General features: G+C 35.3%; 15 protein-coding genes, 2 long non-coding RNA genes and 1 other non-coding gene across 35 annotated transcripts; 9 read left to right on the forward strand and 9 right to left on the reverse strand.

Annotated features, from left to right (window-relative positions):
- Positions 1 to 7,895: 7,895 nt before the first annotated feature.
- Sarnp (SAP domain containing ribonucleoprotein) lies at positions 7,896 to 9,884 on the reverse strand. Its single transcript, XM_023161271.2, has 5 exons — positions 9,728 to 9,884; positions 9,460 to 9,609; positions 8,734 to 9,000; positions 8,550 to 8,675; positions 7,896 to 8,361 (listed from the first exon to the last, which is right to left on the reverse strand). The coding sequence occupies exons 1-5, from the start codon at positions 9,776 to 9,778 to the stop codon at positions 8,167 to 8,169; spliced, it is 789 nt and encodes a 262-aa protein (XP_023017039.2). The 5' UTR covers positions 9,779 to 9,884; the 3' UTR covers positions 7,896 to 8,166.
- A 1,666-nt stretch (positions 9,885 to 11,550) lies between these two features.
- LOC111506254 (small integral membrane protein 8) lies at positions 11,551 to 12,190 on the forward strand. The gene is made up of 2 exons (XM_023161270.2): positions 11,551 to 11,740; positions 11,924 to 12,190. The coding sequence occupies exons 1-2, from the start codon at positions 11,573 to 11,575 to the stop codon at positions 12,077 to 12,079; spliced, it is 324 nt and encodes a 107-aa protein (XP_023017038.1). The 5' UTR covers positions 11,551 to 11,572; the 3' UTR covers positions 12,080 to 12,190.
- A 2,775-nt stretch (positions 12,191 to 14,965) lies between these two features.
- On the reverse strand, positions 14,966 to 36,935 carry LOC111506253 (uncharacterized). Of its 2 annotated transcripts, none has more exons than XM_023161268.2 (9): positions 36,700 to 36,935; positions 35,735 to 36,646; positions 33,536 to 33,655; positions 33,303 to 33,477; positions 29,589 to 30,030; positions 29,110 to 29,305; positions 25,073 to 25,240; positions 23,007 to 23,296; positions 14,966 to 19,511 (listed from the first exon to the last, which is right to left on the reverse strand). In XM_023161268.2, exons 1-9 carry the CDS (start codon positions 36,859 to 36,861, stop codon positions 19,061 to 19,063), a joined length of 2,916 nt encoding a protein of 971 aa, XP_023017036.1. In that variant the 5' UTR covers positions 36,862 to 36,935; the 3' UTR covers positions 14,966 to 19,060. The 2 variants fall into 2 exon arrangements, with proteins under 2 accessions (XP_023017036.1, XP_023017035.1); XM_023161267.2 differs by having other exon boundaries at positions 29,589 to 30,033.
- A 2,444-nt stretch (positions 36,936 to 39,379) lies between these two features.
- On the reverse strand, positions 39,380 to 78,505 carry byn (T-domain transcriptional activator brachyenteron). Of its 5 annotated transcripts, none has more exons than XM_023161264.2 (6): positions 78,388 to 78,505; positions 61,409 to 61,576; positions 48,641 to 48,869; positions 47,617 to 47,920; positions 45,559 to 45,711; positions 39,380 to 40,199 (listed from the first exon to the last, which is right to left on the reverse strand). In XM_023161264.2, exons 2-6 carry the CDS (start codon positions 61,570 to 61,572, stop codon positions 39,691 to 39,693), a joined length of 1,359 nt encoding a protein of 452 aa, XP_023017032.2. In that variant the 5' UTR covers positions 61,573 to 61,576; positions 78,388 to 78,505; the 3' UTR covers positions 39,380 to 39,690. The 5 variants fall into 5 exon arrangements, with proteins under 5 accessions (XP_023017032.2, XP_074027083.1, XP_023017031.2 ...); XM_074170982.1 differs by lacking the exon at positions 78,388 to 78,505 and adding an exon at positions 70,093 to 70,473; XM_023161263.2 differs by lacking the exon at positions 78,388 to 78,505 and adding an exon at positions 70,165 to 70,469.
- Positions 46,852 to 47,958, forward strand: LOC141480693 (uncharacterized). The gene is made up of 2 exons (XR_012464499.1): positions 46,852 to 47,319; positions 47,538 to 47,958. It is a non-coding gene; the product is annotated as an uncharacterized lncRNA (long non-coding RNA).
- A 7,403-nt stretch (positions 78,506 to 85,908) lies between the features above and the next one.
- Positions 85,909 to 301,864, reverse strand: LOC111504846 (adenylyl cyclase 78C). Of its 3 annotated transcripts, XM_074170986.1 has the most exons (25): positions 301,536 to 301,824; positions 256,168 to 256,362; positions 192,252 to 192,435; positions 190,235 to 190,394; positions 190,011 to 190,180; positions 184,435 to 184,633; positions 179,434 to 179,618; positions 174,909 to 175,110; positions 169,673 to 169,822; positions 166,555 to 166,634; positions 162,834 to 162,983; positions 140,424 to 140,563; positions 137,083 to 137,253; positions 131,889 to 132,078; positions 129,872 to 130,105; positions 123,784 to 123,881; positions 122,853 to 123,728; positions 115,033 to 115,270; positions 114,751 to 114,877; positions 113,510 to 113,622; positions 106,950 to 107,216; positions 103,545 to 103,746; positions 99,154 to 99,310; positions 92,962 to 93,286; positions 85,909 to 89,668 (listed from the first exon to the last, which is right to left on the reverse strand). In XM_074170986.1, the coding sequence occupies exons 2-25, from the start codon at positions 256,290 to 256,292 to the stop codon at positions 89,495 to 89,497; spliced, it is 4,917 nt and encodes a 1,638-aa protein (XP_074027087.1). In that variant the 5' UTR covers positions 256,293 to 256,362; positions 301,536 to 301,824; the 3' UTR covers positions 85,909 to 89,494. The 3 variants fall into 3 exon arrangements, 2 of the variants coding, with proteins under 2 accessions (XP_074027087.1, XP_023015323.2); XM_023159555.2 differs by lacking the exons at positions 256,168 to 256,362; positions 301,536 to 301,824 and adding an exon at positions 202,217 to 202,458; XR_012464500.1 differs by lacking the exons at positions 85,909 to 89,668; positions 92,962 to 93,286 and having other exon boundaries at positions 99,170 to 99,310; positions 106,946 to 107,216; positions 301,536 to 301,864.
- On the forward strand, positions 142,725 to 149,035 carry LOC111504848 (uncharacterized). Of its 4 annotated transcripts, none has more exons than XM_074170988.1 (3): positions 142,787 to 142,830; positions 145,419 to 145,558; positions 147,473 to 149,035. In XM_074170988.1, the coding sequence occupies exon 3, from the start codon at positions 147,485 to 147,487 to the stop codon at positions 148,751 to 148,753; it is 1,269 nt and encodes a 422-aa protein (XP_074027089.1). In that variant the 5' UTR covers positions 142,787 to 142,830; positions 145,419 to 145,558; positions 147,473 to 147,484; the 3' UTR covers positions 148,754 to 149,035. The 4 variants fall into 4 exon arrangements, with proteins under 4 accessions (XP_023015327.2, XP_074027089.1, XP_074027088.1 ...); XM_074170987.1 differs by lacking the exon at positions 142,787 to 142,830 and adding an exon at positions 142,837 to 143,022; XM_023159559.2 differs by lacking the exon at positions 145,419 to 145,558 and having other exon boundaries at positions 142,725 to 142,830.
- LOC111504847 (uncharacterized) lies at positions 153,519 to 157,036 on the reverse strand. The gene has a single exon (XM_023159556.2). The coding sequence runs from the start codon at positions 156,884 to 156,886 to the stop codon at positions 155,081 to 155,083; it is 1,806 nt and encodes a 601-aa protein (XP_023015324.2). The 5' UTR covers positions 156,887 to 157,036; the 3' UTR covers positions 153,519 to 155,080.
- Positions 301,865 to 310,267: 8,403 nt separating the features above from the next.
- LOC111512525 (Chondrocyte-derived ezrin-like domain containing protein) lies at positions 310,268 to 327,338 on the reverse strand. Its single transcript, XM_074171174.1, has 8 exons — positions 327,332 to 327,338; positions 323,767 to 324,209; positions 322,471 to 322,674; positions 317,146 to 317,583; positions 315,287 to 315,560; positions 313,394 to 313,542; positions 313,081 to 313,340; positions 310,268 to 310,364 (listed from the first exon to the last, which is right to left on the reverse strand). The coding sequence occupies exons 1-8, from the start codon at positions 327,336 to 327,338 to the stop codon at positions 310,268 to 310,270; spliced, it is 1,872 nt and encodes a 623-aa protein (XP_074027275.1).
- A 564-nt stretch (positions 327,339 to 327,902) lies between these two features.
- On the reverse strand, positions 327,903 to 423,631 carry LOC111513429 (uncharacterized). The gene is given in 11 exon segments (XM_074170991.1): positions 327,903 to 335,480; positions 335,483 to 335,913; positions 336,040 to 339,748; positions 345,222 to 345,340; positions 345,958 to 346,032; positions 347,275 to 347,435; positions 347,488 to 347,731; positions 347,797 to 348,143; positions 363,265 to 363,369; positions 401,908 to 402,168; positions 423,442 to 423,631. Coding segments are annotated over 10 exon segments (10,188 nt in total). The 5' UTR covers positions 402,121 to 402,168; positions 423,442 to 423,631; the 3' UTR covers positions 327,903 to 330,696.
- LOC141480695 (uncharacterized) lies at positions 341,130 to 341,634 on the forward strand. Its single transcript, XR_012464501.1, has 2 exons — positions 341,130 to 341,460; positions 341,544 to 341,634. It is a non-coding gene; the product is annotated as an uncharacterized lncRNA (long non-coding RNA).
- LOC111515810 (calaxin) lies at positions 382,957 to 383,918 on the forward strand. Its single transcript, XM_023172012.2, has one exon. It carries the CDS (start codon positions 383,185 to 383,187, stop codon positions 383,839 to 383,841), a length of 657 nt encoding a protein of 218 aa, XP_023027780.1. The 5' UTR covers positions 382,957 to 383,184; the 3' UTR covers positions 383,842 to 383,918.
- Positions 387,598 to 398,000, forward strand: LOC141480694 (calaxin-like). Its single transcript, XM_074170989.1, has 3 exons — positions 387,598 to 387,815; positions 390,032 to 390,782; positions 397,721 to 398,000. The coding sequence occupies exons 2-3, from the start codon at positions 390,325 to 390,327 to the stop codon at positions 397,983 to 397,985; spliced, it is 723 nt and encodes a 240-aa protein (XP_074027090.1). The 5' UTR covers positions 387,598 to 387,815; positions 390,032 to 390,324; the 3' UTR covers positions 397,986 to 398,000.
- LOC141480759 (porphobilinogen deaminase-like) lies at positions 394,833 to 395,422 on the forward strand (the record flags this gene model as incomplete). Its single annotated transcript, XM_074171163.1, is given in 3 exon segments — positions 394,833 to 395,106; positions 395,109 to 395,287; positions 395,290 to 395,422. Coding segments are annotated over 3 exon segments (564 nt in total), but the record flags the coding sequence as incomplete, so codon positions are not given.
- A 1,402-nt stretch (positions 423,632 to 425,033) lies between the features above and the next one.
- hyd (E3 ubiquitin-protein ligase hyd) lies at positions 425,034 to 473,445 on the forward strand. 8 transcript variants are annotated; one of them, XM_074170992.1, is made up of 36 exons: positions 425,034 to 425,230; positions 427,023 to 427,217; positions 431,126 to 431,316; positions 432,149 to 432,306; positions 432,366 to 432,574; positions 432,803 to 432,984; positions 436,865 to 437,315; positions 437,953 to 438,260; positions 440,214 to 440,333; positions 440,389 to 440,639; positions 440,693 to 440,962; positions 443,599 to 443,878; positions 443,938 to 444,054; positions 444,957 to 445,221; positions 445,279 to 445,737; positions 448,023 to 448,150; positions 448,207 to 448,769; positions 449,219 to 449,393; positions 449,872 to 450,153; positions 450,904 to 451,036; positions 453,593 to 453,837; positions 453,892 to 454,010; positions 456,951 to 457,149; positions 457,569 to 457,706; positions 459,230 to 459,459; positions 459,510 to 459,674; positions 459,752 to 460,250; positions 462,512 to 462,678; positions 462,735 to 462,899; positions 463,175 to 463,516; positions 463,615 to 464,344; positions 468,524 to 468,731; positions 468,789 to 468,995; positions 469,083 to 469,230; positions 470,201 to 470,431; positions 473,072 to 473,445. In XM_074170992.1, the coding sequence occupies exons 1-36, from the start codon at positions 425,169 to 425,171 to the stop codon at positions 473,282 to 473,284; spliced, it is 8,805 nt and encodes a 2,934-aa protein (XP_074027093.1). In that variant the 5' UTR covers positions 425,034 to 425,168; the 3' UTR covers positions 473,285 to 473,445. The 8 variants fall into 8 exon arrangements, with proteins under 8 accessions (XP_074027093.1, XP_074027099.1, XP_074027095.1 ...); XM_074170998.1 differs by having other exon boundaries at positions 468,605 to 468,731; XM_074170994.1 differs by having other exon boundaries at positions 453,596 to 453,837.
- On the forward strand, positions 462,939 to 463,068 carry LOC141480773 (small Cajal body-specific RNA 8). The gene has a single exon (XR_012464545.1).
- On the reverse strand, positions 473,366 to 480,859 carry Hao (Hydroxyacid oxidase). Its single transcript, XM_023169636.2, has 7 exons — positions 480,614 to 480,859; positions 479,724 to 479,875; positions 478,364 to 478,484; positions 477,741 to 477,875; positions 476,343 to 476,607; positions 475,920 to 476,148; positions 473,366 to 473,696 (listed from the first exon to the last, which is right to left on the reverse strand). The coding sequence occupies exons 1-7, from the start codon at positions 480,745 to 480,747 to the stop codon at positions 473,629 to 473,631; spliced, it is 1,104 nt and encodes a 367-aa protein (XP_023025404.2). The 5' UTR covers positions 480,748 to 480,859; the 3' UTR covers positions 473,366 to 473,628.
- A 16,006-nt stretch (positions 480,860 to 496,865) lies between these two features.
- LOC111505676 (isocitrate dehydrogenase [NADP] cytoplasmic) lies at positions 496,866 to 529,285 on the reverse strand. Its single transcript, XM_074171001.1, has 7 exons — positions 529,034 to 529,285; positions 512,098 to 512,248; positions 508,650 to 508,756; positions 508,005 to 508,204; positions 504,131 to 504,369; positions 497,416 to 497,667; positions 496,866 to 497,335 (listed from the first exon to the last, which is right to left on the reverse strand). Exons 1-7 carry the CDS (start codon positions 529,125 to 529,127, stop codon positions 497,056 to 497,058), a joined length of 1,323 nt encoding a protein of 440 aa, XP_074027102.1. The 5' UTR covers positions 529,128 to 529,285; the 3' UTR covers positions 496,866 to 497,055.
- Positions 529,286 to 533,760: the final 4,475 nt, after the last annotated feature.

Raw genomic sequence — 533,760 nt, forward strand, 5'->3', positions numbered from 1 at the left:
TCTGTAGCGGATTTTTCATTTCTGTTTGCTCTTGAGGCTCTTGAGTTTCGTTAGTTAAACGTGTTTGCATTATAAAAATTCGTTATGAACATTTTACCTATCATTTCCATTTTCCTTAAAAACTAATATTTTCGAATAATGGTAGACATCTCAGGATAAATGTTGTTGAATTAACGTTATCATTATTATTTCTGCTTTGATAATTATTCATTTCAAATAATGGTGGACGAGCGGGGTTGATGTCGTCGAGTGAAACTACATTTTTATCAAGACTCGTTGCTCCGATCGACTTTCCACACGAGTACTTTTATTCATAAAATTGTCCAAGTAACCTCAATTTGTTGAAAAATATTGAAAAATATCTGTCATTTCAAAGTTTTGGGGTGTGGACCATCGGGGGTAGTCCGTTCCTGACTTTGTAGCAAAACAACTGACTCCTGCATGAAAGCTCATCGAAGGAATTCATTTGTTTAGTCAATTACCAAAATTTGGATGATTTTGAATATTCACTTGAAAAGTTATCAAAGAAAAACATTTTTCATTTTGTAACTTCGAGGGCCCGTTACTTGGTAACGAAGGATTTTAGGAAAAAAAGTTATATGAAGTACTGGTGATATTTTGACCCCATCTATACATTCCCGAGAGGAAAAGAGGAAGTCCAGGGACACCCTGTATATTGCTTTCCAAAACTTAGATAAGTCTGTCATTATAATTTTAACTCTATTAATTTGATTACATATCACCATAGCTCAGAAAGTTATTGTAACGAAATATCAAATTGGTTTGAACTATTTCATCATAACGATCTTGAAGTTCTGAAATATTGATTTCACCTAAAATTGTTGTATTGCTAAGATCATGAATGTTCTCTAGGCACTCGAAAAATTCATCATATTCATCAACAGATGTGTTTGGAGGAATTTATAACAAGTATTATGATATTTGAAACATAATTACTGCCCCAGATCTTTACTGACAAAACATCTATTTTATTACCATGACAAATCAATTCAACGCGTTCGTTCGGAATGATATTCGCTGCTATCGACTGCCAATAAAACACCACCTCCACGAGCTCCTGTGCTTCTATCTTTAAGATAAACTGTATAATTATGCGGAAATAGTTCGTTATTGAAAAGACTTACATGTAACCAATTCTCTGAAATAGAAATAACACTATGCCAACTTGTTAGTACCTGCATTTATATAAAATAAGTAAGTTTTGGTATTTAGACCCCTACAATTTTGAAAGCAAATAGTTTGTGTTTTAATTGTATCATTCTTTAATAATCTATACGATGGAGCTACAAGTTTTTTACTGCTACAGTCGGATGCCCATTTTTATAGTTTATTACTAACTAGTTTTCATCATTGTTTTTCGCATTGTTAACTCATTACGTATGTTATATAATATTCACGCTATTTCACTGTTTGATCAGTTCTCAGGTATACGTTCTTGAACTCGTCAGTACAGTAGATTTTTTTAAATAGAAGCATCGCCCGCTTGTCCAGCAACAACCAGTATACTGTTGTTCGATTTCAAGGAACGAACGGTGACAGAAACATGTCTATCACTAGCAGTTTAGACGAAGAAGTCGTCATTATAGTGGCACATTATTGAATGTAGATGAAAATAGTCACAAAAAAGAATGTTGTGGGTCCATCCCATTAATCAAATGATGGCAACATCTTTTCAACGATCTGAAAAAAGAAGAGGAGAAATTTTTCCAGTATTTCCGAATGACTCCAGGTAAATTTTCAGAACTTCTAGATATTCTAGAGGAGGGGTCGGCAAGTAGTTTTAAGTAGGGTCCGGATACTGTGGAAAAATTTTAACGAGGTAAAAAAAATATATTAATAATAAAGTGTTACATATTATTTCGGTTTCAAATCACATTCTGAATTATAAAAGAAATACAAGATCTTTTATTAATGTGAGAAACTACACCGACGGCCTTGAGCCAGTTTTTTATACTTTGGTTCTCGAGAGGAACAGCAAATTTGAAGTGTGTCTTTTAGGTGGGCGTCCGTTACTCTCGAACGATATTTGTTTTTCAAAAAATTCATCTTTGAGAAAGATGTTTCACATATGTATGAGCAAAACATAGTGGCTAAATTGATAGCTAGTCGTTTACAATTTTCATATTTATCTGGGACATGTTTGCCCCAAACTCTTCAGTAGATACCGTTCTATACATTTGCAAAGACACATCTTCTTGCAAATCAATTATCTCCATTTGAAGTGATGGCTTTGGCAGATTAAACAACTTGGCAGCCACATCTGTCCATTTTGCCGCTCCATCAATTTCAAATGGAGATTTAAGAAACGGAGATAGTTTCACTAGTTCGAACTTCCATTGTCTACTATATAAAATGATTTGAAATCCCTGAAACAACTAAAAAAGAAGAATTGAAAATGAATAGCTGAAAATAACAAGTATATTAAGCAAAATAAACCTGAAATGAAATAATAGTGAAATAAAATACGAGTAAAAATAGAACAATTTAATAAATAAAAATAAAGAAATGAAAAAAGAAAATAAAAATAAAAAGTGGAGAGATTACAAGTCACGTTAGTTCACGACGTTTCGATTGTTAGTATCTACAATCGTCTTCGGGTGATGACTGGACTGATTCCTCCGAGAGATGACTATTTATAGGTCTTTCGAGTACTTCCACTTTTCCCCGCTTCCCATTTTCCGCTTCACTGGTTCCGTGGGAGATGACCGTTTGGCGGGAGTTGGCCATTTTTCGCGTCGTCGCGTCATGAACTAACGTGGCTTGGAATCTCTCCACTTTTTTTATTTTCTTTTTTCATTTCTTTATTTTTATTTATTCAATTGTTCTATTTTTACTCGTATTTTATTTCACTATTATTGCATTTCAGGTTTATTTTGCTTAATATACTTGTTATTTTTAGCTATTCATTTTTAATTCTCCTCTTTTAGTTGTTTCAGGGATTTCAAATCATTTTATATAGTAGACAATGGAAGTCCGAACTAGTGAAATTCATCATGAAACATTGTCAATCACCTTCAAACAAACGGAGATAGCTTGCCTATCTCTGCAGTGTTGGAATCTTGTAGCAAAATTGTTCTTAAGATCGGCCAGAAATTTTACAAACTCTGCAATGTTAAATATAGAAAAGTTTCAGATTTTAGCAAATAAATTTAATTTTTGACCAATGTGCGCTCGCCAATCGTGTCATAAGATTTTATTCGATTTTTTTTTATATTTTTCCGTAATCTGGAAGGTTGAATATGAACAAGTTTCGGAATTTTGTCCACCTAAATCGGTCATATTTTTTGTACAAAAAAAATACTATCCACTAAGAAAGTGTTCGTTGTCTACCTCGGGGGTACATATATCTGTTAAAGAACCATATATCAATTAAAAAACTGTAGTTCGATGTGTGTATTCATGCCAACAGCACGGTACATGGTAGCACAGTACAAATCAAAAACTAAAAAGAAAGCATAAAAGTGTTCGGTCACAAGGACAAATACAATAATATAATGAGAGAACGCATGAAGCAGGCTCTGATATGAACCGAGAATTTAAGCCCACCGAAATTCACCGTAGTAGCATTCACCAAGAGAACACAGAGGGGCAAACGACCTCTGAAACTTCCGAGGTGAAGATACAGCTGTCGGAATCATTAACCTGGGAGCTATATCAGATTCCAGATTGACTTGAAGCCAACATTTAGAAAGAGTGGAAAGAAAGACGAAGTTACCGCTGATGCTGGCCAGGCGGACCTATAGAAAGACATAAGGGTTCAAACCAGACATGATGTATTGGCTATATACAGTGATGGTTTAACCCATGATAACGTATGCACTTATATGGTCTGGTCTGAAACAAACTATCGCTATTAACAAAATAAGCAGGGTGCAAAAACTTGCATGTCTGGAAATAATAGGAGGAATGAAAACCACCCCGACAGCTGCATTGGAGGCATTCTTGATTCTTCATCCTTCATCATTTTGTTGGGGAAGCAAAAGTGGGCCAATGCAGACTGGGAAACTCACCGACCTACATGGAATGTAGTAACCATATTACATATAACCATATTACAAAACTATGCAATCGATTAGCTTCAGGTTGCTTTGCGGTTCGTGTCGTTGCTAATGAGTTGAATTTGGGTATAGCGAAGAACGTATACTACGCACTAATAGAATCTCATCTTCGTTATGGAATCTGCTTCTGGGGCGCTTGTGCTCAGTATTTATTTCAAAGAGTATTCTCTCTCCAAAAAAGGGCAATTAGATACCTATGTAGTTCTGATTACCGTGAATCCTGTCGTCCCTTGTTTATGCAACATGGAGTCCTGACATTGGTTTGTATCTATATTTTGGAAATGGCTTGCCTCATGCACAAGAAATACCAAGCTATAATTACTTCTGAGTCAACCTATAACACTCGCTCCTCTCACTTGATATCGCTTCCAATTCCCTCCTCAACCTTAATTCGCAACTCTCTAATTTTTTGAGGGCAAGAAAATTTTCAATCGCCTTCCCCTAACCTTGCGTGTCATCAAAAGCGAAGTCAAGTTCAGAAAATCTGTAAAAACGCTCATAGTTGGGAGGGCCTACTATACCCTGGAAGAATACTTTCAGGATTCTTTTTGCTGAGATCTCTATCTTTGGCGGCGGTCATATAACGTATGCCTAATTCTTTATATATTAGAGGTAGTCCTTGTAATTTCATGTACAAAATGTAAAAATTTTTTCTTTTTGTTTTCCGGCATGTTACTTTATTCATTTAATTGGCACTTCGTAGTTTTGTTGTTCAATGTTATTTGGCTTAGTGGTGTAAATCTTATTGCTTTTGTATATGTAATTAATCAATCAATCAATCAATCAAACATTTATTGAATCAGTGTTCATTTACAATCACATTAGGCAAACATCATCATAAAATACTGGCTGATACAACAGGTCAAACTATTATAGAAAAACAAATACAAAGCATAACTTAAATAAAAATAAAATCACTAAGCTACAATCAAATTATGATTATGACTCAAGGAGAAACTCATTCACAGAGTAGTATGCTTTTTGCAATAGAAAAACCTTAAGCTTCCTTTTAAAGACATTGATGTTTGAGGACTTAATGTCATTACTAAGCTTATTATATAGTTTAATCCCACAGCACATGGGGTGATTCTTCGATACTGTCAATCTACTATAAGGCTGATAAAGTTGAAGGTTATTTCTGGTGAAATGTTCATGGATTTGCTCATTTCTAGGAATAATTGAAATATTTTTTCTTATATATATCAGAGTTTGGTAGATATACAAACTAGGCATTGTTAATACACCATAACGAATGAATAATGGCCTGCAGTTTGCACTTGAAGATGCCCCAGCCAGAATTCTGATTACCTTTTTCTGAATAACAAACACTTCATCAGCTTTAGCTGATAAGCCCCACTGTTCAAGACCATAGGAAATCACTGACTGAATTAAACTATGGTATAAAAGCATGAGAACATCAAAAGAGATTGTTTGTTTCAACCTACGAAGTAAATATATATTCCGTAAATATATATGTCCGCTTATTGTAAATTTATGTGTATTTATGATTCTTGCTAACTGTATATTTGTGATGTTATCATGGTGACTGTATGCTTTGTCATGAGAATTGTTATTCTTGGACAATAAAGTATATTTTGATTTGATTTTGAAAAAACAGAAATTTCGGAATATTTACAGGAACGGGCACCAACATTTTCTCTGGCCTCACTGAAATATATGTTCAACACAAACGACGCGCTCAAAGTGAAGAATGAACGGTCATCCTGAAAACATGCTCGGCAGAAACACCTGGTATACAGACGGGTCGGAAACCGAACATGAGCCGGGAGCTGGAATATACTATCCGGGGAGAAATCTTTATCTCAGTTACCCGCTCGATCAGTATAAGTATATCCGTCTTCCGGGCTAAAGTGTATGCAATCATGCAATACGCAAGGAGTATTAATTCAAGGCCTCTACCAAATGAGCGGATTAATATCTTCACACACTAAGGCTACACTAGGGGCATTGACGAACCCAGAAGTTACATCTAAACTGGTCTGGGAAAGCAGTGAGGAAACCAGCGAACAGGAATAGATTGTCTATATACTGTATGCCAGGACACTCAGGTATCATGGCAACGAAAAAGTTGACGAGTGTACCAGACATAGATCCACAACTCCATGTATATCCCCTGAACCAGCTGTGGAGAGTATATGAGCTATACCATGATGATGGCCGAGCACCTTTCTCGTCGACCAGTTTGAATGACCTTGAAATGTATTTCATCAGTTCGGACTTCCATTGTCTAATATAATATAAATTGATTTGAAATCCCTGAAAAAATCTGTAGTTATCACCCGATGACAATCGAAACGTCGTGACGTAACTTGGTTTGAAATCTTTTAATTTTTATTTTTCATTTTTTGTTAATATTTTTTAATTTTTTTAATTTTCAGCTTGTATTAATATTTCAATTTTTTATATTTTTTGGTGTTGCTTGTATGTTATTTCTATGTAATTTCAGTTTTTTGTTTAATAAAATTGTTAGTTTTTACTTCATTTTTTCAATTTTTTACAGATTCTTTCAGGGATTTCAAATCAATTTATATTATATTAGACAATGGAAGTCCGAACTGATGAAATATAACACGAAACATTGTCAACCACCTTCAAAGAAACGACCTTGAAATGGTTGAAAATGACTAGAATGAAGCGCCATAAGAAAAATCATGGGATTTTGAACCAGAATCTCCAATTTCACTAAATTCCCTTTTCAACCAGATCACTTACTTTCAGGTGAGCACTGATGATGACATAAGTCGAAAGCGCTTTGCAAGAATTTTAATATATTATACACTTTAATACAAAACCTCTTCGATTCATTAATTCAAATAAGTGTATTCAGCTTTTCCAAATCCTTTTAGAATCTGTATAGCTCAAATACTGTGGAGGCACCAAAACCTTTGGTATGGAACGAGATTGGGAAAGTGGTCTAAAAGAAACCTTTATAAAGGATCCGTCCGAGAAGAGAACCGAAGAACTGCTTCAACGGAACAGGAATCGGCACTGTCCATTGAAAAGACACCTGAACAAAATAGGGCTGTACAACAGATACCTTAGCTGCAGGCAATGCAACAAAGAGATAGAGACAGCTCGTCATATTTTATGTGAGTGTGAGACTTTGAATTCATGTACGAGCCAAATTGTGTCCAGAAGAATATGAAAAAACTTCCAGCAAGATACCTGTATAGACTACTACAGGAAACAAGATTGTTAGAATCTGTGTCCTAAAAAGATGGGAGGGAAAACGCAATAAGCCCTTGGAGATGCAGTGCAGTGAAGTCAGACAGAAAAGAGAAAAAAAAACAGTGATGTTCAGTTACCCACGTTTGGGAAGGTTGCTGTGGGCATCTAGCACAGTATGCCATATGATCCACAGATACAATTCCAGAGCTACACATTCCCTCCTGGATGGCTACAGGAAACCTAAGAGGATCAGGAGAAACTAGGTATATTTCGTAGAGTTTAATAAGTGTGAGCCACAATAAACCTTTGCGAGTTGCAGTGGAAGCTCGTATAGACCCACTTGCCACCTTCGAAACCAATGAGTCATAAGAAAATTAATCTGTTTTCATACGATACATATTTCATATTATAACACTAGCTCACTGTGTAATACCATCATGAAGAGACAACTTTCATATTTCTGTAAAATAATCTTACAACAGATTCAACATATATTTTAATGTTTGTGATTGTGGTTACAATCATTAATCTACAATAGAATAATTATCAGTGAAACACTGATAACGAAATATGAACGACAGGGTGTCACGTAAGACCAACTGAAGAGAAACAGAAAGAAAATAAGTATTCCAATATTGAATCAATGTATTGAAATTCCTTGTAACAAAACTCTCAGATGTGCATAACCTAAACGTCAAATCAACATTGAATACTTCTGCTTAATAACTAATATTACATAATAGTTTTGGTGAATATTTTTATAAAAATGAAAATTATTGAATCTTATGAGAAGAAATTATAACAGACCACCATACAAAAAATACAACTGCCCTGTACTTAAGTCTAACGTTCAATTTGTACATCGATACAAAATTAATCCAAGAGACTAGAACATAAATCATTTGACTGGTTGTTTGAACCTCTCTAGGCGTTGCTTTCCCTTCTCGCTTGCTGTCGTTGTTCCATTAGAAGAATTACTGAATCTGGCTTTCCTCTTCAACATCTTTTCTTCGTTTTCTAATCCAGACATCACAGTTGACACAGAGCTGCCAAACCTTTGAGCTCTTTGTTTCAGAACATCAACACTAGTATTCTGCAAGAAAAATTATATGAAGTGAATCTCTAATTTACATCCAACAACACAAACACAGTTTTCACAAGGCAGAAATGCAAAACTTATCTGGACCAGCGTTTGCAAATGAACTGTACATTATACTTCATCTCCTGATAACGCTATCTTAGTTGTTCAAAAAATTTAGGCTATCCAAATGCTATACTTACCACGGCAGTTGAAGTAATACTGGTAGCAGAATTATCACTTTTTCCAAATCGTTCAGCTCTGACAAGTTTCTTTGCATCGGCACTCAAAGTGGAGACTCCAAATTTCTTTGCCCTCATTTCCAATCTCTATAAAAAATATATATATTATGTTTCACAGTGACATACTATTAATTATTCAGCTTACATCTTTTGCAGTAAGATTTGATAATTTAATTATCTTCTTTTCCTCCTTGGGAGGGGATTTTTCAGGCTCCGGTTGCTTTTCTGTCGCTTTTATAGGATCAATAACACTATTATGTCTTGTTAGAACGATTTTCTTGGCAGGAACAGGGGTGGATCCCTCTATTTCCGAAGATTCACTTAGTATTCGTTTCACAGATTTCGGACTTACATCAAAGTCATTTTCCAAAATGGATGATTCGTTTTCTTCTGAATGATCATCATCATCATCCTGAAGTCAAGTAAGTTAATTATAACAAAAAAATGCTGAACCAGGTATAATATTGTTTTTAGAAAAAAATGTATTTTGTATTTTATTTTGTTTGTAACCTTGATATACCACTCGACAAACGTTTTAATATCTGTAACGTGAATAATGGTTATGGTTCATTTTTCGAGGAACTCTTTCCCAGAGACAAACCCATCACAATTGACAGTTATGAAATTTGTGTCACTTTTCAACTTCACTCTTGGTTAACTTTTTTATCACTGCTTTTTTAATTTTTGACTGCTATATTTCAACAATTTATTCATTATAATCAACCCTTCTGAAATTGAAAATTGCAGTCGAGATTTGGTTTACTCTGTGATCTATGAAATGAACATTCGTCCTTAGGGTTTCCACAAAATTAATGTTGCCTTACTATCCATAAATCAGACATATACTTTGATACAAATATAGTTTCCTTACATTCAATAATTCCTCCTCCAGGTCGTCCACGGATTCTGAACCAATAGTATCATTGGTTTTCACATTTTTTTGTAACCTTTCAATGAGTTCATTCTTGTTTCCAGTCGTACTCAATCCTCGCAACTTCAATTCCTTCTTTAAATCTGGAACCTAAAAACCAACACATAACCTCTAAAATTTACAGTCATTTATGATTTATGCACTGGAACACTGCTCAAAACAATTAACTTGCAATAATTTTTATTTGAAGACTGGTCCATTGTTTTACCTTCAGTTTAGTGAAGTCGGTAGAATTTTGTGACAAAGTTGCATCCGCCATTTCCAAAATAACAACAAAATTCCTAACTATTCCGTAATGTCTGTAGTATATATTATGATTATAAATAAAACTTACAACTTACAACATACAGGAAACTACGAAACACGAAACAAACCACTCATGGTGTTTCCATTGGTAAAACTAGTGCTAAGCGACTGCATGATTTATGTTCCGTTGGTAAAGCGAGTGTTAGTTCACACGTTTCATTGGAAAACCAGGTCGATGGTAATTGCACTGAGTGCAACTTTTAGGCACGAGCTCTTCGAGTATTCAGTGAAGAAACAGAAGATTTAATTCTCGGAGTTAGACCTTGACATTTAGTGGCATCTCACTTAAATGATTTTCATTAACTTCAATTTGTCTTAGATACTTGAGAATGTGGTAAAATATCATTATTATTTGAGTAAATTTAGTCGCACATATTTTTCTTTCCAAGTTTTTTGTGCATTCTAAGTTAATATTAAAATCATCTCCAGCAAAGGTAAATTGTCATCGATTGGCATCGATCTAACATCTATCAATTCCATATTAGACGTAAAATTTACATGATGAATAAAAGAAAGCGTAGGTCTACTGTGCCGAAGGGAAGCAAAGACAAAAGAAAACAGATAAATAAAAGAAAACGAAAAATCTGAATTGCAAAGATTTCTAAGATAGTATACTTTCAGAAGCGATTCAGTTTTATCCATTTTTATTCTGTACTGGCAATAATAGCCAGTCTCGATTGGCTTTTGTTTCATCAACGCTTGACATAATATTATCAAAATCACACAATATGATCATCAAGAATCAGGAAAAGTTGTAGTCCCTTGGATTATCTAGCTAATCTAGCAGATTACATCAAAAGGTAGTAGATGAAATTGAGAGAGGAAAAAACACGGTTTACATAAAAGTGACAGCTAGTCTGGATTTAGTGGTTGTGTTATGTAAATACTATGATCAAATGTAGACCAATTGAGAATATTCGAAGCTGCATATTCGAAATGACTTTTATATTCAAACAATCTTCTTTTAACTATCATTGTGAACCAATTATGTGAATGCAATGACTAAACGTAAACTTGATAGTGGTTCCAACTAGATATTAGATTTAACTTGCCGTTGGGACAATTAAAAGCAACCACGGGTGTATCTAGTCAAATAAGAAATCGAGGTCCGCTGAGAGGTCCGGGCATAAATTTCTGAAAGAAAAATAAACTATAACACATCCCTAATCGTTGCTAGTTGAATGGTTCAAGAAAAGGTGCTTTTCATTCACATCGACCGTGGTCAAAAATTGTGATTTCATTTAGTTCAGCTTGTTGTGCAATGTATTGACCATAATCGAACATAGGTCTTCCTTTAGCATGGTGACAATGAGGCACTTGATCTGAAGCTAGAAAAAAATACAGTATAGACTTGAAAATTTCAGTTCTACTAGCTAATTAAATAACTTTAAAAAATACGTTTCAAAATTATCCACGAGCCTGTAGTTTATCAGTTATCTGAAATAATTGTCATAACCGAATCAAATCCTTCGTGGAAATCTATTACAGAAAACTGATATTGTATACACAAATGAAATTTGAAGAGAATTTAAATCTGTTCCGTATTTATCAGTCTTTATCGAGCCATGAATTTTTTTATTTTTCAGTAGACGTTTGGCCAAACTGGATTAAAAAAAAGAGCAATTTCAGTGTTTCGAGGGTATTAGTGCTTGGCTTCTATTCACCCAAGTGGAAAACGGCTACTATCGTGAATGAAAAACTTGTCAAAATCTCTGGCAACACTGGTTCAAAATCAATTTGCGATCGAATGAGCTTTTTCAGGTTATGTGTCAAACTGTGGAATATTTGCAAATATTATACCTATTTAAATCAAATAATGTCAAATAAGAATAATCCTTCACCAGGCGACGGACTGAGATCTGTTAGAACTACCACTTTATTCAGAGCTGTTAATTTTGAATTATATGCAAAACCAGTTGAGTTTCTTTTAAAGAATATCCCAAAATACACCTAAATGATTTGATCTCCACAAAAAGTTTGTGGAGATCAAATCGTTTAGGTGTAGTTTGGGAAATTACTATGGATCTTCATCAAGTAACCGCCGAATCAATCAGAAAATTTTAAAGAATATGTCTCGTCACAAATATATTTTTTTCAGAATGCTGTTATTATGGGGATTGGATTGATAGCTATAGCTGGCTGTACCGGATATATAGCTTATATGCGAAGTAAATATGAGGGACAAGGATATTATGGTGCCATTCAGGAAGACGGAACAGAACATTTTATTAAAAAAAGGTCAAAGTGGGATTAATATTGCTTATATAATTGTATATAGTAGTTTAGAGATGAATTTTCATTTTGTGGCAATGAAGATTGGCTGTAAATTAATTAGGTCAACAATAAAAAAAATTTAATACACTGACCCCTTACTTGGTGAACAATAAAGTTAAATAGCTAGTCAAACCTGTGTTGATTGTAAGTATGCCAGTGAAAAATTGTAGACATATTTTATGATCACTCAAAACTAAGTAAAATCTATTTTAGTTACGAATTTTCTAATGATATCCAACTGTGAAATTATTTGTTGATAATAATAATAATAATAATAATATTTATTCGTTCATAACGATCATAACATGATGACATAGAACAAGTCAATAATAAAAATAAAAAATAAATATGAAACATAAAATAAAATAAAATCTAAATACATAGACAGAAAACCCCGTTGATTGAAACAGTCGATTATATGATTGAAACCGTAGGTACATCAAAATTAAATATAATTATGAACTGAGCCACATTTGGTAATTGTGTTGGCATTCTAATCAACCCATGAAGGCATTAACCAATTATACATTACATAGGATCTTTCAAATACTCATCAACAGAGTAATAGGCTTTGTCAATTAAAAGTTGTTTCACATACTGTTTGAATTCTCTCAGCGACATTTCTCTAACATGAGTTGACAATTTTTTAAATAATTTGATACCCATATAAAAAGGACTTGATTTGGTCCTGGCCAGTCTGTGAATTGGTATTTCCAATAAAGTTGAATTTCTTGTACTGTATTTGTTTCTATTCAATGGAGCAAACAATTGTCTGTCTGATTTTACAAACATCAGTATCTGGTAAATATAAATGCAAGGTAAGGTTAAAATTTTTAGGATTTTGAATAGTTCTTTACAGCTCGTGCGTCTACTTACTCTTTGAATATTTCTGACAGCTCTCTTTTGTAAAATAAACACCTTTTGCGTTTCACTAGATAAACCCCAAGCTGATATGCTATATGAGATTAAAGAGTGAACATGTGCATGATAAAACATAAGTAATACAGATTTGTTCACAATTTTATTAAGTTGATACAGGCAATAGCACATTGGTGATATTTTTTTGCACATTTCATGAATGTGATGATTCCACTTACAATCTTCTGAGAGGTTAAGTCCCAAGAAGTTAACTGATGTTACTTGTTTTAACGAACCATTTGATGCTTTTAAAAGTAAGCTGTGATCATACCCTTTTGGTGCATAACTAAATCTTACAAAAGAGGATTTTTTATCATTGCAAACTAATTTATTTTTGGAGAACCAATCCTGTGCTTTCAATATTTCTATATGAGCAGAGTCAACTGTAGCGGAGATGTTTGGTCCATTTACCAGTAAGGTTGTATCATCTGCATACATTACAACATCACCTGCAAAATCATTGACATATATTATATAAAGCAATGGCCCCAGAATAGAACCTTGTGGCACTCCCATGGTATAATTACGGTGAATAGACTTAAACTTGTCTATCTCAACATATTGTGTTCTATTGCCCAGGTAACTTTCAAACCATTTATATGGAATGCCCCTAAATCCATACTTTTCTAATTTATCTAGTAGGATTTTATGGTTAACCAAATCAAATGCCTTACTAAGATCCAAGAAAACACCCAGGGTTCTCTTTCCTTCATCTAGATTATTATATAGTTCATTAAGAAATGTTATTATGGCATGCGTTGTTGACCGCCCTCTTCTAAAGCCAAATTTGTTATCTTTGATACCAAATGATTGATTTCATAATGATAATTTGATTATTGGAGTCCTTGACGGAATGATGCCCTCTTTTCCCTCGAATCTCAAAATCATGCCTGCTTACCGCATAAGGCAGAAATCATAGCTGGTCAAATGCAGAAGTCTACCATTCTTGGCTCACTGCGCTTGCTCGGAACACATGATTCTCGGACTCAATGATCACTTACTCCAAGGAGTGGGGAGTGGTCGTTAGTTGTTAATACTGACATGCCCTCCTGAATGTTTTGGGGGATAAGGTCTGACCAGTGCAAACTTGGAAAAAATCGACTTCATTCATAACAAGAGATAAGAAGTGACAGCTAGAGCTGTTTTTTAACTCGACCCTGACAATCCCATTTATGGCGACTTTGTAAGGGAAGATGTCATCGACCTTACTTAGGCTTGTCCTTTGACAGTTGACTCCAGCAACATTCGTGGTTCAGCCCAGCACCACTGATGAGACCTATGACGGGCCAAAACAGCGTTCTCTGTTATTGAATCATAAATGTGCTGTGTTCGGGTTCTAGTTTCCAACTAATTGCCATAGGTGGCTATTTGTTTGGAGCAAGTGTTAGGTCACTTATTGAACAGTTGCAAACTCCTATGGGCAGTTGCTACATTTGAAGTTTTTAGTGTCAATTCTGAATATCTTTTCAACAATCTAGAATCTCGATTTCGGAAATATCTCTTCTGTGGATGTGTGTAATCAATACTCAATTGATGTTGTGTACGTGGTAGTTCAGAGATCCAAATCTTGATAAGTCATAATGCTGAGGTTAGATTAGGGCACTCTCAATAATATTTATAAGAGAATTGAGTAATGTTAACAATACAAATTTATTTTCTTTCATTACAAACCAATGAAAACCAAATTTTGAAAGCAAATCAAAATATCACCTCAAAAATAAAGGACAAATGAAACATTTGTTAATTTTTTAAGGAATCATGAAATGCTTCCACATAGTTTTATTATTTTTACTCAAATCTCTGATATAAGTTTGTTTCTCGTATTGAATAAAGCAAAAACTAGCCTCAAATTGTATCTGTCAACTATTCACTTAAAAATATCCACACATAAACAACGTCTGTCATTTTCTAGATATATCGTATTCATTTTAGAAGAACCATTCGAACACAATTTGTGAAATATTTTTATTAAAAACTGCATAATGTACACATTATGTTCACAATAAAATAGGCTTCAATATTTCATTAAGACTATACATACAAAAAAAAGAAAACTATATACAACCTCAACTGTTAGAATACAAATACAGCATAAAACTAAATTAAGTAATTGTTTCCTTGGAACAGTCTGAGCTATGTCTGACTTCATATATAATAATGGTACATCTAAGGAAAAAGTAATTTATGCATTAAGTGCTATACATATGTTGAATGGAACTGGTTGATATTTGATGAAAACCCATATCAAAACTAACTAATGAAATTTACTTTGGTTTTCACTGTAAAAAGTTTACAAAACCTTGACACGTGTTTCGCTATGATTAGCTTTCTCAAGCAGGATACAATTAAATGTTTTGAATGAAACATCTTATTCCAAAAACATTACTATGATCATGAAAAGAGAAATGAAAATTTCTATGTTTTTTACCACTTTTATTTGTAACTAACGTTACTGCAGTTTTGTCCTATATGGACTATAAGGATAAACAATCCTATACGGATAAACTCAGAGTTTATTGTATAAGTTTGAAAATGTCCGTATAGGACGAAACTGCAGTAACGTTATTTACAAATGAAAGTGGTAAAAAACATAGAAATTTTCATTTCTTTTTGTATTATGATTTACTACCACGTAGTAACGGCTACATCCATCAATTTATTACTATGATCTATGATCCGATCAGATGTTTCTAATCTAGTTTTAACGTTTAAAATCAGGTAAATAAGGTAAAAGAGGGGAAAAATACTTATTCAACAGTAAATGTTTCAATCCAAATCTGTTTGAGAAATCTATTGTATAATGAAACACATGTCGCAGATATGTAAAGCGTTTATACTGAAAATCAAAATGAATCTTGTAAGTTAGTGATTTACCATACATATGTAATCACTTTAACATGATACGTTGCATGATGTTTTGAACATTTCATCTATAGTAATGCAGCCACTAAAGATGACTTTGAAATCAAACGAATCTCAGTTTGATTTGGCAAATTACTCATAGAGTAGTCCCGGAAAAACTGAACACGTTTCTCTTTCAACTGTAGTTGGAAACCTATATTACAGTACAATTATGTATCCCATTACTAAACTCGAATAGTTCTGTAAATGAAAAACTTCATATGTGATGTAACAGACTAGAAGCTAAAAAACTAAACAAAGGCAACATTGAAGAAAGAATCGGTCATGACTCCAAGAGAAGAAAGCACATATTTTTCTGTAACGTCAATTTGTAGTAAAAAAACACCAAGGTTTACCGGCATTAGAAACACTTCGTTTGTGTAATTTTTGATCAAAATAATCTCCCAGTAAATAGTTATTAAGAAACAATGAATGTAAATGATTGATGTTGGTTTCAAGTGAAAAAGCCTGAGAAACCTACTATCATTCTGAAACCTTCCTCAAAATAGATATTCAGGTCCAGTTCAAGCCACCTCAATGCAATACTTTAAAAGTTCTCTACCTAGTGTGTTATCAAATAGAAAGCATCAAGTATTTTTTAAGAATATGTAGCACACACATTTCTTACATTAGGCTGAATTATAAGCATTTCAAAATGAAAACAGAATAAAAGATTATCTAGATGAAACATTTGGATAAGTTTTTTTTAAAATAATTTCAGGATATCAATTTAGCAAAATGCAATAATTGTAAGACTTTGCCTATAGGATGTATTTTTCTTCTGATAATAAAGTATATTTGATTTGGACTTTTCCACTTTATTTTGTCAAAAATTCATATAAATTACTGTGATCAATCAAAGTGGTTATTATTCATTATAAGTTACATATAAAATATACATTTCATGTAAAATAACTGATGTCTGAACTTGAAATCACCCCTTATGAATTGTGAGAAAGTTGTATTACTTTAATGAATTAATAACTTCCTCAATAGTTTGAGGGTGATCTCTGGAGATGAATTTTGAGAAATCCAACTTTGTTTTCGTAAATAGATATTAAAGGTTAGCAAATGATAAGCTAATGTAAGTTTTCATTACTACCTTACCAAAACAACAATTTCCAAATATGACTACTTCTCTGATGAAATTTCTGATATCAAACATGTACAGTTCCACTTAATATTGATTAAAAATTTGTAAGTTACCATAACTTATTGATAATGGTAACTGTTCATATTAGTTACTTGGCTCCATATTTTGGTGATGAACTAAAATGATGATTATTCATTATAAGCTACATACAAAGTATATATTTCATTAAAAAGACTGATATCTGAACTTCAAATCACCCTTTATGAATAGTGAGAAAGTTGTATTAGTTCAATGAATAAATAACTTCCTCAATAGTTTGAGGGTGATCTCTGGAGATGAATTTTGAGACATTCAACCTTGTTTTTGTAAATACATATTGCAGGTTAGCAAATGATAAGCAAATGTAAGTTTTCATTACTACCTTACCAAAACAACAATTTTCAAATACGACTACTTCTCTGATTGAATTTCTGATATCAAACATGTACAGTTCCACTTAATTTCGATTAAAAATTGTGAGTTTCCATAACTTACTGGTAATGGTAACTGTTCATATTAGTTACTTTGCTCCATATTTTGGTGATAAATCAAAGTGGTGATTAGTTATTATGAGTTACATATGAAATATATATTTCATAAAAAATTAATGATATCTGAACTTGAAATCACCCTGTATGAATAGTGAGAAAGTTGTATTACTTCAATAAATAAATAACTTCCTCAATAGTTTGAGGGTGATCTCTAGACATACAACTTCGTTTTCAACTGATAAGTTGATGTAAGTTTTCATTACTACCTTACCAAAAAAACAATTTCCAAATATGACTGCTTTTCTGGGTAAATTCTTGATATCAAACATGTACAGTTCCACCTAATTTCTATCAAAAACTGTATCGTAACCTACTGGTAATGGTAACTTTTCATATTAGTTACTTTACCCCATATTTAGGAAATTTCCAAATATGACTACCTTTCTGAGTTAATTTCTGATATGAAACATGTACATTTCCACTTAATTTTGATCAAGAATAATGTAAATTACCATTAATTTTGTCAATATTTTTGCGAGTGCTTTCGCGAAATGAATTTTTGCTATTTTATTTTTTTTCGAGAGTACATATTGCAGATAAGCAACTGATGAGTTTCTGTAATTCATCATTGCTACCTGACCAAAAATTTATTTGGTATTTAAACATCATAATATGAAAAGTATTGTCAAATAACAAAAAAATTGGATTAGAATGAATTTTTCACAAAACTAAAAAATAATGACTGTTTTATATGTTAGGTATCAGAAATTTCAATAAAATAACCTTGTTGAACGGATTTCCAAAATATTTCAAATATTTGATTGATTATTTTTGTAATATTAACAATTATTCACATTATTCTAGCTCGACCTATCATCGCATTAGAAATTTAGAGATAACTATATCTCACTAGTGGATAAAACGATGGAATATAAATAATTGTTCCACTGAGACACCAAAAATTAACTGATATCAAATATGAAAAATTATGTTGGTCCACTATGTATAACTTTCAAATATTGAATACGAACTCAAGTGATAATTAAATGCCGAGAGACACCAAGCTCAAGAATTATAGTTGTTATCTATTTTTTTTTAATTTGTTCGTAAGATTTTCAATCTTCAACTGAATGAAATAGAAATTGTTAATTATACACTAAAAAATATAAGAATTATATTTTCCGAACGTATTTCTTAGTGAATTTTCATGACTTTAATTTTTACCTAGCATGAAAGAAAAAAAATATCCAGTGGAAAAGCAAAAGCGCTTTCTAAACGCTCTAATAAAAACATCGACGCAAAAAATCTTCGCCACATTACAGTTGTCTTTGAAAACTTGGTCCTATCCACCCATGTTGCATACAATGAATATTGAAAAACCATACATTTAAAACTTAAATTAAATGGAGTAACACTCACTTGCTAACCCATGTCCACTAAAAATGCACAATTGTGAATCTCATTGACTTAACACAAATAATAATGCACTTGAAAACTACTTGTAGTTTCTCAACTGTCGTTAGTGGTAATTCTGGTAGTTGAAGTTTTCTGTACTGGTGTAAGTTGTCGAAGTATGACCGACACTCGAATAAATCACTACCCCATCCTGATAAGAATTTCCGGCACTCTCTCCCTGCTTCTCCAACTCACTTTCGCAATGGGAAATCGTGAAACTTCCCACTTCTGATTTCAGTTTGATTTCGTCCCCGTTGGTGGTTTGTATGACGGAAGGCAGGTTGACCAGGCCTGCTCCATGTAGTTCTGCCAGCTTGGAAGCGTCAATGATGAGAGGTTGAACGCCTTCGTCGCCAGGGATTTTGATGTTGCCCATTATGCCCATGAGGATTCGTTGTGGTTCCGTATGGATACTGTGATGTATTTCATCTATTGACACGTCTTCCGTAGTGGAGGTTTGAGTTTGGGGCTGGATGATGTTTTGAGGCTCAGGAATTTCCTCCTTTTTAAGTGCTCTGAAAGTAAAGGGTGTTCCTTACAGTACAAAATGAAAAATGGATTTTTTTTGTGGTTTTTATGGAATTTCTGAGTTTGTGGAGTGTATAATCGAACCTTCAACCCTCACCATTAATAAATCTCCTAGGGAAGGAGTATTTTCTATGAAATTGAAATCATGTTGGTTTATTTTGAAAAAGGATGATCCAGCTAATATTGCTAATTGCAGACCAATCACTGTTTTATCAGTAATCACAAAAGTACATATGTGATTTAAAATCAAATAATATCATTTTTAGATACAAATTATGGATAGTCAGCAAGGTTTTCATTGCCAAAATTTTCTTTAATGAACATATAGATTTATTTATTTTATTTATTTATATTATAATTTCATTATAAAATGTCAAGACTTGGCAGGAAAATATTTACGTTGATGTTAGAGAATATTGACTGGCAAATACGAATTTTTAAATTTGTCCCACCAACGATTTTTGCTGCATATCATTCACCATTTGTTTACTGTTATGAAGCACTTACTGTCAAAACAATTAGTGTTGGCCCAATTACTATTTATTTATAATTGAGAATTTGAAGAAAATGACAATTTCCCTCATATTTTATCAGTATTCTCATGTCAACACTTAGATAATCTGTAGACAAGCAAACAATATGTGAATCAGAATACAGTTCATATCTGGTGAGCCAATCGATATGTCAACATCATCAGCGACTTCTTTGATTGTGATTCGGCGATAGTTCATAACCATTTCTTGTTGTTTCATCAGTTGCTGGGGTGTCCAGGGCCTTCACCATCTTCAACGAAAGCACGACCACTTTTGAAACGCTAATACCATTCGTAAACTCTTGTTTTACTCATAGCAGTCTAACCATATGTCTTTGTGAACATTTTACATAGGTTATTTCATTTTTTACGCTAAATTTTATACAAATTCTTTGAATCATTTCAAATGACATACAAAAATGGCCAAGCTTTTGAAACATTTCAAACCTTAGAAGCTGGCATAAACAGAGAAAAGTAAACAATTTATATAGCTGAAAATTTCATCATACTTCAGGGGCATATATACAGTGTGACTTATTTTTAAAGGAAACACCCCCCTAAAATTTGAAGTTATAAACCGATTTTAATAATTTTTTTTTTAAATGTCAAGTACTAAAAGGTCTACCTTGGGACAAAATTTGAAATGTTTATTGAAGTTTTAGGGCATACTACGATATTTTTTCTTAGTCGAAAATCGGGATTTTTTATTAGCGATTTTTTCATTCAGAGTGCCTCTAAACAGGTGTAACCAAAATTTCATGAAAAAATATTCATTATTAACAAAGTTATGACAACTCAAAAATTCGAAAACTCACACAGCTAACAGTTACAAAAAACACCCTATATCAACAGATATAGCCATGAGAATATTTTTTTTATAATTTCAACAATAAAGTGCCGCCAGATGAAAAAAGAAAACAAATAGCGTAAATATTTTTAATGAAAATAACGGAATTACATTCAAGTTTTCACGAAAATTAATTAAAACTAAGACCTAATATTTCAATTTAAATCTTAGTTGCCATGGAAATGATATTACAGTTTGACACATGTGAAAGATTTAAGTGTACTATTGTCAACAATATTCACCTTACAGTTCTTCGAATTATTTTGTGTCATGGCTGCAAGATTGAGCGTGAGAGAAAAAATTGAAATTGTACGCCTTTCGGGAGATGACGTTAGAAGTGCTAGAGAGGTTTGTAGAGTATTTAATGAGAGACATCCAGATCGTCCTAGTATTAGCTGCGATACGGTAAATAAATTAAATAAAATATTCAATGAAACTGGTGCAGTATCAAAAATGATGTTAAAAAGTAATCCTGTACAAAGACGAAACAAGAATGACAGGAATGATCAAATCATTTTAGATTATTTCGGAAATAATCCTAATGCCAGTATAAGGAATGCCACTTTAGATTTGAATATTCCGCGAGAAACTATTCGGAGATGTCTCAAGGCGAAGAATATTAAACCTTCCAAGCCAAAATTTTTACACACACTTCAAGAAGGCGACAAAGCAAGACGCCTGGAATATTGTTTATGGGCCCAAGGGGAATATTTAAACAATAGAAATTTACTAAAAAATATTTTATATACCGACGAAGCCATTTTCACTACAAATGGAGTAGTGTCATCACAGAATTGTCGCTATCAGGCAGCGGATAATCCTAACTGGGTAATAAACTGTAAAAGCCAGTATTCCTAAAAAATCAACGTCTGGTGTGGGATATTGAACGAACGAATTATTGGTCCTTTCTTTTTTGAGGAAAACATTAATGCGCAGAGGTTTCTAGAATCTTTAAACACAGAGTTTTGGGATGCTATTCACGAGCTGCCAATCAATAAACGATCAAATTTAATTATCCAGTTAGATGGGTGTTCAGTTCATTATGCCAGAGCTGTGAGGCAATGGCTTAACGAACATTTTCCAAACCGATGGATAGGCCGTGGTAGTCCGTTTATAGAGTGGCCACCCAGATCTCCAGATCTCACAGTTTTGGACTTTTTTCTCTGGGGACTTCTCACACAAAAGGTTTACAAAAACCGCTCAAGAGATAGAAATGAACTTTGTGCAAGAATTCGACAGGTATGTGCAGATATTAGCCCTCAAGAACTAAGGAACGTAATCAGAAACATTCGTAAGCGCTACGACACATGTATCGAAATACGTAGTGGATTAGTAGAGGCTACTAGAACATGAGTTAGAATTAATTGTTGCACTGAATCGAAACATTTCAGTAATTAGTTATTAGTTACGTTTATTACAATTTTTTGCTTCATTGTTAGTTGAATTGTGTGGATGTAATTCCGTTATTTTCATTAAAAGTATTTACGCTATTTGTTTTTTTGTTTTTTTCATCTGGCGGCACTTTATTGTTGAAATCATAAAAAAAATGATATATTGTGACTGTTAACTGTGTGAGTTTTCGAATTTTTGAGTTGTCATAACTTTGTTAATAATGAATATTTTTTCATGAAATTTTGGTCACACCTATTTAGAGGCACTCTGAATCCAGTGGCGTAGTGATTTTTTCAATAAAAAAATCGCTAATAAAAAATCCCGATTTTCGACTAAGAAAAAATATCATAGTATGCCCTGAAACTTTAATAAACATTTCAAATTTTGTCCCAAGGTAGACCTTTTAGTACTTGACATTTAAAAAAATATATTGAAATCGATTTACAACTTCAAATTTTAGGGGGGTGTTTCCATTAAAAATGGGTCACACTGTATAATAATACAATAAAAAAAGTTTCAATTGGACTTTCCAAACCTACTAAATTCGAAAATTTCCGTTATTTTCTGAACATACTTCGTTTTTAAAAAAGATTTTTGATATCAGGGGCGTGAAAACGTATGAATGCTTGTGTGCCTTCCAAACTAAAATTCAGATGATATACACCTCTGTTCTTGTTTATAAATTTTTCATAATGTAAATATCTAACCAACCTGTGAACTTTGAACCTAATAGGCATAGGTTCATGGGCAGGCGTCACTGGTTCTACTCTGTGTCCTCCTTTGAGATCGGGCTGTGTCTCCATCCAGTGTCCTGTTGTCCTACGATGAGTTTTCAACTGTCCGGACTGTATGAAACGAGCAGGGCACACTCCGCACGCGTATGGTCGAGCCCCAGTATGCCTTCGCATGTGCAGCGCTAAATCGTTGGATTGGGTGAATGCGCGACTGCAAATATTGCAGACGTATGGGCGTTCACCTGTATGAACACGGCTGTGACGTAACTGAAAATACATTAGAACTTAAATATGATTGGAATATTTACCTATATATTACAAAAATATTTTTATGCTATATCAATATATTAGACATACAAATTGTTTGGAGTTATACCTTTCTAGTAATCACAACCTAAATGTCCTAATTTGTTTGTGTGAGGTTCAAATTCATGTACATTAATGTATCTATTTTAATTTGTAACCTGATATATGTATATATACAATGCCCCTCTAAAGTCTGTTCCCCCTCTATTATTTTTTGGGCCAACTGGTATATGGCAACGTAGTATGAAACGTTTAAATATGTGATGAAAAGCCACTTTTTTTCATGGAAAAAATGATAGTAGAAAGATTTAAAATGACCGCTTAGTGCCATCTTGCATTATTTTCTTGAATAGAAGCATATTTTTTCTGGTGAGATGAAAAAGAAACTTAAGAGAGATATTTTACTGGGTATTTTCACTATATCTTGAGACCTGTTTAGTAGGCATTTTAATATCTATATAATTTCTTATATACCATACAGTTATAAATTGTGTTATTTATATATTTTCACTCAATTATTTATAATATTCATTTGTATTTATGTATAATTATTATTTTTGAAATTAAATTGTAAATAGGAATAAGGTTGGATGGAAGATCAATTTTTGACCATGTGTGAACATTGGCGAAAAATGAATCCTGCCATTTGATAAGAGCTATGTATGTACTGATTACTTATGTATGAACTTATCAATAAAACCAATTATTATTATTATTATTAGATATCCAGTATATTATTCGATTTTTCTTTGAATTCCTCACTCTTGAACTGAACTGCTTTTGAAATATCGATGTTTGAAAATAAGTTGGTAGAAAAACAATTGATTTTTCAATAAAACACTTTTATTAAACCCCAAAAATTATTTGATTGAGTGTTTGAAGTGGATCCTTCCAAAAATCTTGGAGGGGTGCGTAATCCGAACGTCAATTTCATGAAGTGTTACTCCAAAAGCTTCTTCGGTAATCCGAACAATACAAGAGCGATATGCATTTAGACAGGAAAAAACTTGTCTGGAGCTGACTGTCGCAATGTACGATTTGAAAGGCTATAAAATGTTTCATTATTGATGGCAGTTTGTTCATTTTTTTTCATCACATGTTTCTATTCTTCGAAATTGTTCAATTGTTTGGCATTCAATGATAAAGATTTTGAACTTCAGATATTCCCAGAGGAAAAAATTCAGAGGCGTGAAATCTGGAGATCTTGGTGATCATTCCGTACTTCCCCTGCGACCTATCCATTGTCCATTAAAGTTTGTATCGAGAAACTCTTTAGCCATGCAATGGAAATGGGAAGGTGAGCCGTTCTACTGTAATATATTTTCACGATTTCCAAACTCTTCCTGAATGTCCAATTTGTCTTTTCTATAGAAAAAAACTAGCATTCATCAGAGAAAGAGGCGGGCTTCCTAATCTTGGAGCTCTTTCAACATGTAGCTTATTTGAAATCCAACATTGAACATACGGACTGGACTGTTAGATAAGAATTTTTTTCTAAACTATGGGCCATTATCACACTTTCAAAAGCAGTTGAATCAAGAGTAGTGTTTAAGAAAAGGTGTTGATCAGATTTTGGAAACTAATAATATACTGGGTGCTCTATTTCCATACATGTCTGTATATAATATTGATGAATCAAATCAAACCAAATCATATGAAAAATTTAACTTGAACTAATAATTTTTTACTTTACTCTAGATTCCAAATTTAAGCAAATGGTCAAGAAACAGTACTTACCAGCTTATTACTTTTATTGAACGACTTTCCACATAAAGTGCATAAATAAGGCTTTTCTCCAGAATGTGTACGTTCGTGGCACTTCAAATCGTGGGATCTTGGAAAACCCTTCCCGCACTCCGTGCATTTGTACGGCCTCTCTCCAGTATGACGCCTCATATGGACGATCTAAGAACAAGATGTTAGTTGAAAATTTTATTCAATTGAGAATAATAATTGAAAATGCTCAATTTTATATCAACACTAACAAAATAGAGAACTCGAAAATTATAATTAAAATATTGAAGTATTGTGTCGCTCTTTGAACAAGAATCTAATAATAATAATAATGGAAAAACTTTATTCATCATTTTGCCACGAAAAAGATTGACAATTCTTGGAGATGTGGGTTGTTGACTTTGAACAGAAAAATCACCTCTTTCACATTGAAAATACTGGATAGTTGGATGAGCCTCTCAAGAAGAGTGATGATGTGATACCAAATGAACTGAAAATTATAAAATCAATTCCTGTATATCAAGAGTGTTGCCTCCTCAGCTGTTTTAGCCTCGAAGATGAGCCCCAAAGTGGTCAATCTACAGTAATTCAGGACGAGGATTTGAGAACCCTAATCTATTGTGAGGAAATCGACGAAATATACCGATAGCTAGGTAACAGAAGAGGTCTGATCCTGTTCCACGACAATGTCCGTCTGCATGTTTCACAAATCACCGTTTGAAAATTAAATGAATTGAACGTCTAATTTCTGCCTCACCCATCATACACTCTAGACCCCCCCTGTCAACCGAGTACCACCTTTTCAAGCACTTCAATAACTTTTTCACCGGCCTTGTGTTACAATGGCAAAAGTGCACTGATTCAAATGGCGCTTATTTCTATTAAATTAAATAAGTATTCACTAAGATATTACAGTCTAAAGTAGGCTCAGAAGCACGAAAAAAACTGTTGAAACGACCTAAAATCTATCATACAGTGCGCATCATAAGTATTACCCCCTATTTAAATCGTTACTGGACTCTTGTTAGGAAAATCGCCGAGACACGTCGATTTTTTATTTCTACCTGTTGATGGTTAAACTAGAGAGATTTGGTGTTAGAGGGAATGCTCTGAAATGGGCTAAATCTTATCTCACTGAACGAACTCAAAGAGTGTGCATTAAGAATCAAGGAAAAATGTATAAATCTGAAATATCATCATCAAATATCGGAATACCACAGGGTAGTATTATCGGTCCAATATTTTTCATAATTATCATGGATGATCTATGTGTAACCAGTATTGAAGAAGATCAGTTTATTACAAATTATGCTTGTGACACAAACCTTTCATGCGGGGGTGATAATTTTCCTGATCTTATGCAAAATGCAAGTAATCTATTTGGCGGCACCAAACATTGGTTTGAAAGTAATAAATTGATTCTTAATGAATCAAAAACTAATACGATACTATTTCGTCCAAGACAGCTACAGATAGAACGTCCATCAAGCATAAATATGAAAAATAGAAAGAGAGAGATAGCTCCTTGTACTAAATTCATAGGTGTTTACATTAATGAATATTTGGGCTGGTCTGAACAAATAACATAATTATGCATGAAACTAAATTCAGTCGTGTTTGCCATGAGAACTCTCAATAGATTTCTAAATTTCAGTTCAATGAAAATTATGTATCATGCAATCTTTGAAGCAGCTGCTGAATATGGCATCATATTTTGGGAAAGCAGTTCTGATATGGAAAAAGTGTTTATCATTCAGAAGAGAATGTTAAGAATAATCTTAAATATGCCATAATAATATAGGGAATCATGCAGAAGTATTTTCCGAACAAACAATATATTGCAATTTATATTTATGAATGTTTAATGCTCTTTTTAAAAATAAATCTTTGTTTATTATAAATTACATCCCTCACAAATATGAAACTAGGACTAGAAATATCAACTACCCTGTTCACAGACTCACGGTAACTGAAAATAGCCCATAATACATTGTTCAATAAATTACCAGATGGAATAAAAGCATTGGTCAGCATCAATAAATTCAAAAGAGAAATAAAAAAGGTACTCATACATCTGGAACCTTATAATATTGCGGAGTATTTTAATCATAATTTTTAAAATTATCTTTATTTATGCATCTTATATTTCTATTTACGCAAGATTATTGTGTCTTGTAACTCTCAGTGACGTCATTTCATAATATGTTTATTGTATTGTTGACATATTCTGAAATAAAGATGATTATTATTATTATTACAATGTACATTTGAGTATTAACAGTTCACCCCTAATTTCATCCCTTACCGGAGGGAAGCAACCCTTTCGAAAAATTTAAATAGCATGGAGTGGTGAGTGATAGCTCATTCAATAGAGGGTTTTATTCTCCATTCAATGGTGCAAAGGAATTGAAATTTGCTACATTAATTCAAGAGTTATGATTGTTTGTAGGTGTTTTTGGAAAGATTTCTTTGAAACTCTGCTGTTATGAATCAATTGTGATCCAACCAAGCATTTGAGGAAGTAATTTTATTCAGCGGAGTATAGAGGTAAGCGTGTCCCACTCATTTCGCTGTCCTCAGAAAAGTATTACAGTGATGATTTGGAAAGTACAAATAATGGTGTAGTTAAAAGTATTGAAAAAACGAGTCTGCCGACTTATTCTTCTCCAACTAAGTTGGTATTATCAGGTAATGTTCACAACTATGTACCTACAATTATCTATGATGTAACAACATATAATTTTCTTGAACTTGTTTAGAATGAATTAATATACGTGGCAATTATCGTAGCATAGTGCATCAGGAGTTCTTGCCACATGGTCGTACTGTTAAAAAGGAGAATTAACTTGAAGTTATGCCCTGCTTGCAAGAAGCAATACAAAGAAAACGTCTAGTATTGTGGAAAAACAATTCATAGCTTTTGATCTCGTATAATAAAAAACTAATGATATTACCCAACCCAATTCTTTCTGGGAGATAATATGGCAGCCTAGAAAATGATTTTCAAAATTGGAGCATATTTCCTATCTGGTTGAAGCATGTGAACAAAACATATTGTTACTTACCTCAGTCCAACTTCATTCAAAAGTTTACTAATTTTACAGAAAAGGGCAATAAGGTTTATAGGAAACCTTAAACCAAGAGACTCCTGTAGAACCTTTTTCAAAAAACATAATATTTTAACGGTAACTGCATTATTCATAGTGGAATCTGTGTGTTTAATAAATAAGCATATATTGAATTTTGCTGCATCCTCTTCCCAGTATAACACCCGAAACTGCAGACACACTCTGAAACTCACTGTGCCAACTAAAAACATTACAAGAGACTCCATATTTTACAACGGTGGAAAAATGTACAATCATTTGCCTATGGACATAAGACCGGCCAATATAAATGACTTCCAATTCAAGAAGTTAGTCAAACAATTTCTATCTGATAGACCATATTATACTTTGGATGAATATTGTAACGATAGCTTTTACCTGACTTACGCATATTTTTTATCTTTACTTATTAAGAAGCTCTTAAGTTGTTACTTTTTATGTCTACTCTTTTTTAAACTTGACTTTTACTCTTTTATATATACATATCTTTTATATCCTCCATTTTAACATAGTTTCACCAATGCACCATTTACTTTTTTTTAAATTTCAGTTGGTATGTATTGCATTTTTTCAAGTATGTACTACCCAAGCTTTGTCTACAATATTATATGTTATGATAATACAGCATATTATTATTATTAATATTGAAGGTATCCCTAGATCAAAGTTAATTGTTTTTCTAATATTTTTTCACAATACCATCCCACCTTTATAATTCGGGAATAGATTGAATACATTTTGTATACTTGTCATGGAAAAATAAACAGACCTAAAAAAAATGTCAAGTCGTTAATATCTCTTGTATAAAACTGAGCTTGTCCCAATTATTTTCCTCATAGAGAAAATGTCTACTGTATTTTTGCAAGTTATACAATAATACGAGCAACAGGGTTAAGTAATTAATATAAATCGAGATTTATATCAACCACTTACCATGTTACTGGAATTATTGAATTCCTTTCCACAATAAATGCACAAATGTAATTTCGATGTGTCTTTCTCCCCCGTGTGTGTCCTTTGGTGGGTTTTCAAGTTGTCGAGGCGATTAAAAGCCTTGCCACATTCCCCGCAAACGTGCCGTTTGTCCTGCAACAAGTGAACTTTCGTGTGCCGAGCTAGATGGTCTGATCTGAAAATAGAAAAGTGTCGCAGAATTGTGTTCTTTGCATATTTCTGGTTCACAAGTATAATTCATAATAAAGTACGTTGAACCTCAAAAAAAATGAAAGAAAGAAGATGTTTTTGGGGAGTAGGTCAGAGATTTCTGTCACAGCTAGAGGCAAGTTAAATTGAATTTCCATAAATATAGCAGTGTTTTTCTAAATAATGTACAAGAAAAATGCTGTACTACGACAAATCATTCAATTCAAGATCCATTGGATATAAAGGTATATATAATAAAAGGTACTCACCTGGTAAATGTTGAATCACATATTGAACATTTCAGATTTTCATCTTTATCGGCATTGTTCTGGTGCACTTTCAAATGCCTTATCAAGTGCTCTCCCCTGCTGAAAGGTTTGTTGCATACGGTACAAACGTATGGTTTGTTGATGTGCTCTTCCTTCACGTGCATTTTAAGGTGTTCGTCGGTGGCAAATGCTTTTTCGCATCGGTCACACTGATTCACCAGCACCGACCTATGCAGGGTCATGTGACGCGTCAAGTGATTCACCCTGGCAAACGAAGCACCGCAAACGTGACACACTTGATTCTTGCTTCGAGTTTTTTTGCCGAATAAGTTTTCTGCATCGGGGATATCTATCTCTTCGTCTTCTCCCACAGGTTGAGCGAGTTCAAAGTTGTGATTGAGCTCTACAATCTGGGAAGAATCCGTTGGTTGATCAGATGCTCCTGCTGAAACAGTTTTTCTTGTTTATGATGCTTGTAACGCAGCATCCTGTTGTGTAATTTCAAATTACACAACTATAGTGTTAACCACGGTCAATTGTTTTGAAAAATGAGTTAATTTTCAAAGTTTTTGGTGCAAAGTTATTTTTATTTTTTGTAAACACCGAAAATTACTCAAAATTATACAGTATTATAACAAGAAGTTAATATTCAATAATATCAAATCACAAAACATCAAAATAAAATAGGCATTTTGGAACAAACTCACTGATTTTCTGGAGATTCAACTTAAAACACTTATTTTGGTCAAGAAAATCTCCAGGAAATCAATGAGTTTGTTCAGAAATACCTATTTTATTTTGATGTTTTGTGATTTGATATTATTGAATATTAAGTTTTTGTTACAATACTGTATAATTTTGAGTAATTTTCGGTGATAACAAAAAATAAAAATAACTTTGCACCAAAAACTTTGAAAATTAATTTACTTTTACTTAAAGACTAACCTAACTAATCCTAAAACCTAAATTTATATAACACAGTTTTTGGCATTTGTTGGGTCGCCTGAATATTCACCACCAACAAAATGAAAAAAAAAAGTATATGGAAGATAACGAAAAATGACTACTTGTCAAACACAGATTATAAAAAGAGAAATTCATCAGAATGTGTTAACGTGCAGAAAACTTTTAAGCTCTTTTTTGAATTTATAAAAATTACTATGGTGTTTTAGCGAATCGGGAATGGAATTAAAAAGATGAAAAATCGAATACGAAAAACTTCTCTGGAAAACTGAGGTCTTGTGTTGTGGACATGTGATTACATTTTTGTTTCTGAAATTTATGTTGTGTACGTGTGTCCTGAGTGTTACTTTATGATATAAAAAAGGCGGATTTCTTTATAATATAATTTTATGAAATAAACATATTGAATGAAATTTGAACCTATCTTTCGTGTTAAATCAGTTCAGTTCTGCAAGCTTGTGGGACACATGTTCATACTTCCTTATTCCATATATATAACGAATACAAGAGTTTTGAACACATTGTACTCTGGACCAAGTATCATAGTCAAGACAAGGTCCATAGACCGTTTTGTTTTAGCAAAAATTTGTTTTTCGTAGTCCCCATTTAAAAAAAAATGGGTAAAAAATAAAACTTCACTTAGATGGCCATGACTTCAAATCTACATATATTTTTCAAAATAAGAGTACTTTACTCTTGTCACAAAATCAAATATTTTACGGCTCCTCGTATATTATGTGTGTTGTACTGTATTTTGTTGTTACATGTTTAGTTTTAGGGGATGCACAAACTTTTATCAAGAATAACTTTTTGTCGAAAAACCCTCAATAAATAAGTTTCCCATATGGTGCATACTTTGGGGATGACACTGTATATATAACCAATTGATATAGAATAAATTAGGGAAAACTGTTTTTATATTTATTTTACTGTATTGTTGTGAACATTAGCATGACTGTATATATACATTTATAAGTTCATCCACTTTCAACATCCGAAAATCCATATTGGTTTGCATAATTTTAATTTCATTTAATTATCATGACCTCCTGCTCCTTTTAATAAGTAACGATTTATGTACTATTACATTTTGAAGCTTTGTCAATAAGAATTATATTCTTCAGATAATAAAGCATGCTTTGATTTATATATTTCATCAAATATTTTAATAAGGATAGTACCTCAAAAGGTATAGTCGAAGTAACCGATATAGTAATCTTAAAGGTGTCGGCGAAGTCAAAGGCCAAAAAAACCAATACAAAGGAATTATGCCGCAACGAATTAGTTCACGTGGACTGAAGAATTGGCGGTTCGTATTGGATAATTTTTACTAACCGAGTTTTGAGATTGGCTGAAGAGTCATAAAATTAAATTTGAAGTCATGTTACGGTGACCAACAGAATGTAGCGATGAGTACCGCGTTGTGTGTGTTATTAAAAGGGAACTGCTGGAAGATAGGGGGCACTATATCTTTTACTTGAACTATACATAGGATGCTATATTTTCATTCCTAGAAAACCTGTACTTTAGTCTGAATGAAAGGGAATTTGCCGCTGCCATGTTTTGTTACCTATCCAAGGCTTTTGACTGTGGAGATCATAGTCTGCTTCTCTGCAAGCTAGAAGTTTTAGAGGATCTGCACTACTCTGGTTTGAGAAATAGCTGTCTGATCGTCGGCAGGCTGTCCTGATAGACGGAATTTCATCGGATGAACTTTGATTGACTGTGGTGTCCTTCACGGGTTCCTTTTGCGACCTGTACTGTTTCTCATTTATGTCAATTACTCAGTCCATGTTGACATCAATGGTAACTTCACATTTTTCGTTGACGATACCACTATTCTCTGGCACAACAATACCACCTCAAAATCATCTAACCAAATCAGAACGGCGAAGGAATGATGCGATTCCAATCTTTTATCTTTCAACATTGACAAAACAAATGTGGTCTCATTCAGATGTGATATAGGGGAGGTTAACTTGGAAAATGAAAAAATCAATAAAGTTGAAGAATAACAATGTCTTGGGCTCTCTATACATTGACAAGCAACTGAAATTTGATAGCTGTGTTGACCATTTATGTAAACGACTAGCAGCAGAATGCCATGCAATGGGAGTTGTTGCAAGAGAGTTAGATTCTGCTCTTACAAGATCTGTTCACTTTGATCAATTTGAATCTCATTTTCATTATGGGATTTGTTCTGGGGAAATTGTACATAATTCATTTTCCTCTTTTAAAGATGGGCCATCAGATATTTACGCAAGGCTATTTATAGGGATTCATGCCATCCTATATGGGTGGAACAGAAGATTCGGACATTGGTAGACCTTTCAATTTTGAAAACGGAATGTTTCATCCTCAAAAATTATAAAAATCAAATTAATACTTCTTCAACATATAGTAAATGTCATTCACAACTCATTTGCCTTCTAAAATTACACTAGCACTTACACAAAATTCAATTATCTTCAAGTGTAAGACATTATTTAATTGTCTTCTCATTAACTTAAGGTAAATACAGAATGGGGAGATTCAAAAATAAGGTAAAAGAGTTTCTTGTTGTAAGAACCTCTATATTTTGAATTGAATTGATGAAGAATTTATATTAGCTGAATCTAAAAGGTGTTCAATGAAAGTTACTAAAGTTACAATGAAATTAAAAGTGTAAATAAAAGTTGCTGCTGCATAAATCCACCTTAATATCATTTTGTAAATTAGGTGATCATTTTAATGAGAAAATATTTTTCTGACCTTCATTTTCTTCAGAAACACGAACCGCTTCGCCCTTATCTTCTTTCACTTTGTCTGGGTTAGCGGATTTGTCACAGTCACTATCCACATCCGACATTCCATGTTCAACCTGCATGTGATGAACAAAACTCTTCCTATACTTGAATTTACGGTCGCAATAATCACATTCCATAACCTAATAAATGAAAAAAAAAAATAAATACAACACATAAATACACTTTTGGCCTACTCACTTTTTTATCTTTAGAATCTGTACTCTTTCTTAGAGCTTTTGCTTCATCAGAATCAACGACTCCATGAGTTCGCATGTGCCTCACCAAGTGGCTATGTTTCGTAAATGACTTATTACAGAGCTGAAAAAGCAAACATAGGTGGTTTATTAATTTACCTGTCGAAACTATTGAAGATTCTATTTACCGTAACAACAGTTAGAAAATATTCAGGCTTGTGATGCCTGAAGATTATATTGTATAGCGAAACATGTGTCACGATTTTGAAAGCTTTCAAGTGGAAATCTCATATTAAAGTGTTTTTTGAATATGTTCCATATGAATTTCTTACTACAACATTCAATATAGAAAGTCTCGAGTTACCCAGAAAATATATAACATTATGTATAACTTGTTTCCTCCTCTTATTTTTTTATTGGTCTTCATTTCTCACATTGCACCTTTGTAGTTATGAGCATCTGAAGTGGCTTTTTTGACATATTTAATAAACCCTGTAAATGGTTCTTGACTGTTGGGTCATAAATGCTATTATTATCATTATTATTATTAGATAGAACGAATATCTCTGTGAAATAGAACTTTTTTTTGTACAAAATTACTCTTCCACACAGTACAACTGTGACAATACTATTCTCCAACTAATAATTATCAGGAATTGTAGTAGAAATTGCACCTCAAACGGTCAAAAGCCTTGGAAAAAGTTAGGTTTTTTGTTATGCAGGTTCAGAGACAAGGATGAAACCCGGAAATATTTTTTCCAAAATAAACAAATATATTTGAAAATTTTAGGCTCATTTCAGGCTCCTATTACCCCCCTTCCAGGCCTTTGATGTGTTGTTTTTTTTTTAATGTGGGTTCTGATAGCTTTACCGTTAAGCTGGCAGAATCGAATCGAAATACTGCACTTTTAGGAAATTTTGAACTTGCTAAAATTTTAGCCTCTCTTTAGGATGTCAAACATTTTTTGCTCCTCGCTTGAATAGAATATTTGGGTAAATACCTCAGAAACACATTAAAAGTCGGCGATGGAGGGGAATACCGTCCTGAAATTCTCATTATATTTCTATCTATCTATCCCACATTTGAAGAAAATTCTTATTTTACAATAAACATATAAATAGAGATAAGGTATTTAGGTCTAGCTGTAACAGTTCTGCTTCACAAAGGTTATCTACTACCCTATAAAGAATGAGATCGTCTGCAAACATCGAGTCAAAGCTGTGGTGTATGACAACCGACACATCGTTTACAAAAAGAATGAAAAGTATTGGGCCTATATGCGATCCTTGAGGAACAGCCCTGTCGAAGGCTTTAGGGAAGTCAATATAAATAGAGTCAAGCTGGTGTTTTTCCTCTAGGCTATTCAAAAGAAAATGTTGATAAGGAATAAATTCATAGTGTTAGATCTACCAGATACAAAGCCATGCTGGTGTTCATTTATTATGTTTTTCATATCGAATGTGAGTTTTTTAGTTTCAAACAATTATTTCCCAATCTACCATGTGTCTGTTCAATGAAAACAAGGAGTAACATAACTTTTGAAGGAGTCTGAAGTGAACCTAAAATAGCGAAAGTTCGAAGGTTCAAAATTTTTGAAATAAAGAATCAATTCTATGGGACCCAATGATTAAAAAAAACAATGCATGGAAAGCCGGCGATAGGGTAAAATTTTTCAATATATTTCTGTCTCTCCCTAGCTGAGATAATCACTCAAATACTTATTTAATGGGACAAGCAAAAAAATTTTCAATACAGTAATGAAGGCACCTCAGTCAAGAAAATGTTTTTTATGATTGGATTCAGCTAGCTATAGTAGGCTAGCAGATCCCACGATATCACTATTTAATGGAGAGCAAAAATTCTGGGATACAATTATAAAAGAATATAAATATAAAAATTTAAAGTGGTTCTGCTAGCAACAATCCGAATATTTTATCAACCAAAATTTTTTTTCAGCTAATTTCTTTTACTGGATTTTCATTTCTTTTTTTAGGCTGAGCAGGTAAAGGTCTCATTTTTATCCCAAGTGTTGTCTTATTAGCCATTATTTTAAATGAAATTTCACTTTATTACACTTTGAGCAATTTTCAAGTCACTAAGTTACTTCCCCTCTTAAAGTAGATGTTTACATGACTGAATATTTACTACAATACTGATTCAAAAAATAAAGCTGAAAAAAGTTGAGAGTAAGAAATAGCTAACCTTGCATGTAGACAAATCTGCACCCGTATGTCTGCGCATATGAATTTTCAGACCAATGTATGTCGTCATAACTTTAGTGCATTCTTTGCATTCGTATATAGCTTTATCATCCACCTTAGGGCTATTCTTTTTCTTTTTAGAAGACTTCTTATCTTTATCCAAGTCTTCTTCAAAAATAAAATCACCATCGCTATCATCTCGATCATCACCATCACTCATTGGAAAATCTTCAAGAAACATTTGATCAGCTTCTTGAGAAGCATCTGCCGTAATTGTTTTTTCAGCAGTTTCAGTGGGTTCAGCCTCGTTGACGACTTCAGTTTTGATCTCGTCAGCTTCAATTTTGATAGATTGTTCTCTGGAAGAGTCTTTTTCGTCAGAAACAACATCTTCATGTTCCTTGGAATGCCTGTATAAATCAGCAGCAGCATCATATACCTTATCGCAGCTCTCGCAAGGATGTGTCAAACCTGGTTTATCATGGGTGGTGATATGGCGGATCAAATGATTTGTGCGGGTATATTTTGCATCACAAAATAGACAATATCTCAGTTTCTCTCCTGTGTGCGACCTCAAATGGACTCTCAGCCCCTTTTTGGTATGTAATACTTTTTTACAATATGTGCAAGCCAAACTATCCGTTACTTTTTTCTTTGGTCTACCACGTTTCCTCTTTGCGCCTCTTCTCACCAAAGGCAAATCATCCTCTTCATCGAAAACATCACCCAATACATCAGGTTGTATTACAATGTCCTCTTCCGTCCTTGAGACATTATTTTTGGTATCGATGTGCGTCAATTCTCTGAGGGCAGAGTCTGATTTCTGACACTGCCTCCTGAACTCATATAAATTTTTCAACTTTTCTTCGCAGCCCTCACACAGGTTATTTGGGAGCCCATCACCAGAAGTGACCTTAAATGTTGAATGAAATTACTTTACCTAAAATTTAGAAGTCGAAAACCCACCTCAATAGAAGCACAAGCCACCAACATATCAGAGAGCAGTATTGTTGGCTCAGTCGGATCTGGCCCACCTTTGATTTCAAATATATTATGCATGTTTTCATTTTCACGCATACAACATCTACACAGTTTATCTATCATAAGTTCAACTTCTTTATTAATCATTTTGAAAAATATAAAATTACTTGGAAAAAAACAATATATAAACACATAACCGTCATGTGTCAGCCATCAACTAATTTTTCTATTTCTTTATAAAAACGTCTAGAAACAGCAGCTATTTCATTCATCACCCCATGGAATATTTACATGTCACATTAAAAACGTCAATATTTTTCAATACATAGACTGATCCTATGCACTAGTATTGCTATTCTCCTTTTGATGAATGTTCCACTTATCAAATTAACATCAACAAGGGATAAACTATGCTATACTTAGATAGCATAGTACCCTCCACAACTCAGTGTTTTGAAACACGACTAAAATGATTTTTCTCCTGAAACATAAAGTAATCTGTATGTTTAGGTATGTAATAGCGGATATCTGATCTATTAGAGTTCATTCATCACTTATAAACATAACTAAGGAGTTGAAAAGAGTTATTCGATTTGAAAAAAATCCCAGATCATCCAGTTCCCCAAACTAAATTTTGAATGCTAATTTCAATGATAGCTTGTAGAAACCAAAAGCATCTGTTCCACAAGTACATATATAACGGCATTCATTCACATCATTCATTGAGGAAACCTGAGTCAACCTGACTTAGTGAGGACTGAAAACTGCTTCGTCTTTAACTATTTACAAAATGAAGCATTGTTTTTCTCAACAATACTTTCACAACGGTTATTTTGTGATATTCTTTATTACAATAACCAACTCTTGATCATATTAGATTTGGTTTAATTATTATTAGTATTTCTCAATAAATTTGCTATGAATGATTTATTATGTTCATTTGCTAAAGTGCCAATACGAAACGAATGCTGTCTTTAATCTCTAGTTTTTTTGCCTTTCACTTGTCTTTCACTTATGTTCGTTTGTAGTTTTCTTTCTCGCTTAGAATAAACACTATCCGTGCGTTCTACCACAGCGTGGCTGTACTAAGCGCTCACAACGATCAAAATGTTCTTTTAGTCGTTCCATCATATAACGACCGAGATCGTTGTAGTCGCGAAGAGAACGTCATTCATGACGTCATTACTTTCGCTCATGACAAGCTCAAAACGACCCATCTGATTAGGTGGGTCAAAGTGGACGTAGATGATATTTCAGCGCAATTTTTAAAATTGTTTTTAAAATATGAAAATTTGATTCAGAAAACATAATTCTAGTGGAAGCTAGGTTTACACATAACATTTTCAAAATCTACAGTGGAATATGTTTTAGAAAATCATGTACCTGGAATGACTTCTGAATTCTTCATTTTTTTATGATGGTGATACAATATAATAATAAATAAATATTTAATATGAAATTCATATATCAGTAAAAATTGATCAATAAGTATCTCTACTGAAAGAATAAAAACATTCATTAAACCCAAAAAAAAAATCAAATTCAATAAAAGCTAAAAAAAAAAAAATTCCGTATGATTCCAGACGCTGAACTCTACGTAACGATGAATTATATTCTCATAATGAATAATACGTGGGCTAAGTTTTCGGTTTTCACGATTATACTTTTTTAATGTCACTGAAATTGTATATAAAAAAAAGAATTATACCTCTTTTACAAATAAATAACGTTAGCTTGCAATCAGTGAAACTGATTGTTGAGGCTTACCTTTCCTCCTTAAAACGTCTACTTTATTTTTTCAACCTCGCCTTTTGTAATGCTTTCATGACGGCCAAAACGCTCCATAATTCATTCCACTTGACTGTACGGTTAGTATGTTCGCAAGCAAGTGGAACGTGGAATACTGCGGTCATGACCGGCTGCGCAGTCTAACACATTTGCAGAAATAATTTCTTTAGGAGAGCCCAAATGTTTAAACAATCCTGATTTTCAACATATTCAAAAAACACACTTCAACGTGAGATTTCCACTTGAAACTTTACCAAGCAGCTACTACTATAAGATAGCATAAGTCTGGTGACTTTTTCATATTTTCCTCAAGAATGAGATACATTTCCCATGGAAATAAAATAGTCAATCCCAAGTGATCCCAAATTTTGTTCAACCCTGAACAAAAAACGCGCTGTCCGGTAAACTTATGAAGACGAAATGAAAATACTATCCTTAAGGATATCAGGTTGAAACATTCCCTCATTCCATTTGATCCGGTAGGAGATATTTGGTATTGAATGAATTCTATTCTACTTGAAAAGCATAAAAACATAAGTTTGGTCTGTCACACATTTATTGTCACACATTATTTCCTACAACTTTTTCCACAACATTGTGTCTCTCATAGAGAAGTAGCTATCAACTTATAATGCATTTAGCAATGACACAATTAAGAAGTTCAAAAAGTTGTTATTCTTTACAATATTGCTCATATCATTGGAAAGGTCATCATTGCAAGGGTCATGCCTTTATGTATCTAAATCCCACACACCGTTTGTGATGGGTCATTCCTCATCAGGGTCCTCAAATCGTCAAATCGTTTTCCTTGATCAAATGTTATTTTCTTCCGTAGACTGAAAACAGCTAGTAAATGTATTGTATATAATGAAACGAACAGGTTTAATATAAATAGTAATTTATTTAAAACACAATTAAACGAAATTCTAATTCTAATTTGTATATACAACTGCAAATTCGTAAGCTGTTATAGGTTCTTTATGAAATGAACAGTCCGTGTAGGTACATTTTCCTCAAATTTTTTATTTGATCTTAGGGCAAGTACCGCTCGTTTTTACTTTTATATCTTATTGTAATTACTGGAATAGGGTATCAGCAAAATGTATTTTTTGTCCTTCGATACGAAAATTTCTCGTTTCAGAGAATCCTCAAAAGATTTATTCATTTCCCATAGAATTATTCCAAAAACTAATTTTGTAAATGACCAAGCGGAACCCATTCTTGTCGTGGAACTACGGGAGCAGAAGCAGGCCTATCTTCCACGCTACTACTTGTAATGGGGGTGCTACGTTCATACTCGTTCTTTTCTAAACTACTCGTTTCGGAGTGGTAAATCGGAGTAGTTCGGTCCACCCCAATCTGGGCATATGTTACTTCCGAATTCACTATCGAAACGTATTCCGGCCCTTGATAAGGTATGTCCGAATAAAATCCAGGATAAGACAGGTTGGTGATGCTGGCTATAGGTGATTGCTGGTAGACTTGATGGGTAGGTGATTGACTTGGGTTCGGTTGCGACGAGACTTGATGTGGAGGTGGCGGACTAGAAGTCAGTGACCAACAGTTGATGGGACTACTCACTATGGGAGAGGGGGTCTGAGTTTGCATGGAAGTCATTGCTGGCCAACTGGTGTACGTGGGTCCATTTGAGCTGTACAGAGGTTGTTGTTGTTGAATGTGGTCGGGAGGATTGTACACTGAAAATAATTATGAAGGTTAAACATATCCATATGGATTGACAAGAAACGGATACAATTCAAAATCATTGAAATGATAACGATTATATTATCCATCGGTTCGTAAGTTTGTATTGAAATTAATGGTTATGAATTTTTACTATTCCATATTTCACAGTTTGAAAGATTTCGTGTTTATGAACTAGTCTTGAAGCGCAGCAGTTAATGAAAATTTGGATTAAGCACTCAGAAACGTCTCCAAATATACTCTTTTCAACTAATAAGTTTTATCCGTTTTTATGAGCCCACTTTAAACTATAATATATTGAATCTATCAGTGAAAAAGTTATCGAAGTGCTTCAAAAGATGGCAGTTGGTTAATGAGAGGTTTGGCGAATATGGTAAGTGAGGCAGAACAGGAGTTGTTGTGGAGCAGGATCGGACCTCTTCTATTGACTGGTGCCGATTGCTGATGACAACATCTTTGGTACATTTCGTCGATTTCCCCACAATAGTGATGGTTTGATCAGGTTGCAGGAAGTTATAGTGAATCACACCAGCCGCTGACAACCAAACAATAACCTTGGTGGATTTTCACCTTTGGGAAGTGCATGCTTGGGTGGCTCATCGCTGTCCAATCACTGACCTGAACGTCTCCTGTTGTCATAGAGGATCCACTTCTCGTCACACGTGACGTTCCGAACCAAGAAAGAATCGTTTTGGTTGTGCAAAAGCAAAGCAGACCAGACTTCGAAACGTCACATTTTCTGTAGATCGTTCAAATCATGGGGCACCCACTTTTCAAGCTTTTTGACCTTTCCAATACGATATAAAACGTTAAAAAGCGCATGGAAGCTGACGCCCAGTTCTTCGGCTATTCCACGCATCATTTGTGATGGGTCGGTATCCATCAGGGTCCTCAATTCTCCTCCTGGATTACTGTTTTTTTTTTGATAATAAGTTCTTCATTGAAATCATCTTTTCAAGAAGTGAGATGAACTTTGGTTTATCCATTAACAATATGGATGAATGGTGTTGTGTATGCCGGTGTTAGGCACCGAAGTTTGGTATCTGCATATATAGTGCAATTTAATCATGTTATCATTAGTGAGGTGGTATCTGGTATCTAGAAATAATATTTCAGATAAATTTCACTATGAACAATTATAAAATGGCTGAGTGGTTTAACGATTCTGAGTATATCGATCCATTTCCTTACTATTTATTACGGACCTTGGGAAATGCTATACACAGACATATTTTCCAATACACATGTATCACGAACGAACCATCTATTTTGAATTCACAAGTTATTGGGGAGAGCTGTCTTTCATATATGTGTAAATGAATATTAAAACAGATAAATGCAAGAAGGAATGTTTCGATGTTTATGAGTAGAATTTCGATTCAACGTTTGAATTATTAAATCTAGATGTCGTCCCCACTTCGCGTGATTCCCTTCTCAGAACAACACCGTGAGATACTTCAGAATGAATATTTGAACTTGAACGTTGTTCAATTAGAATATGAAAAAGCCAAAAATAACAAATCATTCTGGGATGAAGTTCGTCGCTCCTGCATATACTTAATATGCCGTATTTGAATATACTCTTATCGATCACGGAGAAAAATAACACATTTTTATGTAAAATATATGCAAATATACCATATCTCTAAGCCGTTTCTGCACCCAAATATGAAAGGTCACCTCTCTCACAAGAGATATTCTGTTTGTTCACTTTCAACCGTTAGTCCATTTATTCCAGCCAATATTTGCATAAAAATTACCAATAAACAAGAAGCATAATCAGTTTACTTCAGGTTGAATCAGTAGTACAGAATATTTATGAGCTTTCAAATGTAAGAATTTTGTGAAAATTAATTTCATTTATTTCGACTCAAAACACATTTTCATTTATCAGGTGTTAACTATTTTTAATAATTAATTAAATAAAAGTTACATTAAGTTAAACTAAGGATTTATTGATCAGTACCCGTATTTCTAGCTGCATATTCATTAAGTTTTCTGTTACTCGAAAGCAATGGAAAATATCTGGCAAAGATGGTTGACAGTTGAAGGAGAACTAAATGGTTCTCCCTCAGAGTAACAAAAAGGAATAGAGATGCCTTTTCATCCTTACATTGAAGGCAGCATAACTTTGTTTGTTTACGAGAGTAAGTTGAACCATAAAACAGTGGCGGTTGGTTTAGCTGATAATCGGAGGGATATTATATATTTATAAAATAAATCATTTCAGGTGAAAATGTATTCTGTTCAAATAGTTCCTACAGGAAATCTGATTTATTATTATTGATTATGGAAATGATGCCAGTTTTTCTACCACCTACTAGATTTTTATTTATGTATGGCTTTATAATAAAGCGCTTGGTTTACTGGGTTAAATTAAATTATTTCAATTGAGCTAATTCATAACAATGATAAATGTTTATTTCAAAAGTAATGAACTTTGCTTCATAAAATCAGATGAAGAAACAAGCGGTACGGTATGTGAGGTCCGATATAAAGAATTTTCGATTAGAAATCATGAATATTTATAATTACGATTGAGATTTGATATTATTATGCGATTTCATTCAAAACTGGTATCTAGGGGTCTTTGTGGACCGACATTATGAAAGGGGATATTTTTGATGTTTTTAATGATCATTTTTTTGATCTTATTTTTATAAATAAAATTTTTGAAACTAGGTTTATATTTGACATATCCCAACGAAAAAAAGACCAAAAAAATTATAACCGCCATTTCTTATTGAATATTGTCTGTATGCAACTCGAGAGCCTCTTGCAAAGAAAGAAAAACCAAAACGAAAATCACATTCTTTGTGTGACGTAAGTTAGTTGTTAAGTGAGCAATAACAGATTTAACACCGGTTGCACAAGAATAACTATTTAGTATACAAACTGAACATTGAGCAGAACGTTTTTTAATCTGTTGATCACAGAATGGATATGACCTATGACACACATATGAAAAACATATTTTCCATTTTTGAATACAGTTTTTTTCATTTACAATAATAATTTTTCGTAATTATAGAATTCGTTAGCATGAATTATTGGAAAAAAAATGTCGGTCCACAAAGACCCCTGGATACCCATTTTGAATGAAATCACATAATAATATGAAACCTCAATCGTAATTACGAATATTCATGAAAATTCTTTATATCGGCCCTCACAAACCGTACCGCTTGTTCATCAAATCTGAGAATAAATCACAAATTTCTTCATCTGATTATATGAAGCACAGTTCATTACTTGTGAAATTAACATTTATCATTGTTATGAATCAGTTCATTTGAAATAATTTAATTTTAACCCAGTAAACCATTCGCTTCATTATATAAAGTCATATATAAATTAAATCTAGTAGATGGTAGGAAACCTGGCCTCATTTCCATAATCATTAATAATAAATCAGATTTCCTGTAGGAACTATTTGAACAGAATGCATTTTCACCTGAAATTATTTATTTTATAAATATATAATATCCCTCCGATTATCAACTAAACCAATCGCCACTGTTTCATGGTCCAACTTACTTCAAATGTAAACAAACTCTCCATAACCTCTCATTACCCGCCACCCCAATCGCCCATAAGTTGTACAGAAAAGGATAGTCCGATACCCGCTTCAAAATACATGAATTGTATTGGTATAGGCATGGCAACTCTATGTCTTAATAAAACTCTGAGGGTTCTGCAAAGACGGTTGATATGTTGATGTTGGCGACATTGTTGTTCTGGTTAACATGACCTATGACTACCGTATAACTTCTATACGGTGCTATGACGAAGAAATTAAACATTGGCCTAAAGGATGCATTGTTGCTGCAAATATTCAAACACGATCGTAGTCGTTGGAATCTTTCGTTGGAATCTTTCGCAGCTGCTCAACGGAAAAATACTTTTTGAATACACAAACACGCTTCCTAATTGAATATTTTCGACAAACTTGAATTATCCAGTGACAGATTCATATTCTTGAATAAGAAATGCAATTTGAAAATCGTTATGACTTTCCGGTTCTGTTGGTACTAGGAGATGCTAACAAGTTCTAATCAGTGACGAATTTTACGTATGTTTTTTAACATTGAATTGTTGTGGAACCTTTTGATATAGGAGGTTATAATTAATGACGATTTTTACGTTAGTGTTGTTTGAATTGAATTATCACGACTGATAATTGAAATGTGTACACAAATTATTGAAGGAATATTGAATGTTTTCTCGTATGTCAACAATCTTATTCGTTCAAATATTCTTGTTATTGAATAAACTATCATTTTTATATTCTTCATGTTTGGCTTTTTTCGACTTTCTGTTTCAGAAAACTATTTTGTTTTTCGTTAGTTAGTAGATGAGTGATAGACACTCAAAATCACAAATAAAACAATTTTCAACATATTTTCCAAATAAGACAAAGTGTAAAAATCCCATATTTTCTGAAACAGTCAGGCCTCTCGTCCACTGGGAGCGAAAAGCTGTGATAAGTTGGGAAATCAATTCGTCAGAATTTGCCCGACAACACACGAACGATCCAAACACATGGATTGGTGAACCGCGAAGCAACGAATTCGTGCGAACGCCGTTCGTACGAAGTCGTGCGATGCGCATCGTCCATTGCCTAAGTATTCGTCTTGATTCGTAATAGAGATAGGTCTTCAGAACGGGTTTTTTGATTATTTTGATGAAGAATTTCTGCTTTGGAATTATCACCTTTGATTCATCGTCGTATCAGGCACAGACGATATCGAAGAAGGCGGGAAATGTGGACGAATCCCATTTACGCAAAAAGAAAAGAGTTCGGTGAATTTTCTCATTTGTGGCATGATCTTCAAATCGACATTGATTACCACTTTTCTCATTTTCGAATGAAAAAGAAGACATTTCGATACATTCACCCTGCTTCGTCAACGGGTGAATTACTTCTTCACCAAACACCAGCCAGAAATTTCATACCGCCACAAAAGCCTCAGAGAGGCTTGATGGTAGGTAATACTTCGAAACCGGTCTGTGGACGATCTAGTTGATTGATTTCATAGTTGAATTGCTGCTGGATGAATAAGAAACATCTGTAATACTACCTTCTACGCATACATCTCTATCGGATATAATTCGATGTCCATCATGGTGCAGATACGTTGTGGGAGATGGAAGTTTCGAGATTTCATTTCGAAATATATATTTTCTTATATAAATACTTCCAAATTCGTAATTTCCAAGTAGAAGGCAACTTTCATTACACTGGGACTATTGTGGCTACTTTCTTAAACAGTTGGAAGTATCGGGCAATCCCAATCTTTAAACATTATAAAAATAAAAAGAAAACTATTATCTAACGTAGTCAATACTCACCGTGTGGTGGAGGAGAAACGGAAGCCGACTTTTGCCTTTGAACAGGGTACGGGGCTGACTTTTGTCGTTTCAGCGTCGGGCTAGATCGAAACTGACATGGCGACATTTGAGCCGTTCCGTACATTGGCTGGTGGGGGATGAACCAAGATCCATCTGAAATATAGAATTGAGAGAAAATTAATTAATACAAAGAGGATGACCATTGTTGCAAGGTGCGTTCCTCAAAGAAAACAAATATAGCGCCTCCTATCTTTTAATAAAACAAAGCGTTTGTGAGATATAATCGAAATTTTGTATTCGTTTGAAAGACCTATTAATGCTATTTTGTGGCATAAATCGTTCAAATGTCCCCCAGGGTTTCTGGGTGGAGCACCTCCGAAACGTCCAATTTTCCACGACAGTAGCGCATACATCAGGCTGAATTTGACCGATGGCATAGGTTATGTTGGTTTTGTTGCCGCTGTGATCATTGGCTTATTCGCATACACCTGCGACTTGAGAAAACCCCACAAGAAAGAGTTTAACGGAGTCAAATCGCACGATCTCGGTTGCCAGTTCACATCACCTCCACGTGAGATGACCATGCCGTAAAATCGCTCGTTCAGAATATCCAATGTGGCATGAGCTGTGTGACACGTAGCGCCGTCCTGTTGAAACCACATGTCGTTGGTGTCCAGGTCAATTTAGGTCAAAATGAGTTGTTGATCATCGACCTTTAGTGCTCGTCGTTAACAAAGATGGCCTGACCAACGTCGTCAACAAAGAAATATGAACCGATGACTTCGCCAGCCCAAAATCTACACCCAACAGTGATATTTTCGGGATGCATCGAACGCTCTTGGATTTCATTAGGATGGGTATTGTCCCAAATTCGATGATTTTGTTTTTTTTCGTACCCATTCATCCAGAAAGGACCTCATCGCTGAAGATGATTTTTGGATGAAAATCAGGATTAGTTACCAACTGCTCCAGAGCCCGTTCAGTGAACACACATCGATGTCTATAGTTGTTTACTTTCAGTTAAATTTTGTACGGATGCAGGCTCAAATCATGATGCAAAATTCGCCAAGTTGTGGTCTACGAAAGGCCGAGTTCTTGTGAGCGATGCGAAATCGACTGCCTCGGATTCTCCTGCACGGTACTTTGTTCGCCGAACAGATCACCCATTTTGATAAAACAATTTTATTATTTGCAAGCGTTGTTGAATGCTCTGTCCGTTAATGGGGATTTGGCAAAACAAATTGAATAAATGACATCTAATTTGACAGATGTAGCTTTAACAAGATGGCCGTTATCAATTGTTAAGGTTCGAAAGTCCCTGTTGGGACCCTATACATGTCAAAAGTACATTTTGTGTTGACATTTCCGCGAAATATCGAATTTGTTAACATACATTTTCTCAAAATTCCTGTAGTGCAAGTACTGCCAACGGATATAATCCGTTATTCACGAAGAACTTGATAAAAACTTTGGGAATACAGCGCATACATATATGAACAATATTTTATGTCGAAATGTAACCACATAAATTTGTTGATCAATTTACTGATTCAGTGTCTTTCCTAGTTTCGGATTTTAGAGGAAAAGCTCTGTGCATGTTCATATTTTCTGGTACATAATTATCACACTGGAAAGTACCTATCATGGTTTTCATGTGAATCTTCAACTTGTAAAATTGTTAATTAACAAAAGCATGAATGAGAGGAAAATAAGATGGAAATTATTTGCCAGCTCATTATTGTTCATCCAACTATCCACCAAGTAGGTACCTGATTGTTTTCGTTATCTAATTCGTATTCATCTTCGATTACTTAAAATATTGTAACAATTCAAATTAGGACTAGTGTATAGATTCTAATTTTCTTGCTAATGAGTTCAGAAAATGTTTTGGAACGAATGCTTTTCGATATGCCCTGTAGTGTAAGTTGATCGTAATGCATATTCCGTTTTTGTTTTCGAATTTACATGTCACCGTTTAGCTTTCTGGTTTTTGTTGTTGACGCAAAACAAGAAGCTCTCTTTCATGACGACATAAAAATTTTGAGGAATATCACTCACATTGCGAATACTGCGTCTGCTGTTGTCCGTAACTGCTGGACAACTCTCGCTGATTGAAGAGGTTATCCGGTCTTTCTTTGGCATCCAGAAACGCTTTGGCGAACGGGTTATATTTTATCTTCAGCGACGTCACCTCTTCGTTCTGATATGCTGTCACAGCGATGAATTGCGTCTCCGGAAACGGAAATGTCAACACTCGTCTAGGTTCGTTACCTACTCGAACCAGGTGAACCCTGGGCTCGTATTTGTGGAGGGAGTTCAGCATTATTTGGCCGTTGCCATTGGATTTGTTGGTTAGTTTGACCTGGAAGAAACTGATATTATATGATTTTCAACAGCTTTTGTATATATTTTTTTATTGATTTTATATAGTTTAATTATTTTTTTTAAGTTCTGATATAGAGAGCATACCACTATCATTTGGCAAATAGCACTTCATTGAGTCCGAGAATTGTATGTCCTGAGATGACTAGGCGAACCATGAATAATAACTTTCTGTATTTGTTCGGCGGTATGAAAGGCCTTCTATAATCAGAGTGCTCTGAGTATAGTCTGTAGAGTTTTCAATATAAATCTCGATACTTTGTGTTTCAGTTTCGTAAAATTGTTTTGTGTTTCGCAATTAATTATATTCCCAAATTTTATCAAGGATTTTGTTGGTATAATAGAAAAATTGTATCTGAAAAAGTATCTTCAATTATCAAAACTTGAACTTCAATGGTTATTTTATCATAACAGAATATTAGTTTTTTGGAAATTACCGACTATGGATTTTATAGATAATTTTATTGATTCCTCTCTTATCGTCTTCAATGAAAATGATAAATGAAGTAAGCCACAGCAGAAAGAAATTCCAATTTTACCCTTTATTGGATCACATTTAATTGGCAGCTTCAACAAGAAACTAATTTCAAATTTGAACTATACTCTTCTATTGTAACAATGAATTGTGAATTCTCTTTAATCTTCCTTACTTTTCTTAAAGTAATAACATGATCAGTTTCTATGAAAAAACATTCTTTACCTTGGCAAAAGATATCGACTCTTTCATCCAATGTGCTCCAAAATTCGGAGATTCTGGGTGGATGTAAATGGGGTTGGCAGGCGGTACTTCGGCTTTACCACCAGGAACCCATTCTCCGTTGACGTATTTCCATCTGTGAGGATCGATTTGAACGAATTCTAAAAGGACCGTGTACATTGCTTTGGGATCCAAACCAGCCGCTGTGACTTTAACAACAGGAAACATCCTCCTGAAATAGAAAAGAATATTCGTAATATCGTGATTCACAAATATATAAATTCAGTTTTTGATTTTTTGAGTATTGTACACTAAAATATCCAGAGAGGCTAACTATATTCACTGTTTGCAAAGCAATCTTTAAAATTGTATGTAGATACAGCTTACCAAATCTAGGAAGCGACTTCAAAGTCTCGGCTTAGGACCTCGCCTAAGATGCGCATTCGTTAGGAGACTGTGTGTGAGAAAGAGAGAGATAGAGGAAAGTGACCAAATATGGAATACCATTTGTTTTTTTTTATACATAATTTGCACAAATGTTATAAATGAAAGACTTTTTGTATTTTTGTACTTTTGTAACAATCATATATTTGACCTTAAGTTTGTAACAATTTTAGGTTATATTGAAAAGTTCGAGGTAACAAAAATTTTCAAAAACTGAATGACGATAAAGGAACCTTTATATGAAATAGGCACCCTAAATGTGGAATACTACAATTACTATCAAAAATTAACCTTGACTTATAAGGTATCCTTTGAAAACTTTGGTGTAACATAGATAGGAACACAAATTATCACTAGTTCACAGCCAATTCACGACTGTAATGCCAAAGGCAGTTCTTTGTTAATTTTTGGTTCCTAAATGCGTAAGATTTTTGAGTTATGATTTTTTTCACAAAAATTTAATGAACCCCGACATTCCAAATTTGCTTTTCCCCTAAATTGAGAAAATTGCTTAAAATCTGGCAACACAGCGGCTCTGCCCAGTATTTCAATCTGCTTCCGCTGTATGTGAGACTTATAACGCCGCTTCTCGAACTTTCGATACTCGAAGTTTCCAGAAAATACCAGAAATACGGAACCGCTATAAAAGTAGCAGGTTGACAATCGGATCATCAATATTGGTTTAACACGAGTAGTAGTGAGTTAGTATTAGAGAAGCAAGATGAGCAAACACGCGAATATTAGGAGTACCTATTATACGAGTATTAGTGTTATCTTTGTGAATAAAATAAGTTGACTCTTGTAAACGACATGCACAAAAATGTCCAAATTACAGAAACGTGGCTGCGTTAATCCCGCAGATAGTTTTAGCTATATATGTGGTCAGTTTACTCCTGAATTTCAGAAAAGGCCAAATCAAATGACCAAAGTAGCTTACCATAAGTATTTTGGATGTGTTGTTGGTCATCAAGATCGGGATTGGGCTCCTCACGTATGTTGCCAAACCTGTGCAGCAAATCTAAGTAACTGGTTAAATAGCAAACGCTCTTCTATGCCTTTTGCAGTTCGAATGATTTGGCGAGAAACAACAAATCATTACAACGACTGTTACTTTTGCATGATAAACGGGTCTGGTTTTTCAAGAAAGAGCAAACACACATTGTATATCCGGATATTCCTTCTGCAAGAAGGCTGCTTCTTCATGGAGAAATTTTACCAGTTCCAACACCCCCAGCAAATTGGGAGGAAGATTTGGAAATGTATGATGAACAGACAGGTTCCCATGATGTGCCAGAAAAAGACGGTCCTTATTTTCCCGAGAGAAAAGGAAGAACACCCCATTTAATCGAACAACTTGAATTAAATGACTTAGTTCGGGACCTCTACTTGTCCAAAGAGAATGCTGAACTATTAGGGTCAAGATTACAACAATGGAATTTACTAGCCCCTAAAACCAAAGTTATAATATTTAGGAACCGTAACCATGAGCTATCTTAGTTTTTCACTATGCAGGATAAAATGTGTGTTTGTGTAAACCTAAATGGAAATACACGAAATTATGTCACTTATTCTAAATGCACTAAGTTATAATACGTATAAGTGGCAAATATGTGGTGACCTTTGAGTCATATGACTATTACTAGGTCTTCAGGGCGGATTTACGAAGTTTTGCTATTTTATTTGCCTTCGGAACATAGCAGGGCAACACAGAGCCATTTTCAAGTAAAAGAATGGCCCCGAGAGATAAATATATTCCCGGTCAAGCTAACATGAAGAATATACCTCTTGTTCATCCCAAAAACGTTTTGTTACCTCCATTATACATTAAACTGGGGTTAATGAAAAATTTTGTAAAAGCATTATACAAAGAAGGTGATGCGTTTAAATATTTTAAACACGTTTTTCAAAAATTAAGTGATGCAAAGCTCAAGGAAGGTATATTTGTTGGACCACAAGATAAAAAACTACTAAGTGATTAACAGTTTGATTAAAAATTAAGTAATGTTGAATTAGCTTCGTGGAGTTCTTTCAAAAGAATTGTTTTGGAGTTTTTAGGGAACAAGCAAGTAGAAAATACGAAACACTTGTAAAAGAACTACTTGAAAACTACTGCAGAATGGAATGTCGCATGTCTCTCAAAATCCATTTCTTGCACTCCCATTTGAATTTTTCCCAGAAAATTTGGGTGCTGTCAGTGACGAACAAGTGGAAAGGTTTCAACAAGACATATTGACAATGGAGCAACGTTACCAAGGCAGATGGGACGCAGTATTGATGGGGAATCATTGTTGGTTCCTTGTGAGGAAAAACGATGAAACATTTAAACGAAAGTCAACATTTGCAAAAAGGTTATGCACAAAAGACTTCATTTGAATGTTTTTTCATGTGTATTGTAAATAAAGTCTGTTATCCTCAAAATATATATTTTTTTTCTTGTTTTGATCTTATTTCCGATAATATGTAACAGTTTTTGTATGAAATAAAAATAACAATAACTCAAAATGTTTACGTGAAGAAAATTTTTGATGTTGAAGTCTCAGTCAAGATGCTTCAAGCTCTCATGTATAGCCATTATAATATTAGTCACAATTTTTTTTCTTATTTGTTGGCTAATTATATACAAAAATCACAAATCCAGGTATCAAACTCTGGCCCGGTGCAATCAGTATGTGTCAGAGCCCACACATGAGGCATGTTTTCCCAATTTTTCAAAAACAACATACCTCAGAAAATACAGTTGTGCTGTGGGCAATTGAAAGAACATTGTTAAACTCGTACCCAGTCTACCCTACCGGCGTGATAAAGCAAATGAATTGATGAATCAGATGACTAGATGTAGACATGAAAATTTAATGACAATTATTTTTGCGTCTAGATTCTGATCTATGTCGTAGAATAGAAATGATAAAACTTATAATAATAGTGTGACACCCGGTTACTAAAGATTAAAATAACTTTTATCCACATAACATTATTAACTTGCTAACCATGAGGCAACAATCCAAACCAGGATTGATTGATGAAGTGTTGAGCTGTTGATTATTGGAATTGTCATATCATGTCAATAGGGGAGACAAGAGCAAGATGATGTAGCTATAGTCTATTTCAAAAGAGTGTAGAGTAATAAAATCTCATTAAGTATTCAAAAGCGCTACAGGGTGATCCGTCAATAAATTCTGTCACTTCCCTAGTCCGCATTGCAAAATTATGTCGTTTCATAAAGAGCAGGTAGGTATCACCCTGTTTTAAGGGATTTGTCCATTGTTATCGACGGATAAATACTGAGCCAGAGGCGCGCTAGTGGGATAATTGCCAAAAGAATATGCATTCATAAAAATTATATTAAAGGAAATAAAAATTTAATACAGCAGAACAGTGTTATTAAAAAAATATAAAATGTAACAATAAAATATATACGAACCGAAATCGGGAAATACTCACAAACACACACGAACGAACTTTACGTATTGAAACACTTGTGGGGACTTTAAATCAATTTATTCACAAAAACGACAAGAACTTTACTAGATACGTTATTACAATTTGACACTTGAACAATACTAAAACTGTGAACTTCCCTTAACGTTTAACAACACTCTATTTATACCCTAATTGAATGTTCTAGAGAGTACTAGGTACAATTTTCGAGAACCTTTCGAGAAAATAATTATTCAGACTACCCTTAATTCTAAACCCTAACCTAAGCAAAAGTGTCACTGTCACTGATACACTGGTCTCTGTCCAGATTGCTTATCCCGCTACAGTATATTTACAATTCAATTAAATTATTCTACATCAGTATAGTCTTCATCCGAAGAACTGTCATCATCCCCTGGTGTTATAATTATAGGGTCAACCACCTGATCGACCAAGTTGTCCAGTTCCTACATTTTATCTTCCTCTTTTAAAACATGCTGGATTGTTTTTTGCCAGTTTTCTGATGTGATTTCCATAATGGCTTGATCAAACAATACCTTGACATCTTTCATTTTAAATGTGGTATTGTGCCTTGCAACATATCCTTTAACTTGTGCCCATATAAGTTCTATAGGATTTAATTCGCAATGATATGGCGGTAGGCGCAGCACAGTTACTTTATACTTTTCTGCTACATCTTCTACGGCATATTTCATGAAGCGAGATTTATGTTGTTTTACTATGGCTAGTAGTTCCTTCTTTACTGAATTCGTCTCAAACTGAATACCTTTATTTGACAGCCAGTTAATAATTTCTTGCTTTCTCCAAGCTGAAGTTGGTACCTTCTCTAAGCGCCTTGAATGGTAGCTTGCATTATCCATAACCACGACCGAATCAGCTGAAAGAAATTTCAACATTTACCCGAAGTAGTCTTCGAAGACATCCGAATTCATGTCCTCATGATAATCTCCCGTCCGGCACGACTCAAAGCTTAACAAACCTTCTTTTAAAAATCCGTCTTCGCTTCCAATGTGAGCAATTATAAGCCTCTTCCCTTTTCCCGAAGGCACTTTAATACCCGTCGAAAGGCCTTCTATGAAAGCTTGGCGAGAACTTGTTATATTTTTATCTTGCCACATTTTTTTGACTATATAACCTTCGTTTATCCACGTCTCATCAAGATAAAAAATTTTCTTTTGCTCTCTGCGGTACTGCTTTATAGTTGTCAAATATTTTCGTCTCCAGCAAACAATTTCATCACTTTCCAGTAATAGTGCCTTTCGATTGTGCTTTTCCCAGGCAAAATTCATACTTTTTAAAGTTTTCCATAAAAGTTTTCTGGATATCAAAGGAATATCGTTATCTTGGCTTATCTCGATAAATATTTTTTCAAGAGTGGGTATTTCCTTTTTAAAATAAAACGAATGAACTTTTCTTCGAATGTCACATTTGGTGTCTTCATCTAAGATTTTTATTGGTCTTTCTGATTTTCTCTTGCATGGACTTACCTGGCCTGATATCTTTCTTTCTCGCAATAATTTAAAAATCGTGGACTGTCCAATTCCAGTCATTCGGGCACATCGCTCAACACTTTCTTGCACAGACAAACTAGGGTGATCGTGTTTTATGCAATCATATACATTTAAAATTATAACTTTTTCGCAAACAGATAGCGGAGAATTTTTTACACTTCTTTTCTTTGGAGTAAATGTCCCCATTTTATAACTTTTTCACTATTTCTATATCACAATATCACTGTACGTTTAATTGGTGTAGTAACAATTACTATTATAACTCGAATGTTTAAGACACCATTACAATATATTTAAACCCTTTTTCTTAATTACCTGGGTTTAATAGGTATTGCATGATTGGTGGGCAGGGTCAAAAAGGGATTATTATAATGACATGGCACCTCGGAACTAAGTGTTAACCCTTTTTTGAGAAATCATGCTCAAGTATATGAACCCAAATTGCATATTAAATAAGTTTACAAGAACCACTAAAATTAATCTTAATCTTTTTTTAAGAAATTTTACTTACCTAAATACATGTAGGTACTTAGTTTTAGACCAAATTACTTCCCAAAAATGGCCTTTTATTATTATCTATGTCTGTAATTTTTAATTTACTTTAATTATTAAGTTTAATAATCCTAAGATTTGCCTACGCCCATGGACGACAACGAAATTCAGGCAAATTTTATGACACTTCATGATTTATTACTCTACACTCTTTTGAAATAGACTATAATACAAAACTCGTTATATAAAAAAAATTAAACTCTTTCATGAAATTCTTGAACAGAAGAGATAACACATAAACTTTTGCCTCTCATAATCAAACGTTGTAGCATGCAAAATCATAGAACTTTTCTGACAAATAATGTACAATATATATTCGGCAAATTTTGCGTTTTGTCCCATAGCCGGGGTAGACGGGAAACGCAAGGGGCAAAACGAGAACACAATCGGGCAGACAGCGTTCACAAATATGTGTATCAAATCAAATCAATCAATCAAATCAAAAATGCACTTTATTGTAAAAGAAAAAAAAGCTTAAATAAATAAAAAAACAGTCAATTCACGGTAACAATGGAATAATATAGATTCTAACGCTACATGTAGACAGGACATAAGATTCTATAAAGCAGTTAAGAATTGATTTACATGTATAGATAAAATAAATAAATCACTCGGTTCGACCTCAAGGGTTCAGGTACTCAAAATCTGTCTTCAAGATATTCTTCCAAGCTATAATATGCTTTCGTGAGTAAAAGTTCCTTCGGAATGTTTTGACTCTATTATAGTTTTCATTTCATTTGGTAGATGATTGAATATCACCCGACTCTCAAATATAATGGAATTTCTTGTTAATGTTGAAGTTGGCTTTTGCAGAGGTTTATTGTAATTTTGCCGGGTGTTATATATTATTTCGGAAGGAAAAGTATTTTTTTCCATTTGAATTAGACATACTGTTTCTAGAATGAAAATGCAGTAGATTGTTAGTATACAGTGGTCCAAACGCTTGGCTCTACATATATATCTTATCGCCCTTTTTTATAGAACAAATACTGATTGCATCAACTGTATCTTCGTCTTCCCCATCTACTCTGGCACATGGATTATGTGCCTAACTATGGCACACGCTGCAGATAACCCAATCTTCGGTTGCCTCTGAGTATCCACAATAGATGCAAGCACAATCATCACCCTCTTCTTGGGATGAGCTATCTTTCAATTCAATTTCTTTCTTACGCCTTTCGGGTTGACGCTTCTTCCCGAGGTGTTTCTTGTCAGTTGTCTTCTCCTGCCATACCAGTTTCTATATTAAATGGGTTAGCTATGTGATTTCGCTGAGCTAACCGATGAGCAATTAAATGAAGCTCTTTTCCCGTTAAACCAAGAAGCCGTGCTTCTACAGATTTCACATATTGCGCCAGCTCATCTGCTTTTTCTGTTGTGACAACTGTTTTGGAAGGTCCTTGATGCTTTTTCCTGTAGTTATTATTGTAATCAATGTCGGCATCAACACTATCACAAGCTTCTCTTATTCGGCGTTCTAAGGTCGACTTCTGAACGTCGTATATAGCTGAGGCTCGAAGAAATCCCATCTTGTTAGTAAGAGCAGCATTTACTGCTCTCCTCATGTCTTATTCGTTCCATTTGCAACGATCTATTTTTCGTTTATAGTTGCGGACCATTCAACCTGTGAAAAAAATAGCATCTTCATACTTTCATAGATATTCAAATTATTTCACATGTGATTCTGATTAATTGGATAATTGTAATAACTTGAAATAAAAAACTAATGGGCATGTGTTAGCTACTGCTAGCAGTTACGAAAGTACAGAATGTACAAAAAATGCATGAACAAAGGTATTTTTGAATCTTTCCAAAGTAGAAGTCACCACAAAATATATTATCAATACACAAAAAATATCATTTTAACCACAAGGACGGGAAAAAACAGGACAATCCCGTTTTGCCCCGATCATTGTGCTCTGATCCAGATGTATTTCAATAAGTTGGAGCAATTCTACCTTCAAGCATTACCAGCAAAAAAATCTAGTGAATTCAAAGTTTTATACTACTACAATGAGGTTAGGATTGAAACATTATATTAACTCAGATACTTACATGTCTGCACATCAGTTTCTGAACCAAAAACTGCATGGAAACACTTGCAACATTAATTATTCTTTCAGCAACGCAAAAACGAGTTAGCTCTGCTCAGATGCACTGGCGGAGAGTGCAAATGGCGCCGTCGTCAGTCCAAACACGTTAACTAGTCACGCACATAAGCTCACTTCCCGTCCTGCCCCGAACTTCATCTTGCCCCGGTCTCCGCTATATTTTATTTTCTCGAGTAGTAAACATTTGAAGCGCCAAACAATTCGTGAACAAACTTGTTAATTGGTATCTGATTATTCGTTGTGTTTATCCCATATTTTTTTGACATAATAAATTTGGTCCTCAGATTATTACTATTATTAAGCATGCTCTCAAAGCTGTAGAAGACTTCCGATGATGCTCTTGGGCGGATGAACCGCTAATTGACAGAAATGTTTATAAACGGTATTTTTAAAGATTTTTAATCTTTTATATATTGGATGCAATTCTCCTATTGAAATGAAATGGACTGAAAAACAATTGGATGCTAAGGACAAGCGCACACTACAGACTTTTTATCGGCCGATAGTTTAGTCTGGTTGCGTTGGGTGGGGGCACACTACTCAAACAAAACTGTTCGGTTCGGTGCGGGTGCGCAGACCACCAACTGAAAAGTCTGAACAGTTGTTGATGTATATAATATTTTGACACGTTGTATTGAAAGTATTGAAGAATGTTATCGAGGAAAGCTATTATTGCAATTATTATCATTGCACGAAGAAGAAATATGAAGAAAACAAGCAAAAGAAACCGTGAATGGTGGGTGCACCCTGTTTTAAGTGATAGGTTAGTTCAAGGAATGTTCTACACGCTCTATCCTAAGCTGCTGGAATATCCAAAAATGTTACTCGCTTACTATAGAATGAGCATAACCATCTTTAATGAACTTGTTAGACTAGTCGGACCACTAATTATAAAGCAAGATACAAATTTAAGACGCACAATACCTGTGCGCAATTAAATTAAATTAAATTAAATTTCCTACTGAACATTCGGCAATATTCGACATAATTATGAAAAAAAAATGCAATGAAACCGCAAATATATTCAAAGATAAAGTAGGTACTAGATAATATTTGATATCAGATATCAACAATGGAATGTAGAGTGGAGTGTCTGCAAGCACCGACTGTTTAGTTGGTGAGTCTGCGCACTCTCATAAACACACAGTCTGAATAAAAACAGGCGATAGTTGTCCAACTTTGTAATTGAATCAGAATTGGAAAGCCTACCCAACTTGTTTCTGATTATTCAGTCGGCCGACTGGAATCGCTCAATTGTGCGGACTCACATTACGATTCTATACTATACTAAAACCAATAATGATTGAGAGTAGAAGTAAGCCCAGTTGACAGCAAATCGGGGGCGTGCTTATTAATTTTTGAGAGGGTTAAGAATGAAAGGAAAATTCTTAGTAGAATTAGTTAAAATATTCCTACACATTTTCTATTTATTTCATTAAAACTTTGCAATATCGTAATTTACCTAATCGTTGTAGTCATTAGGTGGGCTTTATGAAAACGGAGTAATAATCACTATTGGGTTGCAGCAATTGATAAGTGAACTCGTTATAACTATTCTCAAGCTTTCGAGTAACTTAAACTCATCGTCAGGGGTACTAGAAACTACAAATTACAAATTTTTGATAATAGAATATAATATAAATGTAAATGTACAAATTTTCGTCCAATCCTCGTCTCAACCTCAGATTCGTCACTGTTGCTACCGCTATCATCAAAGTGAATTATGATTGGTTCAATATTGTGTTCAATACGGTTGTCTACGTCCCACATTTTTTGCTCCTCTTTTAAAACATGCTGCATGCATTTCTTCCAGTCTTCTGCAGAAACAGTTCGAATAGCTTCTTGTAGGTGATGTTGCACGTCCACTAATTTAAATTTTCTGTTTTCTCATGCCACATATCCAGATTAATTCTATTGGGTTTAATTCGCAGTGGTATGTTGGTAACCTTAAAACTGTAATTCCACGACTTAACGCCATTTCATCCACTGCGAATTTTTTATATTTGTCTGTGTGTAATTTTGTTAGCTGAAGTAGTTCTGCCTTTAAACTGTCTTTGTTATATTGGATGTTCTTATTAATTAACCATTCTTGAATTGCTGCTTTTTTCCATGATTGTTTCGGTAATGGTTCTAAATGTCGACTATGGTATGGGGCATTGTCCATGACGATGACAGACCCAGGTTCCACAAGTTGAATGATTCCTTCAAACCATTTTTCAAACACCTCCGCATTCATCTCTTCATGATAGTCGCCTGTTTTCTTAGATTTAAATATTAATTCACCATTTGGTAAAAATCCACTGTCGCTTCCTATATGCGTAACTATCAGACGACTACCTTTTCCAAATGGCTGTTTTAACCCAACTGACAAACCTTCAATAAAGGTTTGTCGTGCACTTGTTATATTACCATCCTGCCATACTTTTTTGACCGTATGTCCTTGGTTAACCCATGTCTCGTCCATGAAGTACAATTTTTTTTTGAGCTTCCGAAATTTGTCAATTTTTCTTAGATAGTTTCTTCTCCATGATATTATTTCTTGGCGTTCAATGAGAATGCTTTTCCTGTCAACTTTTCCGTACGTAAATTTCATTTCGTGTACAAGTTTCCTAAAAGTTTCTTTACCCATTTTTGGGACCAATTCATGATCGCTAAGTGCCTCCAGAACTGTTTGTAGTGTGGGCAGCTCATTTCTGAAAAAGAAACTGTGAATAGTTCTGCGTATACTGGTTTTGGCTTCTTCATCAACTGTGATTTTTTTTCGTCCGCTACTAGTTTTTGGCGTTTGTACGTCCCCATGAATTTCTGCTTCTCTTAGTATTTTGTAAATCGATGATTTTGGTACACCGGTATCATCAGAGCACATATCAACTACTTTATCTTTTGTAATTGTGGAACTTAATGTCCGGTTGGTTATTCGGAGGTACACACGTAGAATTACAGCACATATGCACAAAGTCATCTTTTGGTGGCTGATGATCTCTTTCAAGACAGTGAAATACTCGCAGTACAATTTGTTTTTCTCTTACTGACCGAGACTCCGACCGTTTTACCTTTTTCGACGTGGAAGGCCCGACCATGTCTCCCATTTTTTGAGTAGTTTGAGAACGGTGTAGAAATATAATTATGTAACGTTTAAACACTTATTAGCACTATTATTTTCACCAATTGTTATCACAACACGTCGATTGCTGACCGAAACCGGTCAGCAACCGACGGTCAGAGAAAAATAAAGAAAACGTTATAACAATCAGTCAGTCTTAATTTTTTTATCTTAAAATCACAGTCTTCGACATATTTACTTATTGATAATCAACATAACAAACCCTTATTTAAGAAAAGATATTGATTGCACCTTGAAAATACTTGAAAATATTTTCAAAAATATTAAACATAAAATTACTTATTTGAGTTGTTACCTAATATCATAATAGGTACTTAATATTTATGTGATGAACAAAGTAAATCACAAAGTCACGAGTCATGACATTATTAGGCACGTGGACTCGGCAAAATGTCTTTGTTGCTTGTATGAAATTCAATGCGCCGAACATGACCGATCACAGCGCGGGAACTCCCGAATGCAGTTTCGGTTTCGGTCGTAGTTTCGGCAGGTTTGCCGCCGAAACCGAAACGAGTTTTTTTGCCGAAACTCGACCGAAACCGAAACCGAACTTTCGGTCGGACACTACTCTCCGCACATAATTCTGTGGCGCCCCCCGTGTGAGTAAAAGGGACGCGTTTACATATGAAAATTACCTCTCCATCACTGTTTCTCCGTACGGCTATATTATGGGAGGCTGAAATTTTGTATGCAGGTTCGGTTTATGTTGTAGGTGTGCAATAATTAGTATCAGAATGGCACCCGTGCTGAGCCAGGGCGGTCGCTAGTTTCACGTATACTCAGAAGAAAACCGCGCAAATCTATATGTTACTGTAGTCAAATTATGCAAGTTTTTTTTATGAGAAACAAATATACAAAAACATCAGTTATGAAATAACAATTGAGCAGCTTATCTTCGGTATCGTGTTTCGTTTTATATCTGGCTAAGAAATTCTATATCGAGTTTAGTATTTTTAATGTTGGAAATGGCAGGGGAGTAGATTACCATGGAAAGGTCTAACCTCTTTCCTTCTAGCATCTAGCTCAAAAATGAAGAATGTGTCATAAGAAGGTCACGCAAACCCTCCTTTTCGCTCTCTTGGGAGTAGAATTTGGAAAAACCCGAAAGTAGCTGTCCTTTAACCAAAAAGCCAAGTTTCATGTTCCAATGTTGGAAATGACAGAATTTGGTAGGTCACGGGTAGGAGGAATTGGCAAAATTTCTGCGAATTTTGAATACTTGGAATTTGAAAATTCAAGTCTCAAAGAGACGGTACATAATTTCTTTCCTTTGAAAACACAATCGCCCAAAAGTTAATATTTGATGTTGGGTATTGGATAAATGAAAGCTTTGCCTGAGCTAAATATTAAAAGTGTACGTGATCCAAGATGATTCGTTTCATCATTAAATCTAATCAAATTAGGTTATCATCTGATCAACTTCCTCAACAATCTAGCCAAACGGACAGATTGTTGAAGAAGTTTGACAAGTTGATGTGCGAACAGGTTAAGAGGAAACATAAAATTTTGTTCTCAGTAATCTGGACGGTTTCCATTTTGGTATTGAGCTGATTGCAATTCCAAAAGCAGTAACAATGCCAATTTACGTTACCTTCCGCTTTTGGTGACGATCATTTCATTTGTGAAACACTGGAATCTGACCCACAAATCTCGGTCATCCAGGGTTATGGAGAGGTCTCTTTCGGTTGGATCTCCTTTCTCCTTTCCAGAGGTTATTTCCGACTCAACTGCAGAGAGTATATGGTGCTGTGCCATTTGTCTGAAACAAAATATCAGAATAGAGTTGAAAGAAGTTCATTAAAACTATTTGAGATTTTTATTCGAAATATATATCAGTTGTTTGCTTTTTTTACGGACAAAACACAAGCACAACAGAAAAATTCTTGGGCCGCTGTAAGAGCGGTGCTTGTGCTAAAGCGGCGATTTACATTGGAGATTAAATTCATTTGGAAAAATCAGGAAGTTTATTCTACAAAAACGGAGTTCTGCGAATGAAAGAGTACTTAAACAGTACTCACTTGAACTTCAAAACGATGAGCAGCCAAAGTCCGTTGTGTATTTCTGATATGTACCGCTCTTGATGGAACCAAATGTGCCAAGTCACTTGAACACTTCCCGTGAAAGTATCTATAGAAAAGGAACAAATCTCCAACCATTCTTCGACATTCCAGACTATCATAGTTGCAAGTGATGTTCGCGTCTCCAATCGCGGATGGCTCTTTTCTGGATGAAACTCAGCAGCTTCAGGGTATGTTTGGGGGTTAGGCTCCATACATGTTCAAAATATGATTTTCGTTGAAAAGCTGTTGCACTCCTACGAATGACAACCCTCAGAAGTCGAAACTTGTGCGAGCTAAGGACTAACGTGTGATTACTAAAACGGGTTGGACGATAGCAAGTGAGAATCGATCTTTCAGTCTGCGGCTTGAACCACCGACACACACATCGGTCAAATGAGTGAGTGAACAAAGCACCCACGTCGAACCGCCCGGCTACCGACTTACCTACCGAACGATACCACAAAGAAGGTCTGATCTGAGCTTTATAAAGCATCAAAAGTTACTGAGGTGTGTACAGTTTTCTGGCTCGGAACAGTGTTCCAAACTTTTGAGAGGGAGCCTATGAAATTCCAGCTACATGATTGTGCCAATTTGTATTGGCACAATCATGTAGCCCAACACACATATCGAAGCAGAAACATTAATTTTTTTGGAGAAAACCGATGCCTAAATTTTTGTGGCATTGAATTGAACCTGGTTAGGTTCACCCCAACTCGAAATCACTTCTAGATCCTCGTTAAGATATGCAACCTCCTGCTGTCGGTGAAGATGTGCATCTGCAGCCGATGTCCTGGAGTTCAAATGAAATGACAAAACGATTGTGCTGTCGTCAGCAAAGCAATATATAAGATTATTGTTTTGTCTCCAACCCTCTAAAAACAGGTTTGGAGACAATATGGACCCTGGGGAACATCAGCGTTGATGGTAAAAGTATTCCACTTGCAGGGAACGTTCTTCCAGGAAGCTGCAGAGTCATACTCAAAAATGATCCGACAAGCATCAAAGTTTGACCAGCAAACCCTCATGCCACACACAGCTCTTGACTCTCCATGTATCCAAATATGGGTGACATACCCTTACATTCTGCTGTAAAATTCAACTTCACTCTAATAAGTTTACAACTTTAGTTTAAAACTACGACTGCAGTAAATATTTCTGTTCAATCCTCACTGAATAAAGGTGGCAAGTCACATTTTGTTAAAAATGTACTTTGACACTTCTTGAACACCCCTGGTGTAGCTCTAACAGTAAATGTAACGGCGTTAGTTCACATATACATTGATCATGTTGTAGTTTATAAAGGTACCATGTTACATTTGTGTGACAATACTGTTATAAAAGAACATAATCTTTCACGGCCAGAGATAACTGTGTGAACGCTATTTTCCGGTTTTTTTGGCCGTGGTCTGCAGGTTTTGATACCTGAAGTTTCGTCTACTACTGCGGTAGAAATTATCGAAGGCGATATGTACCGTTTTTCCGGACGCATTCACTACGACACTTGTATTTGACTCTGGTTTTATATTATTAGTGGGTGTGGCTTGGTTTCTTTCAATTGGATTACGTGACCTTGTTTATGTACCTCTAAGAACAAGTAGCCAGATTTTATTGATGTTCATTGCCTCTTCTTCTCTATTGAAATTATCCCTGTGTTTTTGAATTTCTATAACCTCTCTATATATATTCGTGGTTCCAATGTAGACCGACGCGCAGCTACAAGGAATCCGGTATACCCCGGGTGTTGCTGAAGGTTCTTTAGGGTCCTTAGCTGACCTTAGACTTCGTCTGATAGTTTTTTTGGCCTAAAGTGACTGTAGTAGGGTTGTCAAGTATTTGGCCACCTCATAAGTTGGTGCCCAAGTAGGTAGGCACTGTGACTGTTACCACATCGCCTTTGATAAGGTCTACCGCAGTAGTAAACGAAACCTCAGGCATAAAACCCTGTAAACCACATCCAAAAACCTAGATATAGTTTTATCCTCTATATGATCAATAAATCTTTCAATTGTTTTAGATGTCATGTTTTACATTTGAAGTTAAAACAAATTATTACAGTTTATGGTATGCTTTTCACTATAAAGTGTTTTACAGAGACCGCTACACGTGTTTCGCAATATAATAGCTTCCTCAAGCGCAAACTTATACGCTTGAGGAAGCTTCCTACTTCCTACTTATACGCTTCCTCAAGCGTGAACAACTTATACAATAGCTTCCTCAAGCGTTTACGCTGGAGGAAGCTATACAATAGCTTCCTCAAGCGTATAAGTATAAGTTTACGCTTGAGGAAGCTATTGTATAGCGAAACACGTGTCGCGGTTTCTGTAAAACCCTTTATAGTGAAAGCTGTTAATCGTAGAGAATGTTTTAAGCTTCTTCAGTAAGTAAATCAGGTTGTCGAGTTATCAAAACTTCATGTGTGTTGGTAAGAAGATGTAAAGTTCTAAGTTTCTCAACATTCAACTATCCTGATTCTTGCATTGCTGGGGATATATGGTCATATTTCCGAATACCAAACGAGAAACGTAGATAACTATTCTGAATACGCTGTAGTCGAAGATCATCCGACTGTTTTAAAAGCAGGTCCATAAATACTGTCACAATAGGACATTTTTGACATACTCAGAGACTCGCATAGTCTAAATTTTAAGTTTGTGTTGAGCAAATTACTATTAGGAAAAAGCTGTCTGAGAACGTTATAAGAAGATTGGTTCAGATAGCTGACATGTTTAGTAAAGCGAAGATCCAGATCAAACCACAATCCTAAATTTTTTATTTCGTCCACGGAGAGAAATATATTGTTTTCGATGCGAACTTGAAAGATAGAGTTGGTGAGCTCTCTGTTCTTCTTAGCTCTGAACATCATTATTGCGGATTTGTCAGAATTGAGCTTGAGCTTATGGGCAGTAAAAATGTCAAAGATGGCTTGGAGATCGTTATTAATATGCGACAGAGCAGATGTAGACTCGCCAGGCGAAAAAGAGAAATATAACTACGTGTCGTCTGCATAGTGATGTATATTGCATTTTTCACGAACAGATAAAAGTCACAAATATACAAGCTAAAAAGCAAGGGCCCAAGGATAGATCCTTGTGGCACTTCCTTTAATACCGGCAGAGCATCTGAAATAATTTCATCCACAACAACTCTTTGAGTACGATTCTTCAGATAGTTTTCTGAGAGAGACTTCTTTCCGAGAAAAAGCGAAGTAGACAAGTTTGTGACACAATATCTCATGATCTAGAGTGTCGAATGCCTTGCTGTAATCTAGAAGTATTAAACAGGTCAAATTTTGTTCATCTGCATCTTGAAAATTATCGTCAGTAATTGACAGAAGAGCCGTGGTGGTACTATGGTGAGGTCTGAATCCTGATTGTACAGGTATTATAATATGATTTTCATTGATGAACTCATTAACTTAATTTTTATAATCGATTCTACTTCTTTAGAGAGATACCGTAGAATTGTAATTGGTATTAGGTCAGAAAGGACAGTAGGTCAGTTACACTTAGCCAGAGGGATAACCAATCCATCCTTCCAACATTTTGGAAATTGGCAACTGGTAATGATAAAGTTTATGAGAAAGGTGAATTGGTTTATCAAAAAAGAGTCGGTGAGATTGATCATTTTGAGGGATATCCCGTCAGAACCCAAAGCGTTGCTCTTGATTTTTTGTTGTTCCTCAGGATATCAAGCGTTCTTAAGGTATTACAAGTTGCTTTTGAATTCTTATTTCTTAAAACAAAGTCCAGATATGCCAGATGAAATTTCTGAGAACGTTCTTACAAATGGAGTTAATCTCCAGCGATTCAAATCCTCGAGGAATTTTCTGTAGTGCATATGTTATGTCCATAAAAATAGCATCTTATGTGCTATAAATGGCAGTGGAATTATTCGACCTCAAATTATTCCTATGTGAAACGTATTCGACAAAATAGTAAACGAAATGGTTCTTTCGTTAATCAAAATAAAGACTCAGTACCAGGTACCACAATAACGACGATTTTTACGTACTCGGTTATTTTGATTTGCTCAAGCAATTTACTATCCGCTACTTTTGTTTCTATTTTGGCAATATGCTAATAACTAAGAATAATTCAGCGTTTCCAAAATAGAAATCATGAGTTTTTTCGGTTATTTTGGTGATTTATTCAATCTGAAATATTTGATTTTCACAGTTGTCGATTGCTCTAATTGATGACGATTTTTTCGTCTATATATTTTCATGTATCAAGTTGTGTAATGTAATCTCATTATCAAATAAGTACTAATGAGAGTGAATAGGGTCTAGCATTTTGGCGAAAATCCTAACTTAATACCCCATTCACAAAGTGATACAAAATCTTAATTATATTACTGATTGGAACAATACATATTCATACATCTTTAAGGTAGCAGTTTATTGAAGTATTGTTTTGACTCAACTTGCTTTCTTACATATTAGTATTTGAAATTTGTTACCTGTAGTAAACACTAGTGGCAGTTTGGTTTTATCCCGTTATAATTATATTTTATTCATCTACATTCAACTATTTCAACTCAAAAATCAAAATCTCTTAATTTCCTATATAATACTACTGAAATCTCTTCACATATGTACAGAATCATTCTCCACATGCGGGAGTCAGGGAAGTGAAGGGAGGAGGATAAGTAGAGAAAAGTGTAGGGGGAATGATAGAAGGATGACTGTACTGTTGACGACTGTACGTCATCACACAGTCCCACAATTGGACAGTGGGAGGCGCCCCCTCTGGTGTTATTTCAACTTATCAATTGCAGAACCAGTATCGATATAATTTAAATGTATTATAAAAATAGTAGGTGCGCTAATATTACAGCACAGTTGTTGAAACGATCGATCTCTGAGCATGTTGACTGAAAATACGTTACCAAACTAGTTATTTGGAGAAACGTGTTGAGTAGCAAATTAGAATGGACCCCCGAAGTGAAATTGTGGAACGCTATAGAGGTGAATACTTTTTGGAGAGAACCACTCAGTCACCTATAGTTTCAGACATAAGTCGTACGGGAATTTCGAGAATTTCAAAATTTCATGAATTCAAACCCGTATAAAAACATTCTTGTACATTAATTGGATAGAACAGGCCGATACTTGATGAAAATCCATATTAAAACTAATTAATACAGTGTATTGTATGATTTTCACTATTTGATTTGATTTGATTTATTCCATATTTTGTTTGGTACAATATCTACTATAAAAAAAATACATCGTAAACACAAAGGAAACATGGAACATACCTAAGCAATAAATGCTTGTATCGTAATGTTTCATTCTTCCATTTGGGTATCTCAATTCACTATTTTTATACTGTGCGAGTTTCGAAAAATAATAATGATAAAATTGATAATATTGAGTACATGAATTTGAAATTTATTATAAGAATTATTTTATATTAGTTAGGTTGATTAGAATAATGGGAAAGAGAAAATAAGAAAGATTAAGTAATAAGTTATAGAGTAATAGAGAAGTTTTACTAAAACCGCGACACTCTAAAATACCGTATCTGTACACATCACAGGCGTTAAGACGCAATTGACCACTCCGACACCGCTAGCCGATTGCAGTTGGATCTGGTTGGCCAGCGTGAGGAGGCTTGCTTATTTTACCGAATAGATGCAAATGGGAATGGTGATCATGCTTTGATCACACACCTATCTTTGTTTGGGTTGCTTTTTTTGTTGGATGGATATAGTTTAGTCACAATAATATTTCAGAATGTGATTCCATTGATTCAATTTGATTAGAACAGTGACAGTGATTGAAATTGTGAGAATTATGCATACCTAACAGGGCTCCAGGAGTAACGTATGATTCAAGAATACATAATTACACCTAGATGTTATTTTTATGTCTGTCAGTTTTATCTCTGTTGGTAAGAAGCGTTTTATAACTCTGTTTTGGTGGCCTAGCCTTCATTTTTTATCGGTTTGAAGGTTAGGTTTTATAGTCAAAGTATACGATATTGTGCACACTTAAAGTTGGGGGCACTCTCAAAGGCCGAAAAAACCAATACATAGAAATGAACCGGCTACGAACTAGTCCACATGGACTGTAGAATTGGCGGTTCGTATTGGATGATTTTTACTAATCGAGTTTTATGATTGGCTGAAGAGTCATAAAATGAAATTTGAAGTCATGTTACGGTGACCAATAGAATGCGAGCCGTCGTGTTGTCAATGTTCAGTTCAGTTGTCAATCACTAATAGTAATAACGAGTCTGATAACAACGCATACTTTTTCAATTGTAGTAATTCCAATAGCGATGGTGAACAATACGAAAAATAAATACCAGTGAATGAGATTCGGATGCATTTGAATATTGAAATACAGAGAGTATATATGTTAATGTATATAAGAATCTACATCTCAAGTTTGGTTTCGAAGGAAACAAACTATTACAAGTAACATCAGATTTGACCGAAATTTCTTTCTCAACTGTACGTAAAATAGTCAAAAACAAACCGTATGAACGCAAGACGCGATGTGATATAGAATTACCAAAACCTTTAGATGTTCATCTAATAAAATCATTGAAAAAACAATATACGACGAGATTCCTACAACTGATATCATAAGGGTGAAATTGAGTACTTCCGGCTATAAGGTGAGCTGCTGTGACAATGCTATTCAGAATTGGAAGAAGAAACTAGGATTTAGATTTGAAATAATAAACAAACGTAAAGCAGTTATGGAAAGTAGAAGAATAGTGGAATTGTGTAACATATACTTAGAACAAATAACTAAATATAGACAAGAACAACGGCAAATTGTTTATTGGTGTGACACAGTTACGAAAAGGTGGACTGATGGTTCGAGAATGTGTACGCCCAACATGCCTGCAAACAAAGGATCGTGACTTAACAGCATGCATTGTGAAGGAAGTGAAGGATGGGTTCCGAATTCTTTGAAATTATGTGAAAAAAAACTTGAGGACTGCAATGTTGACTATCATATGAACATGGAAGCTAATATTTTTAAGGAATGATTTGAAAACACATTGATCCCAAATTTGGATACGAATTGTGTAATAGATCTTGACAACGCTTGCTATATCATTCGCGACAATTCATCAAAGTAGGTACCAAATAAAAATTTGAGGGAAGATGAAATACAAATGAAAAAAGAAATGAAAATTTCTATGTTTTTTACCACTTTTGATTGTAACTAACATATACTTATACACATAAATTTTCATTTCTCTTTTCATTATGATCTCCTACCACGTAGTAACGGCTACATCTATCAGTTTATTGAAATACAAAGTTTTTGATGGATAACAATTTGTATTTTGAAGATTACTATACTAAAAACTAACTACTTGAGACACACCATACTGAGACTTTCCCCCTATTTTTGTGTTTTCAATCCCATCGGGTTGATTTGGGGAATTTTCCAAAATTTGATAAGAAGGTAATAGAGCTAATTAAAGAAGAAGTATCAAATATTACCTAAGAAGACTGGCAGAAACGGATTAAAAAAGTCATTTCCATATTGATGTTGGAAATTAATGCAATATTGATTTAAATGACTACAGTGATAGTGAAACAGAGAACATGGAAGAGGAGTTGTCAGAAGTTTAAGAAGAAAGTTATTTGACCCTACTTTCCCACTCACCTAAATAAACAAAATATTTATTTTATATATTATTATATATATTTTCATTACCTATATATATATATATATATATATATATATATATATATATATATATATATATATATATATATATATATATATATTATATAGTTATTGTGATTCTTATATAATCAGAAATGATTATTGGATAACGAAATTACTTAGCTCCCTAACTTTATTGTTAAAGGGGAGTTTTAGAGGTTGCACTATATCGTTTACTTGAACTATACCTACTAGGATTCATTCAAAATATATGCTACTTAGATAGAAGTTGATAGATTTAGAGAAATTGAAGATGGATCCAGTGGGAATGAATTCAATTCTACCAAGGAAGCTATGGTTTTAGCGAAAGGCGTCTAGAAATAAATATGTTTGTCAAACTTGTGTAATTATTATCGTGGATAGTGGGTTTTAATTATCATCAAGTAATGGGTATTTCCATTAATGAGATGGAAGAGCAGGAAAATAAAATCCATAAGTCTTGGACAAAAGAGAACTAGATGAATTTCATTCCGACGGAACTTTATGCGGTGAGATAAAAAAGCGTCAACGACTTACGTTTTAACGGCAAATAGGTGCCAGAATTCCTATCTCGCGATAGTTCCGATAAAAGTTACGAGTTGTCTTTACCTGTTTGCTATAATCACATCAGTTGCTAATTGAAACGAAACACCGCACGAGTATATGAGTTTTTTCACAAATTCACAAGAAACAAAGGCCACTAATTCACGTATTTGTAGAAATAAAATGTCAATCACGCACGGTATGCTTATTTCATAAACCAACAGCGTCGCACATTGTAAATTAAACGTTTATTATATATTATTTGTTATTATTTCACACCAAACTGATAAATACTCCTTATATTTCACTGATCTTCGCATATTAACGTACAAAGACTAAATTTTTGAGAGTACAACATGAAGATTTTGTGACCCCTCCTACTAGAAGGCCATTGGTCAGTCGAAACCTGTAGAACCGCAGGTGGTACTAGATTCTGTTGCCTCCATCGAACCTCTGAGTAGTACCGATATTTGTTGTGAAAGATCGAAGCATCTATCTCCTTCTCGTCTTTCGCCATTAAAGTAGGCAGGATTGGTATGCGGTCAAAGTCAAAATTTTCTATATATATCCGTGAAATTGATTCCCGAAAAAAGTTTTTTTAAACTTATGCGGTTCACTTCAGTTTTGCATGCTGAAATTTCACTTCTCGAAATGGCGTTCGAATATTTTTCTGCGTTCGTGCAAAGACAATACTTTGTTGAACTATATTCAGTGAAAAAACTTGTTTGTTATTGCCCTAGAGCCATCAAACTTTTATTGCCAATTTATCATTCATTACATTGTTTCATGATAACAAACATGAATGTTAAAACCGACGCCATATTTACTTCATTTTGTGCAAGATTGTATTACTTTTTGATTGATTGGGAATTATAAATTTTCAAACATGTTCATTAAATGCCAAATTACGAAATTACTAGACCTGAAGTTTTTCTCTTTTTTATTTGCATTATCACACTGTTGATGTGCAAATTAATTTGTGAAAATAAAGAAATTATTATTATTATTATATGACTATGAATTGTGAACGTGTCTCATGCACTTCTACTATGATTTGAAAAAGAAAGTCTGGTACGAGTCTATTATTTATTTCTGAAGATGAAACAGCTGAAACATTTGCAAAATTATTTTCCACAGTCTATAGCCGACAAACATTTTATTATTATTCCGCAAGAGATGATGCTGAATATGCCACAAATGATATTTTCCAAGTTCATGAATTTATATAAAGAATTTGATATTCAGATAAAGTATTTTCTCTGATTTGTGGAGATTATCTTTAATGACGCCACTTTACAAATCTGGTAGTAAAATCGATATTGACAATTACAGAGCGATTTCGATCATATATGCACCAGCAAAGTTATTGGTGCAAATTATACAAATTTTTCAGCAAATATATAGTCACACAACAATAAAGTGCAAAAATTCATATACATCAATTTATTTTTATATAGTCATCAGGTATTTCAAGCCCTAGAATACAAATCTCAGCTGGGTACAGTACCTATACACTGATTTCGAGAAAGCTTTTGACAAGGTAAACCATGATATTCTTCTGCAGAACAAGCAAAAACAAGCTTCATCTGTAAACAATATTCGACTTAGGAAACCTGGATTTCTTCTTATTTTACCGCGTAACCAATTAGAAAAAGCTAGTCTTACAGGCAAATATCTGGGCAATAGAGCTTGCACACGTTGCATGTGATAGGGATATAACTGCTGGGCTCTTAAAAACTGCCACACTGTGACATGGGTAATATTCAGTTCTTCAGCTATTTTTCGAGTACTGGTATGAGAATTTATTTCAATCTCATTTAAAACAGCTTCTTCAATTTGAACTGTTCATACCGTTGCAGGCCTCCCAATAACAACCGTCGATCTTTTAAAGCTGCCTGTTTCAGAAAGTCGTGCATGGAGACGTACAAAAGTTCTTCTATTAGGCACTACACGCTGAAGAAATCTTTGATGGTAAATGCGTCTTGCAGCATTTGAGTTTCCGTGAGCCATTCCATAACAGAAATGCATATCTGCCATTTCACTGTTAGTAAATTGAACCGTGTTTTACAAAAATGGTTCGAAAAATAACCACTAAACACACTTTTTATGAGAATTATAAATTAAAAACTTATAAAGTTGACAACAACTGTCGAATTGTTTATTAAATGCTGCAATCGTTTTCCAAGGCAACCCTTGATTATTATTTATGGTATTTTCAGAAGAGTGCGAAATTCAATGATGCGGCGGCTAGACGGTTGTATTGAAGCCGAAGGAGGCATTTCCAACACTTAATTTAGTGCAATTCGTTAGTCTAGATGTTAATGTTATTTAATATTTGTTGTTATTGTTACATAATTAGTAATGAAAAATTGTAGAAATAATAATTTCCAAAAGAAACATTTAATTCCCCATATTATTCCTTGTGAGGACCAGGGATATGCAATTAGGTCGACATTTTTTTCTTAAAAACTAAGAAAGATACTAAAAAAATTCAACAGACAAAAAAGTTGTATTTTTAATTGCCTAATCCAAAGAAATGATAAAAATTGCACAAAAGTCAGTGGCGTACATTTTCAAGTCAAAAATATTCGTTAAAATCCCGCTCGAGACGCCACTGGACTTGATGAATTGAATCACGTGCGGGCTAAATTAGCTTCTTGCCAAATTACAACAAAATTAGGTAAAGGATATTCAAGATATTTACGAATAACTTTTTTTTATTTATATTTTAACACCCTGTATCTTGAGAACGAAGGATTTGCGGACCTATGTTTATATGAACATTTCGTCTTGAAATTACCTAAAGAATCGTCTGTTGAATTTATGGTACATACTCAATTAACACCCTGTATAGAAATGTAAAAATAATTACCTAGTATACATTAATAAGCGAGTAGTTCATGAATATTTGTAAAACAAAGAAAAAAAACACAAAGGCTATAAATTTATGGTAAATATTGAAATTTTATTTAGCTTAAATAAGGTAAAATATATAGCAAAACATACACAAAAGTGAGACAAAGGGAACATCATATGAGCAAGGCATAACATGAATGTATTATATATCCAGAAGACTTCAGATATATGTTTTCAAGTTTTTCTTGAAATAATATATGGAGTAGTGTCTAAATTCACGGGGTAGAGCATTAAATTGTTTGATTGTAAATAAAACTAGGAGAAAAGCAGGCTGTCGAGCGTTTTGGAATAATAAAAGTGTGACGATTTACAATTACCAATAATAATTATTATAATTTGGCGTTTTGTGAATGAGGAATTTATGTGTATTGACAAGTAGGTGGAGCTGATGGGTTTTAGCAATCGGTAACCAACCTGACTCTTCAAACTTGGGGGATATATGGTCGAATTTTCTCACACCATAAGAAAAACGAATGCAATTGTTTTGTATTTTTTGTAAGCGATTTACATGGAATGATATAGAAACAAGTGTCAAAGTACCCAATTTTTTGAGTTAACCAAATTCATTTTCAATTCAAGTTACTTTTCATTTGAGATAAATTATTATAAACAGATCTTAGGTACACCAATGGGTGCAACAATTTCACCAATACTTGCAGAATACGTTATGGATGATCTCTTTGATGAAGTACTTCTCCAACTCAGTTTCAAAGTTCCGTTTCTTAAAAAATGTGTTGATGATGTCATTTGTGTTGTCCCATAAGGATAAATCATAAGAAATACCTAAAAAAGTAAACAGTTATAAACCCAAACTACAATTCACTATTACTGGAAGAAAATAATACCATTTCTTTCTTAGATACAAAAATAATTCGCAGTGATGACAATTCACCAATAACAGATTGGTATATTAAACCAACGAGTTCAGGGAGATATATTTATAATTCTTTTCAACAAAAATCGATGTCTCAAAAACAGAATCGAAAAACTAGTTCATCCCTCACTAAAACAAAAAAATTCACTGTGATTGAAGAATATTCTAATAGAGAATTCTTTTCCAGAAAAATTACTCAACAAAATTATTTTTACTACTTTCAGTAAGACAGAACGTAGTCAGATAGAAGACAGAATAATTTATTCCTAATATTGGAAAATTATCTTCCAAAATTATTGAAGTTTTTTCACAAATTTCCAAAAAAATATTAAAGTTATTGAAAACATTAAACACAGTTAAAAGATTCTTCACCTGGTTTAAAAAAATCAAACGTTGTTTATAATAAACCATGTAATAATTGTGATTTAAATTATATTGGCACAACTTCCAGAATATCATCAATCGATATTGACAATTACAGAGCGATTTCGATCATATATGCACCAGCAAAGTTATTGGTGCAAATTATACAAATTTTTCAGCAAATATATAGTCACACAACAATAAAGTGCAAAAATTGATATACATCAATTTATTTTTATATAGTCATCAGGTATTTCAAGCCCTAGAATACAAATCTCAGCTGGGTACAGTACCTATACACTGATTTCGAGAAAGCTTTTGACAAGGTAAACCATGATCTTCTTCTGCAGAAACTGAATAAATTTGGAATCTCACAATTTTTTTGGAAACTAATGATCAGCCATCTACGAAATAGATCTGTCATAGTAAAATTTAATGGTAACACATCTGAGACGTGTTATTCTAACTCTGGAGTACCTCAGGGTTCTAATCTGAGACTACTGCTTTTTGTACTATTCATAAATTTTCTTTTGTCTGTTTTAGAATATTCTGAATGGTTTTTGCGGATGACCTCAAAGTTTTCAAATGAATCAATACAATACGAGACTATGTTATGACACATAAAATTGTTGAATGTAGTTGTGAAAATAAGTTGTATTTCATTATAAAAAACGATGTAATTTGACTATATCTTGAGTGAAAGATTGTATTTCATTATAAAAAAACCTCACCAGCAGAATTTTCCAACTTTCGAAAAAATGATAGCCGAGGGCTTTATGCCCATTAGGGTATGCACAAAAAAAAATAAATTTTGGTAATCATAAAAATAATAACGAAAATTATTCTACTTTGGACCAAGGTCCTTGGTTTTCCACCATATTCACCGTGTATAGGAATATTCAATACAAATGAAAGGAAACAACACTTATTGTGCTTATTGTTTTCTACCATTATTTTTTTCTATCTTCACTGCTCAAAATTTTCCAACTTTTCAAAATCGAAAAAACAGCGAAAGTTGGGAATTTTGTAAAATTGTCACTTCAAAATTTGTGGACTGTTCAGGATTGTTGTCTTACTTGGGAGTAATTAAACTTTATTGAAGTTTTCAAACAACTCAGAATTTCAAAGTATGGGATCTCCAAGTTATGCATGTTGAGAAATCCCAACCTTCTCCTGGTTCTTTCCCTTTTTCATATTACCTCTCCCTTTCTTTTCTCTTAATTTTATTTTTTTTAGTTTTTATTAATTTTTTTGCTATTATTTTTTTCTATCTTCACGGCCCAAAATTTCCCAACTTTTTCCAAGTCGAAAAAGCAAGGGGGAGGCTTTTCCCATCCCCCCATGGCGACGGCCCTGACTCAGGCAGTGTATTTTTTCATTCATTTGTATCAAATCTATTGTATTCAATTTCCATATTCAGAAAGAATACGATTCTTTTTTTTAATTCTAACTCTGTATAAGTACTCAAAATTTCGATTACAAACTAGAACTTTGTCTTGGAAACTCTGTACTTCGATTAAAATGGAAACTTCGAATTTAAAGTTAACATTTCGACTCTCAAAAAGTCAGGATCATTCAGACACCAAAAAAAAAAATTCGACCTTTCCATGCTTTTGTTTATTGGTGGAAAAACACAAAATTTGTACGTCATTCACTAAATATTTTGGATGAATCTCCACGAAATAATTTGGGAGTGGGTTATCGGTTGGATTTATTATTTTAGCTCACCGCGATAACCTTTATTTACCAAGTTTCTAATGATATTCAAAACTCAAATAAACCTCAATAAAAATCGAGCAGGTAAAACACCAGAGGTAGAATAACTCGATGTGAGGTCCACCAACCCTTTAGGTTTATTGCTTTGAAAGGAAACGGAAAACAAAACTCGAGTTATTCGGATGCATAATAAGGAGATAATTGCACAAAAAATGTTTGTTGCAGGAAACAAATCGATGGGAATTAGTTTATGGTAGCCTAGTGGAGAATAAGATTGAAGTTTTATGAAGAAACGAGCTATACACTGTTTGCATTCTCAAGTTTGATAGTTTATTCATAGAAGTGACAGAAAAAATAAAAAAAAAGTGTATTTAGCAGTTCCAAAAATTGAAACGTCACTTTTCAGGTATAGATAAGGCTTGACTCATTCAATAAAAAGGTAAAATTGGAACCTCTGGCGAAGAATGATTCCAATAAAACACCTTTTCCAATTACTAGAAATGTAATACTCTCCATGACACGCGTTTCACCAACTTCCTGAAGACGCCAACTTGGTTGGTACGGTTGCTCAGGGGGCATGATTCTTGGACCCAATGATCACTTACCCCACGGTGTGGGGAGTGGTCGTTGGTTGATAATGCTGGCGTGCCCCCCTGAATGTATTGGGGCTTCGGGGGATAGGACCTGACCAGCGGAAACTTAGGTTAAAAAATATAATAATAATAAAACTTATTTTCCTTTTGACACAAAATGTATAGGAATAGTCAATCAGAAATGAAATAAAATAAAGAACATACAAAACAAAAATATAACAAAAACAAGTTGAACAATAAAAATACATGAAAATGCGTTTAATAAGAACAAGTTGATATTAAAACTTTCCTTTAAACTATTTATCTAGTGAGTAAAAACATTTTTCCAGTATAAAGTCATTTAAAGTTTTTTTAAAGCGAAATAATGCCTTTCTTGCTTTAATATTTCCGGGTAGTTGGTTATATATCCTAGTAGGATTCTATTCCAACACCAAACCGTTATTTTTAACATCTCGAGACGTGTTTCAATCACCAAGTGATCATCTTTAATAAGAGGAATATTAAACCACTTTATTCATTACAGGACGAAGCATTTAATTCATTCATAATGTTACCACATTGGTGCTGAAGAGGCAATAACGCAAATATTTTATTCCGAAACAACGGATGTCTGCCATTGAGGATGACAGTGGTGTATGTAAGTGAAATTTCATCTCTTTCATATATATTATGTAGCTTTCTTGTGAATGATTTCTGATTTGATTTCATAACGAATGTTGGGAGTACAATCTGAAGTGTTTCTGTATAATTCTATGTTTTGAAGAGATTTTTTCTTTCGTGTAGTTCAATGTTCATATAATAATAATAATTATTATTATTATTATTATGGTTATGATTTGGTTGGTAGTTTGCTTCTGTAATTGTTTCCTGTTGGGTTCAAGGTTTCCGCTATTTTTGGGGGTCCCAATGTTTGGTTTAATCTTTTCTTCCAGTACTTTGGCCGTTTCTTCCTCAAATACTTCACGGAGGAGGGTTTGGGTAGGTGTTGATGGGACACTATTCATTTTAGTGGCTTCTCGTTGATTTTCCTCGATTTTTTCAGCTTCAAGTAGTTGACTTACCGTGTATTCTGCACCATTAACTACTAATTTATTTCTTTTAATAAAAGATTTTTTGTTTGGGATTTGTCTTTGGATCTGTAGATTCCTTTTCAGGACTGCCTGTTCTTCTCTTTGTTGGGTAGTCAGGTCCTGTGATATTGATATTTTGGTTCCCTTTAGTTTTTTGCAGTTTGCGAATATGCTCTTTTTGGTGAGATTTGATACGAATTCGATTTTCACAGGACAGTTTCTTTTCGATCCCAAGCCATATATGTCTTTTATTTCATTTGGTGCAATATCTACTTGAAGTAGTGACTTTATCTGATCTTGAATAAAATCAAAAGTGATTTCGTGATGTTCTCTATCGAGTCCGAATATGACAATGTTATTTGATTTTTGCTGCCGCTCTAGTTTTTCAATTTTCTGCTTCAGGAAAGAATTTTCCGCTTCCAATTGTCTGATTCTCTCGTATGACTCTTCTATTCTTAATTGAATTCGTGCTTCACTTGCATCAATAGCACTCTTAAGTTCTGTTCTATTTTGCTGAATTTCATCGATTATACGTTCTGCATCAATGCTAGCGAAATTCATGCTCGAAATTGTAAAAGTGTTTGGGCTGTTTTAATGTTTTATCGAGCGAGAAAAGATAAGGCGATTGTTTTGGGCTTTTCTATATGTACAGCGCTAAATTAACAACCTCTCTTCGATCATGATTTTGGGTTGTATTTCATTTATTTCTTTCAAATTGTAGTTGGGTGTGATGAAAATACTCTACTAATGAGCCTACCTAGTTTGGGGTATTTTCTTCGTCACTATTTCTTGAGATTTTCAATTAACTTCACTGAGCAACAATTCGAGTAACTTAACTGTTAGGCTGACCACACACATTACATTATTATTTTTAAATATACAGGGTGTTTGGTGTAGGTGCTACAGACCAAAATTCCATTTTTTAAAATAGAACTCCCTGTATATCATTACATATTCAGATGCTACGTTAAATTCTGATATCATTTCATGTTTGATTTTTGAAATTCGGTTACGGCGTTGTTGAGTTATTGCTTAAAATGTAAAGTCTTGAGAACGACTATTATTATTTTTAAAAATATCTCATACAATTATTCTCTCTGCATCAGATCACATGAAAATTAGTCAAAATTTTGGGTGTTCGAAGTAATGGTTTCAATTTTGAGTTGTGGAATTCAGTCAGGAATCATTTTGAATATGAAACAATTGCGAAATTGGAAGAGGTGTATTTGAAAACAAATCTTAAATTAATAACAATGTAAATAATATAACTTGATAAATCATTTCATAAGAATGGTAGGTACCTAGAAATAAGTCATAAAAATTGTTCGAAGTGATGCCCATTAGATATTATACAGGCTTCGAAACGTCGAATCACTTCTCTCGTACAAGTCGCTCTTATAATATCAGGCGTAATATCACTGCACGCTAGTCGAATTTTCATTTTCAGATCATCCACATTCAAAGGGGGAGTAGTGAAAACAATATCTTTTAAATAACCCCATAGGAAAAAATCAAGCGGTAATAAATCTGGGGAACGAGCCGGCCACCGAATTGGACCCTTATTACCAATCCATCTATTTGGGTACGTTCTATCCAGATATTCAGTAACAACCTGTGAATTGTGAGGAGGAGCACCATCTTGTTACCACCAAATTCCTTGTCGTTCTGCTATCCATCAACTGAATCAAATCATTTTCTAGAAAATGTAAATATCGCAATCCATTGAGACTTTCATTGAAAAAGTAAGGTCCTATGATGCGGCTATTGAACAATCCACACCATACATTAATACCCCAAGTAGTTTGAAAATTACTTTCGCGGACCCAGTGGGGATTTTCTTGAGACCAATAGTGACTGTTATGTCGATTCACAACTCCGTTATTGTGGAATCGCGATTCATCGCTCCACAAAATTTGACTGAATATGTTAGGACTTTCATGTAATATTACTTGAATACAAGCAATGAATTCAAGTCGTCGTTCAAAGTCCGTGGGTTTCGAACCTTGTACCAACTGAATTTTGAATGGGTGGTATTTATTTTCTTTCAGAATTCTCTGTACATTAGATTTACTCACACCGACTTCTTCTGCAAGAGTACGGATAGAAACATGTGGATGAATAATAATATAAGCCAACACATTGATCTCTAAATCTTCAGTTCTAACAGATCTCGTATGATGACGATGCTTTATAGTAGAAGGAAATGACCCAGTTCGCAATTTTTCTACAACTCTCGAAAAAGTCATTCGTGACGGAATGGGTCTGTCTGGAAAACGTTCTTGGTATAGACGTTGTGCTTGACGGCAGTTTTTCTGACATTCGTCAAAAATTAATAATATATCAATGCAATCACTTGGACTAAACGCGAAAGGCATACTGGAGTTTTCGCACAAAGAACACAGTTACTGTTTTGCAAAGAATCACTGAATCGAACTGACAAGTAGATACAATTCAACATTTGTTACTATGTCATCAACAAGCATAAGCTACTTGATGAAATTGTGCAATATAAAGCAATTCACCCTCAAGTTAGTCACATTCTCAAGAATTTCAATATTATATTCAACTGATATCGATATCGTATCGTAGAGGTGAGAATAATGGTTTGTATTCAGTAGTAGTCTAGTTCAATTTAATAAAAGATATAGACTGGATTCGTGTACGAGTAAATAAGTTTTTTGAAACTTTATATTTAAGGAAAAGTGCAATAACTCAACAACGCCGTAACCGAATTTCAAAAACCAAACATGAAATGATATCAGAATTTAACGTAGCATCTGAATATGTAATGATATACAAGGCGTTCTATTTTAAAAAATGGAATTTTGGTCTGTAGCACCTACACCAAACACCCTGTATATTTAAAAATTATATCAAAATATAGCTCTCATGAACTCCTAAAACTTTTGTATGAAACATTTTTATGTATCTCCTTCAACAAACCAGATATTGCCTGTCACATACAATGTGGGACACCCGGTATATATAAAAGAAATATTGTTTCTAACGATTTTAATTCATCAGCAAAAACGTAGATTTCCGTTGATTGAAAAAATAACGTACTTTCATTAGATTATATATCAAACGTCATCACGATGACATCATATATACAAAATTTATATTATAATTTCTATGATCATCTCAGTGCACCTTTTTTTTCATGTCTCTTCTGATTGATACATTTTTTTTAATGGAAACATCCAAACATCCAAATTAATTTTTGGTACAGGGTTGCCTGTATCAGTTGTGGTTATACCTACTGTTGATTTTTGGACTTCAAGGAATTGACAATATAAATTCAATATGAGTCATGTTATTTTTCCATTATTGTCCGGCTCCGCTAGTCTGTACTATTAGAATATTTTAAATGAAGGCGAACCTGGCAAAGCAAGCATTCCAATAAAGTGGAAGGCAAAGCAGCAGCAGTTATGTGGTTGTTACGTGGAGATTATGTACTTTTGTAATTATCACTATAGTGCCGTCTAGCTGTCCAAGGAACGTTTTGTCCGCCTTTTCAATGCTGCATGTGTACTTTTCACATTACGTCGAAATTTGGTTAAGTTGGAGAACCGGTCGATTTGTTTGTACTGTGATTTTTAATATTTCGTACTCGTCGATGGATTAAATGGATGAGTTACGTGTGATCTTCTTTATATCACAGCTATTTGTTTTTATTATATTGTCGGGATTCGTCATTACATCATTTTAGACTTCGTTTTTGAGTTCTTTTGTGAGAAACATAATAATGATAAAGATAAAATACAGTTGAGAAAACCTGAAACAATTTTTCCATATTGAGTGACGTTGTTATTAATAACAGATACCAATCTTTGTATAACATGCAAAAGTTATAGACACAATTGAACGAATCACCAGAAAAAACAACAATAAATAACAAACTTTCAGACCACTAAAATATCTGTCACTATTTTCTGGGTTTGAAGGCCGTGGATTTTTTGAATTTCTTCCATAATGGAAACAACGGAAATAAGACCTTACTTATTGATATTGATATTGATAACCTTGACCGTGAAAGCCTTAACCATTTTGTCTCTAAAATATTGTTGAGGCACATGCACTTCATATTGAAAAGAAGTGTCTTCAAGTATTTCTTGAATTTCAATAGTTTTCAAGTATTTTTCTGATCTAGTTGCAGTTTATTACATATTTTCATTTCTTCAATGATAAATTACACTAGTTCGGACTTCCATTGTCTACTATATAAAATGATTTGAAATCCCTGAAACAACTGAAAAAGAATAACTGAAAATGATACTGAAAATAACAATTATATTAAGCAAAATAAACCTGAAATGAAATAATAATGAAATAAAATACAAGTAAAATAGAACAATTGAACAAAAATAAATAAAAATAAAGAAATGAAAAATGAAAATGAAAATAAAAAGTGGAGAGGTTCCAAGTCACGTTAGTTCACGACATTTCGATTGTTAGTATCTACAATCGTCTTCGGGTGATGACTGGACTGATTCCTCCGAGAGATGACTATTTATAGGTCGTTCGAGTACTTTCACTTATCCCCGCTTTCTATTTTCCGCTTCACTGGTTCCGTGGGAGATGACCGTTTTGGCGGGAGTTGGCCATTTTTCGCTTGATGATGGGTTTCCATATGTTGCGTATTTCTACGCCGGCTTGGCTGAATACGTTGTTGGACAACATGTATGCGGCTCCTTGCATTTTCTCCTAAACCAATGTTCCTCTCTGTGCAAGATCTCAGCTTGCGACCACTCGATGTTGTGTTGATGGGTCCAAACATGATCTGATATTCCTGATTTGCTGGTTTCCCCTCGCTGTGTGTGTTTCTTGTGCTCGGCAATGCGAACATTCAATGGCCTCTTAGTTTCACCAATATAGGATTTTCCGCACTCACAGGGTATTCGGTAAATTCAGATCCGGTAACACTATCACTACGGATAGTGTTACCGGATCTGAAGCAGGTTCTGATGTTGTTCTTGGAACCAATTCTTCTTATCCTCTCCGATAATCCTCTGATGTAGGGAAGTGCAAGCACTGGTTGTGACGGCTTCTCTTCCTTGCGAGGCTCCTGCTGTATTTTAGCCAAAGTCTTTTTCTACCATCGCTTTGGAGTAGCCATTTCGTTGAAGATCATTTTTGATGATGCCTAGTTCCTTCTCGAGACCTTCCTTCGTATTACAGAGCCCAAAAGCACGGTCTAATAGAGCCTTAATGATTTCTCTTTTAGTCGATTAATGTTGGTTGGATTCGTGGTTCATATACTGTCCCGTATGAGTGGGTTTTCGGTATACAGATGTTTCCCACTTAGTGTCGGTCCTCTTCATCAAAACGTCTAAGAATGGCAATTCGTTGTGGATTTCCTTCTCCATTGTGAAATTGATGGAAGGTTTCACGCTGTTGATGTGTTTCAGAAAGGTGTCTAGTTCAGTATTCCCATGGTTCCATATTATGAAGGTGTTGTCAACATATCTCAACCAGACTCGTGGGCTTCTTCAACGGCCAGAGTTTCAAACCACTCCATATATATGTTGGCTATGACTGGTGAAAGTGGCGATTCCATTGGCGACACATAGTCATCTCTCGGAGGAATCAGTCCAGTCATCACCCGAAGACGATTGTACATACTAACAATCGAAATGTCGTGAACTAACGTGACTTGGAATCTCTCCACTTTTTATTTTCTTTTTTCATTTCTTTATTTTTATCTCTTAAATGATTCCAAAGAAGATTTGAAAAGTTCTTAATCCACATTTTAAGTGTTTGTAAGTCTCAAAATTCTACCTATATACTCATTCTGACCATAGTTAATATGATGAATGGGTACTTGGAAGATTTCTGCATTTCTTGTTCTCTTCGGATTTACATTTGAAGTTATAAGTTCAACAAGTTCCAGGGAATTAATGTTACCATTTATTATTTTGTGAATTAGCAAAAGATCTGATTATATTAGTTAAGAATGTCCAATTTAGTTTTATAGTTATATTCACAGATATGATATCCCATAAACAATTTTTTTTTCTGGAGGACTCAATATTTCCTATGGTTTTTTGGGTGTATAACCTTCCATAATCTAAAAAAATAGAGCTAAATCAATAGAGAATCTGCTGAAGTATAGTAAAGGGCAAACTGAAAAGTAAACGCCGAAAAGTCATTGCGTAACTACTGCAAAATCCAATTAGTCAGTAACTTATCGTATTCATAAATTATGGAAGGATATAAACCCAAAAAACAGTTTGAAAAATGATATCCCAGTTTGTATGCAGAGTATATCAAAAAACTTTCAAGCATATCAGTATCCATATTATATGAAGGGTACCAAATTTTGAAGTTGTATTCGATTTTTGATCTAACAATTGAGTAATATATGTTTTTTAACGAAGAGTGCAAATCTAAGAGTGAAACCTAACATTTTTAGTGCTCTAGAAGTAATATCTTCAATATGGGCTTTGAATGACATTTTTGGACCAAGAGTGTTCCTGAATCTTTGATTGTATTTGTTGTTTCCAGTTCCGATTGCTGTATTTTATATGGATTATTTATGGGATTTTTGTTTCGGAAAAAGTAAATTTATGACATTTGTCTAGATTCAATTGCAATAAGTTTATATCACACCAGTGTACAAGGTTAGATAAATCGTGCTGTAATATTTCAGTATCAGATGAGATTCTTACTTGAATTCTGAAAGCTGAAATCCATAACTGATATGAACATTATCAAGAAAATAAAGCAAAATCATGAACCAATCCGACGTACTTTCTGGCTGTAAACAGTGTAATAAGTAGTGTACGTCTGAAATCGTCGATATCCATCTTTTAATGAAACATCCAATAAAACGCCAACGGAAAGATGAAAGGAGCCGCTTTCTTCTGTTATGACTCCCAATAAAGACATTAAAAACAAGTGCTTCTGATACATACCTGGACGCACTCTTTTACGACAATCAACAATCCATGAGGTGCAATAAAACCATCGGTCCGACCTTTTGTCGAGATAATTTTACTTTAATTTTGTGGTTTTTATTTTCATAACTTAGTTTGGGGTTTTATGGCGCACCGAAGATTGTCCGGCAAGTTTTCAAATATTGATAATGAGTATTTCTAGGATCTTATTTGTCAACGGCGACATTTGGAAAACGTATCACATTCTAGTATTTCAAATTCACATAAAATATATATTTTCTGAACGCCCAGAAGAAAACAAAATTTTAAATGGAAAATAAAATGAAAACCAGCAAATTAAGCGTAAAAAGACACTAACTACTTATAATATATGGGTCATCAAATGAGGTTAAATGAGGAATTCATTTCTACATTACCTGTAATAATGATGTTAACGTATAAAAAAACGTCTTTTAGATGAATTTCAATTTGTAATAAAATGTGGTCAAACGTATAAACAGACCTTTTTTAAATGAATTTTAATTTACAATAATTCATTTATGTAAGACATTAATACCTTATATATTTACAAATCAACACAATACTGGGAATTATTTTATTGAACGTCATTTGATGACCCCCATTACCTGTGGTAAAGATGTATAGCTATGAATAGACCAATTTTAGATGGATTTTAATCTGTAAAAATATGAGACAATGATATCTTATATTGAACGTCATTTGATGACTCACGTTACCTGTGGTAATGATGTAAACGTATAAATAAATATATGTTAGATGTTTATGAATTTGTAATAATACAAGATATTGATATCTTATATTATTGCAAACTAACATAATACTAGGTATTCATTCACTGAAACTCATTTGATAAGATTCAATAACACACCTGTGGTAATGATGTATACGTATAAATAGACCTTTCTCCGATATATATTAATTTCTGATAATATAAAATATTAATATCTTATATTATTTTAAATTAACACAGTGTATTTTATAGGTCATAATTATACCGGAATAAACTGTTATGATCACCTTATGGAACGGTGTATACTTATAAAAGGACCTATCTTAGATGTATGTTAATTTGTAATATCATTAGGTATTAATATCTTATAGAACCTCTTTATATAACCACCATTACCTGTGGTAATGATGTATACGTATAAACGGCCCTAGCTCAGATCAATACTGGAAATTCATCTATGGAACTTTAATTCATGAACCACATTACTTGAACTGATGATGTATACTCAGATATAGAGATTCAGAGACTCAGATGTATCATTATCTTATTCTGATGATGCTAACTAGGTTAGCGAAACGCAGTGTTTTCTTTAGTGTTCTTAATGTTCAGCAAGCGAATGAAAAACTCTCAGTTTACTGGAATATTTTTATTGAATCAAAAATAAAATATCTACTTAGTACAAATATAAAATACTTTTGGTGGAATGGTAAGTATTCAGACTTTGGGAATGTCTATTCAAAGTTATCACACATTTTGTCTGTCTGAAATATTCATGTTAAATGTGTTTAAATTACGACTACTAAACCAAACTAAATACAATTCTTTCGGTATTTTCGTCATATTTCAGAAGTTGGTAAAGAATATTACTATTGTTTGAAACTGTATTTTGGTGTGAGTTTTTCAACATTATACAGTTTATACGAGGGGTGTTCGATAAGGACTCTTAGTACGTAGCATACGAGTACATATTGTGCGGTCTCTCGATAGTCACTGCGGCATTAGTTCATTTATAAACGTACAACGAGAAGTGCATGTTGAATCTTGTTGAGTTTTTTTTTGATTAGAGATCTTGAAGAATTGAGAAAGCAACGCACGTATAGAAATATTCACAATATCGAAATATATTATGATCACCATGACACATCAATGTTGAAAGAGGGATATGTTGAACATAAAAAATGATGAAGAATATTTTGTCAATTGGTGGTTTTATAATGAAAATCTGAGTTTTTATTGAAAATCTCTCGTACTATTGCATAAGTACTGTGGAATTATAGAATTTTTTGCCAAACATCCATGAAAACGTCACATTTGAAGACCATGCTAGTGTATTATAATAGTTGACGAGTCATTCCACTGTAAGTACCAATTATACAATTTTATATGTGATGTGACACCAAAATGGAATTATTTTCAGTAAAATTCCCATGTTGTCAAGAATTACATCAAACATCTTTAAATCTTACACAATTAGTAGATTGCGGATGTATTCAAAATCTGTTCGAATTTCAAAAAAAAAATAGTTATGCGGATCGGTTATAAATTCAAAATAGATAATGTGCAAAACATTTAAAATTTATGTTTACGTTAAACAACCCTCAATAGTCGAGACTTGTACCAGGTAAGGATTAAGGACGTCTCTTCTTACAACAGGCGATTCCCAACATGGGTCGGACGATATATAGTGAACATCGATCGTCCCACTTTTGGGATGGAACCAACGTTCACATAGCTGTTGAGTAGAACCAACTACTCACGCTAACCAACCGCATATTGTCCGAATAAGCTATATAGAAAATAAATATCTCAGAAATGGTAAGCGTTAACGAAATATCTAGAAGTCTGATTGGCTAGTGGTGGTATGAATGTTAAGAAACGAGTTCACAAGAAGTTTTGTACTTGTTGACCCCCTTCACAGTGAATAGCCGTAAAGAGATGAATTGAAGAAACAGAATCCAACCACCAAAAAAGACACAATGAATGGAAACAGGGGAGACCCTTTGTGTTATTGGTTAACAGATTCTTTGTTTCTTCAGAACTATTAATTTTTTCTTCAATGCAAGAATAATGAATCTATGGAATCGGAAAACTATGGAACATAGAGTTGACAATCAAATTGCTCAAACTTTCAACAAATGGTATACAGTTGGGTCGATAAAAAATACACATTCGTTTTTAATAAAATAAACGATTTTTTTGAGGTTAGGCATCATTTTTCGTATCTTTCACCCTTTCTATGCTACTTTCAAGTGTGCACAGATTTCTTTCGCGTATTTTGCGTAACTTACTGCATCATTGCCAGAAGAAGCCCTGGAGCATCTCAATAAATAAATCAGTGTGTAATGAGTACGTAGTTCAAAGAAATATTTCGATATCATAACCTCAAATATCAAACAACAAGTACCTTTTGAAGGCTTTGGAATCATTATTTGTTTTCGAAAGATTATTGTACTTAACATGGAAGTGTCGAGTATTACTGTTGTATTATACAATATGTCAATCGTTTGTTTACTAAAACGTGACGTAATTCGCTCTGATTGACGTTCAAGATATCACGGTGGCTTGGCGTATTTTGTAGTTTCATTTTATCAAAATATTATCAATCTCGCGTGTTTTTTAGTCCATTGATAAGGTTTCATTGAATAAATGCACCATTTTAATAATTTTTATTTACTGTCTCATGCCTATGTCTTATATGTTGAGATCGATTGATACTATCGTTTGACGATTTACATTATTAACATGCTGCTTATTGAAAAGTTTCTACGGTTTCAGTTTTTTGTTCTACACAAATAGTTGTATTCACAAACAATGAACTGCGGGAAATGCATATTGATTACAGAGTAAATACATTTTATGTAATAATTTTAAATTTCAACCTCAAAGCACAAACCGAAATATATTCGAATTGCCATAAATGAAAGTCGATGAAAATGGAATATATCATATGTTTTTGCAGATTAATTAATAAAATGCTGACAGATTTTATGAAATCTGCCCAAATTCGTATCATGATATTTTCATCAGTGAATATCGAAAATAAAATGATTTCTTCAATGAAAGGTTAAGTTTTTCGGAGTAGTGGATACATTATTTCAAAATTGATAACTAATGTGTATTCTCTTGTTGACCCAACTGTAGGTTACAATCACCAAATAGCCTAGGTTGACTTTAAAACCTGTAAGAAAATATGTAAGCAAATAATTTATATTATGTTCGGTAGATTGACAGATGTAGGATCCAATGGAGAGAATAAACGAATAACAATTTTTCATCTGAAAAATAACGTTGCCAAAATTGAAAAAAAAAAAACAAAACAGAGTGCAAATAAGTTTGTCGAGTGTGGAAATAACTTGTTTCGGGAAAAATATAATTTGAATTTGGAAAAAGTTAAACAGTTCAAATGTAGAAGACTGAACAGATATGATATGATATGAAAGTTTATAGTTCAAAATATCACTTTAAACATCAGAAGTACGAATCAAAAGTTGAATTTCCCAGTTTAAAGCCATAGTGTATCAATTTTGATCTTGAAATGAATATTTCAAATGTGAATTTGAAATGGTCACCTCTTACAAAATTCCTAGGTTCTGGCAACTGTCACCTGGAAAAGTATTTTCCTGACTTTGAACGACTTTTTTAAACTGAAATTTCCGAGTCCATTCATATAATAGACTGATTCAAACCCTATCTGATATTTTAATAGTCAGAATCCCAAGAAATAGACAATTTCTGTAAGAATATCCAAAATTCAGAAAAATTCTGGCACATAATATGTGCCATATATTATATGAATAGAAGAACACTAATGGTTTAGATAAAAAATAAATTTCTATAACATTCTACAACTATACATATAAAAATATGAAGTTAATACATCTATATGGAATGTTACTTTCACACCAGTTCATTGTCTTGATGAAATATGAGAGCACAAAGGAAAACCATTACATTTTTGAAAAATCAGTCTGATTTCACAACTACAACTATACATATATTTTTTCTTGATAAGTAAGTCCTGTGGAATCAATTGATGCATGAAAAATGTTATTAAGAAAATAATATACGCATTCTTCCAGCTGCAGGAAAAATTATATTTTACAAAAATATTCCATTTGGTTCAAAATTAACAGAGTTAATGAATAGACCTGAATGAAACATTTTGGAATTGAAAAAGAGCACCTAAAATATTTTGAATGAATTTAAATTCACATGAATTATACATGGGTCCCATCCAAGGAATGCACCTTGTTCAATGTCTCCCTATTCATCGAATTCTCCAGTTGAATTTTAGTTTCTCTTCTTGTCATTGGAGACTTCAAGGAGAATTTTGATTCCTTCTTGTTCAGATGTTTGGGAGAATGCACTGGAACTACTCCAGTAGGTTTTGCCTGTAAGAATTTATATTGAATATGGTTACATACATGATCTGATTATTTTAGTTCAATACGAGATCTTTGTGGATCAATAAGGGAACATTTTTTCAGTTGATTTCAACTAATGTATACATTGAAAATTTATGAGCGTATTGTTGAATTCAATAACAGATAACTAATATTGAATAAATGAAGATTGTTTCAAAGAAACAGCTGAAAACAAACATATGTATATGGGATATTGTAAATAGTTTCAGAGGGAAAACCGAAATTGACAATAGAAGGGAGAATCATCTTGAAGCAAATGGTATCCGGATCAATGTTGGAATAGAAGTTGATAATAATTTTGCTTGCCACTTTGCCAGAGAAGCTCCAGCAGTTCTGTTAAGACATGTTGGTCAGAACATGTCACTACAACATATGGTCTCGGAATTTAATGAAAACTCAATATTTTTTGAAGAAGTGCTAGAACCTGAACTAGTTTCAACAATGACCGAACTAAAAAATAAAAAATCGAGTGGCCTAGACGATATAACAATAAAAGTTCTAAAATATGTCATTCTGTAATGGAAGGCATGTTTCCGAGTGTCTTCAAAACAGTCAAAGTTATTCCTAATAACTATCGCCAAATATCATTACTGAGTATTCCATCAAAACTTATTGGAAAAAATAGTAGCAAATAGAATTATTGCGTTTCTCGAAAAATACAAGATTCAAACCGATCATTAACATGGCATTGGCATTTGAGGGTTCCTTCTGGAATGGATAAAATCTTCTATGGAAGATAGGAAAATGGTGGTGACTGTGAATAATGCAGTGTCTGATATTCAAGATATTATCCTTGGGGTACCACAGGGGTCCATTTTAGGCCCACTGCTTTTCTCTATCTATATAAATGATCTTCCGAAGTATATAAAACAAGGTTTCATTATTCTATTCGCAGATGACACTACCATCACAGTTTCCGGAAATACTGCGGAGGAGCTAGAAAACAACATTAATTCAGTCATGGATGACATGATTTCTTGGTGTGATAGAAATCAACTAAAACTGAATGAAAGTAAAACAGTACATTTAAGCTTCGCGTTAAGGAAAATAGTGAAACTCATGCCTGCAAAAAACTGAATCAAACGTTATTTGCAATACGACAGATCAAAGACATGCTTAGTTTAGATGGTACCAGGATTATTCATTGGCGTACTTACATATGGCTCAAAATGTATTAATGTGGGGATCTTCTGTGGGGGCAAAGTGTGTATTGTTCAAAAAAGAATAATTAGAACTATCTTTAATATTGCACCCAGGGATAGCTGTAGACCTGCTTTCTGCAAGAACAAGATGCTAATGTTACCGTGTATCTATATATATAAATATAAAGCTCTGCTCCATGTGAAAAATAATGTATCCAATTTGAGAGATGAATCAATAGTTCATAACCATGCGACACGAAATAGACATTTATCAACTATCCCAAAACATAAAACATCAACATTCACAGAATCACTTGCATATAATGGCATAATATTTTGCAATACGTGGCCTCAAGATATTAAAGATTTGCATATTATAGCGTGGATGAATTCTTAGAATGGGGTACACTGTTATCATGATTATTGCTTTCACTGCATTTCTTTCATCCTAGTTAGAGATAAATTTCCTTTTATGTATATTTATGTATATATATATATATATATATATATATATATATATATATATATATATATATATAGTTGTATATGTATGTGTGTTTGTTTTATTTTTAGTTAAGTACCTGTCTTAAGTGTCCGATCTATGTTATACTGTGGACCGTTATTATTGTTTTATATAATTTTCATATTTTTATTTATGACATGTCTTATATCATGTAAATGATCGAAAAGACGAATAAAGTTATTATTATTAATATAAGAATTTATTTATTTCCTTGAAGTATACTTGCATTGGATACCATATAATTTGTACTTAGGATATTGAAAATACTCGAATATCAAAAATACCAAAGACAGTAATTATAACAGATATCACATATGAATCGTTCGATGAATAAGCTCCCAAATCTACTACTCCACTTAATATTGATAATAATCTTTATAAATCCAAAGAAAAAGGAATTTTTATAAAACGAGTAAAATTCACTTAGCAATTAAATACATTATTTGAATGCTAATTGATCAATGAAGTGTACAACACATATAGATAATTAAATTCTAATAACAATGAAAAAAATATATGGAGATCCGAATTTCAATTAGAGGAAGAAAACAGATATTTTTTTAATTGCGATTTGAATTTTATTGTTCTGTCATTCATTTTCGATTTGTCTGGAAGATTATTATATATTTCAACAAATTTTGAATGATATGATTTAACTAGAAGTTGTTTGAATATTACTGGAGTTTTTTTCCCAACACCAAATCGTTATATTAAGGAAGATTAAACTGGAAACTTTGCGAAGCTAACCCTATTTATTCTATACCTACAGGTACACCATGCAGGTATACCACACCTAAAGTAATTTTACAACAATGTTCAAATGCAATGTCCAGCTATATATAAAACAATTTTCAGCTATATAAAAAATTAATTTAACAATATTGCCTATCTAAATTTATTTTTACAATATATCCTTATGTAATAGTCAGTAAATCTAATAATATTAACAAGCTATATAGTATATATGCTATTTGGTATTGGTCCGTCATCGTTATTCATAATATTATTATGTTTTCTTATGTCTACACTCTCATAGGCATCTAGTTGCCTTTCATTGTTAACTTGTCTAACTAATCTTAATGAACTGAAGTCTATGGAATGGTTTTGTTGCAAAATACGATGGGCGACTGCTGATTTTTCAGGGCTTTCATATTTTAAGTGCTTTAGGTGTTCCTTATACTTCAATAGATCTTTTTGTCTGTTCATAATATTTTGCATCGCAGTCCTTACATTCAATTCCGTAAATTCCAGACTTTTCCGAATTCTCGACTTTGTCTTTTGGATTTCTCAGAAGGCTCTGTAGTATATGACTTGTTTTGAAAACCACCTTCATACCTAGTTCCTTGAAATAAACGAAGAACCTTGGAAAGATACGATTTATATCATCATAATCATTGAGTTTATGAATGTTTATGGTAGTATCTTCTAGCATTAACTTTTTTTATGAAAGGCATTCATACATATGTAGGATTTTTCCAACAACTATTTGGTTTAGAAAAATTTCATTTCGTTATTGAAAAAATCGATAATCGAATGTATGTAGCTTGTGAAATTTGAACATTTTTTAAACAAATCACGTATTGTAAGTTCCTCACCTTAGAAGTATCATTGGAATCGTTTGTACAAACTTCCATCTTCTTATCGTTCAAAATGGAAATATTCCGTTCGAGTCGACTAGTTTTCGTACAGGGCGAGCAACTTTTCGAACGATTGACTATTGGTTCGGAAAGTAGTCTGGGTACTGATTTGAAAACTGGCCCGTCGTGATTCGAAGTTGAAACGGGAGTGTGGGGCGCCGACTGAGAAACCGTCATTCGATTTAAGGTGTTGGAGGTAACGTCTCGATCTATTGACTTCATGGATTTCATGTTTTCTAGGTAGGTACCGGAACCAGAAAGCTGCCTCATGTTTGGTTGGGATCTGAAACCAGAAGAAATTATGTCAATTTCTCCCTCAAAAACAAGCACTGTTAACAATAATTACTAGAAATACAACATTCTCTTCGACGCGGGTTTCACCAACAAAGTTGGTGTCTTCAGCAGATGAAGAGTTGAAGAGAGTTTAGAGATGAAGAGTTGTCTTCAATGTAGGGACCGGAGTGTCCCTGAAAATTCTCTCCCCGGGGATCGGAAACATATTCCTTTTCCGTTTTCCCATTTTTCTATCGTTTTCAATTCTGCAGCCAACCATAACCTAATTAAATCCCACTCATTTTACTATTTTGATCCACTTTACTTTTAGAGTTCGAATCTATTGGAACAGCTGACTGGATACAATAAGTTAATATTCAAAACGTTATTATTGATTTACTGGGGAGCAAGATGAGATTACTTCTTTTCGAGTCAAATAAAATTTGGAACTGAAATTTAATCCACTATAACGAGTGTTACAATTGAATAGAGCCCGAATTCCGATCCCTGAGGTACTTCTCAATGTAAGTCAGCACCTCCAAAATACTAAGCTCAGTATAATTGAATTTTCAGTTCAGTTTTTATTTTCATTTTCAATTCACTTCAGTTTATTGTCCCAAGAAACACTGAATGCTCATAATTAGGGACCATAACTAGCTACAATGTATCATAAAATTACAGAAATAAAATATTTCACACTAAACACATAACAAAAAAAAAGAAATGCACTCAAATATGATATTAGTTACTCATTTATTTATTGATTTATTTATTTCATACACTATTCTACAGGATAAACCCTATTATAGAATAGGGGGTAACAGTGGCATTTAGAAATATGCACTTACATAATATAATTTGTGCATCTATATAAAAAAATAAAAATAAAAACAGAACTGTCAGTTAGCTAAGAAATGTCTTTTGATTTGTATAATCTGGCAGTTGAATATATCTTGGATATGACTAACAGAATTAGTTGTATCGCACATTGTATGAAGTGGAGATTTTTTTATTATATTTGCATGCAGAGTGTTGAGATAAAATGTGACACTATTTCTAGATGACCGTCTAGGAACCCAAAAATTCAACCTATGTAATAGTTGAGAGCAGGTGATGATATTGTTTATGACCTTGAATAAAAAAAGAAATGAATAATATTTACGCCTTACCCCGAGACTACAAAAATTGTGAGTTACAAGCAATTCATAATAGGGTATTTCTACAGTATGATACGTGCCTTCAAGTTTAAAATCCATATATTTTAGGAAGCGCTAGGGCTTCTAGTTGATTTATATGAACCTGATAGTAGAGATCCCACACGACAGATGCATATTCCAGCCTAGATCGAACAAAAGTGAAATAAAGTAATTTTAATGTTGAAGCTTTTTCGAAGCCTTTTGTATTTCTAACTAATAATCCATACATGCGATACGCTGCTGTTAGACTAGTGTTTATATGTTTATTGAAAGAGAGGGATGAAACAAAAGTAAAACCTAGATCAGTCAGTGTGTCAGGACGGTCCAGAACTTGATTGTTTATGACGTAGTTGTGTAAATTCAAGTTCGTTTTCAGTGAGTAAGACATTACATTACCTTTGGATATGTTGAGAGATAGATTATTCTTCCAACACCATGTAGCTTCAGCTTCGATATCATTAATGAACATGAATATTACTGGAGAGGAAGATAAAAAAGTTTTATCTTCCTCTTGAAGATGATCACTTGGTGATCGAAACACGTGTCGAGGTTTAAAAATAACGATTTGGTGTTGGGAAAAAAACTCCAGTAATATTCATTACTACACCAAAGGTTCCAAACAGTATATCACAAAAAAAATTAATGAACATATTGAATAGTAGGGGTCCTAGATTTGATCCTTGTGGTACACCAGATGTGGCTATATATTCGATAGACTTGAGGCCATTGAGTTGGAGGTACTGCTTACGGTTGTAAAAATACGACTTGAAGAGATTGACAACAGATTGTCTTCTGAGGCACAATCTGCTCAGCTGAGGCACAATCTTCAATGATGAATGCTGGGGTTACAGAAAGTACAGGTTGAAAACGGATTAGAGTGTGATAGAAAAAAATGCAAACTATGAAATTTCACTGATGAGATTTTTTTAAAATTGTTATTTAAATTTTTAATAAAATAGTGCTTCTTTATTTTCTCAGGATATGAATTATATATAATGATCTCATCATAATATATCGACTTTTTTCCAAAAGTTATTTATATTTTAAATTTTGACCGTAGTTTGATTTTTTTGTGGCAAGATTATGAATATGTCCAATTCGAATGAAAATCAAGTTTGATTTCTTTGCAATATTTTTACCAGAATGAATGTAACAGCTAATTTTAAGTTTGAAGAGTAAATTTAAGTCCAATAAATGATTAGATTTATATAAGTTCAAAAATTCTTGTAATCATTTTGTTCTGTGAGGTATTCAGAGATTGTTATTGATATTAACGTTTTATGATCACAAGAAACGTACAATGTTTTCAGAGAGACAATAATAAAAAATAAAAAAATAATTGTGCAAGAATATCAACAACATTTAAAAAATTCTATCTCATGATTGAATCAGAATTATTGAAACAAATATGAACATTAAAAACCTAACCTAACCTCAGAAACAACCAAATAGCGCTCTGTATAATGGTATCGTTGTATGAGAAAAAAATTATCTAGATTTCCACAAATTTCTGAGTCCATCTGTTGGCAGTGATTCAAAAAAAAGTTATTTATTAATTCAATAACTTAAAACGCGTTCAGCTTCGTAACGGATTTTTCACAGGTTATCCTCATTGAAGCTCATGCATATATAGGACCTTCCAAATGGAATTCCGAACTTTGACAATAATTGATGACGGTAGTCTTGTTGAAGCTACATCTGTCAAACTAGTTGTCATTTTGGTGGATATATTTGAGTCCACTGGTTCAATAAACGATAGACCAACACCCGTACGTCAACGAAAAGCAAGATCTACCTAAAATATCGCCGCTGTCTGTGAGAATGTGCAGGAGAATCTGAGGCAGTTGATTTCGCATGGCTCATAATAACTCGGCCGTTCGCAGACCACAACTTGGCAAATTTTGTATCGTGACTTGAGCTTGCCCCCTGATAAAATTCAAGTGACCCAGGAACTGAAGGTAAACGACCATAGACATTGACATGTGTTCGCTGGATGGCCACGTGAACAAAATAACATTGACGAAATTGGGACGATACCAATCCATATGAGATCCAAAAGCGTCCAATGCATCTTGAAATAGTCACTGTTTGATGTAGATTTTGGGCTGGCGACGTCATCGGTCCATATTTCTTTAAGAACGACGTTGGCCAGTCTATCACTGTCAACGGCGAGCACTATAGGTCGATGATCACTAATTTATTTTGGCCTGAATTTGATGATCTGGACACAAACAACATGTGGTAGTCAACATAACCTATGCCATCGGTCAAATTCAGCCTGATTTATGTGAGGACGTTTCGGATGTGCACCACCCGAAGAAGCCATGGCGGATATTTGAAAGATGTTATATTTCACACATAATGATATCAATAGGTCTATCAAACGAATGAAAATTTTTGACGATATCTCACACACACTTTTTGTTTTATTCTAATTTAAATAAATGCATTCTGAACTTTCTATATTTTTCGTGACGGGATTTGATCAAAACAAAAACCATAGACGATATCGCAGTGACTGCATATGGATAGAAGTAAAATATCGCATAAAAAGTGATTGGAAGCGTAGTTTGTAGTTAATATTAAGTCCCAATTACTTAATTTTATCGCTACATTCAATCTCGTGATTGTTGACCATAATTTTGTTACTATCTCTCATAGTGTCTTTAGAATTCCCAAATATAATACAAGATGATTTGTTGGAATTCATGTTCAATGGTTTCTAGAAAAATTCACCACATTTTTATATCGTTATTGGAAGAATGCTCATATTATATGCCACCAACTTTTCTAATTTACCTGAAAAGTAAGGAGTGCATTTCAAGTATTCAAAGTGTTTTGCCAAAATCAGAAGTATACATAATGAAGAGTAAATGGACCCTTGGGTTGCACCATCTGAGATTTGAATATATTCAGACGTTAAACCGTTTATTACACACATTGCTCTATGCTTCAACTAAGAAATGATTTGATAAATTTTTGTCAGTACACTGAAGTTTGGCACACTGAAGTTTGACAGTTTGGAGCCCAAGCGGGGATTTCGGGATTTACTAAAGCGCGGCAGATTAATGTACAGGGGGATACCTTGTACCCGGTTAGGTACCTCCACCAAATATGAGCCCCGTACATAAGGTCGTCTGTGAGAGATAAAGAACCAGATTAGTAAAAGAAAATTGATCATCAGAAATTCTCGAGCGCGTCAGATTCAGGTAGGGTGAGTTAATTATCTGCTAAAAAGTGTATATTCCAGTAATCTGACAATTTCAGAGTGACGTAAAGAAAGGGGAGGGCAGCAAAGTTGTAAAAAAATAACGTCATTTCGACTTTCTCGAGCGTGGCAAGTTTTTTTTATTTTGAAGGAAATAGTTCAAGGATGACGAAAAATATATAATCTGACGATTTCCGCAAGCCGAAATAACAAAAATTCGTCGATAAAGTTTAATGTGTGCAGCTGTGTGATACCTATATGTCCCTCTCCGAGTTTCTATTCCTCTATTTTCTATTCACTTTTTCTCTATCTATTACTCTCTCACTCCGTCCACACTCTGAATTCTGAAAAATGTAGATGATGATTAATTAATCAATTAAATGATGGATGTAGCCGTTACTACGTGGTAGGAAAACATAATGAAAAAAAAGAGAAAAGAAGCTTTCTATGTTTTTTAGTACTTTTATTTGTAACTAACATTACTGCAGTTTTGTTCTGTACAATATATAAGTTTGAAAATGTCCTTATAGGATGAAACTGCAGTAACGTTAGTTACAAATAAAAGTGGTTAAAACAAAGTTTCATTTCTCTTCTCTTCATTAATTAATTAATCAATTGATTATAAAAAATTAATTTTTTTGAGCATTTTTTAAAAATTATTTTCTTATAAATACAAGTATTTTACTTAAAAAACATACACTTATTTATTTGCATGCTATTTCCTGAGGTTTTCAATAAATTAAGTTCAATGAATTAAAAAAAAATATATTGTTTTTGTCAGATTAAGCGAATCCCTTTAGATAATCGTCAGATTATGAGACAGCACGTCTAGAACATAAAGATGAACCATATATATATCCCAATCTGATGCGCATGAGTATTTCAAAATGACGAAATTTTTTGCACATCATAATAATGGCCGCGAGTTTGCGTCAGATCGAAATCGTCAGATTATTGAATGAGAGCTTATCTTTGTTGCACTTTACACCCCCTTAGAAAATCTGACGCGATCGATTAATTTTTTTTCTTTTCACTTTCAACCCTTACGTACAACCACCCAATTCATGCAAACGATCAGATTAACATACCAACATCATCAAAAATACGTAGGACATTGATGCTATCAATATCTGACGCGCTCGAGTATGTCCATGCAACAGTATTTTTTTACATATTTAAAAATCTATAGCCGCTTCCCCCACCGATGAGAAGGTATGTATTATGTAACATTTTTTTCTTGTTATCATTTAAGCTTTGCAACCTAAGATGTCTCAATGACGCTCGAGTAAATCCCCATTTTGCATCGTGGGCTCCCCTGCTATTATGATTCATACTTGAGAAGTACATGATTCGTGATTGATTACTGGAGATTTTTTTTTCTAGCTCCCAAAATCGTTTTTGCTGCATCAAAAGTAAGGACTTTCTGAAGAGAATTTGGCAACTTCATACAAATTGTTCAATTTCTACTCTTACCTAGCATGCATCTGCTTTTGATTAGCTCGTGTGGTATTTCTTCTGACAGGATATCCAAAAGGCTTCTGAGTAACTCTCATAGAACTATAGTTGATAATTTTCTTGCCGCCTTCTGTTTTCTGTTGCGTCCTAGCCCTTCCGAATACCGAGCTGCCAGCTGTAATTTAAAAAGCGAAATCAACGACAGGTGAGTGCATATTTCATTCTGAAACCTTTAAGTGAGTACATCCACATACAACTGATCGGGTTTTTTTTCATAAACGTTCTTTTGAAAGGTAATGCTTTGTCAGAATTAAAAAACTACTTCGAGAGGGTTATATTTTTAGGAGTGACTGATTTTTGGTAAAGAAAGTTTTTGGCTATCTACTAGTCCATGGGAATCTTCCAAAGAAAGGAAGTAATCAATTTTAAAAGAAGTAACTGTATACATATATGTCTAGATCATACAAAGACACAAATCTCGAAGAAAAAGCCTTCCTGAAACAGCTACTTTCATATAAACATTGGATTATACGAAAGAAAAAATCTTTCGTGTAATTCTAGAAAGATGCTTCCTAAGAAAAAAGTATTGAAACAATTTTTGTAAACAATTTCCCGATCTAAAATCTTTTTCTGAAACATTTTTTCGGTAGCTCTTACTATTCAAGATAACAAATGCAAAAAACGCAAAAAACGAAAATTTGTGACATTTGACACTTAGAATAAAAAACAACGCACAGGTGGGATAAAAACGAATTTCATTCATTATGACGCATTATCGTTTCGCAGCAAGCTATGATGCGATCCCTCAACATTTCCTCGTTTTCAATGGGGCTAGCATAAACTAGTGATTTTAGGTGTCCCCAAAAGAAAAAATCGACGGAATTGAGGTCCGGTGACCTCGGGGGCCCATGCTCAGTGCCTCCTCTTCCTATCCATCGTTGATGATATGCTACGTCTGAAAATTTTTTGCTTTCACACTGAAATGAGCAGGAGTTCCATCGTGCATAAACCAAGAGTGATTTCTGAGACCAGTGGGAACATCTTCCATAAGTTGGGGAAGCTCGTGAAGCATGAAGCATTTTCGGACACAAGTTCATATAGACTTTTTTTCTTAAAATTATCTCAGGAATACGTCACTTGAATATTTCAATGTACTTATGTTACACCCTGTATGGGTACAACTTTCAGTTCAGAAGAGGAAAATTAATTGAATATATATGCTACTCTCGTCCTTCAAAACTCTCCATTTCTAAAAGAGTAGTTAAAAACTAAAGCTTCTTCAAAGTATGGTAATCAATAACTTCAAAAATTAACATTATCTTATGAATTATCAGATTTACTTAGATAATTCGTCTCTGCTTGATATTTTTTCACTAGTAAATCATCCCAGAATAAATAAGTATGTGATGTAATTGATTTTATTTACATGTTTCTACTGGAACTAAGCAATATATGGATAGATGAATCAATTATTTATAAAATTGAATCGCACCTATTATTGGAGAAAGTGGAATAGTGGTAAATTATAAGTTATTCAACATTGACAAAAGTGTATTGATAATCATAAAAAGAAAGAATGAAAGGAGATAGTCTGAGCAGAAGTTTAAATATACAGGGCGTTCCAACGAAAACTTGACCCCCTGTAAGTCAGAAACGGACGTGTAGGTAATCGAAAATTTCAAAGAGCACGTCAATTCTTCGTTCTAGGGGGACTAACTTCACCCCCTTCAGTTAGCAACTACCCCCATATTTTTTTCAATGACATGGTGGGTCGAGTGATACATCATTCAAAAGATCCTTTGTCCCTCTATTACTTCTGTATTTTTTTTCGAAATTATTTAAGAAAAAAGAGAAAATTCGCTGTCGTTCATTTTATTGAGGAAATCAACAAAAGTAATATCAATGACAACACAATCGATGGATAAAGTGTTCAAAATGATCTCCATCTAGTTCCTTACAATAATAGAGTCTACTTATTTCGAAAGCGTTCCCTATATTGTTGAAGATGTCTGTAGTCAGAAATCGGCATTGCCGAACAATTTTCTGTCGCAGGTCTTCTAGATTTGTAGAATTTATTTAATTAGTATCAAAAGTTTTGAAATGGACGACACTGTTAGTTTCTTCTGCACTGGTAGTTTTTGTTGAATTTAGTTGTCGCAGAACAAAAAGTAGATAGTTGGCCACTGTCACTTCTTCACGAATTATTATTCAGTCATCCTTGTTCACTGTGTTCCAACATGGTTTATTCTACTGAAGAAAGAATAGAACTTGTTGCAGCCTATTATCGAAATAATGAATGTGCTAAAGCTGCTGCATAAATGTATAATACGAATCATCCAGACCACAACGTGAGCCATCAATACCTACGTTACATAGAAGAAAATGAATTTTCTGCGACAGAAAATTGTTCGGGAATGCCGATTTCTGACTCCGGACATCTTCAACAATGTAAGAAACGCTTTCGAAAGTACACTGTATTATTGTATGGAACTAGAAGGAGGTTATTTTAAACACTTTTTCCGTTGATTGTGTTGCCACTGATATTACTTTTGTTGATTTCATCAATAAAATGATCGATAGCAAATTTTCAGTTTATTCTTAAATAAAACGTTCAACATTTAATTTCTCAATAAGAATGAACCAATTCCGAAAAAAATTATAGAAGTAATAGATGGACATAAGACCTTTTTAATGATGTATCACTAGACTGGGGGTCTAGTGCCATTGAAAAAATAGGGGGAGTAGTTGCTGACCGCAGGGGGGTGAAGTTAGTCTTCCTAGAAATGAAAATTGACGTGTTCTTTGAAGTTTTAGATTACACGTCCGTTTCTGACTTACAGGGGGGTCAAGTTTTCGGTGGGATGCCCTATATAGACATTGGTTGAAAATGTGAGCTTCTGTGGAGTTCTTTGCGAATTGTAGAACTCGTTGAGAATAACAAAAGTTGGAAAGTATCTGTACTTCGACGTAATTTTGGTTAAAATCACCAAAGACATGTCCAAAGTCAAGTTGAACAATAGAGGCGTTGAAAGTTTTATGGATCTGTCATTAAGACAGAAAAAGTCATTTCAAAGAAATGCAAAAAATTACTTATGATGCACTGTTTGGAACCTTTGGTGTAGCAATGAATATTACTGGAGTTTTTTCCCAACACCAAATCGTTATTTTTAACACCTCGACACGTGTTTCGATCACCAAGTGATCATCTTCAAGAGGAAGATTAAACCGGAAACTTCCCTTAGCTAATGCTATTTATGCTATACAGGTATACCACACCTAAATTAATTTTACAATTTGCCTTAACTAGTATTTTAGAATATGTCCTTATGTAATGTTTAAATGTTATAGCTATATATAATAGCACAATATTGCCTATCTAAATTTATTTTTACAATGTGTCCTTATGTAGTAATCAGTAAATCCAATATTATTTTAACAAGCTATATAGTATGCTATTTGGTATTGGACCGTCATCGTTATTCATAATATTATTATGTTTACTTATTTCTACACTCTCATAGGCATCTAGTTGCCTGTTGTTGTTAACTTGTCTAACTAATCTTAATGAACTGAAGTCTATGAAATGGTTTTGTTGCAAACTATGATGGGCGACTGCTGATTTTTAAGGTCTTCCATATTTTAAGTGTGCTATGTGTTCCTTATATCTCACTTCAATAGATTCTTTTGTATGTCCATAATATTTTGCATCGCAGTCTTTACATTTAATTTCGTAAATTCCAGACTTTACCGAATTCTCAACTTTGTCTTTTGGACTTCCCAAAAGGATCTGTAGTGCATGACTTGTTTTAAAAACCACCTTCATACCTAGTTCCTTGAAAATCTTTCCAAAGTTCTTCGTATATTTGTGGTATGGAACTGAGATGTATTTATCTTGGTTTTTGTCCTTTCTGAAAGTCGAGATTTCTTTCATTCTTAATCTAAACTTCTTTTTATATATAGCTATAACATTTAAACATTACATAAGGAGATATTGTAAAATAATACATGAGGCAAATTGTAAAATTAATTTAGGTGTGGTATACCTTTATGTGTGGTATACCTGTATGGTTTACCTGTATAGCATAAATAGCGTTAGCTTAGGGAAGTTTCCAGTTTAATCTTCCTCCTGAAGATGATCACTTGGTGATCGAAACACGTGTCGAGGTGTTAAAAATAACGATTTGGTGTTGGGAAAAAAACTCCAGTAATATGCAAAAAAGTAATAAGGAATATCTCACCCTGACCGAATAAAAGACACTGAAGTATTTCAATAGTTACTTTACGATTCGAATTTCATAACATAATTAAATGTGAGCATTACATTTAGGAAACCATTCCTGAGTTTATTGGGGTTTATTTTCAATTTAGTTTTATTATATAAGTTGTGTAGTAATAATAAGAAAGTTTACGAGTATTTCCTGTGTGTTTCCTCCTCGTTTGAGCAACAGCATAAACCACCGCCGCCAAACTGCTATAATGGCTCGGCTGCCTTTGGAAACTCGGAGGCCGTTTTATTTGTCTGCCGATGACGAAGTAAGTTTCCATCTGACCTTTTCCTTTGACGTCGATGATTCCACGCTTCTTGAGTTCGTATCCTCTCATGCCTAATATCTGAAATCAAATAGGTTGAAAGTAGTTCTGAGGGAGGTTAAAAGACTCTTGACGTTATAAATTATTCTATTACTCGACTCAAATCGAAAGCAGCTGAAGGTAAATGGAATTTGAAGAGATTGACAGTTCGATATTTATGGAAAAGGTTTTGGCTTTCTACTTCATCATATTTATACAGAAAAAACTCGAAATCAACCTCTTTCTCAAAATAATTTAGTAACTTTCAAATCAAATGAGAGTTTGAACAAAATCAATTGAACACGAGCCACTTCTTCAGCTTACTTTTCGTTCAGTTAGATTTGGTTCTCAAAATTGTTAAAATATTTACATTTTTGATACTTTGATAATTTGAAACGTCGAAAAGTTTGGTGACATTTATATGTTCATACTTTTCTAGACATTCAAAAAATATACTTTTCTAGAAAAATAATTCGTCCAAAGGATGATTTGGCAACATGGCAGTGATGAACTACCCATTTTTGATTTCTGCCGATAACAGGGAATAGGTAAGCATTTAAATTCATTCAAGAAATAAACCACCTTTTGATTCATTTTTTGTTTGATTCACTGATAAAAAAAGTACAGATTACTTTGAAACAACTTTATAGACGGTAGACAAGTACTGATTAGTATCTATTTTTTTTCGAATCATATACTTTATGATAGAGTATCATCAATGACCTATATAAAAAATAAACATTGTATTTGATGATGACTTTTGATGACAGAACCTAACGAAACAAAAACAACTGACAGAAACGGTTTGTGTCGGTTTCGGTTAAACATGGTTATCTCTCCTGAGAAAAGGAGTTAATAGAACTAGACAAATTTCACATAAAATAAAATTCTCAACATTCAGGGCTGTATATGTCAAACCTGTCCTTGAATTTTCCAAAGACAGTGAATTGAATTGAATTCTTGCGATGTTCCAGGCTACCAAGGTTGCACGTGATATTCGCGTCTCCAATCAGGCGGATGGCTCTTTTCTGGATGGAATCCAGCAACTTTGGGGTATCTTTGGGGACGGAACTCCATACATGAGAACAATACACCAAAGAAGGTCTGATCTGAGCTTTATGAAGCATCAAAAGTTGCTGTGGTGTGTACAGTTTTGAAAAGCAACCTTTGCAATTCCAGCGACATGTTTGCGCCAAGACATATTGGTATCCATTCAACCCCAACAAATTTATTGAAGCAGAAAGTGGAATTGTCTGTTCCGACATTATTTTATCATTTCAAAATGATTTGAAGTGATTGAAAAAATAGAACTTATAAAACCAAGTGAACCACACACCATAGGAAAGCATTGCACATAACATTTCGTAACCCCCCTATACAATAACCCTGGGCCGTATCAATCATTCTATCCAAAGGAGGTACAAAAAAACGACGCACACAATATCCTGATTCAAAACGATATCTGACATGATTCATCAACGATGGAGAATTTGACGACTTCTGAGCGTGATAATTGAATTCTGTAACATGTCAAATGAAAGGAAAGTTCCTGATCATTTCATTTTGCAGTATTGAATTCTTTATCTGGGTTACGATTCAAGTGCGACAGTTGGAAAAGTAGATCCCATTCGCGTTTGCTTTGGTTAGGTTAGGTTAGGTTAGGTTAGGATTCAATTTGTTAGTTTGTTTTATTTTCAATGAAAATAAAACTGTTTTCTTGTCTTTCATCAACTTCTTTTGTCTGATTAAAAAAAAGCTGATATTTTAGGAAAGAAAAGTTATTCGGCCTGGTATCTATCAGATCCAATTGGTTGACGATGGCAATTCTGGTAGTTTATCTCCAAATTTGTTCAAGATTTAATCTAATCAACTTCAATAAAAAAATGAACAGGATCTTTTCTGAAATCTGTATTTCTGTCTGTCTGTTTAAAATCTGTTTTCCGTTAACCTGCTGTCGCATCCCTACGAACGACAACCTTCATTAATCGAAATTTGTGCGAGCTAACTAACGACTAACGAGGTCTTACCTTTTAACATGTGATTCTTAACACGGGCTGAACGATAGCAAGTGAAAATTTATCGTTCAGCCTTGGCCTTGATCCAGCGACCAACACGGCGGTCGATTTGAGTGAGTGAACGAAGCACCCACGTCGAACCGACCGGCTACCGACCGACCAAATATATATGATTATATTCTTCAAACAACATACGTTTTTCGTTTACTAGGTGACCTCTATATTTTGACATTCTTTACATAGGTATCAATTTTTACCACTCAAAATTCAGAATAATATCTTCCCCATCTGAAGAAAAGGATGCCTAAACTACATGTTTATGAAATGCCATTCTTGCTAATCTGGTGCAGAGTATATATTTGCTGAACAGACCTTGGAGGCCTTGATCATAATGCATTTGCCTGCCTTTTCAACTACTTCTTCAAAGTATCTCTTCAGCTTCAGTTTCTATCTCTCCAATTTAGGACGCTCATTCTTTGCAAAACCTTTGTATGTTTCCAGCCATCTTGGCCATTCTGTAATTTCGCAATTCCTAAACATGTCCTATCCATCTGATGCTTTGTGCTTTTAATACTGCTTTATATGAATCCTTCAACCATTTAAAAGTTTTCCTGCTCCAAATCCTCTTCTGTATGTACCCCTACCTCATTCTCCCAACTTTTCTTCTTTACTCTCCTTCAGCACCTATGTATCTTATGTATATATAGCTGATATAATCTTTCCTAAGCATTTCTCGACTGAAATTTCGACTCAACGTTCATATTTCTGATTTTCTTTCATGATTCTTGCTTTTATTCATCGATCTTCGTGGCCATTGTCTTCCAATTCCCCCTGAATATGTAAACTCTTCAACTTTTTCGAAAATCAAGATTTGTTCTTCCCCAATTGGTATCTTCAAATCAGTATCATCGTCTTGTTTTATATCTCCCATTACCATGTACTTTTTCTGGACGATTTCCAATCCAAATGCCATTCATTTTTCAGCAATTTTCCTTACGATTCGTTCCAATTCTTTTTCAATTTTTGCTAATATTGTTACGTCATTAGCAAATGCTATGCGCTGGTGCCCAGAGGTCGAGGGTACTATTCCATGGCCGAGGGTCTATGGTCCCCGTCGTTACTTCCCCAAACAACATTCAACCGACGCTTATACAGTAATTTAAATACCATTGTCAAGATTTGAACACTGTAGATTTGTAAAAATATATGGAAATATAATTTTTTACCTACTTGGGCCGTTTCTTTGGGCACTTGTATGGCACCGATGACTCCTGTCGAGTCCATTCGGGAGGCGAGGTTCACAGTGTCTCCCCAAATATCGAAAACCGGTTTTCTTGCCCCTATTACTCCGCATACGAGTGGTCCGCAAGCGATACCTATCCTCAGTCTGAAGTTGTTGAAGGAATCCTTGTTGATGGCCTCCAATTTGTGACGCATCAACATGGCGAAATCCACCAGGGCGCAGAGATGTTCCGGGCTGTCTGAATTCCGACAATCCTATGCAAAAAATGTACGAGTTTGTGTTGAAAAATTATCAGGTAGAAGCAAACAAAATTTGAAAGTAAAAGTATTCTATTAGCCAAAATAATATTGTTGTAAATTAAGCCCCAAAGAAAATAACTACGGCCGCCACTGGTAGCCATAAACCATTGGTGACGTAGCTAAGAGCGCGCGAATGTATGATGTTCGCTGCCGCTCTAGATGTAGCGAGAATAATGCTATCGATTTTGACGAAATTTCGGAGAAATTTTCTAGCGCATTCGATTACGATATATGAACGCTAGCCGCGAGCATATCGACAGTCGAGTGGAAGTTACAGTGCGGTACGCGAGGTGATTTAGTAAGGCGATAGACATTCGAATAATAGTTGAAGTTTTAGTTGAATTGATTGTTGCATTTGCAGTGAAATAAAGTTAAGTTTGATTATTGTTCAGTGTAGTCAGTCAACCCACGGAGAAAAACGTATCAATATTTTATTTCTTACAATCAGAACAGCTGAACTGCGACGAATCCAACCAAATCTCGGTCTGCAAACAGGTCTTCACAACTATTATCACCTCCTTGTTGGAAAAAATCATTCAGGTTTTTTTTTCAGACGAAATATGATAGTCCGATGGAGCCAGATATGGTGAATAAGGGGGTGTTCGAGTAATTTGAAGAAACCTATAACAATATACAATTTGTGTGCAGGGTCGTTATCCTGCAACAGGAAAATACCTTTGGACAACTTTTTGCGTCTTCTCTCTATAGTTTTTGTTGTGGAGTGTACGTTTATATCTTGTTCTATCTACATTTCAGTTGGTACTAACCTTCAAAAGAAAACTATTGAAATTTCATGATATTCTACTCATAAGTTCGTGAGTTATTGTGCTGAGAGTAACACTACTTTTGTTATTTTCATTGATCAACAACAAACGATCGTCATCTGAGTGGAGAGCAACCGGTGAACCTCATCCAAATCGTCCAAAAGCACAAAAATCGAGTGGAAAGGTTATGTCTTCGGTATTATGAGACGTGCGTGGTGTAATATTCATCAATTATTTTGAAAAGAGAAATACCATCAACAGTGAATACTATATAGCGTTATTGAAGCGTTTGAAGACCAAAATTGCAAAGAAACGACCGCATATGGCAAAAACAAAAATGCGTTTCATCAAGACAACGCACCGTGTCACAAGTCAATCAAAACAATAGCAAAACCACATAAATTGAACTTCGAATTGCTCCCACATCCACCGTATTCACCAGATTTGACTCCCAGCAAATACCGGTTGTTTCCAAACCCCAAAAATATGCTCACCGGTGAGAAAATTTTGCTCGAATGGAGAGGTTATTACTGAAACTGAGGCCTATTTCGGGGCAATAAGATGAATCGTTCTATAAAAGTAGTGCTGAAATGGTTTGAGCGGCGCTAGAATGATTGAGTGGCTCTTGATGAAGATTACGTTGATAAATAAAGCCCAGAACTTTTCAGCACAGGTGTTACTTACTTCTTTTCCAGAAAATTAATCATAATTACAATACAAAACAAACTGGAGCAAGAACTTTTCTAATAGATTTCTCTGGAAATCTGACACGTTATTGAATGGGCTATCAAGTCGTTTCAGCCCTTCAAATCTCCTGGAGACGATGGTATATTTTCAGCTCTAATTCCAAACGAACTGAAAATAATTTTACTTATTCATATAAAATTGTATAGAGCTAGTCTGGCGTGGAACTATATACCACTCAGTTGATTGGTAGCAAGGGGGTCGGAAATATCCACACTTTAAATCGGTACGACCAATCAGCCTTACATCTTTCCTGTTGAAAGGACTTGAGAGGATACTGGACGGACACATCAGGAAGGTGGCATTATATGCATCCCCCTGAATAACCATCAGTATGCTTATCAAACCGGCAAATCGACAGATTTAGCATTAAACAACCTTCTAGAGAAAATCTCCCAATCCCCTGACAACAAGGGGATTAGTGGCGGTTGCTGTATTTCTCGATATTGAAGGAGCATTTAACAATGCACTACCTGAATCTATAGTATCATATCTGGCTAAGAAAAGTATAGAATCGACCCATCTGTGGTCACTCCTAATGGATTGATGCTTGATGCACTCGACAGAAAAAAAGTAAATCTGCAAGCTTATGGAGATGACCTTATCATCTTGGCAAGGTCCACGTCGGGAAATGTAACTTGTAATATCCTCCAAAACATGATGGACGTTGTTCGCAGTTGATGTCTGAGGGAGCAGATGTCTGTCAACCCCAGCAAAACTAATCCCCTTCACCATGAGGAGAAAATTGGACGATCTAACGCCACTTTTCCTCAATGGTGAGATCATTCTATTTGGAATGCTCACCTAGAAAAAGTTTTACACAAAGCCAGACTGTCCTTATGTACATGTCGAAGGATTTGTAGTAAAACTTGGGGTTTAGGTCCCAAAAAAATCCATTGGATTTATGTGATGGTCAATGGTCACTTATGGTGCAATTGTCTGGTGGCCGAAGGCTTTACAAAAAATGGCCCAGGAGAAGCTCTCTGGTATACAGAGACAGGCTTGTCTGGCAATCAGTAGTGTCATCAGTACTACACCGTCAGAGACCACGGAGATCCTTCTAGATCTGCCTCCTCTCCACATTTTTCTGGGGAGAGAGGCTAGATGGACTGCATATAGACTTGTGTACATTGACAATTGCACAAATTAACTTAATGCAGAGGGAAACAGACTGTTGGTTGACACTGGAAGTCAGAGCATTCTGGAAATGACCTCTGACTTTATGTCTCCAACTGTCAACTACGAACTGCCTTATAAAGTACTATTTCCGAGTAGAGAGGACTGGATCCTCCGGGAGGAGAAAATATTAAGAGCAGATAGTTGTTGGTTCACAAATGGATCAAAAACACCTTCCGGTTCTGGTGCAGGTGTTTTCAGTCGCAGACGCAAGACAGAGACATCCACCTGCCTAGGAATATATGCGACTGTATTTCAAGCCGAAAGTTACGCTATTGAAATGTGTGCGGAGAGATTGGAAAAATCCAACCTCATACACAAGTCAATAAAAATATTCTCGGACAGTCAAGCGGCGTTGGAAGCTCTTGACTCCTATCGAGCAACATCTAAATTGGTAGCAAATTGCCTAAACCGACTCTCCTCGATAGAAAGACTTAACAAATTGTCTTTGGTCTGGATTCCTGGCCACACTGGCCTGGAAGGCAATGAGGCTGCTGAATCCCTTGCAAAGCAACTTCATCGGACCAGAACCTGTCATTGGCATTGCTTTAGGCTTTGCCAAACAAAGATTGAACACCTGGATGGCAAGAAGATTTCTAGACTTTTGGCCGAATCTTCCAGGATTGGCTCAATCCAAGGCGTTTATTCACCCTTCGAAGCTTGATACCAAACAGTTGTTGGACTACAGTAGGGATAACCGACCTTCTTACAGGTTACTGTCATGTAAATCGTCATATGCAGAGACTCGGACTGTCGGAAGACAGTGTGTGTCGCCTCTGTTTGGAAAATGATGAAACAGCAAAGCACATACTTTGTGCCTGCCCCGCTTGGGACCGAATCAGGTTTTAGGAGTTCGGCAGAGCCGTACTTACCGTCTGATCTAAAAGACCACTCACCATACAAACTAATCGGCTTCGTTAAAGATCTGGGTTTATTTGGTAGAGTGTGAATAGGTGTGAGCCACAATGAACCCTTGCGGGTTGTGATGGAGGGTCGAATAGACGCACTCAGTTTGGATCTAACCTAACCTAACCTTGGAGAACCAGAGTACCTCCATATCTTCGATTGTCTTTTTGTTTCAGACCGAACATAATGCTTCTGGTCAACATTTGGGGATCAAATTTGCAGAAATTCAAAATCGACGTGAACTGTATGATGAACGTGATCATAAAAAGTATTCAGCGAGTACCTCAGATTTTTGCTTGAACCCAATTCAACGGTTTCATAAACTTAATACATGAACTGCATCGATAATTACAGGGCTGAACATGTAAACTATCTTTCTCGATGGGTATTTTTCTTCAGAGGAAAATTGATCCCTTTGATCTCCAAGAATATCAAGCAAATTCTCGCAAATCTGCTGACTTCCCAACTTCTTCAAATATAATTACTTTTCGATCGCCCGATCCTCTGATTTTTCAGTTTTCATAATTTTGGTTAACATCCTGTTTTCAAATTTCATTGCGTAACTCGGTTCGACACTGATATGTCTAATAAGTTATTTCTTAGTGTTATGGTATCGTAATATTTTGTTTATTCCCGGAAGCGGCTCAGGAAGTAATAATACTTACCCGTGTAGTCTCCATTTTTTTTCCAATGCAGGGGCAAACCCCAATTAGCCAGTCACACGGTGCAGAATACTTGAAACTGTATAATGAGCTTAAGGCAGATCCAATACTAGTAATAACACAGTTCCGTAGTACAACTTTTAAAAAGATTTCAGAATCATCATACCAAGTAGAGAAGACTGACAAAACGACCCATCGGTGAAAGAGGAAGTAACTTGGCTCAAAGACCCAAGAAGGAGTAGGAGCCTGTATTTACGGAGGCAGAGCGAAGACGAGAATCGCACTTAGCTTTGGACATAATGCAACTGGAACTGGGCAGAAGTAGCGGTCATCGAACACTGTAGAGGGAAAATAAACAGGCAGAAGGTCACAAATAAAACCATTGCCATTTTCTTCGACGGCCAGGCGGCAATTGAGGCGCTCAGCTCATTTCAAGTCTTCTTAAGACTTGACCCAAAATAGGGTCAATCTAGCTTGGGTACCTGGAGATGAAGGTCACAAAGGCGATGAGAAGGCCGATTTTCTAGCCCGTGAAGGAGCATCCAAAGCTATGATCGTCCCAGAACCCTTCTGCGGGGTAGCGAAAGACACATGGATGCAAGCCGAATCGATAGATTGGTGGAATAAGCTCCCAGGAATGATGCAGGCGAGAGAGTTCATAAAGGAACATCGCCCAGATTCACGGAAGACCTGCTAAACTACAACTGCAAGCTTGTAAGGGTAGTGGTGGGTCTACTGACGGGCATGGCTGACTCAGGAAACATAAGAGCAACATGGATCTGACAGAAGAAACCCAATGCAGGTTATGTCAAGAAGAGGAAGAAACTGCACTGCATTGCTCTATGAATGCGAAGCGATAGCAAGACTGAGACACGCAAGATGCGGGGAGAGAAACCAGAGTCTCATCAAAGAGATCCAGCTAGACAATGAGCTCTAACAACCAAGGAGCATCACAATAGATCAGAAAAGGTCGTAGTGAATCAGGCCATGGGCTAGCTCCCCGACAATCTTACCTAATCTCCAATTTCATATAATTCTGGATACTTCTGAATTACGGTCAGTTTTTTACTTATAAGTGGCAAGATAGATCTCTTTGATCATTGCCACATCGTCTTCGATAACGTCCTTATTATTTGGTCTTCGACTCATCTGGACCGCACAGAATGCTGCCTAATAATATCATAAGCCTGCTCGATCATATCAATAAAATGAAAATCCAGTTGAGTTTCACCTGTAGAAAAAAGTGTTCAAACTTCAGGTACGTAATTGAACATAGAATTCCAAAAAAGTTCTAGAAGTGATCAGTACTTCATTCCATCAAACAGTATCCCCAAAAGATAAAGATAACATATATTGATATAACAGATATTGGTTTTTGTTGATTGTCTTATAGACAATCCATTATTTTTTCCAAAAACTCATCAACATCAACTTAAGGTATTATCTGTTTTAAAAAAAATCTGTTTCTCTGTTAACTGTTAACCAGCTGTCGCACCCCTACGAACGACAACCCTCAGAAGTCGAAACTTGTGCGAGCTAAGGATTAACGAGGTCCTAAAAATAGTAACAGAAGCTGAAGCATAGCTAAAGTAGAGAAAGAAAAGCATAGCTGAAGTAGAGAAAGAATATCACTGTGAATCAAAATACAAATGAATAAGAAAAAATTCATAAAAGAAAGTTGTCTGAGGATCTGGAACAAGTACAAAGTTACCAGTAAGAGAAATTATCAAATTATTAGAATAATCTGTCCCCAATGCAGGAAAAAATTCTCTACGAAAGACGATGGACTACTGATAATATCGTCATTATTACCGGTCATAGCCAACACACAAACGTTAGAAACGGTTATTGAATAAGTTCACAAGAATCCCCTTTTGTTTTTAAGATACTTGACGACAAGTTCACAGAAGGGAACCACGGAGATACAGAACTTATAAGCTTTCTGCAATACCTCATTGTTGAAGCCTAATAATACATTGAATTTATAGGAGCTTACTTTGTGCGTTGGATTGAGACCAGATGCTGCCATATATGTAGCTGTGGCACTAACTGTTTTAATTTTTTCTATAGTGCTGAATCGTTCTTCATCTAGTAGTTCATCGAAATCAGCTGAAAAGTAAACGTAGTATTGGTTAGAAAATAATATCGTTGTTCTACCTTTGTATATTTGCGAGTAGAAGCGAAGAGAAGGAACAGAAACATGTAGGAATGTATTACTTGGGATTTACTTGAAGCATTAATCAATGGCATAACAGTAAATTTCAATTAGTAATATAAACATTGATGGATCGGAGAAAATTTTACTGTTAACACTTCTCTTGATAATAATGTGAAATGACATAATTCAGTGCTGATATTTTTTTAAGGACTACAGGAAAATCCGCCCTCAGAGCGGTGCCTATGCGAAAGTGGCGATTCACATTGGATTTGAATCGCTGGAGATTAAATTCATTTGGAAAAACGTATGTGGAAGTTTATTTCACATAAACGCAGCTCTCCAGGTGAAAGAGTTCTTAAACAGTGAAGTTCGGGGTGTATTGAGTTGAACCTCAAAACGATAAGCAGTCACATTCCGTCGCGTATTTCTGATATGTACCGATCTTGTTGGAATCTCCCGTGGAATAATCTATAGGAGAGACAAATCTCCAACCTTTATTCGATGTTCCAGGCTATCAAGGTTGCACGTGATGTTTTCATTGCTCTGGTTCCAACCAAGATGAATCAAAACCACATTAGCAAATAATTTCAATCAATAAAGCCTACAGTTAGATTAACCATCAAAAACAAAAATCACACCTAGATATTTTGAGTATGATTTTTGATCATCTCTTACATTAAGAATGGCAGATTTATCCCACACAATTTGTATATTTAACCCTGTATACCATAGTACAGCACATAGCCTGTGGCTTAATTTGAAATGGTTATATCTAAGATTCGAGAAATCAAATACATTTTAATCATTTCATCTGTTATATATAATCGTATCATTTTGAAAAATTGATAAATGAATCAATCTGTTGGATATTGGAAAGAGCTAAAACTAAGGCCAATATTATTTACGTTATTGTTCAAAATCTGAAAACCTATGAGAATTTTGTTGATTCCAATAAGTGTTTTCGGTAGTTACTATTACTTCTTAGAAAGAACTTTTTTCATAACAAATACATTCCAATATACATTCCATGAAATCGGGATTATAGTCTGAGAATTTGTTTCATAATTTCATTAGCATACCTATTATTTCATTCAAAAGCCTTATACACTCCACACCTTTGTTGATATCTTCTGAGTAGAAATCCGTGAAGTTTGGTATACTTCCAAATAACACTCCCACTTCGTGTCGATACTGAGCGTAAAGTTCCTGAAAAATATACTCTTCATGTACTTCATAAAAATCATTGACCTCATAAAAAAATTGAAACAATATGTTAATGTACTTTGTAATATCATCTCCCTACAATTTATTTTTGAAACTAGTGCAATATTGTTAGTTATAAGTAGTTGAACTAGTTTTACCTCACTATTTCTATCGCTAGATAAGAAATGCTGAGCCACATGGTCAGGTAGAATGTTTTTCAACAGCTGCGTGTTATTATGTCTAGTTTCTTCCATGTCATTAAGTTCTCTTTCAGCTTGCTGCTTCCATAGAAAGTCTAGCCTTGACGTAACTTCTACCAGCCTGGCATGATACGCCACCATGAGAAAAAATACCACTAGTAATATAAACATCTGGGCAGAAAGTGGAATGAAGAGCCTGAAGATGTTAAAATCATATTCAACAATAGCTTTAGAGATTAAACAGTGATGAAAAAATAAAGCACAGACAGTTTCTGATCCACACTTTAATAAAAAACAATGAATGTATATGGGCAACATAATTGATTAAAAAAAATATAATAGGTGGTGTATCGCAAGGACCAATTCTGGGACCTGTTTTGTGTCTTATATAATTAATTTTTTCGACTACAGTGAATTTATTGAAAAAATCACAAGATTTTCTGATCACGCCACGTTAATTTACAATGGAAATAGCGCACGATAAATTGAAATTAATATTTCAAAATATTAGGTTGTTCTAAAAGCTTCGTCCGTTTTAATGTTATGTGTTTTTGTAGCTCCTTATCTTAAAAAAATATTTATTCTACTGTGTCGTGGTATGTCCCCCCTTTTATTTTTTGAACGGGTCAACTTGAAAAATTGAAATTTGAGATAATGAAATTAATGCATGAATACTTCATTTTGAAGTAAAATTGACAGATTAAACTTTCAAGATGGCGACTGGGCGCCATCTGGGAAAACAAAATCAAATGGAAAGGGGGGTCTTGTACACATCATTTTGAAGCTCCTGACGGATACTTCACAAACCTAGAATATGAAATCAATATCTTCACCTACTAGAAAATGGCGGAGCATTTAATAATTTCCTGAAGACAAACACATTAATATCGATATTTCTAGAAATATGGAAATTCCAATAACCCGATAAGGTTTGTTAAGTTATTTTTTTTCAAACGACAAAAAATGTCAGTAAAATTGACAGATGAAACTTTCAAGATGGCGACTGCGCGCCATCTGGAAAAAAAATTAAATGGAAAGGGAGGTCTTGTGACACATCATTTTGAAGCTTCCGACAAATGCTTCACAACCCTAGAATATAATGTCAATATCTTCAACTACTACAAAACGGCGGAACTTTCAATAATTGCCTGAATACATTGACATTAAACTACATAATATGTGGTAATAAGCTTGATGTCAGTTCAGAAGATATTCAAGATGGTTGCCTTGAACTTCTTGACATATGAAAAGCCTATCCGATATTTCACGCCGAACATTTTCGAACACAGTAACGTCAATACCTCTACAAATATTTATTATTCTCTGCCGTATATCCAATATTGACGCAGGTTTAGTTTCGTACCCCTTTTGCTTCGAATAGCCCCATAAAAGTCCAAAGGTGTCAAATCTGGCGAGCGGGCTGGCCATTCTGTAGAACCTCGACGGCCAATCCAACGACCGGAAAAAAAAGTATCCAAATAGTTTCTTACTTGTCTGGAGTAATGTGGTGGTGCTCCATCTTGTTGGAATACAATATCCATATCGAATTCATTAGGATTCACTTCGACGATTTCAGTGATAGAGGGTCAACAGTAGTTCCCAGCATATTCAAATACAGTTTCCCTGTTGAATTTTGATCAACAAATAGAGGTCTTACAATATAGTTTTCCAATATTCCTGCCAAAACGTTAATTTTTTCTGGATATTGGGTATGTGTTCCCCGGAAAATGTGAGGGTTGGTGTCACTCCAATAACGGCAATTTTGTCTGTGAACATTGCCGTTTAAAAAAAATGTACATTCGTCACTAAAACAAATATTGTGGAGATAGGTAGGATGCCTTACAATGGTTTCCGTCATGATTTCGCAGAATTCTGTTCTTCGATCAGGGTCATCTTCAGTTAATTGGTATACCATTTTAATTTTGTATGGATGATAGCTTTTCCTCTTCAAAAGTATGCACATAGTAGAATGAGACACCTCACAAACATTCGCGACGGAGTAAGTATACTGTTCAGGATTTACTACTCTCTCACCAATTATTTGCACTTGCTGTTTTTCCGGAATGGACGGATGACCAGGGGGCTTTTTATTATGTACACTAGTGGTAGTTGTGAATTTGGATACAAGTTCCCTCAAATATTTTCTACAGTTAAGACGATTCGGAAAACGTTAATTGAACATCCTTTCGGTCTCGTGAAAGTTACGCGTCGCACTGTAAATAAAAATCGCTTTAATTTTTTCTTCCAATGGATGAGAATTGACCATTTTAGAGATTGTTGACGTGGTACCTTTCTAGTAAAACCGAAAACTAAATGAGAGTATTCTAACTGAACAATGATGTTCATTGTTGTACTGACATTTTTTGTCATTTTTATTAACAAAAAATAACTTAACAAACCTTATCGGGTTGTTTTAATTGCCATATGGCAAATAAAAAGGAATATTTCTAGAAATATCGATATTAATGTGTTTGTCTTCAGGAAGTTATTAAATGTTCCGCCATTTTGTAGTAAGTGAAGAGACTGACTTTATATTCTAGGGTTGTGAAGTATCCATTAGGAGCTTCGAAATGATGTGTCACAAGATCCCCCTTTTCATTAAATTTTTTTCCCAGATGGCAGCCATCTTGAAAGTTCCATCTGTCAATTTCACTTCAAAATAAAGTATTCATGCATTAATTTCATTATTCCAAATTTAAATTTTTTGAGTTGACCCGTTCAAAAAATAAAAGGGGGGGATATTGAAGAAATGTACTGTATACTGAAAATCAAAATCACTCAAAATCAAAGATATTTTTTTATCAAAATGAAATATTTACACATTTCTGTATACATCGAAACAGCTGGAACAGCCCAAAAAGTTTACCAGGCATTTAGCAATGATAGTGATAGTTCGACATTGGTTTGCCAAATTTCGTTCTGGGTATTTGAGCTCTGAAACCGAAGACCTACAGTAATCCAGGACGAGGATTTGAGGACTCTGGTGGATACTGACCCATCAAAAACGGTGCGTGGGATAGCGAAATAACTTTACGTCGGTTTTTGATGGTTTAAAACGTATTGCAAATGTCAAGAAGATCAAAAAGTGGATGCCCCACTATTTGAACAATCGACAGAAATTGTCACCTTCCGAGGTCTGTTCTTCTTTGCTTTTAAGCCACCAAAACGATCCTCGTGTTTCGACCTCCAAGTGATCATCGACAGTATTCATGAATGGAGCATCACAAACAAATTGAAATTCAATATTAACAAATGTAGCATCATCATAATAACTCGTTTGAAGGATCCTGTAATTTTTGATTATATGATGGATGGGGAAGTCCACCACAAATGTTCTGAGGTTAGAAATCTTGGGGTGCCTTATCGTTTGCCAAATATATTCAAAATATTGTCAAATCGTCAAATCGAGTGTTAGGATTCATTATTAGACAAACTCGGGACTTTACGAATAACAATACTATAAAATTATTATACTACTCACTTTTGAGACTCAAATTGGAATTTGCAAGTATAATATGGTCAGGTGAATATTGACCACAATCAATGCAGCCGAGAAAGTACAAAATAAATTGCTCAGGTATTTATATTACAAATAGTACCGTATTATGGCTGCCTATTTAGAAATGACTTTGAAGTTAACTCTTTAGAAACTATTTGATTCCTCACCATAATGTATTTTTTGTATAATGTAATAAACAACTGGATAAATGCACCAGGGATCCTATTATTACTGAGATTCAATGCCCCGTTCCGTAGAACTCGGATAACTTATCGGGTTGGTTGTCCTTGTTCATCTTTCACTGCCTGAACCACTGTGCATGCTGTTTTCGGCGAGTGCATTGGCTTGGGATGTGGGGGTTGAGCAAACCGGCTTCCACGTAGCCCCGCTGGATACGGGAATGACAGAAACACTTGTGGTTCTGTTATTCCCTAACTGAATGGCATCCCAGCGATGGCCTAATCTTGAGGTGTGTGTATCCGTGCCAAGAGGATGAATGACACTGAGCCTATCAGCTGTATTTACGGAACCTTCGAGATACCAGGCGTTCTCTCGTCGTAGCATCGCCTTGTCTCGGTAATGCGGGGCTCTGCCGTGATTGACCTTCTTTCCCTAGCTACTCGTGGGACTTTCATGGACAGAGTAAACTTAAAAATCTTTCTGACGCTGAATCTATAGAGGAGATGGATGCTGAGCCTACGACTCCATTTGACCTCCCTGTAAATTTAATTCAGGAGCGAGTCTACAAAGGAGATGGATGTCGAGTTCACGACTCCAACAGACCTCCGTGTAAATTTAGTTCAGGAGCGAGTCTACTGAGGACATGGATGTCGAGTTTACGACTCCATCTGACCTTCCTGTAAATTTTGTTCAGGAGCGAGTCTACAGAGGAGATGGATGTCTAGTTTACGACTCCAACGGACCTCCCTGTGAATTTAGTTCAGGAGCGAGAGCTTCTCAACTGCCCAACTCCTAATCCAACTGAACCTTAAAAAAAGGTTTGGTGGTGCAGCCAAGATATGACTGAGTCGTCTCCTCAAGAGCAAAACCGCCTTGCACCAAATTCTTGAGCGACGTACGCAGAATCTGTCTCAAGTGAAGCAGGTTAGCAAATGTTTGCGCTCAAAGTGATGATTAACCAAAACCAGATGCGAAGAAGCCCTGTACAGCTGAATCTAAGGCATCGTCAGGTGTAGCTGACGTGCAAATACCCTCATATGGGAAGGTTGTCGTGGGTATCAAGGCAGGAATCTTGCAACTTGACTATCCGACTACCTCATTGATAGGGCATAAACTTTGTACCTGCCCCGCTGGGGACCAAATCAGGTCTTTAGAGTTCGACAGAGCCGTACTTTTACCATCTGACCTGAAAGACCACTCGCCACTCACCATACAAACTAATCGGCTTCGTCAAGAAGCTAGGTTTATTTGGCCGAGTGTGAATGGGTGTGAGCCACAATAAACCCTTGCGGGTTGCGGTGGAGGGTCGAATAGACCAACTCACTCTGGACCTAACCTAATCTAACCTATCCCTTCGATATTCCGTTGGTGGTTACAACATAACCATGCTACCATCCGTTCATGAATATGATTTTCTATCCATAAGCTAATTTACATATATTATTATTATCGATAAGAGTACATATTCAACGTCAAAGTTTTTTGAGTAGGTACACAACGGACTATCATGATTATAATTATTGAAATGTGAAGATTATTTTATATTCATTATCCATGTAATTAGACCTTCGGTCTGTTTGGATACAAATAAATAAATAAATCTTCAAGAGGAAGATTGGTGGTGGGATGAATCTCCAGTAATATTCATTACCACACCAAAGGTTTCAAACAGTGCATCACGAAAACGACCCTTTTTTGGATCTGATGAAAAGTGGATCCTCTGCCATAACAGAAGACGTTCAGGTCAGTGGTTGGACACCGCGAACCACCCAGGCACTTTCCAAAAGAGACCACCACCAAAAAAACCATGGTGACTGTATGGTGGTCAGTGGCTGATGCGATTCATATTTTCTGCAACCGGGCAAAACCATCATAGCAGAGTCCTATTGTGAGAAAATCGACGGAATGTTTCGAAAATTGCGTCAGCAACAGCCAGCACTGAGCAACAGAAGAGGCCCAATCCTGTTCCACAATAGTGCTTGTCCGCACATTTCACAAATCACCGTCAGAAAATTAATGAGCCATTTTTTCATGCACTTCGATAACTTGACAAAATGGTTAAAGATTTCGCGGCCGAGATTTTCAGTGTCACTAGTGTTTCGGGTTCATAGGCCGTCAATTTTTGGAATTTCTTCCAGCATCAGGATTAAAATGGTGCTTACTTCGATGAAATCGAATAACTATTGACTGAGATATTACAGTTTCAAGTGGACTGACTCCATTTGGAACGGAGGTGAATAATCTTGGCATTGTCCTTGATAAAAGACTCATCTGGAACACTCACTTGGAAAAAGTTTTACACAAAGCCAGACTGTCTCTATGAACATGTCGAAGGGTTTGTGGCAAAACTTGGGGTTTAGGTCCCAAACAAATCCATCGGTTTCATAAGATGATTGTCAGGCCAATGATCACTTATGGTGCAATTGCCTGATAGCCGAAAGCTTTACAGAAAACGGCCCAAGCGAAGGTCTCTGGCTCATAGAGACAGGCTTGTCTAACTATCAGTGGTGCCATCAGTACCATACCATCAGCGGCATGGAGATCATTCTAGATCTACCTCCTCTCCAAATTTTTCTGGAGATAGAGGCTAGATGGGCTGCATACAGACTTGTGCACATTGCCAATTACACAAATCAATTTAATGCAGAGTGCAACAGACTGTTGGTTGACACTGGAAGTCACAGCATTCTGGAAATGACCTCTGACTTTATGCCTCCAACTGTCAACTACGAACTGCTTTATAAAGTACTTTTCCCGAGTAGAGAGGACTGGATCCTTCGGGAGTTATTGGATCACAGATGGATAAAAAAAACACCTTCCGGTTCTGGTGCAGGTGTTTTTAGTCGCAGACCCAGCACAGAGATATTTACCTGCCTAGGAACTTATGCGACTGTGTTTCAAGCGGAAATTTACCCTATTGAACTGTCTGTGGAGAGATTTTATAAATTCAACCTTACATACCAGTCAATAAAATATTCTCGGACAGTCAAGCGGCATTGGTAGCTCTTGGCTCCCACCGAGGAACGTCTAAATTGGTAGCAAATTGCCAAAAAACACTCTCCTTGATAGAAAGACTTAACAGATTGTCTCTGGTCTGGATTCCTGGCCATACTGGCCTGGAAGGCAATGAAGTTGCTGACTCCCTTGCAAAGAAGGTGCTGCAAACAGCTTCATCGGACCAGAACCTGTCATTGGCATCGCCTTAGGCTTTGCCAAACAAACATTGAATACCTGGATGGCAAGAGGATTTATGGACTTCTGGCAGAATCTTCCAGGATTGGCTCACTCCACCCTTCGAAGCTTGATACCAAACAGTTGTTAGACTACAGTAGGGATGAACTACGATGTCTAATAGGTCTTCTTACAGGTCATCATATGCAGATACTTGAACTGTCGGAAGACACTGTGTGTCGCCTCAGTTTGGAAAATGATGAAACAGCAGAGCATATACTTTGTGCCTGCCCCCTGGGCACTGAATCAGGTTCTGAGAGTTCGGCAGAGCCGTACTCTTACCATCTGACCTGAAAGACCACTCACCATTCAAACTAATCGGCTTCGTTAAGAAGCTGGGTTTATTTGGCCGAGTGTGAATAGGTGTGAGCCGTAATAAACCCTTGCGGGTTGCGATGGAGGGTCGAATAGACCCACTTACTCTAGACCTCACCTAACCTAACCTAGTCTCATAAAAACGGACAAAACTTTCGAAAAACCTAATACCTTAATCAAATATCACTATAGATTCAATGTTCATATACGTACATATCAAAGAGGTCTTTATTATTTGAATGAAATAATACAATTGAATTCCATAGTGAAAATATTGAATACTCTCTCAGTGCGAAATTTCTCAGTCTCGAATTGAGAGAACTAAATCCGGGCTACTAGACCGTGTCTGTGGCAGACGAAGTTTAAAATTTATCTTGAGCGCAAGTAAAGAAATAACCATTCAGATGTTCCATACATAAGTTGAGGAACCCTGTATATCCAAAACATTGATTAATTATCGCTATCGCTTTCTATTAAACTGTTATTTCTATCACAAAATAAGCCCACGTACGGAATTTATGGATATTTCGAATTGCTATAAATAACTTCTTACTCTGGCACGGTTATTGAAGATCCTCGTTCGTTGAAGACATTGGATGGCAAAATGATCAAGATGGCGTAAACTGTCACCATAACGAAAGCCAGTAAAAGTTTTATCAGGTAATATAACTTGAGAGCAGTAGCCAGTGCGATCAAACAAAGCACCCACGTGAATACGATGTATTCCGGGTGTTTGCAGTCAAATTCTATCTGCTCCGATGATTGAGTACTATTGGAATTCGGGACTGTTTCTGTTAATACATCTATAGTTGAATCTGTCGTAGAGTATGTTGAATTTGCTGTCGTGTTGTTCGTCGTAGATTCGATCTCTCTTTTTTTCCGACGAAGTCTGCTTTTCAACTCCTTGAGAGCATCTGTTTGGGTCATTAAACCCCTTGTGAGGTTAGTCAACTTCTGGTTCAGATTTTTGACAATTGTCGAGGTCTTGTTGGCCAACTTCGAGATATTCGCCGCGTCTTCGATGATACCGTTTATATCAATATTTTCGAGGACGCCTTTGATGCAACTTCCACTACAGTCGGTTCTGTTTGCGAACAGTATAGTGAAGTTGTTGTTGAAAGTTGCTTCCAGCTTCAAGTTGACAACCAACGAGAAGTTGCTGTCGTCACTCAAATATTGACTCTGAACTCGTTTATTGTGTACTGGTTCGTCGTTTTCTATATTTATTAAAGTCAAAGAACTCGTCAGAGACATCAGGATGATGACGCCACAAATAAACGCAGTTCTCCTTTTTCTCTTGTGGACTAAAGTTTCTGAGGTTCGTCTCAGGAATTCTGGGAATTGTTCGAATTCCTCCGCCATTACCAGAATTGATGTGGATATCAGGATGATCGTTGTGATTACTGTGCATGCGATGACGAAGCTTTTTCTGGAATTAGAATTGTGATAATGGGGTTTAGGATTTTGTCAAATGTTTGACTTACAGTGGAGTTATTATTGCTTGGCAGATTACGATGAATATCCATATGATGAAGCAACACATCATATTTGACTTGAACATGTCTTCTCTCAGTTGGCTGAACTGTAAAATATAATTATTATAATTATTCTTAGTGTTAAGTTTATTTGTGATGGACTTTACAAAAATTAATAGTATAGGGTCTTTCATTAAACGCTTCCTATCTTAAAATTTAAATAAAACAAAGTTTGTGTGAGATATCATCGAAATTATTTTTCATTCATTTGAAAGACCTATTGATGCAATTATATGTGGGATATAACATCGTTCAAATGTCCGCCACAGCTCCTCTGGGTGAAGCACATCGGAAACGTTCAACTTTCCATGACTTTGGTGTTTAAATCAGGCTGAATTCGACCGATGGCATGAGTTATGTTAACTTTGAGGACCGCTGTGGTTTATGATCTATTCGTATACACCTGTGACTCAAGAAAACCCCACAGGAAAAGTCTAACGGGGTCAAATCGTACAATCTTGGTGGCCAGTTCACATCTCCTCCACGTGAGCTAATCATGCCTTCGAATCGTTCGTGCAAATTATCCAATGTGGCATGAGCTGTGTGACACGCAGCACTGTCCTGTTGAAACCACACGTCTTTTAGGTCCAGATCATCCAATTCAAGCCAAAAAGAGTTGGTAATCATCGACCTTTAGTGCCCGCCGTTGACAGTGATGGCCTGGCCAACGTATGTATCGATGACGCCGCCAGCCCAAAATTCACACCAAATAGTGACTTTTTCGGGATGCATTGAACGCTCTTGAGTCTCATGTGGATTGGTATCGTCCCAAATTCGACAATTTTGTTTATTCACGTACCCATTCATCCATAAATGGGCCTTATCGCTGAGTATGATTTTTCGATGAAAATTAGGGTCAGTTACCAACTGCTCCACAGCCCATTCAGCGAACACACGTCGTTGTCTATGGTCGTGTACCTTCAGTTCCTGGGTCAGTTGAATTTTGTTCGGGTGCAGGCTCAAGTCACGACACAAAATTCGCCAAGATGTCATCGGAAATCATTTTTTGAATATTGAGTATACTTTCAATTTGATTTTGTGTTCGTAAGTATTGCAGCTAAAAAAAGTAATAGCTCTCGTGGCTTTTTCAAATAATTAAAGAAGGTTCATTAGACAATTTTTAGAGAACTTCCAATAAACGGTACTTTTTTTGTACCTTTCTTGGACAGTAATTATGCAGTTTTCATTCAAAACCGTTTCAAAAATATTATGAAGCGGAAACTTGATAAGAAAAATTATTTCTATGAGAACCTTTGAAAACACTATACAACTCAGTTCGTTACTTTCAACAGAGTATGCAGCAGTATAACTTATTGAAAAATCTTACCTGCAAGTTTAAAAAATATAATGCAGCTGGTTTCTGAAAATTATTCAATAATCGACTGAAATATATATATATATATATATATATATATATATATATATATATATATATATATATATATATATATATATATATATATATATATACAGGGTGTCCCATATAAAACTCCGCGGGCAGATAATATTGGTGTCAAAAGGTCCTTTTATTTACGTAGAGATCCAGCACTAGCCGTCTACCGTTAGGACGTCGAGACACCGACGCCAATTTTTTTAAATGGTAACTCAGTATTTTCAATTGGTTTTTGAATTCTGAATTCAGCCATATAGCACACTTGTAGTTTTTCTTGAAAACTGATGAAAAAAGACAATTTTATTGCATGTTATAAAGAGGGCCAGGAATAAGTCGAAATAAATGCAATAATGTATTTATCGATCTGTCAGAAGACCTGTCAGATTTGACGAAAGTGTATTCAGTTTTGTGATGGTTTTTCGTAAAATTGAAAAATGGTTCAATTTTCAAATGCAGAAAAGTTGGATATGATATGTATTTATGGCGAAGTAAGAAAGAATTTAAAAGAAGCAGTGAGAATATACGCTAATCGATATCCTTACAGAAAATAATCGTCAGATAATTTCTATCAGACGAGTAGCAATGCATTGTAACATTTTGAAATCGTCAGTACAACGTATTTTGTCAAAAAACAAATTCCATCCATACAAAATACATTTGGTTACAGGTTATAATCTGCATCTTTCATTTTCAATAACTAAAATATATTCCCATATTCAGGAGATGCTCATAGACGATTGAACTTCAATGCATGGTTGTTCACTCGTATTCATGATGATGATCAGTTTCTGAAAAAAATATTATACAGTGATGAAAGCCGTTTCCATAACAACGGTATAATAAACAAAAATAATTGTCACTATTGGTCTGACGTGAACCCTCTTTGGGTGCAAGAAACGAGATTTCAGTCTTTGTGGGGGGTTAATGTTTGGTGCGGAATCATTGACGGTTGATAGGACCTCATTTTTTCGAAGGAATTCTCAGTGAGGAGAGGTACTTGGTTTTTCTGCAACATGTCTTGGAGAATTTGCCGATACAAACTCGACTGAATATGTGGTTTCAAAAAGATGGGGCACCTCCACATAATAATGGAATAGTTACTCAATATTTGGATGATACGTTTAATGAGAAATGGATTGGGAATAAAGGTCCAATACCAGCCAGCTCGAAGTTCAGATATTACTCCACTGGATTTTTTGTGGGAATATATCAAAGACTTAGTTAATATGCGACGTCCACAAAATGTAGATGATGATGGAAAATAGTATTACAAATGTTTGTGCTTCCATAACGCGAGAAATGCTTTTAGCTGTCACGAATCGGGAATTACTAAAAATATGCAATATGTGTATTCTACGTGAAGGGAGGCAGTTCGCACACTTACTGAAATTATTCTTGTTATCTCTAATTGATTTCCTTATCATCATGTTAGTCGAGTTATGGTCAAAATAATATATTTTTTGGTAATTTGAAACATTTATTTCAATTTGTACAGAAATACGCAACTAGATAAAATTGAACAAACAATGAAATCATAACTGATAAATTCATTTTATTAAACTCGCATTATTGTATTCATTTTGACTTATTCATGACCTTCTTTATAATATGCAATAAAATTGCCTGTTTTCATCAGTATTCAAGGAGGAAAACTACAAGTGTGCTATATGGCTGAATTCAGAATTCAATGCAGAATCTAAAAACGAATCGGAAAATCTAGGTTACCATTTAAAAAAATTGGCATCGGTGTCGCGACGTCCTAATGGATGACACCTATTGCTGGATCTCTTAGGCAAATAAGAGGACCCTTTGACATCAAAATCATCTGCCTTCACGAAATATGGATATTCTCTCTCATTTTTCAGATATTTGCCCGAGGAGTTTTATATGGGACACCCTAGTTAGGAATGGAACTAGTAAATAGTGGGGCTTTGCAGCAAATGTGTACTCTTTAAAGTTTGTTCAAGCTTTCAGAAATTTAATGAAATTGTTTCCATCATCAGGGATGCGTGTGAGTAATAGTCCGGTCAAATTAGACTAAAAAATAAGAGTGAAGGTACATACATTTACAACAAGCTGCAAATGCGTGTAATTGTTCAAAACAAAGTTGAAAATAAGATATTAAAATTCCGAATGATTGCGATGTCTGGAAAAAAATGTATTCAAGGTCAAAAGTCAAAAATCTCGAAAAAAAAAATGTTTTTTAACGATTTTCAGGAAAACGGTAAGTTTTATCATAAAATAATTTCAGATAAAAGTTGTAGATCATAAAATTCTCTACAAAAAATGAACTGATACTTTTTTTCTTAGACCCACCGTTTCTGAGATACGACGAGTCAAAAAGTAGTAAAAGTTGTAATCGTCATTATATGCATGAGTATGCCACGTATATACATCTCTGAAGTTGTAATTTCGTTTCCTGTTTCCAACAGGTCAATATTGGAATTAAGAATACTAATAATACATACCTACATCATTGACGGTGGATATTTACTACATCGTGTTGTGTGGGATAGTGAAGAAACATTTAGCATTATTTCATATAAATATGTTCAGTATGTACGTAGAAATTTTGGTGCCAGAATTACGGTCGTATTTGGTGGCTATGATGATTGCACGAAAAATATTAAAGCTGCAGAACAACGTCGTCGAACTTTTAGCAACATCTTCATCTTCCGCTATTTTATTTGATGAACTTATGACAGTTTCTACCAGTCAACAGAAATTTCTTGCAAATACTCACAACAAATCTCGGTTCATTTCAATGTTGAAGGATAAGTTTATTGGCGAAAATATATTGGTTAAACAGGCTAATAACGATGCCGACGTACTGATTATTGAAACAGCTATAGAGCAATTTAATTTGACAAATACAACTATTGTTGTTGGTGAAGATGTAGACTTACTCGTACTTCTTACTGCTCGAACTCCACCTGAAAAAACTATTTTCTTTCTAAAGCCAGGAAAAGTTCAAAGTCAAACCGAAATATATTCGTCAAAAAGTTTATCTACTTTTGCAGAGAGTCAAAATCATGTACTATTTATACACGCAATAACTGGCTGTGATACGACGTCTGCATTTTACAGGAGGGGTAAAGCAACAGTCTTTAAAATATTTGAAAAACAAGATTTAGTTCAATGTGCTGAAGTTTTCAAAAAAAAGTAATTCGACTCAACAAGAAATTATCACCAACGGGATTCAGTTTCTTCTTTCTATGTACACAGCTCCAAAAAAAACCACCTGCTTAGATAAGTATCGATATGCATGTTTCGTAAAAAAAAATACTAAAAATAAGAAACAGATGCAAATAGCCTGTCTTCCTCCAACCTCAGTTGCTGCTCATCAACATCTTTTCCGGGTATATTACCAAGTTCAAGTGTAGCTTGGTTATCAGCTAAACCCAAAAGACTGGGGTTGGAAGTTGGTCGATAATGCATTAGAACCTATTCAGACTTTACTCCCACCTGCGCCGGAAAAACTGCTGAACACAATTTTTTGCAACTGTGAAAAGGGATGCAGCGCTAAATGTAGTTGTAGAAAAGTTGGACTGTTGTGTTCTCTGGCATGTACATATTGTCAAGGCTAGTCATGTTCTGATGCTGAGTCACCAATAGTGGAGGATTCATTTGATACCAACGAGGAAACATGCGATACATCACTCTTGACGCAGTTTACCTACACCCAGGATGAATATCAAGAAGAAGAAGATCAAGAAGAACAAGACCAAGAAGAAGAACGACAAGAAGGATTTGAAGATTATGACTCAGATGGATAAATTCTTACATTTTTTGAATTTCAATCGCTTTTATAATGTCCAACCCTTCCTAATATATTTTATTATGCAAGTTTTCAATTTGACAGAATCACAACAGACATGTGGAATAGGCCTACTGGGGAAACCACGTTAAAAAAACGCGCTAAGTACACTACCTCATAGGCGTCGTGGAAACGTGTGCATATAATGACGATTACAACTTTTTGACTCGTCGTTTCTCAGAAATGGTGGCTCTAAGAAAAAAAATATTGTTACATTTTTTTGTAGAGAATTTTATGATCTACAATTTTTATCTGAGGTTATTTTATGATAAAACTTACCGTTTTCATGAAAATCGCGAAAAACCAATTTTTTTTCGATATTTTTGACCTTTGACCTCGAACAAATTTTTTTCCAGGCATCGCAATCATTCGAATCTCAAAATCTTATTTCTAACAATTTACAATTACAAGTTGTTTGCAGCTTGTTGTAAATTTATGTATCTTCCAATGTCTAGATTGACCGGATTATAATATTGAGATATATATGGATGATTAGACTTACAACTTTGTTGAGGATGTTTCATACGATGGTTATCTAAAATATTGGGCACATAGTGTTGGATGAACATTGGTACAATACATTTACAAACATTGGGAAAAGATGTCTAATATTTGATAAAATACGTTACAGTTTAAAATTTTGAAAATTTTCAAAAAATTTCAAGTTCAATGTATTTTATCATATATTAGACATCCTTTCCCAATTTTTGTTAATGTAATTTATTTTTCCTTTCATTTTTATCATATTTCCCTCCTTCTCTAATGGGTTTCATCCCACTGTCATTTTTTATGGTTTCAAAAATTATCGACCCTGGTTCAATACTCACCTGATGTTCCATGTCTTTGTCGATAAACCTCAACGTCCAAGGATTCACGTTCGCGTTTCTCATCCTTTTGTTGCTTTCGATTTCGATGCTGTGGTCTATTATCTCATCTACTTGCTCAAGAGTCGAAACGTAAGTCGAACCTCTTTTCTTGTATCGAGGGTCAGTTGAATCATATTTTTGTTTATATGATATAGCATCGTCTTCGTCTAGTTCGTTCGAGAGGGTTCTGTGGAGCTTGAAAAGAATGTAGATGTGAGGAATCATACAATGGGGAAATTGTATGAATGAAAATGAATATATAGAAATACTGTTATCAGTCATTTTCTGACTCTTTGAAAAAGAAATAGGCGCGTCAATGAAACAAAATTATCTCCATGTCCTTACGGAGGGTAAATTTATATTTGGTATCAGCATTGCACCCGTGCAGTGATTGTTTTTAAAATATTCGGCAAAAACTTTATGATGAATGATATAAAAAAGGCAGTAAAACTTTCAATTTTGTTTCATATTAGTTATAATCTGATATAAACTAATTTGCAATGCGATGTTTCGTTCATTAGATTTCACCATTAACTTTATTTTTTAAATACGGACCATTGTTATAACAAATTCAGCTTTGTATTAAAATACAGGTCTGTATTTGAAAAAAATAGGTTGATGATGAACGAAAAGTGGAGTGGGGCAGGAGAGCCAAAAAAGCGAAGTTCGACAATTCTAGTTTTTGTCGAATGTTTCAAAACGACTACTCGATCTAGAAAGACATTTTTCTAGTTCCTTTGGAAATATTCAATCAATTCAACCGACCTTGTGGGTCTTACCGTTTCCGAAAGAACATTAGTGCGATCAGCAAAAAAACGGCCTGAATATGTTTTTATGTGTTTTGGACAATCATATGTTCATTATTTATACTAGTAAAATAATCCAGTACAGCGTATGTGCTATCTGAATATTCATTCCTAGATAAAAATAAAAAATATGTGATCAAAAGAAAAGAACACACCACATAACATGTATGTATGTATTTATGTATGTATGTATGTTAATATTGTAATATAATGTCCCAATCTGCAAAACATGTTCATTTCACGTGATATATAACTGGTAACTCTAGTCACAAGGAAAAGTTAGCTCCATCAATAGTGCTTGAAACCAGTTTTAGAAAAGGCCTTTCATTGAATAACATTAACTTTGAATTGAGAATACATTCAGCGTGACTTTATGTGTCCAGCAGACACTCGATAAGTTATTTAGGAAACAAAAATTTGAAGAGTAACGACTTTTCGTAATGATGAAGACTCAAAGATGATAGTTTTGAACCTAAATACACAACAATATTGGTCCGGATTTTGGAAAAATTGAACATAAGAGTTGCTTTTAACTGCTTGACACTTGTGTTGGGGAAAGTCAGGATGGCCGGAAAGAAAAAGTCTAGGGTTAACAAAATGAGCTATGAAGTTCGAGACAAAAAGTATGTTGGTCAAACTAAGCGAACTATAATAACGTGTTTCAAGGAACATGTTACACATATTCGGTTTCGTAGACCAGAGAAGTATAGTGTCGCTCAATATGCCTCAGAGAATGACGATAAATGAGATGAAATCGATGAAATTGATGAAACCAATAGGTACATACATGACACTTAGATGCCCATGAAAGTTTAAAAATCGAAAATGCGGAATGGGGTATATGAACAGCGATAAAATTTTCATTTCAAATGGCCCGATGTTCATCTGTTCAGTAATAATTTCAGATAGTAAGTATTAGGTATGTTACGGGTAGTCATTAACATCAAAATTAGGAATAAGAATATAATAACTAATATCAGTAATTGGTTTATTAACCCCATTGTGTATACAAGAGCACTAACTTAGCTATTACCTCTTAATGATGCTATCTTGGCTAGCGAAAGGCTTATTGAGATTCAGTACTTTTGTTCTGGTATGGAAAAAGTGATTTTCAATATATTTATGTCACGCCAGAAGCTCCAATTCTACCTGTCAATTAAAAATTAACTTACATTTTCAAACGGAATCTCTGGAATCCAGTCAGTGGTATTTTCATCATCTATGCCGCTGTTTTGTATGCCACTGTCACTTCTTTCGCTGGATGGAGGTACTGGAGGCGACGCCGGAGTTGATGGAGTTTTAGGAGTACTCATACCGCTTCTAATGAGATCTTCTTCTGGCCATAATTTGTTGGAGAATATGCTTAAAAAGAACAGTCAAACGTTAGCATTGATGAATTGTGTCGGTTCGTACACTTCTAGATCTAATCAATTCGACAGGTGTAAACGTGTTTGTTCTGTGGTTTAACCAATTAATTCTTTCATTTTTTAGCAAATAGTTATTGTCGACATTCGTATCTTTTATTGCTTGAGTCAGCCAAGAGTGCTGATAAAACGCCAGAAAATAATTCCATTATGAGACTGCTCTCAAAGAATAGATTAGGGTAATTTTTTGATACTGCAAAAGACCAAACAAAAAGTAAAAAGCGGCAGGCGGGTGAATTTTTTTTCCAACATTGTAAAGATTGTCAAATCTCAATTGAAAAATAGGAATTGAAATTTATTATGTTTTTTTATCACTGATATTTGTAACTAATGTTATATACAAATACAAGAACGTTTTCAAACGAATACAATAATCTCTTTTTTCATTAACTTCATTCTGATGATACAAACTTATTATATATCTGTAAAAACGTTGATGTTATACATGAATATGTTCAAAATTATCTATCTATATAGATGTGTCTTCAGTCACATACAATAACATTGGATTTTGATAAATCATCTTATACAGTGCATTTCTTTAATGTCCCCCCCTTTTATTTTTTGAACGGGTCAACTCAAAAAATTGAAATTTGGGATAAAGAAATAAATGCATGAATACTTTATTTTGAAGTGGAATTGACAGATGGCCCCCAGTCGCCATCTTGAAAGTTTCATCTGTTAATTTCACTTCAAAATAAAGTATTCATGCATTAATTTCATTATCCCAAATTTCAATTCTTTGAGTTGACTCGTTCAAAAAATGAAAAGGTGGACATTAAATAAATGCACTGTATATATATTTCTTCAAAGGCAATTGATAATATCAATATGCCACTATCTTTTGATGACAAACTCACTTCCTAAGTATAAATGAACTTCTCGATTATACTCGAAACAAATATTGATGAAATTTTCAATTAGAAAGTACATATGAAAATGAAAATCAAAAATCAAATTTGTTATCACAGTGGATACAAAAATCGGTGGAAAAACAAGAGGTCCGTATTTAAAAAAATTAATTTGTCGATGAAATCTAATGAAGGGAACGTCACATTGCAAATTGGTTTATATCAGATTATAACAAATATGAAACAGTTTTGAAAGTTCGTCTGCCTATTTTATACCATTCGAAATGCAGGCGGTAGAGCCAAAGAAAGTGAAATTCGACAATTTTAGTCTTTTCAAAAATAACCACCAAAATTCTCGATCTGGAAAGAGAATCGAAACATTATTTTGGATTGTAGCAATTTCGGTGAAATCGATAAGAATTGTTATTTTTGGACAATCCAGCAACCAGTGGATCCTGCGGATTCGTGGTTTTATCATATTGTTCACTCTCATGGTATTGTTAAATAACAAAGTTTTTATTGAAAAATGGAAATTCGTCGATAAAATTTTGGGATATTGTGGTATTACTTTGGATGAATATATCGAACTCCAGACATTTTTGCTAGCAGATGAATCTCTTTGAATACATAGTACCATGAAAAGACAAATATTGTGTAATTATGAATGTATTCATATTTTAGAAAAAAAATATTGGGATAATTTACCATTTTAGCAGTACAAACTTATGGACTTAACTTGGTTTGGAATCTTTTAAATTTTCATTTTTCACTTTTTTCATTTTTTTCATTTTTTTTGTGTTGTTAATAATATTTTTTAATTTTCAGCTTTCATTAACACTTCAATTTTTATTTTTTTATTGTTGCTTTTGTGTTATTTCTTTGTAATTTCAGTTTTTTGTTTAATAGAATTGTTATTATCGGTTGTTCTTTTTAACTTTTTTTTTTTCAGGGATTTCAAATCAATTTATGTTATATTGGACAATGATAGTCCGAACTGATGAAATAAACTTATTCCAAATATTACATTGAAAAAAGTATTCAAAAAATCTGCATCAAATTTTGTGTATGAAATGGAGTTAAGTAGCTAGTCACAAACACTTGAAATTTGGTTAGTGGCATATGGTGATTGTACTCTGAGTCAGAAAAATATCAACAAGTGGTACAAGCTTTTCTGTCTGTTTAAAATCTGTTTTTCCGTTAACCAGCTGTCGCACCCCTACGAACGACAACCCAAGATTAACGAGGTCTTACCTTTTAACGTGTGATTCCTAACACGGGTTGGACGATAGCAAGTGAACATTGATCGTTCAGACTAGGGCTTGAACCACCGACCAACACGGCAGTCAATTCGAGTGAGTGAACAAATCACCCACGCCAAACCACAGAATATCAACAGATGTGAATGACGATGCACATCAACAACCGATGAAAATGTGGAGAAAGTGAAGAGAATTGTAATGGAGAATCGGCGAATCATTATAAGGGAAGTTGCTGAGGATGTTGACATATCGGATGGCTCATGCCATGCTATTTTTTTTATATTTTAGCCATGAAGCGTGTGACAGCGAAGTTCATTTTCAAATTGCTGAATTTTTACCAAAAAAACCGTCGCATAAGCATCGCTTAGGAATTGTTGAATGATGTGAAGAGTGACCCAGGTTATAACTAGTTTCGACATCGACACCAAAGTCCAATCGTTCCAAAGGAAGAGCCTAGGAGAGCGAAGACCAAAAAAAGGACGCCAAATTCGATCAAATGTCAAAGTTTTGCTTAGTGTTTTCTTCGATAAGGAGTATTATCTTGAAGTTATGTACCGCGTGCGATAAGCGATACGAAAAAAACGTCCAGTATTGTGGAAAAACAATTCACGGCTTCTGCCGTAATCATGTTTCAGCCACCTCATTCAGCAGATTTGGCCCCTGCAACTTTTTCCTGTTCCCAAGATTAAAGAGACCCATGAAAGGACGGCGGTTTTGCGACGATTGGTGATATAAAAACCGAATCGCCGAGAGAGCTTAAGGATATACCAGAAATTAATAATAATAATGATACAATAAATAAGTGGGAACATTTACTGAAACGGGAAAGGTTGATTGCATCAAAAGATGCAACCTCTGTTTTTCATCTTAGGCCAAGTGCATATCAGAACTACGTCGAGGATCGGAAAAAAGCTGGAACAAGTGTATTATATCTGAAGGGGACTAATTTGAAGGGTTCAAAATAAAAAGTGATAGATATATATATATATATATATATATATATATATATATATATATATATATATATATATATATATATATATATATATATAGAAAAATGGAAATTAACCTTACTTTTTTATTAAACCCTTGTAGGCTTAACTGGATGTTTGTTTTATAGCAAGGGTGCTCAACCCCAAGCCCGAGGGCCACAATGTGGCCCACAAAAGGTAAAGATTGTTCACTTCCGACTATGTTTGATTTGATTAGCGGATTCAAAGCAAAATTAAATCTCATTTCAATTAATTTAGCTACAGAAAATTTTGACCTTTTTCCCATACTAAAACATTTTAAAGAGGAGCTCAATACTGCTTCCGTTAATTATTCTAAATACCAATCTAGAATTCGATGCTTATCACAGTCGTATGAGAAGAGATTTCAAGATTTGGAAAAAAAAAATATACAAATTTTCATAAATCGTGCCAATATTCAGTTGGAACTCGTTGAACTGCAAAATCACGATTCGTTAAAAAAACCTTTTTGCCAACAAATTGTCTTCGAAAGCACAAAATTCTTCAGAAGATTTTGCAGATTTCTGGAAAATGGTACCAAAAGCAGAATTTACAGCAATAACTGACCTGGCGCTACAGTTTTTAAGTAGTTTTGGATCAACATATGTGTGTGAAAAGGTATTTTCAGACCTCAATTATGTAAAAAATAAATACCGCAAATCCTTAACCGAGCAACATGTTAGTGACTTGTTACTAACAACATCGGATAAATAAATTATTAAAAGACAAGCAATGACAGAAATCACATTGATTGCAACAACGACTTACCCTAGATTTAGATTTGAGAAGATACAGACTTGAGTTCAATTTTCTTTATTTATTTAGCTGCTAAATTTTAGCTAAAGATTATCTCTGCTTGTTCACAATATTACCTAATAAACAAAAATTTAATTTTATTTCTTAATATTGCGCATGTCCTGAGAGTAACTGAAATAGGAATTGTCAGTGGCCCGTCGTAAAGTCTGAATCCACCTTTTTAGCCCGACTGTCAAAAAGGTAGAGCAGCCTTATTTTATAGTATACTATAATTCAGTTTCTCTGTGTTAATAAACCCTTTTGAAAATTGAATGGGGCCAAATACTTCAATATAATTCAGCAGAGGAGATCGTCGGTTTTCTCATATTCAGAGACAACTGATCTAAATGAAATAACGAACCCATTGAAAGGTGATCACAGCACAGTTTCAGATTCGTGAAACGAAATATCCTTGAGGGATCGTGATAAATCCCCGATTTGAATTCAAGAGCAATCCGTTTTGTGCCCGTAACGAAAGTTCTCTACGAGCACATCTGTGACTAAGGTCCAAAACCCTTTCGTATAGCTCTAGGCGTTTGGGAAATGAGTTGTGGAAGAAAGGTGTGAAATGAAATTATTGAGGTTGATAATCTGGAAATGAAATGGGTTTAGGAGGAGGTTAGAATTTCATCAATAACACCCGAAGTACTTTGATATCTTGATAGATGTAGCCGTTAGTACGTGGTAGGAAATCATAATGAAGAAAAGAGAATTGAAACTTTCTATGTTTTTTATCAATTTTATTTGTAACTAACGTTACTGCAGTTTCGTGTTATAACGACATTTTCAAACTTATACATTAAAGTATGTATAAGACGAAACTGCAGTAACATTAGTTACAAATGAAAGTGGTAAAAGTGGTAGAACTTTTCATTTTCCCTGTCTCCGGATCTCACCCCTGTAGATTTTTTTCTATGGGGTCATTTGAAGTCTAAAGTGTATGAGAGAGAGAATCAACAACATTACTAGATTTGATTGATTGTTGATATTCTGAAGTGAGTTACGCTTTTAGAGTATTATTTTTTACCTTGGTCTTGATGCTAGTCGCCTCCTGGTTCTCAGCGGCTCGACTTGTTTTATCAAGTAAGTAGTAACGTCATGTTCTCTCAGATAAGCGTCTCTTTCTTGGCCGTTTCCTGGTTCCACTTCATAGGCACCATTCAAACACTGGTAGGTCGCTTCGGATATGTGGACTTGCCTGGAACGAAAAAAGATTTATGCAACGTTGCCTCATGAGGCTGAACTTAGAATTGAGACAACAACAAGAAAGAAGCCTGCTGCTTTTTATGTTTCTAAAAGTTAAATTCCTTTGATTCAGCTATATATCAGACCAATGCTCACTACAATTGCCTGGTGGCCGAAGGCTTTACAGAAAATGGCCCGGGCGAAGCTCTCTGGCTAACAGAGACAGGCTTGTCAGCAATCAGTACCACACCGTCAGCTGCCATGGGGATCCTTCTAGATCTACCTCCTCTCTACATTTTTCTGGAGAAAGAGGCTAGATGGACCGCATATTGACTTGTGCACATTGCCAATTGCACAAATCAATTTAATGCAGAGTGCAACAAACTGTTCCCGAGTAGAGAGGACTGGATCCTAGTGCAGGTGTTTTCAGTCGCAGACCCAGGACAGAGAAATCAACCTGCCTAGGAACCTATGCGACTGTATTTCAAACGGCGTTGGAAGCTCTTGGCTCTTATCGAGCATTATCTAAATTGGTAGCAAATTGCCAAAAACGACTCTCCTCGAAAGGAAGATTAACAGATTGTCTCTGGTCTAAATTCTCAATTCCTGGTCATACTGGCCTGGAAGGCAATGAGGCTGCTGACTTCCTTGCAAAGGAGGGTTCTGCGAGCAGCTTCATAGGACCAGAACATGTCATTGGCATCGTTTAAGGCTTTACCCGTCCCTGGATGGGAAGAAGATTCATGGACTTCTGACAGAAGCTTCCAGGATTGGCTCACTACAAGACGTTTATGCACCTTTCGAAGCTTGATACCAAACAGTTGTTGGACTACAGTAGGGATGAACTACGATGTCTAACAGGCCTTCTCACAGGTTACTGTCATTTCAATCATCATATGCAGAGACTCGGACTGTCGGAAGACAGTGTATGTAGCCTCTATTTGAAAAATGATGAAACAGTAGAGCCTGCCCCGCTGAGGACCGAATCAGATTTTTATAGTTTCGGTAGAGCCGTACTCTTACCATGTGACCTGAAGGACCACTCACCATACAAACTAATCGGCTTCGTTAAGAAGCTGGGGTTATTTGGTCGAGTGTGAATAGGTGTGAGCCACAATAAACCCTTCTGGGTTGCGGTGGTGGGTCGAATAGACCCACCCACCTAACTAACCTAACTTAACCTAAGTCTATTAGGAGAATATTCGACGTTTCAGAACAAAAATACATTACGTTCGCAGAGTAGAAATATCAAAAAATTTTTGTAATGTGTTTATCGCAAAAAAATGTCAGATTCTGTTGATGTTGATGGATGTTTATGAAATACTTTCATTCTATTGTAGATAATACCGTCCTTTATGAGATTCGATGTTGGGATAGGCATTTTCAACTGATGTACCTCTTTTATGAAGCGACGTGTTTGAGTCAGATAATTATTTATGTTCTTGTTGATGAAACTGAAAGACTCGGATATAAAAAAAACAGTCGAAAGAAAACGAAATATCGACGCATGCAACGGGCAAAGGTACGCGATACCCTAAACTATTTCCGTGACTACGAGTAACAGTCCTTTGATCCGGCGGCTTGAAACCGTAGCAAACTGGCTGTTCAGCCAGTACGGTTATCCTTGCCAGAGTTGTATGGGTAAAAATTCAACAATATCTCCGCTACCCGTAGACTGCTCCTTGATGGAATACCGTTCTAGCGGAGCAATAGCTTGTAAACTGTTATAAGGACTCCGCTCCATCAGAAACAATAATTGAACGTTTGTTTTCTGACTTCAAACGTGATCGTAGAGACACCGATAATACAAAACGCAGTGGACGTCCAAATGAGGCAGTAACACCAGAAAACATGAAGAAATCCGCAAAATCGCTTTTAATGACCGAAAAATGAAGTTGCGTGAGTTCTGTATGTTTGTCTGTAGAGTAGGGAGGGTGAATGTAGATCCACAACACTTGTTGTGGATCTACATGTGGCTACATGTAACCCATTGTACATCCTCCCGAAGAGTTGCCCTCCTAAGTCATCGTCCATCATGTTCTTTTCAAAAAGGTGGACAGATCACTAGGAAACATCTCTTTTATATCGGCAGGTGTAGGCCAAGACTCGCCGAACACAAACTCTCTCATTAACGATAACTCCGGACATTCGCATAGGACATGCCTGACAGTTTCATCTTCCTGTTCACACATCCTGCTAAGGTGTGTCCACTGCCCAGAGGGATCCTGGCAAGACTGCATCCTTTGATTCCATCCCATCTCTTAAGGGGTCCTGAAATTCTTATTCCAGCTGCTTCCTTGGCTGAAGAGTCGGCAATGCGATTACCTCTACTCCTGTCGTGCCCTTTAACCCACCTCAGGATAATTATCTACCAAGTCTTCGGATAAATCTTGGTGGTACTCTAGTACTAGCCCTGGTGGTGATTGACATACCAGCCAGTTATGTTTGAACCACTCTGGTAGTTTTTCCCTTCCTCATGCGTCAGTTAGTTGACAGTGTAAATATATAAAGAAATCGTGTCGGCTTCATAGTGCACGAGCATTTGCATATGAGAAAGCTCTGTGCAAAGTAGGTGCCGTGTGAGCCCACTGTTGACCAAAAACAAGAACGTCTTGATTATTTTGAGCTATATTCGGCCATGTTTAAAGATAACAAACCGGCATTTTTACATCGATATGTGATAATGGATGAAACATGGATCGATCAAGGGGAACAACTGGTGCACCTGGTTTAAAGTGCCCGAAAGCACAACAATCGGCTGGAAAGGTTTTTGTGATGTGCGTGATGTAATATTCTATGACTATCTTGAGAAGGGACATATCATCAACAGTGAATATTATATAGCGTTATTAGAGCGTTTGAAGATCGAAATTGCAAGAAAACGACCGCATACGGCAAAGAAAACATTTTGTTCCATCAAAACAACACACCATATCACGAGTCAATCAAAACAATGGCAAAACAACATGAATTGAACTTCCAATTACTTCCACATCCACCGTATTCGCCAGATTTGGCTCCCAGCGACTACTGGCTGTTCGCAGACCTCCAAAAATGGTCATCGGTAAAATGTTTTGCTCGAATGAAGATGCCTATTTTGAGGCAAAAGATATATCGTTCTACAAAAGTTATTTCTTAGGGTCTGGGACTTTTTAGCCCATTGTTTACTGTAAATTATATTACCCTGGTTGTCCCCCAGACTCCATATGATTTGCTAGCCGGACATCAGATGACCATATGTCAAACTGCCATTTCCTCAAACCCAGTACTCCACACAAGACCGAACCTGAATGAACTCCGATTCGCATGTCCAAATCTTCTACCTGAAAAGAATAATTGTATTTGAACTTGCAGTGTCAATTAGAAATGAATCCTTTTTTTTGTGTAAGAAATCAACAATTTTTACTGGACTGGAAGATTGAAAAACATGTTGATATATTATTATTTTTATAATGCTTTAAAAAATCAGCTTCTTGATCCCTTCAAGATGAAAAATTATGTGGCAGCTACTGCAGTCTAGATGGTTTTCTCAAAAAGAGGAAAAATACAGTATCACACTAGTGAAAAGTAGTGAGACCCCATTATAATTGCAAAACGTTGTTCATGTCTTCATGCTATCACTAGAATGCTTTGACTCAAACATCAATAAACCGCCCTTAACAAAACCATTATACTTCCAATATAAGTAATGATCAATCGCTATCTTTCTCCATCTTCGATTGAGAACGATTTTCTGTTATGTTTTTCTCAGCTGAAATTTAAGTCTCTTGGTCTTTTTTCAGGACTCCCGAAGCTCGAGGGTCGGTATTTTTTCAGTAAAATAAAATAAATTCTCTGTTCTTCTGATAGAAATTCTGAAGTTTCCATCATCAAGTACTTACAGTTTTTCTTCCTAAAGATAGTTTTGGTGATTTTACAGCTTCTTTATTTCTCCAATTCTTAAATGTACATATCGATGATTTGGAAACTCCTGTCATTCACAAACACATTTTTACCAGGGCATCGATGGTATATAAAGAGTTTTGGTGTATGAGAGCATCATATACAATAAAAATGATAATTTTGTTTCTTATGGAAAACGCGCATTTACTCATCTGATTGAGATGCAAGGGTTTTATTATTCGTTCATATTCTCAGGTGATGAAGTACTATTGGATCGGATCGAATCATGATGTCATCCTCTTTTCCAGCGAAAATTGAAAATATTTCAGTTATTATTCGCCAATGCAGACTTTTAACGACTTTTTGGTTTCGATAAATGCAATTCTTGGATTCACAGTCCACATTTGATGGCTGAGATTTTGTGTAGCTGCTACGAATGGTTTTTCTGGATTGGAAGCAGATTCTATGTATTTTCACGCAGTTTTTCTTATTCTCTTAAAGGAATGGTTGTGACGGTTGTGACGGATTTTCTGTCTTTCAAGGTTTATGTTGCCTTCTAGCAAACTTTCGTCTCTAAAAATCTCGCCTACTGACTGTAGCAAAAAATCCCAGTTCTACAATTCGCATCAGGTTTGCTATCACTTGCAACAAATACATTTCATGAATTGATCAAGTTGAAATCTGTTCAACCATGGTTCAACATAAATTGAGAGCAAGTGTTGCTTCTAAAAATCTCGCCTATTGAAAGTAGGGTAAAAATTCCAGTACCACAAGTCGTATCAGGTTTGTTGTCACTCATGAATGAACTGAGTCAAAGTCTGTTCAACCATGGTTCAACAAAAATTGAGAGCAAGTGTCGCATCTAAAAATCTAGCCTATTGAAATTAGAGGAAAAATCCCAGTGGTACAAGTCGTATCAGTTTTGCTATCACTCGCAACAATTCACTTCATGAATTAACCAAGTCAATGTCTGTTCAACCATAGTTTGACATGAATTGAGAGCCATTGTCGCGTTCAAAAATATCCCCAAGTCGAATCTGTTCAACCATGGTTTAACATAAATTGAGAGCAAGTGTCGCGTCTAAAAATTCCGGCTATTGAAAGTAGAGAAAAATTCTCAGTGCTACAAGTCGTACCTATCAGGTCTGCTATCACTGGCAACAAATTCATTTCAAGGATAAACTGAAGTAAAGAACTCCAGAACTAAAAATGAACTTCTTGCTGATCACAATGGTTCTAGATATGGTCACGGTAAAGCCATTTGTCATAATTCTACCAAGTCCACAAGTCCAAGTGGAAGAAATGAGAGGTTTTTTTGCAGTATATGAATAAGTGGAATTAGAAATCTTGACAGTTACTGAAGGATATTAAAATACATGATTCCTTGGCAGTTTTTTCCAAAATATTCCTAGAGGAAACTGTTGGATTTTTCACTCTAAATGAGTAAAGGAGTTGAACATTGCATCATAAACATGTTTATGAACTTAGAATATAATGTAAACATTTTCAGCGGAAAGTCGTTGGTCGGTTTTTGGGACATTCATGATGCTGTCTACTGGTAATTACGTTATATACAAATATTTGCAAATGATAACGGAACGACAAAGATAACCTTTTAAATAACTCATTAGAATACACTATTATGTGTATTCACATATGACATCATTGTTTCGGAATTGTTATTTTGAAGTTTTTCCATTAAGCTGAGGTGAGTGTGTTGATAGTTAGTATCAGATTAATATTCTATATCTACTTCGACTACCTGTTCATCTCACGATGGAATGTAGTGTGAAAGTGGAAGTTTTGTATGTTCAACATTGTTGAAAGAGTAGGTGATTGAACTGATCAATATAGTTGAAAGGCGGTGAAGTTTTGTGAAGAACTGCCAAGGAATTGGAAGGTAATAGGAAAAAAGTAACACAGGAGAATACAAATAAAAACTTTTGAAGAGGAAAATAATATTTAGAAAATAAATTTCCACTGCTTGTTTTGAAATTCATATTTCCTTCTAGCGATAATGAGCAGGTCACCATTTGAGCAAAAAGGTGAATATCTGATACAAAAATACTGATATTCCTTCATTGAGTTTGACCAACATTAGTTGAGGAATCTGTCAAATATTTATTTAATCAGTTCTGGAGAGTGGTGCAAATTAAGTGAAAAACTTCATTAATAATTATAGATTGCTGAAGAGAAGAAATAGATCCTCGAAAAGTTATGTTTTTTGTGAAGTTGCCATCTTTCAAGCTGAGAGTGAAAAAATGAAGGATCCTAACTGAAGAGAATTGTTTAGAATTGTCCTAGACATGGATATTTACTGAAGAGTCTGAGTAAAATTCAATATCACTAATTGAAGCTGAACAGCATGCATAAGATCAAACAGTTTGATCTTCCTCTTGAAGATGATCACTTGGTGATCGAAACACGTGTCGAGTTGTTAAAATAACGATTTAGTGTTGGAAAAAAACTCCAATAATATCCATTACTACAATAAAGGTTGCAAACAGTTCACCACAAGTACCTACGTTGAGTGAAGTCTGTTGCAAACACTTCCTAACATAGAACGTCCTCAGGATATCATTATGACTAAATTTTAATATTATGTTAGTGTTTCTATATGCTGTACTATAACAATTTTCAATTTAGGGTAACTCATATACAAATTGAACTGAGGGCTAACGGCAACAATGTTAAATGTTAGAACTAAATTCTTACCGGGGTCGTTTTTATTGTCTATGCATCGCCATAGTGGCCTAAGTACTACCTGTTAGTAGTACCTAACTACTACCAGTTAGTATTACCTAAGTAGTACCTGTTATTGTTCGTATGCTAAACTATCTGTTTTTTTAATATCGCTAATTTGCATTTCCTCTATGTTAGTTAGCATCCCCTACTTTTTTTTCTAATTATTAGAGGGATTGATAATTATCTAGGGGATAGTCTCTAGCATAGAGGAAATGCATAACAAACTAGAGGTATTGAAAAAAAGGTAGTTGTGTAGCATAGGAACAATAACAGTAGTTACGTACTATTAATAGGTAGTAGTGAGGCCTATATTTTTTCTCCAATAATCAGAGAAAAATGTAGGATATATTCACTCACATAAAGGAAATACATAACAAATCAGAGGTATTGAAAAAACAAGTAGTTTAGAATAGGTGCTTGGCCCAAATTTGTATCTGTAGAGTAGGGAGGGTGAGTGTAGACTCACAGCACTTAGGCCACATGTGGCCCATTGTACATTCTCCCGAGGAGTTGTCGTCCTAGGTTATCGTCCATCCTGTCCTTTCCAGGTAGGTTAACAGGTCACTAGGAGACATCTCCTTCATATTGGCAGGATAGGCCAAGACTCGCCGAACACACACTCTCTTTGGTAACCTTGAGGTGTCTCACGGTGGCCTCCGCGGATGTTTTGGAAGGTGCAGCGATATTACTGTCGTTTTGCGGCTTCTTCAACTTTCTTGGGGTTCTCTTCGTGGAGGTGCGCAAGTGAGGGAGCTTTTCTGTAGGGGTGGCCGGTTCCTTGCCTTTATCCAAGGCGGAGCTCTTGGCGCCCGCCGCAGAAAGTGCCCTTGCTGTTGGAGGTGATCTGCTATGATCAGATCAGTTTTTGTTTTCGTTGTTTCTGTTTTAGTGTTGTTCCATTTATGTGTTGTTTCATTCATGTGTGTTCCCACGAGTAGCAAGGAAAGAGTAGGTCACCTCTGGTAGAGCCACGCATTATCAGAGTTAGGCTATTTACGATAAGGTTTCTCCCAGTTCCCCAAGGAGATCGTTCGTGACCGCATATCACCCTGCAGCCATTCAGCTGGCGGCACGATTACTTACACCTTAGCTTGGGTAGTGGTCCATGGTGGCATGTTTTGCAAAGGCTTTTAGGGGTTTTAGTTACCCTCACCCTACTTATTTCTGCCACTGACCAGGAGTCTGGCGACCCCGTCCGTAAGACCACATTGGCTTCCCGGACAGGACCTCCAGTCCCCTGGTCGTTCCCCTATCCGCCACCTGGGGACGCGTCCGATAGGTAGCCCAACCCACGTGCTACTTAGTGTATCTAAATGATTTGAAATCGAAGGCAAATTGAGATTGATCGCTGCTTTAAAGCGAAAAAAATTGCTATTTTGAAGGAAATAATCTCTGATGATTTGAAATCATTACAATTTGGTTTGAATATTACTGGAGTTTTTTCCCAATACCAAATCGTTATTTTTACACCTCGACACGTGTTTCAATAACAACGAAATCGATGAATTCGTTTCTCTTATCCATTTGTGTATGAAACAAAATCGTTTCCAGATAGAAGGTTGCTTTTATGAACAACAGGAAGGAACGGCCATGGGAAATCCCTTGTCCCCCTACCTGGCAGACCTGTTCATGAGCAGATTCGAAATGGAAACTCAAGAAAAGTCAAAGTATTTTCCTAGGATTTGGCTAAGGTATGTGGATGATATTTTCGCGGTATTCGATACCAAAAAATCGAATATCGAGGACTTTGTTTCCTTTTTAAATAATAGATGTCCATCAATAAAATTCACGTATGAAATAGAAAATAAGGGACAACTACCATTTCTTGACGTTTTGGTAATGAGGAGCAAAGATGGAGGGTTAGAATACGATATATTTAGAAAAGAAACAAGCACGTACAGGTATATTCCTGACAGTTCACATCACTGTGGACAGCACAAACGTGCTGGGTTGAATTTTTTGCTTCATCGTCTTTTGACTTTCCCTCTAACACATGATAGGTTCACAAAAAAAAACGTACAATACAGGAAATAGCAGCCACTAACGGTTTCCCGAGGGGTATTGTAAATGACATAATTAGGAAAAAGAAGTTTAGGTTAACAATGAACGAAATCTCGACTTTCAGAAAGGACAAAAACCAAGATAAATACATCTCAGTACCATACTACCAATATACGAAGAACTTTGGAAAGATTTTCAAGGAACTAGGTATGAAGGTGGTTTTTAAAAGACCAAAAGACAAAATTGAGAATTCGGAAAAGTCTGGAATTTACGAAATTGAATGTAAGGACTGCGATGCAAAATATTATGGACAGACAAAAAGATGTATTAAAGTGAGATATAAGGAACACATAGCACACTTAAAATATGGCAGACCTGAAAAATCAGCAGTCGCCCATCATATTTTGCAACAAAACCATTCCATAGACTTCAGTTCTTTAAGATTAATTAGACAAGTTAACAACAACAGGCAACTAGATGCCTATGAGAGTGTAGAAATGAGTAAACATAATAATATTATGAATAACGATAACGGACCAATATCAAATATACTATATAGCTTGTTGAAATAATATTGTTGGGTTTACTGATTACTACAAAAAGACACATTGTAAATATATTTAGATAGGCAATATTGCGAAACTAATTTTATATAGCTGAAAATTGTTCTATATATAGCTGTAACATTCAAACATACATAAGGACATATTGTAAAATAATAGAAAGGCCAATTGTAAAATTAATTTAGGGTGGTACACTCGTATGGGTGGTATTACTGATTACCTACCTGTATGATGTACCTGATTAGTATAAGTAGCTTTAGTTTTATCTTCCTCTTGAAGATGATCAACAGGGTGATCGAAACACGTGTCGAGGTTTGAAAATAACGATTTGGTGTTGGGAAAAAACTTCAGTAATTTTCATTACTACACCAAAGGTTCCAAACAGTACATCACAAGTACAATTTGGTTTGATTATAATTTGTTTTGCCTCAATAATACCAAAGAAATATTATGAATTTTCGATTCAATTATGATACTTTTTCGGTAGATAGTCGAATCATTGACACTGAATCGAATTGAAAATGTCTTGATTTGATATGGATTCTGCATTTAACTTTCGTGAACGTGTTAGGAATCACACGTTAAAAAGTAAGACCTCGTTAGTCCTTAGCTCGCACAAGTTTCTCAACTTCGGAGAGTTGTCGTTCGTAAGGGGGCTACAGCTGATTAACGGAAAAACAGATTTTAAACAGATTTTTCAAATGTTGGATGAGAGGTTATCATCTGGTTGTATAATATTGTATTCTGTGGTTTTTTCAACAGGCAGCAGATGAACTCAGTTCTTGTACACAGAAAAGGGCAATAATGAGGTCAAATGAAAAGGCCATTGTAAACTTTTGTATATCAATTATCTTATTATGACTGTTTTCAGTTAAAACTGTTTATTTGTTGCACAAAAAATACCTTACACTCTTACATGTAACTCTAAGGTACGTTACATCTAAATCTAAAGAAGTACAATCGATGCTAAATTTTGAGTGGCCAATTTATTTAAATCTCAGTTTAGTTGAAAATCAGTATAACAGCTCATTTTACTTTCAGATATATGTCAGAATGAACGACCTCAACGATTCCACTCATGCAAATGTTGAAGTCATTTCAAAAGAAAACATTTCTGAAGCCTTGGCAAAAAAACTGAAAACGAAGCATTTTGTAATTCTGAGATACAGAAATGAGCCCCATCAGGAGAAGAATGGGTTATTGGGAGATCACATAATTATTTTTGTAACGATCCTAAACGCTGAAGGAATCGAAGAGAATATATCGTTTTTCCTGAAACTTTTTCCAAAAGAAGCGGCACCAGCAAAATTCGCAGAAGGTTTGGGTGCTTTCAGAAAAGAAGTGTTCATCTACAGTATGCTGGAAGAATTTATTGAAAAAGGAGTTGATATTGCCGCCAACGTAGCGCCCAAGTGTTACTTGGCAGAGTACAACAAGCACTTGGTTCTGGATAACCTATTGGAAGAAGGCTTCAAGATGTTGGATAAACATGAAACTCTTGATTTTGAATCTGTCCTGATCGTTCTCCAAGCCCTGGCAAAACTGCATGCTGCTAGTATAATTTATGAGGAAAAATTAAACAAGAACTTGTTAGAAGAATACGAAGAGGATTTGGAGGAAAGCTTCTACAATGATCGAGAAGGTTTCATCAACTCCAGAGGTATTGAGGCCTCTATCAAGTGTGTCGTGAAGGAAATTGAGATATTCGACTTTCCCCCGATACTTTCATCTGGGAAATGCTTTGCTGAAATAGCTATAACAACGTGTTTGAAAATCTATCAGTTGGTGAAACCTTCCAAGAAGTTCAGGAATGTCCTGAACCACGGCGATCTTTGGATGACAAATTTCATGTTAGGTTACGATAAGGATCAAGTTGCAAGGGAATGTAAATTCTTCGATTTTCAATTCGGACGATACGCGCCCCCCTCCCAAGATGTACTTTCACTGATTTATTTGACGACTACCAGGGAATTCAGGGAAAAATATATGTACCAAGTCATAGGCATGTACTATAGTTATTTGGAGAAGCATCTGAAGGTATCGGATTTGAATATAAATGACATCATACCGTTTTCTGATTTCATGGAAAGTTGTGAGGAACAGAAGTTGTTTGCAATTGTACAGACTGCTATGTATTTTCCACTTATATTGATCAGTAATGACAAAGTGAAAGAATATTTTTCCGATGAAATCCTCAACGAGAAAGCTCTCTTCGAGGATCGGAGCTACCTTGTGTTGGCTCACAAGGACACTGACGAATCTTACGAGAAAAGGCTGAGGGAATCCATTCGAGATCTCAAGGAATTTTGCGAATATTTATAGTATAGGGACTTATGCAGACTTTAAGAAGTAAACTCAAATATACATGGAAAGCTTGAGTAGTTCTATATTTAATGACATTCTGGTGAATTTTCCATTAGTTATAGATGAAACTGTTAATCAAGAGATCAGTACTTGTTTTCTCATTGTAGAAGAAATATTCCATTGTAACAATTTCAAATAATTCAGTTTACTGAATTCGAATAATCGTAGTGCTATAGTTTGGACTATAATTTCTCATTGACAATTCTGTAGACGTATCAATTATAAAATAGTTTCAATGTCTAGAAAGGTTTTAGGACAAATTATTGTTGAATAAACTATATCAAAAAGAATAAAGAGTATGAAATATTCAGTTATTCATTTGAAATATTCAGAAACCAATCAATTATACATTATGGTCTGAAGCTCATAGTTTGAAAGCTAAAAATTATTTTAGTTGAAAAGAAGCCACCCTGAATGAACTTCTGTACAATTTGTTACCTTGGTTTCAGAGGTGTTATTTTGCCTACTCAAATTTGAAATCGATATTCTCTTCATTTTGTATTTGTCTCATTCTACAATAACGATTACCTACCAGGTGTAGTTACAATTGGTGTTTCTGTTGTGAATTCTTGAGAAGCAATGGTTTATACGCTTCGAGAACGGATTGAAATAATGATTTTGTACTACCAGAATGGAAATAGTGCTGGAGCTGCTGCCTGTATGTTCAATGATAATCATCCAGGAAGAAATGTACGACACAAATACGTTTCGGAATTATTGAACAAATTTATGGAAACTGGATCTGTTAACAAAAAAAGCGTAACCGTTCAAGAGTTGTCAACGATGAAGCTATTTGTACTGCAGTTTTAGGGCACGTTTGACTAATGGAAAATTCGCAATCTCTTACTGAGTTATCTCGAGAATCAGGAATCAGTCGTTCAAATGTTTTCAGGGTCCTTCATAAGTACAAATTTTATCCATATAAGATTAGACTAGTCCATGAATTGAACGAAGATGATTTTGATAGACGTATCGAAGTATCAAAATTTTTTCTATAAAATTTGTTTTTCGGATGAATGTACGTTTAGTTTGAATGGAGAGATGAATCGGCAAAATTGTCGATATTGATGTGATACGAATCCTCATTTATACCGTCAGGTTCTTACCCAACGACCTCAAAAACTGAATTTTTGGGCAAGAATTTTATGTGACCACATCATAGGACCTTTTTCATCGATAATAATTTGACTATTGATAAATATTTGGATATGATGAAGAATTGAATAATAACGTGCATCAATAGGGCAATTGGGAAGGATATGAATTTATTCGAAAACGAAATATTTCTTCAGCAGGGTGGTGCACCTCCTTATTATGCAGCTCCAGTGCGACAATTTTCGGATGACCATTTTCCTGGTCACTTGGTTGGCAGAAAAGATCCTACATAATGGCCACCAAGGTCTTCGGATCTCACTCCTGTAGATTTCTTTCTATGGGGTCATTTGAAGTCTGAAATGTGAGGGCGGCAATGGAAGCTCGTTTGTACCATTGTATGGAAGTTGGTGGAAACGTTTTTGAACATTAACTATAGAAAATTTTTTTTCTTCTCATAGTCCAGTCATCAGATTTTGATTCAAGAATTAATAAAAAATCTCTTTTTCTGATTTAATGCTTCCATATTTGTCTCTAGAACGAATACTTGAAAATGTGGCCTCTTGTATAATTGTTAATCTGTTTTTTATTTTTCCTGCAAATCATTGTTTCAAAAGTTATTAAAGGTGGCTCGTTTACAACTCAAATAATTTGTAGCTCACGAACCATCCGCTTCAGACCATATGTTTAATACGTTGTTCAAATCTGCTGCTCATCATGAAGCATCTGATAATGCGAAACAATATAGGGTGAAGTAACATCAAATGTGAATATGTCAAAATGTGTCCCCCTGTATACTGTGGTGTCTTTTTATTTTTCCTGAAAATAATTTCACCAAAAGTTATTCAGGGTGGCTCGTTCTAAATGGAATGCACAGTATATTTATTTATTTAAGATCGGAATTCGTCTTTGAACAACATTCTTGATAAGTATGTTGGGTATGTTCAAGAACAATATGGGTTATCTGCAAGTATAATATTTGATTGCTACTACGAAAACCCTGATATCGCAGAAACAAAGTCGTGGGAGCGCTTGCGTCGCACGAAAAAGCATCAATCGACAGAGATAAAGTTTGATAAGGTCACCTTACCAACATTATCCCAAGATAAATTTCTTGGTAAAGAAATAACAAAGCAATAATAATAGTCATCGTCCGTTCTGCGTTTTCCCAATCCTAAAATTATGTGACTATGATAGCGGATGACATTGACATTTTTATCTTGCATTAGGAAAGAAGCAGTCCAATGTTTTTTTAACCTTCAAAAGGGCGTACGATTGATCAATTATACTATTTTTCAGGTTTTATATATGGCGACGTCATTGCAGAGAATTTGCTGTTTCTCCATGCCTTTTTAGAAAGCGACACATGATCAGCAGACAAACCTCAATCCATCAAAATTTTACAGAAACATCCTGAGTTAGCAAGCGAAACAGCATCATTTTTCAGTAAGAAAGTCGAGCCATCTTTGTTCACTGTCGGAGGCGAACGTTTTTTCGTCTCTTTTTATAATCCTCTGAACAGCATAAGATACAAACGATTCGCCAAGTCAGTAACCAAAAATACATTCAACTCATCATCCCTTTCTCCAACACGAAATGCAGCCGGTTTCCACAGTCACCGAGTTTATCACCAGGTTCTGTCGTGGCTCGACAAACATTGTAATCCTGAAGATTGAGGCTGGAAAAAGCATTGAAAAATTTGGATACCAATCCAAACTTTCAAGCCTCCAGCACCCCACGAACTTCTGCAGATGCAAGAGAAACTAGGGAAGTATGTGTCGTTGTTGAAAAGCAGGCCTCAAGTGTTCTGTAGTGTGCCTCGATCGTTTTGGTTAAACCTACAGTAATATCATGGGAATATCAAAATTCATCGAAGAAAATGAATTCGAAGATGGATTAGTCACAATAACGCCAATTCTGATTCCCGTTATTCCGCAAACATTCACTTCCCATACTGAATAAGATCCTGAACCACAGCCTGGACCATCAAAGAACATGAAAAAACAATAGCTGAAAAGCAACTTATGCTCAAAAATATCTCGCCTAGAAATAATTTTTCGTGGATTAGGCCTACTGGGGATGCGCATGGGGTCTTTCACCCCGTGTGGTCACCTGGATCAGCAGGATTTTTTGACTTGAGACTTAAGACTTAGTTGTTCGTGCAGAGAGACTGGTGATTCGTTGTGTTTCGCGGAGTGGACAGTACCGGACTACGGAAACATAAACTGATAGACCTTTCTCGTGAAAAATAGATTCGTGAAAGTAAATAAGTGTTTTTTGGACTCGATTAAAATAAGTGGACACATACAGTTTTGTGGAAAAAAGACAATAAGATAACAAAGTGTGTTCGAGGAAAGTGCGCCTTGTGGACTTGAAAGTCCACAAGGCGCACAAGAAAAAAACGCAGACGCCCTGTCACGGAGACCATATCTCGATGACTGCTCACATTACTGACTAGCAGAAGAGAAGGAAACAGCTATTTGTAGAACTACAGCTGTAGACGACAACTGGGTGGACAATAAGATCAAGGAAGACCAAGAGAAAGACCCAGATCTTGGTTTAGTCATCGGATGGAGGACAATTATTCAAAGATCATCGTAGAAGGAGGTAGCAGAAAAGAAAGTCACCAGACAGTGGTAACCAGGAACAGACGACGATCCATGATGGAGTCACTGGATTACATCTTGGAGTAACGAAGACCCTCTAGACCCTCTAGAAGTTGAGACAACGGTTTTACTGGGTTTATTGTCAAGCCGACGTCAAGGACTGGTGCAGAAAGTGTGCTGCCAGTAACGGACCTCGGATACGACCGAAAGCTCCAGTGTGCCAGTATAACATGGGTAGTCCCTTTGAGAGAATCGCCATCGACATCGCCGGCCCGTTCCCAGAGTCCGACCATGGGAACAAATACATCCTGGTAGCCATTGACTATTTTGGTAAGTGGGAAGAAGCCTATGCCCTGCCCAACCATTGGGACAGTACGATTGAACAGTTCAATCTTCCTCTTGAAGATGATCACTTGGTGATTGAAACACATGTAGAGGTGTTGGAAATAACGGTTTGTATTTGGTTAAAACTCCAGTGATATTCATTACTACACCAAAGGTTCCAAACGGTGCATTTCAAGTGTATTCACCTGCTCTTACTGGTTAATGAAATAATTGTATCCGCTCTTTTCAGGTAGGTGAGAATCGTAATCATTGTGTTTTTGGGATATAAAATGTTTCGGTCTCAAAGTAGTTATTGAAATCCTGCATGAGAAAGCTATTGTATAGCGAAACACATGTGGCAATAATGAAAATCAAAATAAATCTTATCAGTTAGTTTTGGTATGAATTTTCATCAAGTACTGGCCAGTTCCATTCAAAATTTAAATCAGTTGAAATATTTAAGAGAGGTGGTGCAAATTAGCAAAATTTTTGTAATACTATTATTTAATTTTCAGATTGATTCGGCCGTTACTTGATGAAGATCCATAGTAATTTCACAAACTACACCTTAATCACTTGGAAAACCTTAGCGAAACATGTTGTGATATATTTTTTCAATAAAGTTTGTGGAGATCAAATCGGTTAGGTGTAGTTTGTGAAACTAATATTTAAATTGAAGGGGTTATATTTAATAATAACGATAATAATAATAATTTATTCACAGCAATATAAGGGTACAGATTATGAATAAAGTAATACCATGGAAGCAGTACTGCTTGTGTGTGGATATACATACATATATAAGGCTGATATAAAGTAATATTTCTACACTATTGTTAATTTTATAAGTTCAAATTTCAATAACTCCCTGATGAGTGGTTTTGTTTGTGATGAAAAAAAAATTTTTAGGTCATTTTTTCAGTTACAAAATTCATTTTCTGACATTTCTTACAATAAAAGTAGAAAACATACAATTGAAATTAGTTAACGGTTACTGTATTGAAATAACTGTTTGTATTGTATTATCAATGGATACGATTTTCAAAAACTGCAAAAATACATTTTTCATAATAGATATACGTAGCAAAGAATTATTTTTTGATAAAACCAAAAATAAAACTTTTCGGGGCTCAAAAATTTCAACTATCTTTCTTGAATCCATAGTTCGTTCGAATATGGAATAGAAATGATTTGAACCCTTCAAAATTTCCAATACAATATTAAGAAAAAAATCGTATAATATTGTCTGACAGTTATTAATACTTTGGTCTGTTGTTGTGGATTTTTTCAAAGGCAGCACTGGAATTGTAAATTCAAAATGTCACCTTCAACAACAAAGAAACAGTTACTCATAAATTGTGACACCTGGTGAAACAATTGTTTCTACTTCCTTCATTTTAAAGTAATGATTACGCATTTGATAACAGGTGGATAATGGCTCATTTAGAATGCACGTGTATTCTAAATTAATGTCGACCACTTCCATAGGAAATTTTCAAAAATGATAAGATATGTAACCATTACTCTGATATGATCTCATGAATACATTTAATTGTCCGAAAGCCAAAATCCAAAATTTATTGTTCAACAGTTTGTGGGTTGGTAATGAATCTAGTTATATCCGTCAATCAACAACCCACTCGTTTTTATGAGCTGTCATTCAGTATCTCGTGAAAATTCAAAATGAGTGATAACGATCAAAAAATTCGTGTTACCCCACCAGATATTACCGAGCAAGCAAATATTGCGATGAATAATTTGCTGCCAGCAAAATCAAGAGAAGAATACGGATATAATTTCGAAAATTGTATGAGTTGAAGAGAGAAGAAAACGTTCTTTTCGTTCATTTCGAAGATTTAGCAAAAACTTTTAACAAAAATGAACCCTAATAAAATAATTTGTAGGAAATATTGTCACCAATTTTCAAATCATTCAATTGACTTCTGATTGATTGACTGAATGACTTTATTATCCAAAGTCATGATCTCATACAAACATAATGTACCATTCCTTTTAATGGTCAGTAGTAGAAAAAGTATAGTGCGCACCTAGAGGATAAGGCCAATTACGTCCACTTGCGAATTATCGTACTCGGCTAACGTCTCGTGCTTACAATTTTTTGCTTGTGGGTAAATGGCTTCTTATCCTACTCGATACGTAATATACTATTCTTCATCAGTCACTTTAAAAATATATTTCATGTCAAAAAAGTTGAAGAATATAAATATGAGATATAAAATCGTACATTTTGCCAATAAGATCCTCAAACTTCACATAAATCTTCTACAATTTCTTCCATCCTCTTTCTGAACGGTTCATATTCCATCGCCTCAAGGAACACATCACTGCGATCAACCAAATAAAAATGCAATGAATCCTCAGGAGAATCATTGATCATCTTGATTTTTTCTTTCGGGCAGAGCAAAATTTGCAAATAACAAGCTGCCTGGCAAATTACTGCGGATCTAACATATTCGCAACTCTCTAAAAAAGTTTCGAAGTCGTAAATATTGTTAACGTCAACGTCATATTTATTCAGGATCCTGGAAAGTTCTTCATGGTACTCTCTCACTGCAGCATCCATATATTGTTTTCTCGTTTCTTTATCAGTGTTCGTGTACAATAGAAAAAGAAGATCCATTGCTGGTGGACCGTACCTTGTCAGTTGATAGTCTACCAGAAAGCACGATTTTGGTTTACCATCTTGTCCTGACTTAGTCAAGATGTTGCTTCCCCACAAGTCTCCATGGCAGATTACGCTCCTGAATCTACTTGGCTCTTTCAGAATCTGAAACATTCTACTGAAAGCATTGTCAACTTTCCGTTTTAGACTTTCGATTCCCAACCTCTTAGAAATAGTTGGAAGTATGTCCATAAACAATTCTACAACAGTTCTTGCCCCACGCAGCATCACCGCCCCAGATGGCTCTGTCGTGAAGCTGATCTCCTTCAAATACTCGCAGTATTCCTGGTTCAGTTTCGATCGTATTTTCTCTTCGTACAGGATCGAACATGCATGGAACTTCGCCAACAGTTTTGAGACGATTACGAGCCACTCGTAGCTAACGGGGGTATGTATATCTGAAGATTTATATCGGAGGATCGAAACGTCCTCTAATACCAGAACATCGTTACTTCTCGCAAAGAAACATTTCGGGGCAAAGTCAGTTAACTCTTCGAATCCTAATTCGTTGAGAACTGGTATGAATGTTTGGTAAATGAATCTTTCTTTGTTGAATGATAATAGAGCCAAGCTTTTCGTTGTTTCGTTTGTTGTCGGTAGATATTTGGCAAAAAATTTGAGTAATTCGACTCGCTCGTTGTGTTTCACAGTTATTTTCAGTTGGTAGTAATCTCCAAGAAATCCCAACCTCTCGTTTAAAGCTTCTAGTTGGTATCCTATGAAGCTGATCTCTTTTGATTTGAGCTTATTTTTGACTGCTACGTAACAATCTTCTCTGGAGAGATTGGGGTTCTTAAAGTGCTCTATTAACTCCTGGACGAGTTCTAGAGTCTTGTGGTTTTGTTTGGAGTCGTAGAAACTTTGTCTGGCTGTTTCCACTTTTGCGAAAAGTAGACATTTTTTTACTTCATATTCATAGCAGTCTTGAGAAAAAATTGCTGTTGAAGAGAAGTCGATTTGCATGAAATGTTTTTTCAGTTCGGCGTAATAACACTGCAACCATTCGTGGAAATAGAACTGTCTATCTAACTGATTTGTTTTGGAAAAGATCACCAACAAGACTTCGTATACTAATTGGAGTATCGCACCACTTTTTTCTGCCAAAACACGAGGGTTTTTTGAAAGGACTTCGCATACATCTTTATTGCACTCCACGAGTTGTTTAACACCGTGTTTGAATACTTCAAAATCGATCTTTCCAGAAATATCCGACTCGCCAAGATGTTCCACAAAATTAATAAAGTCTTCTACATTCAACTTGCATAATATAGAATTATCGTCATTATTTCCGGTATTATCATTACTTTTGATGAAGTGATAGTGACTGGACGCTAAACTTTTCAATTTTTTTGTGAGGCACTCGTGAACTTTTTTTTCGACACTCATTTCACGCTCGCAAAAACACGACTTCAGTAGTATTTACTTTCGACCGTTCTTATGAATTATCAGCACGAGTAAATGCTGACTTTTGTCTAGCTTTCACTGGAGTTATGGTCAGGGAACCGATGAAAAGTAGTGGTCGTAGTTGAATGGTATCGAAATTGTAGATGATAAAGTGAAATTTATCAGTGACGCCACTTTTAAATGTTTGTTTAAACCTTTTAGAAACTTTCGAAGCTAAACAATATGTATGATATTCATCTAAGAATTAATTTATTTGCTCTTAAGTAGTTATATTTTTCAACCCCATTGTTCAGGGGGCATTAGAACATTATCTTGATTTCGAAGTTTCAAATTATTCTCTCTAAATTTTTTGTTTCAAGTCGTAATTTCAAGTTCAATGTCACATTTTGAGTTCAAATTCGTAATCAACTCGAATTTTCGACCTTAATCTCGAATTTTTTATTTCATTCTCGAAATTTCGAGTTTTAAGTCGTAATTTTGAGTTCAACGTCGAAACTTTGTGTTCAAATTCGTGAGTAACGCTAATTTTCGATCTTGTATGTAGAAATTTCGAGTTAATTTCGAATTTTAACTCAAAATTTCGACGTTAAACTCGAAATTACGACTTGAAATTAAAAGTTGAGGAAATGAAATCAAAATTACGAGATTAAGGTAAAAATTCGAGTCACTTACGAACTCAAAACTTCAACGTTAAACTCGAAATTACGTCTTGAAACTCAAAATTTCGAGAATAAAATCAAAAATTTGGCATTAAGGTCGTAAGTTTCAAGTCATAATTTCAGGTTCAATGTCAAAATTTTGAGTTTGAATTCGTAAATAACTCGAATTTTCGACGTTAATTTCGAATTTTTGAGTTTGAATTCGTAAATAACTCGAATTTTCGACCTTAATTTCGAATTTCTGATTTAATTCACGAAATTTTGAGTTTCAAGTTGTAATTTTGGGTTTAACGTCAAAATTTTGAGTTCAAATTCGTAATTAACTCGAATTTTCGACCCTAATCTCTAATTTTCGATTTTATTCTCGAAATTTCGAGTTTTAAGTCATAATTTGAGTTTAACCTCGAAATTTTATGTTTAAACTCATGATGTCGCGTTTGGAAGAGTTATTAGGAATTCAAAATTGAAATTCCGAGAAAAAAGTCGGAATTTCAATAGGAGTGTGCTTCCATAGAGATAGCGTTTATAGATCTCCTCTTTTCATATTCTAGAAAGGGTTGATGGACTACAGAATTTCAATTTGAATATTTTTGGAAACTGTTTCTATTATAACTTTCGAACCGCTAGGAATTTTCTATAATATCTCATATTTTCAAAAACGATCTTATAAGGCAAAACATCTTGAACGAAGAATTCAGGATTCCATTTGAAGAATCAAGAAATAATTTTCGTCCAGATTTGATTCATCCATTATATGTCAATATATATACATATATATACAGTGCCACCGATAAAGTCCGCATCAAATGGGAAACTTTTTTATTTATCGTTTTATGTGAAATTTGATTTTGGCAGTAGATTTTGCTTAAGAAATGATGTCAAATGGCGTCTACAAAATAGGTCACGTGATTTCCTTAACCTGCCAAAATTGACATTTAAAAAAAGAAACATCGAAAAATGACATTATTCTTCAAAATATCCAAAAATATCAAAGTATAAAAACATTTTCTTTTGTAATTTTATACCCACACACCAAGTTTCAAACCCATAATAAGTATTTTATATTTTCACTATTTTTCCGCACTCCTGCTTTTTCTACTTATCAAAATTTAAGCACACCTGTACTAAATCATTTATTTTAACTAAACTCGTCACCGAATTTCTTTTTTTGTAATATAATAATATTTTAAGAGCCTCTTTGATGTTAAAAACAAATTTTGAAAAATAAAAGTTGTCAAACTTGATGCAAAGTTCATCTAGTTTCAACGGGGCTTTCCAAACTATACAGTACGTACAGTACGAGGAACAAGTACAAATCAAATCAATATATTAAACAAAACCATACAGATTCCTGGAGAAGATCTAACACAAAGAAGAGTACCTGATGCAGTACAAATACAGGCAAATTTACCTAAAGTACCTGAAATACCTGAGTTAAGACGCTCTGACCATATAAAGAGGCAGACGACATGATGACAAGTTCAGTTTGAGGAGTTCCTAGAAGATGACAGTACTGCCAACTGTCGAAAGCGCTCGCAGATAATTAATAGAAGATATAAAGCTTCAAATCCTTTTTGAACTGGATAATTAAAAAAAGGAAATGGTGGAAGAAAAAAACAATTTTTTTTATATCAGATTCACGAAACCAAGCAAATTGAAGAATATTTCAAATAGCTACGTAAGAGTTATACACATAAAAATTTTGAAAACTAGTCCTGTGTATGTAGTTAGTACGTGTATCGAGAAACGGTCTAAAGAAAGCAGAGGTTTTCTTTCAATTTTTTTCTTGAGGTTATAGAAACAGAACCCGTATAGTCTGAAAAGTAACGTGTTCAGGACATTGTTATACATTCCTGAACATTATCGAATGCTGTGAAATGTTCTAGAACACTGTAGTCCATTTGAAGACTTTTCCATATGGGTGGGTACTAAACATTGGCGGGTGTATGTAGAGCAAGATCCATTTCAGTTTTAAAATACAATCTTGTATCGGTTTGTCAACGGCAGTGTAGACGGCAGTTATTGTAATTTGTTTGGTGAACTTTCGATTAGGATCGATGATAACTTTTTAAATAGAAGATACCATTAACCGGGACATCTGACATTACATATCTGATATTACATCTGACAGGAGATACCTGACAGTTATAATGGGCATGAAATACTTATTCAATGAGGAAAAATCACCATATCATTTTTGATATTAAAATGAACATAGTCAGCTATTTTGAAAAATTAGAGATAAGCCACCGGGTTTGACGACCATCTCAGTTTGAAACTGCATACCAACGTTTCGCCAGCACGAGTGGCTGGCTTCTTCAGATAGTTATTCTTCTTGATGGTTCACCGATGACTGGTGATTCCTACTTCGTAGGATTTATGTTGACTCTCTTGTTGATATGTTGATATTGGCAACATAACCAATTCATCAATATTTAGTGAATGGTTTTGTTATATCTCAAAGACATCAGAATCAGGCTTTGGATGAAAGCTCTCGTAGGATCGCACCAACGTCCCGATGGGGGCGAATAATATTATCATATTTCAATCAATTCACACAAATTTTATCTTGAATCATTTCGTCTCTTGATGAAAACCGTATAAATACGTTCTCTAGATTTTGAGTTCATCGCGTTTAAACAGACATACACACCTAGAGACTTCAATTTATAATATGTATTGATGAACACATAATTTTCTTTCCAAAATGAGCATTTTTTTGTATACAACAGTTCCCGGATCATAAAGAAATACACCACAACTATAACAATAAAAATGGGTGTCTTATCGGATATTTAACAACCAGTTGTCAATGTAAGCATTATTTTGTTAGCATTATTGATGTTGATGAAATGCTGATTTTGTTTAGGCACGGATTTAGTTTTATCGATGAATATTATTTACGACTTTGCAAAGAATTGTTATCAATTTCAGTTTATTTAGAACAAACAAGCCTAATGGGGATACAAAATGATCTCCCAATCTCCTGTAAGGAAAGAGCAGAGTTAATGAAGAAACGAAAGTTGTGCTTATCGATTATAAATGAAGATATGAAAGAATCATATAGCTTCCATCCACCAATGCGGAGAATATTTTGAATTCATCGGTATAATCATGATGAAGATGTTTCGGAATGGTTATACTTGCTAATTTTTATCAAAATTGTCAGTAGCGCTGAATAAAAATCCCCAAATTTGGATAAATTATTATTCGGAATAATTCACATAAACAAAAGTATCTGGAAACTGACTTCCACTTGAACTCTCAACTATTTTTTATAACCATAAATGATTTGCATAAATTATGCCATGGCACTGAATGACGAAATCAGAAATGTGATTGTTTTGAATTTATCTAATATTAGAGACAAGCACTTTATCCTAAGAAGTGAATGAGGCTGTTCAGTTCAGATACTTTGATAAAAAAACATTGTTTTGATGAAACGTGACAATATTGAAATTTGCAATGTGCTATACTACAAACGAAAGATGATAACAAAAATACTCAAAGCCACCATCAACCACTTAGGTCCACCTACCTTAACTGAATAAAATCAATAGCAAACATCTACTTGTGACATATCATTGAAAAACCTGTGAAAAAGCCTTAACACTAATTACTTTTGAATGTCTCGAATGAACAAAAAAGGTGGACTGCAAAAAAAAACAGAAAATAGATGTTCACAGTTTACATATTTTTGCAAAAACGGCAAATACATGTTTGTACAACTGTCATTGAAAGTGACATTTTTAATTGTTTTAATTGATCGATGTAACCCTCAGCTACTATTGTAGACTTCTATCCCCCGTTCTTCTTAATATCCGTTATATTTGCTCCTGATTCTGCTAGCAAAGAAGCAGGAGAGCTTCTGAAATAGTGACCGGTATATTTCTTTGGTACCGGGAGGTTCAGAAACTCAGCAATGGTAGAGGGAATTTTCTCAAACGTGTTCATACCAACTGGGTTGGCACTGCATTCATAATTTGAATATTTCAGAAAAAAAACGTTGATGATTGATAACAGAAGGGCGTAAGGCAACATATTTTTCAAAATAGTCAATGTTTTTTCCAACAATGCAAAAATAACGACCCATTTTCGTTTTTGTATTTGGAATTCGACCAATTAATGATTTATCCATTAATTTAATGTCTTATATTAATAAATAGCGCAGCTCTTCACGTCGGCAGGCTCCATATATTCCGAAAATAGTAGCATCTTTTATCATCAAATATTTTTTATCTGGCGCCTCATTTATAAATCCTCTGGACTTTTTCAAATTTAAGAGTTTTAGATTTTTTGTGCCTGTAACTTTCATTTTTTCGCTTTGAGAATGCTATTTGCTTCTATCAACACCATTTTTAACGAGGGCACTCGACTTTATCATTGAAAATTTACTCCACAAAGTTGACGAGTTCCATATTTTTTATTTCTCTTCTAGATAGGCTAAGAAGACGGTTTCCCTGAAATTTCCTTCGACGATTTTTAATCTACACCAGCTAAGAAAATTAGAATATGCGATGTCGTACTGCTGAGCCGATTTTTTTGGTAACAATCCGATTAAAGCTCTTTTTGCAACCTCTTCAATATCGTCAGGAACACACAATTCCTCACTATTGTTCTTCATTATGCAAGACATTAAACACCAGCAAGAACTTTAAATGTGACTTTAAATAAAACGTGTGAGCTGTAAACAATACTTTTTCTTGTTAACCAGGTGATTCGGCGTCACCTGACACGGCCACTTCACAGCAAATGCGATAACATGAAAATAGTTAACTGACAAGAGATGTCAAAAAGTGTTTTTATGGAAATAATAAATGTATCTATTTTATTATGAAAACAGGACAGTGGTACAAACAACTTTGTATGATATTTGTGTTGAACGTAAGTTTTATTTTGATCGTGAAATTGCTCATTTCACAAAATAAAACCTTACTTTCAACACTCATATCATAAATAGCTATTTTATTCAATTTATGTGCACATTCTTTTCAATCATTATTCGTACCATTGGTTAGTATTTTCACAGGCTTACCAAAGTAAGGGTCTGCTATTTGATTTTTTTTTAACTGTTCAGGTGGAGCCTAGAGGGTTGACGAAGTGAGTTCTTTTTGTGTTTATATTATTTCCCACTTCCTATTCTGGAAAAGGTTTTGATAATTTTTAATGCCATCTTCTGTTAGTTTTGTATGTAACTTTTTTAATTGCCACACTATAAATATTATGAATATAATTATAAAGTCACATCATGCTGATTTTGCTAACCTTACCTGCGTCTTATTTCTTGTGTCTTTGATAGCCTTGATCATGTGCAATCCCATTTCCACGCAGCAGTGAGCATGGTCCGATCTAGGAGTTGGCAGCCCTGATACGCAGTAATAACAATCCCCAAGTAGTTTGATTCTTAGGCAGTGGTTTTCCTGAGCAAAGATAAATGGAAGTGAATGGTACTGACATGAATGTAGTAGAAAAAGCTTCCTCCCACAACATGTGCAGTAGATGTGTAGAAATCTGTTATTAGCCTGTTATATAATTCAAGCCGTAAACATCCAAATCCAGGACCATATTCAGTTAGTGATGGAGCTTAACCCTGCTACTGCACACTGGGGTCTAGAAAACCCACGTGACCTTTATATTCTACCTTGTAAGCAGGCTTTCGATCGTGACCTTGGGCCAGCGCCATGTAAATTCAGTTAACAGTTGTATACGAGTGAGGCAGGACGCACAATATTTTATCGCTCCTAGGTAAGTGGTAAATTTTGATTTTAGCTGCTCCTGGGTTACTGAGACCCCAGTGTGCAGGATTAAGTTACATACTTTCTATTAGAAATTTTATTATCTATCATTTTGAAGGAAGATGTCGAGGCATAAAAGAAACGATACTCGTCCGCTAACAGAGGAGGAACTGCAGGAGATTGTAGATAATCTTTGGAGCAATCCAGATCATGAAAATGGATATGAAATTGGAGAATTTTCGGATAGCGAAAACGATTATGAGATGGAGGAAGATGAGGAAGACAATGAACAAAGTGCTTGTGAAAGTGATCAGGGTGGTGGAAATGAACAAAACAGTGACAATGAAAATGAAGATTACAGTGAAAATGAAAGTGAACAAGCTGGTGAGAATAACAGTGAATAAGCTAGTGGAAATAGCAGTGAACAAAACAATGCTCGTGAGAATGAACAAGAAATGCGTCCAAGAGAAACGAGAAATAAAAGCGTCCTAAGAAGTAAAAATAACCACTTGTGGTCATCTATAGTTCCTCAGAGGAGAGGTCGTTTGAGAGCTGACAACATTGTTTTACATTTGCCCGGTGCTAAAGGTGATGCTAGAAAAGTAGAAACCCCTTTAGAAGCTTGGAATTTGATTATCAGTGAAGATATATTCGAAACAATTACCATACGCACCAATGAACAAATTGAGAGAAACCACGATGAGACTAACAAACTCAGCTACACCAAAACCACAAATGTTATTGAGGTAAGAGCTTTCATTGGTCTTCTCTATATAGCGGGAGCTTTGCGTGTCTCAAATTGCAGCACAGAAGAATTATGGTCCCTTGCTTTTGGGATTGGAATTTTTCGGACAACCATGTCCCAGCAGAGATTTCAGTTTTTAGCTACTAACTTACGCTTTGATAACAAGGCTGATAGACATATACGACGTCAGACAGATAAATTTGCTCCAATTAGACAAATATGGGATGTATATATAAGCAACTGCAAGGCATACTACACACCCCATGAATATTGCACAATAAACGAGCAACTGATGAGTTTTCGTGGCCGTTGTAGCTTCCGCATCTATATGGCCAGCAAACCCGATAAATACGGCTTGAAAATACTAATGCTAAATGATGCTAAGACCTATTACATGTTGAATGCTATTCCTTATGTGGGCAAAGTGAACTGCAAAAATAATGAAAGTGTGCCAACCTATTATGTTAGAAAATTGTCCGAACCCATACACAATACCAATCGCAACCTAACTTTTGATAATTGGTTCACTTCGATTCCATTGGCTAATCTTCTATCTGAGCAATATAAGCTTACAATGGTAAGAACCTTGCGAAAAAACAAAAGAGAAATTCCGCCTAGTTTCTTGGCCAAAAAAAAGTAGGGTCGTCGTTATTCGCTTTCGATAATAACAAAACTCTAGTTTCTTTCACACCCAAGCAAAATAAAAACGTGATTCTAATTTCTACCTTACACCATGACGATTTCATTGATCACGAGACAAATAAACCAACGATAATTGAGACATACAACGCAACCAAAGGTGGTACAGACACCTTCGATCAGTTGTGCCATTCATATACCACAGCAAGAAAAACAAATAGATGGCCTATGCGAGTGTTTTATGGTATGATTGATGGAAGTGGTATCAATTCGATGATTCTGCTTACCTTTGCTATGGAAGATTGGGCAGAAAAAAAAACTCGGACACGCAGGAATTTCCTAAAAGAGCTGGGAATGTCCTTGGTAATACCATTTCTCAGGGAACGACTACGGTTGCCAACGCTTAGAAGATCACTGCGTCAAAAGATAATGGAAATCTTGGATGAGCCTGTGCCAGATCCACCACCAAATAATGACGAAAATTTGCGACGAAAAGTTCGTTGTAGTTTTTGCGACAGAAAAAAAGACAGAAAAACAAATATGCATTGTAGCGTGTGCCATAAATCGTTTTGTAATGAACACAGGGCAATGGTATGTAGGAGCTGTGAGGCTGATTTATCAGCCTGATTCATTAGACTGACTAAGAAAAACTTGAGGAATTATAATTTTTTCAATTGCACAATATAACAGAATGATATTTAGTTAAAACGTTTCGTATACTTAGAATTCGAAAATTTTAGTTTTTGTTTTTTTTGGTGAATTTCTAAAAAATCGTACATTTTGTTACAATTTTTTTTTCTTTTTTTCAATTTGATATTATCGAGAATGGAATATTTGTTTAAACTACTTTTCAATATGTTGTATACTCTCTAAAATAACCACTTCAACAATTCCATGTGTAAAAACAATAAAAAAATATTACCAACTTGAAAAAACTCCATTTCATTTATTGGGTTTTTGAGACCCCAATGTGCAATTTGTGTCTTGAAATATAAGTGTGCGGTAGCAGGGTTAAAAGTAAATTGTATAAACATATGCAATTTTACGACCCAAACTTTACGCAGATACGATTTCTCCCACCGGGCATGACTCGGTCCGATAGCTGTATAATATTTGGAAATTTATTTAGGCAAGATGAAATTATCCTCCACTCGAACAAAAATTTTGTTATATTTCCCACGAAATGTTTCGAAATGAATTACGTTCATTTCGAGGTACTATAAAAGAACATTCCTATACGAAAGCAGAGCCAGAGAGCACGTGATCCAACCAGACAGCTGTTTCGACCTGTCAAGGTATCGTATCAAGGTATTGATAGAGAGTTATAAATTAGCCAATTCATTAGTGCATCTCATGTTCGCTAATATAAGGTCATCGAAAAAATAAATGAATTTTTGTAATGAAAAATATTAAAACTACAATAGCGAAAACAGTTATGCAATCATAATTTGACACACAGTTACCTGGTATTTCAGATATAGAAAAAAAGTTCTTCTCTTTCAGTCAGGGGTTGTTCCCAACAATGGGAACATTTTTTAATATTCTTTTTTAGTTGTTTCAGGGATTTCAAATCATTTTATATAGTAGACAATGGAAGTCCGAACCAGTGAAATTCATCATGAAACATTGTCAATCACCTTCAAAAAATGATAAAGCTGTTTGGTAACCCCTCAATGCACGATAATGGGTACAAACACTTCAGTTCAATCAATGGTACTATATCCATATGATTTTGTTTTTTGCATGCCCCTTCCGAAACATTATCCTAGACGCGCCGTTGCATAAGGAATATGAGATCATATTTATACATCTTAGATACTACGTCTGTGCAATATGGCGTGCAATATGTGTATTTACATAACTTGAACTTACAGTAGCAAGTTTGTCGAATCTTGCAAAAAGCTCGTTTAAAATTTTCACCAATTCTTGGGCCGTACACTTTGTTGACAGAACTGAAACAACAACAAAAAATCATTCCATAGCAGACTAAAATGTAAAATATTATTTCCCTATATGAGTGTGTTCAAAACACTCAGAATGTTGATAGATAGATAGATAGATAGATCTTCATTATCTGTTATGTTATGTTATATGTTTATAAATACAGTGAAAATTAAAAATAACAGATAAAAAAAACAATCAAAAAATATCGAAGAAAAAAAAGATTTACAAATATGTTATCACTAAAACAACACAATTTTAAAATTACTTGATATTATTCGTGATATACATCGTGGTATACCGAAAGACTAGAATTTGTATGCAAAATACTCTTCCAAACTGTAGAAGCACTTTTCCAAAACAAGGTTCTTTACTGATTTTAAAAATTTTTCAAGTTCATTAATTGATGTAATTTGTTTTGGTAGATGATTATATATTTATCCACTTCTATAGATTTGAGAATGCCTGCTCAAAAATGATGTGAACAGTGGAAGGGCAAGTTTTTTATCGCTCCGCGTAGACGTTTCTGTATGGCTCTCAAACTGTATGTTTGTGAAGTAAGCAGGCAGTCTCTAGAATGAATATTTCAAATATTGTTAACATTTTATTCCTGTAGAAAAGTGCCCTGCGTGAGTAACGCATCTTAAATTTGAATATTATTCTCAAAGATCTTTTCTGGATAACGAATATACTCTGCATGAAAATCTGGCTGTCTGAGCCACAGAAAGGAATTCCATACCGGAGATGACTCTCCATAAGTGAATAGTATGTATTTATTACTGCTGAAAATCCGAGTTTACGAGATAAGACATTTATGACAAATGAACCAGAAGATGATTTATTTTTAAAGCAGTAATTTGCGTATCAAATTTTGAATTACTGTCAATGAATATACCAAGAAATTTATTTACAGGCTTACTTTCAATTATGTGTTCACCTAGTATTACTTATTCTATGTCCCACTTGAATGTGATTGATTGATTCAGAAACATTTAGCGATAGCATATTCGATTCACACCAATTTATTATTTTTTCTGAAACTGAGTGGATAGACCGAGTCAAAGTACCCGGATCTTTATTACCCCAAAGTACCGTAGTGTCATCCGCAAACAAGGTGAATGCTCCAGATATATCAGGTTTTGCCATATCGTTAATATATGGCAAGAATAAAATTGGGCCTAGGACTCCGCTTACAATTTTTCCATTATCAGAAGTGTTGTTGCTCAATTTTATTTTTTGACTTCTACCATTAATATAAGATCTGAACCATTCTAAGGCTGTTGCTCAAGTTCCATAATGAAGAGTTTTGCAGCAGGATTTCATGTTCCATGCAATCAAATGCCTTGGAAAGGCCCAGAAATACTGCCGCCGCCAGTACATTTACGGTAATGTAGATGTTTTCGAGGAAATAAAAGATGGCGTCATTCGTGTTTTTTTTCGGAAGCCAAACTGTATGGGAGCTATAATTTTATGTTTTTCCAAGAAACCCACTATCTTACTTTCGACTAATTTTTCACTGATTTTTGATAAAGTTGATGGATTTGAGATTGCAATGAAAAGATAAATGAAAATGTCTATGTTTTTTACTACTTTCATTTGTAACTAACGTTACTGCAGTTTCGTCCAATATGGACATTCTCAAACGTATACAATATTGTATAAGTAATGAAAAGAAATATGAAAATTTCTATGTTTTTTACCACTTTTATTTGTAACTAACGCTACTGCAGTTTCGTCCGTTAGTTACTTAATGAAAATTTCTATGTTTTTTACCACTTTTATTTGTAACTAACGCTACTGCAGTTTCGTCCGTTAGTTACGTAACGTTAGTTCAGGCAATTGTAAAAGTATCTTTGCTGATAGGTTGACAGTAGCATACGGTGATTGTACTCTGAGTCTGAGAGAAAAATGTTTACAAGAAGGTCGAGAAAATGTGAATGACAGCGTTCGCCCTGGACGCCCCAAATTATCAACAATCGATGAAAATGTTGAGAAAGTGAAGAAAATTGTTATAGAGAATCATCGAATCACTATATGAGAATCTGCTAAAGATATCGGCATATCAATTGGCTCAAGCCATGCAATTTTGTCGGAAATTTTGGGCAGGAGCGTGTGGTAGCGAAGTTCATTCCAAAATTGTCGAATTTTGAACAAAAACCCGTGACATGAGCATCGCTCGGGAATTGTTGAATGACGTCAATGGCGATATTTAAATATTTTCGAATACCCGTGATTTAATACAGAAAAAAGTTTTGATCGAAACGAAAGATACATTTTAAAATCTAATTCGATTATTTGAAAGCAAACCAGAATATGGATTTCAACAATGAAAACGTTATCGTAAAATGAACACATGAAAAATTCAGTTACATGAATATTTTCAAAAACCGAAAAATTAGAATTGAGGTGCTTGACATTACATACCAAATCAAAAGATTGATTTGAAAAAGAAATGTAGTTTCAAAAACTAAAAAATACCCTTTTAAAGAACATCGAACTATTAGGAAAAATAAATATAGTTAAGAAAAAACACGCTTTTAGAGAACATTGAACTGAAAAGTTAAAAATAATTTTTTTAATAAGCTTAAAACAATAACGATCGCTTTGTGCCATATTTTTTGTATATCCAGCGCCCACACTTTTTTCACAATAATACTAGTATTTTTCGATCGTTATTGTGTTAGGCGTATTAAAAAAATTTAACTTTTTAGTTCAATGTTCTTTAAAAGCGTTTTTTTTAGTTTTTTAAACTATATTCATTTTATATCGAAATAAAATTCAGAAAATGAGATTGGTTTCTGTGCGATCATATTCGATGAGAAAACTTTTACACACAAGAACTAAAGCACTATCTGTTGACGCTATGTTATCAATTTCATGATGATGCCAACTTTGTTAGCGAAACGTGCGTCGAGATATAGTGTCTTAGTTGTAGCGTGGGAAAAGTAATACTTTTCCCACGCTACAACTCTACCTATCAAGTATTAGATTGTCTTTTCAAATTGATTTTGTAGAACATCGGAATTGAACGATATGATTTTCTTCTCACCTGTGAAACCTTTTATGTCGGCAAATAAAATGCTAACGTTTTCGTAACGATGAATGTAAATTTTATGAAATTGATGAGGTTGAAATGCCCCTCCTCTTTCTTCTCTTTCTATGTCTCGTATCATTTCTCTTGCCACAAAATCCGGGAGCACTGAAAAAGAGGAAACATTATCATGTCTATTCCATTTCCAGAAACGCTAATAAGCGTCATTAACATATTTTATAACCTAGCTCGTTTTTGAAAACGAAAGACTTGGACGTGACTTAATAATTAAAGTAAACCTAAAAAAAATTAAGACGAAACTTCATTGCCGGATAGATCAGAACTTTATAAGTTGACTTGTGATTCTTGACTAAGAATTGATATTGGCCAAACGGAGAGAACTGCTTCCCAAAGAATAAAAGAACATAAAATTAGTTTCTTGAACGTGAAAACCAATTCCACATTTTCAAACCTTCTTCTTTGGTCTCGTGAAAGTTTCGCGTCGCACCGTAAATAAAAATCGCTTCAATTGTTTCTTCCAATGGACGAGAATTGACCATTTTAGAGATTGTTGAAATGGTACCTTTCTACTAGTAAATTCGAAAACTAAATGAGAATATTCTAACTGAACAATGATGTTTATTGTCGTACTGACATTTTTTATGGTTTTTATAAACAAACAATAACTTAACAAACATTATCGGGTTGTGGAAATTGTCATACGGCAGATAAAAAGGTAAATTTCTAGAAATATCGATATTATAACGTGTTTGTCTTCAGGAAATTAATAAATGTTCCGCCAATTTTTAGTAGGTGAAGATATTGACTTCATATTCTAGGGTTGTGAAGTACTCGTCAGGAACGTCAAAATAATGTGTCACAAGATCCCCCTCTCCATTCAATTTTTTCCCAGATGGCGCCCAGCCGCCATCTTAAAAGTTTCATCTGTCAATTTCACTTCAAAATAAAGTATTCACGCAGTAATTTAATTATCCCAAATTTCAATTTTTTGAGTTGACCCGTTCAAAAAATAAAAGGGGGGACATTGAAGAAATGCACTGTACAGCAAAACATATACAAAAGTGAGACAAAAGGAAAACCATATGAACAAAGCATAACATGAATATATTATCTATCTAGAAGACTTCAGATATATTTTCAACTTTTTCTTTTCTTGAAATTATATATGGAGTAGTGTCTAAATTCACTGGGCAGAGCGTTATATTGTTTGATAGAATTGTAAATTAAACTAGAAGAAAAGCAGGCTGTCAAGTGTCTTAGAATAATAAAAGTGTGACGGTTTCGTGTCCTAGAATTATTTTGAGATTTGAAAGTTTTATGTCTTTCATAAATATAATTTATCTTTTTGAGAATGAGGAATTTATGTGTATTGAAGAGTAGGTGGAACTGCCAGGTTTTAGCAATCGGTAACCAACCTGCTAATATGCTAATAACCAATATGCTAATCTAGACAATATGAGGTTTTCACAAAGTTTCCACTTCAATTTGGAAGTCAGAATATCTCTACTTTGATAGAGTTGACGTAAAATAGTGTACAAGTTACGACAAAGTGAATTTATATATTTGTGACATCTCAGATCAGCATCTAGCCACAAACTCATGTTCTTGCTTTCTGTAATTATTTATAGTAAGTCTTGTCCAAGTTTGATTTCAATTTTTCCTTTAATTTCCCACCTTTTGATTGCAATATAAACCAAAACAACGGTTTTTGGAATTTGTGTCTGTGTATCTTGTGCGTTCGTGCTTGCCAATCTCAAAAACTTCGGGTGCGGGTTCCACTAATATATTGTTCAAAGCTTCACTCAAAATAAAGTGCTTGATGAATTCAAATCGGTTAGTTGTATAAATACAAAATATCAACAGCTTTCATATTTAATAATAATTTAGGCAGAACACTGTTTAATACAAAACCCAAACGGGATAGAATGAAAAATTCATGTATATACAGGGTGTAACATAAGTACGTTAAAATATTCAAGTGACGTATTCCTGAGACAATTTTAAGAAAAAAAGTGTATATGAACTTATTTCCGAAAATGCTTCGTTTCGGAGATACGGGGTGTTAAAATTGAATTTTTTGTTCGCTTTTTGAAAATGAATGTTGCAAAAAATAAGTTATTTGCACGAAATTTGGTACCCGGGTTTTTTTTGACGTGGGAAATCATAATTCCGTAATAATTTCCATGTAACATCTAGAGAGCGCTGCGTACGCTGTCATTATTTATTTCAAATTGCCCTAACTTTTTTGACAGTTAAATTTTGGTACTTTTCATAAAAAAATGTTACTCCCACACCTTTACCAAGTAAAAAAGGTACACGTCCTCAACAACGCTGGAGGTGATCGTTTTCGAAATATTTACAATTTTCTATATCGAAGCATATAGTAATATGCTAAATTTGATTTCCATAATTTTTGTCATTCTCCGCTTGCAAATTAAGTTAATTAAATCGAGTAGGCTATGAAAGTTTGTTTATAAAAATAGAAGTTCGCTATCACATTTTTAAACTATTAATTGACAAATTCACAATTCGGAGTTTATAAAGTGATTTTTTGATACCATGCCCGACTTTACGAATGCTGAAATGGCTGATATCGTTTTTGCATACGGCTTGGCTGACGGAAATTCAAGCGAGGCCAGACGCATCTATCAGGAAAGTTATCCCCAACGCGTGATTCCTTGTGCAGCGACATTTGCGAATCCGCAACTTTCGGCGACTTTCCGACTCTGGAAGCTTTGAAACAAATTCTGCAGTAGGACGGCCACGGACTACAATAACTGTAGAATTGGAGGAGGCGGTTCTCGAAGAAATTAGTGAACATCCAGAGACAAGTACAAGAAAAATTAGTCAAACTTCAAATGTGAGTCACATGACAGTTTACAGAATTTTAAAAAACATCAATTATATCCTTATCATATCATATGTGATTTCCAACCACGTATCGAATTTGCTCAATGGCTTCAAAGAAAAGTCGAACAACATCCGCAAATTTTATCGAAAATCCACAGATGACGCTAATTTTTAAAGAAATGGTATCATGAACTTTCATAACAACCACATATGGGCGGAAGATAACCCATATGCGATAACGCAAAGTCATTTCCAAAACAGATTCTCCTTTAATGTATGGGTAGGCATAATTGGGGATTATTCAATTTGGCACGAGCTTCCTCAACTTATGGAAGATGTTCCCATTGGTTTCCGAAATCACTCTTGGTTTATGCACGATGGAGCTCCTGCTCATTTTAGTGTGATAGCAAGACATTTTTCAGACCTAGCGATGTATAGGAAGAGAAGGCACTGAGCATTGGCCCACGAGGTCACTGGACCTCAATCCCGTCGATTTTTTCTTTTGGGGACACCTAAAATCACTAGTTTATGCTAGCCCCATTGAAAAGGAGGAAATGTTGAGGGATCGCATCATAGCTTGCTGCGAAACGATAAGAAACACTCCGGGCATTTTTCAACGGGTGCGGAATTCTTTGATGAGGAGAGCAGAAGCTTGTATTACTGTTGGTGGTCGTCACTATGAACAGTTGTAATAGTTGTTTCGTTCAATTTTTATATGTTTATTTTCGTAATGAATAACATAGTACTTCTCCGAATTGTTTTTTTACAAGCTCCGAAATGTAGCACTTTCTAATTGAATAGTTAAACCTGACAATTTTTAAAATTTGAATGGAATAAGCAGTTCGATGATTCTCAGTTTAGAAGAAGTCTGTACTGGTATACTGCGTATAAAGTTTGATGAAAATAACTAAAATTGCAAAAAACTCATGACAAAAACCTAACTATTTTGAAAAATTCCAACAATCTGTATTTCGAAAACGAATCACTTTTCGTTGAACATTTATTGACTTAGTTTTGTAATGTTCTCAGCAACTTCACTTAGCGCCCTAGGAACTAAGTATTATGCATCGATATAGAAAATTGTAAATATCTCAAAAACAATCACCTCCAGCGTTGTTGTACCTTTTTTACTTTGAAAAGGTGTGGGAATTGGGTTTTTTCATGAGATATATCAAAAGTTTACTGTCAAAAAAGTTAAGGCAATTTGAAATAAATAATGACAGCGTACGCAGCGCCCTCTAGATGTAACATGAAAATTAATACGAAATTATGATTTTCCACGTCTAAAAAACCCCGGGTACCGAATTTCGTGCGAACAACTTATTTTTTATGAGAGTTATTTTCAAAAAGCGAACAAAAAAATACAATTTCAACACCTCGTATCTCCGAAACGAAGCATTTTCGGACACAAGTTCATATAAACTTTTTTTCTTATTATACAGGCCAAATCGGTGGAAATTTTGGCGTAAGACTGCGTGAATACGTCTGTTTGGACTGAAAATCTACAATGTATGAACATCTTCAAGAATCAAAATAAAAGATAAGTAAAGATAACCTTCAAAATCCTTCACATATGTAATAAAGGGAAAAGATGAATTTGTTGGAAGCCATGGAAATTAACAAATCAATTAAAATCCAGAAATATATACCCCTAAACGAGCAACTCGAGTTATGTAGATCTCCACTCTTGAATTTATAAGTTCAACAACCCCCATAATCTTCAGTGTTGAATTTTAAAGTTGGCACCCTGGTTTGTACAACTACCTGGCGTTCAACTATCTGTCCTTCAAATTTTGATGCACTGTTTGGAACAGTGAATATTACTGGAGTTTTTTCCCAATACCAAACCGTTATTTTAACACCTCGACATTTATTACCTCGACACGTGTTTCGATCACCAAGTGATCATCTTCAAGAGGAAGATGAAACTGCTTCAAATTTTTAAAATTAGGTATATAAAGCATTGAATATGTAGAATATAGTTAGTAAAGACCCACCCGAAGAAGTCATTGTATGGCGAAACACGTGTTGCTTCTTTGTAGAACTGTTTAGTGAAAATCTCACAACAAAGTGTTTTTTCTCTGGAAACACCGAAAAACTGAAACCCACGTAAATGAAGTCGCGAGCAATTCCAAGGACCTAATGAAAAGTCGGATTTTAAATTTTCTATGGTATTTATAGAAAAAACCATTCTGATCATTCCTCCGATAGAATATAAATATCTACCTCTTTAAAAACCCTGCATTCAACAAACTGCATTGGATGCACATAATAAAATCCTCACACCCCACCGTTACCTTTCATTTGGTATTTACGAATAATCTGCACGTAACATCGTGCAGTGAAGAAAAGCAAAGCAAAGTGCTGAGAGGTTGTTTTTTACCTGACAATAGCAATTTTTCCTGTTTGTCATTTTCACTTTGTGTCCTGTATCGGGTTTCCATTGATCTGTGAGTTTCCAGAAAAGCTTTTCTTTGGCTTCGATCGGTTAAATATTTCGTGTACATTCCGGCAAAATTGACGCAAATGTAGAGCAGTATGTTCGCCGATATTCGTTTTATTTTGCATTCATCGGAATCTTCACACTGAAAAAGTAATTTTATAATAATAATAACTTAATTCACAGTGAATATACAGTGTGTCCAAGATAAGGATCCTAAGCATGGGAATCTCAGTACCTGTTGGAGATACAGCTTAGGTTAAATTAGGAAAAAGTTGTGTTCTTTAAAGCTTATTTACATGCCGTTTAGAAACTTGAAGAATTTTCATGGCCTGCTGAGATATTTGGGAAAAACGAGAATTTGACAATATCAATTTTATTTTTTTCTGACTTTATTTGAAAAGATATCAAAAAACGAATAACACTTTTTCATTGGCACTTTTAAAGTACTACAATTCAACGATGTATCACATGCCATTGTTTTCTTTTTAGTTTAAAGGAAAATTACATTTTTTCTATTTTTAAGAAAATCTTTAAGTAGGCGTTGCAAACAAATGCTTTGACGTAAATACCTGTCACCGAGCCTGTCAAATATTATTTAATTACACGATAAAATAGTAAGTGTCGTTGTTGTTACTGTCGAATATGCCGGGTGAGCATTATAGCCATGAAGAAAATTTTGACATGCTAACGTGCTACATTTTGTGCCACAAAAATACTGTAAATACAGCAGCAATGTATCTTAATACATATTCAGAAAGAAAGCAGCCATGTAAGTCCATTTTCATAGAGCTGGCTCGAAATTTAAAAGAATATGGTTAATTTAAAAAGCCTGTTTTATCTCGAAAAAAAGAATCTTGAGAAGAAGCCCAAAATAATGTTTTACAAGCAGTTGTTGAGAACCCTGAAATATCAACTAGGCAAATCGAAAATAATGTAGGAGTAGCCAAATCCACAGCTCAATTTATTTTGCGTAAAAATAGATATCACCCCTATAAAATTAGTATTTGCCAAGGACTTAAACCAGGGGATTTCGAACGGCGCCGAAATTTTTGCGAATGGTATACACGCGCGTGTGAAGAAGATTATAATTTCCCTTCAAAAATAATATGGTCCGACGAAAGTATGGTCACTAATAATGGTATCTTCAACCGCCGCAATACGCATTACTGGGCTCAGCAAAATCCGCGTGTTAAGAAAATATCAAGACATCAAGAACGTTTCGGGTTTAATATGTGGTGTGCAATTTTAGGAACTAAAATACTAGGTCCGTTTTTTTACTATAATTCTTTGGCCGCCGAACGATACCATCATTTATTTCAAAACTATGTAGAAGACTGTTTAGATAATTTACCTCTGGCACAGGTCAATAACTGTTGGTTTCAACAAGACGGTGCTCCTGCACATAATTCTAGACAAGTTCGAGAGTATCTTTCGCAGCGATTTCCTGGAAGGTGGATTGGAACCTTTAGTGAAGTGTCTTGGCCAGCGCGATCCCCTGACTTAACTCCTCTGGACTTCTTCATATGGGGTTTTGTTAAAAACCGGGTTTACCAACATTCTTTTGAAACTGGACAGCAGTTACGAGAATGTGTAACTGTCGCATTTAACAGTATTACACCAGAGATGTTACGTGATGTTTTAAGTTCTACAGTTAGAAGATCATACTTATGTTTGGAAAATAACGGAAACCTGTTTGAACACCTCCTTTGAATTAAATAAAAAAATGCGTTAATTTCTTTGTTGTTTTCATTACTTTAAAAAATCATTATTAACCTACTTAAAAATACATTTTAAAAATAGAAAAAATGCAATTTTCCCCTAAACTAAAAAGAAAACAATGGCATGTGTTACATCGTTGAATTTGTAATAAAAAATGGAATCAGATACAGGGTGTACTTTTTTTTCGGGCTATTTAAAAAAATAAAGTTGATGATGGTTTTTTGAAAACGAAACGTCGGATATAAAAACTAAAAATACCATCGTGTAGTACCTTGAAAGTGCCAATAAAAAAGTGTTATTCGTTTTTTGATATCTTTTCAAATAAAGTCAGAAAAAAATAAAATTGATATTGTCAAATTCTCGTTTTTCCCAAATATCTCAGCAGGCCATGAAAATTCTTCAAGTTTCTAAACGGCATGTAAATAAGCTTCAAAGAACACAACTTTTTCCTAATTTAACCTAAGCTGTATCTCCAACAGGTACTGAGATTCCCATGCTTAGGATCCTTATCTTGGACACACTGTATATAATACAAATACAAGCACTCTTGTTTCCCATAAAATTGACAGATAAACAGAAAGAAAAATATATAAATATGTATGGAAATAGTCAATTGGTAAAATTTGAAATTCAAGGATGCATAACTATATAACTCTAAAATGAAGTCAGTTAAAATGCCATGAAAGGTACACAATTCGATTAATACACCAAAGATGCTATGGTTGTATTTTATTAGGGTTAAAATAATTGGGAGAACAATTTTCTTTCATTTCCATTAATATATTTCGTTTGTCTTTTTTTAAAGTTCAGTTTGTTTTTACATTTCTTTATTTCTTCAGGCAGTGTATTATAAAGTTTTATTGAAATGTAAGATTTTTTTTTATTGATGCAAATAGTTTTCCATCATTTTCTAAATTTCAATATTAACATTCCTTCACAAAAAGAAGTTGAAGCTTATATGCGAGCGCTTTCGATAGCAGGCTGTTCTATCATCTTCATGGCTCTACTCAAACAGAACATTTTATCTTCTTTTTTGTTCTTTTATACGGTTAGAACGCCTTATTGCAGGTATGTGTCCTCTCCTTTCATCCGGTTACAACAGGTAATATCCTTTGTGTTGGTGTTCATTGTTTCTAGGAATGTGTATTATATTGTATAGTATATTCAATGTTATGTCTTGTTGTGTATTGATTTGTATTTGTTCCTCGATAAGTGAATTATGACTTTTGAATTTATGGATGTTTAGGTTTTCCCAGATGTCCATACGGATTCCTTCATTGACTTTTTTATGAGTTTGGTGTTTTCTGATGGGAGAAATTTATGTTTGTTTTGTATAACGTGTGTTGCGAGGTTTGATTTATATGTTATTGGGCTTATGTATACTTTTTTTTGCTCGTCGTACCTCATCCAAAGGTACATATAAATGAAACCTCGCAGCACACGTCATACAAAACAAACATAACTTTCCTCCACCAGAAAACATCAAACTCATTAAACAAATCAATGAAGGAAACCGTATGGACATCTGGAAAAACCTAGACATTCATAAATTCAAAAGTCATAATTCACACTACAAATACAAATCAAAACACAACGGGACCTAACATTGAACATTCTACACAATACAATACACATTCCTACAAACAATGAACCTAGGGAAACACCAACACAGAGGATATTACCTGATGTATCCTAAGTACAGGCAAATTTGAAGAGACCTCCGGATGAAAAGAGAGGACAAATACCTGCACTAAGGCGTTCTAACCGTATAAAAGAACACACAAGAAGATGAAACGTTCAGTTTGAGTGGAGTCATGCCACAACCTGCTATGGAAAGCGCTCGCATATAATAATTAGAAATCATTTAAGCTTCAAATAATTTTTGTGAACAAATGTTAGTATTGAATTACTTAAATATAAGAGTGTGCTCTTTGAGTTTTGAATTTGTAACATGCGGAAGGATGTGTTTGTTGCGGTTTCGTATACTGAATTCACAGTTAGGAATCTCAGTTTTTATGTTATTAGATGTGGTACCTCATATTCACAAAAAAAAGTAGAGTAATAATAAATAATTTTTATTTATTCATAGAGGCTATTAGGATTGTATCTGAGGTTTTTCTGTAGAATTAATTTCAAGAACCGTCCAATCGATTGAGATTAGTACCTAATGATCAACAACTACATAGAGAAAATGTTTTGAATTAGATTGTCTTCATTTTGATCTCCTGAGCGGTAAAAAAAGAGAGAGAAAGAGAGAGATAGCAAACTGGTCAGTTTTTATTATTGTTGCAGAGATAATATAATAATAATAGTGCCCAGCAAATACGATCTCAGCCTATATCTATCGACATACTGCGTGGCTTCATTACCTTCTACGGCACTTTTACGGTATTGACAAGACACTGCTGTTGCCCTACGCTCCGGGGGATATTGAATTCGTTGTTTGAAATGAGAAGTGTCAAATTTATTGAAATGATTCATTCCCCACCCTCAGGCTCAAACAAGGTGTTTCCATTATATATTCACATTATAATTAAAATAATGATTTGTAGTTTTGTATATGAAGTGGTAAATTATTGAATCGAATGGGCCTCAGAACACATACGACTTCTGTCCTATAGATTTTCTAGCAGAAGGTGTCATTTAACGTGCTTGACCTACAACTAACTGAAACTCATTTTCTTCTTCAGAAATATCATAAAATCTCTTTCAAAATCACAATGTGTTAGAAAAGCGAAACACTCACAGTATCATCTTTCAAGTAAATCTCCGTTGTAATGACACATATGTGCCCTATCGAAGATATTGCTCCAGCTATCATGCACCATCTCAAAGGAAGCGGCAACATTGCATACGGAACAAAGATCGTGAAAAGGACATACCACACTAGGTCCTCTTTTACTCCAAATCCTACTCCTCTGGCAAGGAAACCTGGAAGAAATAATAATGTCAACAGAAAGCAGTTTTTTTGGATAAGAACCTAACGAGTGGATATTTTTACTTCAATGTACGACGGTGGTCCTAGAAGTATCCGGCCCGACCTGTATCAGAAAATACACAATCTATAAAGCATATGTTTCAAGTTTAAAGACGCTCCGTTATTTAGTATATGTTTGGCAGCCATCAATAGCAAACGATTTCGGTGAATTTGTGGAAATGGAGAAATTGGTCATCGTTATTGTGGTATAATGCTTTTATTTGAAAGGCCTCAGCCCAAACAATATAAAGGCTGAACTGGATTCTACTCTAGGTGAGTCTACTCCTTCGTTTACAACAGTAACATATTGGGTAGTAGAGTTTGAATGAGGCTGTACGAGCTGCCAAGACGAGCATCGCAGTGGTCGACCAAATGAGGTGACTCCAGAAACCGTGAAGAAATTCCACAAAACGATACAGAATGATCTTCGACTGAGGGTGCGCGAGCTAGCAGACTTCGTAGACATTTCAAAAAGTGCGGTACATCGTATATTGTCCGAAAATTTGGACATTAGGAAGCTGTTTGCAAGATGGGTGCCGCGTTTGCTCACCCTCGAGCAGCAACAGTGTCGTGAAGATGTTTCAATTGAGTGTTTAGCAATGTTTCACAGCAACAAAGCAGAACTCTTGTGGACTCAAAAGGGAGAGCCGGCTCCAAAGAGGGCGTTTCACCTGCAAATATGCGAGTCTTTGAAAATCGTTCAATTTCTTAACAGTTGCTCGTTTACTTCATATTAGGCCATCGATGCATATTGACGTTTTCCCCATGGGTTTGACAATAATTCACTACACTGTACAATAATCAAACTCAACTTTATTTCACTGTTATTAAAACCAAACACTTCAACTAAAATTTCAAACTGATATGTAAATATCTATCGCCTTATTTGAATTCACTCCGCACCGCACTGTCACTAGACTTCACTTGACTTCTCGCTCGGGGTGTGGGTAGCATTTATATATGGTGATCGAATCCTCTCGAAGCCAATACGGATTTTGCTAGAAGTCTATCGAAGCAACTCTGCATCTAACTAGAACAACCGCGATGCGCATGACGAGTTGGACGCAATCTTGAGCGCGTCACAATTAATTTATGACGACCAATAGCGGCCTGCGTCATTTTTTTAGGGGATTAATTACAACAATATATTAACAAGGGTTTAACCGCCATGGTGTCATGTCAGCAGTAGTGCTACCTTCACCGTTTTTTTAACTCTCTTCAGATGTTGGTTCCATGTCAGGTTAGAATCTAGGATCACTCCCAAATATTTGACTTTCCACGACAGATTTATCTCATTGCCTCGAGGTTTTAGAGGTCCTAGGCCCTCTGTCTTTATTCTCTTGGTGAATATCACTATGGTCAGTTTTGTGGAGCTTTTTAACCCTTCTTCATTTTTACCTGTATTAATAATAATATATTTATTCAACAAATGACAGAGTTGATTATATAATACATAATAATTCAAGCAGGTAGTTAAATGGTTTTGATGATATTTTTGTAAAAATGATAATCCACAAAAACATATGCTTGTCGTGGAACAATGGAAGAAAATAATGATAGTAAATAATAGAGGATGTTGACGAAAGATCAATCAACGTACATAAATATACACACATACACACATTTAGATGAAGCTATTTGAGATTTATAGTATCGATACTTTTTCATTGAAGAAAACTTAGTCCTTTTGTATTATTTCAGAAATTATTTATATCGATCAGTTGATGGGTGAATGATCTAGGAAGGTTTGAAATCCAATTTTTCAGTTGTTTCTTGAATAAGATTAGCGAGATGATTGTTTTCAGTTCACTGGAAACTGCATTGTATACTCTGGGTTTGAGGAAATATGATGAACGTTGAGATATTGTTTCAGAGACGACGGGCACTGCGAGGCGGTCCTTTCCGAGTATTATATATGTGCACATAGTAATTTTTAGATCCTTCTTTTTTCTGCTTCACTATCAAGACGTTCAAAAATAATTGCTTAGAATCTAAAACTTTTGCTAGTTGATAAATTCCATCACTGGAATATAATCGATCTTTCCAGTATATTATCTTTAGTATCCATTTCTGGAGTACGTCGAGTCCGTTCATTTGATTATTGTAGGCACCTCCCCAAGCTATTATTCCGTACCTCAATTGTGATCCCACCAGTGCGAAGTATAACATTCTCAAGTATCTTATTTCGAAAAATTTCTTGATATGTTTAAACTTTCACTAGTTTGGTCTAATATATAAAATGATTTGAAATCCCTAAAACAACTAAAAAAGGAAGAATTAAAAATGAATAGCTGAAAATAACAATTATAGCAAAAAACCTGAAATGAAATAATAGTGAAATAAAGTACAATTAAAAATAGAACAATCGAACAAAAAATAAAATTGAAGAAATAAAAATGAAAAAAAAAACAGTTAAGAGATTCCAACCCAAGTTAGTTCACGACGTTTCGATTGTTAGTATCTACAATCGTCTTCGGGTGATGACTGGACTGATTCCTCTGAGAGATGACTATTCATGAGTCGTTCGAGTACTTTCACTCATCCCCGCTTTCTATTTTTTCCGCTTCACTGGTGCAGTAGTGGGGGATGACCGTTTGGCGGGAGTTGGCCATTTTTCGCTTGATGATGGGTTTCCATATGTTGCGTATCTCTACGCTAGCTTGGCTGAATACGTTGTTGGACAACATATATGCGGTTTCCTCGAATTTTTTCCTAAACCAATGTTTCTCTTTGTGTATGATCTCAGCTTGGGACCACTCGATAATGTGTTGATGGGTCCAAACATGATCTGCTATTCCTGAGTTGCTGGTTTCCCCTCATTGTGTGTGTTTCTTGTGTTCGGCAATGCGAACATTCAATGGCCTCTTAGTTTCACCAATATAGGATTTTCACACAGGGTATCCGGTAAATGCAATTCTTGGAATCGCAGTCCGCGTTTGGTGGCCTGGTTTTCGTGAGACAGCTACGGATAGTGTTACCGGATCTGAATCAGGTTCTGATGTTGTACTTGAAACCAATTTTTCTTATCCTCTCCGATAATCCTCTGATGTAGGGAAGTGCAAGCACTGGTTGCAAGCACTGCTCTAATAGAGTCTTGATGATTCCTCTTTTAGTCGATTGATGGTGGTTGGATTCGTGGTTCAGATACTGTCCCATGTGAGTGGGTTTTTGGTATACAAATGTTTCCCACTTAGTGTCGGTCCTCTTCACCAAAACGTCTAAGAATGTCAATTCGTTTTTATTTTCATTTTTATTTCTTTAATTTCATTTTTTGTTCAATTGTTCTATTTTTACTTGTAATTTATTTCACTATTATTTCATTTCAGGTTTTTTGCTTGATATAATTGTTATTTTCAGCAATTCATTTTTAATTCTTCCTTTTTTTAGTTGTTTCAGGGATTTCAAATCATTTTATATATTAGACAATGGAAGCCCGAACTAGTGAAATTCATCATGAAACATTGTCAATCACCTTCAAACAAATGTTTAAACTTTGCTATGAGGCTTCTCAATTTGAAAGTGAGCTTTTTCATGTGAATGCCCCATTTCATGTGACTATCTAAGTAGACTTCCAAGTATTTTATGATTTTGATTATAGGTATAGTGAAGGTGTTATTATTGTCGGTGATTGATAGATGTGAATTATCCGGTAAATTGGTTTTGGTGATTGAAAACGGAAGACATTTTGTCTTATCGAAATCAATCGTGAGTAATTTGGACTCGAACCATTGTTTTATTTTGAGAAAATCTTTCTCGACTCTGCCAAACAACTGTTGTCAATTTTTACCAGAATAGAAGATTGCGGTGTCATCCGCAATACCGATTATGTGGCCTTCTGTATCAACATTGTATAAATCATTCAGGTATATGTTGAATAAAATGGGGCCCAGTACTGTACCCTGTGGGACTCCAAATTCCACAGTTTCAAAGTAACTGAGTCTGCCGTCAATTTTTACGCATTGCTTTCTTCTTGCTAGATAAAATTTCATCAGTTTATAAATATTGCCTCTCAACCCTGCACTTTTAATGGTTTTCAGGAGTTTCTGGTGACACACTGTATCGGTTGTTGCATTCGAGACCTGCCAAATGCATCCCTTAACTATCCTATTTTATTTGCCCTGAATGAAAATGACTGGGTTTTCTTTGTGTCCATTAGTATCCACGACATAGTAACTCATCAATTTTCCTTAACAGTAGGGGCGAAACCTTCCCCTGATGACAAGTCCGTGCTATCCGTGCCACTTCTATCTCTTTAATGATGATTTGGTATACCAATCTTCCTCTAAGCATGCGGAACATCCATCTGCAGCTTGTGTTGTTGATCACCCTTCTTCCCGACCCCTGGATGATTGAATAACTGTTACTACTAGCTTGAATTTAAGTTGAATAAATATTGATATACAGCAAGCTAACTCACCATTATACCATAAAATGTATCCTCGTTTTTTAAGTGGAATACGGTCTATCGGATTCCAAAAGTAATAGATATTTTAGTGGGAAGTTGAACTTTACAACCTCCATGCAATACTGTATATATATCGTCTCGCCTCGTAGTTAAGTTGATTGATTTCTACGCAGCAAAGCTTCCATTTGGCCCGCAGTCGAATTTTATCTTGATCTACTTACGAGTGTTCCAGGACTTTATTTTCACAATAAACAACCGATTTCTTCTACTTTTCCGAGCAAAAAGAGTAAGACTAATGTTCAGAGTGTCGGATTCGGCAGAACAGACATGAATTTATCCTGACAGATATCGAGATTCGTTCTTACTTTGCATAGTGAGCAGGAGCCACGTGCATACAGCGGCCCAGTGGAGATAATTGTTTGCAAAACATCGCCACCAGCCAAGAACACAAACGGCAATGTTGATGGACATGCAGCACACAGACCAAACTATCGTATCAGCATTCGCTCTCAGGTCTATGTTGATCTTTCGATTGCATAGAATCCATACGAATATAAGGGTTATCTGAAACACAAAATACTTTAGCATTTTCACTATAGGAGTTGTACAATATCCGCGACAAGTGTTTCGCTATAAAATAGCTTTCTTAAGCAAAAATGTGGAACACGTGTTGCGGTTTTCAAAACTGTTAGAATATTGTCGAAAATGGAAAAATCATCGTTGCATTCGATTTGAACTTATTTCCCATTTTCGAAAAAATAATGCAAATAACCAATGAATATACTTTATTAGAGCTATGAAATCAATTCACTGAATTTATTTTATTTGAAAAAAATCTACCTCAAAGGTGCGACTTCGTTCCTTTCTGTTCATGAACGAGGACACATGCCTCTCCACTCACGCGCGATTTTGGTGAAATTTAGGACACGTGTGAGTCGTATTTGTGCCACGTGTAAGTACAAGAAGCCACACTGTCTGCTGCCTAATTGATCATATCTAATCATTCTGAAGGAAAGTCGATGGTGACATTTAATTTGCCTTTCTCGCAGTTCTCTAAATGGAAAAATTCTTAAGCAGTGAAGTTCAAGGTGTACTGAGTTGAACATCACATCAGGACGATGCCACAGTCGGTCGCGTATTTCTGATATGTACCGCTCTTGATGGAATCGAATATGTCAAGTCACTTGAACACCTCCCGTGAAAGTATCTGTATGGAATCCAGCAGCTCCAGAGTATGCTTGGGGGCGGAGCTCCATACATGAGAGCAATACTCCAAAGAACATCTGATCTGAACTTTATAAAGCATCAATAGTCGTTGAGGTGTGTACAGTTTTCTGGTTCCGAACAATGTTCCGAACTTTCGAGAAGCAGCTTTTGCAATTCCAGTGACACGATTGTGCCAAAACATATTGGTGTCCATTTTAATCCCCAACAAACTTATCGAAGCAGAAAGCGGAATTGTCTATCCTGACACTATTATATCCGGTTCGGAAACATTTATCTTTTTGGAGAAAACCGATGCCTGGGTTTTCGTGGCATTAAATTGAACCTGGTTACTTACACCCCAATTGGAAATCACCTCTAGATCCTCATTAAGATATGCAACCTTCTGCTGCCTGTGGAGATGTATAACCACAGCCGATGTGCTGAAATCCTAATAAATGTCGAGACAAGGGGGCTGTCGTCGGCAAAGCACCTCGAACACGTCGGTTTTTCATCAATATCCAGAGTTACCTCCCTCGTGTAGGAATCCAAGCATTGCAGTATCAATTAGCCAGTTCTTTGTGGTATAGGGAGAGACAAATCGTAAAAGGGTTACTGATGAGTATCCACAGTGTTTCCAAAGTGTGAACATCCTCAAATATCTCAACCAGGACTCAAATGGATTTCTGCTTTCGCTCAATATTTCTTCAATCTCCATTAAGATCGGTTTCGGTTTTTCTATTAACATCCTCAAGTGACCCTTGTGAAAGTTATCAAAGGAACTCCTGGTCGTGTTTATGGGCATATCCCATGAATCGAAGGAAAAATTTTTGAATCTGTCTTTTTAAGTAGACTGTGTTTACTACTCAGATGAAATTTCTGATCACAATTCCTTGATAACTTCTGCGAATCCTCCGAAATTGAAGCACCCTCCATACTAGAAATACTAGTATTAACATTTTTCATGTGTCCTTTTTTTAATATCCCAGCAACCGCCTCTTGTTTGATGAACATTGGATTAAACTGTTAATGAAACAAATATTGCCAATTTTTTTCAACTAATTGAGCCCAAGGGCTTCAACTGGAGAATGTATCATTGATCGAATGCTGTTGTTACTGTTGATGCTATGTTTGCCACTACTGTCTTCTGAGTAATCAAATATACCATGATTCTTTCCATCATTGGATCGGTGGGATAAGGAGTTCGAAGCTCAACTGTTCGATAGCTCTGCCATAGATATATGGCAGATCTTTGGGGGAAGATGATAATTCCAGAACCTATTCATATTCCTCTGCATATTTTGGTGGAAACTTATGGGGAATATCACAAGAAGTATGGGAGGTTTTATGAGAAATAAATATCCTCATATGACGAGGGTATGGATATGATTTGGAAACAGAGGGTTGAAAAAAATATCATCCAGTGAATGTGACAACAGAGTAGTGCCAAAAATCACCGATACTGTATAAAAATTCAAAACGTATTCAAGAAACAGTTCATTGTAATATTTTTCACTGAACAGTTTGGCAAAAACGCAACACGTGTTTGACTATACATTGTTATTGTATATTGTATAGCCATATATACAATAGCTATTGGTATTGTGGAGATCTCAAAATGAAGTGTTTAAAATTCGATTTATCGAATATTGAGAAAAACCCCTTGGCTAAATTGTGGTCTCAACTCCTAATAAGTAAATCGCCTGTTATGATGAATAATGAAGATAGAAGGTACATTGCGATGTTTTTGATAATAATCTTCGTTGAAAACAAATGCCGAAGTATTACATTAATAACTTCCATAACTCACTGAATAAACTAAACATTCATAATCGAAGTTCAACAGAAAGGAAAATGAAAATGTTCCGTTATAGCAGAGTGGCGAAGTTTTGAACTTTCCTTGTCTAAATACTGAGAGGGCTCATTAATATAGTACATTTTTCGATTCAATGAGTTAGTTGGTGAAGAAAATGGAGAAGAAAAGCAAAAGTAAAACCAAAACAATGTTTATAATATCAGAATTACAGGTATATATTTGTTTTATTTGGAGAGGTCGAATTAAAACGCAAAAACTCTTGTAGAGAATAAGCAGAATGCTTTCAAATTAGAGTACAGCAGTTCATACAGTTTGAGAAGAGACTGCGAAAAAATAGATAGACAACAGCCTCGTCAAGTTGCATATCGTCAATCCACGAAAGAAGGCATAATCACTGCCGAACAAGGGAGAAATGCTAGCCGTATATATAAGATCAAATGTGGAAGCGGTTGAACGATCAAAGAGGCGAGTTAAGCAAGCCAGGCAACGGATAGGCACATGCCAGGATGATAACAGGACGAGCCAGGCCTGTTACTGGGCTTCCTACCACCCATGCTCCTTCCCTCCTACGGCACATGCTTAACCTTGGATTTCAGTGCTTTACGAAGACCCAAGAGATATTCGCGCTTCTTTCGACCAGCCGTCAAGATTTTTGTTATGAAAATATGGGTAATTTCGATAAAAAATGGATATGCGTTAATGAGGAATGACTCGCAGCCCCAAAGAAGGACTAGAACTACCTTCTCTCCTGACTGCCACAGTCCATCATTGTTATAAAGGTACAGCTCGGCCAAAATGACGCTGTCCAAATGGTCTTGGGGCATCTTCAATCTTCGTTCATGAAGCATTCTCGCTGAATCTCCTAAATCTGGAATGCCTATAATTAAAGATTTTTTTCGTAGTTTACCAGTTGTCCAAGGTATGATCGCATTAGGTTTTGAAGAAGCGGAAGTGCTTCATCTCCTACTATCAAGTACAGTACAACCGATGAGGGATTATTTTGGCGTCATTTTGGAGACGAGAAATTCAGCTTTTCCTTTCTCAAAGCATTATCCAGTTTGGATCTCGCAAAAATACCCGCATTACCCTTACTCCCTTTTGTCCAACCATTTAGGAAATCTAATAATCTGCATTAACTTCTGCCAAAGCACAACGTTTAAGTGCTTCTTGTAATTGAGAAACTCGGAGCTACCCCTCGCTGGTTTTTCAATCACAACATGCTTGTCATTTATGGCTCCAACTACCGATATCCATCTTGATTTCAGATAGGTTGGAGCCCAGCTCCCTTACCCTTTTGGCTGATTATGGTCGAAGAAGGACAAATGAGTTCATGACTGAGGGGATATTGGCATTATGAAGTCCTCAGGCATCAGTACCGCCCTTCACAAGGTACCCCTAACTGGCTGGGGTGGGATGGATGAAAAATCTATTCGTCCTTTAATTGGGGATGGCTCCAACTGCGATGGGAAATTGACAATTCATACTCGTACAAGCACGTTCGCCAAGATCATCACACTTTTGAAATATCGGTGCAGGCATTACCATTGGACAGAAAATCCGACAGGAAAGTTATCGTAAACACTACTGGTATCGAGCTTTTGAACACGGGAGGGAAAATAAGAATAGGAACCGAGCAGAAACAAAGAAAGAAAGTAGGGGAACAGAACGCATCCCACCCCGCCGTAATATGCAAAGGAGGCAAAGGCAGGCCAAGGACAGGCCATGTCCTGTCATGTTGGCTGTCCTTGTTCATCTTTCACTGCCTGAACCACTGTGCATGCTGTTTTTGGCGAGTGCATTGGCATGGTATGTGGTGGTTGAGCAAACCGGCCATCGGATGCCTGCTTCCACGTAGCTCCGTTGGATACGGTAATGACAGAATAACTTGTGGTTCTGTTATTCCCTAACTGAATGGTATCCCAACGATGGCTTAATCCTTAGTTGTGTGTATCCGTGCCGAGGGGATGAATGACACTGAGCCTATCAGCTGTCTCTACGGAACCTTCGAGATACCGGGCACCCTCTCGTCGTAGCATCGCCTTGTCACGGTAATGCGGGGCTCTGTTGTGATTGACCTTCCCCTAGCTACTCGTTGGACTTTTATGGACAGAGTAAACTTCAAAATTCTTTCTGACGCTGAGTCTTCAGAGGAGATGGATGTCGAGCTCACGACTCCAACTGACTATCCTGTAAATTTAGTTCAGAAGCGAGAGCTTCTTCACTCCCCAACTCCTGATCCCTAAAAAAAGGTTTGGTGGTGCAGCCAGGAAACGACCGAGTACTGAGTCGTCTCCTCAAGAGCGGGGTATCTTATAAAACCACCTTGCACCAAATTCTTGAGCGGCGTACGCAAAATCTATCTCAGGTGGAGGAACAAACCCCCCATGGGCAGGTTAGCAACCGTTTGCGCTCAAGTGATGATTCACCAAAACCAGAGGCGAAAAACCCTGCACTGTTGAATCTAAGGCATCGTCGGGTGTAACTGACGTGCATAAACCCTGATATGGGAAGGGGTATCAAGGTGGGAATCTTGCACCTTGACTATCCGACTACCTCATTAAGGATGAAACAGCAGAGCATATACTTTGTGCCTGCTCCGCTAGGGACCGAATCAGGTTTTAAAGAGTTCGACAGAGCCGTTCTCTCACCATCTGACCTGAAAGACCACTCACCATACAAACTAATCGGCTTCGTTGAGAAGCTGGGTTCATTTGGTCGAGTGTGAATAGGTGTGAGCCACAATAAACCCTTGCGGTTGCGGTGGAGGGTCGAATAGACCCACTCACTTTGGACCTAACGTAACCTAACCCAACCTAAGTGTCATAATTGTAAAATTATTGAGTAACAATGTTTTCAGTTGTATTTGATCGCTGGGAAATATAGAATTATTTCTTACTTCATTTCTACTAAAGCATAACTTACCTTGAGAAGAAGATCCACGATGTTAACAATGATTAATGATTTTTGTCGCTGCCGATGGGAGTACCTCAAATACGCCAGCTCCAGATGTTTACAATGAAAACTATTTGTAAGACTTGGCCAGTAAATTCCCTTGTACATCATGCCCCTTTTGAAAAGTGTTGCGAAGTCGGCTAGAAAAATATAAAGGTCTCAAATATTTAGTTCAACTGAAATGGGGTGATCACCTTTGTGAACAGCCGAATAAGAATCTTCTTCCAAAAAACATCTCGGCTTGTCGGCAGTCGGGCTACAAGGGTGCATTTCATCAAATTTTCCATTTTGCGAAGAGGCTGAATCACTCATCGGTATCGATAAGTGATTACTCAGACTGTTATCTGTGCTGTCCTGTGGAATGGAAAAAATAGAATGTATTGATCTGAATTTATAACACTAGGCAGTGTTTTATTCGATTTAATAATGAATATACAGAGTGGGCATACAAAATCTACCGCAAGGTAGAACTGCGGGTATAATAAAATTTTGCAATAATTCAAAAACATAAGGGAAGCAAATTTTTGACTTGAAAACCATCATGAAACCTTCAATGTTTCGAATGTGGTGGAAATTCAGCACCATCCAGCAAATTCAGCTGAAGAGGAACAGCAAGATGCAAAGCCTCTGAAATATTAACGGCAAATGACCTGCGACTTCATTTGTAAATGGTCTAACAGTAATTTACTTTAATTCCTATCGTGTACGTACCAGATAGTTCCAGCCTGCAGGTTTGAATTATCAACTCGATATATATTTAGAAACACTTCATTAGTTTAGGGACAAATTGCAATAAATTATACGCTGAGTAAAAAAATGAATATGCGACTGGTTCCGACATCGCTCAATAAGACGATAGTGTGCAATGGGGGGGTCTCCACGACCACCCGATTTGTGTTCTCTAGATTTTTTGTTTGGACAAACATACGAAAATTCTGTTTCTGTTGAACCTTTTTGAGCATTAACGACAAGTAAACTCTACCTGTATTCACAAATGTTTCAAAAATAATTCACTTTGATGTCGAGTACCTACCTGCTGGTTTCATTATTCAGATTTGAATTTACAACTACGCAATTCGGAATCTGCGAGATACTTTCTCTATAGAAGTTATAAAACTCATGTATCATTGACTGGTACAATTAAGGCTACAGTATGGATTGATCTTCAGGGGTAACTCTGCATACACTGACCGCATTTATAAGGTTCAGAAAAGACTGTATGGACAAGTCTAGTCCAGTGGACTGTTGTAAGCCACTATTAAAAAAAAATTGCATCTTACCATTGCCGTGTCTCTACATAATACAGCTAGTGTTATTCATCTATGTTAATAAATACCTATATTCAAAAAACTATGATATACATAATTATGCTACTGGGGGTGAAGATACTTTATACCACCCTTACTCTCCCTTAAGTGGGAGTCAGAATTCCCCAAAATACTTGTCTTCAATAAAATAACATATTTTATAAGGATCAATAAAAGTAGAACTGTAATGAGGAATGCTCAGTGCTCAGATAAATGACATAGTTTCTTTTATACCTGTAGTTTTTTTTAATTTGTACAAGATCAAACATTTGTGTTTAGCTTTTAGCGTTGTACTTTTTTACTGGTCCAATAAGTTTTCTCAAGTATTTATCCTGTAATTGTGTATGTGTGAAAATGTTAGTGATGAATAAAACTATTTCTTTCCATATTTTTGAAAACACTTCATCCGTTTTGGGATAAATTATATTGAACAAAACGTTTATTGAAAAGATTGGACACTGCGACAGGTTCTGAAATCGCCCGATAGGAAGAAGAGGCGCTACAGAGTGGCCACTTCGGTCACCCGATTTGTGTCCTTTAGATTTTTGTCTGAACACCTAAAAAAGTTCATTGCACTCCATCTAACTCACTAGAAGTCCTTTGAGGACTAATCAGTACGGTGAATTTTTGAGTACCATTTATTCGAATTCTGTAGTTTTTGGAAAATATGTTGTTGGCATTTCAAAGCTCTGTATCTTCTGGATGGAGTATGATTTCACTACGATTTTTAGGTTAAAACTCGTTTCGCTGATAAACAATTCTTTCCGTGGGTGTTATGTCTTGTGATGCATTTTCGATAGCTATCCTGTACAAGTCCTAGTGGTAAGTAATTAAAAAAAATGATCAGCTATGTCTCACGTATCTTTCTGTACCATATCTATTAATTATAATAATGAAAACTTACATGTTTCAGCATGTTCATTCGCCTTGGTGAAGCTGGTGGTGTGAACGAAACGTCTTTTTTCATTTGTTTGTGTGCGTCGATCACAGAAAAAGCTATAGCGGAAAAGTGAGGTTTTCTCTTCCTTTCCTTCGATACCTTTTCTACCGCTTTCGTCCACAAATCCTTGGTGTGCAAATGTTGTTTTCTGAAATGCAAGAAAACATTGGTTACAGTAAAAATTGGACTATAGATTCAATACATTAAATTTGTTGAACATCGAGGACGTTTGTGACATTTGATCACTACCAATATGGTTTCTGCTGCCAAAGATCATCTGGATCATAATGATATATGTGTGACTGTCATTGACACCAAGCGAAATAAATGAAGACGACGCCATCCCCAGCATACAAAGAAGTCATCTATGGAATCGACAGAAGAAAGATTCAATCCTCTCCTTGGCTCCCGAAGGCGGTCAGTTGCAAAGCCAAGCTTCGACATCGACAACCGAATGAGATTTAAGAGCCCATAAACATTGGTTATCCAACACGACGCTCTTTAGACCTCTCATGAGCCTCATCAATGGTGCTAAGCCACGAAACCAACTGTTGAAAAACAAGCCTCAGTAAGTAAAGAAGATTATTCTCCCCTCACGCCATCCAATTTCTTTGTGAAGCAAGGCAGAGGTCGATGTCGGACCGCCTTGCAAAACCTTGTTGATCTTTGGGATTCGTGAATGGAGTCCTCAGTCTCCTTAGAAGAGAGAGGCCATCGTCTTCAATACTGAGCTTTGTGCTCAGTCCAGTTTAATCCAAAAATTATACTTCAACCTAGCTCTACTTTCTGTACAGGGGGCGAAAGAACGCTGACTTGTGTGGGATCACAATCATCTTTGGGTTCTGGTTTCTTCCAGTTGCCTTTCAATGGGAGCTGTAGTGATAGACATGACGTTCGGCGATCAATGATCAAGAGGCGTCATCGCCTCTGCTTACTTAAGTTTTTTCTTTAAGAAGAGTTGACTCTAGCAATGAATTTGTGGTGCCGCCTAGCATCACTAATGAGACTTCTGGTGGCTTTCGAGACAACACTGCCTAATGTCAGATTACGAATGCTAAAAAACTATGTATGTTGTTGATGTATTACCTTAGTCATCATTATTCATGCAGAGAATAACAATCAAATATTTAATGAAATGAACATATTTGAAATATCTACGTAGCATCGCACCGCATTGTTCATTCTTGTTATTTCGAAGTGTTTCGATGTTGCAGGAAGAAGAGTTGTTTAGATGACGTTTAGATGACATCTTTATCCTCTGAGGACTCAGAGTCAGATGTTTGGTTACTTCATGGCAACGAGGTATTCAAATGCTTCCTGCTGCAGGATGGGCGAGTTGTGATAAGTCAGATTATCAGGAGTAGACTCCCGAGTCGTTATATCAAAATGATAGGAACATTCTTGTTCAATAATATTGTCAATGGGTGTTTAGTAGATTTCAAGAAAAAACATATCTACTTTAGACCTTTTTTACACGCTTTATATTAGCTTCACCTGTATGTATGTATGTTTGTTTGCTTGTAACTCTCAAATTCGATATCTGTATTGACAGAATTATCGGCATTATTGCTTGATCTATTCGCGAGTAGATGTCACTGTAAGTAACCTTGATATTTCTTGATCTATTCGCGGGCAGATGTCGCTGTACGTAAACTCCTTTATATTTTTTTATCTATTTGTGGGCAAAAACAAAGAGTTTTCTTTGTAACAGCCCAGCTATTGACTGTAACCTCACGAATTGAACCGATTTATAGTTAATCCAGTCACTAATTATTACAAACAAAACTTCACTCTCAACTCTCTTTTAGCTTCAGCTGATTTCAGATCGAATATTGCTGAATTTTCCACAATCTCACTTTGAAGTGTTAACAGGGGTAAGCTGAACAGGGGTAAGCATGAGGCAACGTCTTGATGTTCGAAAATATCTTGCAATTATGGAGGATGAACTTGCTGGTAGTGTGTAGATTGATTAGAGTATATTTATACAAACGCCGCGGGAAATTGGATTGGATCGTCAAAGGCAGTAAGAGCATTAAATCTGATAGGATTTTCACTTTAGTTTGAAAAATTGCGGAACGTAATGCATTAATCTCTTCACTACTACGCATCCCAATATCTCACAGGATTAATGGAGGAGTCAGAGCAACACATAGTGCAGAGATAAGAAGTTGTACGAGATGAATTATTGGGAGAACTTTCCGGAGTGAATTACATTTTACTAAGATGATAAATGCTGGGACTTTCAGTGGGGCAAACATCTGCGAAGAACGAAACAGTGATTTTTTCACTATGACTGTTGGTTTGTATCAAATTGAAATACTCTAAACTACTTCATTGGTACTTGTGATACAATGTTTGAAACCTTCAGTGTAGTAATTAATATTATTGGAATTTAATCCCAACGCCAAACCATTATTTTTAACACCTCGACACGTGTTTCGAACATCAAGTGATCATCTTCAAGATGAAGATTAATCTTCCTTCTGGTTTCCAGAAAGTATTGGAAATAAACAGAAATTTTTATAGTTACATTTTCAGTAGTGGGAAAAAAACCGCTTACACTTCAAAGCAACTTCAACGAAGTTCGTGCAGCAATGTTTAATGCACATTTATCGTCGACAAATTGGTAATCTACAGTACGGACAAAATATCAAATTTAGATAAAATTAACTTAAAAAGGTATCATTTTCACTAATTTTTGATAAGAAAGCATAACTCGTCTCCAAGAGAGCGCCAACATGTTTTTTCCTATTCGAAAGGGAGGTTTTGTGATGTCCCGTTCAAATAATAAGCAGTTTCATAATCGTTTCAGGAATCTGCAAACAAACGATAAATATTGTTATGTCCTTGCGATTTCACCAAGTTTCCCTTATTATGAGCAAATAATTAAGTGGTACCCTTATTCAAATTCGATAACTTCATTCAGTCGCACAAATTACACTGAATGATCTCAATATTTCAATATTATTTTTGCTATCAAATTTGTTGCCCTCTGTGAAGCTGATTCCAATTTTTTAGTACCGCGATATCGTCTGGTTTATATACTACACTCGAAGTTTGTCAATCGTTCTCAACAAGTTTCTAGCCTTTCCATTCAGAATTTTTGGAAATCACCGTGAGGCACTGTGCCTACTAGCGTCATACAATTTGCGTTGTCGGACAGTCAGTGGCGTATTTACTTTACTAGATTATCATGGGCGTAGGCCAGCCATACTCTAGGGTTCCGCGATAACCCTGCAGGGGTTGCGCAAGAAATTAGAAACGAATTCAAAACACCTCTCTCTGGCCGCCGCATGAGACAAAGCCACCGCTGCCTTTCTGAAAGGTGGCATTCGGCTACTCCAAAGAATCCAATGCAAGCCATTTGAGTGGACGTATTATGCCGCCACCTCCGATATATATTTGTGAGCGCGCAGTCCCTTTGATAAAAGCCGCCTCTGAGATTAGACGCTTTAGTTTTGAGCAGGCGACTTTCGGCTCTGACTTCAAAATATAAATTCGAGAGTGTTTACACTGCATTTCTATTTTTATTTTGGCTTTTTATTTATGAAAGGCGCCTACTCGAGTATTTTTAGGAATGATTGAAGGGAACTGGCCGATATATTATACTTTCCAAAAGGGTTCCGTCGCAAAAAAGTTGGACAACCGCTGGCGTAGGTAATGACCAATGCGCAGCGTGACAAAATGATTTCAAGGAAAAGTGTTTTCATAACCCACACCAGATCATTCCAATGGATGTTTCAAGTGTTGACCAGTCACTTCCTAACATTTCTTGCAATATGTAATGTTTCTGGTGTAATAGCGTTGAGGCCAAGCCTCATTCTATCCATGAGCTCTGGAATATATTGCGTTTGTGTAACGTGTACTTTAGATTTCACGAGTCCTCAACAAAATTGTGAGTCCAGGTAATCTAGCGGGCCATACTAAGGGACCAGCTCCTCAATTAATATTGAGGAGCTGTTTTTTCTGAATAGTATCTGTATATCTAGACATGTTCCAAGGAATTCGGTATTAGCAGTCTGATAAGCGCAATGATCTCATTTCCTATCCTAATCACAAGGCCTAAACTGCTTTCGCTTAGGTCTCAGTTCTGAGATGTTGAAGGCCTTTGAGAGCCAGTCCTCTACAAGATATAAGCTCAAAATCTGTACAAGAGACTATTCAAAACTTTTCTCTATTTACCAAATCTCTAGTGTAAATAGAATTCTGAATGTTTTTTCTGATAATCCACATCATTTCAAAAATATCAGATTTCCATGTACCAACGTTATACCTCGTAATATATTTGTAAATAAAATCTGTAAACCATTTCTTTCAATGTGTAACCCCATTCTCAATTTCAACTGTAAAACGAAGAAGAGAACACGAGAAAACAATTCTGTATTGCTTCTCAAATATAATGAAAACTAAAATTTATATCTTTCATATCCCGCATTCAGAAATTAGATTCCTCCATAGTATTTTCCATCGAACTCAACCGGTATTTTTCCAACTCCGTTCAAGGACAACTTCCGTTTATATTCGTCGGAAAAGTCAGAAGGACAATTTCGTCAATTGTTATTGCGTTTCATTAACAGAAAAAGTCGAATCCCTCTGGATTTGCCAAGTTTCTCATAAGTGGGTTGAATCTTGTCGATATGTGAAAATGCTCGGATATATTTCTTATTTATTTTTCTGCTTACAAAACCTGAAGCTATCATCTTTTAGACAATTTCATTGGGTCGTTCAACTGGTCTTGTAGTTCGTGTCCCTTGATATTATTCTTTCCATGTTAGTTGTTGCTTTTTCATGTCGTTTCTCTCGAGTACATACTTTAAGTTCAGTACCTTCTAAAAGAGTTATTCATTACTGGGCAGTTATCAATAGAACATAGAAGACTTACAAAAACTGTCAATCAATCTAAAGCTACCAGATAAAATATACAACAGACATATGACAGCTATAGTTGACTTGAAACACGAATATATCAAAGTGTTCAACAGTACACATTTGTAATCAATTGAAAAGACAACTATCTTGTGTCAAACGGTAATCAGTTGATCAGCAATGGTGATTGTTCATACTTATTGAATCAAACTCTATGACACTGCGTGTCATCTGTTCCTTACTAGGAATCACACGTTAAGAGCTGAGACCTCATTAATTTTTAGCTCCCACAAATTCCAACCTCTCAGGAGTAATATTACTTTTCTACCAAATACAATTACGTTTAGAATGGAAAAAGTTCGAAGAGGTTCTTTTACTTTACAGGACCAGAACTTTTGATACATCAAACATCGCTTTTCCAATCCGCCATGGTGTCGTTAATGGTGCTAGTCCTGAACCGCTCAACTGTCATTAAAAAGCCTGAAAGTACAGTTGGTAACATCTCCTCTTATGAAAACATCTATGAGATCGACAAAAACCCAATCCTCGATTATCAAAAATTAACGAGATTCCTCAAGGCGGTCAATTTCAACCACGAACCCCGAATGAGATTCGTCCTTTTTCTTTAATTGCAGCTTTCACTGCAAGGCAACTGGATGAACTTGTGATCTGACACCAGACAGCGCTGTTTTCGGTCAGCCAAGGTATCATCAGTGGTGCCAAGATAAACCACTCAACTGTCCCAAAAAGTACTAGCCTCAAATTAAAGGAAAAGGAAATTGAAGAACAAGATGATCTTAGGTCCAGGAGAAATTCCTTCAATTCCATTGAAAATCTGTCTGAGAGTTTCATTTTTGAACTTATTCTGGGGAGTCAAGTTTTTCTTCACAGCTTCAACACCTCAACACCTTTGCCAAGCTTTCAGAACCAATCCTGTGTAGTCGTATCTGGTTATACCGACATATTATCTGATCATCAACATGGTTTTATGAATTCTGAATCGACTATCAGCTCTCAAATAATATTTTTTGTTGCAGTATATGTGAAATTAACCTATACTGTACCCATAAATTAAAATCTCAGAATCAGAATCTACTTTTTTGTCTTGAGAAAGTAATTCTTATTGTCAGGCTCTGATCGAATTGAAGTTAATTAATTTTTGTTAATTGTGAGTCATACGATTTTGTATACACGTGTGGCATATACCCGACGGAAAAACAACAGCTAACCCAGCTAATGTCGCGCAGAAAGCTGAAGTTAAACCATCAGGCACCTGTGCAACCTCTTCCATATGGAAGAGTCGACGCAAATAACTGCTTATATATAAAAAGTTGAAATTGATTCCATTTGGTCGAAATGACCACCGACAGAAAGGTTTCAGAGTACATAGTTCCACGTCAGTGCCAGGTGGGTTACTTCAGAAGGAGTGGACTGAATATCCCGAAAAAAAGAAAACTCATTCCAACTAGTCATAAGCTCTGCCTGCAGTTAATTCATTGGGATGTACCACTGCGCCACCTGCAGACAAAGTCCGGAAGTAACTCCACAAATACATACTCCTGGTGCGAGTCAGCATAATAAACATATTCCGGAGCTCAGCTAATGCCGGCAGAAAGCTGAAGTGAAACCATCAAGCACCGGTGCAACATTTTCCAATTGGAAAAAGCGCCTCTTTCCCCGCGGCTTGCGCCCCAGTTAGAATATTTGAAAATCAATCCTTGTTGCTCATCTACAATAAAAAACGAACCTACATACAATATACCGGTATGGAAAAACAGTGATGAAGAGGAAACTTTATTTAATGAACGCAACTTTTTCCCCGCGACTGGCGTCCCTTACTAATTGCATATCTACAACATAAAATGCACTTATATACAAAATTTTAGCTTCCGAAAATATAGCGACACGGAGAACCAGTGATGAAATAGTATATTGTACAACAAGTGAGAAAAACGACATATTTCTCACGAGCGCAGAAGTTTAATGGCACGAGCCGAAGACGAGTGCCGCAAATCAAGAAAGTAAGAAATTTGTCATTTTCTCACGCATTGTACACTGTACTTTTTCTACAAATACATATATAATAATACTTGTATGTCATTGATTCATTTTCATATTTTATTTAAAATGGTAATTACCACTTATATTTGAACAATTTTGTACAGTGATTCCTGGTAGGTCGTTTTGTTTCAACATGTTTTCGGTAATTGAAATATTAGCTGCGGTCGAAGTTGAAGTTGATGGGGAAACGTACTGAGCTTCCACAGTATTGTTGTGTTCAGGTTCCAATGGCGCTGGAGGCTGAATGGATCCTACTATACTTTTTGAAATTTTCATTTTGTTAGCTATGGAGTTGTCGATATAAGATTCAGCAACATTGTTGGATTTCCAACCCCCATGGCGTTTTGAAGTTAAAAGATCTGCCCCTGCTTTAGTCGCAGATGACTTTTGGAAACAGTGGCCAATATATAATTCAGAGTTCGGTAATTGTAAAAATTTCGCTATTTCTTTCGCCATGGTGCTAAATTCGTTTATCCCCACAGGCTGTTTCGTACATTTGCTATTTTTGTCATTTGAAAAAAAAACGTGTTTCATTTGTGCATGGTCGAAGCTTCACATATTTTTTGTAAATTTGGTAGAATTCTCCCGTGACTGTGAAATTTCTAGGAACCTTGGTTTTAGTATCGGGTAATTTTATTAAAAGGGTCGAATTAAGATCTTCCATGTCATCAATTTTTAATTTTCGAAGTTCATCACAACGGCAATGCCCTGTAAGGCCAATAGCTAAAGCAGCCTGAAATCAAAACCAAACAATCATTTTTCGATAACAATTTAAATATTTTCAATTCATACCTCTATCAGCAGATACTTTTCATCAGGTGCATCTTTTAAAAATTGTTGAATTTCTTCAGAAGTTAATGTTTTCAACTGGTTTGGAGCATATTTTTCAGATTTGCATCTTAAAAATGCACGTAGTTTTACGTATATCAATATATCAACACAGTTTTTAATAATTAAGGTACTCTTCAGCATCGAATAGTGAGACCATAATGTTGATGATTTCAATCTTCTTGAAAACTCTTCAAAATAAACTAACAAGGTGTTTTCGGAACAAGAATTTACCTTGACTTTCCAGTCCTTGGTATTTCCAGTTTCTGTAAGCAATTTCATATTTTGCTCTTGATGTGCTTAGTAGCAAATTATTGCAAACAATATCGTGTTATCGTGATAACAGTGAGAAATTATTTCTCACTGTAATAGCGGATATTTCTCACGCAGTGATCTTTCGTTTTGAACGTATGAAAGCGATGAGAGAAGTGGCACATTGTATGGCATCCGTAGAAAAAGGTAATTTCCATATGTAAACGCACCCCTTTTATCCCCACTGGGAACGCCCCAGTTGAAATAATTGAAAATTATTCCTTAATGCGCATCTAAGATTTAAAAAGCATCTATATACCAAATTTCAGCTACCTAGGACTTACCAGTACAGAGAAACAGAGATGAATTCAATCCAAACCATGGGAGTTTAATTTCGATTGGAAATGAAATATTTCAGAAGTTCCCAAGGTTTCGTTAATGCAAACACTAAATGTTTCTTCCATATATACTCGGAATTTCAGAACTCATAAAATGGCGCCCATAAGAAAAAATAAAGTTGATGATGGTGGCCGGAAGACGAAACGCCGGATAGCAAATCTGAAAACACCATTATGTAGCAGGGAAAAAGTGGTAACGTGGAAGTGCAATTCATTTTCGAATCCTTCGAAAAATGAAGCCAGAAAAACCACTTTCCGAAATTTCTGTTTTTTCCGGATATCTCCGGATATATTCGGAATTTCAGAACTTTCCCAACGGCATATTGTTAGTCAAGTAGATGCGCAACTTTGCCCCAATTTAATCATTTTCGTATCTCTCATAGTTTCCGAGATCCCAATGGTGAGGATCGAATTAGAAACACCCTGTATAAATATTTTGTTTCATCACGTGCCATAATTGAGCAATGACATATATGAAAAATGCATTCGTTTGGAGAAATCAGCTAAAAAAAGTATTCATTCGAATTATTGAAAGGATGAGCATAGAGTAAAACCTCAGCACCAGTCTTGAATTTGTTATAATTCTCTATTTGCGTGATTCGTGATGGAAGGTAGTGGAAGAATATTTTCAAGCCGTTATATAGTCTTTAACAAGACTACTCTAGTGTATATGCAACATAAAATTCAAATTGTTGGGAAGATCGGGTATTGTGAGTTGATAATGAAGTTTGAAGTTTGCAAAATGAAAACAGAGATCTGGTGCTTTTTGAAACATATTTTTCATGAAACTCGGCTCCCAATTCTGCAGAGGGCCCTAATGACTCTTTTTGCACAACCTGAACTATCTTCATCGAACTTTTATTGTATCCACCCCAAAAAGCAATTCCATAACCTATATGTGATTCAATTGATGCATGGTAAGCAGATTTTGCAGCTGCAAAATCTACTTCTTCATTCATGGCCCTAATGGCTTAGCATCCAGAAGATAATGATAATTTTTTCGACAGTTGTTAGGACGAAGAGCAGAAACATAATTTAACCTTCTTGTCGTAAACTCTAGTTTAAGCGGTGGATGATGGTTGTCCTCATTGACTTCCGAGAAAAGTTCCCTATTAACATGTATTGCTCATTACTTTATGAGAACATTCAATAAAGAACCTGTACGAATCAAGAACAAGTTTAATGGAACGATTATGTGCCCATGAAGGTGCAGTACTTTGGGAAGACAGAAAAGAACCCTCCTCATCTGCTCATTTTTGTAAGGTCCTGTGAGTAGACATTTTTGAATTAAAAGTCTCATCGTCCGATTATCTAAATATTTCGAAATTTGAACCGCTAACAGAGTGATCTTGGATCCTGGAAGGTGATATAGAAATATTACATCCCCCCTTTGAAAAAACCTCATCTTTCTCCCTTCTCTATGATTCAAAATCTATTCTGAAATTATTTGATTCCTTTTGGAAGTTATCCTAAGGAATTTTGGCGATATCCAAGTAGTTTAGATGTGCAACAAAAATGTATTACCTTTTCATTTTGTGGTTTGATTAATGCCGAAACTTCATCAACTGAATCACTAATACCACTCACAAGTAAGCTCACCAATTGTCTTTGTGAAAATTCAATTTATCACTGGAATTTGTTCTTCATTAGCTGCTCTCCAACATTTTTCAACTAACTTTATTCCAACAACATCCTTCACTTTAGATTACCATCTAAATATACGTAAAATTCGTAGCTATTTCTATATGATCATACACTTTGCTCAGGATAAACATGTGGAGATCACCACAGGAAATAACCCTCTTTATTTGTGATTTCATCAATCTGACACATGTAAATACCTGTTATGTCGCAACAGGCAATTTGAGTGTTTTAGGGTGATAATTTCGGCCATATGGTATTGATTGATGATAACGTTATCACCCTCATAATACACATGTTGAATTTAGTAAAGTTCTGATGCTGTTTGTTTTCAGAACGAACACTTCAGTGAACAATATATATCTATCGATCGATGCGAGTGGCTTACTATCGCTGGATGAATTGAATTACCATAAAGATACTGAATGATCTCTTACAAAGGAAAGTTAGGTGTTTTTCCACGGACTTGGAGTCGATATGTATACGATACATTTGTCAGACTAAGCGAGCTATTGAAATTCGTTTCATAGAACACGAAGCCTGACTCCGGTGTCGCACACTTGGGGGAACGGCCATAAAATAAAGGAAAACTGTCTGAAATAGTTAAGATCGGTATATGATACTAGATTTTTGAATGCTTTTGGAAGTCTAGAAATAGCAAAGTGTGGCATGAGAACGATGAACAGTGACGAAGGTCCCATTCCAAGGGGCACATTTTTATCTCTATATGATCCGCTATGTTGAATGAGCTGGAACTCTCTAAAGGCTATTTCCCTCGAGTTACTACTCGAAATCATTGATGTGTGTGGAAGTGAAATTAGCTATAAAGTAGTCATAAATAGCTATAAATAGAGTCCACATTAGAGTCAGAATTAATCAACTTCAGCTACTAAAGACGCCAACTTTTTTGGTGGAAAATGCATCGAGAAGAGTGCTGTCGTTCTGGTGTTTTGACATAAGTCATTGTTTCTGTTTCATCAGGAATGTTTTGAATAACATCACAAGACGAAACACTCTTTTTTTCATGACATGATTACTTTATGTCACCGAAATAGACGTATGAACATTCATACGGTAAGTTGATTCAATCCAAACCATGGGAGTTTAATTTCGATTGGAAATGAAATATTCCAGGAGATTCCAAGGTTTCGTTAATGCAAACACTAAATGAATATGTTTTGATAGCATTTTGCAGTTTCTCAAAATCATGATTAAAAGAGCAAAATGAATCAGGAGTTCCGCTCCTGCGACCGTATTTTAAGCAGAAATACATGCTATCTCGTACACAAGTCAATAAAAATATTCTGGGATAAATCTAAAGCAAATGGAACTTCAAACGTTCAAGCCAGTCTCTATATACCTACACAGTAGGTTTAATGGACTGACGCCTATCAGAAAACAACTACTCCCCTGGCTAATACCACGAAGGGCGTTGGATTATATCAGACAGGCGTCAGTGCAGGAATCTTCACAGAAAATGTCCTGCATATGCAATTGGCAATACAACTGAAAGAATCGACCTTCAATTATGGAACGGGCACACTTGCAGACCGGTTTCGGGCTTATTAGCCACTCATCAGTGCAAGATAGTGACCATCATCGACCTAAAGTCAATGATATTCCACAATTGAAAATCGGAATTCTTTCAGAGTATTTCATTCCTCTTCCGAAGTTGGAGCGAACACCAAAAATGTCACTCCATCTAGTGGACGAGGTACTAACCAACTGCACATCCGTAATTTGCCCGATTCCTCTAAATAAGGAATAAAAACTTTCTTATTAGTCAATGGGCTATGCTTGAAGACTGGCAGTAAACAAATCTAAAGCAAATGGAACTTCAAACGTTCAAGCCAGTCTCTATATACCTACACAGTAGGTTTAATGGACTGACGCCTATCAGAAAACAACTACTCCCCTGGCTAATACCACGAAGGGCGTTGGATTATATCAGACAGGCGTCAGTGCAGGAATCTTCACAGAAAATGTCCTGCATATGCAATTGGCAATACAACTGAAAGAGTCGACCTTCAAACATCCTATATCGTGGAAAAACAATTCATGGCTTTTGCATCACGATGATACACCTGCTCACTCGTCATTGCTTGCTCGTGATTTTTTGGCTACAACAACACCGTAATCATGCCTCCGCCACCCCGTGTTCACCGTGTTCCCAAGAAGCATATTTTGAAACATTTGTAAATTTTAATAATCAAATTCAAATCATATCAAAGTCTTCTAACAGTCTTATTCTGTTCAAAAGAAATTTATTAGACCATTTAAGAGACCATTAAGGTATTACGTGATATTTTTTCATCTCTTATTTTTTTTGTATTTTCAATTATCGTAGGTAAGACTACTTATTAACAAATATAAATAGATGTTTTTTGTATTATTGCATATTTATATGTATATTAATGTTAACATTACTATCATTGTTGTATATTAGGATGTATCCTAATATACAATATATATATAATTAATAATGAAGCATTTCATTTCATTTCAAGATTGAGGAGACCCATGAAAAGATGGCGTTTTGCGACGATTGAGGAGATAATAACCGAATCGCCTAGAGAGTTCAAAGACAAAAAGTGCATACCAGAAATACTTCGGAGATCGAAAAAAACGGTAGCATAAATGTAATATACCTGAGAATAACTTTTTTGAAGGGAATAAAATATAAATCTGTTTAAAAATCTGTTTCAAATATATTTTTCCGTTAATCAGCTGTCGCCCCCATACGAACGACAACTCTCAAAAGTTGAGAAATTTGTGCGAGCTAAGGAATAACGAGGTCTTACCTTTTAACGTGTGATTCCTAATTTACGAATAAATTATTATTTTTTGAGAAAAATTAAAATTCGCATTATTTTATGAACAGACAGCGTAGTTGACTTGTAGTTCTCAGTAGCAGGGGAGCCCACGATGCAAAATGGGGATTTACTCGAGCACTATTGAGACATATTAGGTTGCAAAGCTTAGATGATAAGAAGAAGAAAATGATATATACCTTTTCATCGGTGGTGGGGGCAGCGGCTATAGATTTTTAAATATGTAAAAAAATACTGTTGCATGGACATTCTCGAGCGCGTCACATATTGATAGCATCAATGTCCTACGTATCTTTAATAATATTGGTATGTTAATCTGATCGTTTGCATGATGTGGGTGGTTGAACGTAAGGGTTATAAGTGAAAAGAAAAAAAAATCAACGAGAGCGTCAGATTTTTTAAGGGAGTGTTAAGTGCAACAAAAAAAGCTCTCATTCAATAATCTGACGATTTCGATCTGACGCAAACTCGCGGCCATTATTATAATATGCAAAAAATTCGCCATTTTAAAATACTCAAGCGCGTCAGATCAAGATATATATGGTTCATCTATATGTTTTGGACGTGCTGTCTCATAATCTGACGATTATCTAGAGGGATTCGCTTAATCTGACAAAAATAATATGTTTTTAATATTTTTTTCAATTCATTGAACTCAAATAATTGAAAAGCTCAGGAAATAGCATGCAAATGAATAAGTGTGTGTTTTTCAAGTAGAATACTTATAATATTTATAAGAAAATAATTAATTTACTATAATCAATTGATTAATTAATGAAGAAAAAAGAAATGAAACTTTCTATGTTTTTTACTACTTTCATTTGTAACTAAGGTTACAATATATAAGGACATTTCCAAACTTATACAATATATAAGTTTGAAAATGTCCTTATAGGACGAAACTGCAGTAACGTTAGTTACGAATAAAAGTAGTAAAAAACATAGAAATTTTAATTTATCTTTGCTTCATTATGATTTCCTATCACGTAGTAACGGCTACATCCATCAATTAATTGATAAATTAATCATCATCTTCATCACGAACGATTCTCTGTGATCAGCTGTGATGGCGTCATGGCAACATAATTCAGAGTGGAGACGGAGTGAGAGAGTAATAGATAGAGAAAAAGTGAATAGGGAATAGACGAATAGAAACTCGGAGAGGGAAATATAGGTATCATACAGCTGCATGCATTGAACTTTATCATCAGATTATATATTTTTCGTTATCCTTGAATTATTTCCTTCAAAATAAAAAAAAAAATTGCTACGCTCGAAAATGTCGAAATGTAATTTTTTTTACAACTTTGCTGTCCTCCCCTTTCTTTACGTCACTCTCAGATTGTCAAATTACTGGAATATACACTTTTTAGCAGGTAATTAACTCACCCTACCTCAATCTGATGCACTCAAGAATTTATGATGATCAATTTTTTTTCTAATCTGATCCTTTATCCCTCACAGGCGACCTCATATATGGGGCTTGTTTTGGTAAATCGAAAATTATTTTATTGCAAAAAGAGATATTACAGTATAGAATTCTCATATCAACTATGTTACAATTCAAAAAATGTTAATTGGGGTCTCACACACCTCACGTGTCTACAAATGTTACAAAAGTTCACATATCGGAAGCAGGGTTAATGGCAGCTCGATACTCGATTTTGTCCATTTTCATGAAAACACTCACTTCATCACTCAAACGACTGTTAAATAACAACTGCGCATCCAAAATGGCTGAAATTTTGATAAGTAACTGTCAATAATTTTCAAACCAACCTCGTATATCTTGTAGGACATTCGTACGTTGTGTTGGAATTCCTCGCTCAAGGTTTCCAACAAAAGTCACAACCATTCGTGTGAGCAATTCTTCCGGTACATTCGAACAAATAATCTCCTTCGTTATATCTTGAGCATGCCAGTTATTTTATTAGCGCTGTTCGCAAGACGAGGTATTCGCTAAGGTTGGAGCTGGAAATTGTTTCATCAAATTATAATCGCGTCAACAATTCGCTTGTTCCGGGGTGGGTAGACAAACCCCGGAACGAACGTCATACGTAACATGTCATGCTTTGTATCAGCAGGCATAACAAGATGAGATTAACGCAAATTTGTCGTATACCTACATGATTGATAATGATAGGCTGAGAGCTTTGTTATCGCGGATTGAGACTAATCGTATAGGAAACGAATAATTGCGATTATGAACAAAGTAATGATATCCTTATGGTTCCTGAAACGTTGTGATAGGTTGTCACATGTAAATTGATAAAAAATTGAATGAAAAATTCCACACCTGTAATTTTGAACCAATCAAAATACGTTATTTTGACAAATCACCATGGCAAAAGAGGTATTATAGAGGAATTTTTTTCTCGAGGGATACCCAACAGCGAATTATACTGAAAATGTTTTGACGTTTACAATAAGAGACCATTTTTGACAGATTGGTTTTTGACAAAATGGTTTAGACTTTCGCGGCTGAGGTTTTCAGAGTCACTGTTTTTCAAGTTTGAAAGCCATGTATTTTTGGAATTTCTTCCTGACGTTTCGCTGGCGCGAATGGCTAGCTTCTTCAGAAGTTTAATCAACATGGCTTGCTGTCCGATGACTAACTTTTTAGGCTTCGTAAAGCGTATTTATGCCTTGTCAGATAATCAGTTGTATTGGTACCTGTATTTGTATCTATACTTGTACCTGCACTTATGCCTATACTTGTACCTGTACTTGAACCTGGAACATTAACAATCTTGCTGCCTCTTGTCATTCCGTTCGTTATTCTCGATTTCCTTAAAATGGGGTTGCATATTCGATTTAGGTTCACCGCTTCCTCTTTTCTGTTGAAATTCTCCGTGTATTTGTGGATCTCTATTGCCTTCCGTACCAGTCGGCTATAGTATCCCTAGTTGAGGACAATTAGTTCTGTGTTTTCAAACAAAATTATGTGGTCTCATTCACTAAGCGCGTGTTCTGCCACAGCTGCCTTGTCCGCTTGGCCTAGTCTGCAGTTCCTTTTATGCTCTTTCAGTCTTGTTCCCATGGATCGTTTGGTGTTTTCGATATACACCTTCCCACAAGTGACGGTATGCGATAGACCCCTGCCGCTGATAATGGGTCGCTTTTGTCTTTAACCGACCTGAGGCTTTGTTGTATCTTCCTCGTGGGTTTGAAGACTGTGTCGATGTCGTGTTTATCCAATAGTTTTTCAATTCTGTCCGTGACCATAGGGATAAACGGTGCGCGTGCAACCATCTGATCCTTTTTGGCTTTTTGAACCGTGGTGCTCTTCGGTTTAATGGCTTTCCTGATCTCGGAGGCATAGTCTCCGAGCCTGTTCCATTAGAGTGGAGATGACTCCTCTCTTTTGGCTAAGATGGTGGTTCGATAGTGCGTGCAAGTATCTATCTGTGTGTGTGTGGGTTTTCGATACACTTTGTGGATTAGTCTGGTACCACATCGTTCTACTATCTATCCGTTGGTGCTGCTCAACCTCCATGGTGAATTTTATGCTAGGGTGTTGGGCGTTCAAGTGGATTAGGAAACAGTTCAGGGCGTCTCTTCCATGTTTCCAGATGACGAAGGTGTCATCCACGTAACGTAGCCACAAGGTCGGCTTCAATTCAAAAGTGTCTAACGCTTTTCCTCCAAACCGTTCCATGAAATAATTTGCTATCACTGGGCTAATTGGACTCCCCATCGCAACCTCATCTAGTTGCTCATAGAAGTTTTCCCTCCATTGAAAGTAACTTCCTGTGAGACATACTCTGAAGAGTTCGACGATGTCATTCGGGAACACGTGGGCTCACCCCCTCAGAGAGTCTTCCAGTGGGACATTGGCAAAAAAGGACACCACATCGAAGCTGACCAGAATATCCGTCGGCTCCAGCGTTAAGCCCCTAATTTTACCAACGAAGTCTGTCGAGTCCTTGACGTAGGAGTTGGTCTTTCCCACCTGAGGTTGTAGGAGCGAGGCCAGATGTCTCGCCAAGTGGTAGGTCGGAGAGCCCGGGGTACTGACTATCGGTCTCAGTGGCATGTTGGTTTTGTGTATTTTCGGAAGCCCGTAGAGCCTAGGTGGAACAGCTTCAGTTCTAAGAATGGATTTCTGTGTGGTTTCCGACAGTGAGGAAGATCTAATAATTTTGTTCACGTTCCTTAACTTAGATTGCTTGGGTCCCGTTGAAGTATGCGATAGTTTGCCGGGTCTATTAGTTCTTCAATTTTGTTGTTATATTCTTCCGTTTTGAGAATCACCTTGGCATTTCCTTTGTCTGCTGGAAGTATCATGATGCTCTCATCAGAGTTCAAGCTCTTTGAGGCTGCAATCCTGATTTATTCTTCATCCGGTAGTTTTCTGATTTCTGCTTCTGTGCCTTGGTTTTTATTTGTTCACGTAATATTTAGTTTTGATATATTTTAATTACAAAGCTAAGATGTTTTCTATTATCTTCGGATACCTCCTCTCTTCTTAATGGCGAGAATGCAGGACTATGAATGTTTTCAATTGAGTGTCTACGTCTACACTAATCTATTCACCTTTTCCCCATTCAGTACTTTCAATTTTGCGTAGTTTAGATGCAAATATTCGTGGACAATTCGGAATAAATTTTCTTTCTTCAAGTTGGAGCCACAATCCTCTATTAATGCGAGTAAATAAGTCATGGCACGATGATTGATCATTACATCAGACAATTTCACGCATATTTTGCATATAGTGTGATTTTCAAATCGATTCAATTTTTAAACAAAGAATTTTGTTGGTTTTACTGGCTGTGCAATATTCTTTGTTGCAACAAAACACGAGTTTTTTCGATGTTTTAAACTTTCAAAATACAATGATCACAGCCTCCTATGATTAATGCGCGCATTAATGAAAACGATAAAAAACAATTTTCTACCACTTGTAGTTACTCGAAACTTATGTTAAATTGAAGAACATACTATTTTATATCTTGAAATTCTATTCACTTGCAACTACAATGGGTAAAAAAATACTTAGTTACCATGGAAACTCAACAATCAAGTCGACAACACATTTTATGTTTCCCTGGTGACTTGATGAAGAAAATGATTTGCATTGTTGAGAATGGAAAAATAAATTTTAAAAATTTTTGAGTTTCCACCACAATTCGATTACCACGCGAGGTCAAATTAATATCCGGAAATTTTTGAAAATATTCATGAGCTCAAAAAAATTTCCTATAGCGATTTCTCGTTTCCGTCGGGTAATTGTGAAAGAGAGTATTAATGAATATCAAAAAATATTTTTTTCTGGATTCTTGCTGTCTATAATCTATGAAGAATTAAAATTGAATGGGTATGAGAGAAATGTAATTGCACACTTTCATTTAGATAATAATTTTGAAGTACCTCCAACTGTAAACCTCTCTTATTTTATGAGAATTCAGAAACCGTATGTTCCTTTCAGACCCATTGTTACTTCAAATCAATTACTGATATCAGGAAATAGTAAACATTTTTTGAAAAATACGACCCATATCATACGTGAAATGGGAAATTCTATAATGCATAAATGAGTTCAATGAACAGCATGCTATTAGCCGGAAAAGTACTTGTTTTCCAAAGCCAAAACCTTACTTTCTGGAAAAATTATTCTCTTTTAAAAATATACCCCTTTCAATATAAACATGTTCGGGTTATTGATTGCTTCTCGAGAACTTTTATCGGCCGATTCATTCCCAGTTATTCCTATATGTGACGGAACCCAAAATAATATTATTTCTTTGTCCAATGATTGGATGATAAAAAGTTCTCTTTTAATCAGTCTGATGGTTTATGTATATTCGACGAAGTATTTGTAGAGAGCTTAAGGAATCTGTTATAATCAGGAACCTCTTAGATAGGCTCGATTTAGCGAATCGTAGCGCTTGGAGGATTGCGAAGAGTTCCCCTGTGAGAATCGTATTGGTTTCCGGTAGTTTATAGGTTAGGGTAGTCTCAGGTGTAACAACTGCTGCTCCTACTCCAGAATCTGTTTTGGATGCATCTGTGTAAATTTCCATGAATTCTTCATGATGTTGTAGGATTTCACGGAAGTTGTGGATTATAATTTGTGTGTTTGTGTTGTTTTTATTGAATTGGGATAGGTGGGTGTTGATGATTGGTTGGTGTATCTGCCAAGGGGGAGGGGTTTTTAGGTTCATGGGGTAGAGAGGGGGGAATATCTGCATTTGAAGTGGCCTCATGTACCTTCGAATTCTCTCATAGAAAGGTGGGTCGGTTCTTGGTTGTTCGTATGCTGATAGAAAGCGTGTTGTTATTGTGTTTCTATATGCCTAATTGTTGTCTTCTGTGTTGTAGGAATGGTTCTCCGATTTCACATTCCAATCTTGCAATAGGAGTGGTTCTGTAAGCTCCTAGGATAGTGCGTAAAGCTGAATTATGAAGGCTATCCAAAGGTTTCAGTACTGATGGTTTTGCGGAGGCATAGGCAATGCAACCATGATCAATCTTGGAACGTATGAGAGCTCTATATAGAGTGAGAAGGGTCAATCCCTCTGCACCCCATTGTTTATGGGCTAAGTATTTCAAAAGGTTGAGCTTTTTATGACACAAAAGAGTGAGATGTTTGATGTGTGCTTTCCAGTTGAGCTGTTGGTCGAATATCATCCTTAAAAATTGTATGTTGTCCGTGAAAGTCAAGTTTATGTTGAATAACGTGACTGTTGGTCTCTCTACTGTCTTCTTTTTCGAGAATAATATGCATTTCGTTTTATCAGGGGAAAAGTTAAATCCTGTAGTCTTAGACCATGTTTCGAGCGAATGTATCTGATCCTGTAAAGTGGTTCCCAGGGCATCAATGTTTCTACTTTTAGCGAATATTATTAGATCGTCTGCATAGAGTCTTGCTTGGACTGGTTTTTTCATGGACACAATGAAGTCGTTGAGTGCTATAAGAAAAAGTGTTGGGCTGAGTAGCATATTATAGTGCAATGCCCTCTATTTCAAATTGAGAGAGACACATTTAAGATATCCCCTAACTTGAAAGAAATGTTAGACTATAGTAATAGTAACAAAATCATTCCATTTTTACACACTTCAGATTTAATTAGGAAGTTATAAATGTTATTTATCAACTCCACCGCTAATGACCCAAAGGGTTGATGCGGTTTATTGAAATAAAAAAAATATATATATAAACATGTTCTCATCTCTGACATTTCTTTATCCAATTCGCGTCCACCTCTCCTTCACCAAATTACCCTTTTTTTTCGTGCAATTTGTCATTCATTGTCATTCTTTTTCAAAATGTATTCATATCTCTAATATGTCTACTTTGCACACCATGTTGGAAAATGAAAAAGTGTACCAGCCTGATACTTTTTCTTGAGAATAATATCACACATTTCACCTCAAAAACTGTAATGATAAACCTATTTCTCCTAATTCAGGAGAAACTAACCTGAACACGGACGAAGAGAAAGTAATAGATCCAAATTATTTCGGCGACAACTGCAAATAAACTCCGCAAGCAATAAGTTGTCATCCCCAAGTGACGCGATCCAGGTCGACTGTGTGAAGCAAACGTTTCTACGAAATTTTCCTTCCATGAGTTTCGTGAATAGGGTCGATTTTTAGTGAATATGTCGATTTTTGAATTTTGGTAAGTTCGCCAATTATTACTGGCGGGTTCGCCAAAATGTAAATACAATTTGATAATACAACGTTGAATATACTAACTTTTCAAAGTTCATAACGATTCCATACATGTGAAGCTTGCTATATACCACAAATAGAATATAATAATGATGAACGATTCCGTTGGGAGTTTCTCAATGCAAGGTAGGATAAATTGAAAGGGGTGCATTTTTAGGAGGTACAAATTTTTGGGGAAAGAAAGGTTTTTCCGTTAACCAACTGTCGCCAGCAAACCAGCAAACGACAACTTTCAAAAGTAGAAACTAATGCAAGCTAAAGACTAACAAGGCCTTACCTTTCAACGTGTGATTCATAACACAAGTTGGACGATAGGAAGTGAAAATTGATCGTCCGGCCTTGTGGTTTGAACCACCGGTTCACACAGCGGTCGATTGAGTGAGTGGAGCAAACCACCCTCGTCAACCCACCTGGCTACCGTCCCACCTTTTTCCCACATTTTTTTGTATGATGATGAAGAAGTAGAAAGTTGAAATCTTTCTTTTGCAAACTATAATCAATATATTATAGTTAAAATTGTATTAATAAATGAGCTACATGATATGTTACCAAAAAAAGTTTACTGGGCCTTTTTCGTTCCACTCATGAAAGTGTGCAAAACAATTGACTACAGTTTTTGTAAAACTACAATAGTATAGGCAATGGGGTTAAAATAAAAAAAGTCTAATTTCCCTTATAACTCCGAAACTACAGCAGATATCAAAATTAAATTTTCGAAGGGATCAATTTTGATCGTCTCAAAGATTTTCATTTCCTCCACATCTGTATCTCGAATTATTGAAAAATTGTGGAAGTTAGAACCAAGTAGTGAAAACACGGGAAAACTGTTTAATTTCTATTGAATCGGTGAGCCAAATTCACAATTACATTTTTCCGTAATTCTTATAGTTCAGGAAATGTTGGTTGAAAATTAGAAAAACCTTATTTTTCAAGCTCGACAACGTTTAAATTTTCCATGTACGAATTATGTTGTCTTTTACATGAACAAAGTAATATATATAATATTGATCCCTCAATGTTATAGTGTGTGAAATATTTTTTGTTAGTCAATGTTTAGCTAACACAAACAAGCCACAAACAGACATTATTTGCCCTTGAGACTCAATAGTCATTGCAAATGCTAATCTAATTGGAAATTGCACACGTTTAGGTACAACGTGGATTCGCAGAATTGATATGTTTTCAACTCGTAATTTTCCATTGAAAATGCTGACTTTGGCAACGTGCTTCATTGATTTTCCAATGACTTATCTCGTGCTGCTGCACAGCCGTGGGGGATTCAAATTACCGAGCGATCCAACCTTCAGTTGTGAATTATGCGGTGGCGTCCAATGACTTGAAAAACTCTATATTGGGTGAGAGAAGGCTTACTGTGTGAGAGAGCCAGGAAACCGACTCCATTCTCATCCCTACTCCGTTCTTTGCACTGAGTGAGAAGTGTCAGCAGTAGACGCTTGGCGGGAATAACAATGAGTGAATTACTAAAATGGCTACCAAAAAATAGAGGTTGGTGAAAGAAGGGTAAAAATGGAAGGTTATATGTATTTTCAATGCCACATCAGAAAAAAATGAAAACGAAGAGTTTTTATAAAAAATAGTTAAGATGGTGCACCTTTATTATTCAGGGGTATGAGAAACTGATTTGAACCTATTCTCAAACCTACCGAATATACATATTGAAATTTCATTGAAATCAGCAAAGCCGTTTCTGGGAAATATGGCAACTAACACTGTGAGATGAGAATTTTATATATCAGATAACGAGTTATGTACTCTAAATATTTTTTCATCGTGAAAGCGTGGTCGTAGTACTTACATAATTTTATTTATTTATTATTTAGCGTATGATTTATTCATGTCACAAAAGTTAACATAACAAACATAATTGTATAAAAGTATGAAAAGATACAGGAAATAAAGTTTCCTTTATATATCCGTAAACATTTCCCCGAAGCGTATGTGGGATAATGTTTTCTCGGTTCTATCTGTCCTCGTCAGTAAATTGTCAAAAATAATAAAAATTCTCGTCAGATTCACTCGAATTCCTCGACAAAAATATCGATTTTATGTTGGACTAATAAGGCGTAAATGTGCTCCAGTTTCACGTCTATGATGTGTGAACGATTTGTGTCTTCCACGTGGAATAACTGGTTTGCCGACGTCCCTGCACGTTTAATGGAAATAGATTGGGGTGGAACTCTCAGGCAGGAGGATCAAATCAGTTTTCGGAAACTGCGAGGGTCTTGTTAAAATGACTAGTGAATCAATTTCTGCCAAATACTGCACTGACAATTTCAACATGTCTTCCATTATGACGTGGATGAGTCAACATTACGTTAGAGAATTCATTGAAACTTGTTATATTACGAGTAAATTACTATTTTGTTGAGAGTGAACATTATTATTCATTCCTACTGTATTTTTATGACTTTCTAGTATAATATGGAAAGCTGAAGGCGAAAAACTGTTTTTTTTTCAAGTACAGTACGTATAGTTTAAGTGAACGATATAGTGCACCTACCTTTCAACAGTTCCCCACTTTTGATTATATAAAAATGACAATAACTATTTGAGAAAAATATATATAATCTAATATATAAAAATGGATGTTTGTTGGTTGGTAAGTTGGTTGGTTGGTAAGTGATAAACTTCTACATCGCTCAACCGATCTTGATGAAACTTGACATGTATAAGTAATTTTTCATAGAGAAGGTTTTTAGGCTATCAATTTTTCTGTAACTCGCCACTAGATGGCGCAGTAGAACATTTTTTTAGGCACTGTTCTATAACGCTGCGCACGCCTAAGTTCGTTGATTCTGATTCAATCAAAACATTGGAACAGCAGCGATACAGCAACATAGTACTAATTAGTACTACAACTACCAACTACAACTAGTAATATATAAATATTTCGTTTATATAGGTTAGTGGGAAAGTAGAAATTCAAATAACAGGATAATAATTGAAAATACTTCTGAATATACCATATAGTCTTTTTCATCTAAAATTATTTTTCAATCCTTTTCTGCCAGTCTTCTTCGGTAATAGCAGATACTTTTTCTTCAATTAGCTCTATTACCTTCAAATTTTGGAAAATTATTTTTACGCCTGATGCTTTGTTTCAATTTTTATCAAATTAACTCGATGGGATTGAAAACAAAAATAGGGGGAAAGTTTCAGTATGATGTGTCCATACTCTTCAGCAATACTCTCAAGGGCATACACTTTTTCAGATGTTTTCGTCTGTGAAACTTCAAGTAGTTGGTTTTTGGTATAGTCATCTTCAAAATATAAATTGTTATCCATTAAAAAACTTTGTATTTCATCTTTCCTCGAATTTTTATTCGGTACTTTGATGATCTGTCGCGAATGATAGGAAGCGTTGTCAAGAACTATTACACTATTCGCATCCAAATTTGGGATCAATGTACTTCCAAACCACTCCTCGAAAATATTAGCTTCCATGTTCTTATGATAATCAACATTGCAGTCCTCAAGTTTTTTTCAGCATAATTTCAAAGAATTCGGAACCCATTCTTTACTTCCTCCGCGATGCACAATGATTAGTTGCGACCCTTTGTTTGCAGGCATGTTAGGCGTAGACATTCTCGAACCATGAGTCCACCCTTCCGTAACTGTGTTGTGAGTGTCATACCAAGTTTCGTCCAAATAGAAAATTTGTCGTTGTTCTTGTCTATATTCCGTCATTTATTCTGAGTATGTGTTACGCAATTCCACTATTCTTCTGCTTTCCATAACTGCTTGACGTTTGTATATTATTTTAAATCTGAATCCTAGTTTCTTTATCCAATTCTGAAGAGTTTTGTCACAACATCTCAAGTTATGGCCAGAAGTATTCAATTTCTTCCTTATGATTCCAGTTGCAGGAGTCTTCTTTCTTTTATAATAATCGTTTATTGTTTTTTTCAATGATTTTATTAGATGAACATCTTAAAGTTATGGTAATCCTGTATCACATCGCGTCTTGCATTCATAACGTTTGTTTTTGACTTTTTTACGTACAGTTGAGAAAGGAATTCCGGTCAAATCTGATAATGCTTGTAATAGTTTGTTTCCCTCGAAACCAAACCTGAGAAGTAGATTCTTATATACATTGAAACATACTCTCTTTGTTTCACTATTCCAATGAATCCGAATCTTATTCACTGGTATCTCTTTTTCGCTTTGTTCACCATCTCTATTGGAAATTTTTTCAAGTAATTATAACCGCACCAATATCGAATTTCAACACTCAAATCGCGATCAGTTCCTGAACTGAACACGACGGCGTTAACCATCCTCGCATTCTCTGATTTCTATTCGTCACCGTAACATAACTTGAAATTTAATTTTATGACTCTTCAGCCAATCATAAAACTCGGTTTGTAAAAATTATCAAATACGAACACCCAATTCTATAGTACTATGGACTATTTCGCAGCCGGTTAATTTCTATGTATTGGTTTTTTTTGCCTTTGAGTGTGCCGACAACTTTAAGAGTACATCCTATCATTTACTTCGACTATAAATGCAGTAATTTTGATTTATAATAGCATACAAGCGAGCTTTATGTATTTAGATATTCTCAAGTTTTCCCAAAAATTATTTTCAAAATGAATCGCTACAATACATTATGTTCCTCAAGATGCAGGCCATTCACACCTTTCCAGTGCAGAGTTCAGTAAGGAACAAGTGAATGTGTTGAGGGGTAATAAATAATTTTCAAGTGCGAAATGTCCAAAACCTTCTTCGAAACTTGTAGTCGTGCTAGTCCTCTTGATTCCATAATGTTGTTTTTCACTCATCCCACCAAAAAAACCTATTCACCACTATTCCAAGATATTTTATGAACACAGATTTTTTTCGGACTTTCATCGCACCTGCTTCTATTGAAGGCAAGACGTAAGTGTCTGGAAAATAACTTTTTCACCATCGTCAACTTTTGTTTTCAACTCACTCCAGCAGCAAGGCTGATATATTTTTCTTCATATATTGAAAAAACCTGTTGGGCAGAGTAGGAGATCCGGCAGTTATCTCTCATACTCGTATCTAACACCTATTGAAAAATATTGCTGATATTTGAAAAAATAAAACAAAAATCCAGCAAGAAATCCCACAGAACATGCCTTTTTTATTGTACGATTTGTCTTTTGCCTCAAAATAGGCCTTAGTTTCGACGATTACCTCCTCATCAGCACTGAATATTTTTCCAGCGAGCATTTTCGGTAAATTTTCGTTATGTCGACACCCGGCGATTTTGAAAATTTTTTTGACTGTACTTACGTATTTTGATGCGTAGATTACGAATCCGAAAGAAAAAAGTGGCGCTCTCCCTTATTTAAAAAGTTACGGCCCTTCAAAGTTCGGAAAAGGGCAACTTTTTAGCCTTCTTTTTCACTAAATAAACTATTTAAAAACACAAGCATTTATTCACTAGGTCACCTTCACACCTTATTCCTCCTTCTTTAACACTTTTCACTTCAATAATCAACATTTTTCTTATAAAAATGTTAAAAAATGTACGGAGCTGCTTTTTGGTTACAAATCACTGTATTTTACGTTTTTGAGGTTAATGATATGGTTGGTACGACTGATGCAGTCCATATTCCTGAAGTAATTCAAATGTTTTCTACCTTCATTCTTCAGATCGTAAATTGGTTTTTGGTGGTGTATTACGAATTTGAAATAGTAGGCGACGGCAAATACCAACCGCTTTTTTCTGAAATGTCACTAGTAACTAACCTAAAAATAGAATAATGTCACCAGGAGAAGCATTCGTTTTTAAATTAAGTTTTTTATAAGAAAAATGTTGATTATTGAAGTGAAAAGTGTTAAAGAAGGAGGAATAAGGTGTAAAGGTGACCTAGTGAATAAATGCTTGTGTTTTTAAATAGTCTATTTAGTGAAAAAGAAGGCTGAAAAGTTGCCCTTTTCTGAACTTCAAAAGGCCGTAACTTTTTAAATAAGGGAGAGCGCCGCTTTTTTCTTTCGGATTCGTAATCTACGCATCAAAATACGTAAGTACAGTCAAAAATTTTTTCAAAATCGCCGGGTGTCCACAAAACGAAAATTTACCGTATTTTCTTGAAGTCTGAGATAGGGTTCAGATCTGGAGAATACAGTGGATGCGGAAGCAATTCGAAGCCCAATTGACGCAATTTTGCCATCGTTTTCATCAATATGTGACAGGGTGCATTGTCTTGATGAAACAGCACTTTGTTTCTTCAAATGAGGCCCCATTTTTCCACGATTTCATCTTTCAAATGCTTCAGTAACGCTATATTATAATCACTGTTGATGGTTTTTCCGATTTCAAGATAGTCGATGAATATTATACCATGCGCATTCCATACTGATACAATAACAATGCCAGCCGACTTTGCACGCTTTGGACTAAATTCACTACGTGCAGATGACGATCGTTCTGATTCTGGTGTGAAATGATGGAGCCATGTTTCATCCATTATAACAAATCGACGCATAAATTCGGGTTATTTCATGATGGAACACTTCAAATACTGCTCATAATCATCATTCCGTTGTTGTTTTTGATCGATTGTGAGCTCGCCACTTCACCTACTTCAAACAGAGCTTTCGCATACTCAAATATTCATGCACGATATGTCCAGCATTTCTAACAACTTACCCATGCCACATATGTATACACTTTGCGGTCATTCAAAATTATTTTGTGGACTTCTTTGATGTTTTCGTCGATAACAACCTCTTTGGGCAACGGTTGATTTGCCTGGTGCAAAGTCCAAATGATGTTTATTGAGCTAAGGCTTGGCTTCAACAGTATTTTTTTGGACAAGAAGCAATGCTTTGTCACGTAATTCCGTTGTTTTCATTTTCCTCAAACTTTTGCTCCACTTAAAATATTCCATCTCACAAACTAATAGTCCGATAGCTGTGAAATTTGTACAAGTGACTTTTGAAGGTTAGGGTTAACTAAAAAGCATTTGAGTTCAATTCTAGTAATTTAAAAAATAAATTCTCAGACCTACGTAACTGCAGCAACCTCATCTCCACAGTAAAAAGTATTTCTTTAAAAGAAGATCATAGGTTGCACTGAAATTTTTATCTCTATTGGAAAAACTATTACTTTATGCCAACATCACCATGTTCCACCAGAAAATCACAATTTTTTCAACAAAGAAATCACATTTCTTGGCCTTCCAACGACATCATTCGTTTGATTATATCATTGCCAAGATGAACTATTTTGAATCAAGAAAATACAATATCATCTCAAAATCCACCACCTATTTGAAGGAAAAACTAAACTGTTTCAAATGGAGAGCAATATCAACTTGTTCTGAACACATAGTATTTGTTTGGATTCAATAGTGTATCCCTTCAAATAACTCAATTCGTTTATAACAACAGTTTTATGAATCTACATACAAAACTATATTATGATCGACTGATATTAAAAGAAATTTTGTATAGAATGAACAGGGTTTCTTTTGAAGAAGTATTTCATTCCCCTCTTAAGTGAGAGGGGAGCGAAGAATTCCGTTGTAAGCATCGCGTACGCGCCAGTATGTGTTAGAAAGTGATGTTGGTGTGTTGCGATTTTGAGGAAGAAGTGTTTTATGTGTCTGTAGGCAGTGCAATTTCTTTCCGATTATTTTGTATCTACCATAATGGAACAGATTTAACAAGACTGGGGTTTTGCACAGTTGAAAGATATTTTCCTGGGCAAGTCTTATAATTGGATAAAACTCCGCTATATCAGTAAGTACCGCGTTGTATACGTAGTACCGAAGAGAAAGTGGTAAACTTTAACGGCAACTCTTAATTTTGCCTTCATTTTGCGAAAATTATCTTGTTTCAAATAAGAGCATTTTCTCTAAATAAAATTTGATTTTCTCTTAGACCGAATTAATTTTTTATTGAAAGATAGAGGTACTTATAGTTTCGACAGTAAATTATAATACAAAAAAAACAAAATAGGCACCAGTAGGTATAAAAAGCTTCTATATGTGACAGCCACTTTCTGATTTCAACATGTACATATTTGTTGAATTCCGAAACGTCTTTGCTTTCTGTAATCTCTTCAGAAATGTTTTTGTGTTATCCATTGGAAAGAAACAAATTGAATATACCCTACACAGCTTGAAATTATTTGATAGATTTCCTTAAGGAACGTAAAAAATAGGTAGAAATATTACCAAACTCCCTAGAGATGAAATATGAATTTCCAAAAACGTGAAAACAGTGAATGCTGTTATTTAAATAGCGAATCATAATCCTTTAAGTTTAATTGTATGATCATGAGTTACATTTTTTAATGAAACATTTTATATTTTTCATTGATACTCTAATAATACTCACACGACACTTTGAATTCCTATAACGGTTCCAAAATTATTATTTTGAAAAGTGAACTTCTGTCCACTTCAAAGGGACGTACCTCAAGTACGTCTTTTGAATTGATTATTTATTTCTGATCAAATAATGTTTAAGCACCTTTTAACTTGCTAGGAATCGTATGTTAAATAATAAGACCTGAGACAAGTTTAAAATTTTGAGGGTTGTCATTCGCATGCCAACAACAATTGGGTTCGTTAACGGAATAAACCCACTTAAAAAGTGTTTTATTGAAGAAAAAAAATTTTTTGATTAAGTGGCTGCTGTTTTCATTTTTTATCTTTCTATATATTGGTAATAGTGGCTAAGGATGATGTACTGATTTCTTCTTTCGTTTCAGAATCCAAGTGATGCTCGGCAATTGTGGATAAACAAAAGCAGAATGCAGATTTTTTTAATAATGATTTCTTTAATGTTATTTACCAGAATGGCATCTAGTTTTAAAAACTTCATTTGTGTAAAATTACTAATAAATTAATTCATTTTCTTGTCTGAGTTGTAATGTTGTTTATAGGCTTCGATTTCATTTTATTTGTTAATTTGCAATTTGTCAAAAATATGTCCCTCTTTTATATATGTTTTCTTATTGAATATTTATTTATGTTATTTGTATAACTGTATGATCTCTCAAAAGTGTGCGGTTGGAATATGATATTTAAGCGAAGATTAACGAAGAAAATTTAATTCTCTATTATATTTTGTTTTTTATCACATGTTTTTTCAGGATGATATTTATGATTTGCAATTGTTTCAAATAAACCAATCATAATATGTAATGTATTATTTAGTTTCTTTCCTTACCACTTATAGCTGTTCATATTACAGATGAGATACTTTGGATTCAAGTAACTAAATACATCCAAATAAGAGGGACAGTTTATAAGTTCATCTTTGATGAAGTAAATGAGTTTATTTGATTTATACAAATAGAAGCGTTTCAATGAAAAATGCTTCTCTTCAAAGAAAAACAATTAATTTCTCATACGGAGACATTTAAATAATGTACCAAGTAAACATATCATTCTTTCAAAACCCAAAACAGTTTTGCTTCGAGATTACTTTTGTTCAGACTGAAGAATGCATACTTACTTCTCTTGAGATAATGTGATTATTTCTATTGAACTGTATGCAAAATCTTGGTGGAATATTTTTTTTTACTTAAAAGCAGCGTTAATTCAAATTCAACTTGAAAGAATATGTTTCTCAGTTTGAAAGAGCAAGATTTCTTTAAATCGAGATATTGTTCTTCACTTTGAGATATTTATTTTTACTGTTTCCCTAGGGGGCATTATTTAGATCGGATCTCGCATTCCCTGAGGCTTCATAGTCCTGACCGAAGAATCATGGTACCTTAGCCAGCAGCTGTAGCCGACGTGGAAGGCATCGGTCACGTAGTGTCCAATGTTGGCATCTTTGCCGAATAGCCGATAACTCAGCAGACGGCGAATAGCTTGTACCTCTTATCTGTTGGAGACTGTGTTACCGACGTTAACAATCTCTAACCAATTTTCAAATCGAATCCAAACTTCAAAGCCGTGATAGTCTAGGGGCAACCAGTGTGGGTGTATTCGAAAAACTTCAGATGCAATATGAGGATAACGGGAAGTTTGCAGAGCAAAGCAGAAAGGTCGAAGCTCCAACGCTTGGCTCTTATTGCTAGTTTTCGACAAAGTCAGCCCCTCTATACTGTTCTTGAAGAGAGTACATTGAGACAGTCTTTACTTTCTCGATGTTGAGTAGCACGGTGAGAAAAGGCTGGATATTCTCAGTCATGTGGCCACCGGTACGATGAATGCTCGACTTTAGTTGTCCCCCGAAGATGTCGCTTATCGGTGTACTGGTGAAATCGATCCTTCTGGTTGGATTTCCTTCTTTTTTCGATTCCAATACGTTCCATTCATTGTTTGAATCACTGCTGAAAGCAGTGTCAACGAGAGGTTTTCCATCTTCAGTGCAATATTCAACCAAGTCCTTTAGCTCAAACATTTCATCATTGAGTCAGTTCGAAAGAAAGCATAGAAACTCTTCCGCATCTTGTTGCCTACCCTCGATCCAGTCGGTCTGCCTGTTATGCAACATTTTATAAATCCACGTCGGACTAACGCAAGTATCCCACACCCACTCCCACAGCGAGTTTAAGGATATAAACTTTCCTGAACTTTCTCATATACACAATAAAGAAAACAACAGGTTGATCCCGTACATATTCCTATATTTTCATAACCCCATAAATTGAGTTGTATAGATATTAATGAAGCGAAACATAATCAACTAATTGAATCTACGCCGTAGACGGTTGCCAGACCTCTGGAAAACCATGTTTCATTTGCAGCTTTAATAAATGTCTCTCTTGTTAACGGTTTGTCAATATTGACTGGTCGAATGTTGTCTAATGACGGATGAGCGATAATGAGTATGTGTTCGTATAACGAATGATGTTTGTACCCTCTCACAAATTTCTACTTAAGAAAAATGTCTCGTATCATATCGATTTTCTTATACAAACACTCATACAAATACTTCGAGTTGATTAATAGAATTGTTACATGTCGCGTGAAAGCAATCCATTGGAGATACTTTTTTCACACATAGGAACTATAGTTCGTTCAGTATTGTCTGAGAGTAAAAGAATTTCAAGAATGCAAACATGTCGCTACATCAAAGAAAGCAACATAGTCGTCTCAAGCAAATAGGACTGCAATTCGCCCACAAAATCATTGAGATATGTCTACCCTCTATATCCCTTGAGGACGCAGCTAACGAGCCATTAAAATAGGGATATGCGACAAAGAACGCGAAAACACCGACAAAGAATGCGAAAACACCGCCAAAAGCACCGCTCGATGTTTTTTCTGATTTGTTTGAAGGTGATTGACAATGTTTCATGAATAATTTCACTAGTTCGGACTTCCATTGTCTAATATATAAAATTATTTGAAATCCCTGAAACAACTAAAAGAATAATTAAAAATGAATAGCTGAAAATAACAATTATATTAAGCAAAATAAACCTGAAATGAAATAATAGTGAAATAAACTACTAGTAAAAAATATAACAATGGAATAAATAGAAACAAAATAAAAATAAAGTAATGAAAAAAGAAAATAAAAATAAAAAGTGTAGAGATTCCAAGTCACGTTAGTTCACGACGTTTCGATTGTTAGTATCTACAATCGTCTTCGGGTGATGACTGGACTGATTCCTCCAAGAGATGAATATTTATAGGTCGTTCAAATACTTTCACTTATCCCTGCTTTCCATTTTCCGCTTCACTGGTTCCGTTGGAGATGACCGTTTTGGCGGGAGTTGGCCATTTTTCGCTTGATGATGGGTTTCCATATGTTGCGTATTTCTACGCTGGCCTGGCTGAATACGTTGTTGGACAACATGTATGCGGCTTCCTTGAATTTTCTCCTAAACCAATGTTCCTCTCTGTGCAAGATCTCAGCTTGGGACCACTCGATGTTGTGTTGATGGGTCCAAACATGGTCTGCTATTTCTGATTTGCTGGTTTCCCCTCGCTGTGTGTGCTCCTTGTGCTCGTCAATGCGAACATTCAACGGCCTCTTAGTTTCACCAATACAGGAATTTCCGCACTCACAGGGTATCCGGTAAATGCAATTCTTGGAATCGCAGTCCGCGTTTGGTGGCCTGGTTTTCGTGAGACAGCTACGGATAGTGTTTCCGGTTCTGAAACAGGTCCTGATGTTGTATTTGGAACCAATTCTTCTTATCCTCTCCGATAATCCTCTGTTGTAGGGAAGTGCAAGCACTGGCTGTGACGGCTTCTCTTCCTTGCGAGGCTCCCGCTGTCTTTTAGCCAAAGTCTTTTCTACCATCGCTTTGGAGTAGCCATTCCGATGAAGATCATTTTTGATGATGTCTAGTTCCTTCTCGAGACCTTCCTTCGTATTACAGAGCCCAAAAGCACGGTCTAATAGAGTCTTGATGATTCCTCTTTTAGTCGATTGATGGTGGTTGGATTCGTGGTTCAGATACTGTCCCGTATGAGTGGGTTTTCGGTATACAGATGTTTCCCACTTAGTGTCGGTCCTCTTTACCAAAACGTCTAAGAATGGCAATTCGCTGTGGATTTCCTTCTCCATTGTGAAAGTGATGGACGGTCTCACGCTGTTGATGTGTTTCAGGAAGGCGTCTAGTTCAGTATTCCCATGGTTCCATATTATGAAGGTCTCGTCAACATATCTCAACCAGACTCGGGGTTTCTTGTGGGCTTCTTCAATGGCCAGAGTTTCAAACCACTCCATATATATGTTGGCTATGACTGGTGAAAGTGGCGATCCCATTGGCAGTCCCTCATCTTGTGTAAAGAATTCGTCCTTCAATTGGAAATAACCGTTTCGTACACAGCATCCTAGTAATTCCATAATTACTTCCATAGGTAGATTCGTTCTCTCTTTCAGGTTCCCGTCTTCGGATAGCTTTCTCTGTATGATTTGGAGTGCTTCTTCGACCGGAACGTTGGTGTAAAGGCTTTCCATGTCGAAACTAATTAGTTGATCTTCCTGTGTGACCCTAGTAATTCGACAAAGTGCCTTGAATTATTCACAAAAGACGATGTTTTTCCTTGTAATGGTTGTATTAAGGGAAGTAAAAATCTAGACAAGTTTTGAGTAGCCGAATCTTTGGAGCTGATGATCGGTCTACGGAATGGCTACTTCAAAGCGATGGTAGAAAAGATTTTGGCTATAAGACAACAGGAGCCTCGCAACGAAGAGAAGCCGTCACAACCAGTGCTTGCACATCCCTACATCAGAGGATTATCGGAGAGGATAGGAAGAATTGGTTCCAAATACAACATCAGAACCTGTTTCAGATCCGGTAACACTATCCGTAGCAGCCTCACGAAAACCAGGCCACCAAACGCGGACTGCGATTCCAAGAATTGCATTTACCGGATACCCTGTGAGTGCGGAAAATCCTATATTGGTGAAACTAAGAGGCACACACAGCGAGGGGAAACCTGCAAATCAGGAATAGCAGACCATGTTTGGACCCATCAACACAACATCGAGTAGTCCCAAGCTGAGATCTTGCACAGAGAGAAACATTGGTTTAGGAGAAAATTCAAGGAAGCCGCATAGATGTTGTCCAACAACGTATTCAGCCAAGCCAGCGTGGAAATACGCAATATATGGAAACCCATCATCAATCGAAAAATGGCCAACTCTCGCCAAAACGGTCATCTCCAACGGAACCAGTGAAGTGGAAAATGGAAAGCAGGGATAAGTGAAAGTATTTGAACGACCTATAAATTGTCATCTCTCGGAGGAATCAGTCCAGTCATCACCCGAAGACGATTGTAGATACTAAAAATCGAAACGTCGTGAACTAACGTGACTTGGAATCTCTACACTTTCTATTTTTATTTTCTTTTTTCATTCCTTCATTTTTATCTTGTTTTCATTTATTCAATTGTTATATTTTTACTTGTAGTTTATTTCATTATTATTTCATTTCAGGTTTATTTTGTTTAATATAATTGTTATTTTCAGCTATTCATTTTTAATTATTCTTTTAGTTGTTTCAGGGATTTCTAATCATTTCATATATTAGACAATGGAAGTCCGAACTAGTGAAATTTTTTCTGATATTACGTTTGAGATAATATTAATAGGCGTCGGACTAGGAGTATTAATATAAATTTTCCATTGATATAATATGTATGATGAGAAGATAATTAAAATATGGTGAAAACTAATTTTGTTTAAATATTTTATTTTGGGAAGGAGAATTTATAATTGAAATAGTTTTTTATTATTTAGAATTGTTACCTTCTACAGATCTATAAAATAATCAGAATATTAAATTTACAAATAAATACAAATGTAGAAAGGTCAAAAAGTTACTGCATTAGATAAATTAGCTTTTTGGAAAAAAAAATCAAATTTGTCATTAACTTGAATTTAAAAAATTTTGCATATTAAAAGAAATATGTGTCATCTGGGGACGTTTTAAAGACTCTATCCATTTTTTTATCCAACCTATTCAAATCAAAACATTATAATTTGTAGTTATGATTCGTCTTTCGATGTAAATAAATTTGATATTATAATTATCATATACACTGATAATATCAAATTGATCGTTGGTATGATAATGAAGATGGATAAAGTATTCGAAAAATCACCAGATAAGTATACATACACATAATAGATTTCCGCGGTTAGAAATTTGAACATCTGATTTCGAGTTGAACTGCGTTCATAATTTTGCGTTGTTCGACGTTTCGGTTTCAACTTTGACATTTTCAGGAAGTAGAAAAGTGTGGCTGCACTGAGAGATACACTTTATATATTCATGTTGGTTTGGAAATGAAAATTCATATTCCTTTTTGAATTTTATAGTTGATTCAGAAACAATTTCATAGATTTAATGGGAATACTTACTTCGAATAAGACATTGCGATTATTTTAATCTGAAAAAAGTCTACAGGGATTCGTTGAGTGATTCTCCACTGGATGAATCAGTTTCATTAGGATTGATGACAACTGGAATAATTGTTTCTGATAATGAGTCTATGAGATCATCCAGATCCCACATCTCTGCTTCAATTCTGATTGTTTTGTGGATACATTTTTCCCAACCTTCCAAGATTACATACTTGATGAAGGTAGTAGCATGAGGAGACTAAACCATAGTCTGTCATCCTAGAAGTAGACTCTCCACAAGGAAATTTCAGGCCCTGGTAGCTGAGCGTGCCTCTGTGCCTACCTGACAGACCCGATCAGGTTCTCAGTGTTTGGTAGAGTCTCACTCTTGCCACTAGAATGTTGAATAGACCCAATCATTTTGCATCTACCTACAGGGCAGACATCGGAAACCTACAGGATTTGACTCATTCCCTAGCCTCTGGAAATTTTGAGAAATGTTATTGATTGTCAAGACTTTGTCAACAGTTTGAATGACATCAAAATACAGCAAGCCCTGGAGTTACACTGACAACCAACCATAAACGATGTATTGAAAGTCACGCGCTACAGTTCGACGCCGAAAAATGCTTCCGAATAAGTAAAAACGAGATTGAGACTGGTCATACTGTCTGACGAACCAACATCCGAAGCAAGATTCAACAAGCTCGACTAGGCATCTCTATACTGAGTTTCTCAAACGAAACTATTGTTTTCTATTTCATACTAACACTATTTTCAACAGAAACACTATAAACATCGATACGCCTATGATCGCCTAGCCCTAACTTCACTCATGACAGATACCGCAATAATTAAATTTTAACCCACCCCATGAGGTAAATTTACCACGATAATTGTATTACCAGGGAGAACCTTAACAACCAAACTAATTGTTTTACATAGTAATTAAATTCGAATCTAATAATTGCCGACATGCGTTGAGAAAATCATTAAAAGGGCCCTTCAGCGAAGGGATAAATTTCCGTCTTGGTTGATACGGATTTTATTCTCATATGTAAATATGTACAACGGGGTTTGCCAAAATTCAGAAATTTGAAACACTGCGTTGGTCTAAACTTCGACTATTAGTAATAGAAAGGAGGAATGCAGAAAATTTTCAGCATTCTCACAACACAACAAAAAAATATTTTTTGAATGTTTCCTACACTAAATTAGTCAATTTTTACTAATTTTGGGATGATAAAAACGAAAATAACAATGAAAAATTTTTATTAGCTCTGGTTTTTGAGATACACAGTACTTAATCTTAAAGAGTAGTTATACTATACGTGAAAAGTGAAAGTACATAAAACAATATTGTTATGTTTCTTTTAGAATATTTTAAGTACAAAATTAATAAAAAAAAAATTATTCTTAGTGTTTTGACAAATAAAAGAAGTTTGTACCACCAAATTTCAATTAAGTCCATCCGATTCATTGTAAGATCGCTGTCGTTTAGCTTGTCTTTTATAAAACACTTCTGGAGCATCCCTACACACAGACCAGCAGTAGTCTGCAAGCATTGCTTCATTCCAACGGCCCTGATATCTCTGTTCCATTAAGGCAATGTCTTGATGGAATCTTTCTCCATGTTCGTCACTCACAGCTCCACAGTTTTGTGGGAAGAAATTAAGATGAGAGTGAAGAAAATGAATTTTTAAGGACATGTTGCATCCAAGTTGGTGGTAAGCTTGAAGAAGCTCTTTAATCAATGCTGTGAAGTTATCATCTCTTTTGTTACCTAAAAACCCATGTACAACCCCCTTAAAGGCTTCCCAGGCTCTTTTCATTTCCTGTTAAAATCATGTCAAAAGCAGGATCATTTACGATTTCACGGATTTGAGGCCCAATAAAGATGCCTTCCTTGACTTTAGCATCACTCAACCTGAGAAACTTTGCTCTCAAATACTTAAAAGCTTGTCCTTCCTGGTCCATGGCCTTCACAAAGTTTTTCATTAGTCCCAACTTAATATGTAATGGGGGAAGGAGAACATCCTTAGGATCTACAAGAGGCTCGTAAACTACATTTTTCTCACTAGGGTTTAGGTCTCGTGTAGGCCAGTTCATTTTTTATAGTGAGATTTTCTATCCCGACTGTCCCACAGACACAAAAAACAACAGTACTTGGTGAACCCTAATTGCATTCCTAGGAGTATAGCAATGACTTTCAGATCACCACAGATGTGCCACTTGTGTTGTTCATATTTGATTGATTGGAGAAGTGTTTTCATATTTATATACGTTTCCTTCATGTGAACTGCATGACCTATTAGAATAGAGGGTAGCTGATTTCCATTATGCAGAAGTACAGCTTTTAAGCTTAGTTTTGAAGAGTCTATAAACAGTCTCCATTCAGATGGAGTGTGATCCAAATTCAAGCAGTCCATCAAACCATTAACATCAGAACAAACTACGAGGTTTTCTTTTTTCTCAAAAAAAGGAAGCAAATCTTTTTGACGTTGTCTGTACTGAGATATTTTCACATCATGTTTTAGAAGATTCCACTGTTGTAGTCTTGACCCTAACAGCTCAGCCTTTTCCTTAGACAAGCGAAGATCTCTTATAAGGTCACTCAACTCTGCTTGACTAATTCTGTGCGGATCACTAGACCTATCGCTTACCTCAAAATCAGGGTCATAGGATGTAGAAGGATGGGTTGCTCCTTCTAAACAGTCTTCATCACCTTCTTCTAAAATTTCATAGTTTTGGGGTGGAGAAGGGACTGGCAAATTGTCTGAGTGTGGTACAGGCCGAAGAGCAGATGGGAGATTAGGGTATTTAACCGTTTCTCTTTTCTTCATAGATAAACCTTACTTAATGGGAGGAGTTAAGCAGAAATAACAGTCGTCTGTATGATTGGTAGGCTCACGCCAAACCATAGGTACTGCAAAAGCCATTGCCCGGTTTTTATTTTTCAGCCACTCTCGCTATATGACGGAACAAGAATTACAACATATATGAGGAGCCCATGATTTATCTTGGTCCCCAACTTTCACACCAAAATAATGTTCATAGGCTGTCTTAACGATAGGTGTCATTTTACGTTTCTGAGCCTTAAATGTTATTTCACCACATATATAGCAAAAGCTATCGACAGAATTCACACACTTTCGAGGCATTTCAGATCAGCACTTAAATTAATTTAAAAATCAACTTCACACGATAATTTCAATAGCAACCACGTGCGTACAATTGACAAACTCACATAGGTTATGTTTACTACTTAAGAACAGCTGATGAGAGGGGTGTTATGTAAACAAACATGTGTACCAACTGTTGGTGATGAAATATTTCATTTGTTGAAAACTCAATATACATATATATAATATAATGATACTATATCTTGAAAACAAGAGCTAATATATAATTTTCATGGTCACTTTCGGTTTTAACACGTGGAAATACATTAAAATCATCTAATTTCAACCCCGAAACAAAAACTTTGTTGTGTTGTGAAATTGTAATTGTCTCATAAACGATGTATTTATTTACAACCATTTTCCAAATAATATGAATGGAAAATTTAAAATGACATCTAGAGGTAGCTTCTCAGTAAAAAACATACCAATCGAAATTGATCATTGGTCCACATCAGATACCAAGATTTGTAGTCAAAGATTGTTTTTCGAGTTAGTTGAACCATTGATTGGTGTATTTATTCAATTCAAATCAACGTATAAACTTCATCAATTCCAACATATTAACTAGAAATTTCATTTGATGATAATCCTAAAAATCTGTTGTTTCATCAAGAAATTGAATAACTTGCTGAAGCGCATCATATTTCAAAAAGTGAACTCATTGATATTGCTAGCGATCTTTTTGATGGAAAAGCTACGTTTTGGTTGCGACAGATATGCTCACAAATTATTGATTGGAAGGCTCTGATTATAAAACTTAAAAAAGATCAAAGTCAGAACCAAGAGTTAACATAGACATGAAACTGTAGTTATTTATATAGCTTGCATGGAAACTTTGTTTTGGTAGACTCAGCCAAGCTCCTGCTGAACCAACTAAAATAAAATATCTAAAATTAGGTCTGCAAAAAAAATGTAGAAGAAAACTAGCTCTGAGCACAATTGATAGTGTAGGTACTCTTTGCGACATATGTAGAAGATTAGAAGAAGCTAATATCCATAGTACAGCCGAAAATAGTCATGATGATGATAATAATGATAGATTTATTTCGCGTTTGCTAGATCCAGAACTTGCTTTTGTCTCTTATGGTAATTTAAGTAATGATAGAAACAGTTTTAGAAATGAAAGTTATAATTCGAGCGTGTTTTTGCAAAAAAAGGAAACAAACAACCAAAATGTTTCAGATGGCAATCAAGTGAATGTAACTGGCTCAAATATTGAGTCAAATTCGATACAACGTTAGCGCTGCAACTTGGAAACCATACTTTCAGAAATTGTAAAAGTAATATTTGAAAATGATATTGTTTCAAGTGTGGATTACCTGAGAATTGTAAAAAATGTTACAGAAACTTGTAGTGGTGCGAGTCCAAATAGCTCACACTCTTCTCCTTATAGTACTAGAGCTATTAGTGATTTGTTCGAATTTTCACAAAAATATGTTTGTCAAGTAGATTGGAACTGTTGAAAAAAATGTCAAAAAAGTTCATGAATCAAGTTTTACCAGTTTTTATCAAAAAGCTTTGTGATATACATATAAGTAAAACTTTCCCATAAGCATTTCACATATAGTCAGTGGGCATATTTGAAGACTGGCTATAAATCAAATCATCTGAAGGACTCAACTCCCTACACTGTAGGTTAATAGGCTTACCCTTTCAGAAAACAACTACTCCCCTGGCTGATACCACGAAGGGCGTTGGATTATATCCGACAGGTGTCAGTGCAGGATTCTTCACTGAAGTTATTCCTGCATAAGCTGTTAGCGATACGACTGCCGCAATATATTTTCAATTATTGGAACACACTTGCAGGCCGGTTCAGGCTGTTTAGCCACTCGTCAGTGCAAAGTAGTGTATATCATCAACATAAAGTCAATGATTTCCGATTATTGAAAATCGAATTCCTCCAGAGTATCATTCCTCGAACTAGCCTGAAGCGGTCAACGAGCAACAGGTTTGTCATCGCCCCATCTGCCTGTGAACGGGGTAACTAACCGCATAACCGAAATTTACCTAATTTCCCGTATAAAGAAAGAAAACTTTTCACAAATAGTCAGTGGGCATACTTGAAGACTGGCTATAAATCAAATCATCTAAAATCTAAAGGAACAATTCGTTCAGGCCAATCTCAACTCCCTACACTGTAGGTTAATGAACTGACACCTATCAGAAAACAACTACTCCCCTGGATAATAACGCGAAGGGCGTTGACAGCCGACAGCTGTCAGTGCAGGATTTTGACTGAAGTTATTCCTGCATATGCTGCATATCATTTGACTTGTAGATAGTGCGAATGTAACTGTTGGGGAAAAAGACGTTTTAGACATCTTGAAAAATCTTAATTAAAAATAAATTCATCAGATGGGTCACAATAAAGTGGTCTGGACGAATCTTGCGGTTTTCTAAAAACTATCCAGACCTGAAAAAAGACGACCATTATTGATTTTGTATAATTTCTCCAAACTTTTGGAAATTATTTTGTATGTTGTGGTAGGAAGTTCTGGCAGAAATGTATTATCTGAACATAGCTTCCAAGATGAGAAATCATACAACCAATTTGTCTTGTATGTCATAGTCCTTGGCAGATGCTGTTGATAATAGATCCCAAGTTGAATATTAGTAAAGTTTTTCTTATCACCAAACCGTTATTTTAACACCTCGACACGTGTTTCGATCACTAAGTGATCATCTTCAAGAGGAAGATCAGTTTGATCTTCCTTTTGAATCACAGGAGGCAATTCGTCAGATTGATTTGGGAATTTGAATTAATGAACTTAATCTGTTTGGATTCACCGCTTATCTAATTGAGCTTCACAGATCCAACGTATTCTATAGGTATCAAAATGTTGAAATTGATGGCCATGAATCGATCAACTACTTAGTCACATCAGAGGTGTCACAGGATTCCAATCTTGGCCCACTGTTATTTTCATGGTTTATCAACGACATGCAATAGAGTTACTGTATCTCTAAAATATTTTATGCTGACGATATATAGATTTTCACCACAATAAACAGTGAATCTGAATGTTTGTGGTGTCATGATAAACCTCTTCAAATAAATATTTTCCGTCATTTCATATTGTAGGAAGTATGAGACGATAGGATATTACTATAATATTCAATATCAAGAGAAGTAAGGAGATCAATGACCTGGGCTATCATTTTAGATAATAAATTGACTTTTATGGCACATATGATTTTCTTGGCAAACAACTTCATGAGATTTTAGTGAGACAGAGTGGAGACGTTAGGAATATTGAAACAATAACAACCGCATATTATAATAACGTAAAAAACTACAATATGATGCACTTATATGAGTATACCACCTCTCTCATGTTGCGTTCAGAGATAATTTTTGAAATTTCTAGTCTATAAAACAGATGAAAACTATCCTGAAAGAGGAATTGCTGTTTTACTGAATCAGTTTAATTTTGTATCGTTGAACTGTATAAAATTGCTCTATAATTTATGCCATAATTACATAATTTGTGAGTATTTGTTGTCCAAAATTGATTTTCCAGTACCTCGCGTCACTTTATTGTGAACTACCGTACCAATATATTACATAAATCTCCAGTTATTATGTGTCAGAATTTCAATTCAGTCTGTCAACACAGCTTTCTCCTGTAGCGTGAAGGATATGAAGCCGTTTTGAGATCAATTTTGTAGTGTTCCTATAGTTATACTTGAGAACTAACATTATTGCAAAAGTGTTAATAGGGATTCTACTTCCTGAAATCATTTTATTGTATTTTTAAGTGTACATTGTATGCCAAATTGGACATTTTTGAAGACAAACTCCTGTTTTCGAACTAGATAGCTGTGTTTGGGGGTCAAATTTTATGACAATCTTCATGGTGAAAACTGTATAATATCGTTATCTATCATAGTTTCTGAGTTACAGAGACTATACAGAGTGGCAGTTGCTGTAACTTTTTTCTTATCATAAATTTCTTGTTTCTATGAAAACATTCACAAAGCACTTTTTACGTGGAGTTCAATGATGTGAAATACTTATTTTTTCAAATGAGTTGTCAATAGTTATTCATAGAACACTATTTTTTTAATGAGACACCCGATATATTTCTGCATATTTCAATAGAGCTCAAAATTACCTTTTCAAAAAGGGAGCACACTTGATGTTTTCTTATATTTATCTTCGAAATACAGAACTTTTAGGTTTTTTCATGTAGATTTTGAAACGCACTACAATTCTTTATATTTGGGCACAACAAAATCCTCATTCTATTGTGAAGCGGAAAAGTCAAGGGAAATTCGCATTTAGTGTGTGGGCAGATATTTTTCGGGGTAGAATTATCGGCTCGTTCATTTAAAATGGCACTCTTACATCTCAGAGGTATTTAGAAAGTTGAAAGATCTCATTTTCGAATTGCCGATCAACTCTGGATACGAATTGCAAGCAGTAGTGATGCAAAGTTTTGCTTTCTTCACTCCTATCGAACTAATTAATTCGGCAAAAATATTCAGAAAATATATCGCCTGTGTGTAAGAGAAGTTGGTAAACATTTTGAACACCTGCTCCGAAGAAATGTATTTCATTGTTCGTTCTTTATTTTATGACCGTAGTGTGCGCTAGTCAGGCCCCGATACATTCGGGAGGGCGCGTCAGCATTATTAACCAATGACCACTCCCCACACCGTGGGGTAAGTGATCATTGGGTTCGAGAATAATGTGCCCTGAGTAAGCGCAGTGAGCCAAGAATGGCAGCTTTCTGCATCTGTGCGGCTAAGATTTCTGCCTTAGTGCGGCAAGCTGGTATGATTTTAAGATTCGAGAGTAGAGAGGACATCATTCCACCAAGGACTCCAATAATCAGAACAACCATCTTAACAGAGTGATCTGGATAGAGTCTGCGGAGTTCGAAGAGAAACTCTCGATATTTTATCCGTTTTTCCTCCTCTTTTCTGACGATATTCGTCTCGCCAGAAGCAAATATCGTTTTGCTCTGGTGGTCGAGAAGGACTACATCAGGCTTATTTGCTTGTATGAGCCGGAGGGTAGGGAACGAATAGTTCCAATAAATTCGGCACTTCTCGTTCCCCACAACGGATTCAAGTGCATTAGGGTCTCGGGCGCCTCGCGGCAGGCCCTGCACCTTGTGTCAGGAACCTCTATACCCATCACGAGACTGCGGTAGACTGAGGTGTTGGAGACACCATCCTGGCAAGCCATGATGAACCCCTCAGTTTCCGACTTCAGCCCACTCGACCTGAGAAAAGCGAAAGTCAGGAGCTTTGATAAGCCAAGGTCTTCAATGTTATTGAAGAAGACCCCATGCATTGGCTCATTCTTGTGTTTCGCAGAAGTGAGGTGATCTCTGAGACTTTTATATGAGCTTTTTGCTGAACGGGTGACAGAGTTGTGGTCACCTCGTTCAGTGTCGAAAACGAGTTCCTCAGCTGCTCGGGCCCTAAAGAGAAATGCTCCAATTCGTGCTCTCTCATGGTCACGGACCATGCAGAGAAGGGGATCCGAACTCCTGACGACTTTATAGGCTATATCCAGTACCATTTGGTCATGTAGACACTCCAAACTCAAAAGTCCACGGCCTCCCTAATGTCGGGGGAAGTACAACCGTGAGGCGGACGATTTGGGATGCAAACTCCTATAGAGATGCATCATTTTTCGGGTCTTTACGTCGAGTTGATAGTGCTCCTCCCGAGTCCACTTCACTACTCCAAACGAGTAGAGTAAGATATTATTATTCTTATTATTGTTGGTGTTGAAGTTTCATTTATTAGTGGTAAGTATAGTATGAACTGTTATCAGTTTTATTGAAACTATGCGTTTTAATAACTACTGTGTAAAGCTTTCTCAGCATTTGATAACTACTACTGAACAATTTCTTTGTTTTATCGCCGCGTCCTCCAAAGCCTACTTGATCAAAGTGTGCGTTCCAAAGTCTATTTGTCCAAAAAAAAACTTGTCCAAAAAACTTGAAAGCTCTGTATCTCAAAGATGACTATAGCATGTGTGCTAGATGCTGGATGTGCATGTGTGCCAAAAATGTGCTACATTTTTGGAAACATTATTTCAAGCTCTATCGAATTATGCAGGAATATACAGGGTGTCCCATTAAAAAAATACATCAATAGCAAATGTGTTCATAGAAACGTGAAATTTTTGACAGGAAAAAAGTGACAGCAACTTTTTGAAAATGTACATTTTCAAAAATATGCTGTAACGCAGAAACGATAATAGATATCGATATACATTTTTCACCATTGAGTTTGTCATAAAATTCGACCCCGAGAGACAGTTATCAGTTTTCATCTATCTAGTTTGGAAACAGGAGTTTCCCTTCAGCATCATTTAAAGCATTTTCTGTGATTGGGTGTTTCACCTTTTGAAAATGGAGATCTACCTATTTATCTATCCTTACGAATCCTAGAGGGCCTAAAGCAAAACCCAGGGTTTACCGGATTCCTTGTAGCTGTGGGTCGGTTTACATTGGAATCACAAACAGAAGTGTACATAGCCGGCTTTCAGAACACAATAGAAATTGTCGCCTGAGGCATACCTAGAGTAGTAGCAAACATTTACTCATAGAGAGAGAGAGAGTCAGATATTTGCTACATTGCCTGTAATTATATCTACCGCAGACATAGACGAAACGTAAGACATAAAAGTCTGCAGACCATGATCACCAAACTCGGAAAATACCTTTGATGTAGAGGAAATAGAATATATCAATTGAATATAATGAATAAGGACCATTTCGACAACTGATAGTCCCTGTTTTTCCCCCACTGAACTTCCGTGTTGACGACCTCTCGCTTGCGAGAAAACTCAACCCTGTCATTTACCCGTATTAATTTTCTCGGAATGTAACGAAGTTACGAGTTGATAGTAAAAGGAATGTGCGCCAAGAAAGTTTTTATTGCTAAAAATAGCGAGAGTTCGCCGATGCAGAATAAACAAAATGAGGAAATTAAAACCTTCCTCGGTTGCAGAAGTTGCAGGAAAAACTAAGAGTAGGCGCCATATCAGGAAAACGACGACGGTCGAATAATTTCGAATTTCTCATTTGTTTTTGAGCAAATATGTGAGCTGTTTACTTAAAATGGAGCGCCCGGAGGTTTCGAACTTAGAATACGGTTACAGTGAATGATGGTGAATGAGTTTCATTGACTTTTTCAATAGTAACATTGAAATGTTAACCAGAACTTTGTGTGTGCAGGTATCACTGAAAGACTGAAGAAAGACTTTCTGACAATTTCACTGATGGTGCAGTGCGAAAGGAAACCACTGGTTTAATTGGATAACTCTATGCAGTTTTATGAGTGAATATGATTTAGGCATTTGGGGGTTCATCAATGTTAATTTGAACTTTTCCCTTTCAGTAAAAAGTATGTTGGAATTTTTCAAAAAATCTTTCACTTGTCTTTGAAAAGAATTAGTTGGTTTCACAAAAATATTTTTTGAAAAATTCAAACATACTGAAAGGAAAAAGTTCAAATTAACATTGATGAACCCCCAAATGCCTAAATTATATTCACTCATGAAAGTGCACAAACAGAGTTATCCAATTAGACCAGTGGTTCCCTTTGTCACTGCACCATCAGTGAAATTTTCAGAAAGGCTAATCAATATCATCTTGAATCATTGTAACTTCCAACTAAAATTCAGTCTACGGAATTTATATGACAGACAACGCAAAATAACTAGAATCTATTTCCCAGCATACCTTCAGCTTATTACTAAATGATGTCATTAAACGAGGCATCTTCTACTTGGCTTTTGTGTAACCAAACGATCATTTTTTGGATGATAAAAAGTGGATCCTCTACGACAACAGAAGACGATGGGCCACTTAGGCACTCCCCAAAGGCAAAGACATAGCATAAAAGAACCATGGTTAATGTATGATGGTCAGCGGCTGGTGTGATTCACTATAACTTTCTGCAACCGCGCCAAACCATCATAGCAGAGTCCTCTTGTGAGAAAATCGATGAAATGTAGCGTATATTGCGTCAGCGTCAGCAGCAGCCGGCACTGGTCAACAGAAGAGAACCGATCCACGACAACACCCGTCCGCACGCTTCACAAATCACCGCCTGAGCGTCGAAGTTCTGTTTTACCCACCATACTCCCCAGACCTCTCACCAACCGACTACCATCTTTTCAAGCACTTCGATAACTTTCTCATCGGTAGAACTTTCGTCAATCAAGACCAGGCAAAAATGGCCTTTGTCGACTTCACGCGACAAGCACGCAATTTTTATGCTGGCGGAATTAATCGACTTTTGTTACTTTGGCAAAAAGGCACTGACTCAAATGGCGATGGTGTTCACCAAGATATTATAGTTAAAAGTAGACTCATAAAAATGGAGAAAACGTTTGAAACAACCTAATACTAGGCCTACCCTGGCTTTGCACGGGTGCAATTTAGAATCTTGAAGCGTACTTTGAGTACATGGTTTACAGATTCAACAAACTCATGTATTTCTAGTTGTCAATGCCAAATTTTTATCAGGTGCGGTCTGGAACGTGGTATAGGGATCAAAACACCCCAAATACGTATACGTCAAATTTACGAAAAAATTAACCATTTGCCAAAATTAATGAATTTTGGAATTTCTGCTCAAATCTTCCAAACAATGTGATCAAAAAAAGGTATTCAATAAATACGAACTCACGGTATATCACGTTAGGAACAATCGACAAAGTAATATTGATTGATTATTCCTATTACCGTTACGTTGGTAAACATCTTCGGGCGTCAAAATACAGTACTGTGACGCTCGAAGGTGATATTGTAGTCGCGGTTTTGTAAACGTTCAAGTTGAAATCTCACATTGAAGTGTGTATTTTTGAATACGTTAGAAGATAGTAGTCAGTATCCCTTCCAAGATAAACTCAAGTTGTTATGAATGATAAAATTTTTTAAAACCGTCTCTATTTTAGCCAAATGAGTGCGATACAGCGGGTATAGTCGAAGTAAACGATATTGTGCACATTTAAAGTTGGCCGCACTCTCAAAGGCCAAAAAACCAATACATAGAAATGAACCGGTTGCGAACTAATCCACGTGGACTGTAGAATTGGCGGTTCGTATTATATAATTTTTACTAACCAAGTTTTATGATTGGCTGAAGAGTCATAAAATTAAATTTGAAGTCATGTTGCGGTGACGAATAGAAATCAGGAATCTGTTTGAAAAATCTGTTTTTCCGTTAATCAGCTGTCGCCCCCATACGAACGACAACTCTCAGAAGTTGAGAAATTTGTGCGAGCTAAGGACTAAGGAGGTCTTACCTTTTAACGTGTGATTCCTAACACGGTTGCAGAATCATTCCAGCTTCAACCAGATAAATTCTCTCGAGAAAAATATCTAGTCGAGGCGGGAATCGAACCAACGGCCTTCCGATCGTGAGTCGGGCGCACTAACACCGCGGCCAATTCTACAATGTGGGAATCGTTATCGTCGTCATGTTCAGTTCAAGAACTGATCGCGATTTGAGTGTTGAAATTCGATATTGGGGCAGTTATAATCTGTTTAAAAATCTGTTTAAAATCTGTTTAAAATATGTTTTTCCGTTAATCAGTTATCGCCCCCATACGAACGACAACTCTCAGAAGTTGAAAAACTTGTGCTAGGAGCTAAGGACTAACGAGGTCTTACCTTTTAACGTGTGATTCCTAATCTTATCATTTTTGTTATCTGTTTAAAATGTGGCGTCCTTGGACAATTACTAATAATAATAACGAATCTGATAACAACGCAGACTTTTTCCAGTGTAGTGATTTCAATAGCGTTGGTGAACAATGCAAAAAAGAGATACCAGTGAATAAGATTCGGATGCATTTGAATATTGAAACACAGAGAGTACGTTCCACTGTATTTGAGAATCTACATCTCAAGTTTGGTTTCGAAAGAAACAAACTATTACAAGCAACATCAGATATAACCAAAATTCCTTTCTCAACTGTACGTAAAATAGTCAAAAACAACCCTAATGCACGAGAGACGCGATGTGATACAGGATTACCAAAACCTTTAGATGTTCATCTAATAAAATCATTGAGAAAACAATATACGACTGTTACAAAAGCAATGTTACATAACAAATACTAAATAAATACCTAAATATAGACAAGAACAACGGCAAAGTTTCTATTTGGACGAAACTTGGTATGACATTCACGATACAGTTACGAAAGGGTGGACTGATGGTTCGAGAATGTGTACGTCTAACATGCCTGCAAACAAAGTATCGCGACTGATCATTATAACTATTCCGTATTTCAATTTACTTCTGATGAAACAGTAATAAATGGCAATCATTATAACAATGTTTTGGAAATCTCCATTCTGCTGAACTAAGCTGAACTAAAAAGCTTCATTGCAGAGAAAATAACTTGGACAAGGTGCTAGGAAAAAGTCAATTCTTGATAAAAAATAATTTCTCTGTGATATTTTTTTCATATTGTATTGTTGAATATATATATATATATATATATATATATATATATATATATATATATATATATATATATATATATAGACACTTTTCTACATAATGAAAAGGAGTATTTTTGTGTTTCTCAGTGAAATTTTCGACTTTTTACTATAACCTCAAGTTAGTAAGTACTTTTTATCTATTGTTTTACAATTTTACTTCAATGTTATCAATTTATTGTAGATGTCTTGATAAAGGGAATAAACATTCTCGAAAGCTCGACCATATAACAAAGAGTATTCTTTAAACAACAGCCCAGCAATTTTGACTGCATCCCCAACATTATTCCGTATTTCTATATATATATATATATATATATATATATATATATATATATATATATATATGAAATCTGAAGTTTTCACGGATAGGAATATGCTGAACTGGTTTTTCCGGGTATTTGATATCACATACACGGATCAAATACCCGGAAAAACCAGTTCAGCATATATATATATATATATATATGATGTGCTGTTTTTCCGGGTGTTCATCCGTTGTGTACTATTCGATAGTCGACGTTTCGCCATCATCTCAGATGGCATTATCAAGACGAGTTACTGCTTCGCTTCGAGAGGTGTAACTGATGGCGAAACGTCGACTATCGAATAGTACACAACGGATGAACACCCGGAACAACACATCATATTCTACCATCCGTGAAAACCTACATTGTAATATATATATATATATATATATATATATATATATATATATATATATATATATATATCAATTTGAGATATTCAAGTTGAGGTGATTTTTAGAATACCACGCATTGATTTTATTGATGTCAGACTTCAAATCTGAGACACTTTCAATCATTCCATAGATTTTTAAAATAATTAGCATGGAGCAGCCCAAGGTTTGAACTTTCGGGTACGCCTGAAGTAGTTATATACCGACTGGAACGATAACTTTCAATTTCGACATATTGATACTCATCAAATGAATATGATTGAAGGAGCTGTAATGAGCTAGGCTAGGAGAAAAACCATGTCGATTGAATTTGAAAACGAGTATCTGCAAATTGATCTGATCGAAAGCTCTTCATAAGTCAAATTATATATCATAGAAATTTCATATTCTCATTCAGAATAAATGCAGTAATAAAAATAATATGTTTTATTATTGACAAGAAATGTCAAAATTCAGAATATCTCACGAAGGAAACTGTGCTTGACATTTGTGATTCCATTTGAAGGTGGCGGAGATGAAAAAACATCGTTGTTACTCGTAGCAAATCCCTTATTACGTCGAAAATAGAATGGCAGAATTTTTCGTCCTCGTTCTGATTTTCATGCAAATTGTCTTCATAACAGTTTCATAGGGTGTGCAGGTTTTGTGGTCGCTTGTCGAATAAATCATTCAGAACCCAGACTCTGTCCAATTTTGCAGGAAGTGGAAATGTGTGAAATCTTATAAGCCGACTGTACCTATATTTCCCTGGGTTCTACTCGTAATTAATATGTGAGACAGTAAACAACGGTATATTTGTAATGGGACCGGTACCTAAATGTACCTCAACAATTTCAAGAATTTGTCACTTATCCTGTGGCCGTTTTCTTAGACATATTGAGTGACACTAGACTTCTCTGGTCTACGAAATCGAATATGTGAAACATGTTCCAGGAGCCGCGTTATTATGATCCGCTTAGTTTGACCAACGTGCTGTGAACTGGCATCATTGACACTGTCAATGAAAGCAAATGATGGCTGAAGGGAGAAGCCATTGACTCAGTTACAAAATCTTGTCTTCATCTTCATTGAAATGGATGTTACACCTTTTTGTTTGTTTCTATCTCTGAAATATAGACGAAGAATGCTTTTGAAGTATGATTGTTCGACTTCAAATATTCTGCTTTCATTATAATTTTTTCGGGGGAATTTGATATTCCCTCCTTATATTAACTGCAATTATATTTCAGTACTGAAAACTTGTTAATACCTCACTGTATCAAGCGAAAGGTACTGTAGTGTATGACCCAAGTTTGATATAGATACACCTTATGCTGGTTACGTGACTGAAAATGCAGTCATTTCTCTTGGTCGATGTTAGACAGGAATTCCTTCGTTATAGAGTAGTGAAAGAGAAAAGACGTAAGCTCCGGTGTTTTCTTTCATGGTGGTGATCAATCTTCAGTGAATTATACAAAGTGTAACAAATGAACATTTTACAGGTACAAAGTGAATTTTTAAATCACTAACGACAACCCTTAGAAGACGAAACACTACAATAGCTGTCCAAAAAACAAAATATCCCACACTGATAGATTCTTCTCTGAATTGAATTCAACAAAACAATGTATTTGAAGTACAAAACCAATTTGTGATACCTGATGAAAGTGGGAAATTTCAGGGGGATACAAAATTGCTCCATCTGTTCGGGTGTGAAATGAACAAATTTTATGATTCAGCGATTCTGCGGGAAAACCGCTCAACGCCACAAACAACAACGAGACAAGCAGACAATCAAACGAACATTCTGTAAACAAAGAATCGTTCGTGGTTTCATTGAAACCGATCAACAGATGGAACTATGGAACGTGAAAATAATATAGAGGGAGATTCTGAGAAATTGTAGAAGAAGAAAATGAAATACAATAGTTCATATTTTGAAAGTGGGTAATTCTCTCATCGATTATATTTTACAGAAGAAAATTGTTCGATACCATGACAGATGTTGGTGTTTTTCACCCGCTCAAGAAATGTTGTTTCCGTTTGTCCAATATGGAACATGTATCAACTTTGATCTCTGTAATTGATTGGAATGGACGCGTACACTCCTATTCTGTTTACTTAACATATTTACCAATATTCGCTTATAGATTATCGCCAAATTTTCTAGTATCTGCCGAAATACCTAGCAAAGTATTGTTGAATTCTACATAGTATTTTACGTTTGGTGACTTAAACATACTTTATTTGACTACGTTCATGTAAATTACATTTGTAGCAAGTCATATTACAAAAATTGGAAAAAAAATGGATTTGAATATAATTGCATTTGTATGTAGGAAAACAAAATCATGGAGTCAGTCAGAAACACTGAATACACTGAATATAAAGAAAACTTTTCTGATAAAGAGTTGTTCTATGAATATTGGGCATCAGTTTGCCTCTAGAACGAGTTGGATAATTATGTTGCTGGAAAGGTGTATTATGCTTGTTTCTATAAACGTATATACACAATTCATAAATATAGAGACCAGCAACAGTTAGTATCTTGAAATTTTTGAAAGCATTTCTACATGATTCTCTCCAACCAATACCGGCAATGATTCTTACTGCATATTTTTGCAAAATAAATATTCTTTCAGCAGCAGATCCGGTACCCCAATTCAAAATTCCATATCTCAAGTGGCAGTTTATGGTCGCATAGTATAAGCTCAGTAAAATCTCTTTACTACAAAAATTAGCCATGAATCTCAGAGCATAGCAGTTTTTTCTCAATTTAATACAGAGGGTCTCAATATGAGGAGTCCATGTGAGTTTGTAGTCCAAGGTGACGCCTAACATTTTTGTAGAAGTACAAGATTCAATTGGCAGATCCCCATTTTCATGGATAACAAAATGTTCGGGCCACTTCATCATCACAGTTTTAGATGTATTGAGTGTTAGGTGATTTTTTTCTGCCCATATGTTTACTTGTTTATGTACATCCTGGGTTCTTTCCTGTAGGGTCGTTACATCAATTTCCTTCACTATGAAATTTGTGTCATCTGCATGACGAAACGTCGGATAGGAAATCTGAAAACACCATTATGTAGCAGGGAAAAGGTGGCAATGTGGAAGTGCAATTTATTTTCGAATCCTTCGAAAAATAAAGCCAGAAAAAAATGAAAATAATTTTCCGAAATTTCTGTTTTTTCCTGATATCTCCAGATATGCTCGGAATTTCAGAACTTTCCCAACATATTGTTAGTCAGGTAAATGCACAACTTTGCCCCGATTCAACCATATTCGTATCTCTCATAGTTTCCGAGATCCCAATGGTGAGGATCGAATTTTAAACACCCTTTATATTTCACAAGTGAAAAGACCTGAAGATCAATAATAGATATCAATATATACAAGGTCTCAGAGTCCAATGAAATAAAAATTAGTATTTGAACAAAATATACTCATAAAAAATCAAATCAGGAGTCCATTCTTCTTTTCTAGTATTTTTCATTAACTGAGGTAGGTAGAAGAATTATGTATCTTATAATTTAAAAGACCGAAAGATTACATATACGTATCATTAGATATAGGGTCCAATGAAATAAAAAAGGCTAATTTCAGTTAAGCAAAACATATGAAAAATGAATATTATGAGTTTATTCCATGGTTTTCCAATATTTTTCAATCACTTAAGTACGCAGAAAAATATATCTCACAAGTAGAAGTGCCTAACCTATATTATGTAGGTCCAGATGAAATAAAAATTACTAGCTTTAGGTTGAATATGAGGTTGTTTCAAAAGTTTTATCCGTTTATTGAATTGAAACGGTATATTTTTAGGAAAGATTAATTTTTGGGAAATAAAGTTTTTGGCCTTCTACTTCTCCATTACATTCGTAATGGAATCGAATCAGATATCATTCACAGGATTCCTACATAATATAATGAATGAAAAAAGTAAAATTTCACTTACATGGAACCCTATCATCCTCACTGCAAGACATCCGATGTTTCGCCGTAAAACACTTGCCTTCTCGGCTCTTGAGTAGCAAATACGGATAACATCATTGTCATGCGTTTTTTGTTATTCATATTTCAATAATTATTTATTCTACTGTGTCGTGGTATAATATACTGATCGATAGAGAATTTCATACTCTATACATTGATTCAGTTCATTGTTTTATTCTCTAGGTCTGGCCTCCAGCGACTTTTTTCTCTTCGCAGACCTCAAAAAAATGCTCAACAGTAAGAAATTTCTTTCGAATGAAGAGTTTATTGCTGAAACGGAGGCCCATTTTGGTAGAAAAGATAAATCTCATTCTACAAAAGTGGTATGTTAGAGCGGTGCTGGAATGATCGAGATTACGTTGATGAATAAAACACATTTTTATCAAAAAAAAAGCTTTTCATTTCTCAGGCCCGGGACTTTTCAGCCCATGTGTTACATCCTGTATGAGATATTTTCAGCATTTTCCCTTCAATATCATAACTTGTCTCATCTACCTTATTTGTGCCACGAACGAATTTAACCGTAGAAAACAGGAAGCAGAGCGCCGCAAAATATATTTTTCGCTAGCATCATGAATTCCGTGACCTGGAACGAGCAAACTTATAATACGATTCGCTTTTGTTTCAGAGAGGTAGATGTCTATGAATTTCTCTTGACGTGTACCGTCTAAAATTTCCTTCAGTTTCAAACGTGACGTGAAACTTCTTTTTTATTTCGTTTCTCTTGTTCTGGTGGTAAGTAGTGAAAAACAAGTTATCGAATCATAAGAGGCTGACGCTAGAGGTATTTCGCTATTCGATATTTGCCAGGAAATTGATATATGTCAGGAGTATTGGAAAGTTCAAAGGTACGGAACTAGTCGATAATTCATGAGTCAAACGTACTTAAATATTCACTCCAAGGTAATATTCCGAAGTGAAGTAGAAATTGCTCTACTCAAGGGTATACCAGACACTGACTCTTACGGTCAGTGAAATATAAGAAGGATCTTACAATCGCGTCCAAATCGCAGGATAATATAAAGAAGGCAAAACAATTCGAACAAATAACAGTTCTGGTAATACCAACAACGGCTGTGGTAACGATGATCGAAATGTCGTGAAATAATTCAGTCTGAAATCTTTTTCCTTCTTCTTTTTCAGCAAATTCAAAAAATCGCCCGTTCCCATGTGAACCGCTGACAATGCTGAAGTAGAATCTCGCGATTCTGGGAAACTGATGTGCAAGCAATCTTATCTTCATGGGAAGAATACTTTTATAATTCAGTCTTAATTTTGCTCTCACACTGTTAACACTAATTTCTGTTAATAAAATTTGATTTTAAAAAAGGACTTTGACATTCGAAATGTATATTTGGCGCAGTCGGTAGGATACTCAAAATTGAACGTATTGAACGTGCAGCTTTCGTTTCAACGATTCATCGGGTATCGAACTTGTTTTTTGTCTTGTGGAGGTGTTTGTGAAGGAGTGACTCTTCCAACCTCAAGAAACCCAATCCATCGTGGAGCTTTAGCTACCCTCAACAGGCAGATCATCGGGGGGTGGAACAGAATCGTTCAGTCTCGCAAGGAAGTCTTTCTGGAAATCAAAAATCGAGGAACCAGTCGTCCACCTTATAAAGGATGCTCAAAGTTCTTACAATTTTAATATTATCTAGAACTCTCGGACTCCAGGAAAATATATCTAAACAAAACTCAAAGAACAATCCAGGACTTATTCCTTTCAAACTTGGAACAGTCAGGGTCGAAACGTACGCATATTCACTTATACATTATTATGATTTAAAGGTAAATAAATTGAAATTCCGCTCACAAAATGTGAGGCCACTTGTAGGCGGCCACAAAGACCACTCATGGGACACGTCTATCTATTTAAATATAGATAAATTTATGATAGACTCCACAATATTTTACCACATCCACTCAAAACAAAACGTGGTCTTATAAATGGCGTTGGATCCATTTTCAAGTCAATCACAGAAAATTTAGGTTCCAGCGATGGTGAAAGATAATCAAAATAATCTAGTAACGAACATGAAGAAACAAAACTCACTCTCAATCTCATTAATTGATCAGTTCAATAGTACAGTTCAGCAAGTGAAACAAAACCTAACATAAAAATAAATCAAATAGCAAAAATTGTTGAAAATCAAACGTACAAAGAAAACTCTATGTTCATCAAAGACATCGTGAATCAGAAAATCAATACATTTCAAATCATAAATTCAATTTTGCAAGATGTTGAAAACTCAATACAATTTTCCAGGCTGAACATTCTTCATCCTAGTATGATAAAAACGAAAGATTCGTTCAAGGAACTGCAAAAGTTGAATAAAATTGTTGAGAAAGACCAACTACCATTGAAAATAAGTCTCAAGAATACTTTGCTTTATGAAAAAATCATAAGCCTTAAAAGCTATATATCAAATTTCAGAATAACCTACATCTTGCATATTCCAATTACCCGTTCCTCAAATTTCCATTACTATCACCCTATTTTCTGTTCCGATATTAATTAACTTAGGGTCAGTTTAAGGTTGTTGTACCTCAAAACGAATATTTGTCAAAAACGAAAAGTTGTACGCATTCTTGAGCAATCCTTGTTTGGAGATCTCCCATCGAACATATATCTGTCCGTCCACTAACATCAGAGAGCTGACAGAAGACAATACATGCGAAATCCAGCTAATCAATGTCCAGAACACTTCCACTTGTAAGGATACAATCATACATTAATCGTGACGAGCCATCAGACAACTAGACAACTCAAACAAATGGGTTGTCCTCCTACCGGCTCAACACACTACTAAACTAAAGTGCCAGAACCAGAACAAAATCGAGAACCTACCACATGGAAGTTATTTTATCGAGATTCCAATTGGATGCCAGTTATCCTGTGGCAACCAAATCATAATCAACGATCACCAAGTTACCAATAGTGAACCAATCATCTTACCAGACTTGGACCAGAGCCAGAGCCATCCAAATCAATAGGGATCCAACTTGATGACCTGAACGTGGACGAACTTCATTCAATAAAAACAGCAATAATGGAAAACGAACCGATTATATTCTTCAAAGACTTAGCATATATCCCAAGTTTTTGGACGATGTGTATCTACCTGGTCCTAGTATCAATTTGTTCGTACCTAGTGCACAAGAAGATTGGCTTCAGAAGGTACAAAACCAAGGGATCATCCGAACCAAATCAAGACATTGAAATATCTAGGGTTCAACTTCCTCGCTGACCCTCCTATGTTGAATCTTCAAGGGAAGGAATTATATCGCCCGTTCCCATGTGAACCGCTGACCATTCTTGGAAACTGATGTACAAGCAATCTTATCTTCATGGAAAGAATACTTTTATAATTCAGTCTTAATTTTGCTTTCACATTGTTAACACCCATTTTTGTTAGTAAAATTTAATTTTTTAAAAAGGACTTTGAAATCTGAAAATTATATATCATATCATTATTTATTGAGGTTTTCAAACATTCAAAACTTTTATAGGAGTATGTATGTGTGTATGTACGAGGGTGGTCTGAAAAGTTTCCGACCTAACAAAGATACAAGACATTTTTCATATTTTTTTTACTCCTCAACATATTTTCATTTCAACTCTGCACACTTCTACCAGCGATGCTCACATCTCTGTATCCCGTCCAAATAGTACTAGGAGTTTTATTCTGCAAAATAATTGTTTACTAAGGTTGCATTTGACGATAATTTTTAGATGAAGGAACGAACAAAAGTCACTTGGGGCTAGATCTGGTGAGTAAGGCCGATGGTCAAACAGTTCAAGCCGTAATTCGTGGATTTTCGCTATGGCAACTGCAGAGGTGTGAGACGATGCCTTGTCTTGGTGAAACAGGATTTTCTTTTTCTGCAAATGTGGCTGTTTTTCTGCAAGTTCTGCATTCAGCTTGTCGAGTTAAGATGCGTAGTATGCTCCTATATTGGTTTTTCCTTTTTGAAGATAGTTCATTGAAATGACTCCATGAATATCCCAAAAAACAGTTGCCATTACTTTTTGCTGTTTTGAAGCCGGTTCCCCATTTGCAGTCCACTGTTTGGACTGAATTTTTGTTTCAAGCGTATAATGGTGTATTCAAGTTTCATCTACAGTAGTTAATCGGCGCCAAAACTTGGGTTTATTGTGCCTAACTAAACTGCGTCAACAGAGTGTTGGAAATATTCATTCGAACACGTTTTTGGTCTAATGTGAGCAAACATGGCACACAACACACATACAGCCTTCTCATGCCTGAATGTTGATTTAATATGTAACAAACACGTTCTTTTAACATGTTTATAACCTCTACTACATTTTTCACGTCGATTTAGCGGTCTCTTACGACCATGTTTGATTTCAGCTGTCCAAAATTTCATTGTGGTGCCGAGCCTCCATACACAGAATCCAACTCATCTTTGATTTGCATAGGCGTATTGCCTTTCATAAAAAAATATTTAACGACAGCTCGATACTCGATATTGTCCATTTTCATAAAAACACTCACATCAACTCACTCAAACTACTGTTACATAAAAACTGCGCGTCCAAAATGACTGAAACTTTGGTGACTAACTGTCAACAGATGAACAACGAATTTCACTAGCTTTTATTTACGAGTGCTGCTTTCTTCATGTCGAGGTCAGAAACTTTTGTATGTTTGTTTTCCATTTCTCCGAAACTATTAGTCAGATTGTGGTCATTCATGTTTATGACACATAGATATTCACTTCGCCATAGGCAACAGTGCCAAGTTTCTTGTTCAACAAAGGTTTAGCAAAGATTAGTTTAAATTACAGAGTTGCCTTTTGCGGTGACATAATAATGATAATAATAATACATTTATTTATCCCTAAAAGATCATTCACATGATATAGGATATGTCATAAAATACAACACAGGAAACAGTGAAAACAATAAATAAGCAAAATCTACGTGTTACATTATTCATTTCAACAGTGTAACAAGTCGTATTGTCATGAAAGAAATGAGTACTTTTTCTTATGATGTTATCAAAAACGGTGTTGAGGAAGTGATGACAGAAATGTCTTGTCCCGAAACTTTGAAGTACACCAGAAGGGATGATAGTGTTCCATGTAATTTTAACCTTTTTTATCGATTACATTTCGTTCATTACGTTGTGTGGCGTTCTTATAACGAATGTTTGGGGTGAAAACTGAGTTTAAAAATCAATTTTTGTGTAATTCGATATTCATGTGTTGTTTCCTTTCATTTAATTCAATCTTCATTTGAAGATTTGAAGTAATTTCAGAAATTATCCATAATGTTCCAGAACTCTCAACAACATTCGAAACTGTTCGAAAATGTTCCATAACTACCTGGGATATTCCGGGATGTTCCCAAAAGTTTCAGGCTATTCCCAAACATTCCATGACCTTCCAAAATGTTCTGGTGTATTCTGGAAGTTTTGGATCCTCTCTAATTATCTGGACTGTTGTATAAGTGTATTTGATCTGTGCGTGCCAAAATTCTCGATAAAATCTAAAAATAATTATCTAGCCTACTTTGATGATGTATTGATGGAGAAAATTAGAACTAAAGCAAAATTTTGGTGTGAATACAGAAGAAACGGCGACATTCACGGTTTTCACGAATCCAAACGTCTTCGAGTAGAAATCAAAAGAGCCATTGGATTAGCTCATAAAAAATTCATTCAGAAAACTGAGAGCAAGATCATTCATATCCCCAATAAATTTTGGTCAATCATTAGCAAGTCCCTACATGCCCAAAGTTTTCAAAAAAATTGTATGACATGAGCCAACCGATATGCCGACATCCTCAGGAACTTCTCTAAAAACAATTGTCTCCACTTTCTCAATATTTTCATCGGTTGTCGTCATAGACCGTCTGTGAAAATCTTGTACCACTTGCAAACGTTTTTCTTTCTCAGAGTACAATTACCAACACTGTCAACATTTCAAATTTTTTTGAGCACTTTATTCCATGTTTTACACAAAATCCGATCCATTTTCATCGATGGCAGAAAATCGCCGAACATGCAAAACACTTCTAACTTTTATGTCTCTCACCAACCGAATACACATGCTAAACAGCTGAAACTATGAACGTATATTCGAAAAAATAAAAGAAAAAACACCATTCGAATGTACTTAGCCCGCAATCTCGCATGTTCTGAATTGGTCTAGAACTTTCAATAAAGCGGAACTGCTACCCCTTATATCCCTTATATAAAAGTACAGCCTTTAGGTAAAAACGGGAACCTTTTTCAGGGAGAAGACACATATATTCTACTGCCCGGGCGAAACAAGGTCGATTCGCTAATAACAAAAAGAAACAATGTGTTCGTATTAGTTTTGTGGTTTCACAGCTAATGACGCATAACTCACAAATGTTCCAAATTCATCTTCGAATGTGTTTCACTCATGCACTAGGCTTTTATTATTATGTTTCCACACGATTCGTGGTAAATGAATTGGTGATGTAAATGCAAAATGGATGAAATATGCAAATGAATGCGATTTGAATAATTGAAACTCATGTTCCATCGAATCAGTTAATTCGTTCCAGATTACAATTGAATGTTTTACTCTCATATATATGACACGGTGGAAATGTAAATTTGCTGAAAATTTGTTCATAAATTCCCCGAAAACCATGTTAGGGTTTTTTCATAAACTACACCTTACGATTTGATCTAACTAAATTCACTTGTTTTCGTAATATCGTCGAATGGCATTGCTGGCTGGATGGCGCACGCGCTTTCATATGAGGCAGCGGGCGGGCCTAGTACTATCGAGAATGGAGACTAGAAACTTATCGCTTCGCATTGAAGCTTTGCGCCATCTATTATACAGTTTGACAACTATCGGACAGGAAATAGTTATTTCTAGTCCCCTAGATGGCGTTACACCAGGAAACGCGCGATAAGCATAAAAGAGCGGTAAAGCTTGTGTTGAAAGCAAAAACAGTAGGTGCTTTTTAGGTCCTAGATACGCAATAAGAGAGGAATTTCAAATATTTCAACTGAGGAGCCCCCCGTGTGGGTAAAAGAGGCCCTTGTGACGAGGTTCACCAGTTGCTCTCCACTCAGATGACGATCGTTTTGATTCCGGAGTTGAGTGATGGATCCATGTTTCATCCATTGGCACATATCGACGCAAAAATTCCGATTTGTTATGTTTGAATATGGCTAGAACTGCTCAGAATCATCAAGACGTTCTTGTTTTTGGTCAACAGTGAGAGCCCACTTTGAACTAAACTTTCTCATAGTCAAATGCTCATGCAATATAAAGCCAACACGTTCTTTTGATATCGTTACAATATCAGCTAACTCACGCAACTCTAGTTTTCGATCATTCAAAACAATTTTGTGGTTTTTATATGTTTTGTGGTGTTGCTGCCTCATTTGGAAGTCCACTGCGTTCTGCGTCATCGCTATCTCTACGACCACTTTTTGGCCTAAGATGAAAACAGAGATTGCGTCTTTTGATGCAACCAACTGATCTTCAGCCTTTTCCGTTTCAGTAAATGTTCACACTCATTTATTTTATCATTCTGGGAATGAAGACTTATTTTTTTATCAAAGTATGCGCTGGTCAGGCCCTATCCCCGAAGCCCCAATACATTCGAGAGGGTGCGCCAGCATTATCAACCAACGACCACTTCCCACACCGTGGGGTGAGTGATCATTGGGTCCGAGAATCATGTGCCCTGAGCAAGCGCAGTGAGCCAAGAATGACAGCCTTCTGCATCTATCCGGCTGAGATTCATGCCTTAGTGCGGCAGGCCGGTATGATTTCAAGATACGAGGGTGTAGAGGGCATCATTCCACCAAGGACTCCAATAATCAGAACAACCATCTTGATAGAATGGTCTGGATAGAGCCTGCGGAGTTCGAAGAGAAAATATCGATATTTTATCTGTTTCTCCTCCTCTTTTCGGACGATATTCGTCTCGCCAGGAGCTGAAAACTCCACGACAAATATCGTTTTGCTCTGGTGGTCGAGAATGACATCAGACATATTAGCTTGCATAAGCCTGAGGGTGGGGAATGAATAGTTCCAATAAATTCGGCACTTCTCGTTCCCCACAACGTATTCAATATCCCCTGGAACGTAGGGCAACACCGGTGTCTCGTGATGGTAATATAACACTCTTGGGGCCGCTTTATGTCGATGTATATAGGCCGAGACCGCATATGCTGAACATGCTGATAGCAAGTGCATTAGGGTTTCGGGCGCCTCGCGGCAGGCCCTGCACCTTGTGTCAGGAACATCTATACCCAACACGCGACTGCAGTAGACTAACGTGTTGAAGACACCATCCTGGCAAGCCATGATGAACCCCTCAGTTTCCGACTTCGGCCCACTCGACCTGAGGAAAGCAAAAGCCAGGCGCTTTGATAAGCCAAAGACTCCAATGTTGTTGAAGAAGACCCCATGCATTAGCATATCCTTGTGTTTCTGCACAAGTGAGGTGACCTCTGCGGCTTTTATATGAGCTTTTTGTTGAACGGGTTTCAACTCGGTGACAGAGTTGTGGTCACCTCGTTTAGTGTCGAAAACTAAACCGAGTTCCTCAGCTGCTCGGGCAGCTGCCCTAAAGAGAAATGCTCCAATTCCTGCTCTCTCATGGTCACGGACCATGCAGAGAAGGAGATCCGAACTCCTGACGACTTTACAGGCTATATCCAGTATCATTCTCTTAAGTAGACAAACTCAAAAGCCCACGGCCTCCCTGTTGTCGGGAGAAGTACAACCGTAGGACGGACGATTTGGGATGCAAACTCCTATAGAGATGCATCATTTTTCGGGTCTTTACGTCGAGTTGATACAGTTCCTTCCGAGTCCACTTCACTACTCCAAACGAGTAGAATAAGATTGGCATATTTGTTGCAGCAACTTTGTTCTTCCCCGACAGTTCCGATGACCAGATCTGTCGTAGTTTGTGCTGATACTTGCCGCGAAGAGAGTTCTTCACTGCTATTACCTCTTGTGAGTGGCGTTGTTCCAACCCGAGGTAAGTATACGTCTTTCCGGCATCCAAATGGTGTAGGATGCTTCAATCTACGAGCTGTACATCCTCTCCGTAATTCCCGCATCGTCCCCTTTTAAGATGGATCATTGCACATTTGTCTATCCTGAATTTCATACCGATAGCATGCGTGTACTCTTCCACCACCCTCAAAGAATTATTATTATTATTAGTAATTCAGCAAACCAACGTTCAATTGTTGTCTCTGATGGAGCGGAATCCTTATAACACTTTTCAAGCCATTGCTTTGCTTGAACAGTATTTTTTCCATCAAGAAGCAGTATGAAATCAAAACAAGAAATTGTTTTTCATTCATTGTTTTGAAAATAACAAAAGTTGTGTAACTCTTAGCAAAATATCTCACAAATATTCAACGAAAGTCATTTTTTGTGGAGGAAAAAATCAGTTTTTTATCGACCTTTTTTTTGGGGAATTGTTACCTTCCACAATCTGAAAAAATATAAAAATTATAATGGAGAACTTTATACAAGTGTAGAAGGGCAAACTTTTTAGTTTACCCCGATAAGTTACTGCGTAAAAATCATAGTATTTTTTACAAAAAAAATCTTCTATTTATCAGTAACTTGTCGTATTTCACAATTTTGCCTATCAAAAAAAAAAAAAAATTATTAAGAAATTATACTTATCTTTTACGTTTCGGAGGCCAAAATCTGCCTCCGTCTTCAGAAATGGATAAAAATTCGAATATATACGCAGTTATTCCTTTTTTGAGAGCTTATTTCTTTACTTCTTCGACAGATGTCAAAGAAGTTTTGAAATATGAGTAAAATAACATGAAACTTCAACAGCTTTCTTTTCTAACTGAAAAAGAGGTGAATGCAATAAGACTAGCGCCATCTATATGTTCGGCTCAGGACTTTTCAGCCCATATAGTTAGTACACATCCTAATTTGGTGGGATTTTTTTTCAATTCGTGTAGAGGCTGCGATAACTGAACAATATTTTATTTGCTACCATCATCTATATGGATATCACATTAGTACTTCTCTTGATATCAATTGAATCATCATAGTTCCACATTTATACCAAGAGAAACAAAAAGTTATAGAGGCACTTGGTATATCTGACCAACAATATCCCTCCGTAACGAAGATGAAAGCACCATTTATTGGTATAAACCACCACCTCCATCCTCCCTCACTTCCCCATCCGAAACTCCGTACTTACTTGTTCTTAGAATCACCGGTATCTTGTTCGTCTCCCGCCTTTGGCGGTGCGACGTCCGGTGCCGCCGCAGTGGGTGGCAGCGAGCCGCCTCCTTCGCTCGGAGCGTCCATCGAACCTTCGCACATCACACACCCATCAGGTCCGAGATGACGGCTCTATGCGTTCCAGTCTGCCGGATTGTCACATGCACCGGATCTGCAGAAAGACAACAAGTTATTGGGGACTGCTTAAGAAAAAATAGAAGAAAATAGGTACATATACAGGGGGTCCAGTGGAAAACATGCCACTCTCTACAGGGTGTAACATTGTTGAAACAAAGTTGAAATAAATAATGACAGCGTACGCAGCGCCCTCTAGATGTTACACGAAAATTAATACGAAATTATGATTTCCCACGTCAAAAAAACCCCGGTTTCCGAATTTCGTGCAAATAACTTATTTTTTGCAAGAGTTATTTTCAAAAAGCGAAAAAAAAATTTCGATTTCAACACCCCGTATCTCCGAAACGAAGTATTTTCGGACACAAGTTCATATAGACTTTTTTTCTTAAAATTGTCTCAGGAATACATCTCTTCAATATTTTAACGTACTTATGTTACACCCTATATATTTCGACTCCTATAGAAAATATGCAAAACACGTTAAACTCATTTTTGAGAGGAACATTTTATGGGCAAGGCGGACAGAACTCCTGAAATGTTGAATGGAAAGGGAGGTTGAGTGATACCTTATTTCAAAGGTCACTCAGCTACCTTTTCAAAAATATCGAATACTTAACCTTTCTTTCAAGTATTTTTCCCATTATTTTCTAAACAGTAATGAAATCTGCTCTCAAAGTCCTCTCTAACATTCTGAAAAAACTTCTGCCTGAAGTCCTTCACACGCATCTGTTATTCATCTCTTCAAATCTTTCAAATCTCAATGTTGCGTTTCATAAGCAATCGTTTTCATATACAACCATAGGGAAATAATCTAGGAGCCATAAGTCGGGTTATCGTGGTGTTCATTCTATTGCTCCTCTTTGACCAACCCATCTGCCAGGAAATCCTTCATTTAGCCACTGTCTAACTGGGAGAAAAAAAATTTGTGTGGCGGAACTGCATCTTATGAAAATTAGGGTAAGTTAGCTTTATAGAAAAATTTGTAATTCTAATAAGCTCATTGAAAATTCATTCTAAGTTTTAACATTCACAACAGTTGAGCATGGAATTAGCTAGATAGATCTCTATTATACTAATGAAAATTGGGATAATAAGCGTACTGGATTGTAGGCCGATTGAAAATTCAGCATTAAAGTTTAACATTCAAAACAGTTGGGTATGGCTGGGGTAGATATATCTTTATTACTTACGTAAATTTGGTTAATGAATAGGCTCATTAAAAATTTGACATGGAAGTTTCAATATTCAAATCAGTTGGGTATAAATAAGATTAGGTAGATAGATCTTTGTTACTGACGAAAATTGGGTCAATGAATAGACTCATTAAAAATTCAACATATTCAAATCAATTGAGCATGGGAGTAGGTAGATACAAGTAGATCTCAATGACTAATTTGGTCAATGAGCGAAATAAAAAAAATTGGTAATATTAGGCTCATTAATAATCAATTATGAAGTTCAACATTCAAATCAGTTGAGTATGGGATTAGGTAGATAGATCTCAATTTCTAACAAAAATTTGGTCAATAAACGAAATAGAAAAATTGGTAATTCTATTAGACCCATTAAAAATCGATTCTCATTTTTAATATTCAATAAAATTGAGTATGTGATTGGGTAAATATATCTTTATTATTAACGAAAATTGGATCAATGAGTAGGCTCATTTGAAATTCAACATTCAAAACAGTTGAGTATAGAATAAGGTAGATAGATCTTAACTAGCAATAATTTGTTCAATGACCAAAATAGAAAAATTTGTGATTCTAGTCGGCTCATTGAAAATCAATTATGAGTTTCAACATTGCAAAAAATTAGGTATGGGATTGGGTAGATATATATCTGCATTACTAACGAAAATTGGGCCAATGAATAGGATCATTAAAAATGTAACATGGAAGAGTCAACGTTCAAATCAGTTGGGAATGGGATTGAGTAGATATATCTTCATTACTAACGAAAATTGGATCAATGGATATGCTCATTGAAAATTTAACATATTCAAATAAGTTGAGTATGGGAGTAGTAGGTAGATAGATCTTAATGACTTACAAAAATGTGGTCAATGAGAGAAATAGAAAAATTGGTAATTTCAGTAGGCTCGTTAGAAATCAATTATAAATTGCAACATTCAAAAAAGTTGAACATAGGATTGGGTAGATATATCTTTTTTCTACCAAAAATTAGGTCAATGGATAGGCTCATTGAAAATTCAACATGGACATTTCAACATTTAAATCAGTTGAGTATGGGATTAGATAGATAATTTGGTCAATGAACGAAATAGAGAAATTGGTAATTCTAGTAGGTTCATTAAAAATGTAACATGGAAGTTTCAACATTCAAATTAGTTGAGTATGGGATTATATAGATATATCTTCATCACTAACGAAAATTAGGTCGGTAAATAGGCTCATTAAAAATTTTACATGAAAGTTTCAACAAACAATTCAGTTGAGTTTGGGATTAGGTAGATAGATCTTTATTACTAACGAAAACTGGGTCAATGAACGTACTAGAAAAATTGATGATTCTAGTAGGCTCATTAAAAATGTATTCCAACATTCAGTTTGAGAGAGTAAAGTTGAAGTCACCCAAGCAAGTCGCCAGCAACAGGACACCTTGCGAATGAAGTATTACCAAAGTCACCAATCATACTCAAATCATTAGTGTTTGGAGGCCTGCCAAATACTTACATTTACTATATATCTTCACCTTTCAGGCTCCTCTACACCCCTTTAGCCTTTTTTTGCACAAGTCTTTTTCTCGAAAATTCCATTAGTAAATGATTCTTTCACATTCATTCTCGCATTCATCATGACCATATATTATAACAAGCGCTTCGTCACACAAACTTTTGTTTCCGATTGAAGCCGGGAGACAAGCTCAGATCAGTGGCAGAATTTTTACAGTTGGAAGGCTCGGTTTTGCTTATTACAGTTAACTTTGAATTCACTTCAAAAACCTACAATACCTACAAATCGAATGCTCTTTCCAATATTCGTTTTGGCAGACATGATCCTCCTCAGTTTTTTTTTCATCTAATCGCTCTTCCAGAAATAAACCCGTGTAATTTTTATTTCACTTGTATCTACATTACTCAAATGCGATCGTAGCTTCACGAGTGATTTCTGGAAATACAAATCCAATATCGCTCAAAGCATTCGTACAGTTTGGAATACTAATAAGCTGCAGATATTGGTACAAATGTTGAATTGAACGAGAAAGTAGTAAGCTAACACGCGTATATGATTTATTTCACACACGGCGGATTCTTCGAATTGATCTAAAATGGAAATCGACGTAGATGGTTTTTGAAAGTATTATTCTCGAATATTGATGAAGGTAACAATGAAATGGAAATGTTGCATATTTTCAGATTACAATAAATATAATCTACAGCATGGCAAATCAGGCAATGCCTCTGAGATGCGCAAACGATAAAGAGAAATGGTAACTGTCCACTACCAACTTTAATCAGGAAGTTCATCCGGGTCTTCCTTTAGTGCAGGTTGCAAATAATTGAAAGATAATAAGTGATATATTTATTATTTATTAACCTCTAATTGATTGATAACTGAATGCATAGAGACTAGAGATGATTATGAAACGTAACAGGTAGATAATCTACAAAACATTGCTTGAAATATTGATAATACGACTATGAACATAGATACAATTTATGTGATAGTGTTTCGAATTCGGATAGACTACCATCTTCATCATGTAAATCAGGATGATGATTATCATGGGTTCATTTGACATGAAATCATCCTCAATAATTTTCTTTGTTCATTCACTACGAGATTTCCATTACTTGGAAAAAAACTGATTTCAAATCCATGTGATATGGCGGTAATCGTACAACGTTGTGATTTGCTGCTAGAAAGAGCTGATCTACTTCACCGAACATGTTTAGTGAAAGCACAATAAAGTGTTTCTTGAATACTGATCTATTGCAGGCCGCTTGAATTTCGGCTTTCAGTTGTTCATGCGGGCTTATAATTCAGGTTTCAGCATGTTTTTTTCAAATTAAATATTCCTCTCTGATAGCCATGATTGCATATGAAGTTTATTGGTCGATTTCGTTGCCATTTTGTCGAATCATTTACACGATATGCTGCATCATCGATAACCATAACGCTTCTTAACGGCAAATTCAGAATCAACTATTCCAACACCCATTTCTTAAAATTATCAAAATTAATCTCGTTGAGATAATCACCCGTATTTAAATTTGTTTTCCATCATTCGGAAAACTGTGTTTATGTGGAATAAACTTCCTGAGAACGTTTTTCCAAATGAAATAAATCTCCAGCGATTCAAATCTAACGTGAAACGCTACTATTGCACACCCCAGGGATTTTCTTGTAGTGCTTGTGTTTTTTTTCAATAGCCACAAACCCATTTTCTCCACCCACATGTATTTTCAACATTCAAGATTTATTTATAGGTCATCATTTTTACAGTTTTACAGTTTATACAGGGCTTTTCATGATGAGCGTTAATTAGCCGTTTCTGGCAAACTATTCAACGGATCTACCTGGAAATTACACAGTATGCATAAGTCAATATGACCTACACGCCTAAAATATTTTAGACGAAGTGGCGTTGTCGCTTCTACTATAAAGTAGCGGCTTCTTTGATTTTTCAAATAGAACACCCCGTATATAATATCATATTATGATTCATTATCACTTTGTCAACAAATTCATATACTATTTCCCTATACCTATCTATTACCGTTTAGAAGATATAAATTAATTTCGATATTTTTTTACCAAACATGAACTTTTATAAATGCTGATAATCTTGAACTCTCTTGCACTAAAACGATCAAATTTGAAATGGAGTGGAGTGATATTATGAGGATCTTCACTACGAGTCATATTTTCATTTGCCTCATACAGGGTCTTCAAAAAATGCAGATACTTTGATCTCACGAAAAAATGAGTGGAACTCAATTTTTTCAAAAGGAACACCCTATATATTTAAACATTTTGAGCTCTACATCCAATTTTAGATTAACTTTGTTCAGATAATACTATTTATATTTTGAACCGTTCTCGAGATAAACTGTTTCAAACGGAAATTGACATGGTTTCCTTGTTCATCACTCATTTTTGTAAAACAGATTTCGTTTGATGTTTCTCAATTAGTCACAGATAATACAATGAAAAGATAATTATTATTAAAATACTCCTCAACCATCGAATGAAACTTCTCTTCAAACAATAGTTTTATTAACGCTGAAACACGAACTGAAAATAATGAACCCATAAATAAATGAGTTAATTTAATCGTCAATGTATTTCAGAATATGTTCAAACACATCTCCACCTCTACTTAAACAAACATGTAATCTCTTCAAAAGATTGTCATGTGTAGCGCTTCTGATCAAGTCTGGAGTCAAACTATTGAAAGCAGTTGTAACTCTCGATTTCATATCTTCCATTGTTATTTTGGAGTAGAGTAAACCATATTTTTAATCAAACCCCACACGAAATAATCTAATGGATTGCCATCTGGTGTTCTAGGAGGCCAACGAAAAGGTCCATTATTACCAATCCATCTGTCTTCGGAGATTTCGGTTAAAGCTTCGCTGACTGAATGAGAATATGGGGTGGAGCACCATCCATTTGGTACCATACACGTTCTCTTCCTGGTCTATTATTTAAAATCATCAGTAAATCTTCATATTTTGATGCATTCAAATTATCATCATAAAACTCGGTATAAAAAATTGACTCATTCTTTATGGCACAAAATACATTGAATTGCCATCTTTCTTGAAAACCCCTTTAGCGGACAACATAGGGATTTTCTGGCGCCCTGCTGTGTCTATTGAAAACTCCATTTTTTGTGAACTTGGCCTCATCTGTCCATATGATATTGTCAAGGAAATGTTCATCCTCTTGAGTCTTGACAAGTAACCACTCAAAGAATTTCACTCTACGAAGTAAAAATCAGTCTCTTTCAAATGTTGGACACAGTAGAACTTATAGGGATGCCATTTATGCTTATTAGGAATTCGACAAATTGTCACGTTGGGTATACCTATCTCCTTTTCAGCCTCGTGCAGAGAAGCATTTGGAAATGTATGAAAGTATCCCAAAACTGTTATACCATTGTCATCATCATCCACTTTAGTCTTCTTACGAATGATTTTTGGACGGAAGGTTCCATTCAACCTACAGTTTTTTAGTAGTCGATTTAACACATTATTATTCGGCTTCGGAAGTTGTGGATATCTTTCATATCCACAAATATACAGGGTGTTCCATTTGAAAAAATTGAGTTCCAATCATTTTTTCATGAGATCAAAGTATCTGCATTTTTTGAAGACCCTGTATGAGGCAAATGAAAATATGACTCGTAGTGAAGATCCTCATAGTATCACTCCATTCCATTTCAAATTTGATCGTTTTAGTGCAAGAGAGTTCAAGATTATCAGCATTTATAAAAGTTCATGTTTGGTAAAAAAATGTCGAAATTAATTTATATCTTCTAAACGGTAATAGATCCCATATGCCAATCTACAAGGACTCCCAGATACTTAATCATTTTCGTTCTTTCTATAACAGCACAATTGCAGTTTATTGTATTAGTACAGTCTCTGTCATATATATTTAGTTTTTTTTTACATTCAATCTCAAAAGGTTGTGATCAGTCCATACCCGGATATCTTTCAGTCCCTTTTGTAATTTGTCAAATGCCTCCTTCCAACTACTACCTGTGACTGTAACTGGGGATAACTGGGGATGAAATACTGGCTGGAATGAAAAGCATGAAAAATTCCCCCTGTTACGACGTTTATGGATTGAACAGTATAATATTGAAAAAAATTGCTGATGGTTTACTAGATCTGCTAACCAACCTTATCAATATGTGCTTCTTGACTGGAACTTTTCGCGATGTATTCAAATCAACCAAAGTTATTCCGATTCACAAAAGTGGCGACAAGGACAGCCCAACAAATTACCGACCTGATTCAATAACCCCGATTATTAGGAAGTTAATGGAGAAACTTGTGAAAAACAGATTAATACTGTACTTGGAAAAATATAAAATTCTAAATAATAGACAGTTTGGTTTCAGAAGTTGTAGATCCACGGTTCAAGCCGTGGAGGAGGTGGTGGTGGGCGATATAGTTGAGAGCCTTGAAGCAGGTAAAGTAATTGCCATGACACTGCGACCTCAGCAAGGCTTTTGACTGTGTTTTTCATACAATACTTCTTCAGAAACTTGAATATTACGGAATACGTGAAACAGCTTACGAATTTTTCTCCTCTTACCTCACCAACAGATTCCGGACAGGGCAATACCAGGATTCTCAATCAGAGTTTCGAATCATCAAACATGGGGTACCCCAGGGTCTGTATTAGGTCCTCTCCTATTTATTTTATATATCAATGACCTACCGCAAAACTTGTCACCGTCATCATGCATGATGTTTGCAGATGATGTAACTATATAAGAATCACATGTTAATAAGGAAATATTGTCAAATTCGATGGAATTGGCGGAGCGTATGACGGAAGAATAGTTTCTAACAAACAAATTGATACAAAACCCTAATAAATGCCAAAGGATTTCCATTTCAACTAACTGTCTTGAGAACTCAGCTAATAAAGTTAAACTTTTGGGTATAACCTTGAATCATTCTTTGAAATGGAACTGTCATGTTGACAAATTTCGCTCTAAACTTCTAATCAACTCTATCTCCTAAGACAACTTAAAAAAGTTACCAGTTTCGAAGCATTGAGAATATCTTACTTTGCCCTGTTCCATTCACACACTACTTATGGTATACGACTATGGGGAAACTCTAGTCTCTCACTTAAAGTCCTCCGAATACAGAAAAAGGCCATACGGATATTAGCTTGTGTGGGATCTAAGGAATCTTGTAGAAACTACTTCACCGAATTCAAAATTATGTCACTATATTCAGCGTATATTTTTTATTGCCTGTTACGGATACACAAGAACATTGGTATCTAGCATACTCACTCCGATACGCATAATTATAATGCAAGAAACAATAATCAGTTGATTAATCCGCGATACAGACTCACTACCTCGACCAAAAATTCGCTAGACTTGAATCTCTTCAATATACTTCCCGCCCACATTAAAAATTTAAGCAAAAACAAGTTCAAGAGAATCATTGAAGTATTTTTCAATAACAACGCATTCTATTCTCTCGATGAATTTAAGAACTGCCAACTGAATCATATAAATAATGAGTTGACATGTGAGTGATCATCCCGCTATGACTTCTATTCTCTTAACCGGCTGTGATATCTTTACTCCAAGGTCTAATTGTTATATGTATTTTTTTTTCTTATTGTGTAACTTCAAATTGTGTATTCTGTACGACTTGCTAAGAATGTGTATACATAATGTGGTCAAATAAAAACAATATATAAAAAACAATATATTAGTCCTGTATCGTCCGTATATGATATGAGATGACCCCCAAAATTGCTGTTGGAACAGATACTATTGATGTAAACAAGAAATAGTATGGGACCTAAAACTATTTCCTGTGGTACTCCTGTTTTAACGTTCATTGCTTCACTCGTGCTATTATCAACTTTGATCTTTTGTGTCCAATATGATGGATAGTCTTCCAAAATATTGTGGACCACGTATACCACACCCATGTGATTTTTTTAATAGCATGCCGTGATCAACGTTGTCGAATATCTTAGCTAGGTCTAAAAATATAGCTAAACATTTTTCTGGTCTATCCAAGGCTACAATTATTTTTTGTTCAATTTTGATCAGACGTTTTTTGCCCTTTACTGACAGGTTTTCCCAGACGTTCCAACAACCTTTTGATGCGTGTGTGTAGCGTGTTTTATCCATATAAATGATAGCTCGATATTCTTCCCAAGAAGTCCTCATTTTTTTCGAGAATTCTATTCTGAGTAGTTAAATAGGCTGACGTTCCATCCATTTTTTTCTGTTATTTTTCACCTTTCACTATCGAAATTCAAATTTATGAATTTCTTGTCGCAAATACTCTCTATCCTGATCGTCAATATTTCGGATGTTAATTTTATGGATTTTCCTGACCGTGGAAACTCTTTTCTCTTTAATATGAAAAATATTTATGCATCTGCGTAAAATTGCCAAATTGGCATCCATCACAATGTTGGAATTTTTCATACCTTCCTTTTTATTTGGAGTTGGATTTTTTTCTCAACATTTTCTATTTTTTCATCTCTGATTCGATTTTTCTTACAGCTTGCAGACAATCCCCTGTGACCCCATCTACTCGTTCGTGAACCTTAAAAGTTGAAATACAATATTGGTACCAATTCAACTTATTATAGCTATTAGTCATTACCTCTGCAAGATAAATTTTCATTCTATCTAGCGCTTGCATAAATCTTGAAACGTTATTTACAATGTCTCTGCTTTATTTACTGATAACATTGTTTTCAGTTTACTTTTCGAATGCATTTCCAAATACAACAAGTAACTCACAGTTCACCACCAGAATAATTTCTCCTTGTACTGTTATAACACGATGTTCACTACACGAGTTTCTCGATGTTAATGAGCTCTCGCTCCAGTCCGCCGGCTGATCTACTACGCTTTCAATATTCAGAGGCACAGCTAGATTTGCCAAGCTATACATATATCTTTCTAAAGAGTTTTATTGTGATTATTTTCTTTGCTACATGTCCCGGAATTTTCCTTACCAAGTTTTTTGATCATTGATGAGGAAGTAGAAAAACACATAACCTTCTTTCCTCAAAAACATAATCTTTATTGAAAATATTCACTTTTCAATTCAGCTGTCATTTATCTTATCCCTAATACTTCATATTTATATTTGTGTAAGCTTTTGGTGTTTAAAGATTTCTGAACTATTTACATTGAATTCAACCTTCCATTCTCAATTGGAAACAAATGGAATAATGAAATCAAACAACCGTCGCGTCGCGTAGTCCGATTTCCTATTTCAAACTCGGCAAATGCCGAATATTCAGATTTCCCTACTCCGTTTATTCCGCATCGATGTACTATCGCTATTTCAAAGAATATAAATTCTGTTGAAGCACTTTCCTTTTCCATTCAACTTGCAATTCTGTTGCAGTTCGAGAAAATTAATTGCGGTAGATGAAGAGATTGGTTTTCTTGCAAGTGGATATCGTCAATACAGAAAGTTAGTTGAGAAGGTCACAGTAAATACAGGGATATTTTGATTATACAGGGTCGTGGCACACCAAAGGTTTTCAAGGTGCTTATTCTCAAAGCAGTTGCATTTGGAACTTTTCTGGAACTTTGTTATAGTACATTCGGTATTATCTGAGAATAAAAAAATTTCAAGAATGTAAACATGTCAATACATCAAAGCAAGCAACATAGTCGTCTCAAGCAAGTGGCACTGCAATTCATCCACAAAGTCACTGAGATATTTCTACCCGCTATGTTCCTTGAGGACGCCGCTTACGAGTCATTAAACAACATCAAAAGCGGCGGCTGACGGTTTTTCCCATATTACTTTGAAGTTAGTATTAATAGGCGTCAGACTGGTGATATTATTTTAGATTTTCCAATGAAATATTCTGTATGATGTGAAGATAATTGAAATACCGTGAAAACTAATTCTGTTCAAATATTTCATTTTGAGAAGGACAATTTATATTTGAATTAGTTTTTAATTTAGGATTGTTGCCTCTAAAGATCTATAAAATAATCAGAATATTGAATTTTAAAATAAATACAAATGTAAAAAGGGCAAAAAATTACTGAATTTGATAAATTCTTTGAATTGAAGGGGTTATATTTTTTTAGGAGTGATTAATTTTTGGGAAAGAAAGTTTTTGGCTTTCTACTACTCCATCTTGATACAAAAAAAGAAGGATGAGGGAGTCTTCCAAAGAAAGGAAGGAAGTAACTCTATAGATGATCTACACATCCATGTATAGAGTTACTTCCTTCCTTTCTTTGGAAGACTCCCTCATCCTTCTTTTTTTGTATCAAGATGGAGTAGTAGAAAGCCAAAAAATTTCTTTCCCAAAAATTGATAAATTATCTTTTTGAAAAAAAATCTCATTTATCAGTAACTTGAATTCATAAACTTTTGCATATAAAAATTAATATGTAACATCTGGAGACGTTTTAAAGACAATCCATTTTCTTTATTCAACCTATTTAAGTCGAAATATTATAATTTGTGGTTATAAATCGTCTTTTGACGTAAATCAATTTGACATTATTATTATTGACACTGATCATATCAAATCTATCGTAGGTTTGATAATGAAGATGGATAAAGTCCTCGAAACGTCACCAGATAAGTATACAAATAGAACAAATTTCCGCGGTTATAAATTTGCATATATGAATTTTGGTTTGAACCGCGCTCAAAGTTTTTCATTGTTCGACGTTTCGGCTTCGACTTTAAAGCCATTTTCAAGAAGTAGAATAGCGTGGCTGTACTGAGAGACAAACTTTAGGGTTTTAATGTTCTGGTCGTGCCAAACCTTCGAGACGTTATGAACCTCATTGACCCATTTTTCATCCAAATAAAAAATATATTCAATCAGTGTTCTGCCTTTCTTCATTTCTCTTGAATAGTTTCTTCTCCATTCTATCAACATGCTCTTTATATGTTGTTTTCCAAAAGTGAAGTTCAGCTCTTGTAATATCTTGAATAATCTCTTTTCAGATCGATAATGTCAGTGGTTGTTTTTGAAATTTTGCCGAAAACCATTGCCATTTCGAATGATATAAAAAAGGCAGAGGAACTTTCAATACTATTCCATTATAATCTGATATAAACCAATTTGCAATGAGATGAGATTAGATTTCATCATCCACTTCATTTTCTTAAATACGGACCTCTAGTTTTTTCATCGATATTGTTATAACAGTAGCTATGAAAAGATCAAAAATTTATTTTTTTGTGTAGGGATATTACCGACCTATTTGACTTTCAAACTAGGAAACTGTTGCTGCTGATCAAACTTTGACACATTTCCCAAAACAACCATAAAATTTAACCCGAACATTTCCCGTATAATACAGATACAAACAAGATGTAGAGGAAACTTGGTATACTGTTCGGTGTTATAAATCAAATTATATCAGAGGAGTAACTTGTAATTCAGTCGCGACTGATATTGTGAACTTAACTAGCAATTAATTAAATTGGCTAGCAAGACACACTTGCTTGACATTGATTAAAATTGATTTGCAAGAAAAGAAACTTTATAACTGAAATCGATCTCTGATTGGAAAAGTTTGCTTGTGATTTGTGTTTTACATTTTGAAAATTGATAATTTTTCCGATTTTGTTCAAATTATCCTCTTTTTCTTTACTTCTGGTTGGAACACTATTTTGTAATTCTTATTACGAAAGAATAACTATGAAGGCAGAAACTCTTCATGAAAGTTTCTTCAATTCATTACCTTGATGAAGGAAAAATAAGGGTGGTATTTCCCCCAGAATCAAAAAACTAACGTGAAATAGACGTTATTGAAAATGTTTAGATTTTCTATTTTCTATACACTATTGGAGAAATAGATATCGCAAAAATAGCTATTTATGATATGAGTGTTAAAAGTACGGATTTATTTTGTGAGTGAAAAAGTTTGCGAAACGAGCGTAGCCAGTTGACCAATTTCACGACCAAAATAAAACTTACTTTTAACATAAATTTCATACAAAGTTTTTTGTACAACTGTCCTGTTTTCATAATAAAATAGATAAATTTAATATTTCTATAAAAACACATGTTGGCATCTCTTGTCAGTTGACTATTTTCATGTTATTGCATTTGCTGTGAAGTAGCCGTGTCAGGTGACGCCGAATCACCTGGTTACCAACAAACAGTATTCTTTTCAGCTCATGCGTTTTATTTATAGTCTCATTTGAAGTTTTTGCTGGTGTTTAATGTATATTATTGATGTATATTAATGTACATTAATTGTTTATTGCTATTTGGTCGAAAAAAATCGTGTTGAACATAATTTTTACACTAGTGTTAAAAATATTTTTAACACGCTACTTTATGACATCATCTTTCAATACTCTTGATAACCATTGAAAATGTCATTTTTGAAGACAGTTGTACAGAAACCTTTTTTTCTAAACAATAGTATTTTCACAAAAAAAAAATTTTCGTAAACATATAATATGTAATTGTCGGGAAAGAAAGTTTTTGGCTTTCTACTACTCCATCTTGATACAAAAAAAGATGAGGGAATCTTCCAAATTGAAAATAAGTAACTCTATATACATGGATGTGTAGATCATGCAAAGAAGTAACTTTCTTTTTTTTTGGAAGATTCCCCCATCTTTTTTTGTATCAAGATGGAGTAGTAGAAAACCAAAAACTTTCTTTCCCAAAAATTAATCGCTCCTAAAAAAATAACCCCTTCAATTCAAATAAGATTCCTCTTGTCTGGGACTGAATCAAATAGATGAATGAATGTCATTACGATTTCATCGATGACATAAGCAGATGAAGCTTATTTCGTGACATTGAAAATCGTAATTCATGAATGAATTGTGTGTATTTTCTATAATGTTATCATCCAATTTGGTACTGAAGAGCCTTGGGGCATGTGTCTTACGGCGAAACATCGATGTATACCAGTGAGGATGACAGTGTTCCATGTAAGTGCAATTTGTTACCATTCATTTAAAGTAGAACTCATGTGAATGATATCTGATTTTATTTCACAAGGAATGTTTGAAATATGAACTGAGTAGAGAAAAGTATCTTCTGTATAATTCAGTGTTCATATAGAAGTATTTGTTTTGAAAGAATCTTTTTCTTTCGTGTAATTCAATGTTTATATGAAAGTAGCTGTTTCAGGAGGACTTTCTTTCAGTTTGTGTCTGAAAGTTACTGCTTTGCATGATCTACACATCCATGTATAGAGTTACTTATTTTCAAATTGATTACTTCCTTCATATCTTTGGAAGATTGCATCATCTTTTTTTGTATCAAGATGGAGTAGTAGAAAGCCAAAAAATGTCTTTCCCGAAAATTAATCACTCCTAAAAATATAACCCCTTCAATTCAAATGTAATTGTCGTTTTAGATTGTGGTACACTGAATCATAATGAATATACATTGTACAAACGATTTCATTTCGTAAAGTGTAATTTAAAAGATCAATAAAAACTACAGAAAATTCCAATTTTTGAATGAGCGAAGTAAATCTAATGTAATTAGCGACTAGACCGGACCGTTCAGCTGACAACAACTAACATCCAGGCATTCTGTTTATAGTAGATTTATCAAATGTAACACTCATTTAGTAGTTGTGATTGTTAATGAACGTTTTATTAGAGCAGAAAATGTCTGGTCATTCTTGAATAAAAGCCAATACGTAGTTTTTATTGTAATGGGCTCGTTTTGCAGTTTCATTTCGTAGATTACATCACGCGATGTATTTGAAAGCGGTGAATTCTCCTAGTTTTATTTTTGCAGTAATTTATTTCGATATAATGCGACGGGAATTTTTCCAACTATATATAGGTAATAGGAACTGTTTTCATATTAATAGGGTCTTCTTTGTGCTTCGATGAGTTAGTTGGGGGATTAAAATGGAAACCAATATGTCGTGGCACAATCATGTCGCTGGAATTGCAAAGACTGCTTCTCAACAGCTTGGAATACTGTTCCGAACCAAAAAACTATACACACCTCAGCAACTTTTGATGCTTTATAAAGTTCAGATCAGACCTTCTTTGGAGTATTGTTCTCATGTATGGAGCTCTGCCCCCAAACATACCCTGAAGTTGCTGGATTCCATCCAGAAAAGAGCCATCCGCCTGATTGGAGACGCGAACATCACGTTCAACCTTGATTGTCTGGAACATCGAAGGAAGGTTGGAGATTTGTCTCTCTTCTATATACAGCGTGACTCACGGTCGATGGTAGGTTAGACGTTACAGGAAAACGCAAAGCATGATTTTTCTGAAAATTTCACCTCTCACATTTCCTTACCTGTTCTATGGATCTAAAATATTTTCAGCATTGCGGCGTTGCCACTTCCAACAAAAAGTCCTAGCATCTTTTTTTTTAATGGAACACCCCATATATTAATACATTTTTGGAATCGCTCTGGTATTTCAATACTTTTTTGTTGATAATGTCCTATACCTATCTCTATCTGTTTTCGAGATAAAAAATAAATTGTGCTGAATATGGTCCAAAACATAGCCTCAATTGAAATTGAGTACATCATTACTCTCAATTCAAGAAAAGTTGATATTTTGATGATAGTTTGGACAAACTCGAAATATTCAAATAACATCAAGAAATCGACTCCATATCATACAGGGCGTGCTAAAATTACTATTATTTCCATTGTGCATAAAAGTAGTCAAATGTTCATTTTTTCAAATGAAACCCCCTGTATATTACTCGGTAAATTGAAAGATGGTGAAAAATGCTTCAAGATGATATATCATGTCCTATACCTAAATCGTCGAATTTTCTTAATAAAGTCGCTTCTTCTAGAAATATTATTTTTTTTTAGAATTTGTTTTTAGGTAGCAGTGGAATTATCAAGCCTATAGCAGTTCGGTTACTTTTATAAGTAATTTACAAAGAGTTATCGACGGTGTTTCGAATCATCTTCCAAAATGAATGCAAATATCGATTATTCAAACGAAATTCTTATGAGATTATTTATTGTACACATGAACAAAGTGATCAAATCGTTGTTAGAACGTGTAAAAAATTCAACCAAATGTATCCTGAATCAACATCAATGAACGAGAGGAAGTTTGTAAGGTTACATTTCTTGGTAAAAAGTAAGATTTTGTGGGCTAAAACATGTGAAAGTACAGACAATAACAGAATAGAATGATTCAAAAAAACAAAATTGTAAACAAAATATCACATTGAAAAAGTTGTCCATTACATTATAAACACTTTAAAATGTGTTTTGTACGCGACTTGTGGTTGCTTTTTCAATTTCCTGGGGATCCAGATCTTCAATACTCCGCACTATTCGCCGTCGCAATTTTTCTTTGGTAGGCACTGGAGTACTGTATACCTTTTCTTTTAAAACACCCCATAAAAAAATTCAAGTGGCGTGAGATCGGGTGATCTCGGTGGCCAATCCCACGGCCCTAAACGCCTAAACCAACGATCGTCGAAGAGTTCGTCAAGTTTCATGGAAACTTCCTGGGTGGAATGAGCTGGCGCTCCGTCTAGTTGAAACCACGAATTCCTATATTCCCCTTAAGGCAAATTTTCAAGAAAATCGGTTACAGTCGTCCTTAATATTTGGAGATATCTCTCTGCATTCAGTGTGTCTTCATAAATGAAAAAGCTAATTTTATTGTTCTTCAGAATACAGAAAACATTCAGGTCAAATTTTTCTTGAAAACCCATTTCTTTTGTAACATTGGGAAAATGTTTATTCCTTCTATTGAAAATACCATCCCTCGTAAATTTTGAATCGTCGCTCCAAATTATTTTTGACAAAAATTCCCGATCTTCCTGTGTATGAATCAAAAGGGATTCACAAAAATGCATTCTACGTTCGAAGTCTTCTGCTTTTAGAGCTTGAACTTTGGTAAATTTATACGGATGCATTCCGTGATTTTTCAAAATTCGTTGTACTGAAGCATGTGATACACCTAAATCTTTTTCTGCACTGCGAATGGAAGCTTCTGGATATGCATGAAAATATGCGAAAACGTTAACAGTATTGTCCTCATTTGAAGTAACAGGTTTAGGTAATGTTGATGGCGCTTAACATGGAGCCATAGTTAAGGAAATTATTTTGTAATCTTAAAAACTTCCTCTCGTTCATTGGTGTTAATTCAGGATACATTTGGTTGAATTTTCTACAAGTTCTGGCAATGATTTGATCACACTGTCCGTGTATAATAAATAATTTCATAAGTACTTTGTTTGAATAATCAATATTTGCATTCATTTTTGTCGATTTTTTTAAACACCGTCAATAACCATTCATCAATTACTTATAAAAGTCACTAAACTGTCATAAGCTTGATATTTCCACGGCTACCTAGAAATCAAATTCTTTAAAAATTATTTTTTGTACAACTTTATTGAAAATCTCTTTGATAGAAACACTTCAATCAGAACACCTACCAAAAAATCATTTAGAAAAGTTCACACATGCAGTTCGTGCTATTGGTAATATCAAATCCCTGTGAAGTTACTGACGATGACGAAGTAGTATTCAGTCCAACTGTAGAAAGTCCTTCATGACTAACCAATATTCCTCCTTAAAATAACGTGAGTTGGCGTATGTAGTTGTAACATATGCTTTGTAATCCAAATATCGTGTGTTCAAAGCCCATGGACCCTATAATTTTTTTATTACAGCAGTAACGTTATACAAAAAAAATTGTTGATACATTTGTTAAAAGTGATTTTATTTTGCTCCACTTGCGGACGCTCGTTTTGCAATAATCCCCACTCACAAAATAAAATGCCACTTTCAACACTTGTAGGTAAAACGTGAATAACTATTTTTCCACAAAAACGGCTTTATTAAGAAACCTTGACGATTTAGGTATAGGGACATGTATATCATCTTGAAGCATTTTTCACCATCTTTCAATTAATCGAGTAATATACATACTTTCATGTTGAAAAATATATGTTTCATTGAGGTGCTCCTATTTCGAATGGGCCACTTTGAATACAGGGCGATCCTGTTTTATTTTTCCTCGTCAAATGAAACACATCGAATGTTTGAAAAATGGTGATGTTGCTTGTCAGGGGTAATGTAGAAACTACGTATGGTAGATAACATGTAATGATGAGTCGGAAGCTGTAAATGAAATCGCTTTTAATAGCTTTCGGTCATTAACGGGCAGCACAATAATTGACCACCGCACCAATTATAATTCCAAACCACTCATCAATAAATCGTCAGATTGCGGTCACAACATAATGCATGTGTGTATACAAGGTGAAGTACAAAGAGCTAACAGTTAACTTGTTTTAAGCGGGAAAATTATTAGATTTTTCATCCTTACTTGAAATCAATTACTTCAATCCTCAAATCCTTACTTGAAATGAATCATTTGGTAATAAAAATAAGACCACACATACAAATACAATTTTCAACATCAATAGTGATCAAGGACTATTCAACAAGTTATTCTAGCAATCAGAAAGTGATGTCAATGACAGTCACTTTCAATTATATTCATTGCTTTAACGATGTACATATATTCTGTTATTGAGTTTTTATGTCAAAAATTTAAACACGTACCTAGGTACGTAATCGTTTTGTATATTTTTTCAAATGTTTTTTTTGGAAATAAATTCGTTATTCGTTGACCAAACCAAAAATATTTTGTCAGTTGTGCCCTTTCCTCGAGGCTCTGAAACATTTAGGGGGCTTACAGACCTAATTCACCAATGACCCCACACTGTGCGGCCAGTGATCACTGGATCAAAGAATCATGTACTCCGAATATACACAATAAGCCAAGAATGACAGGATGTCTACCGTAGGCAGACGATATGACCTTGAGGTTCGAGAGTAACGAGATTCATTCCACCAATAACTTATAAATTCCGAATAAATATAGTATCAGTAATAAAATGGAATCCATTCGAAGATTATCTGATTCATAATGGGTTGAAGATGAAAATTACCAAATAAAATTCAAAAGACAGCTGCAATACTGTCAGGAATGAAAGTAAATATTTTATTTCTCAATCGTGAGTTTGTTTTATGATTTTAGTATTTGAAGATGTTTTATAGTTGAGCGGATACCTGCATAGTTTAACTTACTTGATCTTGATCATATACGAGTATATAAATATTATGAAATTTGTATACGTAACTGTTTGTCATAAACAGTTCTTATGAACAATAAACATACTATTATGTCAAAAAAGTACAGGAAATAGGGCAATGAAACGCCAAATATGTATTATCCATCCCAATTTATTATATTGCCTCCAAAGTAGCCCCCTTCCGAAATAACACACCAACGAACAACCGAATCATCAAAACATTTTTGAACGCAATTTTTGAAATCGATTGCGAATTCTCTTTAATGTCTCACCTCCTCTCACCTTCTGGCAAGAATTTCCACTACATAACACCCCGATAATCGAAAAATACTGTTAACATCACTTTCAATTTTGATCGATTTTGACGAGCTTTTTTGGTTTCGGCTCAGTTGGAAGACACCATTCGAAACTTGTTGACTGGTTTGTATACCAAATTCGTAAACCTGTCTTATCACCAATTAGAATGCGTTCTATGAATGTGGAGTCAGAATTGAATCATTCTAACATGGGAATAGACCGGAATGGACGAGACGAGACGGGGTGTGACGAGCCAAGACAGAACGGAAAGTGACGGAACGGGATGGTAAGGGACGGGACAGGAAGAAACAGGATGAGACGAAAAAGGACGGTCTGGCACTGGGTCAAGACGGCACGGTATAAGATGGGTCGAGATGACATGAGAAGGGACGAGATGGTACGAGACGGGACGTGACGGAACGGGAAGGTGATGAACGGGGCTGGACGAGTAGCGACGAAACGGCACTGAAAGTCACAGTACGAGACGGATCGGGTCGAGACGGGTCGGGTCGAGACGGGACTGGAAAAGCGGTTGGACGCGACAGGACGTAACGGAACGGGACGGAACTGAACGGGACGGGAAGGGCACAACCGGGACGACATTGGACGGACGGTACGGCACGAGACGAGTCGAGACTGGACGGGACGGGACGGGACGGGACGGGACGGGACGGGACGGGAAGGGAAGGGAAGGGAAGGGAAGGGAAGGGAAGGGAAGGGAAGGGAAGGGAAGGGAAGGGAAGGGAAGGGAAGGGAAGGGAAGGGAAGGGAAGGGAAGGGAAGGGAAGGGAAGGGAAGGGAAGGGAAGGGAAGGGAAGGGAAGGGAAGGGAAGGGAAGGGAAGGGAAGGGAAGGGAAGGGAAGGGAAGGGAAGGGAAGGGAAGGGAAGGGAAGGGAAGGGAAGGGAAGGGAAGGGAAGGGAGGGGAAGGGAGGGGAGGGGAGGGGAGGGGAGGGGAGGGGAGGGGAGGGGAGGGGAGGGGAGGGGAGGGGAGGGGAGGGGAGGGGAAGGGAAGGGAAGGGAGGGGAAGGGAAGGGAAGGGAAGGGAAGGGAAGGGAAGGGAAGGGAAGGGAAGGGAAGGGAAGGGAAGGGAAGGGAAGGGAAGGGAAGGGAAGGGAAGGAAGGGAAGGGAAGGGAAGGGAAGGGAAGGGAAGGGAAGGGAAGGGAAGGGAAGGGAAGGGAAGGGAAGGGAAGGGAAGGGAAGGGAAGGGAAGGGAAGGGAAGGGAAGGGAAGGGAAGGGAAGGGAAGGGAAGGGAAGGGAAGGGAAGGGAAGGGAAGGGAAGGGAAGGGAAGGGAAGGGAAGGGAAGGGAAGGGAAGGGAAGGGAAGGGAAGGGAAGGGAAGGGAAGGGAAGGGAAGGGAAGGGAAGGGAAGGGAAGGGAAGGGAAGGGAAGGGAAGGGAAGGGAAGGGAAGGGAAGGGAAGGGAAGGGAAGGGAAGGGAAGGGAAGGGAAGGGAAGGGAAGGGAAGGGAAGGGAAGGGAAGGGAAGGGAAGGGAAGGGAAGGGAAGGAAGGGAAGGGAAGGGAAGGGAAGGGAAGGGAAGGGAAGGGAAGGGAAGGGAAGGGAAGGGAAGGGAAGGGAAGGGAAGGGAAGGGAAGGAAGGGAAGGGAAGGGAAGGGAAGGGAAGGGAAGGGAAGGGAAGGGAAGGGAAGGGAAGGGAAGGGAAGGGAAGGGAAGGGAAGGGAAGGGAAGGGAAGGGAAGGGAAGGGAAGGGAAGGGAAGGGAAGGGAAGGGAAGGGAAGGGAAGGGAAGGGAAGGGAAGGGAAGGGAAGGGAAGGGAAGGGAAGGGAAGGGAAGGGAAGGGAAGGGAAGGGAAGGGAAGGGAAGGGAAGGGAAGGGAAGGGAAGGGAAGGGAAGGGAAGGAAGGGAAGGGAAGGGAAGGGAAGGGAAGGGAAGGGAAGGGAAGGGAAGGGAAGGGAAGGGAAGGGAAGGGAAGTGACGTGATTGAGATTTTGCAGGAAATTCAAGTTATTTAGCACTTGCTGAGCCTCAATGCGTTTCATATCAAAAAATATTTCAAAATGGTACGAACTAATTCGTGAGACGAACTAATTTCGTCGGCTATTTCCTTTACTTTAGTGATGTTAACTTCAGTCGAGGATGTTGATGGCCGACCAGCACGAGGAAAATCTTCCACCACCTCTCGACCGTTTTCAAATACACTGTTCCATTCATACGCCCGTGTTTTTTGATAAAATCGTTTCATCGTGAGTCTTATGCAACATTGTCAGCGCTTCGACACAATAAACTCCATTTGCAATACAAAATTTCAGACGAACTCTTTGTTCGATATATTTTTATCCATTATAAAAATCCCCAATCACGTTTGAGGTTGATTAGCAAATTGAGTACTGTGGACAAACTAAATGACAGAATTCGCTCAAACTCCACATGTGCTAACCTAGCTACTAAAATAATTACGACAATCCATTCAAGCGGGCTTTTAACATGATCGATTCCCAAGACTTTCTTGACAGAATAATAAACATATTGGATTCAAAAAACTCCGGATCGGATTCCGGTGTCTCATCAATCTCTTCGGAGTATTGAAGATGGCAATATTGCATCCGTAGGGCAGCGTTATATCCATAGATAAAGGCTCACGCTCCTTGCCACCTTGTAGACCTTGATGAATTCCTCACTTTCCTGTTCCAGCCTAATCGACCTGAGAAAAATTGGTTTGATAAATCGTGGTCATCCATACTGTTGAGGATAATCCCATGCGTCGACTTATCCTCATGTAAATACGATCCACATCAAAGCCATGCGGCTTTGATGTGGATCTTTTTCTAAACGGGTTCCAAGTCACTGACAAAGTTGTGGTTACTTCGTATGGTGTAGAAGACGAAACCAAGTTCATCACCCACTCGGACATCTGTGTCAAAGAGAAATAGTTAAATTCCTGATGTCTCATGGTCGCAGTTCATGCAGAGAAGGGGATCCAAATTTCTGATAACTTTGCAGGCTCCATCCAGAACAATTTCTATTAAGCAGACACTACAAACTCAAAAGTTCACGGCCTCCCAGTTGTCGGAGTAAGTATAACCGTGGAACGGACAATTTGCGATGGAAACTCCTATGAAGTTGCATACATTTTCGGGTCTTTACGTCAAGTTGTAACAGCTCTTTCCGAGTCCATTTCACTACTCCAGGCAAGTAGAGAAAATTTGGAACGGCAACCATATCCGTAGCAGCGACTTTGTTATTTCTCGACAGGGGTCTCCAAACTACGGCCCGCGGGCCAAATCCGGCCCGCCAGTGTCATCAATCCGGCCCGCGACAGCCAATGATTTACTGTCATCAATCTGGCCCGCGACAGCCTATGATTACCTAATTGTTGTTACTATTACTGTGATAAGTTGAAGAAGAAAACACAGAATGATAATTACTCGGTTTTATTTACTTGCAAGGTAAAACTTAACGACAGAAATGATGACAAAGAAAACTTAACTTAAGTATCTAAGTTTAAGCATATTAATAACTAACAAATAATTGAAATGAATCACAGTAAAACAAAAACACTAATGCTAATGAGATTTATGTAATTGTGATTTTCCACCGACAATACTTTGTAGTTGTGGATCTATTTCACTTGTACCAATTATCAAAAGAGATTTAAGATGATCATCGGTTAAATGAGATCTGTAAACATTATTTGTGTACTTCATCTTGGAAAACGTTTTCTCACACAAGTAAGTAGTACCAAAAACAGAAAACAACTGACGAGCAAATTTATGCAAATTATCAAATTGTTCCAGTGGAAGACTCTTATAAAATTCCAACAAAAATGAATTTTAATATTTGTTCTTAAGCATATCACTACACCGTGAATCAATAATTTCCATTTGGACTTCCGGAGCCAGGGTTTCAATGTCAGAATCAAAATGATTTTGAAAAAGTTTAATTTCATTCGCAATGACATCAAAATCTGAAAAACGAGTATCAAAATTTATCTTCAAAGCACCCAAAGTTTCTATTGCAAAATTGACGGGAAATTCAGTGTCTGTAGTGTGGCTGAATATTTCATATGTTTCAAAATGTGTGAAACATTTTTTACGTAATTGCGATTGAAATAGTATTATTTTCTGCCTGAAGGATTTGATATTGGTGTATAAATCAGGGAAAAGCTGATTTTCTCCTTGCAATCTCAAATTCAGTTCATATGATTTGTCAAATCGACATAGAAGACTAACTTCCACATCTATTCACTATTTTCTAAATCGGCAAAAGGGCGCTGCTTCTCATTTAAAAAAAAATCGATCCATGCTCGAAGTTCAAAAAAGCGCTTAAGAACTTTTCCGCAACTAAGCCAGCGTACGGCAGTATGATATGGTAAATCATTTTCTCCAATCTGTTGAATAAACTCGCGGAATTGTCGGTGATTCAGCCCAGTGGATCTGATGAAGTTAACAACTGATATGACTGGTTTTAGAACTTCAGACATATCCAAACATTTTTCGCACAAGGACTGTTGATGAATGATACAATGTAAGACTTATGGTTTTGAACCACCATCATTTTCTACAGCCTTTGACACAAGTGCAACCACTCCTTTATTTTTACCATACATATTTTTGCCTCCATCAGTTGTTATAGATTTCAAATTTCTCCATGGAAGGTTCTTTTTATTAATGGTATTTTCAACTCCCTTAAAAATATCTGCCCCAGTTGTCGTGCCGTGAATACTATCAATATCAATATCAAGTTATTCATACACTTCATAGCTTTTATCTACTCCGCGAATAAAAATCAACACCTGAGCAGTATTTGACACATCCGTTGACTCATCCAATGATAGAGAAAACCACTCATGATGTCCATTTTTGTCAGACAGTTGAGATGATATATTTTCTGCGATATCTTGCACCCTCCGAGCCACGGTGTTTGCTGACAAACTGACTGTTTTAAATAAATTCACCTTTTCGGGGCATATTTCTTCGGCTACTGCAATCAAGCATTCTTTTATCATTTCTCCATCGGTGAATGGTTTGCCACGTTTTCCGATTTCAAGAGCCACACGAAAGCTGGCGCGAGTTGCACATTTTTGTTCAGTATTCGCTTTGGTAAACAAAGATTGCTGCGATTTGAGTCCGCGTTTCAAATCTTCAAATTTTTCCTTCCGCAAACTTCCCGTATACTTGGAGTAACTTTGAAGATGTTTTGATTCATAGAGTCGTTTAATGTTATAGTCTTTGAGAACAGCTATGGTTTCATTACAAATTAAACATAGCGCCTTATTACTGGACTCAATCACAAAATACTGAAAGTTCAATTTTTCTTGGAACGTTCTGCATTCACACATAAAAACAATAAGTCAAATCAAAATACTTTTATTGACGGGTGTTACTTTATTTCACAATAGACAGTTTCGCTTCCTTCGCCTTTCCTACGCAGACTAACTCGCCGTTGCGCCGCTAGCCTTTTTATATGCAATTATTACTGCCATCTCGGGGTGATCGGAATACACTAGCTAGAACCAGAACTTTCTCGAACCAACGCGGTCATTCCAAATATTTAATTACGCCTAATACCACCTAGCGGGTAGCTGAAAAAGATATTACATAGTACCACTACTCGCCACTAGATGTCGTTAAGTGTCACAATACACAATAATAATTGAAATGCAAAAAAGCGTAAGTTTGCTTAGGTCACGCACTTTGCGACTATCCTAGTCTAGAAATATAGTTAAGGGCAGAAATTGGCCCTTGGAACAAACTGAAAAAATCATTATGACCCGAAGACTTCAAAGTTTGGAGACCCCTGGTTTAGATGAACAGATTGTTGGAACCTTTACTGAGGTTACCTCTTATAAAAAGTAACTATCTATATGAGGATGTCTCTCCGACATCCACTGGTACAAAAACCTCCCATCTACGAGCTGCATATGCTCTCTATAATAACTAGGACCTCAGCTTTCGATATTTGTATTAGCATGCTTATTATACTCGCCCTCCAAAGGCATAATTCACCTTTCACTTTTATTATTGTATCGAATCACCCGATAGAAACACTTCAAAGTCTTCACGGAACCCCTTCGATTTCGGGAGAATTTTTATTTTCCCACCCATTTCTGATTATCGGTTTATTCTGTGAAGCGAGAAATATCGCATGAAAATTCATCTCATTTTATTTTCCACAACTTAAAAAAGTGTTTACTTGGCGTTACAAGAGTCGGTCGAAACTTTCACAGTTGATTTAACTTTCAGTTCGTACATAAAAACCGGGATAGAATACTAAAATCCTTTCAAAAAGAGACTTGACTGCCAAAAACGTTTCGGATGTGTCTGGAATAATAAGATAAGTGTATGAAGGGTCAGACTATTGAATATTTCATGAATATTTTTGGGAATGAAAGTTTTTGGCTTTCTACATCTGCATCTTTCATTCCCTAAAATTAGTTACTCCTAGAAATATAACCCTTTTAAATTAACGTTTAAAATATTAACTATAATAATAATAATGTTTATTCATAAATAGGGAAAAAATAAGACCTTCTATAGTTACAAAATCAAATTATTCAAAAAACTTAGTAATATGAGGCTTAGAATAAACAAAAACTCCACCGAAGCTGATATTATCAGCTTATGTATGGTGACATATTATTATGGTGTGTTGTTGACGAATCGAATGTAATATAGTCAAATTAATGAAAAAGAAAACAAGGGTAAAAATAAGATTATAGGTTAACCAGAAGAATGTGTTTTCAACTAGCTTGAGAGTTTCAGATATAGCTTAATTATAAAAAGAGCAGTAGACGAAAGTTGAAACAAAAATGGCTTGAGAAAAGTGTAAACAATATAATTTTTTCCAAGGAAATAATACTAAATAATAATACCAAAAATTTCATGAAAATAAAATTACTATTCAGGTTATCATAACGATAAGATTGAGAGTATTTAGCAGAATATAGGAATAGTAACTATAATTTGTTGTGAAGTAAGGATAATTAGTACAAAAGAATCGTTTCAAACCTCATATTTACGTCATAAATTAATCATGAAATATGGGGCAAGCGCGATCATCAAAATCAGGAAAGTATAACTTGTGTTGATATGATAATGGCATGCCATAGATTTCCACAGAAAAATCTGACAGTAACTTAATATCAACCATAGTGTATATTTTTATATCGACTAATCGATATGTAAAAATTCTTGATCTTCAAGTCAGCCATAATTTCAGCTTCTTCTTGAACAGAGATAATGAGTTTAGTTGTTTCAATTCATTTGGTAAATCGTTGTATATCTTTGGCCCAAGAAACATGCTAGATCTCTGGGATATAGTTTTAGTCACATGTGGAACTGAAATGGTAAATTTGTTTGACCTTGTGGAGTAGGAATAATCTAGAAATATTTTGCTCCGATTTTTTTTCTGGTCAACAGCGAGTGTCAAATGAAATATTTGTTTTACATCTAATATATTGCCAAGCTTGTAAAGGTCATCTGATGGGTAGGTAATTGGTTTTCTGAATATTATTTTCAAAATCCATTTTTTAATTATTTCAACATTTTTTATAATGTTATTATATGCCCCTCCCCAAGCTATTATGCCATATCTCAGTTGGGACTCCACTAATGTGCAATACAGCATTAAGAGATGTTTTTCTTCAAGAATGTTTCTTAGATATTTGAATTTAGACAATAGGCTTCTATTTTTTTGCACTAACTTCCTAATGTGTAAATTCCATTTTTAATGATTGTCTATCATTACACCGAGATACTCTATTTTCACGATGCTGTTTTCACATCTGATTTCAAGAGGTTGAAGACTGGGTAAGTTTTTGTTATCCACTGAAAAGGCTAAATATTTCGTTTTAGAAAAATATATAGTCAATAGTTTGAAATTGAGCCAGTCATTGATTGTTTTAAAGTCATTTTGTGCTTTAGTGATGAGCGAGTTTCAGTTTTCGGCTTCATAAAAAACTGCTGTGTCGTCTGCATAGCTTATAATTGTCTCATCAGTGTAGAGAATAAACAGGTTATTAAAATATACTGTGAAACGAATTGGACCAAGGATGGTGCTTTGAGGTACCCCAAACTTAATTACTACATATTTGCTTAACTTACTTAACCTACTTCAACACACTGCTTTCTCTCACTCAAGTAACTTTTATGAGAGTTAAACACTTTCCACGAATACCTAAATCTTCTAGAGCGTTCAGTAGTTTATTATGACTGACAGTATCGAACGCCTTGGCCAGATCAACGAATATGCAGAGGTACGGTTTACTACTATCAAAAGATTTATAAACTTTCTAAGTCCAAACTGTCTAGATGAGAGGAGATTATATTTCTCAAAAAATCTGTTAACCTTCACTTCAAAATATATTCTAGAATGTCAGTTATACCAGTGATTAGAGAAATCGGTCTACGATTTATGTATTTAAATTTTTCTCCTTTTTTAAAAATGGGTTTAATAACTGTCGTCTTTAGAGATTTAGGCCAATATCCTGTCGTTAGTATTTTATTGATGAGCAGTGTTAGTGGCTCTTTAATATATTCTTTAATATGCTGCAGAACTTCTACGGATATTTCATCTATTCCTGGTGCTTTGTGTTTTTTTGAATTGTTAATTATTTCTTCAACTTCATCTATTAGCTGTTAGCTTTAGCTGTTAGCTTTGGTTAACAGTTCTGAGCTCTTTATAATTCCGAGGAGTTTCTATTTTCAGCACTAGGTCCTCAGCAATTTCAGTATAATTCTCTAAAAAATTTTCCGCAATCTCCATAGGGTTAGTTGTGGTTTTGTTATCCCCATTTTAATTTCTGTTACTTCCGTGCTTTTGGATGGTTTAGAGCAAGCAGCATTTACTGTTTTCCATAGTAGTTTTGCCTGTTTTTATTTTTATCGATCTCTTTCTTATAATAATCAGCCTTAGATTTCTTCAACAATGAATTCAATTCATTTCTATACGTTTTGAATTGTCTTAATAGAGAATAATTTTTTTTATCAAGTTTCCATTGATTGAATAACATATTCTTCGACATTAGTTTTTGTTCCAAATTACCTCAAATATGATATAAAACCTCCTATCTTCCATTACCAAATGAGAATAATAAACTGGAAATTAACAACGATTGTGGGTACTTCTTCTTCTTTCAGAAACGCCTTTCTGAAACACATCAACAGCGTGAGACCTTCCATCACTTTCAAAATGGAGAAGGAAATCCACAATGAATTGCCATTCTTAGACGTTTTGGTGAAGAGGACCGACACTAAGTGGGAAACATCTGTATACCGAAAACCCACTCATACGGGACAGTATCTGAACCACGAATCCAACCACCATCAATCGACAAAAAGAGGAATCATCAAGACTCTATTAGACCGTGCTTTTGGGCTCTGTAATACAAAGGAAGGTCTCGAGAAGGAAATAGACATTATCAAAAATGATCTTCAGCGGAATGGATACTCCAAAGCGATGGTAGAAAAGACTTTGGTTAAAAGACAGCAGGAGCCTCGCAAGGAAGAGAAGCCATCACAACCAGTGCTTGCACTTCCCTACATCAGAGGATTATCGGAGAGGATAAGAAGAATTGGTTCCAAGTACAACATTAGAACCTGTTTCAGATCCGGTAACACTATCCGTAGCAGCCTCACGAAAACCAGGCCCCCAAACGCGGACTGCGATTCCAAGAATTGCATTTACCGGATACCCTGTGAGTGCGGAAAATCCTATATTGGTGAAACTAAGAGGCCATTGAATGTTCGCATTGCCGAGCACAAGAAGCACACACAGCGAGGAGAAACCAGCAAATCAGGAATAGCAGACCATGTTTGGACCCGTCAACACAACATCGAGTGGTCCCAAGCTGAGATCTTGCACAGAGAGGAACATTGGTTCAGGAGAAAATTTAAGGAAGCCGCATACATGTTGTCCAACAACGTATTCAGCCAGGCCAGCGTAGATATACGAAATATATGGAAACCCATCATCAAACGAAAAATTACCAACTCCCGCCAAATCGGTCATCTCTCACGGAATCAATGAAGCGGAAAATGGAAAGTAGAGAAAGTGAAAGTATTTCAACGACCTATAAAATAGTCATCTCTCGGAGGAATCAGTCCAGTCATCACCCGAAGACGATTGTAGATACCAACAATCGAAACGTCGTGAACTAACGTGACTTGGAATCTCTACACTTTTTACTTTTTATTATTTTCTTTTTGCATTCCTTTAATTTTTATTTATTCAATTATTATATTCTACTTGTAGGTTATTTCACTATCATTTCATTTCAGGTTTATTGTTGCTTAATATAATTGTTATTTTCAACTATTCTTTTTAATTATTCTTTTTTACTTGTTTCAGGGATTTCAAATCATTTTATATAATAGACAATGGAAGTCCGAACTAGTGAAATTCATCACAAAACATTGTCAATCACCTTCAAACAAATCATAATTTTACATTTGCCTATGTTTAATAGTTCATTTTCCTGACACCAATCATGTAACTCAGTAATATCGTTTTGTAATGATATACAATCAGAGTAGTCTTCAATCTCCCTGAAAATCTTCTTATCATCAGCGAAAAGTAGTTTTTTAGAGTTGATTTTATTAGAAATGCCATTAACAAACAGAAGAAATAATAGTGGACCCAAGTTTGAACCTTGAGGAACCCCGAAAATTGCATTAGAGTGAACGATTTAATTTCTTCGTATTCCACAAATAATTTTCTATCACTAAGATATGATTTCAGCAGATATTGAAGGCTCCTTGCAATGCCATAGCATGATAATTTCATGAGCAACTGATGATGTGAAACCCGATCAAATGCTTTGTTAAAGTCCGTATACAGCACATCTACTTGTTTACGTTGGTCCAGTTTGTCAGAAACATATTGTGTAAAAATACACAATGATATATCCGGTTCGCAGACACTTTTCTTTTTGGAGAAAACCGATACCTGGGTTTTCGTTGCATTGAATTGAACCTGGTTATTTTCACAGCAATTCCAAATCACTTCTAGCTACTCATTAAAATATGCAACCTCCTGCTGCCAGTGAAGATGTGCATCCACAGCCGATGTCCTAGTGAAATGACGAGACAAAGATGTTGTCATCAGCAACAATATATTGGATTCTTGGTTTTTTACAATAAGTCAAACACGGTCAAACGCCTTAAAAATATCGAGCGTAACTCTCCATGTTTCTTGATTGCATTATTGCAAATATGGATGACACACGATAGAAGGTCGCCAGTTGATCTTTGTTTCCGAAAGCCATATTGATGGTCGCTGGTAGTATACGACTTTCTCCATGATTCTTGATATCACTGATAGAAAAGCAACTGGTCTATAGTAATTTGAAAGATTTTTCTTGTCCTTTTTGGGAATAGGCTGAACGCGAGCAATCTTTCAACAAGAGGGAAAAACCCCTTCCATGTAAGGCAGGTTGAAAAGTCTGCATAATACTGGTTCGAGTTAATTGGCACACTTTTTTCAAGTACGATGACGGGCACTTCATCAAAATCAGACGCCTTGTTGATATTGAGCTGTTTCAAGCTCAATATCAATAAAAACAAAAGAATATCAAATAAGAGTTATCAGTAATATTAATTCCAATAAAGATAAAACAAAAAAAAAGCAACATTGACCACTCACTAATGAACATTAGCTACTCAAAAATGAAGAAAGAGTTTGTTTCACTAATAATTATGCCAGTAAGAACAACACTTTTTGAAAATTCCATATGAGATATTGGAAAAAGTTTGAAAATCAAAAATTATCAAATGCTAAAACACTTTAGAGAGCATCAAACTGTCGAATCCTGATACATTCACTTGAGGTGAAATTAGACTACTGCAAAAAGCTTTAATCACAATATTAGCCAAATGATAATTCTGACAGTATAGAATTTATAAGTAATGAAACAGAAAGGTTCTCTCCATTGAAATAGTCATGTTAGCAAAAATATATCATGGCCATATGCCACAATATATGAAATTCAGTTCAATAAATGAATGATATGCGATAGATATGATTTGAACCGTTAGCGTAAAATGAATATATTGAAAAAACTAGCAACACCAGAACAAAAAACTATTTATCGATGTATGTACGCCCATGGTACGCCCATGGTATACTGCGAATAGTCGTATAAAATCTGTGCTCCTGAAAATAATACCAAAAACTGAGTTACTGTGGTGTTTTGAGGCTTGAAAAAGGTCATTAAGTATTGAGAGTGCTGATCTTATATATCATAATAACAAATCATGGTTATAACCAGGGATATCAAAGAAGAAATAGAAAAGTCGGTAAACCAAGCCGTAAGTACATGCATGCAGAACAGAGAATTCATAAAAACAATCGCCGATAGTGTGACGGAGGCTATTGTAAAAACTCTGGATAAACGTTTTACTGATTTAGAGAATTCAGTGGCGTCCCTCCAATCAGATTTAGATTCTTCTCAGCATAAAATTGGAAAAAAAATTCAATCATTGGAAAATAACATGAATGAGGAAATTCGTAAACGTGAAGAAGCTGAAATGAAACTTGAATACTTTGATCAACTAAGTCGACAAACAAGTCTGAGAATCTTTAATCTAAAAGAAACACCAAAAGAGAACACCAGGACCGCATTAATTGATCTCCTTAATTCAAAAATGGGAATGAAGCTGAAATCTGAGGATATAGAAATATGTCACAGAGTGGGTAAACAGACTAACAAACAATCCCGATGTATCTATTTGAAGTTAAGCAACATAACAGTGAAACAAAACATATATGCGAAGAAGAAGATGCTCAAAGGCACTGGGATAGTTATTAAAGAAGACCTGACCAAGAAAAAAGTGGAACTGGTGAATCAAATAGCTGAAAAAATTGGATTTAAGAATGTATGGTCCGAAAATGGGAAAATTTATGTATTTTATAATGAAAGAATTCAATTAATTACAAATACGAATAATTTCCATGAGCTACAAAATAAATAAGAAATGTGGTAGGGTCATAAAATAAATGTGAAATTTCTCATTTTGTACATCATATGATTATGTTTCAACTATTGCATATGTACATGTGAGTATATATGTGCATATGTGTGAAAATTAATGTATATACATGTATTTTTGCCTATAATTTTTATGTTTAAGCACATCATCAAATATTCATGCCTTAATCGCTGAATAATATCTGCAGGAGTTCTTCAGGTTTCGCATTCATTATGCTGGATTTTCTAAATGAGATAGATAGTCAACAGCAAATTGACACAAGAGAACTAAGTAGTTTACAAGAATATATTGATGAGATAAGAGGAAAAACAGAGAATGGTATAGGAATAGTACATTTTAACATTCGTAGTCTGAGGAAACACTTTGATGAACTGCTTATTTATCTGGAAAAGGGAAAAGATGTCTTAGATGTGATAGTTTTATCAGAAACGAGGCAAGTTGAAGTAAATGATTTCATAATACCAAATTATACGGTCTATTTTAATGATTCATGCATAAATCAATGTGACGGAACTGTAATCTATATAAAAAATCACATAATCCCTACCATTGTAATCAAAAAAATCAACGATAGTAAATTCCTTCGTGCTACTTTCAAATTGAAGCATAATAATGAAATTGGTATAACCGCCTATTATAGACCCCCTTCAACAAGCACTCAAAGTTATATTGAAGACTTGGAAGAATATCTGCTATCAATTGGTAAGCAAAACTTAGAAATCTATCTGGGAGATATCAACATCAATTTACTGAGATTAGATCTGTGTGAAACAAATAAATACCTTGATTTACTTAACCTGAATGGATTTGTTTCATACATTAATAAGCCAACACGTGTTACACAGGATTCTAAATCAATTATTGATCATATATTTATCAAAAAAAATAACCGCATATTGAATACAACACAAATAGACCCAATAATTTTTCATACTGATATCACTGATCATTTCAGTACCTCCATCTTCATAAAATTTTCAGGAAAAAATCCGAATTCTTCAACATCTAGAAAAGAAATAATAGTAAAACAAATAAATCTTGAAAAACTCGAGAAATTGACTAGCAACGAGCAATGGATAAATGTGGTAAGAAATCAAGATCCTCAAACATCTTACGATCACTTCATTCAAAAACTCAATGAATTTATTACGAAATCGACTAAACTGAAAACTGTAAAAAATAAATTTCGGAAAATAAAACCTTGGATTTCCTTAGGTCTAATTACTTCAGTACATAAAAGGGACTTATTAAAAAAACAACTACTGAACAACTATTCTATTGAACTTGAACAGAAATATAAACGATACCGGAATAATCTCAACGCACTAATAAAAAAAAGTAAAAATGATTTTTATCAAGGAAAGTTAAGTGAGGCAGCCGGGAACTGTAGGAAAACTTGGGCTTTAATCAATGATATCTCAGGTGCTAAAAAAAATTTAAACGTGTCTCAAACTGACGTTCTCAATGAAAACGGACTCTCAATAAATGATGATAACGAAAAAGCAAATGTGTTTAATGAGTTCTTCTCTAGTTTAGGGTCGAAAATGGCAAGTAATATTGAAAAAATTAACTTACCCCCGCATTTTCTTAATGACAAGTCTATACAATCATCATTATTCCTAGAACCCATAACAGCCCCGGAACTAATAACTTTCATCTCAAAATTGAAAAATAATTGCTCCCCAGGACCGGATGGAATTGATACCAAAGTTATAAAAGCTATCCACAAACATATCCTTACTCCACTGAAACACATTATAAATCTCTGCTTCCTCAATGGAAAAATGCCTGAACAATGGAAAGAATTCGTAGTCACCCCAGTATTTAAAGCTGGGAAACGTAATATATTGACTAATTATCGGCCCATCTCTGTTATTAATAATTTTGCAAAACTATTCGAACATTCACTTAAGACAAGGCTAATCAAATTTTTGGATAAACACCACATAATAACCAGCTGTCAATATGGATTTCTGCAGAATTACAACACGGAGGATGCCATTTTGAATTTTGTTGGTAAGGTGGTGGGGTCCTTGGGCAAATCGAATAAATGCCTAGCGGTCTTCCTTGATTTGGCCAAGGCTTTCGACACTGTCTCCCACAACAAATTACTAGAAAAAATGTGTAATTACGGTATTCGAGGATTATCACTAAGTCTATTTGAAAACTATCTGAACAATCGAGCACAGAGGATAAAGATAGGTGATAAGTTGAGCAATAAATCAATAATTGAGACAGGAGTGCCACAAGGAACAGTACTGGGTCCCATACTTTTTCTAATATATATAAATAGTATTGCAAACATTAATAACTTTGAAGGTCGAATGATCTGCTATGCTGACGATACAGCAATTATATTCACTGGGAGAAGCTGGGATGAAGTTTACAAAAAAACTGAAAGGGATCTGAAAAATATAAAAATCTGGTTGGATCACAACTTATTAAGCTTAAACGTTGCGAAAACGAAATATATCACCTTCTCACCTACGATAAGCGATCAACCTAATATAAAAATCAAATTACACTCTCCCAAATGCGAGGATTTTTATGGTTGTAACTGCCCTGACTTGCAAAAAGTTTCAGTCTTGAAATACCTTGGTGTCATGATTGACCAGCATATCAGGTGGTCTGACCATATTACCTATGTGATAAAACGACTAAGAGCTCTGATTCACAAATTTTATCTGCTACGAGATATTCTAACACGAAAAAATCTTATTATGTTATACAACTCGCTAGTTGAATCTACCCTAAGATACTGCATAACAATTTGGGGAGGTGCTTTCACAAGCACACTACAAAACTTACAAACAACTCAGAACACTTTACTAAAAATTATACTTCACAAAAAAAAACTCTTCTCTACTAAATTACTTTATCAGGATACTAATTTATTCCAAATAAGACAAACCTACATCTACCAGTGTCTCCTGCGAATGCATCAAAATCATGAACACTTTCCGAGAAAGCCCCTCAATACTAGAGCAGCATCTAATCTTAACGTCGAAGTCAATCATTTCAAAAAGGCTGTCACACAAAGATCATTCCTTTATTATGGACCGAAACTATTTAACATTATTCCAGCTGACATTAAAAAAATCCGCAATAAAAATAAATTTAAATATGAAATAAAGAAGCTTATTTTCAACAGTGCTACACAATTCAATATTTTCTGAGAAATCATCTGAATCCCTCTTCCAATCATCTAATCATAATCTTATATTGTTCCTCATTAATTAATTAATTAATTAGTTAATTAGTATTTTTCGTAATATTCCACTTACTGGTCTCTGTTCCAGGTTGTCTGCCTCTTGTAACTACCTACCTCTACATATCGCTTTTCTTTCCTTTTGTTATATAATTCTATTGTCTGAAATGGACAAAGACACAACAGGCACCTGTGCCTAGGTCGTCCTTTTCAGACACAATCTCTACCTTAAGTACCTTAAGTTAAGTTTGAAATGTTAAGTTTGAAAATGTAATTAAGCAACAATAAGCAACAATAAACCTGAAATGTTTCGCTAACCCAGTTAGCATGGAGGTCATCAAAAGAGGTTCGATCATGAATACTAATATGAGTACTGCTCAGCAATTGTTGAATGATGTCGACGGCGACTTGACAACGGCGACTAGGATGTTGATGACGGTTCGTTTCTGTTTTGGATGATGGTTGGATTGTTTTGGATAATGGTTGGATCCATTATGTAGGTATCGATCTGTGTGTTTTCTTCCTGTATACCTTATGGCCTAGTTGATTACCTTCGTTAATGACTGAAACATTAAAGAATGGGATTTGTAGATTTTTTTCTAATTCCGTGGTGATCTAGATTTTTGGATGAAAGCTATTCAGATGATTTAGGAAGGTCTGAAGTTCTTCTTTTCAATGGCTCCAAACAAAGAACGTTTGCCGTAAAAACGAATCTATCCTAACACGATTTATCTTTCGTCAAGTTTCACTCGAAATCGAAATCAAACGCATCTTCGAAGAAAACGAATCAATGCGAGATTGTCCCAAATAACAAATCCATTCGTGTTCATCGCAAAATCCCCAAAATATTATGCTAATTTTGCTGTCGAACACAATTTTCTCTCGAAATTGAATTTATTCCTTCCTGCAAAGAGTTAATTGGAGCTTAAAAATTGTATTCGGAGGAGGAAACTCATTTCCCTTTTCTTGTATGTCAATGTTTCCATAAGAGTGTTTTCGAAAGCGATGTTCAAATGAGATTTACGTTGACAGAAAAGACAGATTTAGGTTTGTAATCAATTTCAGCTCAAGGATCAAGACCTCAAGCGTGGAAATTTCACGTCATAGGGCGGTTCAATTCTCAAAAAAACTGAACAAGATGGAAGAGATTTGCTTGTCTTCTTACAGGATATTCAATAAAATTCATGAGATAGGTAGGGAAAGAAAATGAGGGAAAAGAGGGATTCACGAGCATTAAATTGAATGAAATTAGGAAAGGTTTTTTATAATCGCGAAAGCGAAGTGAAAAAAATTAATGATATCAATGAATTGTTTGCCTTATTAATGTTTGCCTTATTCATGGGATCGAAAGTACAGCCGAAAATCCGATTTTAGAAGAAGAGGGTGAGATATAAAAAAACTAGATCATGGCATCATGATTTTCGAAAGAGTTGTAAAAATGAAGAACTGAAAATATTAGGTTGTTTCCCGTGGGTTGGGCTACCTATCGGGCGCGTCCCCAGGTGGCGGATAGGGGAACGGCCAGGGGGCTGGAGGCCCTGTCCGGGAAGCTAATGTGTCCTTACGGACGGGGTCGCCGGACTCCTGGTCAGTGGCAGAAATAAGTAGGGTGAGGCGAACTAAAACTCCCCAAAAGCCTCTGCAACACATGCCACCAAGCCTCTGCAACACATGCCACCGCGGACCAACCTACCCAAGCTAAGGTGTATGGAATCGTACCGACAGATGAATGGCCGCAGGGTGATATGTGGTCACGAACGATCCCCTTGGGGACCAACTCTTCCCTTGCGACTCGTGGAAACACACATGAAACACAAAAAAAGAAACAATAAAAACAAAAACCAATCCCAAGGCTGGACAGAAGTGCTCACCTCAATCTAAGGCGGTGGCTGGGGATGAACAGAAATGTCCACCACAATCTACCGCTTGGAATGAGGCTGGACACAGCAGATCACGTTCGTGATGTAATACAAAGGCCAAGGCGTAAGCGCAATTGCGGCGCCGAGGCCAAAAGGAGAAAGAGAGCGAAGGATGCAGGAGTGGCAGCAACTATAAGTGCACCCTCCTCCTCCCCCACTCCACCTCCAACATCAAGGGCACTTCCTGCGGTGGGCGCCAAGAGCTCCGCCTTGAATAAAGGCAAGGAACCGGCTGCCTCTGCAGGAAACCTCCCTAACTTGTGCACCTACACGGAGGGAACCCCAAGAATGTTGAAGAAGCCGCGCAACAACAGTAATGTCGCTGCACCTTCCAAAACCTTCGCGGGAGCCACCGTGAGACATCTCAAGGTTGCCAAAGAGAGTGTGTGTTCAGCGAGTCTTGGTCTACACCTGCTAATATAAAGGAGATGTCTCCTCATCTTCCTCCTCCAGTCCACCTTCCTCGAAAGGACAGGATGGACGATGACCTAAGAAGACAACTCCTCGGGAAGATATACAATGGGTCACATATGATGCTGTGGGTCTACACTCACCCTCCCCACTCTACAGATACATATATTAGGTTGTTTCGAAAGTTTTGTCCGTTTCAATGTAATGTATTTTTGTAGCTCTACAACTCGTGGTGCACACTTATCGATAGAAACTTTTGCATCACCGTAATCGTGCCCCAGCCACCGTATTCACCAGATTTACCCCTTACGACTTTTTCCTGTTCCCAAGATTGAAGAGACCTATGAAACGATGACGTTTTGCGACGATTCAAGAGATAAAAACCGAAATGATGAGGAAACTCAAGAATTTACAAAAAAGTGCATAGGTATCTGAACTATTTCAAGAATTGGAAAAACGCTGGCACAGGTGTATTATATCTGAATGAGACTTCATTGAAGGGAAATAGAAATTGATAAATAGAAATAATATATTTTCAGAAAAAATAAAGTTGACTTGAGACTTGAGATTCTTGTTCTAACTTTTTTGTTAGTCAAACGTAGAGAACTTTCTTCGAAGAAAAACATCGTTTAGTACTTTTCTAATAAGAAGACCACAAACGTCATTTTGAAAAACGATATAAATTCAATCATGACTTCATTGTATTACATTCGAAAAAGGAAGGTATAAAACTCAATCTTTTAGAATGCATAGAAAGAATGAATTGAAAAATTTGAGGAAATTCTCCTCAGTTGCGTTTATTTCCCTATGGTGCAATTTTTAATTAGAAAGATTTAAGAATATTTGATAAAAAATCCCAGATAGCACAGGCTGTGCCTAAAAATTACATCCCCGTTTTTTACTAAACTTTTTCTTATAATTGTTAATTGAACAATACGTGTTTTGAATTTCTTCAGATCCTCATATGGTCCATACTGACATACCTCATATGATCCATACTGACATATTAGAGAAAGCTCGATCATGGTTCACACCAAATGACTTGATTCTCAATGATCAAAAAACAGAAACTCTAACTTTTGAAACAATTTGCTCAAATCAAGATAACAAAAACTCTACCAAATTTTTGGGAGTACAAATAGATTCCAACCTGAAATGGATAGACCATATAAATAGCATGTGTAGCAAACTTAGCAAAACAGTTTTTGCTATCAGCAGAATTAAAAAAAATAGTAAATCAAAGTGCGGCCCTTGCAACATATCATTCACTTTTTCATTCAGTCCTTAGGTATGGTATAATCAATTGGAATAATGCATCAAAGGTACATCTTAATAGAATATTTGTCATTCAAAAATCTGCAGTAAGAAGCATAATCTCTGTCAATTATGATGAAAAGTGTCGACCAATATTTGCAAAACTTAAAATAATGACCCTATATTCAGTTATTGTCTATGAGAATCTGCTTCTTGTTCAACAAAACTTGATGAATAAAGTTGCTCACAAGGATATACACCAATATGATACAAGAAATAAATCAAACCTTGTTCCTACAGTTGAAAAGAACAGATAATATAGGAATTAAGCTAGACAATGCCTTATCTGTCGAATTTCGTAACTTGCCATTCAGAAGATTCAAAAACTTATTGAAGAAAATATTAACCAAACATCCTTTATATGAAATTGATCAATTTTTCGAAGTTATTCAAGAGGAGACACTTTTCAGGTCACCTCCCGAACTTTTACTCAACTTTGAATATATATATATATATATATATATATATATATATATATATATATATATATATATATATAATATGTTAGATATGTGATTTATAATTTGTAACGCTCATGGCTTTACATTTTACTCAATTTTGAAACGATTGGAGTTTTATCTTGTTAACTCGTATTTTTTTTAACTAATTTATCTACAATCATATTTTAGAAACTATATTGACGAATCTCATCCTCTCAAACCTATTTTAAAAATTGTATTGACGTGTCTAAAAACTGTGTGTTTCTTGAGACTAATAAAATTATTATTATTATAAATCGGACTTCCATTGTCTGATATTATATAAAATGATTTGAAATCCCTGAAAGACCTAATAAAAAAAAAAGAAAAATTAAAAAAGAAAGCTGAAAATAACAATTATATTAAGCAATAAAAACCTGAAATGAAATAACAGTGAAATAAAATACAAGTTAGGAATAGAAAAAGTTAACAAAAAACAAAAATAAAAAATTGAGAGATTCCACGCCAAGTTACTTCACAACGTTTCGATTGTTACTATCTACAGTCATCTTCGGGTGATGACTGGACTAATTCCTCCGAGAGGTGACTATTTATGGGTCATTCGAGTACTTTTACTTCGCTTTCCTTTTTCCGCTTCACCGGTTTAGTGGGAGATGACCGTTTGGCGGGAGTAGGCCATTTTTCGCTTGATTATGGGTTTCCATATGTTGCGTATCTCTACGCTAGCTTGGCTGAATACATTGTTGGATAGCATGTATGCGGCTTCTTTGAATTTCCTCCTGAACCAATGTTCCTCCCTGTGTATGATCTCAGCTTGGGACCACTCGATGTTATGTTGATGGGTCCAAACATGCTCTGCTATTCCTGATTTGCTTGTTTCCCCTCGCTGTGTGTGTTTCTTGTTCTCGGCAATGCGAACATTCAAAGGTCTCTTAGTTTCACCGATATAGAATGTAAATGGGTATCCGGTAAATGGCCTGGTTTTTGTGAGGCTGCTACAGATAGTGTTTCCGGATCTGAAGCAGGTTCTGATATTGTACTTGGACCCAATTCTTCTTATCCTTTCCGATAATCCTCTGATGTAGGAAAGTCCAAGCACTGGTTGTGGTGGCTTCTCTTCCTTGCGTGGCCCCTGCTGTCTTTTAGCCAAAGTCTGTTCCACCATCGCTTTGGAGTAGCCATTCCTTTGAAGATCATTTTTGATGATGTATAGTTCCTGCTCGAGACCTTCGTTTGTATTACAGAGCCCGAAAGCACGGTCTGATAGAGTCTTGATAATTCCTCTTTTAGTCGATTGATGGTGGTTGGATTCATGTTTCAGATACTGACCCTTGTGAGTGGATTTTCCTGCAGATAAAGAAAACGCTACTGTGGTGATGGATACTATTCTCTACTAACAGAAGATCGAAGAGATTCTTCAGAAGGGACAATACACGAATATCGTACGGGACTCTACTGCATCAATTGAAAGGAAGTCATACCAGATTTTGAAAAAACACCAAGTCTACTTTTCGGAAAAGGAGAGATCATCGCTCACACCACACCACAGTAAGCTCTCTCACTTTTATGGACTACCTAAAATCCACAAGAAGGACGTTTCGCTCAAACCGACCATCAGCTCCAGAGATTCGGTACTCAAAACTTGTCTAGATTTTTACTTCCCATCAAACAACCTTTACAAGGAAAAACATCGTCTTTTGTGAAGAATTCAAGACTTTTTGTTGAACTACTAGGGGCAACTGAAGTCACACAGCAAGATCAACTAATCACTTTCGACGTGGAAAGCCTTTACACCAAAGTTTCGGTCGAAAAAGCACTCCAAATCATAAAGATAAAGCTATACGAAGACGAGGACCTGAAAGATAGAACGAATTTACCTATAGAAGTAATTATGGAATTACTAGAATGCTGTGTACGAAACTGCTACTTCCAACTGAAGGACGAATTCTTTACACAAGATGAGGGACTCTCACCAGTCATAGCCAACATATATATATATATATATATATATATATATATATATATATATATATATATATATATATATATATATATATATATATATATATATTTGGATATATATATATATATTTGGAGTGGTTCGAAACTCTGGCCGTTAAAGAAGCACACAAGACACCACGTGTCTGATTGAGATACGTTGACGACACCTGCATAATATGGAACCATGGGAATACTGAACCAGACGCCTTCCTGAAACACCTCAACAGCGACTTTTTCTTGTTCTCAGACCTCAGGAGAATGCTCGCTGAACACCGATGGAGAAGTAAAATCAAATTTTATCAAAAAAAAAAAATTTTCAATGTTAACTTACGAACTTTACAGGCCAACTGATATATGAGCATAGTTTGGATGTGCGGTTGATGTGCAGAAAAATATTTGAGCATTTGTCAGAAGTTTACTCAGATTTTTTGTGTTATATTAATAATAATAATAATAATGATAATGAAACATTTATTGTCCAACAGTAACAACCATATACAGAGCAATTTAAGATGACAATATATATTAAGTATACTCCTAGCACTAATACATAGAGATCTCAGCGTTATCATACGATATACGCTCTAGACTTATTTTTTAATTCGATTAAAGAACAGGAAAAAATATCACAATATTCACAAATTTTGTTATAGTTCGTGCACATTACATAGATTGGTGCCTTAAGTATAAGGTTAGTTTGCGCCCGTTTACACATAAAAGTGCAGCTTTTTCGAGATGTTTACCGGGGTACAAATATGTTGATGTAAGATAATAATTCACAGGAATCAATTTTATTGTTCAAAAGATTATACAGAAATATTTGTAACCATTGTATTGAACAAACTGTTTACGGTTGACTAAATATGATTCCAAAAGTGCTATATACATTTTGGGAAAACCTACGTTCGAGATCTTGTGTAATAAAAGTGTGTGTAGAAAGATTTCGACAGAATAAATCACACACTTCTGTCTGAGTAGTACTGAAATTATGATAATTTTGGGCAAAGTCCGAAAAAGCGATAATTAAGTCATACCCGTGTTACTGTTTTGTGAAAATCACACTATAAAGTATATTAAATAAGATTATAAAAAAATTATCATAAACGCCGCGTCGTCACTATAGTGAAACAATATTTTATTATCTTATCAGTTCGGACTTCCATTGTCTAATATAATATAAATTGATTTGAAATCCCTGAAAAAAATAAAAAGATTCACTGTAAACAACAATTTTATTAAAACAAACAACTGAAATTACAATGAAATAACATACAAGCTACAACCAGAAAATAAAAAATTGAAATATCAATAAAAGCTGAAAATTAAAAAATATTATTAACAAAAATGAAAAATAAAAATTAAAATTAAAAGATTCCAAACCAAGTTACGTCACGACGTTTTGATTGTTAGTATCCACAATCGTATTCGGGTGATAACTCGGTTAATCTTTTTATTTTTTTCAGGGATTTCGAATGAATTTATATTATATTAGACAATGGAAGTCCGAACTGATGAAATACACCACGAAACATTGTCAACCACCTTCAAACAATATTTTATTAGCTAAAAAATTTTTGGAGGCCTCTTCTTATACAACATTTTTCGATAGGTACTCCACAATCTCGAAAATATACTAAAGGTGCCTTACCCTCGCCCCTCGAAACTTTTCACAAAGCCACGCCAAGGGCATTTCCAGCACGCAATATCAATTTTATCAGCGAATTTCTGACGACGTAAATTTAATCATGATTAGGCTATTCCGCAAACAAAACGATATATTAGTTGTCGCTCCTAGCCTTTGTAGCTATGGAAAACAAGCAGAACATTATTTTGTCGGAACTATCATATATGTTGTTAATAGTCCGGTCAATGATCATAATTTCACCGAACAGCACCGATCTTCGTGAATATTTCAAGTTTTGATTGTGTTTGCCCTATATTGATAAATGTTTCATTAGAAGTGAGTTCGAGAATAAATATTTTGACTTATTGCTAGCATTTTTGTTTCAAATGTTTGTTTGAAAGTCAATACTTTTCGACTTATTCGTGAGTGAAAGTGTGAATTTTTCAACCAATAAACACAAGTTTAACACGGCTTTTCGTGAACATCATTTGAAGAAAAAAGTTAGTTCATAATAAACACACAGATTGGAGAATTTATGGAACCTGTAGACTTAGAAACAAAGTAATAGGTTATTGAAGGTATGTTCTTATTCTTCTAATGGCAGAGTTAACATATTCAGTGTGGAGTAACTGAAAAACAATGAATTTTTCTGAGGAAATTCACAAAAGCTTTTTAAATTGCTTAAAATATTCTCCATTTTCATTTTCCAAAAAAGTTCCTAGCATCAATTTTAAACGAGTTATGACGAAAATAATTTTGGTCCTATGTTTTTCGCAATCGCCACCTCTGTTGAAAATAATCATTACTAGTTTAAAATTCATGTTATTTGTGTGCTTATAATATTCTCTTGCGGGCACGCATAGTATAGCTCATTATGTATAATGGTTCAACTAATATTTTTAAAAGAAAGCAATCTTTTGCAGAACATCCTATTTTTCTTCAAGCTCAATTTTTTCACGATTTTGAACGGGTCAAACTTTTCGAGTATATAGCAATGAGTACATAGTTGAAGTGAACTTCAAAGTAATAATTAATTTTAATTCGAATGGTAATTGCCTTTCACATTTTCTCATCGCCGAAAAACATACGCACCAACATTTTTATTGCATTTTGATGCAAAGCAAAAAAGGTTTTCCAAACACTTCAAAAAAGGTTTCATAAGTTCTATCAATCTGACTACAGACCCCATAAACCCACTATTTATTTTTTCATCAACTACATTACTTCGGGTGGTTTTTTTTTCAGTGAAATACTTGCCTTTTGATTTGCTCCAAAAAATTCACCTAAACACGTAGGCTTATTGGTTGAAAAATTGAGACATTCAACCCCGAATAAGTTGAAAAGTGTTGACTTCAGAAAAAACTTCAATAAAAAAAAAGTTGTTGTACAGCCGGAGATAATTTTCCGGTTTTTTTGCCGTGGTCTGCAGATTTTTATGTCTGACGTTTTGTCTACTACTGCGGTAGGTTATTAAAGGCAATGTGGTAACGGTCGATTTCAAAAAAAAATATTTATACACAGATGTGTAGATCATGCAAAGAGGTAACTTTCGGACACAAACGGAAAGAAAAAGTCCTCTGGAAACAGTTACTTTCACATAAATTGAATTACACAAAAAAAGAACACTTTCGGAACAAATACTTTTATATAAACGCTGAATTATACAAAAAACACTTTTCTCTATTCAGTTTGTATTCCAAACATTCTTTATGGAATTGATTCAGATATGATTCACAGCATTCCTACATCTTATAGTGAATGAAAGAGCTGAAATTTCACTTACATGGAACGCTGTCATTCTTGTATCGCAGTATTTTATCTACAATGATTGAACAGAGTTATCATAATTCATTTTTCAGAAATTTGGAATAACTTATTGGTGTATTAGGTATTTTGGTTCTTATTGAAGAACTATAAACTTTTTGTCTGAAAGTATTTATTAATTTTTATGATATGGGACGTTTCAATTGAAACGAAAAGTTGTTCTACCGCATGCATTTCGAAACGTCATGTATTAAAACAATACCATTGGTTGATAGTTACATCGACAAGAACATTAATTGAATGATTTACGTCCCAATACCAAAAAAATCATCGAGATCAAGGGCAATTATTATAATAATATTAAAATAATGAATGAAATTCAAAGTACTTTAAATGTTTTTGTGAATTTTGAATACGATTTGATTGATTGAAACTGCTATTTTCGATTATCTTATTTACTCAACCGTCTCTCCTAACAAAAAATTATTTCAACCGTACTCACCTGTTCATAAACACTTTAATTTATAACTCCATCCGCGAAATTACCGAAAAATGAAAGTTTTAAAATTTCGAATTCGACCACCTTCTCGTCAACTTCGAAAACTTTTGTAGGGTCTCGATTTCAGGCGCGCTCGTCACGGCTGAAAACTGAAACTGACGCTCGTCGAAGTTGGGAGTTGCGATGGACGGGAACACGTCGGTTGGATTTATGCGCGAGGGTCGCTGTCATCTGCTTAGATTAATTGGGTTGTAGTGACCACATTGAAATTGACCCAAGTGTCCGGAACGACCAATTGAATATGAATCGATGCTTCGTGTATACGCGTTGTAAACTATGTCATCATCGGGATTTTTTACCATGTGTCGTGTTTAATACATCTGTATCTGTAGAGTAGGGAGGGTGAATGTAGGCCCACAGCAACATGTGACCTATTGTACACCCTCCCGAGGAGTTGTCCTCCATCCTGTCCTTTCCAGGAAAGTGGACAGGTCACGAGAAGACATCTTCTTTATATCGGCAGGTGTAGGCCAAGACTCGTCGAACACACACTCTTTTATTGACGATAACTTCGGAAACTGCATGGATGGTGTCCACTAGCCCCAGTGACAGTGACCAGTCAGAAAATCTACTGGTCATCGCCAGATATTTCTTCGGCGCCAGCTTCCCAGGGTCGCCCAAGGTGATCCTGGCAAGATTGCCTCTTTTGATTCCATCCCATCTCTTTATGGAATGAGCATGGGTGTGACGTTTGGCTAGTTCCGCAATTGTCGAAGTCATCAGGCCGTAGGTGTCACTAGGTACTAAAATTCCTAGTCCAGCCGCTTCCTTGGCTAAAGAGTTGGCAATGCGATTACCTTTATTCCTGCCCTGCCCTTTAGCCCACCTCAGAGGATAATGTTATTATCTACCGAGGCTTTGCCTAAATCTTGGTGGCACTCTAGTACCATCCCTGAGGTAACACGTCTGTTCAAAGCTAATAGGGCTTTTCTACTATCAGTGAAGATTGTTATGTTTTTACTAGAAATTCCTTGCCTGGTTGAATCTTTTGCGGCGATTGAGATATCAGCCAATTCTGTTTGAACCACGCTGGTATTTTTTCCCATCCCCCACTCAATCCTCTTAGGAGTGACCTGGAGTATGGAGTACACTGCGCATCCTGACCCTTCTTTGGTTTTTGAGCCGTCTGTATGTATGCGTATTGTATTTGTAGCATCTGACTTCGTGTTCTGTTTCATTTGTATTTTGTAGGGTTTATTAAAACACAATCCTGGGTTCAATTGCATCACTGGCTGCCTGCAGCAGAGGTTGCGCAGTAAGCGCTTCTCGTTATAGGCTCTTCCTCAATTGACCCATTCCTACTTCGAGGTTTACACCAGCCGTGCGCAACCGTAACATGTCCATTAACGCCAGCTCCTTAACGTACAGGTCCAGAGGGGTCAGACCAGTAATTAATTCCATTGCCGCGGTTGGTGTTGTTCTCATGGCTCTGCAATGATTAAACAAGCCAATCGCTGTATTTGATATAATTTTTGGATGGCCGTGGCTTGTAGAACTTTCGGTCCCCATGCAATGGCTCCATACGTTAACATAGGTCTCATTATTGCAGTGTAGATCCAGGCGACCACACGGGGTGAAAGACCCCATACGCGTCCCACTGTCCTCCGACATTGCTCATAAGCCACATATGCTCTTTTTGCTTTATAGCTGAGTTCCATGTTAGCTTCCTGTCGAGGGTAGTACCAAGGTATTTCACCTCTTCAGAGAAGTTTAGTTTGCTTTTGAAGATTTCGGGAGGTTTTAAGCTCGATAAACCATATCAGTCTTCTTGGGATTGATCGACAGTGAATGTTCCTTTCACCATGTTTCTATTAATTTGAGCCCATCCTGCACTCTATCGCATACATTTGCACAAATTGCCGGTGTGCAAGATAACTATGTCATCTGCATATGCAATTGTGTAGAATCCATTATTGTTGAGGTGAATAATCAGGGTCTCCAGAGATGCTGTCATCTGCTTAGATTAATTGGGTTGTAGTTACCACATTGAAATTGACCCAAGTGGCCGGAAAGTGAATGTGAATCGATGCTTCGTGTGTAAGCGGAGTAAACTCTGTCATCATCGGGATATTTTACCCTGTGTCGTGTTTAATACATATTTCATGACTTTTTTCTTCCCTTGACTGAACGTGTTTGTCTCAAAGTACACTTTTTTCATTTCATGAACAAATTTCATCTTCATTGAGTTGGGCGAGTGCCCTGTTGGGATATTTTGAGATCTCAGCAGCAATCAACTGCATACATGATATTCTTCAGTCAAAATTCTGTTCATATGGCATTCATGGAGTTGCTAACAATTGATTCAGAAGTTTGTTATTGTCCGGAGAATGATATGTGAATATATTGAAAAACGGATTAATCGAACTTTCTCTGTGCGTGTCTCCCAGGGTTCTGTTTCAGGGCCAATTTTGTTTCTGTTCCTTACCGAGTCGTGGTATATACTGATCGATACTCTATACATTGATGCTCTTCATTTTTTTTCAGATTTCAATTTTTCACCTCTTTTTAGCTTATTACTACAATATATTTGTACATTTTTTCTTATCTTTGATATTTTTTGTTTTTTTTTTTGGTCTATTATTTTTAATCTTCACTGTATTTTTGTGAACAGTATATAGTCTTAAAAAAACAACATTTTATATACTTTTAACGTTGTATGCATTTATAAACAGGACACCCTTTGTCGACACAATGTATTATATTAACGGTTAACGACATTAACGGTTAACATATTACCGTTAACCGATTTTCGGCCAATGTTTCATCTACAAATTTAAATTGGACCAAAGCGTTGCCGATGCAACCCGAAAAGTTAACCATGCATTTGGCAATGATAGTGTTAATGAACGCACTGTTAAACGTTGATTTGCGAAAGTGTGTTCCAGAGATTTTTGTCTCGTAGATGAGCCCCAAAATGGTCGACCTACAATAATACAGGACGAAGACTTGAGGACTTTAGTGGAGACTGACCCATCATAAACGGTGCTTGGGGTGGCGGAAGAACTGGACGTCAACTTCCATGCGGTTTTTGATGGTTCAAAACGTATTGGAAAGGTCAAAAAGCTCAAAAACTGGGTGACCCACGATTTGAAAGATCGACAGAAATTGTCACGTTTCGGGGTTTGTTTTTCTTTGCTTTTGCGCAACCAAAACGATCCTTTTTTGCATCGGGCTGTCACGTGTGATGACAAGTGGCTCCTCTACAACAGAAGACGTTTAAGACAGAGGTTAGACATCGATGAGCTACCCAGGCACTTCTCAAAGGCAAAAACTCAACAAAGAAGTCCAAAGTTACTGTATGGGGTCATCGACTGGTGTTATTCACTATAACTTTCTGCAACCAGGTCAAACCATCACAGGAGAGTTTTATTGTGAGGAAATCGACAAAATGTACCTAAATTGCGTCAGCAGCAGCCGGCAGTGATCAAGAGAAGAGAACCTTTCCTGCTCCACGACATCATGACATAGTTCAAAAAGATTACTTTGATATCCAGTATTTTCGCAAGTGTAATAATAGTCTCTATTTTATACAAATACTTTACACGTTACAAAACATATAAAATAAAAAGTTAATATGATTCCCTATTTATTTTTTTTTAATGTATTTTTTGAATTTGGTGAAACTGCTTAAGCATTTGATTATGTTGGGTAATTGTATAATTGCCGCATAAGACGGATGTCTTTTTGTCATAGATACTAATCTGTGTGTTGGATAAATTATATCATTACTGCCAGTAGGATAGTCATAATTCTCACTTTCCACTTTGAACTTCAATTTATTCAAAAGTTAATTCATACATTCATAAATTCGAGAAGATGTGAATAACGACGCTCACCCTAGACGCCCCAACTCATCAACATGATTGATGACGTGCAATTTTTTCGGAAACGTTTGGCATGAAGCGTGTGGCAGCGAAGTTCGGTACATAATTGCTGAATTTTGAAAAAAAAAACGTCGAATGGGCATCGCTTAGGAATTGTTGAATGATGTCAACGACGATCCAGATTTACTTAAATGGATCATAATTGATGACGAATCATGGGTATATGGTTATGATATCGAAACTAAAGTTTATTTGTCCCAATGGAAGAACCCAAGAGAGGCAAGACCAAAAAAAAAAAAAAGGTCGATCAAATGTGAAGGTTTTGCTCATTGTTTTCTTTGATTACCATGGCGTAGAGCATCAAAAGTTTTTGCCACATTGACGTACGGTCAAAAAGGAGTATTATCTTGAATTCATGGGTTTTGTATCACGATAATGCACCTGCTCACTCATCATTGCTTGTTCGTAATTTTTTGGCCAAAAACAGAACCTTAATCATTCCTCAGCCACTGTATTCACCAGATTTGTCCCCCTGCGACTTTTTCTGTTCCCAAGATTGAATTGACCCAAGAAAGGACGGCGTTTTACAATAATTGAGGAAATAAAAAACGAATCACTGAGAGAGTTCAAGAACATACCGAAAATTGCATGTCACAACTGAGTCGAGGATTGGAAAACTATCACAAGTGTATTATATCTGAGGGAGACTACTTTGAAGAGGATAAAATATAAGTTGATGAATAAATATTTTTTGAGAAAAATAAAAATTCACCTAATTTTTGGAACACACTTCGTATAGAAACCTAATGTTGTCAAAATGCTGTTTTTTCTAAAGCTGCCACGGCAAGTTTGCCTGTATTTTAATTAAAAAATACTTCTAATGACTCTTTTCTGAATTTTGAATATTTCAACTATGTTCATATCAGTCCCCAAAATATTATGCCAAATCTGAGGCTTCAAAACTAGCTAAATGAATGAAATTTGAATATTTGCTCACAACTTCAATACTATAAACTGTTTCATTACCTAAGTTTTTTTCTAGATTATTTATGTATGTATGCCAATGAAAATGTTCATAAATATAGACTCCTAAAAATTTTGTATAGTTTTCAATTTTAATTTCATTTCCCAGTATCTTCACGATGATGGGGTTTAAATTTTTTCTTGTGCGTTGTTTGTAAAAAGAAAATGTTTATTTCTTCTATATTCAATATCCAGCGTGGTATCATCCGGGGAAGTAGTTGTTTTCTAGCAGCCATTTATCAGAACCTGTAGTATAGGTAGTTGGGAGAGATGATATTTCGAAATATCTATTTTCTAGTAAGTATTTATCCTCAATACAGTCTTTGGACATGGTTTCAATCAATCAAAATATACTTTATTGTCAGAAGATTTTGTATTCCATCGGCAAGATTTGTAGATATAAATATAAGCATAACTAATGGTGTATAGTTAAAAGCTGGCCATTAATAAAGTTTTGAATAAAACGGGTACAAATACAATAAAAATAAATATAAAATGGAATAGACGTTTTAAAATGATTCATTAAAATACTCTTGCAAGCTATACTAGGGTCTATCAGCTAGCAAATTTTTAACTGCTTTCTTGAATTATACGTTAGTCAGATTTGGAGACCTTATATCTACTGGTAAGTTATTGAATAATTTTCCACCATTATAAAAAATGGAATCCTCGATTAATGTTGAGTTAGGTATAGGAAGTTCAATATTAAACTCCGTTTTATGTTTGTGCACGAAACATTCAGTTTCAAAAATGAACAGTGCAACGACGGTTAAAATCTTAATGGCAGCAAAATAATTTCTGTATGATTCCCTAGGTTTGACTTTACAGAGACACCTTACTGCTCTTTTCTGTAATATCAACACAGATGAGAGAAGGGTTGCACTGCATGTTCCCCAAAATGGTATTCCATATCTTATTTGGGATTCAATTAAAGCGTAATAAACCGTTTTTGCTGTGTGAAAATTCAGCTTGTTAGAAACCACCTTCACTGCATAACATCCGGAGGAGATTTTACTTTTGAGCTGTCTGACATGTTCATCAAATTTGAGCCTATTATCAATATAGACACCAAGAAATTTTGTGTTCAATTTGTTTTCCAAGATATCATTGTCTATTGGCAGTTCATTTAGCAGACATTTAAATGTTATTATATTTATTTTGGAGATATCCAAGGATAATAAATTAGCATCATACCAATTTTTCACCTTTTCTAAATCAGATGATATCTTTTTATGTAGCTCTGCTGGGTTTTTTCCTTCCACAATTATTGTTGTATCATCCGCGAATAGAGTAAAGCTGCCAGATATATTTATCATAGTCAAATCATTAATATACAACAAAAACAGAACTGGACCCAACACAGAACCCTGTGGCACACCATATGTGATTGCCCTGCTTTCTGAGAGTTCCGATGTTCTTACTATTTGACTTCGGCCTGAGAGGTACGATTCAAACCAATTGTACATCACCCCTCTGCAGCCATACTGGTGAACTTTTTTGAGTAATTATTCATGATTAACACAATTCAAAGGCCTTCGAAAGGTCACAGAAAATTGCGGCAGCTACTTCACCAGCGTTTATTTTCTGAATAAAGTTTATAAAGGAAAGAGAATATTGCATCACTTTCCTTCTGGAACCCAAATTAGTTATTACTCATGATATCATGCAAATTTAAGAAATCATTCAATCGTTTATTCACTAATTTTTCAATAATTTTCGCTAAGGTTGTAATTGAAGAAATGGGCCGCAGAAATGTAAGACTGCTTGGCCTTGTTCTGGATGATAAACTCACCTGGTCAAACCATGTCAGTCAACTAAGCCTAAAATTGTCCAGCTCACTCTTCATAATCCGCCAACTGAGGCCCGTAACAAACTCATACACCCTAAGAACCGTCTATTTTTCCCTCTTTCAAACCCACCTTAATTACGGTTTACTACTTTGGGGAAACTCAACAGCGGCACCAAAAATATTCATACTACAAAAAAAGGCTGTAAGAATTCTCTCCAACGCTAATTATCGTGATACATGCAGACCACTTTATAAAGCACTGAAAATTATGACCCTTCCATCTCTCTTTATTTTGAGCACACTACTGGAAATACATAAGAACCTGCCGAATTTAACTCTGCAATTCGCTGTCCACGAACACAATACCCGCGGGGCCAATAAAATCAGAGTACCCAGATATAGACTTGCTGAATCTTCCAAAAACTCACTCAACTACAAACTCTATAATGTGCTACCAGATAAGTTAAAAAATGCAACCATGTATACGTTTAAATTCACTATTAAACTCTTCTTGACGGACAACGCTTTCTACTCACTAGAGGAATATGAAACTTGTGTGATAAACGGGGGCTTGATGACGTATACTCGCTGAGCAGTCATAAACCCAACCTAAACTAATAGTCTCACATGTATGTATCTATGTTTAATCTTAATATTAACACTTAATTTTAACTAGTTTCTTTTTTTGTAACTTCTGCATTTTATATTTTACATGTTTTTTTTTATGACTATGTATTTATCGTAGTCAAGTGACTTACTATTATTATTATTGTTTTAACTTAGTTATAGTAATGTATCTCTAACTGCTTCAAGCATATGTATTGACGTGTCTATAAACTGTATGTTTCTGAAGATTAAAATTTATTATTATTATTATTATTAATGAGATTAACTAAAGTTTCCAATGCATTGCCTGGTAGATTCAAAAGTATTTTTACCGAAATCTTGTCAAACCCAGCGGTATTTTTATTTCTGATACCGTTCAAGGTTTCAATTAATTCATGATCTATGTAAGTCGCTGGCACTTTGCTGTTTGAGTCAGATCTTTCCTGAACTGATAAGAAGGAAGGCCTCGAAATTGATCTGTGATCTACTTGAATAATTTCAGCATGGTCCTGCTGCTGGATGAAAGAGAAACATCTGCGAGACTAACCTCTGTGAGGAATCTTTCATAAATGTCTGTCAAATATAATTCAATATCCAGCGTATTATTAGCCGAGAAAGTAGTTGTTTTCCTATAGGCTTTTACCAGAACGGTGTAGGTACTTTGGGAAAGATAAATGTTATTTTCTAGTATTCAAATATTTTTCATGAACCAATATAATAACATCTAATATAAAATAATAATTAAAATGAAACAACATCAGTGTGCTGAAACCATTATATTTTATTTAAATTAATAATGTTTAACAAATTATCGATAGAATTTTCAAAACAACATTTTAGACTTCCATCATCAACCATAAATAAATAAACCGAAGTTAAAATATCCAGCTTGGTATTAATAACGAGTTACTTGGACGTCCTAACCTATCTATGATAAAAAGTCAAGTACATTCATTGAAAAATATACATATATACAAAAAATATTAACGTACTTCCAAAAGGCACTCTCAGGAATGAATTTATCAGGCTACGAATTTCCATAATACTTGGATAAATGCGTCAGTAATAAGTAAAATAAATTCGAAAAATTTAAATCAATTGCTATGGAATATATTTATTTACATAACAACGATTGTATTAGTATTTAGTACAACAAAGAATATCAGTCTAATTTCGAACATTGAGTTGCATCATAGCTGCCAAAGTTGAAAATTTTAATAAATTATCCACTGATGCTAATACAGTACTTAATGCTGCCCAAGACAGAAAGGCCACGCTGATATGATCCTTGAATAAAAGTCTTTGAAGATTTTTTATTCATATAAAAATACTCTCCTCAATATTGAAGGACATATCGAATGGGCCTCATCTTATTTATCAATACTGTTATAGTATTTGCCTACCTAGCAAAAGCTGGTAATTTTTTCGTTACTTCATTCTACAGCTGAAGTTTCTATAGAATTTTCATTCACCATAATAGGTTTTCTTCTTGTTCTGTTCTGTGTTGCACTACCAATCACCTCCATCCATCTGAAAAAAAAAATCTAATTTTCACAAACAAGCAAAGATGGAGTATGAACTGTGGCCAATAATGAAAACATTGACAGTATTTGCTTTATATTATTTTATTTCATTTATTAAGTAATCTACAGAACAAGTAGCTCCAATTATTGATTACAATATTAAAAACTAATTAAATAACTATTCTCAATATAAAACGATGACTGAAACTAAGATAAATCCTAATCATTTGAATCAAAATCAGATTCAAACACACATTCAATTGAAAATGACGAATGGATCTTTTTCATTTAAATTGGTGTTCATTTACAATAAGTATTAACTCCTAAAGATGACATATCAATTTCAAAATTGTTTTTTAATGCTTTTATATTACATTTGACATTCCTCAAACAATTTGTAAGAGAACACATATTGTTCAATGCGGAATTTGTTTGGGCAAAGCAAATATATCTTTTCTTCTATGTACTGCAGTTCAGATACATTTTTGACGAGTGCGGATTATCTACTTTATTATGCAATAGCTTATAGAAAAATAATAGAAAAGCAATGTTTCTTCTAAATTCTAAGGTGAATTTAAATGCACTTAAGGAAGTATGATAACTAAGATTAAAAAGATATTCACATGTTTTTGTAATGTAGAAATCTCAAGAATTTTTGCAATTTCATTTTTATGAACTGAATGATAAGGAGACCATATTATTGCACTATATTCCAGTATACTACGGACAAATGCATTATAAGTGTTAGTAATGTGGATATTTTTGTGAATTTGAATGTTGGTCATATGTTGCTCAAAAGTGAGTTTTTCATCCAGCAGAACTCCCAAATCTCTACATTCTGTCTTCTTGACTAAATATTCATTACATTTAAAACCATTCCGTTGTTTTTTCCTAGTAATTGATATACTAAAGCATTTGTCAAGATTAAACGTGAGGCTATTTGCTAGGGATCACTCGTAAACTATATCTACGTTATTTTGTAGCAAAATCACATCTTCTTGACTTTTGATTTCTTAGAATATGCTGTCAGTAAAAATGTATACATGCATATGCTGAATCCACATGTAAGAATAAATAAATAATAAAACAAAACATTTCTTTCCCAAAAGCTAATCTCTCCTTTCAAATTAAGCAAGATTCCTATGAAGATCAAATAATATATATGTCTTTATTTAGTTGCGAAACTAATTCATTTACAATAGGAAATACATTGTCACATTATAAATAAAATAATTAACATAAAAAAATACAAACCGTCTGATGAAAAATAAATATGTATACATGAAAAGTTACATAAAAAAATCATACATAGGAATATACTATATTTCCATTAAGTATTCCATCAATCGTCTTTTGAATATATTTATCGAACCACTATCTTTAATTTCTTGTGGGAGGTCATTAAAACAATTCACTCCTTTATAAACTGAAGAATTATGTGTACTATTTTTTAAATATTTTTCAACTTTTATTTTTTTTTATTTCTTGTATTACACTCATGTATTTCAGCCACGTAAGTTAATTTACTCTGTAGATATACAGGTGCATATCCAATTTTGATTTCAAAAACAAAAATTACTGTTCAGTACTCGAAGAATTTCTTCACTGGGCTGGGATTAAATCAAATAAACGAATGAATGTCATTACATGCTGTCATCGTTGACATAGTCGTAATTTTATGAATGAATTGAGTGAGTCATCTTTTAATGTTATGGCGCTGAAAACGCAATAAGGCAAGTGTCTTATTACGAAATATCGCAACCTCTTTCATATGCTATATTGTGTAGCAATCCTATGAATGACATCTGATTCAATTCCATAATGAATGAATGAGGTACAAACTCAATAGAAGTGTTTTTATATAATTCAATGTTAATATAAAAGTTGTTGTTTCGAGAGGACTTTTTTTTCCAATTTGTGTCTGATAGTTACTTTTTCACAGTTCATTTTGAAATTAATTGCTTTCTTCCTTTCATTGGAAGATTTTCACATTTTCTGTATAAAGATGGAGAAGTAGAAAGCCAGTTTCCAGTTATAATGAGCTTTAAATATTCAGAGTAAAAAAATTGGATGAACCTTTGAGAACAAAAACATCTGGAGTCAAATCATTTCTATCAAAGTGTAAAAATGAATTTTTTGATTGATTTACCGATCAAGAGTGTAATTTTCAATTTTTTTGCTAGTTTCGAATTTTAGAAAAAACTTCACATGTTCACATATTCGGATCAATACATAATTCTCACACTGGAACTCTAAACAATAAATTTAGGATTTGTTAGTCACTATAAAGAGTTGACTGTCACATTTCTGTAGAAGAATATCACATAAGATAGATATGACATCAAATATTAGAATTTTCATGACTAAGTTTCCTTATAATGATAACCGTTATTTTCCCATTGTGTTATCGTTCCGAATTCTAATATTTTATGAGAAAATAAATATCATTATTATAAAAAATGAATCACATTTGGTTGTCTATTTCCATAGTCAACTATCCAGTTAGCATTGTTTACGTTTCATGAGTTACCAAACTTTCCAATTTTATTCACATTTTTTTGTTTCAACTGAGCTCAAATATTCTCAACATCATTCGTGACAAACTTCTATTAACCAAAAACGCAAAGATACAAAAAACTACTCTGAGGCTACATTCGTGGATTTGAATTTATAAAATTAATTTTAGTATTTTTATCAATCAAGTACAAATCAAAATATCTTACCTGTTAAAAGTGTACTCTGACTCTGCACGGAAGAAGTACACATGATTTTTATACTGCAACTTGAATACATAGTCTTTGATAATTTGATCCTCAGGAGCAGGTGGACCAACTGAATACCCCAAAAGCGGCAAAGACGCCAAAGGAAACTCATCCAAACAGCCTTTGTAGAAGAACAAACAGAAAGACGTGAAAACCACCCAAAGCTTCTGCCACCCATTGCTGCTCTTGAACTTCCTCAACAAGTACCCGGACAATTGATTCTGAAAGTAATGAAATAGTAATAATTTCTTCATGTCCATTAACAGTGACTTACCTCCACAGCCAATAATTCGTCTTTCATGCTAATGCTAGTACTTCTGTGCCAACAAACATGAACGGTGGTATTGCTACGTTGAGCTTGTGGTTTAGTCTGAGTGCTCACTTCGTTATTCCCACACTGATCTACGTGTTCATCAGACGAGCCTAGAAATAAATTAGGCCGTTATTTTCCGCTGTTCTGTAAGATGTAGGGCATTGTACATTTTAATATCAATAGTATCGTCCATTCTTTGTAACCGGGTTTGAGGTAAAATCAAATTATCTTTATTTCTAGTATTGTGAACGTGTATATCGGACACAACAGAGTAACTATTAATGTTTTGTTTGACATATAGTAACTTTACAAAAATTATCAGAGAGTAAAGTGTCATTATTCTCAACGTTTTAAAGATTGGTTTGCAGGAGTCTTCAAAATTAGCATCTATGATACATATTACAGCCCTCTTCTGAATGAGAAATATAGCATTTAAATGAAACTGAGCTGCCGAGCTCCAGACAGACAAGCCATATCTAATAATGGATTTCAACAATGCATAATAAGTAGTTATTGCATCGGATTGGTTAATAAGTTGTTTAACTTTTCTTATAGCAAATACTGCACTATTTAGTCTATTGCAAATTGTATATATATATATGTATGTTCCATAATAGCCTGACATCTATATCTACACTCAGAAATTTAGTGTGCAGTATGTCTAGGTTGTTTTCTACATTGTAGAATAGCCTGGATTCGAAAATGAGACTTTTGGTTTTTTTTCATTGAGTATGAGCTTGTTTGTCAAGAACCAGGGTTTTGCTTGTTCCATAACTTCCCCAAGGATTGTAGCCGGACACTCCCCTTTATTGATACTGATGCCAAATGTGGTGTCATCAGCATACATAATTGTCTCAATATTTGAGGAGAACATATTTGGCAAATCGTTTATATAAATAATAAAGAGAAGGGGACCCAATATTGATCCCTGATGAACTCCCCTACTCATTATCTGAGGAGTACTTCTCTGATTTTCAATACAAACTACTTGAAATTTTAACTTTGTTTTTGCTTGAACTCATTCATCTGATATCCATATCATAGGAAGGCATCAGAAAAACACAGTCCGTCATTGGGAGTCAGTCATATTGAATTTGGAATGATGTCATTTTGTTTTTTTCTTTTCAGCAAACCCTTACATTTTAAAACAATATTATGACCCAACAAATGACAAATGTCAAATGCCAAAAAATTGTGAAATAAAAATTTAGGTTTTAGGATTAGTTAGGTTAGTTTTCAAGTTATAATATGCTTATTCAAAATAGCAAGGGTTGAGTGGTAGAGCACCCTCAGGTGAACTCCCCCTTGGGATTTTTGTGTAACAAGATGAATATCATGCATTTTATTTTTCATTGGAAATAAAGACATTATTATTATTATTATTAAGGTGGATAAATAAACTAGTCTGCCATCTTGGGCGGTCCACCATATTGAATTTAGAGTGTCGTCAATTTATATTCCTTTCAGTAAATCCTTTCATTTGATACCCAAATCAAGGGGGTTCATAAAAAAACTAGTCCGCCATCTTGGGAGGTCCGCCATATTGGATGTAGCATGGCGTCACTCAGCAAGTAGTGCATTGTCATCCAAACTAAACGTATATGCAAAGTTTCAACTCAATCAATTGAGTATAAGTGCTTCAAAGCAAATTAAAAAAATATCTAATAAATGATATAATAGTAAAGAAACATTTTTGCGTGCAAGCTTTTTACCAGCTCTAAAAAAAGAGAATAAACCTTTATCATTCATGTATATAAAACATGTGTCATATCTTTTGAAAGTGAGCAAAGAATCAACAAAGAATTGACAAATTATATTGCTTTGACCTATAATAAAGTTGAAATATTTACTTACTACAACTTTTCAGGCTCAAGTACGTGATTTTCGTATCAGATTTATCTCTCGCCATCTGAATTGCATTCTGCAAATCCATTTTCCATTTCTCTTTTTCTTCGGGAGAATTTGCCGCCACAGTTAACGACCTGTTACCCCCGTAAATTATCAATCCGTTGAACATGAGATCACCGTCAGGTTCCTCTATCAAGACTCCTCTCAAAGGCATGTGTCCGTGCACCTTGAACTGTAGGGTTGCTTGCGATCTTGACGTGTAAAGCAGAATATCTGAAAACTGAAAAAGAGATGTAACGAACACCATGTAGGATGTGTGAGGGATATCTTTTGCACCTACTCAATGTTTACACTTTAAATAATTCTCGACCGTGATATAAACTCAAGATGTTTAATAATTTTATACTTTACGGAATATATTTCAACAAATACAGTGGCGCATATTAACTATTGGCATACCGACTAGGCTGAGAAAACTATTTCTATTGCAAGTTACTCAGTTATATGTGCGGAGTGAGGAAATAGTATGGAAACGCCTAGAAATCTCAAAACTTCACTGGTAACATAAAAAACATAAGTCATGCCCTAGGACATTTTCAACAAGGTATCTAACAGTCTAATTGGATTTCACCTTGATGAAGAGGTCATTTTTACACCCCTATTTTTGATACCTGAATCGAAAAATAGCGAAAATGTTTTTGTTCAAAAAATTTATTTGGGTCCATGATTGAAGTGACCGTTCATCTTACTTTCATTGCAACACATGAACAACAATGTGGATGTTCTCCTCGCCTCTCACTTTCCAAATATATGTTGATCTTCATTTTGTCCCTAAGTTTTTCAAACCCTAGATTTCAATAAATAGTCGAACGTAAAATTTTAAATTTTTTCAAGCAGTGCTCATTTTAAGAAATTATCTTTGAATATGAGGTTCACATCAAGATTCAATTGGACCTTCAGATTTCTCACTGAAAGTTTCCCAGGGTGATACCTTTTGTTTTTGTTTTTCTCCACACCTGCATTATTTTTAGGGTTTCCATTCTTTTTTCACACTGTGCATATGCAAACTTTGAGAAACCCGATTCCCCCTGGGTAAGTCTAAAACCATACATGAGGAAGCCTTTTGAAATGGCTAATAATGATTGAAAAGTCATTAATTATTATCGGAACCTAGTGTGCCCTATGTGCCAACAGACTTAACATACAATACTCAACTTGCTATCATTCTTCAATAGGCATGTCAACATTGACAGGGTATTAATCCCATGCTGATGTCTGACGCCTGTCGGATATAATCCAACGCCCTTCGTGGTATTAGCCATGAGAGTAGTTGTTTTCTGTTAGGCGTCAGTCCATTAAACCTACTGTGTAGATATATAGAGACTGGCTTGAACGTTTGAAGTTCCATTTGCTTTAAGTTTGACAATGACACAAGACACGATTCACGTGTGATCTATTAAAAACAGTGTTGCCAAAAAGATACCAGAAAAAATCACTGTTTATATTTAAACATATTATTATGATTAATTAGTATAATGTTCAATTAACAAGAAGCTCTCATATTGGCGACATTTTCGAGAAATAACTGAAAATATGAATAATGAGGTGTTTGGGAAAACTATTGAAAATTTAAAGTCCCTAGATGACTACTTGACCCCACTAAGTAAAATTTTACCTGAAAATACTAAATGTAAATAAAAAGATTGGACAATTGATTTTTCATTGAACAAAATTTCACACCACTTCCTAGTCATGAAAATACTTTCATTCGGGTAAGTTTTTACAATCGTAGATTGTCTAATCTAGGATGAGAGTCAAAACTACAGATCTAACAGGGGAAACCTCAATTATTGACAAAAACTCACCAAGAAGAACATTCTCTGCTGGTAACCTTTTCTGGAATGTTTCAGAAGGCAACCATGTCTGATGAACTTCCTTCCGGGCTGCATCAAATTATCGAACCCTACGATGTCTCTTTGCAACTCACACAACGTCGCCAAATTTTCGGACTGCTCCAAAGTTTCGGCAACGGGCTGCATCAGATCTTCCAACGTGTTGCTAGCGGTTAGACAATCTCCCCTGTCCGGATGATTGGGGCCATACTGCTTGAGGAGCCTCTGTAGGAGAGACTGGTATTGCAACAGTCGATGCAAGGGCTTAAGAACAAAGCTAGTGAGTGGAAGGTAACACACTTTTTGAGTTTCGAAATCACGATATAATTGCTCGAAACGGTTATTTTGTTTGAAAGCGGTGTCTAATCTTTCGAGGACCAGCATGTGGCCATCCAAGTATTCTTCATATATCTGTAAGGAAATGGTTATCGAGTTAGTCGAATGGTAAGCATGATAGAATATGAAAAATAGAGCAGCTAGAGACGATTTATTAGTCACACAAAAACTGATTTCCATACTTTTCATGACGTACATGACATGACACGGCAACACAGCTGTTACTACATGGCAACACAGCTGTTACTATGTCCATTCTCTCTCTTTAATATTTGTTCTATGAATAGAATATTTTATTCACAACTGAAGGTAACCAGAAAACGTGAGAAAAATCAGAATAATCAAAATTATATCATGGAAAGTTTTTGAAAATCAGTTGAAATGATTTGTGTTTCAAAGATTACACCTAGTATCACCTCATAGTACATATTTTGAAAAACAAATGTGTTTTATGTCGTGAAGTAATGTGATTGGAAAAAAGAATGCATTGAGATGAACTAAAGGCCTCCACAAATCATGTGTTTCTTGATTTATCTTTTCTCAACAACCCCCAAAAAATGCAATCATTATCATAAGGTTAAGCAAACCTTCTCTTGAATACACTTTTACGAAACTTGTACTGAACATCGCCATGTTAAGAACAACTTAATATTCACATTGATCATATTTTCTGATATTCGATATGGATTTCACTTTTGTACAGAAATGAAAGAATTAAATTTTTTTTTCTATTAGGAATTTTATCATATTAAAATTGCCTGCGATTATATTATCCTACCCTTTTTTTTAATACCAACTTTGTTTCTTGTGGAAGGGTAAGTAAATATCCGAAATGTTATCAAAAAGTAATCGTAATGTTCACATACTTGTAAGTGACATATCTGTAGCCGATCTCAACTATTCTATCGCAAGGTCACCTCGTCAAGATCATGCGGAATCAACAACTGATACCTATGCAGTGGAAGAAAGAAACAGGCGCCATTTTATTTTATATCATGGATTATGACACTTTTTTGCAATAGTTTGTTGAATGAGTAAGCTCTGGACCCAAGAAAGCTTTTAACAATACCAAGGGATCTGCGGATCGATCTACACAGGAGCTACGAAAAGAAGTGTAAGTACCCGACTCTCTTGACACAAGAGAAATTATTTACTATAGAATATGGTATACTGATAAATCAGAAGTAAAGAAACATTTTTGGGAAAGAAAGTTTTTGGCTTTCTACTACTCCTAAAAAATAACCCCTTCAATTCAAATAAAGAAACATGCATTCAGAGAAGTCACCCATAATATCGCTTTTGGAAGAGACACAGTACTCACCTAGGGTTTCAACTGGAGTGCAATCTCACATATAATAATAATAATAATACTTTTATTGCAAAACGATCATCACAGGACACATCAAACATCATGTACAGGTTTAAAAAAGCAAGTTAAAATATATTTACAATGTCTATAAATTGGGGGGATGAAAATATTGAGGTACAGTACAAATCTTAAAATGTTAAAACAGTATTCTAATACAAAGACAAGAATTTAAGTATACAGCTGAATTTAAAAATCTGAGAAACACAATTGAAAGAGTATCTAACTAATACTCGTTATTACATCCAACAATTAAAAGAATAATAGCGTTTCTGCTTCAAGTAACTTATGACAGAACTACTGAACCTGTTCAGGCCTTTGATATCTTTCAGTACTTGAGGTAGTGAGGTGTATGCTTTGATTGCTTGGTAGTGTGTGCCTTTCTCATAATAAGTTGATTAATGGTAAGGAACAGATAGCTCATTTCGATGTCTAGTGTTCTAGGTTCATATTAGTAGAATATTGATCAGCATTTGTAGGAAACAGATGGGGATATTTCTTTACAAAGTTGACAAGGCCCAGGAAACACAATGAAGGCACTATCAAGATGTCTAGTTCAGAAAAGTATGTCCTACATGAAGTATTACGACTCAATCCTAGTATACATCTCATAATTTTCTTTTGTGTTATGAATATTCTTTGTGAGCTTGATGAAGAGCCCTAAAATATAATCCGATAGGAAATAATTGACTGAACATGAGCACATGGTTCCATAGATATCGTATAACTCCACAGATGGAGTTCCAGATATTTATGTGTGAATCCCAGCTGAGGGTTGGATCTAGTATAAAGCCTAGGAATTTTATATGATCTGATATTGGAATCGATTTGCGGTTAAGTTTCACAAGTGGGGATGATTCAAAGTTATTTATTTTACTGAATGTTATTAGTCCCGTTTTTCCAACATTCAACTTAAGCGTGTTTCCTTCACACCAAATGCTCATGTTTTGTGTGACAGTTGAAGCTTTTGTTGAGAGCTCCAACATATTATTTCCTATAACAACAACTGATGTGTCATCAGCAAACTGATATATACTACCAAGTTTCAATGCATGAAACATATCATTCACATCCACACCCTTGGAGCACCTCTTGCATGATATTAGCTTTGCTAGACAGGTATTCGTCCTGTTCATCCATGATAGCAACAACTTGCGAACGATCTGATAGATAAGACTCAATGAGATTATGACTTACACCCCTAATACCGTAACCTTCTAGTTGGTTCAAAAGTTTTTTATGGTTTACTGTGTCAAAAGCTTTTGAGAGATCAAAGTACAAGCCTATCAAAGAGTGTTCCTTATCCACACTTTCAGTGATATGTTTAATTGAATTGAAAATTGCTAGTTCAGTAGACATACCTTTCCTGAAACCAAATTGTTGAGCATTTAAAATATTCTTTTGGTCCATAAATAGTAGCAGTCTCATGTATATTACACGTTCAAAGATCTTAGAAGGTGACAGAGGAAGTGCTATTGGCCTATAATTATTTATCTCATCTCTACAACCTTTTTTGAAGACAGGCACAACTTTGGCAGTTTTTAGGTCATCAGGAAAAATCCCTGATGACAAGCTCTCATTGATAACATTCACTAAAGGATCACATATATATTCTGTAATTTGTTAGAGAATAACACATCTATACCACATGAATATTTAGGCTGCATTTCATTTATTATGTTAAAGATTTCTATTCGGCTAACCAGTTTAAGGAACATTTTGTTGCTTGCATGGGACACAGTTTCATGAACATTTTGTATATTTCCGAATTGAGTGTAAAAGTTATTGAAAGTGTTTGCTATTTCAAAACGATTTGTTATAGTTTGACCATTGGGATCTTTCAGGGTTATGGATTCATCTTTGATTTTGGTTTTATTTTTGGCTTGATTAAATATACTCCAGATATGATGGAACACTTTTAATACATACCTAAGAGAATTTCAAAAAAACTATATTTTCACTCTAGAATTTCAAGACATCTGTCATTAAACACAAAGATATTAGTTTATAAAACAATTATACAACCATATACATAGAACTAATACCAAAAACAGTATGAACTCATTATATGTCAAAGGCTTTGATACGTATAAAAAATTTCTTCATTCAATTGAATCAGTTTCCACCTTAAAAAGGTTTGAATAAGTTGATTTATTCTGAAGATTTACAGGTGAATATCCAATTTTGATTTTAAAAATAAAAATTAGTGTTTGGTACTTGAAGAGTTTCTTCACTGGTAGCCATTGAAGGGTTTGCAACATATTTGGTATGGGTGTTATCCTCGAACATTGTAAGATTATTCGCATAACACGATTCTGCATCTTTTGTAGTCTGTTTATTTCATTTTGATTGAGAAAGAACAGAAAAGTAGAACAATAATTCAAATGTGGAAGGATTATGGAGTTGTACACTAATAATTTAGACCACTGGCTCATATATGGGGAACATCTTCTTAAATAGTTGATTTTGTAAGTTATTATTTTGATAACTTGATTAGCATGTTCCTTGAATTTCAAATTGCTGTCAATAGTTACACCCAAGTACACAAATTTTTAACCTTCTCTATATTACTGTCATTCAATCGTAGAAGTAGGTTTTCATTATTATGATCTTTATCTATCCCTAATAACATCCATTTTGTTTTATTTACGTTCACCTTCAGCAGATTTGCAGAGCAATATCTATACACCCTTTCAAGACTAGCGTTTATAGTATCAACACACTCATGTACATCTTCACTTTAAGTACAGTAGGGTATCGTCGGCAAATAAGTGAATTCTACATTCTTCTGATATGGTTACTATGTCATTTAAATATACGAGGAAAAACAATGGTCCCAAAATAGACCTTTGGGGTACACCTATATTATTTTTCATTTTATCCAAATAAACTATCAATAGTTTCAACCAATGCAATGAATCCGAAAAATGGCTTTTACACTCAAACAAAATCAGTTACATTTCAGTTGTTATTTTCAATGTTTCATGGCAATAGAAATTTAATTTATACTTCAGGGAATAACCTTATGAATTAATGAATATTTTTCAAGTTATCTTTCTCAAAACAACAGACCACTGAACTACAATAGAACAATCTCTTCAACAATCAAAGAACACTCAACCGCTAGTGGAAAGGAGCCTAAATGGGCATTCTTCAATGAAAAACAATAATCTCGAGTTTTTTCTAGTATTCACATTATTTTTCATTTATTCATTCATACTGTTATATTGTCAAACATGCAAATCTAGCTACCAAATAATTTGAATTCCATTTATTCGAAATCATCTAATTGGATTTGAAACAAATATTTTTTGACATCCCTACATCTAGTATATCCCCCTCCAAAATATCTCTCTAGACCCTTCCTAGGTTAACGTAAAAATGTCTGTTTATGACTATGTTTTCACTCTAATCTAAAAGTGTACAACATATGACTCATTTTCTGAATTGGCGCCTTTTTCAAACACCAGAATGTTCAGTTTGTTTTTCAATTTGACCCAAGTAAGTTCAGTAATCTAAAAATGATGGGCAACACATTACGAAAGTATTCTTGTCAGATAAAACGATATATTTAAAAATATAAATAAAATTCTTACAGGTAGTAATGGTGGAAGATGCGCCAGTAAAACGTCAGCGATGCGCCCTGCAACAGCTCTGGGTCCACCTCTGCCATCCCAACCTTGCAACCGCTGCTCCAAATCTTTGACCAGCAATCCATGAGCTTGAGCCAACGGTGCAATTAGCGACAAAAGTATCTGGCATTCCTCTGGTTCTTCTTTGCCAACTTCATCTCGGAACCACTGAAAAAAAATTGCAGAAAATTATACAAAACTACTGTAACTATTTTTACAGGCCAATAGAATGAGTATTACTTGTTACTTATTTTGTTGATATCCTAATAAATAAATTACAAGATTCAAAATTTGAAAGACTCATTGAGTTGACATTATTCTTGCCAGGGTGCGATTTAATATAAATTTTTCAACCATTGCAGATTTTGTCAATTGATTTTAAAAATGAATACAAATAATGAAGGACTGTGACTGGAATAATTATAACTGGAAACAAAACAAATAATCCCACGAAAATAACCCTTAGCAGGTAGTATTGTGGATGACCAGCTTCTTCACTGTGTATCAAGTGGGGTTCCTCTGGAAAAATGTTTAGAATCAGAATTCTCTTGGAAACCGGTAACATACCAGAATTTTTATGATAAGATGTAACATATAAACAGATTTAATGATCATGAACCTATTACTTCTGTGAATTGAAATATATTTCTAAAGGTTTTCATCTTTGTATAAAATAATCATCAGTGGTCTTGCTCATGGAGAAGGGTGCTCAGTACAGGAAAATTAACAATTACAGATTAACAACAAAATCTGTTTAAAATCTGTCACGATTCCTAGCTCAAATATGTTTTTTGTTTTTTCCATTCAGGGAATACTTGAAATGAACTCCTTCTTTTTTCTCCTCAATCTTCACTCTCCTCCCCATCTCCCCCACCCACTCTCGCTCTTGCCAGCTCCCACCCCTTCAATTTCACTGATTCTCCTCTCTAACCCTCCCCTTCCCTCTACCTCCTCTCTCTCCCTCACCTCTAACCCCCTTCATTTGAAAAATAATGACAGTATATATAAATAATGAAAATATTTCAAGAGGATAAAAGGAAATTACAGAATTGTTAAACACTGGTTCAAGAACGAGTTCGGGGAAGCCTTCTACATATTGGGTAGAGAGTTGGAGAGTGGATGAGAGGAAAAGCGAATCACAATTCCACATATTATATTACAACATTTTGGAATCACTGTTACTTCCTTGGTCCTCACATTGTACACATAAAAATGCAGTTTTGAAATTCTGAATGAAAAAAGTTACATGAGCTAACTTACCACAGGTGCAATGATATCAGAAAGAATAACTTCCTGTCCAGAATCAAATTTACGTAAATGAATACTTACAACATTGATAACGTCCAGGTCTTTTTTATAGGTGAGTTCCGTCATCAATATCTCTTTTGCTATGTAATAAGTACGATCAACGAAGTGTCTTGGCTTCTTCTTAGCCTCTCCCTCTATTTCGGCAATTATTGTTGTAGAAATGATATTAGCACCGTTGATGTTAGCATTGGCGTTAATACTGTTCATAAGTTGCTCTTTAGCATAATTTTTTGAGGGGCTGTCATCAAGAGTTGTCGTACTATAGTTGCCGTTACTTGCATTCAGAGAAACATCAGATATGTTACCGTTTACAGGTTTCTGCGGTGTGGAGTAGAAATTGTTATTATCCGTGTCATTCTCTTTCTTCTGATCAATAATTTCTTTCTTGGTATCATCTGAAACATTATTTCACGTTTAGTGTTATTTAGTTATTCAAAATATGAAATAATATAGTATAAAGAAACAAAAAAGAAAAATGAGGTTACAAATAATCAACAGAGAAGAACTTCTGATAACCCTACAATAACATAATAAACTATATGTCGTACAATTCAATAAATAATATAAATAATTTTTGTAAATAATATAAAGAATTGTTTTAAATAAACACAATAAAAACAAAAAGAATATCATTCAAAAGTAAGATAAAATAAGGGTGACCCTTATCTACAGATAATTCTCGGGGAATTAAAAATTCGACTGTTCTACTCGCCAATCCTGTTCCAATCAACAAAAAAATGAGGTATGCAAAATTTCAGCTGAATCAGAGTATTGCTAAATTTCTCATAAGTCAAAATAGAGCAATTTAGTACAATCAACGATACATTTAGACAATCCTAGCAATTACCCAAAAATATAAGATGTATAATTAAAATATTAGAAACAACATACGGCATATAGCCCATGCAAAAAAAAAAGATGTTTTATCAATAAATTCGATGGAATCCAAAAACAATGTGAAAGAACAAATATTGAACATAATTTGTCCCTAAGGAAGGACTTCTCAACTATTGGGTACTTTTGACAGTCTTTGCTAAGGATCTGTAAAAATATTCTTTATCAGTTTAATTTGTGACTATTTCATTGCAATATTAAAAGAGATTTCCTTTACAACAGCTGACTTCTTAGAAGTCTTTCAAATCTATTTGTACCTCTTCAATATTGTCCCGCTACTAGAAAACAAATATATAATCTTCATCGTAAAAATACCATTTTTTAAGGATGCAGTCTAATCTGATCGATGAACAATTGCAGAAGTTTGGTTCAGCTGACTTTCCAAACGACGGTGTTCAATTTTTGGTAAATGGGAGACAACAAAGTCTTGAGCTGAAATTTTACACACATCGTTTTTATATTCAACTGGAACAAGATATTTTGTTAGATGTTAAACTTGAAATGAATTGAAAAGAGTCACCCCAAACATGCTATAGTTTTTTCTCGCTCACCTTTCTCCTTGTTAGGCTCAAAATGAAAGTGAGGAAAAAGAAAAACTTGACAAATTGTATCTTTTATTTTCGAGGAAATAATGATTACAGAGGTAAAATGGGATGATTCTAGATGTAATCAAAGTTAGGATCGATAAATGATTGTACATAGCACAAATATGGGAACCTACATTTTCTCGAAAAATCATTTTTACAACATGCTTATAGCATAATTTCATGAAATAAACTTTCTAACGAAGCAACCCTGAAAACAGATTTCCTAAAATAAATCCACACACTAACTCAATAACATTCACCTGTGAGGAAGAAAAAGAGATTTGGTAGAGATGATAACATAGGAAAAGTAACCACCACAATTAACTCCATATCAATGTTTCAGGATGTATTCAAAAAAGTCTATTTTTCTGACGAAAACTCTTTTCCTGTTCTCTTAAACTGTCCAGTCCAGCTTTTGAATCTCTATTGCCTCTCTATATATTCTTGGGGAGTAATTTTGGGTATTGTCGGGTACTGTCCAGTCCAGTAATGTCAAGTAGTACTCGACAGTACCCAAAATTACTACCCAAGAATATATAGAGATTCAAAAACATAGGGATAATTTCAATACAACAGAAGATACAATGAATATTAATAAAAGCTGTATAACAGTTCTTAGAGATATACAAACAGGTAATACAATTAAGAACGATATAAATAGAGCACCCAGTACGGAAATAGTAGTTAATGTGTTGGATATAACAGGAACAAGAACCAGAGCACCAGCTCGGGTATTGCGATCGTTACGACATCGCTTTTGAAAAAGTCTACCGCAGCAGTAGACGAAACGTCAGGCATAAAAGCCTGCATACCACGGCCAGAAAACCCGGAAAATAGTCTTTATACGGTTATCTCCGGTCGTGAAAGTTTACATTCTTCGAAATACATTATTTTTTTTAATTAATTAATTTGGATAATAATTGTGAACTACTGAGCAGTTTGTTGGTTATATCAAAGTAACCTATGGATCGGCCAATACTACTTTTTTTTCTGAAACAATTGACAAACTGAATTGTTAGTAGCACTTAAAAAGTAGTTACTTTTGGAACAAATCCTGAAAACCCTCAAATGCAATGTTTCTAGTCTGACTAGAGATATCACAACGAGCCTATACAAAGTAGATAACATTTAAAGTCACTTGAAGTGACTAAACTATCAAAATTTGAAATAAATTCAAATTAGTGAATAACTTTCATCAACAATCTTTTTTTTAAATTGAACATTTTCTTCAACACTCCAACCATTTTCAGAGTTACTTGAGTTTTCCCCTAATTCTACAACTATATGATTAGTTTATTAACAATTTCTCATAAATATCACAAAAACGTAAAAATAGGAAAACCTGCTTATTGACAATGACACGTTACATAATTATTTCGAATTATTATTATTCAATTAATCGTCCTGCAGTTGCTTAGGCCAACAATCGATAAACAATCACATCTTTAAACCTACACTGAACCAAAGTTGAACCGTAAAAAATACACGTTTAAAATCATTTGTACTTCGAGTTCACTACAGGTAAAGGCTAAATCAGTTTTAGACCGCAGGGATTTCAATTGGCCATAATTTTTTTTCTGTAGACAAGAGAATAGTCATAATAATAATTTCAGTAGTTCGTTCTAAAACCTTGTTCAATTTGAAAATTTCAAGGAAGGAATTCAATGCTTATTCAAAACTGAACAAAAATTAAAGTGATTTTTTGTTTCAATCTTTCAATACGATCTTAGATTTCTGTCATTTTGAATAGTCGTTTATAGCCAATTGATTTTTTTTAGAAAACTAAATTCGGGAAAGAAATATTCGTTCCATAACCGAAAACTACAAGAAAAATTGAACAATAATACACTAATTTAATGTTTGATTTTCGAGTTTAAAACAGTTTATTTACAATGTTTCATCAGTCTTCGAGCTTGCTCATATTAATTATAATTATAATTGTATGGATATTGATCACAATGAAAAGAGTACAAAGCAGATAAATTTTGATTTCATTTTGCTCAATAAACATAAAATTAAGAAACTGTCTCCCATACCTTTCATTTTCGCTCACGTTATGAGATTTCTTTTAAAACAGCTATCAATCGAAGATTTTTGAATACAATGGGAGACATCAAAAAAATGCATGAACAGGTCGATTTTCAATTGGAAAGGGACATATTTCTATCATAACCTCAACGGTTATACCTCCTCCGTCCCTTATTGAACATCAAGCCACAATAAGCCCTTATGGGTTGCGGTGGACCACTTTGGACCTACGTATTGAACATCACCCTTAGAATTTTAATAGGAAAAGTACCAAGTGTGAAACATCATTAAAAAGGTAATTGTATGAGATATTCATCCATGTTACTGTTCATAACCTAAGTTTTCATTTTGGCGCCCTCTGCATCAGAAATACTCGACAACGTCGGACGTAGACTGAATTATACCCAATTATTACAGGTGATGGAGGCTAATTCAGTTTGATAGTATCGTAATTTGAAATACGGATCAGTTTTTCACTGCAAGAGGGCACCAATATGAAAAGTTACGTAGTGGATAGTAACATGAATTGTAAATGAATTCCTGGGACAGTTTCAATTGAAAAGGCTACAGCGTTTTCAAAGCTTTTCTTTACCTTACCAGTTTCTTTGTAAGTACCAAATTTGTTACATCTTTTTTTTTTAAGTACCAGAATTGTTTCATCTTTTAGTACTATAGTCACTAGTCATAAGAATGTTAATATTTTGTATTTCACACTTTGCTAAATGTTTTGTAAAATTGTAAATTGTAATGTAGACATCAGACTTGAGCATTCAAAAATACTTTGTAGTTCATCACACTTTGTTGAATATGTTTTTGTAAATTGGCTTTGTTGTTGAATAAATAAATAAATAAAATAATAAATGATAAAGTTTCCTCTTAATTATGTGTCACACTTAGTACTTTCCATATCCAAATTCTAAGCGAGATGGTCACAAAGAGGTGGGGAAGAAGGTACGACAATTGAGGTATGCTAGAAAGATGAGCCTCTTGAATGAAAAATAGACCTATTTTTCTCAGCAAATATGTCTTGAAGATATTCAGTTTCTTTTCGGTGGCGTACACTGTATGTGAATTACCGTACTTGGGTCTTGCAGAAACTTTTTCCCTACCAGGAAGTTACAAGATTTTGGAATGAAACGAATAATTATGATGGCTGAATCCATATCGTGAATAAAAGATAGGGTACAGTTTCGAGAGACATTATTAAAAACAGAAATCCAACCCAGAATAAAACAAAATATAAACTTTTGCTCTTATTCTGAATTGGTATTTTCCGTTTCAAGTTTAGTACAGAAGACAGATATATTATTACTTGTTGGTACAATAAAGAAGTGGTTAACTATTCATTAACACAGAACAATCGCAAAATTCCAGAAATACCTCCAACGTTTGGCACAATTTTCAAGACTGCCGATAATGAGTCCTTGGGTACTAATGTGACAGTGGAAGTGAAGGTATTCTCTCAATAAATAGTTAATGAATATTCGATAGTAAGAACTATAAAGAATACTGATTTTTGAGTTTAATTTGGGTTTTTCCCGCACTCAGTAAAACGTAGTCAACTCGATGATTAAATCCGTCAAAATCCGCCCACTTCCATCTTTTTTAAAATCACTGAGTTTAGAATATGAAAGAGTTTTGGATTTTCAAAACATTTTCAAATATCTTACCTAAAAATCCTGTACCTCAACATATAATGAGCTTCTCTTACTTTTTTTCTAATACTTTTAATGGAATATAAAATACATTCATATCAAACTTATCAGCAATATCAATTACATACACATTAAATACCATTCCGAATATTCCGCAATCACAGTAAAAAAGGTAAACAATTCCTTATTTTATATTGAGCTTATATTCACATAAAACTACGATTAGAAAGTGCATTTTCCTTTTCTTTTTTTCATAATTATGTATGTCATTATACTTAACATTGGCACAAATCCATCTTTTTTCTAAAACACTTTCTAGTGCAGTTTAGAAATACTGTGAAAAATGGGATATCAAATACTGTCAGTCGGGAGGTTATACGAGGTTTTATTTAAATTAAAACTGGATATTTCATCAAAGCTTGTTTGAAAGTATTCCATAGTTGAAGGAAACAAAAATAATTATATACTGGTATTTTCCAAACAAACCATACTTGTGGAAAATATATGCCCTAGTCAAGAAAATTATAAAAATAAGAACCAATTCAAAAATTAAAATCAAATGCCTAGAATAAGCTCCCAAAACTTCAATAATGAGGAGAAAAATAGCAAATTCGTAAGTTGTATTTCACAAAAAATCATCAATGGCAGGTTTATAAGAGTTTATTTATATATTGAGACCTATTCAAATTGTTTTATTAGAAATAGAATACTCTTCATTTCATACATTTTTGTATTTGTTTGTAGGATATTTTTTGACTCCTGGTCGAATGAGAAATAAAACTGTTTTAATTAAACAAAACACTTCTTTTTCCAGTCATATTCATGGGTACCACCAAATGTACAGTAGTTCAAGTTAAAATATTGTAAACAAATTGAAAGCACTCAAAGAAATGATTCACCCACACACCAGAAGTGAAACACTCTCCACAATAATCGTTTCACCAACAAAGTTAGCATCATAAGCGACTTTCTACCTCTCGATGATACTAATTCTATTAGTGAAAAACTTATCAAGGAGAATATTGAAGTGCATCCTACGTTAGAGCTTTTAGTTGTACCTTCGAGTACAACTTCCTAAGCCACAACTTCTATCTAATAGAAATATTTTTAACATGATTTTACCTGACCATTGTTGAAAAAAGTGACAAATGTTCAGTAATGATTCATTTATAGTCTTTCGATTCACAATTATTTCCAGTCGTGATATTTTTTATAAAGTTCTACAGGGTGTTTATACACAAAACCCAAAAATAATTCTTTTCTCACATAAATAGGGTGTAATCTTTTCACAACTTTATATCTTTCATTGAATTATGAACAATTATAAGTTTAGTTCAGACTCTTTTCAGAATAGGTACCTTATTTCAATAGTTGAAATTATGATATAAAATGATTCAAAGAAGAATTCTCGTTTTCATCTTTAGTTTCAGTATATTTTTAAACCTTCACACTATATTTCAAAAATCACCAAATATGATAATTTTCCCCATCATTTCAATTTTGAGAGCTCTTAAATTTAATTAATACATCGAGTTTTTTGGCAAAAATTCTGTAGTAATGTAAATATTTGTTCAACCTAACAAATTTGAAACACGCCAGAAAATATCAAAATATGATAGAATACACAAAGAAATAAATACATCAGGAAACAAATCAAACAAAAAAATAAAAAGCAATAGTATCCTAATAGAAAATCCTAAGTTAGGTTAACATTAAAATCAAATTTGCGGCGTGGGGTCACTTTCGAAATCGTCTTCTAACAAAGGCGGCGGGATAGAAGTAACGTCAAATCCCTCAACTGTTTCAAATCGTTCGTCATCCTTTTCCATACGGAATATATCAGAACCGGACTGAGAATCGACGTCAGGATAATAACCTTCTTCCAAAGTTTCGGAATAGTGCATTATAGGGCTGTCCTCAGCCAACGCGCTTTCGTATTGAAAATTGGAAGCCATTTCTTCCATATTTCTCGTACGTATGTACTCGTTATATTCCGTAAGCCCCGTCTCGTGTTCTACAAAATAATATTCGTCTATGCTGTACTGGCCCTTTTCCATCCTAGCACGACGCTGGTTTTGCATCTGTCTTTTCCTTCTGTAACCCCTCCTGTCTCTGTCCGACTTGCTTTTTGGTGATTCCACACTGCTGGTGGAGTCGTTTTCACTTGGAGGACTTTTTTGACCCAAACTCTTAGATATCGCCTTTCGGTGAGTCCTGGTGAGAGGTACGGTTGCCGTTTTACTCATAGGAACGGGACTGGTGCTTGCTAAAGGTGTAGACTCTGAACTAAGGCTACTCGAATAGTACGGAGAGCATTTCGATAACTTCAAAGGTACTTTGATAGGTCTTTCGGTGCTTTTAGAAGAAGGTTGGTGTTTCTGCAAGTATTTTTGTTTATCTTTGTCGTAACGTTGTGTGTGCACGGTTCGTTGTTCTATCGAGCTACTTGATTTGTCCGTGTCGGACAAAGGCGTGGGTATCAGTATCGGTCGCTCCGTTGACTTCGAAAAAGACTTGACGTCGCTGCGACTCAACAAGTTTGATGTTAACAAAGCCAGGTCTTCGGATGGAATGTTCTTGGGACTTGGCACTGGTTTCTGCTCGCTGGTTAATGAAAATTCCTCGATGTCTAAACTGGACCCTAACCTTGTGGGTGTGAGATGTTCTTGCATGGTTGTGGGAAAAAATTGCTTCGTTTCAGAACCCGACCAGTCGGAAATAGTCGATATTCGATCGGTCAATGTACTGTCCCCCGTTGACGGAGTAGATGATAATTTTTGGAACTGCATCCCGGAGTTTTGCTGAGCTTTGAGCGTCGTGCTTGTGTTACTACTGGACCACTCTGATATAGACTGCGCGATATCAGTCAGGGAATTCTCGTCGCTTTTCAGACCGGAACTACTTTTCGTGGTCCCGCTATTGCTGGAGAGATTTTGAAACTTGACCGTATTCGTACTGTTGGACCACTCGGATAGACTCAATGCGATTGAGGTATCTTCAGAGTGTGAACTGTGAGTGCACTTGGTCGGTTTTAAAGCAAATCGAACAGTCCCGTCTCCCAAATTCGTACCGACGGAACTGGTGCAGTCTTCTTCGGAATAAGAGCTGTGCGAGCTCTTTTTATCGCTCTTGTGTGAGTGAGAAGAGTCATCGGACGCAGTGCTTCGACGCATCACAGTCGGCGGTCTCAGTTCATGTTTAGTGGTTTCCACGATGTCGATGAACACGTCATCGTTCAAATTGGACAAATTCAAATCTTCGTCGGAGTTGGAATCCTGCGACTTTCCTTCCAGAACTATTTTGATTCCGCTCGGCCCAACACTCAAGCTTTCTGAAATGCTTTCACTTATACATTCCCGAGCCACATTCTCGTAGGTATGGGTTTTCTCAGTTTCCAAATCAACTGTTTTATTCTCGTCCGAGATCGAATCGTTATCGTAACTGCTTACTGTGTTTGAGTCCACTACAACCCTATGCGCCTCCTCCGGTGGAGTTATGTAGTAGGTTTCTACGTTACCAACAACAGGCTCGATCACGCTCGAAGGCGGACTCGGCCAATTCTCGGAGTCTTGGCTTTTGAGCGACAATGACCCTTTCAATCCGAAAGTTTTCGGAATGTATTTGTTGGGGTGCTGGTAAACCTGAGTTGTTTGTTGAGAAGTGTCTGTGCTAGGAATTTCGTGCATCGCCAACAACTTTTGTGCTTGTTGGGGAATTTCCGGCAAAGGCCAGTCCTCACTCTCCTGACTGCTGGATCGAACTTTCTCGTCTTTCGCCTCGGGCTCGAAACATTCCTCGTCGATGATGGTGTCGTCGGAACCCTGGCGCTTCAAGCGCAAACCTCTTTCAGAAGTTATTATTTCTATGTCGTCCATCGACAGTTCGGCCATTTCCGCTGAGGTTCGTCTATCATCCGATATTTGTCTCTGTAATAAATTGCACACGTGCGGTAAAGCTTCCTGTTTGTCGCTCGGTTTGCTGAGGTCGCTGACTTTATCGTCTTCTTCTTCAGGAAAAATGGTATTGACAGGGGTCTTCTTGTCGTTTTCAGAAACGTGGGCGTGACTCGGGGACTCCGAACTAAGACTCACCTGAGGATTGCTAGACGCCATCGATTCATCATTCAAACTGTCACTCTGAGTGCTCGCTTTAGTGGAATCGTCGTCCATGCTGGACTTTTCTGAATTTGTGCTCCTCTCGGATATTCTAGACAAAGTTCTCGAAAGAAATGTACCACCTGAGTATCCACCTAAAATATCTGTATTTCCAATCCCGAGTCCGCTTATTGCCGTTAAGCAAGGATAACCAAAATTCGTTGGGAAATTCGCCAAATCTTCGGGAAGGTCAGTGTCGTCACCGGTGGGTGTGACGTCATTGTCAAACTTATAGTATATATCAGACATTGTAGTAAAGTCGCCCGAGTTTTCACGGCACATAAAATATTCCTGCTTTTCTTGGTCTTGATCAGATGGCAGAAGATTGTCATCAAAACTGTCGGCGGAACCTGAGCTGTCCAAGGGAAAAGCTTTCCAAGTAGAGCTGAGATCTTTCGGGATGTCATTAGACTTCTGTAATCTACAAGCTGCACCCAGACTTCCTGAGCTTGATTCTGTATCAAGGGAGTTTCTCGATTCTGTCGAAAGCCTCTCGACAGAAAACAGAGTAGGTTTATCTAAAATATGCCCGTTCTTTCTCTTGTCAGAGGCCGAATCGTCAATAGACGAAAGACTGCTTTTGTCTGCCGAAGACAACTTTTTAGACAGTTTTTTATGTAGCCTTTGACTCAATTCTGAATCATTGGACCATTTTTCCTCGAACGGATAAGGCGTCTTTTTAATAGGAGTCGAAGTTTCTAATTCCATCTGTGTTTCCTGTATAGGTGTTAGATCTTTCGGGATATCATTCGCCTCGTCGGAGCTTGAATCATCTAGTTTTAAAGAGGAGGACCCTTCATCTATAGTAAATGCTCTCCCTAAAACACATATTCTGGGACTTCTAGGGCTTCTTGGGCTCCTAGGTGCTTCGGAATCTGGCGACCTTTTATCAAGAAGTTCCTTGGTCGTGAAAGTTTCGATGGTTTGGCTCAAACCAATTGCTCTACCTATCGCACAACTAGTACTACTATCGTCAGTCTCCTTTACTTCCTTTCCAGGGGAGATATCTTTTTCCCCGCTTGTCCAAGAACCAGTTGTATCACTGGATCTAGATTGATCTGAACTTCTCTTCAACAAATCTAGTTTGCCCAGTTTTCTAGTTGCCGTTAACAAGTTGTTATCTTCAGGCGACTTGTCTAAGTCAGGCGTTTTCTCTGGAGATTCCAATGTAACATTATCGTAATCGAGCGATTCTTCAATACCAACATATTCTTCACACTCAACCGTAACCCAAGACCCCGTATCTTCGGATTTGCTCCGTTCTATGCCCAATTTCAGTAGCGCGTCCTTATGCTCACTAGAAACCGATAAAAAGTTACTAGCACCTGCCAAGTTTTCACCTTTCAATTCACTTACATCTGTCAAAGATTCTTCTTCGCTAGTGATTCGAATTAAATTGTCCTCTCTGTGTTCTTTTTCTCGTTTCTTCTCGATCTTTCTCATCAAGTATTTACTGACTGTACTAGAAGCCCTCTGCATTTCTGCTACGAGTTGGGCGTCTTTTTCCGACCTGCCAGACGAATCCCCGGTAGACTCATCGATGTATTTTATATCGAGAGATTCACCTAAACTCACCTTCTCCATACTTTGTGAATCTGAGGAACTTTTAGTGTCAATTTTACCCAGATCTGGTGGCTTTGGAGAAGTGCGCTGCTCAAAAAAATCGTTAGACTTTTGTATTACTTCTATGTTTTCAAGTTTTTTGTGCGATTCGTCTACTGAAATCCATACGTCCAAGCTGGTTCCTTCCAGAATGATTTTATCATCTGCGTCGGCCTGAGGTGGAATTTCGTGAACATCTGCCGTGACAGTTTCTTGTACTGCATCTGTTTCTGGGGAAGTTTCCTCTAGACATTCCTTTTCTTGCATATTCCGTATCGCTTCAGGCTTGAAATCAAATTCTCCCCCTGAAAGCGGCTTGTCGAGGTTATCAAGATCCAAACTCTTACCCAAACGTTGTACAATTCTAGTACTGTCTTCAGGAACATTGAGATCCAAGCTTTTGGTGAGTTTCTCGCCCATTTTTTTATCGAGCTTCTTGGGTGATTTCGTGATTATTATTGCTTCTTCAAGTGAGACAGTCGGTTCTATTGTATTAATGCTGATTTCCAATTTACCATGACGTTCTCTCACCATCTCCTCTACCTGAGGAAAGACTGGTAGTACATCCTTAACGGGACTCTTGAGAGTTTTCGTTTGCTTTATGGCAATCTCATAGAGCATTTGTTGTTTTTCTTTCCTTTTAGCGATCGTATCGGGATCGCTATCTTCTTGAGACTTTGTTCTTTCCTTACTGCCCATCTTTTTCAATTCTAGTTTTTCCAGCGACTTTGCCTTTTCTTTGGGGCAGTTTTCTTGGTAATTTCTGTCTCTTGACTTTTAGCTCTCTTCACTTCAGGAAGAGCTGGAGTTTTCTCAATTGGGAGGGATTTTTGACTGGGAAGTACTTCAGAAGATTTTTGTGAAAAAGTTTTAGGTCCTTTGGAAGATTCCAACTTCGATGGAATTTTTGGTTTAGATGCAGTAGGTCTTGGTAGCTGCTTTTCAGTTTCTTTAGAAATCTGCGGCTTTACTGGGGCCCTGGATTTCGTTGTCCTGTAACCAGACTGCTTCGGTGGTAGAGTACTTCTACTGATCTTCTTTGACTTTGAGCTGCTCACATCTGGCACTATTTGATCCCGCTCTTTCTCTTTTTTGATTGCTCCTTCCTTCACTCTTGTATCATCTTTTGCTGAATCTTTGCCTTTCACAGAAACTTTGGTGGACTCGTCATCGGTTGTTCTTGGGGTGGAGGGTACTTTTTGGGCGAGTCGATTTTTCAAAACATTTTCAAGAACATTTTTTCTGCCATCGTCCGTGTCAGATCTCTCCTCTGTTGACTTATCACTTATCAAATAGTTATCCAACCCGCTATCTTTGTCTGTCAAATGTTGATCTTCTTCCGCCAAAGTGTCATCTTTGCTCGAAAAAGCATTCAAAGCTGGTAACTTACTTACAGCTATAACAGGAGCGTCCAAACTTTTTGCCCTTCTTCCTATGCTGGGCGAATCCAGAGCTTGCTGTTTTTGCAACAGCGTGAATGCTGATCCTTCAGACAGATTCAAGCGAGCGTGTGCGAATAGAAGAGGGCTGTGTCCTCTTTTTCTCAGAGAAGGAGAGGGAATTTCGGTAATCGTAGTTTTTGATGGCACCTTCAAATCTTTCAAGTCATTTTCAATCTCAGCCTGTAGCAGCTGCTTCTCTTTCGCCCTTTCATCGTCGATAGTTGTTATTTCCTTGTCTGTAGAACACTCTTCCTTGAGGGTCTCGTCCAGCGATTTATCACCGTCTTCCTTATCGTGTTCGTGGACAGTTTTCAAAGGTTCTTGCACACAATCGATAAACACTGGTTGCAAATCGGTAGTTTTCACGTTGAATTCGTCCTCTGAACTAGGAATCGAAAACGACCTTTCAGAGATTCTTCTAAGTTCCGTGGTTGTTAGTTCCAGATTGTTTTCTTGTTTGTCAGTTTTCTTCCTAGAAGTTGGTGGTGATCCTTCTACTTCAGTCGAGGACATAGTATATTGCAAATATTTCCTCTCAGACTCGAATTTGAGGATCGATTCCATTTCTTTACGCATTTGCGGAGGGGAAAATTCAATTCTAGTCGGAGTTGCTTCAGCACTACCGAATACATCATCAGAATCTAGGGATTCGTCATCAGAACTGAAGGAAGTTATTCTTACTTTGGTCTTATTTGTTTTCCCACCCTTTTTCCCAGGCTGCATTCTCGGTTTAATAACCCTCTTTGGTTTGATGTCAGTTTTTATTTTGATTTTCGGTTTGGTTTCTACGTCCTTTATCTCTTCCACTTTTTGAACAGCTTTATCTTCCGTTTTTATATCTCTTTTCGCCAATCTTTCATTCTGAATATTCAACAACTTCTGAATGGGTTTAATGCTTTCTGTTTTAGAACTGGTAGGCGAATCGCTTTCGATTTGACTCAATTTAGAATTCAAGGCCTCCAGCAATACAGGATCGATGTGGGTTATATCCCTTTTAGGACTTGATAAATGTTGGATAGGTACTACACTTTTATCTACTTCAAGGGTAACTGGATCGACTTTGGATAGGTCTATGTTTTGAGTGAAGAGAAATGAAGTTTCTGGGGGTTCGAGCAGTGATTTGGTTTTATTGGTATCCTCTTTTGGAGAAAGTTCTTTCACTTCCATTACCACTTTCTTAGGAGGCTCAGGCATATCGTATTGTTTTACTTCTTCATTTTTAGATATTCCATTCATTATATGACGTTTATGCAACACGTAGGAAATATCTTCATCTTTAGGAGGCAAATTAACGAAATCCGATTGAGCTTTGACGCCCAATATCTCGAACTGGCTCTTCGGTACCTCGAATTTGGTTTTTAGCCCTTCGGCGTCTCTTTTCAGCACGTCAAAATGGCCGAATTCGGCCGAAGGCATCTCGAAGTGTGTTCCCTTGTATTTCATTATAGGAGGAGCACTTGGTATCTGTTTATAAAAGAAGTCGTCATCACTGGACTCTGCAGGAGTCAAGTCTATTGATTTCTGATGCATCAGCAGCAGACGCTTAGAGCTGGAACTCAACCGCTGCCTAGCTAGTGAGTTAGGGTCGGACTTCGTGCGTTCGATAGGTTGATGCAAGGGCAAGTCGTGTACAATTCTTGGCTCTATTTCCATGAACACGTCGCGGTAACTTTTCTTATCGGACCTCTTGACTTTCTCGTCTATGTTCGGCACCACGCCGAAACTGTGATCCGGACAAACGTCTGAATCGAGACTCTCTTGCAGCGACTGAATTTTATCATCGTCAAAGCTAAATATGATGCTTTCCGATTCTGTGGATCTCTCCGTGAGAGGTGGCTGTGAAGACCACGTCTGTGCCGTTGAGGGGGTACATGCTGTTAGGTTTTCCTGCCAATCGTGCGATAGTTTGTACGGTTCGTTATCGACTGTGTGAGATCTGTGGTGATGCGAAGACTTCTGCGTCCTCGGCACCGTGTTTTGTTCCAAGTTCGCCAAAAGTCGGTTGATCTTCATGTTTTGTTCCGTTTCAACGTTCTGCAAACTGATCGATTGTACGTGCGTGAAGTTACGGTTCATCTCGATATTATCGAGATTCTGTATTTTGTGAATTCCGTAGTTTCTCTCGAAACTGATTTTTCTGTCATAATCATGTTTGTGATTCTTATACTTAGTATCATCTGAAAATCTCGACGGAGCGTCAAAATACTCGCTTTTAGATTCGAGACTAGAAGTCCTCGATTCTGAATATCCATTCCTCGCGTCAACGTTATCAGAACTTTTATTTCTGCGGATCACTTTCTTAGTGTCCGCGTCAGATTTCGATTCTAGACTGGACGTACGCGAACCGAAACTTGGATCTCTCTGGGATTTTTTTAGACTTTCTCTGCTAGATTTAGAAGTTTTCGACTCGTAGTAATCGCTCTTGGATTCCAAGCTGGACGTCCTAGAACCCTGCTTGAACTGTTTGTAGTAACTTCCGTCCGATTTCCTGGGAATAATTTCCCTCGGGAAATCCCTAGGATCTTCCATCAAGAATATATCCTGGTGAACATCGGAACTGCTCTTACACTTATGCCTTTTATCTTGCTCTGATTCGCTATCTGAGGGAAGATAATTTCCGGAATCCAAACTGCAACTCCTAATACTAAACGGCTTAGGTTTCCTATATTTATATTCGCCTGACGTGCTATAGTCGTCGTCGGACTTCTCTATGAGCTCGTAACTATCGTGGGAGAGATCGTCTTGGGAATCACGAAGGTCATAGTTACCGGGGTCTTCTACAGACTCCTGGGAATAGGTAGTCGTTCCAGGATAACTACTCGAGTACACTTTTTCATTGGGCATCATAATATCCTGATGAATTTCTAAGCTACTGTCGCGCGAGCTGGCGCTAAATATAGGGTGTTCGTCGTAACGCGTTACGGGGGATTCTAACTTTCTTTCCTCGAAGCTTATGACCGCCTTTTCGACAGGTCTCGGGGGGTGCGCTCTACGTTTAGCTTGCCCCGTTTCCTCGAAACTAAAGTCGTAAAGATCTTTACAACTAGCGCTACGCCGCCAAACGTGGCGTTTGGGCAGCGTGGTAATGGATTTGTAGGTATATTCAGGGGCGGGTTCGAATTCTAATCCTACGTCATTTTGCGACTGCGTCTGTGAGGGAAAGTTGTTAGCAAAGGAGGAGGTTTGATCAAGGCTGCCCTCCGATTTATGACTAGAGGGCATCTGGGTAATAATGTGGGTGCGAGTGGTACCTGTATCTGCCCTGTGAACAGCTGCGCGGACGGCGAGCGGCGAACTGGTGATAGTGGGCTTCGACTTCTCGTACTGCCCCATATGGAGCGGGCTCGTGGTCGCAGAAGTCTCTGGAGACGGTGATTGCGTCTTCTGAGGAGGAGGCGACGGCAAGTTCGTCGTCCGAGATGGTGGCAGCGTGGTAGGCCTGGTGTCGGGGACCGAGTTCCAGGACGTAGCTGTGACGAGGTGGCGAGAGGCTGACCTCATCGTCGGAGAATCCGGGGATACCACATGAACGCCCATCGAACCCAGAGACGCCGAGAGTTTGGACGCTTCCACTGTGAGTAAACAAAAATGACTCGCCCTCTCTAAAAACGTTCACCAGGGGATTTAGGGAGCTCAATTATAGGTAGGAAGATATGAACTGATCTCTGTAGAATGTCAAGAGATCTGTGTAAATAAATGTTATCAAATCGTATATTCTGAGTGTGGTACATTCAAGAGCTTCACCTACTTTATTACTCCCTAGTACCTAGATATCAATTAAACCACACCAGAAGTGACATAGTCTTTACATTAACTACTTACAGACTGATTATTGGTCTCTTACCTAATGATATTCAATGAACCTATCGAAATTGAATTTTAAATTTATTATATTCAGCGGCAATTCTTGGACTTCTTTGATATCAGAAAGTCGATTTTCAAAAAACTAAACAATATAGTGTTTGGAATAGAACCCTTGTCATTGTTTTTATAAGGCTTCACTTGTCTTCAACTATCTTTCATCTCATGTTGTGGTCTCATACCTTAGACTCGCTTGAGAAAGATAACAGTTGAAACTTGAGACCTTCTTGAATTCTCTTTTAGATAAATTTAACCCGAAACGTCTTCAGCAAATAACAAATCAGAATTTTTTTTCCAGTTTTTTATAAATTGGTAGAATGTATGATACAGAAAAAAAGAAATAGATATTTTTTTATTAAATATTTTTTTATGGTTGGGGTATGGTTTCTTTACTCTCAATATGATAGTATGTTTGAATACCACTAATGCTACAAGCCACATTGAATATATCATTTAGTAAACCGTAAAGCTGAAAAATGAAACATCGGGTTTTTCTCAGTCCTACAAATTATGTTCTTTTTTTGGCTGATACAGATCCGAATAAATGCTTTAACAATTTTCCAGAATTCTCTTTGACCAAATTTAAAGAATTATTTTAAAATAGCATCCAGAAGATAACGTTGTAAAAAACAAATAGATTGGATTATTTATTGAAACTGCGTCTAAAATATAACGTTAGGAAAAAATTTCTTCTGATGATGGCGCTAGTGTGTTCAACAAATGAAGACATCAATAATTGAACCGCTGTTAGGGTATATGGAACACAAAATATAAGTTATGCTTATTGCTTTAGAATTTGCTGTGTTTTGAATTGTTCAACCATGAATTTGTAGGAGTAATGTTTTTAGAGTAATTATCACAGACATAAGAAACTTACGAATAGATAAAATCTAACGGGAAGTACAAGAAATCATAACGATTTGTAAGAACAGTAAACGACTTGAACTGGAACTTATTTACTATATATTCTTGTTTCTATTAAAATTGAATTATCCTTATACGTCTGTCGTTGAGGAAAGTTTTAATTTGAGTTGATGAGCTAATTTATTATTGTCAGTTGTTGCGTAATGAACTAGACTTCGTTGAATTCATAGGAGTTTGTGTTCAAATTATTGTATCGGTTCTAACTATTTTAAGGGTGATAACCGGTGATGCATGCAGAGACATCACGGGTTGCCTACAACTCGCACACTGGATTGAAAATTATTCGCGATATCGGAATGCGCGTTTTTGTGTTGCAAATTTATAAAAAAGGAATTGGATCTCGAATTTTCGTTCGCTGAAAGATGATGACCTTGCTAATTTCATGGTAAAGCAAATCAACGACTGATCTCGATTCGCAAAATATATGAACCATTTTGGCTTTATCCAATTCATAAATTGTTGTTGAATGATTTATAGTGGTCGCCACGGTCATTTATAGGTGAGTAGTTCATAAGACTATCTCTTGTTATGATTATTTTCATTGTTTTATGTATGTGAAATATTATCGATGGTCATTTATAGTTGTAGATCGAAAATAGTCTAATCTGTGAAGTCATCATCAAAACAAAGAAAAATTTATTCCCAATAAAGAATCCCAGCCAGTGCAGCAGAAGCCACAGTCTTTTATTCTAAAAACCCTGAGATTATTCCGTTCCTGTGCAGACTTGTTTCTAATATTTCAAACAGACATCTGAATGATGAACTTTCATATCGCAAGATATGGACGATTCCACAATTATTATTATTATTATTATTATTATTATTTATTAACTTCAGGTACAATATAAAATATAGAATATAGACATAGTAAAAACAAGTTAAGTTAATAAACTAAGAAGTCACATAAACTGTTTCCAGTTTGTGTGTGACTGTGAAAATTACAATCAAAGTTAAAATCACTTAAAGAAAGCTAATAAAATAATAAAAATACAACATTCATATTCAACCCTAGATATATCCTTATTTACACTTACATTAGCTAAAATACATATATACACATATATACATATATACACATATACATATACATATACACACACATACACACATATACGCATATATACATACATACACATATACACATACATATGGTCAGTTTGTTTTTCGATTTAAAGATATATTTATATAATAACAGAACACTATTTGAGCTTAATAACTATATATGTATAGACACAGAAATATTATCAATACACTATTTTATGTATCTCTGAACGTGGCAAACTGGTAATGTAGTCATTTAATCGTTTTTTAAATTCATTTTGGTTTTTTGAGCTTTTTATTTGATTGGGTAGCGAATTAAAAAATTTGAGGCTGAGGTAGCTGTAGCTTTTTTGTCCTACAACTTTGTTAATAAACGGCATTTTGAAGTTAAGTTGTTTTGTTTGAGTGTTGTATTCGTGTTCTATCTTGGGGTGTTTTTGTTTTGATTTGAAGCATTTTATATTAGAAAGCAGAAAGAAGAGCTGCACGGGATCAAATATATTTGTTTCGTGATAAAGAACATCTGTTGGATGATTCCTCTTTTTTTTGAAAATTATTTTAAGGATTCTTTTTTGTGTTATTATCAGTTTATTCATAGTAGTCTTTCCAGCTGATCCCCATGCCAGTATCCCGTAAGTTATATGCGTTTGGATGAGAGCGAAATATAACGTTTTGAGTGTTTTGTTGTCTAATATGTCTCTTAGGACCTTGAAACGGTGCATTAGAAATTGGAGTTTTTTTATTACATAGATTATATGGGATTCCCATTTGAGTTGGTCATCTATAACAATCCCGAGATATTTAAACTGTTTAACAGGTGTGATATTAAACAAGCTGGACACATTGAGGGAAGTGAAAGATGGTGAGGAGCGCGCAGAAGCATAAATTGGTAGGTAGTACGTTTTGCTGAAATTTATTGTGAGGAGTTTATGTGAAAACCATTTTCTGATATTTCTGAGATCAATCTCTACTTTATTTTTCAGGGAAGACCAGGTAGTGTCCTCATAAAAAATGGCTGTGTCATCAGCATATGTGAAAATTTTTCCTATTGTTGGTACTGAGAATAAGTCATTAAGGTAAATATTGAAAAGAATTGGGCCCAGGGTAGTTCCCTGAGGCACACCATATTCTATATTCTTGTATTGACTTTTGTGGTTTCCAATTTTTACGCATTGCTTTCTGTTTAGCAGGTAACTCTGAAACAGCTTTAGTGTTGTTCCTCTTATACCTATGTTTTCAAGTGATTTAAGAAGGAGAGGGTGGCTAACTGTGTCAAAAGCCTTTGACAGGTCTATGAAGACACATAGAGATGCTTTCTTGTTATCCATAGCAGAATACATTTCAGTGGTTAGGTCTAGGACAGCATCTTGGGTCGACACACCTTCTCGAAAACCATATTGTCTACACGAAAGAATGTTATATTTTTTGAGGTAGGACGATAGTCGTATTTTTATAATTTTTTCGAAAATTTTGGCTACAGAAGTGATCAGTGATATTGGTCGATAGTTTATAGGTTCATTTTTATCGCCGTTTTTATAAATTGGTATCACTTGTGTCAATTTCAATTAATAACGAATATGTCATAAAAAGTAAAAACTGATATAAAGGTTCTATTCCAAATAGTACATAATGAACTAGAGAGTTTCAATCGCCCATGAAAAGAATCCTCCTCGTGTTCCAGTTTTGTTAAAAAAAAATCATTACAATTCAATCTCTCTTTTCCACGTATCCAGTATCCATGTATCCAGAATCCAGGTATAGTTGAGGGACTTGAGTTCGGGAAGGTTGTGGGGGTCACACTATTGGACCTGTCAAAGGCCTTTGACTGCGTTTCCCACAGCATTTTACTCGAAAAACTGTCATATTATGGTGTAAGAGGTACTCCTTTGGGTTTGATTAAAATTTACCTGAATAATCGTTCCCAGAGAATTTTTTATAACAATACATTTTCTGATTCGAGGCCGATTGACCTAGGTGTACCGCAGGGATCGGTTTTGGGCCCGCTTTTGTTCGTTATTTACATCAATAATTTTTACAACTATATGAAGCCATGTCACAATGTACTATTTGCTGACGATACATCCTTGATATACTCTTTTATGAATTATTCAGCTCTTGTTGATAAGTCTATGGAAATACAAGAAAAATCGGAGCACTGGTTCAGTGTCAACAAACTCATGATGAATAAGAAAAAATCACAAAACATGATTGTTTCTATGGCTCTGCCATTACCTGAATTCCAGTGTGTCAAATTATTGGGTTTTACTCTGGACAATAGGCTAAATTGGTCAAGCCACATTTCAAGTTTGAAAAGTAAGCTATCGAGTGCCTTATTTTTACTTAGACAGCTGAAACCAATAACAAATTTCACTACGTTGAAAATTTTGCTCTCTCATACAGTCTCACATTTCTTACGGTATTCTACTTTGGGGAAATTCTAGTGATGCCCAATGCATTTTTATATTACAGAAAAAAGCTCTGAGAATTATTTCTGGAATCGGTTTTAGAGATTCTTGCCTTGAATCATTCATCACTTATGAAATTATGCCGGTGACTTCTTTGTATGTTTACTTAAGCCTATTAGATATTCACAAAAGGGCCCCCTTGTTTCCCAAGCAATCCACTTCACACAATCATGATACATGTAACAGCAATTTTATTAGACCTCAACGTTTCAGGCTGATGAAATCACAAAAAAACTCCTATGATTTTAAATTGTATAATGCACTTTCTGTCAATTTTAAAAATATGAATGTTTTTTGTTTTAAAAAAAGTTATGAAAAAATATTTAAAAAAAACTGTTTTTATTCCACTTCAGAATATTTAGAACACACGTAGACACACTTTTGACGCAAGGAAGATGCTCGCTGAACCTCCACACTCAATTTGAATATGTTATAATATACCCTGTGAACTTGTTACAAATTTTTACTGTTTATTTTATTTTATAGAAAACTTTGTACCTTTCACCTATTTGTTTTTCTGACTTGTCATAAATGTATTTTATACATAACATGATCAAATAAATATATCTATCTATCTATCAGTGGTCAATCTTGTGATGTGGTTCTACACGTAACTTGTGTATTAACGAAAACAATTGAGCTCCCCGAAAAAATGTCCTTGAAAAAAAGCACCGTTCATAAAAATTATGCCAACCAGGATTTTTTATCATGCAAATAAACAAATAGAAAAAAGGCGGGTCCTTGGGGTACATACCGCTCAGGTTGCTATCGGCAAGAGGCAACAGAGGATGTGCGGAAATGCTGTTCCCGACGGTTGTCGAATGCATGTTGGAAGCGCTTGAATGAGCACTAGAATGTCTGAACGAATGTGACCTGCGGTAAGAGAAAGAGGAATCAGATTTACATTCTACACACTTAACAGTTAGTATCTCTAAAATAACTAAGTTAAGCCTTTTTGTGAAACTTTATGGAGCACAGTGAAGAGCTTCGTCGTTTCTATGTCCGACTCATTCAATTCGAATTGAAACAGATAATATTTCAGTAAATATATACACCGATCATAGACCATGCAGTGCTACGTATTCGTGTACAGTGTCGTTTTTGTAAGTCGATAACCACACGTTCTTGACAGAAGATAAAAAATTAAAGAAACAGATCGAGACTTTCCTCCTTCCCTTATCCGTTTCATAGCAGCCCGTCGGGCAACAGCATTTTCCTTTGCAAATGCTACAAACAACCATGCTCCACACTTCACAAATCAGCTACTTGTTATTTTATGATACAGGGTTCTTACTGGGGGAGGGGTAACGAGAGTCCATTTTCTCAATTAAGCAATGCAAAACTATTTACTCGGTATTCATCAACTTTTTAGCTACAATCATCAACTTGAAGCAGTATGTGTAAGAGTAAATGTCGGATGTGATCAATGTAAATGGTGGTGTAAGAGTAGAACACGAGAAAAAAACATGCAACAAATCTGTTCAACTTACCTTTGGAATGTTTGCCGTTTTACATAATTATCTCTTACGAATTCTACGATTTGTTTCTGGGTTTTTCCACTATACCTGCAAAAAAAGCATGAAGATAAATGAAAATGTGTTTTGAAACACATCAATTTTGTACACTCTTGTTGACTGGGTTTTCTTATCACCCCATAGATGGCGAGAACCACAAATCTGTTACCTGTATAAGACAAACAAAGATGACCTATTTCAGAGGCGTGCTGTTCTGTTTACTTATGTTCCGAGTTTCGAGACATTCTGTGACATATGACATTTTGTGCACCTAACCTATCTTCCTCTATATAAATAAATAACAAAACAACTGTTGTTTATGTGGCTTGTGGAGGTGGTATTGAACTATGATTTATATTTTGCTTTAAATGTTGATTTATGAAAATAATTTTCCTTTTTTGAAGTAGAATATCTAGGTACATATAAATTATTTCAACTTGATATAGGCGCTGTTGCCAATATGTGAATTAGAAACAAATCCCTTTAAAAATTAAAACCCAACATTTGAAACATCATTTTGAATACTTTTCGAAGTGAATTTGAAAAACTCATGAATTAAACTCAACTTTATTTTGTTCAAACTTGCATTTGCTGTAATAACCCAAATTGAGGAACATTCCCCATTTCATTGTAATTTTTCGGCTTTTCATTTTAATTTTATTGATTCTTTCAGGGATTTCAAATCATTTCATATCAAATTAGACAATGGAAGTGAGAACTGATGAAATATTTCGGTAGTTATTCGGTAGTAGTTATCTTTTTTATGCACGTGACTTCTAAAAGATTAGATGGGAATTTCCATGAGATATTGTCAACCACAATTCTTCTCCACCCAATTTTTGTGGGAGATGGAGCAAACAATACTCTCCTTCCCTCTCCTTGGGTCAATACCATCATCAGTCTTTAAAGGATCAACTAATGGTTCCTAACTGACTGGCAGCACTGGCAAAAAATTGCCAACAGTAGGTCCGTTGCAGCTAACGATGGATCATTGCCGGCTATAATGTCGGCCGTGTGGGACACGGGCTAGACTGGCCAGTGAAGGACCTAAAGGTCTATTGTAGGCAAACCTTGCATCGCCGATACAGTGCTGTTGAAGTAAGTTTTGCTGGAAAGAGTTGAAACCTATTTTTTTCTGAAAATGGTACTCATTGTCATTGTTTTGTAACGTAAAAAACGTTACTATCTAACCATATATTTAATAAGGATAAAATACTAACAGTTCTCTATCAGATATAATTCCTGTTCAAAGGGGTATTGAAAAACCAGAAATTTTATGAAGTAATCGCTTACCTGAAAGAACTTCCTCTTGACAAAACCCGTGTTTTGTGCCTTGAAACATTTTTCACAGATGAACACCTGAAGAACCCGTGATTTTCCACGCACTTTTTCCAGAAATTTTTACACTCGTTTCTCCCTTCGAAGAAAAATTCAACCGTATCCTTGTAATAACCCTAAAATTGGAGCAATACAAATTGAGACTTTCGGTGATAGTTTCGTACTTACGTATCCTTCTGGATGCAATTTTATGAGAAATCGTTTTCTTTTGAACGATATTTTCCTAATTTTCGCCCAGGAAAAGGTGTTGATTTTGGTATAGTTTTGGAATACTATTATACCCATGTGCGCGACAGCGAGATTCAAACACACGTTTTCGTGATCTTTCGCAGGATGCATTTTTATACCATACAGTTCGCATCGTCGAGCTGTTTCAAGGAGATTTAGGTCTGCCTCGGCTGGAGATTGCCCCCTACAAAAAAGTAATTAATAATTTCAAAAGAATAGTTGATAACAATGAAAATTCAAAAAACTTACGAATGCTTTTTATGGTTCTCCATAATCTTCCTTTCCATCTCGGGGTCCTGATTCGGCACAAATTTATAACTGGACAAATACGTGTGGTCGGGGTAGTCTTCTGGAACGAAATCTCCGCATTCCGCTTGCACAATATAGCTCGCCATCAGCGCAGACGTATTTTCATTGCACTGCATATAACCTTGCGAAAGGTCTCTTTTGACTTGCAGACAAAATAAGTAACGGGTATACTCTTCCTCCAACTGGCCGGGATCGGGCGTGTAGAATTTTACGCAGAAATAGAGTAGTGGGTCTACCAGCGAGAGGCCAAGCTGCCGAGATATGGGTTTTTGGAGGTCTAGCCAATACTGAAAAAAAAATGTTTAGAGATTTAGCGGGAAAAACTAGTGGGTCCTATGATTAAATAGACACATGGAGATAATAATAATAATAATCTTTATTAATCCCAAGAAACAAGAATGTTTATAACAGGGATAAAATTTAAAATAATGATTAAATAAATTATTTCCATATTAAATATCAGTTACATAATATACAGCACATAAATACATAAATACAAACACAAATATATATTACATATATTACATACATATTTACATATACACACACATACGGTAACTATATTTTTTGATCTCACAAGAGCCTTTGACACCATCAATCATGCTCTTCTTATCGAGAAACTTCATCGAATAGGAATTCGTGGTATTACTAATAAGTGGATTGAATCATATCTTAGTGATAGGAAACAGATTGTTACAGTTGCGAATTCCAAATCTGACGTAACGTATGTCAGTGTTGGAGTACCTCAAGGTTCCATCTTAGGCCCATTATTGTTTATTATATTTGTGAATGACATAAAGGAAGTATGTTTAACCTTAAATTCAATAGTAGCATATGCTGATGATACTACATTTGGCATTAGTGGGAAAAACAGAGAATTCATAGATGTCGCTAATGAAAGTGTGGCCGAATTTCACCAGTACTGCGTGAGCAACGGACTTACTGTAAATCCTCATAAAAGTGTTTTTATGACTTTCTTACCGAAAAATATTCGTCACGATTATAGTAATCTGATAAGATTGAATGGACATTCCTTACATGAACTGAACTCAGTGAAATTCTTAGGAATAACACTGGATAGCAAGTTGACATGGGAGATACATATTAATAACATAGTAGGTAGGCTGAGCTCGGCATGTTTCTTAATTAGACAATTAAAGAATACGGTTTCGATCAGTGTCTTAAAATTGGCATATTTTGGGCTGGTTCAGTCAATATTATCTTATGGCATAATATTCTGGGGATCATCGGCACACTTAAATAATGCTTTCATTCTTCAAAAAAGGGTGATACATTGCATCAAAGGAATACATCCCAGAGAATCGTGTAGGCCTTATTTTATTGAATTAGGCATCATGACACTACCATCTCTTCATATATATTTGTTAGTATTAGATATGGCAAATAAAAAATTGGTAAGAAATAATGAAATACATGGTTATAACACTAGGAATAGCAATCATCTTCATCAATCGTTCTCTAGACTGACAGTGGGTCAAAATTCTAATCATTATCAACAGATAAGATTCTATAATAAAGTTATAGACATTTTTGGTCATATAAGAAAGTTCAAAAAAATAAAATCTTTATTATCAGACTATTTGTTAAATATGGCATTTTACTCCACAGAAGAATTCTTAAATATGTAGAATTTATATGTTTAGTATGTATAATATTTGTATAGATGTATGTACTGGGCCTATGTTTAATTATTTAAAGTGTGTATACACATATATTATGTTCATAATTTTAATCTAATCCTATTTTCTGACAAGTCCAACAGACTCTATACATTGTTTTTCTTTTTTTTCTTGCAATTGTATTGGAGTTTACAGTGATGAATAAATTGATTTTGATTTTGATTTGATTTGATACATATATAAATATATACATTTTTGAATTATAATGGTAATTAAAAAGAAAAAAATGTAATATGGAGATCAGAATTTCAATTAGAAACTTTTTCAATTCCGATTTGAATTTTGTTTTTTGATTCATTTTTAGTTTCTCTGAAAGATTATTATATATTTCAACTCGTAAATGAAATATTGATTTCTCTCCAAATTTTGAGCGATTTGATTCAACTAGTAGTTTTTTTGCTTGTCTTGTATTATAGTCATGGATGGTATTTATTTGATTAAATTCCAAATTCGAATGTTTGTGTTTTTTTCTAACAGGATGAATGAAACAACAAATTTTCAATTGAAAAATAGACTGAATATCTAAAAGATCACGTGGTATATATAAATTTGACGTAGGTTCAAGATATGGTAATTTGAATATACATTTAATTATTTTATTTTGCAGTCTCTTGAGAGGATTTATTATTGATAAATAAGCTGTTCCCCAAATTGAAATTAAATATTGTAGATCTGAATATACCAAACAGAAATATATACATCTGAGATATTTTAATCCTAAATAATATTCCTAAAATTGGTCCAATTTTCTGTTTTAACATCTCAATATGACTAGGTATTTCAACAAAGACTTTCATCAATGTATAGTCCTAAAAATTTTGTGTATTGACAATATTTAATCATTTTGTTGTTAGCAGTCAAATTCTCTTTTGATTTTGTTTTTAGTTATCAACATTAAAGAAGACTTTTCATAATTCAAACTCAATTTATGATAATTTAACCAAGAGGTTAGCAATATAATGTCATTTTTCATGTTATTGTAAACTTCTTTAGTATCACTAGAAAAATAAAGAAATGTTGTGTCATTCGCGTATAACTTAATATTTCCTTTCAACAATAATGTTGAAACAGAATTTATGTAAATCAAAAATAAAACTGGACCCAAAATAGACCCTTGTGGAACACCACAGGTGATAGTTTTCAATGAACTGGCATTTTTCCTTAGACACACACACTGTTTTCTGTTAGATAAATAATTTTCAAACCATCTATGAATAATTCCTCGAATACCAATACTATTCAAATTTTTCAATAAAATATTATGATTGACTGTGTCAAATGCCTTTCGCAAATCGAGAGATAATAGACCACATTTCATATCTCTATCTAATTGTTGTTGAATATTAGAAATGACATCCATTACTGCAGACTCAGTATCACTCGATCTGCGAAAGCCATATTGACCTGAATATAAATAATTTATTGACTCTAAATAATCTATCAACCTATTATTCATGACCTTTTCGATAATTTTTGAAAATACAGGGATAACCGAAATGGGCCTATAATTATTCATATCACTTTTGCTACCGGATTTGAATATAGGAGATATTGACTACTTTTCGTTGGAACTTTATCTTTTTTTTTCTGTTAAAAAAATTCGAATATTTTAACACTTTGATAAATCAATGTTACTAGTTTAGTACAAATAGTTTAAAATATATAATATAAATCAAGTTCCACTCAGTAATATTACAGAAATGAAAGACTTGGGTTTACTCCTGAACAACTCATATTTATTTCAGCCCCACATGTCAGACACTGTTAATAAGTCTCAAAATGCTAGGCTTCCTAAGAAGATGCTCCTCAGATTTCACTGATATCAAATGCTCAAAAATTCTGTACCACTCTTTGGTAAGATCTCATCTTGAATACATATATTCTGTCTGGAAATTTATCATATGCAAGCCACATTCATATATTAGAACAAGTTGAGAGAACATTCCCAAGGTTTGTCACCTTTAAATCCAGAATTACACCTGAGAAAAACATATATAAACTATCCTCTACTTCATACTCTAATAGATCTTGAAACACACCGTAACAGAAGGGATACTAAAGACTTGAACATATTTTTAAATTTTTAATGGAATTGTTCCTTGTCCTTCATTGCGATCCAAGATCAGCCTTTCAGCCTCTCCTGAACTTACTGGAAATACAATATTTTCTTAACCAGCCTGTAGAACAAATCAGTACTTTCATTCCTTTCCATCACGAACTATAGCGGCAAATAAAACGGAACTCGATTTCTTAACTTCTGCATCAGAGTCTCAGTTTCATATGTACATTTATTTGTTTATTGGTTTTATTCTTACAATTTCACTAGTATATTTTTTTATTCTATCTGTACTTTTGTACTGGGTATTGTGTGTAGCTATTTTAAATGTTTGAATTGAGCGAAATGGGCCATGAACCCGTAATTAAATAAATAAATGTAGTAAAGAGTATGTTATCCGCGGCTATTCAAAACGGTTCTACATCTTCTGGGAATACTTAAAATTAAATTGTCTATAGTCCGTTCATAATTTGTTGATAGCTCACTGCAAGTTTGACCCTCATTAGAGAACTGAAATACAGAGAGGACAGCTAATATGATATAATAACAAAAACCAAACTAAAACTGGCAGTTTTTCGACTAACCCACCTTGTATCTGAAGAAATACAATACAGCTATAAAACTTTTAATCCGATTATGTAGGTATTTTGAGTGGAAATGAGTGACCAGTGTAGTAGAGTATATGATTAAAACATTAGTTACTTTAAATAAATAAATATATTAATATTCTTAAACTGTAGGTACTGTAAACTGTATTTTTATTTTAAAAAAATGTCTTTATTTTATTCAAAAATAATAAGCTACTTGTAATTTGTAAAAGATACATTTATTTAATTAATACCTATTTTTAAATGATATAAACTACGATTACTTACGAAACTATTCAAATTCAAAATAAACAGGATCATCTTCGGAATCCGAGTCGTCTTGCAGGTTAATAAAATTAGCGGTTGTGTCTCTACAGTCGCATCAATTATATTGTCAAGATCCCACATTTTTTGTTCTTCTTCTATTGCATGTCTTACTGCATCTCGCCAATTTTGTTCTGTAATATGTTGTGAAGACTCATATAACAATTCGCGTACAGCTTGTATTTTATATGACGTATTTTTTCTAGCCACATAGCTTTTCATTTGTGCTCAAATGAATTCAATTGGATTTAATTCGCAGTGGTAGGGTGGAAGTCTAAGGACTGTGATGTTTCTTTTTTCCGCCATTTTGTCAACTACGTATTTCTTGAACTTAGATTTGTGTTGCCGGGCAATTTTTAAAAGTTCTGCTTTAACCATTCCATCTGCGTAAGGCAGGGACTTATTCCGCAGCCAGTCAATGATATCCTGTTTCTTCCACGCAGTCGTTGGAAGTCTTTCAACTAGTCGTGAATGATAAGGTGCATTATCTAATACTATAATTGAGTTTGGTGGTATATGTTCAATCATCTGCTCAAAATACTCTTCGAAAACATCAGCTGTCATCTCCTCGTGATAGTCTTTTGTGCTTTTGGATTCAAATTCCAACAAACCATGCTTAGCAAATCCTTTTTCACTGCCAATGTGAGAAACTATTAATCTACTGCCTTTACCAGAGGGTGGGGAAATACCAGTAGACCAACCTTCCATAAAGGCTTGCCTGGAGCTTGATATATTTTTATCTGTCCAAATTTTTGTGAGAGTATGACCTGCGTTTACCCACGTTTCGTCCTGATAGTAAATTGGCCTTCCTTCAGCCCGAAATTTTCGTATAGATCTTAGATACTTTCTTCTCCAACATATTATCTCTTCCCGGTCAATCAAAAGTGATTTTCGGTCTGATTTCTCCCACCGGAAATTTAATTCTTTTAAAACTTGCCACAATTTGGTTCGTCCGACATGAGGCAAATCCGGGTCGTCTCTAACTTCTTGTAAAATTTTGTTTAAGTTGGGTATTTCTTTTTTGTAAAAAAATTCGTGAATTTTCCTTCGAATACCATTTTTGGCAAATTCATCAATTTCAATAGGTTTTCTCCCCCTCTTTAAGTATTCGTTTGTATTTGGGTTAGCTATACCTTTTTTTTTCCTTTCTGATAGGAACCTATATATTGTTGACTCCCCTACGCCCGTCATGTTGGCACAACTCTTGATTATGTTCTGAACAGTGTTTGTGGGATTCTGAGAAACCAGATCATCGTGAACGTTCAAAACAATAGTCTTCTCTCTTGGTGAATAGACAGACTTACTGACTGTACGCAACAGTACCGGTGTAAAACTTGATGATGTTGATGATGATGACGAAGCCATCGCAAGCAATCAAACAAAACAAGCAGGAACGAAAGGTACGTATATGTTTGTAGGAATATGAAAAAAAGTTACTCACGCATTGCACAAAATTCGCAAAATAAATATTAGAGACGTTAATTACTGCCGTAGACGCCGAAACACCAACGAGCCGTAAATTGAATGCGATTAAAAAATGTACAAAACCAAAAATTATTTTCGTTCGTAACAACTTCACCCTTTCAAGGCAAGTTTCGAATATAGACTGAAGCTTTATATTTAATGAATAAACACCTCAGGAACCTCCGCCTATGATTTTACGAGTTTTACGACCGTTTTATGACTTGGGCCCTCATTTTGTGCTATCGACAAATTATGAACGGACTATAGGTTCCTTTGCGGTATTGCCTGCCAGGCGGCTTGGAGGGCTCTAGGCGATTTTGAAAGTTGCCACGGCTTTTCATCGCCCTTCTCTGGAGCATATCCCGTGCTCAAATGCTATTGGGTTAAGATCTGGTAATTGGGCATGCCATGGTCATAACATTACCTTGTAGGACTTGGTTAACCGATTTCACAACGGTTTCCTCCGAAACTACCGCCCCATACCATAATCGTTCCTCCTTTGTAAGAATGAACTTCCTGAACATATGCCAGTCTCGCTTCATTTTCTGGTCTTCTCCAGACCCTAAACCGTCTTGAATCCGGATAGAGTCCAAATCGAGATTCATCTGAAAAAGGCACAGAACCCCATTCCCTATCAGTCTACGCGCTTCAGCCCACACTATACGATTGGCTCGATTGCTTCTGTTTGGAGGTTGAACTCTGAGCGTCCGTGGGGACCTTAAACCGTCCTCACGCGATCTATTCATCACCGTTCGTAAAGAAACGTTGTGGGGCTGTTGGAGATGTATTTGGAGATCTTGTGCCATTATGGTAGGGTTTCTTCTCGCGCTGGTTTCTTCTCTGTCTTGCGCTGGGTTAGTTTTGCGATGACGGCCACTATACCTTTCGGCCTTTCCCGTTTCACGGTTCCGTGCGTTTAATTGGCAACATTCTGCTAGAAGCATCCTCACAGCCCCAAACATGTCATCACACAATAAATGATGCCTTTCTGCCGTTATTTAAATACTATCAAATTGCATACGAATAATTTCCATCGAAAGTTAAAATGAAAGTGAACATTATTTATTACACGTGTTCAATAGGCAGCATTATTATTCTTCGTCAATAAATAAACAAACAAAAAATAGAGTAGAGTAGAGTAGAGTTTATTCTCTTGTGTGACAATTAAAAAAATTGTATACAGTCGTCAAAAAAATAGTAAAAGGAAAATTTTGTACTTGCAGAAACAAATTTTAAGCTATTTAAAATGTAAAATAAAGTTATATATATATATATATATATATATATATATATATATATATATATATATATATATATATATATATACAAAAATAACCTATGTAAAATAGTTGGAGAACTTAGTTATAATACATTACTGTTACTTAGTCATGTTCCATTAAAGAAGTGTATGAACTCTTCACTTTTATAAAACACATTTTCTTTAAGAAAACTTTTTACCCTTTTAGCAAATTTAACTAGGACTAGTTCCTTCCACTCGTTTGGTATCATATTGTAATATTTAATAGACAGAAATCTGAAAGAGTTGAGATTCTTGGATAAGCGAAAATACGGCACTATAACGGATTTATATCTGGTATTATATTCATTTTGAACAGTATAACTGGAAATGTTTCTCTTGGCAAAAAGTAAGCATTCATAAATGAATTGATTAGTCACAGTCAATGTACCTAGTTTTTTGAATAGTGGACGACAACTTTCATCAAGTTTTAAATTGGTTATTATTCTTATTGCCCTTTTTTTGCATTATGAGAACTTTATCAACATGTGCCGATCCACCCCATAAGAGAATTCCGTAGGACATGGTACTGTGAAAGAGACCGTGGTAGGCTGTGAGAACAACACTTTCATTTACAATATCTTTGATATTTCTTAAGAGATAGATGGAGGTAGCTAATTTATTTCTCAGATTGGTTATGTGAGCCTCCCATGTCAGCTTACAATCTAATGTTAGTCCCAGGCATTTTACCGGCAAATTGTCCTCCAGGGTTAAGTTGTAATTCAGAGTAAAGAGTAACGTTTTTGTTTTATCATTATTTAGACACAATCTTACATTCGTGAAATATTCCTGAGCACTTTTGAGGGTGTATGATTCAATATTCTGATCATAGTTTCTCATTGAAACTAGTAATGTGGTATCATCAGCATATTCAACATGTTTTGACGATAAAAAATGAGTTATGTCATTAACATAAATGATAAATAGTATGGGACCTAAGATTGAACCCTGGGGAACCCCCCATGTAATTTCCCTTTTGGATGATACCTTTCCGTTTGAGGTAACTCTTCCTGTAAGGTAACTCTGAATGAATGAAAAAGCATTTCCTCTGACACCATAAATTTCCAATTTCATTAAAAGAATTTCATGTGACACACAATCAAAAGCTTTGGAAAGGTCCAAAAAAGATGTCACATTTCCTTTCTCAAATTCATCTGTGATGTGAATAATCATATCTACAAGTGCAGTTATAGTAGACTTTCCCTCACGAAATCCATGTTGTTTAGGGTTCAGTACATTTTTTCTCTCTAAATAGTTGATCAGTCTGATTTTATAAGCCAATTCAAGCAATTTTGATGGAATAGGAACTAGGGAGATGGGTCGGTAATTACTGATATTATTTTTGTTACCCTTTTTAAAAATCGGTATAACTTTGGAGAGTTTAAGAATCTCTGGAAAAACACCTTCTGCAAAACAGGTATTGATGAAAAACGTTATGGGGCTGATTAATTCGTCTTTTGCAAATTTCAGTGAGTCGCTATTTAGCCCATATATATCTCTTGACTTTGATGTGCTTAATCTGTCAATCAAGGTAATTATCTCTAATTCTGTTACCGGAGTTAAGTAAAATGAAAAGGCTACACTGTTATTCTGTATTGATTCGATATATGTATCGCCATTAGACTCTAATTTTTGGACAATTTCCTTGCCAATGTTACAAAAGTCATCCAGCAATATTTGGGGGTTAGGAGAAGTGATCATAGTAGGTTTTATGAGTGACTATGCCATTCTTTGCTTATTCTTTGCATTCATGATTAGGCGTGAGTTGTGTGATATTTTTTCAGTCTTAATTGCTAGTCTATACCGCTTCTTCATTTCCCTATATATTTCCCTCATAGAGGGGTCATTTTTAGTGATTTCATTCCACATTATCAACTGGTTTTTCAGTTCTACGATGTATTCACTGTATTTTATTCTTGGTTTCTCAAATTTCTTCATTTCTCTGATGGGAAAAGCTGCTTCATAGCTATTAATAATGTTATTTGACAAGATGCTGCACATCACCTCAGTTTGATAAAATTCTTTCCAATCACGGTTTGACAAAATTAGTTTGTAGTTATTAATATTATTTGTATTTATTTCTCTCATTAGAATATTGTTCCCAACAGAAATGCAACTATTTTTATATTGAAAACTTATACATTTATGATCTGATAAACAAGGTTCATATGTACTGGCAGAGCTCTGTGCTTCATCAATGTTTATAAAAATATTATCTATTCTGGTAGCAGAAAATTTTGTTACCCTTGTAAAATCTTTCATCTGCTGGTGTAGATTATAAGTCAGGAATACCATATGAACGCTTATCTAAAAATAAAAACTGACCGAATTAGATAAAATAAATAGAAATATATATAAAAATGCTCACTGAATTTGTTTGATCGAGATATGTAACAATACAATACAGTCCACTTTTTCTGAGATCGGTAAATAACCCTAGATTTTTTTCCAGTAGTTTAATTTTTTATGTACCAGGGATCAAGTCCGCCCCGACGGCGACGATCTTATAACTCACCCTAAAGCATACAAACACATTTATTAATGTTTTGGTTGGTTGATGTATCAACTGAAACAGTTGATACGTCAAGAAGAGTACTACGACCACGCCACTGAAGATGACTGCCGCAGTTTCAGTTGAAACGTTTGAAAATTTTAACCAAAGAAGGCCACGGCAAAACCTGGACACCAACCAAAATATTGAAGCCAGCTATGAAACCCCTCAATATTACCCGCAGTGCATACGAATTTTAACGTCTTACTAGTACGTTTCAGCTTCCACAGGTACTGAAAAAAAATCCAAAAATTCAATTTGATTCTGAACAACGTTTCCATTTGATAATGAATCTGTTTTAAATCTGTTTAAAATATGTTTTTCCGTTAACCAGCTGTCGCACCCCTACGAACGACAACCCTCAGAAGTCAATACTTGTGCGAGCTAAGGATTAACGGGGTCTTACCGTTCAACGTGTGATTCCTAACACGGGTTGGACGATAGCAACCACCGACCAACACGGCAGTCAATTCGCGAGAGTGAACAAAGCACTCACGTCGAACCGCCTGGCTACCGACATCTACGTTACTCCAGACACACTTTTTGAGATTTTCACCGAACAATTAACAAAACCACAACACGTGTTCATACTATGTTCATCAGTATAAACACACCTGAGGAAGTTATTGCATAGTGAAACACGTATTGGGGTTTTGTCAACTGTTCGGTGTTAATCTCACATAAAACTGTGACTTGAATAATGTAATGTTTTCCGCGTGGGTTCAGCAATAATTGACTACACTGAATAATCAAACTATCGCCTTACTACATCATTTCGCGTACCGCACTGTAACGTTCACTTGACTGTGTCGATATCCTCGTGGCTAGTCTTTAAACATTGTAATCGAATGTCGTAGAAATTTTTCCGAAGTTCTGTCGAAGTCGGTAGCATTATTCTTGCTGCTTCTCGAGTGGCGGGGAATCATCGTGCATTCGCGCGCTCTTAGCTACGTCACGTTTGGTTTATGGTTACCAGTGGCGGCCGGCGTTTTTTTCTTTCAGACATGATTTATAACAATACGTTATGGATTTTCATCAAATATCGGCCAATTTCATCATGCATTGTTCATCTTCTAGGTGGTTACCTAGCATAACTAATGCCATTTTGTTCATTAGAGTGCCTCATAAATTTCAAAGTTTTTCTAGAAAGACGTTTTTTGGTTGACTTTTGCTTCAAATATCCACTTAAACTAATGTAATGTGAAGTAAAAGCCAGACATTCATGTCGACAACTCTTCGATTCCAATATTAACTGTCATTGCACCGTTCATCTTGAAGAAAGTTTGCTTAGTGAACAAACATAAAACAAAATTTGTCACCACTCCTTGTACCATTCGAAATGGCCATTTTAGTGTTAGACTCCCTATCCCCATCCCCACAGGTAGTTGGGCAAACCAGGATGCCAACTTTAGAATTCACCACTGAAAATTCTTGAGGTTGTTTAACTCATAAATTCAAGAAAGGACACCTACATAAATCGAGTTGCTCATTTAGGGGTATATATTTCTGGATTTTAATTGATTTGTTAATTTCCATGGCTTCCAACAAATTCATTTTCTTCCCTTTATTACGTATGTGTAGGATTTTGAGGTTATCTCAATTTATCTTGTGTTTTTATTCTTGAAGATGTTCGTACATTGTAGATTTTTTGTCCACGCAGACGTGTTCACGCAGCCTTATGTCAAAATTTCTACCGGTTTGTCCTGTATATACTGCAGAGTATTCGCCACGCTCTATTCTATATATACCTGATTTTTTCATTCTATCCCGTTTGGGTTTTGCATTAAACAAGGTTCTACCTAAATTATTATTACTTATGAAAGCTGTTTTTATTCATTTCATTAAAGTGATCATGAATTACCACAAAATCAACAAGTCATCAATCACACATATTTGATAATAACTTAAGCAAATCAATGAAACTGTTAAATATTTCATCCAGGAAAATAACATCAGAGACTATTATCAGATTTGTTGCTCTTCAAAAGTTTCGATATTGGCTTAATTACCATTGTATATCCCTTATTGTATAAAATTAGAAATCTTAACAAATTATTTTGAATCACTACGATTCTATGTTTGTAAATTTCATATTGTAGATACCACCCAACTGACGCATATGTCACTGTTTTGTAGACGAAGGCAAAGTATAATGTTTTGAGAGCAACATACGGCTACTTTTGTAACCGTATGTTGCTCTCAAAACATTTTCATCTTCAGTTTTCTGAAAGAAATGTATATGCATGATCCACACATTTTGACAAAAAGTTTATTTTGAAGTTGATTTCTATCTTTGGAGTTTTCCACGTTTTTTAAGGAAAGTATGAAGTCAAAACGCTTTTTCCTAAAAACTAATCTAATTGGCATCCATATTATAGGATGTATGTAATATAAACCCTCCGATTCATTTCAGACTGATATTTGGCAGATTTCAATTTCAGCAGATAGTTTCGACCAAAATTTAGTTAGATAATGACTGCGTATGATAGAAAAAACAACAGATTATAAGTTAGTGAAACAGAGGTCCACTTTCGATCAAATAAACTTCAGCGTTCATAATGAACCAGTGAAGATTAACGATATCGATGTGAATTTTCTGATGCTTAAAATTAGTTCTATTGATCTCTTTATGAAGCGAATTCCTGGAATTTTCAAATTATATGGCAACTTGACAGTGACTGAATGAATTGAATAACGAAAAGCAATTTCAAACATTTTCGGTTCGAATAATGAACTTGGCAGTTTTCTGAAAGGAATAATTTTCCTAACAATAGAACAATAATCTATATTTAGGATCTATATTATTCCACAAAGCAAAGTAATGAAAAAGTAAAAATTATCCAGTTGCACCTACTCAAACATTTAATGCGGTCGTAAAACCTGCAAGTGTTTATTGTCATTACATCATTTTCAGAAACAGATATAAAATATTAATATTTTCCCGAAACAAAAAACTTTTCCAAGAATTTGAAACAAATGAAGGCATGCTTTTATGATAATTCAGGAATTGAATCGTATTTCGTGTGAATAATTTATTTGTAAGTTGCAAAGCCCTTTCGGCTTTTACGCCATCATCAGTGCGATACCTGCAAGTAAGTAATAGTCGTGAAAATTTGTTTGAAGCTGAGCTTTAAATTCTTTTTTGAAATACTTACTCGTATATACAAGAAGATCCTGTAGAAACCTTAGTAGAACACTATTCTAAGTAGACGTGAACATGAATAGATACCCTTTTAGGTTTAACATATTAATGTTTTGTTTAAAAATTATAAAATTATTTCCAGCGTGCTGAATGACGAGTACGAGGAGGAAAAGGAAGTGAAAATTTTACATAGGCATAAGGTAATCATCAAGTATAGAACTCATTTAGTTTGACAAATGACATATGTAGTAACTACAATACGTAAAAATTCTCCAAAGTGAGCAAAGAACTATTCAATTGGGATTTTGAGAAATGTTGATTTTCACAATGGAGAAGGAAATTCACAACGAATTGCCATTCTTAGACGTTTTGGTGAAGAGGACCGACACTAAGTGGGAAACATCTGTATACCGAAAACCCACTCATACGGGACAGTATCTGAACCACGATTCCAACCACCATCAATCGACTAAAAGAGGAATTATCAAGACTCTATTAGACCGTGCTTTTGGGCTCTGTAATACGAAGGAAGGAAATTTCAGACGAATACCTGGTTAATTCGGGAATACCTCAAGGAAGTGTGCTCGATCCCCTGATTTTTCTATTATTCATCAATGATCTACCTGACTACATAAGTTACCGCGAAGTCTTCATGTATGAAGATGACACATCTATAATCGTATCTAGCATAAACGAACAAAAAAGGTCCTCCACGAATTCGATGAATGGTGTCACAAAAATCGCCTAATGATGAACCACCCAAAGACAACACTAATAAGATTCCACAGACCCTGTGTAGATCCCATAATCGCCCAAAATATCACATTTAGACAAAATAGTTTCCTATTCAATTCCAAATGCAATTTTTTAGGCACAATTCTAGATGAAACTCTCAGCTGGGACGAATACATTAACAGCATTTGTTCTAAACTAAATAAACAATACTTTGCCATAAATAACGTGAAAAGCTGCCTGAACGAAGAAGGGCTATTCGCAGTCTAGTATGCCCTCGTCTACTCGACCATTAGTTACAACATCTTAGTCTTCCAGTAACAGAGTTTTTCTGGCACAAAAAAGAATAATCCGTGCTATGTTCAGACTAGACTATCGTAAGTCCTGCCGAGAAGTATTAAGAACAAAGCAATTATTAACTTTCACAGGTATTTATTTATATAAAATATTAACATATGTTTACAAGAATAAAAATAACTTTGAGCTTAATAGCGACATTCATGACTACCAAACACGACAAAAAAATCAATTCAGATTGCAAAAGGTGAAATACTCTAGTTATAAAAAAATCACCCAACTACGCTGGTATGCAGTACTTCAACATTTTATCAAACGATTTGAAAACTATAACAAGCCTGGCCAGATTCAAACATAGTCTTAAGTCGTTTTTGATCACAAATACATTTTATAACATTCAGGAATTTCCCTCTCTCTACAATATGAACTGAGATGAGCTGATGAACTCTTTTTATTATGTCAACATTCATGCACTTTAAACATTTACTATTTATTATAATGCTAACCTGCACTTCTATGTTTACATATTATTACTGTTGCAATGTTATTTTTCAATTGTATTTTTAAGTTTTATGACCTGCCAACCCGATGTAAATTGATGATTTTATGATCAATAAAAATGTCTCTCTGTCTTGAAAACCTCCCGTGAAAGTATCTATAAAGGAGAGATCAATCTCCAACCTTTCTTCGATGTTCCAGGCTATCAAGGTTGCACGTGACGTTCGCGTCTCAAATTAGGCGGATGGCTTTTTTCTGGATGGAATCCAATTACTTCAAGGTATGTTTGGGGGTAGAGCTCCATACATGAGAACAATACCCCAATGAAGGTCTGATTTGAGCTTTATAAAGCATTAACAGTTGCTGAGGTGTGTACAGTTTTCTGGTTCGGAACACTGTTTCAAGCTTTTGAGAAACAGCCTTTGCATTTCCAGCGACGTGATTGTGCCAAGACATATTGGTGTCCATTTCAACCCCCAACAAACTTATCGAAGCAGAAAGCGGAATTGTCTGACATGACAGTATTATATCCGGTTCCGAGACATTTATCTTCTTAGAGAAAACCGATGCCTGGTTTTTTGTGGCATTGAATTGAACCTGATTCACGAGCATCGTTCGGGAATTGTTGAATGACAAAAAAAGTACGCCAAGTTCGATCAAATGTCAAGGTTTAGCTTACTGTTTTCTTTGATTTCTATATTTTTTTTCTAGCTGATTTGCTCTATATAATAAAAATATACAATAAAATAATAATATTTACCCTTGTTCCATGTGTGTCAGAATATTCCAATCCAAAATAGTCTGCCTCTAGTAAATGTAGTTGTTTGCACACCTGTTCGAATAGGACCCTCCCGATGGCCTTTGCCTGAAATGAAAAAAAAAGTATATAAATGCCTATAAAGTTTCATGTTATAGATTTTTGAATAAAAAATCTACTGGTAGATTTTCATAAAAATAGTTAAAGAAACTGCAGTACTTGTTTGTGTTTACAAAAACATCAAGAAATATATCTGTTCATTGCCATAATTTATGAAAATCGATTGTGTGTCAATTATGCACCAGAGGATATTTCAACCACAATGTTCAAATTGTAAGAATCCTTATCCTACGATTACTCTGTTTATCTAACTTGCATTATATAATATCTGAGATCAACAAAGAAATGTCCATTACTCATTAAAACAAAGCCCTAAGCCCTAAGGCCACATGTGACCCATTGTACATCCTCCCGAGGAGTTGTCCTCCTAGGTCGTCGTCCATCCTGTCCTTTCCAGGAAGGTGGACAGGTCGCTGGGAGACATCTCCTTTATATCGGCAGGTGTAGGCCAAGACTCGCCGAACACACACTCTCTTATTGACGATAACTCCGGGTACTCGCACAGGACATGCCTGACAGTCTCATCTTCCTGTTCACACATCCTGCATAGAGGTGTGTCCACTAGCCCCATATTATGTAGGTGTTTCCTTAGCTGACAGTGGCCAGTCAGAAATCCTACTGTAAGGCGTAGATTTTTCCTGGTCATCGCCAGATATTTCTTCGGCGCCAGCTTCCCAGGGTCACCCAAGGTGATCCTGGCAAGATTACATCCTTTGATTTCATCCCATCTCTTTAGGAATTGAGCATGGGTGTAACATTTGACTAGTTCCGCAATTGTCGAAGTCATCAGGCCGTGGGTGCCACTTGGTCCTAAAATTCTTAGTCCAGCCGCTTCCTTGGCTAAAGAGTCGGCAATGCGATTACCTTTACTCCTGTCGTGCCCTTTAACCCACCTCAGGATAATGTTATTATCTACCGAGGCTTTGGCTAAATCTTGGTGGCACTCTAGTGCTAGCCCTGAAGTAACACGGTGTCTGTTCAAGGCTAATAGTGCTTGTCTGCTATCAGTGCAGATTGTTATGTTTTTGCCAGAAATTCTTTTCTTGGTTATTTCTTTTGTGGCGATTGAGATACTAGCCAGTTCTGTTTGGACCACGCTGGTATTTCTTCCCATTCCCCACTTAATCCTTAGGCTTAGTGATCTGGAGTACACTCCACATCCTGAGCCTTCTTTGGTTTTTGAGCCATCTGTATAAATCCGTATTGCATTTGTAGCATCTGACTCTGTGTTCTGCTTAATTTGTATTTTGTAGGGTTTATTAAACACAAACCTGGTTTCAATTGCATCACTTGTTGCCTGCAGCAGAGGTTGCGCAGTAAGCGCTTTCCGCCATAGGCCCAACCTCAATCGACCCATTCCTACTTCTAGGTTTACACCAGCCGTGTGCAATCGTACCATGGCCATTAACGCAACCTCCTTAACGTACAGATCCAGAGGGGTCAGACCCGTGATTAATTCCATTGCCGCGGTTGGTGTTGTTCTCATGGCTCCTGTGATGTTTAAACAAGCCAGTCGCTGTATTTGATATAATTTTTGGATGGCCGTTGCTTGTAGAACTTTCGGTCCCCATGTAATGGCTCCATACGTTAACATAGGTCTTATTATTGCAGTGTAGATCCAGGCGACTACACGGGGTGAAAGACCCCATGCGCGTCCCACTGTCTTCCGACATTGCTCATAAGCCACAAATGCTCTTTTTGCTCTACTCTGTAGATGAGAGTTCCATGTTAGCTTCTTGTCGAGGATAATACCAAGGTATTTCACCTCTTCAGAGAAGTTTAGTCGGCTTTTGAAGATTTCGGGAGGTTTTAAGCCCGTTAAACTTCTTTTCCTGGTGAAAAGGACCATCTCAGTCTTCTTGGGATTGATCGACAGTGAGTGTTCCTTACACCATGTTTCTATCAATTTGAGCCCATCCTGGGCTCTATCGCACAGTGTGTTTACAAATTTGCCGGTCTGCAAGATAACTATGTCATCTGCGTATTCAATTGTGTAGAATCCATTTTTGTTAAGGTGATTAATTAGGATATATATATATATATATATATATATATATATATACTATAATATACTATATAGACTATATAATATCAAACAGTTTGGATTTCAGTGCAATAAGAACACAAACGATGCAATTTTTTCACTTTTATATGAAATATATACTGGAATCAATGATGGAGAAGTTGCGGCGGCTGTGTTTTGTGATTTATCGAAAGCTTTTGACTGTGTGGATCATGAGATACTGCTGCGAAAGCTTCACCATTACGGATTTAGAAATAAGGCACATTCATGGTTTACGACATATTTATCTGGCCTCACACAAGTAGTAAAAACAAAAACAATGTCAAGCTTACGTAATATACAATGTGGTGTTCCGCAAGGATCAGTCTTAGGTCCAATTTAGTTTTTACTATATGTCAATGAATTGACGATGCTTGACATTTCAGGAAGTTTCACACTATTCGCCGATGATACCACCATACTATGGCATAAAGATAAGGAAGCCGATCTTCAACAGGTCATCAATTCAGATATAATAAAGGTTAAAGAGTGGTGCGACTCAAACCTTTTATCCTTCAATATATTGAAAACCAAGATAGTGTCCTTCAAATGCGCAGTATTTGATATTTCTATCAACCACCAGATCATTCAAAACAGTGTGTTTTCTAAATTTTTAGGACTATACATTGACAACGGTCTCAAATTTAATGAACATGTCAAAAACCTGAATGAAAAATTGTCCTCTGGTTGTTACGCTGTAAAAATTGCTGCAAACGAACTAGGTTACACAATCGCAAAGTCAGTATACTACTCCTTGATAGAGTCACATTTGCGATATGGTATCCCATTCTGGGGAGTGTGCAGTGGAAATGTTCTTCAAAGTGTTTTTGTTTTACAAAAAAGAACCCTGAGATACCTCTGTGAATTAAAATTTCTCGATTCGTGTAGAGTTCACTTCAAGCAACATAACCTTCTCAGGGTAGTGTGTATATTTATACTTGAAACAGTGTGTCTCATTTATAAACATAAACAAAATTATATTACAGATAGTAGATATGCCACCCGCCAAAGTGACCATATCAAACTACCTTTACCATATTCCACTCTAGTTAAGGACTCCATTATATATAACGGCTGCAAGATGTACAACCACCTTCCAAATTATATAAAAAATATACAGTCCAACACTGGCTTCAGAAAAGCTGTAAAAAGAGTTCTTTCCGATAGAACCTATTATAGTTTGGAAGAATATTATGCGGATATAATAGACTAATAATAAATATACCAAAACTTTATATCATATACCTACTATTGTTTGTTATATTTTAAATTTTAAATGAGTGACTGATTGCTTTTTAACAATTCAATTTTCAAAGTAGTGACTACGTATACTATGTATACTAAGTAAATAATTATCTAAATGTTATTCATATAATTTAATTTATTTTATTTATACAGGCTTTGTCAACAAGATGTTATTCTTTGATAATAAAGCATATTTTGATTGATTGATACTCTCGAAGGGGCCTCAGGTCTCAATAAATAATCTGAAATCAAATACCGGCAAGTGCAGAAAACAAGACGACATACCATGAGAGAGCTTCTCTGCGAGTAACGAATCTAACAGCTGGACAAACTCAGAACTGAAGGCCCCTGAAAGATCGTCCAAGGGGGAATTGGCTTGAGCAAACGAAGGAACAGATTTGGAAATAAATCAAATGGTCCATAAACTCATACCAACCTCATAAGTCGCCTGGACCAAATGGCATTTATCCAGTAATGCTGCAAGAAGGATCGGAATTTCCACGCATTGACTTAACATAGTAGCCATTCTTCATGTTTCTCGATTTTTCTTGCTAAGAACTGAGGGTTTGAACTTTGCATTGTGTTGTTCTAGTTTTCCTTATATCACAGTTATTAATCATGAAACTGATTGATCTTTCTGGAAGACATTTCTAGCCGGGACCTAATTAGCTGAATAAATATGATTTACTGATAAATTTTCCTTCTCACATCTTCAAAAACTCAAACAAAATAAGATATGGAATACCAAAATGAAAAAGAGCATGTTTTGTAGTGTAGTTCACTATAATAAATATAATAACGTTCAAGGTATGAGGAGTAATAAACAAATTAGAAAAACAACTACTGTAACTCGCCATCATTATCCACCATGTCAATATAATAAATTCAACTAGAATGAAAAAATACTACCTTGTCCATTTTATTTCAATTCAGTAATTTTTATTTTTAGAACGCTAATAACAAAATATTGAGTTTTGTAGAACTAAAAATGATTACAAAAAACATTATGATGAATGAATAAAAAAATCGATTATTCGTCCTCGAAATCTAACAGAACGTTTATCACGGGATCAAAGCAAAAACGAATTGTCAATTTTGAGTTATATCAACTCGGTGATATGTTTGCAGATCTTTAACAAGAATGGGTCTTTCAAACAAATTTGGGTTAATGCGGTTAATTCGAACTATTTACAAACCATACATTACTCAGTCTTGACAGCTGTTTTACAAATGTAATTCATTTCGGGCAAGCATTTCAATTATACTAATTGCAGGAATGTAGTTTATGTTCGTTATTTAAACTGCAGGCCGGCTACAATCCGAAGAATCGTTTGAAAAAGGCATGTACTTGGTAGCGGAGTTGACTTTTATTTATAGAAGTAAACCAAAGAGTTTTTTAATGAATGCATTATAATGTATAAATTAAACTGTGGAATTTGTCCTAAGATATATATTGCTCAAACCGGCAGAACATTTAGGAATCGCATCCAGGATCATCATATAGGCTATGTAAATAAGAAAACAAGTTCAACATATTCAAATCATCTTTTAAAATGATGCCATATGTTTAACAGTGATTTCGAAATTTTTCACATAGAAAATCAGGGTTTAAAGCTAAATCATTTGGAAGAAATGGAAATCAATAAACTTGAAAATTCAAATAGTTTGTTGAACTAAAGAAGAATATAGAGTTTTCAATAATTAGATATTTGTAAATGATTCACATTTACGGATTAAAACAACGATAAAAATATAAACAGCAATAAAAATCAATTGGCGCTCCGGGGCGACTTCATTGATTCCAGTGGCGCATTTGCTTTTTCAGCTGCAGGAAAACCCGGAACAACCTGCAGCACCACATCATCTGAAGATCTTGATCTACCAATTCCTCTCTCTTATAAAACAAAATGTAGAGTGTCTCCAGAGGCTCCAATAGATTCAATGCATCGCCAGAACAGTTCGTGACACGACTATCGTCAAACTTAAACCAGTCCGTTTCGTCTTTGACCAAGGCGTAATAATGACCAAATTCAACGCCAGAACCACAGTGAACAATGACTGCATGAAGATTATAATAGTGGTACGCTAGATTGAAATGTTCATCTTTTTCGAACCTTCCAAAGAGTTTCTTGCTTCCGTCAGAGGTTGAGTCTTATTTGAAGATCATCAGTGTTATTATTAGATTGACTGGTGCCTCAGCTATACTTGTTTGCTTATAACAGTCAGTTAGTTTGGCGCATGTTTGGCTATACAGTCGATCATCACCTCTTAAAAGTTCCATTTTCAGATGATTCAACAATAACCTTTGCACGGACTGGTTATTAGTTATATTAGGAAAAGCTAGATGAAGTTCCAGAAATTCACTTAAGTTTTGGCTACCCCTTGAACCATTACTACAAAGTGAACAAGTGAGGATTTTTCCAGCAAAAGATTTACAAACACAAGACGAGTTGGACTGTACGGAATCATTCAATCCAGAGCGGTCAGGAGTATTGAATTTGCTATTGTTTTGCTCACGAAGAGTATTCAACAAGAACCCCAAGAATTCGTAACAATCCTCTTGTTGTCCTAACGTTGAACTTGTTTTCCTAGGAATCGATGTTATCCGAGTCTTCGTAGACATGTTATTATTGATGTAGAATCGATATAATATGCTCTGGGTAATTATTATTGAGAGTGTACCTGAGGAAAGATGCTCTAGGTACCTAATTATGAACGAGTAAGTACCTGAGTAGATAGTTCTCACAGGTGATTACTTGGGGTATATAAAAATTAGGGTAAAGAATTAACGAATGTGATTGCGAAGCATGTCGCGATACTTTTAAAAATGAAGTTTGTGAAGATCAAATCATTAGGTGTACTTTGGGAAATAAATGTATTGCTTTCGATTTTCGGTCAGTTTGGTATTAGTGTGTGGGGACGAAAACCATGAAAACACAATCAATATATCAGACATACGACACCATGACCGTGAGTGCATGCCAATTATAATCAATCATTTTAAAACGAAAAATTGAGAACAAATATGGCCACAGTCAACCGTCTGCTTCTTAGTTCTTCGAAATCGATTATGTTGTGTATTGAACAATTACCTTAACCTTTTGTTGAGCAGTCATCAACTTATCTGTTGAAATCTATTAAAATATGTTTTTCTGTTAACCAACTGTCGCCCTCTTGCGAAACTTTGACGAGCTAAGCTAACAAGGTCTTACCTTTTAACATGTGATTCGTAACACGGGTTGGACGGGAAGAAAGTGAAAATCGATCGTCTGGCCTGGCGGTTCGAACCACCGGTTAAAACAGCGGTCGATTGAAAGAGTGAAGCAAGCCACCCCACCAGGCTACCATCCCACAATTATGTATACAGAAATCTCCATGATGGCGGAATGTCAGTAGTGTTTGAATATCAGTGGTTGTTATTGTCATATTTAGTTTTTGGCTCTACCGCCTCCATTTTAAATGGTATAACAGGAACTTTCAGGACTGTTTCATATTTGTTATGATCTGATATGAACCTATGAGATGTTTCGTTCATATTTCATCATCAACGTGATTTTTTAACCTAACCTCTAGTTTTTTCCATAGATTTTTGTAGCCACTGTAATAACAAATTCAGCTATGTGTTACAATACATGTATTTCCCGACGTTTTTCTCCGAAAAAACATCATCAATATATGTGTAGTCTCAAAAGGGTAGAAACCAGAATCTTAGAACTCAAGGATACATCAACTCCACACATCTTTTGAAAATTTGCAAGTGAGGGTTCTAGGGATTTTGTATAAATATGGAAGAACAGTTCAAAAGCCGATTTTTATAGAACATAAATGTTTGTTTCTGATGTCTTCTGACAAATGAAAATAGTGGAGAAAAATTATGAGAGTACTGAAATGAATTTATTTGTCTAACGTGAGCCACGAATCAACAGAATATTGTTGTGAATCGTCTCCTTAAAAAAAACGCCGGCCGCCTCTGGACGTCGTAAATCAATTGTGACGTGGCCAAACCCGTTCAACCCAGCCGGCGTTTCGCGGTTGTTCGATATTCCCGTCGTTTCGATGGAATTCCAACGCCTTCGAGGCACTTCGATTGCCATATATATACGCTTCCTATGTACATATCGATATACTCAAATCAGGTGAAGTTAAGTTAAGTTTGAGTGACAGTGTGGTACGGAGCGATCTAATAAGGCGACAGACATTCGAATATTAGTTGAAGTTAAAGTGTTTGGTTGTATTAATTATTGTACAGTGGAAACTTAACAATATATATAATTGTCAAATTTACTGTCAAGTACGTGAATAACCATACGATTCGTGTGAATTTATGAGAGGGAAGCCAAGAATTTTTCTAATGACGAGAAAGTTGATATGTTTTTCGTATCCGCGAGATGTTTGAGAAATGCTACTGGATCTCTAGCTTTGTATGGGGAATTGTACCCTGAGATAGGTCAGCCATCGTAATACGTAATCGGATTGCCGACTCTTTTGCCAAGTAACAACTTTTGGGACACGGTAATTAAGATGTTTCGATGACTATATAAAATATTCTTGTCTTGGTGTGTAGTTGTTAAATGACTCATATGCTAAACAGGTTGAATGAAGTCCAAATATAGTTTAAGTGATATATGTTCTACGTACCCATAATTGTGCCCTGCGCTGTTAGTTTAGTAATCGTTTCGATTACTAAATTCGTTCCGATATACTAAATAGGTAACTGAATATGGAAACTAGATAGTTACGTAGTATCTATTCTATTAGCTAGAGGTATACATTGGCGTTTGACGAATATGATCAAAATTGAAGAAAGATAGTACTCTGTTCGTTCTTGTGTGAACAGACCTCATAAACCTGACTTTCTTTTTGTTATTTTTCAAGCTACATTTTTACAAAGACTGGTTTTTCCGATAAAATACTTAGGTACTCTGAAGATGCCCGTCGCAGTTTTGAATGAATCGTTCGAAGCCAAAACCTATACTAGATCACAGCTATGTAGACCGGATAACCAAACTTCTCATATGTATATATCAGTCACCTTGTATGTATTACGAGTATTTTACCTTGAATATGAAATTACAGACAATCACATTGTCAACTTGATGCTAAAATAGTTGTATGCCTCCAACACCATCAATCAAAAGCATTAATGGTTTTGATCGACCTTCAATTTTTTTTAGAGTATCGCACTATGATGTAGAAAGGTAGAAAAACTTCTACACCGCGTGCCTGCCCCGATGGGGACCGAATCAGTTTTTTAGAGTTCGGCAGAGCGGTACTTTTACCATATGACCTGAAGGGTTTATTGTGGCTTACACCTGAATAGATGTAAGCCACAATAAACCCTTGCGGGTTGCGGTGGAGGGTCGAATAGACCCACTCACTTTGGATCTAATCTAAACTAACCTTATTCTGAGTCAGAAAAGTGGTGAGTTTTTCACAAAAAATCGAGAAGATGTGAATGACGACGTTCGCCCTGGCCACTCCAGCACATCAAACACCGATGAAAGTGAAGAAAATTGTTATAAAGAATCGTCAAATCACGATTAGAGAAGTTGCTGAGGATGCCAGCATATCGGGTGGCTCATGCCATGCCATTTTTTCGGAAATTTTGGGCAGCGAAGTTCGTTCCAGATTTGCTGAATTTTGACCAAAAAAACCGTCGCATGAGCATCGCTCAGGAATTGTTGAATGACATCAACGGCAATACAGATTTGCTTAAAAAGGTCATAACTAGTGACGAATCATGGATATATGGTTATGACATCGAAATCGAAGGCCAATCGTCCCAAACGAAGAGCCAAGACAAAAAAAAGCACGCCAAGTTCTTTTTTTTTAAATGACAAAACACAAGCACTACAGGAAAATCTTTGAGGCGGTTCAGAGCGGTTCCTGTGCGAAAGTAGCGATTCATATGGGATTTGAATAGCTGGAGATTAAATCTATCTGAAAAAAAAACGTTCTCAGGAAGTTTATTCCACATAAACACAGTTCTCCAAATGAAAGAGTTTTTAAACAATGAAGTTCGAGGTGTACTGAGTTGACCAGAACCAGAGACCACCCCCGAGAGTCGCTACCAGGCGACTCCGGTAAGTTTAAAAACTTCCTAACCAGATTTAAAATTCACTTCATTTCCAGATTCACTGGGAAACAACATTTGCTCGCGACATAAAGACACTCGTCTCCGGTTAGTTTTTGGGGACCCCATGCAAAAATTCAATTAGGAAAGTCACGATAAAAGAAAACATTAGATTAGAAAGTGAAAGCACCTAAAGGGTGATTTTCGACTGAAAGAGGTCAAATGCCAATCTTGCTGAAGTGGCTATCAGTAAGTTGAAGATCGCTCCGGAGGAGCGTGTGCAGAACATCCCATCTCGTACTAGATGGGATGTTCTGCACACAGAACAGACAACTACAGGCAAAAGCGTTTAGTAAGACTGATTTTTAACTTGAATTATCAAGACAGTTGTCGATCTATCTTTAAAGAAAATAAAATTCTTACGGTGCCTGCTGTGTACATTTTTCGATGTATTATCTTTGCCAAACAGAATATAGATAATTATCCGTGCAATTCTGAGAAACATGAATATAACACCAGACACGGCAACTTATTGAAAATTCCTAAACATAGAACGACATTCTATGAGAGGTCTCCGGATTACAATGCAATCATATATTACAATAAACTACCAGAATCACTCAAACGGACTGGAAGTAACATCATATTTCAAAAGAAAGACTTGCTATTAGAGAAATGCTACTATAGTTTCCAAGAATTTTTAGACGATAATTTCTGAAAAATAAAATATGAACTAGATCTGTATACGTTTTTATATATTTCAATTGTGTATGTGTTTATATGTATGTAAAAATTTCTTTTTTTTCTTTTTAGTGACGTCTTATATAAATATTAACATTTTTAAATTTATACCTAGTATTAATTCTGATTATTGATTGACTTACCATATATACACTATGTATCGTGAATGGCGAATAAAATATTATTATTACAGAAACCGTGCGGGGAAGATTTCAACACAGGGCACTCAACTCGGGAGGGGGTATGGGGGGTACGATTGAGGAGATGAAAACTGAATCGCTGAGAGAGCTCAGGGACATACCAGAAAGTGCATATTTCGAGGGTTCCGCTGAGCGGAACCACTATGAAGGGAACAAAATAGAAATGGGTGAATAGATGTATTTTTTTTTGAGAAAAATGAAAAATTAAGCTCATTTTTTGAACAGACCTTGTATGCTCTTGGACGACTTACAAGATCTTCATCCCTAACTGACACAATCTACCAATATTCTAGAAACTTACTTCTTTTCTTTGAAAACGACCATGCACTTTTTTGTCAACATTCCTTTTTTGATAGCTTCCCGTCGAAATATCCCAGAACTGTGAACTGAATAAACAGTCACGTGAAGAAATTTACATTGGCTTATTTATATGTGGGAATGAATTTCAAAGAAATATCTCAGGCGGCTGGCCAGCATCGCTGAAGCGTTCATTTCAAGGTTTGTCTTTAGTTCATCATGCGTAAGTTGATAAGATGTAAAAGAGCCGCAGCAGTGGGCAATCGCCGTGCTTTTATTTACGCATCATCGAATTATTCCTCAATATTAAGCAAGACGATAACACAATAATGCCTTTCAATGGTTCAGGTAGTGTGTGTAAAGTTTAGGTACAGCTGCATCGTGGAACATTCATGAACTGTTAGGATTATTGAAAGCATGCTGTACATATTGTAACGAATTAACGAATGAACTGTCTTAAACAAATTTATTTCTAACAATATTTCACTGATGACAAACTAATTTATATTCAACACTTAGCAACTAAAGCTTCATTTATTTCCACTATTTGAATTCCTTGTTTAACCGCTGGATTCACTTTCTAAATTCAACTGTCATCTCTCGACGAGAAGTCGGCTTTATATATCCGTAACGATCGCTCTAGAATTCTATAGCCGTTTCGGTACTCAATTAGAGTACCGGCGGTTGCCGACTGCATTCCTTTTGCGGTTATGTTGTGTTTGTTCGCATAGCGATCAGAGGCGGCTTCAGATTCGTTACAATATTTAATTGAAGAATTAGCAGTCCTTAATAAACTCTGAAAAATTCAACTCTGAATAATACAACGACTAAATACAATACCTCCGATTTTTTTTCATGAGTACCATAAAAATGGTACCTGCGGCTGAGGCATGTATGGAGCTCTGTCCCCAAACATACCCTGAAGTTGCTGGATTCCATCCAGAAAAGAGCCATTCACCTGATTGGAGACGCCAACATCACGTGCAACCTTGATAGCCTAGAACATCGAAGAAAGATTGGAGATTTGTCTCTCTTCTATAGATACTTTCACGTGAAGTGTTCAAGTGACTTAGCACATTTGATTCCACCAAAAGCGGTACGGACTGTGGCTGCTCATCGTTTTGAGGGTCAACTCAGTACACCTCGAACTTCATTGTATAAAAAAACTCTTTCATTTGAAGAACTGTGTTTATGTGGAATAAACTTCCTGAGAACGTTTTTTTACAGATATATTTAATCTCCAGCTATTCAAATCTCAAGTGAATCGCTATTTTCGCACAGGAACCGCTCTGAGACCGCCTCAAAGATTTTTCTGTAGTGCTTGTGTTTTGTCCTTATTAAAAAAAGAACTTGGCGTGCTTTTTTTGGTCTTGGCTCTTCCTTTGGGACGATTGGACTTTGATTTCGATGTCATAACCATATATCCATGATTCGTCACTAGTTATGACCTTTTTAAGCAAATCTGTATCGCCGTTGATGTCATTCAACAATTCCTGAGCGATGCTCGTGCGACGGTTTTTTTGGTCAAAATTCAGCAATTCTGGAACGAACTTCGCTGCCCAAAATTTCCGAAAAAATTGCATTACATGAGCCACCCGATATGCTGACATCCTCAGCAACTTCTCTAATCGTGATTTGAAGATTCTTTATAACAATTTTCTTCACTTCCATCGTTGTTTGATGTGCTGGAGTGGCCAGGGCGAACGTCTTCTCGATTTTTTGTGAAAAACTCATACCACTTTTCTGACTCAGAATTAGGTTAGGTCCGAAGTGAGTGGGTCTATTCGACCCTCCGCCGCAACCCGCAAGGGTTTATTGTGGCTTACACCTATTCACACTCGACCAAATAATCCCAGCTTCTTAACGAAGCCGATTAGTTTGTATGGTGAGTGGTCTTTCAGGTCAGATGGTAAAAGTACGGCTCTGCCGAACTTCAAAAAACTGATTCGGTCCCCATCGGGGCAGGCACGCGGTTTATAATGTTTTTCTACCTTTCTACATCATAATGCGATACTCTAAAAAAAAATTAAGGTCGATCAAAACCATTAATGCTTTTGATTGATGGTTTTGGAGGCATACAATTATTTTAGCATCAAGTTGACAATGTGATTGTCTGTAATTTCATATTCAAGGTAAAATACTCGTAATACATACGTTATATACAAGGTGACTGATATATACATATGAGAAGTTTGGTTATCCGGTCTACATAGCTGTGATCTAGTGTAGGTGTTGGCTTCGAACGATTCATTCACAACTGCGACGGGCATCTTCAGAGTACCTAAGTATTTTATCGAAAAAACCAGTCTTTGTAAAAATGTAACTTGAAAAATAACAAAAAGAAAGTCAGGTTTATGGGGTCTGTTCACACAAGAACAAACAGAGTACTATCTTTTTTCAATTTTGATCTCATTCGTCAAACGCCAATGTATACCTCTAGCTTATAGAATAGATACTACGTAACTGTCTAGTTTCCATATTCAGTTACCTATTTAGTATATCGGAACGAATTTAGTAATCGAAAAGATTACTAAACTAACAGCGCAGGGCACAATTATGAGTAAGTAGAACATATATCACTTAAACTATATTTGGACTTTATTCAACCTGTTTAGCATATGAGTCATTTAACAACTACACACCAAGAAAAGAATATTTTATATAGTCATCGAAACATCTCAATTACCGTGCCCCAAAAGTTGTTACCTACTGATCCAATTTGATGATCATTGTTGTTTTTAAAACAGATGATGTAATCTCATGGCTGATTATTATGAAAACTGACGAATTTGCTTATTGTTCTTTAAAGAAATCAACAATAGTGGAAATGTTGAGATCGGTTTGAGATCGTTAAATTTAAATTACTAAGGGCTTTTTTAATTAAGACAGGTTCAACCTAAGGGTTAAATATTACTCTTAGAATTCCAAACCATTGTAAAAAACAATCAGTAAGTCCACTCCCACTACTTTCATTCATACATTCACAAAGTTCTTGGTGACCTCGAAACGAAGAGCGGAGCCAATTTCGTTCTTTTACCATAGGCGTGTGCTCATAAGGTTATTATAGAATATTTTGTGGTGAATTATAACCAACTACAAAAACTAAAAACAATAATAACAACAGCGAATAAACTAAATACAATACCAATTTCCGACCATTCATTATATCTAATCCGATGTCCGTGATACCGTCAAATCCTTCGATACTACAGCACTGAACGCGTTGGATGAGAATCTCATCCTAAGAGCAGTTAAAGGTCTCCGGCAACTCGAGCGGATCACGTGGTAACAGAGCCTACTGGTTGTATTATTCTACTGTGCCCAAACGGTATAGGGAGCCCAGTGAAATAATTTTTTTTTTATAAATAAAGGCGATAACATATCCACTGACTGAGGATTTTGTCTCAATCTGGCTCTTGCAGTGGCGTACGGAAATTATACTAAAGAGAAAAAATGATGATGAAATATATAGAATCACAACCTTGACAAGAATGTTTTCGTTTTAATGTAATAATATTTCTGATAATTTTACTATAGGAATTTTTGCAAACTCAGCCAGCCCTTTTTTGTATCATTTTGTTGAGATTATTATATTATTGTTGTTACTGTGCATGCGTCATCGCCAAAAGATAATGATGTAGATAATATACTAAAAGCTAAACGGATGGTCCTAGGTAGTAGTCACAACACCATCCTCAGCAATCTACGGTATTGATCAGATAAAAAAAATCAGATATTTACTCAGGTTAAGCTACGCCCAACGATTTTAACTTTTTATTATCTGATCGATATCGTAGATTGCTGAGAAGAGTGGTGTGATGACTGCTACCTAGGACCTTCCGAATTATTATTAGCTTTTAGTACATTATCTTCATCCTTATTACTTTTCACTCATTTTATATTTATTGTAATTCGGAAGTAATAAAGACGATTATTGTAATAATAAAAAAATGAGAATAATTGGATCTAAAAACAATATTAGATTATACTTTAGACCCGTCATTCGCCAGTCTCATAAAAACCTGCATATATAAACAAATTACAAATGTCAACACTTGCAATTATCCACATTCAAAATGATTCGCTTTCCTTTTAGAAACCCATTCGGCTGTTTTTGTTTTGTTCGTTTCAGAAAACATTTTGCGGCGATGGCAGGAAATCGTAATACATCCACCAGAGAAATGTTTTCCTCGTAAATCTCTAAATCTCGACAAGAAAACGTCGAGACAGGTTTCCAATAAAAACATATTTTCTCTGAGATAGTATGACCTCGATGTGCTTTTTGATTGGAATTAATTTCATTTTTGAAGGTTTCGAGATTGCGATCTAAGGCAGAGGCTCTGTCTTATATATCATCTTCGATGTACTCTTTGAAAGGCGTTGAAAAAATATTCAAGACAACAATTAATTCAACTTGATAAAAGAATGTTGATTGGCCAATTCTTTACTAGATCTAACGTGTTGAAACAAGATTTGAATTCGAAAATATCAAAACAAAATTCTAGTCTGTGAATCACTACAGAGAATACCAATGAAAATGGAACAGGACCCATTTCTCATAGTTGGCTTTAGGGAAAAAAGTGGTCTGAAAGTGAGTTGATATTTCAAAGATATTTTCAACTTTGTCATTTTCACCAGTTCGACGGTAACGTTTTCATTTCCTCACACTGTGAATATTAGGTTGTGTCAAAAGATTGACATGACATGTGTTTGACATGTGACATGACATGTGTTAATTTTTTAATGACAATACAATATAATTCATATACATATAATTCATTATAACATTAAAATCAACAGTTAAAAATAACTTTTCAAAACGCTCAAAGGTGCGAACCCGTAAATTAGTCTAGTTCACATGTACTTTTTTTGTAACATTTTTCAGCCCTGTCCAAAAATTACGACCAAGGTGTCATTCGATTCGTATTTTTGCCTAGAAAATTTAAGGAAAGGTCCGAAAACGCGCCGATAAAAATTACAAAAGTTATAAACAATTAAGTGAAAAAAATGGGGCTTTAGTTTTTTCTTAATATCTCGGAAAATTTTCAAAATTTTGGAAATTTGAAAAAAGATTTAAAAAGATCCATGAATTTGCGTAAAAAAAGTCCCGACTCCCGAAACTGTATCTCTAATATTTATAATTTTTACAGATCCCTGAAAATAGAGCCAAAAGCGGGTAGTCTAGCTCTGGTCAGAGTGACGAAAGGCGCGCGGAAGCCTTTCGTCACTCTGACATAAAAACAAAAAAAATATTTAAACATATTAAATGTAAATATTAAGGAATGAAAAAATTCATATAATGTTGGGATACATCAATAAACAATAATCCGCAGTCAAAAAATTTTTATCCCAATTTTAACGTTAATTATAAATTTGTTAATTAATACCTTTTTCTGAATTGAAAGTTAATATAAAAATCCCTATAATTATCAAACTGAAACCTTGACATTTTTTTCCTTTGGTGAAGTTATCCTTAATAGGCAAAAAAATAGATTACCGTTGCCAAAATAAAAAAAAGTTATTTTCTATTTTTTTATTGACAATTGAAAATAATTTTATAAAAAATACATTACAAATTTTATTTTTAATTTTTCATTGTTTCAATGTCTCATGGCTAAAAACTAATTAATAATTTTTTTTAATTTTTTTACAGCTATTGTAAATAAATTTATTAACATTAACATTATTATTGAAGTGAAAAGTGTTAAAGAAGGAGGAATAAGGTGTAAAGGTGACCTACTGAATAAATGCTTTTGTTTTTAAATAGTTTATTTAGTGAAAAAGAAGGCTGAAAAGTTGCCCTTTTCTGAACTTTGAAGGGCCGTAACTTTTTAAATAAGTGAGAGCGCCGCTTTTTTCTTTCGGATTCGTAATCTACGCATCAAAATACGTAAGTACAGTCAAAATTTTTTTCAAAATCGCCGGGTGTCCACATAACGAAAATTTACCAATCGAAACACGTGTCGAGGTGTTGAAATAACGGTTTGGTGTTGGAAAAAACTCCAGTAATATTCTTGTGATGATATAAAAATTTTCGGTAAATTTTCGTTATGTGGACACCCGGCGATTTTGAAAAAATTTTTGACTGTACTTACGTATTTTGATGCGTAGATTACGAATCCGAAAGAAAAAAAGCGGCGCTCTCCCTTATTTAAAAAGTTACGGCCCTTCAAAGTTCAGAAAAGGGCAACTTTTCAGCCTTCTTTTTCACTAAATAAACTATTTGAAAACACAAGCATTTATTCACTAGGTCACCTTTACACTTTATTCCTCCTTCTTTAACACTTTTAACTTCAATAATCAACATTTTTCTTATAAAAAACTCAATTTAAAAACGAATGCTTCTCCTGGTGACATTATTCTTTTTTTAGGTTAGTTACTAGAGACATTTCAGAAAAAAGCGGTTGGTATTTGCCGTCGCCTACTATTTCAAATTCGTAATACACCACCAAAAACCAATTTACGATCTAAAGAATGAAGGTAAAAAACATTTGAATTACTTCAGGAATATGGACTGCATCAGTCGTACCAACCATATCATTAACCTTAAAAACGTAAAATACAGTGATATGTAACCAAAAAGCAGCTCCGTACATTTTTTAACCTTTTTATAAGAAAAATGTTGATTATTGAAGTTAAAAGTGTTAAAGAAGGAGGAATAAAGTGTAAAGGTGACCTAGTGAATAAATGCTTGTGTTTTTAAATAGTTCATTTAGTGAAAAAGAAGGCTGAAAAGTTGCCCCTTTCTGAACTTTGAAGGGCCGTAACTTTTTAAATAAGGGAGAGCGCCGCTTTTTTCTTTCGGATTCGTAATCTACGCATCAAAATACGTAAGTACAGTCAAAAAATTTTTCAAAATCGCCGGGTGTCCACATAACGAAAATTTACCTTTCGATTGATTGATGTTTAGACATTTGAATCTATAAACTGACTGAAATATAATTCTGGAGAAATAAATCTCCCTTAAAGAAAAAACCACAGAATGTAGTAGTAATAAATGAGGAAAAAATACATGCATATATCTATCTATATAAATTATATCGTCTTTGTTTGTTGTTTTTCCTACAGAGTTTAAATTGGGTAGACATTTTCTCAACTCCTGATAGATAATAATTTTTCTTTCAATGTTTTAGCTATTCTGAAGTTTTTTTTAAGAGATTGTGCGTTGTCATATCACTTGAATAATGATTCTTAACATCTTTGAATATTGAATCAAACATTTTTTTATGCAAAAAAGTTGGCACTGGACTCCATTTACAAAAAAAGTCAATCACCAAACCTTTCATTTCGTATCTCTTTCATTTTCCGGTGAACCAAGATATAAATATATACTTAGTGATTTATAAATTTCATCTCTGATAGATGATATTAGATCGAAATTCAACAAATGACATTGTCCAATAAAGAATGAAATATTCAGTTGAAAGTATGTTCATTGAGCTGTAGAAGGAAAGTATGACACACGATTTAAAATAGATATTACCTCTTCATGAACATGAAGTTCGTAACTATATTTCAGGTGATTCAGTTTGCAGTTCAGTCACTTGTCTAATTTGTTTAAATGTAGCGACAACCCAGTTGATTGTTGAATTTACATAATAATATTTACCTGTTATCGCCAGCAAGTGTTCCCTTTTTATTTCCATTATGCAAATAATGGAAAATGTTTGTCAGTGATATAGACTAATGGTCAAGGTGAACTGAATTGTGAAATATCGATGAATACAGGGTGGTCCAATGAAAATCTGATGCAGTAGATATTATTTGACGAAGTAGATATCTGGAGAAAATTTTATAAAAAAATCTGCAAAAAGATGAATGAAACTTCTAAAACTAGTTGTGCATTTTGTAGTTAGTACGGTGTTCATCAAGAATTGCTTTACAATGTTTTTGCAGTCTTCCTTCGAAAGTATGAGTCTTGAAGTATCAACATTCCATTTATGACATTCACACTGACAGACACTCTTGATCGTAGTAACACGGAAACATCTCTGAGAAGGTCTAGGCCAACTCAGGAGTTCCGCAGGAATCCAATTTGGGACCTCTACTATTTATAATATATATTAATTATCCTCCTAAAAACAAACCTCGAAACGGGGCGATTTATGTCACCCACTTTTCAAGCTTTTTGACCTTTTCAATACGTTTCAAACCATCGTAAACCGCTTGGGGGTTGACGTCCAGTTCTTCCGCCATCATTTGTGATGGGTCAGTCTCCACCAGGTTTCTCAAATCCTTGCCCTGGATTACTTTCGGTCGGCCACTTCGGGCTCATCGTTGAGGTTAAAATCTCCGAAACGAAATTTCGCAAACCAACGCCAAATGCCTGGTTAATTTTTTGAGCTGTTTCGGTAGCGTTTCGGTTCAATTTGAATTTGTAGAAAAAAATTGGAGCTATAAAAACACATGTCAAACACATGTCATATCACATGTCAAACACATGTCATTTCACATGTCAAACACATGTCATGTCACATGTGATATTGGGTACTCTTCCGTATACTCAAAAATTAGATGAAATATTCCTGAACCCACAAATCAAACAAAAATTTCCTATGAACATCGCAAAATGGAGTAAGCAGATTGATCACATCCCAATTGTCTCAGCAGTTGCAGAGGAAATTATCTTTATCTCACAAATTCGAAAAAACCACGGTGGCCGTAACTTTTTAAATAAGGGAGAGCGCCGCTTTTTTCTTTCGGATTCGTAATCTACGCATCAAAATACGTAAGTACAGTCAAAAATTTTTTCAAAATCGCCGGGTGTCCACATAACGAAAATTTAGATACCAAATTTTCTGCAAAACGTTTAAAATTCAATAAACGAGAATTGGTGATAAAATCTTAATTGATGATTTTGTATTTGTTATCAGTGTAAAATTGATCATGATTTTGCGGAAATTTCAAACTTGGCAACCTTCATGACTTCCGAGTTTGACTGGGAACCAAGTAACTGTAACGCCTAAAAGGACAATCTATTTGTCAATGTCATCATTGTTATTTTCAATCTAGATTTAAACCGTGTCAACGTTCTGATTATTGAAAAGGTACGCGTTATGTGACTACATTCATCGTAAATCATCAATTAGCGGAAGTGTGCCAAAATTAAGTATTCATGTCAAATTCCGAATGAAAACAGTGAATGAAGAGCAGGGTTTTCAACAACAAAATCACCGGATAGTTCAATGGCATTCGACAGCACCCTGAATCCCTTGGAAACCACGAGGTTCCTGAAACGCCACGACAAATTTGCCAAAAACATGTTGAAAAAACTCCACTTCAACAATATGGAACTGGAATCTCTCATGATAATCTACCACAAACTCCAAAAATGTCACGGCAGTTCCAAAGGCATCACCAGAGAACAATACCTAGACGTGCTGCACAAAGCTTTAGATATGACCGACGTTTACATCATGAACCTGGTGATGACCGCCTTGGACCCAAAGTCCAGGAGTAGGTTCGTCACGATGGAAACTTTTCTAAATTCGCTTTCGTTGTTTCTGCGAGGGAATCTGGAGGAAAAAATTCGATTCTGCTTCTCGGTTTACGATTCGCACAACACCGGAGTGCTGGGAAGAGAGGTTCTCTTCAGATTCCTCAGATATTCCATTTGGTCAACGGGTGGTCCGGCAGACGCCGAAGAGATGGTTAAAGACATGATAGAGATCGTTATGCACAAACTGGACTTGGACAGGGACGGCAGGATTTCATTCAACGACTACCGGAGCAGCGTCCTTAAAGAGCCCTGCTGGCTGGAATTTTTGGGACAGTGTCTGCCGGAAAGATGCGCTGTCTATAAGTTCATGAGTACGATAACTAAAACACATTACAGATACTGATGATAGGGGGGAAATAATTTATGTAAATTAAGAATCAAATATATCATTCAACAAAAGAAATATAATTTGTTTCATTCGAAGCAGCTCGTGATCATGGAGGTAATAGATGTAACATTGGGTACCACAATGGAATAGATGTAACATTGGGTACCACAATATGTTCGAAAGAATAGTGTATATTGGAATATAGAAAGTTGTTCGACCTATAACTTGATTTAACCGGATGGGTTTTGTTATAAGGGATTCTGTAGATTCAAAGTTGCCATCAAACCAATTGTAGAGCTTGATGATACCCATATCCCTCGAAATCAATCATCCAGGCGCCAAGAAGAAGAGACATCGGCGATACAAGCGACAGGTGGATGGACTGCAGAAAGATTGGGCTGTAATGGAATAGGCAAAACAGTAGTGGCACTAGTATCACGAGGCTGTCTTCAGGGGCAACTGGTCCTCATTGTTGTGGAACCTTATAATGGAATAAATAAAAAGTACTGTACTACCCAGATGACTTAGCTGAATATTACAACAAGATGGACCGAGCACAAAGGGTTCAATCGACCACAATAGTGTCCACCAAGATTGAGGGACAACTCTGAGATGAAGAGATAAAACTGTCTGAGAGGGATCGTAAATCCCAGACTGGCTTAAAACCAACATTTGAACAAGATAGAAAGAAAAGCCTAAGGCGGAGGGGGCTGATGTATTGACTGCATTCAATTGTGCTTAAACGCATACTTTTTTGATAGCCAAAGATGAGACAAGGGACTGTTAGTAACATCAACAGCGGGGGGCTGATGTATTGGCTGCATTCAATTGTGCTTAAACGCATACTTTTTTGATAGCCAAAGATGAGACAAGGGACTGTTAGTAATATCAACAGCGGGGGGCTGATGTATTGGCTGCATTCAATTGTGCTTAAACGCATACTTTTTTGATAGCCAAAGATGAGACAAGGGACTGTTAGTAACATCAACAGCGGGGGGCTGATGTATTGGCTGCATTCAATTGTGCTTAAACGCATACTTTTTTGATAGCCAAAGATGAGACAAGGGACTGTTAGTAACATCAACAGCGGGGGGCTGATGTATTGGCTGCATTCAATTGTGCTTAAACGCATACTTTTTTGATAGCCAAAGATGAGACAAGGGACTGTTAGTAACATCAACAGCGGGGGGCTGATGTATTGGCTGCATTCAATTGTGCTTAAACGCATACTTTTTTGATAGCCAAAGATGAGACAAAGGACTATTAGTAACATCAACAGCGGGGGGCTGATGTATTGGCTGCATTCAATTGTGCTCAAACGCATACTTTTTTGATAGCCAAAGATGAGACAAGGGACTGTTAGTAACATCAACAGCACTATTGGGTGGTACTCCTAAATTCCTTTACACTTTGTAATGAAGGGAGAGAAACAAGTGGGCCAATTCTGACTAAATGTCAGATTGAAAAATTCACCAAGCTGCTACAATAGAGCGGGGAAAATTAAAATTCCGGATAATTTAGAGGAACGAACTTTGGACGGTGATTACAATATACTGTGCGGTCAGAAATTTACCTTACAGCTACTCATCTGGTCAATGTACATCACTCGTCCAGGCAGAAATGTATGGGACCTTGCAATGTGCTTCGGACCATTCATAGTAGGTGTCAGGCATATGTGCGAATCAATATTCTTACAGGCTCTCTTGGGATATTGAATGACATCAAGACTAACTGACCGAAATGAATTGAATATATCTATACTAGCTGCTAGGACACAATAATCAAATGCAACGAAAAATCTAATGAGTGCGCCAGACACAGATCATCAACTTCATAACATATACATATAGGTTGTAACAATTCAATTTGTCACAGTTGGTTACTTGAAGGTATAATTAAAAGAAGATCAAATAAGTAGGACAGCCTGTATGACACCAATTGTACATCGTATTTACACACATCGGAAAAGTCTAGGGATATTTTTATAACATACTAAATATCATAAAAATAAATGCATGAGGTCGTTTAATTTCGATTAAATTTGTACACTCGACCACCCTGTAGATTTCTATGGGTTGAACAAAGCCTGCAAAAACGGTAACTAGTCTTTTATCAAGTTTTTTACAAACTGTACGTCTTCGGCTAAAATGAATAATCTGAAAGTGTCGAGTTTGTACATTCGATGCAGTTCTTGCTCAGCAATTAAACTGGAAATATTGTGCTTTAACATGGAACGCCATCACTTACCATTGGCTGAGATGAATAGAGCTGTAGAGCTTCTTCAAGGTGGCATGCGACAAAATGATGTAGCTTTTCGTTTGGGGGTCTCCCAAAGTGTTATCAGTCGATTGTGGCGGCGTTTCCGTGAAACTGGCAGTCCAGCCGAACAACATCCAGGGCGAGGAAGCGCTCCAACTGCAGTTCAAGACCGATTTTTGGTCTTAACCGCAAGAAGACAATCGACAATCACAGCACCTGAGTTGGTTAACGTGTTGCAGCAGACGCACCAGGTAACCATTGGTCGTGATACTGTCAGAAATCGACTGCATGAAGCAGATCTCCACAACAGAAGGCCACTTAGATGACCACCTTTGTCGAGAGGCAATCGCGGTAGAAGATTAGAGTGGTGTCAAGAACATCAAAACTGGGATGCAAATGATTGGGCCACAGTTTTATTTACAGACGAATCCAGATTTGGATTTCATCCAGATTCTCGTCGAGTAAGACTGTGGAGACGACCTGGAAATAATGAACGTTTGAGACACGTCCAGGAAATCCACACATACAGAGGTGGTAAAGTAATGCTATGGGGCGGAATCATAATCGGCGGCAGAACCGATCTCGTTTTTCCAAATCGCTCCCTCACAGCTCGACAGTACCTCGACACCATTCTTCTACCTATCGTCCGTCCGTTTGCTGGTGCTGTTGGTGAAAACTTCCACCTAATGCACGATAATGCTCGTCCACATGTCGCGCGTCTAGTGACTGACTGGCTCACCAACGAAGGAGTTGATGTATTGCCATGGCCAGCACAAGCACCGGACCTGAATCCCATCGAGCATGTGTGGGACATGCTTCAACGAAAAATTACTCCGCATATGGGGAACATTCACACAACGTTTCAATAGAGAGAGCTTTTAATCGCTGAATGGGCAAATGTACCTCAACAAGACATTGACAATCTCATTTTGCCGATGCACGATAGATGTAGGGCCGTAATAAACCAGCGTGGAGGCCATACTTTGTACTGATTCCAATTTTTTTTGTATTATGATTTTTTTTCGAGGTGCCAAAAAGAGCCATATTTTTTTTTTAGTTTTGCTTATATGCGCACTCAGTATTTTTGACCATTTAATAAATTTTGTTGTAAGAGTTACATTCGTTTAATAATCACCCGTCAACTTTTTTTTCCCTAAAGCGATCTAAAAAAAAATATTGCCATTTTTAAAAATATCCCTAGACTTTTCCGATGTGTGTAGAATAACTCTATTATACAGAGACTATTAAAATGTTTTGATGTCTACAAAATTTTACATTTAGCAAAATCAACAACAGATAATATGAATATTCACTCTGCGACACATTTCAGCTTTTCACATAACAGAAGTCTCTATCTCTTCAAATTATTTGACAAATAATACAATAATTCAGTTAACCATACCCCAACCTTGGAATTAATCAATTCAAACTATTGAGGTTCACTGGTATATCCCTTTTTATTTAAACCCATGGCGTTTTTGCATACCTATTGTTTCTGCTGGAGAAACACGAGAATTAATAAGAGGACTTTTGTTTCCGAGATTCGAAGAAGGAATTATCAAAAAACTGTTGAGTGCATACAAGAAATTTTAAGTTGTAGAATTTGATACATATTTTGTGGATTTGAGAAAAATTTCAAACAACGAGTTTTGTTAAATGCAAAGTATCTCAATAGATCAATTTTGAAAGTTAAACATTAAATCTCACTTTGAGGCCACACAAAATCCAAGGTAAGCTTTCCTTGTTTCACTCAAGTCAATCTGTTATGAATCCTCCTTTGACTTCCAGGTCTCTTTTCTTTTCCCTTTTGGTAAATTTTCGTTATGTGGACACCCGGCGATTTTGAAAAAATTTTTGACTGTAGTTACGTATTTTGATGCGTAGATTACGAATCCGAAAGAAAAAAGCGGCGCTCTCCCTTATTTAAAAAGTTAAGGCCCTTCAAAGTTCAGAAAAGGGCAACTTTTCAGCCTTCTTTTTCACTAAATAAACTATTTAAAAACAAAAGCATTTATTCACGAGGTCACCTTTACACCTTATTCCTCCTTCTTTAACACTTTTCACTTCAATAATCAACATTTTTCTTATAAAAAACTTAATTTAAAAACGAATGCTTCTCCTGGTGACATTATTCTATTTTTAGGTTAGTTACTAGTGACATTTCAGAAAAAAGCGGTTGGTATTTGCCGTCGCCTACTATTTCAAATTCGTAATACACCACCAAAAACCAATTTGCGATCTAAAGAATGAAGGTAAAAAACATTTGAATTACTTCAGGAATATGGACTGCATCAGTCGTACCAACCATATCATAAACCTTAAAAACGTAAAATACAGTGATATGTAACCAAAAAGCAGCTCCGTACATTTTTTAACATTTTTATAAGAAAAATGTTGATTATTGAAGTGAAAAGTGTTAAAGAAGGAGGAATAAGGTGTAAAGGTGACCTCGTGAATAAATGCTTTTGTTTTTAAATAGTTTATTTAGTGAAAAAGAAGGCTGAAAAGTTGCCCTTTTCTGAACTTTGAAGGGCCGTAACTTTTTAAATAAGGGAGAGCGCCGCTTTTTTCTTTCGGATTGGAAATCTACGCATCAAAATACGTAAGTACAATCAAACATTTTTTTCAAAATCGCCGGGTGTCCACATAACGAAAATTTACCAAAATTATTTATGTAATCAGAATTATTGGGACCACTAAGTTGAAGTACCAATTTCAATATCTAGGACCATGGTTTATGGATGGAATCCTCAATTTTTCAGCTATCAGGTTTGCAGATGATTTTGTCAAGGTGTGACATTCGTTTTTCATTTCTTTGAAAAGTTACATTCAAAGCTTTAAAGATCATATATAATTTATCATTAAAATATATATTTATGGTGTAAAGCGTGAACATACGTATGCGAATGCTAGTAATTACTTACTATTTATTGCCTCCGGGGTCACCATTAAAGTGCGCACCATATGGGAAACTTTTTTTTCGAAAAGTTTCAATGAAGTTTAACTTCGGCACTTGTTTGTGCTTTAAATTTAACTTAAAATGATGCGGCCAACTGCGATCCACTGACGTTCAGTGTTTTGTCAAATTCAACTTTAAAAAAAAATTGAAGAAGTGCATTTCTAGATCGAATTTAACAAAAAGTTATTTTTATAATTTAATAAACAAATTACGTAAGAAAATCATCTCCTATGTTAATAACTGCCATTAAGGAGTTTAAAATTTATATGCCAATTATTTATGCCTTTTATTCCATTATTTAAGCCAACGGAGATTGAGAAAAAATTTGTTAGTTAACAATTGAATAACTTTTTGAAAAATAGTGATAAAACTTTTTTTTCTACAAGACTCGATTCATTCAAGTGTTAAGAAGATACTAGATTTTTATCAAATTTTTAAAATGTCATTTTATGTTATAAAAAAAGTATTTCTTTTGATAAACTCTCTTTAGCGGCAGCGCGCGCATGCCGTAACAGCCGCGCGGAACCCTATTTTCAAAGTCAAATTAAAATTATAAATAATGAAGATAGAGTTTCCGGAGTCGGGACTTTTTCATCGGAAATTTCCTCCTCTTTTTCAAAATTGCTTAAATATTAATATTTTCTGAGTTATTAACAAAAAACTAAATACCAATTTTTAAATCTTATTTTGTAGATAACAATTGCAATTTTTTACCTGAACCAAAATCCTTCGAAAACATTTTTCTAGTGGTGATTTCGAATCGAATGAGCTATCACTCATATTTTCAGGACCTTTATCTCTATTTTTCATGTTTTTGAACTTGTTGATTAGACTAATTCCAGAAGTGTGAATTTCAATACTAAACTGTGAATTTCAAGTTTGTTATGTCAAAGTTGTAACACTATTATGTAACTCTTTCGACTGAACATGCGATTTCGTAAAGGCAAGTTTCTTGTCAACTTGTTTGAGCCACAATTTGTGTTGCAGGAAACCAGTGCATTGAAAAATGAATGTGATCGTTTACGCCTGATAGAACTACCTTAGCGTTTTCATAAGCACATCTGAATGAGCCTTTATCAAGATGTCCTAATTTTTTTCAAGTGAAGTCAACTGACATCAGGGCTTTCAGTTTGACAAAGGGGTAAGGTGTGAGGATAAGTTTCTTCATAACGGAGCTTCTAATTGTGAAATAGTTTCACAAACTCACCAAGTCAATTGAGGGGGGAATTGGGGACCAAAAAATTCCAGTGTTCAACTCTCGAGTGGTTTCCATAAAAACCATGAATCCAAAAAAATCATGTCGACCTTCGGTTTATTATACGCAAACACCGCTGGACGCATACAACCAAACTCTTGATGAAACAAGATTTTTGAAACGGTACGACAAATTCACCAAGAAAATGGCAAACGAAACGCATTTCAACGAAGAAGAAATCCAGAGCCTGGTTTTGATTCACTACAGATTTTTAACTGACGAACAGAAATCTAGGAAGACAATGACCAATGAACAAATCCTTTCAGTCCTGATCGATACCTTCGATATGACTAACGAGAAAATGGCGAATAATGTCGCCATGGCTTTGGATTGGAAGACCGGAGGTCAAAAGATCACGAAAGCGCGATGGCTGAGAATGTTATCTTTGTTTTTGAGAGGCAGTCTCAGAGAGAAAATCAAATTCTGTTTTTCAGTGTACGATACTAGAAGAACTGGATTTTTATCACGCGAATTGTTATTCGGGTAAGACTCAATTTTTAGTAAATTTTCGTTATTTAGCCTAGAGTTAATTAAAACGTGAAACGTCAAAATATTCTTCAAATCAGAGGCTCTTAAAATGCATCTTTTTAGCGGTATAATAGTGAGGACCTAGATTCAAATACAGTATGGTATTTTTATACAGAAAACTATAATTGATTTTCTCAAAAATCAATCTTCACTAACTACATACTAGGTTAGGTTCCAAGTGAGTGGGTCTATTCAACCCTCCACCGCAACCCGCAAGGGTTTATTGTGACTCACTTCTATTCACACTCGAACGAATAAACCCAGCTTCTTGGCGAGGCCGATTAGTTTGTATGGTGAGTGTTTTCTCAGGTCAGATGGTAAGAGTACGGCTCTGCCGAACTCTAAGAACCTGATTTGGTCCCCAGCGGGACAGGCACAAAGTATGTGCTCTGCTGTTTCATCATTTTCCAAACAGAGGCAACACACACTGTCTTCCAACAGTCCGAGTCTTTGCATATGATGATTCAAATGACAGTGACCTGTAAGAAGGTCTGTTAGACATCGTAGTTCATCCCTACTGTAGTCCAACAACTGTTTGGTATCAAGCTTCGAAGGGTGAATAAACGCCTTGGAGTGAGCCAATCCTGGAAGATTCTGCCAGAAGTCCATAAATCTTCTTGCCATCCAGGTTTTCAATCTTTGTTTGGCAAAGCCTAAAGCGATGCCAATGACAGGTTCTGGTCCACGAAACTGCTTGAAGCACCCCTCCTTTGCAAGGGAGTCAGCAGCCTCATTGCCTTACAGGCCAGTATGGCTACGAATCCAGACCAGAGACAATCTGTTAAGTCTTCCTATCGAGGAGAGTCGTTTTTGGCAATTTGCTACCAATTTAGACATTGCTCGGTAGGAGCAAAGAGCTTCCAACGCCGCTTGACTGTTCGATAATATTGTTATTGACTTATGTATGAGGTTGGATTCTTCCAATCTCTCGGCACACAATTCAATAACGTAAATTTCCGCTTGAAATACAGTCGCATAGGTTCCTAGGCAGGTTGATATCTCTGTCCGGGGTCTGCGACTGAAAACACCTGCACCAGAACAGGAAGGTGTTTTTGATTCATATGTGAACCAACAACTATCTGCTTTTAATATTCCCTTCTCCCGTAGGATCCAGTACTTTACTCGGGAACAGTACTTTATAAGACAGTTTGTAGTTGACAGTTGGAGGCAAAGTCAGAGTTCATTTCCAGAATGCTGTGACTTCCAGTGTCAACCAACAGTCTGTTGAACTCTGAATTAAATTGATTTGTGCAATTGGCAATGTACACAAGCAGACCATCTAGCCTCTCTCTCTAAAAAAATGTGGAGAGGGGGTAAATCTAGAAGGATCTCCATGGCAGCTAATGGTGTGGTACTGATGGCCAGACAAGCCTGCCTATGTAAGACAGAGAACTTCGCATGGGCCGCATTCTGTAGAGCCTTTAGCCATCAGGCAATTGCATCATAAGAGATCATTGGTCTGACAATCATCACATAAATCCAATGGATTTGTCTGGGACCTAAACCCCGTGTTTTACCACAAATCCTTCGACATGTCCATAGGGACATTCTGGCTTTGAGTAAAACTTTTTCCAAGTAAGCGTTCCAGGTGAGGACAATGCCAAGATATTTCACCTCCGTTCCAAATAGAATGACCTCACCATTGAGGGAAAGCAGCGTTAGATAGTCCAATTTGCTCCTCCTGGTGAAGGGGATTTTCAGAGTTTTGCTGGGGATGACAGACATCTGCTCCCTCAGGCACCAACTGTAAACAACGTCCATCGTGCTATATACTATGATATAGACTTATTTTCAAGAATCCAAAAGAATAATTCTTTCAGACACCAGAGCTGTAACACTCTTCTCAATCGCGTTTGAACAACTGAGATGGGGTCATCAGGAAATAATTTGAAATATTTCCCAAACTGCAACACAGCCTATTTATATTCAAGACGGTGAACTGTCACTTACCTCAAATTTTTCCTTAAATTATTTTCATACATACATGTTATTTTCAAATACACATAATCTTTAAATTTTACTTTGATTCGATGAGAGTGGTTATGAATAGTATCTTTGTCGCTTTTCATAGTTCTTTTACCACACTTTACTATTTCTAGGCCTTTGAAAGCATCAAAGAGTCTAGAATTATGTATCAATTTCAAAAAATTTTGTTATTGCTCCAAGCTAGTGGTGGAAAAGAAGCAAAGAGCTCAACTAAGGAAACTAATGACCTTACAAGCTCTAGTAGAGACTTAATGGAATGGATAGTCACAACACAATTAATCATGAAGATCATCAAAAACTTTATAGCTACATCGGCGTCACTTCTCCTGAAGACAAGCGAATTTCTAGCAGATAAACAGCTTCACAAAAAATTGCTTATCAGGAAATCACATCGTCAAATGCTTTATAGGTCCTCATTGGAGACGTAAAGAACACTTGGCCTCTTTGTACCTTTTTTGTATAGAGTCCTTCGGATCGTCAGATTCGAAGGACTCAGATCAGAACAATTAGGTGTTTTAGTGCTAAAGCACTATTAGGTGGATGCAGCCAATACTCAGAAACGAGACAATTTAAGTGATTGTGAAAAAAGGTTGGTCCCAAGGAAGTGGTATCAAAGCGACCAAGCGACCAAAGAAGCCTCTTCTATGGTCGCTGGATGCCGACAATCACGGCACGGTTACACGATCAGGACTCCACCACTTAAGCTTAATTCGATAACATACTCGTCAGCACAAGAAAAAACATGATTTGGGTCATTTCAAAACCAATGGAAACTGCCCCGAACTCAACCAAAAACTGGACTTTTATTGGTTCCATTTACCATTTTCCAAAGAAATGAGACCCTTGGTCATGATTACCGATCAAAAACTGACTTGTTACAGTCACATTGACAACAGTCTCTTCAACACCAAGCCAACAACATGGATGCTGGCTTGGTGGAGATTATACTGAACCTTCCATATTACATGTTTGTGTAATAAAGAGCGCAGCAGTCGGTGCTCTCAGGATTCACCAGAAAAGCTATTGTGACAATAGGAAATCTGTGTAAACATATGAAAATTCTGGATTTGATCTTTCTGATCCACTATTTTTCAGGCATGAGTGCCTGCTATATAGATATATTTCTGGGAGTATCTAAAAAAAAACACTTTTTGTGAAATGATCTATTTTTTTAACACACAGCCAAGTAGCGCAAACAACTCTGAAGTTGGTCACTTACAAGTCTAAATTGACTTGGGACTGCAAAACCTTGCTACAACAAATGGTAAGGAAATATCAATTAACCTTATTGTGAGTGCCAGGGGACTCTTGTCCACGCGAAAGAAGGAGCTGGTACTCTTATCTTCGCACTTGAATATTTCTGTGGACTCTACTAAAGATATCAGTGAAATGAAGTGTCTGGAAAAATTCAAGAGAAAAGGTTCGTTAATCTATCACCAAACGAAGTTGTACGGTTTCTAGGGTTGGATAAAAAGCCTGAGACTGGTAGACTTCTTACAGAACATTGCTCGTTGAACAGTATGTTTCATGAAACAAGTACATCGAATAAGGGTTGTCGCCACTAAGGCTATATCACCGAAACTTGATAAAAACAATCAGAAAATTCTCCTAAATGAAACTAACGAATTTATGAACGCCAGAAGTTTCAGTATTCCGGAGCTCGAACACAAAAGATCTCATAGGTCGTAATACTGAACAATTTCATAGAAGTTCAAATTGTTTCAATGAGATAACCAATCCAGATAATAATGATAATAGGTAAAAATGTCAAATAGTCAAAATTGACTTCAGAAGGAAAAAGCAGGTCACTGGTCAGAGAGAAGTTACTACTTATTATTATAGGATTATATTTGTCAATATGTGGTTCAAGGGTGAATTATTGGAAAGAAAGAGTTTCCCGTTCATTTGGCAGGAAACAGTACTGCTTTATGCAACATTATAATTTATTATTATGTTTATTCACGCGCTTCCAGTGTGAAGACGTGAAATAGCAAGTTTTGAAAATACATTTTCTGATTGCGAATTCCAGTTGGTTTCTATAACTCCGCAAATATAAGCGAAAATAAAAAAATACGAGTGGGTTCCAGAAAAAGCGAGCTTGCACTCATACAATCCAGACATGTCATTGCATTACTAAAAGACTGTTTTCCGGAAAAGGAATTTGAAATAGTTACTATAAGCACATTAGGTGATGGAGTTCTTGATATCTCTTTACCCAAAATTGGAGAGAAATCCCTGTTCACAAAAGAACTGGAGACTGCCTTAGCAACAGGGTGTGTGGATTTTGTGGTTCATCTCTGAAGGATCTTCCTACATCTCTACCGGATGGTATGGCTATTGGAGCTGTACTGACAAGGGAAGATCCTAGAGATGCTTTGGTTCTCCAAAAAGATTTGAAAAACCTTTCACTAGCAACTTCACCCCAGAAGAGCGTAATAGGCACTTCCAGTCTAAGAAGAACAGTCCAGTTGTCTATAAAAACTACCCCCTTCTTAAGGTAGAAAACATCAGAGGGAATTTGAATACTAGGCTGAAAAAACTGGATGATTTAGGAAAGTACCAAGCAATTATTTTAGCTACCCAATGAGGTAGGTGAAAATGTGAAATAGTTACTAAGAAAACTGTTACTTCGAAGAAAATTTGGGTTCTGTAACATTTACCTTCTTAAAAAAACAGCTAACGGTTGGGTTTTTTAGCATTGAATTGTACCACCCAAGTTAAAATTTAACTCGGGTGTCCATATTCTTCCAGGGTCTTGGGGATTAAGTTGAAGAGTTGACCAAAAAGATCACAGTTGGGTTGCCAACAGGTCCTTAATTCTTAATTCCCTAGTAGTTCTATTATTCACCATCGTCTAATCTACATTTGCTTGTGATGCGAGCATTAACAAACTTGATACGATTCCCCATTGAAAATTTTGCAGTCCGTCAACTCTGGAATGAATTATTCTTCACAAGGACAGAGTCCCATCAAATAAGGTAATCACCTTCGTTAGGAAGCTGAGTTTAGTTGATTCAGTTCAATTGGTGTAAGCCACAATAAACCAACGTGGATTACAGAGAAATGTCGAAAAGACCCTCTCACTTTGAACCTACTTACCTATATGCTTCCTTATCTTGTAGATTGTTGAATAATAGATTGGAGCACCTAAATATTTTTCTCACAAGCATCTATCTAGTTGAAGGTGGAATGATTCTGCTACATGAAATGGCTGATGGGACTGCCAAAAGCCATGATGCTCCCTACAACACCGAACAGTTATCAACATAGCCTATCCAGAACACGAGGCTAAAGACAGAGTAAAGGCGATGGCATTTCCCCTTACGAAGAAGCCATCTATGGGATCGACAGACAACTCAATTTACGAGGCTTTCTGAGTCAAAAAGTTGTAAAGTCATTGACATCGAATGTCAAACGAACAGCATTGATTAGATCTAAGGAAGGTCAAAAAGGCGTTTGAGTCACGATTGCTTCGTTTTTGGACTCACATAGTTGCCTTGCGACAAAAGCTGCAGTGAAATGTTGAAGCTGTTGAAGATGTTGAAGCTTAGCTTTGCAACTGACCACCTTGGGAAGCTACGTTTATCTTTTATATTCGTGAATTGAGTCTTCTTCCTATGCCATCGCATCCACTCATTCAGGCTTGATTTTTGGGTTCTGGTTACAACTACGAGTCTAATGATTGAAACAATTCAAGTAACTAATTAAATGGATATGAGAACACAGGCCTTCACTGTGATCGGCCCAGAACCCTTCTGCGGGGTAGAGAGACATCCATAAACTCATGGATGCAAGCCGAATCGATATATTGGTGGATTAAGCTCCCAAGAACGAGGCAGGCGAAAGAGTTCATAAAGAAACCATCGCCCAGATTCACGTAAGACCTGCTAAACCACAACCGTAGGGTTAAGGGTAGTGGTGGGCCTACTAGCGGTGCATTGCCGACTCAGGAAACATATGAACACCATGGGTCTGACAGAAGAAACCCAATGCAGGTTCTGTCAAGCACTGCATGTGGTCTGTGAATGTTAAGCGATAGCAAGGCGTAGATTCGCAAGATGCGGGAAAGAGAAACCAGAGGCTGCCAGCTATATGAAGGGGTCAGTGTTAAGGCTATGGAATCTCATCAAAGATCAAGCTAGACAATGAGATCTTATAACCAAGGAGCATCAAAATAGATCTGAAAAAGTCGCAGTGAATCAGGCAAAGGGCCAACTCCGCGACAATCTAATCTTATCTACGCCTTCATGATTAGAAAGAACAAAATCCGGGCTGGTGGGGCGTGGTCCGAAAGAACTACACGAGGGTAATGACAGAGTAAAGGCAATGGCATTTCCCCTTACGAAGAAGCCATCTATGGGATCGACAACACTCAATATACGAAGCATCCTAAGGCAATAGTTGTAAAGTCGCGCTTTGGCATCGACTGCCACGCGAGCAGCACTGGTGAGATCTATGGCGGGTTAAAAAGCCGTTTGGATCATGATTGCTTTGTTATTGTCTCGCAACGAAAGCTGCAGTGAAAGATAGAGGGCGAATCTAGTTCGCCGCCTATATTGAAGCTTGGCTTTGCAACTGATCATATTCGTGAATTGAGTCTCTTACCTACGTCATCGCCTCTACTTATTCAGGCTTGGTTTTTGCGTTCTGGTTACAATTACGACGCTAATGACTGAAATAGTTCAAGTTGCTAATGTAATGGATATAAGAATATAGGCTTTCACGATTAGAAAAAACAAAATCCGGGCTGATGAGCCGTGGTCCAAAGGAACTTGTACCGAACGTTTCGTCTGCTACTGCGGAATACATCTTCAGTGGCATGTCCCGAAGACTGCAAACGCCTTCCGACCACGGCCTATCAGCCCGGATTATGTGCATTCCATAAGTGTAATGGATATTTGTTGCAGATATCTGAACAAAGCCTTTTTCAATACCGATGGAAAACCCGATGAGGAAAGCACCCGAGATATGGTCGACATACTTATGAAAAAAATGGACCATGACAGAGATGGAAAAATCTCTTTCAAAGATTATAAAACATCTGTTCTGCGACAACCGTGCCTGCTGGAATTCTTGGGCCAATGTTTACCGGACAAACGAGCTTGTATACGTTTCTCAACCTCTTGGGCAAGGAACGTAGTATTAAATGAAAGCCAAGTCTACTTTTGTTGAGTTTTATTTATAGGATTTGGTTATTTTATCGCCCATTCAAATGACGTTTTGCATAAACAACTGTTCAAGATATTATCAATAAGTTCGGCGAAATTGAAACTGAGAAATGATTTCGTTGAAATCCAAGATTATTTTAGTAAGTTATTTTGCATCGCGAAGGACACACAGTTAGTCCAAGAGCCAGTGCTCTGCAGACTTACGGTATGGTAGCAAAATCCTTATTAATGCTACGTATACTATTTCACCTGCCGTAGGTAAAGTGGAGATTCACTATTCCCACCAGGTGTTCCTTTGAGCGTGCCTAGAAGTCGAAAAGCATCAAAAATTATCTCTGAAAACATGATTGTCTGCCGTTTCAATATCTTAAAATATATAATTATTTTGTATGGAAAAATGTAATGGCAGACATTTTTTCCTGTTCCTACTGTAGTTTATAGAAATTCAAAGCTACGAAAATTTTATACAACTTTGAGTTATTTCAGCAAAGCTGAAAATTATATAAATATGGCATTTATATTATGATTACATACACATATTCAAAAAAACCAGACAGATACGTCGGTTCTGACATCTAGGCAGACCACATAATACTTTCTCAGTCGTGCGAATGACGCGGTATGATTTTTACTCCCTCACTCTTCATTTCACAGGTAACCAGTATTGAAGCACCTTTATTAAAACAATTGAGCAGGTTTTTTGAATATACACTATTTTTTTTTGAAGCTGCTTCGAAAACACCTTCCGGTTCTGGTGCAGGTGTTTCCAGTCGCAGACCCAGGACAGAGATATCAACCTGCCTAGGAACCTATGCGAGTGTATTTCAAGTGAAAATTTACGCTATTGAATTTTATCGGACAGTCAAGCGGCCTTGGAAGCACTTGGCTCCTACCCAGCAACGTCTAAATTGGTAGCGAATTGGTTGCAAATTGCAAAACTACTCTCCTCGATAGAAAGACTCAACAGATTGTCTCTGGTCTGGATTCCTGGCCATACTGGCCTGGAAGGCAATGAAGCTGCTGACTCCCTTGCAAAGGAGGGTGCTGCAAGCAGCTTCATCGGACCAGAACCTGTCATTGACATCGCTTTAGGCTTTGCCAAACAAACATTGAACACCTGGATGGCAAGAAGATTTACGGACTTCTGGCAGAATCTTACAGGATTGGCTCACTCCAAGGCGTTTATCACCCTTCGAAGCTTGATACCAAACAGTTGTTGGACTACAGTAGGGATGAACTAAGATGTATGACACGCCTTTTTACAAGTCACTGTCATTCGAATCATCATATGCAGAGATTCGGACTGTCGGAAGACAGTGTGTCGCCTCTGTTTGGAAAATGATGAAACAGCAAAGCACATACTTTGTGCCTGCCCCGCTGGAGACCGAATCAGGTTTTTAGAGTTCGGCAAAGCCGTACTCTTACCATCTGACCTGAAAGACCACTCACCATACAAACTAATCGGCTTTGTTAAGAAGCTGAGTTTATTTGGTCGAGTGTGAATAGGTGTGAGCCACAATAAACCCTTGCGGGTTGCGGTGCAGGGTCGAATAGACCCACTCAATTTGGACCTAACCTAATCTAACCTTTCTGTACAATTTAAGTAGAATGTTACATGATGTTCACTCCTTTAGTTTACCCTCCCGTGAAAAAAATTTGCGTTCTTTCAGCAAGACTGAAATTTAGTTTGCGAAATTTTGTTCCGGAGATTTCAGCCTCGAAGATGAGCCCGAAGTGGTCGACCTACAGTAATCTAGGACGAGGATTTGAGGACCTTGATGGAGGGTGACTCATCACAAACGATGCGTGGGATGGCGGAAGAACTGTGCGCCAGCTCCCACGCGGGTTTTGATGGTTCAAAACCTGGTCGAGAAGCTCGAAAAATATGAGCCCCACGATTTGAAGGATCGACAAGAAATTGTCATGTCTGTTCTTTTTTGCTTTTGCGCAACCAAAATGATCCTTTTTTGCATCAGATCGTCACATTTGATGAAAAGTGGTCCTTTTCGACAATGGAGAGCGTTCAATCGAAATGAGGGCATAGTTTTTCGCGACAAAATCAAGGACCGCATAGGTTTTGTACAGCGCTAAATAACATTGTTTTGAACAAAAATATACCCAGCAACGCTACTTCTTCAGAACTAATGATGTTTTGAATCGAAATGATGAACAGGGTTGTGAGGGCGACAGGGTTTTCGAGACAAAATCGAGGACCATACGGGTGTTATGAAACATGACGAAAAAAACAGGAAAATATCTTTGACATTTGAGAAATACTATCGTATCATGTAAAAATATTCGATAAAACGTAATTTCAAATAAAACGCTATAAAAATATCAAATGTGATATACCCCTGGATTGTGAATTTATTGTTTTATCAATATTCGTAATTAAAAAGACAGGTCCATATTTAAAAAAAAAGTTGATGGTGGCCATGTTGACACGAAACGTTTTATCGAATATTTATTATTACATCGTCATAGTACACTTCGAATACAATGACATTTTCCTTTTCCATTTTTTGATATTCTCCGAAATAACAATTCCTTTCAAAAAAAACGAAAAAGAACATTTTTGGTTTTCCCCGTATAACTCGAGAAGGGCGAGAGTCCCCGTAAATTTTCTTCGACCATTGTATTGTCCCCGATGACAGTAACTTTTTTCCTATTTATTCGTATTCGTATCTGTCACGGTTTATAATATAGCAATGTTACCACATGGAAAAAGAAACAGCCTGTATATGCGATCGTGGTAAACTCTTCTACACGTTCACACTACACTGAGAAGTAAGCCGGAATAACATACAATACTTCACATTACCTACAGTTGTCAAACGGGTATGTAACGGTCATCATACCCGTATGATACGGTCATTACACGTGTTGCTCACGGGCTTAGAACACGGTTCACCCATTACAATGGGCAAGGTAGACCGTGTCGTGTTATTTTCCGTGTCTGATACGGTCCTAGCACGGTCATTGTTTGGTGCGGTATAGTAGACAGAAACCTTTAGAATATATCAATATTACCACATGATGACAGAAACGGCCTATATGTTATGAAAAATATATTTTTATTTCAATTGAAATTATATAATACTTTGTGGAGGGCCTAATTTTTTCCGACGAAATCGAGTATCACATATGTTCATGTAGAGGGTGTAATTTTTCGACTCAAAATCAAGTACCAGATAAGCTTTGTACAGTACGCTGAGTTATATTGTTTTATAGAAAAATATCTCCAGTAACGCTGTTTCTTCAGAACTTATGATTTTTTGAAATCGAAATGATGGACAGGGCTGTAGAAGCTGAAATTTCCCCCGATAAAATCAATGATTATATGAAATTTATAAAACATGCTGTGTGGAAATTTTCTATAAAAAATGTCTGTGTGGAAATAAGGAACATTAATATCTTTAATTTCATTCAAGGGTTGAAGTGAAATTCAGTTTTCCTTTGCTGATTTTGTAGCTGGTAACGAATGTCCTTACAGACATGCTTCAACATTCAAAAATCGGTCTGTCCCAGCACACAATGACACAATCCTGGCAAGTTGGGCGAGGGGACATCCAAAGAAGAATAGATAAGTTATTATTATTGAATTGTCAATAGTTTATTTTTGTTATTGGAGCAGATATTTATATTGGTCATGTTAGAATTTCTATTTCTTTTCATTATTATTAGTATTATTAGTGTAACATTGTAATATTGGAATATTGTAATATTGGACGCTGGTTCGTCCTCCCGCATTTCCGCCGCTCTGCGACGGGGATGCGAGAGGGGGGTGAGTCAGGAGGAGTAGGGATTCCCTTGACAGTGGTAGCGATAGATAGAGGGAAGATGCTCTATTGAAAGGCTATAGGCCAGGACAAGGAGAGCAACGGCAAATTCATGTCATCATGTACATCAAAAAGAGCGAAACTAACCTGAACTTGGAAAATAGTGATGGTGTCGTCAAGCATCTGAACTCGAATGGCCAGCATCTTGCCGCCCTTCTTGGGGGTGGCCGGCGGCGTCCGAGCGCCACCACAGTCTACGCCCGCGGGGGTTGACAGCGAGTGGTGCATACCGGCCGTGGTACTTCCCTCAGTACTGGACAGTTGACCGGTCGAACCTCGGTTGCTGCTGTTCGAATCCATTTAGATCGGTCGCCGGTTTCGCCAGATTTATTATCGTTTGACGAAATCCTGGAAAGAAAATAATGATGCAGAAAAAACAATTTATGCATGTTCTCATTGACATGGTGGCCTATTGACATTCTTTGACTTATCCTATATTAATGTATTTGATCTCACACGGTGAATAAAAAAATGTGTGAATTTGAAAAGAGTTTTCAACTATTTTTTCAGCTGAAAAGAGAGAAAATACCTGTTTTAGGACATGAAATATTCCCACTACTCCATATTAAATTTTTTACGACAGCTATGAAAACAGCAATAAAAACACACGAGAAACAATGTCTGAATCTGAAAGTAACTAATTTCAAACATCTCTGTGTAATTTTTTCGCGAGATTCCGGTCGGAAACGGTCGGCGACAACAACAAGCAACTAGTCAGATACAACATATCCGTAATTTATATTATGTTTGAAAATTTTTGTTCCCGGTACATTTAACAAGTTCCCAAATTCGTGATTGGACATTCTTAAAAAATTTCAACACGATGATCTCAGTTCCATTCATCACTATTTCATCATTTATCAAATCTGCCATAATTTTATCCGTTCCATAATCTATTCATCTTCTTAGCAATAATCTCCTCTAGTATGTTGGTTTTTTTCGTTATAAAACAAAATATAAACGAAACAATAACTGGAGTTCAAACAAGGCAAATATGAAAAACTCCAATAATGAAACTTAGGTCGGAAACATGCAGCCAATTTGACTTGACATGAAATTATCATTAAGAATGGATCCGATTTCTTTGCATATACTAAAAATTAATTGACGCATGCGTATTCACTTCAACACATTATATTGACGCACAACTTTTGAAAATAATTTTAATCTCATACTGCTGAAATGGATGAACACTCAGTAGCACTTGTGCTGAGTTGAACTTCGCCTTTTGTTATGTCAGCAACTAGCTCTGTAATTTATTTAAATATGTGTATGTAATTACAGCTGGGAAACAATAAAGACGATTATTATTATACACACTTTTTGACAGCGATGACATAGAACGATAGAACACAATAATCAGTTATCACCCTAAGACGATTGTGGTACTATCAATCGAAAAGTTGTGACATAACTTGGTTTGAAATCTTTCAATTTTCTTTTTTGTTAATAATATTTTTAATTTTTTTCATTTTTTTCAGCTTTTATTAATATTTCCATTTTTATTTGTTTGGTTGTTGTTGTATGTTATTTCTTTGTAATTTCAGTTTTTTGTTTAATAAAATTGTTATTTTCGGTTAATCTTCTTGATTTTTTTTCAGGTTTATCAAATCAATTTATGGACAATTTAGACAATGGAAGTCCGAACTGATGCAATACACCACGAAACATTGTCAACCACCTTCAAACAACACAATAATACTTCAAATTGTGCGCAGAATAATGCGCATGAGGTCGAAAAATTGGCACTAAAATTAATGAGTTGAAAATTGACCTACTCCTAATGTAATGTTGAATTAATTATTGCTGCGTGAAATGAAATGTGCGAAAGCAATATTTCAACTTTTTAGTAATAATGTAATTCAGGCTGCATGTTTCTACCTCAAGCTAACAGCCAATTCAGAATAATTTTGATATTAACGTCAACACCTTCAGCAAAAACTAGGTGAAAAACTAAAAGAGTTCTTATTTCTGTTTTCATTGATATCATACAACAGTGATCAGGTTGACCTTCTAGTTTGAAATGATAGTGCTCATCGTTGTAAAGTCAAAAATGTTACAGGGTTGGATGAAGAATTGAAAGACCCTTCAAATAAGGTGACACTCGACTATTATTTCCATTTAAAATTTTTGACAATGAGCCTTTTCCCTGAGAATAGTACAGCGAACGTGTCACGAGAGGCAGTACTAGTAGTAGGTACAAGCATAAACTATTCACATGTAAAACAGTGTTATTTACGTAATAATAATTTATTATTTAAAAATATTAATCCGATATCAAAATTATTTTGTGCTGGTATAATGCCGACAAAGTATTGCTGTTTTGCAAATTGTACGTCGGATAATCGATATCCGGAAGAAAACGTGCTTTTTATACCATTTGTAAAACATCATATTAATGAGGTTAGATGTAAGAAATGGTTACAAACTTCGAGGAGAGTGGATTTAACAGTGCAAAAAATAAATAAATATTCATATGTATGCTCTAAACATGAAATGAATAGTAAATTTTTCATAGTTAATTACCATTGATTAGAATGACATATAACCTCAATCGTTTATTAAATTATATTCATTTATTATATTCCATTAAATTTATTTCATTACCATCTATATTTCATTCATATTTTACTCGGAAATAAGTCTGAAATTCATAATTATTTTAAATTTCTTTTATTACAGTTTGAATATACCGCTACTCTTTTACTAGAGTCTGTATACTAACCTGTCTATTAATTCACTTTTTTCCAGTTACTTTTAAATTACGGCATGCAAGCCAACGTTTTGATGTTACAACATTGTTATCCTTTACAGTTGCAAATTTTAGTTTTGCTCGAGGAACATCTTCTTCTGTTAAAAACATTCTTTTTTAATTGTACTTTACCATATGTTTACTAGGCAGTGTTTGTCCCTACTGAACTACTAGCGCTGCTAGTGAGTGATTTTTCGTACTTCAGGAAAAAGGTTCATTGAGTTGTTGTGGGTGGGGATGGTAGATTTTTACGTTGAAATTCATCTTCCTGAAAACTAAAGTTGACGTATTTCACGTTTTTTTAGTATCAACAACAAATGATTTATTCAGGGTGGTATCTTTTATCACTCTAACTACATTAAAACTACCCAGAATTTGGATATTACTATTTGAATTATCATAAATGAATACAGTTTGAAAAACTAAAAAACACGAACTAAAAAGTTATTTTTTTTTAATCAGCTTAAAACAATAACGAACGAAAAATACTAGTATTACTGTAAAAAAAGCGACGGGCGCGTGATATACAAAAAATACGGCACAAAGCGCCCATGCTTTTATCACAATAATATTAGCATTTTTCGTTCGTTATTGTTTTAACCCTTTGGAGTCTGATTTATTTTTCTTATACTTGTGATATATCTGAGGTCAAATTTTATGTAAATATGGATACTATATCAAGAAATGTTAGTTTTATGAATGCAGGTTACGCCCTTTTTACGCTAAGGGCCAGGACATATGTGTCCCATTAGACATTTTAGGTGGGACATATTAAACCCAGTAGTCTCGAAAAAAAATTTATTTCCATTCAAATTATATTGGACAACATATAAAACATTATTGCAGATGGTAGGGAGTGTAGCAATTTTTGCACAGAGGTTTATTGCACATTTGACACAATGTTTTTGTTCTCACTTCTTTTTGCATCTGTGCGCATCTGCAGCAGCGACGTCTTGTGGGGCCCTCAATAGGTAAATGATCGCCCACATTTTGATGTTTTCGTTATTTCGAACTAGGTCGCCCTAAAGATGTTGCTGATTTTCTCTTCACACTTGCCCCACTTCATCCCAACGCAATCATATCTTCTGCTATTGTAATTAGGAATGGCAGGAATGAAGTTTTTGTGCGTCTTACATCATCGTAGAGAATATGAGCATTTCTTGCAGCTATCATAAGGAGTTTGAAAAAAACTTTTTTCCACCACTTATTTGATCTTCTGTCGAAGTCGTATAAGCCCGCATATTGATCGGTTAGATCTATTCAGCAATCTGCATGAGTAGGCTTCTAGGAAAAATCTTCAAGAAAATTTCAACTTCCTTCATTTGTCTCGGCAGGCAAGAAGTAGCTGCTGCTTCGTCAGGGAGAAAATTGTTGACTGCTGCTACTCCAAATTGTCTCATTACCTTCTTGACTAATTTCATCATCATAATTTATATCATCAGCGATAATTTCATCTTCGTTATTGTCGCTTTCTGAGGAACAATAATTTTCATCATCTTCGCTATTATCGCTCTCTGAGGGACAATAATTTTCATCTGATGAGTCTTCACAATGGAATGGGTCATAATCGTATGTCCCGATAGACTCCAAAGAGTTAAGCTTATTTAAAAAAATATTTTCAACTTTTTAATTCGATGTTCTTTAAAAGCGTGTTTTTTAGTTTTTATTAAACTGTATTCATTTTCAATTTTTTAGTTTCTTATGTTCTGAAACTATATTTTATCTAAACTTTGGGATCAATCAGCCGTATATTGTTTAGAAAAATGACCATTGATATTTTTCGATTCCGAAGAGGGAGCCTGAAAATCAGCTACTAAGCCCAAGGCAGCAGCCGTGCAAAGGAGGGTTACAAATAGGGCAACAGGCGCGCGTGTTAATAAAAAAAATACTTCTTTCAAATGAAGAAATACATGTAAAGTGAGTTTGATTTATATCAAGGAGATTACGTACATCGCCATCTGCCCGCGAATAGATCAAGCATTCAAACGGGAAAGAAGAGTTACAATCAAACAAACATAAATACATACAGGTGAAGCTAATATAAAGCATGTGATAAGGATCCCAGAATACTCCTTGTTGAAAAAGCAATAATATTGACATTATATGATATATAAACAATATCCCAATTCTTGATTACATTTTCTGTTTTACTCGCATTAATATCTTTCGATCTTGATCGTTTCGGTGCACATAGTTTTCTTAACTTCGGCGTGAATGTTTTTTTTCTTCATTTCCTCCACTCAGATTTTCCTTCGGTGCACTTTCAATCTGAAACTACCCTCCGGCAAAGACCTATCCACTCCCTTTGTAGTACAGAAAAAGACGATTATTCCCTGATCTCCTCGACTACGGTTTTAAGATACGGAAAGTTACATTTATGTAGGGCTTTGACTTGATGGTTTTCTTCAAAAGCCGCCGTGTTGACTGCTAAATATGAACGACGCATTATTACTTCCTGTGCAGGTTACGATGAGATTTATTTACGTAGACTTTTAAATAGTTTTCCTAGTGCATAGTGCGCCGCACGTCAACAACAACATCAAATTTATCAAGAATTTACTTGAACTGTTGAAACGAAGCTGCTTTGATATTCTGGAAATAACGCTAGTTTGATCTCTATGAAAATAATTGAATAGGAACTTAGAAGGGACCGCTTCGCAGGAGTTTATCAATTAGTTAATCTAAGAAGACAGTCTTTTACTTGAATCCATACATTCGGAATGCAAACAAACCTCAGATATTTTTTATGTGATTGAATTGTCCGAGACTGAGCATTTTAATACTCTAGAGTCATACTTTGAGCGTTTTCATACCCTAGATTCATAATCTAAGTATGACTCCTGAGCTCTGGATTCATACTCTTAGTATGACTCCTTAGCGTTTTATACTCCAGAGTCATACTCTGAGTATTACTCTTGAGTGTTTTCATACTATACAGTCATACTCTGAACGTTTTCATACTCTATAGTCATAATCTGAGTATGACTCCTGATCGTTTTCTGGATTCATACTCTTAGTATGACTCCTTAGCGTATTATAATCTAGAATCTTACTCTTGAGTATGCCTCCTGAGCGTTTTCATACTATAAAGTCATACTCTGCAAGTTTTCATACTCTATAGTCATACTCTGAGCGTTTTCATACTCGTAGAGTAATACTCTGAGCGTTTTCCTCTAGAATCATAATCTGAGTATAACTCCTGACCGTTTTCATACTCTACACTCATACTCTGAACGTTTTCATACCCTAGAGTCATACTCTGAACGTTTTCATACTCTAGAATCATACTCTGAATATGACTCCTGAGCGTTTTTATACTCTACAGTCATACTTTGAGTATGACTCCTGGGTGTTTTTATTCTCTAGAATCATACTCTTAAACGTTTTCATACCCTAGAGTCATACTCTGAGCGTTTTCATACTCTAGAATCATACTCTGAGTATGACTCCTGAGCGTTTTTATATTCTACAGTCATACTTTGTGTATGACTCCCGGGTGTTTTATACTCTAGAGTCATACTCTTAAACGTTTTCATACTCTAGAGTCATATTCTGGGCGTTTTCATATTCTAGAGTAGTTAAGAGCCATACTCTGAGTATGACTTCTGAGCGTTTTCATACTCTATAGTCATACTCTGAGTATGAAAATCTCAGAACAAAGGATTATTTGAATAGCTTAGATATCTTTTTGTTTCTTTCTAGAACTTGTTACAACTTGTTACAGCGAGTGATATATTTAAGACAATATAGTGGTTTGTTGTAGAGAGATTTACAACTGTAGAAAGTTTATTTTTCAAAAGTTGTTATTGTGCGCTTTGGTATCTCAAGTGTAATTGCTCTTGAAGGGTAGATATAGATGGGTGGACAGTAGACAAAAATCAGTAACTTCAAATTTTACATCCACTACACACTTTTCCTGAAGACTTTTGTGTTTCATTGCTATTCCCCATATTACAATATTCAATGATATATAAGTAAAAGCGTAAGTGAATAAATGTTCAGGAACCCTTTCCTATCTAAAAAACGGTTTCATTTGAAGCATTACCTAGTGTGTATTTTTTGGTTGTCTGAATGACGGTTGACAAGTTTCAAAAAACAAAATTTTGACAGAGTAAAGATAAGACACCATCAGATCCGAACGAACTAACCCGCTCAATGAAAGAAGGAGGCAGTATTGCAGCTGAGCGCGGTGCGTCACTGGGATGAAAAAGAGTGCATTTGTTCGTGTAATTGAGAAGAATAACGATAGATCAGTGAATATTGAGCATTATAGTACCACGTATAGTTATTTATTTCAATAGTATGAAACAAAATCGATTCCCGCTGTCTGTCCTTATATATGCTCAGATATTTAAAACTACTCAACGAATTTTGATGCGGGTTTTTTTAATAGATAGAATGATTCAAGAGGAAGGTTTATATGTATACAACATGCATAACATAGTAAAGAATCACTGATAATTTTAAAGGTTTCTAATGTGATGTCTAATGTGATGTCAAATGCTGGATGAACCCTACGAGATAGATCAAAAAAATGTACTACAGTATTGTACACCTTAAAAAGATCTACAAAAAAGTCCGCGATTTTATCCTCGAGAAATAATGGCTTATTCACACACATTCATAACATTACAAAATATTCGTTTTGGAATTGAATCAGATATCATTCACAAAATTGCTACACAATATCGTACATGAAAGGAGTAAAATTTTACTTACATAGAAGACTGTCAACCTCAATGGTGAAAATCGATGTTTTGGAATAAGATACTTGTCTTATTGCTTCTTCAGCACCAATCTGGGTAACATTACAAGATAAAGCACTCGACCCATTCATAAAATTATGACCTCATTTCACTCATGTCATTGATGACAGTTCGTAATACATTCATCAGCTTATTTGATTTAATCTCAGACATAGGAATCTTATTCAAATTGAAAGGATTACATTTTTAGGAGAGATCAATTTTTGGGGAAGAAAGGTTCTCTACTTCTCCATCTTTATACAAAAAAATGTGGGAATATTCCAACAGAAAAGAAGAAAGTAGTTGATTTCAAAGTGTATACAGAGATGTGTAGGTATTGCAAAGGTACAAACTGGAAGAAAAAGTCCCCTCGAAACAACTACTTTCATATAAAAATTGAATTACACGAAAGCAAAAATAATTTCGAAACAACTACTTTTTAGAGCAACTGCTGATATTTAATACCTTGCGATATTGAAGAGCCTTGTAATATATTTGAACTATCTCAGTTGACAATTTCATGGGCATTAACATTTAATTCTTAAAGTGAAGAGGACGATGCTGTAACGCTGGAGCTAGCTGTTGGGATTATTTTTTCAGCAATAGCCTTTTTATAAGAAATATATTGATCGATGTAACCCTCAGCTACCGTTGTAGACTTCCATCCTCCGTGCTTCTCAATATCCGTTATATTTGTTCCTGATTCTGCTAGCGAAGAAGCAGAAGACCTTCTGAAACAGTGACCTGTATATTCCTTTGGTTCCGGGAGGTTCAGAAACTCAGCAATGGTAGAGGGTATTTTCCCAAACGTGTTAATACCAACTGGGTTGGCATTGCATTTATAATTTGAGTATTTCAGAAAAAAAAAACGTTGATGATTGATAACAGAAGGGCGTAATGCAACGTATTTATTAAAATAGTCAATGTTTTTTCCAACAATGCAAAAAGAACGACCGATTTTGGTTTTTGTATTCGGAATTTGAACAATCAATGATTTATCCATTAATTTAATGTCTTCTATTAATAAATGGCACAGCTCTTCACGCCGACAGGCTCCATATATTTCGAAAATAGTAGCAACTTTCATCAAATAATATTTTTCATCTGGCGCCTCATTTATAAACCTCTAAACTTGTTCAAACGTAAGAGTTTTTGATTTTTTAGGCCTATAACTTTCATTTTTCCGCTTTAAGAATGCTATTACCTTGAAATATTTGCTTGTGTTAACACCATTTTTAACGAGCGCGCCCGACTTTATCATTGAAAACTTGCTCCACAAAGTTGGCGAGTTCCATATTTTTGATTTCTCTTCTAGATAGGCTAAGAAGACGGTTTAGCTGAAATTTCCTTCGACGTTTTTAAACCTACACCAGCTGAGAAAATAAGAATATGCGATGTCGTACTGCTGAGTCGATTTTTTTGGTAACAATTCAATTGAAGCTCTTTTTGCAGCCTCTTCAATATCGTCAGGAACACACAATTCCTCACTATTGTTCTTCGTTTTGCAAGACATTAAACACCAGCAAGAACTTTGAATGTGACTTTAAATAAAACGCGTGAGCTGTAAACAATACTGTTTGTTGGTAACCAGGCGATTCGGCGTCACCAGACACGGCGACTTCACAGAAAATGCGATAACAAAAAAATATCAAATTTATCTATTTTATTATAAAACAGGGCAGTAGTTGTACAAAAAACTTTGTGTGATAATTGTGTTAAAAGTAAGTTATATTTTGTTTGTGAAATTGCTCAACTCGCTACGCTCCATTCGCAAACTTTTTGACTCACAAAATAAAACCTTACTTTCAACAGTCACATCATAAATAGCTATTTCCTATTCAGTTTGCACTTCAAACATTCATTATGGAACTGAATCAGATATCATTCATCAATTAAACAGGTGCGTATCGTAGACTAAGTATCCAATCTCAACACGAGTACCTTTCAGGTTGAAAATCCGCTTTGGTACTAATTATTCACATTCACTGTAGTATTAAAAGTAGAGTCAAAAAAACGTGATACATACTTCAATAAATCGATGAAAAATAAACGTGTAAAGTGTGCAATTCGTCGATGGAATAAACAACTATTTCCGTTTGAATTTTTATCGCATTAAAGAATGTGCTGACGGCGGATACTCTATCAGATGCTTGAGAACACTTTTTCTTTGCTTCAAAACGTCCTTCAATACTCGAGTGGACCGAATGAATGGGATAATTCCACGAGAGGCTCTCAAGAGTTTACTCGCATTAAAACGTGAACATTTCTAACCGACTATAAAAGAGATGATTTTTCAAGGATGCATACAGTGTATCTATAACTTTTTAGATAAATGAAAATATCATTTTCATAATATTGTCACATTTTATCGTATAATCAGAAATTGAACATGAAATTAAATTATGTACCCAAAAATTGTAAAGTATATGTTTAAGATTGTAACACTCTGTATAAGTCAGCATACTTGAACGGATACAAAATACTAAAGTCCATATCAGCAATAGGTAAAGTTTCTCATTCTGGAGAGACCCGACTTATAATTCACTTTCAATGAATGATTCTCAAGCCAGAACAGATTTATTTATTATCCAAACAAGCTAATACAGCCTAATTACATGGATAAAAAAATAAAAGTTCATATAATCCTTAAAATACTCATGAATTTATTAAAATAGTAAAGTATTCACCAGAACTGTAGAGGAAAATACTGCCTAAATAGGTAAGTATATTACCTATTACCCAATTACAAAATTTTCTTTGATATATGATAGCAAGAAAATATACAACTACCTTCCAATGTGCTATAGGGCAATAGCAAATTTTAAAAATTCAGAAAATTAGTTGAAGGAGTACTTCTGCAAAAAGCCTACTATGACTTGAAGCAATATTACGATGATGTATTTTAACTCTTGGTATTTCAGATGCTTACATTTTTGTAATGATTCATTTATTTATTATCTGTAACGGTTTATATATTGTTTTATTTATGTGTATTCGTATATGTACATTTTTTAACCCTATAATGATTGAATAACTTTTTTCGAGATCAATTGTCCTAACACCAAACTGATATTTTGCACTCGACGCGCGTTTCGTCAACAAAGTTAGCATCCTCAGGAGAAGAAAATTGATACCTAGTCTAGTCTGGTTAATCTTTATATACAAAAATTTGTTACCTGATGTTGTATACCTGAAGTCCAATATGGAATTTCTCGGTAATTAACTACCTGCAAGTTCTTAGTAATTATTCTCTTCCTAACAGAAGATTAATAAGCGGGCTAAACGGGATGGGTCCCTTATCGCCATTCATGCTGTTCTTACATTTTGCTATTTCTAGACTCTCACATGCATCGAGTAGCCTGGTGTCATGCACATGCTTAATCAGTTTCAGATTGTTTTCACCAATTATGTGGTCCTTGTCTAGACCATGTTGGGCGACACTAGATTTTTCTATCCTTCCGTATTTCATGTGTGCACAATGTTCCTTGAAGCGGGTTTTAATCGCTCGTCGGCTCTGACCGATGTATTTGCTGTTGCAATCTTGACAACTGATTTCGTAAATCCCCGACCTTTCTGTGTTTTCTAGTCTTTCTTTTGGATTACCAAGAAGCTGTTGCAATTTATGAAAAGTTTTATATGCAACTTTCATATTTACTTTATCGAATATCTGTTGAAGCCCTCTCGTGTATTGGGGTTCATATGGGATTACTACAAACTTGTTATTACTCTCCTCTTTTTGAAAAATCAAAGATTCACGAAGTGCTTCCCTAAACTTACATTTTCTAATTATCTTGTCAACTATATCTGCGGGTTAAAACCGTTTGCTTCAGCTACATACCGAATCACTCTCTTTTCATTGTCGTACTTATCTTTATTTAAAGGAAAAGTTATTAACCTGTGTACCAGAAATTGCAGTGCCGCCATTTTGTGTTGTGGACAATGATTCAAGTCATTGGGAATGTATCTGAAAGTGCCCGTGTCTTTCCTGTAAATGTCAAATTCTATTTCGTTCTGTTCGTTCCTTATGACCAATACATCTAAAAACGGCAACTTTCGTTCTTTTTCTACTTCATATGTGAATTTTATACTCTAACACCTGTTGTTTAGTGCTGAAAGGACATTCTCAATTCTGGTTATCCTTGTATCCACTACAGCGAGTAAGTCATCAACATACCTGATCCAGACCCTAGGGAAGTAACTGAGTTCTTTCCCAGCTTCGGTCTCAAACCTACCCATGAAAAGGTTCGCTATAAATGGAGACAATAGGTTACCCATAGCCGTTCCTTCACGCTGTTCATAATTTTGATCCATGCAAAGCTTGGTGAGTTGAATGTATTCTTCAACAGCTTCATTTGCTAAGTTGTTCGATTTCAGAAGATCCCTCAAACACTCTAGAGCTCGTGATATTGGGACGCTTGGGAATAAGGAGTTCACATCGAACGATACCAATAATTCGTCTTCTCCTAATTTAGTATCTTTTATTTTCTCTATGAATTCTTGAGAGTTTTTAACACTCGCATCGGTTGGGCCGATCGGGAGATTTTCAAATTCTTTTGTCAACCATTTAGCGATATTATACGAAGGCGAATTAATTGCTGAGACTATTGGTCGCATCGATTTTCCAGGTTTGTGTATTTTTGGTAAACAATATATCTTTGGTACTGTGGGATTTGAAAGTTGTAGCCTCCTGTTTAAAATCGGTGTGATCAGTGTCTTCAATGTGGCTTAGGTTCAATGTGGCTTTTCTCATCGTTGTCCTATAATGATTGTTCACTCTGTATATCATAATTTCAATATTTTTTAAAAACTTCAACATTGGTGACTTCATAAAGTTTCACTAGCTTTGTCAATAAGGATTTCTTGCTTATTATGCACTGTTTGGAACCTTTGGTTTAGTAATGAATATCACTGGTGTTTTTCCACACCAAATCGTCATCTTCAACACCTCGACACGTGTTTCGATCACCAAGTGATCATCTTCAAGAGGAAGTTTAATCTTCCTCTTGAAGATGATCACTTCGTGATCGAAACACGTATCGAGGTGTTGAAAATAACGATTTGGTGTGGGCAAAAAAATCCAGTAATATTCAAGGATTTCTTGGACAATAAAGCATGATTGATTGATTAATTGTTTGAACTACTCACGCTAACACTGCTAGTTTTCGAAAAACTCAGTTTCTGAATCGAAAAAATTTCATATGCAGATATTATTTGGCATCAACGAGGGTAATCGTCCTAACTCGAATAACTCGCTCCACGTCTGCGGAAAACTTTCGGGTTCGGTTCATTGTTCGCTGGATGTTTCCTCTACACTCTCCATTCCATGAATGAATTTCCTTGCAACACAATGACGTTTCTAACGAGGCGTTCCATTCTCCGAAGAAACCATAATGGAAGTTCTCGAACATATTGTCGATCGGAAAAGCGGGGGGAAGAAAATCGCTTTTGTTTGTTTCGTTGCATTGTTTGTAAGAGTTGTTTCGATATGAGTACACTGACTGACCCGTTATTTGATGAAAATCAATAACACTATCCATGATAGACAGTGTTATTGTCACTACATAGTGGTTTCTTCGGTTGAACTGTTACATTAAACTATTCTACAATACCTTTTATAAAACAGTAGTTACAGAAAGTGAACACGATTACATGTTCCTAACGATCAATTAATTGAATAATTAATCATCATCTTCATCACGAACGATTCTCTGTGATCAGCTGTGATGGCGTCATGGCAACAGAATTCAGAGTGGGGACGAAGTGAGAGAGTAATAGATAGAGAAAAAGTGAATAGAGGGAAATATAGGTATCACACAGCTGCACGCATTAAACTTTATCAACGAATTTTTGTTATTTCGGCTTGCGGAAATCGTCAGATTATATATTTTTCGTCATCCTTGAATTGTTTCCTTCAAAATAAAAAAAAATAAGCTACGCTCGAGAATGTCGAAATGACGTTATTTTTTTACAACTTTGCTGACCTCCCCTTTCTTTACGTCACTCTCAAATTGTCAGATTACTGGAATATACACTTTTTAGCAGGTAATTAACTCACCCTACCTTAATCTGACGCGCTCGAGAATTTCTGATGATCAATTTTTTTTTACTAATCTGATCCTTTATCCTTCACAGGTGGCCTTATATATGGGGCTCATATTTGGTGGAGGTACTTGACCGGGTACAAGGTATCCCCTGTATATTAATCTGCCGCGCTTTGGTAAATCCCGAAATTCCCGCTTGGGCTCCCTTATTATAAGGTGTAAGGAATCGTGTCGACAGCTGAATGGCTGCGGGGTGATATGCGGTCACGAACGATTCCCTTGGGGAACTGGTCAAAACCTCAGCCTACCTCTGGTAATGCGAGGCTCTGCCAGAGGTGACCATCTCTTCCCTTGCTACTCGTGGGAACACACATAAATGAAACAAACAAAAACAGAAATAATAAAAACAAAAACCAATCCCAAAGCTGGACAGAAGTGCTCACCTCAATCTAAGGCGGTGGCTGGAGTATGTCCATCCTAATCTACCGCTTGGAGTGAGGCTGGACATAGCAGATCACCTCGTGGTGTAATACAAAGGCCAAGGCGTAAGCGCATTTTCGGCGCCGAGGCCAAAAGGAGAAAGAGAGCGAAGGAGGCAGGAGTGGCAGCAACTATAAGTGCACCCTCCTCCTCCACCCCCACTACACCAACAACAAGGGCACTTCCTGCGGCGGGCGCCAAGAGCTCCGCCCTGAATAAAGGCAAGGAACCGGCTGCCCCTGCAGGAAAGCTCCCTCACTTGTGCACCCCCACGGAGGGAACCCCAAGAAGGTGGAAGAAGCCGCGCAACGACAGTAATTTCGCTGCCCCTTCCAAAACCCTTCACGGAGGCCACCGTGAGACACCTCGAGGTTGCCAAAGAGAGTATGTGTTCGGCGAGTTTTGACCTACCCCTGCCGATATAAAGGAGATGTTTCCTAGTGACCTGTTCACCTTGCTGGAAAGGACAGGATGGACAATGACCTAGGAGGACAACTCCTCGGGAGGATGTACAATGAGTCACATGTGACCTAAGTGCTGTGGGTCTATACTCACTCTCCCTACTCTACAGATACCAGATGTTTTGGCACAATCATGTCGCTGGGATTGCGAAGGCTGCTTTTCAAAAGCGTGGAACACTGTTCCAAACCAGAAACCTGTACACACCTCGGTAACTTTTGAAGCTTTATATAGCTCAGATCACACGTTATTTGGAGTATTTTTTTCATGTATAAAGCTCCGCCCCTAACCATACACTGAAGCTGCTGAATTCCATCCAGAAAAGAGCCATCCACCTGATTGGAGACACGAACATCATTTGCAACCTTGATAGTCTGAAACATCGAAAGAAGTTGGAGATTTGTCTCTCTTCTATAGATACTTTCACGGGAAGTGTTCAAGTGTATTGGCACATTTGATTGCACCAATAGCGGTACATATCAGAAATACGCGACGGACTGTGGCTGCTCATAGTTTTGCGGTTCAACTTAGTACACCTCGAACTTCACTGTTCAAAAACTCTTTCATTTGGAGAACTGCGTTTATGTGGAATGAACACCCTGAGAACGTTTTCCCAAATTAATTCATTCTCCAGCGATTCAAATCCAACGTGAATCGCTACTTTCGCACAGACACCGCTCTTAGAGCGCCCTAAGGATTTTCCTGTAAAGTTGTGTTTTGTCCTTGAAAAAACAGGAGATTTTTTCTCTTTGAGCAAAAATCGACGGGTTGCTATGTTTTGGCAACTTTGTTTAACAAAAATGTATAAACATTAATTTGACAATTCAATTGCTACGCATTTTTGACATGACGACTTAAGGTCGATTTCAACGGTTGAAAAATGTAAGCAAATTATTAAAAAAAACTCCATTACAAGTGAATATGTGAATGTACCAAGACATGAAAAAAGTGAAGAATTGGTTTGACTCGAATCTTCTATCATTGAATACTAGCAAAACAAATATATTATCATTCAAGTGTAGTATACCTGATATCCCCCTAGACAATAACACAATAAAAAATAACTCCACTTTGAAATTTTTGAGAATTTATTTAGATGAAAATTTAAAATTCTCTCAGCATATTGCAAACATCAACAACAAATTGGCATCAGGATGTCTTGCACTGAGAAACATCTCAAAGGAACTGGGGTTTGCTGCAGCGAAAGTAGTGTAGACTCTAGTCTAAGGTATGGTATACCCTTTTAGGGTGTTTGCAGTAAACAACTTATGCAGTCGGTACTTATGTAAAGCGAAATGGCGGGATTCATGTAAACCCCTTTTTCGAGAACATAGAATCTTTACGGTTGTTTAAATATTTATTTTGGAAACCGTGTCAATTATACATAAAAATAGGGAGAACTATGAATCTACAGCTACAGCCACATACCACACGAGGCGGTCAAATGAACTGAGTCTACAAATTCCAAAAACATGTTTGGTTCAAAACTCGTTGATATATAATGGAATCAGGATATACAATAAACTTCCCAATGAAATCAAAGAGACTCTTTTCATCATATTTAGAAAGAAATGTAAAAAATAATAAGTGATAAAGCCTACTATGACCTACAAGAATATTTTGAAGATGCCCTGTAATTTAGAATGTGATGAAACTGCGATTGTACTGTGTGTGAAACATATATTTTTATTCGTTGTCCTAGTTTTTGTCATGTAACCTCTGCGTATGTATGTATATATAGTTTATATTTTATTTTAATCATTTATATTTTATACACTTATACTTCACATCTTATACTTCATGTTTATATTGATATTTATTTATGACATTGTGTTTGTAACAAGAATTTTATTCTTAAACAATAAACATATTATCAATCAATCAATCAATCTTGCAGCTGATTTTATTTCTTTCACCACAATGTAATATTCCCTCATTATGTATTTTTTATTACAAACCTACTGAAAACTCATAAATAATACTCTTCCGATTACGAAATGAATTCAGGTAATTCAATCAAAACAAATCTAAAATTTCACAGAGAATTATCTACCAATAATACAACACCCTGTATATCGTCCTCAACTTAATTTTTATGAATTCAGAGGAATCATTTTTACACTAGTTTTTCGCCATAACTAGTATCTCTATCAAAATGACTAACATCAAGCTTGTGATTAAATTCAAAATAGTATAATATTGCTTGAACAAATATTTACCTGGCAACCATGTGTGAATAAAGGCCACCATGCTTACATTAGCGTGTATTACATACTATGATTACAGATATATCATTTACAACAAACAAAATACCATGAACTATTTACTTAGGTGAACCTTGAAGTTGGAATAATTGGCATTAGGAAAATTCGCGAGAGATTTTTGACGAATAAATGCTTCATAGTTGGTAAATTTGAAAATATATACAAAAGTAAATAGTTATTTATTATACAAGGGAAAAAGTATTAATTTTAGCTCGAGGTTGTGTTGTCTCCCGAAGCGTATTCATTTATTTATTCATTTATTTCATACACTATTCTACAGGATGAACCCAATTACAGAATAGAGAGTAACAGTGGCATTTACAAATATGTACTTACATAATATAATTTGTGAATCTATATAAAAAAAAAATTAAAACAAAACTGTCAGTTAGCTAAGAAATGTCTTTTGATTTGTATAATCCGGCAGTTGAATATATATCTAGGACATGACTAACAGAATTAGAGGTATCGCACATTGTATAAATTGGAGATTTTTTCGTTATATTTGTACGCGGAGTGTTGAGATAAAATGTGAGACTATTTCTAGATGACCGTCTAGGAACCCAAAAGCTCGAGACTACAAAAATTTTGAGTTACAAGCAATTCATAATAGGGTAGTATTCCTACGGTAGGATACGTGCCTTCAAGTTTAAAAGACATATATTTTAGGAAGCGCCTCTGTAGGGCTTCTAGTTGATTTATATGAACCTGATAGTAGGGATCCCACACGACAGATGCATATTTCAGCCTAGATCGAACAAAAGTGAAATAAAGTAATTTCAATATTGAAGTTTTTTTGAAGTATTTTGTATTTCTAACTAAGAATCCATACATGCGATCAGCTGCTGTTAGAGTAGTGTCAATATGTTTATTGAAAGAGAGGGATGAATCAAAAGTAACACATAGATCAGTGAGTGTGTCAGGACGCTCCAGAACTTGATTGTTTATGAAGTAGTTGTGTAAATTCAAGTTCCTTCTTAGTGAGTAAGACATTACATTACATTTGGATATGTTGAGAGATAGATTATTCTTTCGACACCATGTAGCAACGCGATTTAAATTCAGGGTGAGACGTTCGCAATCATTAGAACATGTTATATTGTGATAGAGTTTCAAGTCATCTGCGTATACAAGGAAATTGACATCAATCTCAGCTCCGATATCATTAATGGACATATTGAACAGTAGGGGTCCTAGATTTGATCCTTGTGGTACACCAGATGTGGCTATATATATTCGATAGACTTGAGGCCATATATTCACCAGATCTGCCCCCCTACGACTTTTTTCTGTTCCCAAGCTTGGAGATACCCATGAAAGTAAGGCGCTTTGTGACGATTGAGGAGACAAAAAGCGAGAGATCTAAAGGATATACCAAAAAATGCATATCACTTCTTCGAGGATTGGAAAAAACATTGGCCCAAGTGTATTATATCTGAGGGCTGTTATTTAATATATAAATAAAGGTATGTCAATGTGTAAATGTATAAAAAACTATGTTAGCAACGGTATTTATTCGATAAATGTGCATGAAAAGGAAAGGTATAAAGATATATAGGGTTTTTTTCGGGAAAGGAAGTTTTTGGCTTTCTACTACTCCATCTGATACAAAAAAAGGGATGAGAGAATCTTCCAAAGAAAGAAAGGAAGTAATCAATTTGAAACTCTATACATGAATGTGTAGATCATGCAAAGAAGTAACTTTCAGACACAAACTGAAAGAAAGTCCTCCTGAAACAGCTACTTTCATATAAACATTGAATTACACGAAAGAAAATAATTCTTTCGAAACAAATACTTCTATATGAACACTGAATTATACAGAAGATACTTTTCTCTACTCAGTTTGTATTTCAAACATTTGTTGTGGAATAAGAATCAGATATCATTCACATGAGTTCTACTTTGAATGAATGGTAATAAATTGTACTCACATGGAACACTGTCACCCTCACTGGTATACACCGATGTTTCGCCTTAAGACACTTGCCCTAAGGCTCTTCAGTACCAAATTGGATAACATTATAGAAAATACACACACTTCATTCATGAATTACGATTTTTAATGTCATGGAATAAGCTTGATCTGCTTATGTCATCGATGACATCGTAATGACATTCATTCACCTATTTGATTTAATCCCAGCCAAGAGGAATCTTGTATCAGATGGAGTAGTAGAAAGCCAAAAACTTCCTTTCCCGAAAAATTAATCAATCCTAAAAATATAACCCCTTCAATTCAAATATATAGGGTATTCCAGTAAGTTTCATCAGGTCACCCTACTCTCTACACCTAATGATCTGAAACGTATCCTGAAAAAATTTTCTCGATAGGATTACAGCTTCTATCCATTGAAATATTATTGTTCCTCATGAATAGTTTCGCTACCATTGAGCTTCAAAATAACAGATAACAGGTCTCACAATCACCTTCAATTTGAAAAACTCAATTCCAATTTAAATTATTCAATGAGATAGTGAGTGAGTTTTTTTATCACTGACGAATTTCAAAAATCCAATACAGGGTTTATACATAAAAAACCTTATTGGGCTAGTCAAAAAACAAAAAAAGACAAGTCATTTTATAAAATTTAGATATGGGATTACATCTTAATATTAAAAACATATACATAGAATGAACCATTGAAATGTTTTTGTTTCTAAATTAATAAACTGAAACTAAATTTGAAGTATGACTCACTTGATATTGAAAATATTAATTTTCCAACTAGATAACTTTCTGTTAGTTGATGATTATTTCAAACCAATAACAAATTTCACTACGTTGAAAATAGTATTTTGCTCGCTCATACAGTCTCACATTTCTTACGGTATTCTGTTTTGGGGAAATTCTAGTGATTCCCAATGCATTTTCATATTACAGAAAACAGCTCTGAGAATTCTTGCTGGAATCGGTTTTAGGGATTCTTGCCGCGAATCATTCATCACTCATGAAGTTATGTTGGTGCCTTCTTTGAATGTTTACTCAAGCCTATTAGATATTCACAAAAGGGCCCCCTTGTTTCCCAAGCAATCCAGTTTACACAATCATGATACACGTAACAGCAATTTTATTAGACTTCAACGTTTCAGGCTGATTAAATCACAAAAAAACTCCTATGATTATAAATTGTATAATGCACTTCCTGCCAATATTGAAAATATGAATATGTTTTGTTTAAAAAAGTAATAAAAAAATATTGAAAAAAAATATTCCACTTCAGAATATTTAGAACATGTGCGTAGACACATTTTTGACGCAAGGAAGATGCTCGCCGAACCTCCACACTTAATTTGTTAATATGTTATAATGTACCCTGCTGTAAATTTGTTACAAATTTTTACTGTTTATTTTATTTCATAGAAAACTTTGTACCTTGCACCTATTTGTTTTTCTGACTTGTCATAAATGTATTTTATACATAACATGATCAACATATGATATATGATAAATATATCTATCTATCTATCCATCAAACATAGTCATCAAAAAAATAATAAAAAAGTTATCTTTCTTCTAAGAATATTTCAAAATCTCATAACCAAATCTCGAATTACAATGTATAAGACAATTATTATTCCACTGCATTTTTATTATTACTCATTGGTAACCTAAGAATGGATCGCTACACTTCCACCAACTTCATACAAAAAAATATATTTGAGAAAAGCAGGTATCTATCAAAAATCTAGGTAGTTCAATGTTTAGTGTGATTCTGGATTTTTTGATATCATCAATTACCGTACGAAAATATATATACAAACATAAGTGATGTGTGTACAAAAAATAGAGAAGTGAGAGAAAATAGAAAAATTTTGCATCTAAATATCACCAAACACTTGATAATAATTCAATGAACTAGTCATATCAGCTTTTAAAATAATTTACACTTGACGCTACTATTTGTTTTAATCATTTTGTATTTCTCATTTCTTTGGATACGGAATATTATAAGTAGTACAAGAAACAAACTTGGTGGACTTCTTGAGATTCTATTATACAGTACCTTTTCGGGTTGAAATTTTCAGTTTACTCTTTAGCTACTAGTCTTGCGCAGTCGACTCTCCACATTACTCTTGATACATTTGTTTTGTATTTTTCATCTCATTTGTAGGGAAATTGTATTATTTATTAAGTAGAATAGTTTACTTATACAGTGTATTTCTGCTTACATCATGGGTTGAAATTTTCAGTTTGCATTTCACTAGATCTGTGCAGATTCTTCACAATATACTTTTCAGAATATGAACACATAATAGTCTAAATATTGATAACTCTCCTCAAATATGTCTTTCAAATAATATCTACAAACTGCTTAATACAACAAAGATACCAAAAATGTATGTAGTGAAATAAAAAATACTAAATACATTCAAAACATAGTTTTTATTATTTCTGCTACTTCAAAGCTTATAATTTTCAAATGTCAATTTCTTTCTGAAAAACAAATACCTATCTAGTTAACTGAAAATTCAATGATTAATGACAACAATGGAAATAATGCCCAGCTCACGAAATTATAGAGAAAAGTTAAACAGTTGCTCATCACATTAATTAAAAGACTCTGCAAACAATATCAGTTTTAATGAAATTAAGCGTGGGCTCTCATGACATTGCGTCTCAAAATGATTTTAATAATTACAACAACCTGCACCTCAATCATTCCAAAAAGTAAACCCACAATAATTAAATAAGCCGATCACAGACATCCCATCTGACCCAGAACACTACAAATGCTCTACACAAAAAGAGGTGGGAATGTACTACGTATGTCTCAGCAAACACTGAAAAGTGTGGATACAACCCACCCGATGGTCATTGATCTTTGTATTATCAAATCATATCACGGATCTAATGTATTCTTTCTGTGAAAACTTACATTCATATTATTAATTCCTGGAAGTTTTTGAAATTTAAGCACAAATAGTAATGTTTATTTCACATACACACACACATACCCAACCCAACTACGCGACTCGACTGTCAGTGTCAGTTCATTCTATGGTTTAGTCACAACTAGTGTCACAAGCACAGATCACCAGTACGCAACAGATTACACTGTTTGCTTTATTAATGACAGCGATTCAGTTGTGATGGTTCTGAATTACTCTACAGCTCTTCCCGAATAGGCTAAGAAAAGCACATCAGAAATGCGATGGCACATGTGCTCATGTGCATTCCATGTGCGTTCACAACGATCACGTTCACGACCGCAGTTTTTTCCGTTTCACTTGCTTGCGAACATTACCAGCCGGAAACTCAAATGGAATGGATTATGGAATGGAGCGGTTGAAAAAATAAAGTATAGTTTTAAAAAGGTTATGCAAGCCTTATCAATAAGTTTCCATAATTGCAAGCTTGCTTTATTTATATTGAAAAATGAGTAATACTCAAATTTTTATAAATAATTCCAGTGAATGTATTAAACAAATCATATTTTAATGTAATCAGAATGTCTTTTTCGGTGATTGGATATTTATTGATGCATCACAAGAGTGCTTCAGGATCTAGTTCAGATGAAGAGTGGAATGTAACTTTACAAAATTATAATCGTGAATACCGAAAACTTAAACCACGTATTATTGATTATGAGAATATTATTCATCGTTATTCAGATGAATTATTCAGAATTCAGCAGTAGGCCTCAGAAATCTAAAATGCTGAGAAAATTGCCAATAACTTTTTTCTTAATACTATCAGAATTTGAAAATAGTCTTAAAGTAAAGGTGATGGCATCCTCCCCTGCTATTTATGGAATCGACCGAAGGCTGAATCCCCGAATACCAAGAATAAATGAGGCTCCGTTGCAGAGCCAAAGTACAAAATCGACCGCCGAACGAGATTAATTCTTTGGTTTTCAGTTCAGCTTTCACTACAAGACAACTCGATGAATTAGTGATCCAACATCAGACAGCACCGTTTCGAATCATCAGGTGTCGTCAGTGGTGCTAGGCTGAACCACTGAACTGTCGTAAAAAAACAAGCCCAGAGGCGAAAGTGATAGCATTTCCCCTACGAAGATTCACCTATGGTATCGACAGAAGACTCAATCCCCGAATATAAAAGATAAACGAGGCTCCCCAAAGAGACTATTGAAAATTAATTACAATTCAAACTCGATTCGACCCTTGATTTGGATAACTCCACCAAAATACCACATGTGATTGTTTCATGAATATTCAGAAAGACCAGGTTACAATATGAAGTAGCTGAATTCAGCAACTACCGTTTACCGCATTGAAGCAATTATATTAACTCCTGGAAGCTGGTGGACACGAGCAATATTACAATCGACTTCAGTCAAAGCTAATCATCGATGTTGATGGAAAAATCACTTAAAACTTTTATTTCGTAGTCAAAAATGATAAAAATGATCTCTGGAAAGCACTGTATGTACTTCTATTTCGACATCTGACAGGCCCTCTCTGTGAAAAAATCGAATCTTTAGATTTGGCATCCATTGGCAACAATGAATAAAAAGAAAATTCGTGATATCTGAAAAGAACATGGCGATTTGTTTCATGTGAGATTCAGAAGATGATTTCATATTTAGCTAATTCCTAAAATTAGTTCCGTTTTCATTTGTAACGAGTGAAATAATTCAAAATGACTTCTCTACAGTACGTAGTGCATCCTTTACCAGGCAGTGAGGAACAGTTTAACGACAGGTAAAACTTTGGGGTACTGACAAAAAGTCACTTGGGTTGAACAACCGTTGAACCTCCTCCATTTTCTTTGAAAACATTTCATGTCTCTCGGTGCGATTGTGGTACATAATCGGTTTACCACTCCCTGTTTCCATTTTGTTAGGAAACTGCTTATTAATTCAATATTTTTTACCTTGTGTTTGGATAACAACATCTAGTTTTCCATCTGATACACCTCTTTAGTTTGTTCCACCTAAGAAAATGCAATCACGTAACAAAATTTATTGAAGTTTTTTTTAAACTTGGAAATGCATTCCTACATTGGATGGATCAGTTTCAATATTGCCAAATGTATTAATGTTTTCTAAATTTCATTGAAAATAAGAGCACAAATATACTTTAGGTGAATGTGTATTTTTCCTTTCATATGTCACTATTGAATAGACAAGGCCTCTGTAAGGAATTCAGAAATTAATGTTAATTGTTGGATTTCAGTCATGATCAAAGAGTAGGATTTTTTAGAAACCTGCTGTTTTAGCAGAGGAACAATATGGCAGTTCCTGTAGGATGACTTTGTGCAAATCACTCATCTAAAAGTTGAACTGATATAGGAAAAATGGGAAATGAGATAAAATTTTACACAAATATTGAAAACTGTACAAACACCAAATTTCCAGTGGTTTGTTTACAAAATAAACTAGCATTTGAAACATGAACATATTGAACATGAATTGAAAATTGGCTTTTGGGTGCTTTGATGCAACTGGTTAATTTGGGTCTTAGGCTGTTTAACAAAAGTTAATGACTGTTATTGTCATTTTCATTTTGGAAACTGTATCATAAACACATGCAAGTATAATACTGCCTCAATCTTCTGTCCGACTTGATATGAAACGGAATAAAGATTACAAATGTAATGTGACACCTTTTGTAAATGATAATGCAGCCAATATGGCTTGCATGAGAAAGACAAACACAAAATCTATGGTTGTGCCGCCTATATATTTTTAAATAGCTATATAAAGACTTTTAGATAAAAAATATCAAAGAAAATATTGTACAAGTTGTCATATACTTGTGAAATAATCATGTTGCTATAGCAAAGTACAGCAAAACAGGTGGAAAGACGTTAATGCTTCCCAGCAATGTGAGGCAGAATAGTTTATCAGAGAGAAATTGATGATGTAGTGTACCAGAATAGAAAGCATCAAATATTAGACTCAAGAGAACTGCAAAACATAATTTGAAGGTTTTGAATCCCATAGCTGTAGCACTAGATGAATTATAATAAAAATATGCCTGTATTTCTGATGCGGTGGAAACATTCGATGAATTGGAGAAAAGTTTTTAAGGGGAATCAGAACATGGTGAAAATTTAAAAAATCATTTGGTTCAAATCGCGATTAAATCAGTCAATTCAAATCAGGACAACTCTAGTTAAGTTTACGGAGAAAATTATTTGTGGTAGTGCCATCTATAAGAAAAAGTATAAAATCTTTTTTGTAGAGAATATTGTAATAGGCAAAAAGGGTAATGAATAATTTGTTGTACTTATACAAAATGTTGCAAAGTTTTGCTAGGACCTTTCAGGTTGTTCTTCATCCACAAATGGTTTCATGTAACTTTATAAAATAAATAGTGCCAATTCTATCTTTCTAAATATTTTTATTCATTTGGGCATATATTTCAGAAACCCCATCTAAAAATGTTTTCTATGTAAGACCCTAAAAAGTTTGAAAGTTTCATTTTGGTCCTAAGTCCATCCGTTTTTATAAAGAACTATAACTTTTTTAGTTTTCAATTTTATTTTCAGATTGAAGGAGGTAGCAGACAGAATAAATCGTCTTGGACACAATTTACATCCTGGACTGTCCAACTTACGTGCTGGTGTCAAACGTATTTGTTTAGCTTCCACGTATATTGCATTATTATTAGAAGATGGACGAGTATGTAGAGTTTCTTACAATGTATTATGTGATAGACTGGATTTGAGCAAAAGTGAAAAAAAGTGAGTAGGTACTACATTTAATAGGTATGACCTAATGAGTTCAAAGCCCACGCCCCTTATGCCAAACTTCTATGCTTTTTTAGTTTTTCATAATTCATAGGCCTTTGAGAGGATTTTCATTATCAGCTTACTCTGTCATTTGGCTAATTGCAATAAATATTGCTAGTTCTATTGAAAAACCTCTTCTCAAAATTAGAGGTTCCAATTTTACTTATAAAATTGTTAATTCTCTGGACACCCTTGTCTGAAACAAAATTGATGAGCATTCAGAAGTTTGAGGTTATAAAAGTGAGAAGCCTATTATAGGGGGTGTTTCAAAAGCCATGGTACAAATTGTAATAGGTGAGGAGGTGATACAGCAGATCATTTCTGATAGTTGAGTTTATATATTATGATGTCCGATTCCTCAGAGTTCTACAAAAACCCAGTTTTTAATAATAATAATAAGTTCATTCATACATGAATACATTAAATATTACAATAATTTGAAACAGTGACATTAAGAAATGCAGTAGAAACAAAGACAGAAAAACCCACTGAAACCGAAGTTGTGCGTGGGATTCCTATTGGGAAAGGCATAATTAATGAACTGAATTGAGAAACATTGCAATTATTTGCAATATAGCGTACAGTGTATATAAAATTGTTAGAAGTATTTAATAGATAATTATGAACATGAATATAATATTAAATTACGGTACATTGAGAGGAATATTTGTGCTAGAAGTGCACATGTGCAACAGTATAAAAGGAAAATATAATAGATATTGTCGTCTTTATTTTTTTATAAGAATGTTATGAACAATGTCCCTATTAATATTGAGTACATATTTTTGAAGATAATTTTGAGTAGGTTAATATTATTTATTGTATAAATGTAGGTCTTGTACATGTACGGTAAGAAGTTGAAGATTTTTCCACTGTGGTATTTGTATGAGTGTTGACCAATGGATTTTTTTAGTGCATTCACTTGTACATCACCATTCGATTTAGTGCAAGTATTATAATCGTGAGTAATTGGTCGAAGTGTCATTTTTTTTTGTAGATATACAAAATTAAGTTGTACACATATATATGTCTGAAGTGCGTGGGACTCCTATTGGGAAAGGCATAATTAATGAACTGATTTGAGAAACAATACAAATATTTGCAACATAGTGTACAGTGTATATAAAATTGTTAGAAGTATTTAATAGATAATTATGAACATGAATATAATATAAATTACAGTACATTAATAATAATAATAATAATATTTATTCACCATTTGTGATACATAGCGTATATATGGTAGGTCAATGATTATTTACAAAAAACAGTATGTCACTTATGAATAAAATTATGGGATCAAAGCTTGAATAAAAATTAATATTTGCATATACAAAGATATAGGTACATATAGATATATAAAATGCTAATTAAAAAATTAATAAAAAAATGTGGCAATTTTGCTTGCCGTAGTCAAATAAATATACATATGTATATATTTACATATATACATATATTTACAAACATGTACACACATATTTAAAAAAAAACGATAAAAAAAAACGATAAAATCGCCAGTCAGAACACTGAAACTAAAGCAAAACAGCAAGTGAAAATTTAGAACGATTATATATCTTATTATCCTTCTGTGAAAGAATCCTCTAAATATTCCTTATGACTGTAGTAACATTTGTCCAGTAATAAGTTTTTAACTTTCCTACTGAACAAAGTTGAAGAATTCAATCTCTTTATAGAAAGTGGCAGTCTGTTATAAAAATTTATGGCATTATATAATGGAGATTTTTTGAAATGATCACTCTTATGTGAAGGGGCCCTCAGAGCAGTAGCATATCGAGTATCACGACCGTGAATGCTCAAGTTCGTTTTATACAAGTCAAGGTTCCAGTGCACAAAAATGACACATTTCATTATATAAATTGCGGGTGCAGTCAACAAGCGTTCTCTTTTGAAAACGGGTCTACAACTTTCTTGGTACCCCAGGTTGAATATCAATCTTATCAGTCGTTTTTGAGAGATGAAAACTCTAGAAAATTCCTTTGCACATCCCCAAGCCAATTGAGAGGTATATTTGTGCTAGAAGTGCACATGTGCAACAGTATAAAAGGAAAGTATAACAGATATTGTCGTCTTTATTTCTTTATAAGAATGTTATGAACAATGTCCCTATTAATATTGAGTACATATTTTTGAAGATGTTTTTGAGTAGGTTAATATTATTCATTGTATAAATGTAGGTCTTGTACATGTATGGTAAGAAGTTGAAGATTTTTCCACTGTGGTATTTGTATGAGTGTTGACCAATGGATTTTTTTAGTGCATTCACTTGTACATCACCATTTGATTTAGTGTGGGTATTATAATTGTGTGTAATTGGTCGAAGTGTCTTTTTTTTTGTAGATATAGAAAATTGAGTTGTACATATATATTTGTCTGATGTCGGGTAGCTGGTTTTCACAAAATAATGGGGAATGTTCCTCCTGACGAAAATCAAGTACTTCTCATAAAAGAGCTCTAAAACAACGCATTTTAAACTTATCATTTCAACCTTTTTCTTTAAAAAATTATTTGAATTCTTAAAAAAGAGGAATGAAATAATACATTCAACATTTAAAGGGATTCGTTTCTATTTCACCATTTGGCATCATCGGTTATAGCTAATAAAGGACAATGAATCTGTTACCTGTATGAGACAAACAAAGATGACATATTTCAGAGGCGTGCTGTTCTGTTTACTTATGTTCCGAGTTCCGAGACATTCTGTTACATATGATATTTTGTGCACCTAACCTATCTTCCTCTATATAAATGAATAATAAAACAACTGTTGTTTATGTGGCTTGTGGAGGTGGTATTGAACCAGAATTTATATGTTGCCCTAATTGTTGATTTATAAAGATATATTTCCTTTTTTTAAAGTAGAATATCTAGGTACATATAAATTATTTCAACTTGATATAGTCACTGTTGCCAATATGTGAATAAGAAACAAATCCGTTAATAAATTAAAACCCAACATTTGAAACATCAATTTGAATACTTTTCGAAGTGAATTTGAAAAACTCATGAATTAAACTCAACTTTATTTTGTTCAAACTTGCATTTGCTGTAATAACCCAAATTGAGGAACATTCCACATTGTATAAAACGAACATTTTTAAAGAATTTGTTAAGAAGTAAGTAAGTAGCCTGATAGTTAGTCTTTCATTTGCAGTAATTTGAGTGCAGTTCCGTTAGGATGACTTGGTGCAAATCACTCATCTAAAACTTGAACTGATACAGGAAAAATGAGATAGAATTTTACACAAATATTGAAAACTACACAAATACAAATTTCCAGTACTAGAATTTGAAATATGAACATATTGAACATGAATTGAAAATTGTCTTTTGGGTGTCATCACAATCAACAAAGATGCTCCTCTTGTCAAAAAATACTAGTGCTCCTTTTTTTCCTGATATAACTATTATATTAAGTACCTATTGTGATATTAGGTAACAACTTGAATAAGTAATTTCATGTTTAATATTTTTGAGAAACCAATAATAGTATTCATAAGAAGAATCTACACCTTCTCAAATAAACACCTCACCTAATTATTATTATTATTTAAGTATTTTTTTTTCTTAAGTAAGAAGTTATGTTTATTTGTTGATTACCAATAAGTGAACATGTCAAAGACTGCATAACGTTGTGATTTAAAGACTTATAATCAGACTGACTGATTATAATAATGTTTTCTTTATTTTTCCCTCAAAACATAATCCTTGTCAGGAAGTTTTGGTTTTGGTCGTAAAAACCATTTTCGGTCGGACACTACTTCTCAGCGTTCATATTCCTGATAATAGCATTAAGGAATTTTTAATGGCTGGTGTAGTCTATATATTTTTTTTTCTCAAAGATCATGGACGATCCGAAGTGGTGGAGGAGGTGGAACAGGGGGAACAGGAGGGGGGAGTGGAGCTGGCGGTGGAGGCGGTAGTGGAGGAGGAGGGGGAGGCAGTAATAAACCCGCTGGTGGTGGTAGGCAGATCCGGACTCGTGCCAGAATAATGAGATCCAATACAGCGATACGTGGAGGCAGCAACAGTGGTAGTTATAGAAATTTTTTGTAATACGTACTAATATATTTGGAACTACTGAATGTATTATTATTATTTATATTATATAATATTTGTATTGAAATGAAAAACACATTTTCCATACTCCAGGACTAGATTACTTCATCATTTACAAATGACTAATGACTATCATATCTGAGAGGGAGGAAAATTGTATTGGAATTAATACTGTAATCATAGAGGAATTCAGACCTTTCTTTTGTGAACTGAAACAAGGGATTCCACAGGGTCCAATCTTTGGCCCAACCCATTTGCTATGTATTCGTGATATAATGTTCTGACATTATATCGGGGCATAACAAAATCAAATATTACAAAGCTGAAGCTGTCATTACTGTGAATGGTTTGTCAGTTTCATTTATTGAAATGTTTGTCATTAAAAAAATTAAATATGATAATTTGAATTTATTATTAAAACCTTTCTTCATGAATGTAAATAAAATTGTCAGTCTACTTATTATATCTTTTGTATTTTTCATGATTGATTTCAACTTTACATGCAAGATGCAAGTCACCTGACAGTAAAGTACATTTCGATTTGATTTAGACTTTCTATTGATGTGTTTTTAGCTAATTAAGTTAACGTCATCTAAAGATAAAGTTTTAGTCATCTCCTGATGATGCTACTGATAATTCCAATCATTTCCTGATGATGACATGTCAAGAGAAAATCCTTTAGTTCAGGTTTGTGGGAAAAGTGGTTTTTTAGATTAATTTCCAATTTTTTCATTAAAAAAAAATCATTGAATCAGATGAAATGTTTGATGATTCAATGTATTTATTTTTTGTTTCCATTTGCTCAGGTGGTCGTGGTGCCCCAGTTATAATCGGAACCAGTTCTTCGAGCAGTGGTAGACCAATGGTCACCGTACCAGCTCCGTATGTTCCCGAAGAACTCGTCTCGCAAGCTCAAGTCGTACTTCAAGGAAAGAGCAGGAATTTGATTATCAGAGAGTTGCAGGTAATTATTCAATAATTCGAAGTATAAACGGTCTAACAGCAAGACTTAAAATTTTGAAGAGAACCAATTTGGATGTTAACCTCGCGGTCAATAATCTACTGTCGAGAGATGATGAAGAGGGTGAAGAAGGGGACGATGCCACTGATTCTTATGTACCAGAAGATCTTATTTCTCTACTTGACGGAGGATTTCCACCAGATCATTCCGTCATAATTGATGCTGATGCAATGTTTTCCGAAGATATGTTTGGTTATTCTGGAATCAGGAAGTAAGTTTGAAGTGATTAATTTTATTTGTATATGGGTTTATCTTTAGTTGAATACCCGGTTTTTTTTTCTTAAAACACTGTTGGGTTAAATTATTAACCTCAATTTTTTTTTGTTCAAATATTATTGTTTTATTCGGCCATGTCATATTTTACAGCAATTGAAAGTTTTTTTTTTATTTTTAATTTCCACTAATTTTATTTGAAAATGTTTGACTTTGCTCAAACAAGCTTCCTTAACAGCCGAGGCAGCAGCAGTCGAGGTCGTCTTCCTGATCGAGATACTCCTAACAACAGTGCCGGATCAGAGAGGAATCGTGAAAATTTTTCTAGTTGGAGGGAACGACAATACTTTGGGCCTAGGAGATGGCTGGAAACAGCCCTGAGAGATAATCCTTATGAAAAGGATGCAGGTAAATTGTTCGAGTGATGATTTATCATTCAAGGTGTAATTTATAGTTCAGCAATAATTATGTTATTATAATGTAGCCGTAAGACCTCTTCATCACTTCTATTGTATCGTATAAGGCTGTATTGTGCTACTGACTTACTTACCCACCATGCAGCTTACCCTTTTGCATTATCTACTGATAGTGAAGAATCTTCATTGAATTGAAAAGAATTCGATTTTGACTTCTATAGTGCTGATTTCTCAGCTATTGATAACTTTTTTGCTTCTCTATCAACTGGGAGAACTATTCAACTGAAACTTGCGTTAGTTCAGTGTCAATGGCACTATTTATTCCTATCGAAATTAGAAAAAAACTCCAGTTATCCATCTTTGTAGTTTTGGATTCGAAAACTGCATTTTTCATTAAAAAAAAAGTACATAAATTGTTCAGAAGAAGTAATAAATAGGAGGCATCAATTGTTTTTTTTTGAATCACAATCCAAATATAAATATTTAACAATTAAATATTACGATGATAACCTAACAAAAATTGAGAACAATATTTTTAGTGATTCACATTCATTCTATTGATACGCTTATATAGTGTCTTTCTTTAATGTCCCCCCCCTCTTTTATTTTTTGAACGGGTCAACTCAAAAAATTGAAATTTGGGATAATGAAATTGATGCCTAAATACTTTATTTTTTAAAGTGAAATTGACAGATGAAACCTTCAATATGGCGACTGGGCGCCATTTGGAAAAAAATTAATGGAAAGGGGGTTCTTGTGACACATCTTTTTGAAGCTCCTGACAAATGCTTCACAACCCTAGAATATAATGTCAATATCTTCAACTACTACAAAATGGCGGAACTTTTAATAATTACCTAAATACATTAACATTTAACTACATAATAAGAGGTAATAAGCTTGAGGTCAGTTCAGAAAATGCTCGAAATGGTTGCCTTGAACTTCTTGACATATGAACAGTCTATCCGATATTTCACACCGAACATTTTCGAACACAATAACCTCAATATCTCTAAAAATATTTATTATTCTCTGCTGTATATCCAATATTGAAGCAGATTCAGTTTCGTACACCTTTTGCTTCAAATAGCCCCATAAAAAAAGTCAAAAAGTGTCAAATCTGGTGAGCGGGCAGGCCATTCTATAGGACCTCGACTGCCAATCCAACGACCGGGAAAAGTAGTATCCAATTAGTTTCTTACTCGTCTGCAGTAATGTGGTGGTGCTCAATCTCATTGGAATACAATATCCATATCGAAATCATTAGGATTCGCTTCGACGATTTCAGTGATGAGAGGGTCTACAGTAGTTTCCAGCATATTCAATTACACATCCTCTGTTGAATTTTGATCAATAAATAGAGGTCCTACAATGTGGTTTCCAAATATTCCTGCCCAAAAATTTTTTTTTTCTTGATATTGGGTATGTGTTTCCCAGAAAACGTAGGGTTGATGACACTCCAATAACGGCAATTTCGTCTGTGAACTTTGCCGTTTGGAAAAATGTACATTCATCACTAAAACAAATATTGTATAGATAGGTAGGATGCCTTGCCATGGTTTCCGTCATGATTTCGCAGAATTCTGTTCTTTGATCGATCAAGGTTATCTTCAGTTATTTGGTGTACCAGTTTAATTTTGTATGGATGATACCTATTTCTCTTCAAAAGTCTCCACACAGTATAAGGAGACACCTCACAAACATTCGCGACGGAATAAGTAGACTGTTGAGGATTTACTACCGTCTCACCAATATTCAGCGCTAAAGTGGGTTGAATCCTACCTATCAGATCGCCTTCAATCTGTTGAAATAAAGCTAAATGGAAGAGTCTATAAATCCGAAACCTTTCCCACAGACGTGGGAATTCCGCAGGGGAGCATTGCCGGCCCTCTTTTGTACGTCATTTATTTGAACGACTTATGTAATCTAAACCTAAACCAACGTCAGTTCAAAACTATCTTCGCAGATGACACAAGTCTGTTATCAGGTGGTGAAACCGGAATTATTTTTTGGGGTAGCAATCGAAATATCGAAAAAATCTTCATAGTTCAAAAAAGAATAATAAGAGGAATCAACAACTTGAATTATAACCAAACTTGCAGAACAGTATTCAAATCCACCAATATAATGACAATCTACGCGATTTATATCTATGAATGCCTATTGTTCTTTTATAAAAATTCACACCTTTTCACTGAAAATATACCTGCTCATAAGTATCCCATAACTCTAACAGTAACTGAAAAAAACGCCCACTATATGTCAATCAAGCTTTTCAACCATCTTCCTGACTGATTAAAACTAACTAAGGAAAATTGAAGTTTTCAAAAGAGAACTAAAAAAAACTTCTCATAGACTTAGATTTAAACGCATATCTCACTGGAACATTCATTTAAAAATATTTATAACAAAAAATCTGTGCCTTCTTGTTTGACGCCATTTCATTCTATGTTACCGACCTTCTGCAATAAAAGTTTGTAATCTACTCTGAAATAAAGCTGTTTATTATTATTATTATTATTTGCACTTGCTGTTCTTCCGGAATGGACAGATGACCTGGGGGCTTATTGTTATGTACACTACCGATAGTTGTGAGTTTGGATATAAGTTCCCTCAAATATTTTCTACAGATAGGACGATTCGGAAAACGTTCATTGAAAATTCTTTCGGTCTCGTGAAAGTTACGCGTCGCGCCGTAAATAAAAATCTCTTCAATTGTTTCTTCCAATGGACGAGAATTGACCATTTTAGAGATTGTTGACGTGGTACCTTTCTACTAGTAAAACTGAAAACTAAATGAGAATATTCTAACTGAACAAAGATGTTCATTGTCGTACTGACATTTTTTGTCATTTTTATAAACCAAAAAAACAACAAACTGTATCGGGTTGTTGGAATTGCCATATGATAAACAAAAAGGAGTATTTTTAGAAATATCGATAGTAATGTGTTGTTTGTCTTCAGGAAATTATTAAATGTTCCGCTATTTTGTAGTAGGTGAAGATATTGACTTCATATTCTAGGGTTGTGAAGTATTCGTCAGGAGCTTCAAAATGATGTGTTACAAGACCCCCTTTCCATTTAATTTTTTTCCGCAGATGCCGCTCAGTCGCCATCTTGAAAGTTTCATCTGTCAGTTCACTTCAAAATAAAGTGTTCATGCATTAATTTCATTATCCCAAGTTTCAATATTTTTTTGAGTTGACCCGTTCGAAAAATAAAAAGGCGTTCATAAAAGAAATGCACTGTATGAAAAGTAATACTCCTATCCCTCCCCAATATTTCACAATGAATCTACTAGCGACAACGGTTTCAATAATTTCAGCCTCTTTACTCATCACTTCTCTTCAGTTAACATTAATATCGATTGTGAAATACCCGAGAAACAATATTGTAATGCCCCTAATCTCACTAATTATCAAATCGGAATATACGATATTTTCAATGAATTGTCGAGAACCGTGGAGAATAGTTGGTTGAACTAAACGTGCCACACACGTAGCATTATCATTCAAAGAGTTTGACCAGCCAGGATCAATCAACTTTTAGTACCACAAATTGCATCTTCTGTAGGCTCTTTCAATAGTAAATAGTTCAGTCAATTTTCTAATTCAAAAAATTTTATGATTCATCTAGTGATTAATCCTTTCTCACTTTGAAAAAAATAAACGAGCTATACGTCATTTTTTCTATTCAAACTTCTATAGTTGAAACAAACTTAACTTTTCTCATTCTTTTATATTCTTATGGAAATATCATTATAAGATGGGAATGATTCTTTCAAGCACTCTCATCTTCATATGAGAGATTCAGAAGGCACAGTTATGAATGAACACATTTAAAAAAATCATTCTATCTTACATTCAAATTAGACCACAAGAAGAAAGACAATGCATGCCCCTTATGGATTTCGGATGACCTGGAATTCTGGCCGGATCCTGCACCCAAGTTTATTCAGATCGCTACCTTGTATAGCGAACTGATTGCCCTCTCCTCGAACGGTCAGCTGTACCAGTGGAAATGGAATGATCACGAACCGTACAGGCATCCAGAAAATCCCAACATTCACCATCCGAAGACGATTCCTCTGAGTTTGACTAGCGAAAAGGTAACCCATCTCTCTGCTTGTGCAATGAGGTGCACGGTTGCTACCGAAACTGGAAAAGTAGCCACTTGGTTGGATGAACTTTTGATACCTGCTGCAAGTAAACTGGAGCATGCTGCGCAAGCCTATAATGAGTTTCAGACGGATAAGATCAACACAATCTATACTTGCCCTTTATATACAGTCGCCAGACTGGAAAGCGGTTGTTTATATTGGTGGTAAGTATACAAATCCTTTGTAATCTACTATATTAAAAAAAAAATTGTAAAAGTCCTTGAAACAATTAAATTGAATTAAATTTTTGTCATTTACTGACATAGTTTTCTTTTAGTTCAATCACTTTTTCAACTTACTAGGTGGCTATTCTTGAATCACTCTTAGCTGAGCATTGTGGTTCAGCCTAGTATCATTGGTGATAACTTTGCTGGTCGAAACAGCACTGCTTCATATTTGACTACGAATGCTTTGTTTTTGAGCTCTGGTTTTATCTAACCAATTAGTAGATATATTTTACTTTTTTTTTAAATAAACTGCAGTACTTCACAAAGACTCACACAATGTTTTACTCATTCAATCCATCACTTGTCAACTTCAATTGTCACTTATGTCGCTTATTACACTTTTGTACCTTCTACTTCTTTTTGTTTGTTATTCAAATGTTATCTTTTTTTTTCTGTGAAATTGAAAGGAAATGAATTTACTCATATCAGCAACACATGATGTCAAACTATTATTTGCGAGACAGATTGAAATTGTTTTCTACTGACCTTATGATGTAACCATTTCCATAATAGATTATACTTTCTGCATTTATTTGAAGTTCCAATAAAACTATTTCAATAATTTCATCATTAGGGGAGTGTTGCCGTTCGCCCAGAGGAAACGCTTATGGGAAAAATATCGAGTGAAGTGCCGAAAACAACGTCCTTCGAACAACCAGTCAGAAATTGTCGCAGGCTCCCAAGTCTGCATGAAGAATAGCCCCATGTATCAGCCGGGCGCGATAGGTTTTACTGTAGCTGGAGGTGTACCAAAAGTTGGACAGTTACAAAATGCAGCTTGGACATTGAACGATTCTTGCACCTTCAAAATAATGAATGTACACAGTTCCAATACTTCAGAGAAGTGTAGGAATGAGATAACTCCTACTACCAGTGGATTATGTAAGTATTATGTTGATGTATCTGCCTATGTATTCTGTTTTCTTTTTGTATATACTATTAGTTCGGGCTTTAATAACGAAACGTTTGTTGGAAGTTTACTATGTGGCCTATCAAAGGCATTTGACTGTATCTCTCCCATTGTTCTATTATTAGAATTTGGAAAATATGTCTTTGAGTCAAAACTAATGCAGCTAATAACATTCTCAAGTGATAGAGAGCAAACCATATACTTATCATCAGAACCGTAAGGGATTCCTTAGATGCTTGATTCTTTACTATTTTTATCTAAATCAATAATTTTTCAGTGCTGAATACAGGTGTTTCTTTTTGCTGACACAATAGAAAAGAGATGGAAAAGTTGAACACAATTCACAGATGGATTTTGAGAATCATACTGGGCAAACCAATAACATTTCGAACCAAGTAGTTGTATAACAAATCAGGTTTACTTGATGCCTGTCGACTTTTTTGTTTAGCTATGATCCTCTATATAAAAAAAATTAAATACCTTCCAAGTTTGTCAAATATGTCAATTGATGAATATAAAAGGGCTATCACCTCACTATAGCTCGTTAAGTTCTTGTCAGTTGAAACTATCTCTTTGGTATCAGTATCATACTGAGCCATTGGATAACTAACTATCTTATAAAAATTCATTTTTTCTTGTCCAAAAATTGTTTACTATATATACAGTTTCAAAGTTGAGCATTACTATATAAGGCAATGTATCAATAAAAGATACACTATCTGATCCTCAACCAATCAGTTCAGGAGTTCCTCAAGGCTCTGTCCTGGGACCGCTTATCTTTCTATTATTCGTCAATGATCTACCCAAATACTTCAACATCAACAACAATAGTCCCACTCTCTTTGCTGACGATACCTCGTTAGCGGTATCAGCACACAGTCTAGAGGAATTAAAGTCATCAACGGTCAGGTTTATAACACACTTCTTAGATTGGTGCAAGTTAAACAATCTGATTGTTAACTTGAATAAAACAAAATGTATCATCCATTTTAGTTCTTCTATCGGTCTTGATAAACAGCCTACTGTCTTTGATATTAGAGGGGTGGAATTGGTATCAACGAATTTTACAAAATTTCTAGGTGTCTATGTGGATGATTGCTTAAGATGGTCTGAACACATTACAGTCACTTGTAAAAAAGTTAACCAAGCGTACTATGCTCTCTCCAGAATAAAACATTTTATGCCCTTGCATGCCTTGCTGGACGTATATTATAGCTTGGTCTACAGCCATTTAAGCTACAATGTGGTTCTTTGGGGATATGCCACCAACAAAGATAGGGTTTTTATTTCCCAAAAAAAAATTATCAGAAAATTATTTGATATCCCATGGAGAGAATCGTGCAAACAGCACTTCATATCATATCAAATCCTGCCATTCCCTTGTATTTACATATTTAAATGCTTATTATACATCCTCGATAATTTAACAAAATATAACACAAATTCTTCTTACCACAGTTACTCAACCAGAAATGGAAAATTGTTAAGTATTCCTAGACACAGATCCTCTAAATTTGAACAGTCACCCAAATATATGGGAATAAAATTATTCAATCACCTACCTGATCACTTTAGAATCATGAGTTTGATGTCATTTAAAAGAGAAGTTGAAAATTTGCTCCTGTCTAAGGCTTATTACAGTGTCAGTGAATTCCTTTTAGACGACTTTAGCTGATTGCGGTCCAGACTTTCATCCAGATTTTATTATTTTATTATACATCCAATTTTGACTAATCTTGTTTTTTTTTTCTTTATATTTTATACATTTTATACTTTAAAACTACTGAGATATTTTATCTTAATGTATGTTTATTTTCTATTTTAACGTGTTGTACTGACATGTCCTATACGTTGTTAACGTCTCAAAGGATAAATATTATTATTATTATTATTATTATAATGAAGCATTCTTTTCTATCCTTTAGCTAACTTGTCCAGCAAAGGATCTACCAATAAAGAAAACACTGACAGACTTGACATGCCGCCTCCTCCTTCACCTGCTTCTAGCACCTGCAGTGATACAGGCAGTATCACAAACAGTCACAGTAAGTATCAAATTTGCTACCCTCAGCCTCTTTGTTTGAAGTTGTCCTTTTATAGAACGACAGAAAAGATTAGTAGTTACTAGTTCAGATTCGAGCAGCGATCAGAAAAAGGATGAAGAAGAATGGTTGTTGAAAGATGTGATTTTCGTTGAAGACGTGAGAAGTGTTCCGACAGGAAAAGTTTTAAAAGTGGACGGGGCATTCGCGGCCGTAAGATTTCCATCTGCTCACACGAGAGACAGAGATTCTAAGGATGTGGATGATATTCTGCAAGACTGCAGATTGATGAGAAAAGATGACCTACAGGTTGGAAATAACAGGGCTGATGTTGAGTTAGTTCTAATTATTTTGTTTTGTAGGTTATAAAATCTTCTTCGAATTCTCGTGTGCCAGATTGCTTCCAGAGAACGCCGAGGAGAATTCAAATCTCTGAAAACAGTGGACAGATTTTGACTATAGCCGTGGACGGTCAAGGGATTCATGCTATTGTTCGAAATGGTTCTAAATTGAGTTACGTTATATATAATATCAGTAGCGGGCGGGTTGAACTGGATAATCAGTTTCCCAGCGATACGGCAGCGTTTATGGGAATGCAACCGTCCAATATTAATCTTACATGTGCGGGAGAGGTAAGTGGTCAGTTTTATCTTCAGTTTCATGCTCAGGCAATTCGGATCATATAATTAGTTTTATTCAAATAGATCTTGGAGGTCCCTTTCATGAATAGTCAATTGATATACAATATACCATATTTTTGGGACAGAAAAGTTTTGGATTTCTACTTCTCCCTCTTTGTACAAAGAAAATGTGGGAATTTTCCACTATGATTGTTTTCTTCCTTTGTTTGGAAAATTTCCACATTATCTTGTATAAAGATCAAGAAATAGAAAGCCAAAACCTTTCTTTCTCAAAAATGGATCTCTCCCAAAAATATATACACTTTTCAATTTACACAATAGTGTTAACACACATGTCAAAAGGAATATCGTATAAGATAGATGCATCGTCATTCTTGATGAGGGCTAGTTAGACATATTACAAAAGTTAAATGATTTGAAATACTTATATGATAATTGAGCACCACAAAAATCAATGATGCATTCATTCAAACTATTTTCAACTCTCCTCAACTTCTTGGTATACAGGGAGTAAAACTCCAGCAACTTAGCAGCTTCTGTGATTTTTCAGTGTTAGCTTAAATCTGTTTGTAATAACCAATTCTTCGGCTTTATCCTCGGCTTTTGCAGCAAGAGTATTTAAGGAATAGATACGGGTGGTGTCATCTGCAAATAGAACATTTCTGTATATAGATAAACATTAACCTAAGTCCTGTATATTTTTAAGAATAATAATGGCCCTGGGACAGAGCCCTACAGTCTCTGTAACTAGATAAACTTTTATAAGTGCTTGTAAAATCGGTTTTACATATAGGATTCTAGGAATGTTAAAGAGTCAACCCCTGTTATTCTGTATTTGAGTTTTCAGGATGTATATAGAATAGAATAGAAATTTATTCATCATTAAAAGATTTTATACATGTGGTACATACAGTATAAAACTTTATCAGACTAGTCAGAACCGAACATAAAGCAATTGTGCTTATCTATAGTTAGTGTATATATACATGTTATTAGAAGTTAAGTAGACATAATAAAAAGATGCAAGAACAGTGACAGATAATATATGCAAGTAGCTTAAATTAGTTAAAATTGTGAAATCTAAATTTTTTTTTTATTTGTACAAGTAAAATAAAGTAACTATACAATAATAGCTAGAGTTGAAGAAATTCTTCAGTACTATAAAATGCATTTTTGGTAAGGTAATCAAGTAAAGCACTTTGGAATTCAGTGAAATTACATGTGTTTCCAAATAGCTGAAGTGCTTTATTATAGCAGATGATACCTTGATAACTTGAGGATCCCTGACCAAGAGCCAGTCGAGAGTAGGGTAGTCGCAGTTCATTACCATTCCGAGTGTGATGTTTATGTATCATGTTATTTTTAATGTAGCTTGATTCATTTTTCTTGATATTCATTGTTATGATTAATATATACAGTGAAGGCAATGTTAAAAGTGCCAGTTCAGTGAAGGTATTTCTACAGGATTCTCTGTGACGTAGACCTGCCATACATCTTATTATCCTTTTTTGCATAGTGAATACTTTTGTCATATGGGCGGAATTTCCCCCATAATGATTGAATGTTTTAGCCAGGCAGCAAAGAGTAATACCTATATTATTTATTATTTTATTTATTTTAATTGATACACAAAAATACATAAAATGAGAATGAAACTCTAGCGAAGAGACAGATATAAAGACAGTAATTGCAGTACACAAAGTAAAGATTGTGTATAAAATAGCATCTAAGTGACATAACACTTGTGTTATACTACAAAGTAATTCTAATTAAAGTTGTGTACATAGAGTTAGGAAACAATTTAGTGGCAGTGTATCTATTAGTGTTCTAATATTTTGATAAATTGAAAGTAATTTTCAAAGATGAATTTTCTTCATTCTATAAAGAAGGTTTTATAATTTTTAATAAGTTTTATCCTTAGGGGTGGAATATTATAAATTTTAAGCAGTGTGTTGAGTTAAAAAGCGCTAACAAATATTTTAATTGAATTTTGGAGTGGGTAGCAATTCGTTTGTACTTTTAGTAATATGAACTGGGGGAATATGATTATGAAATGTTTTGTTTTTGAATCTAAAAATCTGTTTTAAAATCTGTTTTTCCGTTAATCAGCTGTCGCCTCCATACGAACGACAACTCTCAGAATGTTTGAAACTTATGCGAGCTAAGGACTAACAAGGTCTTACCTTTTAACGTGTGATTCCTAACACGTGAATGCATAAATACATAAAATATGAAAGTATAATGTTCGAACATAATATAGTTCTATATTAAGTTCAGTGTTTGCAAGGATGGTAACTCTGTTCAAAACTCTGGAGTAATCTCTCCACAACCATTGCTGCTGCACCACTGGTTGAATGATTTAAGCTACATCCAAATTATGAATCGTTAGTTTAGTTATTTTCTTCAAAGTAGTTGGACAGTTTTTGTATGATTTCAATTTCAAATAACTTTCAAATACTAATCAATGTTGAAAACTATTACTGGATTTGTACTGCTTCTCACCTGTGAATTTATTGTATTTTTCTGTAACTTGTTAATTTTTGTTCAATAGATATTTGTTGAAAGTGCTCATGATAATCCGAATCAGTCATCGTGACTCTCCTAATACTCAATATGTAATCTTTCAGAGCACAGAATCTCTACTTATTCTGAGGGACGGCAATAATACAATATATCCGTTAGCTAAAGATTGCGCAGAAGCCATTAGAGATCCTCAGTTTTTGGATTTGCCTCCCGTAAAATGTGTATCGGCAGGTACTCTATCCTTATCCGGTACAAGCATGAACTTGAAAAATCAAGTAGCGATCATTGTTTTCGCTTTGGAGCAACAACTTCTCATGCCGAAAATCCTGAGGTGTGATATTGACGGAGTAAGACAAGTACTTGCGCAACTTGACATTGATATGAGTAAGTAATTTTTACTTTGAAGCTAGATTATAAATGATTGTAATTTCATTCTGTTGCAGAATTGCATAACATGATGGGACAATCATTTTTGACAGAGAAGTGTGATGGCAATAGGAATATTTTCCATGCTGTCGTCAATATGTGCACACCAACTTCTAATAAAGATTCCGAAAGTGGTAAGTTGTAAAAACGAAAAGATGTAGGAAATAACACAGGGGTAAAGGAAAGGTCACTTTTTTGAGATACAGTGTCAACGTGAAAGTTCCCCACTCTCTTAACTTCTAAATGGGGCAAGATATCAAGGTCGGTCAGAATTCATGTAGAATGCATAATATTCACTACTTTTTGATAAAAAAAATTGTTTCACCACACATTACAAGAGGACGCTACCATTTTTTTTTCAAACTGAAGGGGTGGATTATGTAATACCTAGGTATTGATAGGTATTCCAACACTAATTGGATATCAGGATCAGTAATTCCTGAGTAATTAGCAGTTTTATATTCGTTTTAGGAATCTATAAAAAAAGTTATATTAGTTTGTTTCAAAAGTTTTATCCGTTTTTATGGATCTGCAAGAAGTAGATTAGTTTATATTTTCATATCTTGTGAATTTTTTTTTAACTGATCTACATTTTATCTTACTTTTTTGTAACTATTATTATTATAATTTACTTTCAATGCACTACATTGCATCGACTACTATATAGCACTGTAATATTTGAATTAGGCCAGCCGATGTATAAATAAATAAATAAACTCAGTCAATACCTATTCAATTTAATTGAAATAAGCATTGAAATTATGATACTTATCTGTGTGTAGAGATTCCTGAAATGAATATAAATTGCTAATTACTCAGTTATGGCTGATTCGGTTTCCAAATATCAAAAACACTTGAATAGAGAATTAAAATACCTATCAAACAATGTACCACAGGATCCCTTTTTTCCACTGAAAAAAATTCGTAGTACCGTATCAGCGTCAAGGCGCAGAATTAATTTTAGTCCGTTTTGATAATTGTAATTTTAATTCCTAAAAAAAAAAAAAAATTAGTAACTGAACATTGAATTCTTCAGACCAGCATATCTATGTACCAGAAGAACCAATTCCCACCCCAAGTTGGCCCCCAGAATCGTTTGATGTCGCTTCTGGCGATGAAGACAGTCTAATGAGTCTAGGTAGTAGTGCAGCTAATAAAGGAGGAGGTAACAGTAACAATGCCCCAAGTAATTTGGTAATTGATCCTTCCGAGAGAAGAACTAACGCGGTGCAAATACTACACACTCTCTTGTATGACTCATCAGCTTTAGAACCTCATCTCATTGAAATGTTATCAGCAAAGTAAGTATCATTACACTCTTCCAATTGAATCCATTTAGAATGTGTCGATTATTTCAGGGACGCACAAGGCCAAACACCTTTCATGTTGGCCGTATCATCCAGGAGTTATCCTGCTGCTCTCGAACTGTTTGAGAGAATAGTAAAACTAGGCACGCCCCAAGAACGCGAAGACATGGTGTTCCCTAAGGGTTCCAACCCAGACCACTCTCCATTGCATGTGATATGTTGCAATGACACCTGCAGCTTTACTTGGACAGGCGCCGAGCACATCAATCAAGACATTTTTGAATGTCGCACCTGTGGTCTTACCGGCACCCTTTGCTGTTGCACCGAGTGTGCTAGGGTTTGCCATAAGGGACACGATTGTAAGCTGAAACGCACTTCGCCCACAGCCTATTGCGATTGTTGGGAAAAATGTAAATGCAAGGCACTGATTATGGGTAATCAGACAGTGAGATATGAATTGCTGACTCGTTTAGTCAAAGAAACCAATTTGGTTTGCTTGCCAAATTCAAGGTAAGAGTTTGAAGTATTTCATTTCATTTTCGAGTCATACAAAATACCAGCAATGACAATAAAACGTAGAAGTGATTAAAGTAACATTCTTAAGAGGGTTGCCTTTTATATTTCAGGATTAGAGAACAAAACCAAATAATAATCATCGAAAATCATTTTATTGTTTTTCAAAATATTCCCCATGAAGATCTATACACTTTTGCATGTGTTTGAAGTCATTCGGTGCGAAGTCAGGACTATACGGCGGATGACTCATCAAATCGATGTTTTGGGTGATCCGTCTTGGCGGTTGGTTTTCCTGATTTCTCGTAAGACAACTGGCAAACAAATGTTTGTGTACCACTCAGAATTGATGTTCTGCGTTGTTCTAGTGGTACGGTTGCGACATATCCAGTTTTTCCGAAAAAACAGGCGACCATTTGCTTGGAAGTGCTTCGTGCTTGAATAACTTCTGTTGGATTTGGCTCATCTTGAGAAACACCTATACAGTTGACTGCTGTTTACTTTTGGGCTCATACGCGTAAATCCACGATTCATCACCTATCACGATGTCATAGGCGTGTTTCGAAGCACCGCAATCATATTTTTTGAGTATTTCCTTTGACCAATCGACACGAGCCTTTTTTTGAGCGAGACAGTCAAATGTTTGTGCAATATTGAATGTATGCTGGTCCCACTATGTTTGTCTTAATCTCACGATAGGTCACACGACGATCTTGCAATATCAGTTCGCGCACACCTTCAATGGTTTTCGGAACAACAACTGATTTTGGACGACCTTCACGAAATTCGTCTTGGAATGAACTACGACAACGATTGAATTCACCATACCATCGATAAACACTGGTTCTTTTTGGAGCTTCATCGCCAAAAATTGAATTAAGTTCATTCATGCACTTTTGCTGAGTAAATCCACGTTGTAAGTTGTAAAAAATAGTCGCACGAAAATGTTAACGGTTTGATTCCATTTTTGGGCCGAGATGAATCTTTTAAGTTACTGTAAACAACACAAATAGCGCGCGTATGTCAAAACGTTCAGAGTCGTATAAGCTCAAAAATGTCCAACTTTACGATAGAGCTGTCAGTTGCCAGATTGCAACACTATGGTTGCCAAATCCTGAAACATAAAAGGCAACCCTCGTAGTATAAATTATGAATCTCAATTTGAGATCACTCATTATTTTTGTTCAAATTGTTTGTTTTTGTTTTGTTTGTATATATATTTACATATTTTGTCTGATCTATACATCATTTATTCACTTTAAAATATTTGTATTGTACCCTTTTGAATTAGAAACAAAAATGGAACCGAATACAACACATTAATAAACAAAATAAAATAAGGATCTTTGACCTAGGTCGGTGATGAAAAAACAAAACAATATTTCATGATATTAAATTAAGCTCTTTTATAATTGGAACATCTTTCTATAAAGAATACCGATTTATTTTGATTCCAGAACTGTTGAAATTGGGGAAAAATCTTTGGAATCAAATAAATACCAATACTTTTCAGATTAATCGTAGATAAAAAAGTCGTTATAGGTGATGGATATTAAAATATAAAAGTTGAAACTGTAACCACTGCCACAGAATAAATCCAAAACGTAAACTTTTCTAAAATGTGGGGTAAATTTCTAAATTCTCTTGTCAATATTGTCAAAAGCTACATAGCATATACAAGGTCTCTTCAAAAAATAAGGTGAATTTTCATTTTTCCTAAAAAATATTCATTCATCAATTTTTATTTTGTTACCTTCCGAGCATTTCCCCTCAGATATAATACACTTGTGTCAGCGTTTTTTCCGTTCCTTGAAGCAGTTCTGATATGCACTTTTTGGTTTGACTTAGAGCTCTCTCAGCGATTCTGTTTTTACCTGAATCGTTGCAGAACACCGTCTTTTCAATCTTGGGAATAGGAAAAAGTCGCAGGGGAGTAAATCTGGGGAATACTGTGGCTGAGGCATGATTACAGTGTTGTTTTTGGCCAAAAATTTTGAACAAACAATGAATATTTACCTTATATTCACCATACAATATGTTATCATGGATTTTCATCAAGTATCAACCAATATTGTGATATTGAATATATTTAAAGTTCAGCCTATTTTAATGTGAAATAGTATTGCTAGGAAATAGTTGTAATGCCAACAGACAGTTATAGTTTCATTAATGAATCAGTTGTTGCTTCGAATATTTACTGGTGTTTCGTGAGTTTTATATATTTAAATCATGTACCTTCATTACACACAACTTGACGAATTTTGACAAAATTGTTTTTGCAGAGGAGAGAGTATTTTATTGTTCTTGGTGCAAACAGTTGGTAGACAAAATCAAGAACAGAGGCAGTTCAGGAGTGCTCGCCCAAGAACGGCATCTTCCAATTCAAGGAATAAAACACCATCTTCAGACAGTAAGGAACATATATAAAACTTAATGTCCGTTAACTTACACGCTTCAAAATTTCAGTTGAGTCCGATATGCCAGAACATGACCTGGAGCCTCCTCGTTTCAGCAGAAGAGCCTTGGAATGTCTCCTGGGAGATTGGAAGGCTGTCAAAAGCATGATAATGTCTGGCACGAAAGAAACAAATGACAGTCGCTTTATTGATCAACCTTACATCACCAGTCAAACAGGAACCACCTTACTAGACAAATTCACCCATTGCTTCTTCGTCAAATGTCAGATGGTCATGGATATCTTGCTGGAAACTATCATTAAGGAAATGAAGAGTCCGGATCAGAAACAAAGTGAAATAGCTACGAATGTGGCTAGAAGGTTCGTAAGATCCGTCGTTAGGATTTTCGTCATTTTCAGCATCGAAATGGCGCCAAATTCCGCCAGAAGACAGAGGTTCAACAATCAAAATTTGCCGTTGAGCAAATGCAAAAAGGTTTTTCAGGCTTTATCAAAGCTTTCCATCGAGGAACTGTGTGAAATTGCTGATTCTTTGATCGCACCTGTTCGACTTGGAGTCGCCAGACCTACTGCGCCATTTTCTTTGGCCACAACGCCTACTGACGTGTTGAATGTAAGTCATCTGGAAATAGTAATAATAATATTTAATGACCATTGGCGATACAAATCAAATATATGGCAAGTCAAAAAAGAGTGAAAGAATAGTAATAATATTTAAAAATGAAAGTAAGTCACTTGAAAAAAATTATAATTTGCATGAATACTTATACACACATACAAATTTATGCATACACAATTTTTTTTATATAAATATATATTCACAGATGTATCCTTTTTAAAAATTATAAGGACATTTTCATTACATTAAACTTTAATATATAAGTGAAAATGTCCTTAAAGGACGAAACTGCAGTAACGCCAGTTACAAATAAAAGTGGTAAAAAACATAGAAAGTTTCATAACTCATTTGTCATATCAAAATGATTGTTATAAAGAAATACTTCAATTTACTTGTAATCAAGAGAGGTGATTCTTTGTATACATTTTTTTTTTTTTTTTTAGGGATCTGAGGAACTGTTTCTCGTCGATCCATTAGCTCCATCATCTGGTAATACTGCCACAAGGTCAGGTTCAGGTCAAGCCAGCTCTTCAGACAACTTCCCATTTCTGGCTGAGGCTGTTAGGCGTGCAGTGGCTAGCAGAAGAGACTTGTTGAACGATATGAATGATGGTGAAGGTGAGTATTTTTAGAAGCAAAACATTTGTTGCGGTTTTGTAAGTGAAGTCTCACAAAGTGTTTTTTTGAATACGATCTGAAAGGTGATTGAATATTTTACATTCATTGTGTTGAAATAGATCTAGGAAGTTCAAATTATTGTTTTGTCCAATTAAGTAATATAATTGGTGTGACCCGAATCTACTGAGATTTTTTTTTATTATTGTGTAAGTTTGTAGAATATACATTGAAATTACCCTCAATATTTCATGTTCTTGCAAGAATCGCGATAATTAGCTTTGGAAATGTTTACAAATTATTTATCAATATTATTAATGAATTGAATGATATTGAAATATTTTTTCCTAGCTGATATGCCACAAACATTGTTAAATTTTGTAGGAGTCCCAATGATAATAGTAAAAACTGTTGTAAGTTGCATCCCCATATTGCATGTTCCCACATGGACAGAATTGTTATTAATTTTCTCTCTGCCTAGGTATGGCAGTTGACAATGATGAAGATAACAATTCCGAACACGAAGACGCGCAGGCCGATCGGGAAATACCACTCCCAGTTCGTCAAGCTTCTTTGAACGAAAATGAGCCTCAAGAAGTTCCCTCCGATCAACAAGAAAACAGATTGGGGGGAGAAGAGAGCGATCCGGAACTTGATTTGCTCGCCGAAACAGAATCGGACAGTGATGATAATCACAGCAATCAGGACGCTGCTTCTGCTCAACGATCGGTCCAGACCGGGGCTACAGCTGGTTCTGATACAGGTATGTTTGAGGGAATGAAGGAAAAATTGAATGGGTTGGAACTTAACTGTGATTGATTGTTTTTCTTGCAAATCATGAACACAGGAGTATTTTGTGTGAAATTTTGGTGAAAATAAAAAGCAACGGTTGTTTTATTATAAATTATATAATTAATACTAAAGGGTTGCAGTCGCCACATCATTTTCATATCCTACCAAACACAACTTAACCTTCAAACAGTGAATAGCTTCATTATGCCTTTCAAGAAATATTTCTTTATTACGATGGTGGTCCTAAAAGTACCCGACTTCATCGGACCAGAGCCTGTCATTGGCATTGCTTTAGGTTTTGCCAAACAAACATTGAACGCCTGGATGTCAAGAAGATTTAAAGACTTCTGGCAAAATCTTCCAGAATTGGCTCACTCCAAAGCGTTCATTCACCCTTTGAAGAGCTTATAGATAGATAGAGTTTATAGAGCTGCAAGGAGATTATGTTATACAATTTTTGTGTTTTCTTTGTTGGGCTGGGTACTTCTGGGACCACCCTCGTATTCTAATCAAGTTTTCCAACCTGTGCTCCTCTGTCCATAGGAGAGAAATGATTATATTGATATGTATGAATGAAGACCTGAAAAAGTTGGATATTATTGAGAAACTGATCAAAATATCTTTTATGACTTCACTGATTTGCGGATATATTATCCACTTTTTTCTTGGGGGCGTGTTTGTGAGAGAGTGTTTTTTTGCAAATCTATATGTAACTCATCAGGGGGTCTGCTGCTTTTCCCTGAAGATGAAAGTGGCGAGTCGAGCCAACAAGAAGAAGAGGAAAGCGAAGCTGGTGAAACAGACGAACAAGATACAGAAGATTATACTTTGGATGAGCAGCTGGAAAGGAGAAGGTAAATATCAATATGTGATACTGCCAAATCAACAATAGGATTGGGAAAATCATTTCAGAATGACTAGTTCAATGTGCATAAAGTAGATACATGAATTTAAAATTTATTGATAATTATCCAATAACAATTGCACATTGAACCTTTCTAACAATTAACTCCACTTTGAAGTTTCTTGTTTTTTTTTTTTATTTGAAAAATAATGTATACACATTTTGTGAGATGTGTTTTCCTTCAAAAATGATTGAGGGAGTTCAAGATACTTGTCAAGAATATTAATCAACAATATCACAGCCTTCGGGTTATTGGTAAATAAATCCTTTGATTGTAAGATCTTTACTAGTCTGTTACTTTTTTTTTGTGGTTATCTCAGGTATTGTTTCCGATAAAGTCTGTTGGTTAACACCCCGTCCCTATGGTATATAGTTTTTATATAAATATGAGTGGGGTCATGTCAAAGGGTTCTCAAAGAGTTTATGGTAGGAAGTCAGTGTTGTAATTTTGAATTGATAAACAAAATCTGAATTAATAATAAAAATGAACTGATATCTGTTGAAAAATTTGCAGTTTTTCCGGTACTTGAATTGTTTTTTCTTCACTTTCTTCCTTTTCCTTCTGAGAAATTGAATAGTCAATTTGCCCATCGAATAATTGTTTTATGTTTTTGATGGACTTTTGCTGGAAAGAGGCTAAATTCGGATTAATAATAATAATAATAATAATTTTATTAACCATTTTCGGTACCTAATGTACATATGGTAAGTCAATAATTGTAATACATGTTATATACATATAAAAAATGAAAATAGTTAGTCATACTTGAATTAAAAAAACGTTACATTGCAAACAGGTCCATTTACATATTCTCAATACAGAAATGGTCGGTAGCCAAGTGGTTCGGCGTGGGTGATTTGTTCACTCACTCGAATTGACTGCCGTGTTGGTCGGTGGTTCAAGCCCTAGTCTGAACGATCGATCTTCACTTGCTATCGTCCAACCCGTGTTAGGAATCACACGTTAACAGGTAAGACCTCGTTAATCCTTAGCTCGCACAAGTTTCGACTTCTGAGGGTTGTCGTTCGTAGGGGTGCGACAGCTGGTTAACGGAAAAACAGATTTTAAACAGATTTAAAAAAAAAAATATATACAAAAATTGAATAGAACTGGCCGATACTTGATGAAAATCCATATGCCAGTTATTTAATCTCAGAGGGACATGAGTTCAACCATGAATACAAACCCCTCCATTTCCAGAAGAAAGGTTTGAAACTTAACCTGTTGGAGAGTATGGAAATGAAAAATTCAAAAACTCTCAACATCTTATGAACGATCAAACTGAATTGAATAATTTGCCATTGATATTGTTAATGAATTCATATCTGACCTTTTCAGGTAGATTCATTATTTAGGTAGACGAGTAGGTACTAGGTTGTAATTTAGAAGTAATTCTCAGTTTATGCTTGAGGAAGTTATTGTATAGCGAAACACGTGTTGCGGTTTTTGTAAAACCTTTTATAGTGAAAATCATACAATGAACCGTATTGATTAATTTTTTTATATATACAAAACTAAAACTTCTATAAGTCTCCCGAAAAATAAAAATAATTTTTTTTGTAACTTTCCATTATAATCTATAATCCCGTCATAAATTCGGTTCTATTCAATTATTAATACATTCTTGCAAGCATTGATCCATCGTTTTTTTTTAGTTGTTAAAAAAAAAACTATTTCAAACCATCCAGCAGTAAATGTAATCGTTGAAACTTCAATTGCAAAGATTTTACTGTGAAAATGTGGAGTGTTAATCGATTAAAGTGAATTTTTTATTTTGAAAATGAAGATGTTTTTCTTGATTTATTTACTCGATTACGGCTAAACCCTCAAATGAAAGAATCTATTATTTGCTTTTTAATTCCTTCATCTCACTAGTTGATTTCACTCGTTATGCATATTTCAATCAATCAATAATTTATTTATAAATGCGTATTGCATTTGTAGCATATGACTCTGTGTTCTGTTTTATTTGTATTTTTTAGGGTTTATTAAACACAAACCTGGGTTCAATTGCATCATTGGCTGCCTGCAGCAGAGGCACAGTAAGCACTTCTCGCCATAGGCTTAGCCTAAGACGAGAAGTGCTTAAGTTGCGTTAATGGACATAACATGTCCATTAACGCAACCTCCTTAACGTACAGGTCCAGAGGGGTCAGACCCGTAATTAATTCCATTGATGCGGTTGGTGTTGTTCTGATGGCTCCTGTGAGGTTTAAACAAGCCAATCGCTGTATTTGATATAATTTTTGGATGGCCGTTGCTTGTAGAACTTTCGGTCCCCATGCCAATGAAAACTATTGAAAAACATGAAAAGCTTGTAAACACTTATTACATTTTCCTTTTTTTCAATACACACACGTTTTTTTATAGCAACACTGTTCTTCATTTTGCATCAAACTTGTTTTAACACTCCCATCCTTATTGTATGTTTTGATATATTTTTTTGAGTTTTCCTCTATTCTATATCTTTTCACATCACTCTGATTTGATTATTGTCTATGAAAGAAGCCGTTACAGCAATGCCACAGGTCACGGTCAACGTAGCAACCTCGCGCCCCAAAATATGCAATGGGCCATACGATCTCGGGAGACCGGTAGATCGCAAGGCGTTCGATTACCTAACGGGTCGAATCTAGTTTTCATCGATCCTAGCTCCTTGCGAAGATCGACAGCTGGAAGTACTACAGTTACTGCTAGTTCCGAACCAATAACAATGGCAACTACTGCGAGTTGTTTGGCCAGAGCTTTCGGTGAGTAGGATACCAGAAATAAGTAGGTATAATATTGAAATGTCTGATTTTTAGGTATCGTGATGAGACAAATTGCTGACTTGTTGTCTTTGATGCCAGACATCAATGCTATGGCATTATCAACTTCTTCTATTAATATGGATGTTACCCAAGATGACATCTATAATGTGCAGGTGAGTGCCATATCGTAGTCAGTTTTTTTCATATCTGCTATTCATACAAGATATCAACATATTTTCAAAATGATTTGTGATATTATTTATACACAAAAGAATAAAAATAAGTTTGCAATATATAACAATCACTGCTTCAACACCCGTCATAGAAATCTCTTGCAGCCTGATTTTCATAGCACATCTCTGTATCAAAGAAATTTTTATTGTATTGGCTGTAAGCTCTATTATATTCTTGATGATCATATGAAATCATCCCCCAATGTTCATATTTTTAAATCAAGGCTGAAAAAGATCCTACTTTGTAAGTGTTGTTATTCCATATACGATTTTTTTATGATAATTTTTTTTATTTTTAAACTACATTATTGATTTTTTTTGTATATACATGTATACGTAAATTCGTAATTGTTGACATGTCCTTGTTCACTGTAACGATGTAACTGAAATATTGACGTTTTCAATCATTTATGTAACCTTTGTGCATTCAAATGATAAAATAAAGGAATAGTATCTTTCACCGTAGTGTGCGCTGGTCAGGCCCTATCCCCCGAAGCCCCGATAGATTCGGGAGGGCGCGCCAGCATTATCAACCAATGACCACTCCCTACACCGTGGGGCAAGTGATCATTGGGTCCGAGAATCATGTGCCCTGAGCAAGCGCAGTGAGCCAAGAATGACAGCCTTCTGCATCTGTGAGGCTAAGATTTCTGCCTTAGTGCGGCAAGCCGGTATGATTTTAAGATTCGAGAGTAGAGAGGACATCATTCCACCAAGGACTCCAATAATCTGAACAACCATCTTGACAGAGTGATCTGGATAGAGTCTGCGGAGTTCGGAGAGAAAATCTCAATATTTTATCCGTTTTTCCTCCTCTTTTCTAACGATATTCGTCTCGCCAGGAGCTGAAAACTCCACGACAAATATCGTTTTGGTCTGGTGGTCGAGAAGGACTACATCAGGCTTATTAGATTTATGAGCCTGAGGGTGGGGAACGAATAGTTCCAATAAATTCGGCACTTCTCGTTCCCCACATCGGATTCAATATTCCCCAGAGCGTAGGGCAACACCGGTGTCTCGTCAATACCGTAAGAGTGCCGTAGATGGTAATATAGCAATCTTAGGGCCGCGTTATGTCGATGGATATAGGCCGAGACCGCATATGCTGGACATGCTGATAGCAAGTGCATTAGGGTCTCGGGCGCCTCGCGGCAGGCCCTGCGCCTTGTGTCAGGAACCTCTATACCCATCACGCGACTGCGATAGACTAAGGTGTTGAAGACACCAAGCCAAGGTCTCCAATGTTTTTGAAGAAGACCCCATGCATTGGCTTATAAATAAAGGAATATTATTATTATAGATTACAGTGAGTGTTGTATTATTGTCCCATACTTGGATAAATATAACATATTGGTTATCACTGTACCTATGATTGTTTAAAAAGGTTCCAAAGAAAGTGAATTACTTCAGAAATTAGCTTAATTTCATTTTTGATATTTGGGAGTAGATAACTCCAATATGTTTGGAAAGATGTAATTTTAACTGGAGTAAAATGTATAAAAGAAATTCCTAGTGAAACACGTAATAAAAGGTTTTCATGTTTATCCAAAATAAATAACAATGTGTAAGGTCATAGTGGTCAAGGAAGTACATTCCCGACTCTTTAATTTATTTTAAATCTACCAATTTTGCCCCGTTTTTATTAATTCTACCACTGTTGGATTGTAGGGATTGGGATTGTTTCTCAAATGAAATGGTATTCCACAGGGATTGATGCTTGGTCCTATTTTGTTTGTTTTATATTTTATTTGCCTATTAAAAAAGGCATATCTCCTAATTTTCAATGTATAAATATTTTGTCATTCAATTGCAAATAACCTCCAAAACTGACATTATTTCTTCATCTAATTTATACAAAAATCTTTAGTTTTTTCCCAAGAAACTATTCAAGAAAAACTTTTATATAATAAATTGATTGTAGTCATTACTATGTGGTAGAAGATCATCATGAAAAACGTAAATAAGAATACATTCTCGAACTTTTTTTTAATAAGAACTCTTGGCATGTAGGTTGAGTTTCCCCAGAATATTATGCCATATCGGAGTTTAGACACAACATATCCATAGTAGATAGCTAGAGCTGTCTAAATCCCCAGAGTTTGCCTTAATATTTTCAAGATATAACAGTACTTTGAAAGACTGTACAATCAGATCAACATGAAGTTTCCAATCAGGTCTGCGATCCAATTGTAAACCAAAAAACATTACCTTCTCTGACGATTCTATTCGACTTCTGTTAATATCTACAGAAATAGGGTGAGATCTTTGTCTATTGGAATTTAATAATTGTGTCTTATTCATATTCATTGACAGGTTATTTGCTAAAATAAACACTTTTATGATTCTTGTATGTACTGTACAACTTTTTCATGAGATTGACCCGCAGTATTTTTGCTGATGATAACAGAAGTATCATCAGCGTAAGACTACATTTCTTTGTATTACATTTGGGATTTCATTTGTATAAAGTATAAAAAGCAAGGAGTCCAGAATTGACCCCTGTGGAACACCCCTTTTTTAATACATTCATCAGATTTGATGACTCTTGAATGGGAGTGCTTCTGTATAAATTGCTGTTTTCTATTTGATAAGTAATATTTCAATATTCATCTTCAACCATGCAAGTCCAATTTTTCTGTGAGAATCTTATGATAAACACAATCAAAAGCTTATGAGAGGTCCAAGCATATTGTCATTGTTTTTTCCTTTCATTCGGTGAATTATCTACTAGAGCTTGGTACATAACATTTATAATGGAATATTCATTTTTAAAGCCATTTTAATGGTCAGTTGTGACAGAATTTTTCTTTAAAAATTATATTGCATATAGTATTTTTTCAAAGACTTATTATTGTTATAACTATTAATTTTTTTTTCAAGATATACTTGGAGTTCCGCCTGAAACCAACCTGGGATTGGTTATTGACTGTCATGGATGCCACAGAGGCGCAATTGAAGTTTGGAGCATCACTCACTAATTCTTTGGATTTGACTAGTCCCGGACATCCGATAAACACCGCTTCCAATACAGGAGGTGGGCTTCCTCCTAATATGCCTCCTACAACATTAGCTTCATTAGGTGTTTTGGCTTTTTTCTTTAGCATGTTAACAGCTACCATTTAGTTTTAACAAATCATTTCATCTTGGATAGTTCTGTGAAATTGGATCATAGTCAATTTCTTGCACATTTGCTCTTCCCATTTTATTTAGTTCACCATTGTGTTTGAAATATATGCAGTTCTGTCAGTTGTCAATTCATGTTGAATTTATTAGAACTCATCAGTAACCCCTTTTACTCTCATATTTTTATTGAAAACATTCACATCTTCTTTTGCTTTTATTACTACAGTAATTATAAAAATGTTAGCAGCATCTTGTCCATATCATAGATTATTACTTAATTTTTTTTGTATATTTGAATCAAATCAAAACTTTCACAAAATGCTGCTTACAATTGTATTTTTGTTTAACAACGTTTAACGAACGAGATTTTTTCAGTTGCGTCCAATTCATCTAGTGCTATCAGGTCGAATCATCGAGCTCATGCTGTTACCAGTGGAACAAACTCTTCAGGTAATAGAATCATTGGGTTCACAACAAGTGTTGAAGGAGGACGATCGAGGCCTGAAAGAGAAAGTAAGTTGAAATTTTTAATTTTTCTCAGGTTGATTCGACGGTAAATATTCGAACTCAAAACAGAAAATTTTTTCAATACACCAAAAAGTTCCCATTGCTTGAGCATTGGTTTGAGATGCTTTCCATGGATTGAATTGCTTCATCTATAATCATACAGTCTTCAACTAATTTCTTTATTTCATGTCAATTTAAATCTGGATTTCGAAAGAAAAATCTTGTGAGTGCGACATTCAAACACTTTAGTTTGACTGGAAAAATCATAAGTACAAACATATACTGCAAACAGTGTAAAAAGCCAGTAGTAGTAGATTCAGTTGAATTCCCAATCACATATATTTACATGTCACAAGACTTGTGAATGAACATAACAGCTGGACTGAAAAGTTCGTAGGCTAACATAATTTTTTTTTCGCGATGAAATTTGATTTCATTATTCAATATAGTTGCTTTCGAGGGCGATACGATTATAGCGGTCATACAATTTTTCAATACCATTTTTATAGTATGATTCATCTTTAGCCTCAAAAGAGGCACCAGTTTCGAGGGTAGCCTCTTCATCGGCGCTAAATTTCTTTCCGGTGAGGTCTGAGAACAGAAAAAAGTCGCTTGGGGCCAGATATGGGGAATATGGTGGGTGAGGAAGCAATTTGGAAGCCCAATTCATGCCCAATTGCCATCATTCTGATTGACAACACCATATAATTGTCACTATTGATGGTTTCTAGCTTTTCAAGGTAATCGATGAATATTATGCCATGCGCAACCCAAAATACTGATACCATAACCTTGCCAGCTGACTGTCGTGTCTTTGCACGCTTCAGAGTCGGTTCACCATGTGCAGTCCACTCAGATGACGATCGTTTCGATTCTGATGTGAAATGATAAAGTCATGACTCATCCATTATCACATATTGACACATAAATGGTTTTTTTGTGGTGGAACAACTGACAGCTGCTCAGAATCATCAATTCGTTGATGTTTTTGGTCGATTGTTAGCTCGCGCGGCACCCACTTTGAACAGAGCTTTTGAATACTCAAATATTCATGCAAGATATATCCCACACGTTCCTATGATATCTTTATTGCCTCAGCTATCTCGATCAACTTCACTTTGCAGTCATCCAATATTATTTTGTGAACTTTTTTGATGTTTTCGTCAGTAAAAGCCTCTTTGGGGTATGCATTATCCTCAGTGCTCGTTTCACCTTGTTTGAACTTAGTAAACCACTTCTCAATTGTTGATTTTCCTGGTGCAAAATGCTAATAATGTTTATCAAGCTTAACCTTGGCTTAGCACATAATTCGATGTGCTTGATGTGACAAATACTGTAGGAAATATAAAGTAAATTAAATATTCAGGTGAGTGTATTTATAAACATGCACAATATGTTACAAACAAATTAGGAATGAAAATGATTTTATTTTTTTAGAAACCTTGTTTATAAAGTTACTTCAACTGCACCTATCCCACATTATAGTAATTCTTTCTAAGTGAAGTCTGCATAACTAATGTTAATTTTAGGCACCGATGCCCATGCTGCAAGGCGGGAATTTCTTTTGTACTGTCTATCTTTGATGAGAGCACACAATAACGAACACCTCGATTCACTACCTGTGCTTGACGTTTCTGCTTTGAAGCACGTTGCTTATGTGTTCGATGCCTTGATTTATTTCATGAGATCAGGCCCTAGCGAGGGTATGGAAATCGACTCCCGCAATAGAGATGGACCCTTACCTCAATGGAGTGATCAAGTATGTTAGATGAACCTTTTTCTCTTTTTTTTTATTGCTTCTACTTTTAGGATGAAAATGAAAATGAGGAAGCTGAGGAAGATATCGCCGTTGCGATGGATACGGAGTCTTTGGATGATCAAGACGTGTCTAATTTAGCTAGTAATATATCAAATAGTCTAAATACTTCTCTTCAGAGTCATTCCGGAAAAGGCAGAAAGCATTCATTTTTCCAGGTGAGTAAAAGTTGAAAAGTAGTCAATCTGTTTTCATGTTCATGATCCACAACAAATTTGTGGTTATTTTTTTCCAGAGATCCGAATCTACCCTATGTCTCGGTTGCCCTCCACCTGATCCTTTTGATATTCCAATGTCGGAAGCTCTACCGCTCGCAGACCAACCCCACTTGCTACAACCCAATGCCCGTAAAGAGGAACTGTTCGGCATTCCTAAACAACCAGTCACTTTGACAGCTACAAGTACTAACAGCGACAATCCTCTAGAATCGCTTCCAACGAAGCTCAGTCTCTCGACTAGAACTACTGATTTTGCTATGAATCAGCCTGCGAAAGCCAACCATCCGATATCGAACTCGCTCAATGTGATGGGGCCAAACCCATTGGTTCATCCTCAAAACTATCAACCGGAAGAACCTGTTTTCAAGGAAGCACGCCAGCAAACAGAAGCGACGGTAAATCCTTTCGAAGCAGGTCCAAGTGGTTCGAATATGTCTTCTAGAAGTAGTGAGCCTAAGAAGCCAAGGAACATGCAGCCCTTTGAGACGTTATTGGCTGCTGTAAGCAACAAGAGTGGTAAGTCGTTAGTTTTCATAAAAGTTGCTGTTATGTATAAAAAATGTTTTGAATGATCTCCACTTTGTTGCTGCTTATTCTTTACTATTTCTTACAAAAAACATATAACTTGTAGCTCTAATCGATAATCTCATCTTGACTATAGTTACATTTTTTTAAACATTTCAGATAGTCAGAGTCAGAAATACTTTATTGTCAAAAGATTAGGTTTTGTTGACAAAACAGGCTTAAGAATTAAAGCAATCGGAAACTTTAACATAAAGGTCAAGAATTTGAAACAAGATATTAATATGGCTCAAGCACACTTCAAAAAGTCTATAGTAAAAGTCTGTGATGAAAAATTTTATATGTTGACAAAGCAGGCTTAAGAAATAAAACAATCAGAAAAATAATTTCAATTACTTGTGACTGTCTATAGTTTGACTCTTAATGAGAATACTTTTACAATTTTTTTCAGTGTGTTGTATTCGTAGCTGTGATACATTCATATTTTGGTAAAAATTCGTCTTAACGGATCGCCGCTAGAGGGCTGCCTTGTATATGAATGGACATAACTTTTGATTTTTTGCCGTTACTTGATGAAGATCCATAGAAATTTCAAAAACTACACTTCATTCACTATTTGATCTCCGCAAACTTTATTTGAAAAAATATAATTGAAACATGTTTCGCTAGCTTTCTCAAGTGTATCATACACTTGAGAAAGCTACTGGGCTAGCAAAACATGTGATTATATTTTTTCAAATAAAGTTTGTGGAGATCAAATCGTGTGGTGTAGTTTTTGAAATTTTGATTTTGAGTCGATTGACATGACCCCTAGCGTCCGGAAAGGTCAAATAAAAAAGTCTGAGAACGCTATATCAGCGTTGCCCGGGTGTTGGACGCTTCCGATACCCGAAGTATAGGCAGAAAGGGGTAAAATTTCGTCTTAACGGATCGCCGCTAGAGGGCGACCGAATACATTTGAGTCGATTGGCATGACCTTCAGGGTTCGCAGAGGTCAAATGATAAAGTTGTTCCAAATGGCTTAAAAACACTATATTTCCATGAAAAGAGCCTCCGCACCTGACCCAATCTACCTATCCTAACCTGCCCAACCTAACCTAACCCAACCTAACTAGCGACATCGTAGCGCAACCTATCTGCTTATACTTCAGGCATCGGAAGCGTCCAACACCCAAGTGATACCGTCTATCGGTGTCTTCGGAAGGGAATTCAAATTCCAAAGACAAACCTAATTCGCAGCTATGTCAAACAAATCAAAAACACGGCTGCTCTCAGCAAAATCTAAACTTGAAATGAAAAAAAAAACACGTTGAAAAGTGTGACCAACACAAAAGTATGTCTAAACGAAATGAATGCTGACTGAAGAACAAGAAGCCTCGCAACGCTGATGAAGCGTTCTCTGACTTTTTTATTTGACCTTTCCGGGCGCTAGGGGTTGTCAATCGACTCTTAATGTATTTGGTCGCCCTCTAGCGGCTACGTGTTAAGACGTATTTTTACATTTTTCTACCTATACTTCAGGCATCGGAATCGTTCAACACTTGGACAACGCTGATATAGCGTTCTCAGACTGTTTTATTTGACCTTTCCGGACGATAGGGGTCATGTCAATCGACTCAAAATCAAAAGTTATGTCGATTCGTATACAAGGTAGCCACCTAGCGGGGGTACGCTAAGCCGAATGTTAGCCCATATTTTTCTATAATGACATGTTCTACTGTCATTTTGGGATTTTTTTATTGAACAAATAGATTATCTATCATAGGATTTTTTTTGTAATATTGTAAAATAAGCTATATAACGTTTGTTACCACTTTTATTTGAAACTATCGTTACTGTCCTAAATGGACATTTTCAAACTAATACAAAATGCCAGTTTATATTATTATTTTATATTATTAGTTTGAAAATGTCCATATAGGACGAAACTGCAGCAACCATAGTTACAAATAAAAGTAGATTCATTTGCCATATTTCATGATTTTAAAGCAATCTTGTTACACGGGCGGAAGGACTTCAGGTGATAGCCAGTTGAGCAAAATTTTGATCAAGCTACAATTCACAAGTCACTTAGATGCTATTTTTATACACAATCTTTGCTTTATGTACTATGTAGTATTTTTATTCTTATTTTATTTATTTTTGTATATCAATCAAATAAATAGATAAACAGATAAACAAGGGGGCATCACCAATATTTCAAGTTCATTTGAATAATTGATTTGTGTATGGAGTCATACTACTGTTTGTTTTAGGAGAATTAATGAATGAGAGGCCTCAGGATTTATCTAGAAATCGAGACGTACATTCCATTGAGATGTTCGCATCACCTTCTCTTGACAACCCCATTATATCCAGACCACAAATAATTGTATCTTCCAAAAAATCAGAATTTTCGATTGAGTCACATTCGCAAGAAATGGTAAGTTTTCATTTACTAGAAACTACTACTACTATACCGACTTGTTTGTTTTGAAGGCTTCTTCAGTGAGTTCTTTATCGCTTCTGAATCCTATGGAATGCACCCAAGATGTTTGTAGTCAAAGCACAACGACCGGGACAACATCAGGTTCCTCTACCCCATCAACTAATTCATCTAGAAGTCCAAGTAAGAGTGTGATCGTAAGAGCAGGATCATCTAATGTGAGTTGAGAAAGTTTTTGTACCTATATTCAAGTGTTGTGGAAGTTTCAATACGTGTGTGAAAATTGAGATTTTTCATACTTCACAATGCTTCCTAAATAAACTATGCTTTCTGATGACCACAGTTGGATGAAGTTTTGGACTGGGGACAGATACGAAGCAAACATATGAAATTAAAAATATATCATTTGAGTTTTTGAAATTTTCTGAAAGCGTTTAAAACCATCTAGTACTCTCGAAACACAATATGAATCAAGTCCTTCTAAATATTTCAGAGTCAGAAAATTGGAGAATCTGAAGTACTCATGACTATGGACATTCAACAACCTGAATCATTGGAAAATCAGGAAATCTCCGCCAATGTTACAGTGGTTACCACAACAGTAAACAATGAAACGCCAAAACCCACCTTTGGACAGACTGTTTCACATGACTTACTCTTAGGTAGATGGCGATTATCTTTGGATCTATTCGGTAGGGTATTCATGGAAGATGTTGGCCTGGAACTAGGTTCGATTGTTTCCGAATTAGGCGGGTTTCCCGTTAAAGAAGCTAAATTCAGGAGAGATATGGAGAAGCTTAGGAATAATCAACAAAGAGATCTGACTCTATCCAAAGTGAGTTTATTACTACTCCAAGTAGTCAAACTGATAGGTTTAAAAACTTTGCATTTCTGTATCCTGTAAACCTCAAACTATCCTCAATTTCTTTACAGATCGAGAGAGACAGAACCCAACTCTTAATTCAGACTTTCAAAGAATTGAACACTCAATATAACAGCTACAATCGCCGTACTTCCGCATCATCTCCGCCCTTGGCTGTGAACAGGGTGAAAGTAACTTTCAAAGATGAACCGGGAGAAGGAAGTGGTGTGGCTCGAAGTTTTTATACAGCCATTGCGGAAGCAATCTTGAGCAACGAGAATCTACCCAATCTTGAATCGGCTCAAGTAGATAACAAATATTCCCAGTCAAGCGTCCTGCAGAGGTTAAGGAGAGACAGGGACGTCATACGTAGAGCCACACCCAGCAGGGGTTCGACCAAGTCTAGAGATCATCACAGAAGGACTATGAGCGTGGAAGTCAGGCCTTTCGTTCCTCCGGTAACTGTTCACAATTCGGACGCTCCATCTATGCCAGACATTTCTTCGGCATCAGGAAGTCAACCAGGACCTAGTTCTGACCAGTTGGCAAATGGCGGAAATCGCAACGAACACCTCACAGGTCAGCAGCAGCATTTGGGTGATCGATTGTATCCGAAAGTTTATAATTTGCATCCTACTTTCGCCGGAAGAATCACCGGTATGTTGTTGGAACTGTCTCCTGCCCAGCTGCTGCTCTTACTTGCCTCTGAGGACTCGTTAAGAACTAAGGTTGAAGAAGCCGTCGAAATGATACTGGCATATTCACATTCCCAGTCAGAAATGACGTCAGAAGCTTTGTTAGGTGAGTAATTTGAGGTAGTAAATTAACAGGCTCATTACTTTCATCTAGAAATTATTGTTTCCTATTTCAAATACATTTGGTCAATTAATTTATGTTTGCGGCAACATGACATGAAACAAAAACTGACTTGAAAAAATGTGACCTGACCGGGATTTGAATGCGGCTCTCCTGTTCTCTAGATCCGGGCATTCAAGAACTATGCTATCAGAGTCAGCAAGCAGAATGACCGAGGGAAAAAAATTTTGTTAACTGTGGTGAACCTAACTCAATCCAAAATAGGCACTTTTTATTGTATGAAAAGGGCGCCCTTCGTGGTATCAGCCAGGGGAGTAGTTGTTTTCTGATAGGTGTTATATATAATCTTTATAGTTGTCAAAATGCATTAACCATTTGAAGAGATGCGGTTTTAATGCATAATTTGACATCTCAGATTTTTCAGAATATATATCTCATGAATCAGACACAGTCGGGAATTAAAAAACTTGCACTAACTCAGAATTCTTTCTCTTCTTGGAACACCTTTGTATAGATAACGAACAGCTCGCCTTTGCCCTTTGTTAAACAAACACTGGCTCAAAAATATATTGGCTACAGAATGCCCAAAAAATATATGGGATCTCTGGCAATTAAGTCATTCCGACAAATTTGTAAATTAAAGTCAACTATATATGTACTCAATGTACCAAAGTGTCAAATAAATAAATATAGTAAAACCAATAATGATTGAGAGTAAAGCGCGTTGTCATATCTAAATTTTACGTTACCAGTTTATAGCAGAATCAAAATATAGTAAGCAGTAGAGTTGTAGGTTGTGGCAAATTATAGATAATACACAATACTAGTACCATTAAAAGGTATTATTTATGACAAAAATCAGTAATGAGCTTGTAATGAGTAATACTTATACATTTCCTGATTACTGATCAGTTAAAATTCATTATTTTCTGTATAGTGTTAGATATTTATTACAACTAGTGGCAACGCTGTACGCAACGATATTTCTGTCTTTGTCACTTTACCGTAACTTCCATCTCATCGTTGCAGTCCTCACTAATGTACTTGCAGCCATGAGCGTATCATTGGTTTGTGAATTATACAGCGTGAATTGTACGTTTTACAGTTAAGTTAGTCAGCAATCGACGTGTTGTGATAACAATTGGTGAAAATAATAGTGCTAATAAGTGTTTAAGCGTCATATAATTATATTTCTACACCGTTCTCAAACTACTCAAAAAATGGTAGACATGGTCGGGCCTTCCACGTCGAAAAAGGTACAACGGTCGGAGTCTCGGTCAGTAAGAGAAAAACAAATTGTACTGCGAGTATTTCACTGTCTTGAAAGAGATCATCAGCCACCAAAAGATGACTTTGTGCATATGTGCTGTAATTCTATGTGTGTACCTCCGAATAACCAAACGGGCATTTCTACATCATTAAGTTCCACAATTACAAAAGATAAATTAGTTGATATGTGCTCTGATTATACCGGTGTACCAAAATCATCGATTTACAAAATACTAAGAGAAGCAGAAATTCATGGGGACATACAAACTCCAAAAACTAGTAGCGGACAAAAAAAAATCACAGTTGATGAAGAAGCCAAAACCAGTATACGCAGAACTATTCACAGTTTCTTTTTCAGAAATGAGCTGCCCACACTACAAACAGTTCTGGAAGCACTTAGCGATCATGAATTGGTCCCAAAAATGGGTAAAGAAACTTTTAGGAAACTTGTACACGAAATGAAATTTACGTATGGAAAAGTTGACAGGAAAAGCATTCTCATTGAACGTCAAGAAATAATAGCATGGAGAAGAAACTATCTAAGAAAAATTGACAAATTTCGGAAGCTCAAAAAAAAATTGTACTTCATGGACGAGACAAGGGTTAACCAAGAACATACGGTCCAAAAAGTATGGTAGGATGGTAATATAACAAGTGCATGACAAGCCTTTATTGAAGGTTTGTCAGTTGGGTTAAAACAGCCATCTGGAAAAGGTAGTCGTCTGATAGTTACGCATATAGGAAGCGACAGTGGATTTTTACCAAATGGTGAATTAATATTTAAATCTAAGAAAACAGGCGACTATCATGAAGAGATGAATGCGGAGGTGTTTGAAAAATGGTTTGAAGGCATCATTTAACTTGTGGAACCTGGGTCTGTCATCGTCATGGACAATGCCCCATACCATAGTCGACATTTAGAACCATTACCGAAACAGTCATGGAAAAAAGCAGCAATTCAAGAATGGTTGATTAATAAGAACATCCAATATAACAAAGATAGTTTAAAGGCAGAACTACTTCAGCTAACAAAATTACACACAGACAAATATAAAAAATTCGCAGTGGATGAAATGGCGTTAAGTCGTGGAATTAGAGTTTTAAGGTTACCACCATACCACTGCGAATTAAACCCAATAGAATTAATCTGGGCGCAAGTAAAAGTATATGTGGCACGAGAAAACAGAACATTTAAATAAGTGGACGTGCAACATCACCTACAAGAAGCTATTCGAACTGTTTCTGCAGAAGACTGGAAGAAATGCATGCAGCATGTTTTAAAAGAGGAGCAAAAAATGTGGGACGTAGACAACCGTATCGAACACAATATTGAACCAATCATAATTCACTTTGATGATAGCTGTAGCAACAGTGACGAATCTGAGGTTGAAGATTAGACGAAAATTTGTACATTTACATTTATATTATATTCTATTATCAAAAATTTGTAATTTGTATTTTCTAGTACCCCTGACGATGAGTTTAAGTTACTCGAAAGCTTGAGAATAGTTATAAAGAGTTCACTTATCAATTGCTGCAACCCAATAGTGAAAAAAAGTTTATATATATATATATATATATATATATATATATATATATATATATATATATATATATATATTGTGTTTTTTATTAATATTGTTAATTTATTGGGTACCTACTATAATTACCACGATTATTACTCCGTTTTCATAAGGCCCACCTAATAACTACAACGATTAGGTAAATTACGATATTGCAAAGTTTTAATGAAATAAATAAAAAATGTGTATGAATATTATAACTAATTGTACTAAGAATTTTTCTTTCATTCTTAACCCTCTCAAAAATTAATAAGCACGCCCCCGATTTGCTGTCAACTGGTCTTACTTCTACTCTTAATCATTATTGGTTTTAGTATAGTTCAAAAATTGAATTTCATAAATAAATTCCACGAAACTTTTGACAGTTCAAACTTTTCACTTTATAATTTTCTTTTTACTCCCTGCATTCAATTACTCTCCCACTAAGGACCACTATAGAATTGATAAGAGATTCAATTCTCTCAGTTTGTATCAATCGTTTATTTAGCACCAAAAAGCTAATTACAGCCGCTCAGTTTATAAAATTTATAACTTGAGCTAATACAATCCATAGCTAAAGCTAAATCAATAGTTAAATATCAATTAAACGATATTTGTTTCTTTTTGTTGGTTTTTCTTTAATGTGATCTAACCTAACAATCTATAGATATGTATGTATATTTTATTTTCCTTTAAATGTACTTTCAAATGTTATTATATTTACATAGTTTAATAATGTTGGAAGATATTTATAAATTTATAATTTTTGTATATTAGGCTTGCCTGCTAAATGAATAATAAACAGTACTGATTGAAATAGAGGTCACTTCAACATATGATATTCTGAAGTGTTTTCGAATGAAGAGTATCTGTATAGAGATCATTCATGTGACATACGGAAATGCTATCCCATGCTCTACTTTTTATCACTTACTTTCAACATTTTTATTTCCTGAAAGTCGAGTATAGCGGTTCAGCCTTAAAACTGATATGTATTGACTGAGCCAATAACTATAACGTGAATTTCTCCGCGCATAGTAAATTCTATTTTCGGTTTTCAACCTCTCCAGTATTTCTGCCGAGGAATGCTTTCATTCTCCACTCTGAAGTCTTGATGGAAAAAATATTGTTCTACGGCTGACAGATTTGAGTGTGTTCCTATCAAAATAATGAGTTGGCAAGTTTAAACAACTGTTTTTACAGTATCAATAAAACTTTCTTCGTTACTAATTCATTCGCATTTCAGAAGTAGATTTGGTTTAGGTATTGGGTTGGTGTAATTTCAATTTATTTATTTTTTTTGTTTTTTTTTTCCTCATTTATTGAATTTTAGACCTAGATGTATTTTCATTGACCGATCGTGGGCTAACAAGAAAGAGTAGCGGAAGGACAAATGGTGATAATTCTGTTACAGAGGAGTCATTGCAAGATGAGGAGGATCTAGCACCTCTTTTTTATTGCCCCGGCAAAAGGGGTTTTTATGCACCGAGACAAGGGAAAGCCACTTTCGAAAGGCTAAACGCTTTCAGAAATGTTGGAAGGTGAGTCATCGAGACGATGCCATCTTTTGATAGGTTTAATGATTTGTTCAATTTTAGGTTGTTGGGGTTGTGTCTCTTACAAAACGAGCTCTGCCCTATATTCTTGACGAGGCATGTGCTCAAGTCGATTTTAGGAAGACCAATCAAGTTCCATGATTTGGCATTTTTCGATCCAGTTGTTTATGAATCTCTCAGGCAGTTGGTGGTTGATGCGGAAACTAAGGATAGCAACAGCTTGTTCTCAGCACTTGACTTGAATTTCACGTAAGTCAACGCAGAGTGGATATCTAGTTAATTTCTGGTAGGAAAATCACTTAGAAAAATTATTAATATCTGTTGTTTTTTTTACAGTATTGATCTTTGCCCTGAAGAAGGCGCTGGAACAGTTGAAATAATGCCTGGTGGAAAGGATACAGAAGTTACTTTCAGCAATGTTTATGATTACGTAAGGAAATATGCTAAATATAGGATGTTGAAAGTTCAGGAAAAAGCTATTGATGTAAGTATAGTTTTTTTTGTAATAATGTAAAATTGAATGTTAAATTCATTTGTTTCTGAATGACAATAAATCAATCGTAATTTTAATTGAAGCAAAAGTGATATGGATAATTATTGGCCCCGTTTCCGTCCTTTCTATATTTTCAATAATTACTGAAAAGGTTTATCTTTCTATTGGACAAATAGAAGCAAATTATGTATAGGATATAATTCAATAATAATAATGTAGATCTAGTAAAGATCATATTATATCCAGTTATATATACAGTTATTTCAATATTTATATTGGAAACTGTATCGATTATACACAAAAATAGGGAGAACTATGAATCTACAGCTACAGCTCACAAGGCGGTCTAATGAACTGAATCTACCAATTCCAAAAACATGTTTGGTTCAAATCTCGTTGATATATACTTGAATCAGGATATACAATAAACTTTCCAATGAAATTAAAAATACTCGATTTGTCATATTCAGAAAGAAATGTACAAAACTATTAAGTGATCAAGCCTATTATGACCTACAAGAATATTTTGACGATGCCCTGTAATTTAGAATGTATGGAAATTGTGATTGTACTGTGTGTGAAAAACATTTTTATTCGTTGTCCTAGTTCTTGTCATGTAACCTTTGAATATGTATGTATATATAAGTTGTATTTTATTTTAATCATTTACATTTCATATTTCATGTTTATAATGATATTTATTTATGACATTGTATTTGTAACAAGAATTTTATTCTTAAACAATGAACATATTATCAATCAATCAAAATGTAACTTAAGTCTAGTGTAAATAAGTTTGAAATGAATATTTTTCAAAGAAATTAGTGGCAAATCTTTCCTAATTTTGTACAAAATACCTAATGATTTTGGCTTTTATTGTTGGCTAATACCTTGTTAAAAATAAATGTGTTAAATTTTGTCTTGCACAGATAAATTGAAATATATTTTTTTTGTCATGTAGAGTATCAGGACAGGAGTTTTTGATGTTCTCCCAGAGAGTTCTTTGGATGGATTGACTGCAGAAGATCTTAGGCTTTTGTTGAATGGTGTAGGTGATATAAATGTTTCAGTCCTAATTTCGTATACTTCTTTCAATGACGAGTCTGGAGAAAATAGCGAGAGGCTCGTTAAATTCAAGAGATGGTTGTGGTCTATTGTTGAAAAGATGACCCACGTTGAGAGACAGGATTTGGTAAGTATATTTATATTGATTATAACTAATAATTGTGGATTCCTGCACCAGTCTTGAGCTTTCTGTCGAAAGTTTTGATAAGTAAGTCATAAGAAGTTGAACACTGATTTTCAGTGGGAACATTCATGTTTACATTTGTAACAAATGTTGATCAATATGAGTTCTCACAACTCAAGATTGGCTCATGAATCCCGTTAAGGAAGAGCTGAAAAAGGATGTTACAATCATGGCCAGTAGATAGGACAAAATAACGTCACCAGTAAGCTAGCTTATGTCAGACAGTATGGCTGAGGTATTCATCAATATTATAGGGTTCTATATTCAGTAGAATCTTATGTGAATTTCCTTTTTGAATTCGCCAAGTTTATTAATTTGTTTGGTGCTGGTGGGGAGTTTGTTGAACATTTTCATGCTTTGATAGAACGGGCTCCTTTCTGTAACAGTTAGTCTATGTTTTGGGTATACATAGTCAAAATTTGTACCATTATATACATTTTGTGGTAGACTATTTTCAAAAAGATGTTTGTTTCTAAAAACGAATAACAATAGTTCCTGTAGATATAGACTTCTTTAAGTGTAGTATTTTAAGACAACTGAATTTGCCTCTACATGATTCTCTTGAGTTTAGATTCAGCATTGTTCTTAAGGCTCTTTTTTTGTACAATAAAAATTTGCTCTGCATTTCTAGTACCTCCATAAAAAATAATCCCATACCTACAAACAGGTTCAAAATTTGAATGAAAGACCATTCGGATTACATCTGTGTCAACATACTGACCAATAACTCTCATTGAATACAACACTGTGTTCAACTTTTGACAAACATTTTGAATATGACTGTTGAAACTCAGTGTGCTTGCTGTCTATGTGCAGTCCTAAGAATTTGCATTCATTTTCTATTTTGAGTGAAATATTCTTCAGCCGAATTTCTTGAAATAAGTCAAATCCTGCATGGTTTATTTTGAACATTACAGTTTTGGTCTTATTGTCATTCAATATAAATTTCAGATGCTTTCTTCAGTTATGGATATCAGACCGGGATAGTCTGCTGCATTGACCAGCAAGTTTGTGTCGTTCGCGTAATTTGTCATTTTGCAATTTTTCCCACAAATCTCCAGGTTATTTAGAAAAATTATGAACATCATTGGGCCAATTATACTACTTTGTGGCACCCCAGTATCAATTGATTTTAAGTCTGATTCAGACAGGAAGAATTCATCCATCTCTAAAATGAAGAATTCACAAATTGTTAGAAGATATTTCTAATAAAAAAAAGTAGATGTTCATTCAAAACCCTTTTGCAATTCATCAACTTTACAGCATGTGTAATATCCTTAACGCCCCATTGTATTGAGTATTTTTCTTGTGGAAATTGTTTTTCTAGATTATATTTTTTTTTCGTAGGGAAAGTTGTCTTGTTCACTTCTTCCTAAATCTTTAGTTTATATTGTTGATAATATTTATCTTCATTTTACAACATTTTTATGTGTTAACATCTAAAAATCTTTTTAGATATAGGATCACATTTAGTGCAATTTTTATAAGTACTTTTCAGGATTTCGTGCCTTTTCATGCCTCTTCGCAATTCTTCGGCTATTTTTAGGCTGAATTAATTACTGCTGTGCTTCAAACTATAGATTATCATTATTGAAATAGATGGGTTTGATTTAAACATATTAAAGAAACATGATAAACTAGTCAACCTTTACTCCATGGCCAGACTGACATTTTTTGTCTTTTTCCAGCAAACTAACAGTATCATCATACCAATATATTTCAATTAGCGTTCTGCCGACACTTGAATTTTCAACAATAATTTCTCTCAAGGCACGTTCATTTTACTTTTTGAACAACTTTCATAGAATATCATTTTATTGAAAAGAATGAAGTTAAGATATAAATTGGTTGTACACAAAACTGACTTATTTTTTACTTTTAATATTCTATTGAAACCTTTATTTTTTAAATTTGTTGTTATTACTTAAATTGAATCCTGTATAATTTGATAATAATAATAATAATCTTTATTTAAAAAAAATGTCAAATATTGTTCACAGACAACATAGATTGAACTGATGAATTCCGTTTGGTTTCTTAGATTAATTTATGCAATTAGGCAATTTATTATACAGCTTAATTGACAGTTTATAGTCAACATATGTATAAGGAGCACAAAATCATTTTTTCTTGTTCCACAAGAATGTTGATGAATATTGTTAAAGAACAGATGTCGATTTTTTTATAGAAACATTAGGCATTCATAAATATAAAGGAATCTGATAGCTCTTTTCTGAAAAACAAATATTTTTTTAGTACTACTATTGCTTACCCAAAATATGATTCCATATCTAGCTCCAGACTCAAAATTGGCAAAGTTTAAAATTTTTACTGGTTCTTTGTTGGGATATTTGTTAACCACTCTTAGTTCATATGAAATTTAGCTCAATTTGTTAGATGCATAATCAATATGTTCATTCCATTTCGAAATCTCATCAATATAAGTTCCTAGAAACTTGGTGTCTTCTCAATATTTTGGGATGAGTTGAATACATAGATTTGAATTACTGTGGATAGGATAAGAACAAATATTGCTCACATCTACATATACACAATCCATACATATTATATTTCTTTTGTCAGGTATATTTCTGGACTGGTTCTCCTGCTCTACCAGCCAGTGAAGACGGATTCCAACCTATGCCGTCAGTGACAATTAGACCAGCAGACGATGCACACCTCCCTACTGCAAATACTTGCATATCCAGACTCTACATACCCCTGTACAGCAGCCGAACTGTTCTGAGACAGAAACTTCTACTTGCCATTAAAACAAAGAACTTTGGATTTGTTTAAAGCCACAATTGTTTGTAGTGTTCCACTACATGATTTCTATACTGCAAATAGGAAAATTTATTTGATGGAAGAAAAATGCAATTGTTTTGAAAATTCATATGTAATAAATATAATTTATTATAAGATTTGTATATAGGTCAAATATAGTGGCACAATATTGACAGCTAATTTTATTCAGAATTATCACCTGCTTCCCCCAAAGTCACCATAAAGTGTCTTCTAAGGAATTTGAACATATAAATTTGAATTGACAAAACTTATATAAATATATCAGTGATACTTTAAATTTCATAAAGTTGGAAACTGTCACTTTCGTTTTAGGAGTGCGATTCCTTAAGTGTTAATTATATTTTGGAGTAGAAGGATTCGTGAACCACCATGTCGGGTTTAATGTCGCTGATCTTGGTACAACCTGAAAAATAAATCCAATATTAATCTCCCAACAGTTTTGCAACTTGCCAAGCAAGACTTGAAAGGTTTTTTTTACTAGTTTAAATTTTATGATTACAATAATAAGCTTTATTGTGAAAAGAGATCTTATTGACAATGCATGTGTGAGAGAGTAAAAATGTATAAATTAATACATATAAATCTGAAATTAAAAAAATATATACAGTGTGGACATGACTAGTCTCCCTTCTAACTTTTGTACAGGACGAGATATCAGGGTGGGACACAATTTACGTAAAAAAATATTTTCAGTTCTTTTTGATAAGAAGGGCGAAATGTTTATGATAATTACAAAATCTTCACCAAACTACAGTTTCAGTGAAACGCGTATTGAAAATAGGCTATATATTGTGAAGATTTTGTAACTATTATCATGAATGGTATTGATTTTTATCAAGTAACAGGTCAGTGTATTCAAAAGTAAGATAATAGTGTTGCATCACTTGTCGTCGAAAGAGCGCTACCATATGAAAAGGAAAGTCTTATAATACCTCGTTTTTCAAATGAAAAGAGGGGTTCTTGTCTGATACCTCGTTTGTTGAGTATTGTAATTACCCAACCTTTTTTTTTGGAAATTGGATGTGTCGTTTCCAAGAAGTTGGCATTTTTGTATTGATTTCAAAAATCCAAGTACAAATGAATGATTTCAAAAAAAATATTCAAAACTCGCTCCACTTCATTCCAATCAATGTTCAAAATGTAAACCTTTCCCTCCATAACAATAATGAGGTATTGACAAATTCATTCAGGTGTCACAAAAACATTAGGAGGTATCAAATCAGGTGATCTAGTGGCCTCTTCTTAGAGATTACTTCGGCCTGTTCACCGGTTTAATGATACTAGAATTTATTCGTCAATCAAAGATTATACAAGGCATCATACTTGCACACATGTATTAGTCTTATCAGAACAGTAAAAAAAAAGAAGATAATCTACAAATGAATTGTTAGGATGGTGTATAGTCACAAACAAAAAAAATATACATACTCTAATCAATATTATGGGAGTTTTTTCCCAACACCTAATCGCTATTTTTAACACCTCGACACGTGTTTCGATCACCAATTGGTCATCTTCAAGAGGAAGATTAAACTAGAAACTAACGCTATATAGATATACCCTACAGGTGTACCACCCATAAGGTATACCACCCTAAATTAATTTTTAAATTTTGCCTTATCTACCACCCATACAGGTATATCACCCTAAATTAATTTTACAATTTTGCCTTATCTATTATTTGACAATATATGTTTGAATGTTATAGCTGTATATAAAACAATTTTCAGCTATATAAAAATTAATTTCACAATATTGCCTATCTAAATTCATTTTTGCAATGTGTCCTTATGTAGTAATCAGTAAACCCGAAAATATTATTTTAATAAGCTATATAGTATGCTATTTGGTATAGGTCCGTCATCGTCATATCAAATAGCATACTATATAGCTTGTTAAAATAATATTGTTGGGTTTACTGATTACTACATAAGGACACATTGCAAAAATAAATTTAGATAGGCAATATTATGAAACTAATGTTTATATAGCTGAAAATTGTTTTATATACAGCTATAACATTTGAACATATATTGTAAAATAATAGGTCAGGCAAAATTGTAAAATTGATTCAGGGTGGTATACCTGTATGGGTGGTACACCTGTAGGGTATATCTATATAGCATAAATAGTGTTAGCTTCGCGATAGTTTCTAGTTTAATCTTCCTCTTGAAGATGATCACTTGGTGATCGAAACACGTATCGAGGTGTTAAGAATAGCGATTTGGTGTTGTGAAAAAACTCCATTACTACACCAAAGGTTCCAAACAGTGCATCATAAATACCATAATCAGTCTCACAATAGTAAGGTATCAAGAAATATAAAATTCCTCAATATTATAAAATACTTTTTCAAAGAAGAACATTTTTCAATTCATTTTAGATTCACATCTATTATATCTCTTATTTTATTGAAGCATTTTTGATACCAAAAGCTTCGGTGAATTTTCACAGACTGATGAACTTGCATAGGAATTTTGAATACAATTTTTCTTTGACAGAACATTAAAACGTATATGTACTTTATCTCCTGAAGATTCGAACTTGATTGGTGAAAAGTGCTTCAAGGAGTGTTATGGGAATAGTATTTGCTTTGGAATATGGAGTTGCTAATTTTCTATAGTACCTGACAGTCCTAAGGCAATATCAAATTCGGTCTTGAGGATATTCATAACTTTTTTCACACCCTCTTCACCACTGTGAGCCAATCCCCACAAAGCAGGACGGCCAACGAAAACCATTTTAGCACCTAGGCCTAGTGCCTTGAAGACATCAGTTCCATCTGTGATACCTCCATCCATGTAAACCTCAACTCTGTCTCCAACAGCTTTAACGATTTCAGGCAGAGCTTCCACCTGCAATTGAACATTTATTCATGAAGATACACGGGACATCTAAATAGATTGAATAAATAACTCCCTTGAAACTAAAATATTTGATTTTCATTTAATCTGTATTTGAATATGATCCTATGGGGTAACCATTTTTCTAACTATAGTAAATAAACATTATCGAATAATACTCTGTATACAATAAAAAAATAAAATACCGATGCTGGTGTTCCGTCAACTTGTCTAGCCCCATGATTAGACACCAGTATGGCAGCCACTCCTGCTTCTGCTCCAAGTAAGGCATCTTCTGCTGTTAAAATTCCTTTGAGTACAATTGGGAGTCTTGTTATACTTTTCAACCAATGTATGTCTCTCCATTCTAAGGTAGGATCGAATAAGGACATTGAATATGTGTTGAGACCCGAACCTTCTTCACTTTTTCTATTTATGTCTGTGGATTTTCCACCTTGGAAGTTGGCCAAACTTAAAAATACGAAAGTATTATAACAAAAAAATGGATTATAGTAACTTCAGTGACAAATGATTTCTCTGTGAACTTTCGAATCGACACATACAGGAAAACTTTCTGGGAACTGTGTCGATAGATATTGTAAAAAGTATAAGTATCAGCATTGTGAAACTTTCCTAGTATGGAAATGATGAGTATAATTCAGCTGAAATAATTTCGTGTACGGAACACTCCCGATTATACACGAAATAGGCACGAACTTTGTTATTTTACATTATATGCTTGTAGGTTATCCAATAATATTGTTGTAAATCATGCCCGAAAGGAAATAACGCCGGCCGCCACTGGTAACCACAAACCAAACGTGACGTAGCTAAGAGCGCGAGAATGCCCAATGTTCCCTGCCGCTCGAGAAGCAGTGAGAGTCATGCTACCGATGTCGATGGAACTTTGGTAAAAATTCTACGATGTTCTATTACGATACTTAAGCGCTGGCGGCGGGCGTATCGAGACAGTCAAGTGAACGTTACAGTGCGGTACACGAAGTGATTTAGTAAGGCCATAGACATTCAAATAATAGTTGAAGTGTTTGTTGTATTTGAAGTGAAATAAAGTTAAGTTTGATTATTTACTGTAGTCAATTATTGGTCAACCCACGGAGAAAAACGAAACAATATGTTTATTCTTTTTGGACAATATAATGAAATTTCGACAAGAGCCAGTGATGCACTCAAGCGCTTAGTATTAACTCAAAGTCCCTAGTTGAACAAAGTCAAGAAATTGATTTCATAACTGTTCTTTTTATATTTTGCTGTGCAAAATAATAATGAAGATTTTGAATTACGCAATGGTTTGACCTATGTTACTATTATATATACTTATAGATAATTAGGAAAATATATAGTAATGACAACTCCACAAGGGATAATAAATTATATTTCTGAATGAAAACTGATTTGATTTGTATCGTATAGAGAGCATAATACTCAACATTTAGGTCAGACGTAAAACCATTTCGCATACACCAATTTCACTGTATTTCATAGATAAAAGTTGAAGTTCAGTATTGGGTTATCATTCATCTTTTCAAGAGTGATGATCTTATTCTATAACCTTGTTTTTGATAAAATAAAACGCGATATTTTACCTCAAGTGGGGTGGCAAAGAAAATTTGTTCTTGACATCTGCTAACCGAATTCCAAACACAGGTGCATCTACTGTAAGGACCAAAGCTTTGAATCCAGCTCTTTCGGCTCTCTCAACCAATTGTTTTGTAACTTCTCTGCAAAATAAGAAGAGTTAGGATCCACAGAATTTGCAAAGTTACACTGTTTTCAGTGAAAAATTTTTAGAAATTCAAAATTGTTTTCGTTTATAGTCTCGATTTTAGTATGGAATTCTCAATTCTATTTTTCCCGGGAACCTGCATTCATCTGTATGAAGTAAAATTGAACTTCCAACTTGATATTCATATTTCTTAAATAGCTAATAAAATTATAGATTCAGTTTGAGATTGAAATTGATTCTTCACGTTGAAGATTTGTCAAAAAAAAAGTATTTATGGGTAATTCAGTACCGCAGAAGAATTATTCCTCTGGAAGAGCAACTCTTATATATGGGTAATTAAAGAAATATTCTAAATGGGAAATGGAACATTCCACCAAAGAAAATGTATTGCAATTTAATCCATTCTCGGGAAACCGAAATAAACGAGAACAATTTCCAGAAACTATCTTGATATATTTTGAATATTGAACACTTCTAGTATACCTGTCTTTATAAATATACAGTTGGTACCACTTTATAGCATGTGGGGCTGCTTGAGCTACTTCCTCAATGCTAGAGTTGGAAAGAGTACTCAAAGTAAAAATCGTCCCTAGAGCCTGTGCAGCTGTAAAAAAATATGCTGGTATGGGTAAATACAATAATTTGTAGTCGTAGCTAGAGAAGTTTACAAATAAAACACTTGATTCGAACTTTATAATATTCTGTACGCTGATTTTGATGACCTTGGAATGCCGATTTTTTTTTCAAACGTTACTTTGCGAAAGGATTTTTTATGCCATTTTCAAAAATTATTTATCGAAGAAACAGTTATATGTTGCGTACTTTAATAAACATATAAGGGGGGGATCGTGGTTTCTCTATCTGTAAAGTAGGGAGGGTCACTTAGGCCACATGTGACCCATTGTACATCCTCCCGAGGAGTTATCCTCCTAGGTCATCGTCCATCCTAACCTTTCTAGGAAAGGGACCGGTCACTAGGAGACATATCCTTTATATTGGCAGGTGTAGGACAAGACTTGCCGAACACACACTCTCTTTGGCAACCTAGAGGTGTCTCACGGTAGCCTCCGCAAAGGTTTTGGAAGGTGCAGTGACATTACTGTCGTTGCGCGGCTATTTCAACCTTCTTGGGGTTCCCTCCGTGGAGGTGCACAAGTGGGGGAGCTTTCCTGCAGGGGCAGCCGGTTCTTTGCCTTTATTCATGGCAGGGAACCGCCAACAGCAAGTGCCCTTGCTGTTGGAGGTGGAGTTGTAGGGTGCACTTATAGTTGCTGCCATTCCTATCTCTTTCGCTCTATTTCTCCTTTTGGCCTCGGCGTCGCAAATGCGCTTATGCCTTGGCCTTTGATTTACATCACGAAGTGATCTGCTATGTCCATCCTCATTCCAAGCGGCAGATTGGGGTGGACATTTCTGTTCATCCCCAGTCACCGCCTTAGATTGAGGTGAGCACTTCTATCCAGCCTCGGGATTGGTTTTTGTTGTTTCTGTCTTAGTGCTTGTTTCATTCATGTGTGTTTCCACGAGTAGCAAGGAAAGAGTTGGTCACCTCTGGCAGAGCCCCGTATTACCAGAGGTAGGCTGATTACAGTGAGGTTTCGACCAGTTCACCAAGGGGATCGTTCGTGACCATCTGTCACCCTGCGGCCATTCAGCTGTCGGCACGATTCCTTACACCCTAGCCTGGGTAGGCTGGTCCAAAGTGGCATGTTTTGCAAAGGCTTTTGGGGAATTTTAGTTCCAGGAAAAGTGGATTATTTTTATGTCATTTTCAAAAATTATTTATTTAAAAAACCAGTTATATGCTGCCTACTTGAAATAATATATAATTGTATATTTTTACCTTGGACATTGGCACACTCTCCATCTGGATGGGCCATCCTTTGCATAGCAGTAGGAGATATTCCTATAGGCATAGAAATTCTTTCTCCTAAGACGGTTGTCGATAAGTCTCTGTGTTCTACATTCCTTAAGAATCTCGGTCTGATTTTGTACCTGTGGAAAAATAGATGGAGAATTCCGATAAATTAAAACAACACATCTAAAGTTGGAGAAGAATGGTCATAGTAGCCTAAAATAGGTCATATATTTTTTTCTCAATCATTGTTGAATTATATTTTCGAAAAATTATTGCCGGCTTTTATCGCCTGTATCTGAGGTGATAACCCATATATTAAATTTAAACGAGGGGCCCAAAATGATCAATACCATAATGAAGGAACCTAAAATGAGTCAGCTTAACGGCAAAGCTAGCAGAATCCACATAATTTTTTAAAACCACGCTTATAAAGTACATTCTAACTGCTCTTGGGCTCATATTTCGATCCTTTTTTATTATATAGAGGCTTAATTTTAATAAACGGATATCAAGCATAAATGCGTTGTATTTGGGCTCTGGTTGTCAACCAGTTGCCTAGCTTGTAGTAAAAACTGCCTGGGTCGGCTTCAGCTTAAGTGCAAGGGGTGCGGTGCACCCGGAGGTCGCATGTAACGCATCGCATGCAGCGGCGCCTGCCCATATAAAAACCAAGTGGTCTCTATCGGAGTTCTCAACTCTATTACACACGTATAAAAGTAGTAGTTAGTTATAGACCGTAATTATAGACATTAATTGTTTCGTGGGACAATAAACCGAATTGAATTGTAACTAATGATCTATAATGTGAATTGATTAAATGAAATTTATAAGGGACGGTGATTCATATTAGTTTTTATAAACTGTGCATTAAATACCTGGAAAATGCTTCCCTATTCTGCTTGAGTGTTAATTGTTGACCAGCTCCGCTTCTGTAGTAGTCCAGGGTATTTCTTGGTAACACTCTGTATGCATGCTCTTCAAACTCCTTGATGCTGACTAGGTTGGACATTTTCAGGACTGGTGAAACTGCTCTCTCCTTCACACTCGTCTGTAGAATGTTATTTCTCACAAGCGTTTGTTAATGATCTTCAATAATCAAGTACCCTTGTAGGTCACGTTATTACTGAACTGTTGATAAGATAAACTTCTTCACATCATCACAGCAATAAATGTTATGATCGGTAATCTGTGTAATGGCAAATTACATCACAAGTATATTGATTTATGCATAACAAAGTCAGACCATTTGAAAAATTCAACCGGGGGATGCACACATTCTTAGGGTATCGGTTCAATGATGGATCCATAACACATTCAGATATCTAAATCTTAAAAAAACAGTTTATGAGCACTCTGTAAACTTCTTTTTCAGATATTCTTATCGCTATGGTGATATAATAAAAACAAGTAGGTATTGTTACTCAAATGTCGACAATCAAAGTTATAAGTGAGGAATTCATGCTATTGTTTGTTTGAGTCTTTTACAGTATGGCGCAGTCGGTAGGATCAAATTGAATGTCTTCGCCTCTGATTTTCAAATTAAATTTTGTTTTATGATAACATTTCGTTATGTCAGCTAAACTCCTTACATAAATATTTGTATTGAAATATGGTAAATTCAATATTTTCACAACTCTTTCGTTAATGAGATCAATATCAGATCCAGTGTCATAAATAATGTTCAATTGATGGCCATTGAATGACAAAGTTTTTATATTATCCTGATTTTCTGAACTTGAAGAAGAAAAAATGGTGTATGATTCGAAATTTTTACTAGTACTCAACACCCAATGTTACTCAAAAACCATACAAACCCGTTAATTCATTCAGATAGCCTTCCACTAATGTCAACATAATAACAATAAGTCGCCAAGCTGGCATTTAATTTCCTAAAAACGCCAACTTGGTTGGTGAAACGCCTGCCGAGAAGTGTTGCAGTTCTGGATTGTGGGAAAAGTGCTTGTTTTGGATTCATTCTATGCCAGATGTTCGAGTTCTATTTTTCCATAATATACTTACGAGTATCCCCATATTCGGATTAGAATTTCAACGACAAATCATCTTCATAAGACTTTATGTAAATGAAGGATCCGCTCGATAAGTGATGTAACTCTTGTTTTGAACAAATATAAAAAAAGGATATTCATCACCAAATCTGCCACTTTCCTCCCTTTCATTTTTTATTATTTGCTTGATAACTGATAACAAATAACAATAACAGATGATGCGGTGTTATGAAGTCTCTTGGATAAGTCAGTGAATGTATTGAATGTCTTGAATTATCTTCAATGAACTGCTTCAAGCGCTTCTTGAATATTATTTTGGTTGCAAGTTTTAATTTTTCTGGGATATTGTAAATTTTGGTGCTAGAGGTAGAGAAACGATCTGTGTGGTGGTTTTTGTTATGAATGAAACAGTAAAATGGGTTCTTTTCATTTCATCTTTATTTGCCTCAAGAAAATTTTACATTTTATAGACACATCCAAACCTTAACCCAAATAACTAAAGATAGATGATAGAATAATGTGTAGTCCTGGGATTATAATCGAGGTTGACAATGATTGTGATAAGGGATATTGAAGAATAAAAAAAACATATGATCTACATACAAGATAAAATACATTTAAGGGATGACTAAATATGAATATATAAAATGTATGAATTATATATAAAACGTAAATGCATAAAATATATGAAATATGATGTATAAAATGTAAAAAAATATATAATGTATAGAATGTCAAATGAATGAAATATAGATAATATATGGATATATACCGTAACAATAAAATGGGAAGTTATATTCAATCACTGTGATTATCCATGAACAATTGCCGATTTTCAGCGATCAACTGAGTAAATTCTTGGAAGTTGTAAATACAGTTACTAGATAAAATAAATTTCAATTTGGATTTGAATATTTTTGGAGGTAAATCTCGAAATTGAGATGGTAAGTTGTTATAGCCTTGTTTTTGGTTCAACTATTCTGGTTTTGAACCTATTATCATATTCATGTATCTCTTCGAGTTTCATAGCATCCAATATTATTTTTAATATATATATTAGCTAGCCTCCCAATTTGACTTTTGTAATACATCTTATGGCAGACTTTTGTAAAATTAGTAGTTTAACTATGTATGTTTGAGCTGCATTACTCCAAGATAAAGTAGCATACTGAAGGTGTAAGTGGAATAGGCAGTATTAATCGTGTTCTATACTCTTTGCAAAAGTTTGCACCAAAAAAACACCGGGTATAATGTAACAGGAAACCTCATAAAGGCTGTTGGTGACATTTTATCACATCCACTAAGTAAGTATTTTAATGAATAGAAGCTTTTATGAATGCCCCGAACAATTGAAGTTCCCAATGGTAGTTCCACTCTACAATCAAAAGGGGAGTAGAAGGGTGGCCAAAAATTGAAGCGCAGCAGCAGTACAGTGTTATAGTAAAAATAAACCTACAAAAACTAAAATCAATAATAACAACAGCGAATAAACTAAACACAATATCAATTTCCGACCGTTTATTATAACTAGTCCGATGACCGTGGTACCGTCGAATCCTTCGATACTACAGCACTGAACGCGTTGGATGAGCATCTCATCCTAAGACCGGTTGAAGGTTCCCGGCAACTCGGGAGGATCACGTGGTAAGAGAGCTTAGTGGTTGTATTATTCTACTGTGACAGTGTCACATTGGCATACCATTCGGTGCGGAAGAGTTTCTAGGTTTTCTTTGAGCAATAATTTAAATATTGAATAGAACATAATGGAATCGAAAAATAAGGGACATCCAACCAGAAGGATCGACTTCACCAGTACACCGATAAGTGACATCTTCGGGGGGCAACTAAAGTCGAGCATTCATCGCAACGGGGACCACATTACTGAGAATATCTAGTCTTTCCTCACCCTGCCACTCAACATTGAGAAAGTGAAGACTGTCAGAGAAGCGCTCCAAGGTCTCCAAGAACAGTTTAGAGGGGCTGACTTGGTCGAAAACAAACGAGAAGGTCGAAGCGTGGGAGCAATTTATGCTCTGCAAACTTCCCGTTATCCTCATTTTGCATCTGAAGTTTTTCGAATACAGCCACGACCGTTGTACGAAGATTATCAAAGCTTTGGATCTTGAATTCGTCTCGAAGATTGATTCCTCATTGGTATCGTCGGAAACACAGTCTCCAACAGAGAAGCGATACAAGCTATTCGGCGTCGTTTACCAAGAAGGCAAAAATGCCAACATTGGACACTACGTGACCGATGCCTTCCACGTCGGCACTGCTGGATAAGGTACGATGATTCTTCGATCAAGACCGTGCAGGAAGAATACGTACTGAAACCACAGGGAACGCTAGTTCCTTAATTATTTGCTTTTCTACAGGAAAAGCGATTTGATCCGATATAAATAACTCCCCCCTAGGGGGATGAGGTTGTTGCTTTTTCGTAGAGTTCAGCGTCTGGAATCTTACGGAATTTCTCTTTTGAATTTTTATCCAATTTGATTTTTTGTTGGTTTTAATGAATTTTTTATTCTTTCATTTTGTTGTACCTAATGCTTTCTATTGGCAAAATATATGAATATTTTTATAATGTTAGACTCAGTAATTATCTCGAAAAGTTAGATATTTTATATAGCTCATGGTACCTATGTGTTCAGAGCGAAAAAATCTAACAGTTGGTCTGAAAAGTTCATAGACAAAATGTTTTTTTGATAAAATTTGATTTTATTATTCAACATAGTTGTCTTCGATGGCGATACAACGATTATAGCGGTCATATAATTTTTCGATACCATTTTTATAGTACGATTTATCTTCAGCCTCATCCCAAAATACTGATACCATAACCTTACCAGCCTACTGTTGCGTTCTTACACGCTTTGGAGTCGGTTCACCATATGCACTTCACACAGATGACAACGGTGTGAAATGATAGAACTATCATCCATTGTCACATATTGACGCATAAATTCGAGTTTTATATGGTGGAACAGTTTCAAACACTGCTCTAAAACATCAATTAGATATGTCTAACACGTTTCTTTGATATCTTTATCTCGATCAACTTCACTTTGAGGTGTTGTAAAATTAATTTGTTTTTTCCAATGTTTTCGTAGGTAACAGCCTCTTTGGAGACTGGAGCATCGAACTCGGTGCTCATTTCAACTTGTTTAAACTTATCAAACCACTTCATAACGGTTGATTTCCGTGGTGCAAAGTTTATCAAGGCAAGCCTTGACTTCAACACTTCTATCTCACAAACTAATAATCCGACAGCAATGAAATTTATACACGTGTATTTCGAAGGTTACTGTTAACTAAAAATCATATGGATTCAGTACTAATAGAGTCATCTATGAACTTTTCTGCCCACCTAATACTAGGACAGCATTGGACGTAACTATATCGCACATCCATGAAGCATTTGAACAAAAGAGAAAATATAACACAAGCTGTATCATCCCTATTGGTACCAGAGGCCGTATCTGTATCTGTAGAGTAGGGAGAGTGAGTGTAGGCCCTCATCACTTAGGCCACATGTGACTCATTGTACATCCTCCCGAGGAGTTGTCCTCCTAGGGCATCGTCCATCCTGTCCTTTCCAGGAAGGTGGACAGGTCCCTGGGAGACATCTCCTTCATATCGGCAGATGTAGGCCAAGACTCGTCGAACACACACTCTCTTATTGACAATAAATACGGAAATTCGCATAGGATATGCCTGACATATTCCTGTTCACACATCTTGCATAGAGGTGTGTCCACTAGCTTCATATTGTGGAGGTGTTCCCTTAGTTGACAGTGGCCAGTCAGAAATCCTACTGTTAAGCGTAGATTTTTCTTGATTATCGCAAGATATTTATTCGGCGCCCGCTTCCCAGGGTTGCCGAGGGTGATCCTGGCAAGATCGCATCCTTTGATTCCATCCCATCTCTTTAGGGATTGAGCATGGGTGTGACGTTTGGCTAGTTCCACAATTGTCGAAGTCATCAGGCCATATGTGTCACTGGGTCCTAAAATTCTTAGTCCAGCCACTTCCTTGGCTAAAGATTCGGCAATGCGATTACCTTTACTCCTGTCGTCCCCTTTAACTTTCCTCAGGATAATGTTATCTACCGAGGCTTTGGTTGAATCTTGGTGGCACTCTAGTACTAGTCCTGAGGTAACATGTTGTCTATTCAAGGCTAATAGGGCTTGTCTGCTATCAGTGCAGATTGTTATGTTTTTGACAGAAATCCTTTTTCTGATTTTTTTTGTGGCGATTAAGATACCAGCCAGTTCTGTTTGAACCACGCTAGTAGTTTTTCCCATTCCCCACTTAATACTTAGGCTTAGTGATCTGGAGTACACTCTACATCCTGAGCCTTCTTTAGTTTTTGAGCCGTCTGTATATATGCGTATTGCATTTGTATCATCTGACTCTGTGTTCTGTTTTATTTGTATTAACCCTACCCCTATTAACCCTAGGGTTTATTGAAAAATCTGGGTTCAATTGCATCACGTTGCCTGCAGCACCGGAGGTCGTATTTGGAAGGAATAATTCAATATTTGTCAAATAGAAATCAACAAGTTGCGGTGGGTATCAAATAAAAATTGGAAGTAATCTATTGAATAGTTACTATAACAAAATTGTGTTCTTGTTATCGAATGGGATGATCCTACTCAATCATAACCCCTCTAATTAGGAGAGAAAAAGTCTTTACTTGATTTATATAAAAATGTTTATTTCAGTTTCAATGTTTTTGTACAAGTTATGTCTGGAACAATATTTTTTGATATACAAAAACGAGTTAATATAAAATAAAGGTAATCAATATAATTGAAGAGAAAAAATCTTTCAAATTTATACATATCTCTAGACAAAATGAAAAAAAAAAATATATATATATATATATATATATATATATATATATATATGACTAACAGCGAGTACAGGGACATTTTGTACATTTGGAAAAATATTTATACCAAAGTGTATATAGGTTATTTTTGTGATATATGAGTTCACTTAACAGATGCTATTCACAAAATGGATATACTCATGTCCGTCTTTTTTATATATCAATTTTTGTATAAACCGTATAATACCAGGACTTCCTTTCAAATTGTCTATGAAAAATAGATTACGATATGAGATGCAGATGGACTGTTGTACTGTTGGGAATGACTGATACTTTCTAAAATGAAAAGTAACATCAATGATGCAATATTTTTATTTATTTACTTCTTTTGATGTGTTTTGACGTTTGTCAAATGGACTTGGGAAGAAATTAATAGTTTTTAATATTTCCCTGAATTCATATTTGTGATCAATTTCTTCGATTCACTATTAGAAATATCAAGAAAATTGAAAAATCTTCCTTTGGTTAATCAATAACAGATGTCAAGTTCGAGGAACTAACACTAGATCATTCGTACCAGTTATGGAATCCTCACTTTAATTCGTTGTTTTCGTTTTTACTCTAATTACATCTTGAGTTCTACATCGGATCAAATCTTATTTCCTACACGACTAGAAACATGTTTCCCTACTAGACAAAATGGTTAAGACTTTCGTGGCCGAGGTTTTCAGTATCACTACTTCTATTCGGATTTGAAGGCCTACGTTTTTTGAAGATTCTTACTGACGTTCCGCTGGCGCAAATGGATAGCTTCTTCAGAGACTCATCCATCTTGATTTTGTCTCCGATGACTGGGTATTCCGACTGCATAGAGCATATTCATATGGATTCAAGTAGTTTGGATTGCTATTTACTGTACCTAGAATTTTATATGACTAACAGCGAGTACAAGGACATTTTGTACATTTGAGAAAAAATTATACCAAAGTGTATCTAGGTTTTTTTGTGATATATGAGTTCACTCAACAGATGCCATTCATAAAATGGATATGTATACTCATGTCAGTCTTTTTTATATATCAATTTTTGTATAAACCGTATAATACCAGGACTTCCTTTCAAATTGTCTATGAAAAATAGATAACGATATAAGATGTAGATGGACTGTTGTATTGTTGAGAATCACTGATACTTTTTGAAATGAAAAGTAACATCCATGATTCAATATTTGTACTTATTTACTTATTTTGATGTGTTTTGACGTTTGTCAAATGGACTTGGGAAAAAATTAATAATTTTTAATATTTTCCTGAATTCATATTTGTGATAAATTTCTTCAATGCACTGTTATAAATATGAAGAAAATTGAAAAATCTTCCTTTGGTTAATCAATAACAGAGGTCAAGTACGAGGAACGAACACTAGACAATTCGTACCACCTACGGAATCCTTACTTCAACTTATATTCCGTGTTTCTCTTCGTTGTTTTCGGTTTCACTCTAATTACGTCTTGAGTTCTACATCCGATCAAATTTCATTTCAAACACGACTAGAGACATGTTTTCCCTACTAGACAAAATGGATAAGACTTTCGCGGCCGAGGTTTTCAGTATCACTACTTCTATTCGGGTTTGAAGGCCTACGTTTTTTGAAGATTTTTCCTGACGTTCCGCTGGCGCAAATGGATAGCTTCTTCAGAGACTCATACATCTTGATTTTGACTCCGATGACTAGGTATTCCGACTGCGTAGAGCATATTCATATGGGTTCAAGTAGTTTGAATTGCTATTTACTATACCTGGATTCAGTAAATTTTCATTAACATTCGTTCTACCTGGCGTCACGATGTTTGCTATTCTTGAACTTCTTAGAATGGGATTCCATATTCGGTTGAGGATCACATCTTCCTCTTTTCTGTTGAAATTATCCGTGTGTTAGTGGGATCTCTATTGCCTCCCGTACCAGCCGGCTTTGGTATTCCTGGTTGGGGGCAATAAGTTTCGAGTTTTCAAATAGAATCCTGTGGTTTCCCTCACTGAGTGCGTGTTTCGCCACAGCCGACTTGCCCATTTGGCATAGTCTACAGTTTCTTCCATGTTCGTTCAGCCTTGTACGCAATATTTTGGTGGTACCGATATATACCTTCCCACAAGTGCACGGTATGGGATATACTCCTGCTGTTGATAGTGGGTCTCTTTTGTCTTTAGTCGACTTGGGGTTCAGTTTTATCTTCTTGTTGAGTTTGAAAACCGTTTTGTTGTTGTATTTCCCAAGAGTTTTACAATTCTGTCTGTGAATCTAGGGATATATGGTAGATATGAAAGATATTTGAAAATGCCATTTAAAGAATCTTCGAAGAGACATTGTTCAAGATCTTTTTTATAAATATATCTGTTTCCACCTTCTACTGGTACAGAATCGCAGTAGGTAAAGATATTGCAAAACTGATCCTTATTCATTGGAATCATCAATTTGAACTCTCCACCTGTAAAACTCTCTTGATCAGGATCAAGAACATGCCCCAATGGGTTTACCAGGGTAATCCCATTGGGGCATGTTCTGTACATTCCTAAGTTCTTACATTTTTTTCATTCTACATGATCAAAAATTAAACTGCATCCCAGGAAGAATTAGTCTCAGGAAAAAACCGTTCTCATCCTCCAAGTGATGTATGCAAGACCTAGGCATTATCTCTGATATAAATATTTTTCAAAACACAAACATTGATTGGGCACTTCAAAGTTAACCGATTCAGATTGAGTTTTGCATTACATACTACGCACGATTCTCTTGGAGTTTGTTTCAAAATATTCAGCTTGAGAAACATCCAGTCGTCTTCCAAAGCAAAGTCTCTTTCATTACTGCTATTACAATTCAGGTACAGTCTTGTGAAGTTGTCAATGAGAATATCTGATTCTTCCTTTTGTTCAATAGCAATCTCCTGTTTTTCTTCATTATTAACCCCATCTGATTTTGTCATTCGTTCAATATGGAAAATATTCTTGCATATGAAACAATGTCTTTGATTTTGAATAAAAGCCATCAAAGACGCATGAAAAATCAAATAAACAGGCAAAAGAACCAAACTTTAGAAAAATATGTACTCATGTAGTACAGACATTACTAATGATATGTCATCATGACAATATGAGGTGTCATCTGACTGTTACTCTTGCAAACAGCCGATTCACGAAAAAGGCTGCTCGCGGCTCACATCCAGTGAGATCAAATGTCTGCAACTCAAATCAGGCAGGGCGTTTCACAAAAGGGTCTCGGAAACCCAGACCGATAAATATAATATTCAATACACAGGAAGAAGCCAACCAAATTATCCGAAACACGAAAATATTAAAGCAACAGACCAGTTTCAATGACATTGTTGTGACAACTGATAAAACGTCCTTTCAAATGAAGCAGTATAAAGATCTTTTTCAAGCTGATAATTTTCTGCAGGCTCACCTGATACTTACTGATACTCTATTCCAATTGAATTGTAATTTGTTTTGAAAGTTTCATTTAATTTTTTGCAAGATTTTTTTAATAAAAGTTTGGTGAAAAAATACTATTTTAAATATTTGGAATGTGCCCTCCAGAGTTCCCGGATATGCAATAACAATTGATTGCAACAATAAAACAAATAAGTATAAAATGAATGAAATGAAATCGACCTTCAAGTTTTTGTGAGATTTCTTTCTTTTCAGTCTAACAATTGAATATATAAAGGAGGAGTCTTTATTTTATTTATTTATTCGATTCCAACTAGACAACCACATATGGACACATGCTATTTTCAAATTATAATAAAAAATTGTGGAAAATATGTTCATTTTCACCATCTACACCATTCAATGTATAATTGGAACCTCCTTGGAACTTTGAAAATTATTAATTTATTTAGTTTATTGCAATTCAGGTACAACCAGACAAAGAGTCCACTAAAGTATCCACAAAAATATTTCAATGATTATGTAACATATAATGTTGACATTTTCATTGTGATGAAATCGTTTGTTTTGATGTTAATAATATCACAATTGCGAGAAGACTGCTTTATTTTCGATTTCATAGAATACATAAAAAACCTAGACACACAGCTGTGTTGTGGAAGCGGTGGTGCTGAATGTTTACATTTATACAGTATACGTGACATTGTTAATAAGAAAAATATACGTATAAGCAGATGAGATACCAAAATTAGAATATTATGAAAATCATTTGAAATAATGATTTGAAACACACTTCGTAAAAAAACGTTGTGTTCACTGTAGGAAAAAATATTTTAGAGTATGTGTAATTTTTTATTAAGATGAACGAAAGATATCGATTAGATAATTGAAAATTTTCTGAACAATTCTACATAAAAGAGATTTCTGCGACGAATTTGTTTACTTGAAGAGTATGTGAAATACATTGTTTTTCTTGAATGCCGATCAGGAACATTAATTTCAATTTAATTTAAAAGGGTTAGAGTTGTCTATGGTGTTGTTCGTGATTTTATGTAATAACAATATATCCAAAACCTCTCTTCTATTCGATAGGGATATCAGTCTGAAAGATATTGTGACATTATCGATTTCACCATTGTAGTGATTACTGGAAAGTGATAATTATAATAATCCGATAATTCAAATTATATATTATTATGAATATATCAACCTTTTTCAATTTCCTGACGTCTATAAGCAAAAAAACTATGACATGGTATTTGTCTTGTCAAAACAATATTGACTCTTTTCCGTAAGGTGGTGCATTAATTATTCTTTAATCTTAGAATCCCAACATTACCCAATCATACCTAGAATTATTATATTATATCCGTCATGGGGAATCTAATGAAAACATCAGCAAAAAAAAACAGGTGATCGAATTTTCGAAAATTCACTTCATTCATAGTCCATGGAAATTTTCTACAATTTCCACTTTTTCACCACTCTAGACGTCTTGGCATCATCGTTTTTAGATCTGATTTGTCAAAACATTCATTAATATTACTGGATTTTTTTCCAACACCAAATCATTATTTTTAACACATTTTAAGATAGATTAGAGTTTATCTTCTTTGATTTGAAAGGGTTATATTTTTAGGAGTGATTAATTTTTTGGGAAAGAAAGTTTTTGGCTTTCTACTACTCCATCTGATACAAAAAAATGGATGAGAGAATCTTCCAAAGAAAGGAAGGATTAATCAATTTGAAAATAAGTAACTCTATACATGGATGTGTAGATCATGCAAAGAAGTAACTTTCAGACACAAACTGAAAGAAAGTCCTCCTGAAACAGCTACTTTCATATAAACATTGAATTACACGAAAGAAAAAATTCTTTCGAAACAAATACTTCTATATGAACACTGAATTATACAGAAGATACTTTTCTCTATTCAGTTTGTATATCGAACATTCGTGGAGGAATAAGAATCAGATATCATTCACATGAGTTCTACTTTGAATGAATGGTAATAAATTGTACTCACATGGAACACTGTCACCCTAACTGGTATACACGTGTTTCGCCTTAAGACACTTGCCCTAAGGCTCTTCAGTACCAAATTGGATAACATTATAGAAAATACACACACTTCATTCATGAATTACGATTTTTTTGTATCAGATGGAGTAGTAGAAAGCCAAAAACTTTCTTTCCCAAAAAAGTTTATCTTCCTCTTTGAAGATGATCACTTGGTGATCAAAACACGTGTCGAGGTGTTAAAAATAATGATTCGGTGTTGGGAAAAAACTCCAGTAATATTCATTACTGCACCAAAGGTTCCAAACAGTGCATCATGAAAAACATTCATACACAGGGTATTTAGTGAATAACTGAAATAAACTCCAGAGTGTGATTTTGTATGAAAAAATAATGACATTTTACTGTATAACTTTTATCCGCAAATACTTAGTTTTCCGATATACAGGTTGTTAAAGTTTTACTTAAAAACTGACTATTTATTTATTGTTCTAGTTAGTTATTGCGCATTTTCTGACATGCAAATAAAAATTTTATGTTCATCATTGGCGCGCATACAGGTAATGAGCTCAAACTAAGAATCATTTCTGAATTACTCGTTCAATTTGTTATAAAAATTTCCCCCTTGTCTTTTTTTTGTATGGGCGCGGTTTTTATATAAATAAATAAAACATTTTCACGCGTATTTGTCATTGTTATTCTAAAACTGTTCTGAAATTGTTCTGAAATTGTTTTTTCTCTGTCAACCGGCTGCTCCCTTACGGCAACCCTCAGAAGTCTTCGAGAGACTTGTGTGAAGCTAGTAGGCTACTGTCAACATTCTCAAAAACGAATAATTCAACGAAATATCAAATTAACGTTTCATCATTATTAAGCTTCCAGTTTGGTATATAATATAAATATCAATAAGTAATTAATTTTTTCTTTTATCGGAAAGACTGAAAAATTATACAAATGTGGAATTGTCAGAGATGCATTTTGTCCATAGAGTAACCTGCAACACATAATCGAAAAATTGCCAACATATTGAATGTAAGCAACTTCACTATATTCAAAATTCTTACAGAACAGCAATTGTATCCGTTTCATATTTAACGTGTGCAAGCTCCACTACCTAGAGACTTTTTTCCTCACGTAGTTTTTGCCATTGGATTCTTCATCAAATTGTTCACATTCTTAATTTTTCAAATGGCGTTTTGTTTACTTACGAAGCTAATTCTGGACGATAATGTATATGAAATTTCCATATCACTTCTGGACTGAGAAAAATCCACGTGGAATATTTGAAGCTCATTTTCATCATCAATTTTCAGTAAATGTATGGCTTGGGGTAATTGATGATTATATTTAGCGACTTTTACTTTCATTTTCTACATGAAGAGTTACCTGTTCTTTTTGAAGAAATCTCTCTACAGCTGAGACAGCACTTATGGTTGATTCATGATGGTGCACCAGCCCATTTCAGCAATAATGTACGTATTCACTTAGATACATAATATCCAAATCGTTGGATAGGTAGGGGAGGTACGGAACATCGGCCTGCTCGATCGTCGGATTTAAATCTTCTACATATTTGCATTCGGATTTTCTCAAGTCGTTGGTTTATTCCTCTCTCATCGAAAATGTAGAAGACCTGAGGAAACGAATTATAGCCGGCCGTGAGGCAATAAGAAATACATCAGGAATATTTACGCGAATACGACAATCAATGAAGGAAGAGTTGAATCTTGTATAACGTCTGAGAGAGGTCATTTGGACATTTGTTATAGCTATGCGCCTATTTATTTATGAGTGTTATTTTCTGTTGTTATTCTGGTTTGATGTAATTGAATTAGAAAGTTCCTAATAGTGTATTGAAGAAATGAAAAGTATGCGTTAAGATATTTTTTTTGCATAAAAACGGCCCTCCATATGAAAAAAAGGTAAGAGAGATTTTCTGTCACAAATTGAACGAAGAATTCAAAAATTATTGTTAGTTTCAAATATCTCACATTCGTATCTGACATACCAGTTTAAAAAAAAAAAATGAGATCATTACCCGTACGCCCGCCACTGATGAACAAAATTCTCAATTGCATGTAAGAAAATGTGCAATAACTACCCCTTGAAGCCCAGCAAATTTCATTTGCATACCTCGACTGGTTTCAGAGCAATAAATGAATAGTCAGTTTTTAAGAAAACCTTAACATCTGGTATCCACAAATACGAAGAATTCGCGGACAAAAGCTAGAGAGCAAACTGTCATAATTTTTTTATACAGAATCATCTCCGGAAGTTTGTCGCACTTATTCACTAACACCCTGTATAAGTGAGTACATCTAGTTTTGGCCCAAATTCATTTCAATCATATGAAATGAGGGAAATTTTAAAACAAAATCCTATTGCAAAAATGAGCTAACGCTTGATAGTGGATTCGAAGATATCATTTATTCATCAATTATTTGGGTAACATTGAATTTCTCTATAATAAGTCTAAGCAAAAAACTAATAGAACTATATATTTTCTCGTGTCGTGATACAGAATATTGAAAAAAAAAACATTTAATTTCTCTATAATAAGTCTGAGCAAAAAACTAATAGAACTATATATTTTCTCGTGTCGTAATACAGAATATTTAAAAAAAAAACATTTTTAGAAAATGTTCAACACCTTGTACCTAAAAAACTATAGAGTCCCATGTTCATGTGCACTATTTTATTTTGGTGATGAGTAACATCGACCATTGAACAATACTTTTTCGAAAAACCTTTTCTCGAAATATACACGAATTCAATTCAATGCTCGAGATGAAATTGAATATACAAAACATAACATTCAGGTGAATGTAGAAATGTTTTCTTCGTTGCAGTAGATTTATTCGTCGAAACAGGATGGATTTGGACATTGATGAAGTTATATCTTAGATATAAATCTGTATTATCAGTATCCATGTTCTCTCCACCATATACTATTGATTACAGTTTTCGTGTAACAACCTCTGAAAAACCAACCACTTTGAAATATTCAATGGCACCATTCCACTTCGAATACAGCAAATAAACAAGGTACACATTGAATACGTTGAATAAATCAGACCACGATATCTCACTTGGTTCACGATTAGGTCTCTTTAGTTTTTAAATTCAGCGTTTATGTGAAGAGTTTCCAATAATTTTTATCAAATAACAATTTTACTGCGATTTCCAAAAAGATCATAGGTAATTTACACGCTAGATAAATTGCCAATAATCTCTAATGAAATATTTCAGGACTATCGAATCAATCCATACAACTGAAATATAAAGAAATATTGTCAAAGGCTCTTGACAATGTCTGCAGGAGAGCAAAAAATCAATAGGCACGGTACTACTGAATATCATTTGAATATTTTCCATCAATTGTGTCATTTTCAATATAAAAGCACCTTTTTTCACAGTAAATAGAATTTTCTCGTCTTTTCATAATCGTCAGCTGCATTTACATGAGATCACTAAAAAAAAGTAGCATGAAGTGTAGATAATATCGAAATTAATATGAATATCACAACATGAATTCATAATCAGAATGCAAATTCAAAATTCCCGTAAGTTAAAATGAAGAGTGATTTTCAAAATCCAGGATATTGGATTCTACCACAGTTCTTGTGATGTCAAAGTAAATTGATTGCGATTTCAATGTGTGAATTCACATAGTGGCTCGGTGAAAACACAAAAAGTGTTACTTACAATGCCATCCACAACATGACCGATTGACTGTGATTTTTCATTGTAATATTGCTTCTTAAATAGAAACTCACAAAACATATTTGTTCTTTTACCTTCATATATTGAGAATTCTCCGGGGTAACATGGAATTTCACAAAATTGATATCAACGTGCTTGTAAAAATATTAACATTATATACACCATCTGAAGCTGGTGCCGACTTTTTGTAAAAACACATTTTTCCCTAAAACTCGATCAACATATTTTGTCGATCTCGCCGAATGCTACTCAAAACTCCCATCAGAACTGCTCTGAGATTCCTTTCTGTCATTCGAAATTTTGGTTTTTCGAGTTTCGCATAAATAAATTGAAAAGTTTCGATTTTTCGATAAAAGTCTAATGACATATTCTGTATAACTCGCCGAGTGCTATTCAGAACTTCCATCAGAACTGTTCTGAGATTCATTTCTGTCATTATTCAAAATGTTGGTTTTTAGAATTGCTCACCTTATGATGGCCAATAAATTGAAGTTTCGATTTTTTTATAAAATTCGATTGACATATTTTATAGAACTTGCCTCTCACCAGAACTGAAATATCTCTTGATTTTTTTTCCAAAATGATAATTTTCATAAGTCAAAAATAGATTTTCTTCTTCAATAACTTTTTTATTTCGGCTGAGCTATATTCCAGAATGGTCAAGAACTCCAGAACTATCCTTCTTCATCTTCATCGAAAAATACCACCAGAACTAAGTTTTTTGAAAAATTTGGCACCGTGTGAAGTAAGCGCCACTACTTTCTCTTATTGAAATACACAATTTGCTGAAACTATTCAATATTTATATCAGGAACTCCAGAACTCTATCAAATCGACCCAGAACTCCAAAAAATGTGTTTTTGCACTCATGTGAAGCTGGCGCACAAAGTCGGCGCCAGCTTCACATGAGTTATTTATATTGTTAACATGGGTTCCAAGACTATTATTTTTCCAAGACCGTCCTGGAACTATACATTGAGGTACCGGTAGTCTACATTAAACATAAAACTCTTCCGAGACCGTCCTGGAACTATACAAAAGTCTTGGAACTAGCCATTAGTTAGCAGGAAAAGTCTTGGAAATGAACTTTAGTCATATATATATATATATATATATATATATATATATATATATATATATATATATAAAAATCGGATGATAATGCAATTCAATACTTAGCTACTCATAATCAGACTCAAAAGATATAGAAATAAAAGCATAACCTAAATTTCGAATTAAGTACCGAATTGAGAACAAATAAAATTACTCTAAATGCAGTCTGAAAATATCAAACGGTTTTTTTCATTTGTTCCGAAATAGCATCCAAAAAGTCTTGTGTATTCAAATACATTCCCTCTTTAACATTGGCCAAGCCGTGAATCGAAGCTGCCAAATCTTTTGTGTATTTTCCGGATTCTACGGTGTCAATGCAAGCTTTTTCTAACTTATCAGCAAAATTAACGAGATCAGGTGTATCATCCAACTTGCCTCGGTGAGCCAAGCCGCAAGACCATGCAAAAATAGATGCTATCGGATTGGTGGAAGTTTGTTGACCTTTTTGGTGTTGCCTGTAATACAAAAATACAATGTTACGTCATGGAAATCTTGGTACCCCACATGAATAGTTTACTTGAGCTTCTTTACATACCGATAATGCCTAGTGACAGTTCCATGTGCAGCTTCTGACTCCATCGTTTTTCCATCGGGACACATCAGTACAGATTTCATCATTCCCAGAGATCCGTAACCTTGAGCAACAATATCGGACTGGACGTCTCCATCATAGTTCTTGCAGGACCAAACAAAGCCACCAGATGATTTGAGGGCTTGAGCTACCATATCATCGATTAGCCGATGTTCGTACCAGATTTTCTTAGCCTCAAACTTTGGTTTGTAATCTCTGAAATAAACATGCAAATTTGTGAAGAGTTTTAATTTTATTCAATGATAACCAGTAGCATCAATAATTAGACTAACGATATTCAAAACTGGCTGATAATTGTAATATTAGATTAGGTCAATACAAATACTTCAAAACGTATTTGGGCATTTAATCAATTATTCTTGAAGAATTGTGGTATTTCTAGTAATACACACTTATAGTTCAAAAGTTATTTATAGAATAAGTTGAAGTGAACTGAAATAAATAATAATGTACGTTTGAAAACTATACCGAGGAGAGATACAGACATATTAATAAGTGAATATTTCGAAATAAAATCCGAAACACTCATCTCTACCAACGTACCTACACAGTAGGTTCTGGTATGTGATAGCCGGAAAACAAACTTCTTACCCAGCTAATACCACGCTGGACATTGATTCTTTGACTGTCCATAAAAAGCAACTACAATGAACAATAAACTTGTATTGAGACCTATCTCAAACTAACACGGTTCAAATTGTATAATATAATAATAATAATAGATGGGCATAGAGGTTCCTGACAAAAGGTGCAGGGCCTGCCGCGAGGAGTCCGAGACCATAATGCACTTGCTATCAGCGTGTCCAGCATATGCGGTCTCGGCGTATATCCATCGACATAACGCGGCCCTAAGAGTGCTATATTACCATCTACGGCACTATTACGGTATTGACGAGACACCGGTGTTGCCCTACGCTCCGGGGATATTGAATCCGTTGTGGGAAACGAGAAGTGCCGAAGTTTTCATCTTCTGGCGAGACGAATATCGTCCGAAAAGAAGAGGAAAAACGGATAAAATATTGAGATTTTCTCTTCGAACTCCGCAGAGTCTATCCAGACCATTCTGTCAAGATGGTTGTTCTGTTTATTGGATTCCTTGGTGGAATGATGTCCTCTCAACTCTCGAATCTTAAAATCATACCGGCTTGCCGCACTAAGGCAGAAATCTTAGCCGGACAGATGCAGAAGGCTGTCATTCTTGCCTCACTGCGCTTGCTCACGGCACATGATTCTCGGGCTCAATGATCACCTACACCACGGTGTGGGGAGTGGTCGTTGGTTGATAATGCTGGCGCGCCCTCCCGAATGTATCGGGGCTTCGGGGGATAGGGCTTGACCAGTGCCAATTACGGTGAAAAAAAAAAGCCTTTATTATCCAACAGTCAAAAACCATTTACAGGGTTGACTAAGTATGTAAAAAAAGTAAAATAGGTTCTTATAATTACAAATTTGTAATTTGAAAAAATGAATAACAAAATTTTAATATAATAAAATAAAAAAACTATACCAGAAAGTTAAAAATTCTCCATAAAATACTGAGATGCAGTGTCAACAATATATTCTAGGGAATCAAAATTGATATTGCACAAATTTGAAATTTAATTGAAATTATTGCAAATTCTAAAGATTAGGTGACGTGAGGTACAAGTTTTCTGCATAATTCAAATCTATCAATATTGAATGTATGGTAAATGGATATCACAGAAGGAAGTGCGTGCTTAAAATCATTTGGCACAGTGAACCAAAATTGAGTTCGACACCTCTGACCTAGATAGTCCCAAACATACTCAATAGGATTGGCATCCGGAGAACATGTTTGATTGTGGCATATGATAAATACATAGAGAAATTGCAATATTTTATTCAATATTTACTAAATTAATCTAAAACCTAGATGAAAGAAACATAACTTTGTTTTCCCTCCTATAATGTGTATGAATCGGTTCTAATTAGGAAATCTGTTCGATGTGAATTGATCTGGGTCATCTGAGAGAGATTTCTTTCTATTCGATAGAAAAAACCAAAATCGGGTTGAAAATAAGAAAGTAAGTAATTTATTCATTTCATGTCATTCGATCATTCAGTTACATGATTTGATTTTCCTGCGATTTATAATTCAAATTATCTTTAATAATCCTATCATAGAACTATATATTAGACAATCTAAGCTAGGCTTGTGTCGTGGTTGTTACAGACTGATATTGGTTGTTATATAATACATAATAAAATAAATACATAAAAGGTAAAATAGGTCGTTTGGTTATATATTACTGCCTACCTTACTAGGTTTAAAACCGCAGTTGGAGAATAATGGCTAGAGGTCATTCAAAGTTATTCAAAATACTAATTTGTTAACATTTCAAGGTGGCCGTTTATTATGCATCAGAGTATATAAAAATATCGAATGATCAATGTTATCAAAAAACGACCCAGCTAGATTTGTCAATCACAAAATATTGACCCAGATGAAAAATATGCTGTATCAGCTTGGCAAACATTTCTCTTAACAGCCTGTAGATTTAACAAATTGATTGTTCCTTGCTTGGGAAGAAATAAAACATTATTAGGATTGTGAAGTAATCAAATAACCCCTCTGTACACTGTACCTATCATGAATAAACTTCTATTGTAAATTTTTTTAAATATATTTTTGTAATTGTTCAGTAATCAGTAGTAATCTTCCAAACAATGTCACTGCCTATATTTAAAGCCAACCTTCATTTAAATCCTTTCAGAACATGTGTATTTGTGTTATTTTTATCGAAGGCCTCCCGAGACTGAGACGACTAGTAAAATGAAATCGTGAATGAAATAACTTATTAGGGTGGCAGATTTGCCTTGAGCAAGACCTGGCCAGATGCACTCGAATGAGAAGCAACGGCCATAGAAAATAGAGAGAGAGAACAAACATGGAACATGTAAAAATTCCCGTTGTATGTAGGATATTCATCAAGTTTTGAAAATGGTATTTTTTTGGTGAAAGCAAATCGCAGTGTTATTTTTTTTAATTTTAACTGGAAAGAATGTTGTTTTGTAATTCAAAAAATGCATACTGACAATTCAAAATCGAAACGAGAGATTTTCAATATATGAAAATACAACCATTTCCGCAAGAAATGGGCCTCGAGAATTTTTTATTCAACCCCGACGTTCAAACTGTTCAAACACATAATAGTGTAATAATCTGTGCATTTTCGAGAAGTAGAAAATGGTGTGCAACATTCATATTCATACTTCGAAAATAAAAAGTTCCAAAAATATTTCTAAACGTCCTAATACCAACTGAATTATAGTATTTTTGTTATCATATTATATGAAACGACGTGAATGTGGACAATTCACAGTCACAATCAATACACAGTCCAAATGAAGGCTATTTGAAATATACGTTCAATTTTTTTTCAAGTTAAAAAAAAAATCGTAAAATCAATTGGGAAATATAAAATTCACTATTTTCTGACGAATTCAAGTGGGAATAGCATAATGACAATTGTCACATAATGAACTAATTGAATAGTAAAAATTTCCGAGACCAAAATTGGGTTAAAATCAAAAATATACTTTGTGATTGAAGACTGTATCGAGGAGAGATACATACATACTAGAAAATAAATATTTCGGTAAATATTGGTACACGCTTTGTGCAAAGGTACATGAGATGTTTCTTCTCCGCTTGGGTATTTGTTTACGAGTTAACAACGTCTAAATTGGTAACAAATTGCCAAAAACGACTCTCCTCGATAGGAAGACTTAACGAATTGCCTCTGGTCTGGATTCCTGGCCATACCGGCCTGGAAGGCAATGAGGCTGCTGACTCCCTTACAGAAGAGGGTCCTGCAAGCAGCTTCATCGGACCAGAACCTGTCATTGGCATCGGCAGAGCCGTACTCTTACCAACTGACTTGAAAGACCACTCACCATACAAACTAATCGGCTTCGTTAAGAAGCTGGGTTCATTTGGTCGAGTGTGAATAGGTATGAGCCACAATAAACCTTTGCGGATTGCGGTGGAGGGTCGAATAGACCCACTCAGATTGGACCTAACCTAACATAACCCTAACAATCTATCTCTCAGACGAAGGTTTCATACATGCAGTCGTGGCACGTTGAAATTAATCGAGTTACACACATTGCTGTTTGCTACTGATGAAAGGTAATACCTCAAAACTGCTCTGGAGATAATTTCAGCATGCAATTGCTGTTGGATCAACCAAAAACATCTATGAGACTAACCTCGGCAGGTGTCTTGGATAAATGTCTGTCGGCTATGATTCAATATCAAGCGTGGTATCAGCTGGGGAAGTAGTTGTTTTCCGATGTGCATTTACTAAAACCTACGGTGTAGGTAATTGGGAGATGAATATTTCTGGATTTTATTTCGAAATATAAATTTTCTAAAAATACTTTTAATTTAAAATAAAATATTTGTTCAAATTTAAGGGTGGAAGTTTTGATTTTCATCCCATTATCCCATGGCTTTTTAAAGTAATATTTCAATTATTAGATTTACCTGAGTATTACATAAGAAAACATTGTAAAATTAATTCAAGACTAGTAGAAGATAAGGCAATATTGTGAAATTAATTCAAGACACTCAAGACTCAGGTACCTAGAAAAGAGGTACCAGGTACCTATGGTATAAATAAGGACAACTTTGTAAATAGGATTAGTTTGATCTTCCTTTTGAAGATAATCACTCGGTGATCGAAACACGTGTCGAGGTGTTAAAATAACGGTTTGGTGTTGGGAAAAACCTCAAGTAATATCCATTATTCAAGCCAAAATACATTTAAATTTTTCAGTAGAAGTAATTTTTTATTAGTAGCCTTCGTAAAACTACTTTCAAATCTATTAAAACACTTCTCCCATTTTTTTCTGATGTGGGAAAAATGTTTTAAAACGGTTTCATTTAGCTTGACCTGTTTGTTTGGGTCAATTTTAGCAACTAAACTCTGACCCCCTTCCTGTAGACAGACTGATCTGATATTTGGTACCTACACACATTTAGTTTTGATGAAAATGCAATTTACTAAATTCTGTATCATTGTAAATCCAATATGGTCGCAGGTACAAAATGACGGATTATATATTACTTTGTAATATATGAGGCACTAGGTGAACTAAACAGAATGAGGAGAATTGAGTAATAAAATAAAAACTAAAAACTTGGAAATAAAATAAGTAAAAAAATATGTTGAACGGTTTTATTGAAAAAAAGGTAATAATGATGTAGGTAATGTGCCAAAAACTAAAAATAATTCGGAAGGTCCTAGGTAGCAGTCCTTACACCACTCTTCTCAGCAATCCATGGTATTGATCAGATAAAAAAATAAGCTGTTGAGCGTAGTATTTCAATATTTAGTCAGGTTACGCTCCGCCCAACGATTTTATTATTTTTTTTATTTGATTATTTACCGTAGATTGTTGAGGAGAGTAGTGCGATGACTGCTACCTAGGACCTTCCGAATTATTTTTTAGTTTTTAGTACATTATTAACATTTTTTTCAATGAAACCGTCCAACATATTTTTTTTCTTATGTTATTATTAGACTCATTTCATGCCAGAGGTGCAAATTAAACAAGTCTATTTCATCAGTTCGGACTTCCATTGCCTAATATAATATAAATTGATTTGAAATCCCTAAAAGAAATTAAAAAGAATTACCGAAAAATAACAATTTTTTAAACAAAAAACTGAACAAGCAAGAACCAAAAAGTTTAAAAAATATGAAAAGTTAATACAAGCTGAAAATTAAAAAAAATAATATTTACAAGAAATGAAACTAGACATTAAAAGATTCTAAACCAAGTAACGTAACGACGTTTCGATTGTTAGTATCCACAATCGTCTTCTGATAATAACTGGACTTATTCCTCCGAGATCTGACTATTTATAGGTCATTCGAGTGCTTTCACCTATCCCCTCTTCCCTCTCTCCGCTCCGTTGGTTTTAGCGGGAGATGACCGTTTGGCGGGAGATAACCGTTTGGCGGGAGTTGGTAAATTTCCGTTTGATTAGAGGTTTCCATATGTTACGTATCTCTGGGCTAGCTTGGCTAAATGCGGACAACGTATACGCGGCTTCTTTGAATTTTCTCCTAAACCAGTGTTCCTCGTGGATGATTTCAGCTTGAATCCACTTGATGTTATGTTGATGAGTCCAAACATGCTCTGCTATTCCGGATTTGCTGGTTTCTCCTCGCTGTGCGTGTTTCTTGTGCTCAGCAATGAGAACTTTCAATGGTCGTTTTTTTTGGTTGCTGCTTGTATGTTATTTCTTTGTAATTTCAGTTTTTTGTTTAATAAAATTGTTAGTTTTTAGTTAATTCATTACAGATTTTTTCAGGAATTTCAAATCAATTTATATTATATTAGACAATGGAAGTCCGAACTGATGAAATACACCACGAAACATTGTCAACCACCTTCAAACAAAAGTTAACAAGTCTACTTCAGAAGACCATCTTGAAAAATAATTTTTTCACAAAATTTCCCTGCAGTTATACAAAACTATCAGAATAATAATAACTTTTCATTCAATTTTTATTATTATTCAAAAATACTAAACTGGAGTTCTCGACAAAATACGCGTTCGAAATAAACTTAATGTCAGACTGTACCTAATCAAAAACCCAAACGCATAATCTTTTCTACCTACTTCTCATAAATTTCTTGGAAAATGTCCTTGAACCTGCCGTCGTATTTCTTCAATATGGTGTTCTTTGTCGATAGATATAAGGGCCAGCCCTTCTGAAGGGCTACCTGGAAGGAGGCATGGGCGAATGACTGGATGCTCTCGTCTGTGTTGTACATTCCTTGTGCCACGCCACCGTTTTTGTAGTGGAATAATTGATATTTCTTTATCTCTCCATCGTCTGCGGTATAAACAAGTTCAACCTGTGAAAAAAATGTTTTTGGAGTACATGAGTGATAATAAAGAATATATGAACAGTTGTATACCGGGTGTGTCAACAACGCGAATTTGCGATATATCGATGATGCTAATACGCTGTCTATTAAAAAAATAAGAAGAATTTTCAGTTTTCTCAAAACTATTCATTCATTCATCAATTTCTATTTTGCCCCCTTCGAAGTAGTCCCCACCAGATATAATACACTTGTGCAAGCGTTTTTTCCAATTCTGGAAGCAGTTCTGATATGCACTTTTTGACATGCACTCAAGCTCTCCCAGTGATTCGGTTTTTATCTCCTTAATCATCGCAAAACACCTTCCTTTTATGGGTCTCAATCTTGGAAACAGAAAAAGTCGCAAGCGGGCAAATCTAGTGAATACGGTGGCTGAGGCATCAATACGGTGTTGTTTCTGGCCGAAAAATTAAGAACAAGCAGGTACATTATCGTGACGCAAAAGCCATAGTAAAAATCAACCAGTGAGTCCACTCCCACTACTTTCATTCATAAATTCACAAAGTTGTCGTTGACCCCGAAACGGCGCTAATATAAAATCGAAATTTAAAGATACAGAAGATTTTGTGGTAAGTTACTTATAACCAACTACAAAAACTAAAAACAATAATAACAACAGAGAATAAACTAAACAAAATATCAATTTCCGACCGTTTATCATTACTAATCAAATGCCCGTGGCACCGTCGAATCCTTCGATACTACAGCACACACAGCGTTGGATAAGAATCTCATCCGAAGAGTGGTTGAAGGTCCCCAGCAATCGAGCGGATCACGTGGTAATACAGCCTACTGGTTGTATTATTCTACTGTGCAAAAGCTATGAATTGTTTTTCTACAATACCGGACGTTTTCTTCGTTCATGACTTCGAGATAATACTCCTTACTACCCGTGCGACCATACGGCAAGAACTACTGATGCACTTCGCCGCGGTTATCGAAGAAAGCAGTGAACAAAACCTTGACATTTGATCGAACTTGGCGTGCTTTTTTGGTCTTGGTCTGGGCTCTTCCATTGAAACGATTGGACTTTGGTTTCGATGTCATAACCATATACCCATGATTCGTCACCAGTTATGACCCTTTCAAGCAAATCTGAATCGCCGTTGACGACTTTCAACAATTCCTGAGCAATGCTCATGCGACGGCTTTTTTGGTCAAAATTTATCAATTTTGGAATGAACTTTGCTGCCCCACTTCTCATGCCCAAAATATGGCAAGAGCCAACCAATATGCCGACTTCCTCAGCAAATTCTCTGGTAGTGATTCAACGATTCTCCATAACTATTTTCTCCACTTTCTCAACATTTTCATCACATAGTCATCCACATCTTCTCGACCTTCTGTGAAAAGCTTGGATCACTTGAAAACATTTTTCTGACTCAGAATACGATCACCGTATGCCACTGTCAACATTTCAAGTATTCTTGAGCGCTCAGTTCCATTTTTTACACAAAACTTGATGCAAATTTTTGATCAATATGTTCGATTGCAGTAATTCGCCGAACACGCAAAACACTTCTAACTTTCATGCATCTCACCAACAAACTAAACATGCTCAACAGTTAAAACTGTGAACATATGTTCCGAGACAAGTGTACCAACATAAAAAATTGAATGTAAATAGCCCGCGAAATTTAAACAGTCCACGTACAGTGCGAAATTGAAATGTGCCCCTTGTTAACTTTTGAAGGGAACGAGGTCGGAGAAAGTTTACGGATAAAAGAATAGTTTTTTGGACTTTTTGATAAGAAAGACATTAGTGTTGGGTCGCTCGTCATAGAGAAGGCGCTACCAACTATTATTTTAGTGGACACCTCATTTGATACCTCTTACTCTGTCATGAGTTCTGGTATGGTCTGTGGTTGTGTAACACATACTTTAGATTTCACGAAATTCCACAAAAAAATCTAAAGGCAGCTGCCTATCTACCGATTTTCCGTGGGTTGGGCTACCTATCGGGAGAGTCCCCAGGTGGTGGATAGGGGAACGGCCAGGGAACTGTAGGCCCTGTCCGAGAATCCAATGTGGCCTTACGGACGGGGTCGCCGGACCCCTGGTCAGTGGCAGAAATAAGTAGGGTGGAGGGAACTGAAACTCCTTAAAAGCCTTTGCAAAACATGCCACCGTGGATAAGCCTACCCAAGCTAAGGTATAAGGAATCGTGCTGACAGCTGAATGGCCGCAAGGTGATATGCTGTTATGAACGATCCCCTTGGGGAACTGGTCGTTGTAATCAGAAAATCTCTGGTAATGCGGGGCTCTGCCAGATGTGATCAACTCTTCCATTGCTACTCGTGGGAACACACATGAATGAAACAAGCACAAAGACAGAAACAACAAAAACAAAAACCAATCCCGAGGCTGGACAGAAGTTTTCACCTCAATCTACGGCGGTGGCTGGGGATGAACAGAAATGTCCACCCCAATCTACCGCTTGGAATGAGGCTTGACACAGCAGATCACCTCGTGATGTAATACAAAGGCCAAGGCATAAGCGCATTTGCGGTGCCGAGGCCAAAAGGAGAAAGGGAGCGAAAGAAGCAGAAGTGGCAGCAACTATAAGTGCACCTTCCTCCTTCCCCACTCCATCTTCTTGCGGCGGGCGCCAAGAGTTCCACCTTGAATAAAGGCAAGGAACCGGCTGCCCCTGCAGGAAAGCTCCCTCACTTGTGCACCCCCACGGAGGGAACCCCAAGAAGGTTGAAGAAGCCGCGCAACGACAGTAATGTCGCTGCACCTTACAGAACCTTCGCGGAGGCCACCGTGAGACACCTCAAGGTTGCCAAAGAGAGTGTGTGTTCGGCGAGTCCTGGCCTACACCTGCCAATATAAAGGAGATGTCCTAGTGACCTGTCCACCTTCCTGGAAAGACAAGATGGACGATGACCTAGGAGGAAAACTCCTCGGGAGGATGTACAATTGCGTCACATGTGACCTAAGTGCTGTGGGTCTACGCTTACCCTCTCTACTATACAGATCCACCGATTTGGATAACTGGCAACTAGACACATTTAAACTAGCTTGTCATGATGAGGAGATACCTCATCTTGCTGGAAGATAACATCATTTGAAAACTCATCTGGGACTATCAATTATCAAAACCGGTAGATATAGGTGGTGGAAAGTGGTACTTTGAAATGGCCTGTTTTTTTCTCCCGACATGATGCCTCTAGATATTTTTGAGTGGGTACTTGACATTGTAAACTGTACGCTATAACACCGCGGTCCATTTAATAACTCGTGGATAGAAAAAAGAAGTGCTTGCAACGAAATTGGAAGTTGTAGTGTACTACAGTACAATAAATATCCACAATAAACTTTACATCTGTTCAAATCGATGCCTTGTATGATACATTGTATCAAAATATATTTTTTGTGTGCACACACTTGGGACACTGTGTAACAGGCAGTTTAGATACTTCAATTTCTTGATGTATTGCCAAAAATGTAACTCGTCTTTCTACATTCAAACTAAGAAAAAAAAATGGTGATAAGTAGTCATTGATTAGTGAATAGTGGTCAATACAATTAGTTTTTCATCAACTAATTTTTCCTTTATAACATCATGAAATGGCATGCAGTTGAATGACAGTAAAGCTTACCTTTCCAGGTTTGGTTACCACAAAATCTTGAGCTTTGTATTGATCTCCATGAGCATGACGACCGATAATAATTGGGTTCGTCCAGCCAGGCACTAACTTTGGAATGTTTTTACATAGAATTGGTTCCCTGAAGACTGTCCCACCAAGAATGTTTCTAATGGTACCATTTGGAGACAGCCACATTTTTTTAAGTTTGAATTCTGAAACAGTTTAGTTATTAGATTCAGGGTTTCATCAGAGTAAGTTTCCAGACTTTGAGACCGAGAAAAAAATGTAAAATGAAATTTGATAAAATGGAAAGAGAAAGAAGACTACAAGTACTGAAGTACCCGGAAAAGTTAAACTAATCTAAACAAAAATCGATGAAATTGAGAACAAATACTCAAGATATCTCAAAAAATACTAAAAAATATATTATTATTGACGAAATTTCGGTAGTGTCCGTCGTTTCGTCTACGACTGCGGTATCCATTATCAAAGGTGTTGAAGCAATGGACGAACTGCTATTAATATCTAGGAAGGTTAGAACTACGGAGATGAAAAGCCAAATTGAATGGAATAATAAAATTATAACAATTTCTTTTTCTTGATCCAAAGTAGATATCAAAACCTAAGAATTTCATTTGAAATTTCTCTTCTTATTACCTTCTACTCTTTGCTCATCTGGTGTGATAGTGGCACACTTGATTCCTACATTATGTTTTAGAATTGCATATGCTGCATCAATGGTCACTTGATCGTTAGTTTGATCCCTGGAAAATCACAGATTAATATTCAATCAGTATTGAGAATTTTTTTCATCACCGTTCACTGTTTTTCTTGTAAATTTCTTACTTTATTTGCTTGCTATCATAATCCAACCCATTAACAAACGAATCATTAGGTTATAGCAGACCAATCAAACGAATCAAAAATAATTATCTTATCGAAAACGCTCATACCTTAGCTGATTTGTTATAATACAAAATATTGAACCAAATAATGATCATACTGTTTTCATGAAAAATAGCGAATCACCCCTGTAAATAGTTTTTTCCTGATCGAAAAACATATTTTCATCAGGGTTCGACAAGGTGTCAATAAATTTGGTGAAAAAGTGCTTACCAGCTTTATTGAAATCTTTAGTTTTTTTGGTTAATTCATCTTTCAATACCGGAGTTTTCCCACATCTATTGAGTATTAAAAATACTCCAGTTCATAATAAGAAAAACATCTTGATACAAAAAACAAGGATGAGGGAATCTTCCAAGGAAAGGAAGGAATCAATCAATTTTAAAATAAGTAACTCTATACATGGATGTGTAGATCATGCAAAGAAGTAACTTTCAGACACAAACTGAAAGAAAGTCCTCTGAAACAGCTACTTTCATATAAACATTGAATGACACGAAAGAAAAAAAATCTTTCGAAACAAATACTTCTATATGAACACTGAATTATACAGAAGATACTTTTCTCTAGTCAGTTTGTATTTCAAACATTCGTTGTGGAATACAAATCAAATATCATTCACATGAGTTCTACTTAAAATGAATGGTAATAAATTGCACTTACATGGAACACTGTCACCCTCACTGATATACACCGATGTTTCGCCTTAAGACACTTGCACCAAGGCTCTTCAGTACAGTGTATTTTCTATAATGTTATCCAATTTGGTACTGAAGAGCCTTGGGGCAAGTGTCTTAAGGCGAAACATCGGTGTATACCAGTGAGGGTGACAGTGTTGCATGTAAGTGTAATTTATTATCATTCATTTAAAGTAGAACTCATGTGAATGATATCTGATTTGTATTCCACAACGAATGTTTGAAATACAAACTGAGTAGAGAAAAGTATCTTCTGTATGATTCAGTGTTCATATAGAAGTATTTGTTTCGAAAGATTTTTTTTTCTTTCGTGTAATTCAATGTTTATATGAAAGTAGTTGTTTCAGGAGGACTTTCTTTCAGTTTGTGTCTGAAACTTACTTCTTTGCATGATCTACACATCCATGTATACAGTTACTTATTTTAAAATTGATTACTTCCTTTCCTTGGAAGATTCCCTCATCCTTGTTTTTTGTATCAATATGGAGTAGTAGAGAGCCAAAAACTTTCTTTCCCAAAAATTAATCACTCCAAAAAATATAACTTCTTCAATTCAAGAAAAACATCTTAAAACTCATTGATAATAATCGTCCTGTAATAGAACCTTGTAGCTTTTTTAAGGTTTTTGAGTATAGCCACTTACATCGGCTCAAGACTTTTGTTGAAAAATAGAAAAATTATAACAAATAGCGGGCCTGAAGCAGACGAATGTCCTGTTGGGATATTTTACGTTCTCAGCAGAGCATTCGACTGTTTTAATCTGTGTTAGATACTCTATACAGATATAATATTATAGATATACCTCTTGAACTGATAATATCATATTTGAATGGTACACAGCAATATGTTAGAATAAAAAAAAGATATTCAGAGTATTGAAAAAATGAATTGGGTGTCCCTCAGGGATACGTTGGTGGCCCGATGTTGTTTTTCATTTATGACATAGAAAAGCTACAAATTCCTGCATCTTTCACAATCTATGCGGACGATATATATCTCTTATCATCTGTGATCCACAAAAAAGTTCAATCGCAAGAGAATGTGAAAACGTGAAAAAGTATTATTGGTTGGTTTTCAGCAAACCATCGCTTTCTCAATATCAGCAAGACTCAGTGCTTGAGATTTCAGACTCCATAAAAATATAGAGAAGTTTCATTTGGTTCGCTCACAATTACCAACAACGTTTAAAATTTCTGAGACTACACATTGAAACTCCACTGTCACTCCGATTTCAATTATGCAAATTCCTTGATCCATTTTTTTTTTCGGTAGCAGCAAATCGTCGAAAACGCAAAACATTTCTAACTTTTATGCCTCTCACCAACAAACTAAACATGCAAAACAGCTGAAATTGTGAACATGTGTTCGAGACCAGTGTACCAACATAAAAAAGTCGACAATCGAATGGTCGTAGCCCGCGAAATTTGAACAGTCACCTCATTTTTTGAACAGTCGTATAATTCGTTCAATGCTGGCTCTCAACTATAAAACCTCATAAAAAGACTCCTTAAAAAATCTCAAAATTTCAACTTATTTTCTTTTGTTTTTTTCATATATTGGACATTTATAAGTAATTGTTCAGGAAAATAAACTCAACCTCCGATTAGAATACACAATTACGTTACCAATTACGCAAAATTATAGCTGTCCTACAATTCCCCAAATCATATGGCACCGACTGCCAAGAATTATCAAGAGCAGTAATTCATTACTGATTGTCAAAAATCAACTTGAAGATTTCCTGGTTCATCATAACTTTTTTCGATAGATAACTTCATGAAGGAAAATTTTGGATTAATAATTAATAACGGCACTACTTTTCACATATTGTTTGAGCCATTTTTATTACTATTGCTTTCAATCTTGTAGCTGCGACATTTTTTATACAGCTTATACTGCCTCAAGGAAATGGATGATATTCTATTCTATTTATTTTATTGGCTGTCAATAGTTGAGGTATAATTATAATGATTGTAATTTAAGGTTGTATGGCATAAAATGTTATGTTGCAGACAGTAATATTTCTTTCGATGAATCTCTTATTTCCAGTTGGGAGTGAAAATTTTTAGTCCACAAAATCTTGCACGCTGATTGAATCTCTTAATGACACATTCATCTTGTCTTATATAAGAGATCTTCACTATCTGCTGAAATTTTGTCGAAGTTGATAATAAACATCATCTACATGAAATACAACATTAAAGAACATTCGTTTTCGTATTTGTGACGCTTTCCAAACATATTTGAAACAGACAAACTAATATCCATTTGAAAGAATATCTAAAAAATTAGAGGATCATAACTTATCAAACATTTTTCATAAATGGTCTCAGCAGACCGTTCTTCATTCTGGGAAGACCAACGTATTTTCACTGAAAATCAACACATTTTTCAACGATAAGAAAATAATCCAAAAAATGTAGTTGTGGAAATAAGATAAAAATTTTGATTTGTTTTTTCATCACACAAAGTACACGAAATTTTCGTTCATCTGAAATACCCACCTGTGTGGTAGCCCTAGATCATAATAAAGACAGTCCAGTTTGACGTATGGGAAAATAAGGGATTCCTTGATCTTTTCCCAAATGATCCTAGTCATCTCATCACCGTCCATTTCGACAACAGGGTTTTTAGCTTCAATTCTCTTCGTAGCATCTGGAAAAACAGAAAGAGCATATCGTAAGCGATTATATATTGAAAGGATAATTATACAGATAAACCGATTTTTTTTATTATTTAATATTGGTTCATTCGCTAGCTACACGTGCTCACGGTCAATAATGACGTTGGAACGTTTATTATTTATTTGGAAAGTATGTGTAACAAGTATATAAATAGCATTCAATAAACATCAATAATTATGGATAGTAAATCCCATCAATTTGATAGGTTCAATTTGTAGTCTATAGTCTACATTAAATTCACGAAAAATCTCCCTCGTTGATTAATGAAAGTTCATATTGAAGCTACAACCTGAAATATGAAATGAAAACTTACAGTGGACGGTTGAATTATGAACAAATTTCAATATTTCACAAATACTGTACTTTCAACAAATATCCTGAACTATGTCGATTTATATATTTTTCCTACTTTTCCTTTTTGAAATGATGACAAAATATTTTGGAAAAACGCTCGGACATTTCGATTTTGAAAGGAGGAGATTGTCATAAGTCTCAACCACCTTATTCGCTACTGCATGTCCAGTACACAATGGGGAATGTTCCTCAATTTGGGTTATTACAGCAAATGCAATGCCACTTCCACAAGCCACATAACAACAGTTGTTTTGTTATTTATTTATATAGAGGTTGGTAGGTTAGGTGCACAATATGTCATATGTCACAGAATGTCTCGGAACTCGGAACATAAGTAAACAGAACAGCACGGCTCTGAAATATGTCATATTTGTTTGTCTCATATAGGTAACAGATTCATTGTCCTTTATTAGCTATAATCGATGTTGCCAAATGGTGAAATAGAAACGAATCACTTTAAATGTTGAATGCATTATTTCAGTCCCCTTTTTTAAGTATTTAAATAATTTTTTAAAGTTAAAAGGTTGAAATGATGAGTTTAAAATGCGTTGTTTAAAAGATCTTTTATGAAAACTACTTGATTTTCGTCAGGAGGAACATTCCCCATTACATGGAAGACTTTGAACCAGATCCATTAACACGCCTGACCTCTAACTTTTTTGTTATATCACACCAAGGATTCGAAAGTCTCTATACATGCCTGACTCACATCAATTCTCTACACTCCGAAGTGAAATACACCATTGAAGACGAAATCCATTCCATTCCTGGATTTCCAATCCCAAAAACCCATCTAACTCCCGCAAACCCATACGCAAAGTAAGCCGAATTCTAAAAAGGTAGACACAAAAACAAACCATGTACCTAATGGTACATGGTTTGTAGAAAATTCCATGTTCCACCAGTTCTAGAACTTGCTTCGGCTAGACCAACAAACTAATCTTCAAACATCAGCTTGAAACAGACCAAATGAGATCAGAAAACACCAAATCCATTATCACCGTAAAAACTCCCCAGAAGAGGATAATTCGAGGAGATATTGATATCGCGATGACCAGTGACGAGACCTGGGGAGTAGACAGATTTGAGACCCCGGCGTCAAGCCACGAAACCCTAGAAAATGTGTTACTATCTCAATAGGCAGGTTGGGGCCTTATTGTAGCCACATTTCCAGACCGAAAATCCTTAGTCCACGCTTGGGAGTAGGCAGATTAAGATCCGTACGAAGACTATTGACCACGAAATCCTAAAACCGAAGACCCTTATTCATAGCTTGGGAGTAGGCCTCAGAATAGCCACATTTCAGACGGAGATCCTCAGGCAGATTGAGACTTGCGCCAATACTAGTGACAAGACCTGGGGAGTAGGCACATTTGAGATCCCGGCGTCAAGTCATCAAACTCTAGACAATGTGTTACTATCTGAGTAGTAGGCAGACTGAGGCCTCAGTTTAGCCACATTTTCAGACCGTAGATCCTGTCCACGCTAGGGAGCAGGCAGATTGAGACCCACATGAAGACTAGTGACGAGGCCGGAGGAGTAGGCACACTTTAGACCCCGGCGTCAAGTCACCAAACCCTTGAAAATGTGTAACTATCTGTGTAGTGGACATAGTATAGCCACATTTTCAAATCGAAAACCCTTAGTCCTTGCTTTGTAGGCAAATTGAGACCCCGGCTTCAAGACACAAAACCCTAAAAGTGTGTTACTGCCAAAGGAGTAGGCAGATGGGGGCCTCAGTGTAGCCACATTTTCAGATCGAAGATCCTCAGTCCACGCTTGACAGGTGGCACATTGAGATTCGCGGGTTGGGGAGAAGGTGTCAAGTCACGAAACCTCACAAGTGTGTGACTACACTTCGATTATTTTAACTTTACCGATGCGTCATCAATTTATGATCATAGAAATCACACACCCTCTCTATAACATCTCTTTCTATCAACCGCTATGAACAGATGACAATTCGTTAACATGTGTCTTCTAATCAAAGACTTATGTTATAGTGATGATCAATTAATACTCATAACAGTGGAAAAAGATAACCAGACAGCCGACAGTGTTTTACAATTTACCTACATTTGCCAGACATGATAGTGACAGTTGACAGTAACATTGTTTTATGTTATTGTATTGTTTTCGTCAGTTTTACAGTGTCTCTGCATCCATGCACGGTTGATTTAATGGAAACTCGTTTGTTAATATTAATGTCTGCAAATGTTTTGGAAACATTGCAATGCCACCTTTTTCGTTAACTGTTACATCTGCATAAAAACTAACTTTTGAGGTTGTTAGGATCCGACATTTCCATAAATTTGAAAATGTTAATTTATTGTCATTACCTACACGTTATAATTTTTATCGGGATATTAGCCACTTCGTCTTACATTTGACCACAATTTCGCGATTTATTTCATATGCACATCAACGATGAAGTATCGGTAAAGTTAAAATAATCGAAGTGTACCTGAGCAGTAGGCAGACTAAAGCCACATTTTCAGCCTAATATCCCCCAGCCCTCGCTTAGAGTAAGTAGATTGAGACCAAACCTGGGGAGTAAGCAGATTGAGACACTAAATAAATAGTAAATATTTTCGTTATTTTTTTAAACCTTTTTTACTCTGTCACATTTTTTGAGTTGTGGTTTACAGACCTTGAATTTGAAAGGCTTTGTTAGTTGGAAATTATACTCCCAATGACAATTTAAGAATAAACATATACAAATACAATATTTTTTTAATATCTTTGTGGGCGATTTGGAACTTGTTATTTTTGGAGAGCTCTATATAGGTATTATCAATTAGTTAATTGAAAATTGAATGTTGATAACCGTGACAGGCACATCGAGTGTTGCGGAAGGTACTTTTTTAGCACTTTTATGTTATTTTACTGGAGTTACGATATGTAAGGCCAAAAATATATTTTTTTCATTACTAACCTGAGAAATTGCTATTATTTACTCCATTCCCCTAACGAGAATTAATATTTGTCACCCTTGGTAAATAATGATAATAAAAAAACACCTAGGTAAATAATGAGAACAATTCTATAATTTCAACTTCAGGCGGGGTACACATCATCTCTAAATCATCGTCACTTTTGAATTTTCACCCATTTTTCAATAAATTATATTGACGTTTTACTCATATAGATCTTTTAACTTCTTCAATATGACATCTAAATTTGAATTAAAACCGCATTTGGCAAACTGACAGCAATAACAATCTCTTTGTACAGTGTTTGGTTGTCATGGAAACGCCGGCAAACGTTTTCATGGCCTAAGTAAATGTTGCGCGCTTATCATCGACATCGCGTATTCAACATGGAAACTGTACCGTTTCAATTTGACATGCAACAATTCATAGCTGCCTTGGGTTATCATATAACCAAGAAATTTTTTTTCTCACTATAATACAGAATTGAGAAATTCTAAGTTCTGGACATACAGAAGCGATGAGAGAAGTGGAACATTGAAATATATCAAAAATGCAATGAGATATTTCATAGATTCATATCAAAATTTGACACATGCCAAATTTTTACATAAATAAAGACTGTCTGATTAGAAACACGCTCCACTCTACTTGATATTCCGATATTTTCAACAAATTGTTAGAAAATTACTAATGCCAAAATCAAAATTGTTAATATATCAATGTTAGTAGTGACAAAAATTCTATATATACCTACCTTGGCTGAGAAAACTATTATTTACCTCGCATATTATATCCCTCGGCGCTACGCGCCTCAGGATATAAACATGCTCGGTAAATAATAGCTCACTTCTCACCCTAGGTATATAATATACTATTTTAATATTTGTAAAATTTTGTAATCCCTTATGTATTTTCAAATAAAATTCATTTTTTTTTCATGTAAACCACGGAATACCGTCACAACAGGGTGTGGCCGTAGGCACCAATTCCACACGACTTTATGAAAAAGACGGACTGACCTTTCTATTTTACTTCATCTTACTTCAATAATGTAGAGTTCAAAATACATATCTACGCCACTGGCTCACGAATATTTGGTATCTATCTGTGGATGTTTATATCGTTCTTGGTGCTATCAACTTCCCGGAGATTAAAAACAAACAATTTGTGAGGGTGATGATACGATTTTTCTCAATCGTACGAGAACTATGAACTCTTGGAAAATACAAACAAGTAGATCTCTCAAACGATAAATTGTTTTCTTCGAAACCCGTTATTTTCAATGACCTAGACATCAGGTCACTTTATGTTATGTTGGTGTTTCCAGACGTGTTTTCATATTCATAGGTCGTTGATATTTCTTGTGTTAGCCATTTCTAACGTACAATCTACTAAAAATACTTTTCTCGTCCCAGAACAGAACTTCCGATATAATATCTGCAAGTCTGACTTTGGGTAATCATTCCACTGAATATTTTTTATGATAGGATGCTTTTTCCTTCCTTAAATTTGAGGAAACATTGAATGATACGTCACAGCATAGATTATACGTGCTTCAAAGTTACCCTAAATATTTCTCCGTCAAATTCGACATGTCATAATTGAACTACGAGAACATATCAAGCAATCTGAAGAACTTAAACGTGGAATGGTAACTCCAATTTATAAAAAGGACAATCCTCTCTCAATGGATAACTATAGGCAAATGACTGTACCCAGCATTATAAGCAAAATAATTGAGAGAGCTATGTACAATAGACTGATACCTTACCTTGACGAACATAAAATATATAAGGACTCACAAAACGGGTTCTATCCTGGGAGGATCTACTGAGACATCTATTTGTACATTTGTTGAGTACATCTATAAATATTTCGATATAAAAAAAACTTTTCTCGATCTCACGAAAGCTTTTGATTGTCTAGACCTAAATCATACTGAAACCAAACTGTACTCACTAGGAATTCGTGGAAATATATTGAAGTGGTTCATGTCATTTTTGAGGCACAGAAAAATTATTGTGGAACTCAATGGAGCACGATCTGAATTGCATAACATCAATCTAGGAGTACCATAAGGTTCTGTACTGGGCCCACTGATTTTCCTTATGTCCATCAATGATCTGCCAGAGTACATGAATGCCGATTGCCTAGTATTATATGCCGATGATGTATCTGTTGCATTTCAGTGAAAATGAATGTGAATTTGATGAGAAAGTTAACGCACTTCATAACAAATTCAGTAACTGGTGTGAATATAATCGATTAATACTCAACCACAACAAAACCATTCTTATGCAATACTCTATAAAAAACAATAATATGGTCCCGGAAATAAGTAAACGTAACAGGACATTGATTACCTACATCAGAATTTACGAAGTTTTTAAGCACGTTCTTAGACTCCAATCTATCCTTCAGAAATTGTATAGATCATATCAGCAAGAAAGTAAATAGTGGATATGCCATTCTGCAAATGAATAACATCTTCAATAAGCTTCAACTTACCAATATTTACCGGAATATTCCGGAATTAAACGCACCGATTCTTGTAAATCCTACTTTATTGAAAACAATATCCTCACTGTGTCATGTATATTCATCATGAAATCATTATTGGCAATTAAATTTCAACTCTCCAACCCCCCGACAAGTGGTGATAATCACAACTATAATACAAGATATGGTACTCGCTTGCAGATACCACAACATAGAACAACCCTGTTCGAAAATACCCCTTCTTTCACATGGGTTCAACTGTACAATAAGCTGCCTGAGGATATTGCGAGTGAGAGGAATTACAGAATATTCAAAATCAAATTGTAAATATTACTAGAAAGTAGATGATTTTTTTATTGAGTGACTATGGTGCCTGAATGCATTTTAAATGTATTTTAATTATGTATTTTATACTCTTAGGTATATGACCGGTGATAATTATCAGAATATTAATTTTTACTATTATTCAAGATTTTATATATACATGTGCTGTGTTCTCTTTTTTTGAATGTTCCAATATCATTTGAATTGTGATCTGACTGGAATAAAATTATTATTATTATTATAAACATTTCGAAAACTCTAGTGCACTTGGAAAGTAATAATTTCTATGGTATACAATTCAAAAAGTATATAGAACAGACCCCCATTCTTTCCGAGATAGTGTTAATCTCTTTTCAAGATCTTTGACCTTATGCAGTTTCCGGTGACAGACTTTTATTCGAAGAACTTTCGGGTCTATTTTAAATTAATTTCGGCACGTGGTAGTGTTGGATGATATACCTAATCATCCGATTTCTTGAGTTCTAAATATGTTATTTCCCCTAGTTGTGTAAAACGTACATATATAGATTGGTATATATTTTAATGAGGCAATAGTAAATCTGTAGTGCAGGTAAAGCATTACTATTATTATGTCAGTAAACGGGAGTTCGCAAGAATCACTTGATTCGAGGGCGAGCTGTTTATCCATATAACTGTGTGTGTGGAAGATAGAAAAATATGACATTCTTGAAACACCTGCACCTCTAAAGCGCCTTAGAATGAATATTGGAGACGATACTTATTGCAAAGTTTGTCAACGATTTATCCATTTCAGTTCATTACCTAACGCTATTCCTAAAAGCTTTTTTGGAACATCCGCTCTAACCGTTGTGTTTGAGGAAAACGTTAGTGTTTGTGTTTTTGTGGTGTCGGCCATTCATCAATTTTGATTGAAGCATCCACATTCCTCTTTGTTAGATCTCGGTTCGAGTCAGAGTTGTAGAAGGTTATATTATTCGCAAACAAGATGCCTTGGGATGGTTTGGTATGTCGTTTATGAAAATTATAAACGAAAGCGGACCAATGACTGAGCCTTGTGGCACTTCTAATGAAACAATTCCACTCGTGACTGAGCAGTTGTTGTAGAATACAAATTGATTTCTTTCCCTAATGTTTCATTCCAAAATCCAAAGAGCTCAGTCTCTCACACTGTTTTGGTAGTTTTTCTAGTAGGCCTTCATCTGGGACAGAGTCAAAGGCTTTGCTTTGGTTTAGTGACCATTTTTAAAGCCCTGGTCTATGTCAGACACCATCAGCTTCTGAATTGCTTGTATCGTAGAGCGGTTTTCCCTAAAATCATACTGCCAGTCTTTAATGGAATTATTTGCATTGTCAGAGTTGAAACAAACGTCTAAACAGGACGGACAACTTTACTTGACGACCCCAAAAGGAGGTTATACGGTGATTGTGTAACAGTGTAACTGCAACTCTTTTGTTGGAAGTGTGAGGTTTGTGTCATTCATATCTCCGCTATTACTCTTTATATTGCTCAGACTCTAAGCACATTTTTCTGTTTGACAGACTTCCTATAAAGACGTGGGAAAAACCTCCTTGAACAAACGATGAGCCTTCCCATGTCTGGGTTTTTAGTTATTCTTGTGGAATGTGGCAGTGGAGGAAACCATAAAGTTTTTTGTGAAAAAGACAAACCTACTTCTTAGGGAACAAAAATGATTAGTCAGAGCTAATGCTTCGTCTCTATTTATATTCCTAAATTGCTCATTACTCGAATGATATAGAATTTCTTCAATTTCTTCTTCCGTACTACACTGGACGGACAATTATTCCAATTACAAGAGATGCAACATCACATATCAAGACGTTCACCGTCCCACATAAATTCAAGTTCCACGCCAAGGTCATTTTTGTGGTCACTGGAGTGCAGTGGACTCTCCGTAGTCCGTCTAGACTTAACTGACCAATTTAAGAAATGGGCGGAATATTAAGAATGGGACACGCGAAATGCGAAAAGAGAGATAAAAGTCGAGTTGAACTGAAATAGTTACTTTCCTTTTGGTGTAAACTCGAACAATTTTATTCCAACTGGGCTGTTTTACAAGCATATGCAGTTATACGTTTGGGACGACGAAAAAATACAGTCGCTCCATCAATAAAATATGCGATACACCCAGGGCCGGATTTGGAAGAATGATGGCCCTGGGGCAATAAGGATTGGAGGCTCCTGTTTTTGCTTCGGGATCCAACCCTGGTTAAGAGTATATACCAAAATACACGCCCAATTGAAACTAGAGACTAAAAACAAAGCATTTGTGATTCAACACCAGACAATGCTGTATGGACCCGTCCACAAAAAACAAGTCGGGGTAAGGAAAGTCGATGACATTTCTCCCTAAGAAGACGTCATTTTTGGGATCGACATAGGACTCGAAATCCACGAATATCAGAAATGAACAAGGGTCCCAAAGGTTGATCCATAGATGGCGTATTTGGCGTCTTTACTTATTCAGGAGTGTTAGCCTTAAGAAGAACAAATGAAATTCAAATAATATAATAATAATAATAATAACAAAGTTTATTCATTTATTGGACACAAATATGAAAATCATTATATAAAAACGAATAAACAAAAAAACAAAATCACGAAGCGTCAGTGGTGAAATCCTTGCTTATATGCGATAGGATTAACTTAATACCCAAGATGAAAAATGGAATATAAAATATACCATTCATGGAAAGAAATTTTTTGTGGAGATGTTTTTTGCTGTTTTTTGGGTATTTAATCTTCCACAATCTGGAAAATGATTTAAGTTACTTTTTTTAAATTATTACAAATGTGTTCCACATTTTGAACCATCTAAAGAAAACTGATTTTTTCATTACTGCTATAGCCGACAGGTTGGCTATCCTTGTTCATCTTTCACTGCTTGAACCACTATGCATGCTGTTTTTGGCGAGTGCATTGGCTTGGGATGTGGGGGTTGAGTAAACCGGCCATCGGATGTCTGCTTCCACGTAGCCCCGCTGCATACGGGAATGACAGAATCACTTGTGGTTCTGTTATTCCCTAACTGAATGGCCTCCCAAAAATGGCTTAATCCTAAGGTGTGTGATCCGTGCCGAGAGGATGAACGACACTGAGCCTATCAGCTGTCTCTACGGAACCTTCAGTGTCTGAAATTGTAACGCTTACAGGACTCGTGTATAAGATTTGCTAAAAAAATTGACCATATTATCGCTAAGTATAGAAATGTCAGTTGGCTGAGGCGCAAACAAATCAGACAAATTCATATTTGCTCTATCACATGCAGAAACACGATTCAACTGAACAGATCAATTAAAATCTTCGGGGGAAAGCAAGTTCTTATCCGAGAAACTCAACTATTAGCTTTTCAAATATTCACCACCTTCATCTCACATAAAATATAAAATTGCCTGCCTCAGAATTACAGGCAAAGTTCAGATTGAAAATTATACTTTCGGAAAGCAATGTATATTTATATGAACCGCGATTTTTTTTAAACAAATTACTTACGTAACCAGTCGATTAGAGCAATTCAAAAACTAAATGCAAGACTTTGAACTTGATATTCAACCGAATGAGTTTTCGTAAATCCAAACATCGCAATATTATCGATTATACCAAAACAACAATAAGGTAAAAGTTCCATTTATCGGTATTTCAGAGCCGAGATAAACAAAATTTATTAACTAATATTATTTCTAATATTTGATTTATATAGTTTCAAAATTTTGTTTTGGTATGATATTCTATTTTCCTAATTGAAACTTTAGAATGTAAAAAAAATAAATATGGACTTGATATCAATTTCGATTCTTCAACTCCAGCAAATTTTATGACATCACAACAAACATAAACAACTAACATCCATATCTTTCAATTTTCAGAGTTTTTATATGAAAACGGGTTTCCCAAGAGTTCAGTACTTGGTTCAATAGTTATGTTAGAATTTTACAGAAAATAAAAAATACACTAACAAAAACCAAAAACATGGGAGAGAAAAAGTTGCATTTATAACATACCTACCTTGTTCTTCCGGTGAAAATATTGTTGGTGCTATCCCGAGAAAGAATGTCGAGATTATATATCAAATATAGGATCAAAATCCAATTAAAAATCCAGCATGGTTTTTGTTCCGGTAGATCATTTTTCATGATTTATTGACCTTTTTACATTTCTTGCTGAATTCCTTAGAAAATAGCAAACAAGTTGACTGTATTGAAAAACTTAGGTCCTTAAGAATTGGGGATGGTATAGCTGCTTGGCTCATGAGTTGTTTCACTATAGAAAGTCAGAGAGTCAGGATCGGTAACTAAATATCATACCAAATTCCTGCTCACTCGGGGGTTTCACAAGGTTCACACTGTGGACATTTATTATTCAACTTGTTCGTTAATGACTTAACTGATGTACTCCAATGTTAAATATCGTCTCTTCGCAGATGACTTTAAATTATTTTAAGCTGTACGAGATGTTCCAGATAGCCGTATTCTCCAAGACACCGTAAACACAAGTAAATTCACTCCCGGTCGACGCCTTTGATGTTTCGGTTTGAAATTTTATTTTTTGTTGGCATGTGGCGGAGCAGGAAGGTGTGTGCTGAGAACTATCATGCACCTCTGCACGAGGTTCGATCAAAAAATATGTGACCATGATCCGACTTCATCATTGCTATGTGAAGCTCACAATAAATATCTCATAAGATTGTGAACTGTTTATGAATTGACAAAAAATAAGACAAGGTGGTGAAATAAACGTATATTTTGTAAAATAAGATTATACAATTTAGGTCAAAAACTTCTGCTAATCTATTCTAAAAGTTTTTCAGAATGATGAGTTTTTGATTTTTTTAACATTATTTTCAAATTTCTATTGTCAAATTTCAAAGTATAATAAATTCTTACCCTTGTGAAAAAAGAAAATAAATAATTCAAAGGAAAATTAATTGAATAGAACTGGTCGATACTTGATGAAAATCCATATTGAAACTAATAAATACAGTTTATTGCGTACACATTCTCGAACCATCAGTCCTCCCTTTCGTAACTGTGTCGCGAGTGTCATACCAAGTTACGTCCAAATAGAAAATTTGCCGTTATTCTTGTCTATATTTAGTTATTTGTTCTGAATATTTTTTATGCATTTCAACTATTATTCTGCTTTCCAAAACTATATTTAGTTATTTGTTCTGAATATTTTTCATGCATTTCAACTGTTATTCTGCTTGCCAAAACTGCTCTACTTTTGTTTTTTATTTTAAATCTAAATCCTAGTTTCTTTATTCAATTCTGAAGAGTTTTGTCACAGCAGCTCACGTTATGGCTGGTAGTAATCAATTTCTCCCTTATGATTTCAGTTGTAGGAATCTCATTACTTTTGTAACAGTCTTATATTGTTTTTTCAATGATTTTATTCTAAAGGTGTTGGTAATCCAATCACGTCTTGCGTTCATAAGGTTTGTTTTTGTTTATTTTACGTACAGTTGAGAAAGGAATTACAGCCAAATATGATGTTGCTTGTAAAAGTTTGTTTCCGTCGAAACCAAATTTGAGATGTTGATTCTAATACACATGGAAATAAACTATGTGTTTCAATATTCAAATGCATCCGAATCTTATTCACTGGTATCTCTTTATCGCATTGCTCACCATCGCTATTGGAATAACTATACTGAAAAAAGTCTGCGTTGTTATCACACTCGTTATTACTACTAGTACTTGTCCAAGGACGCCACATTTTAAAAAGATAACAAAAATTTTAGGTAATTATAACTGCACCGATATCGAATTTTAACACTCAAATCGCGATCAGTTCCTGAACTGAACATTGATCCGCCAATATAGTACACGTGGACTAGTTCCCTGCCGGTTAATTTCTATCTATTGGTTTTTTTGGCTTTCGAGAGTGCCGCCACTTTTAAATGTGCACAATATCGTTTACTTCTACTATACCAATACTCTCAACAGAGATAAAACCATTGCTCATGTATAAAATTCTCAATGGTGACGCTGACTTATGTGATGGCATCGGTGATACTTGATGAAAATTCAAAACGTATTCAAGAAACATTTTATTGTAAACTAAACTTTATTTCTTATCGTTATCGAGAGTGAATTTCAATATAAATGTTCATTCCACTAGGTATCCTGCTTTGTTCAGCATAAAATTTCATAACATCAACTATGATCCATTGTCTCGTATCCTTCGTAATTTCAATAATAATAGAATCGATCCTGTAACTTTCATGAGACCTTCTAAAAAGGTATATTCAATTAAATTTCAAATTAATTAAACGACGATAGACCGCAATATCTCTAGTGGAACCACATTCATCTCTTACGAGTGTACTATGTTCTTCCATTGGCTAAAACGTCCTTTCTTACTAGGCACGCGTAAGCGAACTATAGACTGATGTGAGTGCCCTTCGCGGAATCGGTACTTCGTTTATAATTTCTAGAATATCTGAAAGGGCTAAAAACAAAAATGTTGAAAATTTTCCAAAACTTATATCGTTATCTATGATACTGCTACTCCTATTTAAATACCAAATTGCTACTAATGTAAGTATAAAAATTGTCCTTTACTTGACTACCTACTTTATCGTATAAAGGCCAAACCAATAACATAATTGAGCTGCAAAAACCTTGCAAAGTGCTACGGGATCTAAAGGTACATCTAAAATAACTACACCCATCTATTTGTCGTTTTCGAAGAACTTTTCAGCTATTCAATTTTTACTTTGTTGGCCTTTTACGTGTTCTCTACTTTATTGAAATCGTTATTATATCTAAGAAATAATATTGGTCTTAACACGAATCTCTGCGGAACTCTTATATCAAAAGGAGACTATAATATTTCTTCTTCCCTTCTCCTCACTTGTTTACTTTGTATTAAATGTTCAAGAAGTAGCAAAAACGTATGTGAATTTCTGGAACTTCAACTATCATTTTCTAATATGACTAATAACCAGTCCGTGCAAAGTTTATTGTTAGATCATTTGAAAATGGAAGTTTTAACAGGTGATGATCGACTGTATTGCCAAACATGCGCCAAACTAACTGACTGTTATAAGAAAACATGTGTAGCTCAGGCACCAAATATCAAATAACAATGATGATGTTCAAACATGACTCAACCTCTGACGGAAGCACCAAATTCTTACAAAGGTTTGAAATAGATGAACTCTTCAATCTAGCAGACCACTATTATAATCTTCATGCATTCATTGTTCACTGTGGTTAACGACATCATATTGATAATAATAATCTGTAGAGAGGTGAAATATCATAATTTGAAAAAAAATATTCAGCATCAATGTATAGAGTACAAAATTATCTATCGACCAGTATGTTCCACAACACAGTAGACTAAATATTGGTTGAGATATGAAGCTACAAAAATACATGACATTCAAACGGATAAAACCTTCGAAAACAACATCATCAATTATCCTATAGCAGTCCTCTTCAACTTCGTAGGATAGGTTAGGTTATAAGTTAGGTTATTGACGAGATAATTTTTTCCTCAATATCATAGTGTAACGAACCTGAAGCCGCCTCTGACCGATATTTCGGCCAGCGAACAAACATATAACATCACCGCAAAAGGAATACAGTCGGCAACCGCCGGTTAAACTCTATTCGAGAACCGAAACGACTACAGAATTCTAGAACGATCGTTACCAATATATAAAGCCGGCTTCTCGTCCCAAGAGGGCAGTTGCAAGGGTAAGGGAGCCAAGGTCCAACCTGTTTGAAATTAAGATGGCTGTCGAAAGAGGGCAGTTGAGTTCAGAAAGTGAATCAAGCGGTTAAACAAGGAATTCAAATAGTGGAAATAAATTAAGCGTTAGTTGAATATAAATTAGTTTGTGATTAGTGAAATATTGTTAGAAATAAATTTGTTTAAGACAGTAAATTCTTTAATTTGTTACCATAGCATAGGTTAGGTAAATTAAATTGATTCTTGATAAAAAAAAATTAAAAACCTGACAGTCTGTAGAGAATGTGAGAGACAATAGTATGAGAAAAATGAACGCAGTTCGTCAAATGTTTACGTAATCAGCTGTCTTCAAATTTGGGCAGGGCCGTTTATATTTGTACACAAAACAGATAGAAAAAAAATCTGAAGATGAAGTGATTGTAGTTGCCAAAGCTACATATAAAATATTCGAACTACTATTTTTGTTTTCAATATGTTGAAAAATATGTTTTCTTTAACCAGCTATCGCACCCTACAAACGATAACTGTTCAGAAGTCGAGCCAAGGATTAACGAGGTATTGCCTTTTAACGTGTGATTTCTAACACGAGAAAATCATACTTGGCGTTTATCGTTATTAGTTTGGTAATAAAATGGGTGTTTAATGCTAGACAGTTTGAATATAATTCAACTACAATTACAATGAAAATATATTATATTATTTTAAATGCGTTATATAAAAAATTAGGAAAAATTCCTTTTTTTTTTTCAGAGGCAAATTTTTATTTTCAGCATTTCACCAAAAAGGTCGCTAAACAGTTGAAACTTTTGGAGAAGTAAATCTCAAGACATTTCTTCAAAATGTCAATTCATCAAAATTTGTATATTTTTACTCTGTTTTATCGATAATTCTGTTAATTTCAACTCAGATAACCCGCGAAGGAATATGATTTTGATGACAGTTACTAAGCATATCTGTCCTGGGGTACGAATTATGTATCACCATCCAATAAATTTCAAATACGAGTAAAAAATAAAAACATCTGTAAAATAAATATCAATTTTTCTTTTTTTTTAATTTACTTTGGTAATGATAAGATCAAAGATAAGAAATTGCAACGTCATGTGCAGACAGGTAGCCATACATGGCCTTTCCAGAGGAACAGGTAATTCTGGCGGAAAACCTTAGGGTAAACAGACTAATAAAATAATTGAAAATTGAATTCATTTCAGTATGGCCAACATAAACGAAACACAATATATGGATTTGATACTAAATGATATATTTGATGTAACACTGCTTGAGGAATTAGAAAGTTCAAAATAATTTGATAGACTGTGAAAAAAATTAATACCTATGGTAAAGTCTTCTAGGAAGACTGAAATAGGAATGGAATATTTTATTTTGAGATCACGAGGTGTTTACAAGAATTTATGTTTCTTCATTCATTAACTTGTTCATATGTGTCTGATACAAAGCTACACATGGATTTAAAAAAGAAGATTGTAATGACCTATTAATTACTTAATCGTCAACAGGCAAAGAAATAACTTTCATTAAAATACAGATTCAAAGGTGTTTTTAAAAAAGGGTATGATCTTTACATAGTATAAAACAAAGTCGCTTCCCGCTGTCTGTCCCTATGTATGATTAGATCTTCCAAACCACGCAACGTTTGATGCGGGTTTTTTAAATAGATAGATTGATTCAAGAGTAGAGAGACACTGATAATTTTAGAGGTTTCTAATGCAATCTCGTAAATAAACACATTTGTTAGCACTTACATTGAGAAGTGGTTAAAACCTATGAAGCGATTTTATAAGCATCACAGCATTAATCCTTATCCAATTAAGTAGGTAGGTACCCTTAATACATTGTGCTTTTAATGTAAATTAATATGGCCCTTTACTTTTCGAAGATCTTACATATTTAAAATGCAGGGACGTAGCGGTGGCGGCGATACCAGCGGGGGGTCCAGTAGCTAATCTGATCGGTAACTGAAAAGTTGAACGTGGGCCAAATTTTGTCTCACCTACTGCTTTTATCTTATTTTGGCTTATTCATTTTATAAACGCTCTCCACAGAAAGTAAATATTCATCTTTCTTATTTTACTCTATTTTATTTACTATTTTATCGCTATTTTTTATAAACTATACTAGGATAAAATTAGAAATCAAATTCAACAGGAACTAACAAAAAAGCTGGTGAGTAGAAGAAGACTTGATAAGGTTAATAGAAGAACCCACATAATATTAATTACTGTATATTTACTAAGTCTGTTCTTAGAATTGATATTGTATTAATATTTGACCAATTAAGAGACGAGTATATCAATATATTTATCGACAAGAGCGTTTTGTTACCTGTTTTTCAAAATGTTCATCAATATGGGATCTGGGATATAGGTAGGTAATATCTACAAAATCATAGATGCCTCACCAAAAGGAACAAAATTAGGCTTTCCCGGCACCTAAACTTTCATTAAGATTTCCAAAAAGTATCTCTTATGAATTGACCAATATTTCGAAAAATTCAGCGAAGTGATTTATTGTCACTTGTGTGATGATTTATAATTAAATGCAAAAGTTAATTTTCTCAACAATTTATTATCAAAAGGTATAAGGTGTGTTCTTTACTATGGCAATCTTAGCGAAGTGATTTTGAGAATTTTATATAGTACTTGTAGAAAGTGCATTGATTTTATTTTTGTTATCTTACAAAATAGAAAGGATTGTTCGGAAAATTGATTACAGTTTTCAAAAGTTCCTACGTGAGAAACCAAGTGTACCTACTTTTAACACATGATGTATATCCAAAATATTTTTCAAAACACTGAAGAAGGTAGGTAACTAAGATTTATCAATAAATCAAAATAAGTAGATATACCTACCTACTGTTTTAATTATTACCCCATTTCTAACAAAAATTACCTAAAGTAATAATTATAAATTTTAAAAAACTTACAGCTTCGCTCTTGCATGCAGTTCACAAACGGTGAAACATTTCGTGTCGTCAAATTACCAAAATTTTTGTACAATTTTGGAAGTGCCCTCGCCATCCTAACCTCAATATATCACGAAAACAAATAGTCGACTAAGCAGCACACAAGCGACACACCAACGAAGTTGTAAACTGTGAAACCAGTCCACAACAGCGATCAAAAACCAAATGGACGGCAATACGAAAAAATCTCTAGCTCATTACAAAACCAACACCCTCCATTTCCAGATGATACGCGTTTAAACGATACTTGTCGATTCCAACGGCACGTATCACTAATTTTATTCAGGGTCGGATTCAGATATATGGTGTATTGGGGCCCGTGAATTGAAAGGGAATAGTTACCGATGGAAATCACTCAAAAACATTTTTATAGCTGATATTAGGTGAAATCAATGGCTGAGTGAGGCTCTACTTCACAGAGAAGATGCTTTAAATTTGATCATTTTTACCAGATCACTAATTATAGAACAAATTCAGGTGAACTGTCACACACTCTATCTCTCTCTCTGAATCTAAATCTTCTGGAGCGAACGGGAATTTTATTCAACAATACCCATTTGTTAGTATACATTACTCACATGGTGGTGACATAAACACAAAGATATTTGTAGAAGCCTGTAATTCTGATACTGCATAAATCACTTTTGTATACTCGTGTATTACAAAATTAATGTTTCTTGGAATTTAACGAGATTGAATTATTCTAGTTGGATTCACACCGACCCAAGGCAGTTATCTTTCCATCTATCTCGTCTAATGAGGATTTTTTCTGTATAACAAATAACCATTATTATAAGACCTATTACTTATAATATTCTTGTGTGTTATTGTATTACTCCAAAAGTACTTTTATAGACTAGTATTAATATTTAGCACTTGATTCAGACTTTATTTGAGTACAAACATATGAATGTTGACATTGAAATGATGAATTATCTACAGATAAGTGATTTTTTTATGTTGAAATTATTCATGATAATAAATGATAAATTTTCACAATTAATTTTATTCGAGATGGTTTCCCTATACGGTAACTTCATCAGCCACATATGCATCTAATTATTCTACCATTTTATATAAAAGTAGGTGTGAACATTCTTTAATTACTATCAAGGATAGTGTTATTAATTTTCATCAAGTAACGGGTCAGAGTATTCATAATTATATTGAAATATTCAAAACGTGACAAATTTCACACAATTTGGGTAAATTCAGTGTATGAGGTATAAACAACTAAATCAATTTCAATAAGTTGATTTATGGAATAACACTAAATAATTGACAATAGACACTTCTCATCAGCATCAGATTAGTTAAATTGGCTAAGTGAAAGTAGGTACTCAGTAATCAAAATAAAAGGGAAGGGGAAAAGATTTGCTATAAAAGCAGCAGGACTGGTCAATTAGTTATTAGTTCCAGTTTTTATTGTGAGTTGTTCAATATGTTCCGTTTGTTTCCTGCTATTGCCGCTTCGTGGTACAATTTGATTCCTCTACCAACGGAAATATGGATCATAATATTACGGATGTTGGACCCTTGTTCATTAGTTGCTGCCACCAGAGCCAATTCGCAATGGATGAATATTTGCTCCGGGGATTCTGTTCTGAGACAAAAAATTCGAGAAGGAATGGAGCTTGAGACAAAACACAATCTGGAGGTTACCCTAGATCCACGGACTACTATCCAAACTTCTCGATTGGGTAGTACCGAAGGGATGTTTTTCCGCAATATCGGAAAAACAGTAGTCCAAAAGAGGTCACGAATTCATATCGAACCAATTCCAGCAAAGAAGAGGAAGATGTTAGTACAACTGACTCCAAGCGACCAGGAGATGAAAACGAAAAGAGTTAAATATCGATTGTGAATGATTGTAAAATTTAAAACATTTTTTGTGATTGTGTGATTTAAAAATAAAGTTCATACTTTTCATTTTTTATTTTCATTTCACTAATATGGTAATTAGTTTTCTGAAAAATAATTATAGGAATTCAAAACATATGTTTTGACTGCGTGAATTGAAACAATATACACACTTTTATTTTTAGTCATACCAACAAATGATTTGAAACTGAAAGCTCGTGGAAAACGTTTCGTCTTCTCTATTTTAATTCGATGGTGATAATAATTTTTTAGTGTACCACTTAAAAACGTTTCAACTTATTCCATATGATTTTATTAGAACTGGTAATCGATTTTTTATGCATATGATAGGAATTCGATATAGTGTTGTGATTCATTCCCTAGAAAAATATAACGCCGGGCGCCGCTGCTCTTCGTCAGTTGACCATGACTTGGCCAAGGTCACGCTCAATCCTTGCGTTTCTCAGTCGTTCCAGGTGCCGTGTAGCTTCGAGAATATTCCTGTCGGCTCCCGAAGACTTCCATTGGGATATATGAGCAATACCAACAGGCAGAAAGTCGAGTTTAACTGTACAGCATGGTCAACGATCGTCGAACTTACGAGAAAAACGCAACAATATATTACTTTTGAACTTTTAATGAAATTTGAAGTCAACATGACCTTTTAACAGGTTTTTGAAAAAAATGTAAACTATGTTTAAGAATATAATATTAATTTTGCAGAAACAAAATTCATACCATTGAATTGGCGCCAATGTTCGCGAGACGTAAGTGAAAGTATTATGGTACTATAATGAACGGGGAAAGGGGATACGGGGAGGAGGGGATATTCGCTTCAGTGAACAATTTTTACCTATAAAAGCTGTGGAACTCATCAATCAGTTATTAGTTCCAATTTGTTTTGTGACTTGTTCAAGATGTTTGACTTGTTTTCGGTTATTGCCGCTTCCTGCTGCCGTTTGGTCCCCCTACCTACGGAAATATGGGTGATAATATTTCGGTGAGTATTTTTTTGATTCTGGAATTTCATATAATGATTATCTATCTATTTTCGATTATTTAACTAATATGACGTGTTTGTCTAGGATGTTGGATCCATGTTCATTAGTTGCTGCCACCAAAGACAATCCGCAATGGATGTACATTTGCTCCGGGGATTCTGTTCTGAGAAGAAAACTCAGAGAAGGAATAGAACTGGAGAGAAAACAGAATCTGGAGGTTATGCTAGATCCACGGACTACTATCCAAACTTCTCGATTGGGTAGTACCGAAGGGATGTTTTTCCGCAATATCGGAAAAACAGTAGTCCAAAAGAGGTCACGAATTCATATCGAACCAATTCCAGCCAAGAAGAGGAAGATGTTAGTACAACTGACTCCAAGCGACCAGCAGATGAAAACGAAAAGAGTTAAATATCGATTGTGAATTATTGTAAAATTTAAAACATTTTTTGTGATTGTGTGATTTGAAAATAAAATTCATACTTTTCATTTCACTAATATGGTAATTAGTCTTCTGAAAAATAATTATAGGAATTCAAAACAAATGTTTTGACTGCGTGAATTGAAACAATATACACACTTCTATTTTTCGTCATACCAACAAATGATTTGAAACTGAAAGCTCGTGGAAAACGTTTCGTCTTCTCTATTTTAATTCGATGGTGATAATAATTTTTTAGTGTACCTCTTAAAAACGTTTCAACTTATTCCATATAGTTTTATCAGAACTGGTAATCGATTTTTTATGCGTATGATCAGAACTTGATGTAGTGTTGTGACTTATTCCCTGGAAAACAATAATATGCTGTAATATGCTTCGTTTCAAAATTATATCCTTGAATCTGTGGTGGAACTGTTAACACCGAAAATAATAAAAGGTTTTCCTAAGAGGTAGATTCTGAATTTTTGTAATACCCAAACTATGGCTAATGCTTCGCGTTCATTTATGGTATAACATCTTTCATGGTCCATCATCAAGCAACTCGCCCACACTACCAGCCGACGTTCTCCATCTAGTCACTGAAATGACTGGACGCCTAACCCTGTACCACAAGCGTTTGTCGCTAGGCAAAAAGGAATTTCAGTTTGTGGATGGTAGAGTAACGTATTCTGAGCTAGAGCTGTTTCCAGTTTCTCAAATGCATTTTGTTCTCGTTAGTCCAGCAGCAGTTTGATTCCTTTAGTTAAAGATCCCAAAAATCTCTCCTTGAGTTCTAGAAGGGTTTAGCCCTATACCGGTAGAACTCAACACGTAGGTATACTCTAGATAAGGTATTGTTTCTTTAAAACAAGAACATGTTTTTTCTCTTGAGAGTGAACACTGCTAGTTGTAGACGTGAAAGAACTTTCCGGAGAAATTATGTGGAGAACATCTTCAAAAAAATTCAAGTACACCCTAACCCAGCGCTGCATGACTTCCACGGCACTGAACGAGAATGACTGCAGACTACACGAGAGGTACAAGCACCAGAGGTCGACGAAACAAAATCAGAGACCACCTCTGTGAGTCGCCGTCCGGCGCTTCAGTGAGTAAAAAACACACACACAATTCTGTACATTGCACACAGGCATTCCCGTGACCATTCGGGCATAGAGCACTATGTATCATGCAAACATTAGTCACCATAGAGTCAGGTACAATAAACACAAACAGATAAGAGGTAATATACCACCAAAGGCTGACTTCCAACCAAAATAAATCAGATATCAATCGCTGACGGGCCAAGCAACAGGTTGAGTTCTGCTCGGAAGCAAGATAGGATGGACGGTATGGAGAATCTAGTTTCTGCCCACACCCCAGTTTGAGAACATTTTTTCGGGCACTCA

This window comes from Leptinotarsa decemlineata, unplaced genomic scaffold (assembly GCF_025532065.1).
Source record: "Leptinotarsa decemlineata unplaced genomic scaffold, Ldec_3_MD MMD2_tig00000008_RagTag_RagTag, whole genome shotgun sequence".
Lineage (NCBI taxonomy): Eukaryota > Metazoa > Arthropoda > Insecta > Coleoptera > Chrysomelidae > Leptinotarsa > Leptinotarsa decemlineata.

Excerpts from the sequence above, each read along its gene's own strand:
- Sarnp (XM_023161271.2), bottom strand. The coding sequence starts at position 9,778 with ATGGCGGATGCAACTTTGTCACAAAATTCTACCGACTTCACTAAACTG. Across the intron at positions 9,001-9,459 it reads TGGAGGAGGAATTATTGAAT|GATGATGATGATGATCATTC; the intron begins GTAAGGAAACTA and ends ACTTGACTTCAG. Across the intron at positions 8,362-8,549 it reads GTATTACTTCAACTGCCGTG|AATACTAGTGTTGATGTTCT; the intron begins GTAAGTATAGCA and ends TTTTTCTTGCAG.
- LOC111506254 (XM_023161270.2), top strand. The coding sequence starts at position 11,573 with ATGAGCTTTTTCAGGTTATGTGTCAAACTGTGGAATATTTGCAAATAT. Across the intron at positions 11,741-11,923 it reads TTGAATTATATGCAAAACCA|AATGCTGTTATTATGGGGAT; the intron begins GTTGAGTTTCTT and ends TATTTTTTTCAG.
- LOC111506253 (XM_023161267.2), bottom strand. The coding sequence starts at position 36,861 with ATGATTAATAAAGAAGTTGAACTTATGATAGATAAACTGTGTAGATGT. Across the intron at positions 30,034-33,302 it reads TGTTTCTGAAGAAAATGAAG|CAGGAGCATCTGATCAACCA; the intron begins GTCAGAAAAATA and ends AAACTGTTTCAG. Across the intron at positions 25,241-29,109 it reads TCAATAATTCCAGTAACATG|ATCGTCCATATGAGGCGTCA; the intron begins GTAAGTGGTTGA and ends TCTTGTTCTTAG.
- byn (XM_023161264.2), bottom strand. The coding sequence starts at position 61,572 with ATGGCACAGCACCATATACTCTCTGCAGTTGAGTCGGAAATAACCTCT. Across the intron at positions 47,921-48,640 it reads AGTCGATATCTTTTGCCAAG|GTCAAACTAACCAACAAATC; the intron begins GTAAAGAATGTT and ends AGTTTCTTCCAG. Across the intron at positions 40,200-45,558 it reads CGTTTCTCCTCCACCACACG|TGTACAATCCTCCCGACCAC; the intron begins GTGAGTATTGAC and ends AATTATTTTCAG.
- LOC111504848 (XM_023159559.2), top strand. The coding sequence starts at position 147,485 with ATGAACGACCTCAACGATTCCACTCATGCAAATGTTGAAGTCATTTCA.
- LOC111504847 (XM_023159556.2), bottom strand. The coding sequence starts at position 156,886 with ATGAGTGTCGAAAAAAAAGTTCACGAGTGCCTCACAAAAAAATTGAAA.
- LOC111504846 (XM_074170986.1), bottom strand. The coding sequence starts at position 256,292 with ATGTGCGAAGGTTCGATGGACGCTCCGAGCGAAGGAGGCGGCTCGCTG. Across the intron at positions 179,619-184,434 it reads GCTCCTGCTCACTATGCAAA|GTTTCCTTGCCAGAGGAGTA; the intron begins GTAAGAACGAAT and ends TATTTCTTCCAG. Across the intron at positions 137,254-140,423 it reads GAGTCTGGGGGACAACCAGG|GCAAGTCCACATATCCGAAG; the intron begins GTAATATAATTT and ends TTTTCGTTCCAG.
- LOC111512525 (XM_074171174.1), bottom strand. Across the intron at positions 313,543-315,286 it reads CTTGAGCCTGAAAAGTTGTA|GCTCGTCTGATGAACACGTA; the intron begins GTAAGTAAATAT and ends ATTTATTTCTAG. Across the intron at positions 313,341-313,393 it reads ACGAATTATTGGCTGTGGAG|AATCAATTGTCCGGGTACTT; the intron begins GTAAGTCACTGT and ends CATTACTTTCAG.
- LOC111515810 (XM_023172012.2), top strand. The coding sequence starts at position 383,185 with ATGGCATTCGACAGCACCCTGAATCCCTTGGAAACCACGAGGTTCCTG.
- LOC141480694 (XM_074170989.1), top strand. The coding sequence starts at position 390,325 with ATGAATCCAAAAAAATCATGTCGACCTTCGGTTTATTATACGCAAACA. Across the intron at positions 390,783-397,720 it reads TCACGCGAATTGTTATTCGG|ATATCTGAACAAAGCCTTTT; the intron begins GTAAGACTCAAT and ends TATTTGTTGCAG.
- hyd (XM_074170992.1), top strand. The coding sequence starts at position 425,169 with ATGACTTCTCTACAGTACGTAGTGCATCCTTTACCAGGCAGTGAGGAA. Across the intron at positions 448,770-449,218 it reads CGCCTACTGACGTGTTGAAT|GGATCTGAGGAACTGTTTCT; the intron begins GTAAGTCATCTG and ends TTTTTTTTTTAG. Across the intron at positions 457,150-457,568 it reads TACAACATTAGCTTCATTAG|TTGCGTCCAATTCATCTAGT; the intron begins GTGTTTTGGCTT and ends AGATTTTTTCAG.
- Hao (XM_023169636.2), bottom strand. The coding sequence starts at position 480,747 with ATGTCCAACCTAGTCAGCATCAAGGAGTTTGAAGAGCATGCATACAGA. Across the intron at positions 479,876-480,613 it reads AATAGGGAAGCATTTTCCAG|GTACAAAATCAGACCGAGAT; the intron begins GTATTTAATGCA and ends ATTTTTCCACAG. Across the intron at positions 476,608-477,740 it reads TCTTTGCCACCCCACTTGAG|TTTGGCCAACTTCCAAGGTG; the intron begins GTAAAATATCGC and ends CGTATTTTTAAG.
- LOC111505676 (XM_074171001.1), bottom strand. The coding sequence starts at position 529,127 with ATGGCGAGGGCACTTCCAAAATTGTACAAAAATTTTGGTAATTTGACG. Across the intron at positions 504,370-508,004 it reads TGGTAACCAAACCTGGAAAG|GTTGAACTTGTTTATACCGC; the intron begins GTAAGCTTTACT and ends TTTTTTTCACAG. Across the intron at positions 497,336-497,415 it reads ACTGTCACTAGGCATTATCG|GCAACACCAAAAAGGTCAAC; the intron begins GTATGTAAAGAA and ends TTTGTATTACAG.